The sequence below is a fragment of the Triplophysa dalaica genome, chromosome 1 (genome assembly GCF_015846415.1).
Source record: "Triplophysa dalaica isolate WHDGS20190420 chromosome 1, ASM1584641v1, whole genome shotgun sequence".
NCBI classification, from domain to species: domain Eukaryota; kingdom Metazoa; phylum Chordata; class Actinopteri; order Cypriniformes; family Nemacheilidae; genus Triplophysa; species Triplophysa dalaica.
Window position 1 is genome coordinate 30,628,090 of NC_079542.1, and position 423,584 is coordinate 31,051,673.

Below are 423,584 nucleotides of genomic sequence, written 5' to 3' on the forward strand. Positions count from 1 at the left end.
TTTATAAGCATCTCTGCCCTACATTACAGGAATAATACTTCCAGTTATGAACTCATAATGTGTCACAATGGTTACTGAACACGCAGGTGATAGCATTTATAGGAGGTAAAGGTGAGGGGAGGGATGTGTATTGTGCACTGTATACAGTAAAAGAGTGTTTCAGGGACAAAGGTCAAAGCCAAGGGGAGGGGCCTAAACCTGCTTCTATAATGTTGAAAAAAGCTGCTATGTCAAATATGTTTGTGGATTAAGTTTACGAGAAAGTTTATAAAATAAAGTTACATGTACACGTCTAACAAATGTGAAATAACTTTGTTTTCGTATCTCAACTACAGTATATAATTATAATGATTTCAATATGAACTAAAAACATTCTCATGAATTTGGAACCTCTGAGCATAAAATAGTCTTCTGGGTACTGTAGTGGAAGCTCAATCCTCAGGCTCAGAGATTGTCCATGTCTCTATCAAACAAAGAAGAACAAGTTAAACAACAAACTTTAACATGTACATCAGGGATTGCATAAAATCTGCAATCCTAAATATGAGGAATAATATAAACTGCAAGAGCAAGTGATACTTCACAAAAATGCCAGCTTGGTGTTTGAATAGAGGTAAAACAGAATTAGAGGTCATCATGGGTAGAAAATATTATGTTACGTAATGGTAATGCAGTTTATTCTCTCAATACACAATTTGCTGAGTCATGACGGCGATAATGCAAACACACACACATTTCCATGTTATTTCTAGACATAATGATTTATATGCTGTACAAACTGTATATTACACTCTTCAAAATAAAGGTGCTCCACAATACCATAGATGGAAGAACCTTTTTTGTCAAAATGGTTCCATAAAGAACCTTTAACATTCAAATTATTTGTAAAAAAAGATTCTTTGTGGTGAAAAAAGGTTCTTCAGATTATTAAAAGTAAGAAAGAGATTTATTAACTCATTCGCCGCTAGCTACGCCAGCGTTTTTTAACATTTTCACCCAACTTTAATGGCTCACAGGAAATTTTTATATAGGAATATATGCATAAACAATATGACAAATGAAAGAACAGAGTCTCAGCTTTCAAACAAAAGAAACCGTATTCTTCTATCTTCATGTGTTCGTTTATATCACTCCGTAGATGTGGGTAGGTTTCTTCAAAAATACATCATTTTGATTAAACAGCTGAGATAATTAACGTTTCTTGTCAAAGATTCCGCCAAGATTACACTCAGAACAATCATTGAAAACTGCTAAAACACATGCGTTCTAGGTTCTGGGATTCTGTACTTTTCCCCAAAGGTGTGTAATAGCGCCACCTGCTGTAAAACAGTACTAACACTGATTGCCGTGATAACTCGTCTTTGGCGTGGAAGCGTTTTTGTTTAATTGACGAGATAACTCGTCAAAGGCGGTGAAAGAGTTTAAGAACCTTCGTCTGAATGGTTCTTTGTGAACCAAAATGGCTCTTCTAATGCATCGCTGTGAAAAACCGTGAAATCACCTTAATTTAAGAGCGTATTCCCCCACCCACCCTAATTCATCAGAGAAAACTTTCTGCATTTTCACATTTTTAAATAAACATAATCCGTTTAGTTAGATTAAGGTGTTTTCCTATCACCACAAGGTCAACATTTACCAATATTACAGTCTTTGTGTGAACATATGGTAAAATAGAAACCCACAACAAATTATCCATTTCCTTTATTGCTAAGTTGAGACCACACACTTTTCTGTTTAACAAAGCACAATTTCTCCAATATCGTAAATTATACTGCATGATCTGCTTGATTCAATAACACTTCTGAAAAAAATTACTGTAAAAATGAACTGCATTGACTTGATAATTTATCTCAGAACTTAAAATATATAAAAAGATGTGAAATCGTGTACTGAAACCTCCCAAAAACACCTCGTACGCGCCCGATATAGACCACTTCAAAAGAGGTAAACCATGATCTAGCGGCACTTAAGGGTTCATATTTTTTATTTTATTGTAAATCTTACAGTACATATTTAAATTTTGAAGTTATTTGTTTAACATTTTGATTTGGTTATATTTTGTTTAGGAAATTCTTCTGCAGCAGTGCTGTTAACATCTTCCAAAGTGTTCTATAAGTATACCAACATATGTCCCAATGATTTTTGGAATGACATTTATTTGTTGGAGTTTTGTGCAAATATGTCATGGAAACCAAGATATTGTATATAATCTACTCCATTTGCTATATTAGTACATGGTTTTTTGCTAAGTAATATTGACACAACTTTCATTCTGTATTTTCACACTGTTGTATAGAGTTTTTTGCTGTTGTTTATTACTATCGTCTCTGTGGTCTCAGTATCTTGCGTCCTAGAGACGAAAATCATTAAAACATTAATTAAGTTTTACAAATCTACTCAACAGAGAGTCGAAGACAATTAAGACCCTACAATATGCGCTTTATTGTGTAGAACTACACTGAAACATTTTAAAGTAAAATACATTTAAACAACAAACAACAAACTCTCACCCCTTTTCCCCCTTTAAGTGTTTTACCCTTTTTATAAAACCTAAACCATAATTGGTAGACACGCACTCATTATTTTCTAAACAAGTGATGCATGTCTAACTTGTCTGAAACGCTGTTCCTGGAACAGCTGGGTTTGAAGGACTGGAAATCATATAATTGCTTCTCATTCACTAACTGAAATCAGACACTCTCTCTCTCTTTTTAATTGGTGTGCAGAGACATTTTCTCCGTAAAAATGGAAAATGAGGAAAATGAGAAATATTAATTTTCTGTAAATGAAACTTTATACTGAGATTATTCCTTTCATCATATCTAGTATCTCTTCTCATTTAAAACACAAACACAGCTCTAAACTGAGACATACATTAAGTGACTCTTACATTACATTAATTGTGGTGTGTGTGTGTAATACAGTTTGACTGTAATTTCTCTCACATGGCAGGAATACGCATCACCCGAGAATAATATTCTGCCCTAACAAGATTCAGTTTTTACTCTTAAAACATCCAATTAACTTGGACACACTTTCTAGCTTTACTGATCATGTTTCATTATATGATGTAATTTAATGCACAGAATTTTGCTCCCTTCACTTTCTATTCATAGGCCACATTAATTTGCTGTTATGATGTTTAACTAGGAACTGGTGTATATCCTGTGAAAATAAGAGCCACATTCTATTCTTGACATTTAGTAGTTATAATTTAAACAAAGCACTCACCCTAGTCAAAATCACAGACCTGGAGGTGGGTTTATTTTACTTGGGACTACCTACTGTAGCAACCGCATAGAATACTCCAGCAACGCCCTAGCATCCAGCCGGAACACTCTAGCATTGTCACAGCAACTCCCCAGAACACTTTAATAATGCCTTAGCAAGCGACCCACAATTCCCTAACAATTCCTTAACAGCCATCTAGATTTGTCACAAACGAGACCGGAATGACAAGAAGGGCACAACAAGACTTGATTAAATGACACAGAGAGAACAGTCACAATAAGAGGCCATACAGGGCTAGAGTAAGGGGAAACAGGCTCGAGTGCTCAGCCAGGTGGAAGGGGGTGGCCAGTGATGGGACAAGGCTGCAGGGCAGGGCTGGGAAGGGCCAGTGGAGCTCAGAGGTGACCGTGGTGGGAGCCTCCTGGCTAACTTGACCCACTGGGGGAGACATGAAGACCGCAAGCGGAGATAGAAACCCCGAAGGGAGAGATGACTTCTGCGCGGGAGATTGAGCCAGGTGGTGAGACAGAGTCTGCACTGTCAGCATGGGAAAGCCAGCCCCAGTTGCCGGGGCACAGATCTGTGACACAGCAGAGGCAGAAAGAGCGTGCAGGCGACTAAAAGACACTGGAGCCTAGAATAAACAGGATAACATCGGTAAGTGCAACAACTGGATAAACTGGTATAATAGACTAAATTAGACAGGTGGTAACTGAATACAATGGTCTGTGACAGGACAGAGAAACACAGGGATTAAAATAGAGAAGCTTATGATAGGGAGAGTGAAAACCGGTGCGCGGTGAAAATGGAATAATAAGCACATTGCAAGCTCTCAAAACAAAGCCATGTGCTCGACGGAAACACAAACACAGAGACGAAACAGACAAGATGAACAGGGGATCAAACCAAAAACAGGACAAGAATAACTTGGCAATGGCTTAGCAACGACCCAGAATACACTAGCAATTACCCAGAACACTCTTGAAATGCCCTAGCATCCACATTGAGCACCCTAGCATGACATAGATACAACCTGTAACACCCTAACGATACCCTAGCAAAGAAACAGACACTTAACCAATACCCTAGCAACCATAGAAATGCCTTATCAACCACGAAAACTCACTCAGAGGCCCTAGCAACACTAGTGATGCCCTAGCAAGCAAGGCAATGCCAAACACCTATCGACAAAGTACAACAAACCACCACAACAAACTACAGTGATTTAGCTAGGATTTTGTGAAAATGTGGCACTGGAAGACTTCATGGCTAATTAACATATCCATAATGTCATCTTGTCTGAATGCTGAACTTGTGAAAGAGTTGCTAACTTGGAAAAACCGGTGAGACAGCCAAGGTGGGGAGAATTTTTGGTGTGGCGGCATCCCACGGCAAAATTAATATAGTGTAAACACTGAACTTTTTATTATTTAATCAATGATTATTAATGTGTTTTGATACACCCCCTCTAGACAATTTTAACATTTCTCTAGCAAGCACCCCAATTCACTAGTACTTCCTTGGCACCTACCCAGAAGACCCTAGCAATGCCTAAAACATGTGGTATTACCATGGTACTTTGGGTAATTGATCTAAAATACAACAGGAAGATGTTCCATCGCTGAATCCAACAGCACCAACCAGAAGCCTTGACCAGCAGTTATTCTAGATTCCAGTGAAGTTCAGCACTCCTGTGGTGCGAGCCGTTCTAAATGGGTCCATGGCAGGTCAGAGCAGCACAGAGCTCATCCGATCCGCCCCGGCTCACACGGATCCACACCTCAGATGGTACACAGGTGTGCAGCAGCACAATTACAGCAGGACTGACACAGAGCGAGAAGGTCAGACCAGCACTCCTCTGCTCAGACTGAAAGCCAGAATTCCGCTCTTCTGTGCTGCTTGTTACCGGCCTCATCCGAGCAGATTTGGACTGTAGACAGACACTCCGCTGGGCTTAAATTAGGCCGCTGCGGTCCAAATCAAGGCTCCTCTGCAGTGTGCCAGTGTGTAATGGAGTTTTCTTAGACAGATAATAAGAATTTGTGTGTACCTGTGTTTAGTGTGTGTGTGAAGAATGCATGTTACAAAACAGTTGAGCATGTGATATTTGTATGTTAAGTATAACATTTGTGAAGAAGTGAAGAAGCACCACCGAATCAGCTTGTCAGTCTTGTCAGTCAAGGATAATATCACGAGCGATATCTAGTGCTGTTAACTGTCAAATTGGCAGAAACTTTAAAAAGTCACATGAATATAAAAATGATAATTCTATTTGTTTAACACAGTGGTAGAGTATTTATTATAAATTATTCATCCGTGCACATCATTATTTTTTCAAATTATCATCATTATCTTTAATCTTTAATCAAAAACCTTAACCTCCTTCCCCTCTCGAAACAACCTCTTTTGACTTCTGGTCATGAGGAATGGCGCGTGGCTGCAATGACTGACAGATTACAAACTGCTGTTAAAATCACCTGGTGCATAACCAGATGAGCTCATTTACTGCACGTTGTGCAGCTGTTCGGAAATTAAATGTATATTTAAATGCAGCTACAGCATCCAGTAATTTGTGGATGATAGCAACTTCTGTGTCCACCAAACTCCCTAAAACACTGGAGCACAAGTTTGTCTTTGTCTCACTTTGCTACGATACACAAATAAAGAGATGTGGAATTCATTTACTTTCGTCATTTATTATTATATTGTTGCATACATGCATAATGAACAAAAATAATGCAGAATTCAGTTTATTCATACAGAGTGAACGTTTTCTTATGGTTTACAACACACACAGTGTTGTCAGTAAATGTCATGTCCTCGCCTTCACTTGGGAGTACTGTGAAACTTCGGCAGGAATTGACCACAGCCCTCTACTTCCCGGGTACATGATGTCACTATTCCGAGTGCTTTTAATAACCCCGCCCAGAATGTGCCAGAATATGCCAAAAATGGGGCGAGACCTTCCTCAATGAAGATGTAGAGCCGCTTGAGTAGTGTTTGGTTATCAGAGATTGTAAACATTTGACTGAGCTACATATGATATTTGTATGTTAAGTATACAATTTGTAAGTAAAAAAGTACAAGTGAAGAAGCAGCCCCGAATCAGCAGTCTTGTCAGTCAAGGATAATATCACGAGCGATATCTAGTTGCTGTTAACTGTCAAATTGGCAGTAACTTTAAAGTCGCCATGAATTTAAAAATGATAATTCTATTTGTTTTACACAGTGGTAAAGTATTTATTATAAATTACTTATTCATGCACATCATTATTTAAAAAACATTAATTTGTACTTGTAATCTTTAATCAAAAACCTAAACCTCCTTCCCCTCTCGAAACAACCTCTTTTCACTTCTGGTCAAGAGGAATGGCGCGAGGCTGCAATGACTGACAAACTGAAACTAAAATCTTTCACCTTTTAACGATCCAATCAGTTGTCACTGGATGAAATTAAGTCCCCCCTATATATTTTTTCTCATTTCAGAAGTCGTTTCACTCGGTCACGAAACAGAAAAAAAGACAATTGCTACTTCTGTTTATTGCCGACTGTAAAAACAAAAAAGCAGAGGGTGCTTGCTCTGACCTTGCCCATTTAACCTGTGGCAAGAAAAATTAGTTTCTCCATCTTTGCAGTCTCCGGATGAATTTTTTTTTGGGATGTTTCAAGCAACTGTAAGGTTCCGTCACCACAACTGAAGGCTGCTTCTCCATTCATGCGATTGGACAATGGAAAAAATGCGCATGAAGTCAAGCGTTTATTTTTGCTCAGAGTTGAATTTTTTTAACCTTAGGCCCTCAGAGCGCTCTGGCAAAACCGCAAGGTGCAGCAGAATTGAAACGCAGAATTGCTGGGCGCTGCAGACAGAACTCAATCACAATAAAATAATGCTTTTGACAAATCAGAATAATGTAATGATTTTGCTGACAATTTTAAAAAAGAATTGCAAATGGCGTATGCAATCGCATTTTCAAATCGATTGTGTAAAAATTGTGACATAATTTTTAAAGCAAATGCAAATCGTTTGTATTTCTGTTTACACGGACGTACAATGTCAGCCAAATTTCAAAGGGAAAAGCTAAATCTACTTGCAATTGAAATACCTCTGACTTGCAAGGTACGACCCTTCCATATTTCAATGGGAATAGCAATTCCATATGCTATTTCACTTATTCTGGCATTGCGTAGTATGCCTGACAAAACTAAAATGAAACCGCAAATCCTTTTGAATCTGCTTCTGCATCTGCTTTTCCCCTGACTTCTACATAAAACTGTCAACAATGGCGAGGGTGGGATTAAGAAATGGGAGTGTTTGTATGGGGAAGTGACGTCATTCACAGTCGCAGTGGTCACCGTGTGTCAAGGACACCGGTTATGGCTAAAAGGGATACAGCTAAAAGCCAGAAAAATAGTACTTGAACGAACAAGGGTCAGATGTAAAGTTTCATATAGAGAAACTATCAACAATAAACAACAATTGCGGTACTCAACACGTATCTCAGTGAGCCACCAATAAAAGTCATATTGATGCAATGTGGATTCATAATAATTACTTAGGTTGGTGCATTTCCTGATGAGCTCCTTTACTGCAAGTTGTGGGAAAAGCTGTTCGAAAATTAAATGTGTATTTAAATGCAGCTACAGAATCCAGTAATTTGTGGATGATAGCAACTTCTGTGTCCACCAAACTCCCTAAAACACTGGAGCACAAGTTTGTCTTTGTCTCACTTTGCTACGATACACAAATAAAGAGATGTGGAATTCATTTACTTTCGTCATTTAGTATTATATTGTTGAATACATGCATAATGAACAAAAATGATAATGCAGAATGCCGTTTATTCATACAGAGTGAACATGTTTTGGTATGGTTTACAACACACATTAATCATGATGAAGCATACTGTCACAGTGTTGTCAGTAAATGTCATGTCCTCGCCTTATACTGTGAAACTTCGGCAGGAATTGACCACAGCCCTCTGCTTCCCGGGTACATGATGTCACTATTAAATTGTGTGTACACATTGCATTACATCTAAAACAAACCACCCACCCCCACCATTGAGTGACATGTTTCTGTAGAAGTCAGAGGAAAAGCAAATGCAAAAGGATTTGCTATTTTATTGGAGTTTGGTCAGGCTTGTGGGAGGAAGTGAAATAGCATATGGGGAATTGCTGTTGCGATTTAAATATGGCAGGGTCTTAACTCGAAAGACAGAGGTAATTCAACTGCAAATAGACTTTGCTTTTTTATTTGAAATTTGTTAGTACTTTGGCATAAATGGAAACACAAACTGTTTGCATTTGCGTTTGAATTATGTCACAATTTTTACATGAAAATTGCAAATGCCGTTTGCAATTCCTTTTGAATTTTGTCCTCAAAAATCCCCCCATACAGATTTAAGGACTAAAACAAAGATTTTAAAATTATATTTAGTCCGATAACCGGGTGCCGATAGCCCCATGGTTAGTGCATCAACAAATAACGCAGGTGCTTTCAACACAAGTTTGTTTCCCATCTCAACTATCCTACTTATCTGCTCCTCTCTCTCCACCCAGCGCTTTCCTGACAGCTATCTACTGTCCTTTACCAATTAAGGAATAAAACCCCCCTAAAATAAAACCTACAAATATTGCTAAAATATTGCTAACTTCAAAAAAAGGCTCCCGATACTCTCGTTTTCCCAGCCCGGTTTCTCTCTCCCCTTCCGCTTCCTCCGTCAAGCCTTAAATGTGTCTCCTCGCCAATTACTAGAACGAGAAGCAGGTGTTTTCACTAAACCGTTGATCTGCTTACTCACCGTCTTTCTCCCGACACTCCCTCTCCGCACAGACTGCGCTGAACCACGCCCCCCTTTCCACGGTCCCATTTAGGTTCTTGTTAATGTTTACAACGTATCTTGCCTTGCCGTGTATCTAGACTTGAGCCGGCGATCCAGTCTGTGTTCCAGCCTGCGATCCAGTCTGTGTTCCAGCATGCGATCTAGTCCGTGTTCCACCCGGCGGTCCAGTCCGTGTTCCACCCGGCGATCCAGTCCGTGTTCCACCCGGCGATCCAGTCCGTGTTCCAGCCGGCGATCCAGTCCGTGTTTCAGCCAGCGTCAAGCCCTGTCCTGCGGCCTTCCAGCCCTGCCCTTGTTCCCCCTGGACTCCCCCGTCAATCCCCCCGGGGCTTTGCTCTCCCAAGCGCCACCCCAGACAAGGACTGTCCCACCCCATGGGACACCCCCCCATGAACTTTGTTGTTCCCATGTTTGTTATTTTTACTATCTCACTCCAACCCTGTCATTATTATGTCTTGTCTGCCCCTAATTCTGTTTTCCATGTTTTGCGTTGTCTTGTCGTTGTCCCAGGCTGTCTTGTTAGTCTTCCCCTTGATGAAAACCTGGAGGTGTTTATTTATGGGGGGGGGGCTTCTATGATTCTGTGATTCTATGATTGTTGGTATCGTACTGTTTCGTGTCTTACCTTACCCGTGCATACCTTGTCTGTGGATACTTTACCTTGCCTGTTGTTTTGTGACATTGTGTCGGTTTGTTTTGATTTAGTTTTTGCCCCCTCGTTGGAAGTCTTTGTTAGATATATTATTGAGTCTTGTTTTTGTCACCCCTCATCCTGGGCTTTATTTTGATCCTGTTTTGTTTAAATAAACCTTCGTTAAAACCGCTTCATCAACACCTGCGTGCAATTGGGTTCTTCCTTAACAATGGTTCATTACAGTGAACTGTAAAAAAACATTTTTTTTGACAAAGAATTGTTGACAACATCAAAACATACTATATATATTTTATGCAAATATTTAATTTACATAAATTCCAGTGAAATACAATATGAATCATTGGCACTAAGGCAAAATATTTTGCATGCATGTCAACAACACCTAAGTAAATTATTTATGTAGCGGTTGTTGCTACACTGTTTAATAAAAGAAAAAAACTAAAAATGTACTGGTAAATTTCTGCCAGAAGTCAATACGTTATTCATTATTTTACAGACACAATGCAATGAAGTGCAGAATTCAAAATACAGCCGAAACATATTTATACTTTAAATGATGCACTTTTTTACGTACGGGTCACATGAAAATATAAATATTGAATTTGGTACATCTGAAACTGTCAGAAGACTTAATTTATCAGGTTGACAGACAGGTGCTCTTTGAGATCTTGATGTTTTGTGCTAGCATGAACAAAAAACACTATAATTCTTTTTTGTAATAAAATTTAAGGCAAGACTACAACAAGCCAACTCTGTTGTGAGAATCTTCCCCTCAGCTGAATGTGGGACAGCAGATTAATTGTTTCATAGGGCTGGTTAAGATTGTCCTTGGCTGGTCATGTGCTGCTTGGCTGGTCCAAAGCTGGTTTAAATTGGTCAAACCAGCATAAAAACATACCTAACCCAGAATATGCAAGTTTTTTTCAGCAGTGCTGGACTAAGAGCTCAAGCTCTAGAAAGAGCTAGTCAAAAACGGTTATCTGATATAGAACGTTTTAGTTCCTACTACCCAGACTTACTGTCAGAGAGACATCTTGTGAAAGGCTTCTTTCCTCCTCTACACTTTGACAGGTTGCCGGTCACTATATCATTCAGACGTTTCACAGTGCATTCGAAAGCTCCACGGGCGCTACTCTTTGAATGCTTGCCTCCACTAAAAAGAAAATTAACGCAAACAGAACGATGGGGATGCAGCCGGTGGCTTCAGCCTCCGACTCTCCACAAACTTTTAAGCCCAAATCGTTTCCCCAAGTGCAACCTCATGCTGGCTCGCAATCTTCGGTTTTCAAAGCGTCAAACTCTTCCGCCATCTGCTCCTCAGATGAAAGAGAAAAGATGAAATGGTGGAGTGGCACTCTGCTGCTTTTCGCAAACATCTAACCAATTACAGGCCGTTTGGAGCTCTTACGGCGGGTGAACTGGCAACTCTCTCACCCTCTCTTGTGCGGGAAGCCTCGGTCTTTGATGTGTTGTGCCACTATAATTTCTTCTCACTCAAAACGGAGTTACTTTAATCTTTGTTGTTAGATTGCATCAGTCATTAGCGTTGTAAATCACGAGTCCTGAGGTTTAAGCTTCAGATAAATTCCTCTTTCGCAAGGGATTCGTCTAAAACCATGCTGGGAGACTGTTTTTAGTTTAAAAAGTGATGGTTTCAATTTAGTAACCAGGGCTTAGGCCTTCGGGCAGGATGCTGTGTTCCTAAGTATAACAAAATGTTGTTTTAGTGACAAAAAAACAGAACATATCTTGAGATGGAAAAAGGACTTTGACACAGAATACATTTATGATTCTGTTGATCTCTGTCAGATGATTAGAGCTCAGACACTCATCAGGGATCGTAAGGTGTTCAAACGGTTGAGAGAGATTTGATCACATAGACAGACAGGCCTGATGTGTGTCTTAATTGTTTAAACAGAAGGATGGATTTCCGTTCTAACTTTCATTTTGCACCTGTCAGTCTAAGCCCTGCTCGTGGTGTTTCATGCATACTGATGTTGCTCTGAACAAGAGTTATTATCATTCTCTTCCTGTCACCACACTTAAGACAAGAGTTCACACAAACATTAACATATTAAACAATATTTACTCACCCTCTTGTTGTAACAAATCTATTCCTCTTCCAAGTTAATGGAGAAACTGTTTTTCCTTGAATAAAAAGCTACATTTCTTTCTGATTCAAATGGTTTTTAATGTCATTGAATGGCAGTTGTTCACTCTAAACCCGCATAAATTGAGGTAATCAGTTACATCAAATCTTTTGAGATTTGATGTTCCCAATTTTAAGTAAGAACTATCAAGTATTGAGTGTTTTGTACTCATGTATGTTAATTCCTTTTACTTTTGTACATTTAGTAAGGTAATTCCTTTTTATTTACGGTTAAATAAAAGAAAGGTCTTATTGCGACTTATTATCTAATTCTAAACATTTCAGCTACATCAACAATTATCAAACGGCCTTCACAGAGTGTGTTGAAATGGTGACCCAAAACAACAAATTCCTCTAAATATGCAAAATAAATGAACACTCATCATGAACAAGACTTTATCCTTTCTGAAAACAAATAAAATAAAAATTAGTTAAATTGTTCCCTCCTAACGCAATCTCGTGCAAAGCATGCTGGGAACTGAAAACCTTTTTATGAAATTGTGTTGAATTGTGTTAAATAAAAGAAAGGTCTTATTGCGACTTATTATCTAATTCTAAACATTTCAGCTACATCAACAATTATCGAACGGCCTTCACAGAGTGTGTTGAAATGGTGACCCAAAACAACAAATTCCTCTAAATATGCAAAATAAATGAACACTCATCATGAACAAGACTTTATCCTTTCTGAAAACACATAAAATAAAAATTAGTTAAATTGTTCCCTCCTAACGCAATCTCGTGCAAAGCATGCTGGGAACTGAAAACCTTTTTATGAAATTGTGTTGAATTAGCTTGTTTTAATTAAGTTAAACTTACTAAATTGGATGATACGGATTGACCAATCATAGGTTTGCGTTAACACAGTGTGTACCTACTAAAGGAACAGGTGTACCTAATAAAGTGGTCGGTGAGATCATAATTTGATATCTCAAGGCATTTTGACATTGGTTTGATACTATGAGAGATGAAATGAGATGGTTGACTCATTCAGGCAAATGATGAAAGCCAAACGTGACCTGATTTTGTATCTTCTTAGGAGAGCAGCCAAAAATTTCAAATGAAATAAAACTGTTATAAACAACTCGTATCTACTGCCAAGCACACTCGCGTGAACAATCCCAGCCTTGGCTACTCGCATCTGGTGCCGGGAAGAGCAAATAACACATTAGTTTCATTAAAGATCAGCCCACATGCATCGGTGTCTGTGTGTCAGATGAATTCTTGATGACAAGTCTACAGAATTGACTGGAAACTCATTATTAGACAGTGTCCGTCTCCTCCTACGCCCGGCACTCTTCACCCTGCAGGGTAACAATCTCTTGCTGTGTCTCACCTGCGTCTCTGCCTGCTTCAGCACTGTTGCCTCGCATTTTCGTTCTTGCTGAGAAAACCTATCGCTCTCGGCAGAGCCTTCAGCTAGCCGAGCAGAAATGGTCCGTGTACCAGACAGAATATTCACTAAACATCTGCTCCAGCTTTGCACGCTGTAAATCAGTATTGCAGTCTTGTTTACAAACCCCCTGCAATCCAGTTCATCCAGAGGGCACAGTGTTCCGGGGATGAGAGAATGATTCAAGTGCTTGGACTCAGAGATGGAGTGATGCGGTCCAGCCCCGACAAAGCATGATAGATCACATTCTTTCTACATCCTCCAAAACCTGCCACAGATCACACTTCTCCTTCACAATACCAAAGTCAAAAATCTGAACACATCAAACACATGCATTTCGACTATGTTATATGTATACTTTCAAAAAGGATGTTCGACACAGGATCTGTCATATTGTGTTAAACAAACAAAAGGGACAACACAATTCGAGTTGGAAAAACAAACTATTCACTAATGAATAATGACTAATGGAGCCCTTATGGTAAAGACCATGACTTAAAACACAATATTGAATTTGGATTGGTCACGTCCGACAGATTCCCGACTCATTTAAAAAGGTCAGTCGGGGTGCCAATAAAATCCAGGTAATCGAATCAGTGAATTAGTAAGACTAAGAGTGGGCAAAATTCATTCTTTCTCAATTTTCCCACCAGCATTCGATGTAGAACAGCATATCCTGTAGAACAGCTTTACTTTTTCTAGTGAGATCAGTTTTGAACCTGTAAAAAATGTTTTTACTGTAAACATTTAAGAATGTTTAAATTAAAAGGGAAAAATTACGTAGTTTCTTGAAGAATTTAAAATTATTGAAAGACCCAAAGTGTGTTTATTTTATTTATTAGTGTTATTTTTATTTTTATAACTGTCTCTTTTTCTATTTTCTCTCTGTATAGTTGTGCCCTGTTCTGTTTGAATGTCAAATGGTTATTACAATGGCTTATTTATCTTTTTGTTGTTGATCTTACAAATATGGCTTACCAAATTCCAAATCTTTATAGAGAAAATCTTATCTTATCTCTTGAAGGCTGCACTTTTACTCCAACAAATACAGTTTAAGACCCAGGCGTTATATTAGACGGAAACCTGTCATTTAAAAATAACATCTCAAATATCTCAAAAACAGCCTTCTTCAACCTTAGAAATGTTTCCAAATTACGAAATATTTTATGTGTTGCTGATGCAGAAAAGCTTATTCATGCATTTGTGACCTCAAGACTTGACTATTGTAATGCTCTACTTAGTGGTTGTCCTGTTTCATCAATAAACAAACAACAGTTAGTTCAGAATACAGCTGCTAGAGTTCTTACCAGGTCAAGAAAATACGATCACATAACCCCAGTTTTATCATCGCTTCACTGGCTACCCATTAAGTATCGCATTGATTTTAAAATTATTTGAATTACTTACAAAGCCCTGAACGGTTTAGCACCTACTTACTTAACCAAGCTTCTATCACATTACAACCCATCACGCTCTCTACGATCTCAAAACTTGATAACACCTAGAATAACTAAATCCACCAAAGGGGGTCGAGCTTTCTCATACGTAGCACCTAAACTCTGGAATAGCCTTCCTGATACTATCGAGGGTCAGACACACTCTCCCAATTTAAATCTAGATTAAAGACACATCTTTTCAGCCAAGCCTTCACTTAATGCATAGTTAATGAACAGCAGCTACGCTAATTATTCTCTTTCTGCCTCTGCCTCAGGATGCCCATGCCGAGGTAGGGAGAAATTCCGCCAGGTCCAGATTATCGACATATGCCCATCCCCAACTAGAGATTACACCAGCTACAGCTACAGACTGACTGACCATCCCAGCTCCATCTAAGGAAATTCCACCTCCACACAAGAGAAAGTTTTCAACCATTAGTTAGAGTGAAATGTTGCTGTTAGAGCATAAATAATACCTGAAAAATAATAAAGCTCAAAGTTCAGTGCGAAGCGAGATATACTCTTTAACAGAATTCGCTTTTCAAGGACTACAGAGAACGGCTGGACTTGACTTTAGCCCTCTACTTCCTGGGTACATGATGTCACCATTACGAGTGCTTTTAATAACCCTGCCAAAAAGGGACAAGACATTCCTTAGAGAAGAGGAAGAGCCGCTTGAGTAGTGTTTGGTTATCAGAGATCATAAACATTTGACTGAGCTAAGCGCTTTACTACTTTCACTTTCATCACAGTCCTACAGCTGGTGATAAAATTTCAGCTGCACACATTCTAAGATAACCAACAGTCAAATAACAACTTCTATGACATTTACATCGCCTGTAAAAGCTGTTCTGTGTAATACACTGATATTGTGTGCGTGTGCGCATACCTCTAAAACACTTCTATGAAATGTCGTATGAAGTCCTGCTTGCAGTCTACTAGTCAATCTGCTTGTTTTATTATCCAACTCCGGTCCAATTTAAAAAGTAAAATTAACGCTTCTGTTATTATTGCTAATTAATATAACCTGTCTGACGCCATTCGGTTCGGTGTGATTCCCCTCGCCATAGTAGGGAAAACAATAATTTCTAACAAAGATTGACGTTTCGGTATGCACTAGCAGACCTCCGTTACACTTCGATTGATCCGCATGTTTTTAACTGATAAAGTGCAGTTGACGCCATTGTTACTGTTTATTGCTAAAAGCCAAAGCTTATGAATTCACGTGCACTGAGAGGGGACCGACCAATCACAACAGCCTGAGAAGCTGAAGACAGTCACGAAAGACCTGGTCAGCTTTACCAATCAGAGTGTGTCGGAAGGAGGGACTTTATATATATATTGGAAGATATCCAGTCATTTTGGTAGAATGGGGACAGCGATGAACAAAAGATTTGAAATATGTGAAATATAAAGCGTTTTTTTTTTATTAGAAACATGAAAATCCCAAAAACATAAAGAAAGCCTCTAAAACAGCCAAAGATCGAAAAAATCGCATGCTTTTGGCAAGACCACTGCACAAATTCAATGAAATCAGGTTTGAAGGACAAGTCTTTACTCTCTATCATCCAGTGAAAGCCTTTGTTTGGAGATGGAATGTCCTTTACAGCAGATGGTTCAAAAACATTCACTCTTATGATCCAGTTCTTTCAGTGGATCGATCATATATGTATGAAAACTTAAATCTTTGTCGGAAGAGCAAATTTTCATATTTTTTCCTGCCTAATATTTATTTAGAAACAACAAACACCATTGAAAGTAACGTTAACATTCGGTTTGTAAATCAGTATAGTTTACTGGAACAGTGTGTGAAAAAGATTGCTCAGCTCTGGTGCACTTGAACTGTCTTTCCCAAACATGTGGCAAGAATAAGAGACAATCCATCCATCCATTCTCTAAAACTGCTTGTCCTCTGGAGGGCCGGAGCCTGTCCCAGGATCTTGGGCCGCAGGCAAAGACAGACTAATATTTGGATTAACCATGTGTTGATGCAGTTACTGTCACATTAGGTTACTGGATGCCATAAGTCTCGCTAAAAATGTCAAACTGGGCAAACTGTGTGACGGAGAGGGAAACAAAACGTTCTTCCACATTAAAAAGAGAAATCACAGATGAGATCATTTTAACATCCCAATCATTTCCCTGTCAATCAAGAGAACCAAATTCAGCGGCACCCATTCATTCACGACCTTGAGCAGATCCATGTGTCATTATTTTTTTGTTTTCTCAGCATCAGCTCCTGACGCAGCGTCGTAACGCAGACTTGCAAGGAAATATCTGAATGCATCTCCTCTCTGTCTTTCTCTCTCTTGTGAGGTTAATGGATGACACGGAAAGCACTTCATTCACAGCTTCTGTCCTTTGAGAGTCAAATCAGATAATAGAATCTTTGTGTGAGGGTCCAGGGGGAGATAGGGAGCCGCTCGGGCAGTTTTCTCTTTAAATGCAACTTCTCTCTCGCCCTGTCCGAGGGTGTGTGTGCGTGCGTGGGTCAATATCTAATTAGGGCTTTAGTGCCGTGAGTAATACATCAGAAACAAACGAATCATAAACAGCCATCTCTGCATGCAACGGCAAAGACAGACTCAAAAAAGGCAAAGACAAACAAAAAAAGCGGATGATGTGATGGTAATGATCAGGGTTAAGGTGGCTGGACAGTAACATTGGACAGCACCGATAATTCTGTACTTAACAGGATTGTTCACCCAAAATGAAAATTCGGTCATCATTTACTCACCTTCGAGTTGTTCCAAATCAGAATAAACTTCTTTGTTCTAATGAACACAGAGAAAGATATTTAGAATGCTTATAACCAGACATATGTTGCCCCCCATAGACTAACATAATAGGAAAAAATACAATGGTATTCAAAAGTGCCCCAGAACTGTTTGCTGTCCTACATTCTTCAGTATATCTTATTTTGTGCTCAACAGAACAAAAAAAAGATATAGAACTTCTCTCCTACTATGGGAGTCAATGTGGGGCAAATCTGACTGGTTATAAGCATTCTTCCAAATATATTTCTCTGTGTTCATCAGAACAAAGACAAAGACAACCTGAACACATTTGTACTGTTGATCACAAGCATTGTGATTTAACATTCCCTGATCTCATAAAGTCTCATTTTAGTTACTAATCTTAAGCCCTGTCCAGTTCACCACGGAAAAATGCAACCGTATTTTATTTTTATCACTCAACATTTCACTTGTTTAAAGTGTGTATAGACTCTCACGCAGCATAACAGCTGTTTCATATTCTAATAAAGCTTTCAGCCTGAGTTAGCGCTCTAATTTGGTAAGTACACACTCATAACACGTTTAAAGGCTTCGGCCGCTGCAGCGAGCGCGTGTTAAGTGCGTGTCTGGTTGCTGCGCTGCTGTTTTTATTCACTGAGCACACACACACATTAAAGTCAATTACAATAATTGCTTAATCAATTGTTTGAGGCGACGCCAGAGTGTGTGCGTTTGTGAGGTGAAGGATGGGGCAGATGATTGTAGTGGTAATTGGTCAGATGAGTGTGACCTCAGAGCTCATTTGTGCTGATGGAGCAGAAATAATACAGTAAGGCTTCGTCGCACTGACAGTGAAAAAGAAAAGATGTGCTCATATCAGGTGTGCGTGTGGACACAGACTGCTAGGCATAGATAGTGAAACGGCAGGGCAACAATGGGGCGTTGCTAACCACACGCAGCACAAACTGTCTGTTAGCATCTAGCAACTATCCATGTACTAGAGACCAATACATCAGGGAGGACGTTTACTGCCATCTGGGGCAGCAAAGGGGACTTTGAACTTCCATTGTTTTTGAATGATCATGCATGAATTAAACAGAGCCCCCCTCACAATGGAGGACCCCCTCATTCCGGCACTTAGCATTCACTGTTCCTTTAAGTTCTAAATCTAATGAAGAAGTTACCTATTGCACAAGGCTAATATGAAAAGTGTTTAAAATAAAAAAGAAAAGTGCTCTGTCATTTCTTGTTAATCCAAACGTTGTGCCATCCATCCATCCATTTTCTACCGCTTATCCGAACTACCTCGGGTCACGGGGAGCCTGCGCCTATCTCAGGAGTCATCGGGCATCAAGGCAGGATACACCCTGGATGGAGTGCCAACCCATCGCAGAAACGTTGTGCCTTTGAATGTTATATACTGTATATGGGTAGTTGACAAATAAACCATACTCTATATGTGTTCTTTGTTGTGACAGCAGAAATTTAGAAAAAAATAACAACGAAGATAAATCCCTCTTATGCGATTTTGTATTATAAATATTAATAATATAAAATAGTATTTTAGTAACAGTTTGTTTTCTAACATTTTGCTGCTAACACTTTTGTTGGACGTATGTATGTTTCATTGTCAACTACCCATACATATAATTATATAAGATGATAAAATAGACAAAATAATGTATAATATCTTAATAGATGGTCCTTATAATGATATAGTTTTATGAATTCTTTAAATAATAGTATATCTATTACACTGTGTCGGACCCGACATGACACACAGCTGGTTCTAATGGGATTGTCTCACAGCATCCAGTGTGGACAAAATGTTAAATTATAATGGGTTCTGAAGCTACGTTCATCCTGCCAGCGACTGTGTCTCTTGCTATGAGGTCGTAAATAGGCTTTCCTTGTTTTGTTTGTCCTTGAAACATTTATAAACGAGCCCTGCAGTAACAGATGGGAGATGGATGACGTGAGCTCCGCTGCTGTACTCCTATTGGTAGTCGCTTCCGAAAGTCACTTATCTTTTGAATAAATTTGAGCAAATCTCAACTTTGTCGAGTTGCTAGACACGCCCACTTCCTGTCGCCATCAGTCACTGTCACTCATGTCACTAGATGTCACTAGGCTAACATTGAAATGAATGACATTGCTGGGTGTCGCTGGTGGTCTGAACGGGACGGGGCGTAATGCGTTCTAATGTTGTTTGTCGTGTAGCACCGCGTCTGGTGTAGACACGACTTAAATTTAAGATTAATAGTTGGTTACTTTTTATTAGCTTTTATTTTTATATTTTTACTTTTCGGTATACGTTAGTTTAATTTAGAGCAATATAATATGTGCTTTTCTCATTTTATTATTTATTTGTTTCTTTCTTTTATATTGCTATGAAATTATTTATTATTATTTCAGGTTTAGTTAAGTTTTGATTCATTTTCAGTTAATAATTTTAGTGCCTCAACTTATTGAACTAACTCAATTTATTTCAGTTTATTGCTGATGCAACATTTCTCATTTTCGTTTAGTTTTTCAAATAATATTTAGACCTACGCATTCATTTATAAAATACTGTATATAAATCCCAGATATGGTAATGAAATACCCCATGTGGCTTATGATTATATTGCGTGTTTATTGTTATTGCTTTGATGACGGAAATAAGACAAATAAGTCAAGCATCGTGTACATGTTCTTCTAGTAGACATATAACCCCCATTAGAACTATAGTCATATGAGGGATTAAAAGTTCAACTGTCTCAACAATCAACTGTGAGGAGAGAAGTGACTCAGAAAGTCTGAAAGAGACAATAGGAGTGTCCCAAATCACACGCTTAAGCACTATTCTACACAATTTTGTATCGTGTGAGTTGCGTTCACATTGAAGATTTTTCTTTTTGAAACAAAACATTGTGAACTTGGTTCAAACAATTGATCTCCGACAGAGTTACTACGGTTTCGGGAAACAGTCGAACTTCATCGTTAATTTCCCCAACCATGCATCTTACAATGGTGGTTAACCAGTGAGTTATGTTGTTGTTCTGGAAACGCACCCCTGGTTTGGAATGACATGGGAGAGTGTAAATAATTGCAGGATAGTCATTCTGGATGAACTCTGTAATTTAATCGACCTGTATGTGACTTAAGTATCTGTTTATACATTTTGACGAAAAGCCTGAAGCAAATTTACACAGTGGCACTCCATGAGGTATTAGCCGATTTTATCAAATCATATCTATCCCACACAATCATGATGTCATGATGGATGTAAGAAAAGCCAGCGAAAATCAGGACCATCCAACCACTGCTGATGTCTCCCAGTATGCTGATTAAATATTAATGTCAGAACACTCCAAGGAGAATCATCCGCTTATAATTTGCTCTAGATTGCAACTTAAGAGGAGCGCCACACTGTCAGACTGCTTTACAAGGACTTCATCATCTGCTTTAAAAAACAGACTGCCCGTTTCTGAATGGCACCAGAATTCTCAATTTTGTCCTTGAAAATTACATCTTCAATAAGAAAAAAGCGTCAATCGTCGTCTTATGATGTCTTCATCGATTCATGATAATATGCTCAGTTCGTCTCATTTGAAATAGCGGGGGTCACGTTTCAAAAGAAAACTGCATTGTACTGTAACCCACAATGGCAGCAGAAGAAAAATAACATGCATAGGAAGTCCACTATGTATGTTAATTCTGTTTATCCCACTGGGAATGAAATGCAAAAATGTGAATGTTTCGATTCATTTCAATCTTCCATTAGTGCAAGAAAAAGGCAACCAAACCTTTCGATTGTCATTAAGATTTCACAGATAGAAAGGCATTTTAAATGACAATAGACATAGAAGTAATGCAAGACTTTAGAACTTTGTTCAGAATTAGACTCACAGGTAATGAAATGCAGGTTTGTGATTGGTTATCCAGAGACGGGAGAAGAATGTTTTCTTGTCAGTGGGGAACAGCATGTTCGCGCGACTCACCTTTCTGCATGACTGACGTGTACATTTCCAGCTGACAGGTTGTGTGTTCCCGGATCGAATATGTAATCTGTACAGCAATCTGGCCTTTAGCTGAAGAACCAAAAGCCCAGGGCAACAACCAGGGGCGTTTCCAGCATTGAAGGACATCCGGGGCTTAGCCCAGAACATTTAATGCAAATACAGGGATCACTCGAAGAGGTTTTTTTTTTTTATTACAGTCAGTAACACTTTACTTTCAGTCAAAATACATCTTTAACATTATCTTCAAGGCAGGCTAACATCCTCTCAGTGCTCAACTGAGCACAACCTTTTTTTTGGATATGAAGAGCATAACCATTGCTCAACTGAGCATGATAACATTATACATCTTTAACATTATGCTCAATACATATACACAGAGTCAACATACAACATACACTATTCACCTCTTGCTGTCTATCTGGTATGTCCTTCTATATTAGTTATATTTCTCTCTCATCACCTGCTGTAGTCTTTCTCATACAGCGCGTTCTCTTGTGTCTTGTCACGCTTGGAAGTATTTACATGAATAAGCGTGATGATCATGTAACGCTAAGCAAAATGGATATAAAAACGGACGCTGCGTCTTTGCGTTAAATATTTTTAATGCGTTAAGCTGAAAAAATGAATCGCCCGCGTTAACGCGTTAATTTGCCCAGCCCTAATTAATTTATTAAATCGATTATTGGACATTTCAGATCGATTCTGAATCGTTGCAAATGAGAATCTAGATTCTTCTGTGAATCGATTTTTTGGCACACACCCCTACTAGCTTCTATCAGATGCTAGTAACATACAAGTGATGCTAGTACCCTAATAGCTAGTTAAACAAATAGACATACAGTGAAAGAAGACATCCAGATGATGATCTTTAGATTTAAAGGATTAAAAAAAATGAATTCTTACCCACTGACTTCTTTCCAAAAAATCCCCAAAGTCTCGTTTGCTTCATTTTTCCTGCCCGCTGTCTGTCGTTATTAACAACACTCTCTCAGACACTTGACTTTGCTGCTAGCTCCTCCCCTACCTGCTGCATATTCAACAGGAAGAAACGACAGCAAAGAAATGTAGCCTATACTCTAGGCTAGATTATTTTTAAGGTCTATTTTTACAGGCTGTATGCACTATGCAGTACGTGCAAAGCCAAAGCGCAAATAGGACAACTTATGATTTCGCGGGTTTACATAGGCTCAAAAAAAAAAAAAAAAAAGGTTTTTTTTTTTTTTTTTTTCTCGTTCGGGAATCGGGGCTACACTCAAAACATCGCAAAATCGGCTGGCTCCGCCCCTGGCAACAACTTAATACTGCAACTGAAAAAGAGTGCCGGCGACCATTCCTGCTAACATTATTAATTGAGAATTATAAAAGAGGTTCCCTTTCTGTCGGACTCTCGACATTGTGTCGAGAACGACAGATGGGGTTCGCCGTTGAGAACCAATCAACTCTGACTACTATAGAAAAGGCCAATGAAATTTGGCGAATGAAATTCCCCAGATCCTCGGATACTACTCGGAAACGATGTGTGATGTAGATGAGATGTCGCTCGCAGCATCGGAGGGAGACTGGCATCCGACTCTGACGAATCCGAGTTCCACCCCCAGCGGTTGAGCTCAGGAGGATGCAGAAGTGATGTCAGCCATGCTAACCCGGGAATACGTGGTTCCTGAGGTCGGAGTGCGCTACAAACCGCACCCACCCCGGGTGCCATTTTTTCCCGGAGGTGCATGACGAGCTGTGTAAAACTTGGAGCGCTCCACTCACGGCCCGCTCCAGTCAAACCAGCTCCGGCTCCCTCACTTCCCTCGATGGTGGGGCAGCCAAAGGCTACGTCGAGATCCCCCAGGTGCAACGTGCGGCTGCGGTGCACCTGTGCCGCAGACGGCTGCCACCTGGGGGGAATCGGCTGCGCCTACCATCCAAAGCGTGTAGGACTTCGGCGTGTAAGACTTCGACTTCGGTGACGAAGGCTTGCGCTGCCGCTGGCCAGGCTGCCTCCTCTCTCTACACCATGGCCATCCTGCAGGTTCGCATCCTGGATCCGACAGGCCGAGGCGTTGAGAGAGCTCCACGAGGGTAAGGCCAACCTGCGTATAATGCAGGATCTCCGTGCCGCCACTGACAGCGCTCTACGGGCGACCAAGGTGGCGGCACGGGCCCTGGGTCGGGCAATGTCCACGGTAGTGATCCAGGAGAGACACCCCCGGCTGTACCTTACGCAGAAGAGTGACACCGACAAAGTCCGCTTTCTTGATGCACCCGTCTCGCAGGGTGGGTTGTTGGCAACACCGTCGAGGACTGCGCTCAGTAGTTTTTGACGGTGAAGAAGCAGACAGTGGCAATTAGCCACATTTTACCGCGCCGCGACTCGGCCGCCTAGAGGCCTCCAAGATCCCGCGTGACATCTGCTTCCCGGCAGCCCAGGACCCCTTCGACATCGGTTTGTTCCACCGGCAGCAGTTACTGTGTCTCACCAAATAAGATCAAACATCCTAGAAGGTAAGAACATTAACCTAGCTTCCCTACTGATCCCTTCACCAGCATCCCATTGGCAAATGGTCGACTGCGGTGACGTGGCAGTTTTTCTTAGAACTTCCCATTTGAGGCTGCAACCCAATCTTTCCTTCCTGAATTCGTGTGCAGTGTTGCAAACTATTTTCTATGGAAAGTAGCTTAATGTCGCAGATGACATCACAGACTAATTTGCATATGGGCAATTCCAGCGTTATGGACGTGACAGTCTATAAAAAAATATATATTTTAAAAAAGAGAAATAAACATGCGTTATGGATGTGACAAAAAAAGGACGCGGTTTTTAGGAGACTATAAACTAAAAATGAAAAGCAAAATCCTGAAGCAATAATACCCAATGAATGGAGAAGGGATGCCTCTTTATAGAGAATAAAATAGTTACTTTATATTTATATTCACGTGTCCCTTTATGAGGAAGATGTAGCGTCATGGATGTGACAATCCTGGAAATGGCTCTTACCTGACTATGAAAAATCATGCACTAAAAATAAAACAATGCTTTACAGATTTGAAGAGAGATCTCACCTGTTACCATAGTAAAATCCAATGGTCTCACCAGTTGCACCGGTCTCGAATCACGTAGGAGATAGGGAGCATATAAGAGAACGAGCGACCGGACCGTCGAAGAGAGAGGACCGGGCCCAAACATGTTTATGTTTTTATTTATGTTTTATTCGCCGGCCGTCGACCGTGAGGGGCGGCCGGCTGTCTTTTTACTTTTGATTATGTTTGATTAAATGTTTAAATGTTTGCCGGTTCCCGTCTCCTTCCTTCCTTTTATTGAACCTCTCTACATTGACATTTTCACGGAATTGCCCATATCAGTGACGTCATCACGTCCTATCTGACAAGCTAAGCGCTTCAGGTCTGCTTTATATCTCTAATATTATATTTAACAATACACCCAAATGCACAATAAGTAAGTTCTTAATTAATTATTTTTCTGTTTCTGTTGGCAGACAACAAAAACCATGTTATAATGAGTGAACTCGACCACCTAAATCTACACACCAGCAGTCACTTTCACGAGTTTGCCTATGCAGTTAATGGTGTAGGTTTGAGTTTTAGCGTATTGGGCCAGCTGTCAGGGAGAGGGCTCCAAACTCGTTCATTCTTCCGAGCTCAGAGCGTCATCCCCCCCCCCCGTACGGGGTGAGGGCTCCGAATCCGGCATTAGCCTAAACCCGGAATATTTACTTTACATCACTATGGTTATATGGTTTGAAGACCATATTTCCTTTTTCCTTTCTGGTATTAGGTCTACATAAATGTAAGTACTATTTTCTAAGCAATCTATAAAGCTTACAATAGCTATAGAAGTAATTTAATCATTGTCTCCATAGATATAAATGATGATAATATGGCACAACAAACGGTGAAATGGGAATTCACAAATAGAGCCATCAGAAGGTTCTGAAAAAACAAGAGTACAAAAATTAAGTTTTATCAGAAGCATTACATACAAATAGCCAATAATATGCCATTTAGATTCTGAAAATAGTTAAGAATCAGTGGTAATAACATGTAAAATCATTTTCTAGCGTTTGTAAGATAAAACAATAAATTCATTATTACTATTACTAGAAATCCAAAATATATATTACCAAAATGTATCTGATATGAGTAATTTTATGTCATGACAACAACATTTTTCATGCTTGAAGCACAATTGGAGCGATGTGAAACAAAGTTGTTTTGGCACTAAATAAGAAAATTAGAGGATGGGTGGGTGTGATGCTAACAGCTCCGTTGTCTAGACACGCTGCTCATTTTAAACTGCTATTTTCGCTGGAAATTATATAGAAGCTGAACATAATGATCCTAACACACAATGCTATGTGTTTGCTCTGTCGTACTCTCGTAAAATCATGTTTGTACTGGTGAATAACTGCAGTGAACATCCATCAATTTTCTTCCGCTTATCCTGGGCCGGGTCGCGGGGCAGCAGTCTAAGCAGGGCTGCCCAGACTTCCCTCTCCCTAGACACTTCCTCCAGGGTCTCCTCCCGGTGGGACATGCCCGAAATACCTTCCCGGGAAGACTTCCAGGGGGCATCCGGAAAAGATGCCCGAGCCACCTCAGCTGGCCCCTCTCGATGTGGAGGAGCAGCGTCTCTACTCTGAGCTCCTTTTGAGTGACCGAGCTTCTCACCCTAACTCTAAGGGATCGCCCAGCCACCCTGCGGAGAAAGCTCATTTCGGCCGTCTGTATCCGGGATCTTGTCCTTTCGGTCATGACCCACAGCTCATGACCATAGGTGAGAGTAGGAACGTAGATTGACCGGTAAATCGAGAGCTTCGCCTTGCGGCTCAGCTCCTTCTTCACCACGATTGACCGGTACACCGACCGCATTACTGCAGAAGCTGCACCGATCCGTCTGTCAATCTCCTGTTCCATCCTTCCCTCACTCGTGAACAAGACAACCAGATACTTGAACTCCTCCTCTTGAGGCAGGGACTCTCCACCCACCTGAAGTGGGCAAGCCACCCTTTTCCGACTGAGAAACATGGCCTCAGATTTGGAGGTGCTGAATCTCATCCCAGCCGCTTCACACTCGGCTGCAAACCGTCCCAGTGCATGCTGAAGGTCCTGGTCTGATGGGGCCAGCACGACGACATATTCCGCAAAGAGCAGAGAAGAACTCGTGTGGTCCCCAAATCCGATGGCCTCCGGCCCCTGGCTGCGCCTAGAAATTCTGTCCATAAAAATTATGAACAGAACCGGCGACAAAGGGCAGAGATATAGAGAATAGAGCTGGTCCAGTGTTCCACGACCGGGACGAAAACCACACTGTTCCTCCTGAATCCGAGGTTCTACCATCGGCCGGATTCTCCTCTCCAGTACCCTGGCATAGACTTTCCCGGGGAGGCTGAGAAGTGTGATCCCCGATAGTTTGAGCACACCTTTCGGTCCCCCTTCTTAAAAAGAGGGACCACCACCCCAGTGGTGCAGTGAACACTGATATATTATTTAGAATTTTCTTACCTCAAGTGATGCTGTATTCTGTGTATTGGCGATCTCTCTCAAATCCTGGCCAGTTTGCGCGTCTTTGTTTCAACCATGAAAGCTGAAGCGCGTGCGGGCATGCGTTCTAGTACGTGTTTGTGTGCTGAGACAACATAGAGTGCAACGTGGCATATCAAATGTGCAGAATTTAACATTCCTGTAGTTAATTGAGTACCTACTCATAGAGTATGCGATTTCGGACTAGCCATAGACAGCTAACGTATCTCATGCACTTTACCCACTAATATGACGGATTAAGATAGTCTTTACATGTGTTTTTTACATTTGGAATACTTTTTTGCATCATCTTATGTATGTTTCCCAAAAGCATCGTCACTTCAGTAGAACTTGAAAATCGTCGTAGATCTGAGTGCTCTGGAGGAATCGTAAATCCTAAAGTACTTGAGTCGTTGAAACTTGACTCGTTTCAAGACTGTGGCGGAACAAAATAGAATAGGGCCGCCCACCATGGTCTCATTAATGAATGGGAAACACTGTACTCTGTGGCCGAATTATTAAAAACAATGTTATAACTTGTTCTCAAATAAAGGACTTTATTTTGACGGGTTTCCGCAAAGGGGTGTTTGACGGAAGCTTCCTAGTTGTGAAACGCGGAAAACTCCACAAGCGAACTGGAAATGAAAATGACAGGCAGCAGCAGCTTCTAATTCGCCATTTAACACCCGAATACACAGAGATAAAACAACGCAAGTATCGATAACAGTATCGTTGGTCATGAAGCTTATCGATACTCTGGTATCGACCCAATTATGTACCGTTCCAAAAATCCAGTAAACCCAGACTCTGATGTTAGATGCCGTCTCATTATTAATTTTAACTATACTTGTCTACGTAACAAATTTAATTAGTCTGTATGTTCGTATTCTTAATGTATATTTCCACTTGTTTGTAGTTTCTGCAAAGAACCTCACCCGGAATTTGTCTGCCCACGAAGATTCAAATCTGCAACCCGAACCCTGCAAGAATACTTATAGATTACATTCTTACCCTAAACCGCTAATTCAGACAGTTATTATACATCTACTGGCATTACGTTTTACACCCTTAAGCTTATAATTACACGTGGTCTCTGTTCACGGTGTTCTGCTTATCTTATCAAATCACTCTTTTTCTAATCTTAGTACCAATGTCCGCGCTTCCTAGTTCATAATTACGTATCCCGCAGATGACTTTGAGGAATCCAATTCCAATTACTTCTGGAAGGTATTTGGAAAGTATTAATCATCGACAAACGCCTTAGTTCAACATTCCCGTTTAAAGAATCATAATTGCGCAATGGTTTATTTTCTGATTATACTAATATACTGCTCGAAGCTGTGTTCTTAACTGCTTTCTATGGTTTTGCGGCAGGTGAAATTTCCACCATATCCCAAGTTCGACCCCTCTAGAGACTTAACCCTTCTTATGTCAACTTCTCACCGCATCTTTTCACTGTCTTCTTAAAAACATTCAAGACCGATTTGTTAGGTTACATTACCCTTTCAAGATCTAACAGCAATTATCGCCCCTTTCTTCCATGGTTCCATATCTTCGAGCATATCCCCATTAACATACACTATCCCCCCCTATATACAGTATGTTACCTAACAGGTTGCCAATGACAAAAGAGTGGTTCAGTATTTATCTTGCTACAGTCTTTGAAAGATGTGGTCTTTCTTCCCAACTACACGGCAGTTTTCACTAAGGATTAGTGAATATCTCCAGCGGGAGGCGGGTTTCTGACCTCGTCGCTCAAATTTACGGGCAGATGAATCCTACATAAGCCTGATTGTAAAACCACATTGGATGCTCAGCAGGCGTCTTCTACAATTAAGGTACATCTTTCGCACATACTGGTGGTGGTGCCATAATATACCGGCGGTTTACCACACAAAATATTTTGGGGGCACGGCGTATCACGACCATTAACGTTTTGGCTTATGCAGCTAGGTCACTCTATGACCCTACTATGGCTATGCAGCCCATCTATAGCACCGATATCACAGCCTCCTTAGCCTTTGCAGGCTTCTGCATCTATTTTTACACTACTTGGCTAGCAGTCTTTTTACTAACCGTTTACTAACTGACCTAACATGTTTAATCAGATGTTTAGCAGCTATCGACCTCACAACTATTGCAGCCTCCCTTCAGCCGGTGCAGGCTTTTTTATCTCAGTGGTCTATGCTATATCACGGCTGTGCAGCCTGCTTTCAGCCCATGCAGGCTCTGTATCTCAATGGGTTTGCAGTCCATCCATATCACGGCTTTGCAGCCTCCTCTCAGCCTATGCAGGCTCTGTATCTCAATGGTTTTGCAGTCCACCCATATCACGGCTTTGCAGCCTCCTTTCAGCCTATGCAGGCTCTGTATCTCTAGGGCTATGCAGTCCATCTATATCACGGCTGTTGCAGCCTCCTTCATCCTATGCGGGCTCTGTATCTCAATGGGTTATGCAGGGCATCTATCATGGCTTTTCCGCCTCCTTCAGCCTATGTAGGCTCTATATCTCAAGGGCTGTGCAGGCCATCTATATCACGGCTTTTGCAGCCTCCTTCAGCCTATGCGGGCTCTGTATCTCAATGGGTTATGCAGGACCCCGATATCATGGCTTTCAGTCTCCTTTCAACCTAAGCAGGCTCTGTATCTCGAAGGGTTACGCAGGCCATCTATCATGGCTGTTGCAGCCTCCTTCAGCCTATGCAGGCTTCTGTATCTCATGGCTTATGCAGGCCCTCTTTATCACGGCTTTGCAGCCTCCTTCAGCCTATGCAACTGCTCTGTATCTCAATGGCTTTGCAGGACCCCTATATCACGGCTTTGCAGCCTCCTTCAGCCTATGCAGCTCTGTATCTCAAGGGCTATGCAGTCCATCTAAATTACAGCTGTTGCAGCCTCTTTTTTAGCCTATGCAGGTTTCTGTATTCTGAATTACACCGTTTAGCTCATATGCAGGCCATTTATGATTTAACACGTTAATCATTGACTATACAGCATATCTAATCACAGCTATTAAAGCCTTCACAGCCTCTATGGCTCTGGTATCACGACTTCTCACTGGTTTAGGCTTACGCTGGCCCTCTGGTTAAGTGGCTAACGCAGCCTCTTAATTCAAGTCACTATCCCTTTTATAGCCATTCACTCACTAGTTCCGTAATTAAGAAGCCACCTTACAGCTTGTGGTTTTACAATCCTCACACTCATGCTTCTAACCACAAATTCACATCATTAGTTATCCGACTAAATATCCATTTTCTCAGCTCTTTACTCTAGGAACCTCAGTGAGATTCTTCATCCGGTAGGTACATTTCCCTTCACATTCTCTTTAGGGGTAGGCTCTGCCCCTGCCTTTATCTCTAGGCAGGAAGCTAGGAATCCTTATCCCTCAGGATTCTTACCTTGGATGGGGCCTACGCCAAAGATCTTTAAATAACATGTTATCATTCAATGACCTTTTGTTCAATTAATATAATCCATCGTTCTCCTGCCTTCGGAATCTTTCTGGTAGAACTTCACTTCCACGACGCTGTCCGTGCTCCTTTAGTATGTATGCATTAGGTTTCATTTGCATGCTTCCAGTAACGCTTATAATAATACATTTCTCATGGCTGCTTGTCTCCAATTTGATTGAATTTGGAGAGCACTTTAATTTATTAATATATTATAATATATCCCCAGCAGACAAAAACTAACATTCTCTGCACGTAAATCTGAAGTGATAAATAATTCTAGTACACAAAATTTTAATTCAATGTAACTCAAGAATTCATTTGAACTTTTGGTTTTACATTATACACATTTGAACAATAGGTTGTGGGCAATTTAGCACAAAGCATTTCAACATAGATGTATATTCTGAAGGGGATGCTGGTTGCCTCACTTTGCGAATCTTCAAGATTTCAAAGATATGAAATCTGCAATTTGTAACTTGTCTCTCTGTCGCCATCTCTGTTCAAAACGTAATATTGCAGGTTAACTTAACAGCTCATTTTATTATATTTATTAAAATATCATTATTATAAACTTACTGTTGTTAATCAGGGTAAGGGAATGAGATAAGTGATGTTTAATGTTCTTCACTTTAAAAAGTTACTGATTGGAGCTTTAATAAAACAGGAGGAAGTTATATAACCTTTACAAATGCAAATGTTTGGACCCAACAAGAGGTGGGTGGAATCAAAGTCTGTTATTGGCCAAGCAATTGAATGTGTGAAAAGAGCCTCAATCTCGTAGAGGTCAATGACCCAATCAGATGCTCTAGAATGGAAGGCTCATGTTATCAAGCGTTTTCTAATTTGACTCTCCAGCCAAGGTCACCTCAATCAAGATTCTGTTTTCCGCCCTGATTTCAGCTCCAAACATATCAGCTTTGAAACATTTAGAGCACACTGACGATCTACAATTACACTAAGTGGCTGTGGACAATTTCATATTTCGAAAACAACCACAAAGAGACACTGTGAGATTAACTTGCTATTAAAGAAATCTGTGTGTTTCAGAGAAAACCGGTCAGGATAATCTATGTAAACAAAGTTGTGATGTTGACATCCACATAACAATTCATTGGAGATAAATAAGTTGCAGCTGAAGAGTTTAGAGCTTAGCCTCTATTAAAGGGACTGTTCCCCAAAAATAAAAAAATCTTTTTTTTCATTTACACTCCAATCTAAACTCAAAATTTGTTTAAATTTGGACGAATGCTTGTACCCAATCTGTTCTTGGATACCACTGACTTTCGTTATATAAATTACGTTATATATTGTTTTGTTCTTGTTCTGAAGAATGTAGTACAGCTAACAGTTCTGGGGATCTTTTGACTACCATTGTAATTTTTCCAATGGGGTCCAAAAACGGTTGGTTACAAGCACTACTTTACGTCGGTTACTCTAACATTTTAACATTATGGTGCAAAGAAGAAATTGTAAAAACATTCTATTCAAATGACAACCAGGATTGCCAGATCTGTGTAACAAAACCAGCCCAATGGACAACAGGGGCCAACTAGCCCAACATTGCATCCAAAATATCAAAACCCACAATATGCCACACCTCTACATAAAATATATATTTTTTGTCACTTTTTAATATTTCACATAATTTCGTCTTGAAAATCACTGCATGGTATGAATCATAAAATAAAAATTAACACAGATAAATAAAATCGCTCCATTTTTTACTGGCGGAATGGAAAACAACCCCGGCAACAGATTAAAAGTAGCCAAAATCGATGGAAAATCATAGACTTGGCAACCCTGTTGTCAAACCCACTAAAATCAAGGCAGTTAATACAACATTCAGTGAAGGGAATAAAATGTTAAAGTTTTGATATTTTATTTAAAGGAATCAAACATTTTCTCATCCACACAATTTGACCTTAAAAACCACATATGCTGGAGTGCACCTAACTCAACTATCTTCGTCTTGAGGGGGAAAGAGGGGTATATGAAGGTTGTGGTGGGGCAATCTCTACTCCTAAATGAACCCTTCATCCCCATCAGTGAGTGCAGAGCCACAGGCCTGACAAAACATTTAGTTCCCCCCACACACATTTACTCAGCTGGTATTGGATCTGTCATCCTCCATTGGTTGAGCGCTGGGCCAATGTCAAACTCATTTCAGCGATGCTGTTGTTCTCTAGCCTGTCCTCTTCCATTCAGAGCAGATACCACACACGTGCACCCAAACACATGTTGGGTTTCCATGCGCGCACACACACACATTCACATATTCATAAGCACTTGAAGTCATGCTTAAACATGCAGAGGATCTCTTTACTGAAAATGAGAGTCAAATCACAGTATTACCATATATGTATACACAATTTGTGATAATACCATGGTTATCTTTAAAATAAATTCCAGTGCCATCTGACTAGGTCAGTTACAGGCACACTGACAAGAACTTACAACAAAAATGTTCTAAGGTTCTAAAAATAAAGATTTACCTTATTTAATTTTGAGGATTTTTCTGACCTAGTCTGTAACTAGCTAACTATTCGATCCTCATGACCCAGAGAAATATAAAGCCGGACGTTTCCTTGTCAGATTCAACACACGGAAGCTTTTTCTATGAGCTGACTTATGCATCAATAAACATTGATTTTACATTTTTATTGCATCATATTAGCATGTTAAGTTTATGGAGCTGCATGCTTACATTTCTTTCTGAAGGTCAAACCCTGACTGAGTCTGTTGACAGTGACAGTGAAACAAACATCTCGCATACAGATGATCATTAAATTCCAGTCGCTCGTGTTCATCATGACGCCGCTCGTTCCTTAAATACCGAATTTCTTCTCACTGACAGCAGGTGTGACGGGTGTCATTCAGGTGCGAGGAGATGCTAAAACACACACGCTGAGTAATGACACATTCAGAGGGTTCACACTGCGATTTACCTGCAGGGATGTGAATCTGAAGCACAGTGCATCCGACACAAGCAGAGAGAGAAAGAAAGGTGGCTAATTAGTGTAAAAGTAATACATAGCCATACTGAAATATTTAAACAGTTCATGTGTTTGTGAGGCACTGACAGAACTGTAACCACTGCAATCCATTTCTGAACAAGATAACTTGGTATTGTTCTGAATAGGTCTCACGGTGTGTGTGTGTGTGTGTGTGGACTTGGTTTTTAGTGGGGACCTAAACCTGAATGCACACCAACTCATTGGGACTCGTGTCCGAAAGGTCCCACGGATACATAAGCTTATAAAGTGTACAGATCTACAAAATCTAAAAGTGCAAAAAGTTGTGTAAAATCTTTAGATTTAGGGGTTGGGTTAGGGGTAGTGGATCAAATATACAGTTAGAACATTATACAACTCATTACACCTACGGACTGTCTCCACGGAGATAATAAAACACACATGTGTGTGCGTTTGTGTGTGTGTGTCCGAGAGGACATGCCACATTGATAAGATTTGATTAATAGAATCAGAAGCGCTACCATAGACAACTACACACTACTCCAATAACACACACACAGTACTCCAGACTAGTTATTTTATATTCTATATGTGCACAATAACCATATTAATATTAAACATATTCCATATTAAAGTCATTTTCGCAGGCCCCTGTGTTTGTGTAAAAGACACGTATCTTCAGATTGTAAAATTGCAATACTGGTGAATGAAAAGATAAATGTATTAAACATACACTGTAAAACTTTGCTGTAGTTTTGCAGCTGGTTTGCCAGTAACTTACTGTAGATTTAATGACTGCTTTATACTTCTTTTCTAAAACTGTTTTCAATTTGAGTCAAACTTTACCTAAATCCGAATCCTAAATTACCTAAAGACTCATTTCTGGCATTAGCACTGCAAACCTAAGCATTTTTGTCTTGTTTCTAGTAAAACTATTGAAAATGTATTAAACTGCAATACATTTCATCACAGGATAAGTGACCTAAGATATTAGGTCTTGTTTTATGAAAGAAAATATATTGGCTAGATAAGATCATCTTTAAAACAAAATTAAAGTAAATTAAATAGTTACTGGCACAGATGAAAAGTTTTACAGTGTATGCTTAGTTGTTTCAGTCCACGGTTGGGTCAATAACTATATGGACATCTTAAGAGTGTAGTAAATATTTCAAAAAGTAGCATGCTAAATGTATTTTCACAAGAATGTCAGAACTCTTGGCAGTCTGATTAAAAAAAATCTCTATAATATCATGCACTAGTAAACATCTATCTTTACACATAAAACATATAGTTTGCTTTATATTTTGTATCACTAACAATACGTTAATTATTTTTATGATACCAAGGATCCCAAATATTATTAACTCAGGTACTTTCATCTAAATTTATAAAAACTACAGTACAAGGTATATATTTATTCAGTATATGTGTGTTCAGTGGGGGGTCAAACTCACAACCTTTGCGCTGCTAAAGCAATGCCCTATGAATTGAGCTATAGGAAGATAAACAAACCTAAAGAACTTGATTATACATGATAATTCTCAATTTAAAATCCAATTCAGTTTTAGAATGAGTTTAATCTTTGTTGCTGAATCATGTCTGAGACTAAGTATTTGATTAAAATGACTCATGTCCAACAAATCTTCATTAAGACTGAGACGTAAGCAGGATTTTTATTCTGAACACCCCGAGTCTTATCTTTTCTTAAATGTTTAATTGTATTTCCAGCTAGCACACATACGTCTATAAGACCTCTGCTAAATATCTGGAAAACCTCTGCTGTGTAAATAGTAAATACATCCGCTAAACATCTTAGAAAGAGCAGTTTTACACCCATTCTAAATCATCAACATCTTGCAGATGAGACGTATTGCAGATAAGCAAACTGTGTATTGCAGATGTCTTCCAGATGTCACATAGACGTCTGCCAGTTGTAGTGTGCTATCTGGGTTAGCATAAAGTCGCACTGCAGTATACAGTACATCTCCCTGTAGTAAATGATACATTGGTTTTACCATTATTACCATTCTAACATCAAGACAACATGTGAGTCATATATATATATATATATATATATTGATTATAATTAATCAAAATGCATTTTATAGTAGTAGCCTATATATACACAAGCATTTAGTATGACGATAATGAAGATATGTGTGAGTTTTTAACATTCTTTCATCAAAGTGATCAAAAGTGCACAGCTGAAAGTGTTGTAAAGAGTCTGTGACAATTCTGTTCAAAATGTGTTTTTTGCCCAATGCAAACTGTCATCGACTTCCAAATTCAAGAGAATCCTGCATGCTGACAGGTATTCATTTGCACAAACAAACAGAACATGATTCAATTCCTAGCTGTTGTCACCTGGAATTTAACTTGTATTCAAATGTTTCCAATGCTTTCATTCATTGTATTCGTTTTTTCAAAACTGTACTGTTAACTAAAAGCTCTGGCTGTAAATAATCGAAAACATTATTTTTTACTGTATATCATTCTAAAAACGATAATTCTGAAGCGCATCTAAAAAAGACACAAGACTTGTGGTAAAAAGAAATCATTTTAGAATATCTAATGTGTTTCCAGGTTCACAGTAACGCAGCAGTCCATCAAAAGTATATTCTCTGATCTTTCAATGACAGAACGGTTTGTTTACGACACATACTCTGATATAGTCCAGACTACACCACTGCTGTTTGATACATTCACACAAATCCTCTGCGTGTCATTCCTCAGGGAAAAATGTATCTGAAATATAAATGTGGAATATAGCTTCAGTTGTAGAAAGGACAAAGCAGGAGACGGGAACGATTTTCAGCTCGCAGTGGCCAGTTCATTACCCTCCAGTCCTGCGGTGATATCACTACAGCCCCAAAGACACCATTCGTTTATACTATAAAATACCCACAATGCCCCAGAGAGATTCCACCAACCCCAGCCATAAATCCAGTCACACAGGGCTATAGTGATTTTACACCCAGAGATTAATCATATGAGACAAATATTACAGCTATCAGGCAACACACACGTATGGGACATTTCCCTGTGTTGTAGCCTTGACGAGATGAGCTCTCGCTATACACGCAATACAGTCCTGCTGAAAACTGTATCACTTCACCGGCGTTTGCTTTTCATGCTGGGACCAGAATGGGAAGCAGAATTACCAATTTTTCAATTGCTTTAAAATATGTCTTTAATAAAAACTGCTGGCTTATAAAATGCCAAGAGACGAATTTTGACAATTCTAGTTAAAGGGTGACTACTTTGAAGGTGCAATAACACAGAACATTTAGTTCATTTATTTTGAATGGGTTTAGTCACAACCTAATTCCCACATGTATTATTCTATGATTTTGATGAGTTTACTGTCATTCCTAAAATGTGGAAAAAATATAAATAAAGAATGAGTGAGTGATCCCAAACCATTTTTTGCTTTAGCTTCCACTCTCTCCTTCAAGAAAAGTTCGAAGCTGGCATTGACAACAGCTACCTCGAATGGTTTGCTCTTAGACATTTCTATAAGATCTTGTCTTATGTCTTTTGTTTCTTTGTTATTTTTCAGAGAAAACATAAGTATATTGCTGTCATTTACTTATTTATATGATGCAGTCAATAACGTCTTGGTTACGTATGTAACCTCAGTTCCCTGATGGAGGGAACGAGACGTTGTGTCGAGAACGACAGATGGGGTTCGCCCTTGAGAACTAATCAACTCTGACTACTATAGAAAGGCCAATGAAATTTGGCGATTTAAATTTGCAAGCTGGTCTCCTTCCCTGGATGTTCGGTATAAAAGGAAGCCGGCGTGCAGCATTCATTTACCTCTTGTTCTGAAGAGCCTCTCACGACTGCAGCAGAATACGATACGTGTTTGTGGCATAAGGGACACAACGTCAGGCTCGGGTTTACACCAGGTAAGCGCAACTTCCTTAATTAGGGATGCGCTGCAGAGGCCACTTCCTACCCGTGGGGAGGAATATGGTGGATATAGGTATGGGCTCGACATATGTCTGCTAGAGAGGCGCTTCTGGCTAGTGCCCCGGAGGTTATTATACCCTATGTGGAGTAAGCCTTCACTGCCAGTGGGCATGGGAGAATCTGAGATCGGAATGCCATCGTAATGGCATCCACGACCCAGTACGGCAGCCTCTGCTTGGAGACAGCCTTCCCCTTCTGCTGTCCTCCAGCACAGACAAGGAGCTGGTCATAGCTACTGAGGCTCTGTGCGTGGTCCAGGACACAACATGGATGGGGTTGGGTCTTCCTGCAAGTCCACCACTTGGTCCCGGAAGGGAGAAGTTGGAACTTTGGGCACGTTTCCGGGCCTGGGTCTCAAGATAACGTAAGAGTTTGCCAGGGCCGAATTTAAGGCAATCCGGAGACACAGAGAATGCTTGGAGGTCCCCTACCCTCTTGAAGGAAGCGAGAGCCCACAGGAGGGCCGTCTTACTCGTCAGGTGAGGAAGATCGGAACCTCTGAGGGGCTCTTGGACCCACGTTAGGGTCCCAAGAGGGTATGGAGCGGAGATGAGGCGGATTCCGCCCTCTCGCGCCCTTTTGGAACCTGGTGACCAGGTCTTGTTGCCCTAGAAAATTTCCATCCACTGAGGGACTACATACACATTCAGTGTGGAGGGGAGATGTTAGTCTCCAGTCTCATAAGAAGGACAACACAATCCAACACATCAATCCAACACATTAATGTCCTGTTGATTCTTTCTTAGGGATAACGTCAGTTTCTGTATGGTTCCCTACGTCTTGCAGAGGTCGGCTAGTATGGTGGAGATAAATTGTGAGCCTCGATCGGAAATTAGGTATTTGGGAACACCCCAACGCATGAATATTTCCTCCCTGAGGATTTTCACTATCCTCTGAGTTTTACTATCTCTGAGCGGAAACTCTTCCACCCATATATAAATAAAGTGGAGTTGAGAAGACCACTAGGTTTGGTGTTTTGCTGGTAAATATTTTTGAGAGACATCACATTCCTTTTCATACTGCCATAGATCTTTTCGCACAGTTGGCAACTATGCCACACTCCAGTCTCGGCAGTGTTTTTAATCTTCCGAGATGGCTTCACAAAGGGTTGTCATGGTAATAATAAAGGAAACCCGAAACGAGAGATTCTGGCACCACCAACTGAAATTTATCTACTTGATCCTTCAGTGGGACCCTGCGCTATATAACCGCCTGGTGGCTCTCTAAACAGATCTGTTGGTCTTGGAATTTTCTATTCTTTTTATTGCCATATAGGTGAGTGATGGTGTGGTCTAGGTTTTGGGCTTGAGATATTTCATCCAGTGTATTTGGGATATCCCAAGGACAGTTGGGAGTCGATAGGATACAACAAGATGCTTCAATTTTTTCAATCTGGTGTACTCGAGATAAGGCATCCGGCCTAATATTGAGACAACCTTTCCTGTGGTGTACAAGAAATCAAACTGCTGGAGCCGAAGGGTCCACTGGGTCAGTCGTGAGGAGATTTGGGGCAATTAAATGGCCAGGTCAGTGCTGCGTGGTCAGTATAGACGTCAAAGAGCCTCCCTTCAAGGTAATGCCTCCATTTATCCACTGCCCAAACCACAGCCAAAAATTCCTTCTCAGATGTGTATTAATTTAATTCTGCTCCTCTTAAGGTTAGAGAGTCTTAAGCCACCACTCTTTCTCCCTCAGATGACTGCTGACTCAAGATAGCTACCACACCTACATCACTGGCATCTGTATGTGGTAACCAGTCTCTGAAGGCCTTTCCCGTGAGTGAACTCTGCTGAAAGAAAGGGATAGTATGTGTAACCCTTCTCTGTTTTCAGACCGTACGGATTGTTCCCTACCGCCAAGATGGCTCCCTTGGCATTAAGGAAGTCTAAGCCAACAATGAGAGCGAAGGCCAGGTGAGATTCTATCATGAAGTAGATGTCCACCTTATAATCTATTCCGTGCCATCGATAATTGACCTCTTTCTTCTGCATCGCCTGGTGCATCTTGCCATCTGCCCTGATAATTTGTTGGGCAGAACAAGAGGTACCATTGAGAATCCCTGCACTTAGATATTTCCACAGGTTTTCCTGCATCAGTGTGAACGTACTCCCTGTATCGAATACAGCCTTGACCTCTTTTCCATTGACTCTCACAAGAATCAGGAGGAGCGATGTTATAGCGTGGGGTTAAGGGATGGATGCACCTGCTAGGTTCTTGGGATGTTCAACGGGTCTCTTATTGCTCTTCTCCTTGCCACCTTGGTCACTAATCTTTGACTCCTAAGCAGTCCTTCGCCACCATCGTGACGCCTTTCACCAGCTGCTCCACCATATTAACGGTGCCTCTCAGACAACCCTCTCAGCTACCCTAGGATTGATATTGTTGAGTATTCGGCTCCCCAACTCTTCCTCTGCAATGTGCGGCAGAGAGCTCGGTAGTCATAGGAAAAATCTCTCAGGCGTTGTCTTGGCTGTTGCACCAGTGACCTCAACTCAGCGTCCCGATGCTGCAGCTGGAGGGGAAATCACAGTAGTGGTTTCCCACCTTAACCTGTGATATGTCTGTTTATAGAGTTTGCACCATTTCAACATTAAACATACCCTTTTCCTCCTCATTATCAGTCTTGTCATTATCATCATCATCAAAAATATACAATGAACTGATCGAAGATGTTATTTCTGCCATGGGATGACGTCTAGTAACAAAAAGCCCATCAGAAAAATCCACATCTGGTATATCTACATTTTCAGCATGCTCATTTTCAGCACAATTATTGTCAACATCATTTACAATATTTACATTCTGCACTTCAATATGTACTAGTTCTGATAGTAATCACTATCTATTAACATCATCTTGGTTTTCCATGTTGTTTGAACATAAATATACAAAACACTTAACAGAACGTTCCCTGTACGGGCCACTATTACGTACCAGTCCACGTAATATAAACCCACAGAAAATATAAACAGAAAGATGGGGACACAGTTCCGCTAAAAAATATTATGCAGTTGAAAGAAAAAGTATGTGAACCCTTTGGGCTTACTTGGATTTCTTCATAAATTGGTCATAAAATGTGTTCTGATCTTCATCTAAGTCACAACAATAGAGAAACACAGTCTGCTTAAACTAATACTGCACAAACATTATACGTTTTCATGTTTTTATTGAACACAACATGTAAACATTCATAGTGCAGGTTGGAAAAAGTATGTGAAACCCTAGGCTAATGACATCTCCAAGAGCTAATTGGAGCCAGGAGTCAGCCAACCTGGGATCCAATCAATGTGATGAGATTGGATGTGTTGATTAAAGCTGGCCTGTCAAATAAAAAACACACACCAGTTTTGAGTTTGCTGTTGTGAAGAAGCGTTGTCTGATGTGAACCATGCCTCGCACGAAAGAGCTCTCAGAAGACCTACGATCAAGAATTGTTGACTGACATAAAGCTGGAAAGGGCTACAAAAGTATATCTAAAAGCCTTGATGTCCACGGTAAGACAGATTGTCTACAAATGGAGAAAGTTCAGCACTGTTGCTACACTCCCTAGGCGTGGTCGTCCTATAAAGATGACTGTAAGAGCACAGCGCAGAATGCTCAATGAGGTGAAGAAGAATCCTAGAGTGTCAGCTAAACACTTACAGAAATCTCTGGCACATGCTAACATTTTTGTTGACAAATCTACAATACGGAAAACATTAAACAAGAATGGACTTCATGGGAGGACACCACGGAGGAAGCCACTGCTGTCCAAATAAAACATTGCAGCACGTTTGAAGTTTGCAAAAGAGCACCTGGATGTTCCACAGCACTACTGGCAAAACATTCTGTGGATAGATGAAACCAAAATTGAGTTGTTTGGAAAGAACACACAACGCTATGTGTGGAGAACAAAAGGCACAGCACACCAACATCAAAACCTCATCCCAACTGTGAAATATGGTGGAGGGGGCATCATGGTTTTTGGCTGCTCTGTTGGCTCAGGCCCTGGACGGATTACTGTCATCGATGGAAAAATGAATTCCAAAGTTTATCAAGACATTTTGCAGGAAAACTTAAGACCATCTGTCCACCAACTGAAGCTTAACAGAGGATGGACGATGCAACAGGACAACGACCCAAAGCATAGAAGTAAATCAACAACAGAATGGCTTCAACAGAAGAAAATACGCCTTCTGGAGTGGCCCAGTCAGAGTCCTGACCTCAACCCGATTGAGATGCTGTGGCATGACCTCAAGAGAGCGATTCACACCAGACATCCCAAGAATATTGCTGAACTGAAACACTTTTGTAAAGAGGAATGGTCTAAAATTTCTCCTGACCGTTGTGCAGGTCTGATCTGCAACTATAGGAAAGGTTTGGTTGAGGTTATTGCTGCCAAAGGAGGGTCAACCAGTTATTAAACCCAAAGGTTCACATACTTTTTCCACCCTGCTCTATGAATGTTTACATGTTGTGTTCAATAAAAACATGAAAACGTATAATGTTTGTGCGGTATTAGTTTAAGCAGACTGTGTTTCTCTATTGTTGTGACTTAGATGAAGATCAGAACACATTTTATGACCAATTTATGAAGAAATCCAAGTAAGCCCAAAGGGTTCACATACTTTTTCTTTCAACTGTATGTTTTATGCCTCAACCAATCAAATCAAGATTAATCTCCAACGCATAAGCCAGTTCCTTTTTTAATGCAGACAAACAAACGATAAACCTGTTATAGTTCAGATAAGTCTCACTGGTATGTGTAAGAAATAGTCGCCTGTAGCAGAGATCCGTGACATCAATTGTAAATCCTCCTGTGAAAGTAATCCATAAATCTACACAAACGATAATACTCCTCCAGGAGATGGCATACAAAATAGAAACTGTTGCGCTACGATCGCGTAGCGCAATATATATCCTTCTCCTTAGCGATCGCTAAGACCAGTAACAAAACATCTCTCCTCTCTGTCCGTCTTTTTTCGCCCTTTATAGTTCACAAACATATGTAACTTCCGCTATCACCTCCGGGGTCTCGTGAGAGCGAAAAATAGGTCAAACACTTCATGAAAAGGCATGAAAACACAGACAAAACAACTAATCACAATCAAATTAGTGCTTACAAACATATAAAAACATGCACATGTCTTATTAGTGGCTACGCCACAATCTTAAGAGTAGTGTTACACACCGGAGAACCTACCCTGCTTAAGCATTCGCGAAACACAATACCCTCAGTCATAACCTCCACATAGGTTACCGGACATGCTAGGCTAAACCGTCAACACTCAAAAATACATTATCTAGGTGTTACAGTTTAGAACCTTATCAGATATTCCCTGAGTGCAACTTTCCCTGCGGTGTGTGTTTAGAACTTGTGACTATATCAGTTATGTGTTTTATGATGTATGGATTGTAAGGGAGACCAACCAGAGAAGCTTGCTTACCTGGTGCAGGCTATCTTTCTCAGCCTTCTGTGCGAGCCCAATTCTTCCTATTATGGAGCTGCTAGTGTAACCGGTTATACCTGCACCACTCCAAGCAGGCCTCGAGTCAGGTCGGTCCAGCATGGGAGTCGGGCGTTCTAACAAGGATGCTAAAGACCGCAGCCTCTAACGTCTGTCACTAAACATCTGTGAGGTCGGGAGTGAGGTTTACACACTGCAGAGCACTTTACTAGCTGGCCTCTGTTACACTCACCCCCCTAATCCTCACTCCCATATCTGGGTCATGGCATCAATGTAACTGGTTCTACCTGCACCACTCCAAGCAGGCCTCGAACCGGGACGGTCCGGCATGGGAGTTGGGCGCTCTAACGAGGAGGCTTTAGATCGCAGTCGCTAGCGTCTGTCGCTAGAGTGTCCGTTGAGGTTGGGAAGTGAGGTTTACACACTTCACTAGCTGGCCATCGTTACACTAGCCCTCCTGTCTTCCTCAAGAATCCACGTTACATTTAGAGGATAACTCGACGCGACGATCCCGGCACAATTTTAAGTCCAAGTGTAAACTAAAACATAACAAAACGAACAAACCAAATAAACTCTCTTCATTGGGGAATGTAACTCCAGGGAAAGTCAATAGGGTTGTACATCCAACATCCGTAGACTCGACAGTCTCAAGCCAAGCACCATGTCAGGCTGCACCCTGCCATTGTACTGCTGTCTCATTCTTTGCACGCCCCGGTGGTATTTCACCTTTGACTCATTAAATCATGTCTGGCCTCACCTACCAGTCAGCGGCTCTCTTACGGATCCCATATCAATATATACTTTCCCTAACTTCCACTAATCTCATAACAGTAGTCTGTTTATAGCATTGTCTTAGCCTTTTACTTCTGCCGAATGTATTACGGCTTCAAAAGTAACAAATGTTGTCCCATCACTGCTCCAGACAAAGTTATCTGTTCCTGGCTCTATCTGTCAGTGGATCACCAGCTTTCTGACAGACAGGCAACAGTTAGTGAGAATGGGGAAACTCACATCCAGCACTCGCACAATCAGCACTTGCGCCCCCCAGGGATGCGTTCTCTCCCCACTGCTCTTCTCCCTGGACACAAATGACTGCACTGCCCAGTATCCTTCTGTCAGACTTCTGAAATTCGCAGACGACACCACACTTATTGGCATCATCCAAGATGGTGATGAGTCTGGTGCAGTCATAACAACTTGGAGCTGAACACACTTAAAACAGTGGAGACAATTGTGGACTTCAGGAGAAACCCCCCTGCACTACCCCCTCTCACCATCATGAACAGCACTGTGGCAGCAGTGGAGTCATTGAGATTCCTGGGCACCACCATCTCTCAGGACTTGAAGTGGGACAATCACATTGGCTCTATTGCTAAAAAAGCCCAACAGAGGTTGTACTTCTTACATCAGCTGAAGATGATCAACCTACCACAAACTCTATTAAAACAGTTTTACTCAGCAGTCATAGAGTCTGTCCTCTGCACATCCATCACTGTCTGGTTTGGCTCAGCCACAAAGTCAGGCATCAGAAGACTACAGGGGACGGTTCGGACTGCTGAGAAGATCATTGGTGCTCCCCTGCCCATCCTCCAAGAACTGTATCCATCCAGAGTGAGGAAAAGGGCTCAGAAAATCACCCTGGACCTCTCACATCCAAGCCATCACCTCTTCACAATAATAGCTTCTTCCCTCAGGCCATCTACCTCTTGAACAGTTAAATGTTTTTTACATGCAATTAACTATAATTAATTATAATAAATAGCAAATTTAAATATATCCTGCAGATAATACACTATCTATTTTTATACAACTTTTTCTGTAAATTATATTTCATTCTGCTGTTTATAACACAAACCTTTTACTACAATAGTCTATTCTTATTTTTTACTTGTACATATTTACATACATACATAGCTTTACTCTCTATAGCTTTACTCTTATGTTTATTGTATTGTATTTCTTAATTGTTTATCCCCATAGGCCCTTATTTAAATCATCTGTGTGACTGTATTCTATTGTTTGATGGTCTCTGTGTGCTGTTGCTGATTCTGTGTACTGGACACTCCTGTCACCAAAACAAATTCCTTGTATGGAAACATACTTGGCAATAAAGCTCTTTCTGATTCTGATTAATTTGTAAAGATCATCTTGATAAACAAACCTTGTAAACATCATAAACCTTTGCTAAGTGTATGGAAAAAATGAATACGCTTTCGGTTAAGGAAACCATCACAGTGCTTTCCGGTTAGCCAACAAAAACACGTCGTCTCTGAGCCACTCCATTGACCCCTTTTGCGCCGAGGTCATATACCTTACAGCATTAGCATTGTGCTACATAAGGAGTTTACAATATCATCTTGTTGTGTTGTTGAGTGCCACAATCTACAGAATATAGTCTCCAATTTGATATTTTAACACATAGCCTACCTGCTGCCATTGCCAGACAAAAAAAACTAATGACAGCTGTAATTAAACACAGTAAAACAAGCGGACTGAACACTTCATAACACTTAAGATTAAAAAACTACTGTCTTTTGTTGCTGTGGATTATGATATGGTATGTGTCTAAAAATGTCTCACGTAAGCCCTACTCATCCGAAACTGAGTGAGTAACACTATTTTTCACGTAGCATTAACTTTTGCACCTATGCTAGCTAACTTTGTTAGTTATACGACTTGCAGTTAACTATCGGCCAGAAAGTTTGTCATCTCTTTTTCTTTAGTAGTCATAAGGAAATAATTTGGAAATAATCGTACTGCTGTATGTTATAAATGAGATCAAACTAAAGACTCTTAGAAGAAACAAAGTATGCATTTACTAGTCTATAGGTACTCAAGATTAATATACGATTGTGAGAAACTGCTGGTGTTACGTCCGCTTTAAAAGAAGAGGCCTTGTCTTTCCAGATACAGATCCTCTGCATAAAACTGGTTCACTTTGATCACTTCCAACCAAGATCAACAGGTGCCTCAACAAACTGCATCAGGACACTTTCTTTCTTTTGATGGGCAACAAATGCGAGTATCATACTTAGTCTTATTAGTGGATGCATAGAGCACCTAAACATGGAGATTCTTGCTACCTCCTCATAATGCTAAGTTATTTATCCAAATCATGAACTGTGATCCAGATAAGTATAATTCATCATAATCAATTAAATTCATACCATTTTGGGCTGATATTTGTCTCCCATACAAAGGGTGGTGGAGAATATATTGCTTATAACTGTAATCAAAGCTCATGATAATTCTTACAAATTTGGTGAAGAATAATGTTTAAATAATACTGTTTCTCATCGAATCCTGTACAAATTTTTAAATAAATAAATACAAAATATAAGTTAAATATAGATTTTACACTATTTTTTATATTTAAAAATCTATTTCTGTATTTATTTATTGATTATTGCTTTTTTACATTTCTTCATGGATTTATTTTTATATTTATTTATTTTTAATTTTGGCAGGATCGTTACTTCATTCACCTTTTGTTTTCACCCCAAGCACAATCATCATTATAGGACGGATGAAACAAGACGATATTGAAAGCATGCACCAATTACGAATTTGAATATATTCAAATATACGAATACTGTATATCTTGTATGTATGTGCTATGTCTCCCATCAGATACACTGGTGTTTATTTCATGAACAATCGTGTGCGCGCATGCATAGGAACTTAAATTTATTGAATTAGCAGTCACTTATCCAAAGCAACTTACAAATGAGATAGCATTAAACATTTTGTAAAGGAGCTAGACAGTAATATGGAAGCATATTGGTAGCTATAATATTTGAAATGCAATATGCAAAATGGCAATGCAGTATGTAAAATGACAATGCAATTGTGTAGTTAAATATACATTTTAAATAACATATGTGCAACATTATATTAATTTAATTAGTCCGTTCCTACACTAGTTTTAATATATTATTTAAATTGCTATTTTTAACGCTCTTTAAGTTGCAAAATTAAAATTAAAATGCATTCCCCGGATTGATTATATATGTTTAAGATGCAAAACTTTAGCAAATAAAATAAATTCTAAAGTCCTTTTCCCTAAATGCATTAACATTAACAGGTTGAACATTTGGGATTGCATTTTCATTTACACACAGCGCGCTGAGTGTTGCAAAATTCAATGTGGACTTGACAATGCATTTCGAGCTGACCACGCCCCCTCCACGGTACAGCGTCATTGCTTGAAGGCGGAGTCACCATCGCTAATTATGAGCATGGATGTGCTGCTGCAAAGCTTATAAAAACACTAAATCGCATGCACACGAATTGGAGCACAAAGAAAAAATTACTTACGTGTTTTTTTTAAGATTACGTCTCTGTAGACGATAGAACTAGTAGCTACATTGCTAGAATTTTCAGCCTTATCAAGCGGTGAGCTCGCCTGTTGAATATCTCATAATCACTTGACTTTCCCATATCCGTTTCATCATGAACACATTCAGTATTTTGATTATTGTCTTTTTGTCACAATATCTTCACACAATCGTTCAGAAATGGTCGTTTTGTGAGACCACTGTTCAGTGATGTACAGTAGAATCACAAACGCAAATATACATAAACATTGCCAAAGTGGAGATCTGCCATTACGAAAATGAGCATTGGTTTCTAATTCATCCGGATGCTGCAGTTTGGGCTGTGACAGATCCAATGTAACTCGTTTCCTGAAGTTAAGAAAACGTTGCGCAACAAAAACAGTTTTAAATACACAATTGCATTGTCATTTTACACACCGCATTGCCATTTTGCATATTGCATCATACAGTAATTGTAGATTACCAAGCTATGTCATCTGCAAGTAGAGACAGGGGAAAATTGAACAACATAAAATAAACAAACACAGGGGTTTATTAAATACAACTGGTAAGTAGACACTTAGAGGTTGCTCAGGTATATTCAAAACAGTTATGTTAAAGTTGTTGTTGTTTTTTGCAGCTCATTCCACCAGAATGGAACAGCTCATGTCTCTATGTTGTGCTGTGAACATTGTCACAACATTACAACACTGTTTTCTATAAATTAATACTAAATAAACCTAATGCCCGTACGTACAGATAGAAGCATGTCTACATTGCAATAGGCAGCCTAGAATGAAATTAGGGGGGCGAAATGCTCACCCAACACACTAACCAACCCCCTACACTCACAACACAACCTGAACATTACAACACAATATTAATAATAACTCTATATTCTATGTTCAGTCATCTATGAGAAGATTCATGTCCACACTCATCATAAAATCACTCAAACAGCATTTTTTCCTGAATCAGCACTACTTTAACACTGAATGATTTCAGAGCCATGAAGACCGAATTACTGAGCTGTGAAAGAGAGACAGAGCGATGCCTTAATTCAACCATTATTAATATAAAAGACACCAGGTTGATTGAAAACTCTCTCAGATGTGCCACTAATAGGGTATAGTTCAGCACAGCACCTGAACTGTCACCATGACAACAGGCCTAATGAAGACTGATGGGAAGGTATTGTTTGATGTCACATTCTCCGTGTCATCGCATCAGTGCGTCTTTATGAATGCTTATACACGGACAAGGTCTACACATATTATATTACAATAACAGGCGCGAGAGTTCAGAAGGGACAGGAATCTGTCTGTCCTTTGATTTATGGCTTTCCAAATATAATCCCAGGTCTGATTCACAGTGTTTGTGATGGATCTGTCAAGCTGGTCAGTGAGCTGTGCCTTCGGATTCTGGCGCCATTCATTTTTTAATGCTCTCACAGACACACAAACACAAACCTCAGCATTCAGTCATCACCGCAGAACACACGTCGCTTTCTTTTTGTACTTCTTGTGTCAATATCTGTCAGCCATTCCTGCATCACACTGTCTTGTACACGGCGGGCCCGACTGTGTGTTGAGGCTTGAACACACACTCTTTGGGTTAAATAATGATAAAGTAAAGTAAAGTTAAGTAAAGTAATAGTAAATTCCCAAAGATCTTTTTAATTTTAATAAAGAAATGCAACAATATACATAAGACACATTTATTGACAGTCTGTCGCTCATTGATGCAAAAATCAATACAAACCATATACTAAAACCCCAAACTGGCATATTTTAGATTATGCTGTTATGGGCGACACATTCAGGTTTTGGCTCTAACCTTAAAATAACATGTATGTTAATGATTTTTTTCACAAGTAACATCTGTGTTATGAAAAAAAAATTAAAGTTTGTTTCTAGAACCTTAATTTAGCATACAACAACACTAAATTGGACAGAGGGTTTGTATTAACAGTTTCTAGAATTTTTTATTTATTTATTAATTGGTGAATGTTTACGTTGTGTGATTTTGAGGGGGATGTAACATACATAACTATGTCTTCATACGTATATAAAGACCTTACATAATGAAGCATTATGATTTTATTACCTTAGAATGAGCTATTTCTACATAAACAGCGGATCCCCTTGCATGGAATTTGTTGTTTCTATAGTAGCCTTAAATGGACAAACATTAAGGTTTGTAAATACTTTATCTCCTTCGGCAAAGAAGCGATAGTGTGATGACATATCACAACCTCACCACTAGATATCGCTAATTATAACTGGACCTTTAACACATGGGCAGGTGCCTTTTGTTTACAGCCTTCTGCAAAGCTCATAATGCCTTAATTTATTACCCATAAGCTTACATAAATATAGTTTGCACACCCATGTTCAACACAGTATCACATCAAAGCGTGTAAAGCTGGATTTTTACATTCGCCTAGCTCTGCACTGCGGGCCTCCGCTGACTGTACGCGGAACTCTGCAAACGGACGAGGCATTTTATGGTTGCTATTTATAGGTGACGTACATGCCTATGTGCTATTCTTTAAAATGTCATATTTGCCATGCACACCCAAGCGAACTTGCGGATGCGTTGAGTATAAAGCAGCCTTAACAGACACGCCGAACCAATCGAATATGCTTGTCACTGTCACGCTTTGACTTCTCTAGGCGTGAACATGACGCGCATTTACGAAGATGCTGTAACGTTACAGAACAGGGGCGATTTTCTAATGTTTTTATAATTTGTGACGTGCAGCTACTGGGTGTAGATGGAATTTTGTGTACTTTTTATACTTTTGTTCGCATACTTTAGATGCATTTTAGCACGTAAACCGACCCCACCCCTACACCTATACATAACAGTTTGTATGTTATAATATAAAACTAGTGGTGGGCATAGATAATTTTTTTTAATCTAGATTAATCTAGATTAATTCCAAGATTAATCTAGATTAATCTAGATTAAAATGGCTCATTTGAATTCTGCCGAAGGCATTCAGAATGTGTGCTACCCAAATAATGACTAAAAGTAAGTCTTTGAGAACGGGTGTCTAAAGCCAGGTGGCGCATTAGACCAGGGGCTCATCTCCTGTTTCCAAAATGCATCACAAACTGCTTGAGAAAGCTGTTCTACTATGATAATTGGTGATGAAAATTAAATTATGTTCAATAAAATGAACTTGTGACTCCTGAGATAGGCGCAGGCTCCCCGTGACCCGAGGTAGTTCGGATAAGCTGTAGAAAATGGATGGATGGAAAATGAACTTGTGTTTACTTCCGCATTAGCTAAGGGATTCTTTGCGTTTAGGTGGTACTTGAGACTGGAAGTGCTCCTACAGTACATTTACATTTAGTCATTTAGCAGACGCTTTTATCCAAAGCGACTTACAAAGAGTGAGGGAGCAACAAGCGATATGTCATACAGGAGCCATAATACATTAGATCTCAATACAAAGTTATTGGTTTCAACTAAAGCTAGACCACTACCTGTTGAGAGAAAGTGTTTTTTTTAAACCAATTCCGCATTGCACAAGGTGCAAACAACCTTAGTCTTGTCGATGTTTCCATTGGGAAGCTTTTTTAAAATTAATATTCCCTGAAGCAAACCCGGCGGCTTCATAGCTGCATCCATGTTAGCACGTCACGTTTGATGCGGTAATTTCACAGTAACGTTATGTTGTGTTCAGACCAAACGCGAATGGCGTGTCAAGCGCGAGTGATTTATGTGTTAATGCAAAGAGCCAATAGACCTACTTGCTGCGCGAATCGCGCGAATGAAGCCCTGATTATGAGATGATGAGGCGGCTTCTGCTTCCGCGAATGACGCGAATCACGCGAGTTGAAAAATCTCGTTCTCTCCCCGTACAGTGCAGTTAAGGTCATGGGCGTAAATCTCATTTATCAGTAGGGGGGGACGATACATATAAAATTTCTCAAGAGCAATTTTTGAAGGGGACACAAATATTACAGTTAAAATTGTACATGCTACGACACTAAGCGACAACAAGCATTGCGTTTATAGGTTTATCATGCAGACTTGCAGTCATATTATTACTGAACTGAAAACAATAAAGCTTTTTTCCCATTTATATATGGGTCAATGACAAATAAAAATTTTTTTAAGCAAAACAGTTTGAAAATGTATTTTTATGTCCAAAAAAATGTATTGTGTTGATTTATATTGGTTTTACAGCATTTTAGGGAGCATTAATTCATTATTAAACAAGATTTCTGATTTTACCACCCAGAAAATGTCAGGTGGTGCGACCATATATTAATTTAAAATAATATACATTTAATGTATTTAGCACTGAGTATTTTTCCCCTCATATATAAGAAATTTAACATAAAATCATGCCAAAATATTTTTATAAGAATTTTATTGAGAAAATTAACATTTATTTCTCAGTTTTGTTCTCTGTTTGTATGTTGGGACGGTCGCACCACCTGACATTTTTGGTCTTTCAAACACCAAAACTCAAAAAATCTATTGAATTTCAATAAAATGAAAAGGGTTTCTTATAAAGGACATATTGTAGATCCATTTGATATATGACTGTAACAAATCTCAATAAAAGGGAAGGAAGGAGTCGGGAACCGGAAGACATTTAAACAAACATTTAATAAAGTAATAATAGCCGGCGGCCCCTCACGGACGACCGCCGGCGCAATAACATTAACATAAACATAAATACAAATACAAACACAAGTTCGGGCCCGGTCCTCTCTCTTCGACGGTCCGGTCGCTCGTTCCTTTTATGCTCCCATCTCCTACGTGATTCGAGCCCGGTGTGCGCACAGCTGGCGCCAATTCACAATTACTCACCGGACTCGAACCACGGTCTCGCCCCGCCTACTCTACTACAATGACATGTATTTATTCAAAATTCTTTTTAGGAAAATAATGAATTTGGACACAAAAAATACATGTCACGTCATTGACCCATATATGTTTTGTCTTTGTTGTGAAGACAGGAACTACCCATGATACTACATGTTGACATCGAGTCACTTTTTAAACACTTTTAAAATGTTATCCTGATTTATACTGCAACATTGTTTGACAAAGTCACCGTACATCGACATTATTGAGTGGTTGTTATTTTCCCCTGTAGTGCCCAATCTCTGCCAACAAACTTTGTTCATGTTCGTGTACCCAAACAAACTTACATTCTGTGTTTTACTCGTTGATGAATCGCCCGAGATTCAGTAAACTGAATGTTTAGTTTATCCGCCGCGTACATTCTGCACACAATAGATGCTGAGAAAACGATCCTCTCCAACTGAATGAAAGCTGAGCACCTTTTGTGGACGCTAGATATAGTGCCAACATCACAAAACTGTAACCGGTATGTTTGCGGCTGTGTGTGACACGGGACCTGAATGGCGGGATCGGTGGCTAATTGTGGCGGTGAATGTTCACATCATGTCAGGTCGCTTAAAATGTAACAATGAATGCGAAACGGCTTCGGCGTGTTAGCTGCAGTGTGTGAAGTCCTATGTAACAAGCTAATGTTAACTAGCTAAGTAACGTATTAATCGCTAACATAGCAGATTCATGAAAAAGTACATCGGTAATCAGCATTTTTTTAAACAACTAATTTATTAATCAATCAGCATCAACTACATTATAGAGAATCACTTAATTTAAAGTGAATAAAATATCCTTCTTACTGGAGTTCAACAACCACTGATGAACTGAGCCGCATACCTGACTGAATGTGTTGCGCGCAATGCGCAGGTGAGATGAACGTGGAGAGCAGGCATTGGGCCAAACCATTTTGAGAGGCAGGGGATGGGGAACTCAAGCGTTTCTCAATTTAAAACGCATTTTTGCTTTTGTATTTTCTACTAATTACACAATTAGATTAGATTAAAATAAATATATTTATGACAATAGCGAATTTAATTGATCGAGGGGGGGACAACCCTCGGATAGAGGGGGACATGTCCCCTCCGTCCCCCCCGGGATTTACGCCCATTTTTAAGCTGGTATACATCCGCGCTAAAATATCAAGGTGAAAGTCATCATAGCTTGCGTAGTATAGACCCAGCTCCCAACCCAACTTTGAGAATAGATTAACGGCGACAATTTTTTTAACGCGCGATAATAGTCTCACTGCGTTAACGCCGTTAACGGCCCACCACTATATAAAACACAACACATAACAGGCAGATACTGCCACAGATGCTATTTACTAAAAAAAATCAATTATTCCAAGCGTTCCAAGTCCAAAGATCCCCTTCTTTAGCCCCCGTAAAACTTGTTCCGATTGCGTTCAATTTCAAACATTTCTGCCGGTGTCATGAGGTTTAGAGTCCCCTCTCGAATTCGGTCCACTTTTTGGGCCCAAAGTGTTTCTATTTGCTGAAAGATCTTTCATTTGGGTACTCTTTTAGCACCTGATTGCAATTAAAATTGCAGTTAAAATTACCATTTACGTCTCGCTATGCTAGTATGTAAATGACGGTATAGGTAGTGAAATCAAACAAATCTCGTTATCACTGTTTTAGTTAGCTTACGTATCCACTAGCATCGAATAGAACTACGTGATTAGCTAGCACTTAAGAAAAAATGCCTGCCATAGCACTTACCGAACATTCACAAAAATGTGAATTATTACACCAGTCAGGGTCCTAAAGGCGCCGAATTCGAAGAGGGACTCGATACCTCATGACACCGGAATGTTAGCTTCGATTGTGAAATTGCATTGGCTCTAGTGTTTCTCGTGACTGGTTGCGTCCTTACGTTCGCTATGAAACGTTATGAAACAAATGTACTGTTCTGATTGCGTCATACACAGGAGTGTTTACGCTACTTGTGTCCTTCCCTGCAGCGCAGTTATCGGTGATTAAAACGTACACTGCGTTCCAATTCACCTACTTATACTAGCCCTAATAGTAGCTTTTGTTTTTGTGTTCGAATAGTAGGTACTTTTGAGTACACGCTGCGGCGTCCTTGTGTCCTCAATAGGTATCATCCTCTAAAGGATGTGGTATACGGAGGATTCTCACAAGAGACATCCTTCGTAGGACATACTGGCAGAAAAGGAAACACGAAGCACTACATTCCAATGACAACACGTTGCACTCACACACCTGTCAAATTAGAAATAAAATGATTTCTACATGATTGAAGTTGGTTACTTTCTACCCTAAACATGCTAAACGAGTTAAACAAATATACACCTTTTGCCTTGCTGTTTTAAAACATTTAAAAATCACTAAACACTTGTAAACCTATTTACTACATATGCCTGCTAAGATTAAAAAAACTTGACACAAATTGTAAACTATTAACATTTTGTCATGATACTCAAGGTGAGACATGGCGTGGGAACCCAAGTGCAGGCAGACACAGACGGTATAGATGGAACAGATATTTATTAAACAAACAACAAGACTATAAAATGACAAAACAAAACCCACGAGGGGGAAAACAATACTGGGAAATATATAAACTTAAAACAACAAACAATGACACTGACTGACTTGACTATAACTAACAAAACAAACACTGGAATAAACACTAAACTGACACTTACTATACAACAGGGAACAGGAACAGGACGAAGCAAAACAGCAATGGACAAGAGAGCACAGGTACAAGGACAAGAACAGCAAACAGCATACAATGCACGAGCACAGGACAATGAAACATGAGGACTCTTTATAGGAGACAAACACAGGGTCATAACGAGCAACAGGTGCTGGGGATTAGCACTCAGGGAAAGGCTGACGAGGGACGAGATGTAGGGAACAATGACGAGACACGAGAAAGAACTATGTCTTTCTCACATAAAACCATCAGGCAATGCCATGGCTCCACTAGAGACAGGAATAAAACTTGACATGGTAGTGGAACCATGACATAAGCCCCCCCTTAAAAGAACGCCTCCAGGCGTTCACCAAGGGGTAACTAACAAGACAAGACCGACTGGGAAACAGACAAAAACCAGACAGACAAGGTGAACATGACAAGGGGCATACAAGATATAATAACAAATGGGTTGGGGTGAGACAACAAAAACAACAAACAAGGGAGGGGGGGCGGGGGCAAACGAGGAAACATGGGAAGTCCAGAAGGAGCAGGGTTGGGTGGGGAAGTTCCAGCCCTTGGGGCCGTGCCAGGGCGCGGAGCCCCAGGGGGCTGGACAGGGCTTGGCGCCGGTCGGAAGGCCGGCTGGACAGGGCTTGGCGCCGGTCGGAAGGCCGGCTGGACAGGGCTTGGCGCCGGTCGGAAGGCCGGCTGGACAGGGCTTGGCGCCGGTCGGAAGGCCGGCTGGACAGGGCTTGGCGCCGGTCGGAAGGCCGGCTGGACAGGGCTTGGCGCCGGTCGGAAGGCCGGCTGGACAGGGCTTGCCTCTGGCGGCTGGACAGCGACCTCTGGCGGCTGGGCAGCGACCTCTGGCGGCTGCTGGGCCGGGCTCGGTGCCGGACGGACCGTCACCTCCCCACAGCGCCCCCCCCCAAAAAATATTTGGGGTTAGACACCACAGGAATCGGGAACTCCGGACTCGGGAACACCGGACTCGGGGAACCCGGAACTGTTGCCGGTTGCTGCACTGCTCTGCAGGACAGCAACTTAGGCCTGGGACGACCTCCACCTGGCCTTCTCCTCCCTCTACAGTCGGTCTGGCCCACGGCTGACTCAGCCGGGCCAGTGGGGGACCGAGGGAGTACAGGGTAGGAGGTCTCCCGCGACGTCGCCCCCGAGTCTCTAGCCACCCACTCATCTCGGACTCCACCAGAAGAACCGGCGGCCGTGGAGCTCGAGCCAGAGGGTACTGACTCCCCCAGGGCAGCGGCGGCCAGGACGAGACCCTCCGCAGCGCTCGACCGTGAGGTGAAAGTCCCATGTGGAACCCCACCCCCGGGATCGCCGCGGTTGGCCACGTACCTGACCATGTCCGCAAACCCTAAGGGAACCAGCAGCCTCTTCTCCGACGGTGTGAGGCGGCGTGTGAGGCAGCAGCTGAAGATCGTCTTCAGCTCCGCCTCACAAAAATCGGTCACCTCCGCCACCGCCGAGAATGCCCTGGCGAACTCCTGGTCACCATAATTCCCCTGGCGGAATCCAAGCATCAAGTGGGCCTGGCGAGACCGCAAGGACGACGTCGTACCGTCCATAGTGCCTACTGGGTTCGTTTGTGGCTCGTGCATTCTGTCATGATACTCAAGGTGAGACATGGCGTGGGAACCCAAGTGCAGGCAGACACAGACGGTATAGATGGAACAGATATTTATTAAACAAACAACAAGACTATAAAATGACAAAACAAAACCCACGAGGGGGAAAACAATACTGGGAAATATATAAACTTAAAACAACAAACAATGAAACTGACTGACTAGACTATAACTAACAAAACAAACACTGGAATAAACACTAAACTGACACTTACTATACAACAGGGAACAGGAACAGGACGAAGCAAAACAGCAATGGACAAGAGAGCACAGGTACAAGGACAAGAACAGCAAACAGCAAACAGCAAACAGCATACAATGCACGAGCACAGGACAATGAAACATGAGGACTCTTTATAGGAGACAAACACAGGGTCATAACGAGCAGCAGGTGCTGGGGATTAGCACTCAGGGAAAGGCTGACGAGGGACGAGATGTAGGGAACAATGAGGAGACACGAGAAAGAACTATGTCTTTCCCACATAAAACCATCAGGCAATGCCATGGCTCCACTAGAGACAGGAATAAAACATGACATGGTAGTGGAACCATGACACATTTAAACACCACATTTTTGATTGAATGTGCAGCTGTTGCCGTTTATTCAAATAACAGACTTGTAAGAGAATAAGAGAATTGTGGGTTATCTTTAGCAACAAGGGATACAGTTCATGTATCCTCCAAATTCCTGTCACAGAAGGTCGCATTTGAAGGGTGCCTCCGGAGAGTGCTGCCTTATTTTATGAAATGAGACGTAGCCGAAACAATTATGAAACGATGACGTTGAAATGAGACCTCTGGAGGATGCAGCCTTAGGAAATGAGACACAGCCACTGGGACATACTATTAGGAAGCGTTTTTGCCTAGACAAACATTGTGGCCAATAACTGTCACACACATCAAAATACACCTCTTCTTTCCATTAAGGTATTTATTTATTCATTATGTCGTATGTTATGTTTACTGTATACTTACATTTGTTAATTTTGAGATGCATCAGCTATATAATTTAATAATGCAGGGGAGCGTCACTAAACTCTCCCTACTCGCGGTGAGTTGTGGGTTATATCAGATGTACAGTGTGCATCATTCTGCACTTCGAATTCCTACCGGAAGTAGTAGAGCATCCGGGAACATTTAGAATGCTATTTTCAACATACTACGATTTAGGACATAATACTTCTACTTTCGAATACTATTACGACAAATAGTATGCTGATTGGAACGCAGGGTTACTGTGTATGATATACCAGAAAACAGAAGATACAGAATGCCACTGTCTGTATCTATAACATAGACTGCATATTTACACGTCAGGTGTAAAATAACATAAAAAATGTACATTTTATTCACTGTAAAACTTCTGTAATTTCGCATCAGATTTGACAGTAACTTACTGTAGATTTAATTCACAATTTTGTTTTAAACATAAACTTCTCTAGTTCTTATATTTTCAATTATTTTTATAAAACTAAGACTAAATATCTTAGGTCACTTTTCTTGTTATGTAAATGTATAGTAATTTGAGAAGTTTTCAACCGTTTTACTGACAAAGACAAAAATGACTAGGAAGAATGTCATTTTTTGCGGTGTTGCTGTGTTAATGCCAGTAAGGAGACCAGTCTCGTTTTTAAGTGTTTTAATATTGATTAAAGTAAAGTTGAACGCAAATTGAAAGCAGTACTAATAGGAAAGTATTGTTACGTAGTTATTAATTATACTGTAAGTCACTGGCAAACATGCTGCAAAACTACAGCAATGTTTTACAATGTACATTACATTATCTTACTTTTTTGAAATGCTTTAATAAAAGTAAAATAGCAGACATAAACTGCAAATTTACATGTCGGGTGTAAAATAACATACAAAACATGGTTACTTTTATCATACATAAATATAAATGCTATTTTACGTTTTTTATATATATGTTGAAATGCAGTAATAAAAGTCAAATTACAGACACACTGTAGACTGCAAATTTACATGTCGGGTGTAAAATAACATAAAACATGTATATTACATTCATGTTATTTTACTTTTTTTAAATGCAGTAAAAAAGTCAAATTACAGGGAAAAGACTGCAAATTTACAAGTCTGGTGTAACATAACATGACAAACATGTACATTTATACATAAATGGTAATTTACGGTGTTGTAAAAAAATGTAAATGTTGTAATAATGTGTAGAATAACATTATACATAAAATCTATTTACGTTTTTTTTTTAATGCACTAATAATAGTCAAATTACAGACATACAGTAGACTGCAAATGTACATGTCTTTTGTAAAATAACATAAAACCTTTTTTTATATTCATTAATATTATAAACCTTTTTGTGGTGACCCATCTGCCAGAATACTACAAGTTTTATGTATATTAAAGGTCAATGTTCCATTTAACCCCTGTGTAAGATTGCTCCCTTCTCACCCCTAAATAAAACAATGACCCAACCTGACAAGCAAATATTATGATTAAAAAATGTAAATGGTTATGTGGACATGTATACTAATGAACAAGCGTGTCTGTGTGTGGGGGGAGCATGTCTGAAAGATTATCTGTTAATAGTGAGACAGAGAGACTTAAATATGAGAGAAGAAAATCAAGATGGACTGCAGACAGATGAGAAAAGACACAAGCACATAACAGCACATTAGTGTGATATTAGATGGACAGGTCTGATTAAACGGCATCATCTCTAGAGACTCCAGCGATATGAAGTGAATTAATATCTTCATCAACATCTGCACACCAAACACAACACATATATTAAACATATCCAAACTTGATTGTGTTATGGTTTATGTAAATATTCATTAGGGATGCAAAATGTCCTTTTGCGCCACAATTTGTTTTTCCATTGTAATCTTTTCACATTGTTTCCATCTATCATTGCAGTATAATCTACTTCATGTAAACCACACAACGGTGTGTAAAAACTAAATGCACTGCAGTTTATCTATTTCTGAGAGAAGTTCTTGGCCAGAGTTCAATGCAAAGTTAACCAGACTTTTTTTCTAAAAAACTAAATTATACACAGAAGGTACAACCATGCAGGGACCACCATGTGTCTATAAAAAGGTTGCATGTTTGAAGATCGAGAAGAGGATCTCTAAAGACCAAAAGCAATACCCACTGGGAACGGAAAGAGAGGGAGTTCTGAAAAAGAAAGTGGTTCGGTTTCTCCTACAGCTGAAGCGAAAAGCAACAGGTGGCCATAAATCGATGACAAATGAGTTGTGCACAAACACAGCGCACACACAGATGTTTGTTCAGGTTATAGCGAGGTCAGGTATTGTTTCAAAGAACCCAGTGGAGTTGAAAGGCAGTGGGCCTCTGAGTCTCTTATGATTACACTTACACTCTTATTTACTTTACTAACGGTAGAGCAAACTACTTTTTAATAACTCTGAGTCAAGAGTCAAGTATTACACGATAGACATCTTGAAAGCTATACTGAAAGCAAGGTCACAGGCAGAACATACAAGTTGAGTATCCAACATCCTTTCATTAGCTTTTTGGACATGGGGACTTCATGTGTTGGTACTTTGGAAGGTGGTGGTCTTTTGTGCATGTTGTCCAAAACCATGTTAAAAAATAAGATATCACATCACATCCATGATCCTGGAACAGTCATTGAAGGTCCCTTCAGGATGCTAGTGATTGCAAAAGCTAAAATCCTTGTCCTGTAACAAACCCCAAAGCAAAGTTTGGTATACTGGTATATCTCTTTCTATTTTCGATTTTTGTATGAGTCAGTGACTGTCAGATGTTTGTGATCTCCCGAGGAGGAAAATCTCTTTCCGAATGGTTTCAAAAGACGTGGAGATGTTGAACTAGTGGGAGTTTAAATGGGATGGAAACTGACTCGGGGATAATAGTCAGCCATACGTTGTTCTTGGCTTATCAAAGTTGTGAAGTCTACACTTGAAGACAATCTTATCATCAGAGGACTTCATGAGAGTGATTGTCTCTATTCATTGTGTGCTGCACTGGGCTCCTTTTAAGCGTTCTAGACTTCTTGAATATTTCTCCGGCAGGCACTTGGGTTCCCGTGCGCTCTTGTAGGCCTCCAGCGTTTCATTGCATAGCTGTGGGTTGGCTACATGAAAGTGTCAGAGGATAATAATTTGGATTTTTTTCTCTAGATACCTCCTTTGGGCAACAAGGTCCCATATGGCGTCTAAATGGTGTAATGTGGCTAAATAAAGTAGGCTTAAGGCAATTGTAAGAAGTGTGACAGATAAAATGTGTTTAAGCATATTCAAGGTGAAGACAGTTTGCACATGCTCAGAACAATTTAGCATCTAAGGGAAAATAAGAACATTCTAAAAAAAAGTTCCTGACATCAACTGAACATGACTCTCTCTTGTGTTTGACTTTTTGTCTCTTCCTCAGATCTGTGTTTTCATCCTCAGGACACACATTTTTTAAATGGCATACTGACATGACCCTGGAGCGGTGAATTGTGGGTAGCGAGTGACTCAAGGGGCCGCTAAATGATGCATGATTTTTTAAACGGCAGTTGTCACAGACAGTATCATCTAAACACAGAACAAATACAAGGGATAAGGGTTGCAAAACAAAACTAGCGAATGAGAGGTAATAAAGAAGCAAGCATGTTGTTACGCTGTAACATCCTGTTATAGCCTTACATCAGCCATTGGTGAAAATTACCCTTCGGCTTTGTTTTTCACGCCTACAAATCCACACACACACATATCCAGACCGTGTTTATTAAAGAAACTATGAACTAAAAAGGTCTTGTGCACACTGCACTGTTCCGAATGTTTTTTCCAAAACCAATCCAGACTGTCCGCAGACATTTTGCTGCTGTAGAAATCAAACCTGTTTGTTCAGACAGTCAAGAACTGTTGCATTACATGGTTAAAATACTTACAGAAATCTACAAAACATAGTGAAGTGTATCAGTGATAGCAAAATTTGAAGTTGATGTATAACATAAAATTGATTTCTTGTTTCAAATTTTTTTTTATTTAATGATATGTTCTTTTGTATTTTACATCTCAAGCTCCAACAAAAGTGATCTTGCTTCTAAAACGAGCTGCTTCTTCTTTGGCTGTTGTCTTGGTTAAACAAGCAACATGTGCGTGGACACTGGCGCCTAGTGGTCATTGCCTGTTGACGCGGACAACGACGCACTACTATAAGGGAAAACCGCCGCGTTGCCTACGGCGTAGGTCCTATGGACGACCATAACTTGCCCTTAAGTATTTAACGCAGCACAAACAAGGACGCCATTGTTGTTTTGGGAAACTCACGCATGCCTTCAGACTGAACGCGTAATACACATGATGTCATAGTTTTTTTAACGCTGCCTTCAGAGTTTACACAGAGACAATAACGGCAGGAACGTTTTTTTCAGAAACTTGCACTTAGAGACCAGCTTTCAAAAGTGTGCACTTGTAGTCCCTCAAAACGCATTGTCGTGTAAATTAACAGTCAAAATGCATAAGAAGTTTTCAGAATTTAGTTGAAAACGGTCTCGTGTAAACGGCCTCTTAGTGTAGCCATGGTGTTACTTTACTTGGTTCTAGCTGAACATCTATGTTTGCGGATTACTGGGTATATTTATGAAGCGATCTAGATTCTGGTTCCTCTTGGCACACTGAATTCTCTGCACAGCCCTAATGAGTATCTTTAACTTGCTCTCACGCTCATGACTGCTGTTCATTATGAGTCCGTCATTAGTTCTCCAATGATGGGGAACTGGGAGGAGGTTTCACCTGTGACACCTGCGGGGGAAATTCATGAATAATAAAGTGAGGTGATCTCACCCTCTATTTAGAGCAATTCGGCCATTCACCCGCCGCGAAAACGTCGACTCTAATTTAACATGCGACAAACAAGGTCGGTTAAGTTCCTCTCCATTGGTATTATACAAACACCATCAGAGTAAACTTTCGACTGCCGTCTCAACTGACTCTCATCACTGAAATATTTTCCATTTATTTGTCTTGGGCGACCTACGTGGAGTTATAAAAAGTCGACAGCATATGCTAAATACAGACAGTTAAAGGCTGGTCTCTGGAAATCCGCTGCATGCTGGAGATGTTTGAAAGATCATCAAATGAAGTTAAATTCAGAACTCAGGCAAACGGCTCATATTGATTGCAAACACCCACAGACCAACAGAGATGATCAGTCCAGAGGTTTACTGCATTTAGAGTCGATCTGGTGAAACATATCCAATAGGCTGTTAGCATGATTGATTGAGTGCTAAAAATGAAGACAAACATGAAAACACACACTGTTTTCACTGTAATGCACACAATTGTTTTATATTAGGTCAGGGAATATATGGAAATGTAATTTCAGAAATGCAAAAAAAGAATTTGAAAAAAAAATAGAAAAATAGAAAACCTTGTTAATGTAGCTTAACTGGAAGAACAGTGCAGAAGGTTGAAAAGCTTCATGGGTTCAGTTCATAAGAATTCGGTGTTGGCAAAATGCATGAATGTAAATGATGTGCAAGTTATAAAAATAATAACCTATCACCTTAAAGGAGTGTAAATAAATAGTAATTGTAAAAATTGAATTAAATAATTGAAAGTGAGTTCACAGTTTGGCTTAAAGGGGTAGTACAGCCAAAAACTACAATTTGCCGTTTATTTACTCACCCTCAGGCAATCCGAGATGTAGGTGACATTTTTTCTGGAGTAGAACCATAAAGAAGATTGTTTGGTAAATCCGCAGCACGCTGCTTTGTATAAAGGGAGTATATGGGGTCCGCCGCTCTAAAAGTTCATAAAGCACATAATTCCAAAAAGCTGCTCCTGGCGACATGTTGACGTTTTTCTGAAGTGAATCGTTTGATATTTTCATAAAACTGACATCATTTTTAATAATATTATCCATAATGTGCAGCCTCTGCACACAATCGCAATCTTCTTCTTGAAGTATTTGGTGGCGGATGGCATACCAGCGTCTGGTACGTTTAGCGTCACCTGCAGAAAGGGAGTGCTGAGGCTGTACAGTATTAAAAATAAGAGTTTTAAAAAGTTTTTGGCTTTACTATTCCTTTAAGTGATCATATGTGTTTAGCGTAAAATAATCATAATCCTTTTTTATTTAAAAAGGATTTTTTAGGGTCCACCATTTTAAAAAACTAACCTTCCCATTTAATGAAAAAGTGAAATTGTAAGATTACGTGACCTTACATGGGGTTTTTCTGTAAAATAATATCATGTTTTATTGTCATATGAAATGGTTTCTCACAATCCGGTTAACAAGAGCATTCAGATGCCTGAAATCACTTATGACAGTATATACAAATGGAATAAAAAAGTATATTGTACATAGTACAGTATGTGCGGGTGCAGGACAAGTTACTTCATTTGCTTTGTGTTTATTGTCATGTCATGTGACACATATATTCATTCACCTATGACCTACTAACAACAACCACAAAATATTTTACCCAGAAGTAGGATACAATTAAACCATGAGGAATACTTTTCTTGGTACCTGTATAATTTACTTTTGAAAATAATTTTCCTGGTAATTTTCCAGACATTGCCTGGTAATTTTTATTTATTAACTTCAGTTCCCGGGGCCTCATGAGATAGGGAGTGTCCATATGACACATTGAGAAAATTTGGTGTAAGCAGGTTGATGTTTCGGACATCCCATATATTTCTCATACTGATTTCCACATATTATATAATATAAAAGTAGATTATTTTCAATGTAGTGGTCAAAAATAAATCAATAAAAATGCAGCTGTACAATATATTAGTATTCATTGACTGATGCTTGACTGGGACAGCACTTACTGAAAGTCATTGGTGAAACATTTACTATAATACTGTATAATGAAATATTTACACAAAATACACAGCATCTACCAGCAGGGGTTCTAGCTGGATGGTAAATATCTGGCTGTTTAGCATTGACAGTTAGACCTGCTGGGACTGTAGATGCTGGGGATTTCATGATAATAGAGCCAAGATTATTCAGCGGTGACAGGAATTTCGGAGAGATCATAATAGGCGCCCCCGGAGGAAAAATCTATCGCTCAGTGATTGCTCTTTCATAGCCCAGAAGATTTGATTTCTCTGTAGTTTCTCTGTATTTTCAAGACCCTGTATTTCAAATAAGTATCTAATTTGTCTCAGATGCTGAAATAAATGAGAGTATGGAGTTATAAAGATAATGTGGATGGTACAGCTAATGGAATATAGGCTTGAATATTTCTTACTTTATGTTTTGTTTGTTTGTTTAGCAGGCAATATTTTTCCCATAAAACATTTTCATAGCAGAATTTGGGGTTGAATAAGTGACTGGTGACATAATTTTAAAGTCAGAGTAAGTTATTACTGTCAGCTAAAATAATAAGACCAACAACTGAATTTCTTTAAAAGCACGTTTGGTCAGGTTCAGGGAAGGTTAGCTTTAAAAGCAGCAATGTATATTGCAAAGGTAAAAAGAGCTCAGTTTTTTCACTCAGAATAATGGATGTTGTGTGTACTGTGTGTTGACTGGAAGGTTGATCTTGTCCATTGCAGTACAGCAGATATTTGGATGCAGCTCAACATCACCAAACACAAATCATTCTCATCATGAGCATATCCTCTGCACACTCTTATGGATGATTTTATTTGTGTGTGTTTGGCACTTTAGGTATCTCAGTATTGACTGTGTGTGTTGATTTAAAGGTGGTTTGTACAATTAAAATGTTGTCATATTTATCAGTCTGGTTGTGTTGGCGGTTCTGACCACATGTCAATATTATTGTCCAGCTTTAACGGCTGCCTGGGTCATTCTGAGGGGAGAATAAATCGAACTCAGAGTCCAATACAAGCAATGAGGTGAATCTCAAAACATGGTCAAAAGCATGGGCTTCCTCATATTTCATTATTATTACTTTTGAGAATTAACGGAAAAATCTGAACGGTAGAAGACTTAGACTTTTACAGTATTGAGAACTATTAGGGTAAATATACTTTGTACGTTTTAGTATGCAAATGTACTTAAGAGTATACAATTTAAATACATTATTGACCCTAAAATAAATAATTCTGAAATAAAATGTGACAGTAATGTAGTTTTACTAATATTTTATTTATACTTATATTTTTAGTTTTCATGCCAACTTTTGTTAAACATTTAGCAATTTTGTTATGGAATATTGTTATTTTATTTTTATTTTATACTGGTTTATTTTATTACATTATATATATATTTTTTTAGTAAATAACAACTTATTTCAATTTGCTGCAGATATGTTTTGTTCTGTTGAACACAAAAGAAGACATTTTGAAGAATGTAGGAACAGTTCTGGGGCACTTTTGACTACCATTCTCATTTTTCATACTCAATGGGGTCCAAGGACTGTTTGGTTGCTAGCATTCGTCCAAATATCTTTCTCTGTGTTTATATACTTTAAGTTTGGAACAACTACAAAGTAATCAATGACAGAATTTTCATTTTTGGATGAACTATACCTTTAAATACATTATAAGGACCATTTTATCGTAACATTTGTATTTTAATGCCATTTAGGAACTGCTACCAAGCTAAAGGCATTTTCAGACCTACAGAATAGCATTTCGCAGGTGCGAAGAAAATAAGACATAAACGAAAACTTTGAGAAAGTAGTTTTGCAACTAGGTCTCTTGGGAACTTTAAAAGAAGATTTAAATCCTGTGGAGGTCTTTCAGCGTGACAGAGAGACGTCTGAGTGGTGCGACGTTTCACCACAGAGAAACTTTCTCTGCTTCATTACAAATCAGATCTGAAGCACATGAGCAGCTGATATAACAAACATGTCTAGCACAATATGACACGGAGATTCTGAAGATTGTTTGATATCAGATAAACTGTTTATGTGTGAAAATGAAATTTCCCAGAAGCAATTTCAAGTAAAAATGTTCAATTTAAGAAGGTGATGATTAGAAGAAAGTTCAATTTGTGCTTGGGTGCTTTTATCATTTAGGTGATGTGTGTCATTTCTGGGACAAACTCAGAACTGCAGAAATAATGTTTTCAAACCATCTTAAAACGGAATCTGCGCAAGATTAAAAATGTAACTATATTCTTACCAGATCAACTCAGTTAACAAAGATAACAACATCATTTTTGGAAGAAGTAAAACATTTTATTTATGATTTTATAAGTGTGCACCATTTTCAGTCAACATTTTTTTAATTTACCAGTATGGCACCATTTTCGTTTATTTTATTTTATTCTTTGTATTCTTTGTCATCCTCATTAGACAATAATTTAACCTTATGTTAGTTGATCAATACAGTACATATGGTAGAAAAATAATGTTCCTTTTTGTTTAATAACAATATAAATTGTAGTTCTTATTCTTATTAATCTTATTAATATTTTCATTATTATGAGATCTTTCTGTTTTGCAATATCTTTTTTTTCATATGAATTATTGCAAATGTATGCCACACAATTTGCAATTTTCTTTCAAATGAAATATTTTTTTCGAATTAAATGTCATAAATACCTTTCTCATTTTAAATGAGTGTTCTTGTTTCGCAAGATTACATCACTTTTACAAGAGATTGTACAGTAATGACCCAAACCATTTTTCGCACTTTAAAATCACTTTAAGGCGGTGATTTTGTCATTTGTGATCATTTACCAGAATACTGGATTGGAGATTTTTGCAATTTACTTTGAAGAAAAATGCTTGGGGTTTGAATTTATGTAACTGATAAAAATCGTAAATAGAAATCGGTTGTTTAAATGATGTCTTACTTGTGCGAAATGGGTTTAATAGCTCTGCTGACCTGAAGCATCCAGCATAAAGACATTTGTGCTGCGAGAATAATCTGCCTCATATTATTTCAATAATTAGTGTTCTCTCTCAGAGTTAACCAGTTCAGTCATGGATAAAAATGAGGTACATACATTCTAAGGGGTAACACTGAATAGCCATTATATCCAGAAAACCCAGAAACTGTGCACTGTGGTCACAAATGGTGTGTGAAATGATGTATTTGTCATAGCACGGACCTATAAGCCCTGAAGCTCTAATTCGTATATGGAATCCATTAATAGCCCTTGCTGCTTCCATAAAGACAGAATGTTCACCCAAGCTCTCAAATTTCTTTCCAATTCCCTTCTGTTGGCCTTTCTGTGATGACTGGAACATGTTTGATCAGGTCATTCCAGACACTTACATTCCCTTAACACTGAGAGCACAGAAATCTCTGTAGGACATTTCTCAGATGATACTAAATGACAACACTAAACAGTGTCTAGTTTTAAGACATATACAAACACATTCTCAATTAGAAGGGGATCTCATTTTTTCTAGAATTGCAATACTTGCAGTGTTTACAGATCGAGGCAATATTGTAGCATCTTGGCAAATTGTGTGTGATATCAGTAACTGTTCCAAAATCTGCAGACACTTTCATATTTATTGAGCAGTCAAATGTGCCATTTGTTATGCCAGACTGTTTACATACAGTATCTGGTAGGGGCTCTTAAACATAAAAGGAACACCGTTAACCCTTCTCAAGAGCTAATCCTACCATTGACTTTAACATCACTTTACACTTAATATCAAAACATCTTTAAATAATAATTACCATTAAAAATGTATTTAAACAACGTAAACATAGTATACAGGGACACTTCCTGTGTTTACGGGTAGTGTTAGAGAATAGAATATATAGTCATTTCAAACCTATATTACTTTATACATTATGCAGAATGTTGGAAACAAAACAGCGACGCTACCCAAGTATTTTGTCTTTCCATTACAAATGTCGATACAAGTCAAGAATTCAGTCAGTTTGCTTTAACAAACAAAAAATATCTGTAAGCGTGGTAAGCAAAACAAACTTCTTCAAAATTACCAACTTATGCCTAATTCAGTAAACAAAATTCAAGTTTATTTTGCTTTCACAACTGGCAGATATTTTTGCTTGTTTTGAGTATGAACTAAAAACATGAACAAGATTTTTATGACTTGATCTCTTAAAGTCCCCGTGAAACGGAAGTTGCGATCGTTTTAACTTCCGTATTTTGACACATTTCCGGTTAAATTTTCTTTCAAATGAAGAAAAATGAGAAAAATGAGAAAAATAGTCTTTCATCTTTCTCTGCGATTTGATTGTATGTGTAAAAACAGCTGTTGCATATTGAAATGAAACTGGCAGCAGACTGACAGTTGAAGGGGAGGAGTTTAACATTAGTCTAACTAACGTCATTTAAAATGGATAGTCATTGACGGACGGAAGTGCGTTTTCAAAATTTGAATAAAGTAATGAGGCCACACGAATTTGAAAAAAGAGAATAAACCATATTGATAAAGTATTTACAATAAACGCTGCAATATTTTATGAAAAGATTAAAGATCGTTGTACATTTTTATTTCACTGGGACTTTAATCTTCAAGTAGCCTAAATGCATCAATGTATCTACACTTTAAAACAAGACAGTAGTACAGAGTAAGATTTTTTTCTGTTTTTGCAGTGTAAAAACATAATTTTTGTCTGGTTGAAAGAAAAGTCAATAGCCTGGGTTAAACAAAATGCTTCTCTATTTGAATTTCTATGCTACTTATTTTGAATCTTATTCAATATTTCCTCATTATGTTTTAGCCTTAGTTTAGTTAGTTAAGCAGCTGTATAAGACTACATTTTGAATCAGTTGTAATGTTAGACAGTGGTAATAAACAACATTTATTTGCTAGTAACAAAAAAAAAATAATTACATATTTGAGATACTGTATACGGTGTGGTCTAGACATTGAAACAGCGTGTGTGCGTTTATTCTTAAAGTCAGTTAAAGTGATAGTTGGAGACTTCTGTTTTATGAACACAAAACCAATGCAAGTGAATGGCTGCCATTGCTGTTCGTTCAACTACGTTTTTCAAATATGACACAAAATAATGCACAAACAATATATTCAGCCATGAAACTACACACAAACACACGCACTGTTATTGAGTCAGATTTTGTGACGGTAAAAGAAATGCAGAGTAATTCGAGGTATTCACAAAAGTAAAGACATTTTGAAGCTCAAATTAAGTCTGTTCAGTGTATCAGACAATTGGAAACAAAACACTCTCTGTATCATATCAATGCCATGAGCTCTTCCTAGCGTTGTTATGGCATGATAGTGCCCAATTTCTTATGTGTATTAAGGCACATCCATCCATCATAAAAAGCAATTCACACGATTCCTGGTGGTTGATACTTGTCACATATCAGCAAATAGTCAGTATTGGCCGATAAAATACATTTTATAGACTATCGACCGCTGATGATCAGGGCCTGAATATCCTATGAATCAAAAGAGGACAGGAAAATACTATTCGTCTGTGCCCTTCATAGCCAAAAAGAGAAAGTAGAAATCTGCACACGATTATATGCAGGGCTTACATCTTCTCAAAAAATCTTTGATTCGATGTTTCATCAGAGTCCAAAAAAATGGTATCTCTAGTAAAAACAATTAATATTTTTTATCATATTTCGGCCCGTTTGATATAAACAATGCATTACTTTACATATAAAATGGCCACAGGTAAGCTCCAAATATGTCACCTTTTAAATCTCATTGGTTATCACGTGTCTCGAGACAAGGGTGCTTTGTCAGATTTCCATTTGGTGACCACACAGGAACCATTTTTATTACATGCCATCCCGTAACTGAAACTTAAAATAACAAATTTGACGTTAATACGTGTGTAAAAACAGAAAGTGGTTGAAAATGATGGCTCCCTCTGGTGGTAGGAGGTAGGTATGTCACTGTCATACGCCACACCTGATACTAAAGATTTCAATTACTTTATATTAAATTTGCATGTAAATGTTCCTGCTGAAATTCAACGTCAAAATCTCCACTTTAATGTACAATACGTGTTAAACTTAACCGACATCTTTCACTTAGGACACACCGGCGAGACCGGGTGTGTGTGTTTGCACGTGTGTGAGGAGAGCGCTGTCCTTCAGGAGCTTCTCTGATGATTAGATGATGGTATCTATGTTTGGTCTTCAGCTGGAGTTCAGGGCATGTTCATATATTTAATTAAAATGCCATCGCCCAGCAGACAAAGGCCAGTTATCTAACACAGCCGCCTCTCTGCCCTCTAATTTAAAGATTATCTGCTGTGATTGGCATCTGAATGTAGAGATGGAGTGAGCGGAGAAGTGGAACATGTGGTGAAGTGACCCGTCAGCCCTCAGAGCATCTCGCTGTCACCAGACCACTCCATTTCCATGGCAACTATCGTACGTACAGCATCGCCGATGTGCTAGCTAACAGCTGCAGGCTTCTACGTGACCGCTGGAATGTCGACGAAAACAGAGCCAACAAACATTTTGTGCATACAGAAGTAACATGTATTTTTATGCATTTGGCAGACGCTTTTATCCAAAGCGACTTACATTCTTTATGCTATACATTTATACAAAGGTATGTGCAATCCCCTGGGATCAAACCCACAATCTTGTGTTGTTAACGCAATGCTCTTACCACTGAGCTACAGAAAAGTTGTGAAGATCTTAAAGCATTTAACCGTTTATTTCCAGTGCAGGGATATTAGTTACAGTAACAAAAAATAGTCAAAATTCCAGGTAGAGTCATTGATATCAAATAAAATATAATTTGAAAACCTAAATGCAAATTATAATTTTTCCCTAAAATAAAGTGAAATAAATGTAAAAAATTAAAAAAAATACTAATAAGGACTCTTTAGCCCTTAATTTTACATGAAACATGTTTTTTCAAAAGCAAAATAGGGTTACAGGGGTCCAGTTTTTTCAGCCGTGAATTAGATTGATGTCACTCACAGAGGCTGTGTGATTTATCGATTACTTCTAAACTGCTTTTATAGTTCCTGCAGAGGTCCATGTGTGATTCGGAGCTCATTTGGCTCTGGACTCCAGAGCAGATCTCGGGTCTGTCATAGCTCAGCTTTCATTACCAGAACACAGAACTGCACCTGCAGCGGGCCGGTCGCTGATGACCATTACTGTGATTCTGCAATTCAGCCAACAAGCCTGGCTTTGTGTTTGTCCTACATTATTAGAACCTCACATTTAGTAGTGTGATGACATAAAAAACTGTCAGTGTAATTCCTTTCATTTATTTGAATTTATTTGAACTGTATTGAAAATGTAATCATGCAAAAGGTTTCTGAGAGGGTATGCGTCTAGGAAGTGAAAATATCATTAGTGCAATATAAAAACCATTAAGTCAACGTTAACATGTGCGGAGTTGCTATGTTGGCATTTAACTGGCACCTGTTATGAGCCGCAGTAATGACTCATTGATAATCTGTGTGTGTGTGTGTGCATGTGTGTGTGTGTGTAGGAAGATAAATTGACCGAGAGGCGGTGTGTGATCAATGAAATTGAAGAGTTTGTGAGTTACTATGCAGCACATTTCATTAACTGAAACATTTCACCGGCACCATACACACTTCACCCTAGATCAACACAAACACAGACGTTTGAAGATTTTTAAATGCAAACCTCTTATGAATGCAGTGGTTTTCATATTGAAGATATTTATTTGACCTTTCCCTGAACTCTGAACTGAACATCACAAGTATAGGCGATCCTGTAAACACAAATAAATGCAAAAAAGTACACAGAATCTTCTCAACGATCACTTTAAGTTTTTTTGCATGCGTTATAAGTTATTTTAAAGGTTTGAGGAAGCAATACATTTAAAAAAAGAATAGTTTCAAATTGTGATTTCAAAAGATTTTAACATTTTAATTTCAAATTATGTAACAAAGGGGGATTTAAAAACATCATTGACCCCGCTGAAAATCATGAATGCAAAATGTAATTTAAGACCGGAAATAACATTTAAACGGGAGGTCTAAGGGAATTTCACTTTTTATATTTAGTGAGGTGTTGAGCTGTTTGAGCATGAACAAAATCTGCCAAGTCACAACGCTCAAAAAAGAAAAGTTCACATAAAAGAAAGTTTTTTTTCCCTTTTTGAAAACTACAACAAACTACTCCTGGGTTAGTGACCCTAAAATTTACATTGCCCCTTGTCCATCTCTGTTTAAAATTGCAGGATACTTACACACTTAATATTTGTGCTGAAATGAAACAACATCAAATCGACATTTACTGTGAAATCATACCCAAGAGCTCAAATTCTAAATCATCCTTGTTGTGATTTGGTGAGGCAAGTAGACAGTTTCAGATGATATGCTCTCACAATACCTGATTTTTTAACCCTACAAAATTACAGACAGCAGCTTTTAAGATCTTGATAAATGAAAGAAACACTTTGATGTAAAAAATGTGTTTAAAAGTGCACTATTTAGGTCACAGATCAAACAAGTACAGTTGTTTGATACGCTGGCGATGGGAACTCCTGTGTTGAAAAGATCAGAAGATTCTAGATCTCAATCTCTAGTGCTCAAATCAAATGAGTTTCTAGCTCAAGTTCGACTGTCATTAATGAGAAAACCCTTATACAAAGAAATACATTTCAACATTTTCAGCTTAAAACATTCAGTGACTTCAGTCTATTCATCGCGCAAAGCTTTATATGGCCTTAGAAAATGCAGAGAATGAGTCATGTGGAATGCTGCTTAATGTTTTGTTTAGTATTTTATACATTTATTGTGTGGATGACAACTTGCGCCCACATTGCAACGCACAATAGAAATATATTCATTAGACTTTTGTACCCCAATATAACACAACATATTCATTTTTGTATTAAATGTTGATATTTTAAGATGGAGGTTAGGTATAGAAGTTTATATTTAAAGCATCTGAACTCTCTACTAGACACCAGTTGAATTATTTTCATTACTTGCATTGGATGTTCTAACCCAACGGCCAACAGATGAAATCATGTATCAAACGTTCCTGAAAGCTGTTTAATTTTCCCAGAAGTAGTTATTGTACCTCACGTATTTCAAGGCTCCTTCATTTATTTCTAAACCTTCAGACAATTTTTTCCCACCTCAGAGTCAGACAAAATTAGGCAGAATAACTCAATAAAAGTAATTTCAGAAGATGCTCTGCATTGTTCCACAGAGCTGAGGAGGAATTCTGTATCCATGGCAACTTCTCAGCCTGGTCTCCAGCATCGCTTAATTTCCTTGAAGAGCAATCAATTTCAAAACATGTTTTCATCCAACAGTAGCGATTTAAATTTAAATACTGTGGTCTCGACGAAGAATGAATCTTATTTAGAGCAGCGAGGGAGATTGACGTCCATTAAAAGTTTACAAGCACACAGACTGGCCGTTTATGGACTCGACACAAACATACAAACTTTAACGGCGGATGTTTGCCTTTCATGGTGACATTATTAAATTAGCTCATCTTCGCCTTTGTCTTGCAGGGTTGGCAAAATCTGCAAGTTAAGCAATGGCTCGTTTTCAGATCATAAAATGGAAGTGGAGTTGGCCACACTTCACAGGATGTTGAGCTGCAATTTATATTAAAATGAGAGAAACAAAAGTACTGCTAAAACATTTATCAAAACTTTCATAATTTTCACTGATATAATGCATTAATTTATAATAAAATATCACTTTAAAAAATATCTCCAGCTGGGGCACCAGAAAAAAACGTAAAATATAAATAGTTTTTGTAACTTTGCACATATTTTGAACCATGTTAAAATTAGTCAAGTGTATAATTTTGAATTTTATTTTAAATATCTAGAAATATTCTTCAAAATATATATATATATATATATATATATATATAATATTATCAAATATTGCAACGTTTTCAATAAGATATTCATTGATTAAAGTGTTTGTAGGTTTGCATAATATTATTAATTCATCAAAACAATAACAAAATTCAAATGCAAAAAAAATATAAAAATATATTCCATCCATCCATCCATTTTCTACCGCTTATCCGAACTACCTCGGGTCACGGGGAGCCTGCGCCTATCTCAGGAGTCTTTGGGCATCAAGGCAGGATACACCCTGGATGGAGTGCCAACCCATCGCAGGGCACACACACTCACACACTCACACCCTACGGACAATTTTTCCAGAGATGCCAATCAACCTACCATGCATGTCTTTGGACCAGGGGAGGAAACCGGAGTACCCGGAGGAAACCCCTGAGGCACGGGGAGAACATGCAAACTCCACACACACAAGTCGGAAGCGGGAATCGAACCTCCAACCCTGGAGGTGTGAGGCGAACGTGCTAACCACTAAGCCACCGTGCCCCCTCTAAAAATATATTATAAAATTTAATTTAAATATAATTTGAAAACTTATACAGAATAAAAAATTAATTATGAAAAATGTATAGAATACATGGAATTATTGCAAATTCTTTGATAGGATGTACAATGTTTAAAGTAACTAATAATAATCGTATGTAGTTTTACCGGGTAATACACATGTATGTAGTATTTTAAATTTGTTATTACATTATCTACAAGTTCACAGAATTTTTTACATGTACTGTTAATTCAGACACGATTTCTACATTCTAGATTTTGCTTTAGATCACGTTAATTAATTGAATTGAAATCTAAAGAAAATTTTCAAAATAATTCTTATATTCATCCTGTCCTGAATAGTTTTTTTAATTTTGAGTCACACGAGAGAAAGGGACAAGCCCACATCCTTTTTCTTTGTCAGTCATTTATTTGTTGGCAAACAAGTTTCACTGTTACAACAAATATTAGTGAGAGGTAATTTAACCACATAAAATAAAAAATAAATAAAATCCATAATCAGATTTGTAATGATAAAAACTAGGATATCTGCAGCATAAATTTCACCTCCAGACATTTTGCTAAATAGATTGTACTTTTTTGTCATCATTGAAATAAATAATCATTCATTCATTCTCCTCCAGAAAAGAAGTAAAACACAAGGTCTTCTGCTGAAATGCTGAAATGTTGAGCATCAGTAAGAAGAACATTGCAGTCGAATTATACAAATGGTTTTATACCCCTGTCAAATTCTTTATCTCTACTAATATTAAAGATCTCTGTTGTGTTTCTCAAACCTCTATCTCTACGTACAGTATATGTTGAACTGTCGACACATTTAAAATATTGGGCTTCCTTTCTTCATTTATCTACAAACTTGAGTCGATGGAGCAATAATTCAAATGGACCAAGAAAACTGTTCACCAACAACTGATCACCAGCAAAGTATTTATTATGCTCTTTGTGTGGCTAGCCAGTGTTTCTATCGAAACGAAGACATGAACACAGGAGATAACAAAACAAAGAAAGAAAAAACCTGTCGTGGACGACGAAAGCGGCAAGAGGAAACATCTGAAATCACCATGGTTACAGAAGCAGAGGGTGTGGAAACTGAGTGAGCACAGTTCTTTGTACCGTCTGTACATTTACATAGAAATATTGTAGAATTCTCTGGTATTAGTTTGTCCCCTCTTTTAACATTTGTTATTAACACAGCAAAACCAAAGAGAGAGAGAGAAAGTCTGCTCTAGAGCACATGAGGTGAAGTTGTCTATTTTGAAAGTCAGTTTTGCTTCACTTGCGAGACTATGTGCCAACTTTCACCACACCAGAAGACAAAATATTTAAAAAGCAAACATGGATACAGAAGGTATTAAAATAGTTTTTGAGTCACGTAGTTTTGATCGGTGATGATTGGACAATGTTTCTGGCAGTTATTTGTGTTCCTTCTGGGTTTCTGCAAGTACTGGATTATCGTAATGAGTTCATTCTCTTGAATCCATTTTAACGTCAGTTTTCCCTTTAAGTAGAAGTGCACCACCAATGAGACCGAAAACATCTCAGTTCTCCTTTCTCGACAAACAAAAGTAACCATGATCCTCTGCCGAACAACAGAATACAAAATCCCCTCCCAAGGTTTTTCATGGCAGTTCATTTATCTGCAGACACGTAAAAACAAAAGCCGAACAACCGCGGGCGACGGAAAAGTACGGAAACACAGGAGAGGTTGTGATGGGGTCGTGGGCGTGGCCGTGAATAGATCAGGATGATGCATGAGGGCTGGTGTGTGTGTTTTGCGGTGTGACCGCCCCTCTATAGGCTAGTGACCAGATGTGCAGGCTCCTGTGGCGTCTCTTCAGGTGAAAGCTCGTCTTTGGGCGGGACGATGAAGCCGTCGCTGCTGCCTCGGCCCAGCTGGTAGTAGGAGTGGAGCTGATGCAGGTGGTTGCGCGAGCCCAGGTTGGGCATGCTCTTATAGTACACGTCGTCCGGCTCCCCGCTCCTTGGAAGGGTGTGCACGTCTCCGCCGCGGAGCAGCGACTGCACCTCATTGCGGTCAGGCTCGGGCAGCGCGGGCATGCTTGTGTAAAGCGAGTCTCTCTGGGGTGAAGGAGTCTCTTCCGTTTGCTCCTCCGTAAGCAGAGGGAAGAAACTCTCGCTGTTGTCTTGAGGAAGGTGGCGTCTGGATGTGGAGCCGAAGGAAGTGGGAAGGGGCTGAGGAGGGTGACTTGCGGGACGCGGCGGCGGAAGCAGAGGCACGCTGGACTCTTCCCTGATCAGCTCGAGTCCCAGAGCATCCTCTGACGGAAACGAGGCGGAGTCGGTCAGGCCCAGTGCCAGATTGACGGGCAGCATGGGCGAGTCTTTCACCCCACCCCCGTTGCTGACTTCATTAACCAATTTGTTCATGAGGTTGCGTCCGTGCTCGGCCGCGCGGTCGTGATTGTTCAGGTAGGTGGGCAGGTAGTTGGAGGTGAGCTCTTTGAGGATCTGTTTCTCCAGCGTGATCTCTTTGTGGACGTTGTACGTGCGGTCAATGATTTGCACGCAGTCGCTTAAGTAATCGGCGCTGGCCAGGCTGTAGCTGTTACCGTGGCTACCATTCAGTGGTAGAGTATCCATGGCACTTGTATCCCGGGCATTGTTCAGCAGTCCCTCTGTAAGACGAGAGTCAGAGAGAAGTAATTAAAAAAGCCACATGCCGCATCTACAACCACATGCATTCGCGCGCTATCTGAAACGTCCCCGAGGCGGATATTAATTGGCCTTCCAAATTAACGTTATCGTGGGCATTGATTGGATTTGTCAGTGGTTCGGGGTTGATAAGAGCTCATTCACAACTCACTGATATGTGCAAGCCGAAACCGTTATGATGGACTTACCTGCCAACAGCATTTCTGGTCATACATCAGTATTTATCGACCTCTCACGACACATAACATACATCAAAGACTTACTACGCACAAACACACGACAATACACAACAGCCATGCAGAAGCATTCACCAAAACCATAGTCATGCTGGCCTTTATATAACACGGATATTCGGTACAGAGAGAGCATCTTCTCCGTCTATAGATTTGAATGTTGCAGAAATATTACTGCAGATGACACATCATTATATAAATGAATACTTGATTTCTAGGTTAATATACTGTATAAATTTCACTTTACACTCCTTCCCACAGTTTATACGTACAGTAGGAGTGCGTTTTTATTACTCATTGTTAACATTCCAGTTTTGACAAATGAATTATGTTTGTTTCACTTTTAAGTCAAATATGCAAATTCAGAATAAGGCCTTTGGTTGCAAAACAGCAAATTGTCCTCTCAGCATCCGTTTCAAGCAGAAGTGCCACTTCGCATTGATGAAGAGAAAATCAGCTTTGTATTTCAATGTTGCTTTAAAGAGTGCTCTCCGATTTCAACAGCTTTAAAAACAGAGGAATAACTTCATGAGAAATTACATTTGGTAAGCAATGTTTAGTTTGACTCCCATACTTGTCTCTCTGTAGGGCTCTTAAAGGACAGCATGGAGAAAGAAAAAAGAGAGAGAGAGTACATGTAAGCATTCACATTGACCACTCCAACATGCACCAGGTTTAATGAAGCGCAGGTAAGCAGTTTTACACTCGACTCCGCCGTTCACCTCTCAAATCCAGACACACATCCCCGAATTCCCTCGCCATCCCGGGACGCACATGAAATTCTCCTTTTAATGTTTGAAAACAGGCTTCAGTCTCCATTAGCGTCGCGCTTCGCTCCAAACGAGTCGGAATCCTACGCTCGGTAAGCCAGTTATATTGATCGAGCTAAAGAGGAACATTAAAAGTGGCTTGGGATCTATTTGTAATTTCGGGCCTTTTATTGATATTAGATTTCAAGGTCGCCACAATGTTGGCAACGCAGATGAAGAGGTTGTTATCCCTTGCCGCCCCCTCCCCGCCAAATTACAGAAACGTCTCCGCGGAGTATTCTGAATTCGATGTAGCACATCTGTAGGCTTTAGTGAAGGTGGCGGGAACTAAAGTAGATGCCAGATAGACCGGAGGAGACAGCTGCATGCCGAGACGTGTTATAGCTAACAGGAGAACCCAGCCACCCGTGGACATCTCAGCGTGAGCGGTTGCTCGATTCATGCTCTGCGTTTATTGTTTAACGTCTCAACATTTATTCACCCTCACTTGGTCTAAAAACGTTCTTTCTGCCGTGCAACACAAAAGAAAACATTATGAGAAATGTCTCAACGGTTGTGCGTCCACACAATGGAAGTCAATGGAGTCCAATGTTCTTCAGTGACCAACCTTCTCAAAAAATGTGTTCTGCGGAAGAAAGAAAGTCATACAGTTTTGTCTAAAATAGTTTGTCTTTAAATGACCGTGACAAAGATGACAGTAGACACATTCAGCGGGAAGCCACACAACTGAAGCCCTCCCCCAAACACAAACACAGTTAGTGCACAGTAGGTTACAGCAACAGAAGAATGCGGCACACCTTGAGCGTTGTACATGCTGAGAGTGGGGTTGTTATAGATGGCTGAGTCGCCCAGTAGGGTGTTATAGGGGTTGTTAGAGGTGTGCGCGCGCAGCAGCGAGTTTGGGATGATGTGATTGGCCATGGCACCTGATGTAGCCCCACAGATGGAGAGAAAAACACACAGAGAAGATCAAATGGATGCGGGTTAGCATTGTTATCATACACATGTGTCAGCCGCAGCCAAGGCCAGAACATTCGAGCGACGGCAGAACCGTTATCACAGCCGTCACGCATGTCTTCAATGAAGGTTTATTACATATCAGTGAAATTGTTTATTTTGCAACTATACAGAGAGAGAGAGAGAGAGAGAGAGAGAGAGACAGAGAGAAAGAGAGAGAGACAGAGAGAAAGAGAGAGAGACAGAGAGAGAGAGAGAGAGAGAGAGAGAGAGACAGAGAGAGAGAGAGAGAGAGAAAGAGAGAGAGAGAGAGTCGCTGTGACCTGTGAAAGGCGAAAGGTTCACTGAGGTAAAGGTCCATTTTAATCTCTGCTGAGGAAGTTGTTACAAAAATTGAACTCTGACCTGTGCAAACAGTGTAGTGACCTCCGACCTTTACAAGTATCACCTTTGTGTGTGTTGGCAGTAAAATATGTTGAAGAGTATTATGATTTTCCTGTAATGTTTTCACACACTCCTTCAGTCTCAAATTGGCTCTGTGTCTCTGTTTAATACATCTGTCCACTTGGAACAGAAGTGATGGAGCGTCTCACTCTCACACGCGCACGCACACACACACAACGGACGTCTGGGTTAAGTGCTGTGTGTGTGGATGGCTATGCTGAGTCTAATTATTGCCAACGTGACACTTCCTCTATCTGAAGAGGGTCAATTCATCATCATAACAGAACATTACAGTCTCACTCATCAGAACAGAGAGAGAGAGAGAGGAAGCAAAGAAACACCAAGAGACAGAGAAAATAGGAGAGATTCTTATAAATGGGGACATCAGCATGTTCCTGTTAAATCTGTTTTGTGCTGATGTTAACATGGCCTGATTCTGTACCCACACTGCGTCGTTTATGGTGTGAAGAAAGATTCTCAAAGCATCTGTTATTCCTTCCTGACCAATCACAGCTCTGGGACTGAAGGACTGCGTAGATGCTAAACTGACTGCACTCGCCGGTGAGGCTGCATTACTGTCGCCTGCAGCTTAAGGCTGTCGTTTCTTCCATTGATATTCTTAAACTCATTAGATTATCAGACACCTGTTCATCCCACAGAGTCTCAGCAAAGTTAATTCAATTTGGAACAAGTTACTTTCACTTCCTGCTGTCGAACCTGATTTAATTGGACACATAACTTTTTTAAGAGGTGGTGATTTTGTATGAATTTGTACAATGCGTCACCCTATCTCAGGGTACATTTTGTTCAAATTGCAAGATTTCGTTACAATAACAAAAAAAAGAAGAAAAAAAAGAGTCTGAATCTGTTTTTGAAAATGAACTCTTCCTTTTTACCATCTCTAATTATTGCTACTATACTCATTCTATAGTTTTTAAGATTCAATTATAATATACAATTATTCGAATATAAAATTATAATTTCTCATTTACATTGAACACTGCACTATCAATTATAACACAAATATTAATAAATAATCAAAATAAACAGTACACAAGTCAGGGACCACGAGTCCAAAGCGGAAATTTCCATGAAGCTGGTTAAGATGACTAAAACAATCTGCAGATTTTCTTTGAGCTTTTCTGTAAATTCTGTATAGATTCTTTTAAAACTAATTAAAATAACTGCTGTCTTTCTGAAACCTCATATCTCCATATTTTGTATATATTTGTCACTGGGTTTTGCAAATATCTTACCAATAAAAAATATTAAAAGGTGACGACACATTGAAAAACGCTGTAAAACAGCGAATTAAATGTAAAACTAAGAGCACTACATAACTAAATAAGCATAAACTAAAAGGATTATGGGTAGCATGTTACATTAGCAGTGCAAATGTCATGGGTTCGAAAAAGGAACTCACATTTCTGATAAAATGTGTACCTTGCAATGCACGGTGTGTGAGTTTGGAAGAAAGCGTCTGCCAAATGCATACATCTAATGATTTGCGAATGAACAAAAACAAACATGCAAGAGATTGTGGAGAATTTTGCGAATGCCATTCCACAAGTGTAAATTCCCCACGTAGACTATGATTTTCAGTAATATCCATCTGCTTAATGATGTCACATCTACTGTGTGTGTGTATGTACCTCTGTTCAGTGTAGCTGAGCTGTTGATGTCTCCCGTCATAAATGAGGATTCTGTCTGTTTCCTCACCGTGTCGTTCCACATCCGACGGATTCGGCTCTGTGAAGAACATCAGACACAGAATATTACAGAAGAACATTCTGCGCACGCATGAGGAGAACCAATGCAGTGTTACGTCACGACTTAAGCTTTAAGGAATAGTTCACCCAAAACTTACACTTTTGCCTTCACTCATTAAATTGTTTTCAAACTCAACAGCTGCAGTCCCCATTCACTACATTTTTCAAAACATCTCCTCCAATGTTTCACGGAGGAAGAAATTCATAGGGGTTTGAAATTTCGTGAGGTTGATCAAATGAAGACAACATTTTATTTGCGGCTATTATTAATGATGACCACTTTAAACTGCTGGTCACCACCCAATGCATCTTAAAAATATAGCATTAAAAATCAAACGAGAATCTTCAGTGAGTTAAAGAGTGAGGGTGTTCAAAGCATATTACTCATCCCGCTGACATTTACACGCACACACAAGGCGGTCACAGGTCATCCCAGCGCGTTTCTGAGTCCTGTTACGTGTTTGCAGACATCTCAGCACGTTACCCAAAAAAGGCTAAAGGTCAAATTGGAAACCTTGTCTCCATGGAGATAATGTATCCAGTCATACTGTTACCATGGAAATGAGATATTAAAGCGCAGATATGCAAAGGCACAGATTTGTGAGACAAGGACGACGCACAATAAACGTCTCAAGTCCTTTGAAGGAGTCAATGGAAATAACACTGAATATTTTAGCACTAAAATTGAATAAATGTTAAAAAATGAAAACATTCTTGAGCAGGGTTTAAATGAACTAAAAAGTAAATGCTGACTTTGGGTCTCTTTATGTGCCAAAAAAAAACAATTCAAAACTTTCAATAAAATTGTATTGAATTCCTTCATAATTATTAAACTATTTTACACACTTACTGATGTGCTGTATTTAATATAGAATAAAGGTGTATTACAAAAGATCTAGAGACGAATCGCAAAAATGAAACTTTAGTTCAAGTAAAAAATAAAACCTTATATCTCTGTGATGACTTCGTTTCATCCGACATGAAAAACATTCACTTAAATAGAATGAGAGTGGATGGGGACTTTGGCTATTAAGCTTCAAAGAGGACCAAAAATCTGCTACGTTATATAAATTGTCATCAAATAAAACCTACATTTCAATCTGTTTCTTAAACAAACATATTGCACAATTTGATAATAGCAAAAATTCGAATTACAATTCACTTTTGTTATCTAGACAGGTTGCATTTCTCCTTTTGTGTTTCACAGAAGAAACTTGTTTAAGAAAGAGTTACATGTTTAAATTTTTGGGCAAACTACGCCTTTAATTGATAAAACAAGGATTAACAGACAAAGTAGAGAAGATCAAGGTGATCAAGGTAAAATCACAGGACTGATAGTTACTTGTTCATACTGTAACTGTGAGGAGTTTGTCATACAAGGCGGGTGGTGAACCTTGTGATGAAAGAAAGAGAGAGAGAGAAAACACACACAAGGACAATGAAACCATATTTACTACGACACAGCTGTTTGACACAAAACTCTCACCACAATGGATTAAGGATGTGTATGTGTACACTATATTCTTCTAAGGTGCATGTATGTGGTTAGTAACGTAACTACCTGTGAAGCAGATGAATACCGTCCAGGCCCACGGGATGCTGAACTTTTTCCTGAACCCATGGATGAATCCAAACTCTTCCCGCTGTAGCAATGAGTCCGCAGGCACTTTCCGTATTCTTTGCGTACCTAAACACGCACACACTTGCCAGCTATCAAACCTTGGCGTAATGTATTCATTATTGGTTTGTATCATGTGCTTATACGTTTCTCAAACCTTCTTCTGCAGCACGCAGTGAAATATGAAGATGAACATGCCCTGCAGAGAGTTGAAGATGGTGAAGAGATACGCCATTATGACTGTGCTCTCGTTGACATACATCAGGCCGAACGCCCAAGTCAGACCCAGTAAACACAGCAGCGCTATGGCACCGATTACCCATGACCTGAAACACACAAACATCATCCTGTTTTATTAAATGGACACACCCATCCTGCATTCTGATTGGTTGATAGCCTCGATTCATTCTTAATGCCGCACAGTTGACCTATTTCTCACTGCACATCAACCTTAATACACTGTTTACACGTCCTTGGCTTCATTTTAAATGTGCCATTTAAAACAGCACATCTTCTCTTAACTCACTGCTTAACTGATGACACACAATATGAGACATTAAATCAGTCGCTAAACTGGTAAATTTGTGCTTCCGGGAAAGCTTTCCATTAAATGAAATATGACTCCAGTTGAATGAGCAGTTGAATGGTTGCTATCCAGTGTTATAAAGAGATAATTCACCTCAAAATAAAGAATCTGTCATCATTTACTCATCCGAATATCATTTTAAACCCAAATGACTTTCCTCTGTAAAAGCAAAACGCAGTTCTCTGTACAATTAATGTGAATGGGGACTGGTGCTGAGGAACGATACTTTATAAAACATTAGGGTACGTTCATGGTGTTTTCTTTGAGTGTTTGCCAAAAATTGTGTATCATAGAAGAATAATGATGACAGCATTTTTGTTTTAGGGTGTGCTGTCTCCCACAAGTTAGCACACGTCCCCTCCGTTCAAAGCTGAACCAATTGTGCACGTCTGTAATGAGAAAAGTGTGTTGTTTGTGTACGTGTGTCCGCCCTTGGGGCTACAGATGCACCCCACTGATCACAAACAGCTCAATTTAAACGTCTGTAATTACTGTTCTTATGGATTAGATCCAATACAGCACTAACATGACTATACTTAACACACAATATGTAATAATTGATAAAGCACCCAAAGTATTAAAACAAATATAAGAGGCAATTCAAATCATCTTTCACGTTTTTATGAAGAAATCCCTTAAGCTCAACACGTTGTTATGGCATAATGCGTTGTTGCTAGGGCATTGCTATGTGGTTGCTATGGTGTTTAAAGTGATTTGTAGAACAATGCTTCACCGTTTTTAAGGTCTTCGGAGTGTTGTTAATATGCTGCTACAAGAGCTGCCAATTTGTATTCTATTTAATTACATGAAAATGCTATTTACAGCGTTGATAAAAATGCTTTGCTCCCAGAAACAGTCAAAACACTAAGGTGGTAATAATGTCTTCAAATATTTTTGAACAAAATAATGACAAAAAATGTTGCACTGCGATTGACACAAGGGTTCAAAAACAACCTCAGGACAAAGACAGACACGTTTAGGGTGCTAAGAGGTGATAAGGAGAACAAACAGAAAGACACATAAATATGAAAAACACATACAGTGTGGTTTTGAAAAGTGTGGAAAGTGATGATGGAGATGCTGGATCTTCTTACTTAATCTTTGGATCATATTCCTCATAACTGAACGATCCAACCAATAAAAGGAAAAGCAAAAGAAAGAAAATTAGAAGAAATAAATAGACAGTTCAAAATGAAAACGACAAGGCGGAGTATACAGAGGTAATTTACTGGAGGCCTTAAGTATTTTGACTCTGAAAGGAATCTGAATCAGTGGATTATGAAATTACTTTTGAGTCAGGATGGATTCTGTATAGCACAAACTCCTGCCCTGTGAAAAATAACCGTCGTGAACTTAGTTAGCATGTTTTTGGAAGATTCATTTGCATTTTTATTACCAGAGTACACACAAAAAATTTTTTTGGGTGTTGTTCACTTTACTTGAACAAATCACTTTCATTTAACAAGATTGTATCAAAATGATTGATGTTAATGGCATTGAATCAAAATAAATTTTGCAACCGCAATGTTAACCAGCATGCATTCCAGCATGAAGCTTTCTTTTGTTGAGTTTCATACACTGATTCTTCATGTCCAATTGATTCAGCTCTATAATTCTCCTCTATAACATCACATAATGTTAACAATAACACAACAATCTTATGAAAAACATATCAACCCCAAAACCTTCACAACGACTGCAATGGATCCTGCTGAACCTTGTTTTCATTGCCGCAACAAATATATAACAAGACAATTTCACTAGGCAAAGAAAATCGAACTGAAGTGAGAAAATGGGACGTCCGTCAATGCTGTGTCATTACATTTATGAAGTGACTTTATAGGTACATACAAAATATCAAAATTTCCAAAAATATGTCATTTATGCAATTCCTCCAGAATGATTATTTAAAAACCAAATCAAAGTGACCGTCATTCTGATTGAGCTGTTTTTTAAACCATTTAATGCAAAAAAAAATTGAAATACATTGTGAATCGGGTAAGGCAAGGAGACAGATCTTTATATTCATAATGCCGGAACTGTGTTTATGTTTCACCAAAATAAGTCATTGTGTCTTTACGTAGGCTAATGATAATAATGTTTATATAAATACCCACACATGCACGTATCATTTTAACAAGATATATATATATTTTTACATAAAATGTATATACACAAGTTCATATTTCTTAAATATATACATACATGTGTGTGTATTTCTATAAACATAATTATTACACAGTACACCAGACGCGATTTCTTTAAGACTGCAAGGGAAGCTCAGCTTCCCCTATAATTGTGAAAAAAATGAATGGTCAAATATATGTACTATTATGTTAACATTTTATTGACTAAAAATGCGTTAAACACGTTCATCTCGAACGAAAACAATTTCGTTCAGAATCAGCTACTTAGGTCGGCTGATTCGATTTCCTTCTCATTCATTCTCGTAGCGTACAGTACATTACTCTGTTGAAGCCCAGCGTCCATTGACTTCAATGGGGCTGCTTTAAACAGTTTTTTTCAGTGCTTAGAAACAAGACGGTCATTGGATAATGCTGCGATTATGTCCCGCCCACGGACGCTCAGCGTCTCTGGGATGAATGGAGGAGTGGGCTGGCCCGGACTCCGAGCGTCTGCGTGATGATTGGAGGGTCTGTCATCTCTTTTTAATCCACTTTTATGTCCTAAAATCTCGTTTTTTGGGGTTGAAAGCTTATAAAAACGTATTTCTTGTTTTTTTTTTAGCTTATTTGCTATACACATTGTCACATATCAGCTTTTAGACATTTTTTTTTTTTTTATAAATCATAAATGACAATGAGGCGGCAGCTTCTCGCAATGCAAAGAGATGATTGGTGTGGGCGTGGTCTTCAGATTATGACGCGTATCACTCAGTGTCTCCATTTCCAACTCAGTCCCATCGCGGATTTTGCATGTGTAGTCGAAAGACAAAACCTCAGCTTTACAAACTGTTCTCATTAGTGGCAACAATTGGAGCTACATCTGCAGGTGTAGAAAGGAGCTTCTCCTGTTTAAAGCGGCTCAAGTCCTACACCCGTAACACAATGGGCCAAGGCCGTTTAAGCAGCCTAGCTCTGCTGGCCATTGAGAGGACACTGGTCAAGTCACTGGAAAAGACGCCTAGTTAGTACGACAGGGTTACAGAGCATTTTCTTGAAAAGGAACGTAGGGCAGAATTTACATATAAATAAATGGACAATTTTTATGATTTAGGCCGAAAATAAGCTTCCCATCTTTAAAAGATCAGCAGCCGCCACTGCAATACACACATATATATTATGTCAAAAAAGTTAGTTGCCACTAATCATCGGCAAGATAAAACCGCTTACAAAAACGACACATTTGACACACACACTCATAGGCAGACAGAGCGACACTGGGGCTATTACAGAGATGCACAGGTGTCAGGTGTAATTATCACACACACATTGCACTGAAGTCTAATAACCGCACCAGGTGTACAGCAAAATAAATGATTGATGGAATTCAAGTGGAGACTATTAAACATCATTTTCATGTGTCAATCTTAATGACGGGGCATTTAATGGAGTTGATTGACCCGTGAACACTCAGTGTTTGTGTTACCTTAATAGCTAAAGGAAGCGTATTAAAAATATCTTCTTTCGCTCATCCTCTCTCTCTCACTTGGGTGCATTTGAAGCGTAATTAAATGGGATAGGGGCGATTCGTTGCGTTAAGGACGTCCTGCAGGGAGTTTCCGCGACCGAAACGCGGTTCCTCCCTCAGGACCGTCTCTGCTCATCAGCAGGGTTAAACATGAAAAAGGAAAGTGAATTATGATAAAAAGACGCCTGGAACTGCTTTTAAACCATTTAAGTGAATTAGTAGCAATTTGTCATATCGTCTCATTTCGTCTCCACCAGCGAATTTGCATCCCGATGGCAGGCGTAATTGAGTTAAGATGGAGGCAGAAAGTCTTGACAGAACGTGAGTAATGTCCTCCAAGTGCCGATTTATCTTCCGATGAGTTTCGTCTTTTCAGAATGTGTTAAATGAACGCTCTTCATTTGAAAATGCTTAATATATAGACGGATCTGTGACATTCTGCACATCACCATAGTCTGGAGTGCGTCCCTAGATTGATAAAAGCAGAAATTGTGCTTTCACTGCAGGGCAATACGTTCAGGGGAGTTTTAAGCTGATGTAAAGCTTGTGGTTTTGAAGAGCTTTTCTTTAAAAAAAATCAGATTTTTCTTATGCATCAAACTTAAAGCTACAAGAGATAAATTATGATGAAAGCACACAGATGAGGAAGAGGAAAGGATGAAAAAAAGGCCAGAAAGAGACTGATCTTACCAGCACCACTCCACAATGACACAGGCGTCATATAACTGATAGCTGGAAAAACGCAACGACAGAACAAATAGAATGACACAGAGAAACAGAAAATGCTTTAAATAATGACAGCTACAATTAAACACATAACATAACTAAACATAACTCAAAAAACCCCAGCTGTTACACAACACTACATTCTTTTAGACTTTAATCCTTGGACAAAATGACTGAAGACACTTTATATTCAATTGTAAAACATTTGACAACATTTATGATTTCATTCGATCTCCAAGCTTACTGTCTGCCTGCACAGCGTTAGATCTGTGGCAGGTGGTAAAGATTTCTTTAATAGATTTTCTCCAGGACAGACAGTCTGTAGATTTTAAAATGCATAAACTGCTTGTCATGTTTTTGAAGTGGAAAAGAGGACAACTGCACCCAAAACATTTCTCCAAAAATCTAAAGCAAACAAACAAATAATATAAATCTGTATACAGAACCATGTCTATGCATTATTTGTATGACAATCAAGCATTTCTCCCTTAAAATCTCAGTACTGAATTTTTATTGTTAATTTAAGTATTTTTCTTTAAACAAATATATTCTATAAATAATAGTAAATAAAATTATATTTTTTAAATGATAATAAATAAAATAACATTCAATAAAAAGTTTAATCTATAAATAATAATGCATGAATTAATATTCTATAAAGAATTATATTCTATTTATAATATAGAATATATTAAATGTTTAACATTGCATTGCTTTAATATATTATTTTATTTATTACTTATTTATTGTTTTTCACGAGAAGGTATACTTTATTGAATATTATCTTATTTATTATTGTTATTATTAGTATAATTCTCATTACTATAAATGCAATTGCATTTTATAAATAATTGTATTCTATAAATAATAATAAACAAAATAATATTCTATCAATTATAGATTGTTTTTCATGAAAAAATCTTTATTGAATATTACTGTATTCATTATTTATGTATTATTATTATTATTATCAATAGTATAATTATATATTTTCCCTGTATTGAAAACAATACGAATGGGGTGTGAATGTTTCGCATTAATACTGTCCAACAACAGAAATCAATTTACTCTCTTATTTTTAAAAAGTATTTTTAACCAAGATCTGATGAAACACAACTACACAACTGACTACAGCTAGACTTTATCTGTGCATGGTAGTGGTGATCTCACACAAATAAAGGCACATGGTAGATCTGGAGGCGATGAGGTTGTGACCTCTGGGAGCGCAGCGGGTCAGCTGTAGGTTGGTTTGCGGTTAATAAAGGTCCATTCCAAATAGCCATATAAATCACATCAAACACACAAGAGTACGTTTAAATCTTTTAGAGAGCAGTTATAAATCATATCATGGACAACGGCTGAGAAGTCGATGCACACTACAAACCTAAACTCGAGTATATAAAAACACAATCAACTTTAAAAAAACACAGAAATATACACAATTCTGATGATACACACTGTGTGACTGAAACAATATGTCAGTCGCTGGAGACTATACTGTGTTATATATAATTGCGTAGTTGTTAGTGGGCGGTAAGTGGGAAGGAATGCTTTTAAGGACTGCTTTTTTTATATAAACCGATGTTAATATACGAGGCCTTTTTGCAAACGGCAGACAGAATGTTTATTTACATGTCTTGTATGCGGTGGCCGGCGCTAGTGCCAACACTTTTAGTTGGTATAAATCTGTAAATGATAGTCTATTAAATTCCAAATAAAAAACGAAAATTAATCAAATGACATAAAAGTATTTCCCTTTGTGTCAGTGTGAATCAAATCTCTTACTTTGTGATCGCCAGACATTGTTCATTGTGCTCTTTGAGTAATCAAACTCAAACAGATCAAACAAATACAGCCGAATATGAACTAGGAACAACTGAAGATAATCATCTGATTATTAGCATGAATAGAACGTCTGATTATAAGAATGATCTCATCTAATCCGAGAGCTCATGGAGGAGGTCTGGCTGTAATAAGACCCTCATTCTTGAATTAATCAAACTCATCCCCACTGCTGTTCTTATGATCACAGAGCTTTGTGTTTTAAAGAGACAATTCACCTACAAATGAAAATTCTCTCATAATTTACCCTCACACGTGTCTGTACCGGACGTGGTGCGACACGAGGCTTGTTCTAATGGCACTGTCGTGCCGCATCCAATGTGGACAAAATGTTTAATTAAGATGGGTTCTATCGCACTTTAATATCTTTTGTCATCAGAGCCGATCCTTCCTACACACAAACTACGCAATATTTCGTAGGGCCCCTGCACCACCCGGTGCACCCTCGAGTACCGAATCAAAAACACTATAATGTAAACAAGACGCAATTTTTTGTACTTGCTGATTCAATTTAACAGTAATCAAATGGAAAACAGCAGACGATGCCATGGGCGTGATGTTTTGATGCATCTATAAAAGGGCTATCAAATCATTAATCGCATGCAGAATAAAAGTTTGTGTTTACATAATATGTGTCCGTGTATTGGGTCCATAAAGTGTACAAACTTTTATTTTGGATGTTATTTTCGTTCGACAGCCCTAATCTTTACAAATGGCCATGGCTTCAAAATGGAGCAATCTGTCTGTAGCGAGGAAAAACGCCAACAACTCGAAGCGTATATGTCATTATTTAAAGCTTTACAGAGAATGACTTTCAGTCACAAAATCAACTGTACATTGTTCATGTTCATGTTCATGCTATAATGCTAACCGATGCAATACACTGCATGTATTATTTATGTATTTAATTATGTATTTATTAGAATGATCTTGCTTGTTCTATAAACACCATGCACTGTGCTGTGTTTTACCTTCTGTGATTTGCTCCTGTAAAGCTGCTTTGGAACAATGCACATTGTCAAAAGCGCTTAATAAATAAACTTGAATTGAATTATTTCGTTTCCACGTGGTAATTTGTACTATTTGTGTCATCACAGTATAATTTATGACACTTGCTATTCTTTTACCAGAACAGATCATTTTGTTTCTCATTGTCTGAGAGTCCTTCAGGTGCCTTTTGGCAAACTCCAGGCGTGCTGTCATGTGCCTTTTACTGAGGAGTGGCTTCCGTCTGGCCACTCTGCCATACAGGACTGATTGCTGGAGTGCTGCAGAGATGGTTGTTCTTCTGGAAGGTTCTCCTCTCTCCACATAGACATGATGGAGCTCTGTCAGTGTGACCATCCGGTTCTTGGTCACCTCCCTGACTAAGGCCCTTCTCTCCCGATCGCGCAGTCTGGCCGGGCGGCCAGCTCTAGGAAGAGTCCTAGAGGTTCCAAACTTCTTTCATTTAAGGATGATGGGGGCCACTGTGCTCATTGGGACCTTTAATCCTCCAGAAAGATTTCTGTACCCTTCCACAGATCTGTGCCTCGATACAATCCTGTCTCGGAGGTCTATAGACAATTCCTTGGACTTCATGGCTTGGTTTATGCTCTGACATGCACTTAACTGTGGGACATTATATAGACAGGTGTGTACCTTTCCAAGTCATGACCAAATCAAGTGAATTTACCACAGGTGGACTCCAATCAAATTGTAGAAACATCTCAAGGAAGATCAGTGGAAACAGGAGGCACCTGAGCTCAATTTTGAGGGTCATGACAAAGGCTGTGAATACTTATGTACATGTGCTTTTTTCGTATTTTTTTTATTACAATTGCAAAGATTTCAAACAAACTTCTTTCACGTTGTCATTATGGGGTATTGTTTGTAAAATTTTGAGGAAAATAATGAATTTAATCAATTTTGGAATAAGGCTATAACGTTAAAAAATATGGAAATAGTGAAGCGCTGTGAATACTTTCCGGATGCACTATACATCGGGTAGGGCATTAGGGTGAGTAAATTATAAGAGAATTTTCATTGGAAAAATAACAGTATTTGCCAACTACTGAGCAAAATTATCAAACAGCAGGACGCGTTACATTTAAAGACCTGTAAGCAAAGTATAAAGAATAGTTTTCTTATTATTTCAATTTTGCATAGAATTTTCTACTTCAAAGTGAACCGACATGGGCGCATAATTTGCGGGGGTGTCAGGGATGTGACCTCCAAACAATATTGGTCAAGCTCGTTCTCTTGACATTTCTGTCCCCTTCACTTCTGAAATGATGGCTACGCTCCTGGCTAAGGAGGAACATCTCAAACTGCTAGACAGCCCTTGAATTCCATAAGAAAGAAAAATGAGACATCATGTGATTCAATAGAGAGCAAATGGAAATCTTCGCTTAAGAACTCTCTCGTATTTCTCCCGAGGTAGAAGACTACGTCTAGCTGAGCTACAATGGCCTTCGATACGTATTTTATTCACTTACACAAGAAATCAAATACACAGTTTTGTTCCTCTTGATGGTTTTAAATTACCTTTTGGTTCAAATCAAAGTTGATGTAGTGATTCATCTTCAGATGAATTGGGTGGTTGGGTTCGTGGCTTGAACTCTATTAAAGAATGTAAAGAAGTATCTATGCAGGATGACGATGTTTATGAATGTTTTTGTCTGAATCAGTTTTTCATCAGCATCTTAATGCTCCAATAGACAGAGGGACATAAGAGGATAGCTCGTTGTATCACAGATGCACAAAGAGAGCGGTCCACTGTAAAATATGGCTGTATTCAGGGCATAGATTCTACAAGATCATGATTCAGTTTGATTCAGCTCACACACACACACACGCACAAACACACACACACAGTATCTTGAGCACTAAGTTGGATCTAAAGGGACAGCCATACATTTGCATATTTATAGCCCTTTTAAAGCTCTGTTCCCCCTGAGTGGCTGCTGTGTGGCTGCGATGATGAATATTCATGTGCATGCGGAGGTTAATTTGTGCAGAATGTCTGCTGCTCTTTTCTGTGAAACAACACAGATCTTCACGTAACAACATCTTCCCCACAGAATACACACACACTGTTCCACTTCTACTCTTACCTCAACGCGCTACAGTAAAATGATAAATGAACAATATCCGCTCTTGAGATAATGTTCAATAGGGCCACATGTGTGTCATTCCTGTACAATTACAGGCACCAAAGAGAATTGGAGAGGAATGACTGATACTAAACACTTTTCCCAAACACATCCCTCATGTCTCACTGTCTTACCATCCACAGACAAATTCCATCCGTTATTCTTCCCCTCATAGACAGAAGTTCCCACTGACTCCACCCTTTCCAGACTCCACCCATTATTCTCCACCTCATCGACTCCACCCATTTATGTTCTTCTCTTTCTCGTCAGACTCCAGCAATATAAGGCTTGTTCGACTTCATGCACAACCTCTGGAACTAACAGGAGGGAGTTTGGTTTTGAATTTCTCTTGGTCTGCTTTGATATCATCCGCCTGCTTTTTCTTCCATTTTCATCCCGATTTCATCCGTTATCCTCCCCTTCTCCAACTCCACCCTTTTTTCCTTTACTGCGCAGACTTCACTCAAACAGATTCCACCCATTATTCATTCCCTCATAGATTTAACCCTTTTCCCTTTTCATTCCAGATTCCACCGAATATTCCCCTACACAAAACTCTACTCCCACAGACCCCTCCTATTAGTCACCACCATTCACAAGACCCCACCCATCAGACTGCATCTCTCTTAGGCTCCAGCCCTCAATGAGTCCAGTCCTGTGTCAAGCTTACTTGATGTTGTCAAGGCAACCAGAGTCAGGCTTCAGGATGGTGGTGTGGTGGAACATCTTGTAGAGTGCGATTCCGAGAAAGATCACGTTTAGCTGAGAGAAAGAGAGTCATAGGAGTCGTTAGTTAGTTTAAAGAGACCTTGCAGAATCAACATCTTTCAAGAGTATTCATGAATGTAGGGTATATGAAGTTTTGAAGGGTTGAGTTCTAGAATGAATCTGGAAAATACTCAGATCTGCTTACCATGATGATGAGTGTGGCAGGACCTATAAAACTCCAGATGAAATAAGTGTCCAAACGTAACCAACACCTAAGTACAAAAAGAGAGATGTGTTACTCATGAATCACACACAAACACACACACTGTGGAAATAACACTACAGGTCTTCTCTGAGCATGACACATGAAAGTTTCTTTAATTATTCAAGCTTTAATTTCCGCAGCATTAGACCAAAATTCACCCTTGCTTTGACAAACAAGCAGTGTTGTGTACCGCTGTGACTATGTGTGACTCACACTCTGTCAGTCCCGTAACTGCGGTAATCCACGGCGGCAGACACGGCCACGATGACGGCAGGAACACCGTATCCCACCATGTAGAAATAGCGCTTGCGCGAGTGCTCGCTTTCAAACACCTCTACCAACATGATGTAGAGCTGAACGCCTTCCAGAAACATCCACGTGAACGCAGACAGGAAGAAGAAGTGCAGAAGAGCAGCGAAGACAGCGCAGGCGATCTGAAACATAAATGCAGAACATCACTTACACAATTAAGTATTTTTGCGTTTTTCACAATGGGGAAAAAACTATAAACCTGTGACACGAACAAAAAGAAAAGTCTTCTTATCATAGACTTCTATCGTTAAAGGTCCCTTGTGAAATTTTTCGGAGGATCTATTGACAGAAATGCAATATAATATACATAACTATGTGTTCAGAGGTGTATAAAGACCTTACATAAAGAATCTTTATGTTTTTACTATCTTAGAATGAGTTATTTCTATCTACATTAACCGCAGTTCCCCTTACATTTGTCACCATGTTGTTTCTACGGTAGCCCTAAACGGACAAGTTGCTCAACAGAGGACGTTTCATAAATATGTTATCTCCATCTGCAAAAAATGGAAAACGTGACGACATTTTTGTCCCGTCGCAATGCTTCGAAAGTGAGAGGTGGAGTGAGCTGTTGGTTGCAATTCACAACCTCACCACTAGATGCCTCTAAAATCTCCACATAGCTCCTTTAAAGCAAAAGCTCTTTGATGACTGAACCCTAAATCTACTAATCTAATTTTACAGTTTAACAATAAAAAAAAACATTCATTTAATGCTTTGTTTCCATCTGGAGAAACATTTGTCTTGACAGTACAACTGACTTTAGCACACACACACTCTCTCTTGAGGTGCTGTGTGACATGAACATTGATGGATGCTGCTCAGTGACCTCAAGCACCTGCTCAGATAATTGAAAAATATTAAATAATAGAGTTTAAAGATTATGAATCATGTATGATGTTCCTCCACTAGTCTCACACGCACACACTGACTACCATCCATTAAACTTGCATGAAACACAAAGACTCCCTCTATTTAACCCTCTCTTGAAGTGACAAAAATGGCAGTCAGCCGTTTAAAACATCATCTCTCTTCCTGTCCATTTCAACCTCAATTCTTGTCTTGAAAAGGTGCTAAACTCACGTATGAGCGAACGAATACGTCAATTTATCTTGGTCTGTTGAATTTTTGAGCAATGAAAGGTGTAAAGCAAAAATGTAAGTGTAAGCGGGAGAATGTAAGGTGTAAAGGCGTACAGGCTGGTCTACACGGTTGATCCCTGTGAGGAAGAGCGTTTCGGCGATGAAGAGTGAGATGCACAGGTTCTTGTGGATGGTGTTGCGATCGCTCTGCAGGCCGCGGAAGAAGCAGAAGGTGAAGATGCACACGAGCAGACACACCAGAGACAGCAGGATGCCCACCCACGTGATGACGTCCAACAACAAATCGTGCACGGGGTCTGCCGTCTACAAAGAGAAAGAAAGAGAAATTACAGTGGTGATGAACTTTGTAGTGTACACTGTGACGCAACCTAAAGTATCAGGGGACGTCAGAAGACAACAGAGTAATTGTATTAAAACATTAATCTGTTTGAAGTCAATAGGGCTGACTTTGCAAAGACAGGTATCAATGTGCCCCCTGTGACCCAAATAAAGAAAGCAGAGTCATGAATTTTAACAAAGTTCTCAAACTGCTCATGTACCCTGAGGGAGGGTGGCAACAGCTATTATCACATATGCTTCCTTGTGTTGCATCTGCATCCTCTCCTTACGTTCTAGCTCCTGTCTTCAGACACGAGAAATAAGGACATCTGATTGAACAGCGTTGCTTAGCTTAAAGCAACACTTTGGGTCATTTGCTCACAGATTTCCCGCTTTGTGTGCTCTGCTGAAAAAATCTATAGAAACCAAGCTAGAAGTTATAATGGTTTTAAGGTGATTTGTATTGGTTGTAATGGAAACTGTAATGGGTCTACTGGTATGTGATGGATTCTATTGGTGGGATGTTAAATCCTACTGGAATAATGCCCATAACACACTACAGAAATACATTTTGTGATTGTTTTAATGGAAAAAAGCTAATACGTTATAGTGGTATTTGAATGGAAACCTTTAGAATTTCTGTAATGGTTTATGTAGGGTTTCTATAGTTTTTTTCAGCAGGGGTTGTTGTTGTAGGGTGTAAGCTAACCACCCTGCTAAAAGAAAACAATATGGACAAAACACAACAGTAAATGTAATAGATTTAATGATTATATGTGAATTGTATAGGTTTTAATAGAAAATATAATGGTCTCTCTGGTGTATGATGGATTATTTTGGTGTTGTGGCAAATAGAAACTGATAGAACACCATTGAATTCTAATATAATTATGGCCAGAATGCACTACAAAAAGGAATCTTGTAAAGGTTTTATAATGGTATTTTAATGGAAACCAATATCATTTCTATCATGGCTTCAATTGTGCCAACTAGCTTTGCAAGTCGTCTGCTAAATTCGCATAAACCCCACACCAGTTACTCTTGGAAAGCAAATGACTTTATGCATTTCTGTTTGGTGACAGTAATGGCGCAAAAAAGATAGAATTCACTTTCAAATGCCTTTAGCATTACTAGCTGGTTTAAATAAGCATTGCTTGAGTTACGTGTACCTTGCAGCTTTGGAGGTTCCAATTTCAAAGTAGGTTCCCCAACACCAATCATATTTCACCTCACCTCACTGGTAAAGAAAAATACATTCCTTGCTGTTTTTCACACATTTTTGCGTGACAGTGAGTATGATTTATTAACGGTGTGCGCTTTAAACTCTCAGATCTCGTGGGCAACTGTCACTGATATCCCGCTGGATTCCCTTTGTAGGGTCCCTACAGAGAGCACACAGCCAAGGGAAAAGAGAACAGCTGATATAGGACACATCCCAGAAGACTTTGAGTCTGGAAGACCGGATCTCAGCACTTCTAAAAAACACACCTCATGAATATTTAAGAGAACCGCATAGGTAACAGTACACAGCTTGTGTGTGTGTGTGTGCTTGTGTGTCCCAGAGGGCTGTGGTGCACATAACACATAAGTCTTACTGAGGCTCACTCACCCTTGAGCGCTATATCTCCCCACATTATACGCATAGTGAGTATATGTGTGTGTGTGTTGTATATAGTGCTGTAAGTAAATCAAGTCTTAAAGCCCTGCTCAGCAGAATTCACAGTTAGACCTCAGACTTTATAGAGTCAACGCTGAGCTAAAGTAAATCTATGTGTCTATAAACACACACATACACACACACAGAGTAATAAATATATTTAAAAAATAAGCTTTATTGCTGCATTTTTTTTACCTTTGAAACTTTTTAATGAGCAACTGTTGTCAAGCTCAAGTACTAAAATAAAGTTATCAAACATCTAAACAATTATAATTAATATTATGTAATGTACAGTAGACAAAAACAATGCCTTACTTTGGAAAATTGATGTCTTCTGCCTTTAATTAAATTGAATGCATCTTGAGTTCAGTAGTGGCCAAAGGGGATGTCTGGGGGGTATATTTGTACAATATTTGTTTTTAACGCCCCCTCAGGTTAGATCGCAAATTGATTTAGCTTGTAACATTTTTGTTCACAGAAAATATGATGAACAGGACTGTGGGCAGAGAAAGCTATACATTCAAATATGGTTATTAAAATATTAATGTATACATATACTCAACTCAACTTTATTTATATCTGACTTTTCATTGTTACAAAGCAGCTTTACATGAGTTATTCACTATAAGCAAATCAACAAAGTCAAATACCTGTAAAAACAAGAAAAAAGCGAAAACACAGAAGACAGACACACCCACATACAGAATACTCCACACACACAATACGCACACGTACTAACACACATAGACATAGACACACACATGGACGCGCAGACAAACGGACGCACACACACACACACAGACACACACACAGACACGCACAGTGAAAGCACACATTTAAGATAAAGGAGAGAGAAACATAGGTCAAATATTAAACAGACTATAAAATCCTAATTGCAATAATTATTTATGTAAAACTTTTAAATTCGTATTCATTACATTATTGTTGCATCATTGTTGACATAACAAAAAGTCTTTACGTCTTACAAAAAATCGTTGCAAGTATATATAAAACTAAAAGGTTTTTTTTGGTCAAGAAAAATGCAACAATAATGTAATGTCTTCAATATATTTATACTGTTTTCATCATTGTAGCATATTAAATAAGTTTTCTATTTTGAGTTGGGAACATTTGATTCCATTGCTGATTCAGTAATTATTTTTAAGATTTCAAACAGTTTTGCTTCACCTGTTTTTAAGGATTACATATATCAGATAACAGGAAGATATACAAGTGCAGGTATTAGTGGTAATTGTAACTGTGGCATTACAAAAGAACCTCCTTTGGTCTATTGTCTTTGCTTTTAGAGGAACACATGAGTGGAACAGACTGGAGCTAAAACATTTAACAGGACACTATGGTTTCAGGATAAAGCAGGAAATATTGTTATTGACATGTGAAAATTGTGATAATTTATAGTGATTTATGGATATGGTATGGTAGTCTGTAATTTTGTTTTAACATTCTTGGTTTATTTTCTCTTCTGTTCTCAAATTTCTTCTTGTTCATAATTTGGTGTATTAATATTTTGTTAATATTTTCTTCCTTTCCTTAACATCGACCTGCCAAAAGGAACTATGGATGAAAGTTTGCTATATCTGGTGCATTTTACATATTGTATTTTTTATTAATGTGCATTGTCCCCGATTAAATAAAATGAAATATCTTTTGAGATATTTTGGATCTTTATTAGCAAATATTGACATTTGTGACTATTGAGCTTGAACTGAAGGCTAAAAACGAAAAATAAGGAAATGCTATAAGATAAATAATTATTACAAATAATAAATTACTGCTTCATTCTACGTACAAATAATGCAATCAGAAAAAGCCAGTTAATACACTCGGTGGAGTTTTAAAACAAGTTTTTGGGAAATAGCAGAAATAGTTTACCTTTGTCAAAAATTGCCTACGCTAAGCTTAAACACTTTCAGAGCTTGTCGCTGGATTTGCTAAAATGTGTGAAGTTCATGACACAGAAGCATATGCATTAAATGCATAACCCGAGACACCAGAACCATTATTTACTGTAATTACTTTGTCAGGATTTTGTTTCTTGAAGTCAGGCTTGGAAGATAAATTAAATAATTTTGTTCATATATTGGAACAAATCCCATTCTCTCTGATACACTGTAGTTATTTAGTAAATAAATACCCAAACCAAATTTAGAGTTCCATTTTACCATGCACCTCACAATCTAGGGGCATTACAAACAAACAATACACAAATATTCCCTTCAGACATCATATTAACTGCAAGTTATGCAGTAGTCAGTTGTCCTTCCACCCTGCGTTATCTGAACGCATCACCTGATGATTTCTGTATGATTTCTCACCCCTGTTACCATGTGGTAACCATGGTGACCAGCTTCCTCTCTCTCTCACTCTCTACCTCCTGTAGGATTGATGGATGACAAATGCGTAACATTGTCCCCAGACTCACTATCTTTCTCTCGCTACCACACGTCAGTCTGTACATTAATACAGCTTTCACTTACACGCATCTCTCTCTCTCTCTCTCTCTCTCGCAAAAAGCTGTCTGTGAGGTCTCACTCAAATGCTCTCACTGGTTCAGAAAAGCTTCTTCATCCTTCCTGTTCTTAAATAAATCTGACGGCGAAAATGATCAGACGGAATTATACATAAAGGATGGATGTGTTGAAAGATATGACCGAATTAAACCCATCTACACGGTTATTAAATCCTGAACCTGCCAGCAATTTGAAAAAATAAAGTGTGGGTGTGGATACGGCTAATGTGGGTGTGCCTATGTTACATGTTGTAGAGTTGTTTTTATCCATGGAGTGGGTGAGGCTAAGGATAAAAGGGTGTTCCCATACCAAACATGGCTATGGCTAAGCCTGATGGGTGTTTCCATGCCTGGTGTGGGTGTGTCTTCATCTCTTGGTACTCAATGGGACTCACTCAGTGTGCACGAAATCTAAAAGTGTGACTTTTTACTTCTCCCACAGCCAGACCTGAAAGAGACCTGCTGTTCTCTTTCGCACTTACTAATCAAAAGGCCCTTCGCCGGTCTACTCTCTGTCCTTCTCTTGAGAATCATGGCTGTGTTGACGCCGCTCCGCAGGGTCGCACAACACACAGTGAGTCCCTTCTTTCATCTGTAAAAATTTACATTCTACCCTCTTTATTCCATTCTTTCCTGTCGCCTGTCAATCATTCATCTGTTCTGTTTCATTTCTTTTTGTTTCTCTCTAGGTACAACTGAACTTCGCTTCTGAATGGAAAATGTAAATGAGGCTTTTAGACTAAATGCACCTGGCTGCGGCCCTGTTTGTGGTCCCCCGCCGCCCAGACACAAAAAATCAACCCCGTCGCCAATTGTGTAGCTGAATACACCGGCCGTTGCACAAAAAACAGTAGACCTTTAATAGAACAGCGACAAAACAAAAACAATCCGCACTTAAAGGTGATCGGTTAAAAAAATGCATCAATACAATTAAGAGGAGTGCAAGAGCCACCATGCTGTCATGAATACAATTAAGAGGAGTGCAAGAGCCACCATGCTGTCAGATGGATCATGTTGGCCTTTCCACCGAAACACAACATGCGCACAAAGAGTAGAAAGAGTAATACAACCAATCCCATCTGATAAACATGTGTCTTCATTCGGTAAATTAAGTCGATTTGAGGGGAACCAGCGTTCATATGGCGAGATAAAGACCGTCCACCTTCTGATCTTCCACAATCCAACCCACAGACTAGAGTCATCGACAAACAATGAGCTATCTCCATAGATTTCTGCTCCAACAACACACCTCACCTCAGTCCATAATACTGACACTTCTTCTGGAGAAAAATATCCTCAGAGCTAGAAAACTACCCAGGATTGCTGGGTATATAAACCAGCGATTCCCAAACTTTCTCATTCCAGGACCCACCTAGACAGGTATAATCTATCTTGAGACCCACCAAAATATTTTAAAATGTAAATATGGGGAGAAAATACACATTCATTCGTAGGAGAGTTTTTATTTTCCCTAAATAGAATAAATGAATTTAAGCAGCAATACCAAACTATCTAAAATATCAAAGCTATTGTTATTGCCAGTCATTAACTTGACTAAACTGTATTTTTGTGTGTCATTTAAAAGCCAAGTGACTTTCCACGACCCACCTCATGCCACTGTGAGACCCCACAAGAAGGTCCCGACACACAGTTTGAAACCCCCTGCTATAGATTACATAGACATGCGCTGATTTACCTGCTGCTGATATTTATCTGCTGATCTGATATTTAAAATCACTGACGTTTCAGATTTAGCATAAAAATACATTGTAAATAACATGATTGCTCAAAACTCATGTGAGCCATAAAGCTGTAAAATTTCCTTGATGATCTGGGACAAATATCGGTATCAAAATTGGCCAAAAATGGTTTGTCAAAACCAGTATCAGTCAAAACAAATAGTTTTTGTGAATCGATATGATTAGATATTACAACATGTGTAACTTAATTGCTAAAAATGTACACATATAATTTATAACCTTAAGTAAACACACATATGACCCTTTCCACATTTTACTTGTTGACATTTTGGTTAAAGAAATGATTGATTAATACTGTTGATTCCAACAAATTGTTTACTACTGATTCGACTGTGTGTGTGTGTGTGTGTAGGGTGCACATTCGATTATAACATTTTATAACTTTACCTTCACATCCACATGAGCCATAAGCATGGCAAAGTTTGTCAGGTGTGTGCACGAACAGGTGGTGTGTGTCCGGTTAGTTCCGAGCAGTCGGCAGTCTTGCGTTGACCAGAACCCTGTCATGTTTCGCTTCGAGTAGCTCCAGAATGAACAGTTGGGGTTGAAATTCTCTTCTGACTGCTGATGGGGAAGAAAAACATGATAAAAGAAGTCAGAAATGATCAAAACCAGATAAGCTCTGATACACCTGCTAATGCCGGCAGAAATGAACATATTTGTGGAAATACATAAGCGGTGTCCAAAACTGCATTCAAGCTTTTTTATATATGATAAAAGCATAGGTTATAAATGCTTTTGAGTTAAAGGGTGACATTGTGGTATCTTCTGAAGAACATTTTGGACTTTCGTTTGTCTTTTGATAAGACACAGTTGTGGAAGCCAAAGAATAGTGAAACTAGAATGCACCTTTTTTCCTTATCACAAATAATAAATCATAGAAATGTCCTGAACAGTGCCAAACATTTAACAATAAGGTTTCAAATTTGAAAATAATTTCACAAAAATGCACAGAATGGTCACTTGAAGAGTCCAAATGCCCATAACCAAATGATCTTTAACAAGAACAACTTACCCATTTTTGTGCTGCTTTTTTATATATATTCACAGTGGGGTTACAAAAAAGATTTACAACATAGCAATACTTAAAACAAATAATAAAAAACATCTCAAAGTACTTTTTTCTGGTGCCAGGCATTGTTGCAGGAACATGTGTGCTTAAAACACAATGCCACACCACACGTCTCGCACATGGCTGCCTTTTGTACTTGAGGAGTACTTCAAAAAGTGTATAACACAAACCAAGTCAGCTCTATGACCGGGGACGTCCACAAAGTGATACAAAAACGTCAGGTACCAATATATGGTCTTGTGCAACCCCAAGTCATATTAGATTGAACCGTCCCACATTCTATTGGTTTACAAAAAAATATGCACTAATACCGTTATTGTACTGTGAAACTCGCGTTACCTCTTCTTCATCCATAGACAAGGATCCAAGTCAACGATCGTATAGATCCCCAAACACGAATTAACTGTTTTCCTGTATTCCCCCGGATTGACAGTTCACTTTATCCCAGATTGCACAAAATTCCGAAAAAATTGAACAAATATCCTGTACTTTCGGTCCAATCAGTGACAGTTTTACACATAATTACAAACCGATTGTTTGATTTTATCATAAAGAAAATGAACCATGCTTTTACAACTGCAGCCATAGCTTAACTATGTTTTTTGTAGTAAAACCACAGTACCCCAAATAAAGTTAACAAATAATAATCCGTCAGGGCTGGACTGGCCATCTGGCGTATAAAGACATTCCCGGTGGGCTGGGCTTTAACGTGGGCAAGAAAGAGAAAGAACGGAAGGAGACCCACTGGAACACAAAACACAAGTGCGATCGTGCTGGAACGCAGTTTCGGATAGATGAAACAGACAGAGGGCCGGACTTGGCCGTTTTTTCTCCAAGTCCAGCCCTGTTATTTATGGTATTTACAATAAAAGTATGGTTATACAAATGGTTTCAATCCACCAAAAACAAGGTAACTCCAATTTTTCCTATTCAAAGCAACTACGTTACATAAGGTAAGAAAAGCGTTTTTTGTTATTTGTTTGTATGTACTGTCTTTCAGTAATTTGTTAGAATTGGGACAAAGTGAGTCCGCTATCTAATCTCTGTTTTTAGGTTTTAAGATATACAAAGGAATCAAAGCTGATTGAATAAAGTACTCGAAATACAAACCTACTGAGCAAGAATAAAAAGAGACACATTTTTTCTAAATCTGTGCAGATTCCGTCATTTGTTGTTCTGTGAAACATCACATGAAACAGCTTGTCATCTTTTGGTAGAGCCCAAAAAGAACAATAACAATAAACACATCCATGTTGGCCTGCGATTACCTTCACTTTCTTTCATTGTGTGAGGTTGCTCACATCCTCCCACATATAGAAAATCAGGTTCCCAAGGTCTTTTAATCAGTCTAATCACTGCTGGAGACAGCCTTTCCTGTGTATGTTGTGTGTATTTGTGTGTTTTGATTAAGTCAGAGAGGTGGGAGAGAAATCATTCTGTATAAATGCTGGAGGTGTGACCGAGGAACCTGTGGCAGCCTGTTATTCATCTCCACATCACCACGGTTACCAAACCACTTACACATACACACCTTACCGGTGTATCTAATTGAAGACATACTTCCATTGTTTCTTTTATACAAACTTAAGTACAGTGAGTATAGCCACGGTTGTACAAAATAATTTGAAAGGCCTTCTGCATAACATATTACTAATCTGACTCACCCCGGTGGGTTTGGAGAGATACGTATCTCCAAAAAATAGCCAACCAAGGACAAACATACGGTCCAACTCAATAAAAAGAACATCTGGAAAGAACTATTCATCTTTGAAGCAAATAAGGTGTAAACCAGAACACAAAAAACTCTTGACTCTTACCTGAACGTGTCGGACGGTGAAGATGACGGGGTCAGACAGGTAAACTTTGTTACTGTCTTTGTTAATGGCGGCTGTTATGATTGGAGAGTTGACGATGACAGAGTAATTTGTGTTTAACGTCTCACTGCTGAACTTCATGCTGGCATTTTCAGTGGACAGGTATGAACCCAGATTCTTGTACAATACAAACGCCATTCGGATCTCACCTGAGAGAGACAGAAAGTAGCTGTTAGATGTACCAAGATTATGCACAGCCATGGTCAAGCTCATAATTTCAGCAAGGCCTTTATATAGCCTAAGTCTTTAAATGTCTTTACAGGTCTTAACAGAGTCTTTATGTACACTTTTTGGATGTAGATATTTAAATTTTAGTCAATTAAAAAAGTAAATTAAAACCTATTTGATTTGAGCACACTTTATAAAGGTATAGGTACACAGCTACATGCATGAGCACGCACTTAACATTAATGAAGATGTGATGGATTCATAGTGTTCTATTATGATAATTGCTGAGCATATGATATATATAAATCTTTATTGCTGTAATGATGTTTTGGTTTCTTTTTTTAACACCAATTTACATTTTAAAATAATGAAAAAAGAAGTATCTTAGGGCGATATCAGATTTCTACAGTACAATAATTGCTAAAACTTTTGTTTCAGTATATGATATTATTGTGTGTTTCTATAATGATGTTTCACTTACTTTTAAAATATCAACTGATATTTAAAAGTAATCAAAAATGAAATAAAGAAGAAAAGTATCAAAGTATAACATTTTCACAGTATGAAAATTGATGAGCCTTTTGCTCCGGTAAACAATATTATACTGTATTATATTACATAGGTATTGTTGTTCTTAGTCCCTGTGAAACGGAAGTTGCGATCGTTTTTTCTTCTGTATTCTGACGCATTTCGAGTGCAATGAAACATCAACTGAGAAAAAAGTTGCGTTTTTCGTTGCAATCTAATTGGATGTATAAAAGCTGGCGTTGCATTTTGAAATGAGGAATTGGATTCGTTATTTTTAATTTTACCAGGACTTTAATATTGTTTTGTTACTTTTTAAACAGTCTTTTATTTCAGTTTATATTATTGCGGTATGATGATGTTTTGGTTTCAAATAATGAAAAAAATGTAAGTACCTTACGACAATATAAAATTTTCATGTTACGATAATTGCAGAGACTCTTATATGATATTATTTCTGTATTATATTACATCTGTATTGTTGTTCTAAATAAGGTTCTAATTACTTTTCAACACCAAATTTTCATATTACGATAAATGCTTGGTCTTTTGTATCTGTATAGTATATTGGTGCGGTATTACATTACCTCTTTATTGTTATTTCTAATCATATTTTAGTAACCTTTTAACTAAATTAACATTTTAATGATTTACCACATAAATTCTGATTAATATGTAATTAAATAATTATTTATAGACTGCCACATTCGTAATAAAGTATTCTGCTTCCTACTGTGTAAGCTACATGCTTTCCAAAAAATGTAAACTAAATATAAATGTGGTAATATTTGAAAAGGCCTACGGTAACTATAGTATGATTTCATTATCACAGTAAACTATATTATTGAATACCAGCACAAGTCTATACCACTGTGACAGAAAGATCGTGTTCCAGTCTTGTATAGGACCGTTTGGCTGAGGCTATAAATTGCTGGTAGTATTGTTGTAAATAATGTTTTGTTTCTTGCATAAAGTGATCGGTTGGCTTCATAAGATCTCAATATAGGGAATACTTTTGTGTTTCCTGTTTCTGCCTCAAACAGATGGAAGATCTGAGGAATTGCACTTTATGAACCGCCAATGACCACAATTTCAACGATAAGGTCACCCTTTCCGTGAATGGCTTGTGTCCATATTAATCTTCCAGCACATTTTCATTTTGGGGTGAACTATCCCTTTTTAACCTGGCCCTTGTTTAAGGGACGATGACGTTACTAAACCCTTTAAAAAAAGTGGCTGTTCAACAAAGCAAAACTTGTTGGATTTGTTGTTGAACAATGCCCTGATAGGATATACCGGGGTGCTGTCATATGAGTTCATTAAAAAGGCTTTTTCATTACCGTGCGCTCATTGCATCTATTACAGCGCTGGAAGACACTGTCACAACGCCATCAAAATGCTGTTTCAGTGGTTATATGAGAGGAAAGGAGCAATGAAGTGAAATAATTTCAGCTTTGATTAGATGGGACTCAGTAGATCATGTAATGAATACCTAACACCCATAATGCTTTGTTCTTCTCGGCAGCACTCACCCATAATGCATTGTTCCCTTAGCAGCATTTACTGAAAGCCACAAAGGTTTCAAGTGGTGAAGAAAAAAAAGAAGAAAAAAGACTAACAACCAAGTCGATTTGATTCGGCTTCATTGAAATGTCATTAGCGCTTTACTGGCTCCGTTGACAAAAGCAACAGTTCTGCTCTTTATTTTCGCTTCTCTCACTCACTTTTTGGTGAAACGAAAGAACGCCCCCCTCGCCGGCTCCCCCGCAGTCTGGGATCACTGACTCACAAGAAATTAAAACTAGTTTTTACATTTCCTCTAGACAGGCCAGTTGGTAACAGGCTTTTTTGGAGGGAAGGAGGCCTTTGATGAAGAAAGGAAGCTGAATGTCTTTCGCTTCATAAAACTGAAATATCTCTGGTCTGTTTTGAACTGATAATAAAGTCTGAATAAAAAGTGATTGACGTCACATGTAATTTAGATTCAAGGCTGTACAGAACAACCCGGAACAAACCGAATCCATTTAGTTAAGCTGGAGGAAATTTATGAGTCATATTGTAGTTGTAGATGTTTCCACACCCTTTAAAAAGTTAATCATTATGAAATGACTGGCAATTTGTGGAATTTTAAGGACTGAAAAAACATTCAACGTTAAATCAATTATAAAAGAATGCTAACTCAACAATAACTCAATGGTAACGCTGCAATATTTCACTGAGAACTCAACAAAACCTTAATAAAAGTTGAACGATAACTCAATACCTCAACAAGAATTCCATGTACACTTGCATGAAAACAAATTGTTTGTCGTCAAAGATAATTAAAATGTCACTGTTTTCCAAACCATAAAATGACCTTTCACGCGTTTCCAAACCTACAAGGAAATAGCTAGGCCTGTCAACAGTTGATGGTGGTTCTCAGTGTTTCATGAGAAATCAACATCACATTAAACATCAGATGTGGGATTTTACTATTCGTATTTTATCTCTGACTTCCAGTCATTTAGCATTCTGTTAACAAAAAGAAACAAAATGGTGCAGCTACCATCTCCTCGCAGGTGTTCAATAATCAACATTGACCATTTACTCTTTGTAAACATTTGATGAACAGGTTTTATCATCATGTAACGTTAATGTAGAAATGTTGATGCATCAAATTTGCTTAAAAGTGAATTTTTATCATTTATCGGTATACCGTGCGTGGTACACCATGTTTGTATCATGTCATGCAGCGTTGGGTTCTATCCCTTATGAAAAAATTATATGGGAATACACTGAAAAATAAATTGCTATATATTTGCATATACTGGAACCAAGTGCTTACATTTTTAAATATGTAAATATGTCTTAAGTAGCACGGGAATATCTCCGGCAAAATGTAACAAAACATTGTATGGGTCAAAATTATTGATTTTTCTTTTATGCCAATAATCATTAGGATAAGGGATGCACCGATGAATCGGCCACCGATATAGGATTAATTTAACACCATTGGCACATCGGCAATATCGTGAAAAAGGCAGATATCGAAGGTTTATTAGGGCCCTTTGATTTCCGTGAAGCGGAAAACACAGATGGAAAGTACCGCTGAACAGCTTATGAAATCCAAATTGTGAATCAAATTACTAATAATTATTCAGCTGCTGTTTAAATATACAATCTGCTTGTTCTACGTGTGAATGAGTGGTACTGGTTCATATTAACATAGTTGTACACCACAAAAAAAGAAGACAAAGAATCCAGAAATATAAAACCAGAAAAAACAAACAGAATTTAGGTATTTTAAAGAAATTATCCATTTTAAGTCGAATTTGAGTTCATTTTTTTAAATTAAAGAAATATTGGATAGCAAAAATAACCTTTGAAGATTGTCATGTTGACTTATTGTATTTTTAAATTATCTTACATTTACATGTAGGTACATTTTCAATTGTAAATGTCTTAAAATGTTAAATGGATCAAGTTCATGTTCAGTAAAATAAATTGAATGCAGAAAAACTAGCTTGTACTGTATGCAATTGACTCATATCGGAATCGGCCAATAGTGGTTTGTTAAAATCGGTATCAGCCCAAAAAAATCAAATTGGTGCATCCCTAATTAGGATATTAAAGGGATACTCCACCCAAAAACGAAAATTCTGTCATCGTTTACTCATCCTCCGAGTTGTTCCAATTCTGTATAAGTGTCTTTGTTCTGATGAACACAGAGAAAGATATTTGGGAGAAGGCTTATAAACAAAAAGATTTGCCCCCCATTGACTACCATAGTACTCCGGTTCCTCGCCTGGTCCAAAGACATGCATGGTAGGTTGATTGGCATCTCTGGAAAAATTGTCTGTAGGGTGTGAGTGCACGAGTGAATGAGTGAGTGTGTGTGCCCTGCGATGGGTTGGCACTCCATCCAGGGTGTATCCTGCCTTGATGCCCGATGACTCCTGAGATAGGCACAGGCTCCCCGTGACCCGAGGTAGTTCGGAGAAGCGGTAGAAAATGGATGGATGGATGACTACCATAGTAGGAAAAATGACAATGGTGGTCAAAAGTGCCACAGAACGTTTAACTGTCCTATATTCTTCAAAACGTCTTCTTTGGTGTTCAACAGAACAAAAAATGAATTTTTCCTACTATGGGAGTTTTCATTTTTAGGTGAAGTATCCCTTTAAGTAAAGATCACGTACCATTACAATATTCCCTGTGTTCCCCTCATATCTGCTCAATATAAAAATATAATATGGTGTATTTTTAGTTGGCACTGTTTTTCTATATATGATGAGAAATAAGGGTCAGTAAGGAGGATTGACAGCGTGATGCGATCGCTTTCCTCTCACATATCTACTTTAACATATTTACTTTGTTGTATATTTGTTTTCAGGATATCATGAATCCATTGTGACTTTGTAAAACACAACAGACATCATATGCATGTTTTAATGGTACAATTGTTTCTATGTTGTCTTAAACTATTCATTTCTGGGTGAGTGCTACTAACTTCTAAGGAAAAAAGTAAATTTCGAGTTATTTCTTATAAGTTACCTTTGCCTGCTATTCACTTGTTAAAGAAGTCTTAACTTTATAAAAGGGCAGTATAAAGGGGCATTTTAAGTCAATCAACAGCAATATTTCCTCTCTCAATCAGTAGAATATGTTACACTAATACAGTTATATACATTTTTGGTCATACCGCCCAACCCTACCAAGGACTTCATTTGGTCATCTTTAATGGCGATTTGACCATGCTGTTACCATGTGTCTCATACCGTTTCTTCCATGTTGTTTAAGGGTGTTTGCTGACAGGTGGATGCCGTTGCCCTGGCCTCCAGTCTGTGGAAATTTCAGATCGGGAAGATTTCCGTCTGTACTCATCCTGGCCACCTCCAGCTCTGAAAACACACGCATACACACAAAAGTTATGAAACAAACTTCACAAATGCGAGCAAAAGGAAATGTGAAAACTGCACAATGTGTTGTTCAACAAAATCTGGTGAGGGGTACTTAAATGTAACAAATTATGCAAAAATGTCTAATCTATTATCTTAATCGTTTAACCAACCGAGAAGATAGTGATCAAGATCAATTCGCAGACATTAATACAATTAATACACAAGTGTATGAGAGATGTGCAATCTACTTTTCCCGATGCAGTTTGAGACATTTCTAAAGCTTCTCCCACAGGACTTCAAAAGAAGCTGGCTGAACATCACAACAAAATTAACATTAAACCCACATGGATTTCTTTTCAGCGCCGAATCTCTGGCGAGGTGGAAACCAATGGCTTTCCGCTCTATCGCATTCACATGTTGCCACCGACAGGACAAAAGAGAAAGATTCTCACTCCCAGGAAATACTTTCCAATTTCTCCAGCATTACAGTGAATGGCTTAAACCAGCAAACAGCACTGAGATGCTGTTGTGCCTCCGGAGAAATCAAAGTGGGTTTAAATAGCTCATTAATCGCCCCAAAATCTGCTCACCAGATTATGAGTGTGAGGACAAACAATCACACAAACACACTCCATCTGAAAGAGAAATCTAAATAGAATGCTGCACCTTTTTTGAGACGTATTATATTAAACCAGGGGTGGGAGGATAACGACGGCTTCAGGGTTATTTGGCATACGCTGAACATCCCACACAAACATACACGCTGGCTTTTATTTCCCCAAACAACTGTCTCCTCAGCATCATCTCTGTCATCATGCGGTAATGCCGCTTATCTTCTCTTGTGTTTCCAAATGCCATTGCATTGATGTTCTGTGTCGTTTAATCAAAATTGCCATTGTTCACCTGCCCTTATGTCATTCAAAACACATATGACCTTCTTTCTTCCGTACAACACGAATAAAGTTCAATACACTTTTATTTACAACAAAACCATACTGTGAAATGGGGGATGTAAAACTCAAGGTGGTCCATATGATCCATGACGTCTTTCACTTGATAGCTTTGTGTGAGGATCAAATTAAACGTTACTTTTCACTGAAATACCCTGAATTCGCTTCAATCGTACCGTCTTAAGACGTGACAGAAAACAGTAGCAGTCCCGAGTGATGAGCGAACACGTTTGAGATTTAAAGGCACAATATGTTATTTTCGCCCTGAAGGCCATAAAACAGAGCCTTGCTTTATGATGCTGTTTAGGAGTGTGGAATGATGGGAGATGTTGTCATGACCTCCAATGCTGATGGAAATCACTCCGACGGGACTCAAATCATGTTCAAGGATGACGTAATAAAATATAGTTTTATAATCACTACATTATAAACCAAGCCATCAGAGGGCTTGATAGAAACACGCCTGATGGAATGAAAAGGAATTTCCGTAGATTCAGAAATTGTTGGATGTGGATACCTAGCAAAATGTACAATATATATTGCTTGTGGTTTTGGGATAATTTAATACAAAAAGTGTACATATTATGCCTTTAAGAGAAACTTAACCGCCATTGGCTTTAAAAGACAATCCAACACAATCTCATGGGATTTTGAAACTATTCATTTTATATTCCATTTAATAAATTGTATAATCTCATTCAAACTTTTTTTTACAATTCACGACAAACAAATCCATACAAAATAGGAACCTCATAAAATACTTCTCTTAAGATTATTACTGACATATCACACGACTCGCAGACTAATAATTCGCCTCCTTGTGTCCAGAAGAACGACATGAAGGTGAATAAATAATACCCGAATTTTCATTTCGAGGCGGACTGTTCCTTTAACCAAAGGCTGCATCAACGGGCAAATCAACGGGCCCAGGGGCCAAACAAACCTTATAATGCTGCAAACTAGCACCATCAAACAGGGCCTGAAGGTCTGCTAAAGGTGTCAAATCCCGCAGATTAATCGCCGCACGGTGTGAAGGATATAAAATAACCTCGTAAAAAGTTCTTTGGAGGGACTGCCTCCCTCTGAAAACCAAACTCTGGATCCCTTAATATCGGGTTAAATCTGATGCCAGACACGATAAATTCTGCTTTATTAATTCCCAAAATGCGAGCCATCTCCATGGAGAGATGGCAGACCTACATTCTGGAGTTTCCATGGCAGCCATACCCCCTTAAATCCCTGTGTTTAGGGAAAGAAGATATACTGCCTTGATCCTCACGCACTAACCCCCCCAGAGGAACACGTGGGGAACGATATTTTCACGCTATGCATACGCGAGCTGTTCGAAAAATGTGGCCTTCCGTAAAACGTCTTGTCCGTTCCTCACTGAGTGAGAAATGCTATGACGTTAAATTAAACTGCTAGCTGCAAGATAACTCAGCCGTCCATTAAAATCTGCTTCATTATCATCCAGTCCTGCAATGTCCAAAGTGAACATTACAGTTAAAACCTGTATGACTTTCTTTCTTCTGTTGAACACAAAAGAAGATTTTTTGAAAAATGTCTTAGTGGTCTTGTGTTCATACAATGGAAGTCAATGGGTTTAATGTTGTTTGGTTACCAATGTTCCTAAAAATATCATACAGGTATTGAATGACATGAGGATGAGTAAATGATGAAGTGCACACGCCAAAATCCATTTCTCAAATTTGTGCATCTAATGCTTGAAATACAAATAAAAATGTGCATTTTAAAGGAAACGCAACTCAATGTAAATGCTACTAAACTAGTAAATAGCCACATGAAGACAAACACACAGACGGACATTTTAAAATCATATTATGTTTGATTGACATCATCCAGAGTTATGATCCGTTGGATTTGTGACTTACGAATGTTTTCTGTGTTTTCTTGCACGACGTCAGTTTTCAGCAGATTGTCGGCGAGCACGAACGCGCCCTGCTCTACGGTATCCAACAGCATGGTTGCGGCACGCAGCTGCTCTCCTGTCGAGAGACCCATCCATGCCGCCCGTGCCTGCGGCTGCAGTAGGTTGTTCACCGTTTCCACCATGGCCTGCAGGACAAATCAACGTTAGTGTTCAGAAACGGCAGCAAAGTTACTTCAGTACAACTCCTGTATTTACTCAGAACAGTTTGCAAAATTACACAGACGTTCATGCGCTTGTCACTTTTATCCAAAGTATCATACAGTGCATTGAAGGTATACATTTTAACAAAATGTGTGATCCCTGGGCCACTATACGTAGGTGGTCCGTCATATTGGAACGGTGAAAGCTGGTCCTTTAACACTCAAAATCAACCTGACTGTGTATGATTGTGAAAACATATGTATTGTTGTGTAAACTCAAACATATCTGCCACACTAACACATGACAACAACGAATGGTTATCCCATGTTTCTGGAATTTTAATCCCTGTTGTTTTCACAGCCATGGGTGCGCACTGTAGGACCGTTCAAAAATGTCGGCCACGTCCATGTGCTTGGAGCATTTGAATGCAGCATCTAGTTATATTTATGTCTATGGTCACAATACTACAGAAGATTATTTAAATTTGCATTAATATCGCTAATGTACATCTTATTTCGTTGCAATAAAACCATTAATTCTTTAATGCCACATACATTTTGTATTTCATATTTTTTCTATGACTTCTATACTTCTGTATTTTCCCCCTTGTTTAAAAAAACTGACGTACAGACACAAATACTACCACAAAAAAACTCAGAAATGATTACAGATTTTCTGCCTGTGTTTTCTTGGTCATAGTAGTTTAGGTGCCATCTTAAATATAAACTGACTATTAACTATGAGTTTCACCCAAATAAACTTTTTAAGTACTAAAAACAGCCAATATCCTAGTAATGCTAAAGAGCAGTTCGCACATGCTATTAAGCAATTAGCTAATAAGCAACTTGTAAATAACCAATTAGCATGCTAATAAACAACAAGCGTGAGAATCCAACCCCAAACTAAAGTGCTCGCTTTTTTACACCCTTCCAACACTTCACAACTTATACCTGTAATTTTTCCTCGAAGTGTCTTTTCGCAGGGCTCTGCTCTTAAAGCTTCTCATTCAGGCGAGATCGAAGCGGGCGGTACAGCTGCAGCGGATCAATCAACCTTTTAATAATGTTTAACCTCCGTCATCAAAAGCTCATCATTCTGCCCAATAGCACTACCACCAATTAAACATTTAAAATGCTATGGGCGAAAAATGTGCCCGGAATGCTAATAAGAAGAAATGTGTGCAGCGAAGCGGCTATTAAACGCTGGGAAATTTCAGTTGGCTGGATGGCCATTTAGACAGATATCTGTCTCCGTTGAAGGCAGGAGAAGATGAAACAAGCCGAAGAGGTTTAGGGACCCGACGGCACTCACTCACGTTTAAACTGAAAACTTTCAAGAGCTCTTCCAATTTGAGCACGCTTTGCGGACAAGGCTTAAAATTTACGAAGGGGGAAGACCAAAAAGATCTGTTTTCAATACAAGGCGGCGAGCATTTGAGAAGACAAAAAACCTAAAGCTCTTTGTGGTAAGAGATGTCCAGTATAGTGTGGGATACCTCACAAGGACGACCTCATCCTCGCTGCTGGGGCCTTGATCAATGAACTATGAAAGAGAATATTCTAAGAAAGATAAACGCTGACGAAACAAAAAAGATAAGCCTCTCGCAGGAAAGCTGACTCATTTGTATGGGAATTGAGTGTGTTTATATGAACCCATGCCATTGTGGAGAAAAAAATCATCACACTTCAAATGCTAACTTAAAAGGAGTAGTTTACATACATATTAATTCCCTCCACATGTTCAATTCAATTTCAATTCAAGTTTATTTATATAGCGCTTTTCACAATGTGTATTGTTTCAAAGCAGCTTTACAGGGGCAAACAGGAAAAACAGATAAGTTAGAACACAGCACAGTGCATGGTGTTTATACAACGAGTAAGATCATTCTAATAAATAATATCTAATTTCTAATTAAATAAATAAATGAATGAATGCAGTCTCCCGCTGGAACAGCTGGAACACCTTGAATCCACAGCATTACAGACGCCAAACTTGAAACATTTTACACAAATGTTCAAACTCGCCTCGCCTTTTCGAGACACTAAAAGTAAGAACAGGTTTCAATATCTGAAAGTGCTATTTGAAAGCTGTTGAATGTGCTGAATGAAGACTGATTGTCCAGTAAATAAAAACATTAGAACTATATCTTGTATCAGTTCTGCAAAACATTATTATTTTTTGCTTAATTCTGAGGTAATATGATTTAAAATAACTGTTCATTTCATTCAAGCTCTCCGGTAGCTCAGTGGTTAGAGCATGGCACTAGCAATCCCAAGGTCATGGGTTCGATCCAAAAATCGTCAGAAACAAATGCATAATACAAAAGCGTGTGCAAAAAGCAATAAATGTAAATGTAAGCAGTTTTGTAAATCTTTATTGCTTTCACTACTGTCTTACATATGAAAAGATTTTGGTGACACTATACTTTTCAGTCCATTGACTTCCCTTCAAAAGAATGCAAATGTTTTGACTTGAAACGTGAGCTTCTGCAAAAAAAAAAACGTATTTTGCAACGTTTGTGTAACGTACAGATGTTTGAAATAATATTAACGCATAAAACAAATTTAGCAAAATACAGGTTTAAAACAACAAATACAACTGGAAAAGAGTCTTTACATTGCCTCCAAATATTCGTTGCGAATGCTCGTCGCGCAAACACGCTTTTTTACGCTTCGGCGAGGATGAGCATCTTTTGAAAACTCTAGTGTGGATGGTCAAATTTCTGAAGCAAATCAAATAAATATAACGTAAAATATTAAAGGGGGTCCATTTTTAATGTAAATGCCAATAAATTAATTTATCGTAAATCGTTTTTATAAATACTCACGTATAGGTTCTTGTTAATACGACATATGGGTCACATGACCATAAAACATGGCGGACGCAGTATTTTTCGAGATGTAGTCATACTACTCCCACTCTTACTATATAGAACGTACTATTTTAATAAGTAGGCCTAGGTACTTATTCCAATTCAGTCACAGTATGCGATTTCGGACGCGGCAACTGTTTCTAGACATCGCGAGAGATTTCAGTGGGAGAGACTAAACAGATCCATATAACAAACGCATTAATCTACTCTTGCTTCAGGTAGAAACTTTGAAATGTTCTGTCCGTGGACCATCGCTGAGCTGTGTAATCCGCCACAGTGCTAAACCTGATCAGACAGGAAGTTCAGACTGAGCTGAACTGGTCCACTCTGGTCTGTTTCACGGCTTACACGGGTCTGATCCTCCCAAATCCCGGGCCAACTCGAGCAGCTTACGGCCTGACCCCAGATCAAACCCCCGCGGAGAACAAAAGAAGATTACAGACTGATCTCAGGTCAGGTTCTCTGAGCTCAGGGGAAACCTAATAGTGCCAAAATACGCCAAATGCTCTTTAATTCACTTCAGTACATAAATCATAATGAATGGTGTGATGCGCAACCCGACAAATATTCATCTATAAAACATTCGGTGCTGATAGCGGCTTCACAAATGATTTAAACGTCTCAATTATAGGTGGTGCATGCAAATGAGAAGAACACATACGTAATGAGAGAAAGAGAGACAGCATCATGTGTGCAGCGGATTTAAAGCATTATGGGAGATGAATGATTAAGCTCGATGTTCTACACAAACTTATAGCAGAAGAACATGACTTAACATGCCAAACAAACGAAAGCAGGAAGATTATTTCAGTTAATACAAATGATAGAACGTTGTATTTATCTGAAAAGAAGTTACATTATTAGTATGAAAATTAAGTAAAAATCCCCCTCCCCATCTCATAGTAGCACAATTCAAACAATCCTCATTACATTAAAAAACAAAATCACCGCAAAACATCAGAAGTATTTTTTTATTCATGTATAATCACTGAAAGTGCTTAAAATTGTACTTCACAAACGCACATTGCAACTCGTGTTTTATTTCTTTCGCAAATTAAATTCAGTTTTTTTGTCTAGGGGGGCTCTTCTCATACATACTGATGGCATCCACATTATAACTGTGCGTGTGGAGCCGATCGCTCTGATAGTTCAGCTAGGAAGAAAAATTCTGATTCCTTTTTAATACACACTGCAATTATAATACAAAATGTTTCATACTGGTGGTGCGCATACAGATAGCCACAGAGCCCACCTTTCACGTTTTTAAAGACATGCTGAGAGAAAAAGAGGAAAATAAACCCCTTTGAGAAATCCGGTGTTTGTAATTGATTCTGTCACACAGACGGCACTAGCAATCTCTCTCTCTCTCTCTCTCTCTCTCTCTTGTACAGTGTCAGATTGGGTCTTTACGTGTTCACATAAACGGTCACTTTCATTTTTAAAGCATCACTAATCTCTGAATTTCTGTTGGAGTCTCACTGGGGTCACGTCAGTCACCGCTGATGATCTGACACAAAACCATCCTGTGATGTCCCAAAATGCCCTGCAGAAACAAGACGCATGTTATCAATCCTTGTTGAGCTGTGACACACACGATCACCAAACGCTCCTGCGATTCTCGGGATGTTAGAGACATTCTGTTCAGAGTGTTCAAGTGTGATCATGTTTTCCTGTGTAGTTCGTGTTGGATATCACGTTTGTTTGACGTATATTTCTGAACTTATACTAAACCGTATACTTCTGCAGTTACACCTGCTATGCTTTCTTTATTTTTCTATTATTATCTATTTGTGGTCTATCGTCCTTTTAATAAAGCTATTAATTTAAAGAAATGTGAACTAAATAGTTTTTTTCATGTAGAGAAAACTTTCATGTTTACATATTTTTTATCATTGCACAATTGAATTCATTAACATAGAAGTTTAATTTGTTTCATAAACTTTTATAATGCCTACATTATTTGCATTTTGTGTTTTTAAGGTGAATAAAAGAAAAAAAAATCCTATGTATTTCATCATTGAGGGTTTCTTTAAAAAAAGTCTAAAATCTTGCCTCGTCTTGTTCTCGTCTCATGGGATAAGTATCTCGTCACACCCCTAGTGTTTAAGTTTGATGACCGCATTTACCAACAGGTCTAAGTCTTAAAACGTTTGTTCACACAAGCATTTACAGTTTCTGCAGTAGCTAAAGCCCTCTGAAGCTTTGGCTGATTGTTTTACACAACAACAGTATTTGGGGGGCAAAAAAAACAATCTATTAAATTTCCAAGTGCACATTTTTAAACAATACTAATAAACAGCAAAATGTAAATCTGTGTAAACACCTTTACTCTTTCCAACATTGCTTTTACACTTTTCAGCTTGTCAAATGTCTCATTAAATGTCTCATCAGTAAAATCGAAAAAACTTTATCTAGTCCGACCACAGCATTATATAGATTCCTCCAAACCACTAAAACCTTGTTCCTTTAAAACAACAACTGATGCGCTTCAGTTTGTTTTGGGTCATTTATTGACTGTGAAAAGGCATCAATAGTTTAACTTTAAACATCCAACCACTTTCTACTTCACAAACACGTCTCTACCCATAATGCACTAGAAGATTTTCTCTTCTGTAGAAACTGCAAAATAAAATCTATTCCCAACTTGGGATCAGGTCAGATATTGATCCATCCCTGTTATTAATAAGTCAAACGCAGCGCCGGTGCACAAAACAAAAACGTCTAAAAATCTCACAAAGTTCAGCTCTCAGTGGCAATACGCAGGTCCTCGTATTGAACATGACTGTCTTCTCCAAAGTAGACCACTGATCATGAAAGCAAATCCATCGATTTATACTCCCAGAGTTACAAAGCAGATTCTTTTCTTTTCATTCTTTTTCATGGAATAATGAAGACAAGATTCTTGTTGAAGAACGTAACATATTAAGAGTTTCAATCATGAAAACTTTCAAATCATGAAAACACATGCAAACATGTGTTCCCGCACATGTCTCATGACATCACATCATTTGGTCACATCTGTATCATTAACTTCAGTACGACTGTGAGTACATGTGACAGATTTTTACCACCGTAGCTAAGAAACCACAGAGGAGAAAGTGCCAGCTTCAATGTTGTACTTAGTCTGATTAATTATAAAAGAAAATTGCAAGGACAACACTTAAAAAATTAGCACAGTCAGAGCGATTCAAGCGTGAAATGCCTCTTGTCTTTCAAGTGCTTTAACAAGTACTGAGTCAGTGGACTTACGTGGCAACTCACGTCACCTAACCTCGCTCACACCGATAACACAGCGTGAATGAGGAAAGGAGCAGGTTGCGTTCTTGGATTTAAAAGCAGCTGGATGCTGAACAACCTGACTAGCGGAACAAGTTGAACTTATTTTTACCTCACTGTGTTACAGAAGGTTGAAGACCTCCAACATTGTCTGAACAAACTGAACTGATTCATTTAGGTCAAAATAAAGAAAAGATAAATTGTTATTTAATTGATGTCAGAAACATCAGATTTTCATAAAGACATAACCGTTAAGCATAACCGATCGGTTAAGATAGTCATGGTTCAACAATTAAGTGCATGCTAGGAAGGGTGAGAATCACATTACCCAACTGGGATTGGGATAAAGCTAAAGCCCAAAGCTGCAGGCAATTGATGATCTGTGACCAGCTGTGCTTTTCCTTAAACCTCTCAAAAAATTCTGAAACAAAGGTACGGCATAACTGTTATTTGAAAAACTTACACTAAACAAAAACAATAAATATTGCCTTTGCCTTAAATTAAGATTAAGTTAAAGCACTATAATCCTAACTAAATTAAATAGTAATTAATAGTAATAAAAAATAGACCAAAAATTAAAATGAAAACTGACCTAGAGCTACAACTAAACAACTAAACATCAAAAGATAAGCAAAGCTGGTCTCATGTGAGCTGCTAATGCGAAATGATGGGTAATAAACTGAGGCCATGAACAAATATAATTCTCCCACTTTAGTAGAAATGTTCAGGGCTCTGTCTTGTAAAGACCCCAATGTAGAAACGTTCTGCTTTAATTTATATTATTACTCGACCCACAAATTTCCAAAGGTTAATTTTCAAAAGATGACATGCTGAGTATGTGGCTTCAACACTGTATTCTTAGAAATTATTTCTAGAAATGTCCATTTATTTCATTTAGGCAAAAAAAAACGTCTGAGAGGGTCTGGAGTATAGTGGCCCATTTGCAAAGATTCAGTTTGGTCAAGGCCTCAGATGAAAACAGCACGACCTTACACCAACATGAGAAACATGAACCGCGTACAAATGAGGAGAAATGCACAATCTTATGGGCTTGCAAAATGAGGATGACAGCGACTTAATAAGAAGAAAGAAATACCTGAACAAAATATCGACACGATCGCTCCCTTTTCTGCAGCTGAAAACCCGAATAAAATGACACGTCAATTTAAAATCTAACATACAATATGACAATATAAAAAGCACATCAGAAAGCTTATAGGATTGCAAAATACATCCTTCTTAAACTCTGAGAACAAGCCAAATTCACTTAATGCATATATGCAAAACTTAGAACCTATTACGGCGACCTATGACAATATTTAAAGCTGACTTTGAGATGTATTCAAACTGGAACCTATGACCAGTCATGCTGGTATATTCAGAACAACTATTCCATTCCACACACACACACACACACACGTACACACACAGACAGCCTCGCAGTCTTTCATATTTCAACAGAGAGGCAGAGTCTTTTTAATCTGGTCCAAGTCGCCGGAATGGGGCTTCGGTTTGACGGGTTGTGATTGTGGTCATGATTGCGTGCTTGTGCATTAACGTGCAAACTCTTCTCGGTCACCGCAGGAGCAGAGAGCAGCAGGAGGCACGCTGACAAACGCCTGCGTGTGTGTGTACTCCATGAATTATTGAATCTGGGAGAGGAAGAGCGAGGGATAGGAACAGATAAAAATAAATAGCGGGTTGGTCCTTTGTCCTTTCGCTGGTGCTGATGGAATGCTAATGCGGGGTGACGGCGGCCATCTTTAGAAGCACCTGTCCCAGTTTGCACCACACCTGCAGCTCAAGCGCATTACGCTCGCTCTTTAGCGCCTCCTGTTAGCGCCTCTTCAGGATTCCTGATCTTTAAAATGTCTTGATCTTGTAGTTTCTGGTCTCAATCCTCTCCGTCTGTTGCCTGAGCCTGCTTTCGCACTATCAAAGGAATCCATCACTCGTTTCGGTTGGCTGGCAGAGAGTGTCCTGAGCTAACCGTGATGGTGTCATTTGCAAGATGCCTGGGATTTCTTCGCTTGAAATCCGCTTTGATCGCCATTGATCAAGCTGGACCGGCTAATGCGCACTTGCGTTCCCGGAGATGCCTCATTAAAAAGACGTGATTGGCCCTTTTAATTCAAAGGCAGGGTTCATACAGTCATCATGTTTTGGGTTCCCATCTCCCTTATGAGAGACATGTCTTCTCCTTACACCATTTCTGGCGTCAGCCGAGTCCCTCGTGTGCTATTTCTGTGCCATTAAAAAAACTCCTGCCATAATGGAGCTTTTAAGTCAGTCCCTTATGAGAGTCTGTGATGGTTAGAAGGCAGTTGTGAAAAGAAGCTCATGAAGTTTTAACAGAGCATATATGTTGCACGTATTGAAGATGATGCCGTCTGTCTAAAGCTACTCTACTCTATACTTAATGCATATTATAATATTTTAATTGTGACAAAATCTGTCAAACTGCTCATTGAATAACAAAAATATTTAAGCTTTAATATTATTTACCAAAAACATTTTTAATTAGGGATCTAAAGATTCTCTTAGCTTTTGAAGCGATGCGATTCATAATACTGATCTCACGATACGATTCATTCAAAAAAAAATGTTGAAATTAGACTTGAATCATCAGATATTATAAAACATTTTCCACCGGCTTAAAGGGAATCGTTACATCCCCGTTTCTAATAAAAATATAATTGATCACAATATTATTTTCCGCATACTAAACATTTAGCTGTGTCCAAAGTTTAAGCGCATCTCCGTAATTGTATATATTTTTTTAACCTACAATACCTTCCTTGTCAACAGGAAGTAAATTATTTCTGAAGCAAACAATAGGGCAAATTTTTTTGCCATTCAATTGCTAATGTGTACAAGTGATGAGCACTAGAACCTGACAGCCGAAATCACTTCATCTCGCCCCCACTCCAGCTCTCCGAGAACTTCAAGTAGTCAAAATAATCACAGTGCACATTTCTCACGTAGACGGTTATTTTAGAGACAGCAGGAGAGCACATGTGTGTAGACTGACATCTGCTGCCAACCGTCTGATTCGGGCCTTTGTTCTGTAGGGCGTCTGATCTGAACGTCCACGTACGATAGAAAAGACAAACGATACACGGGTCTGGAGGAAACAGCGTCAAACAGACCTCTTTAACTCCACACAAACTTTAATATCCGCTGTGATTATTCATCCTTTATAATGTACTCCGAGCGAGTTATAAAATCCTCGGCACGGCGAGAGAGTTTTGCTCTGCGAGTATTTTTAAACAGACGTCTGACTGTGAGGAGGCACACGGGGATCATTCATTCCGACGAAGCGGACATCATTAAAAAAACACCCACTGCTCACCTACACCATGTTCTTCATATGGAGGAACTTTCTCATTTATTCTTTATGCCAATTTTGTTATTTTCTGAGAACAGTGTAGGGTTTTAATCTCAAGACAGCATGACCGCAGAGCATTCGGACTGTCTAAAAAAAACTGCAAAGAAAATAGAAAAGCTTTTATAAATCAGCAGACTCCAATGGCTGGGTTTTAGTTGTTATCAGTCAGTCAGAAACAATGTCATGTTTGCAAGGTACTTGGTTAATACAATGAAAGATGATCATTGTATCAGAAGATCATTGTGTAAGATCATTAAGAAGTGCCTCCGTGGTTTTGATGCAAGTCAATTTGGGTCCATTGTTGTTTGGTTACCAACGTTCTTCAAAATATCTTCTATCGTGCTCTGGAGAAGAAAGAAAGTCATACAGGGTTTGGGAATGTGAGGTAAGCAGTACCTTATTGAGGCTCCGGGCGGCGCTGTCCTTTCCACCAGGCGTTAGATTCCTAAGTTGGATGTCGAGCAGGTCGATGAGATGACCCATGGCCCTCACTGTGTAGGTGATGTCACCCGCGTGCATGTGGCCCTTAGTCTGTTCAGACAGCTCTCGAGAAATTATGGCAGCAGGCTCACCCGCTCGAATCTGAAAACACACACACGCACACTTAGATGACCACATCTATCCCGTAAGCCTATACATTAAAACAGTGCAGTGAATCCAACCCATGACAATGCACAAACTCTATATGCTTAAACAACTGCTATTGGAATATTCCTCTTTACAAATCTGGACTGGTGCCTTGACGTTATCCAGTAAATTGTTCTGATAAGACTTTAAACAACTTTACCAAACGCTCTTTCCATGCACCTTTCGTTGGGCTGAGCTGAAATTCCTGAACCACATTCACTATGTTTAAATGACACATCACATTTACCTAAAGCCATAAAATGTTACGCAGAGACTCAAAAGTGTTTTACATTCAGTTTATTTACCCAAATCTGTCTAAAAGAATAGATTCATTTAAAGGAGTTCTGACTTTAGAAGAAAAGTCAAAGAAAACGTTTGCATTTTGTTTTTGATTACTTGCGACAGAGTTATAGTATTTCTTTTCTCAGTTTTATTAATATTTGGAATAAGTGATTCTGTTTACAGTATATTACTTATGTTTTAAATAGTGGTGGGCCGTTAACGCAGTGAGACTCTTATCGCGCGATAAAAAAAATGTCGCCGTTAATCTATTCTCAAAGTTGGGTTGGGAGCTGGGTCTATACTACGCAAGCTATGATGACTTTCACCTAGATATTTTAGCGCGGATGTATACCAGATTAACTGCACTGTACGGGGCGAGAACAAGATTTTTCAACTCGCGTGATTCGCGTCATTCGCGGAAGCAGAAGCCGCCTCATCATCTCATAACCAGGGCTTCATTCGCGTCCTTAGCGCCGCCTCATCATCTCATAACCAGGGCTTCATTCGCGTCCTTAGCGCCGCCTCATCATCTCATAACCAGGGCTTCATTCGCGTCCTTAGCGCCGCCTCATCATCTCATAACCAGGGCTTCATTCGCGCGATTCGCGCAGCAAGTAGGTCTATTGGCTCTTTGCATTAACATATAAATCACTCGCGCTTGACACGCCATTCGCGTTTGGTCTGAACACAACATAACGTTACTGTGAAATTACCACATCAAACGTGACGTGCTAACATGGATGCAGCTATGAAGCCGCCGGGTTTGCTTCAGGGAATATTAATTTTTAAGAAGCTTCCCAATAGAAACATCGACAAGACTAAGGTTGTTTGCACCTTGTGCAATGCGGAATTGGTTTAAAAAAAAACACTTTCTCTCAACAGGTAGTGGTCTAGCTTTAGTTGAAGCCAGTAACTTTGTATTGAGATCTAATGTATTATGGCTCCTGTATGACATATCGCTTGTTGCTCCCTCACTCTTTGTAAGTCGCTTTGGATAAAAGCGTCTGCTAAATGACTAAATGTAAATGTACTGTAGGAGCTCTTCCAGTCTCAAGTACCACCTAAACGGAAATCATCCCTTAGCTAATGCGGAAGTAAACACAAATTCATCTTATTGAACATAATTTAATTTTCATCACCAATTATCATAGTAGAACAGCTTTCTCAAGCAGTTTGTGATGCATTTTGGAAACAGGAGATGAGCCCCTGGTCTAATGCGCCACCTGGCTTGAGAAACCCGTTCTCAAAGACTTACTTTTAGTCATTATTTGGGTAGCACACATATTCTGAATGCCTTCGGCAGAATTCAAATGAGCCATTTTAATCTAGATTAATCTAGATTAATCTTGGAATTAATCTAGATTAATCTAGATTAAAAAAAATAATCTATGCCCACCACTAGTTTTAAAATATACAAAAAACATGATTATATTCAGTTAAAAGTAATGTTGTGTTGCAGTTCCCAAACGTTGGAGACTGTGTGTACTCTGGAAGCCAATCATTGGCATAGATTCTGGGAGTGCCCAGTGATAAAACCCTTTTGGTTAGAGATTCATAAAGCTGTGGAAAACATATTTAATATTTAAGATTCTTAGGAAAGGTTGATATTCAGGCAGGATGACCGGATGAATATTTATTTGGTATCCTCTGGTAAAAAAGCGCTCAGAAGGGATATGTTGCTTCCTGAACCCCCCACAATACAAGAGTGGATGGATATTGTAAATTACATTTATGTTATGGAAAGAATTACCTTCAGAAAAAAATGTATTCCTTCAATTCTGCTCCAAGTGGGTAGGATATCTAAGGCATATATGGTTATCGTCCCAATCAACTGGTTGCTACTGGAAAAGCTACACTATTTTTGAGAAGTCATGTCAAAAACAGCACGTTGGTTTCTCAGTGAAGAATTTAATGAAACACTCCTCCGGCGAGAGAATGAAGTGTTTATTTGCTAATGCAAGGTGAGAAATGCACGACAACTGAAGATGTTGTTGACACTCCTGCTGCCTGCTGCCTTTTTCACTCCCTTTACATTCTGAAGGAAAAGTTCAGCAGAGAATGAAATTCTGTCACTGTTTACTCGCCCTCGTGTCAAAGCCGTATGTTGTTATTCGGTGTAACACAGACAGAGACATTCTGAAAAGCATTTCTGCAGCTCTTACCTACGATGACCATGTCAGTCAAGCTCAGAAAAACCTATTTATAGGAAACAATGTCCGAATTGTAATTTTATTGTAGAAAACATGATGAAAAAATTTCATTTGGGGTGAACAAATCCCTTTTACTGCCATAGTAGGGAAAATAAATACTATGGGGATGAGATCTGTTTGGTAACTGACATTCTTCCAAATATCTTCTTTTGTGTTTAGCAGAACAATCTGAGGGTGAGTAATTGATGACAGATTATATTTTTTGAGTGAACTTGATATCTCAACATATTTTATATTCCAGAGCGGATTAGAACAGGAAGGATGTTAATCTACATCTTCCTCAGACATCCACAAGCCTCTGAGAGGCCTCCAGTCAAGCCTTTGGTCAGGAGTCCAGATAAAATCCTATTCTTTAGCAATATTTTTGCTTTCTGCTTGTTAGGTTTATAATTCCCTGTAAAATTAAAATATTTCTTTAAATATCAAACCATCAAACCTAGCATTAAATCACGCCTCATAGAGATTTACTGTAAAATCTTTTCATTTTTTAAATGTTTTCAATTTGGATTATCACGTCCAAAGTAATTGTACTGACAGGCACACCCACCTTACTTGCGTATACATTTGGGCGGTCTTATAGACTGTTCCCACCAAACATGACTTGTGCGAATATATTGCGCTTTTAGTGCCTGCTTGGACGCTTGAACATTTTGTGTTTACTCGCTTCATTCACGCTTGAAATTCACTTCACAACAGACGCAAATTTGTGTCTGGGAGGGGCTTCTGCCAGGCGGCTCCAGTCTGTATATATATATCGCTCAAATTGAGAAAAGAGCGTTTTTTACAATTTACCAGATTGTCTGACCTCTTCACTCACTTTCTTCCAAGCAAGATCCTTTTCGATATCTGTTTCGATATCTTGAAATCGCTTGTGCTTAACGCTTGATTCTAGTTTAGGTGGGAACACACGGTAAGTCAAATCATACTGGGGTGTTTCAGGCAGGTCTTGGTTAGCGTTTGCTTTTAGATCGAATGCATCTTTTGTTCCTACACTTTAATTTTTGCAATTTTAAGTGTGTAATACATGCATTGGCAACTTATAACACACCAAATACACAGAAAAACACATATTCGCGCCATATGACCCCTTTAAGATCTATGTTCCTAAACATAGGAACTGAATAGCCTATATAATCACCAAATAATTTAAGTGGAGAGAGTGATTTTAAGACCTTGTCTATTGGAAAATCTGTTTTCATAATAAACTGCGTGGTGAGTTATTTATTTTGTGACTTAAGTGCAACTCGAATCAAGTTCCTATATCTGATCTCATCTCTCAGAATGAATTGTGTGTGTTTTTTCTGTTGATCATGATAAACTTTATTTCTTTTCGGTGAATGAATAACATATCTAAACTCTCCCTCGTCTCCCTCTCTGCTCCTCCGGATCCATTGTCTCTCTGTTCTTGTCGAGTTTGATGTCTGAAATGAAAGCGTAGCTACAGAGAAACTGAGATCAGAGATGTTACCCTCTCATAAATTTGACTGATAATGATCACCAGATTTAAGCCAGAACTGGAAGCGCTTCACTGTGCCGAGATGCAGAGCACACTGTTAAACACAGCAGGTTAACAAGCGTAAAAAAACTCCATTGGTGGTGCGTTGCTAAAAACTGTTGAGCTATAATTTGTCACACACTTTTGTTTTTCTATTACGATGGGGAATTTCAATTGACTACTATTGTTGTTGCACTGAGCTAATGTTATTTTATAATGCTTGTAACTAGACTTTTAGAGATTATTTAGGGTTTAATAAGTCTCACTTGGTGTGCGTTTGAGGCTCCATCTAGCACAGTCCATTAACAAAGTAATGATTACCACGGCAACACACTGATTTGCACATGTTTGAATTAGGGTCTGGTTGTGTGTGTTGTTCTTTAACCTTCTGGTTGATGATGTTGATCCACGTGGAGGTGCAGTTGCTCAGATCGGGTCCCTTCAGGTCCCACAGTCCCTCGGGCCCCTGACAGGCGAACACAGCTGTTCCTGCACAGAGAAATGAGCCGTTACCACTTATCGCCGCGTGTGTGGTGCAATAATACCGCATCATGTTGTTTTAGAGGCATGTAAACACGCACACTCCTTCAGGTTACGTCCATATGACACAGAAGACATTTAAACCTCTGAGATCATAAAGGAGGGTGTAATTATACAGCTGGATGACCGTAGTGGAGATAAAACCAACGCAGTTTGTATGTGGGAGAGCTCTAACTACAGACACGTGTGGATATGTGTGTGTAAAGGTTAAATAAAGCTCAGGGAGGAAGATATCTTATCATCCGCTCTAATTAGAAGGACTGAAAATGTCATATTCTTACACTCTGGCTCAGGTGAGGTCCTGCACAAGCTCAAAAATACATGGAATATACTCAAATACAAAGCGGGTGTGAATAAATGAAAGGTGCATACTTAATGAGTGTAGCGATTTTAACAGTAGCTGAGGGCATCTGTCATTTAACAAAAAACGAGAAATTAACCTATAAAGAATAATACTATTTGATACTGTATATGATTGAATACATTACATATGTAATTTACTAATACTACAAAATATTGATCAGTTGATTTATCAGACGCTTTAAATAAATGCTTTAACACAATTTTATCACATTTTAATTATTTACACAGAATAAAGTCAAACATAAAATCCCATAGGCGTAATTTGCTGGTGGGACAGATGGGACATGTCGGCACCACTTTTTGGAAGGAATTAAGCTTGTGGAAGAAGTGGATTGTTTAGGGGCCATTAACATCGAAAACTCAAGGAAAACGCAGGATGCTCCGTTCTCTCACCATCTCCAGTTGCTCGCACTCGAAAGTTATATTTGCGGAAGACAAAAAGTAACGACTTAAGGAACAAAGCCAGTATAAAAATGTGCATACTATCCGCGCTCGCAGCACTTGCTTGTGCATCATATCACAAAAAACGTGTAAAGCAATGCACAAGTGACATTGGAATAAACTGCTTTTAAGTGACCTTCCCCAAATGACAGTTTGGGAACCGAATGCTTTGAGAGCTGGAGTTGAAAAGTGGACTAGCCAATGTACGAATGCCCACTATGTATGATAAATATTCCCAAAGAGTTCTCAAAGAAACAATTTATTAAGCATTTTCCTTGTCATCTCTGTCCCCACCACTTTTCAAAACAAAGTTATGCAACTGTAGAAAACACAAACATTTAATACCACATGGTATAATTGCATTTTTTTAATCAATGCGACGTATACTGCGGAAGTCTAATGCTATTTAGTTTTTTTTATCCGAAATGGTTTTAAGCCACTTATTTTTATCTTTTGCTGTTGTGTGTCAGTAGCACTAGTTGTGTAATTGTGTAAAAGACTGTTCTATTGTATTCATAGCGCTATGCGTGTTACGTTATTCATGGAATGTATATTAGCAATCCAAACTGTAAAAAATATCTGTAAGATTAGATTCAGTTTCTATCCAGAAAGATGTCAGAATTGATGACACACACATGAAACTGAATACTTTTCAGGAAATGGATGGGCATCAGAATATATGTCATTTAATCTGAAGGTTCGTGTTTACATCACTAATTTGAGACAATGAGAGTTTAGCATGAAAGAGTTAATGATTGGTCAAATTAAATCATGTTTTTTTTACACCTACAGGGTCTCGCTACTATAAAAATACCAATTTAAAGAAATCTTTCCTTTCTCTTATTTAAGATCACTGTTTGAGTGGTGAACTGTCTCCGAGTGAGAAATAGAACTGTTACATAACAGTGACAGTATAAGAAGAAATCAATGAAGACCACATGAAGTACTTCTACCAGTTTAGGAAATATTTTTATAGTAAGTCTGGACTTTAAAAATGAGGCTGAAATAGGCCATCTGGGCTCCCTGACACAGCATACCTATGTCTGATTTTATAGTCAGTACAACAGTGCTCTTACAACATAACACTTTATTTTACAATGACTTCATCCAATCAGAATAAAAAGCAGAACTATCTATTTTATAAGTGTTAATAAACTACTTTTCCCTTGTTCAAATGCTCTTGTTCCCAACTTCACAAAGATTGTGACTAAGATCGACAGCCAGAAAACTAATCCACCAACTGCAGCTCCAGTCTGGAGCTCCGAAAACTTCAAGAGCAAACAACTCATCAGGAACAACTGCCAATCACCCCGAAAGCATGGAAACGGAAGAAACCAGAACGAACGAGGTGAAAAGAGCAAAGACGAGTCAAAGAGAAAACACAGAGAGAGAGAGAGACTGAAATAGAGACAGGGTAAGAGAGTGAGAGCGGTCCACACTTGTTATTTTTTTTTACTCTGAGCATCTCTCTTCTGCTATAAAAATAGCAGCCTGAAATGAAACAAACTAACTAAAAATAATAAAAACAAAACAACGTTTGTTGAGAAAAATGTGAGTGATGCTATTCTGTTTAAAGCCTCCAGCCCAATTCTAAAGAGATATAAAAGCACTCCCTCACAGTGTACATGGGGTGTTAAACACCCAAGGATGTCTTACCGATAGTTCCAGGTGGGCACGGTTGCTTAGCGACAGCCCCCTGACGTGTTTTTGGCCACGTGAGGCCGGAGTCACTGACAGGGCTGCAGTACTCCACAGCAATATTGGGCAAGACGGACGAGGGGTCCGAGCGAGAGGTGACCTCAGAAAGGGCATCCACTACGGACGGCTGCTCTGTCGTAGAACTGTGCGTGATCGCTGCCGTTGTGGCGGGTGATTTGGTGGTTGCTGTAGTGGTGGAGGTGGTGGGGGTCGTCATGGTAACGGTGACAGGGCGAGTGGTGGTCCGCATTGTTGTCGTGTCCATTAAGACATTCCCAGAAGAAGATGATTCTGAAATCAAGAACAAATGACAGTGAAACACACATCAACAGGTATGAATTGACATCTACAGCAACCTCCAAGAGTACACCAACACACAGGTGTCAGGAGGAGAGGATTCTGGGATCAATTGGGCCAACCATCAGGACAGAGAGAGCTGTCCCTCATCATCCAAAAATCGCTTATAGCAGCTACACCTCTGTGTTTGGACCTTGCTTAATACTTAATTTAAGTACACCTGTATTTCTATCTTGACTAATGTAAAGTACATCACAGAATGTATTACACCGATGTAAAGCTGCAATGCAAAGTAATAATGACTTTTGCATCAGATGTTCAGGAAGAACAAAAACACACACACATACACAGATTACAGATATATTGCTCAGCCGTCATCAATATGCTGTCAAATATCCTCAATTTCTTTCAGTAATATCTGCCTACCAGTTGTATATATAATATAATACAATATATAAAGTACTTTATATTATATTAATTTCCTCTAATGCTGACAAAAAAGCAGGGATTGTAAACAAAATACATCCATACCATACACATACACTATTTTACGTATCTACACATAACTTTTTACACAGTATTAAGTACTTAAAAGGTGCTTTACACTCACAAGGCCTCAATGAGGTGTCATGCAACACAACTTAATAGTACCGGTTTCAATAAGCCAGCTTTCACGGAAACAACAAGTAAAACAAGCAACATAACTACACCATTTACTTAACACTTGTAAATATGCAACAAACAACTGGTCAATGTAATTAATACAATTATCAAAATGATAAATGTTTGCTTTATAAAGAACCGAGTTCAGCACTTAGGAACTATATAAACATAAATGGTTAAATGAATCTGTACTGTAACATCAATCCTGACCAGCCATTATTTTCATTCCATTTTGAATTCATGCCAAAGATGGTTTCAGTACACAAGTTAGTTGTTATAATCCTGATGTATGTTCAAGTGGTCGTTTTAGTTTGAACTAGTGAGATGATGCTATAAAATGGGGTCATGGAAAAACTATTTGGTTGTCACTGCCGCAACTTCGCCTAGAACATGAATGTACATGTTTGCATGTGGAAATCTATTTATTTGCCATTCGGATTTCTTAATCTGATATTTTACAGATTTGATAAATGACTCTATAGAATAATAAAATAAAAATATCTTGCATGTACGAAAATGTTAACTTTAAGACAACAGAACTTACGTTTTGTGACTCAAACGCAATAGATAATAAACCAAACTTGCATAGAATGGAGGTTTGCAAAATAATGAACGGAACATAATCTACATAGTGCCTGTGTAAAAACTATTTCCTCACATTTAGTGTCTGGTAAAGCTGGACTGTGGTAGTGAATCAGAAACAGGTGCCCTCTGTTGAGAGAGGTGAATATATGGGCTGGTTTGCATGTGCAGTCCTCCTGACCCAATCAGTGGGTCATTATTTTAGTTCATTATTACAACCCACCGCCAGCCAACCACATGCCAACAAACACGCATATAAAAACGCTCATCTCGTGCCTCCATAATAAGCAGCTGGACCATTTGAATCGATGTTACCCACAAGCCCACAGGTCTGAGCTTCCCTGCATCATTAAACCCAAATGCACAGAGATCGTCAGCATCGTCAAGCACTGTGGGCTAAAACGCTTACTCGCACATCTCGCAACACACACATACACAGCTGTTCTCTCTTTCCAGAAGGGAGACACACACTATCTGTTTCCTCTGGGTTATGGAGTGAAAGAGAACAGCAGTGGGAAGTTTAGAGAGAAGCTGGAAAACATGTTTACTGGCACAAGCATGCACATAGACAAGTGTAGACTGAGAGACACAACGTGTAGACAGACAGACTGCATACATACAGACAGACAGACAGAATGTGTGCATAGACATACAGCAGACAGACTGTGTACAGAAAGGATAGATAGACAGTGTAAACAGAGAGACAGACAGTGTGGAGACACAGACAGACAGATTGTGTACTTTGACAGACAGACAGACTGTAAATACAGACAGATAATGTAGATGGAAAGATAGATAATGAGGAAAGACAGCCAGTGTAGAGAGACAGACAGACTGTGTACATAGACAGACAGGCAGACGGACAGACTGTGTACATAGACAGACAGGCAGACGGACAGACTGTGTACATAGACAGACAGGCAGACGGACAGACTGTGTACATAGACAGACAGGCAGACGGACAGACTGTGTACATAGACAGACAGGCAGACGGACAGACTGTGTACATAGACAGACAGGCAGACGTCAGACTTTGTACATAGACAGACAGGTAGACAGACTGTGTACAGACAGGATAGATAGACAGTGTAGACAGAGAGACAGACAGTGTGGAGACACAGACAGACAGATTGTGTACTTTGACAGACAGACTGTAAATACAGACATTTAATGTAGATGGAAAGATAGATAATGAGGAAAGACAGCCAGTGTAGAGAGACAGACAGACTGTGTACATAGACAGACAGGCAGACGGACAGACTGTGTACATAGAAAGACAGGCAGACGGACAGACTGTGTACATAGACAGACAGGCAGACGGACAGACAGACTGTGTACATAGAAAGACAGGCAGACGGACAGACTGTGTACATAGAAAGACAGGCAGACGGACAGACTGTGTACATAGACAGACAGGCAGACGGACAGACTGTGTACATAGACAGACAGGCAGACGGACAGACTGTGTACGGACAGGATAGATAGACAGTGTAAACACACAGACAGACAGATTGTGTACTTTGACAGACAGACAGACAGGCAGACAGACTGTAAATACAGACAGATAATGTAGATGGAAAGATAGATGAGGAAAGACAGCCAGTGTAGAGAGACAGACAGACTGTGTACATAGACAGACAGGCAGACGGACAGACTGTGTACGGACAGGATAGATAGACAGTGTGAACACACAGACAGACAGATTGTGAACATGGACAGACAGACAATGTAGACAGACAGATAGGTAGTGAAGAAAGACAGACGGACTGTGTAGACAGACAATCAGTGTGACAATGTAGACTGATGGACAGACAGACAGTAAAGACTGAGAGATATAGATAGTGTATAAACACAGACAGACAGTGTAAAGAGAACAATAAATAGTGATAGAAAGAAAGACTGACAGACATTGTAGACAATGCTTACACACAGACAGTGTGGAAAGACATGCAGATCATGTAGACAGGCAGAGTGGAAATACAGACAAACAGTGTAAACAGAAAGACAGTTTAAACAGATATGCAGACAGAGATAGTGCAGACAAACTAACAGTATAGACCAGCCCATAACACAAATAAGACTAGATTACGGCATAAATATGATGATTAGTACTCTACTCTACACTATACCAACAGCATCATATCATAAATTTGACAGAACTAGAAACAAACACATTTTGATATTTCTCTCAAACTTTAGTTATTAAGGGGATTTAAAATGTTAAATGTCCATATCTGAGATTGAGCAATACATATGTGACTATATAGTAGCACATTGTGCATATCAAGCAAGTTATTTTGCTGGAGTGCCATGTGACTGCACAATTGAGAATGTTCCCAAGTCATATAACACCAGTGAGGATCCTTTACAGAAAATGTGGCAACCTGACTGAACTCAAGCCCCTGGTCGATCTATCTTCCTCCCGGTCATTTTCAAACCATGCTAATATCTTAAACGCTGTCCATTATAAAGACGGACGACAGTTACCACAATATGACTCCGTTCCAGAGCAACAGTTCCCGTTTCAGACGACGTGCTATTACATTCATTCTAAAGTGCCGGTACTGTCATAATTATCCCTCATCCCTCTCCTCAGCACCAAAGAAAATGAAGAGAAGTTTCTCTGCCTGTCAGATGCAGCTCATTACTCTGAATTGTCTCTGTTCGCGAGTCTTATCAGCTCGAGTGAGAACTGGCTTGGCTCGTTCGCGTCTGGCAAGGAGATTAAGCATCCCCATCATTGCTCAGTCGCATGCCATTTTTTTAATTAACGTTTGGACAGTTTTCACAGTCCCCATCATGGCTGGTTAATCTGTTACAGAGAGGGGTTATTAACATATAAGCAAAGTAAAAGATAAAACAAAACGATCGATTGGTATGTTCAAGAACTGTAATAAAATTTCTAAAGCAACTTTTTTATATCAGTTGCACCTCAGACCATGACCAAACACACCAGTCCGTTTGACTGCTTTCCAACAGTGCAAAATTGCAAAAAAATACTGAATTTGAAAACACAAATTTAAAGAATCTTAATCTTTAAAGAATAAAGTTGATCAAAAAAATAGAGGTACCATTTCCCCAAATAAAAATGGTCTCAAAGATCAGATACTTGAAAAATGTACTTTAGTAGGCTCGAAGTAAAACTATATTACTATCCATCTCAGTTTAGTGCACAAAACTATAACTTAGTGATACGCTTTGTGCGGAAGATGGGAGAAACTTGCGGTTAAATATAAACAAACGCATTTTTGCTGTATTTCAAGTCATTCTGTTAATCGTAGAATGTGAACTTACACACTGACAGCACTTATAAACTACATCAGCATACTGTCCACTGCTTCATAGAGGAATGGGATGATGATTTTAATACTCGACGTTGGATATTTAGCAACTTTATTGATTCAGTTGTTGTGACAGTCTCTTTACATGATGTCGATTCTGTGCTATTTAAAGATGTGTATTGTCATTATGTATTGCATTTTAAAGCTAACTGCAAAGCGTTACATGGACCACATGCAGATATCATAAAGCTGCTGTATCGTCAGCTGGCCATTTATCTAATGAACATTATACTAAAGATCATGTGCAAAAATTGCCTTTTTACATTTTTAAACATTCTCTCTACGTTTTGTTTATAAGACGATAAGTGGAAGAAATACCTACTTTACATCAAGCATATCAGATGAGAATTCGTTCACATGATGTGATATTTTCTAACAGATTTTTGACAACATGTAGGTAAAATAAATGAAAGAATCCTTGTAAATCCAGTTTATTGTCTCAAGTTTTTATTGAAGACCATAGACCAGTTTTATCTTTTCGAACTCCCTTTTAAAACTGCAGACTCTTTTTAAACTATGAGCACATTAAGTCTAAGAAGACTCTATTTAATTGGGAATTTTGAAGTTCGCCTTTTAAAACTGTGCAGCCCTCACTGAAGCTGTCCATCTTAACTTTAGATCTGTGTGTGGAGCACTTCTTCTTACGACGTGAAATAACCTTCGCCTGGTTATAAGTGCAGCAGCGAACAGCAGGTGTTGCTCATCGGTTCCAAAATTATTTTTAAAAGATTTCCACATGAAACCAACAATATTACAAATTCAAAATATGAAACACAGTCAAATTTTCTGTCATCAGAATAAGTTTTTCAAAGTGCAATACACTAATTCCGCCGCTTCACTGGAAGTTGTACCCACGTTCGTTTTCACAGAAGCGCCCTCCGGAAACTTGCGGATAAAGGCCAATAAATATATGTTTGAGTTTGATATAACTCCGTTTTTTTAATATTTTCAAAAATCATGTTTTTTATTATGTTCTCATGCTTTTATTGTGTTTAATAGCTGTTTTTGGTTATAATAGCTTAAATCAAAACAAACCAACAGCAGTTTGATTGATATTAATTGAAATGCACAATGAAAAAAAACTCATTTTAGAATCAAAATTGTATATATATATTTTATACTTATATTATTTTATACTTTATTCCTTCATTCCTCACAATATGTACACTACTGAACAATGTAATAATCTATATCAAGCCTGTCCTCCTCCAAAAATGTGTTTACTCTTACACAAAATGTGTGAACTTTTTAGATGGTCCCTTACGTCCATCAGCGGTAGAACATTTTACACGACACGTAAGACTGAATGTAAAAACTGTGTTGAAAACAAATAAGAAAATCCAAACTATGCAATCACACTGGTTTTGTTACACGCAGTCTGCTCAGGCCGAGTTAATGAACCTGTCGGGACTCTGCGAGTTGGATCAAACAGTGAGTTATACTACACAGAATGACAGAGCGATTCAAAGAGCCTCAAGTAGTCATGGCACAAAGCAGCACTCCTCTGAGGTCACAGCTAAACATATTCCACTCTGCATGTGGGTCAAATTAGGTCCATTACCGTCTGCCTAAAGGGGCCCTGCATAGCGGAGACGTTCCGACAGCCTGGCCTACACTTTTGCTCTCGTAACCGCAACCCAACTGCGCTCCAAACATCACCGCGTTTGACATTACCTTGCATGGTCCAAATACCAGCGGACAGCAATGCAATGCGCGATGGAGAGAGGCCTGTTTTTAATCACGGCAGGTCAAAACACAAGATCAGTATCTCAAATGGCTCTTGACATGTTGGGGCTCCAATGACCCTCAAGAAAAAACAAGGTCATCCAATAACGTTCCTTTGACTGCCAGACCTCATATCAAACATATGAAGAGTGTGCCAAAAAAATTAATATATATGGAGATGTTATTCTAGGTCACGCTTCGTTTTACGGGTTCATACGCTGTGTGTATACGCTGCATAATGCGGAAAAGAATAAGTTTGGGCATGCTGCCATGGCCTCAGGTACGAAACACGGTTAATAAAGAAAATATTCAGATTCACGTACTATCTCTTCCTATCTTTGTGCAATCAATGTGTAATGCAGACTATATTGTACTCTGATGCTAATTTGAAGAAGCCAAAAGGATCCTGCAATGTGATGCATGAAATCAAAATGTACATTTTTGTTTTGTTTTAGTATATACGAAATCAATGCAATATATTAAATAATAAAATTCCATAAATTGAAACCAACTGCTTATGCTTATGCTCGACCAGACCTGCCTGAAACACCTTGTGTAACCACACCCCCACAAATCTACATCAGTTCCTGATTTGACTAGACAAAAGACCGCCCAAATGTATACGCATTTAAGATGGGTGTACATGTCAGTACAATTGCTTTGAAACCTGATGTTCCAAACATCTCTTTTTTAAGAGTGATGAGTTTTGTTAAAAATCCACATGCTTCCAAGGGGCGGGGCAAAGAGGAGATACAAACATGAACAGAATGTGGAAAATACAGTTTTTTAACCTTAAATCTTGTTTAAACATTGCATTACATCTACAACAAAATAAAATATTTGTTTTAGCAGTGTCATAGGACCCCTTTAATGCTATGATGGAGAGTTTTACTAAATCACATTCTACGCATTTATTGCACGGATTCAGTAATAAAACATATAGAAGAAACCTAGAAGCGCTTTGATGTGACGCGCATCTACCTCTAGCTGTGGGAGACGCGTGAGGAGTCATCAGAGACTCGCAGTGCAAAAACAAGCCAAAGACAGAGAGTCCTAAAACAATTAAATTGCTCATCTAATAGAGAGTGAAGAGCGATAAAGTCCTACAGTACAGACCCCATGAATACCAGTTTATAACAATAGTCATACACTGCACTCTTATTGTTTGAGCATATGCATAATTCATTGTTATACATGTTGTCTATCTTCCTACTGTATAGATATGATATAGCCAGAAGATAAATATAAATAAATATTACATCTTTTTATATCTTTAGTACATTTTCATAAATTGCCTACATTTTAACTGTGGTGAGCATTTAAATGAACTGTAAAAGATAAATTATCTACACAAATCTAAGAAAAATTAGGTATAAGATATAGATTTACAATGGGAGATATATCGTTACCGTGAAATAAAATTACTCATTCCGTGAAATAGTTTTTGGGCCATTTCGCCGACCTCTATGTTTCACATAAGGTAGCTCCACATGAATGTCACTGGAAGCATCTTATATGCATTTTCAAATGACATGTCTTCCTGAGCTCGGGGTTGATCGATCTGCCCCGAGTTTCAAGGTCGGATGTCTGACAGTTCCAGAGCATCGTTCCAGATGTTATTTCCAAGTCTAAGGTGCGAAAATGTCGAAATCCAAGTCCTGGTTTTCACAGACAAGGCTTAAAACTAGTCCGAGACTAAAATCAATAACTTGCCCGGACATATCTTAAAATATTTCAGAGACATTGTTTTGCGTCAAGATGCACATCAGTAATGGTTTCTTATAAGGCATTTTAATAAAAGCGACTCAAATAGCCTAAATTAAGGCATAGTCGTGGCTTAGGCTAAGCCTTGTCTATGAAACCGGGCCCAAAGAACGCGACGCGCACGTCTCTCGGAAACCCTGTGAAATTCAACCAATCAGATGACGACTTCAAACGTGCTGAATAGTTTCTAGAAAAGTGTGCCTTATGCATGAGGCTGAAACTAGTCCCGTCCTAACCCCTGTTCCAATTACATCAATGCATCAAACAAAGCAACGCATTTCCATCCACTTCAGTGAGTCTCTAAAGGTCGCTTGTTCCGATGTCGAATTTTAAATCAGGAAATTCATGGTTATCTGACTTGGATTCTTTTATCTGGTGATTTCATCATGAGTTCATTGTCTTGTGATATTCATGATCTCATCTAAAGCAACGTGATTCTGACTGCAGGACTGTGACTGAACAGACACGCGTGATGCTGAGGCAAGAGTAAAGCTCATACGCATGCACTGGAGCAGGACCTGGAGACTGGTGTTGTAAGCACAGTGTTCATCTCTCTCTTGACTGCCTCTGAAGCTGAACGGGTGGGGGGGGCTTGATAAAGTACAACACACTTCTGCCCCTGAGCTCAGGGATTTTCAGTAGTGAGTAATGGAGCTGCATACAGCCATAAAACCAGCCGGCAGCCAGACTCTCCTTACAATACACCGTACACACAAACACACATACAAGACTTCCTTCCTTCAACTGAACGCAAATAAATCATCTTCTTTCTGTCAGACTTAAACCTCGTTACTCTTTTTTCATAATTTTTTATTCTTTTCATAAACCGTTATCTTCATGTTTGTCCGTGGGTTTTATCAAATATTTAACCAATAAAAAGAACTTGTTAACTTTGACATAACCACTTTAAATTACTGTTAAATTTAAGTGCTTTATTATTTTCTGTAAAGTGGCAGATTTGGAGATATGAGGTCTCAAGAATCCCGCCATATTTGTTTATATTTAGAACGACTAAATTTACATGGACATCAGTAATCAAATCATTTGCCTTATTCTGAGAAAGACAATATTCTGATTAAGGTGTTTACATTGCATTAACTCTTTCACCGCCATTGACGAGTTATCTTGTCATTTAAAAAAAAAACGCTTCCCCGCCAAAGACGAGTTTTTACGGCAATCAGTTTTACAGCAGGTGGCGCTATTACACACCACTGAGAAAATTACAGAATCCCAGAACCTAGAACGTATGTTTCTTTGTGGTTTTTAATGATTGTTCTGAGTGTAATCTGGGCGAAATCTTTGACAAAAAACTTTAATTATGTCAGCTGTTTAATCAAAATGATGCATTTTTGAAGAAAACTACCCACATCTACGGAGTGATAAAAAATGAAGATAGAAGAATACGGTTTCTTTTGTTCGACATATTGTTTATCCATATATCCTTTACAGAAAATTTACTGTGAGCCATTAAAGTTGGGTGAAAATGTTAAAAAACGCTGGCGTAGGCTGACTACTTTTTTTAAAGAGGCTGGCGGCGAATGAGTTAAGAATATACCTCTCATACGCTAAATAAGCTCAAAATATGAATCGCATTCTCTTAAAAACGTATCGTTAAACATGAAAAGAAATGAGTTTTTTTATTTTAATGCCGTTTGGAGCTTCAACATTCTGAGCACTGAACAGAAAGAAACATCAGAGCATTTTTAAATAAAATGATTTGTGTCTATACAACTGAAGAATCATCATTTCAGGAAAGTATGAGGGTGATTAAACTGAGAGAAGTTTCACTTTTGTCTGAACTATTACAAAAAATATAACATCCAGTACCGCATGAGGTAAACATATCCACAAATGTTTACTCCATACGTCCAAAAGGCCCAACCAGATAAAGACATTCAGTTTTATTTTTGCCCTCTGTGGAGATTACAACAGATCCAAGCCGAACCATACTGCATTCCAATCAATATATATTTACATTTCAAAACTGTATAAATCTACGAGTTTGTAGGTCGCGTCCCCTGACGTAATGGATAAAATTTATTTTCTGAGCGCTGCTGGTTTCAGTGTCCTTCACACACAAACACACACACAGAGCTGGCAGCATGTGCTTTTGGTACAGGGAAGTCTGACAGCGCGCGTGTGTGTGTGTTTCGTTCATCACAGATGGCACGGGACAGCATGGGGTGGGTCGAAGATTAAGAGGTCTCAAGCCCACATGATGTGCAGGAAGACAGTGAAGTGATAAAGACAGAATGCACAGCACTGTCCACAAACAGAGCGTGACACTAGAAACAGTTATTATTTCAGTTATTTTTACAAAAATGCTCAGCAATCGGAGGTCCTTCATCTTTCGAAAACATTGATCCTCGTTCTCATGAGATCAAACAGAACCCTGATTCTCTGAAATAGGGAAACGAGATACAGAAGCGCTAGCTGATGAAACAGAAGCTCTGCCCTGAACATCTTTGAAGTCGAGTGCACATCAGGACCTGTATTTCAGCTTCATAAAGGGAAGCAAAGGAGGGAAGGATCTGATCGGCTATACCCGGCGCTCGCTGTCTGACGTCTCCAATGACAGCTGGACTAATCCTGTCTAGCAGAAGTGACAACCTAGTGAGCCCGGATCTAGTGTCCTGAACATGTTACGCTGCTTCAGAGGAGGACCACAGATGCGAGGCCTATCCAGGCCATTTTAGCTATTATTTCATTTTTACTTCTGCCAATTGCTAAGTATTTTATCACTAAAGTAACCATACCATGATATTTTTAGAAAACTATGGTAATATAAACATGATCGTTCTGTCAAAAAACACAGTTTCTACACCTTTACTATAATAAAGTTGAGGGTGAGTAAAAGAAGACAGAATTTCCTTTTGCCTACAGGATATCACTGAACGTACCAAATGAACATACGCCCATGTGTGCATGTTTGTCGACCCATGACGCGGTAACAGCCACAGATTGTTGAAATGATTTATGAATTTCTTGGAAGATGTATCACTTACACTTGAACAAACAGAACATTGCCAAAAGAGTCACCTTCAGATGAAGGTCAATTTCAGGAGAAACATGCCATTAGTGTCTGTGTTTACAACAGACCACACACACAAACGCATGCACATGGGCACACGTTTGAAGCTGTTTTCGTTTTGAGCATTAAAAATGGCCCTATGAGGTCAAAAATGACTGGTATTAATATTTTTGTGGGGAAATTTAGTCCCCATAGTGTAGGGTTTACCAGGACCACACATACATGAAATCATACACTATTTGGTGTGTGGTGCAATACAGAACAGAACAGCACACACACTCAAACAGCTTCAAATGCTCTTTTGTATACTGTGCAAATATACTGTATAATTTCATCTCTTATTTAAATAGTATGTAAAACAGTGTGCAGTCTGCAATGAAAATGTCCAAATTAGCATTCTACACTGTCATGTGACCCCAATGTGTCGCATGTTGAAATAAGTGGAAACTTTATATCATTAAAAAAAAGAAAGAGAAAGAAAGTATGGGAGAGAGAGAAAGAGAAAAAGAGAGCAGTGTTGTCATCGGTCAGTAATGGTCTGAGTGATAAATCACTTATGATGGGTTGAGAGAGTGAGGCTGATGTGATCGCAGCCACAGTTATTCAATGTGTCAAAAATCCTTTCATTCAGCTGAACTGAAAACAGACAAACTGCAAACAAAACTCAGGCCACTGTAAGGGAAATAAGAATAAAACTATACATTTAAATTGAAGGTTTTTATTCGCACCGTGTTAGTTTTCTATTAGAAAATAAATCACTTTTTTGACTGAAAACATAATTTTTACTTGGTGGACAATAAACAGGTGAAAATATCAGACAGCCAGGGCTGAACAGCTGCACGTGCTAAAATCGGTCTATGCTGGGAATAGATTAAATAGTGTAGCAAATAGTGTAGCACGCTTGCCATCCAGTTTTCAACATGCAGTAGAAAGAGCCGCTTGTTTGTGTGAAGTACACTGTCGTTGTGTGTGTTTGTGTGTGAGATTAAATTATGGCGCACCACTATTTATTTTTATTTCGTTTTTTAAATTAAAACTTGTTTGCCGGTGTCGTATCAAAACCTGACTCCCCGTGAGATTATGACTCCCCTGTTTTCCCCTACGAAGGTTAGGATTAGATGTGGGGGCATACTTTAGAGATAGGGACCAATAACAAAGCAGCACCTGAATGAATGAACCAATCAGAAGTAGGGGAGTCAAAATTTCAAGGGGAGCCATTTATATTGGGCCTTGATCTGCGCAATGTGGGAAATCGTGGAAGGAATAGCGTAAGCAGGATTCTATTATTTCAATATGTAATCTGTTTCTTCTGCACACCAATAAGAAAGGATGCACAAGAAATCTAAAGACCAGAACATCATGGAGATTTTAAGTGACGTTTTTGCACTTAGTCCAAAAAGCAAAGACCTAAAACACCCTAGTAACCACCTGACAATGCATTAGAAATGTACTCAATACACTCAAAACACACTAGCAAACGCTTGAGAACCCCCGAGCAATGCACCCAATACACTCAGAGCACCCTGGCAATGTTTTTTAAAATGCATTAAATACACCCAGAACACCCCTAGCAACCACCTGGCAATTCCTTAGCAAAATATTCACTACACTCAACACCTTAGCAGCCACTATGGAGTAGGTTTGAACGATGTACCGGTGCTATGGTAGCAACGCGATGCTAAACCTTTAAATAACCCGCGATGCCACTATATTTTTTAAACGGTAGTATTGTAGTACCGTAGTGTAATACGATTCAAGATATGGAAGGAAGGAGGCAGGAACCGGCAAACATTTAAACATTTAATAACAGAAATAATAAAAGCCGGCGGCCCCTCACGGCCGACCGCCGGCAAACAAAACATAAATACAAAACACAAGAACATAAATATAAACTTAACATAAGTTCGGGCCCGGTCCTCTCTCGTTGACGGTCCGGTCGCTCATTCCTTTTATATGCTCCCTATCTCCTACGTGATTCGAGCCCGGGGTGCGCACAGCTGGCGCTAATTCACAATTACTCACCGGAATCGAACCACGGTCTCGCCCCACCTACTCCACTACACATAGTTAATGTTGCATATGCGCATTAAATTTCATTTTACACTTACATCTGCCTTTTTGCGGTGTTTATCTCCTAAATTAATGTGTGTTTTGAATGTCTCTGACGAGTTAATGATTCAAATTGGCGATTTGAACGAGTTGATAAAATGATTTACTACAACCTACTGGCGGTTTTAGTTCAGCACTTAAACTAAGTCTAATATTTCCCTTTATAAAGACTGCTGTATCAATGAAATTTGTCCAACATTTGAATTAGTTCCTACCTGAAAAACGATCTACTGTACTTAAGTATTTACTACAGTAAACTACTAAAACTCAAAGACACTAGTGTTTTTGAGTCTTATCATAGTAAATATAGAAATATACTACAGTATTTGCTTCAATTTATCCAATTACTACAGTTAATACATCAACATATTCTTGTGCAAAGTATAAAACAGTTAACTATAGTCAATGAAAATCATCTAAATCTGTGATTTTTGTATAGATTTGAATTATATGGCAGAGCATCGTGATACTACTTGGTATCGAAATACTTCAGCCGGTATAGTGTCGTAAGACATATTTATGGTACCGTGACAACCCTAATTTGGAGTGCACTCAATACACTCAGAACACCTTAGCAACAAGCAGGCAACCCCTTAGCAACGTACTCAATATACAACGCTAGCAACTAGCAACGCTTTCAAATGCACTCAATATACCTAGAACAACGCAGAAACCACAAAGGAATACAACCAATACACCCAGCCTTGGCAGCACACTATATATTCTTAGTGCACCTTAGCAACCTTCAATAGTCTTGAGATCATAATGGTGAGTTTTTCTTGAGTCGAAAATTACAAATATGTCTATGTAAAAAAATAATTTGGCATGAAACTAAGTAAAAAGCAGGGAAGCAATTAGAATAGTTTTTAATCGTTTTCTCTCTTAGTCTCTTTCCCTCTATAATTACTCTGAGTCTGCAACAGTAAAACTGTTATCCCACAGTGTTAGTGGAGATGTTTATGCAAGTTTTCTTTTCTAGAAAACCTTTTAATTAAACGGCAAAAGGAATGTCACACTTTGAGAAACATTGGCTCTCTAATTACCAGCGGGCCCACGGGTCCACAATCTGATTTACTAAAAGTAGCCATGAACTTCCCCTCCGCTAACTTTGCTCAGTGCTTTCCAATTAAAGAGTCCGTTCCAAATGTTCTCGACTGACATTAGCCCGACACTAACTTAAGTAAACACTGTCGATACTCATTCTGTCTGTGTGCCACCCGCTGACGATCCACACAGACCTCATTTCACAAAAACACCCTTTCACAGTTACAGCATTGCCAACAGGGTGCCCAGTGTGGTTCAAGGCTTTTACGAGTGTTCATGAAATGTGTTGTGTGCCCCTAAAATTAAAATAATTTGAAGCATATTTCTATACCAATTTTTGCATTTTTACCACTAAATTATAATGTATAAGATTTTTACTTTTATTTTACCTCACCCAGACATTTTGTTGACAGAACTTTGGAAACAAAGGTACAGCTCTTACCTTGCCTAGTGTCCAGCATTCCAAAATCGAGAGAATATTTGACAACATGGTAGTTATTCCAGACATAAAGCAGATTATCTCTGGGATTATAATCCACGGCTGCAATATACTGATAGGAATTTGGGAAAGAGATGTCCAGGTAGCCGTCTTTGCTCAGCTCCGTGTTGTATATGTAGTCGATTTTATTCCCAGTGGCTTCGCTGTCATCATCTTCGTAGACACTTTTCACCACGTACAAAATTCCACAAATCATAAAGGAGTTGGAGGCGGAGCGCTTGTCGTAGGCCGTATCCCACGTTCCTTCCACGCGCAGCGTGTATGGATTCAACTGGCTGATGACGATCCGTCCGTTATTTTGTTCTGTGGCGTAAATCACCCAAAGACCGTTTTCATCCACAGCCAAATCAATATCCGATTTCCCACCCCAGCGGTAGGGAGAAGTATCGTGGTAGTTTGCGCTGGCGATGATGGCCTCCCCGCTCTTGATACGGGTACGCAGGTCGAACTTCACAATGTTACGTGTCCGTTCTTTGTTGAAGAAAAGAGCCCCGTCGTACACGACAAAACCCGTGCCGTCAACCCGATGGGGGAGTTTGTAAGTAGTCGTAGGACGCCCGGCGATGAAGTCCTCTTTGCTGGAGTATTCGGTGAGGGTGTCCGTACGATATGGTGTCCAGGGCATGTAATAGATCTTATCGGAGGCCTGTAAGGGGTCTTTACACCAAGCGCCAGACTGGTGGTCGGATTCGAACAGATGCTCGCTCTGATAAACGCCCCGCAAGAGCCCCGGGCACAAGAAAACTATGAAAAAACAGAAAATGAGTAGTGAGGGCGAGAACAAAAGTACAAAAGAAGGATCATATAACCTCAACTAAAAGGTCTCTTCATGACACTGTGTTTCGTTACATTTGTCTGATTTGATATCCTCTTACTGCAATTACATAACAAATCCAACATGTTCTCTAAAAATATACACAAGGAAGGGACCCGTTTCCTCTTCAATGCATAAAATATTGAAGAATATATTTACATAGTGAACCATTTGAAATGACTGAAAACCGGATTTAGTGGAAATCCATGTTTTACTCAAGGAATCAAACAGAATTGTAAGATTAACCAAAGTTAGATGAACGAACGAGTCAACATCAAACCACACATTTGATTTTCATAATGTGACATGTTTTTGAGTAAACTAGGACATTCATCATGAAAACAACAGGGCGAGATTCTATTCCATATATACGTTTTTTGATTGGCTGAAGAATGTGTCTCAGATAAAGTTAATGTGTCTCAGATAAAGATAAAAGGCAGATAGAGTTGTTCTAGGCAGAACAAACTTTTAAACCGACACATAATCTCAGTTTAATAATTATTAAACATTTTTTGAATTAATATCCTTGATTGTTAGGTGCATTTTCAAATAACTATATTTGACCAAAATGTTTTCTGTCCAGCCACCTTTAAACAATGTAAGCAAAATTTAACTCTAGAGACACCACATACAGAACATTTAAGGCTTGTTTGAATTGATGCGGCACCGCAGGATCCGACAGGCAGATGACGATTCAAAAGCAAACTTTTTTCGTTTTTTCGAATCGCTCTTACTGTACTTTGATCTCAACCGCCTTTCAGATCTTGCGCGCCGCATCAAGTCGGACAAACCTTTAGATTTCATGTTGAGTTTGAAATTCCCATCAAATGATCAGATCACATGAGTGACGCTTATTTTAGAAGATGAAGCTGGTGATGATAAAACTAAAGGTGAAATGTAAGACCTGCAAAAAATGACTTTCAAATTTAGTATGTTTGTCTTGTATTTTAGTACAAATGTCAAAAAATTCTTGAATCATGAGGCATTTTCTTGATGAGCAAAACGACCCAAGAAAATAAGTTTTGTTTTTTAGAACAAAAATATGAAATTTCTGTGATTTTGTACTTATAACAAGCAAAAATAATAGGCCAATGGGGTAAAAAAAATCTTGAATTTAGTGACAAAAAAGGTAAACCTTGATTTAAGATTATTTTTCTTACACTATTGCCGGATTATCTTGCTTGTTCTATTATATTCACTGGAATTCCATGTTTTTTTACTTAAATCAAGACTTATTTTCTTGGGTAGTTTTGCTTCTCAAGAAAATGCATCTTGATCGACGAATTTTTCGACATTTGTACTAGAAACAAGAGAAAAATACTTGTTTAGTTAATGTCTAGATATTAGACCTTTCCCTTTAAAAACCACAAGATTTCTATTTGCTACTGTGACGGGAATGGGTGTTGGCGTAGGGGCGTTGCGAGCGTGTGGTTGTTTTATTTTCTAAACATAATATCAATTGATAGCTACACAGCAAAACAGAAATTAGCACTGATGGACAGCTTGCACAACAGGGCACTAAAATTGCGCACAAAATGTAATTCTGACATTTCAATTTTTGATAAAAAGAGCATGCTCAATAATGACAGCTGGTCAAACGGCCCAGAGGCCTCGGAGACATAATAATGAGCGTATATTTATTACAATCCGAACCGGTTCCCTCCAAACGCCAAATTTAACCGGATATTGTCAATTTGTGTCACCTTGATTTATGGTGTCTGCGCACACAAAACTAATAATAACAGAATTTCCCTTCATTTCGGTTCCCCCTAACCAGCAATGCAGCATTGAAACAGAATGACACGCTTTCCTTTGAGGAACTGTTGCTCCGCAGAAATGAATTTAAAGCGATCCATACACTTAAACGGATTAGTTTAGAAATATAATCTCATTCCAATTAATATCCTGCGAGAGGTCAAATCTGTTGATATGGAAGAGATTTTGATCTACAGAGCGGGAGGTTTGGCTTCAATATTTTCGTACAATATTTATAAAACCCGTTCACACCAAGCCCGATTAAAGGGATAGTTCCCACAAAAAAGGAAATTCTTTCATCATGGGTGAATAAATCATAACTAAACTGCGCTCTACATTCAGCGAATTAAAATTCAGTTTAGCGTGGTGTTCTTTTAACTCTAGACACATTTACGTCACCAGAGTAGATATGTATTGAAACTAACTGATTTTAGCCTTGTTCTTTTTTATATGAAGGTCAAACTAATCTAAATCTTTTCATTTTTTCGAATGTTTTCACTGTATTGATTAGTATGTTTTATGCAGTGTGTTGATCTATAAAATTCCATCATAAAAATATTAATGTTCATATTAAAACTATCGATATTTATTTCTATACAAAATTACAACTGTCCTTCAGTTGTGATGTCATTTCCACCTTGAACAATAACTCTTGCTTAATCAAAAGCGTCAGTAAGTAGTTGAAATATAGATTAAAAAAGACATATCTTGCTTATGTGGTCTTTAGGACCACAGAGAGTCAGAGCATCTTTCACAGGTATTATAAAGGTTACTGAAGCGAGCCCCATTATAATGTAGTGCTGTTAAAACCTGTATCAGTATCTAGAAGCAAACATGAACACAAAAGATAGACACAGAAAGCCTCGAAAACATACACATTTCCCAAGAGAAGAAACCTTACAAAACAAACAGATACGATTGGCTTTGGACACCCACTGCCGTCAACCTCACAGCAAATTTACATCTATAGAAAACACAGAAATGCAAAACACCTAATGGATGACATGAGAAATACTTTAACTTAAAGGGATGGTTCATCCAAAATTACAAATTTGTAATTCATATTGTTAACAGTCTGTATATCACTGTGAAAAACAAACAAAGATAATTTGAGAAATGTCCCAGTGGGTTCTATGGGGGCCAATGTTGTTTGGTTCCCAACATTCTTCAAGTTTATGTTTAACTTCAAGTTTATAAAAAATATCTTCTTTTGTGTTCTGCAGAAGTAAGAAACTCACAAAGGTTTGGAATTACATGAGGGTAAATAAATGTTGAAAGGACTTTCATTTTTGGGTGAACTATCCCTTTCAGAAAGACGAAGGCAGGGTTGCCCCCCAAAATTAGCATTTATCAGTTTCTTCATTTTTTCATTCTCATGTTGTTCCATGAAATCTTTGGTCTGAAATTCTGGATGGAAGGATTCGTATTTTTAGGTGAACTATTTTTTTAACTTGAACCATTACAAAAAGCGGGATTGGTGAAGAGAAAGTTGCATTTACTCTATATGAGTCTATGTAAATCACTCGGTCAATGGTTGTGTTTTAATGCTCATCTTTGATGCCGTGAATTACACGGTATAAACAAATACCTCTTTTTTTTAATTGTGGGCCGAGACACAAAAATAGATCTATTCGAATAGGCTTATGGGAAGCAAGGAAATCATTACTAAAGCAGCAAATAATCCAGTGTAACTGCTTCCCATATATTTATAGTCCACTGGCCCAAATTTTGTCGCAAATTAAAATTCCATTTTGTAGATCCTTGCTAGCCATATTAGAATAATAGCTATTGTGAATCCTCAAGAACCACAAGAACACTCAATATGGAAATATGGATACGGGTTAAGTACATTAAATATGGATTCACTTGCGGCAAAGATCAACTCGGCGTGTGCCTACCACAATTTGTTTTGTGCTGTGAGTTATTTGCTCCCTGGGGCATGAAGCCATTCAAATTCAAGAGACATTTACAAATCAAAATAGTGTATTCTTATTCTGTCCCTGTCATGTTAATATTTTACGGAATCTATTGCTGTCTATAAGGAGTTCATGGCTGTGTTAAAATAAAATATATTGTTCGACTTTAAGGACATTTATGATTGTACAATAAACAGTAATTGGAGCGCTGCATTGCTCTTTGATTTGCAATGTTATAATAGGTTCCTGAAGCAAGAACTACATGAGCTCAACTGACCAATCTCAAAATGGTCAGGAAATCGAACATTTGGAAATCTCAAATAACACTAAACCGGAAACTACGTAATAGGAGCAGAGACGCGTTGCTGTAAAATTCAGCCTTGAGCAGCACGTGTGTGTTTTATAGATGTTCTTACGTTCAGTTTCTCATCTGACAGTGTCACCCTGAAGGTCAGCAGCACTATCATCGTAATGATGTCATTTGAAATGCCGACACCTCATTGGCCAGACTATTGATTGGGTGTTTTAAATGGGAATTAGATGATGAATATCATTACTGTAAAAGTGCTAAAGGGGGTTTGCGAGCACTTATCCGATACAATGATGCTATAAGATCCAATTACCAGGCAGATGAAAAAGGATACAAGCTATTTATAGGTCTAAAAAGTTGGAGGGGCAGAGCATTGTCAGCGTGCTCGTTCAATTTTAACTACAAACTCGGGAGAATTTTGACCTGATATATCCGGGATGCTAATTAAAAACAATAAATGTATTTACGTGAAGCTTTCTTGTCTTTCTCATAATATAATTAACACTTCTTAGAAACACGTTCTTGTTTGCATCCACAATAAAAGGCATACTATATGTGATTTGATAGTATTTTTTGTCAGCGCCAGATGGTATTTACAATTTAGGGGTTGACAAAATCCTTTGAAAAAGATTTGACAGAAGGAGTCTTTCCAAAGATCTTAAGAACATCATTAAATGTTATTTAAGGGTGTATGCAATGTATTTCCAAAATTAGATTTTAGTTGAATTATTATTCATTTAGATAATCTTTTTTTAATTTTTAGCAATTTAGTTATGCTTTTGTAATTGTATTATTATAAAAATTTTATGTTGCTTTTCAAATCATTTTTAGGTCAATATTATATTTGATTTCAGTAAAAATTAACTTTTTATTTTAGTAAACTATAAGTAAGTTTTAATTTTAGTAAATTATAATAACCTTGCTGAAATAGGAAACCCCTTTGCAATGTATCGACAATTAAACTGAGGACAAAACCAGACGAAAAGCTTCTCTACAGCGCCAGAAGAGCATTAAAACCACATGGATGCAGAACGAGGGGGACGAGAGGACATGAGCCCACCAAAGCAAATGATCAGCCCCACACACGGCTCCGCTCGCACACTTTACACATTCAGACACGTGTGGAACATCTCCTTCAGTTGTACATAGAGCACATAAACATACAGTGTGCTTTGGTTTTACATATCACCGGAACATTCTCTTGACCTGAAGGAGTGTCACACGTGTTGTGAAGGCAAAGAATAAAGTGGTGCGAAGGAACTCTTACAAAAAGACTTCACACAGGGTTATAGAAAAGAGTCTTTACCTTTCTGTTCCACCTCTATTTTAGGCATGGAGGAAAGAAACACAGAGAGAAAACAAAAGCAATGGATTAATGACACAACACATGACACATTTTCTCAGTTTTACAGTCAGTGAAAACAGCGTCGGCTCTCACTGTATAATACAACAGCAGAAGATATAATGAGTGTCAGCAAACTTCTAGCAGAAGCCTTTGGAGAAAGAGCAAATCTTGAATTATATGCATGCAGATCCCTGTGAAAAAAAGTATGTTAAAGGACACTTGAGAGCGAGACAGCTGTGAGAATTAAAAGAGAAATCCGCTGTGACAGATATTAAATCAGTCAACAAGAAAAACACACGTCACACTGTTTAGAAGAAAATATTCATAAATCATGTGTGCGTGCATGTGTGTGTTTAAAAGACGGCAGTAAGTCTAAATCAGCCTATCCCTAATTATAAAATGAGTATTAAATATTATTATAACGTTTAGAAAAATTAACGTTTGCATGTTGGTAATATTTTCATGACATTTAAGCATAGCACCAATTGCCAAAATAATTGTCACTGTCATGTGATTAAATGTAAATTACTTAAGAATTAATTGTATCTTCTGTCATTTTGATGGTTACGGTAAAAAAACGTTTTTTATAAAACAAAAACCTGTATCCATCGTTGCAGGTAATCATTTTTGAAAGCATCACAAATAAATAACAAAATAAAAAATTACATACTACTAAGTCATGCAAATATATATTTGAATATCCTGTGTAAATTTATCCTACTGACATTAATTAGTTAATTTCAATATATTATTAAAATATTGATTTAAAAAAATCATTTAATTAATCTAATATTGTTTCGGGAACCACCAATGCAAATTGGGTGAATATAAAACATAATTTTTTTAAGGATTATGTCTTTTTTTCCAGTGATGTAATTCACTAATATTCTATTGAGGTGTGAACAATTAAGACGTTTTCTCTAAAAACAAGTCTCATTATATTTCACAATAAAAAAATGCATCTCGTACAAGAAAAATCTTAATATATAATAAATAGTAAATAAACAGAACGAGGGGATGATGTGAAGGCTTTGTTTGTGGTTAATTGCTATAGTGTTGCAGAAGGGTTTGTGCGCGTGTCTGTGTGCACATGTGTGTAAATGAAGTGCTCTGGGACTGTGATATCCACAGAACTGCAGGACCAACAATTACCGTTTGACACGAGACCTTTACAGAGTCAAACATAAACAAACGCACAACAGACTGCAGAGAATGACTGCAGCACTCCAGTGTGTACAAACACGCTTGCACATTCTACATGCATGAACATCCTGATGGGCCTGTTTCACAGCTCACCTGAATCTTTAGACCACTTTAGGTCACCTGGAGACATGGCTGCATTGAAAATATCTTTTAAAATAATCTTCTAAAAGACTGTACAATACATGAGTTCATGTGTCACATATGTTACACATTATGTTGATTTACATTTAAACTGTGAGAAAATAACAAAATAACACACAAACCAACACAGTTAAAAAAAATCACAAACCCTGTATACGTAAAAGAAATGGGCTTTTAAATGGTGCATTCAATATTGATATCACACAATGTTTGCATGGCAAATGCAGCCCACGGTTGATGCTCTGTTTACTCTTCATAGAAAATATCAGAGGCCAGTTAATCTCACTTCTCACGCTTTATCGAAAACACACAGGAGGACCAGTCAGGTGTATGAAATCTCCTCACATGCACCGAGTTGCTGGCAGAACATACTGCAGGTGTGAGGCAGAGCCATTGAGGGAGAGTTGCGTCAACTCTGTTGACTCCAATGGAACAGTTTTTTCACAGCAATGGTGGTTCATGGAGGCTTTCAATAGTTCCCGGCAGGGCCGGATTATCCAATGGGCATTATGGCCCAGGGGCCATGAGCGCTTCGGGCCCAAGAAAGGGGGAGAAAAATTCACATAACAATGTTTACGTATATTCTTCCTACCGTGTGACTCTCTGGTACGCACACAAAACAGTGTTTCTAACGCAAGTCTGCCTCTTGATTTAGCATCTTTTGTTCAAGAGAACAAAATCAGTCCTTTTATTCTTAGAAAAAATAATATTTAAGAATATTTGGTCATACTTTATTTTAAGGTCCAATTCTGGGTATTATTAAACCATTAACTATGCCTTTTGCCTCAGTAAACTACAAATTTGTTGCTTATTAATAGTTAGTATGGTAGTTGGTAGGTTTAGGTATAACATAGGATTAGGGAAGTAGTATATGGTCATGTTGAATATGTGCTTTATATATACTAAGAAACAGCCAATATGCTAAAAATAGGCATCTAATGAGCAACTAGTTAATAGAGAATTGTCCCTAGAATAGTCCCTATACTAAAGTGTTACCGAACATTCTTAAGAACTAGTGAGTTACAGTATGCAGGGAAATGTCTTGATATTGTTGTTGCTGGTCCAGAAAAGCATTGCTGTAGTGTAAATCCTGAATTTTGGAGAATGTGTACAGGTGTTAATATTATCCTTCAGGTGGTGATCATAGTTTGGCAATGTAATCCTGTATAAGAATAGAGGTGTTTCCTACACGTATACCCTGTAGGCTATTTAAAAACTTTATTGTGCGCCTGTGCGTATAGGGGGGGTCTACAAGACACCTGTGCCCAGGGGCCCCTGAATTCTTAATCCAGGCCTGGTTCCCAGAAGTTACTAGTTATGCATGGAGCTGCGATTTAACAGACCTACTGAGGTAAATGTTTAACCCATTTAAAGACGAAAGCCATTTAATAAATATCAAAAATAATAGAAATAAAGCATTTAAAGAGAAAACATAACTTCCAGGAACTATCTGAAGGCTCCATGAATCACTTGACGCTCCAGCGCTTTGGACTTCCGTTGGCAGAACTCTCTCTCAATGGCTCCGTGTGAGGTAGAGCTGCATATCGTCCCTGTCGGACGGAAACCCCCATATTTCCATTGTTATGTTTTTCTAATTTATTTTTTAAATCATTAATATTGGTAACCTTCATGCTTGACGACAAGGTATTTAATTGTTGAAAAATACAACACCTGAAACTGACATTTGCTGTAAAGTGACAGTTTGGACATAAACGGTTTCAATACGATAGCAACAATATATAATCTCTCTTGAAATGAAAACAGGATCAATTGACTGTTAATAATTACAGCAAACTAAACAAACAACGTTGAAACTACTTACAACATACAACAGAGAGAACTGAAGTTAATTCAGTCACCCCTGTGACTTTCATTTGAGTGTTATGTAAAATGCTGACTTGACTTTAAATTTCATTCTCAAAATCAGATGAAATATGGGACTTACATTGATTCAATTACTGACCTAAAAACTGTCCGAATAAATTCAAGGGCTATCATTTTTTCCTTTGTATATCCATAATCTTTTCCGCGTCCTTTGTGGACGACGAATCAAAAGCTTCTAGAGGAGCCAAGCTGTTCAGAATGGAGGTTTAGATTATTTCCATAATCTGCTTTGGGGGCGCAATCTGTTTTCCACAGCAGAGATGGTCTTCAGCGCTGTCCAGATTGATTATACTCTGTGATTCTGGGGGAAAGGCCCAGTGGACTTTTACTTGGAAGCCCTGATCTCTCCGTATCTACACCGAACCTCCGGGCACAGCTCGCCAGGTCACAGGGGGCAGGATAACGCGTCCAGAAACACGCTGATGGCTTGGCTCCGACTCCAAATGGATCCATGAAATCACCTGTTTATAACAAACACCTGATGGTATCCAGATACTGCCAAGACCAATTTGCTGGCCGAGTGGCATCAGGGTAATTAACAATCTCTAATTGGCTGCGGCCCACGCAGCTGCATGCGAGCAGAGGGTCGTGGGACACTGATGTCTATGACCAACCCATTCGTTCCCGTACTTGGGTGTGCGTTCCGATTGGATGTAAATGACGATCCCATGACAACAAGACGGTGTTGTGAAAACATCAGATCGTCCTGGTAACACTGCGACAGGAAAATGAGCGCTCCCAGATTGAACACAGGTGTTGTTTGTTAAAGAATCTAGGACGATGAATTAGCTGGCGGGACATACAAACAGCACAGAGACATATCAGTCTAAGATCGAATACACCAGGAGAAAGACCCAGGTGCTACAAAACCTGCCAAAACAATCGGCTCTCTTTCTATTGCCCTCATAAACCTCAGAAATCCATAAAGCAATTCTCTCATTGCACATGGACGCCGGACAAAAGGCTACATATGAACCCGTGCGAGCACAAAGCATGCTGGGACAGCCATTCTCCTCTTGCTGAAACGGCATTATTGGAAAGTGGATTTAAGGCAAATGTAATTAAAGAGTAATTAAATGTCCGTGGTACATCTGGTGAGGTAACTAAGCGAACATGTGGCTCGATATCTGGAGTCAGTCACACCGTGCAAGCAATATCTCCCTCTGTCTGTGGAACAGCTTTGAATTGACAAATGAGACGTAAGAAACTCAAACGGATGCATTTCTGAATTTATTAAAGGATATTGAGTTTCTTGGATGTTAGATGGTTCACGACATGAAGATTACAAATTATGCTTTGCTTTAAATATGAAAAATAAATATTGTCACTTTCGAGTTGAAACCTCTGTATTTCGTTATAGGGATGCTTTTATCTGACGCATGCGCCTGGCCGGTAGCCAACTTCCGATCCGTGTTTGTTAATCGGTCTCGGGTGCTTTTCCCAAAAGCATTGTAAGGCAACTATGGTCCAAAGTTCCGTCGCTCAACGATTTAAGAGTTTCCGTAAACATTGGCAAAACGACCAATCGCAAGCAGCATCGTAAAGTTACGTGGTTGGAACTACAGGTCTAGAGCTGTGATAAAGCATAATTCCTTTTTATGTAGAATTACATGCCTTTGAGCAAACTAAGTCTATACGAATCTATACGAATTTAATTTGACATCCTTAAATTTGTTATGAAAATACAAGTGCTGTTTTTGTTTTAAAGTTCGCATGACCCTACGTGCTCTAGGACCCTGGGGAATCATCAACTAGATTGCTGAACCAACTTGGTTCAAACGATTGATCTCGGACAGAGTTACCACGGCTTTGGGAACACATTAGTAACTACATCTTTAATTTGCCTAATGATGCATCTTACTACGATGGTTAACCAGTGATTTATATCGTTGTTCAGGAAATGCACCCCTGGCTAGTTGATAATAATATATTTATTTTCATTTATATTTATATTTTATCGTATAACAATTGTATTAAATCAACAATTTGATGAATTTTATTGAATATTCATTTAGTTAAATAAACAATTTGTTGAATAGTTTTTTGTAACTTTGTTGCATTTAAGTTTACAGTAAGTAGCAAATTAACGGTTCTTCTAGTGGTAACTCAAAATAATACTGGCTAGATGTATTTTTAACTTGCGAGCTGATGTAAATTACTTGATATTTCTTTAGCTTGTTATCATAAATAATTTGCGGATGTGTAACTGAAGTTACGTTTCGGCCAAAAAAAAAACGCCTGCGCTGAAATGTTTGTTTATGTTGTTGCTTTGAAAACGTCTCCATACGTTATCTTTTATAACATGAGATTTTGGGCAAATAGCATTATTGATTACCTGGACAGATGTACAAACACATAAAAAACTGAAGTGTCTTCTGATAATATTTCATTTCGAATAGATTTTTTCAGTTTTAGGTTAAGTCTGATGTAATAAACTATAGTAAAAAATCTATAATAGTTTTGAACCTTTAAACTGATAAAAAAAATAAAGAGATTAGATTGTGGTCGTTCAGATGACAAACGTCCGACATTCAATGTCAAAAACCTCCATTTGAGCTGAATTTTGGTTAAATGTTTAGAAAATGAAAAGCAAGTGTCTGACCATACATCCACACAATATCAGCTGTTACAACACAGTGTTTACTCCATTTCCTAAACTGTAATGGTTTTAGACATACAAGGTATCCTCCCGACAGCAGCAATGCAGTGTGACATTATCAGGTTTGTTTGTATATTAGATTGAGAGGCAGGGTCATAGGAAACGTCCATTCTAATATAGTGAAAGCATCATGATTGTGTGCTTCAAAAATACAGCTGAGGGACTCAAGGTCAAAAATGAAATCCATGATAACCTCACTACAGAGCTGCTATAAACAACAGAAGTCATCACTCAGAGTCGACACACACAATCTCCTTCACTGTCCCTGTGTGTTTGTTACTTCATGTGCAAGGTAGAAAAGTCAGCCAGGCCGTCTCACCTGAAATGAAGATGCTTTGAAGGACACGATCACGAGCGGTCAGGTAAGATAAAGTGTGATAACACAGCCACGCCGTACTTTTCAAATCAAACTTTATTTATATCCCATCACAAGTTGCTTCAAGCAGAATTATCAGATTTTTTTCACATCAGTCCAGATACACAAAATGTATGTTTTTTCTGTTTGTTTGTTTTTTGAAATGATGAATGTGAGGTCATCTTCCCCCAAACTCTTGGAGCTTGTGCGCTTCATTTCTTCTTTAAGACTGAAGATCAGAAGCTCTGCACTCTTCACGTCTCATATTTAGAACAGGAAACTTCCATACTGCTCTGCATTATACAGTATCTAATGCGTGCACAGAATACACATATACTAAATGCACTGGATACCTGACTTCCTTCCACTCGTCCTCTGTTTATCAAGAGAGTTCCTCAAACGTTCGCTCTTTCGACTATTCTGTTCTTTCCACATGACCACAATCTAACAGATCTAATGTGCGCTGCGGTGCGTTCGTCACTCATAACTTTATTATACACGGGAGATGCGTCTCTCACAAACACACCTGTACTGTATACGCTGTGACAGTGACAAATAAGCGCTAACTCAAATGTCCTCTGGATAATTTCCAGTAAATTACGCACGTGAGACTGTGGGAGTTCAATCCATCTCATTATTCTGTTTGTGTTGTTTTAATTTACACTTTATTATTGGTAAAAATAACTGGGGGATTTAGTTTCACGCCGTAATCAGAGAATAAACAAATGAACATAAGAAAACCAGTCAAAATGTGCAAAAAAAAACTTCAATCCTGATAAAGAAGCCACTATAACCTGGCATCAGTCGTCTGCGCAACAACACGACGGTTCATATCACATCAACATTTAAAGCAATTTAACATGAGATCTGAGATCTCTCAGAACTGTTCCGTATTTACACTTTAGCCTAACATTTTTCATAAAATCATCTGTACTTTTTGTAACAAGAACAGCTCTGTATTGTCAGTCTGTGTAGACACATCGAGCAATAGATACAGCAGCAGCTAAAAATATTGTTGAAATATTTGCTCCTTATTCAAAAATACTATTCAAGATTTATTTTAAGTGTGCTACACAGTTATGTTTTGGAGTGTTAACTATTAAGCTGTCTGATTTTGTAAAGTTGCTCATTCTACTCTGTATGAATGCATGAAAAAACCTCACCTAATAAATTAATTTTATAGTTTTGCCTTCAGCTAGATTAAATAATTAAGAAACTTGAGCGGGATCTTCAAAAAAGAGGTTATTGTGATGTACCTTATTTTATGTGTCTAAAAAACAATGCAAAAAAATTATTTCTAACCAGGCATTTGGCATTCGAACTGTTGTTAGTGTCTAGTAAAAATATCTACAAATTCTCAAGATGCATTTCCTTGACAAGGAAAGTGACCGTAAAATGTAGTTTTGATTTATGAAAGAAAACATAGGAATGTTTAGTTTCACATTTTACTTACGTAACTAATTCAAGAATATTTTGCTTGTTTTAAAAATAAACAGAATTCTTTTTTACAACTAAGTTACTCAATACAATGATCTCAAAAAAAATGGTTTGTTCATATCTCATGTAATTTGCATAGTAGGGTGTCATTTCCTCTAGTAGCAATCTGATAAATAACTGGAAGGTATGTACTCTCTCTTTTCCGAAATATTAATTAAAATAGCAAACCTGTGTCAACAGTAGTTTTTTTAAATGAATTGCAAGTTTTACAAAGACAATCTGAATCAAACTTATGTACATGTATGAAAATGCATTTCGAGACATAAGTCTCGTATAAGCCCAAGATGTTGTATTTACTTAATTGTGAACTGTGTAACCCAAACATTTCACATCTTCACATTTCTTTAATAACAGAATGACTAAAAAGCTACTATATCACAAACTCCCGGACATCACCTTTGGACACTACTGTATGTGAAACAGGCCTTTATTTTAGTTTTAACCTCTTAGATCGCCTCTTGTCTGTAAGCGAGTGTTACCAGCTAGTGTAACAAAGCTAACACACAGAATACTGTGCAGGTATTTCTACAGGCAGATGAATGCAGCGCTGCAGTCGTGCAACTGATACAGAAGAGCAAATCTATCACGGCCAACCGCTATCATTAGCTATCTGGCGATTTACTCATTTTGACAAAGTGCAGCGCTTAGATAGTTTATCACCGAGCCATCCACAGAGAAACCAAAGTCATCACACAAACTTTCCCTCCTACACACAAACACACGTACAGTAGATAGGAACGGATGCTGTAGTTTCAGATGAAGGAGAGAGTTTTAACTGTGAAGAAAAGAGTTGTGAAATAAATCACATGTTAGACAGGCATTTCCACAAAGCTGCAAAAGCAACATTTCATTGTGTTTCAATGATGACAGCCTACGAAAAAAAAAACATTAGTTGTGACAGAAGTGTCTACACAGCATACACGCATCATCTGAGTTAATAGAGGGACACTTACTGTATGGGACACACTCGTACTGAACTTCAAGATATTTGTAGGTTCCAGGACAGGGATCAGGAAAAGCATCTGGCCCGGCCACTACAGCACATTGTGTTCGGTTATTACACCTGAAAATGCAGAAAAAAATCATTAGTGCTGTCTGCTGGGACATTATTATAATTCTAAGGATCAGACATCGGAATACCAGACCAATAGAGTAACAATACAATGAGGAACCTGAGCCGTTTATACAGGTGAAGTATATTCTGCACACTTTAAACTCCTTTACATGGGAACTCAAGTTTATTTCATTAAATATATAGTTTAGGAAAATTGATGTAGTATGTATACTAATATCAATGTACAAGTAGTGGACTTGTATAGTATACTCGGGGCTGGAAATGGGGGAACGTGAGGGGATGGAATCCAGGGAGAAAATTTCCAGGTGGTGGGGGTCGGCAGAGATTCACATCTACTTGGAGAGGATTTCAATCTTTTATCCATAAAATGACCTTCAAACACCTAAATGCATATAGTGAGAATACCTGCATCTATTGTTTAAAAATATAAAAATATAAAATATGTCCCCTAATAGAGTTCCCCTGTACATTTTACCCAAACACTTAGCATTTACGTGCTTATTTCAATACTACCTGTACTCGGGATTAAATCGGTCAACTTTTTATCTTCATAAAAGCCAACTTTTAAGTACTTTTGGTTTTTCTTCAAGTGAACATAACGCTTATAGTTTACTACCTATTATCATCCTTATAGTTAACTATTAAGTATATCAAATATAAATATTATATTAAATAATATTATATTGTCTGTGTATAAATGTTTATTGTTAAGACTTAAACTTAAAACAATGTGAAAAACAGTCTTACAGTATACTTTGTATACTTTATTCTATTTTTAAGTATATCGCAGTCAAAAAATTGAGTACAAGTATAGCTAAATATTATTTTATTAAGTCAAGTATATTCAAGTTTAATTTAAAATATATATTTCTGTTGTTTGCACGGTAGAGTTACTGACATAACACTCTATCAAACATATTCAAATATCCTTTAAAGGAAATAAAAAACTCTTCATCCTACATAAACCTGAATATTCATAGAATGATATTATAATATTCATGAATATTCAAGAATGATGTCATTTATGAATGAAGCCTTCCATGAGGTTCAATGTCAGGATAAAGTCAGTGGATCAGAATGATGAAGGTCGACCAATTGAGACGCTCACGCTGATTGAACAGTTAGTGTGTGTTTAATGAGGGGGAACAAATGTGTGTGTGTGGGTTGACAGGACCTTGAATTTGTTTCTGGGCAAATGTGTGTGTGTGTTTAAGTCACAATGTGAAATCTGTGTCTAATGTTCAAAATCAAACTACTGCTATTTAATTTATCACACAAAGACACAGAAGTTTGTTCCACCTACAGTCATCTTAACTTATAATCATCCATTGTTTGCATGCCAGTTTAAAAAATGTTTTCAGTATCCTAACTAACCTTCACAAAACAAAATAAAAGTCAAATATAATTTGCTAAAAAAAACCTCATAGCTTTCTACTGGAGAGAAGTACACCCACACACACTCTGAAATCCCTCAAATGGATATGACCAAAAGATTTATTCATCGCTCCTGGTCTGTCCATCACAGAGTCGCCTATCGATCGAGCACTAAACAGACGCTGACAGGACTCTAAAGTTTCTCATAAAAACTTTCCTACACATCATGATCGTCTGTTGCAGGGCCTGTTTGCCTGCCTCACAGGTCAGGGGTCACACTGTGATTTATACCGCATAATTAAAAGGTTTTCAAAGAACCTTCATTAAGATCGATCGGAGCGCTGTTACACCACAGCAGTGTGTGTGTGTGTGTGGTCTCATTGGACGTTACACACTTTGATGAGATATGAGACAGGTGTTCTTGCCCGTCTCTCTATTATGAGGTCATGACCCGTCTGTCAATCACAGGTAATTAGGAAATGACTGTCAAACACACAAGAGACGCTGTACGAATATAGCATCACAGCGTTCCCAATGACATGACATAATAACGCTTCCAAAATATATTTAAAAATTCTGAAGGATATTTACAATGTTTACAAAATTTCTAATTCTATCATTATTTATTCAATGTCATGTGATTCAAAACCTGCCTCTGACTCTTTTTTTGTAAACCATTAAAGAAGATATTTTGAGAAATGTCTCTGTGTGTCTATACAATGGAAGTCAATGGGAACCAATGTTGTTTGGGAACCAACGTTCTTCAAAATATCATGAGAATAAATATATAATGATAGAACTTTCATTGTTGGGTGAATTTACCCCTTTAAGTCTGGCTGACCTTCTATAATGTTGCTTCAAGAAATGCATAGTGTGATGCAAGAGCAATAACTTGCCTCTAGTGTCAAAGGCCTGGGGATGATGATAAGAATGTTTTAGATAAGAGCAGGCTCAAAAGCATTTATTAAAAAGCTTTAATCTCCTTCACCGAGCTTTTGACGATGTCATGGGAAATACACACGAATGTACATGATGAAATAGAGAAGATGCTGCTGTAAATAATTTCAGACCATTTTTGAAATCTTTCTTTTAATCCGCCAAGGAGTGAAAAAGATCGTATCTCATGATGTTATGCTTTATCTTTAAATAAGGATGCTCGCACTTTGAAAAATGATGGTAGCTAATCTATGCTGAGATTGTGTTTAACCCAAGTGATTACATTTTACACAGAATTTTCCTGAAGTTTCACAAATGCTTCCTATTGTTTGTGATATTTATGTTTTTATGTAAAGAACAAAATGATGAAAATAACGCAAAAAGATATTTGATTGAAAGTTGACAAACTTAAAAAAATCGTGTTTAACCAACTATTACTTCACTTTAGTAAGAAATCTCCATTATATTGAAGTCAGTTTAATAAACTTTTAATTTAAGTGACTAGTAAATCTAATTTGATTTAACTTAAAAATGTACGCCATATTTTTAAGTATTTCTTACAGTGTAGCACCAGGCCACACCCACCTATGATGTCATTATCTTGGACCAATGGTTTGACAGCCAGTCATTTTTGTAAGTTTGCCATAGTGGGCTGTTTTGAAACACAACTCAAATACGCCTTTAGTTTTGGACATATTAGTTTCTTAATGTTGTTGGTTTTTCAATTACACAACTGGGGCCTAAAAGGGACAGTTCACCCAAAAATGAAAACCTGTATGACATTCTTTCTTAAGCAGAACACAAACTATGATGTTTAGAAGAACGTAGAAAACCAAACAACAGCCGTACCCATTCACTTCTATTGTATGGACACAAAATAAATGCAAGTGAATGGGTACCGTCGCTATCCAGTTAACAACATTCTTCAAAATATCTTATTTTGTGCTCTTAAGAAAGGTTTGAAATGAAAAGAGGTTTAGGAATTTTAGTTTTTTGGGGGTTGAACTATCGCTTAAAATACAGAAGAAAAAATCAACAACTCAAGATAAGCACAAAATTGTTACAATGAGCTCAAAAACCTAAGTGCTTTTAAAAACACTGGGACACAACAGACACCTCGTATCCCCAATTTCTCATGCCCCATCTCGGACCAGAGCCTCCCACTTCATCCCATAATAAAAACCCTGGCCCAAAGGTCGAGATAAAGTGAGTTATGAATCTCTGCCTGCCGAGAGAACTTTTATGGAGCCAGCTGGGGTTCAATAACATCAAGTAACAAGAAAGGATCTTCCGATAAGATACTACATAAAGTCGCTGGTTAATCTCATCAGCCAGACAGTCATTTTGAAGTTGAACATTATTCCTCAGTTTAAGAGGATTGGAGAAATCTGTTGCGCATGGCCAGACCGGCTCGGAATTCATCCAAGTTGGGAGAATTTGCGCATCTGGTTGCGTGACACGAACAAACAATACCTGTTTACATGCTTGGGCCGGGTCAAGTGAGGAGGAGAACTGAATCCGGTTTCAGCACGGCACTGAGAGGATTTGTGTTCGATTACAGTAAATTACGCAACACAATGAGGATTAGACTTTAAATCCGAGACCAGGGATTTTAACATTTCTCTGCTCTTTACAGGAGATTTTCCTCGGAAGAACGTACAGTCAACGTAATCCCGTCAGGACAAAAGACGTGTACGGTGAGGCCCCGGTGGTCAAATGAGAATGACATAAATCAATGCCACGGCAGCTCGGTATCGATTCAAGCCCCAAACGTTCTTACATTTAGTCTCGTGTCGGCAAGCATCCTAATGATTAAACCAGCATCTTCATTTACCTCAAAGAAATCGCTTTTGTACTCCTAAGCACACAGTCCACTTATCATTTCTTATTGGAAATCAATCAATTATTTTGTTGAACCGTACTTTTCAGCTTATTTTGTTGACTGGATCATTTAGACAAACTACGATGAAATAAATATAGTCCATGTTTAACTTTGAAGAACAGCTGGACAAAGCTCCCTTTGCTGAGGTAAATTGTTTGGTATTAGTTTACCCTTATTTAATTGTAAAGAAATCTGTCACAACCCTTCTTTTCATGACATTTACCTCAGTGGCAAATTTGCCATTAAAAGACTTCTAGAACACTCAATGTGGTGCATGTAAAACACCCTTCAGCCTCATGTGGTCATTGCGTTTGGCAGTAGGTAGCATTTGCATTGTTCTTCTCCATACACAAACGCACAAACAAACCAGCTCAGATATCAACCTACAAACAGTCAACAGTCAAGTCAACTAGCTGGTAAAATATCATCGCTTTGGGCCTTAATAATTTCCTCCCGTGTTGTCTGTCAGCAGGCTGACATTTAAATAAAGGCTAGTTAGCATTTCCATCTGTCCCTCCACGCCGGCACTCGCTAAGCGTTTGGCTGTAACTCGATGCTTGATAATGTTAATAGAAAATATGATGTTGATATAAAAACGTCTGCCTCTGTCAAATGTCAGCAGCCTGGATTGTTGATGTCACCAGTGTTTTATTCCGGTCTGAGAGGAAATCCATTGCTTTTTTAATTTGAGACAATGGGCTGACACAGGAATAGGATAAATACAGAAATGTGTCTATTTGTGGGGTCCTGAAGATGTATTGCATAAAATGACTATCATTTTAGATGTCAGTATCTCCACTTTTTCCTTCAGCGTTCTGTCCGGAGATAACTGAAGTGTGTTAGGAAGGGCTCTGAACACATTTTTCACAAAGAAGAGACCCACCTGTGCAAAAAAATCCCCCTTATCCCCTAAATCTAAAAAACAGAATGATCACAGTTGCTCTTATAGTCAAGCTATGGCTTGAATACCAGACCACAAAACCAGTCATAGGTAGCACGCAAACATTTGTAGCAATAGCCCGGTGGTAGCCCTTTTTATGATTTTTTCAAGCCAAGGACCCCTTGACCAGACAACAACATTTTACTTTAAAATACATAGAAATGAGACTCAAACCTTTATTAAATCTAAATGTATTGATTTATTATGCATTTTTGTGTAGTCCTAATTTCATGTAAAAATACTATTATCATAATTTATTGATTTTCATTATTTATTCCTAAATGTCGGTTTCTCTAACGTACCCCCTGCAGTACCCCTGCAGCACCCCTGAGGGTACACGTACCCCCATTTGAGAACCACTGCAATAGCCAATACATTGTATGGGTCAAAATTTTTGATTTTTCTTTTTATGCCAAAAATCATTGGGATATTAAGTAAAGATCATGTTCCATGAAGATATTTAAAAAATATCCTACCATTAATATATCAAGACTTTATTTTTCCTAGTGGATGCAGCAAAATCTCCGACAAAAATGGCCGTAAACATGCCTACAAACTGCACTCGCTGCTGCCCGCTCTTCAGGAATTACCAGCACAAGTAATCGGTATCAATACATAATTATAAATTTCAACTTTCGGGTTTATCTACTCTCCACAACGTCATTACAGTGGAAGCCAAAAGAGAGCATTAAAACTAACCAGTTTATTTTCAGCAATGGCCTTCTACAGCGCCTCTGACGGACAACTTTAAAGTCAATTTTCTCAAAATTTAGATTTTTTGCACCCTCAGATTACAGATTTTCAATTAGTATCTCGGCCAAATATTGTCCGATCCAAACAAAACATACACCAGTGGAAAGGATATTTATTCACCTTTTAGACGATGTATTAATCTCAATTTCAGATAATTGACCCTTGTGGCAGGTTTTGTGGTCCGGGGTCACATATATGAAACTTTTACAGACTCACATTCCTACAATTTTAATTAAATTTATAATAATAATATTCCTACTTAATATTAGCCCAATAAAATCACAAAAAAGTCTTTATCGCACCCCCTAAGCCGACACAATTGAACAATTCAACATAAAAGTGTGTGCCTTGCCTTTCTCTGCCTTCATTCATTAAATTTCCCTGTTGAGTGATTGATTGTCTTTGGCCATCCAACCGTCTGCCTGGCAAACATCTCCATACCTCAGCCAAAGATGTGCACACATTCTTTCTCACACACACACTAGTTAAGTCCTGGGTGAATATGAGCGTCGGCAGTGTCTGCATATGCATGTGTGTGTTAGCGTGAAATAGATCTTTGTACCGTGAGACCAGACTCCTGCTGTGCTCCAAAATGATAAAGCAAACATACACAAACCCACCGGCCCACAAACAGACTGACAAAGAGTGTTACATAAATGAAAACAAATTAAGAGACCATTTCCCATCAAATGACAGTAATTCTCACAAGCACCACACCAACAATCTGAGAAACAATACAATGTCTTGTGTCATATATTAGTTTTAAAACCAGATATCGTTTCAATAAATCCAAATATTGGAGCTTATTTGTTGCACTCCATTTATTTTGAGTTGAAATTATGCAGTATCACGGGGTAGCGGGTGTGCTTGAAAAATGAACCTGATGGCTTTCAGGGGATCTTTCATTAACTTTAGATGTGGTGCTGATCCAGAATCTGAGACCCTGAATGATCAATACTTGCATTTATTGGTTTTGTATGTGTCGCAGAAAGACAGATGGACACAAAGCAAGCTAAACCATCACCAGTAAAATTAAAGGCATGTTTTTGTGCAGACGATAATTTATTGTTTGTAAAGAATTGGTGAATCTCATAAAAACGTCTCTTCATAACATTTCCATTTTTCCATAAAAAAGGAAACTTTTTTAAGATTACAGTTTTGTCCTTTTAGCGTAATTTAATTGACAATTAATCACCCATTTCCATTTTCATACAGTAACGGGTCTAAATATTTCACTTTTCGCTGTCTTAATGTGTACATATTGTACAGCTCACACTGTAATAATGTGTACATACTTTAAAATATATATTAATGCTTGATTCTGATTGGCCAGTCGCGACATTTGCAGGTTTGTTATTTCCAGATAACAACCACACAACTCAGATGCAGCAAATCATTTTGAAAATAAATATAAATATGTCTTTTAATAACATATATGGCATTATATTTACAAATGATTAAACCAAATTGCCTGTTCGTGACCTCTGAACATTGTTTCTTACCTTAAAATTGAAAGTAAACAGCTTTTCCTCACGGAAGAAAATTCGGAAAAAATTAGCCAATAAAATATTTCAAAAGCACATTTCATGTTCAGTTTTCTCATGTTGCAAGTAGCTGTTTATTATGTGGGATAATATACAAGCAGCTGGCTGTTATCTCAAAATAAGCCCATTCAGTGTGATGCAACTGTCGGCACTTATTTCTGCGATAACAACCAGCTGCCTGTAGATTATCGCTTACATAAAGAACCTGCAGATGTTGCCACAGACCAATCAGAATCAACCAAGCTTCGCGTTTTGTCCTGATCATACTGTGATAAGGCTATAACAACCAGCTGCCTGTACATTATCCCTTACTTACGATAATGACAAAAACCTTGATGCTATAAAACTGTATAATTAGTTATTGACAGCTTTCATCTTTGTACTGCTCCAAGTGTCTACAAATATACACTCCTCTTTAAATATTTATTATTACAAAACTCAATTAAATGTTAGTGCTCTGCTGTATTTGCAACAGCAAAGAGAGAGTTTGCAATTCACCGGCACATTCTCATTAAACAAACATTGTGCAGCAAGCAGGAGGAGGAATTTGATTTGATAACAAAAAGACTTTTCTCTTTGTTTAGAAGCTGAGAGATTGAATAGAATAGTAATGCTGGAGAAAGTGTTTTACATTTAAATAAGACTCTCTATCAAACGCAGGTGTACCATCTTTGATCTCATCAAGTCGCCCGGCGTCTTCACATTTAGAGGATCACACGCTTAAAGACAAAAACAAAGCTTTTGTTCACATTGTACATAGGTGCTTCTGAATTGTTTTTTATATCCAATTTATACTTACTGTCCACATGGTCATTTTGCAAGTGATGATGTAATCCTTTCGTTTAGTAAAGTTAATATGTGAAGTATCTACATTAGTTGCTTCAGTCTTTAGTCACTTTTTCTTCAACTGAGAACATTTACATTTACATTATTAGGCATTTTATCCAAAGCGACTTACATTGCTTTTATCCTATACATTTTACATAGGTATTTGCAATCCCCTGGGATCAAACCCACAACCTTGCATTGTTAACGCAATGCTCTTACCACTGAGCTACAGGAAAGCTGTTAAGCCTGCTTTGACATTTGCGCCGGACCTACGTCGTAGCCTCTACGCTGTGGGCAATGCACAGGTTTCCGTTTATACTTGTGCGTCATTGTCCATGCCCTGAATTACTGAAAAATACTATTGAAATCCAATGCAAAATATTTTCACTTAAAATCAAATCTGACTTTTATTATCAACTTTCCACCCACACATGATTCATTATATTTCTTTTCTTAAAAAGGAAGGTTCTAAAACGGTTCTTCACAGCAATGCCATAGAAAACCCATGTCTGATAGCTTAAAATCATTCTTCTATGGTTCGTTGGTTCAGCAGTTTTCAGACTGTTGCTGTCTGTTGCCAACATATGTAAGCCAATAAAACTCACACCAATATTGGTGAAACACATATCCACAAACGCATGTTACAAAACGCACAAAATGAAGGCTTATTAAAGGACCTGAATCACAAAGTCACAGCGGCATAAATTACCATATGCGCTTGTCAAACCAAGACCAATTAAAGACGAGACAGCGGCAGACTTGGAGGATGACAATTCCCAATAGCAATGGCGAAAATTTCCAAAAATATCTTCACACAAGCACTCATTCGCATACCACCCTGTACCCGGTCATGACTGGTCACTCAACATTTGACTTGTTACTCAGCCTACCACACCTTGAACCACATACCGTGCACAGTATGCAAATCCTCCGTATGAACGGAATACCCAAATGACCGAACACGTGTGCTGGAGGTCACGGTTCACTCCAGTCCGACTCCTGATCAAACCTCATGACGAGACACGGCAAATCTCAGCAGGCTTCACTGAGCGTGACAGTAGTAGAATTGACTGTACGTGTTTGCCAGACAACTGCAATGAATTAAACTCAGGCCGGCAAACCACTGGGGAGCCATTTAGCAGACATGCAGTACCTGACAGCACGGCTTTAAATGTGAAGTGAGAGCGAGAGGAATAAAGCATTCTCATAAACCCCATCTAATTCAATTATGCTCAAGCAATTTTCTCAGTGCCACTAACAGTGATATTTTGAAGTGGAATGCAACGAATCTAAACATGAAGGTTTACTTCAATGGCAACACTGCTTACGATCACAGTGTCATCATCTCAAATACAAGGGCAAGGCCATGGCAGACAGCTTGCTTATGTTAGGGTTGCAGCAACAAAGATGCAAGATTAAAATGGAAATTTGAATTAAAAATTATACAGGTTCCCCGTTCAAATCCTGGTTGAGTCAGGAGGCCTTTGTGGAATATATATATTACAACCATCTCTGCCCGTGTCTCTGCCTGCCTTCTGGACATCTCTTCTTGGATGAAAGAGCTTTGCACCACATTCAGCTTGGATCCTCAACTATAACACCCACCAAGTCTGCGAAGAACCTGGGGGTGATGTTCGTACTCTTAGCTTCTAGTCCAGGCTCAGGTCATATAAAGACTGGACTTTTGCAATTCTCTACTGTCCGGCCTTCCAACCAATGCAGTCAAGCCCTTGCAAATGCTCCAGAATGCAGCTGCACGTCTAGTTTACAGTCAGTCTAAAAGAACCCATGTAACACCCCTCTTGATTTCACCTCACTGGCTGCCAGTTGCCGCCCGCATCAAGTTTAAATCTCTGACCCTTGCCTTTAGAATGATGATGGCGAATTTGCCCCTTTACCTTGACTCACTCCTCCAGTTCTACATACACTCCTGTCATCTTCGGTCTGAAAATGAGTGACGCCTGGTTGTTCCATCACAGCGAGGCACTAAATCGCTTGAAAAACCTTCACTCGTTCGTTCCCTGTGGTGGAATGAACTGCCAGCCTCCATCCGAACTGCAGCATCCTTCACAACCCTCAGAAAACAGCTCAAAATATACTAAAACATGGTCTTGTAAACTAACCGTACTGTTTAGCATGTTGACAAAATGTTTATATGCTCTCCTACTTGTACGTTGCTTTGGATAAAAGCGTCTGCTAAATGAATAAATGAATATAAATAATGCTTGATGAATCTAGAATCATAGTTTTTGATTTTTGTTCAATTTTTAACAACAAACATAAAAAAATGTACTGCCGCTTTACTAAATAGTTCAAGATGAACATATTCAAAAGTTAAAGTAGGACATAAAGCCTGAAACAAACAAAACTGAAAAACAAACAAGTGAACAAAATGAAGAAATTAAAACGAAATATTTATAAATCTGATGCAAAACAGGCACAATATTTTATAACCTGTATAGAATAAAAAAAACAGGATTATGAACACAGAAATATTAAATATTTAATGAACAAGTTACTCTACGAGTTGCTCTATTATATTTTGTTTAAAACATAATATTATAAAATATAATAAAAATCTAAGGGATGGCTTAATATACAGTATGATAAACAGCTTGAAATTTTGAAGACAGGCCCGTATGGATTTTCTCTGCTAGCCCACTTCGATCAATAGTTCAGATTTTGACTTGCCCTGGCTTCATTTCCTCTGGTCCTGAGGTGAAACACAAAGATTTTGTTATATATATATAGCCTAGAGGAAGTAAGTGTGCAAACAAAATAAGCAAATCAATAACCTATTTAAATTAAAAATGTGTTTGATGAAAAATATCTTTTCCCATATTTACACGTATATAATGTCAATTTATCATGAAGCAATATATCAAGGCCTTGAATGTTACGTTTTGATTAATGTTGCTCTCTGTGGGAAGAGGTGGAATGGTTGCCATGACAACGGCAACATTTTAAGGGATATGCACATAGGACACGCTTCTGGCTTAGCTGCTCGTGTCAGCCAATTATAACACAATACATCAATACAGATGAGTCTGTTACATCTTCATGTCACTTCATTCATTCTTGTAGACTGAAGGCTTGGCTGGTGGCAGGATGCACATCAAGTGTTTTTTAACACGGGCTTACATTCTGGACAACATCAATTTCCAGCCCAGTTTGAATATAAAATGTAATATTGAAATTGACGGAAGGGGGGGGTTACCAGTCTTTGAAAAAACATTATTTTTCTTGAAAAAATAATGATATAATGACATTGTTTTGTCATCAACTTGTCAACACGATTTCTGTGTTACTCAACCTGTCATTCAAATTCAAATTTGAATATCATCTTGTAAAGCGCACCGAATTCAATCCCAATGTCATTTCATGAATGGCAAAGCAGACATTTCGAAACTTAAAATTTTTGCCAAGAAACAAGTTTCAAAAATTGAATGACAATAATCAGCAACACGTGGTTAGTTTTCCTCCTGCGACCCTAGTTTAATGGTCCTCTGATCTTTCACGGGTTTTACGGCTGCGCAGCCGAGAGCGGCTGTTTTCTTTAACTGATATTTACAATTTCATAACACAAAATAAATGTTTCACATCTATATGTGAAGGTAAATTGATATTTGTGGTCTCAGTTTATGGTGAGACTTAAAGCCCACCTGTGCATTATGTCACAGTCTCATTGGACTGCAAGTGCCATGGAAAGCCATTATAATATAATCATTCATTTATAACCCAGTGAGAGAAATCAGACAGAGCCTGGCAACAGCTGGGATGATGTCACAGCTGAACGACTGGGTGCCAAAACACTTGATCCAACCTTCCAACCTTTGTGTGTAAATGTTTTCTCCTACAGTCAGACCCTCAGATGTACAGAGGAAAGGCTGTCTTAAAATACAAACATATCGCTTAAATCGATTCAGATACAGTAGACACGTCAGGTCAGAGGGGCCTACTTAAGAAATGATTTATAGAGATCAGCAGGAATTTACCAGTTCTTGCCAATAAACAATGTCTAGAGAGATTGGACAAATGATTCTAGCTAGCAGGGTTATGAAAGTCTACGGAACTACCAAACACAATTCAGCAGAAATGCACAACCGAGGGCCAGAATGAAGAGTAATGTTAAGATGATCACACATATATACATCCAGAGAGAATGTGTGTGTGTATACATTTTATAGCTGAATGTTCTTAATGGGTTATAAAAAGTTTGCTGAAATAAACGTCTCTGGGTCTTGTGCTTGTCATTTATGTTTTTAAGATACACTTGTACCTGTTGAGTTGACCACACGCACACACACTAACAGGGACCTTACGGCTTTTTTACATTTTCAAATAAACATTAATAAGTTTAATAATCTGGCCGGTCCCCCTTCCCGATGTGGGTGGTTACGACTTTTTATGTCAGTCTGGGGACATTTGTATTGAACATTTTCACACATTCTTTCATAATGCCAAATGAATCCAGATGGATAAGCCAGATGGTTTATGATGTAAATGTGTGTATACTGGACATTTTACATTCGTTTTATATGTGTACACATCTCAACAGAAGAACTCCTGTTTTATTTATTTTTTTACAAAGAAACATAAATCTCTGTTTTAAATGGATTGGAATAATGGCAGCCATTTAATTGTTTAATATCAATCTTATCTTTTGCTTTGCATTCTGCAAAAAAAAAGAGTCAAAGAGTGAAGTATATCAATACTATTTTGATAATAATGTTTCAATTGACTGAACTTTCAGGAAAAAATTAAAAACCATGGTTTTAGGAATAAAAAACCTTTTTTATAATTACAAAAAATATATAAAAAAGATTAACAGCAGAAATAAATAAAAAATGTATATACAAACATAAACAAATATTATTGTTCATTTTAATAAAGCGTATCATGACTTTGGTCGTATCAGACACCTGTCTCACACATTTGATAAATTAAAGGGATTGTTCACCCAAAAATGAAAATTCTGTAAAAATGAAACCCTCAGATTGTTCCATATCTGGAAACATTTCTTCGTTCTCCTGAGCAAAGAGGAAGATGTCTGGAAGATTGTCAAATCCCCCCCCCCCCCCCCCCCATTGACACCAATAGTATTTATTTTCCCTAAAATAGCAGTAAATGGTGGATGAGATCTGACATTATTCCCTAATTTCTTCCTGTGTGTTCAGCAAAACACAGAAATGTATACAGGCTTGTAACAATCTAAGGGGCAGTAAATGATGACAGAATTTAAATTTTTGGGTGAAGTATTCCTTTAAAGTGAAAGTCCACTCAAAAATTCAGTTCATTTGCTCTCTCCTCATTTCAAACCTTCATGACTTTCTTTCTTACGCAGAACACAAAAGAAGATGTTTTGAAGAAGTTGGTAAGCAAACAGCCCTGGCTCCCATTCACTTCTATTGTAAGAACACAAACCAATGCAAGAGAATGGGGGCCAGTTAACAACATTCTTCAAAATATCTTCTTCTGTGTTCTGTGGAAATTAGAAGTAAACATTTCATACAGAAATGACAAGACAGAATATTTATTTTTGGGTGAACTGTCACTATAATAACTCTTGCAAACACAGATTCATGTTCGTTTAAGTACCTTCATGGAGACTTGCCTTTGACGTCTTTTGTTTTTATAATAACCTAATGGAATTTCCCATCCCCTAACCACACCCCTAAACCATACCCTCACAGAAACCTTTCTGCATTTTTACATGTTCAAAATGCTGTAGGTGATTTTAGACTCATTGTGAAAACATTTAGCTCCCACAATAGAGGCTACACCTGTACTCACATACGCACACACCGGCTCAGGTGACCACATTTACTCACATGCTCATACAATTAAAAAACAATGTGCTGAGACATTTCTGAAAAAAAGTCTCTTCATGTATGTGTGCGTTCGGATACTGAAGGCCCTGTTTCGACTCAGAGCTGAGCTTTTGAGGAGGTCCTGTGTCGCTATGCCAAGCATAGCAACCACAAAGAGAGCTTAATCCCCTTCATACAAAGCCTCTCTCTTAGCACAGCAGCCCTCATCATTCCAAACACACACACACACCATCCATGCGGAGACGCACAGACACACACCGGTCTTAAAGCATTACATTTCCATTTCAATTCGGAGTAACCATGGCAACCTTAATGTCCAACTCCAAAGACTGCTTTTTCTCTCTCTCTCCAACCACAACACTTCATTCCTGAGCAGCAGCGAGCAGCTTTGAGACTCAACTATGCCGCTTTAAAGCCATTTTCTCATTCTAAATCGCTCTCTGCACCCTAGAGCAACACCCAGTTCTACGGCCGTAACGCTGCCTCAACCCTTAAGGAAGAAGAAAGAGAGAATCAAAGAGTCTTGTGACACAAAAAACGGTTCTGACTTCCATAGTTCAGCAAAACAGATAAACCCACTCCAATTCTTAAGCTAATGTTTCTTTATCAGGTTGTTCACATTTTGAATGCAACATATGACTAATATTACATTAGTTTATTCACATGGCATGTACCCTTTATGTCCAAAAAATGGTGCGTACTAAACTTCGTGTATTTCGAGTGTGTCCTGTGCTAGCCCTTATAAGTGTATACTTCTTGTATGCTAAATAATTAAGAATACGTTCAGTATCTTTTTATGCTCATTTAAGTATACTGTACTTATGTATACATATAGCAAAAGTATTCAAAATGTCCTTGGTTTGCAGTTGTATGTGCTCTTTTGATCCAGTAAGCCATTAAATACTTTTTTCACAGAAGTTTACATACTGTCCTTTAAACATACACGTTCAAGTTTATTACGTAACAAGTCAGCTTTAAAATGGAAAAGTTCAACTTGACGTGAAGATGATTTCTAATCTACTTAAAGGTTCACTTAAGGTATATTTCAAGGGTACCTAAAATGTAACATAGTAGTAAAACATCAAATATAAAGTGTTGTAGTTATTGAGAGTATACTTTAAAGTGTACTAAGAAATGTACTACAACTATTGAAGTATTAGTAAACAGTATCAGTATCATCTGAGTAGTCGTGTAGTAAAGTTCAAAACATAGAAGTATACTACTTGTGTCCTCAAGGAACTGTTATACTTAAAGTATACTTAAGGGTATACTTACACTTACAAAAAAGCAGTGTGCTATTATTATATTAGTATACTACTAGTACACTGAAAGTATATCCTTAACATACACTTGAACATGTATACTTCGAAAAATGAACTTGAATGTATATCTATTTTTTTCAGTGAGCCGAGCTAACTGCTTTCCTCAGGTATGACAGACCCGTTCACACCTGGTTAGTGAAGAGCTCACAGCTTCGCGGTATAAAGTGAGAGATAAACCAAAACAACCCCTGTACTACGCTGCTGTATACCACATACAACGGTTAGCAATTCCAGAGCCCCCCTGAGGCAAACAGCGATTTAGTGCTCCAATACGCGACAACAGAAAGTCAAGCCTACTGACATGATCAACAGGACAAGCTCTTGAAACCTGCTCAGTGTTCCCCTGGGGAAAACATTAGTTGTAAACCTGGTTACAATACCGGCACAGCAGAGAAAAGCAGGCCAGATCTCAATGCCGGAGACGGTCCTGAGACTGACAGAACCTGGCTGAGTCTGACCGCCACATACACACACACATCTTAAACTCAATGCATGCTTTCTCTTGTGAAGGTGACAGAGTTCTCCACGGAGCTCCCGTTGAGCTGCCGTCCAGCCCTGTTTGTGAATGTGTCAGAGACGCTGGCTGGCCCTTAACTTCCACATTTCAAAGATGGTCCCATAAGACAAGCCCATGTGTTTGACTGCACGCATGCACACACTCACACACACTCTGTTTGAGTTATGTATAGTGTTTCAAAGTCCCTTGCAAGGTGGGAACTGACTATGCAGGAAGTTGACAGCAAGACAGCTCAATAGGTTTCCAACCGAGCTTGAATTTCACACTTAAAGATGCAATCTGTTACTTTTTGAAGATAAATACTGTAAATACTGTAAATAAAAAGTAACTTACCACGATACAGTAAACTTTTAATAATGATTTATACTTTGAGTATTCAGGATAAAAAAAAATAGAAACCATCAAAGAAATTTGAATTAATTTAAAGGAGCAATGTGAAGATCAAAGCAGCATCTATCGGCGAGGTTGTAAATTGCAACCAATGGCTCACTCCACCCCTCCTCTTTCGAAACACGACGGAGGCAGACACAGAGCTTAAATGTCTTCCCATTTTCGCTTATTTGCCAATGGAGACGACATATTTATGAAACTCGTTCTGTTGAGTAGTTTGTCTATTAAGGGCAACTGTAAAAACATGGTGAATCCCATCCTAGGGGACCCCCTGTGTATGTAGATAGAAAAAGCTCATTCTATGCTAGTAAAAAGAACATATGGCTTCATTATGTAAGGTTTTTATACACCACTGAAGACATACTTATGTTTATTAAATTGGATTTATGTCAATAGATCATCCTTAATATTACACACAGCACCTTTAATACAAATTCTAATGCAATACCATAATGACTCATTAGCTGTTGGCCATTTAAACTATAAAAAGATTTGAGCAATTCCACACACAAGTATAAGAATGTCAAGTACCCTGCAATTTTATCTTTCAAACCGAGATGGCGACACAGAGCCAAACGTTACGGGTTGCAGTTTTAAAGACAGACAGACATTAGTCAATGGTTAGCGAAGACATATTGCGCTTCTATTTCTTTGTAGGCAGCTCAATGCACGCTCGCTCTAATCTTACATTGGTTGAAAGCACGGCACTCAGGCCACCTCTTGTATTTGATGACTTTCTCAAAAAGTTGGTTACGGGGCTTCTGAAGCCTTTTACTCAGAGGCCTCTTTGATTGAATTAGACTCATGAATACAAATCGCACCCGTCAAAGCTTCCAGCGGCGAACCATTGACAGGCACAGAGTATGAGGGACTCGATCAAAGAGAGCAGCGCGTCCACGCTTTTCCTGAAAGAGCTCGTGTCACAACCTCACAGACGACGAGCGTTGGCATCACAACGACTCACAGCTTGACAAAGAGCAGAGAATTAAATTAATAACAGCCTGAGGAAGAGAGATTTTCAATTAGATATCTGGACTGTGAAAAATGTTTTAGGTTGGCGTTCAATTGAAGCATGATGGCTGCGCTACACTAGAGAGATTCCTGTTGCTTAGTTGGGATTCCATTAGCAGAGCAAAGGTTATGGGTTTGTTGTGCAGACCCCTGACTGTTTAAAGGATGCTGATGTCATCGTCCATCACAATGTTTTACTGTAGACATCATCTGATGCCAATTTGGTTGACATCCCCCCATTCCCAATGGAAACGAACAAGCAATCAAGCAGAAAAAGAAATGAAAAATATGAAAATTCATCTTGACCGAAACATATAAATCCTCATAAAGCAATGAAATTGTTTCCTTCCTGCTGGCCTGTGCGAGGTTCAGTGTACAACAAGCTGCATTCTATCCACAATCATCTGGATGCAGTTTTAATACATCAACTTAATAAAAGTGAAATTCCTCCTGTGCCTTCCTGACCCATGGCAGAGTCTTCAGAGGGCATTGCTGTGATCTAATCACAGTTAGAGGGAGAGAGAGAGAGAGAGAGAGAGAGATGAAGAAAGGATGGCACAGAGAGGTCGGGGAGGAAGCAGCAGCCCACTCAATTGTACTGATGGGAGACAGAAGCCGACGACAGAGGAATCTAGAGGAGAACATCAAACACATTCTTCATTTCAACTCCCACCGATTAGGAGGTTGGATAAAAGACAAAAGAGGGAAGAGACCGAGATTCACAGGGAGAGAGAGAGCTGCTTATAACACATCGAAAATAATATTATTATAATCTCAAAAAATGTCGGTAACCAAAACAGTCGGTCCCCATTGACTTCTATTGTATGGACACAAAACCAATGGCACTCAAAAGGGACCATGGTTTTTCTGTTACCGACATTTTTTCAGTTTTGTGTTCTTCGGAAGTAAGTAAGTCATACAGGTTTGAAACGACAAGAGGATAAATAAGGACAGAATTTTCATTTTAAACGTAAACTATTACTTTGATGTATATCAGCTAATAGTTTATCAAACAAAGTACAGGTCTCACAATAAATAAACTGGTGGCTCGTGGGACGCTGCGTGTTCTACGGTACATGCTAAAAACTTACATTTCTTACTGCTGTAAAGACTGAGATTTGTAGATCCTATTTGTTTGCTTCGGTGTTACATTTAATTCAGAACATGATAGGAACCCTATCACATCAAAGAATGCAGTGATGGACCTCAGTCCTCTACGCTCACAGAAAGTCGTAACAATCTTCAAGACCCAAAAACAAGAAGCACAGAAGCTGAACTTCTAATATGAAGCCAGAACAGCATTTCAGCAGAGCAGTTCTGAAGCTGAAGTTTGCACAGAAGAATTCTTTGTGTTCTGAGTGTGCTTGTGTGTGTGTGTGTGTGTGTGTATGTGTACGTGTGTGTGTGCGTGTGTGGAAGCGCTCCAGGCTTAAACTCCAGACATAATCAGGAAACTGTGAGCTGTTTTACTGCTGTAGTAATTTGTTTATTCCGTGTAGAGATAAAACTCCCCTCGACCTGTATGTCGTGTGTGTGTTGCTCGGTGATCTCGACTCTATTCTCTTCCTCTTGCAGGATAATGAACCCAACAGCGATACAGCGAGTCTAAAACTCCACTATAAAACACATTATACTGCAGGTATTACCACAGTCGTGCTTTTTTTGTCTGTGTGACACACAGGCTGCTACTAGTTTGTAGTCATACCGTTGTAGTGCCCGGAATAACTTCAAAGACCCCATAAAAGTGTCAGAGAAGATGAGTAACTCTGTTTTCTGTCCTTGACATTCTTCTTATTGAAACAGTTTGGGAGAAACATATTGAGATAATGTTTAATTTGGCCTTTTTTTAATAATCCTTAGTTGCATCTGTAACAATGTTCAATAAAAGGAAGGAAAGAGACAGGAACCGGCAAACATTTAATAAAGTAATAACAAAGTAAAAAGACAGCCGGCAGCCCCTCACAGACCACTGCCGGCGAACAACACAAACCACAACTAAAATCCAGGACTGGTCCTCTCTCATTGACGGTCCGGTCGCTCATCCTCTTCTGCTCCCAATCTCCTCTGTGATACGAGACCGGTGCGTACCGGTGCGTCGACTCACGGTCTTATCCCGCCTGCTCCACTACAGCATCACAGCAATTATTATAGGTTTTTCTAACTAAGACTTTATGTGCTTAATATAACTCAATGTAAAAAAAGAGATTGGCTCTGTTACTGACATTCTCCCAAATATCTTCCTTTATGTTCAGCAGAGCAAAGAAATGTATACAGGTTTGGATCAATTTGAGGGTGAGAAAATTATGACATAATTTTCATTTTTGGGTGAACTGTTCCCTTAAGACAAATAATTATTGATCCGGACAAATAGAAGATGGGTAGATATTAATATTTAAAAGTAAGACACAAGAATAATTTAAAGTTATCAGATTTCTGTTGATTTAGTTCGCAAGCATACTCTGAATTATACATATATATTATTAATACTTCATGCATTACGAGCAAACAGAAGGTTTGTATGACTGGTTGTAAAGGGACTGAATGTGACTTTTGATATTGCGTGTGTGTGGTCATTCAATAAATCGGTTATTCACGGTTCACAAATTTTGAGTTTGTTTGGATTCAATCTCATGGTTTCCCCTTAGAGATGTGGGGTGTGTCTGGCATTATAGATGAGGAAATAAAAGCCATGTGGCGAAGAGACATGAGTGTGTGAATGTTTATAAAGATCGCATCCGTGTCGCCACAGCCGAATAGAATGAGAGATTTTGGGGATGGAGGAAAATGTATCTGTCAGCTAAATCTCTCACAGTCACTGTCCTCGCAAACATGAATGCGGTTTAAAACGAAAAGAGCACAGAGAAAAACAAAATCATTTTCATTCTCATTGTCTGTCCCACTTTCTCTCTTTCTCTTTTCTTTATGTGTGCTGTCTTTCTTTTTAAAGACCCGATAAAATCAAAATGAGAGTTGAAGTGTAGGGTTGTGTCCGGAATCATTTCCTATTATCTTTCAAGTGCATTATTTTCTATGTCAGCCATTCTGTGCTATTACTCTGAGTGCTGAGTGAACAACTTCTGTATCTATAAAGTTTATGTCAAACTATAAAAAACAACTTCGAAAACTGACAACAAAAAAATATATACTATATAAGAAAATTATAATTATGCAGGAGAAGATATTAGCCGCATGAATTGTTGGCTGTGCATGTGTGTTTGTGTAAGACAACTGAAGCAGGGCTAGCGTGTAGACAGGTGGCTTGCGGCCCAATCCATTCCCACGGGGACAGAATTCCATTCTAAGACAAGTAGCACTTCCGAATTAAGCTATCAGATAACACAAGCATGAACTGCGTCTGCTCCGAATCCGAGAACCTCTGCACACCTACAGTGACGGCAGAGAGAAAATTAAACTCATAAACCGATAATAATGACTCAGACGTAAGCAGAAAGGAATCTCCTCCTTCAGAATCTGTTTGTAATAAGAATCTAAGACATCTGATTAACATTCATCAGTTAAATAGAAGACAAGCAGGACTCTGGAGAGAGTGTTTCTCTGCCAGGGCTGCTGTAGTATTTCCATACTTGTGTAAATTTCTTTCTGTACTCTCTATCTCTCTGTTTGAACTTTTCTCTTGTCGTTTCTCTAATAGACTTTTAAAGAGTATAAGTGGGATGTTTTGAGTAGATTTTCTCTCCGTGTTAGTTTTACTTCCTCTCATCTTTGCACATGCCAATGAGATGCTGAGAGATGCAGGAGAGGAGCCAGAAACACCAGCAACAGCTTCTGACTCTATTAACAGTTTGCATTCTAAAACTCAATGAGACACTGTACACTACTGAACTGTACACTACTACATTCTTCTACTATGCTGTGCCCTACAAAACTGTATGCTGCTACTATACACTTTAAGACCACTTCCCAAGATACTGTATAAACACTGATCCAGAAGCACTGAAAACACAGTTTTCTAGTTGTTTATTTTAAAATTTGATTTGGTTATAAATGTTATGTTGGTTGTATTTTGTTCAAACGTTTGTATAGTGTAAAAACACAGAAATAGAAGGTTCTTCTGGACCTTCTGGACCGGCGAAATGTACATGTTCCGAAGTGGTCTATACTGTATACTGTATATACACTACTATACTATACCCTACTAAACTTCTACACAGTACACTACTATATGGTGTAACATTGCAATAGGGTAAAATATGTATTTTAAATATACTTGAATTCAATAGAATATACCCCACTACACTAAAAGCTGTGGATGTTTGGCATGGAGAAGGAAGCCGTTGTTCTGTGGTGGACGGCCTCTGTTGTTTGTAATCGTGCCTCGCTGCCGAGCAGCTGGTTTGATTTATTTCAGCAGCAGAAGAGAGAATACACGCAGGATCAATTACAGACACCCAGCCTGTATGACTCTTTCAACCTCTGCCGAGAGGTGATGAGCATCAGACCGCATGGAACAAAACAATGAGGATACGGTGAAAAAGACAGTGCAGCACCACAGGCAATAAAACACTGAATCTGCATCGGCGTATTAACAGACAGCTGTCGGTTCCAAGCCCTGAAGGGCAGATTTATAGACCGGAGGCTTTCTGAGACCCTATCATCCGCGTGTCCTTGAGCGGAGCGCTTAACCCTAGATTGCTCCAGGGGGACGTTCCCTGTCGTAATTGTACTTTGAGAAGTGCTGCTAAATGACTAACACAGAAACAAAACGCCTTCAATCAAACACACACACAATGTAAGAGCCTCAGGCTTGAAACACACTCCAATACAGTTTACTGTGAGAAGAAACCAAACTAACAGGTCCAAAATAAAATATAACATTCTTAGAACACATCTCATAAATGCAAAATACAAATAACAAACAAAAGTCTGGACTATTAGTCCTTTTGGTTGATCTGCCAACACATTATCTGCGACAACATGTATAACTTATTACGTTTTTTTTAATCAAAGCAACTGTTTATTTCCTCATGTCATTTCAAACCTGACTTTCTTTGTTCTGCAGAACACAAAGAAGATATCTTGAAGAACGTTTGTAACCAAAAAACATTGATCCCGATTGACTCCCATTATATAGTACATTTACGGACACAAAAGCACATAAATATTTTTGTTTGTGTTCTACAGAAGATAGAGTCATATACAGGTTTTGAAAGCCTTGAGGGTGATTAAATGATGCCAGAATTGGGTAAAACATATACATCCATCCATGTTTCATTATTTTACATACACAAGATTCAATTTAACCCTTAATCTTGTTAATTCTATAATAGGTTCTATAAAAACTGTTCTTTAACATTTTTTGTATTTTTAGTACATTTATATTGATCAAATATTTTGGAAAAAATAATCGTTATATTAATATATCGTTAACCCAGTATCGTATTTTATCAAATCGTGAGCTGTGTATATCCTTACACCTTTAGTTTGCATTATGTACAGCATATTTTGTGAATCTCTTAAAGTGCAAGTTCACCCTAAAATATAAATTCCATCATCATTTACTCTTGTCATTTCAAACCTGTATGACTTTCCGTCTTCCGCAGAACACAAAAGAAGATATTTGGAAGAATGTTTTAACTGGTCCCCATTCACTTACATTGGTTTTGTGTACACACAACATAAGTGAATGGGGTCCATGCTGTTCGGTTACAAACTTTCTTCAAAATATCTTCTCATACAGGTTTGAAACATTAATTCTTGACCGAATTTTCATTTCGGGTGAACTATCACGTTACCTTTGGCATTTATCTGCATAATCTTGTTTATCCTAAAACAAGTTTCTGTCTGTGTTGTGTCTGCACGTCTCACCTCTGGCTCATGATCTTGTAGGCATCGGGTAAATAACAGCGCGTGTTCTCCATCTGGGCAGGGTCGGCGTCGCAAATCTTGTCATCTGTTCGGCCGTAGTTGGCGCTTTCGATCATAATGACGTCCGTACCTGGACAACGCAGCTCAATGGGGTAACTTTCACAGGACAACTCCCGCCGAACAACTGCCATGGGCACGGGGGCTCGACTGAATGCTGCAGAAAGACAAAGACAGCGATCAAGATTTTGCATAAAATGCTTTTAATGCTTGGATGAAAACATCCTAAAATTTTTTTTGTCGTGGATGAGTTTTGAGAACCAAAGTATGAGTAAAAATACAATCAGTTTGGGATTTTTTTACAGCACTACTTTTATTTTATAATTGAACTCCTCAAGTACAGAGTACAAAAAGTTATTTTGTCGCAAAACATCAAAGAATAAATAGAACATTTATGTATTGTGTTTATAAGAGGCACCACATAATAATAGTGGATGTGGGTAAACAAGGAACATTGATTGATTTCTTTATTCTATGATCAATCCTAAGGGTCATAATTCTCTCATACACAAAAGTTGTTTAAATGTTTTCATTGCATTTCCAACTCAGGAAAATCTATACTGAAAATCTGCAAATGAGACAATAAAATGTGAAAATTTTGCAAAAAGCTAGGTTACAGTAAATACATGTAACTTATTTTGGCGACAACCAATTTCTCAACTGGAAAATTTAATTACACAAATAACACACACTTTTCAATTACACAGTCCAAACAAGCACACCGTAAAAATAATGAACTCAAATGTCATCTCTCTTTCTGAAACAAATCAGCGTTTGTGACTTACGCACGCACATTATTTCCAGTAAAGACATTCCAGCAGCCTTCAAGAGCTTCCCATCACTTTAACATTCGGCGCCATTAATTATGAAGAGTCATAATCATATGAGCACAGAGTAAACTGATGCCAAACTACAGCTGAAAATCAATATCTTTATTCACATTCAAAATATACTGGAAATAAATCAGACATTTCCACGGTGGGAATCTGAGCCGCCGTCCTCTGACTTATTTATGGCAGATGATGATGTATGCCGCCGGGATGATTTACACTTCATGCGTTCAGAAAATGCGTTTATGCAACGCGACTTGTGGATTCAGTGTGTATGTGTGTTCTTAGGGGACTGAACCCAAATGACTCTAACGCAATAATCTACAGTACCATATACTGTACCATCACTCATCTAAATAATAATGGATTACAAATCATACATGATCAAAAGAACCGACAGCTTCAAATAAATTTCAGAAAAGAATCAACTTAAAATTAATATCAAATGAATTCTTAGAGGATTCCTGTTGAGTTATCACTGTCAGATGGGATTATTGTTCCCTATGACTTTGTTTTTACATCAAACACTAAACCAGATTAAACATGTCGATACCATCAAACTTCATTGGTCCAGCTGGGCTCAAGACTGAATGTCAGAAGTTCAAAAAGCTAAAATTGACGTACAGTTATATTAAATTTAGGCTGTGTGTTCATAATTCAATTTTAGCTGATCTCAAAATGTTTTAACTAAATAACTGTAAATTATTCATCTTTTTCTTGCATGCATTGTTTCGCTTCAAAAGACACTGATTAAACTAAGAAATAGAATGAAATGAATATAGGGACATTTATTATTTATGAATCGACAGGGACAGTTTATTTGAATAAAACAATAAAAAAGAAAGGAAGTTATACATTAGGGATGAGATGAGTACATAATGAGAACATTTGAATTTTGGGGTGAATTGTTCCTTTAAAGCTTTTACCTCTTTGTCGCCATCTCTGTTTGAAACATATAATAGCAGATTTGTTATTCACATACATACTCAAAGTCAAACAAAAGCTTATATTAAAAATCAGTATTATAAACTGATAGTTTAGGGTAAGGTTTATACAGATATACATTTTTCTGAATTTACTACTCATATTTCTTACAAATCGGCTCCACAGATACCGATTATTCAGAGTGATATCTGGTGATGCCAATACGGATAGTTTGGTTGTTATATTATCTCGCATTACCTTATTTCTTTAAAAAAGTTTTACATTTCTATATAATATAATATAACAATATTTATGTTTATTTTTACTTGCTGAATGTTATTCATTGATTTAATGACTGATACCGATAATTGGCGCTATATTTAGGCATCTCTGGTTTTTACAAAGTAGTTTTAAGTGATTTTTTCAAAACTGATTTCTATATACTTGCTCAATAATTAATTTTTGTTTTTTTTTACCTAAAATTGCAGCATTAAAGGTCCAGTAATGACAGAGAATAGAGAGTGACACCTGGCACATGTGTCTGCTATGTTTTAATTGGCTCTCAGTCCTTTGAGTGAATCTATGCGTTTCGAGAAATTCCAGCTGGAGGTGAGACGGTTGTAAAACTCATGTAAACAAATACTCACCCGCTGAGAAGAGATCATTAACCACTCGACACGACGCTGAGAAGTTCTCGCACACACTTCACTTATCATGTCCTGTTTACTCACACCCTACACCACGCATCATTGCTAACAACACCATATGAGAGAGAGAGAGTCAGACAGACAGACAGAGAAATGTGTGTGATCTCTCTTGTGCTTATAATAGTATCATCACTATTATTGTTCATGCTGAAGATGAGCAATTTTCAACTCCAGCATGTAGACATGTGTCGGCGAGGTCAAAATAAATCCAAAGCTTTCTCCTCTCCACCCTGACATTTAAAAATCACCTTTAAAAGCAAAACACACACACACACTCAACGGTCAGTGTAATCTCACAAAAGATAGAAAATCATAAACATCAGGCTGACGGATTAGCCCTGCTGTGTTTGCGTGTGTGTGTGTCGGCAGATGGTCTCCGGTGGGTCTGTCGACACTATTTGAAAAGTCTTTCTGTATCATCTCACATGAGTGACAGCAGGAGAAAAGAAAAGCTCTTTAATTTTTACCTTTAGTTCCTTTAGAAGAGAACGGTTCTTACAGCATTTGTGCATGTGCTTTGGTACAGTTTGGCTCTAAAACTGAGGCAAACTAAATCTGTCAAAATCTCCCTGCAGGGATTTTCAAGAATGTCCTCAATTGGGAAAATGATTCACATGTAAAATGCAATTTATATGCTCTACATATAAATAATAATACACACTGTATCATTGTGTTCCGCATAACAAGACTATAAAACATTTCAGTACCTTGATGTATTAAAGCACCATGGTATTACCAATTGATATCATAAATATTCTTTGATAGTGCAATTTGTTATGTAAGGTTTAATAAAACAATCCAACAAACCTCTCTATCTCTCTCGCTATCTTTCTATAGAAATACATCTCAGTCTTCTGGATTTTCAGCTTGCATTCAACACTTAATTAAATATCCTCTAATCTCTGATGTGTCTGCTTCTCCTTCTAGTCCCAATTGATTATTTTACTGGAGCACTAAATGAGCAGTGAAAGAGCGGAAACAAATGCCATAACTTGGATGCAAAGAATGTGTGTGTGTGTGTGCGTGCGTGTGTACATGTTTGTGTTAACTTGATTACGTGTGAAAAATAAACAGTCCTGAACGACGGTTCGAGTGCTCCAGCACTTTTATCAGTTTGTTGCTTCCGTGTGTGTCGAGTTTGAAAAACTCTTGAATAACTTTTAAAGGTCGAGTGTATTAAATATAGCGGCATCTAGTGGTGAGGTTGCGAACTGCAACCAACGGCTCATTCCACCCGGAATCATTTCGGTGGCTGATACAGGACTAAGCTGTTGTCACGTTTTCACTTCTTTGAGGTTACATGCGGTGTAGTATTAACTATTTAAAACGTTTCTTAAGCATCCTGCAGTCTAAATTAATCTCATATAAACATGCAATATGTCTTTTTATCATTTCATTTCATTTTATCATCATCCCTTTAAGTCCTAAGAATACTTTCATTTTTACACATTCACTAGGGTGAGTATATAGTGCGCAGCGTAAATTATATCATCAGAATAATATGCGTGTATACCGCCAGATTTTTTAAACCGGACGTATCCGGCCATTTTTTTTGTAGTGATTACTTTATCCACAACGTGGAAACTGTGTCATTCGCAATACCAACCAGTTTGACAGGTGCTTTGCCGACCCATGTAGGCCAGGAGAGATTTGGCAATGCGAATGCACTTAACACCTGTGTAGGTGTGAAATGAAGTGTACTTTTTAAAGGCTGTACGTACTATTGAAAAACAAAACACACTTATAAATTGGGCCTTCGTTCAACTCATAGGAAGAACATGCAGTTCTATTTTTCATACAGAGAGGGCGATAGAGAAGCAAAAGTTATGCATAAAGTTTAGTGGACTCTAATAATTGAGAGATTAAATGAATTGATTTGACAACCAAAACACAACTTTTGAAGTATCTTTAAGGGTGCCCAACTTCTAGTGAGCACCTGTCTGAACATGGAGACCAAAGACTGCAAAATATGAAAAACAACTGGATTTCATTAACCCTCACTTCATTTAGAAATGTATTTATTATTATATTAGCACATGCTCAAAGTAAAGCAAAGTTGAAAATATGTGTTCACGTCGCGCTCATATTGCCAGGAGAGACAGCTGTGAGATTAAAACGAAGAAACACTAAAGCCATGAACTTGGTAAAGAAGAGATTTTGGCATGATGAAACGATAAGTAACCTGCTGAAGTGATGCTTTTGCAGATCACACACTATTGAAAAACAGTTATTTTACAGAATATTATTTTTTAAATACAATCAATAACAGTAAAAATACATAAAAACACCGCAAATTTAAAAGAAAAATAGGGCGGAAATGCAATTTTACGAGGACATTTTTTTATCTTTGTTTATTTGTTGTATGTTGCAGTTCTTTTCTTTTAAAAGCGACCAACATCCAGCGTTATGCATTACCTATGTTGTAGTATGTATGCCCATGTTCATTGATCCACTCAATTGTTGTCATAGTTACCAATTACATTCACCCTTATTTAGTTATCATTATCCCCCATCTATACATAGCTGTCTCTGCATTTGTGTTAAGATATTGCGATTCATTCATCATCTTGAAGTTGCTTTATAATTATGTCATTTTTGTTTAATTAAAGAAGATAGCTGTATTAAGACGCATTTCTCCGCATCCTTCATCTTCTGAGACCGTGACAAGCAGAAGAACAATTGAGACATCATTTATATACTTGGGACAATCTATGCAAGACGAATTTCTAATCATAAGCGATGTTAATAGTGTTTGTTGACATAGTGAACTCAGCCAAAAATCTTAAAATATAAAGTGAACGGCAACAACTGTTGTCTTTGTGGGTTTAAACATATGTTTTTGGTTTGAGGCTCATTTATAGATGGGTAGGAAATGGGGAATCCTGTGTCCTCATAACCCAAATGGCCCAAAATTGTATTCCAAAGGTTTTAAGGAACATTTTTTTTTTTAATAATCTAAACTTTTGCCATTTTGTACATTTCACAAAGTGTAAGTGAGAAAGAGGTCTGGAAACGCTCACGGCTGATATCTGCTTAACACTCTTTAAGTATTTCTCCTCCTTTCTTCCTGTGCGGTTGGCCTTAACTCCTCTCTCTCTCTCTCTCTCTCGATGCCCTTTGAAAACCTCTTTTGCCACCACGTTACTTCAGGAATGTTGTCAACTAAACACACACAAGCACAGTCACGTAATGCTTTGAAGGTATTGTGATTTTAACAGCTCTTGATAAAAGAGAGGGTTTAACTGAGGTCAAACAAACAACAGGAACTTTTCCACAAGCTGACAGACAAAAAGACTCATTCTATACTAGAGAATAAGTAAGTTCATTTTGAAATGATTGATATTACAGCAACAACTACAAAACTATTGCAATGAACAGACTAGTTGAAGTTCTTATATGAAGTATTTAATGAGTACACCGCTTCAAGTATTATTCGAGTATAAAATCTGTACTCAAGAAAAATGAACTGAAAAACTGCTTTGCTTTACTGTTCACTGTTGTTTATTTGGGGTATGTTTAGTCGAAAAATGAAAATCAACTAATATTTACATTAAGTCATTTAGTAAATGTTTTTATCCAAAGTGACTAACAAATGAGGTAAACAGATAAAAGTTATTGATGCATCGCAATGTTTTGGATTCCATCTAAGCTCAAAATACTTATTGTTTTCTCACAAACTCATTTTGATTCAGAAGACTTGTATTAACTCTCTGGGTTCAGTTTGGAAAGGTTTCGGATCTATTACATAAAAAAGTGACATATATGTTTTAGATACTTTATATAAAGTGACATATTTAAAAATATAAAGTCATACACACATCCGCGATGGAATGAGGGAGAATAAACTAAGAATAATTTGAATCATGTTTTGGGTAATGAATAATAATAAATGAATCCACCACACAGAAACTTGTTGTGTGAATTTGATATAAATTGATTAAAAGGCATAATAAAAAAGAAAACGTGTCTTTCTGTTGAGCCGTTTTCACTAGGTGCACACACAAACATATGCCATAACCCTGTACTTGTTTTTTAAAGTCTTGCCCAACGATTACATCATATTTAATCAAAGAATGAAGAATAAATGTGCCACAAATAATTTTCCATTAAATCTAATGTATCACTTTTGGACACTTAATTGCATATCAGAGTGGCATTTAAAAAACAAATGATGTTGTAAAACATTTGTGAAAACATTATGGTCACTTTATTAATGTCACTTTGTTGAAATGAATAAATAAACTCTTTGGAAAGACTTCAATGTATAAAGTTAGAATATATTGGGTTTTTTTATGAATTAATTCAATAAAACTAAAAACTCCTTATCATGTATTTCAATAACACCTGTTTTCAGTGTGTGAGTGCTTTATAATGTTTTTAGACACAACAAAAGCACAGAGATAGGTTTGAGTGAATAACTCATCGGAGTCTCATATTATCACCGATGCAAAGATCCGGTTGGTGGGCAGTAGACAAAATTGAAGATTTAAGCTCCAGTGGTAACGTGAGATTTTTATTATGAGGAACATCTTTGGCCCCTTTGTTCCAACCGCTTTCCATTCCTCGCATCCCTGCTTCTACAAAAACGCGAATTAATAGCAATTAAAACTCAAAGCCCCCTATTTACTTACATAATGAGGAACAGAAATGATCCCGACATGTAAATTAAAAATGATTTCTTGCGTATGTGCATGTCTTTTGTCTCAGTGAGCCGCTAACAGGCCGATTTAACGGCTGCTGTGTAAACTCATTTCTCCGCAACATCACACGAGCCAATCTGACCCATTTAGGAAACAAAGACAGATAAATATAAACCGCTCTGTGTGTATCCTGTGGAGATGAGAGAGAGAAAAAGACAGAGAGACTCTCTGGAGAGATAAAGATGAAAGGATGAAGAGAGAAACAGGGCCGGAGTTCGGTGGGGGTCGACTGGTTCCAGCTATATATCTCAATAGATTTAAATATATTACAAAATACATATTGTGTACTTTTTATAGCAAGTTCCCTGTTGATTTAAAAAAATGCTTGAATTAAATTGAAATGTGTCTGGCTAATGTGTGAATGTATGAGAATGAGTGACAGTCGCCCGGTCTCCATCACTCAGTATCACACTTCATCTTCCCTAAAGGGGGTCACACACTGAATGAGAAATACGGCGGCACGCTGCATGGCATCTAGGATAACCCACATTCTGTATGAGCGAGTTCAAGTTCAAAGTCCACTCTTGATGCAAGGTGAGACACTTTTAAGTTACATGTTCTGTGTATATTTAACAATATCTGTGTTATCAACCTGATCTCACAGGAATTTGTAACTATTTTCAAAGAAGTCACATTTTTTTAATGTAAACCGTATAAAAATGTACGATTATAAGAAAAAAGCAACACTGCAGCTCCTTCCCTAAACCTTTCGTCACTGGCGCAGAAGCAAATCACACTAAAACATACAAATACGTTTGTACAAATTCAAATAAATTAGCCACCTCATAAAATAGTTACAAAAGGTCACCCAGTTTTTTTCCCTGAATTTAATCTTTTAAAATGTGTACGGCCAACCTGATCTCACCGGAATTCGTAACTTATTTTACGAGGTGGCTAATTCGTATAAATATGTTTGACTTGAGTCGTAATGAGAAAAAAGCAATACTGAAGCGCCCTTCACTAACCCCATCCCTAGACCTTACTTCACTGGCTCAAAAGTAAATTGTTCTAAAATGTACGAATAAGATTGTATGAATTCATGACAATTATGCATAAAATAATAACTCATAAAATAGTAACAAAGGTGAGGCAATTTTATTTAAAATGTTCCTTGATTTTTTTTAACAGTATGTGTGGAAAATGACACACTTTCAACCTGACATCTGATCTCATGGTAAGTATTAACTTTACAAGTTGGCTAATTCTTTTTGTATGAATTCACACTATGTAAATTGTACAAAACTGTATGTTAATTAGAAAAAAGCAATACTGAACCCCCTTCCCTAACCACACTCCTTAACCTTACACATTAAACATGTTTGCTTCTTTTTCAATTTACTTAACTTGCTTAAGTTAAAGCAACAAAACTTTAGGAAATTTGGTCACAACATAATTCTTTTGATTTTAGTCATTTAACTGAATCCATTCATGTTGGGAAAACATAAAGGAGTTGTGTTGTGTTGACATAAAATAGTTATAATTGGCCAGAGGACTTCTATTTCCCAGCATGCTTTGCGTATAACTGCATTTTGAGAGTAATTTTCTTAAATAAGTGTTATTTTATGCATTATTCCATAAAAAGAAACACTTGTTAGTGTTTAATTTTCATTTTTCTTTATGGTTTTGAAGAGTTTGTTATATTTTTGAGTTTTGTGGTTACCATTGTTCAGAAAAGCATGAGGTTTCACTATGCTTAGGTCGTGGGTGGTAACAATCCTTTTTAGCATTTCTGTTGAGTTCTATTGACTCAATATCTTCTTATTGAAGTTAAATGAAATAATGTTTGATTAATGTAAAAAATGTATAATATAATTTTTTTTTAACATATAATTTTATTTTAGTGTAGGTAAGACACAAATTAATTCAATCAATACTACTAAAAAATGTTAATATAACAAGATTATAATGAATCGTTTCAAACAAACTATAATTTTTCGGAGAAATGTAATTACATTTCGTGGAAAAGTTTTCCTTAATTGAATTAAGTTCGTTCAACAACTTTTCTTTTGTGCATCACTAAGCGCTAAGAAAATCTTACGGATTCAAACAGATTAGCCGCCGCTTAAAATAGTTATGAATATTTAGTGTTGATTGTGTTGGTGTGGCTTTTGAACATTAATCACTTGCTAACATTTGGATACGAGAATTGAATGACGGACACCTGTCTGTTGAACCCTGGGACAGAGAAGACTGCCTCACGCAGAACTTTCTTTTGGATGCTATCTCCAGTCTGTTCCTCCCAAAGTTGCATAGAGGGCTTGTTAAAACAAGCGGCAACCTTCCGATCTCTCTCGTGAAGCCAACAAAGAAGTGACTTAAACTACAATTCATTGACTGGCCACTAGAGTGGCTCCAAAGTTGAGAAGAATATCTTGAACCCAATGTTAAAATGGGCAACTTAACAGCCAAAAAAACATGTTTAAAAATGATTTTGGTCTATATAGCTAATTTTACCCTTCATGACAAATGTGATCCCGTTTAACTTATATTAAGCCTAAAAACTCTGCAAATTAGTCTAGTGGCCAGATGTGTGACAAGTGGTTTCAGCAAACAGGTGCCTCAGCTCTAACCACGTCCCGCCTCTTTTTCCTTTTTCGATTATCAGGAAGTGACGCTCTGCTAAGACGGCGAAGGCCAGCTCCGCCCACGTTAAGCTTCAAAACAGATTCACAGAAACCTAGGACTGACGTCACGGACATTTCGTCCATAATTTATACTGTCTATAGTTTAAAAAAATGATTCAGTATGGAAAATTCTTTACTGAGCCGGACGGTCCTTAAGACAGACGGTATCTGGGGATTCTCTCGGTTGAAGAAGCTGTTGTGTCTCTACTCTCCGTCTATTTTACAACAGGACCAGTCTTATCGTACGACCCGTGTAGGCTAAACTACACCAGCATACAGGACAACAGTGTTCTTTTAACCTCATTGAAGTCAATTCATGAGGTGTCCATCTCGCTTACTGTAAAAGTGAGGGAAGTGCCAGGTTTGGTGCAGGCAGTTCAGTCTCTTCTCGAAGGAGCTGTCTGGACGATTGCCTGATGTCGGCCCACTCTGAGGATCTGGCTACAGTCCAGAGAAATTTCCTGCTCATGCATCAGGGAGTTTTGGAGTTTTGAAGTTCTCTTCTGCCCAGATTGAAGTTCTCAGTGAAGGATGTATGTTTTCAGGCCGTACAGCAGTGACAAACTGGCACCAAATATACCATTGACCCCAACGTTTCAACTAAAAATACTAAACAATCGACTATAGGTTTTAATAATATTTAAATATTGAGTGTCTCCATAATACAGTAGGAAGTCAATCTATTATCGCCATGTTTCGTTACTAAGTGTGTTGCATGTGAAACTCGCTTGCCGCCAGGTGACGCAAAGGGAGAATTTGCAACTTTACGTCAGCTGCTGTTACATTAACATTTTGATTCGTTCGTTAAGATTTAAGTCATTTGATATTTAGTTATATTTATTTTACAAATATTATAACTATTATATTACTAGAAATGAACAGATACTTTTCAACACCATTATTCAGAGTGATATCTGTCGATATTGTTAGTAATAATTATTACTAGTATTAAATAATAATAACATTGTCATTATTTATGTATATTATAATTATATATAATTAAACATATATTCATTTTTTTATTAAATCAAGCTTGTGTGTAGGATTACAGCTTCAATATTTAACCACATGTGTGTCTTTTCTTATTGTGTGACAGAAGGAAACAAAAATGAAAGTTATTGACGTTTATAATGTAAGACAAAAGCAGGTACACGCAAAGAATGTGCCAACTGCAAACATGAGTATGCACATTTTTGATTTTTTTGCGCAGTTTTAGCACAATAGTTTCTCATACCTGTATCCTTATGTAGAAAAAAGCTTTTATTTTTATTTTGTAATGACTAAATCAACCTGGCTACTATGGCTAATAACCGTAATATTACAAGTCAGACAGAGATAGTTCCTCAAGTCAAAAAGCACATGTTTTAAGTGTAGATTACTTTTCATCTCCAACAGATCGAATACCATTATTCTGACACATACAATGAGGTTCTGTGTATCTCCACCTCCATATAAAGGAATAGTGGTTTTCTTCACCACCCTGAGACTGGCAATGAAACAAAATAAACATCTTGCAATGGGAAATAATGTGTCATCTACAAAAAAAAACATACAGCTAATCTCAACTTGCTCTGGCTTTGTAAGGACCGATTTGCAGAAGTAAACAAACTGCTGCTGAGTGACAGGAAATCTGGGCGGGAACATTAGGGCAGGTGCACACCTGCGGTTTCTCCACACAGGAAAGCGTTTGTAGTTGATATCTCAGAATAGATCTGAATCTTCTTCAAACACACGGCCCACAGCGGTGGAGGTCCATTCTCCACATTTCGGCACATTATTAAAAACGTTGGTGAACTACAGTTAATTAAACCACAATATACAGAGAAACACAAGATAAATGAACCGTGTCCCGCTACACAGTTACCTGTGTGAAATCTGTCATAAAATAGCAAATGTGAGTGATGGAGTCTGTTTCTGGCTGAGACATCCGAATGCTTTTTTCTAAGCCGTCATTGAGAATGCAGTAAGTGATGTTCCCTTTGGTCTGGTATGTAAAAACGTTTTGGGGCTTTGTGTGTGTGTGTGTGTGTTTGTTTAGCACTGATGGCTCCTAATGGCTATTTGCTTTTCCTGCGGCTCCAATGCAACACTTCAGAGCTTCATCCATCAACAGGTCAACTGACAAGCCCCTTCCTGTGCTCGACGGCTCCCCCGAACAAAGAGAAGAGGCACAGCAATACTTAATAAGGGGATTGTGTGATGGGAGACCAACAGTGAGAGTGGAGTATGTCTGGAGAAACTCCCAATATATACAGTAGAATATGCAAAAACGAACCACCATTTTGGTCATTTTAATATCATTTTTGATCCCATTTCCTCAACAACGGATTCAATAGACTTTGAGTAGTTTAAGAATTAAACTTCAATAAACACTTTATAAATAGATAGGATCATTAGCTAACAGTAAGCAAAATGGTATATATTAAAGCTGCAATATGTAACATTTTTGTAAAAAATAATCAGTCACTGAGTGACACAATAAACATAAAAATTCTGTGTCTCCTACCATAACTGTGATTCCCACACAACAGTAAGTTTATGATGTAAGTTGACTTTAAAGATAAGTATGGAAAGTAAACTGCAATTTTATATTTCAAACAGATGGGGACATAAAGGCAAAAATTAGGGATTGTAGTTTTTTATATTCATTCATGGTAATTTATTGCACATAAACCAAGCACATGATAAAAGAACTATAAGGTCACAATAAAGGGTCTTTGGTGTCCTCATAAGAATCACTGAGCCATCATGAACATAATACAGAAAAATTACATTTTGAGGTTTGTGACGAGCAGGCTAAGGGCCAATCAGCGTCGTCATGGAAACCAAGCAATTACGCCATACCTGTTGCACGTCGTCAGCAGCTGAGGTGCATCAAGGGCACGCTTTATAAGCAGCAGAGGAACAGGAAGAAAGAGGGACTTGTTATCCTGAGAACCTCTTGATGACTAACCGTGTGCATGTTTCTTTGCTACAGAATCCAGCGGCTGAAGACGAGCAGACTCTCTTGCACGATTGCCCACTCACGGATCACTCTGCACGCACGGGACTTCCACGGACCACACCACGGACGGAGATAGGAGCTAATTCCCTTTTGTTCACCTGCTTCACCAAATTCACGTTTGTCACTTTCAATAAATCTCCCTCCGGGACGTGTAAAATTACAGTACTGTGTCTGTTGTGCTTTCTGCCCGTCACAGTTGGTGGAGAATGCGGGCATAGCACAGCACAGCTGTTAATTTCATCTGATATTTTTCCTCAGGAAAATCTCTCTCTCTCTCTCCATTTTGTCTACGGGAGACAGCAACCAGTGAGATGGAAGAGCTTATCCGGCGCCTCACGGAAATATCTGCCCGACAGATGCAGGTATCGGAGCAGATGAGTCACCGACAGGAGAGAGTGGAACAAATTCTCGAAGCCATGACTAGCGCCTCGTCCCAAATTCCGCTCCCGGAAGCCAGAGGTACCGCCCACCGCCATTTGACCAAGCTGACGGAGCTGGACAGCGTGGACGCTTTCCTACATACCTTTGAAGTGATAGCAACGCGGGAAGCCTGGGATAAGCGTGAGTGGGCACGGATCCTGGCACCCTTCCTGACGGGAGAAGCCCAGCAGGCCTACTATGCTCTCCAGCCGCCACAGAATGACGACTACGAAAGTCTGAAGGCTGAAATCCTTGCCCGGGTGGGTTTATCACCAATAGCAGCCGCTCAACAATTTCATCAATGGGCGTATGATGAGCGCCGTCCAGTCCGGATCCAAGCAGCGCAGTTAGCACGATTGGCGAACCTCTGGCTGATGGCGGAGGAACCTACGGCAGCACAGGTGGCTGAAAAAATCATCATAGACCGGCTGCTGCGAGCCCTGCCACGCCGTTTCAGGCGATCCGTAGGCATGCGGAATCCCAGTTCCCTCAGAGACCTGGTCGAGGCCGTGGAATTGGCGGATGCAACGCTTGCCCGGGATGGAGGAGAGAGAGCGGTAGGCACACCCCGGAGGGGGGTTCAGGAATGGCGACTGCAGGAGGGTACCTCACGGCCCGGCAACAGACCCCCAGCCCCTACTCCACAGGATGAGCCCATGCCCACCGAGGCGCCGTCTCCAGCACCAAGGGCCTGGTTAGCAGGGTTTAGTGCACACCAAAAGTTTCCTTCCGGGGCTCCGGAACGGATGGTGCGGGTCGATGGGAAATCGATGAAAGCCGTCCTCGATTCTGGCAGCTCGGTGACTCTACTCCGCGCCGACGTCCTACCCCCAGAGAAAGAGAAGACCTCTTGGCTACCCATAACCTGTGTCCACGGGGAGACCCGAGACGTCTGGAGTTGCCTAGTCGAGATCGCCGCCAAACCTGGATCATGGCCGATAGAGGTGGGAGTCATCAAGGACTTACCGGTCCAGGTGTTGCTAGGCAGAGATTGGCCAGGATTCGACCAGCTCCTCGCTATGGCGGTGCAACCCGGCCCCAGGAAACCTAGTTATCCCCAACGTCGACGTGCACCGAGACCGAGACCGAAACCCGCACTGTTGGCATCCGGAAGTAACCCAGGAGGTGAGTCGGGACCTCCGCCCTCTAACCCATTTGTTGATCTGTTTAAAGGTATAATGGAAGGAGGATCATTTGGGAAAGAACAAAGAGAAGATGACCGACTCCGACACTGCTGGAACCAGGTACGAGTGGTAGATGAGGAAATACGGATCCCGGCTCCTCATCCGACCCCATATTTCAGAATTGACAAGGGTCTGTTGTACTGTGTCGCCCAGAGACGGGGGGAGGAGAAAACCTTACTGGTGGAACCAAAGAGCAAGACTGGCATCATCATGGAGTTAGCACATGTGCATCCGATGGCAGGACACTTAGGCGCCACCAACACTGCCCAGCGCATACGCGACCGTTTCCATTGGCCTGGACTGGAAACAGAAGTGAAGAGGTTTTGCCAAAGTTGTCCGACATGCCAAAAGACGTCCCCACACCGACCCCCCCCCAGCCCTCTCATCCCATTACCCATCATAGAGGTACCCTTCTCACGGATTGGTCTGGATTTGGTGGGGCCACTGCCGAGGTCTGCCCGTGGCCATGAACATATCCTGGTGATAGTAGATTATGCCACCCGGTATCCAGAAGCTGTACCCCTCCGGAAAGCTACAACTAAGGCCATCGCGAAGGAAATGTTCATGCTGTTTAGCCGAGTGGGAATCCCGTCTGAAATTTTGACGGACCAGGGGACACCGTTCATGTCTCGGCTGATGGCTGACCTCTGTCACCTCTTGAAGGTAAAACATCTCCGCACGTCAGTGTACCACCCCCAGACGGATGGCCTGGTGGAAAGGTTTAACCAAACATTGAAGAGGATGCTGCGGCGAGTGGTGGCAGAGGATGGGCGCGACTGGGACCTAATGCTCCCGTATGTCCTGTTTGGGGTCAGAGAGGTACCCCAGGCATCAACAGGTTTCACCCCGTTTGAACTGTTGTTCGGTCGGCAGCCACGAGGGTTGTTAGACGTAGCTAGAGATGCTTGGGAACAACAGCCAGCCCCACACAGAAGCGTGATCGAGCACGTCCAACACATGAGGGATCGAATCGACCGGGTGATGCCCCTCGTAAGGGAGCACCTCGTAGAGGCCCAGCGCGCCCAGAAAAGGTTATATGACCGGCCCGCCCAACCCAGAGAATTCCAACCCGGAGATCGAGTGCTTATTCTGACCCCTACATCAACTTCCAAGTTCCTAGCATCCTGGAGAGGACCATGCACCATCCTGGAGAAGGTGGGGCCGGTCACATACCGGGTCCGTCAGCCGGGACGAAGAAAAGAAGAACAGCTGTACCACATAAACCTCCTTAAAAGATGGATTGCTCCGCCCCCCCAGATGGCCGCCTTCGCAGCGACAGAGGCCCCGGTGGTACACATGGGAGAACAGCTGTCTCCCACACAAAAGACCGAGCTGAATACCCTGGTCCGTCAGTTCTCAGATGTGTTTCAGGAACGGCCCGGGCAGACCCATGTCATTCAACACGAGGTACGAACACCTCCAGGAGTACTCGTCCGGCAGCGGCCCTATCGAATCCCGGAAGCTCGTCGGCTGGCTATTGAGGAGGAAGTGACCAGGATGAAAGAACTGAAGGTGATTGAACCGTCGTGTAGCCCGTGGTCTAGCCCCATTGTCATGGTCCCAAAGCCCGACGGGTCACTCCGGTTCTGCAATGACTTCCGGCGCCTCAATGAGGTTTCCAGTTTTGATAGCTATCCTATGCCCCGGGTGGATGAACTGCTGGACCGTTTGGGTAAAGCGCGCTTTATATCCACATTAGATCTTACCAAGGGCTATTGGCAGGTGCCCTTGTCACCAGAGTCAAGGGAAAAGACGGCCTTTAGCACTCCGTCAGGTCACTGGCAGTACACAGTGCTGCCGTTTGGGCTACACGGGGCACCTGCCACGTTCCAAAGAATGATGGATATTTTGCTGCGGCCCCATCAAGAATACGCTGCTGCGTACATTGATGACCTGGTCATCCATTCGGGGTGTTGGGAGGAACACTTATTGAGGCTCCGGAAGGTCTTGCTGGAGCTTAGACGAGCGGGGCTGACCGCAAACCCAAGGAAGTGTCACCTGGGTCTAGCCGAGGCACAGTATCTTGGATTTCGAGTTGGACGCGGAATGATCCAACCTCAACCCAAAAAGTAGAGGCCGTCCAGAAGGCACCCAGGCCCACGACGAAGACCCAGGTACGTGCCTTCCTTGGGTTGGCGGGCTACTATCGATGCTTCATCCCTGCTTTCTCTACTATAGCCAGTTCCCTGACCGACCTTACCAAAAAGGGGCAGCCGGAGAAAGTACAATGGACCAAAGAGGCGGAAAGTTCATTCCAGACCCTGAAGCAAGCGCTATCGTCCTCACCAGTTCTGCATGCACCGGACTTCGGCTCCCCCTTCACCTTGCAGACGGATGCCTCTGATACTGGAATAGGAGCCGTCCTCTCACAGACCAAGGATGGTGAGGAGCATCCAGTAGTGTATATAAGCAGGAAGCTTACTCCCGCAGAGACTCGGTATGCTACCGTTGAAAAGGAGGCCCTCGCTATTAAGTGGGCAGTCCTGGAGCTGAGGTACCACCTGCTAGGCCGAAAGTTTACGCTTGTCACTGATCATGCACCGTTGGTGTGGATGTCCAAGGCCAAGGATACGAATGCTCGAGTGACCAGATGGTTCCTTGCGCTCCAGGACTTCCATTTTGAAATCCAACACCGGGCGGGGGCCTCACACGGAAATGCAGATGGATTGTCTAGGATGTGGTCAGGTTTGGTGGTAAGGTCAGGGACATTCTCCCCCCAAAACCCTTGGGACCCTCATAGGAGGAGAAGGGGTACCAGGTCGACGCTTAGGGGGGGGGGAGTGTGACGAGCAGGCTAAGGGCCAATCAGCGTCGTCATGGAAACCAAGCAATTACGCCATACCTGTTGCACGTCGTCAGCAGCTGAGGTGCATCAAGGGCACGCTTTATAAGCAGCAGAGGAACAGGAAGAAAGGGGGACTTGTTATCCTGAGAACCTCTTGATGACTAACCGTGTGCATGTTTCTTTGCTACAGAATCCAGCGGCTGAAGACGAGCAGACTCTCTTGCACGATTGCCCACTCACGGATCACTCTGCACGCACGGGACTTCCACGGACCACACCACGGACGGAGATAGGAGCTAATTCCCTTTTGTTCACCTGCTTCACCAAATTCACGTTTGTCACTTTCAATAAATCTCCCTCCGGGACGTGTAAAATTACAGTACTGTGTCTGTTGTGCTTTCTGCCCGTCACAGGTTTTATAATAAATTACCAAATATTTACACAAATATAAGTACAATGAGAAGAATCTAGAAATGTTTTTTTCTCGTTTTATACCATTTTCTTTGATTTGAATGTATGCGACTACGCAGCTACAGTAACTTCATTGAGTGTAATAAGTGAATAAATTACATAAAATGTATTTTTTTATATTTTTACTGTCCTCGGTAAGTCATTTTAAAAAAAAGTTTATTTTTATTATTAACATTCTGTTTTTTATGATAATTTTACCCATAATGCACATGTTCAGTAAATTGCTGTCCACCCTTGTATTATGTGGGGAATGCACTTTTAAGAAATCAAATGATGTACTCAGTGACATCCCTTCCCCGAATTTAGATTTTGCTCTGCTGCACACACAGTAAGTATCTACACTTACATTTCTCAATTTTCATCATATTGTGTTTGTAGTAGGATGTTGTCAAGCTTAACATGTCCACCCTGTCATAGTGAAATATATATCAATAAAAACTTTTCAGAAATTAAAAATATATATTTTAAACAGTGCACAGTTAGCTTCAGCAGTGAATCCTTTTGCATTTACATTTAGGCATTTGGCAGACGCTTTTATCCAAAGAAACTTACATTGCTTTATCCTATACATAGGTATTTGCAATCCCCTGGGATCAAACCCACAACCTTGCTTTGTTAACACAATGCTCTTACCACTGAGCTACAGGAAAGCTACACAAATTTTGCTAACTGCAGGTATACCATGTGTTCATTAAATGCTTACTTTAGCCAAAAATGTCCACCCTGTCATCGTCCACCCTGTCACCAACAAATATCATATAATATTATGGTTATAACACATGAAGTAATGGGCAATCGTGGCCTAATGGTTAGAGAGTCGGACTTGTGACTAGAAGGTTGCTGTTTCGATCCTCAGGGCCGGCAGGTAATGACCGAGGTTCCCTTGAGCAAGGCACCTCTCCCCTATTTGCTTCCCGGGCGCTGCAGTGATAGCTGCCCACTGCTCCGGGTGTATGTGTGTTCACCACTTGCTGTGCTTGTGTTCACTACTCTCTGGATGGGTTAAAAGCAGAGGTCACATTTCGGGTATGGGTCACCATACCTGACAAATAGGTCACTTAAAAACTTAACTTAAATAACTGTACATGCTATACATGGATGATATAAACACTTTGGCAATATTGGAATCAGCAAGTGTTTTGATGATGGTATGTTTATTCTACTTTTTGTACATGACAGAATGGACATCTTTAGTGGTTTGCGTGTACAGTGTCTGCTTGCAGTTAAATAATAAGAAAATGTGGGAGCTTGACCAACATGTACTCAATGTCTAACAGCCCACGGTCTTCTTAATACAACAAATATGAAGTTAAATGGAAAATCTCAAGTGCACCTTGTAGTGATACTGACCCATCCACAACTTTATTTTGTAATTTAATTATTTATGTGGACTGGTTGAATTTACATACAAATGGTTAATTTACTTATGGTTAATGGTTTAGTTACATTAGACACCACGATTAGCAAAATGTTGTGTTAATTCTACCAATGTAATACTGTTAATAATTCCGCACACGTGTTAAGTTTATGTAGGAATCACAATGGTTACAAACTATAAGTGGAGAATTTTGAGTGTGACCAAAAAAAAGAGAAAATGCAAAATATACAAAATTAAAGATGAATAGCACTTATAGCGTAATTTATTTCTTTAAAAATAACTTCACAATAGACATTGTGATATTATTGTTATCGGGAAATCTTGGCCACGAAAATCCTGTAGGGGAAATCTGATATTGTTAAAACCCTACTTGTCCTCATTTTTCAAATATACATTCACATATTTAATACAAACTGAATATCATCACAAGGACGAAAAATCTCGAACTCTTATCACGGAGACCTAAAAGTAAAAACAATGTGACATCATTACTATTCCTAGGGCATTCAAATGTAAAGCTCAATGATTCCTACAGTAGGTTCATTTTATTATACTCTAGATGTATACACTCTACATATGAATAACTGAATTTCAAATGAGGTTCCCCTGAGAGCAACAGAGAGCATGAATGAAAAGGAGAAGCTGTGGTTTCATTAACAGAAATATTAAAGCACTCCACACCTGCAGACTGCCTGGTAACACAGGTCACATCTGTTAGATGTCATATTAAATTCCCAGTAAAGGTGACGAGGCCTGACTGTGGGCCGGATCGGGTGTCCGAATGCCACTCCTTCTGGATAATGTCGGAAAGCCTATAAATACTTAATCCTCTCTACACTATACGCGCCTATTGTTCATTCTCATAAAGGGTTTCTGTTCACATATGCGCATGCAACCTCTTTCTGCATTGTTCTGAGAAGCGTCAGAGGCTTTACTCACTCCTGTATGTGTGTGTGGACACAATGAGCTTAGGAAATACAGTGATTATCAGAAGGTCACATGTTTGGGTCGTATGTTTCAAGACAAAATGCTAATTTTCAAAGTGTAACTGAGATGTGTATGTGTTAAGCTGTGAGTTGTAAATGTGTGTTGTGTAAATGATCTGCCTTACACCTGGGCCGTCAATTAAATGCTTTTTTAAAACTGAACAAAATATGTGTGGGGGGCTTACAATGGGATACATGCTACACTCTTAAAAATAAAGGTGCTTGAACGGTTCTTCACAGCGGTGCCATAGAAGAACCATTTTTGGTTCCACAAAGAACCATTCAGTCAAAAGTTCTATAAAGAACCATTTCTTTCTTACTTTTTTTATAATCTAAAGACCTTTTTGTAAAACTGAAAGGCTTTTCAGATATTAAAAGTTCTTTATGGAACCAAAAGGTAATTTCTCCAAATATCTTCTATTGTGTTTCACAGTAAAATGAGTAACATTGTTGCTCTCCTTCTGAAACCTTGTGTGTCAACAATTGCTGTTTTTCAGAAGGAGACGGAAAAAGGACTTTTTAATACTTTCTATTGGTTTTATATTTGCAAAACCCAGTGACAAACATGAAGGGTGACTAATAATAATGATGTATAGCAAGGATCCAAACAAGGATCTACAGGTTTTGCACAACATGAGGGTGAAAAAAAATGACAGAACTGAACTACCCCTTTAAGACCAGCACAACACCTCAGACTGGTTTAAACACTTTGTTCTTTTCAAGTTACCTTAGAGCCATTCTGCTTCACTGCTCTTAAAACAAACCAAAAAAGCAACGCTCGGCCAGGCGGAGAGATCTAAACACAAAGTCTGCTCGCCCTCTGAGCATCCTCGCAATCTCTTCATCTGCACGAACCCTACACACAAATCAAAAGCAGCTTTCAGTCTACTGGGCCACGGGCATTTGCGTGTTGTTTGCGTAGAATGCGGCTGCATGATTGATGTTCTATGTAAATCTCGCAGGTATTGCGCTAGCACCCTATTAGCATGAAAAGAGGGAGCGCGCAGACGTAGATGTAATCCTTGTGATTATGGAAAGCCAATGGTTCCAGTGTGTGCATGTGTGTGTAGTTAAACCGCTGAGCCTTTCAGTATATATTCTCACAGAATGCCTTCAAGACAATGACTCCGCACAAAGAAAATGTAAACAAGAGCTCCACAAGGACAACGCTTAGGTGCAGCTCACGCCACTGTTGACAATGTGTATGACAGGAGCTTTACGTGCCTGGGCGTTCTGTTATCCGCAGCGCGTCTTTGTGTCGTTAGAATGCAACGCGGGTGCGTATCATCAGCTCAGCTCTTGAATTGGGTCAGACTCTCTTACACATGCTGTTATTTCTTTTTATACCACATAAAATAACCACTAAGGTGCTTTAAGTGTACGTCTGTAGGTCCTTTAAACTGTCAATTTATTGCTTAGTTATTTTTATCTCAACAAAGTAGCAGTACCACACCAGTATAGAATTCAACCAATCACATGATGATATCAAAACTCTACATACAAAAAGTTAAAATCCCACTAGTTATGAAGGCAGCACCACCATATTGGACCAACAAACAACTAGTTTGCACCAGCTCAAAAGCAGTTATCCCTTTACACACACCACCTGTCTCCCCTCTCCGCATCAGGCTACCGAGCAGATGTGACAAATTCGACGATGGCGCCGTTCTGCGAGACCCCAGTATAAAACGCAATGAAATCGTTTCAGATCTCTGTGTCATTTATTAAAGGCAGTTACGACTCACAGATTGAGGGTGAGCCATAATCGCAGAAAAAGATCCTCTGAGTAAGAGACAGAAGGACGAGCATGGCTTTAAGAATGAGAGGATGGATTGGATATGAATGCATAAAGAGGAGAAGAGGCTGAAGACGGATGAGAGAATTACACAAGAAGCAGAAAACCGTGTTGGAATACAAATAATGCAGAGTAACGTCTGTTTGCTCTTTAGATTGGGGTGACTCATTAAATCCAGAAACGTGTGTAGGGGGGTGATAATGTTGAAAGAAAAAATCTGGAAGAAAAAATAGGTACGTGTGTGACAGCGTAAAAAAACCGACAGCTGTGTACAACACCTGAATTCGAAAAGAACCTACGAAATATACACACGTAGACAAAGAACACACACACTATCCAATCCACACGAAAAGCCTGAAATATGTGTTAACGCATACATAATAAACACATTCAACAACTTAATTTACGAATAGTATGAATCTTTATGAATTTATACGGTTTCTATGATCTGCTTTTATCCCGCTGACAGTTACATTTGGGGTGGACCTCTTTTTTTCTTTTTTAATTACACTTTTTATTCTATTCACACCGTACAAATTGTTACGAATTTCCAGTCTTTAAAAAACCTACATTTTGGATTGGTCCCTTAACAATTCTAAAAATGATAATTATTTTCGCACACTGTAAACAAATACACATAAAAACATATTACTATGTGGAGCATTAAAGGGAAAGTTCGCCCCAAAATTAAAACTCGAATCATTTATTTATTCTAGTGTTATTTAAACCTATCTGGGTTTCTTGCTTCTGCAGAACACAAAAGAAGATATTTTGAAGAACGCCGGTGACCAAACAAGTTGGCCCCTATTGACGTCTATTGTATGGACACAACAAATATTTTCTTTTGTGCTTCACAGAAGAAAGAGTCATGAATAGGTTTTTATAGCATAAGGGTGAATAAATGATGACGGATTTGTATTTTTGTGTGAACTTTTTCTTTAGAGGGATACTTGAAAATGAAAATTCTGTTATCATTTACGCACCTCAGAGTTGTACCAAATCTCTATACACTTCTTTGTTCTTATTAATACAGAGAAAGATATTTGGAAGAATGCTTATAACCAGACAGATTTAGCCCCCCATTATCTACCATGGTAGAAAAAATACAATGGTAGTCAAAAGTGGCCCAGAACTGCTTGCTTTCCTATATTGTTTTCAACAGAACAAACAAAAAAATGTAAGTAATATTTCCTACTATGGGAGTTAATGGGGGTCAACATCTGTTTGGTTATAAGCATTCTTCCAAATATATTTCAGTGTTCATCAGAACAAAGACACTTATAATGATTTGGAACAACTGGAAGGTGAGTAAATGATAACAGAATTTACATTTTTGGGTGAAGTGTCCCTTTTAGATTGGCTGCAGATCTGTTTCATGTGAGGTTTTAGCAGCAGAACTGCACTCCATTATCCCCGTGGCACATTCAGATTATTGCACTCAAACGGTTATAACCGCCGGTCTCAATGCACCACACTTGAGTGCAAATTACAGGCGAACACAATGCACAGAGGACATAATTCACAGACACACTCAAAACACATGTCTGTTTTTTTCCAGAGTCCCTGACATCGGATATGTGCCTATTATTGAGAAGCTGAATGACAGAATCAAACACGACGGCATGTTCGTAACCCATTCCGCATCTCCAGCAATGATAAAGTCGTTGAAAAACGCAAACATCTCTGCTAACCACTGCTACCGGAGCGATTTCCCAGAAAAATAACATCTCATTTTGAGTCAGAAAATGAAACACATATATAAAAACAGAGGAGAGTGTACGATTTACTAAAATGTGTGTGTGTGCCTGCTGATTCTTTGCATAGGGAAAAACATTCCGGCAATCAGTTTCCTGGAATGAAAACCCTTTTGTCTGTGTATGTGTCTATGAGGAAGACGCTGAAGTGATGTCACACGAACGAGACGCTGTTTCCTACATCTCAAGAAGATTTTAAGGGTTGAAATTTTTTTTTGAAATGCAAAGAAAGTTACAAGTTGTAATTCAACACACTTCTCGGCTCAAAATGTGTCGGATATTCACCCTGGAAACATGAGAAACGACCTGCTTTCACACTGTTTGTTCAGGCAGATTGTAACTGGAGTTACTTTGAATTCATAGAGCCATCGAGCAGGATGCAAAACAAACAAAACACTCGTATCCAAATAAATTTAAATGTTTTACAAGAGTGGAAACTTCAGCGTGCACCAACCCGACACATTTCAGGTATCTGCTCAATAAGCACTTCTGGACACTGTGTGTGTGTGTGTGTTAATGTTAAAAACAAGGCAGAAGTGTTTTAATTCAAAAGAGCCGTGTCAAAATCCACTGGCACAAGAAATGGGCAACATTACCAATTGGTGGTATATAACTGGTTTTGGATCACTTACTGGATTTTACACTGGACTTCAATTAACAACCCAAACCGTAAACCGTTTTTAACTGTTTCTTATCTTTAAATATAATGTAAGTAAGTAATGTAATATCATTAAAATGTAAATAAAATAAAATATTAATAATTAATATTTAATCATAAGTCAGTTTTTATATCAAAATTATAGATAAAATTGTTTTAATGTTATAGCTTGTTCAAAGTGAGTCTGCTTTATTGTGAATTCTGCCATATGTACAGTACATACATATGGAGGATTGAAATTGCTTTACTCTCAGACCCATGGTGCATACAAATAGTACTACACAGAATAAAAATGGTTACACTTTATATTAAGGTACACAATATCATCATTAACTACTTGTTTATTAACATGCATTTTGGTTGTATATTAGCATGTATAAAGCACATACGAATGCCTTATTCTACATCCCTCAATCCTACCCAACACCTTAACCTAAAAACTACCTTTCAAGCAGTAATTATGAGCTTATTTTGGCAAAAGTCGTAGTTAATAGTTAGTAAATATTGAGAATTTGTCCCTATTCTAAAGTGTGACCAAATATTTATATAAAAAAACAGATAAATACAGATTATTATATATATTTAACTATATATTTAATATATTACAACTTTTACAAGCAGGGATATTTAAAAAAGAAAAAGAATATAGGTCTTGAAAGATACAGTGCAAAACATACAGTGAAATATACAACAGTGCAGATGTTAGGTAGTGCAAAGAGTGTATTAGTCTGTTTGAAGTGAGAAAGAGAGCAGGCTTTGTATAACCTGTCAGAAGAGGTAGTTGAAGAGGGGCAGACTGATGCTGAATGAGGTAGTGGTCAGTGTATGTTGTGGTGAAGGGGTTCGGAGTGGAAGGACCTGCGGATGAGGTCAGAGTTGGGTGGTGCATGGGGCAAGAGAGGGGAGGGAGTATAGCTTCTTGACTGCCTGGTGGATGAAGCTCTCTTTTAGTCTGATAGTTCTGGCCTAAAATCTCTGCAGTCTCCTCCCTGATGGCAGCAGCCTAAAGAAGCTGTGTGTCGGGTGGGTGGGATCACCTGCAATGCAGAGGGCTTTTTGGGTGAGATGGGTGCAATAAAAATATCCTGGAGGGAGGGGAGAGAGACCCCAATGATCTTCTCAGCTGCTCTCACTATGCGTTGGAGGGTCTTGCGGCAGGATGCATGGCAGGCGCCATACCACACAGTGATGCAGCTAGTCAGAATGCCAGAAGGTGCACATGATGGGGGCAGACGTTCTTCTTATCAGTTTCCGGAAGTAGAGACGCTGCTTTGCTTTCTTGGCCAGTGCTGTGGTGTAGTTAGTCCTGGAGAGATCCTCAGTGATGTGCACCCCCAGGACATTGCTGTTTCTCACTCTCTCCACAGTCGAACCATTGACCGTCAGAGGAGCATGATGAGTGTCTCCTCTCCGGAAGTCAACAACAATCTCCTTCGTCTTTTCCACATTCAGAGAGATATTATTGTCACTGCACCACCTGGCCAGGTGGCTCAACTCGCTCCTGTAGTTTGTCTCATTTCTGTTGCTAATGAGACCCACCACAGTCGTGTCGTCCAAAAAACTTGATGAAGAGGTTGGAGTCGTGTGATGGTGTGCAGTCGTGAGTGTAGAGGAGGGGGCGAAGCACACATCCTTGGGGGGCCCCCGTGTTCAGTGTGATGGTACTGGATGTGTTACTGCCGACCCGTACCAACTGAGGTCTCCTCGTCAGGAAATCCAACAGCCAGTTGCACAGGAAAGTGTTTAATCCCAGCTGGACCAATTTGTGAGTGAGCTGTTGAGGGATGATTGTGTTAAATGCTGAACTGAAGTCTATGAACAGCATTCTGACGTACAAGTCTTTTTTGTCCAGATGAGTGAGAGCAGCATGGAGGGCAGTGGCGATGACATCATCGGTCGAGCGCTTGGACGATATGCAAATTTGAAGGGGTCTAGGGAGGAGGGAGGACAAACTTGATGTTGTGCATGACTAGCCGTTCAAAACACTCATTCTCATTTCATGAGAATAGGAGTTAGTGCAACTGGACGGTAGTCATTGGAGCAGGTTGGAAATTACTTCTTTGGAACTGGAATGACATTGGACAACAGCCTGACTCAGTGAGATGTTGAAAATATCTATGAAGACATCAGTGAGTTCCACAGCACAGTCTTGCAGCAAGCTCCCCGGAATGTTGTCAGGACCTGGAGCTTTCCGCTCATTGATCCTTCTGAGGGATCTCCTCACACTATCTGGGGACAGCATCATCACCTGGTCGCCAGGAGGAGGTGAGGTCTTCTGTGCAGCGGTGCCATTTTGTGCCTCAAATGGAGCGAAAAATGTGTTCAGCTCATTTAACAGGGAGATGGTGTTGTCACAGGTCTGCGGCGGGGGTTTGTAGTCCGTGATGGTCTGAATACCCTGACACAGCCTAAAAGTGTCTCTGCTGTCGCTGAAGGCTCTCCTCATCTCCAGCTCTGAAGACAGCGTTTCGACTCTTGAGGAGACTATAGACCTCCCCACCATGGCTTCTGGTTGGTCCACCCTGTGATGGTTTTTGTTACCGTTACATCATCAATGCACTTGTTGATGTAGGCAGTGACAGTCTCTGGGTCCTCTTCGAGGTATGTGGTGTTATTGTTTGTGGCAGCCTGCTTAAACATATTCCAGTCAGTGGTGTTAAAACAGTCTTGAAGTACCTCTGACGACCCTTCTGGCTACAATTGTACCTGTTTGCGAACTGGTTTGGTGACTTTAATGAGCGGTCTGTATGCAGACATTACCATGACAGTGATGTGGTCTGAGGTGCCAAGATGGGGAGATCATTTCCGGGTGGTCAGTCCGCGCTTACACATTCTGCTTTCTCTCACCATTTGTGGTGTCTCAACAGTGGGCGAGATGCAGTAGCCAGGGTCAGTGATGGTGTAGTCCTCATGCGCGAAGTTTAGCTCTAAAAATTTTGTTTTTCCAACATCAAAAAGAAACTCACGACTATATGTATTTGCGCTTAAAGACAGATAAACGCGACAAATACATTACAGACAAACACTGCGACTTTCAAGACAGAAAACATGAAAACACTGTTCTGTCAGTAGAGAGAGAAGCCGCAGCGTGTGCATCCACCGCCATCTTGGTTTCGAATGTCACAGGGATAATACAATGCAAAATTAAAACTATGCCGCTATGGCAACACAATATAATAATTAGGTTTCATTCAAAATAAATGTGCTAAGCTGTCTCGCATCCTACATTTGTTTTCAGCGCACAAACCAGTTTCAGAAGTGCCGTTATTAAATCGCTTTGTGTGAACGTTAGCATCTGAAAATGAAACAACCTATTATATGTTGTAATTACATTGTGTGTAAGCATTAAAAAATACTCTCTAATCTGCTTGCTTGTCACGGTTTGTGTCAAAAGAGATATGACCGTACGTGGTGCCATTAGAGCAAAAGTGTGTTTACTGCACTTTCCAAAAAGCTCCCATATTTTACCACATTATATAAATTATGCATACGTTAAATGATTTTGTTTGTGACAAATAAAAATAATACTAATTTGCTGAAACCAGAAATCACAATGGTTGTGTTTTCATTTTAGAGTTAACTATTAAAATATTATTGTGATTTTAACTTTGATAAAACATTTTAAGGATAAAGCACGTCTAGTATGTAAAAAAACTACAATATTTTCCTTCTGCATTCACTAATATTTTCCCATGCTTCACAACTAACAGGTCATTTTTAAGACCTCTTCAGAATAGATAAACTCTACAATAATTAAATGAATGAAAAATACAGTTAATTCAAAAAACATTTTTACATTTTTAACCTAATATTTTTATTTTTTCAAATTATTTTTATTAGTATTATTATTGTTTTGTTGTTGATGTTAAGAAAAGTAAAAATATTGGCTTAAAAATGTTGAAATGTCTTTCATTAAATCTATTTTTATAGCATACATTTATTTACAAGTAAATAAAGTGTTTACCTACCTTAATAAGGTAAATAATATTGTTAGCATTATTATTATGCCTTATTAAAGTTTCTGGGGTAAACTTGAACTCAACTGCCATTCTAAAAAATAAAAGAAGCTTCCCCCTCTGTCTCTCTGTGTCTTTTTCCCCCTGGGGCTTTACTAAAACTAGAACTGCTGTTTGTGCAGATTACAAGAAGATACAGCTAAATGAGCACTTGAGTTTAATATCCTCGATATCCCCACATGCGTGCACAATCTGGCAACGGTGTCTCAAGGTTACGATCTGAACGAGTCTCCTGCGAGCTATAGATGCTCGCAATAAGTACCTGGCCGGTTAGACCCATGGAGAAGAAATGTGTTTTTTTTAATAGTTCATCTTTTTGAGTGAACACTATTATAGCAACAAATCCCCGCAGTCAAAATAACTTGAAAATGCGCTAATTAAAAAAGACGTGGGAATGCACGAGTAAAATTAATTAGACTCTTTTTGCAAACACGCTTATGTCCGAGCGCTATTATCAACTGTCCCTGAACCAAAAAAATTAATTAAAAATGTCAAAAATATCCTGACTGACACAAAACTATTTTTTACCCTTTCTCATGGCATAGTCTTAAGAGATGCAGATATTTATTCTAACCACTAGTACTGATATACACTATATACTGTTACATGCATTTAACACCCGTCATGTGTTTGCATGGTTATCAGTTAAAACAACATTATGAATGTAAATGAGATATACATTGACTGTTAAGCTTGTGATATAGTATATTTTAATGTAGCTGTCTAAATACATTTAAAGAAACATGTCTTAGACTACTGCGACACTTTATAATAACTAAATAATATATTATGATCGTTGAATGTATATGATTTTTGGAGTGTTGCCATTTTGAGTACCTTGTATGTAGGTAACATGACAGCATTTTTATAGAAAATAATTTGTTTAAGTTCATCTAAAGAAATGAAGTCATGTACATCTGGGATGGCAGGAGCGCATGAGGGGGAGTACATTATGAGATAGTTTTCATGTTCGAGTGAACTAATCCTTTAATAATTCAATACTTACCATTATATCATTCTTATAGATGAAAAAAGCAGAACTGAACGGAATTTCATTAGATAGAAATGTTACGCCATGATAAAATTGATGAATATTTTTACCACATCCATGTGGCTTTGGTTACATCAACAGGAAAGTCATTACAGAGGAGGAAAGTTATTACATTCTGATAAAAGATTATGAACAATACTTTTTTCGTGATAATAACATTCATCGCTAATAATGTTTCCGTGACGACCAGATGACTGTTCATGATATCCCGGATACTGCAAAGCAATTTTACCAAAAAAATATTATAAACATGAAATATTGACTAGATTTAAAAGAAAGAATCGAAAGTGCTGTATAACAGCTATGGCTGAAACCTGTTGTCTGGAACAAAGATGAACTACATTTACATTTGGCAGAAACTTTTACTCAAAACGACTTACATTGCATTATACTATACATTTGTTTCTGAGTATGTGCGATCCCTGGGATCAAACCTATGACTTTGGCATTGATAGCACCTTGCTCTTACCACTGAGCCATTTGAACGCTTAACTAAAAAAGTAGGGCTTTCAACATTGACACATGTGATTTTTACAGAATAACGCGCTAAAATATTTAACACAATTAACACAGCATCCTTTGTCTTGCATTACATTATATAAACACGCTCTTATTTATGTAAAGGCCTTTAAAACATTTAAGCGTGATTTGAAAGTATTGCTTTGAGTTATTTGAAAATAATCACGTTAATGGAGACATCAGTTTAAGTACTCATATCCGAATGTTGGCTTTCATTCATAAAATGTTGTTGCTAATGAAATCTGTTGTTTCTACATTTATTTGAAGGTTAAACATGAACTTATTAGAATGTAAAAGTTAATTGAAAACGATTAATGTGCGATTAATCTTGATTAATCACAGACAAAAATCAGATTTTTTTTATCGATTGACAGCACTGCTAAAAAGTTAATACAAAAAATATGACCACAAAATACACATTTTTAATAAAATTCTAGCAATACAATAGTGTGTATTAATCCTCTTAATTAAAGAAAGAATTACCCAACATGTAAACTGTAGATTTTTATTTATATGATGCATTTTGAAAACTTGTTGGCTCCAGGAGTTTGAAGATATCAGACATTCTGGCCTTGAGTCGGGAGACTCACAAACACACATTGCTTCAGACAGAGATGTTTCCACACGGTTGCATCATGGCACAGATGAAGAGAAGAATTCAGGTTATTTTTTCAATGTGTGTTAGAGTGCAAAGGTGGGTGTGAAATACACACAGGTACTAGGTACAAACCCTTTGATATATTTGTCTACCCAAGACCTGACTGCCCTATTTTTTTAATCGCTGGTCTATATGCATATACATCATTTAGTCTTGCACGTTCTCCTTTATAATGCATATGTTTTTTCACACCCTGATCATCTCTTTGTTTGTTCATTTACATTTAAATTTAAGCATTTGGCAAACGCTTTTATCCAAAGCAACTTACATTGCTTTATCGTATACATTTATACATAGGTATTTGCAATCCCCTGGGATCGAACCCACAACCTTGCGTTGTTAACGCAATGCAACACATTCACCTCCAGAGATGGATAGTAGATTACTTACTAAGTATTTTTTCTCTCAAGTACATGTTGATGTATCTGAAGTATCTGCACTTTATCAAAAAAATGCACTTCACTACATTATAAAACATATATATTTACTCCACTACATTTCATAGATACATTTTTTCTAAATGGTTTTTTACCTTTAATACTTAAGTACATAAAAAATCTTCTTTCCTACTATAACTCAAGTATTTCTGCCAAGTAAAAATGTACTTAAGTGTCAAGTGTAAGAAAAGGATAGAAAAGTAGTGGAGTATTCTATGAAAAAGGAAAATAACTATTTTTACAGTAATCCAAGTGTATCCTCAAAGGTGCTTCATTTATGTCTCTAATCGGAAAATTCTCCATCCCAGTGAAATCACAGTAAAATTGTAGTGAAATGACAAATCTATGACTGTTTTTTTTTTGTGGTTGGGGCTTTCATTACGCCTTAAATGAGTACAGTGAAGAGCTGACAGGAAAGCATGGGCTGAAGATAGGGAAGAGGGACCGGTAAAGGACTGTTGAGACGGGAATCAAAGTCAGGGCCCCCGCCAGCGTGCTTGTGCTCATTCTGGGCACACTTCCCACACGGCTATAGGCGGCGCCAACTAACCTGTCACTTTTACTCGTTTTTTTTTACTACAACTGACAAACAAATGCAATTTTAAGTTCAGAAAGATGCCACCTACAGCAAAACAACATCAACCCATCACGTCCCATCTGCGAATGTCCCACAATGAGAATATCAAAATACCAAATACCAAAATAATACAATTTACAGTAGTTACTCTTATGTATTCATTTATTATATGAGGTATTGCTATTGAGTAGGAACGCTACATTGTTGAGGAACAATTGTGAAATGTTGGCGGAGACACTTAAGATTTAACAAGGTCATGTCGCACACACATACACATATTTACAATGTAAAAGACGTTTAAAAACTTTTATACTACTGCAGTTGAGGGGCACATTTTTTTATCTTTGCTCATGTTATTTCACACCTGACATTTGCAGTCTATTTCTGCAGTTTGCCATTTTGTACTGCATTTCAAAAGTACGTGCTTATTCTTTAAAATGATTATTTTTTTAAAGTGTTAAATTGTAAATTTGTTAGACGTTCCCAGGTAGATGCTTTCAATCAATTTGCCTGAGAATCAACCCAATGATCTTTCCGTTGCTTGCAAGTTGATCTAAAACAAGTCTGCTCTACGTCACAGTGACACAGATCTGTCAAGATCCAAAACAAACACACGTCATGCTGTTTGCATGTCTGACAAAACGTCATGACGCCCCACAGACGCCATATTTGATGTGTGTGCCATTCTGTGAAAGCTTTTCATGATTACACTCCTACAGAAGTTCATGCAAAAAAAACAAATGTGATTCTCTGCTGTGTTTGTGTGTGTTGTGGGATTAATTGCGAGCTCTATTAAACACGGGAGTGGAATTAAATGAAACAGGAAATATCTGGTTCTTTTAAAGTAGGTTAGTAGGTAAGAGAGAATGAAGAGAAAGAGATGGCGGGTTGTTAAGAGCAGTGGTTCTCAGACTGGGGGCCGTGGCCCCCTGGGGAACCCCAAGATGGATCCAGGGGATCACAGATTTTGATGCATTTTATTAAATATAGATATCTATTATTAATTTTATGTAATAAAAAATCTGAAAATATTGATGTTCCAGCATTGTATAACTGAATATGTTTTTTAATTTCTATATTTAATTAAGTATGTTTTCACACTAAAGGGGGCCTTACAACAAAAACGTTTGAGAAACACTGGTTTCATCCTTCGATATGAACCAATGTGTGTTTATATTTTACTATGGCTTAAAACCCAAACATGACATTAAATGTTTTATACTCACAGACATCATCTTCGTCATTCAAATCACAGCGTATTACAATAAGAGACTGTTCTTCCAGACTCATTTTGTATATCGTGGTGTGATTTGTGGGAAAGATGACACAAATCACAGCACCAGTCAGTCTACTCCACTAGTGCTTTGCAATGTCAACTCTAAATGTAATAATACACCGGCTGTAGATATTGACTGAGTCCCAATTTGCATACTGTCAATCCTATATTCTGGAACAGGGCTATTCAACTCAACGTCACTATGCACTACTTATTTTTGAGTGAGGAGGAAGGGAGCAGGGCATTACATTCTCAAAAGTGCTCAGGTGTATATTATACACTTCACTATTGGCTCTTCCTGAATGGTTTATGTCAGTTGTCTGAAATGATCCTAATTTATTATTCCTGTAGTACACTACATGGGTGCAACTACAACATTCATAATTCACAAACAAGTTTTTGAAGCGTAGGTTGCGAGTAAAGACTCACCTAGAGTTACAGGGCCCAGCAGACCGGCCAATAACAGCACTCGTACAATCCCCATGGCCCCGCCCCTCGTCCTGGATTATTTAATATGAGTGTGGCTCCTCCTCTTCCTATGGATTGGCGGGATGCGTGAGAAGTGAGGACACTCGAGAATTGAGGCTCAGCGGTTTTTGCAGCTACAGTCACCTAAAAACACAAAGAAAATGGTTTGTTAGCACACTAGCCCAGTGGAAATAAAACACAGTTCACTGTAAGCAAAGCTAGCATTTTTTGCTCTGCAATTTTTGACTCTCTGTCGCCATCTCGGTTTGTTTCATGAAACCACAGGTTCCTTTACACGCTTCCCTTTAAAGTCAAATGTTGTCAAACTATAATTTTTTGCAAAACCATCATTAAAAATCATTATTATAATAATTTTTACTTGCTCAAAAAACGCATTATGTCTGTCTATTTTAACTAACATATTGTACAGCTCTTTCAAACACCAAAAATAGGTTAAAGACAAACTCTAAAACACAGTTTTACTTTGTTTCCTCAAAGGCTAAGAAGCACTGCTTTGGCCAGTTCATGACAGCATTGGAATGTCCAAGGTCAAAGGTCAACATGACGAGGACATTGTGACTCATCGTATGTGGACTGTAAAGTAAACAGCTTTTCATGACTTGCTTCGGCTTATAGAATACTAAATACATAAATAGCTGCACATTTCTGTGTGGGAAGCGAGGTGAGGACTCCCATGATCCATTGCACCTTAGCGATGCTGTTAATTAGGTCTCAAATGTCTAAAAACACCAAATTATGATGCTAAACAGACATAAGGCACTTCATTCACAACTGACAGAACGCACATACACATATCTGCCCTCACACACGTTGCCGTGTGGGGATGTTTTCAGGCCACATAATGATGGCTGGATGCAGATACCGGCAAGGTTTTCAACACCTCTCTCTCGCTCGCTCTTTTCCTTCTGTTGTTTTGTGGGCTTCCTGATAAAGGCTCCTGTGGTATTCGGGAGTGCTCGGCTCGCTGCGGTGGATATGAATAGGTGCTGATGTTTACGGATTCTTCCGGCTTGAAATGTCGAGAGGGATTTGAATGAGTAAAGAAAGGGGGGATGGGAAGATTGTAGAGTTTCTACTGGAAACAGACTCCGGGAGACGTGACCACCAGAGAGACTTCTATTGTTATCCCATAATAGCATCTGAAGATTTGATTTAGCTTACTCAATAAAAAAATCCTCTTTTGTGTGATGGGTGAACCAAAATATTTACTTTATGGTATAGTTCACCCAAAATAAAACTTTGGTCAGCATTTATTCAGCCTCATGTCGATTAAAACCTGTGCATGACTCTCTCTTCTGTAAAACAAGAAAGAAGATATTTTGACAAATGTCCCAGTGTCCATACAGTGGAAGTCAGTGGAGTCCCAAAGCTGGTTGGATACCAAGGTTCCTCACCATACAAAGGAAGTCATACAGGTTTGAAACTACATGATTGTGAATAAACTAATAAATAAATATTTTTTAGTGAACTATCCCTTTAAAAAAACAAATTTGGCCGATTCGAAATAGTAAGGATTACAAAAATCAGATTTAGTTTCACTCTATTCGTGAGGAAATCATAAGTATAATAATATACATACAACCACAGAATAAGATTTTGTCAGCAATATGCAAAAAATCTTCTGCAGGCTGTGATAGATGGATCGGCCAATCAGAGATTTGTGGGGCATGCTGGGAATTGCAGAAGAGGCTAGCAGACGATGCTTGAATCCCCAGTGTCAGCGCAATCGCTGGCCTTTTTGTGCGCAGATTCCCTGTCGTCATCGGGTGCATTGGGCCTTTTTTGCTCACGAACAAACTGTCACATACTTTTAGTAAGATTCGGGTTCTTCTGAATAAAGATGCACAGACACCACATGGGAGTGAGAAAGAGGGGAGCTGTGAATCAACACATGTGAAAAATGACACTTGCACACATACACACAGACCCAAAAGTGGCAGCACATGGTTAGCTGTGGTTTAGGACTTCTCAGTGCTATCTATAAATGAGGGTGAGATTTTTTAGAAATTATCACATCCAGTTACACCTCTTGTGTGATTTTCCCCGACTATTTCATTGCCTCTCTCCCTCTAGCTCGCTCGTTCTTCAAAACATAATACTTTCCTCCACGTTAAACAAAATGAAATTTCCTTCCGTTGTGGACCGATGCCAGAATGCGGATGCGGCCGCATGCAAACACGTTCATAAGCTCGGAAGCTAGTTTTGGATCTTCTTCAATTTAAAATTACCACAGAAAAACATTTAAGGTCACATGCTCACCTGTGACATCATATGCTCAACACACACACATCACATAAACGTTCAGTGGGGAATTAAGATTGATCTTAAAAGCGCACTCTGGGCACATGCATTTTCATAAGTATATAAACACATTAATAAAGAGGTTAATTAATGAGTGTTGCTTTCCTGACTTTTCTCAGATATTTAACCACAGCCTAAGTGAGACAAAATAATGAGAGGTGCCCAAAAAGACACAGAAAAAGGCCTGCAGGCATCTGATTGGCTGACACAACTTTAATTTTTTCTATGGTAGATAATGGTGCCCCTGATTTGTTGGATTACAAACATTCTGCAGAAAACCTTCTTTCTTTGTGTTCAGAAAAACAAGAAATTAACGGAAGTTTGGAACCACTTGAGATTGGAAAAGTTGAATTTTCATTTTGGGTGAACTATCCTTTTAAAAATAAGAGTTGTTGAAACTGTTATTGATAGCGATCCCATAAAATATGTGAAGAATCATTTCTCAAACTTTTTTAATAGTATGTTGAATCTTTTTTTCTGTTACGCAAGAACGATACAGAATGACATTTTTAGGCACCAGCTTAAGGAGTGTATCCTCTACAGATATCACAAAACAAACCGTAGTAGTCAATCTACTTGTTATCAGATGTTCCTGTAAGCAGTTCCTGGTCAGAATTGAAAAGTAGACCAGCCTCATTCTCAAAGCGATTGTGGTGTAGTTGGGATAAATACAAAACTTTTTTAAGAGCCGTTTGAAAACTGACATTAAAGTAGGGAGATGCACATCACACAAGACAGCTGGAAACACAAAAGTCACCAGATCGGATGTTCAAGAAGTGACACAGAAGGAGGACAAGCATTGAGAAGAACTCCTGCTGCTGGCACACATTCTTATCTGGACATCATTAAATGTGTGTTATCTCCACATCCCTCTTTGTGTGTGTCTGTGTGTGTGTAGGACAGAGTACATATCATGATAACCATCAGGGTGTGTCGGTTTGAACGGTGCGCTCTGTGGGGCGACAAAAGCTTTCATTAGGATGAGCTCCGTTCACATACACACATGCAGTAACACAATCCTGTAACACAAATGCTATCAGATGAGAGGATGAACACAATGGTTCAACTGTACTGACTAACCTGCATCTCTAAGATACAGAGGGATATAGAGAGGGAGAAGGAGAGAGATATGTGCTATTACTGCTAACTGCTGTTTGGTATTTGTCTGCTGGTCAGACTGGGAGTCCAGTCAGCCAAAACAAGTGAGGACCTGCTAACCATCTTAGGCTTGATATTTTTTCCCACACTGAATTGTCTTTTTGGGCATATATTTAACAATATTATATTTGGCTGTTATCATCAATGCACATTCACTGTCTTGTACTGGAATGTCTTTCAGAAAATGCAAATGTAGTTTTTGAGAAAATATTATAATGAACAATTGCCAGTGCTCAAGATATCAAAATAAATAGACACATACCTCACACACACACTCATTTACACTTATATATGATTTGTTTTTACAAATGGGTGGAACAAGCATTTTATAGCAGGACTTTTTAAAAACAATGTATTATACCATGTATGTAGATGTGTATATGGAACCATGTGACTCACTTTACAAAAAAATGAAATGTTTGAGTGACAAAAGCATATACCTTCAGCGACAAATACAACTCAACCATTCAACCTTCAGTTAGTAAACATGAATGTTTAGCAGAACAATGAGACACACACACACAAAGAAAAAAAAATAACTCAGTCACTGTTTGTCTAGTTTGAAGTTGACGCATGTTACGACCATTAAAGAGTAAAAGTCCCACACACCCCGTCTGTTTGCAAATATACCAGACTTGTGTTTTGATTTCCACGCTGGAGATATTTGCCTGTTCTGCCTCACTTGCTTTTGTATATTCTAGATTCTACCGCATACTGAAGCGCACTGCCCCAACAGACAAGTGAACAAACAAACAAACGAACAAATGAACAAAAGAAGGGACATATTAACAAACAAAAGAAAAACAAACAAACAAAAGCACGAATGAATGAACAAGTTAATAAATATACAAGTGAAAAAATTAACAAACAAAACTGAACAAATCCGCAAACAAAAAACATTCTCTTCCTTATGTTTCTTCATAGGGATTCATAACTATTACAATTACTCTTAAGTAGTTTGAAGCATTCAACCTGTCCTCATGGGAATTCGTAACTATTTTACTAGGTGGTTTATTCGTATAAATTAGTACATTCTGAAACGCACAAAATCGTACGATTACTAGAAAAAAAGCAAAACTAAAGCCCCATTCCTTAAACCTGACGTGACTGGAGCGAATACAAATCATACCAAAATGTACACATGAGATCGTACGAATTAGCCACCTCGTAAAATTGTTGTGCTTTTGCAGTGAGATTGTGTTGCATCAGAAGCTTCAGTGTCAAATCCTGTCCGGCACAGTTTGTGCTATGGATATCAATAATACTTCAAATTATGTCGTTTGTTGTACATTTTGAGTGATCGCACACAATTTTCACCCCAGTTCAAGACTTGGTTTTAATAAAATGGGTTCAACATCTTATAGTACAGACATGAATGAGGGACCTGAGGCATTCGAGGATCTTGAGACCAGAACATCACAGAGAATTGAAGTTGGGCTCTTTTGACTTTTTTTGGTAAGTAACTACCAAGAACCAAAAGCTTGCACCCAGAGACATTACAACAATCTAGAACTGCCCAAGTAACCATCAAAACACCTTAGCAACCACAACCCCATAGTGTCTTTTCTCACCTTTAGTTCAGTTCATTTGGTCCAAACCAATGGCAAATGATACCTTGTAGGCGTTGGTTCCTTTTCACACCACACTGATTGCTTTGGTCCGAACCCATGGAAACAAGCCAAAATGAAGTCATGTGACAACATTCACATCACTCGTTCGCAAGAGAACGTATAATAAACTAAATGAACTCACTGTTAACATCGTGTGTCAGATGTGGTAACGCTTGCCCGATCAACTGTGCTAGCATCAGTCGCATCATTGTTATCTCAACAACATGAACCGGGTCAACATCCGGTTTTGTCCCAAGTATATTATCAAGGTCATCGTACCAGGGGAATTTGTACATCCTGCACTTGGATGTACTGCTGGTGGAGTTTCTTTACCTTAACCCGCCTTTGTTCCTTTCGCAGATTTGTTTGCTAAACAATGAAACTCGCTGTTCTTTTGAGTTTTCGAAAGTTGGGATGTAATATGGTCATCGGACCAAATTTATACAAGGCTCCACACCTACTCAAAACTTCAAGTTTGTCCGCTAGCTTCCATGTTAGTGCAAACTGTCAACACTTGTCATCATTCTATAATGCACAGCGCAGCTGAATGCGGAAGCTGGTTTAGTCCAAAAAAGTGCAGTACTTTTTGCATTTGGGTCTGTTCGAGGTCGGATCACGTTCTCACCACAAACAAACCGCTCCAGGTTTGTTTGAAAGTGTACGGAGACCAACCCTTCAAGGAGGTCTCGGTACGCTTATTTGGTCCACTTTTGGTGAGCATTCGAGTGCGACTGCACAATTCATATTGCCCATAAGAAACGGCACCGAGAAGAAAAACGAACTCTAGTGCGATTCACCCGTACTAAGTGAGTCAGGTGTGAAACCACTCTCAGTCCTTCTTATTTTTTTAGATAGATTGTGTTGTTTCATCTCTGTGCACTTCATCAGACAAAAGCCACCTGCTAAGCGACTGAAAGAGTTTCACAGTTCTACACAATCACAGAGAAACAGCTGTTGATCGGGACACACCTGATACATGCTCTTCACTCGTTTGTCTTACTGAATTACTTCCCGCTGATACAATATGTTCCTCCGCGCGTGGCGTCCGATAAGCCGCTGAGTCCTTCAATCACTGCCAGCATCCAATCGTTCGCCCTCTGATCGTGTGACGCAGACCGCAGCGACCCATGCAGGATGTCAGCTGTCGCTCATTCACGGCAGACAGACACGTCTCTGCCTCCATCTGTTCACCCTCTGTGTGTCTATAATCTCATTCGACACTGCTGCACGCCACCTTAGAGGCTGACGGTGAAGCTCGCTGTTTAGAGTGTGTGTGTGTTTTCAGGTGTGTGAGTTTATTGCTCAGTATGTCCGTCAGGAGAAGGTGTTATTGCTTTTGCCCCAGAGGACCATAAGAGAGAAAGAGCGAGAGCCAAAAAGAGTGCAAAATCGAGAGAGAGAGACAGAGATGAAGACGACTTTTCACAGTCCTTGCCTGGTTCACCTTTATTATGTATATGTTTATTTTTGTCAACTCTCTGGATAAAAATTGGTATTAATTTAAGTACTGCTACCATATGATTGAACGGATAAAAAAACACCAACATTATTAGTCCAATCCTAGACCGTAGTAGCAGAATCAGGCATTCATTAATTCTCTGTCTTATTTACATAAATATGTGATTATATATGATGAATCAATATGACAAGGAAGATGCATTAAGTAAACAGTGCTTATTTGCTTTTCTAGTAAGACTGGATGAGCAGATGAAATATAGTTGAAACGAAAGTTGTGATTGTCTTTTTTCCCCTAACACTACATATATAAAAGTGAAAGCTTCTGAAATGAGAAATATATGTAGGGCGGGACTTAAATTTGTCTGTCGGGAACAGATTGGATCATTGGAAGTTGGGCGTTGGGCGTTATTTAAGCAAAATTTTGCTGGAGGGGAGGGGCAGAACCTCACGTCATAACTTGTGACAGGAAGAAAGTTGATTTGTGGGGTGGCGCCTGATGTTTTTGATCAAATATAATGAAAGCATGAATATAAAAAAGTAATAAAGTATACCGATAAATGATTTAATAAAACAATTAAAATGTTCCATAAAAAAATAAAAATTGTCCATTTTAATTTCATTCTGACTTTAAAGCGGCAATGAAACAGTGTTTCATGCATTCTGACTTCTTTACAATGTTAAACATGCTGTCGTCCCATGCTTAACATAGTCATCTTGTCAAAAAATTAGTTCTCAGTCGGAAAGTTTTTTTCCAACATATAAAACTCTTTTGTAACAACTTTTCTTAGTCCCTTATTGGACAATTCTCCCCGAAAAGCACGAGCACGGCCACACGGCAGCAATGAGAGCAGGAGAAGGAGCATGCGCAGACGTCGTTTTCACTAGTAAGCAGGAAAGAGAGAGAGAATACGTTCGCAAAGTTCAGGTGTTTGTTTGTTCACTGCATTTGGGTGATGAATGTTATATGAACTGTGGATACAACGCTGGATTTGGAGACTGATGTCTGTGTTTTGTTGACAATGGGTGCGCACATGCTTTGGTTCAGCCTACCCCTCCCCCCCGGACGCACCGTACGTTTTCGGAAAACAATCCTAAAGCTGTATCTACCTTTTATAAATGTGATCAAACTACATACACTTCAAAGATAAGAAGTATGCAATATTACTCTATAGGTACTCAAGATTAATATGAGATTGGCAGAAACCCTGTGTGTTATGCGCGCTTTAAGTATGTCCTCAGCTCTGATAAATATTTTACCCTCGTAAAAACTTGAAAATAAATAAAACATTTGATAAATGTGTGCTATAAATATGAAACTGAATGCCACTGCCATTAAAATGAATGGGGATTGGGGAGGAATGCAGCTGGTATAGCGAAGAAAGTCCAACCTTCAAGTAAAAGGATCCAATCGTCAATTAATAAAGATGCGGATTCTCTGCCAGCAAAGAAGCTAAACCGACCTCAGAAAAGGTGATTTTTAGCACAATTTAAGCTTAGCAAAGCAAAGTTATGGTACAGTCCATATAATATTTAATTACTGAATGCAAATGCTATTTAATTGCGATTTTAGAAATATCAGATTTACACCATTTAAAGAAATAGGACATAGACTTGCTATGACGTAAATAACTGCCAAGAGGCGTTGCAAACATGGCCGCCGATTACCACAACGTCCATAAACAGACTTTAATATTATTCATATAGTTTAAGAGATTAAATCATTTGAAAGGGTCAGGGGTCCTTGAGTAAACGTCAAGTTTTGGCAGAAGGACACATTCACAGCCAACTCTCAGCATAAGAAAGTGAGATGTCTGTATAAAACAGTTTTAACCACAGTGATTCTATCTCATTGAGATAAAATTATGTTTTGGAGACAACGGCTCCCGGTTGAAAAGTACAGCCATTAATCACAGCAACGTTAAGCGAGAAAAAGAGGAGAAGAGAGAGAGAGGCAGAAAATGAATTGTATAATGAAGGAAAACACAGTCTATTGTTACAAATTCAAGAGCCAATGAGACATTTCCTCATTATACAGTAAATGTATCAGATAAAAATGGAAAAATGAACATCAAGCATCCGAATGGTGCTGTGTGGCGTTTTTTCAGATGTGGCAGGAAATTATTTTGGCACCACTAGAGTTTTGCTGTGTTGCGAGATATATTGTGTATTAGCTAAAACTCAGCACAATGTATTAATATCACAAGTGTCGAGTACGTTGTGAGACGTAAAAGTGGCACTTCTGGCAATGGATGAAAATGGGAGTCATGGTAACCGGAAGCTGGTTATCTCCAAGGCAGCATAAGGTGCGATAAGTTTGGCTCAGAAAGGTCAGTAAATAATTGTAGAGGAGAAGACAGGCACACTTCAAAGGAAGTTCTTTTACCTGTATATTCACCAACACGCACACAAAAGCACTATATCTCTTATTCTCTTTTTGCGTTTTATCCTTTCTCTTTTCACTTTATAAGTCTGTCCTTTGATGGTCTATAGGGAACTCAAGCCTCTATCTGAATAACATCATCTGCATTCAAATTCAAAGCAATCCACGGCCGAATGCGGCTCGCTCCTCTCGCGGGCCTTTATTGAGTAATATTTTCATCTTTTCATCTTTGGCGAGATTGTAAATCGCACAGTGCGTAAAGCCTCCGTTCCGGCGTCCGCGCTCAGCTGGTGCATAATAACGCATGCAGATATGATCGTAAACTTCTAAACAACTCTTCTCTTTCAGACGGATCTCTGGAGGGGCTTCGGTGTGTGCGATGCAAAAACCAGAACCGTTTTTCAAAAACCGACAACAGCCATGCATAAATTATGCTACATTTTGTTCTTGTGCCAAGCAACTCGCCAACAGAATAATTATGTAGGATGAGAAGAGATCAGTATCCCAGGATTCTCTGCCTTTTTTTAGGTTTGGCGACCGACTAGAACCAGCAAAAGCTAACTGAAGCCGGTTTAACCTTAGCTGTTTTTCACCAGAAGTTAGCATGTCTCCACCTCATAGAAGTGCGGCGAGAGTGGGTTTCTGAACTTTTTTGAAATGCTTGAAAAAAATCAACCCAATTAAAATATACGCAGTCATTCTCAAGCGCCGTTTCGCTGGAACGTCGACATCCAGACTGTTTCAGCCCTGTTGACAGCTCATTAAACCCTCGGTCTCAGTCTGCCTGTCTAACCCGTCGCTACAGAGGGGGTTGGGGGTTACAATAGTAATAATATTACTTTACAAGATGTGTTAACAACCAGACGCTTTCATGTTTCAGGATCACCGCATGTTAAGCAGTGAATTTTAAAAGAGTTTATTACAGTGGAATAAAAACATCCATGGGGATATTGCAGTAAAACGAGAGGAACCATATTTTTGGTTCCCTTAAAAAACCCTTAAAAAAATGAACCGTGGTTTTACAATGGTAACAATAGTTTATATATTTGCAGTAAACCTGTTGATACACAAATTGTAAGCACTTAGCAGTTTATCCAAAAATTATTACAACACTTTAAATATTTAACTTAATATAATATTGATATATTCATGCATATCCTTACAATGCTCTCATCCTAAACCTCCCGCCCAACGTGTGCTATGGAGAGTAGTGCTATTACATTTCAAAATGCACTCCTGAAAAAAGTTGCTTCAAAATGTTCTTCGATGCCAAGAACCTTTTGGTTCCATTAAGAACCTTAAACATCTGAAAAACCTTTTGGATTCAGGGTTCTTTGCCGAAAAAGATTATAAAAAAGTAAGAAAGAGATGGTTCTTTAAAAAACCTTTGACTGAATGATTCTTCGTGGAACAAAAATAGTTATTTTAATCACCTTAATTTTTAAGAGTAGGACTGCACAATTTTTTTCTGGATGACAACGACTTACACAGAAGAAGAGAACCAAAGACATGAACAGAACATCACAGAGTCAAAACACAGACAATTAAAAAGCATTGCTCTAGAAACCAGTCCTATTACGAGTTGTACTTCTCACACTTTTCTCAGAAAATGTATATATATTTGAATTTGGTGTATATGGGCTTCAACTGACAAACTGCAACATTAGCTCTGTGGAATATTGGTTGTCTGAGACTCAAAGAACTTCAGCAGGCTCAGCAGGTTAGACGTCTACCCACTGGATGAAGAGAGAGATGATGACTTGTACAGAGTTATTTTCAGGTGATTGAGATTGTTGGTTTGGGGTTTAGCTCAGCCACATTATGTGGGCCTAATTGCCAACACACACACGTGCACACACAAACACACACACACCACCTGACAAAGACACAATGAGTCGCTTTGAGCTTGATTTGCCATGCAAATATAATCTCTTTATTAAGACGAGCGCTAGGCCACAGACCGCACAGATCATTTTGCACCTCAACATCATTCACTGCCTTTGTTCTGATGGGATACAGCAACTGTGTGTATGTGTGTTTGTGTCATAACTTGATCATACATGACTTGTGACACTTATGATGTTTCATTATGATTTTAGTAGCTTGGTCTTCCTTGTTTTGGTAAAGTAAAAGTGTAGTAACTATGACTTTTTGGCGGATTGATTACCATTAGCATCCCCTGGGATTGAACCTTGGCATTGCTAGCGCCATGCTCTAACCACTGAGCCAGAGGAAAGCTGGGCTAAAGTTTCAAAAACAAAATCAATTACAAAATTACAATCATTAATTTCACTATCGTTTTAATTTTTGACATGACACTTCTCAGTCTATATTAAAGACATCAAGGTGTTTTTTTTCACGGATTGTTCTCTACATCAGTGATTCTCAAACGGGGGCCCCAAAATGGATCCAGGGGGGGGACAGATTTTGTGGCATTTTATGAAATACAAAAATTGTGCAGAGATTTTAGGTTATAAAACATCAGAAAAATGAGACTGCCAAGTTGTATAACTGAATATGTTTTTAGTTTAATTAAAAAATCTAAGTTTAATAATAAAAGTCTTTATTTGGGGGGCCACAAAGCGATGCACTATACACAAAGGGGGCCTAAAAACGGAAATGTTTCCGAACCACTGATTTATATAATGTTTTTTTGTTTGTATAAATTGGTAAATAACATAAAGAATGACGTTAGATGGGATTTCACAGGCAGGTGAAACAACTGTGATGTTTCTTTACAGGTTTTTGTATGTGTGTGTGTGGCGCTGTTAATCTTGTTAAGTTGATCTTATCCTTGTTTAAAAGATCTAGGCTAATTGAGCTGAAACAAACCTCATCTCCATGGCAACTCCATGGAGACCAGTTTGAGCTGGTGGAAGATCTGAGCTCCACTTTCAGAGGAAGAGAGCGAGACGCAGGTCTCTGGTGTGAGCAGATGGTGCAGCTCAATTAGACTCTCTCCATCACTTCAGCACAACACATCAACAAAACAAAACACAATCAACAACATGATCCTTTACTTTCCTCTCTCTCTCTCTCTCTCTCTCTCTCTCTCTCTCACTGTTTCTCTCTCTCTTGGGCAGGTGTAAATGAGAGAGCCCTGCGAGCTCTGCAGGTGTAAACCATCAGAATCTTCCAGAAGGTTGTTGACATTAATGAACCATTAAAGAAGAATTAACATCACAGGTACAGTCTTTTACGCTGTCCGTCTAGCAGTTCCTACCCCTTCTCTCTCTCTCTCTCTCTCTCTCTCTGTCAGATCTTGAATTGAAGGATTGCTCTCAATGGAATAATCTCTCTTATGGTGTCCCGTATCAAAGCGGTGAAACTGATCCGAGTCAACACGCGGACAGGATGAAACCGATCTGGTGTGTGTTTCTCATTACAGCTCACTGTTAAATAAAGATCAGATTAAATCAACTGATGCAGGGACACAGCGAGCACCGAATGATGTTCACGCACACAAAACAAATCCTAGCGAGCCGATTACAACCAGAGTCATTGAGAGAGTCACGTCAAACCTGTTGACTACAATGGAACAGTTTTTTCACAGCAATGGGGGTTCATGGAGGCTATCAATAGTTCCCGGAAGTGACTAGTAACGCATGGAGCTGCAGGACACAAGTCATTTAATGAATACAAAAATAATAGAAATAAAGCATTTAAAGAGTAAACATAACTTCCTGGAACTATCTGAAGGCTCCATAAATCATGTGACACGCGAACATTTTGAACTTCCATTGGCGCAACTCTCTATCTCTCTCATTGGCTCTGATTAGAACATTGTGAAGCATCACAGGCGAGCAAGAAAACCTCAATCTAAAGCATCATCGCATGTACATCATCATCTGTGGCTGTAATTTCCAGAATGCATTTCTCTGAGCTCTATTAAAAAGTTAATCCGCCATAAAAATCACTCAATACTAAAAAAGTATCAATAAAAACAGTTAAATGTAATTGAATCTGCACTGTCGAACCCAATGATTGTCCCATTTTATTCTTATTAAAGTTTCACATCATTGGCTTTGCAAAATTTAAACTGTTTTAATGCATTTGACTTCAATATGATCCTGTGCCCTTGAAAAACAACATAGACTGTGCACTTGGTTAAGGTTTTGTAGGTTGCTAGCGTGTTGCTATGCAGTTGTTAAGGCGTTCTTACATGTGGGTAGCGGTATGAGCAAAAAATGTTCCACAGAATGCACAATTTTAAATATTATCATAATATTATGAGTTATTATCAGAAACCCAAGCCATGACTACTACAGAGATGATGTACAACCTCTTTTGACAATAAGCTCCGCCCACTGATTGAGATTTGGTTGTGGGTTTCCCTGATGCGTGTGTTTATATTTCTCAATCTTTCCTTGTCAAATGCAGCATGTCACTCGGTCTAAAGTGCAAAAGTGTGACAGAAGGATTAGCCACGCCCACCTATTTGCATATTGCGGACCATTTTGCAAGACGTAATTATTCAGTGGTCCTAAAGTATTTATTTTTTAATCTCACACATATTGTATTATTAGGTCCTCACTGTCGACTCAGTTTGAAGTATATATATGCTATACAGTATAATATTTTAACATTAACGCTTTCCTTGAAGCATGTATGTATAATGCATGATAATTATTCATAATGTGTGTTGTAATGCATTATACGTAGTTGTAAAGAAGTATAACCAATTTAAAATGTATAGTGTAACAATGAATTGCTAAGTGTTATAATGTATTAACTGTAATAACAATTATTTACAAGACATTGCAATGCATTAAAATGTGCATTAGAATTCTTTAAAACGACTTTTATAATGCATTATACATACATGCTTCAAGGAAAGTGTTACCGTTTTAACATTTGTGTAGAAAATAGTAAGGTTGACATTTCATTCTACGCAACTATATAAACCGCCATACCACATAGCATTGTTTCTAATGTGTCCTTTGTGTTTCTCAGTGCATAGGTATGCTGTTGCCTTATGGGTATTTGCTTACTGACCCAAGTCTGCCTATATAAACTCTTCTAATGATTCACTCATCAGGCTATGTTTCAGTTTACATATTGTCTATGTAGACAGCAGACAGTGAGGTTTTGACACACTGTTTTTCTCTCTATCCCAAGAACAGTGTTATCACACTGAGGTTAGAAAAGGTCAGACAAAAAGTCTGAAGAATGTGTGATTGTACAGGTCAGTTTCTCAAGACGTTATCCTTAACAAAACACAAAAACACACATACAGGCCTTAGGACTAATCTTATCTATTGCGTCACTCATGGATTTTACAACAAGCATGTTAAGGATTAACATACACAAGAAAAAATGGATGTCTGAGTGTGAGTGAGTGTGTGTGTGGTTAAACAGTTCCAACACTCTTCCCCCGCATGACCAAAAGCCCAGACATGAGTAATACACTGTAAAGCCTTCCTCTGATCCCAATATGCACAACACACAAACACACACACAGCCATACAGCACAAACCAGAGCAAACCCTTTGATTCATGTGCATCTGAATTTGAGAAAGGTGATTTTTAAATGACAGTGATGTACGAATGACTGATGAGAGGTGTTGTGCTGTAACCTGAGGTAAGGTGTTGTGCTCGGGTGTGATGTCATGCGTCGGGGTCACACTTCGTGGAATTGAGACTCTTCGAACCGCCTCTCATATCTTTAACAATTTAACTTCAATCAAAAACAAAAGAAAAGACAAAGAAACATTAACTAACTATTAAATACAAGGGTATTTTTATGAACAGTTTTTCCTTCTGCATTTAAAAAAACCTTGTCCACACAAAAACACGTTATAAAGCGCTGTCAAAAGCATGCCAAACCAACAGGTGGCGATATAGCCCTATCATCAAAGCCGTCTGGCTAATCAGAAGCCTGGAATCTGATGTCAAACAAAGAAGATAGCGGCACGCATTTCAACATCATACGCCAAGTCTACAGTTTCACCATCTACATGACAATACGAGTTTTTTTAAATCTTCATCCTGGCAGGAGATTTAAAATAAGTTCAGTTTCAGTGACCGAGTAGTGCAGTTGCGTGTGTACGAACGGCCAAACCACATAGAAAAACTGTGGTTTGGAAAATACCCGTGTTCGTATGGACAGGGCCTAAATGAACTGCATCCATGCAAGTTATGTAGTTATGTACAATTACCAATGGATGACCAAACTGTGAAAGTTCTGCTGTCGTTTACTAATATTTCAAAACCATTTGACTTATAAAGGAACAATGTCGAGATTTTAGCGGCATCTAGCAGTGAGGTCGTGAATTGCAACCAACTGCTCACTTTACCCCTATTATTATCATAATATATTTAATTTCATGGTTTTGTTAAACCTGTATTAACAATGTTTTTTTTTTTTTTGTGGATAAATTGCCTTTTGAATCCCCTCAGTTTGACTACACATACCATGGTTAATTTGTGGTTACCATGTTTTAAGTTAACCCTTATGTTATCTTTTGTCGTCCAACTATGGTTCATTTTCATAACGGGTTGGACGTCAACATCATTAAATGCTGTTGGTTGGATAGCCGTTGACATCAAACCTGGCACATGCAATTAACAATGACAGAATGTGTAATTTAATTTAAGAGATGAAATGACGTACTCCACTGACGCCCTGTGGGACATATCTGGCTCAATATTTTGTATCATTTTACATCGGGAGCTCTTTGCAAAACTACAGAAGCACTCAGCGGGACTCAATTAGTTAACTAGGGTTGGTTTTCATATCGAAGCACGTTCGCTTGCTCAACATAAACAAGGGCATATTTGATGTGTTTTTTACAAACGGTGTATTTATGCAAATCATTTGGATGGTAAAAAAACAGCAGCGGTTGTTATACCGATCGACAGGACAAGGGCACAAAAACACAATTGTAGCAAAAGAGTATATTATCATTTAAAACAAAACGTGATGAGAATAACATTTTTATACAATATTTTATTCAGTATTCAGTAATGTCCTTCACTGTGTGAATGTATGTGCTTTATGAAGCGTGTCATCGATTGTGTGTGAATGTGTGTTATCAGCAGGGTAAAAAAGACCCTTCAGACAGTTTTTACCCTCTAACCTTATCAGATGGACACATGCTATTAAAGTGCATCACACACACACACACGTTTTTCAAAGAAAACCACATCTCACAGTTTATCACCTGTTCTGCCTTCACCAGGTCTTTCGGTTTGCGATCAATATGACCCAAGCAAACAGAAAAAATTACATTAAATAAAATAGACAACTATCTCTTAAACCAAACAGAATGAATGTACCCCTTCTCAGAGAGGACATTTATAGCGTGGTCAGGTTTTTATGAAATAACCTCAATTCGAGATCCTAAAAGTCCTGCAGCGTCTCTCACAACAGAATATAAAAGGGGATATAATATTGAGTGAAGCATGTCAAAAATCGACTGGAAAGGTCATTTAAACTGGTTCTCTAACAGAACGGCTCAAAAATGACCAAATTATGTTTCGCCTTAAATTTAATAACACCAACAGGTTTGTTTGAAGAAATCATCGTCTCGGTATCTAAATCACTGGGTCTGTGAAAGGTCCTCATAGAGTATATGTGAGTATGTAAATGACGACGAGAGAAGTGGACATGACAGCCGTGTCTAGCTGTCAAGAATGACCTCTTTCCTCAGGCACTATAATAATGGAGTGACACACACACACACACACACACACACACACACCTGTGATGTGAGGGCAAGCTTGTCATTCACTCATATCTTTTGAAGGACACAGACAGCACACACACACAAGAGATTGTCCGCTAAGAAAATTTGGTGGCAGTCAGTCAGCGTGTCGGGAAATTATAAAGTAAACGTTCAGATATTCAAACAATTTCACAGTCTTTTACTCTTTCTCTCAACAGGTAGTGGTCTTCCTTTTGCTGAAACTACTAACTTTCTATTGACACCTATTGTATTATTGCTCCTATATGACATATCGCTTATTGCTCCCTGAACACTTCGGATAAAAGCGTCTGCTAAAAAACTAAATATAAATGTAATTTCAATTATTGGGAAATATAAAAATGTAAATATTTACTAAATGTGTATGTGTGTGCGTACGTGTTTGTGTTTATAAATACAAACATTAATACGCACAGAACAGAGACTTGTATTGTGTTAATACAAATTTTATTCTAGATGTGATTTATCGTTTGAGAGTCCTACATTTTAATAATATGCACTGTTTTATATATGATGTGGAAACACATCAGTATCTGGACTATTCAAGTGATGGACGCCTGACAGCATCCAACCTCAGCAGAGACCCCTGACACACACACACACACACAGAGAGCAGTTCTGCTCAGCTAGCAAAATCGGCCCATCAGATGGTTGTGGGGTCAAGGTTTCGGAAGGATAAACACACAGAGAGAATGACATGGACACCAGCTTTCATTTGCATTACAATCACATACACCCTTGTGCTGTGGTTATATCTATAATGTACATCTTTCCTGCAGAGGCGTCAGTACATTAAATCAATTTGGAATTGTAAATTGAACTGATACTCAATAATAAGTAAATTGATACTCAAGACACTGTAAAATGGTCTGACAAATGCATTTTTGTATTCATGGTTCGACACTGTTTCATTGAAACATTTGAACATACCGTGCAATGGCTAACCATTTAGCCACACCCTAGCAACCAGCTAGAGCCCCCTAGCAACTACAAAAATAAAAACTTGTGTTGCAAATACTTAAGTTCAAAACATCAAAGAGACATGTTGACTTGCTTTGTTGACCTGAGCTAGCACACATAAGCATCTGTCCATTAGCTTTGATTTTCATTTCAAAACTTCCAACAACTCAAAACTATCTGTCAAACTTCAAAAAAGTTTACAGTTGAGAAACTGCTAGTGGTGTTCTCGACTAAGGGTTTACATAGTCGAATCAGAATTGTCACGTCCTACCTAAAGTCGACTGATAGTCGAATCGCAGGTGTGTGCATCCGGGGAGGACACCAGGTGGTTTGCAAGGGTACAACCCCAAGTGCAGCGCAATATTGATGCACCAAAAAACCATATGTATCACCAATTACCAATGTCACTTTATTTACCACATGTAAAGAAGGAATGCAAAAAAATCTTACCATTTGAACAGTCAAAAAGACAAGTTCCGAAAGTCTGCGCCGTGCCTGCTATATGCCGTAATTTTGGTTATATCACTTTATTGTGCTACACTACTGCCCATTTCACGAGTTAAAAACTAGAAACTACCATTGAGAAAACGTTCCCTAAAGTTTGCAGCATAACAGTATTGCCTCTGTAGCAGGAATTTGATTTTTTCAATAGACAGGAATCATTTAAATACGGACCTAAAAACACATACAGCCCGTAGACACCACACAAATAGAACTTGTCATGTTTTTGAAGCACAGCGACGACGTTGCGTTAACGGAGCAAGAATTAGTTTCAGAGGGGTGGAGACTCTAATCTCGGAGGCAAATTCACTACATTTGCATACGATCATCAACACCTGTCGTTAAAAGCTTAACATAAAGGCATATAGCTGACAGGAACAAGTAAAAATCAACTCGATAACACCTTCATTTGCATAGCACGTTGAAGGTGACAGCGATACCTTAATTAAAAACGCATGCATATGCATGAGGAAGATTAAACTTTGGGTTCCTTCAATGCTTGAGCGAAACAGTTTACTTTTTTTTTTTTGAACGATGTCACAGAAGATGTCATGTTCTTGAGCTTTTTCTGCCGTCCTTTATACAGTAAGGGTGTGCATTTAATTGTAAATGGTTATTAATTTCAATTATGAAAACAAAATAATCGAGGTTAATAAACAATTACTGTGCTACGCAGTGTTGGGCAGGTTACACTGAAAAAGTAATTAATTACTAGTTACTATTTACAAATTCAATAGTGTTATTACATTACTGTACAAATGACTTTCTCCAAAAAGTATTTATTTACTTATTACCAGTGGTGCAAAGTAACGAATTACCAATACTCAAATTACTGTACTTGAGTAGTTTCTTTCAGGAATTGTACTTTTTTAAGTAGTTTAAAAACAGTGTACTTTTACTTGAGTACATTTTTAGTATTGTATCGGTACTTTTACTGTGCTGTTTTCCTCACGTTGTCGTTGGACTTTATGTGTTTAGTTTACTTGTGATTGGCTTAGGAGTAAAATCGCGCATAGATACTTGGGTCACACAGATTTCAAGACATCATGGAGGAGGACGAACGTGTGCGGCAGGCAGGGCGCGTATCAAACAGGGGTTTTGTGCACTTGAAAGTCACTGCGGAAAAAGTACACAATACGAAGGCTCGTCCGAGATATGGAGAAAAAATAAGTCTCTGTCCGCCAATATATCGTTTATCGACTTCCAATGTTCAATAATGATTAGTTATCGTTATCGGCCAAAATTTACATATCGGTGCATCCCTATTTAAAACCCTAAATCAATATCTTGGTTATTAAGGTTTAGCTGTTTGTTACAGGATTATTCCACCCAAAAATGACATTTCAGATTTTAATAAATATTTGGGGGAATTCAGTGCAATAGCAGTACATGATAACTCACTGGAAGGCTTAATAAAGCAATCAAGAGAGTCCAGAAGAATTCATACAGTGCCACGATTTCTTTCCGAGAGGACTATGTTGGAAAACATACAACCTTATATATGAGCAGAACAAATGTGGTTTGGAATGACATGAGGGTCAAAAAATGACGACAGAAGTTTCATTTTAAAGAGAACTAATCCACTCCAAATGTTCTTGATATCAGTTTACATACAGGTTCTCAGCTCGTAACACATGTAAAGAGGGTGAGACCACTTCAATATGATTCATGAACAACTCATTTAGAATCAAATCTTTGAACCGGACCAAACCATGAAAAATTTAGCAGACCCAAGAAGGATTTACAAATCTACAATATGAAATTGAAAGATCTAGTTATATTCAGAAATTTTGGTGTTTTGATTTAAACCTTGACTTGTACAATGAAGTATGTCTGCTTAGTCGAGTATACGCATCAAGTTTTTTTTCTTACTCTCTCTCCTCATTTATTTCCTCAGTTTTGTGGTCCTCGCACTGAACACATCTCTGCACATGATAAGGTTGAATTTAATTACAGTTGGATTAATGAGACCCTTAGCCTGGCTAAGTGGACCATTCCTACATAATCAATTCCTCTGAAGCTAAAGAAATTAAAAAACGTTGACTCTGGAATTTATGACAGATACTCAATCACACACAGGTAGATCTTTATCCCTGTTGCCCTGTTTGCCCTGTTTGGTCGTTTTTGTTAATCTCTGCAAAACTCCAAATGATCAAATGATTTTAGAGAGAAAACAATGACACAATATCACTACATCAGTGTACATGAGCTGCCAATTCCATGCAAATGTCAAACTTACTAAAGGTTCTACCATCCTGATATGTTGGTTTAAATACCTTTGTGAAATCCCTCTAAAAGTCTTTAAAGAACTGTTTTAGTTTTTAAGCATGATTTCCATAGTCAGAAAGGTGCTGCTTTCAAAATTGTCACATCAATAACGGTCCATATTCCCCATAAATAGGCACATGAAAAAAAATTATAATGTAATTAATATGTTCTTTGAAAAGCCGTCCCTTTTGTTGGGACTTATTGTTTTGCATTTTATTTACAGAAATCCTCTAAGTTTGTCATCTCTAATAAACAGTGTCCTTTTTGTCACATCCATAACTGTGATGTACCAATAAAGTGTTTATTTCCTGTTTTCTAAACAGAAAACTTGTGTATGGAATGATATTTTTCTGAAGTATATACTTTATCATCAGGGATTTTAGTGAAATATAAATATATATGGTTCAATAGATCTCATCCATTCAATCTCACATCCATAACGCATTGCCTATCTTTGAATTTCGTCACAATACTGATACATTTTGCATTATTTTGTAAATAAAGCTGTCGTGCATGATTTTGGGAGATTTTAGTTTGACATCATTTCACTTTAATACACATAAAGGGCCCTATCATACACTGCGCAACAGGGCGCAAGGAGCAGCACAAGTGTTTGTGCTAGTTTCAGCCAGACGCAGTTCTCATTTTCCCGTCTTTCACTGCTTTGTTTAAATAGCAAATGCGTTTGCGCTCATTTGTGCGCCATGGGTATGGTGGTCTAAAAAAGAGGTGTGTTCAGGCGCATTGTTGGCATGTTGCTATTTTGAGGAACTGAATATAGACTGCACCATAGACGCAGTATTTTCTTTTTATTTAAAAAGCGCATTTGTAGAAAATGTGCCTCTGGGAAGGTCTACAAGGCGTTTCCACTTTATTTAATACACAGAGGGAAGCGCAGCAGCACACAAACATGCCAAATATCAAAAGAAATGGAGTACAATGTAAAAGATGCTATTGTGGACATAAAGATAAAGCTTGTCCTGTAGATGCCTTTCCTCTATGGAGCAGCATCCAGTCTTGTCCGCCATGGCGCAAGCGCAACTTGCTCTTAAAGGGAATGAGAGATGAGACCCTGATTGGTTTACTGAACATTACCCCCCAAAAACACCCCTTACTCAGTAAGGGAATCAGGACAGCCCATTTAGACCATTCGCCCAGGCGCATCAACCGCTTACCCGCTGTTAAACTAGGAAAAGTGGATTCAGACAAACCCTGAGTCCACTTGTGCCCTGCGCTTTAGATCATGCGCTTAGATCGTGGAAATAGGCCCAAAGTATGTAAAGTAACCTGCAATTTTAGCTTTCAAACAGAGATGGCGATAGAGAGGCAAACCAAACATATTGCCGTTCTAAGTCATTTAAAATATTTCAACACACGCTTGAATAGTCAATAATTATAAATCAAGATTTGTTGGATTCGAAGGGAGCGATCTTGCTTTGTAGTTGTTGCCGTTTTGAAAGCTGTACATGTTAAAGCTTCTAGTCCACACCGAAAGTGAAGTGGATCGGAAATAGAATCACCTTTTCTTTGGTGGAACCGGGTGGAACAGATTTAGATCAGCGTCTCATTGTCAGCGTAAAAGGATTGAGAGAGATTGAGCTGTAGGCAGTTATCCTGCAGTAACATCTCAGCTGATGTAACACTACCGACATATTTTCTCTCTCAGTGACAGAGAGCAACACATATAAATCATTAACTGTAATTCTATCAATTTTATGACACCTTCTCATAAAACCCAATGATTTTAAACAAATATTTTTTGTTTTTAAACTGCCTTTATGCATTATAACATAACTGATCATTTTTACATTCTAAAAGTGTTTAGGGTTTACCTACAGTAAAGCAATTATCTTCATATTAAAACAATAGGAGACCATACTCCATCAAGCACCCATCGATTTTTTGTTTTTATAGAAATGACCAATCGAGCTGCCATTGAACTGGTCAATAAAATAAAATGCTTCTTCATTACCCAGCATGCACAGAGAACGCATCATTTATAAAATAAATCCCCAAACACACATACATCACACATACATGCACACACTCCCCACTCAGCATTCTCCACAGCAGTCAATTAGACTAATGTAGTGTTCAGATTTTGTGTGTGTGCGCTCAAGCCTTCACCCGTTGTTTACTCATTGAGAGCCAATGGCTGTGTTCAGTCAACACAACGGCACCCTGGGGTCAAAACGCATTTTGTCTACTGGTGGGTGGGACATCCGGAGATGGGTGTGGTACCTCCCCCTGCACCAGCTTGCCAGTCCAAAGGACATGACCTCGATTCCACCAGACGCACAACTGAGACCGGCACAAGCTCAGTGCGGCAGGTGCGAGTCCATTTCCTCAATCATTACCGCACAACCAAGCCAAAAATGGTCCGCCCAGTGTAGCATTACAAAAGTCCAGCCAAGATGGCCAAAGATCATTATCGTGCCGAGAGGGATGACAAGCTCCTAACTTTTGACTTCTACAGTAATAAATTCTTATTAGCTGAATGGACGGTGCGTTTTGTGGTTCTCGTTTTTCTTTAACTCAATCAGTTTCACCCAATAAGAGGGCAGCACGGCTGACTGAAAGAAATTGAGAGAAACTGTAGAATTGAGCCAAAGTCCAAAAGTTGCCAAGCAGCGCAGATATAATCGACAAACAAGGTTGCAGTCGGTTGGAGTCTCACAATACAGCCAAGATGGCTGATCAAGGAGAGGTTCATTATTATCTAGATCCAGTGATACAAGAAACCCGTGTGGCAGAAGACTAGCTCACATAGTCCCATTAGCAGAATTAAACTGTAGAAGCAGTGGAGAGAGTCAAACTCACTCATATGTCGAGGCCCACGACACCGTCTCACAACACTGCGGAGCAGAAATGGCTCTGTCAATGATGTCTTATACTTATTTACTAAAACATCTAAACGGCTAATGAATAACAGATTCTCTATGATCATTTTAATGTGTTTCTGGGTTATTATTCACCAAAACGTATAATATTAAAATGTTGTCTTAATTGAAAGCAAGTCGAATTGGAGGACCAAGTAAAAAAATTTAAAAGTTAAAATACTGCTTTAGCAATAAACAAAAATAAGTTTAGTAAGGCACTAGAATTGTTAACAGGAAATAAATAAAGACTAAAATAAACTTAACCTAAGTAGCACTATTGATAAATCAATAAATGATAAAATGACATATAATATTATTGTTTTTTTTCCTGTAATATTGTAGTTTCATTAACTTATTAAAATAACTTACATTTTTAAATGTTTAGTTTTATGTTAATTTGGTTAAATATTTTCCTATTTTGTAAAGTGCTTTTGTAATTGTATAAGTTATTTATTTGTCTGTTCATTCATTTATTTAAGTCGTAGTTTGTTTTTATTATTAGTTGATTTAATTTTATGTTAGTGCCTCAATTTAAATATTAAAATTTCTATTTATTGCGGAGTGATTTTTTTGTTCTATTTTTGTTTATTTTAAAAAAAATATATAAAGACTGATATTATACAATTTTAGTTAGCAGATGCGTTTTATCACTTTTGGTTTAAGTAAACTGAAATAATGAAAATGACAATAGCACATAATAAAACTGCAAACAAATTATACTAAATGAAAATATAAAATAAAAATTAATGTGACAATTAAAGGGAATAGATTTTTTTTTGTTTGTTTATTTATTTATTTATTTATTTATGTAGCACATTTAAAAGCAACTCATGTTGCACCAAAGTGCTTTCCAAAAAAAGACATTCAGACAAGAAAAGGTCAAAGAAGTTACAACATAAACACCACAAGACATACAACCATCATATAGACTATGTCACACCAAATCCCCGGGCAAGTAAATGTCCTTTTAAAAGGAACAGTTCACCAAATTGTTCCAAATCTCTAACAATTTCGTTGTTCTGATGAACACAGAGAAATATATTTGGAAGAATGCTTTTAACACAACCGTTCTACCAGAACTGGTAGTATATCATGACAGAATTTTCACTTTCGGGTGAACTGTCTCGTTTTATACTGTATCATAGTGCATCATAAAAACCCAATACTGGCCAAAAACAAACATTTGTCTGTTGTTCATTAATAAAAGTAAAATAGATTTTCCCAATAAAATTAGAAAAAGGAACTTTTGGAATGGTGACATATCTGATCAAAATATGAACCTCCAAAAATATTTCCAATAAAGCAAACAGGAAATCTGAATTACTGTGTCTAATGTTGACATATTACAGATTAAAGTGCACGCTTTCACCACACAGCAAGCGCTCATGGGCCATCTCTCTATCTGACACTCACACACATTACTGCACGTCTAATGTATGGAGATTGGCGTCTGGGTGACTCGAGGGGTGATGTATGAGCGACGTCTCTGCCGTATTCGTGGCTAAGAGCTCCAAATCGATGCTTTAGCGCCCATGTCGCACATACGTAGCATTTAACACCAACTTTAACAATCTTTAGCAGCTGCCAAGCATTCAATAGCCACTGACCTCGACCCACCACAGGCGATGAATTACCTACCAGCAGTCAGTCACGTCTGAGATTCACAGACACACAACTTCTATCTGATGCGCTCAATAAACAGCTGAAGCGGGAAGAATTTGTTTGTATGAAAGGAAAAAGGTACTTTGTGATATTTTGTGAAACAACAGCGGTTCTCCTTCACTTCTATTGTATGGACACAAAACCAATGCAAGTCAATTGGTAGTGCCGTTGTTTGGTTACCAAAACATTTCAAAACCACGTCCTTTGTGTTCTGCAGAAGAAAGTCACACAGGTATAAGATGAAAAGAGGGTGAGCAAATCATGACAGATGTTTCATCAACTGTCCTTCTAACCCTGTAGCATTTCATTGTTCCGCCCGTGGTACATAAACCATTCAAAATGAACCAAGTTGGTTATTCAAAATAAAGGAGATATACTTGAGTACAAAAAAATCGATTGATTCAGGAAGTTTTAACATTTCAAAATTATGAATTTACATTTTCATAGAATATATCAGAACATATTGAACTGAAGGAGCCACAAAACACAAGCTTTATTTAAGCAAAACTGTGGGTTCATTGGAAATGTATGATATGAAAGATGCTGGTGAATGAAAATATTTGATATCAGGTTACGTGGAAACTTTCTAACACAAACTGTTTCATTCGATTAAAGTTGCTAATACAGCCATGAATCTGATCTGAGAGGCGAATCTACTGAGAACAAATTTATGAGAACAAAAGGAAAGAGTTCTCACAGACCAGAGCGAACCAAACATCAGCTTTAAATTAAAAAAATATTTAAACATTAATCTTAAATTAAATTTAAGAATAGAATCTTTCAATGTCTGAATAACTTGCAATTCATCTCAATTTTGTTATTATAACCACAGATTTTTTTTTTCAATGTTTTCTAAAAAGTACAAGGACAACATGTTTTATACTTTACATGGAGAATTACACATGAGACGAGCAGTGGTGATGGTACGTCAGGGAAAAAGTTAAACAACTGAAAAGCTACTGTAAAGTAGGATGAGAAGATAAATTGAAACGTCTTACAGCAGAAGTGTCACTAACTGCAGAACTGTGGACTATTGATGAGAAATCGACCAAACAAAACAACAATAATACGGTTCCAAAAAAAAACCATCTTCTCTTTCTTCGTATTGTATTTCTTTCTCACCCCACTTTCCTCTCGCATTTGTTTAGACAACACCAGCATCAAAGCCCTAACTATTTGCATTACCTAAGGGAAAAAATAACACTTACAAAGCAGCAAATGAAAAGTGCAAACGTACATTGAGTTCAGGTTTTAGAGTCTATGTAAATTCAATCTTGGATCAGAGAATAGGAACACACACATGAATATCTCTTATCGCAACATTAAAAAAAAAAACGTATATGACTGATTCTTGTATGGAACACAAAAGAAGACGTTTTGAGATGTCTCTGTGATTTCGAATCAACACAGTGGAAGTCAATGGGGTCCGATGTTGTTTGGTTACCAACGTTCTTCGAAATATTATCTTTTGTGTTCTGCATAAGAAAGAAAGTCATGTATGTTTGGAATGATGTGATGGCGAGCAAAATATGACAGAATTTTCATTTTTGCCTGAACCGTTCCCTTAAAGGTCCAGTGTGTTTTTGGGATGACCTACAGTATTGGTAGAAATGCAATATAATATAGATAGCTATGCCTTCAGAGGTGTATAAAGAGCTTACAAAATGAAGCGTTATTGTAGAAAGATTCAAGATATGGAAGGAAGGAGGCGGGAACCGGCAGACATTTAAATAAAGTTTTAATATAAATAATAACAGCCGGCGGCCCCTCACGGAAGACCGCCGGCGAAATAACATAAATACAAATATAAATACAAACGTAAAACATGTTCGGGCCGTGTCCTCTCTCTTCGATCGGTCCGGTCGCTAGTTCCTTTTATATGCTCCCAATCTCCTACGTGATTCGAGCCCGGTGTGCGCACAGCTGGCGCTCATTCACAATTACTCACCGGACTCGAACCACGGTCTCGCCCCGCCTACTCTACTACAGTTATGTTTTTATTACCTTAGAATGATCTATTTCTATCTACATACACCGCAGGTCGCCTTGCATGAAATTTGCCATGTTCTGTCAGCTATCGTAGTGTTCCGAAGGGGAGGGGTGGAGTGAGCAGTTGGTTGCAACTCGCAACCTTGCCGCTAGATTTTACTGACTGGACCTATAGAGGTATACTTCATCATTTACTCACCTTCCAGTTGTTCAAAATCTGTATAAATGTATTTGTTCTGATAAACATGGAGAAAAATATTTGGAAGAATGCTTATATCCCTTTAACAACACTATATTGACCTCATACTCTAGTAAAGCATCTCATTCATTATTGCTTAGGCACGAATGCTTATAAAGTCAGTGGGAGAAGAACGAGGAGGATATAGACATTAATTCATGCATGAATACACTAATTTAGATAAGGCACAATGTAGAATCTGTAGGGATAAAAGCAAACCTACACACACGCACAAATGCAGACACACACCAGTGAGCTGTGAAGTTCCCTTTGCACGACTGCTCAATCGATTCACTGGACCGTTTGGTACTCCACGGTGCAAATTCTGCATCATCTGAGTGTGCACGCGTGTGTGCATGCAAACAAACCACATTCAATTAGCTAGGTTAAACTATTTTTCTAGAAAATGACCAGATCCTTCAGTGTGTCAAAACGGCCTTGTAACGCACTAATCATTCCCTCAGCAGAGAGCCACAGAATGAAGTGTGCGTGTGTGTTGTTGAAATATGATTATGGTAATGACACTCTTCCCTGTTCAGCATTTAGTGATCACACACACTGTCGTTCCATATAAAATCCAGCAGAGGGGAAAATTGTATGGGCGATGTCGACGGACGTAACACCGCGACTCAATTGAGGATAAAACACCATCAGCATTAACAATCAGATTCCTCTTCTCAATTACATCTGTACCCGAAATGCTCCGAAGGCAGACGGATCCACAAAGATGCACACATCTGAAGTCAAGGATTCTTTTAACAAACCAGATCGGAATCAAAACAAGAGCTTTTCATCTCCTTGGTGAGTGTTGTGGTGAAGGACTCAGACTCTGTGAAATCCTTGAACCCGAACAGAGTACCTGCAGTCATTTTTTCCCTGTTCTCCAGCCCTTAACCTCTTGCTCAATGCTTAAAAACCGTCATCATACAAACCTTTGTTTGTCAGGAGAGGTGGGATAACACAAATGTGGAGAGAAGAATCAGTCCATTTAAAAAAGTGAACTGATGCTGTTTCTAGTGACCTCGGCTTCCTTCACAATCTTCTCCTCATGTGAAAGTTGACCCCCGGTGGGGTGTGTTTTCAATAAACTCCAAAGGGCTTCTGCTGTATGTATGAGCAGGAAGAGTTGCGTGGACGTCTCAGAACAGTTGAAGGGGTCAAAGGTGTGGTGGGGAATTTAACAAAGACCGTATTCAGCGCTGCAGGGGAAAAAGACTCGCTCATAGTTACCAAGCTCCAGAACACTAAACGAATTAAGAGTTTGATATCTGTGTGTACAATCTGAAGTTTATGCTTGTTCCTAATGTTTACATTCATTTATGTTCTCTTCACGGCTATTATTGGTTGCATTTTTCACATATTTTGTTTTTGTTTTGTAATTAAATGAATGTATCGAGTCATTTTTTAAGCACCGTTTGCACACACACAGATCTTTACATTATGATTTTGTTTGAAGTAAGACATGACTACCAGTTTAACAATTTTCGAGTAACGGAGTACACAACTGTTTTGATTGTCCTTACAGATACATAGTTTTACACATGTAAAAACATTAAACATCTATAATTGACTATAAAAATGTACTTAATTGATATGGTATTGACATTTTGTGACTCTTACGGTGAGGACATATTATGGTCTTGTTTTAAAAACAAACAAAAAAGTTATAGCTATTAAATGAATGTTTTAAAACATGTCATGTTTTAATGCATGAAGAGGAAATTTGACAATGCAGGAATAAAAAAAATCATGTTTGGTATTTTAGAAACCAAGATGTTGTGAGAATAACCCCACAAAAAATATATTTACATATTTCGGTTTCTATGTATATGCTTGCAAGACATTTTTGGTAAAACATAAAAATATTGAGAAAATCTATATTCGTTAGGACACAAAAAACTCGTTCTTGACAAACGTCAATGTTTTATAATGTGTAAAAATAAATATAAATATAAAAACAAAAACTATAATGTATCTGTTATGTGTACAATATATGTGTCATAATATTATTTTATATATTTTATCTATAAATATATATGGAGTATTTTTTCCGTCTGAATGTACATTTAATTTTTTATTGTAAAACCTTTAATCAACAAAAAAACAAGCGAAGCTAGCCATCCTAATGTATTTGCACTAATGACACTAAAAGGGAATTAAAATCACCCACAACATCGCTTACTATACATCCAGCATGCCTTTATATGTATTATATCAGTCAGCCCTAAACTCAAACATGCAAATGAGTCTAATCAAGAACTGTGCAATTTAGAGAAACAGGCGTTAAAACAAAGACGGCAGAAAACATCTTGCATTCTCATCTCTCATTTTCACTCAGGCGCCAAAAGCCCATCTGAAGGAGCGTTTAGAAAGCCACGGACGCACCGTGCAAACGAGAAAAGAGTAGCCAGCCGTAAAATTGGACAGCCATCCCTCCATCCAAGCGAGAGGATCAAAACGACGAAGAGAAGAAAACGCGAACAGAATGGATGAAACAACCTGAGAGTATGAAGAAGATGCAGATGAGACAAGCCGCCGATCTAACAGATGCCGAAGCTGCAAGCAAACGTTCTGCTGGAATCCGTCAGCCAGAGACAAAAGCATTCAATTATCAGCCTAAAAAAATGAGTAGTTCATAAAAAAATCAACAACGCTCAACTGTACTACACATAAAAAAATACTTTCTGAAGAACTGGGAAAAGAGCTTTGGGAAAAATATGGAGTCAATCATTTGTGACTGCAACTCGCTCTATGAGATCTGAGAGAAAACAAACAGAGAAAAGATTGAGAAAAGCAATAGTGTCATTGATTTCTGGCTGAACTTCTCCGTACGCTTTGGCTTTAATGGAAGGCGCCTCTGAGTGGACCTGACGGGCCCTTTCAACTGAGATTTGGGTCAAACTGGGTTTTATCAACACTTCATCTCCGGTCAGAGACAGCACGGAGTATCAGGAAATGAGATCTGGATGTGGTGTTGAGGAATTCTGGATGGATGAAGCGTATGAATGACAGCGGTGGGCCGTCGGGTTAAAACGGCTAGTCCTGCTTCTCTCCCCGCGGGGGTCCGATCGAGGTGCTGCTGACAACAGGGCAGCTGTGAGATTGATGGATCTCCTCTGTATTGATACATTGCGAGAGACAGGAATCAACAAACCCACAACACCACATATTTTCTGTTCCTAAACCGAGAGCGGCCTTGCACTCTGGAACCGTCTTCATCCAAACTGAACCCATAGATGACTAATTTGTTTTAAAACCTGCCAAATTTCTGTGAAAAGCATTTGACTCAAAATTGATTCTAATAGAGACTAATGTTAACAGATACTACAATACTCTAAAATATATAAAAAAATTATACGCAGGTGAAACAGATTGTTTTTCCAGCACATTGTTTAGTATTGAATAAAATACATTTATTCAAAAATAATACATTTCTTTGTACTGCATTTTTTTCCCAGTGCATTCTGCGATTGCCTTCTCCATTTTGCATACACCACAGAATCTCTCTTCCAATCCTTTGAAGGGAAGTATCCTGAACGTCAGTATAATGAAGTGGCTTATCTTTCAGAAGCAGATTTGTGTCAGTAGCAAGCCCATAATGGTAGACAGCTCACTAGGTTTTGCAACACAGCTTATGTATCTTAATATACTGTAATGGACTTTTTCCAGACGTAAGATTACGAATGTAGATCTCCTCTTAAGCGAGAACATTTACTGGAAACTTAACTAAAAAATTCTATTCAAAATGCAATAAGCAATATTTGTTTATTTACTACAGTTTAAAAAGTGTAGGGTCAGTTATTTAATATGATATTTTTTCACAATTAATAAAAATTGTGAATAAAATAATAAATAAGCTAAAAAAGACGTATGATAAAAACTATAGAATAACACAAATGTGAAAAACCATTTGGGAATCAAGCAGCTTCTTGATGTCTGTCCAACAGAATTGAAGACGTTACCATTTATTCTGGTCTTCGTTTATTTATTAGTTTACTTTCCCAATTAAAGAAATACATTTTTGGCAGCATTTAACTTTTGTTATTTTAGTCCAAGAGCTGTAAACTTTTGATTGAAGTAGAATATATTAGAGATGCACTGATAAATGTCTCCACCGATGCCGATAGCTGATTGCTCAGAGTGACATCTACTGATATTGATTCTTAAAGTCCCCGTGAACTAGAAGTAGCGATCATTTTTACTTCCGTATGTTGACACATTTCTGAGTGAAATGGAATTTTGAATGAGAAGAATAGTGGGTGTGGCTTTAGTCTTTCTCTGCGATTTGATTAGATGTATAAAAGTTGAATTTTGAAATGGAACTGGCAGCAGACTTTCAGTTGAATGGGAGGAGATGGCGGATGCTCCGTCCAAGCCTTCTAACATGTGTAATTTAAGATTTAAGATCTTCCAAGAGTACATCTAAAAAGTGCATAGGCTTTCTGTCAAGGGAACCAATGCAGCACTTACTTACGGGTTAGCCAACAAAAATCATCTCTGAGCCTCTCCGTTAAGTAAAACTGCTGATCAATGTCATTGGAAACTGACATTTAACAAAATAAAAAGAGAAAGAATATCCAAAATTCAAAGTGACCTGAAAGCAATGAAGGATAAATGAAACTCGATTTACTTACTACCAAACCACAATTTCTTGAATAAGCATGGCTCTCTTTTTGCTCCGAGTGCTGTGTGTTTCTCTGTTTGTGCTCTGAATAACAATCGCCTTCTGCTTTCTGAGGCCGAATCCGTCTGCAGCATCCAGGCTGTGAAATTCAGACCAAACACAGACACGGCCCTGATTCTTCGTCCGCCCATCACTCTAACCCGCTCTCGGCCGGCTGCTATCATTTGGCCGTCCCCACTTTTGCAAAGAAGGCTAAGAGCACTTTAGCTGTCACATTTAAACGTAAGAGGGAAGAATGCCGCAGAATGTTTTCCGCTGTGCTGGTGCACTGGACTTAAAGAGAAATACTGAGCAAATGATAGGTTACTCATACCAGACCCTCTTATAGATGAGTACGAGCGGACATTCTGTGGGACATTCTGCTTTCAAAGACTCTGATTCGTATGAATATTTCAAGTGCTGGCCGTGAGTGTATTTGTGATGGAGACAGATGGTTGTCAGGAAACTGCACCAGGAACTGACTCTTGTGCCAGAAGGAGCGATGGGCCCAGGCAGGACGCTCCTCGACGAACTGACGGGTGGTCTTCATCCTCCTCCTCATCGCAGTCGTGGGGGACAGCGCTAGGGCGGACATGTTTTCCTGACATCCCTCGTCGCTATGGAAACAGTTACGTGTCTGCCTCAGGACTTGGCAACATCCGTCAATCACAAAGCTGTAACAACGGAACAACCAGGTGCACAGACAGATCACCTGGAGGATGTGGTCTGAAAGTCACAGATATTCACAACAGAGAATGTTCAGACATCTGCAGCACAATATGGCCTTTAAAAGCATTTCCAAGTTTATCTTTTTTTATCAAATCTTCAATTTGTCAATTTTCTGGTAAAAAATAAACAAAAAACTTCTTTCCTAAACCTGATTCACATGCCAAATTTTTAAACATACATAAGTTCTAAGTATTAGGGTAACCAGATTTTCGTAAAAATAAAACATCTCCAAAAAGACATTCAAAACAAGCCCAAAACTAGCCAAACTACCCCAGACCACATTCCAAAACTCAAAATATGCTTTCCTATACCTTTCATAGTCACTTTATTGTATTTTGCACATTTTATTCTTGAACAATTACTGTAGAGTAAAAATCATAATGACAGTCTATTTATTTCATAAATAGCTTATTCCTTAAAAATAACTAACGGTGAAAAAAAACTTTTACCCGCAGAATAAAAAACAACCCGTTGCAACAGTATAAAAGTAGCCAAATTTTGCAGGGACTTGGCAACCCTGATTGCAGGTAGCCTGACATTTTACCTTTCGAACAGAGATGGCGATAGAAAGCTAGTAAACATTACAGATTCTACGAGGTGGGGTCGGGAATATCAAAATCACGAGTTGAATTAAAAAATAATAAAAGTGGCACTTTATAGTTGTATTATTATCAAAGTTGGGAATCAATAAATAGTTCTATTATATACAACTTTTGCTGTTCTACATTTTTCTGTCTTTTTTTTATTTATTTTTTTACAGTCCTTCCGTGTGAATTTCTGACTTGAAAAGACTATATATAACTAATGTTCAACGCAGAGGTAGGAGTTTCCAGATGCATTTGAATGCAGAAACAGTTTGCCTAACAATTTAAAAACTCTAGCAGCACATCTTCTCAAACGGCAAAATCTGAAGTGCAATTTACAGCCCAAACGCTGCAGAAAAAGTTCCACAAAAACAGTATATTCAGGGTTAAGAGTTTGTTCCAAAAGTTAAAGTGATGCTTCCCCTTGCCAGCAGCACTAACAAACAGAGATCACACAAAATGAACTGGACATTTATTCATTATTACAGCCTTCCTTCCTTACATAAGAGTCTGTTAAAAGCAGCGCTTCTTCCTTTCAAGACAGGCTACTTGTCTAATAAAGGAATACAGATTTCCAACATTTATGTTCTGGACATTTTGTTTCTTTTTGTATAAGCACGCCGCCCTAAAAGCATATTCTGTCATTACAGCTCCCTAATAGGGTTACAGAAGTGGCCGCTCGCTTCCATTCCGATTCCATTTGGCTTTTCAGAGGAAAAGACTTTTTTAGCGTGATGCTTCACGGAGAGATGCCACACACGCAGGACCAGAGATCGATGTTTTGAAAGCTTTCCATTCCTGCTCAATTTCTCCTATTAGTGAAGCCGCAATTAAAAGTCCCTGCAAGCGGCTTTTTTAATCCAAGCTTCAGTCACTGTGACAGGAGGCTTGAATCTGCTGATCGGCCCCTCCCCGGTCCCTCTCTCTCTGATTATTTGGATGGATGAGTTATTGACCACCGCCGCCCATGGAGGCTATGAAGAACGTGCATCACGCTGTGTGTCCATGGCAGGTCTGTAGCAACGCTGCGTGGTGGGTGGGTCTGCAAGCAGAGGAGCACTTACCGAGATTTCATATTGGACAAATCGACCTGTAAACATGACACTGATGCTAAGCGCAGCATGTTCGAAGGATTTTCTCTTTTGTTTTGAATTGTATTTAAAAGGGAGTAGTTGAAGAGGTCAAAGGTCAACTCTTAATCTCATTATCCCTTAAATCAAATAACGTATTTACTGAACACATCAAATATGGCAGCAGGTCGATAACATCATTTCATTGGGTCTTGCATTGGTTTGTGCCGTTTTTAAAATACTTTTTTTTAACTTTTATTTTGTAATGTTTTCATACACAGACCAGTCATTTCACTATTTCACAAATATAAGATATATATCAATTCACTGGAGTGTAAAATTCAGTGAATTCTAATGTCAGTGTGTAGTTTTTTGAGCATCAACACTTTGGGGCTTTTTCATTTAAAGACACTTTTAGTGGCAACAACATAAACAAACATTATGTGGCCCAAACGTTACTTATGGTACTCCTCCACAAAGAATAAATAACTGTTGAGTAGTTTTAATACAAATAATATACAATAAAAATGTATCATAAATTGATATGAATTAGGGATGTACCGAAACAAAAATTCTTGGCCGAAGCCAAACATGTGATGAAACACTTGGCCGAAGTCCGATTAATACCGAACACCGAACATGGTTTTGCATTTCTTCTATTTATTAAGCCATTTTTTTCACTACTGTACAAACTGAATAGCTTTTTATAATCTGTCTTGCTTTTCAATAATATACAAAATAACTTAATATAAAATTGTGAATAAGTAAATTTAAACAAAAACATGAAGCCCTCTTCTTTCATGAATAGCCTATATAAATTATGTCTATAACTGACTGCTTAAAGAATGAAATGTGAGTTATTCTGTACCCCTACAACAAAACAGTTCATTAAAAAGTTTCATTCCACATTAGGCCTAAACTTAAAATACGAATAAACAAAACTGTTGTAATTTTTATAGGCTACATTGCAAAATGATTTTAAGAAAAAAAAATCTAATCCAAGCAATTCTGACCGATACTGATTGACAACCGTATCAGTTTAGTCTCTCCTCCAAACCCCGCCCACAAAAGCTGACTGTTCTCTCAGAAGGTGCACACTTGGCTGGGATGCACAGAACATACTTTGACAAGTTGTTTAGTAGGAACTGTGTGCACGTGACCACTGTATGATGTCAAAGTATGTCGCGATCGGCGGGGCTACTGTCAGACAGCCCGCTTCTGTCTGAAGTAAAGTTACCGACCGGTAAAGACGCTTTTATTTGGAAATTTCCTTTCGTGCGGAAAGTCCAGTGCTGTGTCTTTCTGACACTTTAAAATGCTCCACACACACTGCCAAAATGTTGGCTGCAGTAATAAAGGGCACGCGTCTTCCTCTCTCCGCTGGTTGCTGCTTGATCGTATCACGAGTCATGTTCGGTAAAATGTGTTCGGCCGTTTCACATTTTCGAACATTTCCAGAGGCCGAACATTCAGTGCCTTAATTTATACAAAATAAATGTTTATATTATAACCAAACAAAGACCAGAAGTTAACTTCAGGTCATGCGTGTGCGTAAACTGTCTATATTCTACAGACAATTTTGAATTTGGACGATATGATAACACAAAAATGTCCAATTATTAGATAAAAACAGAATAATGGGCTTCACCCATAACCCAACCCCAGATTGTACAGACACAAACAAATTAACAGCCTCATAAAAAAACTCAACTCCATCCAGGGTGTATCCTGCCTTGATGCCCAATGACTCCTGAGATAGGCGCAGGCTCCCCGTGACCCGAGGTAGTTCGGATAAGCGGTAGAAAATGGAATGGAATGGAATAAAAAAACTCACAAGTTCTCATGATATTGTGTTTGAAACGCAATATGATTTTTAGTTTTCAGTTGTGATTGGTTAAAGAAAAATGTCCTATAAATCTGGAATGGCATGAATTTATATTCGTTCTACATTCGTTTAAACTATGTCTGTCATGATATCCGTTTTTTCACCTTACTGTTATCTTGACCGAATGAATTTGCGACATCGATAGTATCCCAATATCTATGTGAATGTTTTTATGAACAAATAACGATATCAGTCAAATTTTGTGTTTTCTCAATTTCTATCCAACAAATCATACTTAAAATTCAAGTGCAGGGATAAGAGAAAGAGTTTATAACAATTATGGCTCTTAAATAAAAAGAAAATGATGTCATCATTTACACACCCTTAAGTTGTTCCAAACCTGTAAATTACTTTGTTCTGCTGAACACAAAGAAAGATATTTGGGCATAACTGTTAGCTACTGACATTTCTTGGACATCAGTGACAACCATAGTAGGAAAAACGAAAAGGTTAGTCTAAGGTGCCCCAGAACTGTTTGCTTTCTTAAATTCTTCAAAGTTTTGTGTTCAACACAATTTTTCAATTATGGCAGGGGATGATGAACGTAATATTGCCAACCTTCTCCCAAATATCTTTCTTTGTCTACAACAGAACAAATACATTTGTATAGGTTTGGAACAACAAGAGGGTGAGTAATGTCATTTTTAGGTGAACTGTCCCTTTAAGACAACATTTTGAACAGGTCCTGAATTATTTGCAATTTCAAATAAATGGTATATTGTTACACGCCTACTTTAAATATGCAAATTAACCGTTTTTTTGAGAGATTCATTTAATGTCAGCTCAAAGCCGTTAATTATTTAACTATGTGCTGGCATGTGTGTAAATTGTTTAACCTGTCCACCCATGGCACTGCCACCAATTTTGTTTTCGTGTGTGTGATGTTCTAGCACCATGACAAAGGTAAGCAAAGCAGGTTATAATCATGCTAACCGTTGTACTGTTGGCTGCACAAACCAACACAGATCAGTCTTCCCAGCCTCAAAGGAGACAAGATGGATTTATTTAGTTTTCAATGGAAATAATCCACACTGAACAAGGCAAAGCTGTAAATAAAGACATTGTAGGTACCGGTATTTTTTAATTAAGACCTCAGGGACCTGAGGCAGGTTAAAGTAGATAAAATGTCACTGTGACACGTTTGTCCGTTCACTCATAGAAAGCAATGTGTGTGGCTTGTAAACACGTGAAGGGATTGTCCTGTGTAACATTACTTTCACTTAGAGAAAACGCAATGCGTTTGTCTTGAGTACCTTCACTTATAGAAAACTGTGTATGGTTTGTAAACACGCGACGGGTTTGTCACGGTTACATGGGTTCCCGCCACCCTCCCGTTTTGAAACTTCACACGTGAAACCCTGTGATCACGGGTCTCCCAAAAGTGGTCGTGACTGGACCCAACAGGGACCGGAGCGCCTTCGCAAATGAATGGAAACAGGTGTGCTTATAGAAAACAATGTGTTTGGTGTTCAAAGACGAGACACAGTAGTTTCTCATTCGATTAGTGACCCTTCTTTTTAGGGTAGGCTACTTCCACTTGTAGAAAGCAGTGTGTATGTTTGGTAAATACGCAATCAGTTTGTCATGTGTGTTTTCACATATAGAAAACGTAACACCTTTGTTAGGAGTCTGTTCGCTTATAGAAAACAATGTGTTTTGTATTTAAAGACGAGACCTTGTTTCTCATTCACTTCTTGTGAACCTTCTTTCTTGTCTTGTCATTGGAAGCACAGGCTCACAGCCCTGGCTGCTTTTTCTGCTGAAAAGGAGGCGGAGACTAGCAGCTCATTTAAACTTGGAGAAAGACACACACACCAAAACAGCGCATTTCTCCTCGCATGCAAAACTGGGCAATTAAAGCGTGGTGTATAAAAGATCTATGGTGTATTTTGAGCTGAAACTTCACAGACACATTCTGTGGACCCCTATGATTTATAAAACATTCGTTTAAAAGTAGAAAAACTTTCCATTAAGGGGAATACAAAAGGAAAATTCCTAATTGCTGAATGAAATCTTGTTTTTGAATCAGGATGCATGTAAGCCATTAGTAGACTTTCTGAAAACTTTATTCTGTGTACAAATGAAATATATGTTCCCGAAGAGACGGCAGAGACCACGCACGATGGGAAGGTGAGAACGGTTTTGAAATTGGTGGAGGAGTGTGTGACATTAAGTGGAGAGGAGGTGACGATGTGACTGCGTCTCCAACTGCGATGCATCTGTCTGGTGCCACAGAGAGAGAGACGCTAACACAGATCAACCTGTGACATTCCTCAACTGTCTCTTGACTGCTCTTATACTTTTCACTTTCATTTACACATGCTGCTCATTACATGTCACATATGCACACCATTTACACTCTCCATTCAGACTGTGAACACACGACCGTCTGTCTCACAAACGCTCAGACCTTAAAGAGACAACGCAAGATGACTAACGCCTGCATCTGTCTGCGAGGTTGGTTTTGTAATTATCACAAGTCCTTTCGACGTAATAATGTAATATCGTTGCAGTGGTGCAGAAACCTTATATGTGCAAAGTAGCTTCTTTCCAGGAAATGGAGAAAAACACATTTTTATTTCATCAATTATTTAATCATTAATATAAATCCATTGTAATATTTTATATATCTGTTTTATAATAATAATTAAAAACACTTTTAAAAAGTTTATGTATTATGTAGACTGTTTATATATAAGGTAGCTACTTTGATTCTATTTATTATATTATTATATTAACACTTTTGTGTTATTTCACAGTTTTGATGAGTTTCCTATTAATATAAAAAGTTGAAAAAGAAATAAAACATGAGTAATCTTGACTCTCAATAGTGTAACAGCTCCTGTACGTGGGTAGTTGACGAATAAATCGTATGTGTGTCCTATGATGTGACATTTTGTTATAATTACATTGTTCCATATAACTATTATATACATATATCATATAAAGAGATTTACAGTATCTTTATTGTCTGTCTTTTTTCAAAACATTTAGCATCACACCATAGGACAAATTTGCATGTTAGCCTTTCAACTACCCAAATATAGTAGCCAAGAAATGAAAACAAAAATCATATGAATTAATCGTAAAAACTGCGATCTCATTTCATCCTCAAATGTTTTCCACATGTGTACATGTTTGGTTGCAGAGCTGGACTTTGTCGGTTTTAAATTCCTTGTCAGAAATTCCTTGCCGTCGTGCTCGACAGAGCCGCTCAGTTTTCCTTTATTCAGCCGAGTTGTTTACAAATCCACCGGCTGGTTACTAGCTTGACTAAGGTGGAGTCATGGGCTCTGGGGGCGCGGCTCTGACATGCTGACTGATTACTTTCTGTTACCGCATAAACCCTGCGAGGTCAGCAGCTCGCCCGAGAATGCGGAGACTACAGCACTCTGACCCAATCACCTCGGTACCCCAACACATGCACAGCCAATATCGTCCAGTAGCCTGACAGCTGAGGTGATGTTTGGGGCGACAGAGCGCCTGGGCGAGCTATGACAGCTTCTCTGAGTGATGGGTTTATTTCTCTCTCTCATCAAACACATTCAGCTCACTGGGAATTTATGACTATTACGGTTCTGACAACTAAACTCCTGAAGACAGATGAAGCTTTGGATGCCGGGTACCTATTCCAGGAGTACGAGAGCACTTGTGTTTTAACCGCGAACACCCAAACCGGCTCAACAATCCTAGTCTTTCACGTCAATGACCTCTGCTAGAAAAACAACAGTGAAGTTCATCCGCCGAGCGTTACAGGAAGCTCCGCATCGCTAACAACGTCCAACCCTTTGCTCTCTGACAGCCGCAATCCTCCCCGTCAGCGATTCCAAACTCCGGCTTTGAGACAGTCAATTAGGTTCAAGGTGAGAGAGACGCGTGTCATCGTTTAAAGCGCTCTGCTCCGCTGGGCCGCGCATCCATCTCTGCCTTATTGGATGGCTGACGGCTGAGGGATCAAGCCAAGAACGTTATTGGCTGGAGGGTGATAGGAGGGATGTCGTGAGGGAGATTTTTGGCTGCAGGGCCATCGTCCCAGAGATTATTGGCCATATTGACGCAGTGATGGATTGTATTGAGATGCACCTCTGTCTCGGCTGGAGGATTCTTTTTCTGATACCTCGGCCCCCCTCGGGGACAGCGGCAGGATCGGGAAAGACACTTCCTGCCTTAATTCCGGCTTGGCGCTATCGATTGGATGGAAATCAATGGAGCCCAAAGCCACAAACCCATAGGGGGACGAAAGCGGGGAGAATGCGGCTGGTGAAGTGATGCGAACGGCTCAAAATAAATCCCCTGACAAAAGAGCTGGAGAGCAATAAAACTCTTACTGCTGCATGAGTAGAGAACGTTCTCCCAATTAAAAACAGAGAAGGATGAAGGATAAATCCAAACTCGTCTTCATTAAGAGATCAGTCTGGAAAAGAGGCGCCCGGAAGACAAGAGAGCAAGGTGACACTTTAGGAAACTGCATGTTGTTAAAGTAAGTAAATGTTAACAAGATCTTAAAATGACTGAATGGCTCTGAATGATAAAAAGAAATGATGCTGTTTCTCTGCTCTTCTCCAGAGGAGACTCTAACCGAGCCGACATGCCACAGTGCATCACTGACTTTACATCCACGCGGAAGCTGAGAGAACTTCTACAGTCTGTGTGCTGTTTAAAGACTCCGACTCACACATACATTATTATCCCGTCATTAAGTACACGGCTATTGTAAATGGGGTGGCAAATTAACTGTTTTGTGAATGTCCAATTATACCAGGCACATTTTCAGCCAGCTATTTTGATCACTTCAATTTAAATTGATAAAATAACTTCATGTAAAAATTAACAAACGTGCAATGCCGTATAATAAAGTGAAAGTAAAGTGAGGCACAAATCAAGCAGAATAGACAAAACTGTTGTACTTAAAGGGATAGTTCATAATTCTGTCATAATTTACTCACCCTCAGGTTGTTCTAAACCTGTATAATTTGTTTGTTCTGCTGAACACAAAGGAAAATATTAGGAAGAATGTCAGTGAGCAAACAGATCTCATCCCCTATTTACTGCCATAACAGAATAAAGACTCAGGCTATTTCTTAATTTACTAATCGTTGATTCCAACCCCTACTGAACCTATACAATATAAAAATGGTTTACCATTTTTACACATTACACATTTTACACATTTTTACACATACACATTACCCAATTAATTTGTAACAACAACATAAACATTTCATACATTAAAACTATCTTAGTATTACATCCACAAAATTTTATCTATATAGCCATTTACAGTCCTATTTAAAAAAATGAACAACTTCAGCTACAAATGTTGTATTCTGTTTTGCATCTGTTCCACAAACGTACCCCCTTGACAATAATTATATATTTGATATTCCAGATATCAAAACAACCTTTCAGACAGCCTCTGAATACATTCAGGAGGGTAATTATTGAATGCTTTACACATGTCCGAGCGGTTATCTAATGTTCGCAACCTTCGCAACAAGCTCATAACAATGGTAAAAATGATTTGCAACAGTAATTTTATATTGAAGATTATAATTCGAGATGTCAGTTCCGATTTAGCAGGAAATGTAAGAATGACGTAATTTAGATACGTAAGATATGTAAAGTAACCTGCAATTTTGTGTTTCAAATAGAGATGCCGACGGAGCGGCACATGTTTCAACCATCAATAACATCCAATAAAATTTCCATAAAATAAACTGTATTAATTGGTAACACATTCAAATAAAAACATTTGTTAACATTAGTTAAATGAATTAGCTAACATGAATTAACTAATACATACATTTATTAGAATATATTAATACAATTATATTTATACATAGAAGAAAGCAGGTTTGTTCAATTTAGTTAAATGTGTAGCCTTTTAAATACAACCACATGTAAACAGCTACTTTACTTGATTTTTATTAGTAAACACTGAAATAACGTAATCTAGGATATGAATGCGTATAGAGATATTGTTGGATAATGTTATAGCCACAGAATTAACTGATGTTAACAAATACATCCTTATTATAAACTGCCCGATTATTCAAAGAAAGAATCATGGAGGATAAGCTTTACAAGACTTTGTACTTTTTATACTTCACCTGACTAAATACAAGCCACATTAATGACACATGCGCTTATGATAAACTACCTGGCATTAATCTTACATGTGTTCATGATACTCCGAGACCAGAGTCGCATATGTGTGTTTGGCATCTCTAAAACAAAGCCAAACTTCCATCTTTAAATTGTTTCTAACCGCAGGGGTCTGACCACCAATTAGCGTCGTGAAGACTCTGAGGTCTGCGCCTGAGGAAGTGTGTGTGTGCGGCATCAGTATTCCACTGAGGCCGTGCTCTTGTATTAGGTATTCAGGGCCAAACAGCCATTCCGAATGCACCATAAATTATGTTCTCAGAGGCCTGCAACCTACGTGTGCTGCCTTGTTACCACGGACAACAACTTCTCCTGACTCAGGAAAAATAATGCAGAAAAACTGCTCAGGAAGCCGGATTACGACAGCCGTGGTTTGCACTCAAAAACAAATAAGAACAAGCTCATCGAGACAGGTGTGTATGATTCAGGCAGGAACTAAACTTTGTTGGACCGGACCGGAATTAAGCGGACACTTCACGATAAATGACAGCGTCTGCTACCACTTCTGTTTCGCTCTCTCGTTTCATGTGTTTTACAGAAAATCTCATACAGAGAGAGAACAAACACACTGGCTTTCAGACTTCCAGAATTCCACACAGTGAGATCTCATGGGGTGCTAACAGTATAACAACAGCCTATTGTACGGTGAAGAAAATCATTCATACGCACACACCACACACTCACATTCTCTCGGTCGTAACAGCCATTAGATGTGTCTGCTCAATTATATTTATATAAGGCTTTCCCAATGCACGCTGTACAGTACAATGACTTCCATAGGTCCTCACTGAGCAGTGCCATTTCAAGCTACAAGAAAATGACGCCTATATATTTTGTCCGTCACCTTCGATCTGTAACCCTCAAGCCAAAGCCCAATGGGGAATAAGACGAAAAAAGAATCTTGTAAAAGATATTGTCAATAAGCGTGTATTCATGAGCTGAAACTGGCCCACACACTCTTGCACAATCTTTCAATGACATCAGCCCTTTTGCTTCATCTCTTTCTGAAGTCTCTTAACACCAAGGATTATGGGTAAATCCCCCAAACAGCAACCCGATTGACTGCTCCTGGAGGGCGGCGTCCATGAGCGGGGTGTGTATGTGAAATTGATTGGATAATCTCCTTCGTTTTAGAAAGAAAAGATGTGCATAATGATAAGAATGCATTTTATTTACACTGTACTTTATTGTTTAATTCATTAACCAAATTCTATCATCTAGCTTTTTTTATAATTCAAATAACCCTTGTGTATGTTGCAAAAAATATCTTATGAACTTCTACACACAGGTGTCTTGGATGTTGCAACACTTCCAATGTTTTATTTTTCTTTCGTTTTTTGTTTATCTGTTTTGTCTCATACTCTGAGTGTTGTATTTCCATTGTGTCATGTCAACCCTGAGGAAAATCTTATGGCTTCAACAGATTTAAGTCTTCAGTTAAATCAACTTAGTTGCAGATGTATCTCCTAAAAGGAGAAACAGAAATAGTATGGAGGTGAAAAATAAAATGTAGATTGTCGAGATCAAATGATCTGGATTTAGTTCAATTTCATGAGAAACGTTCGACTTTGACATCTTTTTGACATTTTGACATTAAGTCTATGACATAACATGACTTTAAAAGGCAACTTTAGGAGAAACATCTGAGATGCGGGAGTCTTTCCATTTGCTCACCTTTTAATCTCATTGATGTCTATGAGAAATATTTGAGATGATAAAAAAGTCTTGGCTGTCATTTTTCTTTTCTTACCTCCAACTCCCTGCATTATGTTCTCTTACAGCATCTCCCTTAAAATCACAAACTACAGACTTTGACCCAAATTGCAGCCTGACCAATCAAACTGAACCTTCAACACGATGTGACGCATTCATTCTCCGCCCACTGAAAGGCTACGGTTAAAGCTCCACTAAGCCGTTAAAAACAACAAACTTAGAATTACCTCATGGGTTAAAGGGCGTCTTCATAAAGTCTGTAAACCAAAGACGTTGTATCTTTGTTTTGCCGTAGGTTCCGCCTCCGACCTCGGATACGGCCAATCACAGTGGAGACTTTTCCAGGTGGCCAATAAAAGGTTAATATGGACAAACTCTGATAAGTCAACCTCATTTAAACAAAAAAGCGGAAAGAAATGACAAGATTGAGACTCATCAACAAGTTTCAAAATCGTTTGTGTTTTCCTCCTTCGAGCCATCTTGTTGTTTTTTTCCCTGAAGCTCTTAAAGGCTCAAACTGTCACACTTTCCGTCTCCGGCTTCTTTCAGCGTTCAGCGTAGCGTGCAGGGAGGATTTGTTGATGTCTCGGGTGCTCCACTTAAGCCCAAATAAAAGGCCTTTGAAATCTCCTCCCTGATCTCCTGTGACAGGGTGATTGTGGAATAATGTATCGCCGGCTGCGCTCTGACTTACGGCCGCCCGAGAAACGCTCACCCTTGACTCTATGACGATATGAAGCCTTAGCTTGGCCTAATTAACATGGGAGACCGAGTCACGGCTGCTTAGATCAATATCGGCCTGGATAGAAGCCACTTTATATCTTTGTGTGATCCGATGCTTATTAAAAAGTAATCATATACACAAGAAGCTCAAATGTATTGGAAGGTTGTGGGATTGAATCCCAGGTAACACATGCTGACAACTACGATATCTTGAATGCACTGAAATCATACGGCAAATGCATAAATATATATATAAATAAATAAAAATAAATAAATAAATAAAGCTTTCTGTACTCTACTGTATCTTACAGTAAGGTAATGTAAGATCAAGCTTCAGCAAAACACATCTCTAAAATCATGCCTATATATATATATATATATATTAGTGGTGGGCATAGATTAATTTTTTTAATCTAGATTAATCTAGATTAATTCCAAGATTAATCTAGATTAAAATGACTCATTTGAATTCTGCCGAAGGCATTCAGAATATGTGTGCTACCCAAATAATGACTAAAAGTAAGTCTTTGAGAACGGGTTTCTCAAGCCAGGTGGCGCATTAGACCAGGGGCTCATCTCCTGTTTCCAAAATGCATCACAAACTGCTTGAGAAAGCTGTTCTACTATGATAATTGGTGATGAAAATTAAATTATGTTCAAAAAGATGAACTTGTGTTTACTTTCGCATTAGCTAAGGGATGCTTTGCGTTTAGGTGGTACTTCAGACTGGAAGAGCTCCTACAGTACATTTACATTTAGTCATTTAGCAGACGCTTTTATCCAAAGCGACTTACAAAGAGTGAGGGAGCAACAAGCGATATGTCATACAGGAGCCATAATACATTAGATCTCAATACAAAGTTACTGGTTTCAACTAAAGCTAGACCACTACCTGTTGAGAGAAAGTGTTTTTTTAAACCAAATCCGCATTGCACAAGGTGCAAACAACCTTAGTCTTGTCGATGTTTCAATTGGGAAGCTTCTTAAAAATTAATATTCCCTGAAGCAAACCCGGCGACTTCATAGCTGCATCCATGTTAGCACGTCACGTTTGATGCGGTAATTTCACAGTAACGTGTTGTTGTGTTCAGACCAAACGCGAATGGCGTGTCAAGCGCGAGTGATTTATATGTTAATGCAAAGAGCCAATAGACCTACTTGCTGTGCGAATCATGCGAATGAAGCCCTGGTTATGAGATGATGAGGCGGCTTCTGCTTCCGCGAATGACGCGAATCACGCGAGTTGAAAAATCTTGTTCTCGCTCCGTACAGTGCAGTTAAGCTGGTATACATCCGCGCTAAAATATCAAGGTGAAAGTCATCATAGCTTGCGTAGTATAGACCCAGCTCCCAACCCAACTTTGAGAATAGATTAACGGCGACATTTTTTTTATCGCGCGATAAGAGTCTCACTGCGTTAACGCCGTTAACGGCCCACCACTAATATATGTCCGTTCTGCAACATATTGACTAAAATAATAATTGAATCCCTGTGAGTTATGTTTTTGTTACTCAGCCAATGCATTTATTCAGAGTTTTGTGTTTGCGTTCTTTCTCCAGGATCTTTGTCTAGCACGATGATACCATAACCTGCAAATTGCCCTTTCACGTGTACATATCACCCATTACGCACTTCTGCCCGATGTGACCGATATGTAAGATGTGTCCTGACACGCATTAAGAAATTACAGCCACTTTAATACTTCACTGCTATCGAAGGTGAAGTCAGGTCAATTAGAACACTTTTTGATATTGAGTTGACTCAGAAAGTCCCAGTTTACTTGAATTCACCATACATATTCCAATTGTAAGTAGACACATCTCTCTGTCTCAATATCTCTCTCCTCCCTTCACCGCTTTGACTATAGACTAGTCACAACAACTTATCAACTGGAAAAGTATACACAACGCACCACTCTTTCACACAAAGTCACGCAAAACAAGCAGAAAACATATTTAAACAGTATCTGAATATTTCGTTAGCTGTTACATTAGCTGTTAGCGGTTCAGCGCTAATTTCTTGTTAGGAAATAATACATTTGCCAGATTCTGTGCCATTTAGTGCTGTACTGCAAATTCTGTTTTTATGCCTGGATTCCTCGATTCCGTTCGCTTTGTTCCGCATTACATGAGCTTGGTATCGGGCCAATACCCGATACTGGTATCGGTGCATCCCTACTATTATAAACAATAAACTTTTTTCATTCAAACCGTTACAAACTCATTTTTATAGTGTGTTTTGGGCATTATTCCCACCAATAGAATTCATCAAGTACCAATAAACATTAGACCATTGTAGTTTCCTTTAAAACCAATTCAATTACCATAATCCATGACATTTTCTATGGTATTGTGGGCAGGGTTCTTTGTTTATTCAGCCGGGATGTTTAATCCTTTTATGCAGGTACAGATGGAGAATTTTAAATTATACACTAGGGCTGGGGGATGTGTTAAAAAAAAATGATTGATAATTTACTTTAAAATCATTGCGATACCCAATCATATCGGGGGTTTTTGACTTCATGCAACGTTGCACAGACGATCAATCTGCGGAAACAGACTGGGAGGGAATTCATTTTGGACCGGCCAAGTGCCAAACAAACACGTTCAGATTTAGTACCACATTTGCTGTCAAATTTAAGTAAATGTACAGAGAAAAACGTTTTTGTGCTGAAGCATTCATACTCGTGATCCTCTTGCAAACAATAGAGAAAGAGATCAACCAAACGCACTATTGTTTAGTTTGAAATAGCACACTATTGTAGCACACTATTGTTTAGTATATATCTTTTGATAAGTGAGGTGTTTACATTGTTTTACACATCAAATACTTAATGTTTCTTTTTCTTTTCTTTTAGGAGGAACAGAATGTGTCCCCCAATCATAGGCTGAAAAGCATTTTGAAAGTGCTGGAAACCAGCACTTCTGAAAATTGCTCATCATCATCATCCTCCTCCTGAACAGTGTCTTCACCAGTTCCTACCTTACCGGTTCCCATGACCTGTCTCCTGCCCAGACAGCTGCACCTAGACGTACAACCTCTCCCTGCACAGATACATCTTCACCTCACTTCACCTCAGATTTGTCACGTAAGAGAAAACGGCACACTGAGGATGTTCTTTTAGATGATTAGATTTTTAGATTCAACTTTATTGTCATTACACATATACAAGTACAGTGTAACGAAATGTAGTTTAGGTCTAACCAGAAGTGCAATTAGCAAGTGCAGATATACAGTGTGAATAAATACAGAATACGATATTAGGAAAATAATTTACGATGGGCATGTACTATAAAAATATGACAATCGGTATGTTCTATGAACAATATATACAGAAGGCTATATACTGTGAACATTAATGTACAGTACTTTTGAAGAGATTAGAGAGGTTGGAGCAGGAAAGAGAAATGGCCAGGCAACAGGACAATGACGACCACAGATTTGTATGTAGAAAGTATATAGAAATGTGTCTGCATGATGCACAGAAATGAAAGAGTGAACACAAAGTTTGATGTAAAATTGTATTAAATCAACAAACAATAGTCCAGCATCTATCAAAGCTGCAACATATAAAAATACACATTTAAAGGACAATAAACAAGTGTGTAGTCTCTATAAAATTAGAATCCTACATGTTTCTTTTTTCCTGATAGGATAATCTGATAAATGTATTTTATGTGTTTAAAATGGTAGGACTGAAATCATCCTACCTATTTATTTTGTTGATGTGGTTTAGATTATATAAAATTTTGCCCTGCGGTCGGGAAAATCTGACAGGAGAGGACAATTCGAACACCGGTACAGCAACGCGAGGTTTTGCTTTGCCAACGCAGCTCATCTTCTCTTGGTCTATCTGTGCAGCGACCGGCAGAAAACAGCAGCTCATTCAACTGACCAAACAAAACAGTGTTTCCAAAATTCTGTCACTGCTAGTGACTTCCTGGGCATATGAACATTAAGGTTTGAGCTAAAACGTACATCGCATGATAATGTTATAACGCATATTTTCCATTTTTATAAATTATCGCCTGGTATTTGTCTGTTGTTATCGACATCGGGATATTTGCGAGACATCAGCGATATATGATAACATTGTAACATCGCCCAGCCCTATTATACACTTCAGCTTCTAAGAGAACATGTTTTAGTATGGGGCCAGAAATATGACAAAACAATCATTTTACAAAAGTATAATTGTACAAAGTTGAATATTTCCTTACATTCAATATAGTTATGGATTTGATTTTTAATAAGAATATTTAACATTGAAATTCAAATTCAGAAATGGTTCAGTTGGTAAGGTTAGCTTCCGGGTTCGAAGGGGAAAAGTAGAAGATCTCGGAAAAAATACAATCTTACATAGTGTGTTATAGTACTCTTGTCTATTATTTTGTGTATTCTTTGGCTAAAGGAAATGTTTTTGCCAGTGCAGCCAGCATGGCAGTCGTAAATATTAATCATGTTTAATGAATTCTTATTTTCACTCATTATGAATGGAATTTGATCATAACGGCTGACAATGCTCCAATTGTGTCCCAGTTGTTCATATTGGGCAGATATGTGTTCCCAGCTAAAGACTGAAAACAGCAAACAATGAGAGAAATGAGGAGAAAAAATAAAGCTATTATTGGTTTATTTCTATGTAGATTTTTAAATGAAAGACTGCTGTTTTACAGTACTTTTATTCATTTATTTATTGGTAAATAAAGTACAAATAGCAATGAGGTACAATTGAAACAAAAAGATTTGCCTCTAACAAACAAACACACCTCCATCTTAAGCTAAATAAAGCCTACTTTGCCGAACGCAAAATTAAAAACCTATCCGTTTATGTGTTTTAGAGAACACAGCGGAGTCTAAATGAAATAAAAATAAACCGATTTTCTATCTACTATACAGAAGCCTGCAAAACGTATGCAGCAAAATGCAACTGAATATTAAGGTATGGCGTTTCCAGATATATATTACCCAGCATATTATCAAACTTACATTATAGTTCCTTTAACCAAAATATGCAGCTAAGTATTTTTTTACGTGTCATAAAATTGAGGAATAAATTCAACTTGGTTGTTATCATTATCAAAATTTTTATCTGCATGAAACAAAGTGCATAAATTTGATTTGGCGTAGGATGGCGGCGCGTGAACATCGCGAGGCTTAGCGTCTCTCCAGTTTTAGCAATTATATAGTGTTTTTCTTGCTCATCTCGGGCCTGTTCGTTCAGAACAGTTGTGCATTCACATCGTTCACCCGGCATGAGCTTTTGGATATCGGTTTGCGCATTCCCGGAAGTTATATCAGCAACATTCTTTCCTAATATTGTATTCTGTATTTATTCACACTGTATATCTGAACTTGCTAATTGCACTTCTGGTTAGACCTAAACTACATTTCGTTACACTGTACTTGAATATGTGTAATGACAATAAAGTTGAATCTAATCATCTAATCTAATCTAATAACACAAACATCTTTGTTGGTTTACTGACAAAATGGGAATATGACATAGATCGATGGGTTTGTTGGTTCAGCAGAATGTCCAGTCGTTGAATGTGTGGTGTATTTCTGACTGCCAAAGACTGGAATCAGTTCTAGTCATAAGAAAAAATCTTTACGCGTGTTGTGTCCAGATTGTTTCAGTTGGTCATTTAATGTGTCCTGGATCAAAGTAAAAGCATTTTAAAACTCACTATTTTTATTACAAAAGTTTTTTTCAGTCTGTAGCTTACATAGTTAACAAACTTTTTCTTAATTGTAGTATTAAATGTTATACATAACTTTTATTGCAGCGTGCCACATGTGCAGAACCAACAAACGTTCTTTATAAAAATGTATACATGTCTCAAATGTATATGCATCCACAAACGCTAGAAGCCATCGCGCACAGTGGGGCAGCTGACTGTGAGCGTGAACTAAGCACACAGTCAGCAAAAGCATCAACAATAAAGGCTGGGAGTGAAGCAATATAAGCTTAGCTATGCTGCAGCAACAAGCGATCAACCCGTGTCCTCCTGTGGGCGTGGTCTCAACTAAGACTCGTTGTGTGAAAATTAAACCATTTTTATTGACAATTTAAAACATTACACTTTAAAAAGCAGCATGTTTGGAGTTTTTATTGGATAGTAATAACAAATAACTGGCCATTGTGGCCAAAGCGCTCCATTTTACTTTTCCGAGATCTTTTTCACTGTCGAACCTGGAAGCTAACCTTATCAGCTGAGCCATTTCTGAATTTGTATTTGAATCTGAATTTAAATCTGAATTGCCGCGTTTAGAATTTTTCAATATTAAATTTGAGAATTTAAATATTAAATATTCATATTAAAAATAATATCTAGAACTATATCGAATGTCAGGAAATATTCAATTTTGTACAATTACACTTATTTAAATTCAGATTTATAAAATTCAAATTCTAAATGTTTTGTCAGATTTCTGGCTCCATACCTGTCACTACATTAAATACATGCCTCTCAATAAACCGACTGAAGGTGGGTTAATATGTTCATATTTTAGGCGAAATAGGTGTAAGATGCAAAAATCTCTCTGTGGCAATCGTTACAGATCGCTCTGCTAGTTCAGTCTGCATTGGCAAGCAGCATGTTCTTCAACTGCATTGCCTCTTGAAGGGTAGTCGAGCTAAAGTGTGCCACAGGTCAAACCACGTTATTGCGGGCCCTTAAAATACATCATGTGAAATCAAACGACTACTCGACAACAAAATTATTCTAATTGTTTCAGCCCTAGTATTCATTATCTACTAAATGTTTTGCTTTTGTTAAAGAATGAAAATACACAGGCTGTGCTTTCAGCCGTTTCTCTCCGCGTGCATCTTTCTGAAACGCGTCTTCAAAACAGACTAAAACTCTGTGAATACTCATCATAGAAACGTAAAGAAAAGAAAGCTTCTGCTTTAAAATCTACTTTTAAATTATCCAATGTTAATATTAATATTCTTTTATTATGTACTATGTATGAAAGTAAAGACAGGTAGAGTTTTCCCGCATCAGCTTCATGTGATCACATCCTTGCTCAGATCGTTCTATTTCACGTGATCTGTGCAAGCCCCAAACAATGGCACAACAAAACAGCAAGATTCTTTGTAAAATATGTTGGTTTTACTGCACGTTTGTCTGATGTCACGCTGCACATATGCGGAGGCTCTTTAGACAGTCCTAAACAAAGAGGAAAGATTTGATTCAGTTTAAAAAAAATCACCAATCCGAGGATAAACGGTTTCATTTTAAAGAGCGATTGTATCAAGTGGAGCGCATTCTTTCTGTCGTGTATTGTTTCTTTCTGTCCTTACTTTTTACCATGGTGTTACTATAGTAAACATCTAGTAACCATGGTTTTCTTAATTTTAAAGAGACATGTATATCGGTTCAAAATATCAGTTATACTATATCTTTAATAATATTGACATCGGCCCTGAAAAACACATATCGTTCGACCCCTAATGGGAACCCACCCATGAGTCCTTCACATCCTTCACTGCTATACAGACAAACCTTAAAATTTACTTTCTAGATTGGGACACATCATAGTCACTCATGTTTATTACTCTACTCAGAGTTTCTAAAGCCGAACTCAAATCTGTAAAATGACAATAACAATTTAGATTGCAAGAGTTTGGGTTCAAACTGAGAAAAGGAGATTAACACTGAAAGAATGATCAGTTTAAATAAAATGATTTAGATTTACATGCAGTCCATTTCTGCAACCTGTGCTTTACATGGACATGTCACTCTTAAAGACAAAAACTCAGCTGTGAAGCTAAATGTCTGTATTCACGTCACAAATGACCTACACCAGCTCAACTACAACAAGCTGTTTTACTTCCGGACACATCGCCAACAACAGGATAACAAACACAAATAAGATGTAATGACCTGATCTGAGCGATCTCATTCCTTTCACGCAAATTTGGAGACAAGTGCAGTTTTAGTGGCCAACACAGGAAAACCAGAGGCTAGGAAACAAGGATGACAACACAAACACACATACACGTAGATACACACACACACACACACGACAGGTGCTCTGGCACCGCCCACAGCAATAAATGTTCTGGCTTGGGTGAGAGATTGGATTTATTTAATTAAAGAGATTTAGCTGCTGTCCCAGCTAACAAATGGCTATGCTAAACACGGAGCAGCTGATGATGTCCAAATCACCCACACCAAACACGCACAAACAAAAGTACACAAAAAACGAGCACACACAGGACTGCACAATATACTGCATCAACATTCCAATGACATACCGAATGATATTAATATAAACATAAAAATGAATCATGTAAAATACAAAATATTTAAAATGTTATATATAGTCAAAGGTTTAACATAGACATTGGCATAGATACATGTGTACATAGACGGTTTCAAAGCAACTACATAAACAAGCGTTACTGCGCATGCGCGCGTTTGTGGACTGCCCTTAACGTCCGGTACACATACGTGGATTATTTCTGATAACAATCAAACGAAACAGAGAAGAATAGATACCTGGCTAAACTTGCCTTTCCATTATTTTGAATTTAGACTGCGATACCTAGCACGACCGCTAAATGTCAATGTCCCATATGGTTTTTTTACATGTGACAAAACTACAGGACCCATTCAACAAATAGTTTATTTAATCAAATTACAATACATCCCAATTGAACAAATCCTTTATTTAATATAGAATTATTATACAGTAAAATAATAATATAAATGAATGTGAAAACAAATGAAATATCAATATTTTATATAAATATTTTATATTAGTTTTTTATATTTTAAGATAGATAGTTATTTTAATAGCCAGACCGATATACAAACACAGAAGTTAACTGCAGTCCAGGCACACGCACAAAGCGGTCTATTTATCTTACATTTTGCGTATCAGATTTCTCTTCAGCATCACGCAGCCCTAAAACACACTTTTACATGGTTTCTGTAATGGGCCTATGAGCACCTGCAGTTATTAGCTATAATTTTCCAGCCCTTGCCAGACTCAATAGCTTCAGGCGTTAGATGGCCACTTAAGACAGTCATTTGACCTAAAGAGTGATTCTCGCTCTCATTCTCTCAGTGTTAGGTTTTAAGTTGATTTATTGGCATGACAAATATTTGTACTGGTCAAATATACAGCCTATAATGAACATCTCTCTAGTGCGGGACATACTGCACTGCTCTCACACTTAAGAGGGCAATATTTTATGTATTACTTTTCAATGTGGGGTGTACAGTAGTGGCCAATAGCATAACATAGGACAATTAACATATTTGCCTTTTATTCAATTATTATTAAATATGTATGGAATATTAAAGTTAAATATTACATTTTCAGTTAACTCCAGTAATGGAGGATTAACATATTAATATTAATAACTGATAAAATCGTAGTCAATGTTTGATTGTTTTTGCTGTAAAAGTTTTGTTTTCTATCCTTTTCTGTATAGTAGAATAAAACCCACATTCTTTGATATTCTGCCTGTTTTGCCAAATAATTTTGTCAAATCAATACCTTCATCATGTTTATTTCTCCATTTTGTACCTTACGCCTCATATTTGAATCTAACCTGATGGGGCATTAAAAGCAAGTATTGCAAAAATGTCCTTAACACATCACTTTTGGCCACTGTAAGTTTTTATGCATTTTGTGAATTCGCTCCTCTGTGTTTGTCTGCCCTTTGGTGTCCACAGAGTCTGTATCTTATAGATCACTCTGCATCGTGGTATTTTCTGCAACGTGGTATTTTTGTGAGGGCCTAAAGAGTATTTAACTCTACTGTTATTTTTGATTTTCTCATTTGTGCTTTCATTTCCTCTCACACACACAATGCGTTTTCACAATGTGCTTAACCCCGGGTTAGAGGAAGAGAAACTTTATAACAATAGAAACATTTACTCAGTGCCTTGCATGTCATTCCAACAGAATGAAATTGTTACAGCTTATCAAACAATGATTGAAAATGTCAAGCAATGATAAAAAGACAAAACATCTAAAAGTTTTTAATATGACTGCTGTACTATATTTCAATTCTTTCAGTTTTTCAGTCATACGATTTGTGTGATGACTAGAGTGCATTCAATTTTTAACTTATGAGTTGACCATTTGTCTTGCAAAGAATAGAGAAACTTAGATGGGTTTGATTTTGAAATTTGGTCCCAAACTTACCCTAAATTTAAGAATTTTGGTATTTATTCTTTTATAGAGGTACTTCTCTTCTCTAAGTTAGCCTTGTCCACTACAAAAACACCACAACAACGCAGCCAAAACTTTCCACCAATCGCAGACACACAGAGTTTCTTCTACAGCCCGCAGAAACAAAGGCCATCCGTGTTTATAAATCTCAGAGATATGTTGCTTTATCAGTCTGTGAAGCAGGAGTCTCGGCTTGCGCAGTGGCCTTGAGCTGAATGCAAAGTACGTCTTATCGCACTGCTCCTCAAACCGCCCAAACGCCCTCATAACTGATTCCAGGCCTGTGAAAGGCACACAAAAGTGGCCCTGTGAAACGAGCCGTTTCCTAGTTCACATCGCCGCATTGCAGAGCCATTATTTAAAACAGATAAAGACTTCTCGTTCAATTGTGTCTGTCAGGAGGACGGACGAGTGGGATTTCCAGCCACCGTTGGATCGGCATGTCAAGAACACAGTCTTCCTACAGAGCAAACGATATTTATTCATTAGCCGTGAAGTCGGGAGTATTTACACTGATGCCAGGATGCAAACTGAAGTGATGACGTCTTATCCCATAATACAATAGCGAAACCCATTGAGAAACAATACTGGAAAGGCAAAACAAAACAAATCAGAAAATAGTCCAAAATCTAAAATAGTCTCATTACCAAATCATTCTTGACATATATTTAATCAACAGATTTCATTTTTAATAGTAACTTGACTATGACTGAAAATATATTATGAGAGTGAAATTTGTTACAGGTTTAAGATTTGTTGTAAAACTGTAAGATTTGCAATAAATTTTTAAGATTTGCAGTAAATAAAATAAAACATTTTGTATTTACTTTTCTAAAAACATTTCAAAAGAGATATTGTGATAACATTGTTATCATGAATTATTTTTGCCCTGATAATCGCGAAGTGAAAATCTGATCCTGCGACATCCTTAATGTATAATAGCAGAAAAAAAATCTGTATGCTGTACAAAATCCGACATAAAGAATGTAAAAAAACCTGCAGGCTGAAAATGAAGCTCCAGAGAGCTGCAGCGAATTAGTGGCCAATGAGATTGGACCATATGGAAACAGTCGACAAGCTTTTAACGAATCACAGGGCTCTGTGTCACCTGGGCCATGAATTAAAACGCCCTGTTATAAATCGCTCTCATTAGGCCGTGAAACACATGGTGGCCACGGCAAGCCTCAGCCCCCAGGGACGGGCAGAGATGCACAAATTCATTTCAGCTGTTTGGAGACATACTTATAGAGAGAGAAAAAACATCATGCGATCAGAAAAGCGATTTCTCGCCTCCTTTTCTGGGGAGTAAATAGCCGATAACAAAGGAAATGTGAACAGACCAAGTTATTGGATCACTGTAATAAATTGCTTTCAATAATTCACACTCACGCGTAAACGAATGTTCCATTTCATCTGGAAAATATTCGGTGCTGAACTCGGCAGCGAGGTACTTCTCAATCATACACGCGCACTCATAAATGACGCACACCGCAGGTCAACCCCCCTGACCCAACACTTATTGATTAATCTGTTGCGATGATTTCATTTGAGACCCGTCCGGGTCAAAGGATTCATGGGTAATCAATCAAGTATCCGAGGAACTGCAGGGAAAAATGAAGTACAAGCGGGGGTTCATCAGCGGGCTGAGGTGGACACCAACAGGGTGACTGAACAAATCCTATTTAGACCGAATGAACGAGCACGCACACAGGAAGCCACTCGACGGCACATTTCTCAAAGCTCTCGGCCCGGATCAGGTGACTCCAGCCAACTGCCCGTACTGTGTCGAGGAGTTAATGAGAAACTGTGCTTTCAGTACTGCAGGGTTACACTAACGTTATTAACACGCATTCAGACCATCTCGGACAATGGTGCAGTTGTATACACCGTGCTGGTTCGCATTAGGTTGAATAATGCGTTTTTGCGGTCATTGTGAAGGCTGGTAACTGCAATATTCAACCAGACGTCTACTCAGCACAGAGATGAGGTCAACGGTATAGGAACACCAACAAAGGCTTTCCTAGATGTCGAAATAATGCAACCCTACAAAGGCAATTTAAGAGCAGCAACGAATGAAAATATTGACATATATTTTTCATTATGAGCATAGTTGAGCCAAAGGCAAAGACGTTTTGTAAGCAAAGCACAAGTGGGCAGGCAGCGAGGCAGAAGGCATTAAACATCTCGCTCTATTCAGGCATGACATCAGCGTTCCGGATGTCAGACGGAGAGATGACTCTGTTAGTGCAAGTGGACACACACAACCATGTACAACAAACAGCAGATGACAGATCAGGGTCGATACTGGCATGGTTCAATTCTGTAACTTTGAAATTCCAAAATTCTAGTACAAACCAAAACTGTGCCAAACTGGCCGCTCCAAAGTAATGAGCATATATACCTCAATAAGCGTTTTCCAGTTGTAAAAGGCGACACAGTTTAAAGGTTTGTTCACTCTAGTTCTCTGAACAACAGGAATGTTTACGTGAACGCAGGTGAATCTCCCTTCTTTAGATTTTCAAGTAGCTTTGGAAGGAAATCAAGCATTCAGGTGAGACTAACACATGGCCCCTAATGTCCCCTCAAAGGCTCCTGATAAAGGCCAGCCTCGATTCCTTACAACAACAAAGACTAATACGCTGAAGCAATGTGCAATAAACCCACCGACCATAAAAACATGCGGTCTCGTGCATGTGAGGGATCAGTTTCTCCGCAGACTGCGTCAATTTCACCCGTTTCTCCTTTGCGCAGCTGCGCTCGCCAGACGTTCACAGTAAAACAAGTTCAAAAGGATGTGAATTCATTTATTTTGCACTAAACGCACGTGAAAACAGTTATTCAGAAACATTACCTTGAGCACAGGAGTGTTGTGAACGCAATGGATACATATAATCTAATGGAGCATTGCGGTGAAGGAACTTACAAAACCAAAACATCTCCACCATCGTTTCAATGAACGCCAAAACATACAAATAAAATGATATTATTGGCACAAGCCCTTTGACAAGCGAGTCACTCAAGGCTGGTGATCACCTTTGTCATAATGTGAAGGAATGGAAAACGACAAGTAACCAAAACACTCCCAAAGGTCATTTATCTCCAATTATACATGTTTAAAACCTACTGGCTTACAGATAGCAATGCACCTATTCAAGATAAACAATAGACACTGCTGATATGTTTCTGTGCGCAAAAATATCAGGTTGAACTTACCCGCGCCTTCGCTCAGCTCTTGTTGATTAATGGTTTTCGGAGCGCCGGTGCGCGCAACCTGCACACGAGTCTCCGGTCACAATCAGTCTTTTACGCAATAAAATCGTCCTTGCGCGCAAGTATAAACAGAGATACACTTTCTCTCCAACGCAAAAGGCTTAAATCTCGCGTGCTCTTTAAAGTTAAGTCCAAACTGACACTCTCAGGGTCATCAATGTCCGATTCTTTTACAGCAGCTACTGAGCAAGAATAAAAAGGCTCCTTGTTTGGATCCCCATCATGTGTCTGAGTGCCACCTCGGCACGCCGTGTCCCCATCTCGTCAGTCTTCCAAAGAAAGCGAATGTCAGCGAGCAACAAATATAGGCTCGTACATCCAGAGTTCTCCAGCAGTATTTGCTGAAAACAACGTGCTGGCGAAATCCAGGTGCAGCTCCGGTAAATGCGCCGATGTGCGCACGGTGACAGTCCGATCTCAGTGCATACACAGACTGAAATGCGGGCTACAGGGGGTTGCCAGATACTCATGTGGATGCGAGAAGTGCGTTAGAAAGCGATTACAATCGTGAATGCAAATTACTAATATTATTTAAAATACTCTTAAAAATAATAAAAAAAATATTTTATTTATAAAGAAAAATAACCAGTATTTCATAATTTTGAAGCAAGTAGACAAACCATCACATATTCTACAAATCCCACAAGAATCAAATATGATCAAACAGGGTAATGCGCTCTTTAAAATCTACTAGAAGCCGTTTGCTTTTTATGTTAATATCAGTCTTATCAGCTCACTTTAGGCTAGAGGAATACAAACCAATAATACGTATAAATGCCCATTGACTAAAACTCCTTACCACCTTCATAGCGCATTCACAATGAGACACATTTACTCAAGACAGAAGAGACCAAAAATCAACATACAAAATTATATATAATTAATGTAGAATCACACCACTATTATAATGCCAAAGTCATTTGAAAAATTAGAATTCCCTAATGACAGTTTATCTATTTTGAAACACATTCACAAACATCTCGTTTATCCCTCATGAAAAGGTCCTCGGGAGAAGAGATTGTGAAAATGTATTGGCCACAGTTAGTGGATAATTCCTAAGAAACTCTGGCAACCCTGTGCTGAGGCAAGATGTAGCTCGAGCACAATAAAAGGTCTAGAGCTCCCCCTAGCAGTGAGAATGAAATTCTCTCTCTCCCACTGTTAGTCTATTATGAGCAATAGTTCGTTGAACTCACCAGCTGACTCTGAAACGAGTTTTTCCAAACGGAAAACAATCCTCAATCCTTAATCCTCATAATAACAGCTCTTAGCCCTGTGGGTACCTGTAGCTCAATTGAAATAGCATTGCATTAGCAGCTTGAAGGTCATAAGTTCAGTTCTATTGAACGCATATAGGCCTACTGCTTGAAAACCATGTGGGCTATACCTTAAAAATGCACTTCAGGCTCCTTTGGAGGAAAGTGTATGGCACATTTAACTTAACAACCTATATGGAAGCCTACTTTGCAAAATTTGTGCTGGTTAACTCCGGTATTGAGTGTGAATGTCATTGCCATATTTCACAATGCCACTTGTAAACAGATGTAACTTGTTAGCCCTCATTTCATTTATGTTAGCTAGTATATTATCGGTGGTTAGATGAAAGCAAAACATAGACATATTCAAGCATTTGTCCTTTCTGACAGTTTGCAAAGCTGGGAAAGTCAAGTGATGTTGAGTTATAACAACCGTTACCACATCACACATTAAATTTGTCTGTGCAGGCAAGAAAACATGTGAAATCATCATATAAAATGCCTTATATGAACTTCGACGAGGGATATTTAATGTAAGTTGAATTTGCCTCCTCTGTGTCTGACGTGCTGCATACTGTGCCTCTCCATTCAAAAAAATCAGGCAGTCCAGACACCTGACGACGCACTTGCAGCCTAGCGCGCATGCGCAGAATACCAAAAGGCCTTACCAGAAGATCAAAATCGACTCAAATTGCTAGTTTCCATTTCATTTTTATGTGATTTTTCTTTTTAAACTTCTTAAATGTGTTTCGATTGGCCGAGAACTGATGACAAATAGAGGGGTTCTCTTAATTTAAGTGTATAGAATTGCCCAATGTGTGAGATCAGGTTTTCTATTATCCATCCATCCATTTTCTACCGCTTATCCGAACTACCTCGGGTCACGGGGAGCCTGCGCCTATCTCAGGAGTCTTTGGGCATCAAGGCAGGATACACCCTGGATGGAGTGCCAACCCATCGCAGGGCACACACACTCACTCATTCACTCACGCACTCACAGTTTTCTATTATAACATATTTAATTATATATTTTATCTTTAATTTTTTAATTATTAGTAACCATCCGTATTTTGCTAATATTTAGCCTAGGGTTAGCTTCCTGTGTGCCCTAGGCTGACTACGTAAACACTTTTAGCAACCATATAGCAATCATATTACGTTGAGGCTTTTTAAAGAAGCTAAAAATACTGTTTTAGTAATAAGGCTGAATGTTCTACATTGCATCATGACAGAAAATCTCTTTCTTTCTTATGCATACTGGAAGTGCACTTGCTAGTGTTGTGTTCATGTCCTGGACGGCCTCTTATACCGTACGCTTATGCCAATAAATGTTGAAGTTTTATTGTTGTATCTATGATTTCTGACTCCATTGGGAAGGAGTTAAATGTATGTGGCTTATGTGGTGAGATCAACCAGATATACACAGGCAGAATCTCAAATGAGTCTTGGAAGGATTTTACGGTACTCTTGATCTTTTCATGATGGGATATGGGATATCCAATTAGTAAAAACATATAAAATAACCAATTGTGAATATCCCCTAAGGTCCTGTTTTTGGTTAATTCGATTACAGTTAGTCGGTTGAAAAAAAATCGATTGCCATTTACTGTCTGTAAAGTGGGTTTCCTGATGAGTCTCACTTGAATTTTGAGAAGAGCTAAACGAAAGAAAAACAAATTGCTATTGATCAACAGTAAAGGTTTGCTAACAGTTTGCTATGTCTGAGCAGCACACATTAAAATGGATTCCCACGATAGTCCACTGTGTCCCATTAGTCTTTATTTGTATATGTATATAGAAATCATGATTATTAATATGTGTAATGTATTGATTAGATTTCTTGATTTATTTGCTTGAAAGATCTAAAGTGTTCCAAAAGTGTCTCTCATTTGGATATTTTGAAACCCTTTCAATTGGTGAATGTTCAGCACCTGGGTTGGGAATGAATTCAACATGGCAGTCTTGCCATGAAGTGCCCTTCAGAGCCTGATTTAGGCTGTTTGGAACAGACTTTATAGAAGTACAATGAGTTTTAGTTTAAGAGTCATAACAGAGTCTCATCAATAAAACTGACCCTGAATCAGTCCCTGATGTTAAAGGAGTTCATCCAAAAATAAAAAATCTGTCATCGATTACTAACCATCAGGTTGTTCCAAACCTATATACATTTCTTTTGAGTTCCAATGAACACAGAGAAAGATATTTGGAAGAATGTTAGCAATTTTCAGTTCTGGTACACCATCCACTACCATAGTGGTAAAAAAAATGCTTTTTTGTTCTTCGAACACGTATATTTTGAAGAATTTAGGAAAACAAAGAGTTCTCGGGCACCTTTGACTACCATTTAATTCTTCGTACTATGGCAGTCAATGATGTCCCGGAACTGAAAATAACTAACATTCTTCCAAATATCTTTCTTGTTTCTAATTTATACAGGTATGAAATTACGTGAGCGTGAATAAAAGATGACAGAATTTTCATTTTTGGATGTACAATTCTTTTAAAGGACCGGTCAGCAAAATCTAGCGGTATCTACGCTAATGTTGTGAATTTCAAACAACGCCTCACTCCACTCCACCCCTCCACCTTCCCTTTCAAAGCATTAAAGAGGCTGACAAAACATGCCAAGTTACATACCAGGGACCTGTGGTGTGTCTAGAGAGATGGCTCGTTCTAAGGTATGAAAAAAATGCATCATTACGTAAGGTCTTTATAAACCTCTGAACACATTATGTTCATTATATTGCATTGTTAGATCCTCCAAAAAGGACACAATTGTCCTTTAAAAAAAGATCAGAACTTAAATTACCTGTATGCAAACATCTGTACTATTATGGTACAAAATGGACAGGTGCAGTTGCCAAATGTTTGTAATCATGTCAACAACTTTAGTTCTAAATAAGTGGTCATATATATATTTTACTACTTTTAACTGTATTTTTAGTCAACGGATATTCCTACATAACTCTTTAAATATTTATACTGTTTTTAATGCGTTATAATTTACACTGAACCATCATACAGACCTACTCTAAAAAACGAACTTCACAAACTTCTGAATGAATCCAAAAAGAACATCTAACATCTAAAGAACCATGTGTAGTTTTTTTTTTTTTTTTGTTAAAAAGCAGCTTTTTTACATTTATAGTTTTTTATTGTCATTTATCAAACACGAGGTATAAATCCAAAAATACGAGTTACAAAAACTTCCACGGAATACTAAATACGATAAATACTATAGGAATTGCGGGTTCGACTAGGAGACGTGCACAACACACAACTAGACCTGACATCGAATACAGGGAACAAGGGAACAGATATAGTGTCCTACTAATGAGGTGCAGGTGAATGTCATTAATAATCAGATGAGCGGGAACGTGTGTAGCGTGATGATGGTGCTGATGCAGGGGATGTGATTGACAGCGGAGCCGTGACGGTCACAAATGTAAGTATGTAAAGAGAGACAAGTATTTCTATTAAAATATTATTAATTTAAAAAATATTAATAATATGTTATACAAATGACCACCAACTATGAGGTAATAAGTTATATTAAAACATAACATGTTTTTTAGTAAATGTCAAGGATAAAATAAAAAATTTTACGGCTCTTAACGACATAATACTAAAATCAAATGAAATAACTTTTCTAGACTCGTGATTTCTTGACCGCTGATTTTGTTCTGGTACATTTTTATTAATTTTGTGCATAACATTGTAATTTCCTTTCTTCGGTATACTTAAACATTTCAATTCCACTACTTCAACAACAAAAACACAATGTTCTGGAACGTCATTTCATGATAAAAAATCTAAATAGAAGGTTCCTTTTTATCCAAAAAAACGGGAACCAAACACTAACGTTAGGGGAACGTTCTAAGTTTGTATAGACGTTCGGCGTGTTCTGTGGGTCAGTTGTCATGGCAGCCACAGAGCGGCGCGCGCGTTCGAGAGTGCGCGTGTGCGTTTGTGTGATGGGGCGGCTCCGATTTCAAACACAGCGCCCATCTTTAACCCAACAGCACCGGACAGTCCCGCAGCGAGATCCGCAACTCGTGTAAGTTATTCTCCGTCAAACTCTTTCATTCGGTGAGATTCCGTCGACTTTCTTTGATGCTCTTACCATCTGATACATTGTAACGAGCGCCTTCTTGATGGATTCAGACATTATTAGATCGACGCGAGCGGTGGCGCGCATCACAGGCGCTTTGTGTGTCGTTGTTTAGATACACTTTCTGCCTCTGATCCGCGTTTTAAACTCTTCCCGTCGGTCCTATGGCTGCAGCCTGTTGATCATCAGTGCTGGACGGGAAAAACGGATTGTATTCCCGACGGCGGCAGCAGCAGAAGGTCTGTGAATAATACAGCCAATAAAAAGATCGAGTAACGGGACACGAGTTAAGTCATGTATCTGATCATGTGAGTCAAGAGTAATATTATACACATAAGATGAAAGTGGTGTCTAAAACATTACTCTTTAAAGTGAACTGACAGGAACATTTAAACATAAGAGTGTTTATTAAACTTCACGACACATTAGCTTATCCCTGTGGTTTATTTGATTAAAACCAAGAGACTTAAAACAAAGCTGCTTTACGTAAGCCTACTAAAAACTTTATATGGTGTCATCGTAATTATTTTGAATTTTGTATAGATATGTAGCTTTACTCTTATTCTAGACTATCTCAGTTGTGGTGTCATTACATTAAATGAAGGGTTCTCAGAGCTAGTGTACTTTGTTACCAGGGAGACAGCAGTGTCACTGTAGAGCATGCTGGAAGTGAAATATGAGCCAGGAAACAGGCCCCATCACAAATAGTTTTATTGTAAATTTCCAATCAACGAGTAATGAAAGTTTAGCAAAAAGTGTGCACAGATGATTTTAAATTTAGGGATACCCAACAAGTGCTAACTGTAAATATTCAATGTTATTTCCACAACATATAACATGAATGTTATAAAAACAACATGTTTATTTGACAGAAGTTGTGTTCCTTTTTTATAACACTCAGAAAATGTTTTTTGTTAAACTAGCTTGATATACTTGTGAGTCGAAAGTGCTTTTTAAAGAAGAATATTTCCTAGGTTTAGAGAGGAAAAACTTCCTATAAGAAAGTCATTCCCAGGCGGTTGGGGAACAGTTCAGAGACATGTTATGCCTCAGTCTTTATCAGTCACAGTATCAGTCCTGAGTTATTTCAGTCTCAGTGAGTTTATCAGCTGAAAGTGACTAGCTGGGAGTTGTGCTTGTCAGATCCACGTCTCCAGCAGCTGCTTTGGGAGAACGATTCATTTATTAGGCCGATAACACGGCAGCGACATCCGTGTAACGTTACCCTCACGTTTTTTATTACTTCATTCCATTGTAATTACACAGAGAAAAATACTGTAACAGTCTAATAATGTGATGTTTTGCTAGAAATAAGTCAATCTTAAAGTCGCAGTGAACGTAAAAATTATAACGGGTATTTTTTCATGAAATATTGGAGCGTTTATTGTAAACAGTTGATCAATGTGGTTCATTCTCTTATTAAAATTTGTGTGCCCTCAAAATCTTTAGTTCATATCTTAAACGCACTTCCTTCCAGTAATGACTATCCATCTTAGATGACTTACTGTGCGTAAACAGTCCAGTCCAGTCCTTTAAATATGTTACGGAGGATGAGAGCATCAGTCTTGGACACTTTGATTCATTATTTCTTCATTTCATTCCCATGTTAAAATTATTCTATGTACAAAGTAAACAACACAGTTATCATTATTATGATGATTTTTTGTGTAACTCAGTTGTGTTTGATACCTATTTGAATTTGAAATAATTACTGCCAAGATGTTTTAATGGTTTCCTGAGAAAATATGTCAATTTTTTTTATTTTAAATGACCCGAATGAAACTCTTTCTAAGACAACTGCCGTTCTTGCTAAATAAAAAAAGTACACAATGCACAAGATGCACAAAGAACCAACACAAAGTAACAAAGCGAAGTGTATTTGTATTAACTAACAATGTCGCTCATGGTTAGTTCATGTTAACTCTAATGTTAATGAATGAGACGAGAGCTGTATCACGGGATGTAGTATTTGTCTATCTCTTAAAGAGATGTTTTGCTGTCTGTTGTATTTATTAAAACAGTGTGGTGGGGCGCTCACAGGACGATGTTAATCCTGACGTAAGAGCATTACAAAGCCAACAGCAGGTCTAATGTATAGAGGCCATTACGTCCAGTTCACTGATATGATTTCATATGCTAAAGCCTCTCAACTGTAAAAAGTTCCAAAAGTAAAACTATCATGATGATAAAATTAAGCTTTCAGAAGCAATACTTTTTCTTTACAGTATATATTGAAATTACCAGAGCTTGGCTTTGACCGCTGTGTGTCCACAAACAATGTTTTATTATTCATGCATAGACTGTATTTTTACAATGCAATGAATCTGTTTCTGAATCATGCTGTTGATTGGCTCTTTTTTGTTATATTATACTGAAAGTATAGTATTAAGATTATATTATTGTGTGTAGGTGATATTATTGTGTACATGCGATTAACATATTGATGAATATTGTTAGGCTTATGATGTTAAGGTTCCTGAGAACTGACTATAAATGGCATATAAAGAATAATTGTTACTTTTTTAGTAGCTTAGATATGCTTTTATCCAATTCCATATACAGTACATTACAAGCGTTACATTTTATCAGTATGTGTTCTCTGGGAATTGTGTGTTCTGCTTCCATCGAAGCAAACAGTCGTGTCATCTATTCAGTTCTATTTAAAGTATTTAAATACTGACATGACATCACAACTTCATATAATTTACCAGTCACGGACAATATAATAAATTTGTTTGGCTAATCTATTGGCCACACCAGCTTCGGCAACGTGTCCTATTGTATAAAACATGGCCAAGCCTTTGGTATTTATTGACATCAGGCTTACAAGTGTATCTAAAAAGCAGACCTTTGCTGTGCCCCATCGTCATAGCAACCACTGGGATGGTCAGACAATGTGTCTGCCTTCATCCGATCCTGCCATCACCTCATCTGAGTCTGATGTCTTTAAGATTTGACACTCTGCCGCTAAACTGAATGTTTTTACCAATTTGCACTGATCAGCACTGTATGAAGAAGACACATCTTTTCTTTTGATTGGTCTATCGACTATTTTTGATAAACCTTCACACAATAAAGAGTGTTCACAGTTATGTGTAAAAGGAAACTCTTCATACTTCTCCATAAAAAGTTTGTAGTGACGAGATGTACCAATCATCTACTGTAAAAACTCAAAATAATCCGTAAAGTAAATTGGTCCATTTGTGGATTTCAGGGACAGTGCGAGGCCCAGGTTATGAAGGGGACACAAATACAGAGGACAGAAAATATGATTGAAACAATGGGTGAGTTTATATCATGTTTTTCTTCTGTAATTGGACTGTACAGGGATGTAGGATATTGTTTCAGAACAAAAGAGTGTTCGTCTTTTTTAATAAACCAGGATGACGCCTGTGAAGGCAGTGATGGTCTTTCTGCATGTGTCATTGAAAGTAGAAAGTAAAGATAGTCCTGTAATAGTAAAAAAGTAAAGCATTTGTATTTGGATGCTGTTTAGTATGATATGTCGTTCTTTATTGCAGTGACATTCAGTAACATTTGTAATTGCAGCCAAAAATCTTTTTGGACAACCAAATAACAAACAGCACAAGACAATCTATAGAAAGTAAGATGTTAATGAAAATTGTTGCTTGTGAGACAGTTTACAGTCAGTGGTTTTGTGAAGTGGTACAAGGTTGTAATACTCTGACACACATTGGTTTAGTCACACTCCGTGTGTATGGAAATGACCAACACTGAGTCAGACAATCCTGGAGGGTAATAAAAGCTCCTGAGCAGGAATGCAACGACCGAGTCCCGCTCACCGGATTCTGGAGCTCAGCCAGGTGTTAGCCAGGCATGGCTAGACAAACCAGAGCTGAAAACACTCAATTTCACCTTATAACACACACACTCTGCTGGCTTCTACAATGTTTCATGAGAAAGGTTGATATGTCAAAAAAATAAGTTTATAAAAATGTATTTGATTAAAAGGATACTTCACCCAAAAATTAAAACTCTGTCATCATTTACTCACCTTTGAGTTGTTCCAAATCTGTATAAATGTCTTTGTTCTGATGAACTCAGAGAAATATATTTGGAAGAATGCTTATAAACAAACACATCTTGCCTCCCTTTGACCCCTATAGTAGGAAAAAAATATTTTTTATATATATTTTTTTGTTCTGTTGAACACAAAAGAAGATATTTTGAAGAATGTAGCAAACGGTTATGAGGCACCTTTGACTACCATCGTCATTTTCCCTACTATTGCAGTCAATGGGGGGAAAAATCTGTCTGGCTTTAAGCATTCGTCCAAATATCTTTCTCTTTGTTCATTGGAACAACTCGAATGTGAGAAATTGATGACAGAATTTTCATTTTTGGGTGAAGTATCCCTTTAAAGTGTGAAACTGACCAGAGTATGTGAGCGGTGTAAAATGCTGGCAGATAATCTATCGTGATTCCTGAGGTGAACCAACAATGAAAAGCATGTGTTTGGAAGCATTGCAGTGATTTTAGTTGTGTTTGCGTGTGGCAGACACCCAGCATTGTCTTCAGGCGTTGGAGAGGTTACAGGCTCGCCTGAAGGAAAAGGGACCAGATGTTCCTGCTGAGGAGAAACTGAATCTCCTGAAGACGGTCCTGCAGAGTCCTTTGTTCCACCGAATCCTCGCCCTGCAGAAATCAGTACAGCATTTGAAAGAGAATGTAAGAAACAACACACTACCGCTCAAACTACACTTCCCATGATGCAGTGAAATGCACAAGAACACTGACATTACATTTTTCTGCATTATCCGTAGTTCAAATGGAAAACTGTTTTTTTCTGATTGATTGACTATGTTTTGGAGTAGCGTACTACCATTTGCTCATACCAATTCTGCTGTGTAGTATTTATATTGTGAACAGGATTTACATTATCAGAATGCTCACTTGTCAAAAAATTGAATCCTACTCTTTAAAATCTGGCATTTTTGTTCTGCAATTTGCTAAAAATGTACAAAGTATGGAGTGCAACCTGTATGTCTAACCAGTTAACTTGTTTTGACCGAGGTAAACTTCATTAGTCGGGCAGACTTAGAGTTTTTTTAGCTACATTTTTGTGTGACTTGGAGAGTTTTACGTTGGCAGCAGGTCAGTCTAAAGTATGCGAGCTATGCAGAGGAGTCAGGAGTAAACGAATGGAGCTTATCAACTCCCTTCTAGTGTTCTCTCTCTCTTTTTGTCTCCCTCCTTACTTACATACTTTTGAACCACAGAGCATAACATTGTTAATAGTTAATGTCTGTTTCAAAGCAAAAAATGACCCACACTACTTTTGGAACTCATTTTGTGGATTGTTAAATAGGCATTATGCAGTTGCATTTACATGTTAAGTCCCCCTGTAGTGGGTCATTTTATGACTTAAAACTCATCTTTGAACATCAAAAGAGTATATGGTTTTAGGGGGGTAATCATTTCTTAGTGCCTTCAAAATAACTTGAATTTAACTCTACACTCTTGCTTTATTTCGGTACATGTGGTACAATAAATATGCAAATAGTCCCGCTTCACTCAATCACAGCACGGATCGTCAATAATAGATGAGAGATTGACGATAAAGTAAGTTTAGCTTAAAAGAGTATTGCTAACAGAATCAATATTTGCCGAATGATTGATGCTAAGTGATAAGTTGACTAGAAATTTAAATTGAAACAATACTGAGCTTTTCATGTTAGATGTTATAATTCATCTGCCACAATGTTCAATGCTCTCTCTTATTAGAAAAAAGCGTTTGCCAAATGAATACATTTAAATGTAAACAAAAGTTTTTTTGGGGGGGTTACGCAGAATTGTTTAGATCACTGCTTTTTTTTACTTTTTGATTTTATAGTCTTAAGACAATAGCCGGGTTTCCATCTCCCTGGTTTTATGTGCATTTTAATGTTTCGCAGCAGAATGTTTTCGCTTGAGGTGGTTTTTCATTTTTTCAGGGGTTAATGCGAATAATAGGAGATGGAAACACATTTGCTGCATAATTCCTCCAAAAAGTAATGTAACAGCACTATGAGACAGTGTAACCAGACTAACCAGAGTACTGATGTTGTTACACAGCTTCTGAAGTTTCGTTATGGTCACTCTTAAATGTTTGAGCAAAGTCGTCAAAGTATTTCTGTAATTGCCTCTTAGAACTGTCACGACTGTTTCCCAAACAGCAAGCATCCATAAAAGCACCGCATTTATTGTGTTTCTTCTGCTTGCGCAAGTAATTATTATACATAAAAATTAAAATATTCAGAGGCTTTTCTTACTGATATTTAGTGACCGTTTATTATGAAGTGACCGTTTTGACGCTTTGGATGGAAACAGTGCTTATTCACAAATGTTTTATGCCATATTCCAATTTTGCGAATTAGATAAATTTGCAACTTTGGATGGAAACCTGGCTAATGACTGAAGCAAGGATAACAACACTTCTCTCCACGACTTTATTAAACTGTTCTGCTACACATAACCTAATGCAAAATTTTTAGTAATAGTTAAAAATAGTTAAACTTTGAAAACTACAGTCAATATTGTAAAAAGAAAACTCACACTTGATCGTAAGTTATTGAATTCTGTTTAAATTTGCACATGTTATTGTGCCTATTGAAAAAAACAAGTCCCGCATTATGAACTATTGAGGTATCATGAAAGTGAAATATGAAAATTTTGCTATCATTTACTTACCCTCATGTCATTTCATACCTGTATAAATCACTACCTTCTGATGAACACAGAGAAGGATATTTGGAAGAATGTTAGCAATTTTCAGTTATGGGACATCACTGACTACCATAATAGGAAATATTAAATGGTTTGTTTTCCTAAATTCTTCAAATTCTCAAATTTTGTGGTCAACAGAACAAAAAATATATACAGTACTGGTTTGAAACAACCTAAGGGTTGAGTAAATGAAGACAGCATTTTCATTTTTGGGTGAACTGTCCCTTAAATGCACGCCAAAACACGTTAAATTGTATACTTAAAATTGCACTTCAAAAGTGTAATACATTGATTACATGCCAGAAATGTAACACTCACGGTAAAATGGCGGTAACTCATAAACTCTTTGGAATACAAACTTACGGTCGCCGAACGATATTCACCGTCGGTCGGTCTCGTTTGAAAAAAGAAAATATGGCTAAAAAAAATCACACACACACAATTTTTTTTTCAAAGGTATGTTGTTAGGTTTATTGTAAAAAATAAATCCAAAAAGTTAATGTTTTACTTTGATTAAAAAATACATTAAAAAAATACGGGTCGCAGAAGGATAACAAAAATCTAAGCACACTCTTTATAGAAAAGAATCAATTACTCAATCTACATAAACTATTTTAAAAAACACCAAAGAAATCTGTATTCTAGAGTCTTAGAACTTTCCAATGATATATAGTTTGTCATGATTCTATTAGAAATTACATGCACAATATTGACGAAAACTTAGGTGTCCCGTATACGGAACGGGAGACAGTTAATAGGCTACACCTCCAATGTTATATACACATATATAACTATAATACTGCAACAGTGACTGTATTTACATAGGCACTCAAGTGCCACTTGTCTGAGTTTACGTTTATTCTCAAACCATTTATGTGCTGCTTTTCTTGCACACGCATACTCTCTTAAATCCTAAAGGAACTCCCGGACAAGACCTGCATATGTTGAATCTCTTTTTCTAAATCCCATAAACCGCATAGGTAAGCAGCATTTACACTAACATGATGTTTCAGAGAAGATGTTACTTATGAGTTTAATGAGTTGTTTAATGGAAATGTGAGTAATAGTATAAATGAAAGGAATCAGAGTGTTGCCAAACAAATAAATAAATAAAAAGAAAACTATTATTAACGGAACCCCATCCCTCTAAACTCAGTGTCTACGACGCCAAACTCAACTACACTACATAAGAAATAAACATACAAGGGAGGCAGGTGACTCAAAAGACTATACTAACAAAATAAAATCTGTCTTAAATAAAGTCTACAAAGACTTACAAAACTTAAAACAACAACCTCTAATAGCAAACTCACAGCCCCCATGATATGCATCCATGGCGTTGAACTTGACTTTGTCAAACCTGGAGCTAGCACACCTATTACACAGGCTTTTTATACAGCATAACACAGGTTCAGCAATCAGCAAGCAAGTCGACATATTCTCGAGGCATCACGACTCAAAGATCAATGAGACCATTACAAAGGAAACACCTTACAGGCCTCATTAATCATAAACGGCAAACACACGAATGAAGACTCGCTCAGGATGCAGCACGCTGGCTTGACGCCCCAATGCATAGAACTTGTGGCCTTTAAATCCCTCAAGCGCAGCAGCGGATTGCCAAACGTCATGCCGTCTGAACACTCAGTGGCAGTAGAGCCAGCCAATGAGCATGAACCTAGACACAGCGTAAAGAACACACACACACACACAAAAGACACGAGAGATAAAAGGGAGAGAAAAAAAGAACATACAAGCACACACCCTTAAGATAAAACTATATGAATTAAACCTCAAGCATACACTTTTTAACTATCCTCACACCAAATCTTCAATTCCCTAGGCTCTTGACAAAGCATCAGCAATTATGTTCACAGAACCTTTCTTGTGTTTAATCACTAAGTTATTACCCTGAACGATCAAAGCCCACCGCATCAAACGCTGATTCTGGTTAGAAACACTTAAGGGTTATGATCTGTAAACACAAAAATAGGTAAATTACTTGAACTCAGAAAGACATGGAAATAGTGAAAATGCCATCAGTAACGCCAAAGTTTCCTTCTCTATAGTAGAGTAATTCAACTGGTGCCTGATGAACCCCTTCTTCCTGATCTTATTAACCCTTTCTAAAGTATGTGCTGTATATATAAAGATGGTCAGTTATGATTGTCCTACAAGACCCCACTAAGTTTTCTCTCCCGACAAAAACCACAGAGCTTGTTTATGCCACTAAATGGGTCTGGCTTTGTCTGTGTTACTATGGTAACCAGAATGACGAAAGAGACTGTGGAGGGGGAAAGAGAGAGAGAGGTAAGTACATGTGTGAAGTGGAGCGGAAGTAATTTCTGAAATGTGGTACTCCACCGAACTGAAGGCCTAATCCTCTTAGACAGGCAGACTAACACAGTAACACATACAGGCTCTCTCAGAGTTTATGGCTTAGTGCAGCCGAGAGCACGGCTACTAATCTCAAGGGCCTCTGGGAGACGTTTATGAACATTAATGTTTACAACAGTAAATTGAAACAGGGTCTTTTAACCACAGGACGCCTGTATGCAACCTGTGTCGTTTGACTCGACAATAACAGCAGATGACTTTTTAATAAATTAGTACCATGTGATAAATAAGCTTATTATGCTAGTTTGTATTATCATTCTTATTTGAGTACCCTGCATAACCGGAGGTTTAGAAAACACAGAGGCCAAACTTTAGTGACAGTACGGATCTTTTTAAGCTGGACCAAAAACAAGCTAAACCATGTAATAAAAGCAAGGAAAAGCAATAACATTTTTGTTATGTAAAGTGTTCATTCACTAAATCAATATGTGAACCAAACAAAAAACATTTAGTTAAAGAGAAAAGTTTTGCTTAAGAATTACCTCAATGTCTTATTTAAAACTGCAGTCAGTTTTTGTTAATTTTGAGTATGACCTTAACCCACGTTAATAAAAAGCACCCACAGAAACCTGCAATTTCATTGTGCAAACAGAGATGACCATATAGGGAAGAAAGATATGGACGACGATGTTTTGAACTAAAACTGAACACTTTTTTTAGCATTTTAGTTGTTCAATTAAAATAACAATTGTGTTTTGGAGGCCTGAAAGTGCTAACTTTTGAAAACGATACTTTTATCATCTCTGTGTAAACTACAAAAATATTAAAGTCACCATGAAATAAAAAATGACCATTCCTATTTTTTTCGCTGTTTCACTCAGAAATACGAAAAAATACTGAAGTTCACAAGACTTTAATTTTGAAAACTGTGATGTCATGCGCGTTCATATTTCATCACAAAGAAACATGGCAGAATAAAGCGTTTTCAAATTTTCATAAAACCGTGTGGATATGGAATGTTTTAACATAACATTGTAATCACATTTACATTTATTTATTTGGCAGACAGTTCTATCCAAAGCCACTAACTACTAGGAGAGCATATAAACATTTTGTCAGCACACCAAACAGTACAGTTAGTTTACAAGGCCACACTACTATGCTACATGCTACTAATCGTAGATACTTGTCATGTAAATCTACGCAATTTTTGGCATGCAAAAATTACTCGACTTTTAAACAATAGCCATTCATTTTCAAGTGAAACTCACTGTACATGACACCTTTTCTGTTATTTTCTCTATGTTCCACACACTCATTGACTAACCGTGTCAGCTTTTCCACAATCTAACTCTGTTTATACAAATGAATAAAGTCATACTAGTGACCTCATGCTTATTGTCAGCTTATTGACCGAATGTTTAACTAATTTTGGATAAATAGCTGTGGATAAAATATGAATGGATGGAAAATGTGTATTATTATTGTAAAGATATTTGAAATCTCGGACTAACAATAAAAAACAAGAGCAAACATTCTGGAAAAATATTTGGAGAGGTGAGTTTTTTAAGATGTGTTTAGGGCTGGCATTACTGAGATGGTTTATGTGAGATGATTTGTAGCTCAGAGACGTACGGTTGATCCAGAAATGAGAAATCAAAAGTGAATTAAGCGGCTTGTAAATTTAATGAAAAACATGTGTGCACGGATGGGTGGGAGGACAAATTATTACCTGAAATTATCATAACAAGTCCCAGAGAGTCCCACACATTGTCAGAACAATACTTGGAAAATGAGGCATGTACACACTTTATCTCTTTGTCTCTCTCAGGCTCCTTGTATTAAGTCCGATCTGAAAGGCAGCCATGAGGATTGTTCTGCTCAGCTCAACGGGGAGCCTTCACCTGAAGAATTCGAACACATCATTCGTTCAATGGCTCAGGTAACACACAGATCACTCACTCGCTTGTTTATGCAGTCGAATCCAGTCGGATGGATTTTTTTGAAACGAAATCATTCGGGTCCCCAAGTTTTCCTTCGGAGGTTAAAGTCTTTTAAAGAGTACATAACATGAGATCAAGCTGTAAATCAGAAAGTGAATGAAAAACAAAGTTACTGGCTTGGAAAAAAGGGAGTCGACTCTGAATCATTCAAAGATTCGTCCCTAGACCGAGTCGCGAACCGCCATGGATTTACGTTACATATCGTCCCTGCCTACGTCTTGCTAGGACTGCCTGCTAAAACTTCACTCTTCTCCCCCAAACACTGTAGCTCGTGAGCCTCATTCGCGGTAGACCAATCACAGCAGACTAGAACAACTGACCAATCACATCAGACTAGGCTAGCGGAAAGGAGGGGATTAGATGGATGAAAAGAAGTAATAGTAGTAAAGAAGCATTTGAGAGTAAGTCAAGAATAACTGCCTATTATAACAAAATATAGTGTTTTTACACCTTTGTACATAACCTTGTTGTTGAACACTCCATAAACCAAAGAACGATCCTAAAAATTCTTAGTTATGTACCCTTTAAAGTAATAGGTCATAGTTGAAAACTCATAAGTGACTCAACCTTGTGTCATCACAGATGTGCTATACAAATGTATTAGGTCTGTGCCCTAAAATAACAGTTTTGCTTATTTTCTATGTCTCTTGAATGGTTAATCGACCAGTATGTGTAAGCTCTTTAGTCACAGTTGTATTTTTAATGTTTAAATACAATAATTGTATTTACAATAATAAATAAAATTCCATTTTACAGGAAAAATATTCAGATGGCAATTACAGTTGTTTACTTGCAGTCGTTTACAGAAAAATACGTTTTAAAGGAGCAATGTGGCGATTTTAGTGGCATCTAGCGGTGATGTCGCAGAAATGCAACCAACTGCTCATTTATATGACAGATTATTTATTATCTGAGTGTGTGTGTTTGTAGGGTCGGTACGTGACTCACGTTGACCTGCTGAAGCCGGCATCAGGCGGTTTGGGTTTCAGCGTTGTCGGGTTGTGCAGTGAGAACCGTGGAGAACTCGGCATCTTTATTCAGGAGATTCAAGCTGGGAGTGTAGCGTACAGGTTAGGACTCAAATGCATACAATATTTTTCGTTTTTTTATCGATAAATATACATTCAGTGGTCTGAAAATGATGATGATGATCTCAGACATCATGTTCTCTGTATATTAGCGGGAAACTAAAAGAAGGAGATCAGATCCTGGCCATTAACGGTCAGCCGTTAGATCAGAGCGTCAGTCACCAGCAGGCCATCGCCATCCTGCAGAGAGCGTCGGACCACGTGAGGATCACGGTCGCCCGTGGGCCTGTACCGCAGCTCTCTAGCCCAGTGGTGTCCAGAACTCCCAGTGCCGCTAGCACGCTTTCAGCACACTCCAGTGCGGTGAGACAACACACAAACACATGCTGTAAAAAAGACACTGAGAAAAACAATAGAGCTTCAACACTGATATGTGTGTATTTATCTCTTCATGTTTTCAGATCCACTGGACTCACGTGGAGACGATCGAGCTGGTGAATGATGGAACTGGTTTGGGTTTCGGGATCGTAGGTGGCAAAACCACTGGAGTCATTGTCAAAACCATCGTACCTGGAGGCATTGCAGACCAGGTGAGCTCTCCCAAACTCGGTAGAAAGGTCATTTATCCATTAAAACTAACAGGACTGTCGCTGCAAACGAAATCGCATGCTATGCATACGATTTAAATTAAGTACCTACCCATCCCCTGTTAAAACAGTATGGCATCTGCCATGTTTGATTGTGACCCGTATTAACATCATCCTGTACCTAGGCGTCGATACAAACATAATTTATTCACGAGAAATTCATTACTCTGTCCCTACGCTTAAAAACGGACAGCCACTTTGAAGTTTTCCGCCATTTTAATTTGATTACATTTAGAAATTTCATCGTTGCTCATGTCCCGTGGCATCTTGGGATAGAGAAGTGTCCATCGGCAGAAGCAGTAGACCATCCGGGTATTTCTCGCTTACTGTTTAGTGCATACTGAGGCTTCGGAAGTAAAAATGAGGACTCATACTCATTTTCGCCTACAATATAGTATGGACGCATGGCATTCTTCTGGATGGCTTTGAGAGGATTAGCAGCCAAAGCTCTTCTTTCTAGTCCTCTTGAGGATCTAGATCTTTTTGGGGTCTTTGTAGTCCAAATGTCATAATTCCACCAGCCCGACCTGCCTACTTGTTATCTGTTTTTTGTGTGTATTCTGAAATTGAAATATTTGTTATCTCTGCTGTATGGTGATGGGAAGTGTTTGTGCATAGAGGATGAGCCAATGGCATGCAAGCTGGTGCTGGTCCCAGTCAGATGGCTAGTACACATAATTAGTTGTATTGAATCCGAAATCCAATAATACTATAAAACAATCTGAAAATGTTTTGATGTTATCTATCAACCTGTAGTAGAGTCCCCAATTACAAATCTCCAATTAGCCCTGTTTAATGTTTGCATTCAATACTTTGGGGAATATATCTTTTTCTTTTAAAGAATTCTCTTAAATATGTTCTCTCACTTCAAAGTTCAAATCTTCTACAGTCCTTTGCCAAATCTTATTTTCTGCTGGCAGTGCATTGCAAGAAAATCATCAGTCAACCTTTGAGCATGTGATACACAGTTTCTATGTTAGTCATTCTACTGCAACTGTACTGTTGATTAGATGGTGCAATGATAAGAGGACAGTAAATTGGCCGAGATATCGACGCGCAGGCCATTTGTAGGCCGCCGACCATGTTCTTATATTTGATATTTATGTAGGCCTAGTTTGATGTTAGGATCTTACAAATATACATCCACATTTTTGGGGAAATTATATGTATATTGTATTATTTATGAGAATTTAGTGTGTGATGGTGTTTATTTAATGTCCGCAACAATATCTGTAGTTACTTTTAAAAGGGGACCGTGTGGGCACATGCTGAAGCGGACTTTGCAATTCGGAGGCCGGTTTTCAAAGAAACGGTTGAAGTTCCCACCAACAGTCACTCATAATTCATGTAAATGAACTGAATATATTGAATGAATATATTTAATTATATTTCATGTCATATTTAACTCTTTACTTCTATTAATAAGTCTATCCACCATGCATTAAGTTTTCACAGTATTTTTGAATAACACTTCATACACTTTTAATACATCAATAATAAAAACATGTTTTTATTAAATATTGATAAATATAGATTTTTTATGTATTAGAATGAAACTAAATCGGCAGTAGGTTTCGCCATGTCTTTTTACATTAATGAGTCGATTTGTTCAAACGAATTCAAAACTGCATCTGAATCATTGACTCACTTGTTCAATGAAGAAAAAACAAGACTCTGAGAGACGTGCAACCATTGAGCTGCTGGCTTTGTGTGGAGATTTTCAGTGGGAAAAACTGACTTGACTACTTGTTGTATAAAATAAACATGACTTTAAGGGTCTTTTTTTTAATAATTTTGATGAAACTTTTGCCTCAAGCCCAGGTGTGTGTGCAACGTGATGGGAGGGGTGGGACTCAAATGGAGGCCCCTCCTGTTCTGAGGCCCGTTTCAAGTGAAACATAGCAAAGGCTGCTACTGCCCACGTGTTGGTATTACTTGTGTGTTTTATATTGTAGAACAAAACGTGGAAATATCTTGAGCTTGCGTTAACCACAGACCTTATTTTGAAACATTTAAACCAAATACACATCGACTTCGAACAAAGTTCTAAATGAAGTGCTTAATGCTAACTTGTTTTCGTTTTGCGGCACATTTAGCACAGGAATGTCTGTAAGATGTCTGCTAAAGATCTGGAAATGTGGAAAACATCGGCTGTGAAAAAACATCTAATAAAGTCTTAGAAAGGCAGTTTCACATACATTCAAAATTATAAACATTGTAAAGCAACTTATAGTTAACATCTCTTAGACATATTTCAGATGAGAAAACAATTAAAAAAACTGCAGATGTAAATTTAGACATCAAATAGACGTCTCCCAGATGTATGTGCGGTATCAGGGATATGACCTCCTCGCACCCTTCACACTCAGTATATATAAAATATATATCTGCCCTCAAAAGATGCTTCATTCTGTTGCTGTTTATATACATCTTATAACCAATTCTATACATAAATTGTAGTCATTTATGTCAAGGTCTATGAACATTTATGTAAATGTATGTTGTTTGAAATGAGGGAACTTTTTTATTTTGCCGTCAGTTAACCCTTTCTCTCGCTGCTATTTTCAGGATGGTCGCTTACGCAGCGGGGATCACATCCTTCGGATCGGTGATACAGATCTGTACGGTCTGAGCAGCGAGCAGGTCGCGCAGGTCCTGAAACAGTGCGGTAACAGAGTCCGACTGATCATAAGCCGTGCGACTGTGGACGACGCTCAGCCTGTTCCTGTCACCTTGCCAACGGTCACTGAGCAACAGGTACAGCCACACGTGTAGACTTCATATACACACCAAAGTGAAAAATGAGTGAAATATGAATTTTTTAAGGGAATGTGAAATGAAGAAAGTGTCCAAATATTATATTTATTTGGTATTACAATTTTTAAGGGGGTGGGGGTAAAGTTGTCATAATAAAGGGTGTTAAATGTATTGCTAAGTAAATCAATTCATATTTAAAATACTGTGTTAGATTTTACCACAATAATTGAAAATCATTTCAATAGATTATCAAAATGCTATTTCGCGTATTAGCTACTTCTCACACTTAGGTTTTATTTTTGCTGTTTCCTAATTCTGTTCGCTTTGCTGTGTCATCTGCGATCAGGGGCCGGAGGAGGAGCCGGAAGCTGCTTTTGAAGTGAGTCTGACGAAAAATGCTCAGGGACTGGGTATCACCATCGCTGGCTATGTGGGGGACAAAACCTCGGGTGAGCTTTATACATTTTCCAACATCTACTTCATTTACACAATGAGTTTAATTTGTTTGCTAAACTCATCTCTTCTTCAGGTGAAATATATTTCTGAAAATATATAATGTTATTAATACAATAATAGTCACGTATTACAACACTAGGATTAGTTTGTGAGTTAGTAACTCATGGTTCAGGTTGTACATAACGTTGCATTTGGTTTAATGTTTGAGAAACTAAACCTATAAACAGAAAAAACAATCTTTGCTCTGATACCTTATTTCACATTTTCCACCTGTTTGCTGTCCATGGAAGTCATGAGTTTGATATTATGGTACTCTGTCTACTTCTCAGCAAAATTTTGTTTGATTCTCATTCTGTCCTTCTTCATCTGAACGTGCTGTCTTTCTCCTCTCCCACAGAGCCCTCTGGAATATTTGTGAAAAGCATTTCGAGGGACAGCACCGTTGATCAAGATGGGAGGATTCATGTCGGAGATCAAATCATAGCTGTGAGTTTTTTCTCAAAGAAACATCTGATAAAATCTTGCATGCGTGTTTATGCGTCTGAATTTTTTAGTTTTTCGTATTTTTAACATAATGAGAACCACATATTTCTGTTCAGGTGAGAAATGGGGATGAATATGTCAATGTTTACATGTGTTTGGCACTACAGGTCATTTTAAAGGTATAAAACTCTGTGACAATTTACTCACCCTCAAGCTGTTTCAAACCTGTATAAATTTCTGTGTTCGATTGCAAACAAATGAAGATATTTGGAAGAATGTTAGCAATTTTCCGTTCTTAAACATAATTGACTTCTATAGCTGAATAATAAATATTAGTCAAAGGTGTCCCCAAAACCGTTTGCTTTCCTAAATTCCATAAAATCTCTTATTTTGTGATCAAAACATAAAATTTTTTTCTACCATGTTAGTCAATGATTTCCCAGAATTGTCAGTTGCTAACATTCTTCCTAAAATCTTATCTTGTGTTCTTACGAACAAAGAAATGTATGCAGGTTTAGAACTACTAGAGAGTGGCTATTTAATAGCAATTTTTTTATTTTGGGGTTAAGTATCCCTTTAAATAATACATTATGATATTGTATGTCTTTGCAATTCTCACCGTTGCAATGCTAAAGTTGAGGAATTCTGTCAGAGAATTTCTCAATTCAATTTTTTCCCTACTATGGTGAGGGAAATGCTGTAAGACTGTGATGTAAGTGAAAGTAATTAAGCGCGCAGATCAGGGAAATGTTTCCGATCTCTGATAACCAAACACTACTCGAGCGGCTCTTCCTCTTCTCTAAGGAAGGTCTCGTCCCGTTTTTGGCATATTCCTTTAGGTGTACGTTTTTCAAAAACTCTGAATAGTGACATCATTTACTTTACTGTGCATGTATGTGTTTGAATTTAAATATTAACACTATTTATATATTGGCACTATTTGACATTAAAATGATGCCAACAAAGTTTCTTTCAGAAGCCATCAAAGATTATCAAGCCTACAGTAGGAAACTCAAACTCGCAATGACTTCTGGGAGCTCTCTGCGGCTAATGTCTCCCAAAACAATTATTCAGTGATGGTGAGATGTCGTGTTGTGCACATAAGTGTTCAGGGATAAACCTGGCAGCGTGTTTCTGTGTGCAGGTGGATGGTGTGAATATCCAGGGCTACAGCAACCAGCAGGCTGTTGAAGTTCTGAGACACACAGGTCAGACCGTCCACCTGAAACTGGTCCGACGTGGTTTTGATCCGGAGAATGCGTGCCTGCCAATACTGCCTGCCGTCATGGAGAGCAAACCAGCCTCTGGCGCAACCGAAATTTCACCGATGGAACACACAAAAATGACGACACAAGGTATACAGTATATAGTTATTTAGATATTGATGGGCTGGCAGGTTTAATAAATAAACACTTATTTGCTGGAATAACTTCTGTCTTTCATTATATTTTAAAGAAGCCTGTTATAATATAAAGATAAAGTGATGGAAAGAGTCGTATAGTGTTGACACTGAGTGTTTTTTTCTGCTGTGTTTTTGTGTGTGTAGAAAATGACAGATCTTGTCTAACTCCAGCTGAGAACTCAAAACAAACGTCTGTCAAAACCTTGCCAGTCAGAACTCCAGAAAGACAAGATGGTAAGACAGAATTCATCATTTACAGCTGGTATGAGTGACTCGACGAGCAAACCATGTCTTCCTTTTTCACTAAGGTCCTGTAGGAATGAAGCTGAGCACTGAGGAGGAACACAAACTCATTGTGAATTGGCAGGAGCGGGGTATCTGCGGTGATGTCATTGTAAGTAGCCAGTTTATTCTCGAGTGTACGTAAAAACACAACAGCAAAACATTCTAACAAATTCATATCATATCAGGCAAACAAGACAAATCAAGACAACATTATCACGTTTAATGGTCATTTGGTAAAGTTTTATTTTCGGATGGCCTCGCCCCTCAAGACTTCCCCGCGAGAATAGTGTAAACCAAATTCCAGCAAGTTTTGAAGATATTTGTGAAGACTTTGTGAAGATGATGTCTGTGTATTCATCTGTGCAGGTGGCTCAGGTGCAGAAGTTCACTGAAAACAGTGGGTTGGGCATCAGTCTGGATGCGTGCGCTGGAAGTCACTTCGTGTGCTCGGTGCTTCCAGAGGGACCTATTGGTCGATCCGGAAAGATCTGCAGTGGAGACGAACTTCTGGAGGTAAAACACACACATACACCCTTGAAAACTGAAAATAAATATATATGCAATATTCTTTGTGTATTTATTTACGAATGTGTGTGTAAGGTGAATGGCATTCCCCTCAGAGGAGAGACTCATAAGGAGGTTGTCGAAATTCTGAAGGAACTCCCAATTTGCGTGACCGTGGTCTGCTGTAGACCCACCCCTCCGATGACTGACACCCAGAACGACCAACCCCAAGCAGAGGATGAGACAACAAAACCCACACTTCAGGTAAATTAAAGCAATAAACTGTGATAGGTAGCGATAAAAAAAAATGATAATGCTTTTTGGCCTTTGGAAGACATAAAGTGATAATTAAATATGTTCAACAAATGATTAATGTTAAAATGAAATATTATTTTTTTCTTCGGCTAGATACATATACAGCTATTGAATGTGCTTTCACAGCTCAAAAATAATGTTCATATTACAACAGGTTCTAACACTGCTTGCAATAGCGTCTGATTATCCATTTTAATCCATTTATTAAACCTCAAATCACATTTATTATATCAGGATTGTGTAGCAATTTTAGCTGCATGTTAAAATAAGGATGAGTTTAACTCACCAAACATGATTCTTCACCAGATCTAGAAAGCGCAGAGAGATTCGTGAGAGTGAGAGAGATGGCATGGCCGCGAGGCAGGTAAACATGTTTGAAAACCAATAAAATCATCTTTAACAAAGAGGCATGCTCTTAACGGAACTATTCTATATATAGAATCGGATACTTGTTATCTCGGTGTTGGCGGTGTCGGATACTTGTTATCTCGTTGTTGTCCCCAAGCCGGGCTGTCCCTTGGATTGTCCTCCGCGTTCTCTTTCTTTTCCCTTCCAATTCCAAATTCAGGTGATGGTGTTTTTAAATGCATACCTGCCCTGCCCCCAGATGGTCTGTGAGCCAATGCCATGAAAGTGATAAGTGGGCCAGAGAAAGTTCCTTTGTTTCTCATGGCGCCTGATTTGCATAGCTCTGACAGGATGGTCAGTTTGCATTTAATACCTAAACTTAGTTATGGACATAGTATGATGCATCCTATGTTTTTATAACATAGCTCATCATATAGGGAATTCAAAGCGGAATAGTAAAATATGAAACATGCAAGGCATTGAACTGTGAATCATCCCAACGTATGAATACATCAAATGAACCCTAAATCAAAACTTGTATATCTAACAGTTACAGAGTATCTAAAATGGCACGAGCGGCAACACACAACCTAGACATTTAGATACATTTACAGGAAAGGATAGATTAAATCACATAAGTTCCTATGTGTTAGAGAAGTTTATCTGGTTAGCCTCAGATGTTAATTTCTCACCAATGCTTTGAGGCTTAGGAGTCGTAAATATCCTACAGAAAAAAACAAAGGTTTATCACACTCTCGTTGAGAGTTCAAAACCTAAAACCAGAACTCTGGAGCAAGGTTTGCTATGTTCTTTTCATGATTGTATCTAGAAACCAGGACAATTGGTTTTGAGCAACGTTTTAGCTTTAATGAAAGTTGGTTTGGTTTGTGAAGATGCAAGATGATATTGAAGACTTCCTGATATCTGGGAAATGTGAGGAGAGCATGAGAGAACATGTGACCGAAGAACCAACAGGAACACCACTGGCCATGTGGGAAACAGAGATTCAGGACATCCAGCTGGAGAAAGGAGAGAGTGGGCTGGGCTTTAGCATCCTCGACTACCAGGTGAGAAAGTGGGTGATTTATTCAAGACATGTACTAATTATATATTGTGTTGTATTTTGTTTTGTATTATATTCACTTTCTCAATAAGTTTATTTTTAACCAAATGTTGGTCTAGTTTATTCACTATGTTAAAGTAACACCAGCTAAAAATGAAATAACATCAGTTTAGCTTGCATTATGAGCATGTGTGTGTTTCAATTCTTCTGTGTACAGGACCCAATGGACCCGGCTAAGACAGTCATTGTGATTCGCTCGTTAGTTCCTGATGGTGTTGCAGAACAAGATGGACGCCTGTTGCCAGGTGACCGCCTCATGTATGTCAACAACATCCACCTGGAGAACGCCAGTCTGGAGGAAGCTGTGCAGGCACTGAAGGGAGCAAACATGGGTGCTGTTCACATCGGGGTGGCCAAACCGCTGCCTGTAAGAAAATACTCTATTCAGCTCTATTACCATCACTGTGTTTTATAGAAAGTCGAAACTTTGGTAACTGGATTTCTCTTGCCACAGATCAGTCTCGGTTCAGCTATTCCGGTATTTTGTGCACATTTTGGTATCTTTCAACCATTTGCTTGTAAAGCTTTTATATTTAGAACGTGTATTGTGAGCGATGTATTGTGGCTCATCTGATCAGGCCGATTTAATCCTGTGGGCGGCTACACAAGCATATTGAAGGTTTTGTTCTTCTGTCACGCATGTGATAGGGTGACATCACTTTATATTATTGTTCAGGCGACAAGCTTTCAGAAAACTGAACATTTTTTCCGTTAAAAGCATGAATTGAGGTCTTTCTTGATCACCATCCAGAAGAACAGAATTTTTTCCCCTAAAGATTGCTCTTTTATAGCTAAGAAGAAGAGTTGTCAGTTGTGTTTTATTTAAAGTCTCAGATGGTTGTCCTAAAATTACATAAGAGAAATAAAAAATGAAACAAATGAAACAATTGTTAAAATGCATGAGGGTTATGGAAGTGTAGAGTAAAATGAATGTAGAGTGCATACGTAGGTAAAATGATGTGGATTTGTTTAAATTTGATGAGAAATAGTTCAAGTTCATATTGGGATCTTCAATAATATTGACTTTTAATAGCAGAATTAACAAATACGAGTACAGTTTGTGACAATTGTGAGATTACCGGGCCTTAACTCAGAAGAACTATCTGTGACACAGATACAGGCTTAAGCAAAAAGTTTCCATTTAATGTCTAAGAGAAATAAATGAGATATTAAAGAGATCTCATCTGTGATTTTTCTGCTTTCTATTCTTATAAATAATAATGCATATCAAATATTAGAATGTGTAAACAAAGATTTTCACTTTTTTACGTAATGTATATCAATACTTATTACTGTTAAACCCAAACAAAAGGATGGTATGATTGGTATATCAGATTATTCAGCAGTTGTTACGAATTCATGTTGTGTCTATAAAGTTATTGTCATTCTCATGTACACATTAATCCATCTGCAGATGGACTCTATTGAACTGTCTGATGATAAAGCATTCGAGCATAATTTTGTGGAGGATGAGGATGACACGCTGCTGGCGTCAATGATCACACAACATGGCAGTATCTGCAGCGCTGATGTGAGCTATCAGATGAGCCGACAAGCCTCCACTCCTAAGGTACAGTAGTACATAGACACTGACTAGTCATACATGTCTGCATGCATACTCAGAATAAAACCGGCATAGGCATAAAATATTCCTCAATGTGAAGTAAGCTGTATCCCAATTCAGGGCTGCAACCTTTAAGGTATCAGATTTAAAAACGAGGACTTGGTTTTCAAAGCATGCAGCCTTAAAAGTCCAAGAAGCGAACTAAAATGAGACGGTCTAGCCTCGCGGAGGATTTCCTTATTATGTTATTTGCGTCACCTGCTCATGTTGCGTGGTGACAACAGGACACAGTAGAGAAACTTAAAAAGTTCACGCTGTTACAGGCGCGCATTGATCTCGGAATAGCCAAAGCTGTGAAGGATACATTCGTTCAATCCTCAAAAACCTGCGGCAATAAGGTCGCATTTTTGGGGCTGCTTTTGAAGCAACTTTTGAATCGGGACAGCCTTATCAACCTCCAGTCGCGCTGCTGTGACACAATCGGCCTTAAAATGCAATTGAGAGAATTGAGACACAGCCATGTTGTCCACAGACATTGCAATCCCAGAGTGCCCTGCAACAAAGCTCAATGAAAAAAGTATTTCACAATGTTGAACATAATATAATATAATATAATAGTGTATGTTCTGCAATACTGGAAACATAAAGGCAATTAGTAAAAAGGTTAAAAATGGGTTTCGATTAATCGCATCCAGAGTAACACTTTTCCGTAAACATAATATAACAAATATGCATGTATGTGAATTAAAATACTAAATCAGTTTGTACACAGACAAATATAATGTAAACAAAAACTTTTAATCTGGACATGATTAATTGTGATTAATCATGATTAGATTTACGTTTTTATGCATTTGGCAGACGCTGTAATACAAAGATCCATGATACTATACATTTGTATTAAAGTATGTGCAATTCCTGGGTTCGAACCCATGACCTTGGCATTGCTAGTGCCATGCTCTAACCACTGAGCTACAGGAAAGCTTTAATTAATTGCGATTAATCGTGATTAATCGTTTGACAGCCCCAAAAAGAGTAATGGTTAGTATTGTTTTCCACAAATAAAGCCAAAAAACTATATATTTATTTTAGTTTAACCCTATATATATATGTATTTAAGGAAATTAAGCCTGTTCAGCTGGTTTTGGAACAGAGGCTTTATTTAAGAATTTATTTCTTATAGGATTGTATGTAGTACTTTATCCATGGCAATATAAACAATATACAAATAGTTGCTTGTTTTCACTGAAAGCTTTTATTATAAGAATATTTATTGTAATGAGCTGCATCAATGTGTTTCATATCACGTTGTGATTTTTACCAGCTAGTCTGAAATATTAAATACAAACATGCCTTAAAATTGTCAATTGTACATCCATTTCCCACACATTCTATGATCACAACCAGCTTCAGTGCACCCCGTAGAGGCGTAATGCTCCCGTAGCGTATCCCACTGCTGCAGCCCTTCTCAAAAATTACACCATTCACTTCTATTGCTCCGAGAAACAAAAGCTTTCCACATCAGCTGTCCGCTGGCCCAACGGCTCTCGGCTGCCTTAATTTGTGACCGTATTGTTATTTGTCCCATCGGTTGTGGTTTTATATGCGTTTTTATGGCTCCTACCAGGGGAGATCTCAGATTCATAGCTGAGAGATGCTGCCCCTCGTGAATCTGCGATTAGAGTTGCTCTGCTCTCATTGCTTTGAGATGCACTTCAGCGGGTGATTACCACCACATCTTGGTTGTCTGATTTGACCATTATGGTGAATATAAATGGGCTGATAAATTTGGATGTTTTTCTCACCCAGAGGAGCCTTCATCAGGATTCGTACATGGATTATCCCTTCAGATCCGGAACGATGGACAACACAGACCCTTTCACCCCCGAGAGGAGTGCTGTGGCCTGGATATCTGAAGGAGGAGCTTTTAGGCTTGTTCCCACCCATTCTGATTTGTTATTTGAACGTGGCCTAGAAGGGGTGGAGCCCTTGACATCAGAGGCAGAGTTATGCAAAGATAGCTCCACCCCTGCTGACAAAGATGCAGACGAGCAGTTATTTTACACCGGAGTGGACCATATTATGGGTGTGGTTAAGAGCCGTATCCATGGAGACCAAGACATACAGAAGGTAAAGGGTGTTAACGGTTAAAATATTATTAAAATATACAAGAATACAGTTGTTACATTATAGTTCGTTTTACGCCAACACTTGGTCGGAAAAATAAAAAAAGCTAAGTTTGTAAAACCACTCAGACTATCATCATGGCGTTATTTTGCACAATGCAATGTAAAAAAATAACACAACAAATAATATATAATAAATCAAATGAAAATATTAATAATAATGGTAAGTAGAAAATTGTATACATTTCATAGTATAGTATTGTTGCCAGGCTTTTGCTTGCCTTCCCTGTTTAAAAAAAAACAGCATATGCTGGTTTCTTATGTTTTTTAATGCTGGTTTGTGCTGGTTAAAGCTGGTCATGTGCTGGTTTAAACTGGTCAACCCAGCATCAAAACATACCTAACCCAGCATATGCTGATTTTTTCAACAGGGTTTCCATCCATCTCGACCCTATGCTACAATAGATTACAATCCTACAGGATGCTGCCAACATGTTCAATTTTTTCTCAGGAGGAAGATTTCCTCTCATCAGAGCCCATTGACGAGGCCCAGCAACTGAACATCACCGCTGGGAGCAGTTACGAGAGGACCATCACAGTCATCAAGGGAACTTCAAGTCTAGGTAAGATAATGAGATTGTCTGCGGTTACGTTGAAATTAGGTGTAATTTACTGTCAAAGGTGTTAAAAGGATAGTTCGCCTGAAAATGAGGATTCGCTTAATACAACCATATGACATTACATATTTTTTCGGTCAAATACATGCAGAGTTTTTAATGAAAATATCACCTAATTTTTCTATTTAGGTCCCAACTTGTTGAAGCATCAAAAACGACACTTTTGTAGGAATATACTTGCAGCTAAAATGCAATTTATTAAAGGTGCTGTGTGTAATTTTTTGGAGGATCTGTTGACAGAATTGCAATATTATATCAGAGGTGTATGAAGCCCTTACATAATGAAATGTTTTTATTACCTTTGAATGAGCTTTTTTATCTACATACACAGGTAGCCAGCAAAGCTATATCACTGATCTTGTAGGTTAAACATTCCCAAAAATATTATCCCAGATATTTTTATTAATTTATTCATTTATTTTGTATAGTGGGCACAATCTAAAACAGAGTGATTGACAGCATGACGCAATAGTTTGTTTTCCCTTAAAAAAACATAAGCATAAGCCTATAACAATGCTGTGAAAATGCACCTCTGACGTGTGTGGTCATCTTTTCTCCTAATCCCAGTAGAGACTCTTTTCTTATCGCCGGTGCTTGTGTTTCTACCTTTTTCTTTATGTATTCATTGATGTAGGTAGAAAGTCATCTGTGTCAGAATGTTGGTTTTTAAAAGCTTTCTCACAGTATCTGGCAGGAAAAATAAGGCATTACAAGCGTGACTCATGTCATCTTTAGTGCATGCAACCAGGGTTTTCATGGGGCGAGAAACTGAGCCTTTGTGTCCTTCTCATTTAAAATAACTTTGTGAATGTGATTCATATGCTGAGCAGATGCAGACTGAGGATTGAACCTGTTGGCATTTAGTGAAGGGAAGACTTTGTGATGTGATGAGGCATTAAAGAACACTGTCATTTTCATTGTTACCTTGTCTTCTCTGGGCACAGCATGGTGAGGCGTTTGGTTGAAAATTGTAGTCTTATTGCTGAACAGAATAATATCAATGGCAAATGAAACTACATTTCTGTTATTAGTATTCAGCGCTATTCAGCCGTCACATTTATTATTCTGATTACCACCATAGTAAGAAAAATGACCGTCTAGATTTCAAAACAAAGATATTTGGAAGAATGTTGGACAGCAAACAGTACTCAACTCAACTTTATGTATATAGTGAGTTTTGCAATTTTTTTTGTTACAAAGCAGCTGTAAATGTGACATACTGACTATAAGCAAAACAATTAAAGTTATACCTGTAAAATAAAAAAAAAAGGTGAAAACACAGAAGGCAGACATACCCACATACAAACGCTCCACACACACAATATGCAGCGTACTAACACCCATACACACTGACACACACACGGATGGACACACAGACAAGCATGCACACAGACATGCACACACACGCACAGTGCAAGCACACATTCAAGATAAAGAAAAGAGAACCACAGGTCAAATATTAAACAGACTATAAATTCCTATATGCAATATTGATTATGTAAAACTTAAAAATTTGAATTCTAAAGTGGTCCCCCGGGAGGCGAATAGTGCGAAACAGTGTGCAACGGTGGCGAGGAACCAAAAACTACAATCGAGAAAACAAAACAGGAGAACCCAGGCCCAACCAATCCCTCTGGCAAAAGCTGCTGCCTTTGAACAAGCTTGACAGTGCTTGCACAACAAGGCTAAATAAAAATAAATAAACTTACTACTAAGGTCAATTATAGATTTAAGATTATCATTAATAATCTAATAGCATTTGAAATTTTGTAGTAAAGTAGATAAAGCATCCTTCTTTATCCAGCTCTAACAACTCAGGTAAATTGTGCCCCAGATCTGTTTGGTTACAAGCATTCTTCCAAATATCTTCCCTTGTGTTTATCAGAACAAAGACGTTTAAACAGATTTGTAACAACTCAAGGGTGAGTAAATGAACACAGATTTTTGTTTTGGATGAACCTTCCCTATAATCGTAATTACTTATATCACAATTCTGAATGCGGATGTTTGCAATCTGTGACACTTGACTGGCGGTCATTTGTGTGTATGTTACAGGTATGACTGTGTGCGCATTGAAGGATGGAGCGGGCATGCTGATTCGCAGCATAATTCACGGCGGGTCCATCAGTCGAGACGGACGGCTCGGGGTTGGTGACCTCATCCTGGCCATTAATGGAGAACCGACCGGACATCTGACCAATGCCCAAGCTCGAGCCATGCTCCGCAAACATTCTCTGATTGCACCAGACATGGGGTGAGTAGTTCACGCACACACACACGATTGCACAAACACAAGTTATTTGACAGAATCCTGCTTCATTTGAAATACTGTTGTAATAAGCCAATAAATGAGCTTCTAACACCATCAGATATTGATTTTACATCTCCAATAAAGCATGCAAAGACTAAAACAATGATTACATTTTACAACATCAAGAATGAAACAAACTAATCTCATACAGTAAGTGCCCAGTGGTGACCCAGAACCCAAAGCAGAACTCATCCTGCTGCAGAAAACACGAGATTCTCAAGTCGAGAGAAATATAGCTGACGTGTGTTGCTTTGTGTTGCATCCCGCTGGCTGCTTCAGCTGTCGATCGTAAACATGTTGATATCTCTAGCTCTACAGGTGCGTCGAGTGAAGAGAACAGCCATGTCTCTGTGTGAGTACTGCCGCCCTCCGGGCGTGATTTATGCTGTCTGTCCTCACTCTCTGCCTGCATCTGCTCTCACCTGCTTGTCAGACCGTCGCTGCACGGGTTTATCCAAATAATCCAATAATTTGGGTCATTCACAACCCTCCTGTAATTCTGGTGTAAGGACAGCGTGCACACCAGCAGTCTTAGGACCGAAACAAAGAGGCTCACAGCACAAAAAGAAGTTAACGATATTTTCTGAGCATCCCAAAGCTTGTAAATCCTCAGCTTTCGCATGTTGTTTTTTATTTAATGGATGGTATTTGGACAAGTGTCACCATTTGAATGCCAGAGTCGTGCGGCAACACTAACAGATCTGACTCACATTACTGGGTCATTCCTATTATGTAGTACCTAACTCCATATATTCTATATTTACTTATTTCTATCTGTATAACTTTTATGTATGGCCTGGAAAAAAAATTCATTGATTTTCAGGCAATTGATAAGTATGATGAAACAAGCATGCCATGGCATCACTTTCCTGTTGGACGTCCAGTTTGCTCAAAATTTGACATCAATAATAAAAAATATATACATAAAATTTTATTTGACAGGCAAAACTGTTTTCATCTAAGCCATAATAACTCAAGAAATACAGCTAACTAATACAATAAAACACAATCAAAATATGATAACATTTAAAAAAATATGTTTTCATTTTTCATTTGCGAACCAAACTCTTCATATACAGATCCATCCGTTCCCTATATTTCTTATCTCTATTGGGGTCACAGGTAGTGCTGGAGCCCAACTACCTCAAGTAAAGACAGGGAAACATACTTATAAAAAATATTAATTTAAATGAATAAATCATAATGTTTAAAATCAATTATTCTAGTTGTATTTATAATGATACATTTAAATATAAAAAAATTAATAATATATATATCAGTATATAAAGTAGAAGAAATTCTCTAGCAAAGTTGTTTCTGCTGGAGTGTTTATATAAAATATACATTTAAATATATAAACAAATAATAATTTAGAATATAATATTAATAATAGTTATTATTATTATTGTTTGATTTATAATAAAAAAGATTTCTGAAAAAATATCAAGTCATTTAAAGGAAAAACATGTGGCTATAGTTGATGCCAATATTTAAAAAAAGTTATTTCCATGCTATTTAAATACTATATAATAGTTATAAAGCTTAACACCCTTACTAAATTACTATATGCAATCCGTAAATAAGCAAATCCAGTTTGGCCCACCTTGATCCACTCGGTTGTTTTAGCCATAGATGACTTGGTACTGCATTGAAGGAATGATCCTACTAACAACACACACTAACTCACCGCTGCAGTTTCCTCAGCAACCAGCATCCTTCTCTCCAGTATGTGTGGAGTCTCTCGTTTCCATGGTAACGCTCATTCTTATTCTTAGGTGTGCTGTTCTAACATCATTAAGAATTTTAAGAGGCCATTTTCCCCCACAAACGTTTTGTGTGTTGTGTCTTTCATCGTGTTTCACTAATGCCCCTTTGTCAATGATTTGATTTCCTGCCATTGATTTTCATTGAAGCGGTAATTAATGAAGCGTTTTCAGCGAGTGGAGGAACGATGAATATTTCATTTACTTAGACGTGCCACGAGTCCTAATGTCTTCATCTTTCTGCTCACGAACTGAACTGTGAAACAAGGTTTGATGTTCATCCATTAGATCTGTCATCTTCACTTATGATAAACTGATGAAGCAAAAAATACATTTGTGTTTTGTCTCCTGAACCAGGACCGGACAAACAACTGTTTGTTTTGTTTGAGTCACAGTTTGGGTTTGGGTTAGAATTCAAAAGAGAAGTGTATTTGTTTGGCAGAGTGGCACATTTATCCACTAACAAAATAAAGCAGTCGATGTGGACAATCACGTGACAAAGGACCGATTACAAACTGCAGATATGCTCTCATAGGAGCACAGAAAACCTGATGTAATTCCAGGTTATCACATACAACAAACAGTTTTTTTTTTACTTTTCCTTATTTCACAAATACACACAGTCAGGTTTTTGCGTGCCACAATATTAGAACAAATAGCGTGTGATGTTGTTGTCTGAACGTGCTTCATGTTCTGTGTAGATGACAGATCTAATGAGCAAATAGAGCGCAAAATGAGCAAATATTGTAAGTCATGTGATTTCACGTGTGTGCAGAATCATGTATGTCCCTGCTGAGTACATTGAGGAATACAGGACATACCAGCAGGTCAAGAATGACATTCTGTCTGAAGACACAAGCAACACTCGACAGTATGTACACACACACTTTCATGTCAGATCACATGGATTCATTCATTAAGTGGACAAAGCCAGAACTATGTGTGTGTGTGTGTTTAGTCAGACAGTCTCAGAGCTTCCAGAGAGAGAAGATGGAGAGGGAGAAGAAAGTGAACTACAGATGGCAGCTCCCAACAGCTGGAACATGCCGCGAAGGTGAGTTAGAAATATTCCATTGCTTTTATAAGCGCATAAAAAATTATCCAAATGTGTAGAAATATGTAAAAAATCTTAATTGTACAACAGAGTGGAGTTGTATAGGGAGGCGGGGAAATCTCTGGGTATCAGCATCGTTGGTGGAAGAGGCATGGGCAGTCGCCTTAGCAACGGCGAAGTGATGCGGGGCATTTTTTTTAAACACATCCTGGAGGACAGTCCTGCAGGACACAGCGGCACGCTGAAGACTGGAGACAGGATTCTTGAGGTACACACAAAGTCATTTAGACTTTTATTTTGATAAACAACATTTTGCAAACGACACAAACCCTTTAAAAGGGAAAGTTCACCCAAAAATTTAAATTTACTCTTGTCATTTCAAACCTGTATGACTTTCTTTCTTCCACAGAACACTAAAGAAGATATTTTGATAAATGTTGTTGACCAAACAGCGATGGCAGCCATTCACTTGCATTGGTTGAGTCAACGGGTGCCACCGCTGTTTGGTTATTTCATTCCATAAAATATCTTCTTTTGTGTTCCGGGGAAGAATGAAAGTCATACAGAGGGTGAGTAAATGGTGACAGAATTTTCATTTTTGGGTGAACTATCACTTTAACAATCCCCCTGTGCAGTCACACTGTAGTTAAACTTAGATTGCTATATCAAAAATGACATGGGGATCATTTGTTGAGAAGGCTATCCCAGAATGCCTTGTGATTAAGTCAGTAAAATAGTGTTATAGGATTGGGTATTTTCATTTTTTGTTATCAATTTATTTGAAAAAAGTTGCGTGTGGGTGTGACAGGTGGGTGGAGTGGATCTGCGTGATGCTAGTCATGAGCAGGCGGTGGAAGCCATCCGTAATGCTGGAAATCCTGTAGTGTTCCTGGTCCAGAGCATCATTCACAAACCCAAAGTCAGTATCAAACACACGACACAACCAGCTACGGTTAATGAGATATTGTGATATACAGTACCTAAAATTTTGGACAGAGCATTCCAAATGTTTAGTGTAATAACATGGTGAAACGGCTCTCCAGAATCCTCTGTTAAGATCCTGTGCCGTTTGCTTCACAGAGCACAGAGATTTCCGCACAAGTCGATCACACCACATTCATCCGATTATTGATGAATATTTTGAAATATGGATTTTGTTTACGACAGCTCTGAAGGTGTATCTCAGGATCAAATGTGTTTATGCAGATATACTGCCAAACAAACAAAGTATCTTGGTAACTTCATATGTTTTGCTTTGAAAACTGATAAAATGTAGGAAATGATTTACAGTCAAGTCTCATTCTCTCCCAGCAGTTCTGTTTTTTGTTTCAAACATTTATTTGAAAACGCCACAAAGTTTCACAAAGATTTTATCTGACACATGTCCTCACAAATCTTTGTAAAGGTGCATTCACAACAATGACAATATCTTTACTTATAAAGTTAAAAAATAATTCGAAATTTATGAAAATAGCATTCCACAACTAAAACGATAGAGATAAAGAGGTGTTGAGATCACTATCAGAGCGATGTTTTTTCAGCAACCGAATGATGGATAGTCGAAATTCAAATTTAAAGGGCTCATGCATTTAAAGCATTAGAGTTTGAATAAACATTAAGTTATGATCCGATGGTGTAGACGCTAATAAAATGTCTTTACAGTTTAAGTTTTTAGTGTGAACTGGCCTTGAAGGGACAGTTCACCCAAAACATTTAAATTCTGTCATCATTTACTCACCCTCACATTGTTGCAAACCTGTGTAAAAAAAATGTTCTGTTGAAAACAAAGAAAGATATTTGTGAGAATGTTCGTATGCAAACAGTTCCCGGGCACTATTGATTCCCATAGTAGTGAAGAAAACTACTATGGTAGTCAATGGTGCCCCAGAACTGTTTAGTTTCCCACATTCTTCTTTTGTGTTGAACAGAACCAATCGTTTTAAAGTGTTGGAACAACTTGAGGGCGAGTAAATGATGACAGAGTTTTCATTTTTGGGGGAACTGTCCCTTTAAGGCTCACCTCTGTTCTTTGTGAAGAGGCTGTGGAAACATCTGTGTTGTAAAACGCATCTAAAGCCAACTTCTTTGACTTGGATTTATTTGTTTGGAAAGGCCTTTATGACTTTACACATTTGTAATTGAACTCGTTAAATGTCAAATGTTGTACACTGGCAGAGATTTAATGACAGGTTTAAATCTATATAAATCACAATCTCAGTATCGATCTGCTGTTGCACACAATTGCACACGTGTTTGTTATTGACGGTAAATGTATTTTATGTTTTATTGGTAGGCATGTGTGATGGATACAGTGGAGGATGCTTCAGAGTCCAGCGGTGAAAAGGTGAGAAGACAGAATCATCTGCTATTCTTCTGTAGTGTACACTTATAACAGATCTACATTTAAGGGATTTTTTTCAGGCTTAGAATTTTTTATTTTTTTATTATTGATAATTAACATATTTTCTAGTCAATTGCATCTTTCTAGATTTGCTTTGCTTTTGCAAGATCATCAGATACATTTTTTTGTCTGTAGTAGGAATCAGATGGCTGTGTTTAGAATAGCATACATCCATATTTTACTGTCTCTTCCGTTTATGGTTTTTCTGAAATATGCTGCACAATATCTGTATAAAACCATGAAGACATACTACATACACTACTGGTCAAAGGTTTTACAAAGCTGGAGTGACATGTTTCTCATTATCTTAAAAATGTTTGGTCTGAAGATGTATTTTAAATACCTGAATCGAGTTTCATAGAAACAAATATAATTGTGTAAATACAAACCTTTTCCATTTTTAATTACTAACAAAAATGTCTTTGAAATGGATGTCTTTGACTGAAAAATGAATAAAGAGCAGTCAACAAGAGCTCAGAATAGATGGAAACTACTTCAGAATTGTTTAAAAGTCATCTCAGGGTGAAACATCAAGAACCTGCTTGATAAAATGACAAAAATACAAATTCAATGCAAGAGGCGACTACACTAAAGATGATAAAATAACTAGGATAATTATCATACTTATCTTTGGCTGCATCCAAAATCGCATACTGTGACAGTATGTACTGAATTTGAATAAGTACTTAACTATCGGCTGTTAAAACAGTATGTTCTATAAAGTATGAGTGACATGCGGCGTCCACCATGTTTTGAGGTCATGTGAACAATAGTTTTCCGCTATATTTATTTGGTTTACTTATTTGCTTAGCTCCTGTGGCATCATGGGATAGAGAAGTGTCCATCCGATCCACACTCACGAATCTCGGGGGAAGTAGTAGAACATCCGGGGATTTCTCGCCTACTGTTTTTGCATACTGAGGTTTAGGGAATAATTCATCACTCATACTCCTTTGTGCCTACTATATACTATGGAAGTAGGCGATTTCGGATGCAGCCATTGTGGTACTCCATAGGTTTGATAAACTTACTGTTCTTCAAACATGAACACATGTTACAACAATTTGATGAAGTCTACAGTATTAAAATATGAAACATGCCTAGTGGACATCACTCTCATGCAACATGATGAGGTCATGTGACAATAATGTATAATACAATTGGTTAAAAGAGTTTGCATGTTTAAACTTCCTGTACTGTGTCCTTAAGTAAACATACTGCAGAGCATTCGGTCAGGTGTATGCCATTCTAAACATAACCCAAGCTGACAGTAGAATGTGTCGTGTGTTCTCAGCTGACCTTAGATCAGATGTGTATAATGTAGATGAGGATCTACTGTAGTCTAAAGAACTGCACTCTCTCTCTCTCTCTCTCCCTCTCTCACTGGTGCTGGTTCTCTGTTTTCTGTAGGAAGTTGATACTCACAGTAGACTTTTCCTCCGTTTGTGTCCGACTAATCCCTTTACCCCTACACCGTTTAAGGTTTGTGTCTTGTGTGTGTGTTTCCTTGCACATATACGCAGTTTTGATTTTAGTTCATAATATTTGCACAGACAGCCACGGAAAATAATTAAGAGACAATTGCAAATGTTCATTTCAAATCAGCATTTCTAGATGTTTTGGGCCATTCCAGTCCAGCGTCTGCTAAATTTCAACAAAATCAAATCTCAGAAGTGACAAAGTCATCCAACAGCAATGTGAAAAACTAACAGAATTACAATACACATGAAATATAACTGATCAAACTCAAGGTTATCACATCATTTTTTTTTACTTTTCCGTTGTACATCATCTAACATCAAAACTTGTTTCTTTGCAGTATTTGATCTTTTTACTTTATTTTGACCTGTTTCATCATTTACTGTAAATAAATGCAAAATTGAACAATATTTTTGTTTGAAATTTGGTAGAAACAGTTCACAGAATGAAAACTTTTTTACCTAAACAAATAACTTAAATGGTATATTCAGAAAAACTGAAAATTATTTTACATTTACATTTAGGAATAGGGCAGATGCTTTTATCCAAAGCGGCTTACATTGCTTTACCCTATACATTTTACATAGGTATTTGCAATCCCCTGGGATTGAACCCACAACCTTGAGCTGTTAACACAATGCTCTTACCACTGAGCTACAGGAAGGCCTTTGAAGTAGTCTTTTCATTTTTTCCACGGCAGTATGTGTGGCCCTGACATCTTTAACTTATTATTTGTGACCGAAACAATAATGAATTACTTTTTACTTAATTTCAGTATTTCTTTATATTTCTTTAAATATTTGCCGTTTCTAGTTTTCTAGGTTTTTCATTTTAGGTCAAACAGTAGCTTTGTGTGAGGAAAAGACCAAAATAAAAAAGATTTTTTTGGACCCATGGAGGAAAAACGTCACCTGAAATTTTAAAGCTGAAGTTCAACAGAGTATTATCATTTTCTCAGTTTTATTCATATTTTGAATAAGCTTTTATTTCCATCTTTTTAGAGTTCATGTTCAATTCGTAGCCATTTTGTTATGAGCTTTTCTCATTTAATTATTTATTAATTTATAACTTATGTTACTATATAAGATACATTTATTTTTATTTCAGTCAGTTTCCACAGTGCCTTAACCCAAATTTATTTCAGTTTATTGCTAAAGCTTTCTATTTTTTTCCATTATATTTAGGCCAGTATTTTATTAATTTCAATGAACAGAAATGTTTTCATACTTTAAGTTTAAATAAACTGTAATAAGTTTGGAGAACTGTTATTTAAACGACAGCATGGTTTGACACTTGATGCTGAACTGCAGACAGATGGAGTGCTGATAAGACATCATCAATCGTCAAGATATTAATATTGAACATGTTTTATATTCAAGAGCAGTATTAATGTATATTATGATAACAGTTGAATCGTGAGGCTGGAAAAACATCACCTGTCCTCTCGTTGCCCGTTGTTCCACACGTCGGGGAGACAGACACAGATGCTCTGCCTGAGATTCTTGACCGGACCACTCTTCATCCTGATGCTTCTGATGAGGAGGATGAGTACGGTTACAGCTGGAGTGAGTCTTGCATGTATGCTATAACACACAGTAGCCATCAGAGGGAGCGAGAATAACACTTACATTGATTCAGGAATACATGTAAAGCGATAGTGCAAATTTGTCATCATTTAGTCACCACAGTGTCAATCTGAATGTGATTGTCTTATTTTTTATTTTCGGGCTTTTTCACTTTTACTAGTGATCGGATTAAGAGAAATAAAAAGGAAGTGGTATTATTTACTAGTGTAATCTATAATCTCAACCTGCAGGTGGCAGTAAACACCCACAAATGTCACAGGTTGAGTTAAAGTTTCTCTAATGTGTGTGTGTGTCTGTGTGTGAGAAGAGATGATAATAGAGCGGTATGGTAGTTTGCCGGGTCAACTACACATGAAGGAGCTGGAAAAGGGCAGAGCGGGTCTGGGTTTGAGTTTGGCGGGGAACCGGGACCGCTCACGCATGAGTGTGTTTGTGGTGGGCATCGATCCCAGCGGCGCTGCTGGTCGAGACCAATGCATTGTGGTGGGAGACGAACTGCTGGAGGTGAGCATGTAAAAAAATGCAATCGTTTAGTTGCAATTTTTCCAATGAACTTTCTCAGCACTGATATTATATCAGGGAATTTATTTAAACTATTTAAATGTATAAAACTACTTTAACTATGTATGTTGTGTTTCAAACACGCCCTTCATTTTTTGACATATCAAACCATTCTGTCTCATCATCACAGATAAACGGTCAGGTGCTATACGGCCGCAGTCATCAAAACGCCTCTGACATCATCAAAAGAACCCCCTCAAAGGTCAAGATCATCTTCATCCGGTATGTCATAAGAGGCACAGTTTCAGAATGAAGGGATCGATATGAAGGCATGTTATTAAAGCCGGAGTGTGTTTGTGCTTCAGGAACAGAGATGCTTTGAGTCAGATGGCTGTGGGGCCCATGAAGGAGTTTGGAGACTCACTGGATATAAACACAGAGGTAAACACACACGTGTGAGATGAAACCACACATTTAAGATTGGCTAATTTCAAATATTATGTTTTAAAAACTATTTTTTCCCCCACATCCTTGCAAAATTGTCTTATAAATCCTGCTTCCTCTCATTTATGGATGACAGGAGGATGGAGAGGTGGGTGTTGTCCTGAAGGAGAACGACAGCAAAACTGCATGGATCATTGAGAATGAAGAAGATAATGGACCACCAGCAAGGGTACGAATGACACCCAACATTTACACTCACATTTATTTAGAAAATGACGAATAATTGACACACAGGCTTTACAATTTGCAGTATGTGCAAATATGTGGATATCCCTATTCCTGACAAATCTCTTCTAACAATATTTGTTAACTATGGTGAAATTTTAAATAATACAAATAAGTGAAGGGTTGGGCAGCTATATGAAAAGCTTTTTCACTTTTATTATAAGTCCTAAAACTGTATAAAACTGACCTGAATCTGCATTTGGCTTCACTTCCTAGGCCTCATCATCCAATCAGATGTCCACAGGACCAAGTCCAAGAATCACCCCCAGCCCGACTCTTGCATCTTTATCATCTGAGACAGAGCCAATCAGCAGTAAGTAAAGGTGGGGTCTGGGAGTTACTGTCAGAAACTCAATATGAGTTTTGTTTATGAAGAATTGAATCCTTGTTGTCATGGTGATCATGGTCACAGGTTCCAGCAGATGTTCCACACCGGCAACCTTGGCTTCTGATCCGGTGACGTGTCCCATAATCCCCGGCTGTGAGACCACCATAGAGATCTGTAAGGGCACGGCAGGACTGGGGCTCAGCATTGTGGGCGGCTGTGACACTTTACTGGTAAATAAATTAGACACTTTGTAGACTGTTTACCTCTGGCTATACAGAATAGTCGTATTGATGAGAGTAAAGCAAATTATTGTTATATATTTATGTATTTATAGTTGTTTTATTATTATTTTGAAATTTCTTTTATTTTTGATTTCCTTTATTCATTTATTAATTTCAATTTACTTAGTATTCATTATTAATTATTAATTGCTCAGGAAGTTTATTTTAATTCCATTTTAGTTTATTTTAAGTTTTTATTTGTTTGTAACCTATTGCAACATTTGCTTATTTCTTTTTCTTTTTACATTTCTTTTTTTCTTTTTAATTTTTAGGTAGTGTTCTTTTTTTAGCAATAGTGTTATGTGCTTTTGTCATTTTGTGAATAATATTTATTTTTTTAATTGCTATATGTATAATTTTCATTTCCTAATTACCTTATTTTTAGTCTATTCATTTGTAGTTAATCATTTTATTGCCTCAACTAAAACTTATTTCAAAAGCAAAATTTCTGATTTTCGTTTCAAAGTTTATCATTATACAGTATTTAGTCCTATTTATTATAAGATTTTTAAAGAGAAATGTTTTATTAGTTTTAGATAACAATAACAACACATTGAATCTGTGCGTTGCTCTTTGTGTTCAGGGGGTGATAATAATACACGAGGTGTATGAGGAGGGCGCTGCATCTAAAGACGGTCGACTTTGGGCAGGAGATCAGATCCTGGAGGTGAATTTAATTTTACCCCAAAAAACTTTCTTTTAGTTTTGCACTTTTATCTTCACCATCTCTATCATGCCTGGCAGGTTAACGGTATAGACTTGCGCGTGGCGACCCACGATGAGGCTATCAACGTTCTGCGACAGACCCCACAGTATGTTCAGCTGACCATCTTCAGAGATGAAGGCCAGTATAAAGAGGAGGAACTGTGGGACACGCTGACTGTTGAGTTTCAGAAGAAACCTGGTCACAGTCTCGGCCTCAGCATCGTTGGCAGACGGTACACATCCTACAGTTCATCATTTACTATGTGAGATTATTGCAACATTAATCATGATGAACTGACAGTTGTTTTGCTCTCAGGAATGACACAGGAGTCTTTGTATCAGACATTGTGAAGGGCGGAGTCGTGGAGAGTGATGGACATCTGATGCAGGGAGATCAGATCCTGACTGTTAACAGAGAAGATGTCCGCTGTGCCACGCAGGAGTATGTAGCTGCGCTCCTCAAGGTGAATGTTACAAACATTTCATACAAATGTATATTATCTTTTACAATTAAAAACGTATTTCATATAGATGTTGTTTTGTGTTATCAGAGTTGTTCTGGACCAATAAGAATGGAGGTGGGTCGTTTTAAGTCGGGACCGATCCACTCCCAGCGGCGTCTCTCTCACAGCAGTCAGGTCAGAGCGTGTTCTGATTATTTCGCCTGTGTTTCTGATCACATGTGTGTAAAGTCTCTGTGTTTATGAGTGCAGGTCAGTGAGACGGTCAACTGTAAAGTTACTTCATATTCCAGCTGTGCAGCTTTACAGGGAGACTCACAGGAAACTCATGAACGTAAGAACACAATGATGTGTAGTATGATAGTTTCACAAACGCTTTAAAATTTCATCCTGATGTTCATTTTTATTTTATTTTTTCACCTTCTTTCCTGGCAGCAGTGGACCAAGAAGTCAGGACAGTTGAATTTACAAAGGTGACTCAAATTTTAGTATGTTATTAAATTTAAAAACATTTATTGATACAATAATTTGTTTTGCTTTCGGGGAAATCTAAGAAATAATTTTCTTTCTACGTAAAACAAGAATAATAAACGAGCAATGAAGTGATTTTTTGCTGGCAAACAGCTTTCTTTTTCAAGGAGAACATCATAAAATTTTTTTCATATCTGTGAAATCCAGACATAAATGCTTGTTATTTCTGGTATCTCGTAAATATATCTTGTTTTGAGGATGTTTACATAATTACATTTGAATCAAAAAAAAATTATTTCTTTAAACTACAGCTGTCAAACAATCAATTGTGATTATCGCATCCATAATAAAAGTCTCTTTTTACATAATATATCTCTTTGTACTTTGCATATTCATTTTGAATATATAAAAACATACACAAACATGTATTTATTTAAGAAACATATTATTTAAATTACATATAAATGTTATGTTTTTATAAGTAAATATAAACAAAGACATATTAAAAATTTCACAAATATGTATACATGTATGTGTTTATATGAACAGAACACAGACGTCTATTATGTAAAACTTTAATTCTGGATGCGATAATCACGATTAAACGTTTGACAGCCCTAGTTTAAACACTATTTAAAACAGTTTTTTTTCTAGAATGTTTTTGCAATGTGCATTGTTGCAAAGCACCATTACAGAAAATTTGAACATAAAAGCAGGTTAGAAAATGAACCGAGACAGTAAAAAGACGAAAATACGAAATATCTGAAAAAATGATCTAAAAATGTGTAGTAATAGATCACTTCAGATATCACATGTCCTGTTGCTTAAATAAAGAAATATTGTTTTATATGCTGTATATATATTTGCAAATAAATTGCTATCACTATGTAAAACATAACTAGTTTCCTTTAGACAACAAACATAAATTTGTGATGTTTGTAGTATTATTCCTCATTGTAAACAGGTCTGTTGTGTGATGTTTGTTTGTGTGTTTGTATCAGGGTCCGTCTGATTCTCTGGGCATCAGTATAGCTGGAGGTGTGGGCAGTCCTCTAGGGAACGTGCCCATTTTCCTCGCCCTGATGAATCCCAGCGGCCTGGCAGCACAGACACAGAAACTTCAGGTACTTTGGTAACATTAATGCTATAATTAAATATGTCTGGACCCAGCAGTAGGTCTGAATCTGTTGTGTGTGTTAGGTTGGAGACAGAATGGTGGGTATCTGTGGAAACAGTACAGAGGGAATGACTCACAATCAGGCCGTTTCACTCCTGAAGAACACAACAGGCCTCATACAGCTACAGGTACACACACACGCTACACACGTGTTAATGTTCTCTGCTCACTCATGAAAAAGGTTTTGTGTCTGTAGGTTGTTTCTGGTGATACGACAGTGACGGGTCCTTCACCGGAGCAGACGGCAGGACTTACAGCCAGCAGCATTTTCCATGATGACCTCGGGTCCGTGCACACAAAATTACATTAGTACCATTTAAAGGTATCATGAATCGCTGTTTAATGTCTGGTTGTGTGTTTCTTTCAGCCCGCCGCAGTGTAAGAACATCAGTTTGGAGAGAGGACCCGATGGCTTGGGCTTCAGTATTGTCGGGGGTTTCGGCAGCCCACACGGTGACTTGCCGATCTACGTGAAAACGGTTTTCAGCAAGGTAACATCAGTTTAAATTCTCAGATATTCGCATCTGTATGCTTCTATATAAACTCATATGTGTGTGTGTAGGGGGCAGCGTCAGAGGACGGGCGGCTCAAGCGTGGAGATCAGATCGTCGCAGTTAACGGTCAGAGTTTAGAGGGCGTCACGCACGAGGAGGCTGTCGGCATTCTGAAGAAAACCAAAGGAACCGTCACGCTCACCGTGCTGTCATAAACACACATTGTAATGCTTCTGATAGATGATTTTAACACTGGATTACATGTCAATGTTTCTCACATGTTATGAAGACTTGCAGTATGTGTACAAACTGCACCAAACAGTCATGAAATCTCATCTCTTCATAGAGATCTGTTAGCAGTAACTATAGGACATGTAAAAAAAAACAATACGTCAATAATAGCAAACCTTTATCTCGTTTTCAAAACACACAAATGAGATTTTCGAGGTTGATGGACTTTGTACAAGTCAAACTAGTGTTGCTTCATTCTTGTGCTTTTTTCATTATTTTGGGGGGGGGGCTTAACTTCTTTGTGTTTGATGGAAGACAGTCATACGGGTTTAGAAGGACATGGACTGAATTTTATTTTTAGGGGTGAATTATTCAATTTACCAATTCTTATTATGAAGACTGGATCTGATTTAAATGAAAATATTTTAGTATGTTTCTTAAAATGGACATTTAATGAGGAACAACTGATTGAAGTGGAAATGAAGGTTACAATTGTAAGATTTATAATGTGCTGATATATATGAAAATAATGTTGAAGAATATGATCCTTAAACACTTTAGTGCTTATATATAGTGTTTATATATTCCACTGTTTTGTCAAACATGTTACTGCACATTTCTGATATAGTATTCACTACAAATAAAAGACTGAAAGTGACCTTAAGAATGTTCTCTAATGTCTTTATTGACTCAAATGTTTTACTGTACAGGCCCACTTACACAAACAGACGATAACATTACATATCTTAAGCTTGCGCCATGCAGCATTTTAATGCATTTATTCAAATGCATTCATTGGTTTACTGTTCAGCGGCTGAAAAAAATGAAACCTCAATAACATTGTTTTTCTGCATCATTGCAACTATGGTGTGTACTTTGCTAAGGTCTTTAATCTTTAACAAATGCAGTACTACAGTTATTATTATTTTGAATGTGCCGAAACTCACAATAAACACAGAAATGATCAAAATATATTATTTTATTAAAAAAGCAATAATTGCACATGGTTTTAAAATAGTAAAGTTGTACCAAATCATAAAGTACCAGTCAAAACTATGCTGGGATGTTCCCTATTTGTCTCCACTCTGCAATCATTCATAAAGATCTCTTCCCTTTTAAAGATTTGTACCATCAAATACAAACAAACTTGAATCTAAACAACCTGAATAGCTGTGTAACTATAACTATAAATTAAACAACTACATTTAAAAACACTTAAGCTTCTATTGTCTTAGTACTGTAACTTTATAAACATATGTCGTGTCTGAAATTGTTTATCATTTCTTATGTTTATCCACTAATAAAGTCCACTTGAAAGAGGGAGTGGAAACAAAGTGAATTAAAGCCCTGAATTGTCACTGTTTGTAGCTGCCAATATCTACCAAGATGCATGAATTCATTTGGTTTAACCTCGTTTTGAATTGGTTTTCACGGTTGTTCATTTATTGAGATTGATTATGGGATTGAATGATTGCACACAGCATACTGTATGCAGGAATGTAATTTCATGTTTGCATAACATGAGTATTCATAAACGAATGAAAATATGCAGTGAGTCGCACATTACGCACGTCTATGTTCACGTATTTGCGTAAGATGTATGTTCTTGGCCATTAAAAGCCTTTCTGATGTGATTTATAACGCTATTGAAAGTTCAAACATTTACAACGTGGAATACTGTAGACCTGATTTTCCCCAAAGCCAACTGATCTCTTATGCCCAAGTCACACCAGACTTTCAATAAGCAACATTTCTAGAGCCCTACATATACTGGCAATAACACAATAAAAACCGAAAGGTTGATCAAGTTTTTTAACACATCATGGATACTTTTATATTTGCACTGTTGTGATATTTTGTGATATTATTATTATTATTATGAGAATTTGATCCAACTGAAAAGGTCACGCTGTGCTGTATCGATCTCCTACTGGTCAATCCACAATCCACGTGACACAAATTCACCAAACATGACCGTCGGAAGACAATGAAATGCCAAATTTTTTGTATGCCCATGCATTTCCAGTCTACTGCATTTGTATGTGTATTAATGGAAGTCAATGGAATGAAAAAGTCTAGTGTGACTGCGGCATTCCATCAACCATTATTAACACCTGGCCATAGATGCTTATGGAAATCCCTTTTTCTGCTTTTCTGCACCTGTACATATTTGGAAAAGTGCCAAGTATAAAATAAATATTATAAATGCTATGCTACTAACGTTCAAATCTAAGGCACTAAATTCCATTACGCTAAAAACATTCCCTCATATTATAAAACCCAAGTAAAGTTATAATAATACACCAGTTCTTTCTACTGGCTTAATGACCCTTGCAATCCCTCCATTGTCCTGAATACAAGCAGAACTTCAGACCTACAGCTGCGCTTCTACATTCAAATCATGTAATTATAATGTCTAATACATAATATAATATTCAAAATATAGTTCATTGTTAGATTTATGATTTGTGAGCGGTCCCTTTCATTATAATGCCTTTGAAATGTCTGCAGTTTTTGTGTTGATATTTTTAAGGTCCCTTCAACCAAACACAATGATGTTGTGCTGATTGTTTTAAGCTGCCAAATAAACATGATGAATGACACAAGAACAGATTTCCCCGGCATTACTACAGACATTGCCAAGAATGGCTTGAATATTTAGTATCAAATATGATTGTGTGTTTTCCGTCACACCAGGAAGCGCAGAAGAAATGAGAACGCCGCTCCTAGGGACAAACCCAATGCGAGAAAGAACGTCATTAAGGCGCCGGCCGTCTCGCCGTCTTTAGGATCCACCAGTCTTAAAGAGAAAATTCATCAGTATTTAAATGTCAGTGTGTATGGTTCAGTGTGTCTTTGTGATTAAGTCATGAAAGAAAGTACAAGACATCTCAAGTAGGGTTGTTATAGTTCACCAAAACATTTGTGTACTCACTGTGGTGCGTAGGTCATGGACAGACACACAAAGTATCCGCTGGACACAGAGAACAGCAGCATTAAAGCAGCAAACACCAGATCGTTTGAGAAGAGCACAGGCAGAAAGCTTCTCTCCTGAACGTTACACATCATCAGCAGAGGAACGAAGATTAACCGAGAAACAACAAGAGCCGGGAACCACCGGCTGTCTTTACCAGGCTGTAGAAAACATCAGACATGAGAGAAGCGTCAGACACATCTGCTTTGAAATCATCACATATGAAGAGCAGGAGTTACTTGTAAAATAAGCCACGATAACATTCAAAGCCAGTGCAAACAATTGCATCAAGATCTGTAATTAAATCTCTGATCAATTTCACAAATTTACAACAAATGCAATAAATATGACCACATAAAAAAGTCATCAAAGTTTTTGAAGCAAGATCGCCATCAACAATCAAGGATGACAGATCGAAAGCAACAACAATCTTTTTCTTATAAACATTTACTGTTCATTTTGGATTAGAGTGGAAATCAAACCGAAAATAAAACACTCACCCACTGAAGCCATGTTGTGACCGTTCTGCCAAACCAATCCATCGTGTTAAAGAGGAGAAAACAACAAACAGGAATAAAGTATTTTTCTGAAAGAGAGCAAAGAGCAGAAATTACATTTGTATCCTCTCTTTCGCATAAAAACGGTGCAAGTATTCAGAACTGGTGTCCAGCATTTTAGCGACCAAAATGCAAGTTGTCAAAATAATTTTATAACGATACTGAGGAACAAGTCTCATTTAATAAAGTTTAAAAACAACATTCAACTCTAATGTCATCAGGTTTGTATTTACCAATCAAGTGCAGAACATGTTAGAGTAGCTGTGTGCATGTGCCTCATACCCCATTTTCCTCCATAAACGGTCTTTACGTCCACCGTGACCGCCGGGAAAACTGAAAGTGTTACTGTGAATACAAATGTCACACAGAATGCCATAACCCAGATCTGCAAAGAAAGAAAACAGTTAGTCACAGTCATTCACTGTAAACACTTTATGGTACTGTTATTGACATGTAAAATACCTTTTTAAAGACTTTAAGGATGGAGCTCTTCTGTGAGGATGTGTTCTCCATCTGCAGGTCGAGGAAAGCCTGTTTGCCGCTCTCCTCCTCAATCGCACCGCTAACGTCTCCGTTAGAAGGACTGTCCGCCTTCCCAGAACCCTCCACCACCTCTGGAGGAACAGAATGATCCTCGCGTGAAATCCTGAATTATTGTTCAGCTACAGAAACAAGGTTGCAGGGCCTTCCCTGAGCCGACAGATTGTATATAACGTTTTTGCTACATTCATTGTGTTTTTAAACCAATCAAATTTAAACTACCACTTTTTATTACATCATCATATTCATATTAATACTTTTTATAACAATTCTAAAACAAATGTATATCAATAAAATCCTACGCAGGGCTTAGTTGCGACATTAAGAAACAATTTGATTATTCTAACTATGACGTGTCTTATTGAGCACCTGAATACACTTGTGCTATATGAAAATACATTTCAAAGCAATGTACACTTGTGAGCACAACTTTATATTGGTATAAATATACATACAGTCACATGACAAAGTTAGGACACCCTGTTGAAGTTTCATCATCAGGACATAACAAAAAATCTGGTCCATAGGAGGCCTTAAAATGATGAACAACCTCAAAGGAACAACACATGACATATTACACATTGTAATTATTATTTACTTTAGAACTCTTGACCCCATGGACCCCTATTACATCCATTATAAGAAGCACAGAGGGCTGCGGATTGACCTTAAAATCTTGTTCTATTCAAGAAAAAAATGTCACCTACATCTGCGATGGCCTGAGGGCGAGGAAATAATCCACACATTTCATTTTAGGGTGAACTATCACTTTAAGGCCTACCAGGGACCAGAGGATGTTTTGTTATGTCCTGTTACTGAAAACCATGTCCTAACCTTTCACATGACTGATGTAGAAATGAAGGGACAAGTGAAATGTGAAAGAGTAATAAAGTGTTACCTGTAGACAGGAACTGTCTGGTCGTCGCAGGCTGATAACTTTTGTGTTTACACCTGTCCAAGTAAAACTGAGCAAACTCCTGCACACAAACAAATGTCAAAGATTCATCTTAGTTTCAGCTGACTAAAGGAACGATGCAGATCACGATCACATATTACTGCTATACACGCTTAACTGCTCAATTGCAATATACAATTAAGTTATAACCAACTTATATTTCATGAGTAAAGCTCTTAACGCTATACACATAAATCATACTGTAGTGTTTGTTCTTTAATCTGTCTTCACATATTTGTTGGGTTCAGTTAAACTTCATTCAAGTTGTCATGGTTTTGCATCAGGCTCTGTGAGATGTTAGTGGTGGATGAAATCACCGGACTCAGAAGGAATGTAAGGTCAATATTGTTAAGCTACAGTTAGTTTAAAACATTTATTGATGAAATGTCCTGGAAGTTCTTAGGTCAATCGTTTCATTATACAAATACGCATTTACACCGACGTTGGTTCTGCTTGTGTTTCATGAAAGAGCTCCAGTGTTGTCTGCCCTAAGCACAGACTGCTGTAATAAACAGCTGAAGCGGGGCTGACACAGAGAAACACATTGTTCTTCTTTAATGGGTTAAGCTGACATTCATCATTTCCGAGATAACACAAATTACAAAAAGCAAACCAACACCCCCCTCCAGGATGTCCTGAAAGAAAAGCTCTGTCAAATTTCTGACCTCAGTTAGTTAATTGGACAAATATACACTTGCCAGTTTGGGTAACAGCATGTAACTGATGAGGGTGATGAGAGTCCCAACACACGGAGTGATGAAATACCCAAGAGCTGCAGATTCACTATCAGCTTCACCTGTTCACAACAATAGATTCATATATTAATACGGATTCATATAGAATGCTAAATTATACAGTAATGCCATTATGCTAATTTATGGAATTATGAATTTATTAAATTGCACGGATTTATATTGAGCGCAAATTCAAGTAATTACCCATTCACACTACGAAGCTTATTCATATTTAACTCATTCAGTAATGCTGATTCATGCAATTATTCATTCAGGCAATAACGCAGATTCATTCAGAAAAAAAGATTCAAGAAATATGTTGGATCCATTTATACAACAGCACAGACGCATGTGTTAAAAACACAGATTCGTTCGTACAACAACAGATTCATTCACACAGTAATGTAAATTCATACAGAAACACAGTTTCATTCATTCAGCAGCACAGATTCATTCATGTAACAATGCAGTAGGGGTGTAACGATACACTCGGCTCACGATTCGGAACATATCTCCATGTTGGGTTTACGATAACATACACATCTCGATATTTTGAAGAAAATAAATTAATGGAACTGAAATTCAACATTTATTTTCAAAATATAACCAATTTCAGTAACTTTTTTTGTTGCATATAAAACTTAATTCTAATTTCAGTTAAGCCTGTTCAAATTCTTTAAGTTCATTGTCAAGTTTGACAACAAATTTTCATTTAGTTTTAGTCATGGTCTTTGGAGTAAAATATAATTTAGTTTAGTCATAGTTTAGTCATCCCCATCATTTCAGTTTTAGTCTAGTATTACTGGACAAAATCTACATTTTATTAAGTCTACTAAAATCTATCTGGTTTAACAAATTTGTCCATTCAAAAATGTAACTGTTTTGACGTAATTTACTTGACCTTAGAATTAAATAAAACCAGGTCAATACTTTTCTTTTTCTGAAAAGTTCAGTAACTCCTGGATATGCATTGTTGAAACACAGAGAATATTAGACCATGAACGATATATACCTATTCATTCAGTTACGTTTTGACACAATTTACTCTTTCGTTCAGTGAAGGGGCGTGTTCAGTCATCCAATGAAACGCTCCAACAGAGCTCCCATTCAAAGGCTATTGGCTCGTGTCTCTTTGAAGCTGAACTCTCTTTGCTTGAGATGGTAATGGATGAGAAATATCTTTCAAAAATACATATTACATAAACTGTATTACATTTCTTCAATCATGCAAATCACAAACTTGGTTAGATTTTTTAGACTCACTTCATCACAAACAGCGCTGGAATCTTATCCCTAACGTTATTTTGTATATCACGTAAAGCAGCAGCGCATGTTAGCAGATAAATTAACATTGGCATATAAAAACGTTAGTGCTTGCCTTTGGAATGAGTTTCGGGGTATAGCAGTCACGCATTAAGTTTGCCGCGTTACCGGCAATTGTGAAGGAAAATAATACGCTTTATTGCATATGTGATATAAGCAAATGTGACGCGCTGGCGTAGAGTAGGGGTCGAACGAGTCTGGAACTGGCCGATTATCGACGTCGATATGAAGCATTTTGTAGATTATCGACATTGATCATTTTGAAAGCCAAATTGCTGATAAGGTAATTTAATTTTGAAATGCCCTATTTAGCTCTGATGTAGAGAGTGAGTGCCGTGGGAAAACATAACTCTACTCTGCTGCTAGTTATGGTTACAATTTATTTTTCAATTGACACCAAAGGAGTATAACCCCAGGGTTTTTCTGTGCGCTTCATCCACGTCGATAATCTGTCTTCCGTCAGTCCGCTCTCATGCACACAGCCTCGGTCTCTCAAGCTGCCTCGCAACACGTGTCAGATTTAGTTATTTTTATAATTTATTTATTACACGTAAATGTTCAGATACACACACGGGTATACTTAAAATGCCTGTCTTGGCGACTATGTTATAATTAATATTTCTCAGAGTCAGGATTCAAAATGTTTAAAATGTTACAGAGCCTGTATTGTTATTAATTTTGATAATAATTTAAAAAAAATTACACCAGACATATATATCTGTTCAAAAAATTGATTATCGGTCTACTTGACTTGTAATAATTGATATCGCCCTGAAAAATGCATATTGGTCGACCTCTAGCAACGCAGCAGATTCAGTCGTACAACACCGCAGCAGTTTCATTCGTAAAGCAACGCAGCAGATTCAGTCGTACAACACCGCAGCAGTTTCATTTGTAATGCAACGCAGCAGATTCAGTCGTACAACACCGCAGCAGTTTCATTCGTAAAGCAACCCAACAGATTCAGTCGTACAACACCGCAGCAGTTTCATTCGTAAAGCAACGCAGCAGATTCAGTCGTACAACACCGCAGCAGTTTCATTCGTAAAGCAACGCAGCAGATTCAGTCGTACAACACCGCAGCAGTTTCATTCGTAAAGCAACGCAGCAGATTCAGTCGTACAACACCGCAGCAGTTTCATTCGTAAAGCAACGCAGCAGATTCAGTCGTACAACACCGCAGCAGTTTCATTCGTAAAGCAACGCAACAGATTCAGTCGTACAACACCGCAGCAGTTTCATTCGTAAAGCAACGCAGCAGATTCAGTCGTACAACACCGCAGCAGTTTCATTCGTAAAGCAACGCAGCAGATTCAGTCGTACAACACCGCAGCAGTTTCTATCGTAAAGCAACGCAACAGATTCAGTCGTACAACACCGCAGCAGTTTCATTCGTAAAGCAACGCAGCAGATTCAGTCGTACAACACCGCAGCAGTTTCATTCGTAAAGCAACGCAGCAGATTAATTTGTCCAATACCAAAGCAAATTCATTTGTACAAAAGTACAAATTAATTGGTAAAGCATTGCAGCATATTCATTTTTACAACAATGCAGCAGATTCATCCGTACAGCAACGCAGCAGATTCATTCGTACAACACCCCAGAAGATTCATTCGTATAACAGCACAGATTATTTTGTACAAAACACAGAATAGGTCACAGATTCATAAAACACTGCATCAGATTCATTCGTAAAGCAACACAGCAGATTAATTTGTACAGCAACGGAGCAGTTTCATTCGTACAAAACACAGATTAAATCACACATTAATGCAGATTAATAAAACAACTCAGCAGCTTCATTCATTCAAAACGTAGCAGATTCATTCATTCAACAATGCCAATTCATGAAATTATTCATGTAAACAGCAGCTTAGATTCATAGAGTGAAGCAGATTCATACAGAACAACAAACATGTTTAACTGTTCTGTTGGCAGATCAATAATCAGTCGCACATGTGTGTTTTTCTTACTTGCTATGGCGAAAATCATTGCGAGAGCAGCGAATGTGCCTGCGAGCCCCTGTCCGCTCATAAACACAGCGCTGTACTTCCGTGGCAACAAACCCACCAGACCAAATGAACTTCCCTGCAGCATTGCCCCAAACGCTACAAGAGGAAGATAAAAAGATCCTGATGACTACAACATCAACGGAGGACACACACAGTACAAATTCAGTCAGTTCAGGTCCTCTTTTGCTCCAAATGACATCACTTCGCCTCCTGGTTCACTTTCATTTCAGGTTTTGTAAAGTTGAAATCTTTTAATCCAGACAGTCTGTTGGTAAAGCGAGTTAAGCAGGATAAACAATACCAGACCATTCTCAGTGCTCTTGAAGCTTGCACGCTACAAAAGAAGCAGATGTCTTTAGATAACTTTTGTCAGAAAATAAATGATGAAAAACAATTCAGGCCACTCACAGTTGATGAACCATATGGTTGCCATTGTGATGGAGAAGAACCTATCCTCTTCCATAGGAACCTTCACCAGGGCAGCAGTGAAAATGAAGAAGATGAGGATGAAGATTAAACTCCCTGCAATCCTTATCTTCTCTGAGATTCTAGAAAGACAAAACTACTGGTTTCAGTAAATGTTTGAATTTGTAAAATTCATGATGCAATCCACAATAGACTAAGCTATGACACAAAAAAATGACTAACAAAATGAACCAAATATGAGCGGCTGTATTCTCTTAAAATAACAATTTATGGTTTTACTTTAAACAACAATTTATTACATCGTTGCGGTTTTATAAAAGCAACAAAGGACTTGCTAAAACTAACACAATGTTGATAAATTCTGTGTTTTTTGTCTTTATTTGTAAATGTGCAGGAAAAACAAGGAACACAGCTAAAATAATAAAAGGTCCTTTAGTTGCCCCTTCGACAATTTACTCTAATAAATTTATAAACAAAAGAAACGAGTTATAAAAAATGTTCCACTATTTGTATTCTTTGTTAAACAACAGAACAGGGCAAAATAAATGTAAAGGCTGTGTAGGCAATCCTTACCTACTCCTTAAACTAACCTTTTTATTTTGGTAGTCTGTTGTGAGACCTTTGAGTTTTATTTTATTATGTGTAATTTTGTAAGATTTACAAATGCCTTCGGGTCATAATAAAATAGGGTCGTGCATTGTTGTCACTTCCTGGTTTTGGTTCGGTGCGATGCCTTTAGTCTGCATTGCATTCATATTTCAAAAGAACCGCACTAGAGTTTGTTTTAAAGTGGACCAAGACCCACTTTCAACGGTTCGACGGTCTTGGTCCACTTGTTCAGTGCACAAAGGAATGGATGGCAGCGTTCACACTTGCACAAATAAACTGCACTAACAGAGCAATCGCACCAGAGTTTGTTTTAATTGGACCAAACATGACATATATGAAAACACCCTAAGTACACTCCTGTGACTTCATAAATCAAAAACTAGACAAGTTGTCATTACAAAAACGACCTCACCGCTGGTAGAGGAAAGAGTTCAGGAAAGTGAACAGAAGCAAAGGCAGCTGGGAAAGCAGAGTCATCCAGTTGTTAAAATAATACTCCTTCCTGTCTGTTACCGTCCCGTTCTTCCATTCAGTGGTGTTCAATCTGTTATTGAAATACTGTGGAAAAGCAAATTCAGGACTTTATAATCCAACAATCCACTATAACATTAAAATAATGTATTCCATTAACCGATCATTTTATCGACTGAAATAAGACAATAAAAATTGTGTGGACAAATCTGAGACAAAAATTCGCCACACACAGGTCATGCCTATTCAATCCTGTTTGTAAGGCAGTAAAAATAAAGGCCTGAATTCAGATCAATAAAGATCAATGCACCGGAGGCTACAGATGCCAGAATTTCTCTCTGACTAATTAAATGTCCTTTAAACCTGAAATACTCTTATTTCTAACTCTAATAAGTAATGCTGTGCTCCTGCCCACAGCCAAAAAGATTTTCAGAGAAGCTTTCATGCAAATACTGTTTGACTCATGCTGTAAACTTTCCACATTTCATATTCCATTACCACAGAGGCGGTCATGAAGAAGTTCCATGGCAACAGTGTTCCTAGCCCCAGGATGAAGAATATAACCCCGACCAGGGAGCCACTAGATGGAAGAGAGAAGATAAACAGTAAACAGGAAGTGTCGATGCCGGCCTATAAAAACACAAACATTCCTAACAAAGTACATCTCAATGGAAAATCTAATCGAATCGCTCGTATGCAATACTTATATGTGTCTTTTTAAAGTATTTTAAGGTACACTTCTAACAATAATGAAAATTCTGTCATAATTTACTCACCTTCAGATTGTTCAAAACCTGTATAAATGTCTTCATTTTGCTAAACACAAAGGAAGATATTTGAAAGAATGTCAGTACCAAACAGATTTCATCCCCATTGACTCTCAAAGCATTTATTTTCTCTACTATGGCAGTAAATGGGGGATGATATCTGTTTAGTTCATTACATTCTTCCAAACATCTTCCTTTGTGTTCAGCAGAACAAAGTAATTTTTAAAGGTTTAGAACAACCTGAGAGTGAGTAAATGATGACAGAATTTTTATTTTTAGGTGAACTATGTCTTTAATGCTAAATATACAATTCTGTGTTTTACAATAACGACAATGAAATCCAGTGTCATACCGGTCTTTAGGGGCGTCATCTTTTGTGGTCATCTTATCCACAGTGTGAATGCTGTTCAAAAGATATACAAATTTAGAAAACACAAGCAAACTTTACATTATATCAATCACAAAATGCCCAGTTTGGAGTGTTTTCTGCAGTGAACTAACAACTGGTTTGCTAAAATATCTGGGCCGGGTTCTTTAAATAGGCACAATGCCCGAAAACACCACAACAAATCAATGACAGTCCTCATGAAGAGTGCACACACAAAAGCACATGTGCGAGGGATAGACCGCAAGCATTTTTTATGTTTTCTGTCCACACTGTATCGGGTTTTGTCAAAAAAGTCAACACTTTAATTATAGTAATGCAACATGGGTTTTTCTAGCATAGAGTAATTGGAGGTGGTTGTCTCCGTCAAATGTCGTGCCGCCTCCGGCTCTACCCCAAATAATGTCTTCCCAAGAAATGCTGCTTGCATTTAACAGACTGTCATTTGTAACTATAGTTGCGAAATTACACCACAGTGGAGGCGCAATTTCGTTATCAGCACATTAAGGCGCTAAGAAGAGTTGCAGAACACGAGACAGCCTGTGTTTCACGGCTGTTTGTTTTACGTTTAAATGAACACAACATACATCACTATAATGTCTTCAGCTGTGCAGTTGGATCGTTGAATCAGCGTATACTGTACACAGCGAGTTCACCAGTATGAACGCACATTGTGTTCAGAATGACTCGCACACGAATGGCTCATTTGAACAGATTCATTTAAACTATTGAACTTTTCTGTCACTAGCGAATATAATAATAATAAGAGATCATTGAATCTTTCAAAGTGAACCACAGAGAATGCAAGATTGGTTGATTCAGTTGGCTATTGTGGGGTGAAAAGTTAGTTTAATGGTTAGTTAGTAAAAATGGTTTGGTTGAATAAAATTAATGTTTTATATAACTTAATAATTGTCATTTTTATCTAATTTTATTAGAACTTTTAATATGTCAAACTCAGTCACTTTGGTTAAGCCACTTAAAGGTACCGTAGGCCTATGTGTATGTGTACAAGACCAACCCCGCCTAATTTTGAGCCAGGAAAAACCCTGGCTACATGTAAAGCTCCATAGATAAGATAACTATTCAAAACACACGCCAAATAGTCTATTAAAGCTATATACTGCATATTTCACATCAGGGGAGCATGCTCCAAGTAGACTCTGTACGTGGCCGGCCTGTAGACTGCACCTGTTTTAACTACAATGACCTAATTGTGGTATGTATTAAAATCATAGATTTACCATTCGCATGACAGGAAACATTATTTAACCATTAAATCTAAAACTATGGTAATTTGGATGGTAATCAATCAACCAAGAAACTGAGGTTACTACAATTTTACTATGAGAAAAGGATGGTCAAATTCCATTAGAGTGCAGGCAAACACATGTGAAGATATCCAGCCCACAGCTTGACAAATATCCTCCAAGGACACTCCCGAAAGCCTGTTCCCACAGTCAAATGACACCGCAAATAGCCGTTAAATTCACAGGCAAACACAATGGTATCTGCCAGCCACTAAGAAGCCTGCAGGGTACCAATCTGAAAAACGTTCATATATTTATGTGGATATCTGCACAAAGTCAAATAAGCGAAGTTGGAAAAGCTTTGGAAATAAGCTGTTCAGCAGCACACATGCTGGTTGTCACTGTTATCATGATTTGGACTTTGGTTCTATACTGAATGTTAAGGAACACTACAATATGTCCAATACTTCATAGAGTTATCTCAACAGAATATTATAGTATGGTACAGTCTGTAACAACTACCCTAGTTTGCACAGTATAGTAAACTATACAACAACGTATTCTTTACTACAGTATAAAATAGATGAGACAGTATACTACAATTTAGTTATATGCTAAATTGACACTCCTGTAATAGCATTCTTTTGATTTTGAATGTGTGCGTTTTATTCTTAAAGGGATAATTCACCCAAAAATGAAAATTCTGTCATCCTTTACTCACCCTCGAGTTGTTCCAAATCTGTATAAATATCTTTCTTTCTCTGTGTTCATCAGAAGAACATATTTGGAAGAATGATTATCCAAGATCTTAGACGAAAAATCTATGTCTTATGCTGCTATGGCGCACTCCGTGCCAATAGCAACCGGATGAATGCGAAAGGCAGTCTGAGCGAGTGGTGTTTCTCCTGGAATGTTTAGACTTTGGTTTCCCAGTCAAAGTGAATCCCAGGACCTTCTTACTGACACCAACCTCGATAAACTAAAGCAAACGCACTCACAACACATACTCGGACCAAAGATTCGTCACTATTTCACAGAATCGTGGGAAAGACAGTCGTGTGATTTTTTGACAGAACGTGTTGGTGTGGAGATGATGCCCATGATGAGTACAGCATAAGAGAATGTTATCCAATGATAAACGCTCACACAGTAGGGATGCACCAATACCAGTATCGGTTTTGGCCCTATACCAAGCTCATGTACTCATTATGACATACCGATACCAATGACCGATCCCTCACATGACATACATAAAGCCCTATGATTTCCGAAACTGAATTTGCTGTCCAACACGGAGTGGAACAGAATCTGGCAAATGTAATAATTCCTAACAAAAAATTAGCGCTGAACCGCTAATATGTAATGAAATATTCAGATACTGTTTAAATATATATTCTGCTTGTTTTGTGTGACTGTGTGTGAAAGAGTGGTGCGTTGCGTGTACTCAACCTGAATGCATTGTGCTTATGAACCTTTCAGAGTTTTGATTTCATTAACAAATACCATTTGCGGCGATCCGTCAAAATACAAGTCTGGTTGACTTGAACAAGTTGTATACACTCACATTTTACCACAACACCCCCTTTAATTTTTATAATTCGACCACAAAGTATATCATTTACTTAAGCAAACAGAAGTAAATATGCTAGTAAAATTTTACTACTCATCATGAAAAAATGTGGCTAAATTAAGAAATAGTACTTACATCTAAGTAGACCTAAAAACAGAAGAAAAAAAAATTACCGGTAAGATACTGGTTTCTTAATATAATTGTTCATTATACAGGCATTGGTTATAGGTATCGGTGAGTACCCGAAATAATATGTCGGTACTCGTACTCAGTCTTTTAAAAATGGTATCGGTGCATCTATCACATAGTATGAAAAAATACTTAATAATTTATAAGAAGACATTTTGGAGAATGTAGGAGAGAAAAAAGTTCTGGGGCACTTTTGACTACCATTGTAAATTTGCCTACTAATGGTAGTCAATAGGGCTGGGTAAAAAAGATTGATTCTTCAATCTTAATCGATTTTCAATTTAACAAAACAATATCGATTCGGGAAATCCCAAATTCTTAATGCGTGTGCTTTAGTTCAAGGATCTATCTGTATTTTGCATATCTTCCTGAAGATGTCGCATTCACTCGTGCTGATACAAATAAAACAAAATAAATTCAAATTAAAAGTGGGAGAGGGAGAAAGGATCATGGCGGAAGCTCACGGTAGCCAATGGACCCCAGAGCCGGCTAAATTAAAGTCTGATGTGTGGAAGCACTTTATGTTTAAAGGCAATGACGACAAAGGTGAGGTCGACAAAACAACTGTTGTTTGCAAGTTGTGCCCGCAAGAGCTACGATTTTGCAACAAAACAACAAACCTACGAAACCACCTGTCGAGACGTCACCCTGACGCGATATCTGGTTCATGCGATTCTGGACAGCAACAGCTAGACGTTGCTTTTGCCAGCAAATTACAGTCAGATTCACCTAGCACTAAGAAAATTACTGATGCTATAGTAATGATGATTTGCAAGGATTTACACCCATACACGATAGTTGAGAACGAGGGATTTCACAATCTAATCAATGTTTTGGAGCCGAGATACGCAATGGTAACACGCAAGTACCTCAGTGAAAAGGCAATACCGAAAAAGTATGCCGAGGTTAAGATCAATGTAGCAGCATCTCTCCAGTCAGCAGAAATAGTTGCCCTTACCTGTGACGGCTGGACCTCCAGGGCGACTGACTCGTATGTCACCATAACATGTCACTATATCGGAAGCGACTGGACACTCGCGTTGCATGTTTTACAAACCCAGGCTGTCCACACCAGCCACACAGCAAGTAACATCGCAGCATTGTTGAACGAGGCCTTAATTGAATGGAACATTGGGGATAAAGAACTGGCTCTCGTAACCGACAATGCAGCAAACATGGTCCGTGCGGCGGCGCTAATGAATGTGCTTCACTTTGGTTGCTACGCACATACGCTGAATTTAGCGTCGCAAGCGGGACTCAAACTCCCTAAAATGGCCCAGTTGCTTGGCAAAATCAGACGAATAAGTGGCTTCTTTCATCGAAGCAGCATTGCCAGCCATACTCTGAAAGTCAAACAAAAGCTACTAGATCTACCCTCACATAAGCTGAAGACTGACGTTGTAACTCGATGGAACAGCGCATTGGAGATGCTTGAGTGGTTCCTGGAGCAACACCCAGCCATATCTGCAGCGCTGCTCTCACCTGAAGGTCGTAGAAGTGAGAAAGATATCTTCACTTTGTCGGAGGCTGCCATAACTACTGCAGAAGATATAGTGAAAGCTCTGAATCCCATGAAAGTTGCCACACTAGCCATGTCTGAAGAGTGCACACCAACTTTATCAGTTATTGGTCCTCTGCATGCACAGCTGTTACAGGAGATGAATATTGGACCCGGCGACTCCAAAATCATCAAGGACTTAAAATCCACTATACATGACAACCTAATGTCACACATTTTCAAGACTGATGAGAGAGATTGTCAGTCTGGACCAAAGGAAAATACAGAACGCAAGCATAGAATGAAAACTGTGCTTTTGGTATCTTTTGATCAGAACATCCAAATAGAATTTTCTTTTTGATCCTTTATTCTTAATATATTTTAAATGTAATTTGTATTTGTTTCATCTTTAAGCAGCAAGAAAGTGACAGTACTTGTGTGGAAGACACTGTGCCTGTTCACCAGAACGCCACCTCCCTGGACCCTCATGATGAGGTGGGAGATGCAGAAGACCCCACAGCAGCCAAGAAGACAAAGATGTCTGCACTGATGGGTCTCCTTGGAGCAGCCTACAAAACAGCAGCTCCAGCATCAAAGAAAACTGTGACTGAAATGGCAGAAGAGGAAGTGGCAAGACACAGGGAAGCCAAGCCTATCATACTCTCTGAAAACCCACTAATCTGGTGGAAGACGCATGCAGAAGAGTATCCTCTTTTAGCAAAACAAGGAAATAGGTATCTCTGTGTGACGGGAACAATTTTTCCTGCGGAGCGAGTTTTTCAACTGCTGCTGATATTATCACAGCACAAACAAGCTGCCTTAGGTCAGACCATGTTGATCAGCTACTTTTTTGGCAGAAAAATCTGGCAATCAAAAAATGAGATGCTAGTAAGGAACTGTTTGTTTTTGGACAGTTACTATGTTTAATATGCACTATGACCAGAAAAAAGGTTTTATGGGCCTGTTTTGAATGTTACAATGAATCGGTTATATTTTGTTATGAATTTAACTTTTAAAATAAAAAGTTAAAATCTGAATGTTGGTTACTTGTTTGGTTACCCAAAGTAAAAATAAAAAGTAATTCCAAACATAATTGTATGGGCTTCACTGTCAATGTGTAATGTAACAAAGTAAGAGTTTCAGTTACCAGCATACATACTTAAATCTGGATTCCATGCCTGCAAAACTAGCATTTTCATCTACGTACTGATTACTAATCGATATTGAATCGAATCAAAACCATAAAAATAAGAATCGAATCGCCAATTTGGTCGCAAAACCCAGCCCTAGTAGTCAATGGGGGGCAAAATCTGTCTGGTTCTAAGCATTCTTCCAAATATCTTTCTCTGTGTTCATCAAAACGAAGCCATTTATTCAGATTTGGAACAACTCAAAGGTGAGTAAATGCTGACAGAATTTTCATTTTTGGGTGAAGTAGCCCTTACAGCAGGCGTTTCCAAAGTGGGGGTCGCAATGCCTCGAGGGCGGGGTCGCAAGATGATTTCCAGAAATCTTTTTTTTTTTTAAATAGAGCACGCAACAAGATATAAAAATATTAGTTAAGTTAAAAATAAAACCAGGCAAATAAAAATCCATCAGCCTTTGGAAATCCCTCCCCTTCGATCATGATTATGTCACATTAATGATATAGCAACAGCATTAGGGTAGGCGCAGCGAGACCATTTACAGCACCACGTTAAACAGTCTCGTGTGCACACAGATTATTTATTTGGCATGTAACTGATGTTATAGTTTGTATATTTGTTAATCAATTATTTAAATGCACAGGCAGTCTCCTTGCTGTTTTTCCAACACATGATAATCATAACTTTTTCCGGTGTTGCTGCGGTTCAGTTATGTGTCCATTTGAGCTTGTGATACTCAGCTGTAATGAACGTCAAAATAACAAGATAAACAAAACAAACAGGACAAAACACAGGCAAAAGCTGGTTCTAGATAAATCTCGCAAGCTAAGTTCACGAAGCTGGTTTCCCAGTTTACGCTGGTTTAGCTGGGTCCAGTAACTTCCCATCTAACAAATGTTTGTTACAAGAACGTTCCTTACAAGTTTTTCATATTTTTGAAAACACAGTTCCCAGGTTTAAATAAGTGGCTGTTAAATTTAGAAATTTGCCAGTATTTTAATGTTTTAAGTGTAACAGTTTACAAAGATAGGCTTTTCATTTAAGCAAAAAAAATGTTTTACTTGAAATGAAACTCATGTTGGTAATACATTACTTGACCTACCGAAAAAAATTTGTGGACTTGAATAGAGACAAATATTGGCCCGATATCGTGATGCATCGTCAGAGACCAGACAAACAATATATCGATCACAGTGGTATTGTCACGCCGTGATACTATCGGTATCGTGAGCCATATATTGTGATCCGTATCGTGAGGTGCCCTGTGATTCCTACCCCTACTATCATCAGATTCTTAGACGTGTTGTAAATCTGTGCATGTGATGTACTGTTATTATGGCAATGCAATGAGAATCTAATCCTAAATTTGTTGATGTGCATTAAAAACAACATCATGTTGAAGTTTGATTCAATGAACACATATCGTATGTTAATTGTGTTCCTGATCTTCAAGGAACATTGTAATATCAGGGCGTGTAAATGTTTTTCAATGGCTAGAAAATGTGTAAAAACAGAATGTATTGTTGAGTCATTCCCTGATTCTTGATGTCTGTGTATGTCATATTTTTGCTGTAAATCATTTTTTTTTACATCCAAATTTCACAAATCCTTTAAGACATAAAAATGCATTTAAAACTTCTGGATCTTTCAATTGCATTAATAAAAACAACAGCACAGCACTGAAACCAAACGAGATCAATGATTCGAATCACAAGATGTTAATATATTAATGACTATCAACATCTCCATAAGAGTAGATTCTTATTGTCATTACATTACACCACAAGCGAACACTTATAACACACCAACAAATCTAAACCGTATGGTCAAGGTAGAAGAGACCAACACACCATGATCTGAACACTGATCACCATGGTGACATTTTTTATGTTTTTAAAACGTTTTCTAAAACAAGAAAAACCTCTAAGGAACGTTCTTAAAACAAACCTTTGTTAGCTGGGTTAGAGCTATTTAACCTTGTAACGTTAAACGTCACAGACAAACCAGCTTGGTAGAAATAAAATAAACCAATAAACAAACATTTCAATAACGACCAGAGAGAGAAATCATTTGTGTATGTTTTTTTAACATCGCAGCATTGTAGATTTATTTATCATGATGTGTGAATCAGCTCAAGCACGTGCTTCGTTCATTTCCTTACCCGTTCTCCCGTTGTCTGCGCTTACTTCCTCATTTTAACCTCATCCTCATGTGAACACGTGTAGTCCAAGCCTTTCAAAATGCGAGCTATTTCATTCAAATAATCTAAGCATGAATGGATTTGTTTTAGATGGCCAAATTCTGCGCAGTATCAATCACCGGTATGCCGGTGTCGACCTTGAATTCGGTCCCCTTCAGGACCCTGAAGAGCGCAAAACTTCTGTTGAATTTTCTGTGAATGTTCGGTAATGCTTGGGCTCGCTTTTGTCGCCCGCTAACCACATAGTTCATTACTTTGCTAGTGGATGCGTAAGGTAACTAAAAACGAGATTTGTTTGATTTCACCACATACAGCTCTATATATATATATATATATATATATATATATATATATATATTAGCATAGCAAGCGCATAATGTAAAAGACGTCATTTTAGCAAAGTTCTAGGGACATGTATAGTAATGAAATTTCGTAAGAATTGCAATCAGGCGCTAAAAGAGTAGCCAAATATACGTTCTTTCAGCCAATAGAATTACTTGGGGTCCTAAAGGGGACCGAATTGGAGGGGGGACTCGATACCTCATGGCCCTGTCTCAAATGGCGCACTCCGGTCTTGTGGACCTCCACTGAGTCCACACTTGGTGCCGTCAGGAAGTGCATACCTATAGGGCACTAGGCAAGAGTCCACAAGGGTACATGGGTGCATTTTGGGACAGACTTGAGGTCCTCACACCGGAAAAAACAAGCGGTACTTTGTTGTCATTCGCTGATCAGTCTGCGCAGCGCCGCGTGAAGTCGATCACACTTGCTGTCCCGTTGTAGTTATTTGGGACTGGAGATGCCGGTTTAATTGTTCTGTATTTCTTATGTTTACATGCCACCCGAGCATTACGCAATAGATACTTATGTTTGTAATGCATTCATTTGTCATGACGTAAATGTAACTGCTTATGTTAATTTATTTATTTTAAACACTATTCTTCTGTATACACTTCTTAATATGCATATATGGGGTTATTTAATATTTATCTATAATACAGAGCTTTACAGAGCCCAGAGACAAATACTAATCTATAATAAAACATGCCTTATTACCTTAAGTAAGAAAATGCAATGCATTAAAAGTTTTAATTCTTGAATAGCTGGCTTAATAGCAAATAAATAAGCAATAATGTGAATAAACAAATAATTAGTAAATTAATTTTGAATTTTTACGTTAATGTCTGACATCCACGACACTCCACCAATCGGATCTCACTAAATTCTTGGTGTTTCGAGTATAACGTCATCATGCAATCGTGTTTTTTGGAAGTTTAACAATCATAGGTAGTTAATATGGTTAAAGTAAGGTTAGGGTGTGGGATATCCACGCCCATGGATCTGACTCGAAACACCAAGGATTTAGTGAGAGCCACCTCGATGACACCTTTCAGAAATGTTACGTCCGCCTTGCTCTGATGTCATTCTGACGTGTGCAAAACAAACTCTCGCGACGGAGAAATATGGAAGGCTGTTTTGGCAAATATTTATTTAGACGGAACGTGCACAGACGATATCTGTATCCCAAATAACATACTATACACTATGCATACAACGATCTAGTATATGAATTTCAGAAGAATAGTACAGGGCTCTCAAATCTCACGCATTGGGCGTGAGACACACGCATTTCAACCCGTCCACACGCTCACACGCCACACCTTGTATTTCTAACGCAGAGAAATTTCCAGGATAACGCCCATCACGTTGCGCCGAGGAATCAAGTGAGTTCTCCAAAGAGTTCAGTAGGACCTGCCACGCACCAGCTAACCAAATAAAAAATAAAGCTACCAAGCAGCCAATCAGAAATATTATGAAATATACAGAAATAGCATTGCTGTATCTGGGTAAGATTAAGATATTCCTGCATCAACAATGTTTACCAGGGCCGGCGCCAAGAGGGGTTGTTATGCGAGGGGATCACATGAGACAGTTTAATTAAATTCATGTAATACATAAACAAAATAATTAATAAAAAGTTTTTAGTTTAAAAATTTTAGATTAAGTAGCTACAGAAGAGGACAGCTGTCGCATTGATTCACATGTCGTCAAAGTCGCTACAGACTGATTCAGAAAGAAAAAAAATCCAAATTATTATGTAGCAATAATTAGAAGAAATAATTAATACTATGCATTGTCTGGATAAAATATAAAGAAATAGCCTAGGCCAGTGGTTCCCAAACTGGGACACGTGTACCCCTGGGGGTACGCCAGGTGATGGAGGAGGAACGTAAACAAAATGCTGAAATCTACTGTTAACTTAATTATACGCACCGGACATTCATCCAGGCATGTTTTTCTCATAACCTAAATATAAAGACGTGCTCCCTCTAGTGTACACACAGCAAAAAAGTAGTCAGGTAGTGCCATAAAAGGTCAAATTCATGACATCCAATCAAAAAATATGCGTCCACTCAAGTGTGATGCTTAAGCGCACGTCTTTACGTACCCTATGAAATTCGACTGCACTTGGCTTGGAACGAAGCAACAACGACAGCTTGTTGAATTAAAATGGATAAGTGGTTGCAAAGATTAAGGCCTGCTGCCACAGAAAGAAAATCAACTCCCCGCAGCTCGGATGATCCACAGTCCTCTGACTTCACCCCGGGTCCCTCCAACAGCACTTCGGCTGAAGGTGTAAATCCACCACCCGCTCCTGTTGACACCGATACAGATAGCGGTGCATCGGAGACTACAGCGCAATTCAGGTTCAGCAGTTCACAGAAAAACGATCAAAAAGGCGTAAGTATGATGAGAAATACATTTTATATGGATTTACTTTCATTGGCAGCTGCTGGCATACGTCTGGTATATTTATGATGAGTTATGGAAGATATACTTTTTTTGCAAACCGTTGGAAGGCATAGCAACTGGAAAGGAGATTTTTATCTCAGTGGACCGTGAGGTGGCTGACGGGATTTTACTTCAGTGGTTTTGTCTTCAGCTGTCTTTTTACTTTTGATTTCATTTGATTAAAACTTGATTTAAATGTCTGCCAGTTCCCGCCTCCTTCCTGTGGTGCCGAAAGCCGGGAAGAAAGAGAGACATGCTGTCGGAGAGTCCTCGCTGCCGAGTGGCCACGCGGTGCCGGAGAGTTCGAGGCGCGGGTGAAGGGCGTCTGCCAGTGGCTGCCCGAAGTGGTGGTTCTGGAGAAGAGGAGGAGCCATTGTGGGCCGCCAAAGCTTCGGTGGGACGGCGATATTTGTTGCCATGCCCCTGGGTGGAGGTGGGGTGGCTATCGTCCAAGCGGGAGCGGGGGAGTTGCCACCGTCCGCCAGAGGCCTGTGTCCGTCTGCCCAAGTGGGAGGAGCAGGGGGCGGAAGAGCCGAGGACGGCCACCAGAGGCCGGAGCCCGTCTCTGTCAGCTCAATCATCACTATAATAATAATGAAACTCAATACAAATTCTGTCAAACAGGAGCACAGAAAGGTGTTGGTTTTGGGATAAATCAGGGCCAGAATTGAAATTAACTTTTGTTTATATTTGGTTCAGCTCTGATTTATTTGCCTGTGGCCCAAATCTGGCAAACAGGAGCGGACCACACAAGTGCCATCATTCCACGCGGTATGTGGGCCAGATGAGTAAAGTATGGGGAGTAGGGTGTGGCAAAAATTGGCTATCTGGGTTTGGTGTTTCATTTATTTATGTGATTATTCACGTTTACACAGGACATCAAATCATTTTTTATGATTAAATATAGAAAAAGATATGGGGCAAAAAATCCCTTCCACGCATTAAAAATACCAGACTTCCACTTCATTTTCTATTTATTTTTATGTTATTTTATTGAGAATCCAGATTGTAATTCTCTACTAGTGAACACTATTACTACTATAACTATTTCTGCCAGCAACAGATTTTAACATGATATCAAGGTAGGAAGAAGTTCCACCATGTCCAGACGACCGACAGATGCCCCTCCCCATGCCCATCCCAAGGTAGGAAGAAGTTCCACCATGTCCAGACGACCGACAGATGCCCATCCCCATGCCCATCCCGAGGTAGGAAGAAGTTCCACCATGTCCAGACGACCGACAGATGCCCATCCCCAATTTGAGATTACACCAGATACAGCTGCAGACTGACTGACCATCCCAGCTCCATCTAAGGCAATTCCACCAGCTGCCAAGAGAAATATGACCATCGGACCATCCCAGCTCAGACCACTACATCCCCAACCAAGAGCAAAGACGGACTATTTGTCTTAATAATGCTGAAGTTACAATATTTGGTATTAAATGCTAAACTAAAATCACATGTCACCAGTCTGAGTGCAGCTATGACACGTCAGAGGGGATCTGGTCCTCCCGGTTGAGCCTGGTTTCTCCCGAGGTTTTTTTCTCCATTAATCAATCATTGGAGTTTGGGTTCCTCGCCACAGCAGGGCAGTGTTGGCCTGCTCACCGGGAGACTGCATTCATTCATTTATTTATTTATTTATTTATTTAGAAATTAGATGTTATTTATTAGAATGAACTTACTCGTTGTATAAATACCATGCACTGTGCTGTGTTTTAACTTTTCTGTTTTTCCTGTTTGCCCCTGTAAAGCTGGTTTGAAACAATACACATTGTGAAAAGCGCTATATAAATAAACTTGAATTGAATTGAATTGAATCAAGTGCGCATTCTGTGCCATCCATCTTTAATTCAGGATATATTGGATTTCCTGCTTTAAACTGGAAGATTCACATTTGATATATAATCTTAATTTTTAATGTAGAGTTTTAATCACATTTTATACTGATCAGTATTTAAAACAGGTCCCTGGAGACAGAACGCATTTAGGTCACGAACACACCTGCGGTAAAAAATCTAACATTGACTTTCTATTGCGGGAAACTGCCTCATTGTCTTTTATTACTTAAAAAAATTGAACAAAGCTTAAAGCAGCTGTGTGACAGACTGTACAGCAAACGAGCCAAAACCACAGAACTAAGTTTTATACCGAACATGAAAAGCCAGCTGTAAGGAGACAAAAGCACGACAATTAACACGTGAAGCAACAGAAGAACGGGTAAATTGTGGGATTCTTATATTCACTATTCCTACTACGTGTACAGTAAACATTTTTTCAGTGGTAAGTCAAATGTGATAACTAAACGTCAGTTTTATATTTGTGTAAAAATAATGAACGAATCCAGTCGCAGATTACGTTTCCCTCCAGTGGGCGCCCGTTTATGTACCTACTATGTTTAATTTGTATTCGTCTTGATTTTTATAAAATAAAATAACCCGGATGATTTATGTAGCTTGTTTACTATGCACCTTGTCACACATCAGGTTTTAGACATTGTTCTTTTTTTTTTGTTAAAAGTCAGAAAATGACAAGGAGGCAGCGTCCCCCAATAGAAAGTCAATGGAGAGGGTTGGTTTGTTTCCCCCGGTGTGGGCGTGGTGTAAATGCGCTGTCGATCTGCAAAAGGAAAAGCGGGAGGGGCTATGACGTCACAAAAGGTGACCGCACGTTCTCAATTTCCGTAAAAATGAAACTAAACTGAACTGGAAGCGTTTTAATTATCTCTTCAAAACAATATATTTCAGACTTGTAAACAAACACCTGATTACAGCTGGTACCCATTAACAGGTAACGTGACTTAAATTCTGCCTTTTTTAAATCTTACTGGAAGACCTTCTTATTTTCTTAACCTTTCGATGCCCCTTGACAACCTGTGTTTGTTTTTTTATTTTTCTGAGCACATATTACAGCTTGTGTATATCTATACTATTTTTATGTCTTATGTTTAATGTTTTATCGTGCCTATGTATAACGTCTTTCTATTGTCTTCCCAGCAAAAAAACGTTGTTATAAGAAGTTTCTTAAGGGTTTTTATTTTGAAAACGTTTTAAAAACATAAAATTTCCCAGCTAACAAAAGTCAGCATCAGGGTGATCAATATTTCGTTGAGTTGGGCTCTTATACCTTGACAAGAAGTGTTCGAACCTTTGACACGTTGTAACTGTGTACTTGTCATGTATTTCATTATGATCATTATAATTACCATAATCTTGTTAAAATCATGGATCTCATTTCATTCAAATACTATGTTAGATTTAATGAATAAATTAAACTATTGTGATATTTCAAAAAAATAAATGAAAACTGGCAAGGTAAATTTTATAACATTATTTATGACAAACTCAGACATCAAGAATCAGGGTATGAACCTCAACAATTTTGACAATCAACAAAATAAACCTTTGTGCCGGTATGCAAGCTGGGTAATATCTTAGTGCAGAACTCCTTCATGGTTCCACTTCCTAGCATGCATTGCAGTTGATTTGTTAATCTCAATAAGTTTGTTGATTGTCACCATTTTTGAGATTCATACCCTTGCGTATTTGCTCTATGTGACGTTTTTATAAATCCCAGATATTGTTACGGGGTCAAGATTAATACATGTAATATGTTTTGATAGAAGTCAAATCCTACATGATATAATTGCAACCTGATTAATTGTTCATTGCATAGGCATAACTAGTAAATATTATAATTTCTACCAGATATATACCGTGCCAAGCATTTGAATGAGTAAGAATTAAGGGACAAGACACAATCTCTAGGAAACACTGATCACCATGATGGTGACTTTTTGTTAGCTGAGAACATTTTTAAAACATTAAAAAGCTGACAAATTGTATTTTTTTAAACCTTTTTCGAAAAAAAGAAATTCCTCTAAGGAAAGTTCTTACAACAAACTTCTTTTAGCTGGGTCATAGCATGTTGTAAAGCACTTTGGTCAACTTCTGTTGTTTTTATACCGTGCTACATAAAGGTGTATTGTTTTGTAAATTAAATTAATCTTTAATCTACTGTAAATTACCAGATTCTTTTTCTGTAAAACTTTCACTGTAACTTTAAGTGTTTTTTGGAATTGTTTCATAACTATGACACTGTTTACACAGTGGAGATCAGACGTGAAAGCTAATAATGCAATATGTTTTGTAACCAAACATTTTAAAGACGTGCAATGGCAGAATCTTCACCAACATCGCCAAAACCAAAACGGGCCAAGAGAGAGTGTAAGGGTGAACCTTCAGGTAAATTTGAAATGCCCCATGAGTAAATACCAATATCACACTACTTAATGTTTGACAGTAATGTGTTCAATAACTTTTATTGTATTTTACCCAGCTACCAAAAGTTTGCTATTAGAACGTTTCTTTGAGGGTTTTTCGTGTTTTTGAAGATGTTTTATAAACATTCAAAATGTGTTTTTAGAACATTACCGGCTAACAAAAGTCATCCTTATGGTGATCAGTGTTTTATTTTTTTATATATATTTTTTATTCTCATCATACAAGTAAAACTTAACTTACATGTACAGTGCCTTTTGCTGGTACAAACATAAATAATATTACACTTTAACGCCTGTTCCAGATTAACAAACAATGATATTAACATTTCACCGTATTACATTACATTCCCACCCCCCACCCACATTCCTACAATTTTGGTAAATGGTCTATTCAGCTCACGTAACCGAGTACATTAACAAGCAATAAGGTAAGAATACAGAATAATCACCTTTCCTGGTGAGCGGCCGCAGATTTTAATTGAAATGAAGAAATAAGGAAAAAACAAACATCAGACAAACTATGCGCATCATTTCAGTCATCTTGTAAGTGAACTTTAAATTGTTCCCATATCTTATTGTAGGTTGATATTTTATGTCTTAAAGTAAATCGCAGCTCTTCTAAATGCAACATATTTCCCAAATCTCTGATCCACATCTCAAAAGCGGGAACAGAATCTAATTTCCACATCTGTAGTAGAAGTCTTTTTGCAAGCAACATACAAAACGATATGGCCTGAAATTGGTGACATTCACTACAGCCGTTCTCTGCTCCTAATATACCAATGTAAGGATCAGGTTTCATGTTAGTGGAATATACCTTTGAGAGAAATTTTGAAATTTGAAAATACGATCCCAGAATGGCTGTATTCTACTGCAAGCCCACAGAGAATGAAACAATGTGCCGTCCGTCATTTTACATTTGTTACATACAGGAAAAATTGTCGGATAAATTCTGTCAAGTTTTGTCTTGGAGTAGTGAAGCCTGTGTATTATCTTATATCGGATGAAATGATGTCTTGCAATGCATTTACAGAACAAGTATGAACGCTCTGCAAGCAACTGAAAAAAATGATTCTTGAGTGTTAGTAAATATTACCCATGCAAATCGGTTAAATTTTACTTACATATATTAGGTAGCAAAGTAAACTACATGTAAACTTACTGAATCTACTCAATAAAATTGAGGCAAGGATTTCCACTCAATTAGATTTAGTAGATTTTATTCTATGTTTTTAAGTAAAGAGTACCTACATTTATCAGATATGAGTCATGACACACTAAAAGAAATTAGATAAAGTCTACCTAATATTTCTCAATATTAATTACTTATAAAAATTGAGTAATATTAGTTTATATAACCGACAACAGTTCATCTACTTACACTGTAAAAACGATTCTGGAGGGTGTTAAATACAACCCATTAAAATTAGTTTAAATTTAGCTTAAAATATTGGTTGGAAAATAAAATATATAATAATGGGTACATTCTACCTACACTACCTGCTTTTTATGAGTAATAATGGCAACTTAAAAAAACAAGGTCAAATTTACCCGAAAATATTAGCTATGACACTGTGCATGCGCCGTCAACGCCCCGGCGGGAAATCAGGAATCACGAGACGCATCCTCTTCAGATTCGCTGACAGGATTTGTGGAGTAGCCGGTAAGTTTTTGTTCAACTTCTTTATATCATCATTTAGGCAAATGTGTACTTACTTAAATGTTAGCTCTACCATTATTTTCTTCTTTGGGTTTAAAAAAAGTTACGATACGAAATGCCCCTATTTTCTCGGCGCCACAGGCTGACAGGGCATAATTTAAGTAATATAACGTTATATGTGGTGCTTAGAGAGTGGCAATATATATACTGTATGTATCCTCATTGGAGGCTGAGCCCCCCTAATATTGAAAACCTAGAATCGCCTCTGCCTGTAACGTTAAGCGATTGGTACAGCGAAAAAAATTCATGCAGCCTCTTTTGTTAAAGCTCAGTGAATTACAAGAGAACGCAGGATTTGAATGATATTTTCTCATTTAGTTAAACTGTTTAATTCCATTGGTTGAAAAGTTAGTTTTTAATTTGAAGGAAATTCTAAGCCTATAACATTTGCATTCATGTAAATTCACCATGTAGACAGTTTCATTAGACACACATGCAAAGTTAACTTACATTTTGTGTTTATCGGTCTGGTTAGATGTTAAGGCAGTAGTTCACCCCAAAAAGAAAATGGTGTCATCATTTAAGGTACTCACCCTTTTGACATTTCAAACCTGTATGACTTTCTTTGTTGGGCAGAACACAAAAAAATATGTTTTGAAGATTGTTGTTAGCCGAACATCAACGGCACCCATTCACTTGCATTGTTTTTGTCTCCATACAATAGAAGTGAATGGGTGCAGCTTCTATTTGGGTAACAACATTCTACAAAATATATTATTTTGTGGTTTGCACAGCGAAGAAAGTCATACAGGTTTAAATTGACACGGTGGCAAGTACGTGATGACAGAATTTTCATTTTTTTGGGTGAACTCCTTTAATAATATATCAATTTATATTATATTTAATTCATATTTGTTAGTTTTTTATTCATTGTAATAAAATAATCTACTCTACAGAGACTCTGTTGTTGTCAATTATTTGTATAAGTCTATGGTAGTTAAGTTAAACCCACAGAGGGTTTGTCTACTGCCACTGTAATTAATTTTACTGGGGCACTACATCAATTTGTCAAATTGTCTATTTTAAATCTAAATACGTATATGTATTTAAACCTAAATATGTATTTTATTAAACTGCAAAAGTATATTGTTTTATTGGAGTGCATTATTGAACAATGTTTCTAGTATTCTTCCCTCATGTATGTTCAGTATATGAAGCAGTCAAGATATTAGAAGAAATGCAATTATATTATGTGCTGTTTGTAGCTCTCTTGAATTGTAATTTTAAAATCTGACTTTCTTTTCTTCCCCAGGAAGCTCTTTATGAGAAATTTAAAGGATACTCAAGAAGCATTGGCCAAAGGAATTACCTTCAGGTACCTTATTCTAAATGAACTGGCAGTGCAAAACATGCAGATTTGCTTCAACAAAACGATTGAACCTCCTAAAACATTACAGATTGCAACATGGGCATTTTAGTCGAAACCAGTCCATACCCTGACTCCATACCCATTGTCCTTGTTCCTTTAAGACCTGGGGTGCATTAAGGACACATTTGTCCAGGTTTCATCCTCACACCAGTGAAACTGTCCAGCTCCTTGAATTTACATGCATAATATTTAATTCATATTTAAAGTGGTTTGATTCGTGCTTCAAATTCTCCTAGTTTTGTTCATGTTGACCCTGTCAAACCACACCTGCAAGTCACCAGTCAAAACCAATGGGCTCTTTTGTACTTGCATTAGTCAGTGTTTAATATTTAAAAAAATGAAATGCATGTTTGTGTCCTTATAGCATGTCAATCCACAGATGTAATCCACAGAAATGTAAGATTTTCAAGGAGTAATTTGTAAAACTGAAGTGATATGTTATTAGAAATTGAATGTAAAAGGATTTTGGTATTTAAAAAATAAAGTGTTCATTGAATTTTTTTATTGCAATCACCTTTCACCGTGTTTATGCAAATTCAACCTTCTCTTAATGTGTAACATTTAATTATTTATATTGGCTATATATTACTAATAATAATTAGGTAGATGAGCCATACCTGCTGTCAAAGGGTAAACATTACCCCATTTTATTAAGTAATAACTTGTAATATATATATATAAGGTAAAATTTATCCAATTTAATTTAGTTTGTTATGACCAATAAATTTAGGTGCTCTATACTCAAAAATATGGGGTAGAATTTTCTCTCTTAAAGTGAGTGCAAATTGTTACCTAAATTTTTTTGAGTAGATTTTATAGGTTGTTTTGACCGACTTGAATTGACCGACAAATGGTCAGAATCAGGAGATCACATCAATTGCTTTTATTGACCAAATAACAAACGTCTACAAAACCCTTTGTGACAATGAACACAAGATTCATTTGATGTCACCTTAGTTGATGTCTTGACTCTCACATTGCATAGTTGTCAGAAGCTTTTACCCAGAGTGATTAACATTGCATTATATTATGTATTATATATGAGTGTGTACTGTCTACTGGATTAGAACCCATGACTTGGTGTTTCCAGTGCAATTCTCTAAGCACTGAGCCGCAGGACATTACAATCTTTCACATTGAGTATCATAAATCTGATGAGTCATTCAGATGCACAGACACATGAAGAATCAGTGAATGAATCTCAACAGTGGTGACAATCATCAAAATAAAGCTCCATATTGCAATGCAGTTTACCTGAATTAATTTGATGATTTCCATCCTTGTTGAGGTGTGTATGATGACTGTTGATATCTAAATTTAACCTCAACACAAAAATTTCTGCATGGGAAGTGTCATGATAAATTTCTTTTTACACTTCATTGTAGAATCTTTCTCATATCCATAAACACTCTTAAAATAAATGTTGCTTTAAATACTAAAAACGCATTTTGTTTTATATAATACTTTTGCAGTAAGGTTTTTTGTATTCAACACAGAAAATTGACGCATGACACACAGCTGTGAATAACAAAAGAGAAGCATTAATGTGAAGTGAAAGAGTCAAGAGATCAAATAAAGTGAACAATGATCATAATTATGGTGACATCAAATGAATCTTGTGTTCATTGTCACAAAGGGGTTTGTTATTTGATCAATAAAAGCAATTGATGTGATCTCCTGTTTCTGACAATTTTTAGGTCAATTCAAGCATCTCTGAATAAGTCATATTTAGTGTTTAATTTAGTAATTATTCAATATTTATTATTCATAATAAGCAGATGAACTGTTGTATCTTATATAAACTAATATTACTCAATTTTTATAAGTAATATATATTGAGAAATATTAGGTAGACTTTATCAAATCTCTTTTAGTGTGTCATGACCCATATCTGATAAATTTAGGTACTCTTTACTTAAAAACATAGAAAAAAATCTACTCAATCTAATTGAGTGGAAATCCTTGCCTCGATTTTATTGAGTAGATTCAGGAAGTTTACATTTAGTTTACTTTGCTACCTATTATATGTGAGTAAAATTTAACTGATTTGCATGAGTAATATTTACTAACACTCAAGAATATTTTTTTTCAATGCATCGTCAGGAATTTTGCTACCAAATTCTTTTTCCCATTCACCCTTTATTGCATCCGTATTACTATCTATTTTCCCCAATAATAAATTATAAAACAGAGACACATTTCCCTTCTCCCCTGGTGTAGCATTAACAATTGCCTCCAAAATGGGATTTGCACTAATCATTTCAAAGTTAGCAATGTTTTTCCTGACATAATCTCTGACCTGTAAGTAACGAAAGAAACTTGTAGGAGTGAGAGAGAACTGTTGTTCAAGCTGTTCGAAGGAGCAGAAGGTACCTTCTTTATAAAGATCTCTAATCGTTGCTAACCCCTTATGCTTCCAATGATCAAAAAGCATGTCAGATAATCCAGGGGGGAAAGTATGATTGTTACATATTGGGGAATCTAGATATATATCTGGATTTTCAAATGTGTCTTAATCTGTTTCCATACTTTAATTGAATTAGAAATTATTATATTTCCATTAAGATTAGTGCTGTTTATTTTGTCTTTACTATTGAGCATGGCTCGGAGGGAAGTCTTATTACAAAAAGCTTCTTTGATTTTCAGCCATTCTGGCTTGTTCTCTGGGTCAATAGACCCAACTTTACTCCACCACATCAGAACATTTAAATTAGCTGCCCAATAATAAAATTTAAAATTAGATGGACTAAATCCTCCTTCACCTTTTGTTTTACTTAAATGTTTCCTGCCAATCCTAGCAGTTTTGTTGGCCCAAATAAAACTAGATATGATAGATTCAAGTTGCTTAAAAAAGAGAATGGGAATAAAGGAAGGAAAAAGACCAAGATGGCGGCGCGTGAACATCGCGAGGCTCAGCGTCTCTCCATTGCATTTATATAGTGTTTTTCCTGCTCATCTCGGGCCTGTTCGTTCAGAACAGTTGTGCATTCACATCGTACACCCGGGATGAGCTTTTGGATATCGGTTTGCACATTCCCGGAAGTTATATCAGCAACATTCAACTCGTCCCTGAGATCGTCAAAACACCCGATGCTACGCACCCCACACGGCCGGACGGAAGTGCTCGGCGGAGTCGAGATCGTTAACAAAGGCAGGGGAAGCACGGAGGGCTAAGAGCTAAGCTAAAGCTAACACCACACCCAGCTTTTTACTTGCTAATGTACGATCATTAGTAAACAAAATGGATGAGATTCGACTCCACATCATCAACAATAAAAGACTTTTGAACTGCAATGTCATAATCTTCACGGAAACATGGCTACACAGCGGCATACTGGACAACGCTATTGAGTTAGCGGGCTACAAAACACACCGGGCGGATAGAACGGCAGAGGAATCCGGTAAGACAAGAGGAGGTGGACTGTATATTTATGTCAATAAAGCTTGGTGCACGAACTCTGTTATTGTCGGGAGACACTGCTCGGCTAACCTTGAGTTTCTCATGGTTAAATGTAGACCGTTTTATCTGCCACGGGAATTCACTTCCACCATTATAACGGCAGCTTATATTCCACCGGATGCTGATGCCAAGCTTGCTATGAAAGAACTTCATGCAGCCATCAGTAAACAACAAACTGCTCAACCGGAGGCTGCATTTATTGTTGCGGGAGATTTTAATCACCCTAACTTAAAGACAGTGCTCCCTAAATTTCACCAGCATGTTTCCTGCCACACAAGAGGAAACAAAAATTTGGATCATGTCTATACAAACATGGCTGAAGCTTACGCCGCGACCCTCCTCCCCACCTGGGTCAATCTGATAACCTTTCTTTGTTCCTCACCCCCAAGTACTCACCTCTCATTAAACGTGTGAAGCGATTAAGGAAAGGTTTCTACACACAGACTGGAGTATGTTTGCTTCTCAGGCAACCAGTGGCTCTCACATGGACATAGATAGCTACACCTCCTCTGTATTGGACTACATCAATACCACCATTGATAGAAGCAGATCACCATATACCCCAATCAGAAACCATGGATGAACAAGGAAGTACGCCTCCTGTTGAAAGCAAGCAACACTGCCTTCAGATCAGGTGATGAACATGCCTACAGTACTTCCAGGGCAAATCTGAAGAGGGGCATCAGAAAGGCCAACACTGCTAGAAGTTGAAGCTAGAGGAGCATTTTTCCAATTTTGACCCTCGACGCATGTGGCAGGGCATCCAGGCCATAAGTGACTACAAACCCAACCAATCCATCCCCATAACCACAGATGCCGCTTTCCTTAATGAGCTTAATGACTTCTATGTACGCTTTGAGAGAGACAATAAGGAACCCGCCACCAGGCTCACAACTTCTACTGACCACCCAATCATCACACTAAATTGCAAAGATGTTTTCCCTGCACTAAGCCAGATAAACGCGCGCAGAGCTGCTGGCCCAGATGGCATCCCTTGTCGCGTACTCAGGGCACGTGCGGAGCAGCTCGCTGGGGTCTTCACGGGCAACTTCAACCTATCCCTCGCCCAAGCAGTGGTTCCAGGATGTTTCAAATCCACCTCCATTGTGCCCATTCCAAAAAATTCCAGCCCGAAATGCCTGAATGACTACCGCCCTATAGCACTCACACCCATTATTATGAAGTGCTTCGAGCAGCTGGTCCTGTCACACCTAAAAGACTCTCTACCATCCACACTGGACCCATACCAATTTGCCTACCGTAGCAATAGGAGCACAGATGATGCGGTGTCTATGGCGCTGCACTCCGTGCTCACACATCTGGACAATAAGGACACTTATGCACGCATGCTGTTTGTAGACTTCAGCTCTGCATTCAATACCGTCATCCCTTCCAAGCTAATCATCAAACTTGGAAACCTAGGCATTAACAACCTGCAACTGGATTATGGATTTCTTGACGAACAGGCGTCAGCTTGTTAGGTTAGGCAACATCTGCTCCACCACAATCACCCTCAACACTGGTGTACCACAGGGCTGCGTACTGAGCCACATTCTCGACTCCCTTTTCACACTCGACTGCAGACCTGTGAATGGACCTAACTCCTTCATCAAGCTCGCAGACGATACAACACTTCATGCCTGTTCAAGAAGGCTCACCAGCGTCTCTTCTTTCTGAGGACACTATCCTGGTGAACTTTTATCGCTGCACGATAGAGAGCATCCTATCCAACTGTGTCACAGTCTGGTACGGGAACTGTTCTGTTGCTGAGCGCAAGGCACTGCAGCGGGTGGTGAAAACAGCCCAGCGCATCACAGGGACTACACTCCCTTCCATTGAGGACATCCAGAAGAAATGCTGTCTGCGTCGAGCTTGCAGCATTCTCAAGGACTCCTCTCACCCCGCTCATAGACTGTTTACTCTCCTGCCTTCCGGTAGGCGCTACAGGTGCCTCCGGACAAGAACCAGCAGACTAGGAAACAGCTTTTTTCCCAGAACTTTAATGCTGCTATTACGTTGTTTACATTGCACTACAGGGCTGCCATGCATGACTGAACTGTACACACCAGTACTTCATGTATCTGCTCTATCGGACTGTTTACACACACACACAGCATCATTTGCACTCTATACCGCTGACTTGCACACAAGGAATATTATACTGAATGCTAATTTGCACTAATGGACAACTCTCACTAATGGTTCCTCCTCCGCTGGTGGAATGGGAGAGGATGATCTGGGGACTTGGTAAAGAATTTCTCGAGCAGTGGCCCCCAGGACTCCACCCATTTCCACCTGGGTTCTATCCCGGAGGACCGGGTTCTGACCACTGGGAGGGTGAGGTTCGCCAGCCTATCCCACTCAATTCCCGTCTGCGTCCAGGGGAGACGCCCACGGTCACAGTCGCGGGACTCCCCATCCGACTCCGCCAGCACAGAGCTAACCATGCTTTCCACCGCTTCTCTGCCGCCGACCGCACGTCCCATTAGCCGATCTAGGAGGAGGGGAATGCAGTGGAGTCCGGAGGTCCCGAGTCCCAAATATTTTTTGGGGGGGCGCCGTGGGGAGGTGTCCAGTCCGGTGCAGCCGGCGTCCAGTCCGGTGCATCCGGCGCCCAGTCCGGTGCAGCCGGCATCCAGTCCGGTGCACCCGGCGTCCAGTCTGGTGCAGCCGGCGACCAGTCCAATGTCCAGTCCAGTGACTCAGCCGGCATCATACCCGGGTCCTAGCCGTGTCCAGCCGGCAGCCAAAACTCTTCCTACAGAGTCCTCAGGGACTAAGACTGTGCCTCCCAGGACTTCTCCTGTTAAGCCCCCCGGGGCTTCGCGCTCTCGAGCGTCACACAGGTCTAAGTTTGTTCCCCCCATCCCAACCCTACTGGACATTCTCCCATGAACTTTGTTGTTCCCCCTCCCCCCTCCCATGTTTGTTAGTTTTATTGAGTATCCCCAATCCCCTGTTTGTTCTTGCCTGCCTGCCCCTGATTTGTTGACCATGTCTCTTTGGTTCCTGTCTTTGTCTCAGTCTGTCTTGTCTTGTTTGTGCCTTTGAGGAGCATCAGGTTGCTGCTCCTTAAGGCGGGGGTCCTGTCATGATTCATACAGGATCCTTTGTTTTATGTGGGGAGAGACGTTTTTGTTCTTTTGACTTTCCATACTCTCTCCCCGAGTCTCGTCTGTTCCCGCCCTTTCTGTTTCTTTAGCTCTCCCTTCGTGTTTGATCTGTATCACCTGGTCCCTACCAATTATCCTGTGTTTGTTCCCCTTGAAATAGTCCTCATGTTTCATTGTCCTGTGCTGGTTCATTGTACGTCTTACCTTGCCTGTTTGATGTCCCTCGTGCCTGTTCTTGAATGTCCTTGTCCTGCCTTTTTCCAGTTACCCCTGTGTCTTAGTAAGTGTAGTCTATTGTTGTTCAAGTGTTTGTTTCTTAGTTTAGTTAGTCCTTGTTCTTGTATTGTTTAAATATATTATTCTGTCTTGTTTTCCCCCCTCGTGGGTTTTGTTTTGCCCTTTTTGTTCCTGTTTGTTATATATAATAAATACCCCTGTTTACCCCTACGTCTGTGCATGCCCGCATTTGGGTTCTCCCGCACTGTCTTTCGTGCCTCTACTGTGGCTCAGTGGTGGAGTGGGGAACTTGTCACGCCGGAGACCAGAGTTCGATTCTCGCTCTTGACACTACTGCACTGTAACTTCAATAACTGCACTAACTCATCAACTGTATTAACTGCATATACTCATCTATTGCACCATAACTTCAATACTCTATTAGTAACTGAGTAACTCTATTAACTGCATCTACTCATCTATGGCACCATAACTTCAATTACTATATTAGTAACTCAGTAACTCTATTAACTGCATCTACTCATCCATTGCACCATAACTTCAATAACTGTATTAGTAACTCAGTAACTCTTTTAACTGCATCTACTCATCTACTGTACTGTAACTTCAATAACTGCACTAACTAATCTACTGTACTTTAACTCTATTAACGGCATCTACTCATCTATTACACCCTAACTTCAATAACTGCATTAACTCATCTACTGCACTGTCACCTTAATAACTGCATTAACTCATCTACTGCACTGTAACTTTAATAGCTATTGTCTGTAATTAATGCACACTTAAGCCACTTGCACTATTGTATAGTCTAAATTGTTATCTGTTCATAACCACCTGTACATTAACGTTCACAGTATATATCCTTCTGTATATATTGTCCATAGTACATACCGACTGTCATATTGTCATAGAACATTTGTATAGTATTTCCCTAATATTGTATTCTTTATTTATTCACACTGTATATCCTGCACTTGCTAATTGCACTTCTGGTTAGACCTAAACTACATTTCGTTACACTGTATTCGAATATGTGTAATGACAATAAAGTTGAATCTTATCTAATCTAATCTAATCGCCTGGAAGACATATAAAAATCTTGGAAGTGCTACCATTTTAATGGCATTAATTCTGCCAACCATAGACATAGGGAGAGTTTTCCAATAAATAATGTTGTCTTTAAGTTGTTTAATTTTCTTTTTCGAATTTAATTTTAATAGCATGTCAGGGTTCTTAGTTATAATTTTACCTAAGTATTTAAAAGAGTGATTTGCAACTTTAAATTTGACATTTTCTAGGAACTTTTTATCTATATCATCAGAAACAGGCATTAATTCACTTTTTCCCAATTTATTGTAAATCCAGAAAGCCTTCCAAATTGGTTGAGAACCTTAAGTAATGGAGGGATAGATAGTTCAGGATTCTTAATGTATAAAAGAACATCATCCGCATAAAGCGAAATATGTTGAGGTCTGCCTTGCACTATGATTGGAGTAATACTAGGATGTTGCCTGATAATAGTGGCTAATGGTTCCATAGAAATTGCAAATAAAAAGGGGGATAAGGGGCATCCCTGTCATGTACCGCGGAAAAGTTTAAATGAGTTTGAGACATCCTGGTTGGTGATTATGGAGGCTGTTGGATATGCATAAATTATTTCAATCCACTTAATAAATCCTGCACCGAATCCAAATTTACTTAATGTAGCCATCATATATTTCCATTCTATTCGGTCAAAAGCTCTCAGAGCAGGTTTTGGACTTTATTACACAGGTTTTGGAGTTTTTCTTGTTATACAAGATATTAAAAAGCCTTCTTAGATTGAAATATATATGTCTGTTGGGCATGAAACCTGTCTGATCTTGGAGAATAATGGAGCAAATGTGTTTTTTTAATCTATTAGCAAGAATTTTGTTTATAATCTTGGATTCTAACGCAATGAGCGATATTGGATGATAAAATGACATCTTTAATTTGTCTCTACCCGGTTTTGGGATTAATACTATATTAGCTTTATACATTGTTGGTGGGAATTTGCCTTCCATTTTAGCATTTTTAATCAAACGGTGAATCATCGGTATCAACAGATTTTTTAATTTCTTGTAGAACTCAGCGCTATAACCATCAGGATCAGCGGCTTTGTTGTTAGGTAACTGTGATATTACTTCATGTAATTCTTCGAGTGTAACCTCTTTATCCAGAACTTGCTTCGCTTCAGTGCTAATGCTAGGAAGGTTCAACTGCACTGTAAACCCTAATAAATTCACAGAACTCAATAATTATTTTGTAACAGATTACACAAAAATATTTTAGTGATGTTTTTAAATGTTTTAAGTTTAGATAAAACAAAAACTACATTTTCAGTTGCCTTAAATTATTCCAATGTTATCATATAAATATTGATATTCCTCAACTTATAATTAGGGAGTAATTCACTCAAAATTTTAAATATTCTTCAACTCATATTATGGGGAAAATACACTCAAAATTTTTAATATTTCTCAACTTATATAATGTGGGAAATACACGATTTTTTTTAATATTCCTTAACTCATATAATGTGGGACATGCACTCAAAATTAATTCTAAACTGAAATACTGATGTCGGCCACACAATTATAATCAGCTAGCAATGTTAGAAAACACAAAAGTGACACCACAGTGACAATTTAACAACTTTTTTTATTAAACACAATGTGCTTTTTAAAAAGGCACGAATCAAAACGGATCATTCAAAACAAAGTGCTTGTGATAAATTAAAACAAAACGACTCTATAAAAACAAAATGTGTTTTAAAGTACATTAAGTGCTATTATTTCCATATTCTGATAGTGGTCATTGCTACAGAGGGTGGATTCAGTATTTTGGGTAAAAATAGGATTAAAACTGACCAAAGATTCGTGATAAAATTCAATAAGATTCTAAGTATAATCTATCCTCAACAACAATGACAACTATTAGAATGTGGAGCCATTTAACACAGTTTAAAAACATTTGATACTACTGTATCTTGAAGGCTGCAACTCACTTTTTAAAATACAACATTCAAATAAAGTGCTAGTTTTTACTGTGCCGTAATTTAACTGACAACATCAAGGTAGTGCATCAAGGCATTAGGCAGCAGAACATTAAACATGTATAGTGCATGAATCGAACATATTTAGTACAAAAACTTTGGCTGGGCAATACATCAATGTTTTTAAAATTTAACAATCAATGCATTAAATCTGAGGTAGAACAGGCAAACAGTGTCAACCCTTAAATCTGAGGTTGAAGAGGCAAACAGTGTCACACTTTAAATCTGAGGTAGAAGTGGCAAAAAATTACATTTGTAAAGATGGAAAAAAATACTTCCTCAATACCCATGTCAACAAATAATCCTTTCTGAGTAATTCACGCATTGAACAAATCATTCTTCAGCGTCAGTAGAAGCCCTTTCAGTGGTTTGTTGTCCTCAAGACACATGACAACCTTTTGGACAAATGTGACAACCTTTTGCACAACTCTAAGCTCGAGATTCTTGGGGTACTGTAGGTCTAGTGCATAGATGTACCCAAAGAGCAGGAGAAATGAGTCAGCCAGATTTGTGGGACCACTCACAAGTATTTCATCCTCCATGACAATACTGATGTTCTCAGGGCTGAAGAGGGCCGCATCAGTAGGGTCATCCGTGACGACTTTTAGGAGACTCCCCGGAGTGTCAGTGAGGTCTGGACCATCTGCTGACTATAAAACACAATTAAGACAAGAATGAGTTCAGCCCCTTAAGGACACAAATCATGCTGATGATGTCTAGACATTACTGTCACTAAGCACTTAGACTGCAACTAACCTACATGTTTAACCTATTTTCTTTTCATATGCTTATATCTTATGTTAGTTTCACAACTATATGTTGGCATACTCTTGTTTAGTTGAATGCTTTATACTTACCATTTCATTTATGTAATTTCTACATGCCAGTTTGCAGAATAACAACTCAAATGAACTTCAAAAACAGGTTCTGGAGGGTATTCCAGAAAGGAGGTTCAACAAACTCTCAGCCTAACCCTGAACTCTGAGTTGACTTAACCTGTGAAGTGAAACTGAGTTTTCAGTTCCAGAACAGCTGATCTGAGTTAGGTAAGTCAACTCTGAGTTGAGCTCCTGCCTGACGACTAGTAAAAAGCCATCATCAATGGAGCACACTATGGCTTCGTTCAGTTCTCTACAAACAATCTGTTAATAATCTGTTTCTGAATCATGCAAAGTTAAAAATTCACCTGAAGGTCATAAATCCTCATGAGCTTGGCTATCTCCTCCGCTATCTTGCCAGTCTTGATGGCCTTGTCTCTGAACAAGGTGATGAGTTTAGGCGTGTGTCTGTCCAGGTCCTTGTAGAATTGATTGCGCAGGTTAACATTGTTAATTCGCTGGAACTCTGCAAACACCTGTAACATGGACAGAATAACACAGAAATGTACAAAGATGAATTAGGAACGGAATTGTGAATGTATTTTAAGAAGTTTTCAGTTGGCAGGTGGCAAAACCAAGGGCAATTCTATTAGGGATAAGTCAGAACCAAGGTCAAAATAGAAAGTCAATTGTCATTCTTTAATTTAAAACATGATGTATGATGTTATCTCAAGGAAATTGCTCTCAACAGGGAGAACAATAAAATAATGAAAAAGATTTTTTACTTATTTATTTTTACCTGTGATTCCATAAGTAGGGCTGGCCATGTGTCCACGATGTCTCCCACCGATGGAGCTACAAGAGATCCAACAATTTCTTGGCGACGAAGGGCATAGGTTGCGTTCATGAGCTTGGCTATGACTAATTGGTTTCTCTCAGTTTCACAATAGCACACACATACAGACAGCTCAACAACGTAAAATATTGACGGTGTAACGCGGACACTTATTGAAATAAGTATACACAAAGTAAGTATTAACGGCGAACAGCGAAAACAACAACCGGGAAGATGGTATAACGTTTTGCTTTCGTTATTTCTCTGCCTCTACCAGAAAGTTCAAACTAACCTCAACCGTCAATGTCCCGGGCAAACATGCATTATGGGAAATGTAGTTCAAAACTTCTAACGTTGCGATTACTTGGATTTTTAAACTATTTACAACAAATATTCATTGTGCACATTGAACAAATGTATTCCTAGTTTAAAAATATAAGACTATTTATCGAAATTCAATAAATAAAAAACATTAAGCGTAGCTTACCAAATCAGGGCTGACGATAAGAGGGCGCTTAAGAATACGAGGGCAATAAGACAAATGAAAATAACTGAGATAGTGATGGCTTGAAGCGGGGGGGTAAACTTGCACATACCAAACAAATTATAACAAATTAAACTGTGTTCCACATCCACACGTGCTGGCAAAAACTTTCCCGCATCAGGGCATATTCAAGATGGCTGACTCCACTTTCCTGAGGGAGAGATAAGACCCACCCACCAGAACGTCATGACGTCAATAACGTCATGGCACTACTGTATGGTTCATAAACTTTTTGAGCGTTCCACAAAAAATTAGCTATAAAAATATTGAGCCCTATTCAATTAAAGGGGCATAAATCTTAACAGAGCTCAACACTTTAAAGTTTGGTCAACTGCATAACGACATTTGACTGTTATGACCTTATTAGTTATGAGCTAGTACAACTGTTTGGGATTACAGTGTGGGAAAAGAACTCGTCTATCGCTTGTTGGTCTGCTTCACACCTTGATTTATAGACATCCCAGATAGCAATTTTTTGCGGCCCAAATCTGGCCCACACCTTACTCCCCATACTTTACTCATCTGGCCCACATATGGCGTGGAATGATGGCACTTGTGCGGTCCGCTCCTGTTTGCCAGATTTGGGCCACAGGCATGCCAAAGCTATGCCACATGTCAAACATCAAAACAAATAAAGAAGAACTGAACCAAATATAAACAACAGTTCATTTCAATTCTGGTCCAGATTTATCCAAATACCATCACCTTTCTGTGCTCCTGTTTGACGGAATTTGTATTGAGTTTCAATATTATTATAGGGATGATTGAGTTATTAGTGATGAACATCTGCTTTTTAAAATAAAAAAATATTTGCTCAGAGGAATACAACAACTACAACCTGAAATACAACCCAGCTAACAAAAGTTTGTTATAAGAACGTTCCTTTTAAAATATTCAAAATGTCAGTTTTTAATGCTTTAAGATCATTTCCAGCTGATAAAAGTCACCATCATGGTGATCAGTGTTTCCTTGAGCTGGGCTCGTGACCCTTGACATTTTCTCTTGAAAATGTATAAAGTACATTTGTCAAAGAAATTGAAATGATGCTCTGATCAATGGTGTTGGTTGGTGGTCAGTGAGATATCTACCATGTTGACATTTGATTAAATTACTGTCCTGATGATCTTGAAATTACATTAAAACATCTGGGAGTTTTATTACATTTTTCAGTCTCCAAAGCTTTTTTGAAGAAAAAAATTACTCAGAATTTAGACACACAGACATGAAGAATCAGTTTATGAATCTCAACAATGGTGAGAATAAACAAAAGAAAACTTCAGGCTGTGATGCATGCTGGGTAACATCGTAGCACAAAACGAATTAATAATTTCCAGCATGCATTGCGGTTGATCCGCTTATCTGAGTTAGGTGGTTGTTTCTCACCATTGCTGAGATTCATACATTGATTCTTGATATCTGTGTGATCCTAAAATGTTGTTTGATAAAAATACATCAATTGTCAAATTTCCTGATTTTACAATGTCCTATCAGGATCTTTAGCATTGCACTCAACCTAAATGAGTACTGAATCAAGCTAAAACATCACAGAGGTTTCACCAATACCATTTAGTAATGTTCATATTTGCTCTGCCATGACAAGTGAACTTTATAAGGACGCAGTTCAAACATACCTTTGCTCAGGGGTCAAGATCCCAACCCAAGGAAACACTGATCACCATGATGGTAACATTCTTAAAACACTTGAATTTTTTTTTACGTATTCAAACATGTGAAAAACCTCTAAGGAACGTTCTTATAACAAATTTTTGTTAGCTGGGTTGTATTTCAGGTTGTATTTTAGGTTGTAGTTGTTGTGTTTCTCTGGGTAAATACTTTTTTTGTAGTTATTGTTGAACTTTTCTGCAGTGATGCTGTTTGTTAACAGCAGATGTTCATCACTAATAACTCAATCATCACTATAATAATATTGAAACTCATTACAAATTCTGTCAAACAGGAGCACAGAAAGGTGTTGGTTTTGGGATAAATCTTGGCCAGAATTGAAATAAACTGTTGTTTATATTTGGTTCAGTTCTGCTTTATTTGTTTTGATGTTTGACATGTGGCATAGCTTTGGCATGCCTGTGGCCCAAATCTGGCAAACAGGAGCGGACCGCACAAGTGCCATCATTCCACGTCATATGTGGGCCAGATGAGTAAAGTATGGGGAGTAAGGTGTGGGCCAGATTTGGGCCGCAAAAATTTGCTATCTGGGTATCTTTGTAATATCCTGCAAAGCAATGGTTGATCTTCTTGGGATCAACAACGCTGTTTCCGTTAGTTGCTCAAATTTTATTTATTGCTCGTGTTGCCTGATCCTGTTTCAGCTGGTGGGCAAGCAGTTTTTGGTTTTTTTTTTTTTGAAAGTATTGAGTTATACTCGCTTCGTAGGACTATTATTATTTTGAGAGTGGCTTTGCTACTTGTTGATCTATAGTCCCTTTCCAATTCGTCTATTCGCTCGTCGATTTCAGGTTCAAAGACTCTCGTTTACTTGCCACTTACAGTCACCATAAACTTTGATTGAAAACGAAAGCCACATCTCACTTCGTGCTCCCTGCATTTCTTCCGTATGTTGTCAAACTTTTGTCTCTGTTTTAAGACATCCACTGCTAGGTCCGGGAACACGTGAATTTTACGATCGTCATATTCCAAGGGTTTCGACCTCGCCAGGCGCAAGATGCGTTCGATGGAGTCTGACAATGAACGCCTGTGAACGGCCTTCTCTTGGAGGCTTTGGTGATCTGTGCACCCCGTCAATTTTGACTGGATTATTCGTGTTCTCCTCGCCCAGTACCTGTGTCAGCTGCTTCCATTTTCCACACCTTCTTTAATGCCGACAATCCGAATAATTTGCCGTCGAGATCTTGATTCTAAATCGCTGGTCTTTTCCCTGAGCCGTTTTACAGTCATTCTTCAGTCGTGCGCACAGCCTCTCCAGCAACTCGATGCGAATTTCATGTGCCTTTGTTGCCTTTTCAATCTGGGCCACCCTGTTTGATATGCTGGCAAGAGACACGTTTACCTCTAACAAAGTTGTAGAAATAGCCTCGAGTTTCTTATCAAAAGAGCCACTCAAGTTCATGATAGCATCCATGATGTCCAGGTTTGTCGGCGCAACTGCCTTCACGCTAATTAGGTCAGCATTAGCTGAGTTCTTCATTACACTTTCATCTTCCATATCCGCCTTTTCTGCCTTCTTGTGTCTTGTCAGCATTACGAAAAGAGGTTAACCAAAACAAATGTTCAATTTCAAGCAACTCCAAGGTTTTTAACTGTATATATTTTTTGATCAGTGAAGAGCTGTTAAAAACGCGTCTCCTCCATTCAACACCGCAACAGCTCCCTGATCAGTGTTTTCTTGAGTTGTTCTCCTGCCCCTTAATTTGAACAGTACAAGGTGGTAATAAAATTGAGAATTTAATTTAATGACATTTAAGTACTGCAAGAGCGATTCTAGTACAGATTGCACGGTTACGGATTTGAATCGCTCTCGCTGTAATTTAATGCGATATGCCAAACAATCTGTGCAGCCCAACATTAAGTTGAACTCGTCTGTTCCTGAAATCACTGATCAGCCTCATCAGATGTTTTATCAGAGTTGGGGCTAAACTCTGCAGGAAAATGGATCTCGCGGTCCAGAGTTGAGAACCACAGTTGTAGACTTTTCTCAACATACATTTTTCTCACCCTCGAACACTCCGCATGAACTACTATGAATCTCATTATTGCGGTTAGATAACCCTTCAAACTTCTTTAGTAAGTTTTGTCTGTGTATGAAGACACTGCAAATTCTTGTTCTGAAGTTAACTTCAGGAGCAAACTTCAGCCAATTTCCTGTGTGCAGGGAGTAGAGAGCAGTGAACACTGTGTAGGGATCATGTCAATCGGAACACAGTTCATTCATGGAGCGCTGGTGATTTAAATCAGGTTTGTTAAACGAGAGAAAAGCTAAATATGGGGGGACGTGAGGACCAGGGGCCCGTTCTTCGTACGTCGCTAACTCGGTTAGCTGGATTTGATTGTTGACGATTTGGCATGATCTTGGATTGTTTGGTTCTTGGACGCTCATCCTGGACTTGCTGTCATAGCAACAGGTCCGTAAGCTTGAACCTGCTCGGGAGCAGGCTTACTTCATGTAAACAGGATTAGATCCCGGCTTTATAAGCGGAGGTGATATGGGAAGTCTTCCGCAGCCATGTCTTGTCCGCTTTTACGTCAGGAATCCGTTGCTGAAGGTATCAGAATAATTTGAAGAGCTTTTCGAATTAATCGCGTTTTGCAATATCGACAGAATCCTTTAGCGCTGCGCGATAATCTACTGATTGAGAGATATCGTTTATCTCGGGAGGGTGTAATCTACATTATCAACTTGTTGGAGCCACACGTTAAATGTTCGACTCGTCGCAGTCGGGCTTTAACAACTGCACAGTTTGTATAGCTCTGCGATTCTTTGCGAGTGGCACTTTCTTTTACACTATTGGAGATGCAGAAAACTTGTGTAAAAGTGCTGTATGTCATGCCATTCGCAAAGTTTAGCTGTCACTCAAACAGTTTTTAGGGGGCTTTGTGGTATTTCCAAGACACTTAAGACCACAGGCTGTGAAGCAGATTTATTTTCCCATTGCAGGTATATTTTAATTGTTAATGATGATCAATCAATCATGATCATGCCAAAAAGTAGCCTAGGACTTACATTATTTGTTCCTCAGGCTTCCCACACGTTATTGGTGCCATAGACTGCACCAAGACATGTCCCCATCAAGGCCCCACCTGGCCCCAATGAAGGGGATTTTGTGAACCGAAAGGGATTTTACAGTGTAAATGTGCAAGTAAATTACTATTTCGATTATTAATATTCCAGATTAGCAATAAATAAAAAATAAAAAAGTAATGTAATCAAAAAGTATGCAGTTGACTGATTTCAAATATTTTAGATGGTGTGTGACTCCATGTTCCACATCACAAATGTGGAAGCCACATGGCCTGTTCTGTGCATGACTCCATGATTTTCAGAGAGTCACATTCATGAACATTATTTGAACGTGGTTAAAATTATTTAAAACTCACTGTATTACATAACTTTATTCTGAGCCTAACAAAACTGCATTTTTCCGGTGCTTACGATGGGGTCCTGCTTGGTGACAGGGGCTATGCCTGCAGGCAGTACTTCATGACACCATTCCCTGGACCACAAACCCGTTACAATGCAGCTCTAGCCAGGACAAGGGCACGCATTGAAATGACCTTTGGCCAACTAAAGGGAAGATTTCAGTGTCTTAAGGGTCTGAGGGACACTTGGACCAACCTAGTGGCAGAGCTGCACAGGACAGAATTGTGGAACACCATTTTTGAATTCTTTTTTACACATAAACCTTCATTAAATTAATAATAGAAGACAAGACAACATGCTTAGTTCATGGAGTTTTATTTCAATTATTGTTTCTCAAGAAAAGCCAGTGATGGTCATCTTTTGCCTGCAATAAGATATATTGTTATCCAAGGGCAGCAATAGCGCTCTTTGTGAAAAATAGGGTTTTAGCACTTACTCTGAAGTTCCTTTTGAAGCAACTCAATCTCTAGTGTCAGTTTTTTTCTTCTTTGAGGTGCCAAGTTCAATTTCTCCCCTTAATTTTTGCTTTTTAAGAGCAAAATACTAAATTTTCTGTTGAAGATTCCGTTTATAGTACGGATATCCCCCTGTGCCATTAAAAAAATAAACTCAACACAAGCCTCATGTTAGAGAAAAAGGAAAAGTAGACTGCCCACCTCTGTATCAATTTGTTCTGTAGGCGTTTCCTCCTGCAACTCATATAACCAGTCAGAAATAATATGTACACATCTATAAATTAAATAAAGTTATTTGTGCACTTACAAGTACTTCCTCCAAAGGACAGTCATCTGAGAGGGTTTCTTCACTGTCCTGTGCAAAAGAAAAATGGGTATTACAAAGTGTTGCACTTTCTTTCCTTTTGTTGTAAAGTTATAAATGTCCACTTACTGCACATATTTCAGCCACCACTTTCTTGGGAACAGGTAAAAGTGTAAGTATTATGCAAAACTACACAAAAGAGGAGAACTCAATGGCATTACAATACACTAGGAAAAAATATGATCAATAACATATTGCAAAATATTTTTACATTTGTTATGCAATTTTCACCATCACAATTCAAACCAATTGACTAAATATTTATTTGTTGAAATGACTGTACCAGCCATTTGGATTATAGAAATAATTTAACGCAGCAATAAATTATTTACAGTGTAGCAAGATGATTTAAAACTCATTTAGCTGTAATTAAGGTGTTGCTATTACTGGTCCCTGGCTTTAGGTCTAAGGAAGAGCTGCCCCCAGGGATGCCCTTTACAATGGGTCGGTTGTCATTTAGCCCAAGGGCCAGCTCTTCTGCAGGGTGTCACGGGGAGAACAACGACACGGACACAACAGGTACAATAAACGGCCCCGGAGGGTACTTTTATTGAAGGTTCCAAACGAGACAGGGGAATGCACCAAGATGGTGCCGGTCAAAGGTGCTGGTGATCTCCGGGTAGGGGAAAAGTGGTAGTCGTTCTAGGAGCCTCGTACACATGTACGCCCAAGGGAATATCCGGGACCGCACTATAGCCGGCAATATGAATCTGGTCATCCAGTCCGTCCTTCAGCCTTCGGAGTCTAGGAGGAAGACAATACGTGACGTGAGTAAGTTGCTCAGTAAGGTTTGTGGAGATCAAGCTCACCTTCCCTCAGAATACCAACAGCTTTTATAGCTGTTGGGATTGTGTTTTGAACGACCTGCAGGTGAGTCTCGTTGATTTCCCCTGTCTCCATGGCGATGCTGATTGCGCAACGGGTGACTCGTCACACTCCCCCCCCCCTAAGCGTTGCCTTGTTCGCCTGGGCCGTCCTGTAAGGAGATGGAAATATGTGTGGGGGGGTTTGAGTGTCACCTGACCTAGTGGTCCACCCTGACCAGATCCTCGGCAGACCGTCTGCATTCCCGTGGGAGGTCCCGGCTCGATGTACCACAGTAAAGTGGAAGTCCTGGAGCGCTAAAAACCATCTTGTTACTCGTGTGTTATTGTTCTTAGCTTTGGCCATCCACTGGAGTGGTGCGTGGTCCGTTACTAACGTGAACTTCCGTCCCAGGAGGTAATAGCGTAGCTCCAGGACTGCCCACTTTATGGCCAGGGCCTCCCTCTCGACTGTGGCATACCGACTTTCCGCCGGGGTGAGTTTGCGGCTGATGTATACCACCGGGTGCTCAGCCCCATCCCGGGTCTGTGACAGGACCGCTCCTATTCCGGTATTGGAAGCATCGGTCTGGAGTATGAAGGGGCAGCCAAAATCCGGTGCATGTAGTACTGGAGATGACGAAAGGGCCTTCTTCAGTACCTGGAATGCCTGTTCCGCCTCCGGTGTCCACTTCACGTTCTCTGGCTGCCCCTTCCTGGTCAGGTTGGTCAGGGGGCTGGCTATGGACGAAAAGTTGGGGATAAAGCACCTATAGTACCCCGCTAGCCCCAGGAAGGCACGTACCTGAGATTTGTTACGGGGTCGAGGGGCATCCCGGACGGCTTCCACCTTCTTCATCTGTGGTTGGATAAGACCTCCCCCGACCCTGTATCCCAGGTACTGGGCTTCGGCGAGTCCGAGGTGGCACTTCTTGGGATTCGCCGTCAAGCCTGCCTTCCGTAGGTCCATCAGCACTCTCCGCAATCGGTCCAGGTGCTCATCCCAGGTCCCCGAGTGGATGACTACATCATCAATGTAGGCTGCAGCATATGGTTGATGTGGACGAAGCAAAATATCCATCATCCTCTGGAAGGTGGCCGGTGCCCCATGCAGTCCAAAAGGTAGGACTCTATATTGCCAATGTCCCCCTGGGGTGCTGAATGCGGTTTTTTCCTTGGAGGCTGGGGACAGGGGCACCTGCCAATACCCTTTTGTTAAGTCAAGTGTTGTAATGTACCGGGCCTTACCTAGCCGGTCCAGGAGTTCATCCACCCGGGGCATTGGGTACCCGTCGAAGCTGGATACCTCGTTGAGCTTCCGAAAATCGTTGCAAAAGCGGAGAGTGCCGTCTGGTTTTGGGACCATCACGATGGGACTGGACCAAGGGCTGCGGGAGGGCTCTATCACTCCAAGCATTTTCATCCTGTTGATTTCCTCCTCTATAGCCAACCGACGATTCTCTGGTACCCGGTAGGGCCGCTGTCTGACGATGACTCCGGGTGGTGTTCGTACTTCGTGCTGGGTTATTCGAGTCTGCCCGGGCTTTTCTGAGAATACATCTCGGAACTGACTGACCAGGGTCTGTAGATCTTTCTTTTGGAGAGGAGACAGCTGTTCTCCCATTGGGATGACTGGTGGTTCTTCTGGAACGGAAATCGCCAACAGGGCTGGGGTGGGGATCCACTTCTTCAGTAAATTAATGTGGTACAGCTGCTCCTCTCGTCTTCTTCCCGGCTGACGGACACGGTAGTTGACCGGCCCGACCTTCTCCACTATAACGTAGGGTCCCTTCCAGGAGGCCAAGAACTTGGATGTGGCTGTAGGGATCAGCACCAACACTCGGTCTCCTGGTTGGAACTCCCGTGGCTGGGCAGGCCGATCATACCACCGTTTCTGGGCGCGCTGGGACTCGACGAGGTGTTCCCGAACAATAGGCATCACTCTGTCTATGCGGGATCTCATCTGCTGTACGTGCTCGATCAGAGACCGGTGGGGGGCAGGTTGCTGTTCCCAGGCATCACGGGCGATGTCCAAAAGGCCGCAGGGTTGTCGACCGAACAGAAGCTCGAATGGCGTAAACCCAGTGGACGCCTGGGGCACTTCTCGTACGCCAAAAAGCACGTAGGGCAGTAACAAGTCCCAGTCGCGCCCATCCTCTGCCACCACTCGGCGGAGCATCCTCTTCAACGTCTGGTTAAATCCCTCAACCAGACCGTCAGTTTGGGGATGATACACAGAGGTCCGGAGTTGTTTCACTTTGAGAAGGCGGCAGAGGTCCGCCATCAGCCGGGACATGAACGGGGTCCCCTGGTCAGTCAGGACTTCAGTGGGGATGCCTACCCGGCTGTAGAGTAGAAACAGCTCCTTGTCTATCGCTTTCGACGTTGCTTTTCTTAATGGAATAGCCTCCGGATACCGGGTAGCGTAGTCCACCACTACGAGGATATACTCGTGCCCCCGGGCAGACTTCGGCAGCGGTCCTACCAGGTCCATCCCGATGCGTTCGAAGGGCACCTCGATTACTGGTAGGGGTATGAGAGGACTGGGGGGGGTCATTGGGGTGAAGTCTGCTGGCATGTGGGGCAGCTTTGACAAAACCTTTTCACTTCGCCTTCTAAACCTGGCCAGTGGAAACGATCTCGGATACGCTGTATGGTGTTCGCTGCAGCCATATGTCCGGCCATGGGGTGTGTGTGAGCTAGCTCCATCACCGTTGCTGTTTTGGTTGCAGGTACCACCAACAAGAGTTTCTCCTCCCCCCGCCTCATAGCAGCGCAGTACAACAACCCCTGTTTAATAACAAAATGGGGAACCGGGTGTGGACCGGGCTGACGGTCTTCTCCGTCCACTACTCTCACCTGGCCCCAACAATTTTGTAGCCTGGGGTCCTCCCGTTGTTCCCGTCCAAACGATCCCCTTATGGTCACTTGTTGGTATAGGTCAGTGAATAGATTATGGTCAGGACCCTCACCCTCCTTTTCGCTTTCGGTGGCCATCAGAACGGGTCGGGGCTTCCTCTCCTTTTTGGCTCGGGCTCTCTGTAGTCGCCCCTTGCGGCCCACCGGCCACACTATGCCGGGCTGTACCAGGGTGACCGAGCTACCGGAGTCCAGCGTAGCGGTGATGGGTCGCCCATCTCCCCGGACCATCCGCCGAGAAGCTCCCGACGGCACGGTCTGGTGTACCGCACAGCCAGCGAGCCACATAGGGGGGGTTCCTGCGGAAGTCTGTTCTGTAGGCTTCGGCTCATCCCGTGGCGTAGCTGCTTGGGGTTGATGTACTGGCCTCGAGGTGCCCTCCAGCGATCGCCAATTAGGGTTTCCCCTCCGGGGCCATGCCAGCTCTCTCTCTCCGGCCTCTCTGGCTACTGATGCCTCTGCCAACTCTACCGCTTCCACGACCTCGCGTAGGGTGGATGGTCCTCCCATGCTGACAGCCATTCGGAAACGTCGGGGTAGAGCTCTTAACAGCCTGTCCACCATTACGCGCTCCGCCACTTGGAGGGCTGAGGGTTCTCCGGTCATTAGCCAAAGATGTGCCAGCCGGGACAATTGGGCCGCCTGGGCTCTCACTGGGATGCGTTCCTGGTACGTCCATTGCTGGAACTTCTGGGCGGCACTGATAGGGGAGAGACCCACCCTGGCGAGGATCTCCCGTTTAAGAGCTTCGTAGTCCTCGCTGGTGGGTGGTCGCAAGGCATGGTAGGCCCGCTGAGCTTCGCCGGACAGAAGTGGTGCTAGAATCCTCGCCCACTCGGCCTTGTTCCAGGCTTCCCTCGTTGCTACTACCTCGAAAATATGTAAATAGGCCTCTATATCGTCATGGTCCGTCAGTTTCGTCAAAAGCTGATGGGCCGCAGTTCTCGTTTCTGGCAAAGATGTTCGGGCAGCCATACCCTCTCGGATCATACCCAGGGTCTGGTCTGTCTGTTCCTGCCGGCTGGCCAGTTGCTCTGTAAACTGTTGCTGGCGTACCACAACTTCAGCCAGGCGTCGGATAACGTCCTCCATCTTGAAAGAGAGAGGGCTGCACGTGTCCTGCAGGATGCACAGAGAGAGAGAGAGAGAGAGAGGAAAAAAAAAAAAAAATTGTAAGTATCCGGGGTGAGGTAATCTTAGCCTACGTGTCGTTGCTATGCCCGCATTCTCCACCAAATGTCACGGGGAGAACAACGACACGGACACAACAGGTACAATAAACGGCCCCGGAGGGTACTTTTATTGAAGGTTCCAAACGAGACAGGGGAATGCACCAAGATGGTGCCGGTCAAAGGTGCTGGTGATTTCCGGGTAGGGGAAAAGTGGTAGTCGTTCTAGGAGCCTCGTACACATGTACGCCCAAGGGAATATCCGGGACCGCACTATAGCCGGCAATATGAATCTGGTCATCCAGTCCGTCCTTCAGCCTTCGGAGTCTAGGAGGAAGACAATACGTGACGTGAGTAAGTTGCTCAGTAAGGTTTGTGGAGATCAAGCTCACCTTCCCTCAGAATACCAACAGCTTTTATAGCTGTTGGGATTGTGTTTTGAACGACCTGCAGGTGCGTCTCGTTGATTTCCCCTGTCTCCATGGCGACGCTGATTGCGCAACGGGTGACTCGTCACAAGGGGTATAATGTGGGGGTGCAGGACCACTACCTGTTTTTCTGCTCCGCCTTTTTTTTTTGCTGATTATAAACAGACAAACACATCATTTAAAATGTTTTTGGTAACAGATACTTAACAGTAGAAGTAGAAAGGATTACCAGTTTGAAGAATATTGTTGTTCTTCACTTTGAAGTGTTCCCTGGCGTTTTAATTATTTTTTTCAAACTCAGCAAACCCTTCCAGTAGTAATTCTTGCTCTGTTGTGTTGAAAAACTGAGCGCTCTCTTTTGCCATGGTGAGCAGCCAATAGCAGCGTTGCTGATCATTGTTTCTACTATCGATACATATCCCCTTTTAAACAAGCGCATGAACGCGCAATAATCTCAGATAACTCAATCCAGCGATACTAATCATATCCGGCAGGTGTGTTCGAAGAACCCAATTTGCCAGATCATGATTAGCACGATGATATCATCTCGGATGTGTCATTTGATCTCGGATGTAATAAGCGACGTACGAAGAACGGGCCCCAGATTTAGAGCCGCTAGGCTATGTTTGTGTTTTCTAAAATGGTGAAATAAACTGTATAATACAGGTGTATCATTTAAGTACCTATAAATATCTACATGTATAGAAACCTATACGTATGCAAAATCCCCCCCTCAAAAATAAAATTCTGGCTATGCCACTGTCTTGCAGTTTGACTCACCGATGTGTGCTGTGCTGTTGATCCTAAAATAACATTTCAAGATGAGAGTTTTGTTGCATTTTATGTCCAGATAAATTTGTGAAAATAGGGTGCAAATAAAAGCTTATAGTACGTTTAGACGATATAACACTGAAAAGTTGTTCAGTTGCGTTTTTCAAAAGTTCCACGTACACACAACAGCGTTATTGATATAATCTGCATTTACATAGATTCGGGAAAAGAAATAAAACTATGTATTATGTATACCAGGCCAGTGGATAGCAATGTTGTGCTGCAAAGAAACACTACATGCGTGCGCACATATACATACTCTGTTTTAATCTAATAGTGCTATTAACACACTTTTTGGCATGTACGTGTGTTCATATAAATACTATGTCTCTGCTGATTCTAGTGGTGCAGTAAATCTAACATTCTGCATCGTGGAATACTTGTGCAGGCTTAAGGAGTAAATGCCGACACGCCCTTAGAGTTTTCGTGCGACATTGATGCTTTAACATACTAAATGCATAAAAAATTCCTGACACCTAGAATCCGTTTTTGAATCTCAACAATGCTCACGATCAACAAATGAAAACGTCATGCTGCAATGCATGGGGGTTGATCTGATTATCACCATTGTTGAGATTCATACACTGATTCTTCATCTCTGTGTTTGTCTAAATAAATTTGTAGTTGTAATTGTCAACTAACTCCTGTCTTAACTATATCTGGACATCAAAACCTGTCAAACTCCCTCATCTCATACTAAGTTTTTATTCATGATCAGCAACATAGTATTTCAAACCAGGCAAGATAAGTGACAACTACAACATGATCGTGGTTTCAACAAACACAAATCAATACCATTGGATTGTTTTTTCATGTACATTAACATGATAACTGTACTTTAAAAGTACACTAGTAGAGTATGTGGATAGAATAAGAAAGACAAGGGTCAAGAACAACTTAAGAAAACACTAATGTTCACGATGGTGTCTGTTGTTAGCTGGAAGAAATTTAAACAAACCGGAACATGGACCTTTTGAATGTTTTTAAAACGGTTTCAAGAACATGAAAAATCTCTAAACTCAAACTTTTGTATACAAACATACAAAATCTAAGTAATCAACATTCATGATTTCTGTCTGTTTCTCAGTTCCGTTATCATCCAGTGTTTTTCTGACTGAGGAGCTTCAGTGTTCTGTGTGTCTGGATCTGTTCATTGATCCAGTCAGCACTCCATGTGGACACAACTTCTGCAAGAGCTGTCTGAAACAGTACTGGGAAGACAGTCACATCTACTCGTGTCCAATGTGTAAAGAAACATTCAGTAAAAGACCAGACCTCAAGATTAACACAACACTTAGACAGTCGCACTGCATTTTAAGAAAAAGATCAGTCTGAGAAGATCTGAAGTTCTCTGTGACATCTGTGATAAAAGAAAGCTGAAAGCCCTGAAGTCGTGTCTGATGTGTCAGACCTCATACTGTGAAAGGCACCTGGAGCTTCATCAAAAAATTAGTTTAAAGAAACACAAACTGATTGATCCTGTGGAGAATATAAAGGACTATATATGTCAGAAACATAAGAGACCTCTGGAGCTCTTCTGTAGAGATGATCAGACATGTGTGTGTGTGTTTTGTACTGAAGGAGACCACAAGACTCACAACACTGTTCCTCTAGAGGAGATGAGTAAAGAGAAGAAGGTTTGAGTCAATAACAACATGAAAACATGATTTAATAACCTGTTTACCTGTGATACAATGTATCTGTGTGTTGCTGTCCGTCTATAGACTCAACTGAAGAAGACACAGACAAACGTTCAGCAGATGATCCTGGAGAGAATCAAGAAGATTCAAGACATCAAACACTCAGCAGAACTCAGAAAAGTGAGCTGAAGATGTTAAATATGTTTTAATTTCTCTTATAATAAAGATGATGAATGAGAATGTAACCGTATTGTTTCAGAGGAACACAGATGAGCAGAAAGCAGCGAGTGTTGAGGTCTTCAGCGCTCTGATCAGATCCATTGAGAGATGTCAGACTGAGCTGCTGGAGATGATGGACGAGCAGCAGAAAGCAGCAGAGAAACAGGATGAAGATCTCATGAAAGATCTGGAGCAGGAGATCACTCAGCTGAAGTGGAGAGACAGTGAGCTGGAGCAGCTCTCACACACTGACCATCATCTCCACCTCATACAGGTCAGTCAATCCCTCTCTACTTTTGTTTATAGGTAATTTCAGTTTTAACCCTTTAAAACCGACTGCAGTTCCCACGCTCCTGTAATTGTGTCTCAATTCATGTTTATTTATATAGTGTTTTTCACAATGTGCATTGTTCCAAAGCAGCTTTACATGGGCAAACAGGAAAAACAGAAAAGGTAAAACACAGCACAGTGCATGGTATTTATAGAACGAGCAAGATCATTCTAATAAATAATATCTAATTAATAAATAAATAAATAAATGCAGTCTCCCGGTGAGCAAGCCAACACTGCCCTGCTGTGGTGAGGAACCCAGACTCCAATGATTGATTGTGTCTCTGTTCAAGAGCCAATAAAAACTGAATCCAAATGGGTAGAGGAATTATTATTTTGAAAAATCATAAAAGTTTGCTTTCGAATCATTCTCACGGTACTTTGATGTCATCCGCATGTCGGATCTTGCAGTGCAAGATCATTTAAGTCGAACAAGCCTATTGGATCTCCATTTGCTGCACATTCTACTCGTCGTTGTGTCTCTTTACAATGTTTTATTAACAAAGTTCGGGACGAACCTAAGCATATAATCAGCCCGCTGTTCCATCATCAGCAAATACCTATCAGCCCGAGCACTCAATCTCAGCACAACCATCTCGGCTGGTACATCATCAGCAACCACCGCATCTACCCTCAAGCATGCTCTATCATAAATAGACAAACAATCTTACCTGATGCATCTCACCAGATAAACATCGATATGCTTCGTTCCATGTTGTGTCCGAACATTTTTTTTTTTTCATGTCTGAGGATTCTCTACAAGTTTTAATCATGCCTCGGACGTTTTGCAACAAGTGCTGCTAATAGACGCACAAGCAAAACATCAGCTTGTTTATATTGCATGTTTCTTTTGGCTTTTCATAAAGCTAATTACATATGGAATCCAAACTCTAAAGGATTTCATCAACACAGGCAGGACATTATGTATTCGATGGATCTTACGGATCTCTAAATCGTTGCAGCCCTGCGACAGGCCGATCCGTGAAGCATACTACATATATCTTCCCCCGCAGCTGCGAGATGTGATTCCGTATTTCCACTGGTTTACATAGCGCTCGGCACTCCTTTGTTCCCAAATACAAGAGCCTCCAGCACGTTACCTCGCTGCTCAAGGCCTGCGCGTTTGATACGTCAGCGCTGCTAGCGACAGCTGACTACTATCGGGACAGGAGTATTCACAAGATCGACGCATTTAAATTTAATCATACGACACGCCAAGCCAATGTGATTATGTTTCAACGGCAGGCAAATTTTCTTCCAAGAGAAACAATCATCTTAGTGGAATTACTTAATTCTGTTGTTCCATGCAGTCACTCGATCTATTCAACCCCAAATTCAGTGTTTTATTTCAGATAAATCGCATTATATGATGCATTGTTTATACTGTGTTTGCTTGTGTTTGAAACGCAGAACTCGCCGTTGCGCAAGAGGCTGGGTGATTACACTCTTTTTACTCAATATACAGTTTCATCCGCGGTCATGCCGTCGCCACGGCTGCCTTCGAGAATGGGATGTCGCTGGGCAGCCCGAGCGCACTTTTACGGCGCCCCTGCCGTGCAGCGAACCAGTGTTGCCAACTCTTTATTTAATTGGAAATAGCAACAGCCTGCAAAAAAGTAGTTTAATGTCGCCTAATGACGTCGAGTGCTTACTTGCTAATCGGTGGCATCATCCTTTTGGTATCTGGCGAGTTAAGCACTTTAGTTCTGATTCATATTTATACTCTCTCAGCATTCATATAGAGCGTTTATTTTAAAACAATACTCCCAAATGCGCAATGTTCTTAATGTCTTATTATCCCGTATATGTTGGGCTGAAAACAAGACTATGTAATAATGAGTGAACCACACCTTGTAAACCACACACCAGAAGTCACTTTTGTTGAGCAGATTAAATGCTTCTGTGTTCATGTGTGTGCGTCCATAATGGTCATCACGTTTAAATCGTGCATGCTCAAACATGGTTGGCGCCTGCCGCTGTTACCTTAAATTAGACAAACAGTGGCACGCATCAGCTTATTCACCGGTTGGTTATTCTCACAATCTCCATAGTCTCTCAAAATTAACACAACCGCATCTTGGAATTTAAACCTAGAAGCTGCGTTAACTCCGAATTATTTGATCATGTACTACCCATGCAGTGTGCACAGCATTTTGAACATAAAACAGAAAATGTTATTGAGAACATGTGGGTGACTCTAACATGCTCTCCCACCACATCTCGCTGCTCGCGCATAAAGCTAAGCATCATGCACACTCTGGTTTACTTCCATCTGCAAGCAGATATATCATAACCATGACTGTATCACTTTTGATACCTACTCGATACGGTAGGTTTAACCTTCGCTAACAGACCCGTGCGTTCATTATGGTTGCAGAAACAACGTACGTTCACTAACCTTGCTATGCGACACTAATCATAATCGCATAACTGCCAGACATATGGGTCCCAGGTAGTCCTGGGCCAGAAGCGAGCAGGTTCACAGACTTTTCTGTATCAGATTTCGACTACACAAGCAGCCGACACTGTTAGCCACCCAGGCCAGGCTGGCCGGCAACCGTCAGGAGCCCCAGCGCACCAATTTGTCTCTAGCGTGAAGCTGCCTCAGCTAGGAACACAAGCACTGGTCTCCGGACCACATTTCTTCAGCGCCGCTGCCGGCGCTAGCGCAGGACTGTCTCCGTAAAACACACAAGTGGCCTCCATTAGATTGCTTGTCCCGCAACGGGCTCGGAATCAATCAATCTCTAGCTTGATGCAGCCTCCGCTAGAGTCACAAGCTTTGGTCCCAGGTCCCCATTTCTTTGGTGCCTCTGCCAACGCTAGCGTGAGCCTGTCTCCGCACGACACGCAAGCGGCCGCCATTTCCTTCATTCTCTCTTTCCAACAGGCACGCCCTGCATTTTCATTGGCTACGGCGATCGCGATGCCCGCGCCTCCACATGCGTGTCCGATGGAACCTCCACAAGTCTTCAGCAGAGTCAGAGCACAGATTTTGGCAGATGTTCAAGCTGTTAGTGCCTTAAGCGGACCCCATGCCTACTCCTGTACCACTTTATTCGGAGTTGATCTTCCAGTGAATCACCCACTGCAAAACCTTCTCGATGCCTCTCTCCAATTTCCCCCAGGACCCTGCAATCATACCTGAGAAGCTTCAAATCATTTCCCAAGGCTATCAGCATTCCCTTCCCAGATTTTTCTCTCCTCACCATCACCTCCTACATCTCATTTCTCAACACTGCAAAAAGGCCAGCTCCATCAGAGGTTACCTAAGTGGACTCCAGTTCTTCCACAAATTGATTTACAACTCTCCGTCGCCGGCCATAGCAAGCTCTCCAACATCAATGGTTATCCAGGGCATTCGAAGATCCCAACCCGCCCATCAGGACGCTAGGAGGCCCATCACCCTGGAGATGCTCACGAAATGCATCTCCACCCTCCGAACGGGATATCACTCCACGCATGTTGCCCGCACACTCTACACCATGTTCACATTGGCGTTCTTTGGTTTTCTACGATGCTCGGAGTTCTCCACCACATCCAAATTTGACCCTTCGGTTCACCCCACAGTGTATGACCTTCAAGTGCTGTAATCAGAGGCGATTTCTTACTCGATTAAGTAAAGTAAGACTGACCAGACCAGGAGAGGCCATTTCATCTACGTCTTCAACCTCCAGTCACCTGTTCAGCCTCCTAGCCTATCTTCGCTACAGACAACCCCTGATAGCGGCTTTATCGGATCCCCTCTTCGTTGATGAATCTAATCGCCCGGCCTCACGCTTCTGGTTTCAGAAGCACCTCAAAGCCGTCCTGCTCCAATCTGGAATCCCCGCAGAAAATTTTTCCGGACACTCCTTTTCGTATAGGCGCAGTCACCACAGCCGCCCAAAAGGTCCTATCTCAGCCAAAGATCCAACCCCTAGGCCGATTGTCATCGGAGGCTTTTTGAAGCTACATTCGGAGGGACCTGTTGCTCATCAGCGAATCCCATCAAAGCCTCCTTTCCCGAATGGTCTGATAGTCTCCGCTATCAGTTCAAACCTCAGCCACTTTGACACATGACTCCCCGAAGGACGTATCACCTCAGCACCTACTGACTCGGCATCTACAGTTACTGTTTGTCCAGCCTCGTCACTTGGGACCACCTTCGCAGGGGGTGGCTCTCACATCGGCCACTCGGCTGAGCCGGTATTCATTGCTAACGTCAGGACCGCCACATGAATCATTCACGATGCAGCCAGCGCCTCCATATCACAACGTTGGTCTCAACATCTTGAAGACACCCTCACAGAAGCGCCCGCCCCCGCATGTTTTATGTTTTTACAATACCATGGATGATCTTTTTACCTTTGAATTTATATGATGCTGTTATGGTGCTTTGTGTGCAGTATATAAAGGCAAATTGTCTATTTCTTTATGTCATTATTGATTCTTAATATTGTTTCTTGTTGTCAGTATTATTTTGGATGAGTAATTTCGGATAATTGTGGAAGTGTATTAATTAATTGTTAATAAAGTTTTTTTTTCAGAATGCAGTTAAATCTCACTCTCTCTCTCTCTCCCCTCATGCTGAGGGATTTCTTCTCTCTCCTTTTGTAGATTGACCCATCCCTGTACAGACCTCCACACACCAAGAACTGGTCTGAGATCAGTATGAAGACTGATGTGAGTGTGGAGACTCTGATTAGAGCTCTGACTCAACTGCAGGAGACTCTAGACGACAAACTCACTCAAACTGGTTGGTGAAACTTACTATCATACTATATCATAATACAAACATTGCAAAACAAGGAAAAACTGTTGCAGTTTTTAAAATTCTTATATAAAGTCTTGATGAAATTTATTGTAATTTGTGTTGACAGTGTTGAGGAGGATGCAGCAGTATGCAGGTACAATGTGTGATCTTCAATGTTCTCTCACATTCACATATTTAGATTGATTCATATTCTCTGATCTCTCTCTCAGTGGATGTGACTCTGGATCCTGTTACAGCTCATCCATATCTCATCCTGTCTGAAGATAGAAAACAAGTGAAAACTGGAGACATTGAGCAAAAACTCCCAGATAATCCAGAGAGATTTGATAAATGTGTCTGTGTTCTGGGAAAAGAGGGATTCTCTTCAGGGAGATTTTATTTTGAGGTGCAGGTGAAGGGAAAAACTGAATGGGATTTAGGAGTGGTGAGAGAGTCTATTATCAGGAAGGGATATATTAAAATGGGTCCTGAGGATGGACAGTGGACTGTAGTTCTGAGGGATGAGAATGATTATAGAGCTCGTGCTGGTCTCCGTGTCTCTCTGTGTCTGAGAGTGAGTCCACAGAAGGTGGGGGTGTTTGTGGATTATGAAGAGGGTCTGGTCTGTTTTTATGATGTGGAGAACAGATCTCATATCTATTCTTTCACTGCTCAAACTTTCACTGAGAAACTCTTTCCTCTCTTCAGTCCATGTCTTAATGATGGAGGTAAAAATTTAGCCCCACTGATCATCTCACCTGTTCATTACAACAAATAAATTAACGCCCAGAATATACTGTAAAATGCTACAAGATATCAAAGTTAATTACAGATTAATTACAGATTGAAAATTCTACTGTTACAGCTGTGGGAGTGTGCCTGTGCTTTTTTCACTTTCTCTCTATCTCTCTCTGTTGTCTCGTCCCAGATAGCAAATTTTTGCGGCCCAAATCTGGCCCACACCTTACTCCCCATACTTTACTCATCTTGCCCACATACCGAGTGGAACGAAGGCACTTGTGCGGTCCGCTCCTGTTTGCCAGATTTGGGCCACAGGCATGCCAAAGCTATGCCACATGTCAAACATCAAAACAAATAAAGCAGCGCTGAACTGAATTCTGGCCCAAATTTATCCCATAACCAACACCTTTCTGTGCTCCTATTATTATAGTTATGATTGAGTTATTAGTGATGAACATCTGCTTTTTAAAATAAAAAAAATATTTACACGGAGAAATAAACCAACTACAACCTGAAATACAACCCAACTAACAAAAGTTTGTTAGAAGAACGTTCCTTAGAGTTGTTTCACATTTTTTATGTTTTAAGATTGTTCCCAGCTAACAAAAGTCATCATCATGGTGATCAGTGTTTACTTGAGTTGGGATTGTGACCCTTGACATTTACTCTTGTACATATATCTACTTTTAAATTACATTTGTAATAGATGAAATGATGCTCTAATCAGTAGTGTTTGTTGATCGTCAGTGAGGTATCTACCATGTTTACATTTCAATAAGTAGCTGTGCTGCTGATCCTGAAAGTACATTAAAACATCTGGGAATTTGATTACATTAAGTCTACAAAGATTTGTTAGAAAAAAAATTACTCAGAATTTAGACACACAGACATGAAGAATCAGTTTTTGAATCTCAACAATGGTAAAAATAAACAAAAGAAAACTTCATGCTGTGATGCATGCTGGGTAACATCATAGCACAAAACTAATTTATAATTCCCAGCATGCATTGCAGTTGATCCGTTTATCTGAGTTAATTGGTTGTTTCTCTCCATTTCTGAGATAAATACATTGATTTTTTGATTTCTGTGTGATTCTAAAATGTTGTTTGATAAAAATACTTCCGTTATTCACAAATCATTCTAGATATCTAAATTCAATCAAATTTACAGATTTGACAATGTTCTTTCGGGATCTACAGCATAGCACTCAATGTAAATGAGAGTACTGAATTATTTTGTGACATCACAGTGGTTTCACCAATACCCTTTGGTTAGGTTCACATTTGCTCTGCCATGACAAGTGCTTTTTATAAGCACCCACCGACAGCAGATTTATCAAATTTTGCTCAGGGGTCAAGAGCACAATCCAAGGAAACACTGATCACAATGATGGTAACATTCTTAAAACACTAAAATGTTTTTTTATGTATTCAAACATGTGAAAAACCTCTAAGGAACATTCTTATAACACATTTTTGTTTGCTGGGTTGTATTTCAGGTTGTAGTTGTTATGTTTCTCTGGTTAAGGAAATTTTTTGTAGTTTTTGTAGAACTTTTCTGCATTGATGCTGTTTGTTAACAGCAGATGTTCATCACTAATAACTCAATCATCACTATAATAATAATGAAACTCAATACAAATTCTGTCAAACAGGAGCACAGAAAGGAGTTGGTTTTGGGATAAATCTGTGCCAGAATTGAAATGAACTGTTGTTTATATTTGGTTCAGCTCTGCTTTATTTGTTTTGATGTTTGACATGTGGCATAGCTTTGGCATGCCTGTGGCCAAAATCTGGCGAACAGGACCGGATTGCACAAGTGCCATCATTCCACGCGGTATGTAGGCCAGATGAGTAAAGTATGGGGAGTAAGTCTGGGCCAGATTTGGGCTGCATTAATTTGCTATCTGGGCGTTGGCCTGTTGAGGTGGCCCTGTCTCGAAATATTCGACTTGGCACATAATCTTCTTCAACGAGTTCCATAAAGTCAGCCATTTTTGTCCGTCAAACACTTTAAGTTGCGTTTTTCAGCCCTTAAGTAATACTTAGGAAATTAACGTTAAGGGCTTTATACAACACTTAACGGGTTTTAAAGGATTACTTAAGTAACACTTAAGTATATAATTTTCATTTAAGGAAAATTCTAAGGAGTTTTTACCTTTCACTTAAAAATAACCTTAAGGATGATTTTTTGCAACACCTTTAAATTTCCCTTGATAGAACTTGAGGGACAATTTCACTTACGGTGCTTTATGCAACCGGGCAAAGGTCCCTAGAGACAGACCGCATTAAGGTCACGCCCACACTCGCTGTAAACAATCTAACCCTCTATTTCTATTGCGGGTAGCTGCCTCATTGTCAGTTAAGACTAAAATACTGTGTGGCAGAATGTGCAGCAAACAAGCCAAAACCCCAGAACTAAGTTTTATAAGCTACCGAATAGTAAAAGCCAACTGTAAGGAGACACAAGTGGATACAGGCAATTAAACCGTGAGCATCAGTAGGAACAGATCGGTACATTTTGGGATCCTGACTTTCATTATGCATGTACGTGTACAGTAAAAATTATATCACTGGTAAGTCAAATGTTATGTTTTATATTTGTTTAAAAACAATGAATGTATACAGTCGCAGATTACGTTTCCCTCCAGCCGGCGTTACGTCAGTTCTCAGAGTAATGTGACGCCGCTCTACTTTTGTGTACTGTAGGCCTATGTTTAATTTGTATTTGTCTCGTTTTATTTGTGAAAGAAAATAAAATAAAAACGGGGGCTTATTTATTGTACACCAGCTTTTTTGTTGTTGTTAGAAGTCAGAAATGACAAGGAGGCAGCGTCCCGCAATAGAAAGTCAATGGAGAGGGTTGGATTTTTCACCGGTGTGGGCGTGGTTTACATGTGATATATCCCTCTGCAAAAGGAGAAGTGGGAGGGACTATGACGTCACAAAAAGTCGGCGCACATTTTTGGTGAAAATGAAACTAAACTGAACTGGAAGCGTTTGAATGATCTCTTCAAAACAATATATTTCAGACCTATAAACAAACACCTGATTACAGCTGGTACCCATTAACAGGTAACGTGATTTAAAATATGATCATTTATATTCTGCCTTTTTTAAATCTTAATTGAAGACCTTCTTATTTTCTTTGGCGTTAGATGTCCCTGACAACCTGTCTTTGTTTTCGCACTATATTAAAGTTTGTTTATATCTATGCTATGTTTATGTCTTGTGTTTAATGTTTTATTGTCCCTATTTATTACATGTCTTTTATTGTTATGCACTTTGGTCAATTTTAGTTGTTTTTAAACCATGCTCTATAAATTAAGATGTATTGTATTATTGTGAATAAAATTAACTTTAATCTACTGTAAATTACCAGTTTCATTTTCAGTAAAACGTTCACTGTAACTTAAAGTGTTTGTTGGAACTGTGTCATAGCTACACTGTTGAGATCAGACCTGTATGCTAGTAATGCGATTTGTGATGTAGCCAAACATTTTAAAGAAGTGCAATGGCAGAATCTTCACCAACATCGCCACAACCAAAACGGGCCAAGAGAGAGTGTAGAGATGAACCTTCAGGTAAATTTGAAATGCCCCATGACTAAATACCAATATAACACTATTTAATGTTTGACATTACTGTGTACTATAACTATCATTGTATTTGTACCAGCTAACAAAAGTTTGTAATTAGAACGTTTCTTGTAGGTTTTCGTGTTTTTGAAAATGTTTTATAAACATTCAAAATGTCCAGTTTGGAAATGTTTTAGAACGTTCCCGGCTAACAAAAGTCACAATCAAGGTGATCCGTGTTTTCTTGAGTTGTGCTTGTGACCCTTCACTTGTACAATATATTGTGGATATTTACATACCCTTAAACTGTGTGTTTATAAAGTACACTTGCTATGGTGCTGTTATAGATAGTCTAATGAAATGGTGTTGGTTGGCATTGTTATTTTCTTGCAGTTTTACTCAATGATCTCTTTTTGGTTGAGTTCTGTGTTTTTGATCCTGAAAGAACATTTAAAGATGAGAGATTTGTTGCATTCATATGTCCAGGCAGATGTGTGAAAATAGGGTGTACAAGGATTTGGGAAAACAAAAGACAACTATGTATTATGTCTGCCAGAGCATTTTCATGTAAAAGAACAGCATTAATACAATAAAATAAATTTGTCTTTAAACTTAGACACACAGACGTAAAAAAATATGAAACTCATCAATGGTAAAAGTCAACAAATGAAAACATCAGAGTACATAACTCATTCATGATTCCCAGCATGCATTGCGGTTGATCTGTTTATCTTAATTTGTCAGTTGATTATCACCATTGTTGAAACTCATAAACAGATTCTTGGTGACTGTGTATGTCCAAATTCAGTCGTTGTTCAATTTGTTATTGGATTCCTTTTTTCACAATTCTTTCTGGATATCAAAAGCTATCAAACTCCATCATCTTACACTGTGATTTTCAAGATCATTAGCGGATCAATGATTCTGATTTGCATAAACTGTAACAAACACAACTTTTTTCAGAAGGGTTTAATTACTATCACAATTACTATCACGGGAAACGTTTGACCAAATTGTTGCCTTTTACTTGTTGGTCTTACAATAATATCAAACATCAACAAGGTTACTGACATTTAAATACCCAAACAAACATAGTCCCATGCATGACAGTTCTTCAATTGAAACGTTGGATGTAGCTTCCAGTAAATTAATCCACAGGCAAGTAAAAGGAAAGGAAAAAATAATCAAAGTACTCATCAGTAGGTCGTCTCAGTCCTTTTCTGATGAGATATGGAAAGCAGGTAACAAAAATCCAAATGAAGACAAAAATAGTTCCAATGTCCCCAAAGGTGAAAATGTAGAATCCACTGGGTTACGGCCATTCAAAACCAAGTTATTCCCCAGCTCATGATCCTCAGAAGTGCGCCAATTGATCCAGAGCTGATGCTCCCCAAAACATGCCACCTCACCAAACAAGAAGACCCTCCTCCCCAAAATGGCCGCCTTACCCCTCTTATGGGCAGGCCCGATATAATAAAAGTCCTTGGCAGCCCACAAAAGTCTTCATATTTTATCTTGCCCACAATGCCAAAAAGAATGTTTAACAGCCAACATATCTTGTTAATGAAAATAATTAACAAACATTTTAGCTTGTGAGACAATCATATATAATTAATCTTTCACAACTTTACCCATATTAATTACTCTCCTGGAGGCTTTGCTGGGACAGTGTCACAAAACATAAAAACTGTACTTTATAAGCACACTATTGGAGCATGTTGTTATAACAACATATAGACCTAAGACAAGGGTCAAAAGCCCAATTCTAGGAAACACCCAAAACCATGATGTTGACTTTTGTTAGCTGGAAACATTAAAACAAACAAGAACCTGTACATTTAGAAAGTTTTAAACGTTTCTGAAACATAAGGAACCTATAAGGAACATTCTTGCAACAAACTTTTGTTTACAAACTTACAAAATCAGTAATCAACATTCATGATTTCTGTCTGTTTCTCAGCTCTGTCATCTTCCAATGTTTGTCTGACTGAGGAGCTTCAGTGTTCTGTGTGTCTGGATGTGTTCAATGATCCAGTCAGCACTCCATGTGGACACAACTTCTGCAAGAGCTGTCTGAAACCGTACTGGGACAACAGTCACATCTACTCGTGTCCAATGTGTAAAGAAACATTCAGTAAAAGACCAGACCTCAAGATTAACACAACACTCAGACAGGTTGCACTGCTTTTCATAGAAACATTTAATCAGAGAAGATCTGAAGTTCTCTGTGACATCTGTGATGAAAGAAAGCTGAAAGCCCTGAAGTCCTGTCTGGTGTGTCAGGCATCTTACTGTGAAACTCACCTGGAGCTTCATCAGAAACTTCATTCAAAGAAACACAAACTGATGGATCCTGTGGAGAACATAAAGGACTATATATGTCAGAAACACGAGAGACCTCTGGAGCTCTTCTGTAGAGATGATCAGACATGTGTGTGTGTGTTTTGTACTGAAGGAGACCACAAGACTCACAACACTGTTCCTCTAGAGGAGGAGAGTAAAGACAAGAAGGTTTGAGTCAATAACAACATTAAAACATGATTTAATAACCTGTTTACCTGTGATACAATGTATCTGTGTGTTGCTTTCCGTCTATAGACTCAACTGAAGAAGACACAGACAAACGTTCAGCAGATGATCCTGGAGAGAATCAAGAAGATTCAAGACATCAGACACTCAGCAGAACTCAGAAAAGTGAGTTGAAGATGTTAAATATTTCATAGATCATTAAGATGATGAATGAGAATGTAAACCGTATTGTTTCAGAGGAACACAGATGAGGAGAAAGCAGCGAGTGTTGAGGTCTTCAGCGCTCTGATCAGATCCATTGAGAGATGTCAGACTGAGCTGCTGGAGATGATGGACGAGCAGCAGAAAGCAGCAGAGAAACAGGATGAAGATCTCATGAAAGATCTGGAGCAGGAGATCACTGAGCTGAAGTGTAGAGACAGTGAGCTGGAGCAGCTCTCACACACTGAAAATCATCTCCACCTCATACAGGTCAGTAAGTCTCTCTCTCCATTAGTTTTTAGGAGTTTTTAGTGTTTAGGACCCTCTTTATTTTAATACTTTTACTAACTTATGTTATTTTTGTCTTTCTTCCTGTAAAGCTGCTTTGAAACAATGAAACATTGTGAAATGCTCTATATAGCAAATTAAACTGAATTGAAATGTTTTGCTTGTTTTTGGTCGCATGCTTTCCCCTCCCTCGATGAAGCAGGTCTTTGAATTACTATTTAGTGTGCTAAGTTGTTTATATATGAAGGTTGAGTTTTGACACAGTTTAACGTGATTAAAGCATAAAGCACAGAGATTCGGTCTATGAATCTCAACAATGGTGACAATCATCAAAAGAAAGCTTCATGCTGCAATGCAAGCTGGGCAGATCATAGTACAAAACTCATTCATGACCCCCAGCATGAATTGCAGTTGATCTGTTTATTACAATTTGTTTGAAGATTTTCACCATTGTTGCAGTTTGTATGAGGAGTGTTGATTCCTAAGTCTGTCAAACAGAGTTTTCTGTTAAATTTGACGCAGTGATTTTACAAACCTCAAAATTTTCAACAATGGCTAAAAGCTCAACCTCCATTTTATTTGATCACAGCCAATATTTTAGAAAGCAAACAGGCAAAAATTTACAATAGTCAAACATATTTTTTGATAGACTTCATCGATGGGTAAGTGTTTTTATCAAACACCATTACAAGCACTGGAAGGAAATTACTTTAAATAAAATTCAAGAGCTCAGAAAAAGCAAACAATGTTCACAGTAATGGTAGATTGTTGAAATGTCACAAAAAATTCTACAATAATACCAAGTGCAAAAGTGGCCAACATTTCAACAAATCAACTCGGGGGATGAGGTGAGGGCTGCCCATGTAGGGCCAGCGTTAAGGGGCCAGCGTTTTGCTTGTGAGCAAATTCTCGGGGCCCTGCTCTGAGAGCCTGCCGGGGTGCCGTAAAGTGCTGATGTAAGCTAGGTTGATGGGTTAAGATGAGATGTTTCTTTTCTATCCTGTTGTAGATTGACCCATCCCTATACAGTCCTCCACACACCAAGAACTGGTCTGAGATCAGTATGAAGACTGATGTGAGTGTGGAGACTCTGAGGAGAGCTCTGACTCAACTGCAGGAGACTCTAGACGACAAACTCACTCAAACTGGTAAAACATCTGCTATGGAGACATAGTTACAACTTCTTATCATCTGTCTTTGGTTATAGGTTTCATAGTTAATCTATTTATGATGTTATGTTGTGATTTGTGTTGATAGTGTTGAGGAGGATGCAGCAGTATGCAGGTACAATGTGTGATCTTCACTGTTCTCTTAAATTCACTAACATTAATAACTTTACACACACATACTCACTTCTACAATTATAAACCTGCAACATCTTTAGATTGATTCATATTCTCTGATCTCTCTCAGTGGATGTGACTTTGGATCCTGTTACAGCTCATCCGAAACTCATCCTGTCTGAAGATGGAAAACAATTGAAACTTGGAGCCAGAAAACTTAAACTCCCAGATAATCCAGAGAGATTTAATAGGTCTGTCAATGTTCTAGGAAAAGAGGGATTCTCTTCAGGGAGATTTTATTTTGAGGTACAGGTGAAGGGAAAAACTTACTGGACTTTAGGAGTGGCCAGAGAATCTATTAACAGGAAGGGAAAGATCACATTCAGTCCTCAGAATGGATTCTGGACTGTGGCTCTGAAGGATGAGCATAATTATTTGGCCTGTGTTAATGCAGATATCCCTCTGTCTCTGAGAGTGAGTCCACAGATGGTGGGGGTGTTTGTTGATCATGAGGAGGGTCTGGTCTGTTTTTATGATGTGGAGAACAGATCTCATATCTACTCTTTCACTGGTCAAACTTTTGCTGAGAAACTCTTTCCATACTTTAGTCCATGTCGTAATCATGAGGGCAAAAATTCAGCCCCACTGATCATCTCACCTGTCCATTACAACAAATGAATTTACACACAGGATATACAGTAAAATACTACATAAAATCGAAGTTATGATAATGAAAACATTCATTAGCAGTCCAAATCTGAGTTTTTACACGATCCCTCGTCCACCCCATCACCTCACTCTTGGCTGTTTTCTAACCCAGTTAAAGAAACGGGGGAATACTCTGGGTACGGGCAAAGCAGATTCGAGATCAGAGCACTCCCCTTAGACAGCAAGCCAAATACATCAGGGGTGTCCAAAGTCAGTCCTGGAGGGCCTGTGTCCTGCAAAGTTTAGCTTCAACCCTAACCAAACACATCTGAACACCTAATCAAGGTCTCACAAAGCAGACTTGAAACTTCCAAACAGGTGTGTTAAGCCAATTGGAGCTAAACCCTGCAGGACTGTAGCCCTCCAGGACCGACATTGGACACCCCTGAAATACGCAGTATCATCATACATGTAACATATTTGATGACATTTTCATACGATCTCATGAATGTTTGGTAAGCATTGTAAACAGCAACACCATTATTATTAGTATTTTTATTTTGTTCTTTTTATTATCACTTTTGTAACAATATTCTTTTCTCCTACACCTTGTCACTTCTATTTCTGTATTTAATAAATTCTCTTTATTATGATTTGAGTTTAATGAGTGAGTGTGTGTGCCCTGCGATGGGTTGGCACTCCATCCAGGGTGTATCCTGCCTTGATGCCCGATGACTCCTGAGATAGGCACAGGCTCCCCGTGACCCGAGGATAAGCGGTAGAAAATGGAATGGAATGATTTGAGTTTGTCATTGCCACAACACGAACAGAAATGTATTCTTTGATATCCGTTAATTTTCACAAATCAAATTAAGATTTTTGATGAGATTCAGGAGCTTTCTGACTCCAGCCCATAGACAGCAATGTAACTGACATTCTGCGCTCTGAAAATCGGTTGGGTGGCGGCCTGTTGGCGGGAGTCAGACATTTTAATTACACTGTTAAAAAATCCTGTGAAAAGCAGGGGTGTCAAAGTTTTTTTCCACAATTCTTAGCTGTGTGTGAAATCGTTCATTCATTCCACTAATACACATTTTTCTGAATAAAAATGTAAAATATGAGAACTTACATGAGTTAAAAGGCAAAAAGTACTTGCAGTTTGCAACTTATAATTATACTTATACTGTATAACAAATTATACCCCTGGAGTCTTCGAGAGCGGGGGTGCAAGATGACTCATTGGTGGATCACATGGCAACAGACCTCGGAATGGAAATGACAAAGAACCAAGAGATCACGGACACTTTAAAGTTAACAGAACTTCAGTATTTCTGTTTTGACTAATTTCAGTTAGTCACTAATTTAACTATATCAGTTAACAAATTTTTATTGAGTAGATTGTACTATTCGGGTACAGTGTGCTCAAAAGAACGTCTTTAACATTTAGAGTAATTTAACTTAATTTCGTTAGTTATATGAACTAAACATTTTCACATTTTAACAACAATTAACAATGTCTAGTAAAATCAACATTTTGGCGTTATATATGTAAACATACTAGCACTTTTCAAGTAAGGTATACTATTTGATTTTACAGTGTAACATCATAGAAAGGTCTTAAAATCCATCAGGGGAGGAAGAAGTGCTTGAAAGAGCTTGGTGAGGGGACTCGCATTAACCAATCCTTCACAAGAGGTAGGGCAAATCAGTTGGGTGAAGCCCAGTGGCGGGACAAGCACCACAGCCCACGGGGTATCAGAACCTCAGATGTTGGCAACCTGGAGACTACCCAGCCGCAGAAAGCAGTAGAAAGGAAAATGGATGGAAGAAGACCTCTGATACTTTGGCTTCAATTCTGCAACAAAGAACATTGACTTAGATCTCGTCCACCTTTTGTCAGGCCAAAAAGGAGGTGACGAAAGAAAATTGGAGAAGATGGGGTGGATCATCTACACCTATAGGGTGGAGAGGTTTGGAGTGAAAATCAAGAACCCAAGGTCACAGAAGGAGATGACGGCCCAACCTAAATCCAGGAGACAAAAAGAAATCAAGTGACTTGTCAGAGAAAGGAGGAGCCTGAGGAAACAGTGGAAGAATTCCACAGAAGAGGAAAGGAAGGTATATTATAATATACTGTACAAATTTGAATTTAGGTATTACTTAAGTAAAAAAAATGTCATTTTGTCTTGAATAGCATATTCGAGGTTTCCAGTATGAATGCTCTTTTTTTATCACAAACAATACAATTTTCATTAAATAATACATTGGATAAATTAAATTATTTATTGTTAGAACTTTCCAGTAAAATTTATGTATACAACATAAATCAAAATGTTATTGAACAACATGAAGGTGAATAAATCATTTCAGGATTTTTATTTTGGGATAAACTCTCATGTTAAATAATGCATTCATTGACTATTTTTGAACATATTTGAACATCATTTTTGTAAGACTATATAAAATAAGATTTTTTTTCAGTATCACCTACCTTTCTCTAACTCTGTGTCCTTCAGTCTTAACAGACTTGTTCTCCCTGCCCCCCAAAAATAAAAACATGTAATTTTAGTTTATAGTTTATCTATAAAAATGTAATACAAACATGTATTTAAGTATCGTTTGGGCACCCCCTAATCAATGTATGTTGTATAACGTTACACAAGTTTAAAATTGAAACACTAACGCTATATTCTATAGTCATACTCTGTTAGCTGGTTCAGAACGCAGCAGCACGCCTCGTCTTCAAACAGCCCAAAAGGGCTCATGTGACACCCCTTTTCATCTCTCTCCACTGGCTACCTGTCGAAGCCCGTATCAGATTCAAGTCACTAACGCTTGCCTACAGGACCATCACTGGATTGGCATGGAATGCATTTAGCCAGGCTAGCAAACAAATTTATATCTGACAAAAATACCTTCTATGAGCTTCTAAACGACATGTTTCATAAAACAGATTTTGAGTCTGCTGCCTCCCGCTCCCTCTGACGATCTTCCATTCATGAAACAACTGACCACCTCATGCTTACGAAGGACTACCATGCATGCTCAGAAATGTGGATTTCTGATATTATCTTTAAACATGTGTACACATATTTTGCGTTTTAAGGTAGACCATCATTTGATGCCAGGTTATTTGAGATATGCGCAGCATGCAGTTCAAGTGTGGCGGATTAAAATTTAACCTCACCCATTTCTCCCAACAGGTGTGTGAGGGAGACCAAGGATAATAGCAAGCTTTATTATTTCCTACACAATTGGATGTGTTTGAGATTAATAAAACGTCTTTAATTTAAGGTTGAAATGTTAATAATTGCAGCCTTAAATGAAGTTAAAGTATTTTAAATACATTATTAACAGTATACTAGCACTTGTGTCTAATTTATGGACTACTTGGACGAAATATGAAATAAACATTATCTGGTTTAAACACTTAACAGTTTTGATAAAAGACAAGCGTCACAATGTGCGAGGCTTTCTCTGACACAGAGCCAAACACAGCGCCCAGCTCTTACCTGATTCGCTCCAGAGAACAGCCGACCATGATCTCAACTTCGATGTTTGAGTTTAAAATATATTGTGGGGTACAAGACACAAGACTGGCACGGTTGCTGGTGAAAACAATCCCCGGAGGGTGATTTATTACAAAAGCACACGAGCAAGTGACAGTGAATACTTGGTGCAGTGGTTCTCCTCAAAATGTCCCGTGAAAAGTGTCCGTTCCCGCGCAGGCAATCCAAATATGCAGGTGCTTGTGCGTGTAAGGGAATGGTCCATCAGGGTGAGGATCCCGCCAATCTTCAGGGGCTTGAATCTTTAAATAAAAGAGAGAGAGACAGAGCATCAATGTCTTGCGAGTTATGGAGTGGTAGCTCACCCTTCCTCCTGGCTCTCTCCTTTTTGTCTCCCCTGAAGATTGGCCGCAGGTGTTGGATATCCGTTAATTTCCTCCGTGACCATGGCGACGCTGATTGGGTGCTGCCTGACTCGCCACACTCCCCCCCCCTAAGTGTCGACCTGGTGAGTAAAATATTTTGCCTTGGTACCTTAGTTGGCCGTGGAGGGGGGGGTAGTGACCAATGACCCCCCTGTGATAACCTGTTGATAGAGGTCGGAGAATAGGTCCCTCCGGGGTGGGTCCGTCACTCTCTCTCCCGCATCCCGAGCTGCCGCCGCCTCTGCCAGCTCCACCGCTTCCACCACCTCCCGGTACGTTCCGGGGTTCCGCATGCTCCGGTCGATTACCAACTTCTCGGCGACCTGTGAGGCAGACGGATTCCCTTGTAGGAGCCAAAGGTGTGCCAAACGCGTGAGTTGGGCTGTTTGGGCGCGAATGGGTACCGTCTCCTGGAACTTCCATTCCCAGAACTGTTGGGCCGCCGAGGTCGGGGAAATGCCAACACGGGCGAGGATTTCTTCCTTCAGGGCATCATGATCTTCATTCAAGGGAACCGGTGAGGAAAACAGGCCCGCTGAGCTTCCCCGGTCAAAAATGGCGTCAGAATTTTAACCCACTCGCTTCAATCCCAGGCTTCCCGTACTGCCGTTACCTCAAACGTGTGGATAAAAGCTTCAATGTCATTTGCTTCTCCCAATTTGGTAAGGCAGTGGTGGGCGGTGGCGCGAGAATCCACGGGAGGTGATCTGCCGGCGGCGGTTTCCGCCATGTGAGTGAAGGCTTGCTGTAGTCTCTCCTGTCGAACAGCAATTTGTTTGTTAAAGGTCTGTTGGCGGATGTTCCAATCCATCAGGCATCGCATGATCTCTTCCATCTCCCGCGAACCCGGAAGTCAGCTAAACGGCTGGGAGAGAGAGCGAACGGGACCCTACGAAACAAAGGAAAACACAAACAAAAGAAAGAAAAAATTACTACCAGTTTCCGGGATGGTTGTCTCGTGTCAATACGCCCACATTTTCCACCAGTTTGTGGGGTACAAGACACAAGACTGGCACGGTTGCTGGTGAAAACAATCCCCGGAGGGTGATTTATTACAAAAGCACACGTGCAAGGTGCAAGTGACAGTGAATTCTTGGTGCATTGGTTCTCCTCGAAATATCCCGTGAAAAGTGACCGTTCCCGCACAGGCAATCCAAATATGCAGGTGCTCGTGCGTGTAAGGGAATGGTCCGTCGGGGTGAGGATCCTGCCAATTTTCAGGGGCTTGAATCTTTAAATAAAAGAGAGGGAGACAGAGCATCAATGTCTTGCGAGTTATGGAGTGGGAGCTCACCCTTCCTCCTGGCTCTCTCCTTTTTATCTCCCCTGAAGATTGGCCGCAGTTGTTGGTGATCCGCTGATTTCCTCCGTAACCATGGCGACGCTGATTGGGTGCTGCCTGACTCGCCACAATATTCATTCACATTTGACTTGCCGAAACATGGTGTTCAAGTCTAAGTCAAGTCCCGAGTCATTGGTTTTACAAGTCTAAGTCAAATCAAAGTCTTCACTGATTTTGTCAAGTCGAGTTGAGTCGAGTCCAAGTCATGAGACTCGAGTTCACAACTCTGCCATACAGGCTCTACAAGAAAGCCCCTAGGGTGTTGAGGTACCTTTGGAGATTAATGGCTGTGGCATGGAAAAAGCAGGTGACACTGAATGGCAGGAGGCATACTGATCCCCAAGGAGAAAAATTATCAATTTTTGACCAGTTTCGCCAAATTAACCTATTAAATGTGGAAGGTAAGATTTTCTTCAGCGTTGTGGCCAATAGACTCTCAGGATTTCTGAAGAGAAGAAAATGTATTGAAACTTCAGTGCAAAAGGCAGGCATAGGGGGGTTTCTCTGGATGTTTGGAGAATGCTAACATCATCTGGCACCAGTTGCAAATGGGTAAAAAAGGAGAAGAAAGGCTTGCATGTGTTTTTTCTAGATTTTGCCAATGCCTTTGGTTCAGTGCCACATGAGCTGCTGTGGACAGCCTTTGACTTCTTTCACGTTCCAGATCAGGTAACAAAACTGATTAAGGCATATTTTCAGGATCTCCAATTTTGTTTTACCACACAGGACAGTACCACCACGTGGCAACAGCTGGAGGTTGGCAAAATGGCTGGTTGCACAATTTCACCACTGGCTTTCACAATGGCAATGGAAAAAATTATCCGCGTATCGTGTTGGGTGGTTGGAGGAGAGCGTTTGAAAAATGTGTTGCGCCTACCTCCAATCAGGGCATACCGGGATGACATGACAACCATCACAACAACCAAAGGATGTACAAAGCGGCTGGTGGATAAGCTCCAGGAGAACATCAGTTGGGCACAAATGGAGGTCAAACCATCAAATCAAAAAAAAAAAAAATCTATTTTCAAGGGCAGGCTTACCAATGGCAGTTTCTGTATAGAGGATGAAGCCATACCAACGGTCACAGAAAAGTCTATCAAAAGCCTTGGACAGTGGTACACCACAGAGCTTAAAGACACTGAAGAGGTGGAACAACTCAGGCAAGAAACAGTCAGTGGACTGAAGAAAATCAATAACATAGCTCTTCCTGGGAAGCTGAAACTCTAGTGCTTCCAATTGAGCTTGTTGCCACTTGCCACGCCTTATGTGGCCAATTTCAATGTATGACATCACCATGTCTCACGCCAATAACCTGGAGAGATTTGTGACGTTGAGTACACAAGTGGGCTGTACAGGAATGGAGCTCTCTCTCTCTTTCCATTTCAAGTCTTGTGTAGGAATATAAATGCATCAAAACAAGATTAGAGATGACACTCAAAGAATCCAAGTAGATGCGCCAGAGAGGTCTTTCAAGCCCAGCAAGGCTGTTGGAAGAGATGGGAAGGCATTTAATGGCGCACAATCACTTGGAGTGAGCTGCAGAGTATGGAAACAAACAAGCTAAGATTTATCATAAGAGCCATATATGATGTGCTGCCCTCACCAACAAATCTGCATGTTTGAAATGGACAGGATTCCGCCTGACACCTATGTGCAACTCCTACAAACCTCAAATGTATTTTTGTGGGTTGTAAGAAGGGTTTGACACAAGGAAGATAAAAATGGCGCCAAAATCAAGTATTTAAGTGCTTGGTTGCAGTAGTAGAGACCAAGATTGTGCCAGCAAATGCCATCATCCAAAACGTCAAGGCTAACTCGCTTGAAAGCTAAACCTTTATTCGGGAGGGGCAGAAACAGCGGGCAAAGTCCTTAACCCCAGATTCAGATCTGCTGAGGATAGCCAGGGGGAAATGCACGTTGATTTAAACCAGAGACTTACTTTCCCCTTGGAAATCACAGCAACCAACCAGCAGCCGGACATGGTTCTGTGGTCCAGCTCCAGTAGGACAGTCCTCATAGTTGAGTTGACTGTACATTTGGAATAGGCCATTAACGAAGCATTTGAAAGAGAGGATCTCCGGTATGCCAATTTGGCAGCAGAGGCTGGTGATCGGTAATGGACAGCGATTAACGGTTTGGGTAGTCGTAGCCTAAGGGTAAGAGTCGAACTCGTGACCAGAAGTTTGCCCGTTAGATTCTCATGGCCGACAGGTAATGACTGTGGTGCCTTTGAGCTGCAGTGATAACTGCCCACTGCTTCTGCCAGGTGACCTTGTAAAATGTGACACACACCCAGGTCTAATCAACCTGTGGTGGGCCTCCCTTGGCTGAGGGTATGTTGTGATAAAGGGCCGAAACACCCAATGACGCTTAGGTAAACAACTGACGATGTGTTGCATTGATGATGAAACATACAAATGGCATTATCAGCAGCACCTCACCAAAAGGCATCTTTCACTCAGGATACTGTGATGAAATTGGGACACACAACTCATGAGATGTCTCTCTGATAATGGCAAGGAAAGGTGAGTATGCTATGTATTTCTATAATCATTTAAACAAACCAGAGCATGCCTACCCGGCGAACCAGTGGAACCTAAGAACTCATTTCCTATATTCATATTATTGATATGAATAAGGCACTGGAAATGGCTCAACCTGATTTTGCCAAGTGGTTGATGTCCTCATGACAACATATGTTTCTGACCTAAGGACAACATTTTTCTAAATAAAACCTAAACCCACATCAAAACCCCAACCATAACCATAACCATAACCCTAACCCCAACCCCCAAAATTAGAGGGAAATGATAAATTAAAGACAATGGTCTTGAAGCACCTAATCCTGGTTGGAAGATTAGATTTAAAATAAACTGTACACTTATTTCTGAAATCTGATTGGTTGATTTAAATATTGTCCCAGGGTCAACATGATGTTGTCCTACGGATATCAACCACTTGGCAGAAAAAGGAGAGCGGAGTCGCTACCAAAACTGGACTCCAATGAAGAGTCCAGATCTCATATCTGTCACGATTGAGAGACCAAAGAATCCAGTTGCAAGTGTAAACAGATTTAATATAATAAGGAGAGCGGAAACAGGAATAGTGGGAGGAAGACAAAGTGAGTAGGTTCTAGAAGCTGATCTTCGATCGTTATAGATTGAGTCCAACCATCCCGAAGATCCAAACACTACTGGTAGTCCTCAGCAATATGATTATCCCCGCTACTCCTGGACAGACCTGACAAGAGACTAGGTGAACAATGAGCAAGAGTCACAACGATCTGACAAGGAGCTTAGGGATAGCAGGGCAGATATAGGCAGCCGGCAATGCACTACAGGTTTCGCCAAGCTGATTGCTAATCAACGCCCTGGTTGCTAAGGGAACGGTAATCAGCAAACAGACATGAGACAAACAAGCAGGAATGAACACACGGATCCATGAACCGTGACAGTACCCCTTCCCCTAGGAGCGCCGCTTGGCGCTTCCCGGGGAACTTACCTGTTGATTGTAATCATCAATAAGTGAATGATCCAATATGTCTCTGGCAGGGACCCAACTCCTCTCCTCAGGACCGTAACCCTCCCAGTCCACCAAGTATTGAAATCCGCGTCCCCTCCGCCTAGAGTCAAGAATACGTTTCACCGAATATACCAGTTCCCCATCTACGAGTCGCGGCGGTGGGGGAACTGGGGTAGGCGGCTTAATGGTAGCAAAAAAAACTGGTTTTATTTTGGAAACATGGAACACGGGATGAATTCTCCTGTACGCTGGAGGAAGTTTGAGGCAGACTCCCACCGGACTAATCTTTTTGGTGACAGTAAACGGGCCAATGAATTTGGGAGCAAGTTTATTAGAAACGGTACGGAGGGGAATGTTCTTGGATGAAAGCCACACTCTTTGACCAACGACGTAGACGGGAGGCTTAGACCGGTGGCGATCGGCTTGGGCCTTGGTGCGTGACCTTACCTGGAGGATAGCCTTTCTAGCCTTGCTCCAGGTGCGGACGCACCTCTGGACAAAGGCGTGGGCAGAAGGGACCGCGACTTCGGATTCCAAACTCTGAAAAACAGGTGGCTGGTAACCTAAACTAGCCTCAAATGGGGATAGGCCCGTAGACGACACTGGTAACGAATTGTGCGCGTACTCCACAACCGACAGTTGCTGACTCCATGAGGATGGGTTCTGGGATACCAAACCCCGCAACATGCGCTCAAGATATTGGTTAGCCCTCTCCGTCTGACCGTTACTCTGGGGGTGGTACCCGGAAGAAAGACTAACCGTAGCCCCCAACAAGCGACAAAATTCTTTCCAAAATTTGGAGATAAACTGAGGCCCCCTGTCAGAGACCACGTCCACCGGGAGGCCATGAATACGGAAAACGTGGTCGATGACAGCAACCGCTGTCTCTCTGGCAGAAGGCAATTTGGGCAGAGGAACAAAATGAGTTGCCTTCGAGAACCGGTCCACAACGGTCAAAACCACCGTGTTGCCCTTGGAGGGTGGGGGTCCCGAAACGAAATCTAGCGAAATATGGGACCAGGGGTCTCGAAGGAACAGACAGCGGTTGAAGGAGTCCAGCAGGAGGTCTATTGGAAGTCTTAGAAACGGCACAAACTGAGCAGGCCAAAACAAAACTTCGTATGTCACGGGCCATAGAGTGCCACCAGAACCGTTGTTTAATGAGAAAAATGGTTCGACTAATCCCTGGATGACAAGCTATCTTTGAAGAATGACCCCAACGAATGACGTCGGACCTTAAATCCTCTGGCACAAACAACCGACCCGGTGGGCAGCCAGGCGGGGGCATTAACCCTTTTAAGGCTGCTAAAACCTTCGATTCGATCTCCCAAGTCATCTTAGAGAGCACGATCTTCTTAGACACGATAGGTTCGGGAGACAACGGACGCTCAGATTGGTCAAAAATACGGGACAAAGAGTCAGGTTTAACGTTCTTGGACCCTGGACGGTAGGAAATAGAAAACGGAAACGACCGAAAAATAATGCCCACCGAGCCTGCCTAGAGTTTAACCTTTTGGCAGAACTGATGTATTCAAGATTCTTATGGTCGGTCCAGACGATAAAAGGTTTCCCCGCACCCTCCAACCAATGACGCCATTCTTCCAAGGCAAGCTTGACTGCCAGCAACTCTCTATTACCAATGTCATAATTACTCTCGGCAGGGGATAAACGATGAGAAAAATACGCGCAAGGGTGAACCTTGCCGTCCGTGGAAGAGCGCTGTGACAGAACCGCACCAACCCCCACCTCTGACGCGTCAACCTCAACCACAAACTGACGAGAGGAATCAGGGGCCACGAGAATAGGAGCTGAAACGAAGCAACTCTTGAGTTTGGAAAACGCAGTCTCAGCCGCGCTACACCACCTGAACGTCGTCTTCGTTGAGGTTAAAGCAGTCAGAGGGGCAGCTAGCTTGCTGTAATTGCGAATAAAACGCCGGTAGAAATTGGCAAACCCAAGAAACCTCTGCAGGGCCTTGCGGGAATCAGGAGTTTGCCAATTTACCACAGCCTTAACCTTGTCGGGATCCATGCGTACTCCCTCGGACGACACTATGTACCCCAAGAAAGGAATAGACTGTGCATGAAAAACGCATTTCTCCGCCTTGACAAAAAGCCCATTCTCTAACAGCCTCTGAAGCACTAGTCTGACGTGCTGAATGTGTTCCTGGAACGACTGAGAAAAAAATCAAAATGTCGTCCAGGTAGACATAAATGAAACGATCCACCATGTCTCTCAGCACATCATTAACCATAGCCTGGAAACTCGCGGGGGCATTGCACAACCCAAACGGCATGACCAAATATTCAAAATGCCCAATAGGGGTATTAAATGCAGTTTTCCATTCATCCCCCTCCCTCATGCGGACCAAATGATAAGCAGTGCGAAGGTCCAACTTTGTAAAAATAGAAGAACCCTGCAAATTCTCGAAGGCCGACGACATCAACGGCAAAGGATAAGAATTCTTTATCGTTATGCTGTTCAGCCCCCGATAATCGATACAGGGACGCAAAGAACCATCCTTCTTTTCCACAAAGAAAAACCCTGCACCTGCCGGAGACGAGGAAGGGCGAATGATCTTGGCTGCCAGAGAATCAGAAATGTATTTCTCCATGGCCTCCCTTTCTGAAGTAGAAAGCGAGTATAACCTGCCCTTAGGCGGAGACGTACCTGACACACTAAATCTATAGCACAGTCATAGGGACGATGAGGAGGAAGAGAAGCTGCCCGAGACCTACTGAACACTCCCTTCAGGTCAAGATACATAACGGGCACGTTTAACAGATCCGCATGCTCATCCTGCAACATAGAATGAGAAACAGGATAACGGGCAGACGATAAACAAGAAACATGACAATAATCGCTCCAGGAGGAGACAGTGTTCTGGCACCAGTTAATGCTAGGGTTGTGGCATGAAAGCCAGGGGTGACCCAAAACCACCGGGGACAAAGGAGAGTCAGTCAAATAAAAAGAGATGTTCTCAGAGTGATTCCCTGATGTAATGAGACTCACCGGTTCAGTGGCATGGGTGACGGGTGGGAGGGGTTGACCGCAGAGGGCACTGACTGAAATGGAAGGTTTGAGAGGAACCAACAGAACCCCTAGCTTCAACGCAATCTTGCGGTCCAAAAAGTTACCCTCTGCTCCTGAGTCAACCAGAGCCTTGCATGAAAAAGTGGTGCGACCGGCCTGTAACTGCACTGGGAGATGAGTAGTGGTAGAGGTGGATTTATCAAAAGCGACTCCGCCCGTCAGTAACCTCCTTCCTACCGACGGGCTTCGGATTTTACTGGGCACGCTGCCGCGATGTGCCCCGCAGTGCCACAATACAGGCAAAGTCCCTGAGCTCTGCGCCTCTCCTTCTCCTCCCTTGATAGACGAGCTCTGCCCACCTGCATAGGCTCCGGATCAAAACCCTGTTCGGTGGTATTAAACGCTCCAATGAACGGTAGATTCTCAGCATCGACCCCAGTCCTCAGAAAAGGTTGTTGATCGCGACGTCGTAACCTAGCGTCCACTTTGATAGCCAGGTCAATCAATCCATCGAGGGAGGTGGGCAGCTCAAGAGTGTAAATCTCATCGAGGATGCGATCGGCCAGTCCATGTCTGAACATATCCCATTGTGCCTCCACATTCCATTTACATTCGGCTGCCAGCGTTCGGAATTCAATAGAGTAGTCAGTCACAGATCTCTTGCCCTGGCGGAGCTCAGCCAATTCCTGTGCCGCCTCCCTACCTGATGCAGCCCGGTCAAACACCTTCTTGATCTCGTCCGAAAAGGACTGAAATGAGGAACAGCATTGGTGTCTCTGTTCCCAAACGGTAGTTCCCCACTGAGCTGCTCGTCCTGATAGCAGCGATATCACGAAAGCCACCTTGGCTGCTTCAGTAGGAAACGATGATGGCTGGAGAGTAATGTGAAGAGAACAGGTAGTTAAAAATGAGCGACATAATCGGGGCTCACCAGAGTAACAGGTTGGAGGCGGTAGACGGGGCTCGACGTGCCGGCTGGAGATTTCAGGGTATGAAGTCGCAAGAGGGTGGGGCGCCACAGGCTGTTGAGCAGACTCCGTCCTAACCTGTTGAAGCTGAGCGGTCAACTCTGACACCTGTGACACTAAGGCCTGAACAGCATGTCCCGTGGCCAAGATTTGTTCATCCTGTTGTGCCATGCGAGCGTTGCTGTTGGTAAGAATGTCTCTGATCTCTGCCATACTTGCTGGATCCATCATGGTCAGATCGTTCTGTCACGATTGAGAGACCAAAGAATCCAGTTGCAAGTGTAAACAGATTTAATATAATAAGGAGAGCGGAAACAGGAATAGTGGGAGGAAGACAAAGTGAGTAGGTTCTAGAAGCTGATCTTCGATCGTTATAGATTGAGTCCAACCATCCCGAAGATCCAAACACTACTGGTAGTCCTCAGCAATATGATTATCCCCGCTACTCCTGGACAGACCTGACAAGAGACTAGGTGAACAATGAGCAAGAGCCACAACGATCTGACAAGGAGCTTAGGGATAGCAGGGCAGATATAGGCAGCCGGCAATGCACTACAGGTGCCGCCAAGCTGATTGCTAATCAACGCCCTGGTTGCTAAGGGAACGGTAATCAGCAAACAGACATGAGACAAACAAGCAGGAATGAACACACGGATCCATGAACCGTGACAATATCTAGTTAGTTAGTTAGTTAGATAGTTTATTCATCCCAATGCGTAATTCACATTTTTCAGTAATGTACACAACAAAACAATAAGACCAACCATACAATTACAAAAGTTGAAAAATATAATTCATTTACAAGTCCTTATAAAGTATTCTCAATTTTAAGAGGGCATAGCAAACAATATGTAGACACAGTGTTAGACTTGAATAGAGTTTCTACTTGAATATAGTTTCTACTCTTTCACTGGTCAGACTAATACTGAGAAAAACTATCCATGCTTTTGCCCAGGTCTTAAAGTTAAAGATAAAAATTCAGTGATTAAATGATCATCTCACCTGCTCACTTCTAAGAATAACATAAACAACGTCACATCAGGATCTCTGTGCCAAAGTTTAAGCTGACTGTACAATGTCCCTTTCTTATTTGGAGCCAGTATAGTATGATTTGTTTGAGAGTTGTTTTAGGTTGAATAGTATTCCGATATAATCAATAATTTAAACTTTGAAATCACAAAGCCCTCTCATTTAATCTCCTCCGACCTTTTCTCACTGTGACTTAATATAAATTCAAGTCTGACACTGTGTCTACACCGGACGCGAGAGACGTACAGGTAAATCCACAGGTAGGTCCACAGAGAAAGTTAATCACAGGTAACATCCACAGGTAAGTAAAATACAGGTAACAACCATAAGTAAGTGAAATACAGGTAACACCCACAGGTAAGAAAAATACAGGTAACATCAACAGGTCAAAATCGGCATAAGATCTGAACAAGCGAACATGCAGAAACAACTAGACCTTACAAAGAACACGACAAAGCACAGGGTATAAAAAGTGTCCAGGGGAATGTGAATCAAGTGCGGCTGTAATCATGGCGTGAACGGGTGCAAAGAACTATGGGGAGTGTAGACCTAAAGTTCAAAAGTCTGGTGAAAGGGAACGTGAATGGCTTGGAGAAGGCCCTGATGGGGGGGGGATGCCTTACAGCGGTAGAGTTGTTACAGCATTTCTAATGTCTTTTGTCGCGTCTCGCCTGTCGCGTCCAGTGTAGATACGGTGGAAGTAACAGAGACATACTGAAATTTGATTTTGATTTACAGTGATTTAAATCTACTAATAAATTGTACTGTATGTGTTATCATTGTCAGATGGTGTTATCTGAAGTATCTTCCAAAAATATACCCCTACAAATGTGGAAAACCAATAAACACTGTAAAATAAATTTTATAGCCTCTGTGTGACTGCAACCGACCCTGCAGTGTGACAGCTGTTTTTTTTCTGAGCTCTATGCTGTCATCCCCTCGCTGGATAACAGGGCCATATTGTGCCGATGGGGTGCTAAGGCTTTACTAGGAGCACAGTGTGGATGGATCCAGGTTCACCAGAAACAGCTCAGCCTCACAGATCCAGACCCGGATTCTGATGGCACAATGCCTGAAACAGATGTGCTTTAGGCTGGGAGGCTTGTCACAGGCGGTTAAGGTGACGGTCACTCACACTTCATTATGTTCGTTTCACAGGTCAATGAACGACAGGCCAGGTCACTGCGCTATGCTGGGCTGAACAACCCCAGGGCACCCACCGTACAAACATATGCTTACACATACAAGTCCCCCACCTAACTGTATGACTGTCATCCTCTCCTGTTCTAAAACAACAGGTTTTGTTACTTATTCAATATGTTTTATTGATTATTTTCTCCAGTTTCTTAAAAAATGGCAGATTCGCTTAATAGAACTAGTTGTTAAAATCCCACTATTTCAGCGCAGTTGAATTGCCCAATAGGACATGTCGCCTTATGCAGGGCAGGGGAAAAGCAGTCAAGAATATGAATAGTGGATAGAAGGTCTAAGGTTCCACTGGTTCGTCGGGTACACTGAAAAAAAATTATTCTTGAGGGTTAGTAAATATTACCCATGCAAATCAGTTAAATTTGAACACTGATCACAATAATGGTGACATCAAATGAATATTGTGTTCATTTTCAAAAAGGGCTTTTGTAGACGTTTGTTATTTGATCAAAAAAAGCAATTGATGCGATCTCTTGTTTCTGACCATTTTTAAGGTCAATTCCATCTTCTCTGAATAAGTTATATTTAGTGTTTAATTATTCAATATTTATCATTCATAATAAGCAGATGAACTGTTGTTGGTTATATAAGCTAATATTACTAGATTTTTATAAGTAATGAGTATTGAGAAATATTAGGTAGACTTTATCTAATTTCGTTTAGTGTGTCATGACTCATATCTAATAAATTTAGGTACTCTTTACTTAAAAACATAGAATAAAATCTACTCAATCTAATTGAGTGGAAATCCTTGCCTCAATTTTATAGAGTAGATTCAGGAACTTTGCATGTAGTTTACTTTGCTATCTGTAAATAAAATTTAACTGATATGCATGGGTAATATTTACTAATCGTCAAGAATCATATTTTTCAGTGTAGGCATCCTTGTATATATCTATATACAAAAACTTTGTGTTCAAAAGAAGTCATATACATCTGGTATGGCATGATGGTAAATAAATGAAAACTGATGTTAATGTTATTGTTTTGCTCATTTCCATTTATTATCTTAAACTTTATGATAATTGTATTGTTTTCTCTTCTGAATCTAATTTGTTTGCTTTTCAATTTCACAAACACATTTGTGTGTACCCTTCTGTAATGTGCGTTTTCATTGACACATTGCAACAGAGCATGTAAATCAGACCAAGACTCTGGTTAAACCAATTTGATTCAGTGTGTCAGTCAAGGTCTGCATTTACACAATGCACATTGTCAAGCGATTATTTTGGCTCTTGGTGCCACATCTGGAGTAAAATGTGTGACTCTGTCACGGCGCGAGTTGCGATTTAACATGAGCTGCTAATGAATCGTAGACTGAGTGTTATTGTGAAATTGCATTAAACGGCAGGACAAGCCAAAGGATAATTGAGCAATACAGCGGCAAACAGCGGTTGCGTTCACACTTCTTTAAAAAAAAATATTGGGCCAGCTTCAAACAATAGTTTGAGGAAAAACAATGGTCAACTATGACGTTTTTACTTTAAGTGTTGACGTTTTTTAAACTAAATTAGTTAGTTCACCCATTTTTAACCGCCATTAACTCTTCTCAATAAGCCGCAGTGTATTTCATGTCGAAGCTCATTCTCCTCTCTGTTCTGTCGTATATTCTTCTTTTTGTCCTGTTTGACTCAAAGGCTCTTATAAAGCTCAGGGGCTCTGGAGGTATTTCAGAACATTCAAAGAAATCAATCCAACATGAAACTGAAAGAAAACATGGAATGTCATTGAGCAATGAGTCGCTCTTTCTCTCCTGTCAAGCGATCAGGTCAAAGCTAAAGGCCCTGGGTGTGTTCTGCTCCTCAGCCTGTGACATACACACATTCGCTCCTTTCTGCTTCATTTTCAACACAAATAGATGTGTGGGGATGTCCATTTTTGTGTGTTTTTATACTTATTTTGTGTATTTTAATATACAACTTGTGAACTAAAAGGAGAAAGACATCTTTCTAGGCTCTTACAGTCCACTCTTAAAATAGATATGTTCATTTTAACACATTGTTTTGTGTTATTTATTTAACACATAACGTGTTACTTTCAACACACATTGTGTTTATATTCAGTTGCGATGAAAGTAACACAAAACATGTTCCGAAAAAATAACACATAGATGTGCTCAGATAAGGACAACACATTCATGTAAATAACTACAGTAAAAATATAGACATTATGGGTCAACACAAACACAGAATGTTGGTTAATGCGCACGTACATTAAACTCGTACCTCCCTCAATTCTCAACTTGACAGATTTAATTGTAATAATAAGCATCTTAAGCTAAAATAAGATACACACTGTTGCTGTTACACCATAAAAGTTCCCTCTATAATTCACAACGGTAACACATTCAAAATCAGTGAGCATATCATGCCTTGTTTAGAGGAGGATCATATTATGCAAATGTTATGCTTACTGTTGCTCTAAGGGGACGCTAATACACCCAAAAAGACGGAAAATGCACGGCTAGGTTATAGTCTCCAGATTTGATTACGGGACCCTTAGGGCGTTCAATGACAAGGAAAACATGAACACACTTGAGAGAAGCTAGGGCTCATCTCGCAGCTGTTATGTGCACATGCACGTTTCTTAGGCGGAGTGTTTATGGATTTCACACTCGGCTTGTGCGAATGCTCCACAAACTGTAACAAACACAATTTGAGGATGCCCCTTCTGCGCAAGGGCTTTTGCAGCAATAAGTGCCAATTACACCTCCTGTGATTTAATTTGTGTCAGGTTAGGAAAATGACACGGCAAAGCGATTTGGTAATAACTTAACATCAACGAATGAGCCGGGGATACAACGGTGACCATAGATGCATGAACAGAAAGTCAAGTAAAGTGTGATCATACCCATGCTTTCCATATGGCAGAGTTCTATCTTTACAAGGCTGCTTCTTCCAGCCTACAGTGTTATGGGCGGTAATGAGGATGCAGTTGTTATGAGCAAATGATGATTGGACCGCTGAAATAACCTTCCATTTGGGATCTGAAGGTTCAACCATTTCACATCCATAATTGCTGCGAGGATCAAATGAGAATTTCTTTGGGACATATATAAAAGTGCATGGCTCTGTAAAATCTGTAATGCAAACCCTGTGGTTTGTGCAGTTTATCATCTCATAAATGTGATCCAACTGTACCAACCATTGTGCAGAGATGACATTAATAGACGGTTCACTGAGTAAGTTTCAGTATGGGAAAAAAGGAATAAAGGAGCTTTATTTTTCTTTTAAAGGTGTTAAAGAAAATAAATCTTAGGAATTATTAATAGAGAAGCTTTTAGTTTTCAGATTGATTTGTACAAGATAAATGTTTTGACAGTGCATTGATGTATAATAATAACTGCTGTACATATTATTCCCAAAATAATTTGCCATGTAATTCCCACCCAAGTATCAGAGACAGTTATGACCGAGCTACATTAAACAGTTGAGGTGTACGTTCATCTACATGCCACTTCAGATCTACAGTGGCTTCTCTGCCACCTTTCCAGTGTAACGATGTGTAAACATTGATAAATGATAGACACACTGCTCTACTAAGATAAACTCTGAATAGAACAAAACCCATTGCACAATTTAAGATACCAACAAAAATTGTGAACGTGATAGCAAAATGTTTACCTGTTTCACAATGTTCTTATGGGGATCATCATCTCCTTGAATCGCATCTTTCTGAAACATCAGTAAAACATCCACGACCAGCTCACAACACATTACCCGACTATGGCACACTATCCCACACACCAGGCCTAGTTATACCCCAACGGTTTGCACTACACTGATCACTGATATTAACCCCAATGAACATTCACACACATTACATTTACTGCAGGAGACATACAATATAAAATCACCATGTGGAAGCAGGTTGGAGCGTTAAACACAGGCATATGCCCCAGAAATCTTGCCCTGAACCCATAACACCGACTACACAAGAGCAGCCAATGGACTGAGAAAACCGGCTTACTAATGCTAATGACTGATCTTATAGAGGGTAATCAGTCAGATATACTAATGCTAATTGTATTTTCTATGCTAACCTGTCAGTTAGAGATGGCAGTGTTTCCCAGAGGTCCTCTGTAACAGTACAGTTTGACACTACAAACTACTTCTGTCAGCCTCAACTGTTTACCAGATAGCACAGGTGTAAAAACATCTGATAAATGTCTTAGAAAGGGACTTACATATTCTTAATGATAAACATCTTACAGACATCTTCTAGATGTTTATATGACATCTGTCAGGAGACATCTCAGAGACGTTTTGTGGATGAGCAAATAAAAAAGATGTCTACCAGATGTACAGTATGTGTGCTATCAGGGTTACCACTGTTACCAAAGATATTATAAGGAAATGTTATTTGTTTTATTGATTTAGTAATGAATAAAAACTAGAGTTGCGGTGCAAGGCCAATAATTGGTATCGTTCGATAAAATCAATTTTTCATACTATCAGCTATCTGCCGATAGTTTAAAAACATATTATACTCATAACAATTGACCATTGGTGGAGAAATTTAGTATCGGTGCATCTCTGCTACAAACCAAGATTTGGTCCAAAACTAATAGGTCTCATAATTCGGTGGAAAAAAATCACATGTAAGGAAAAAATAAAGGTAACATCATAATCTCCTATCATTAATAAACTGCATTTTCTGAAGGTCATTTGCTCATCATTTGGTGACAAAACAATTACATTTTTCAAACTTCCATGCCATGTTTTGCACCTTCTACTATGTTATCTATATTACATTTTTATGTGCTAATAAAAAGGGCAGTATGGTATATTAGGAAAAACGTATAATTATTATAATGATATTTTTGGTAAATAATTAAAGATTTGTAATATGTTCTATATAAACACCAGGACACAGAAGTCAGGCACGTGCCAAACTGAATTCAAAGTCAGCAACCCCCTGTAAGAAATGTTAGCTGTATTCGGGACACATCAGAGAGGATACTGGATCCATGTTATCACAACACATTTTCTGACTGAGCAAACATCCCCCCTTCTCCATCTCTTTTACCTTGGCATCAGAGACGCAGCAAATGTCAAAATCTGAAAACATGACGAGTGTCACAGACGGGTCACAGGGAAGCATATTTCCCTCCAAAATTAGAAAGACTGAATGTGGCATTTAGGAGAAAACAGAAACCTCTGTGATATGAATATAATTCCTATCGTGATTCTAAAAGTATAGTACAGAGTGATATATAAATTAAAAGCAGAGAATAAATCTCAATGAACAATCCTTGAACAAGGTACACCGATTTGAATTGTTGTTAATGATAATAGAAATATAGTTTTAAGAAATTAATTTAATACTTTGAATATATTAGGAGCTTAATAAAAGCTTGGGTTGATTATGACTGACCTATTATGACCATAATATACTGTGAGCATAAGCACAATGTGAAATAATAAATAGATATAAGCTATTGTATGAAGTAACAGAAGTGTTCGTATTAGTGGTGGGTCTAATAAAGATGATACTCTTTTCAATCATGCAAAGTACCATGTTTTATCAAGTAATGATATTTATGATCAAACTTACATTTCTACAAATTGGCGTTTTCTCTCTTATCTAAGATCCTTCTTTCAGCTCTTCAGGCTGCTATGTTTATTTTAGTCAATAGGGGGCGCTACAAGTCCGTTCACGGTAAATGTCTAGAACAACAGCTTGTGTAATTTATATTTAAATATATGAAACAATAAAATTGTATAGTTTTGGTCTTTAATTTTCACATTATTATATTATTCCCCAAATATAGTATGTAATGTAAGGCATCCATAATGATATGAGAGATACAGATATTAGGATGTTTAATTAATTTATTTTAATGGTCTCCTCTAGAGTCCAGACAGACTAAACTTTATTTATAATTAGAGGTAAACTAAGAACATTCTGAGTTATTGTTGCTCTCATTTCCTTTCGATAAAATAATTTAAATAGATACAGAATATTCATATGGCTTTATTTCAACCCAGATCTAGTGATGACGAACCTGCAGTCACAAACTCAGTTCAGCCCGTTAACATTGGTACCAAAGTTATTGTTAAATATCTTTTTTTAAATAGGTTTATCTATAATACAAGAATCAAAAATAAAATATCACAAAATAAACAAACAAACAAATTAATAATTAAATAATACAATTACCAAAAGGGGAAGTTAAACATGTGACATAAACCCAATAATATTTTGTTAAATGTGTACAATCATTTTATTTATAAAAATCTGAAAACCTTGAGACTAAAAGTCTCAATATGCTTCATTAAAGTTCATAAAAAGATTTACAGCTGAGATTTCAAATAGTTGTCATTTTTGTTGGGCCAATACATGATATTTTAGACTCATCAGCTATTACTGTGCATTTAGTAACAAATGACAAAAAACTATGAATTCATTATTTTTGCGTTTGAATTATTAAAATGACACACTCTATTCTGACAAACTTTTATTGTAGCCCACAGACCTCTGACACCCATCTGTCATCTTCAAAACCCATGAAATCCTTCCCTTTGCTTTTGTTTGTTGTTCCCGCTATGTTTTTCTGTCCACAGCTCCGTGAGTGAAGCCACATGAATTGCCCCTGACCGGTGGGGTCTCTGGCCCCGTGGGCGAAATGGCAGGGCCCAGCAGGGTGGACACTAAAGTTGCCCAATACTTTCACTGCCGATTCTTCTGGTCCAGCGGGTTGGCCAGTGCTCGCCGTAGTGGGTCACTTCTCTTAAAGTCAGTGTCACGATTACGACAGTGGACTCCACATGGAGAGAGGCTGGAGATCTTGAATATGAGGGGCTATTCCAACGAATGTATACTGTATTACATTTCAACTCAGACACCTGGAATAAACTAAAAGTTTATTCAAAATGATTTTGAGAAATGTCTCAGTGGTTTTGTGTCCATATAATAGAAGTCAATGGGGGTCAAGGTTGTTTAGTTTCCAACGTTCTTCAAAGTAACTTGTGTTTTGCAGAAGAAGGGAGGTCATACAGGTTTGGAATGACATGAGAGTGAGTAAATGATGACATAATTTTCAATTTTGTGTTCTTTTAAAGCTTACTGTAAAAGAAAGTCACAATCCACTTCAGTTGTAACTGTAAATACCTCCAAAACACCCAAATTCACATTTTAGTTCAAACACCTTCATTACACCAGGATTTCAAATGAATTAGAATACACTTGATTTAAGGTTTGTCTTCTTAAGGTCCCAGCAACATTCCTCCTATATTCCAGGACAGCTAACAACACCCTCTTTCTAGGTAATAAATGAAAATTAATATGATTCTGACCTCAATCGTGAGGCTCAGAGGGGAGCAAATTAATTTTAGAGGCATTCAACACCTCACAGTGTATGACAGCGAGCAGATATATTGTGACAGGAGTGGGAAATGTAGGTGTGTGTGTGCTATGTCTTAATGTAGAAATTATGTTTTTTTCTTTATATATATGTGTGTGTGTGTGTGTGTGTGTGTGTGTGTGTGTGTGCGCACGTGAATGACCCAGTTGGCTTTGCTCCAGTTCTGAAGGATCTGGAAGCCACAACTAAACCATCTGGTCCTGGTGTGTGTGTGTTCGCGTGTGTGTGTGCGTGTAAGTGAAAATATAAAAGACAGACATACAAATGCTCCACACACACAATATGCATACATACTTACACACATCGACGCGCAAACGCAAACACACTCGCACACACGCACATTGAAAGCACACATTTAGGATAAAGGAGAGAGAACCACAGGTCAAATATTAAACAGACTAAAAAATCTTATATGCAATATTAATTATGTAAAACTTCTAAATTTTGAAGCAGCCCCCCGGCCAGGCAAACAGTGCAAAACATTATGCAAACGGGGGCGAGGAACCCAAAACTCCAATAAAGAAAAAAACCCTCAGGAGAACCCAGGCCCAGCCAGGGGATTCCAGTTCCCCTCTTGCAAAAGCTGCTGCCTCTGCACAAGCTCAACAATGCTTGCACAACAAGACTTAACAAAAATTAAATAAACTTACTAATAAGGTACATTATAGATTTAAGATTATCATTAACAATCTAATAGCATTTGAAACTTTGTAGTGAGATCGTGTCAAGTTGCCACGTCCTTTATCCAGCTCCATCATCTCAGCTCTTGTCAGGTCATCGCTTCCCATTCTCAGCTCTTCCATCAGGTCTGGGCATGAACTGCATCCTGTGGTAACTTTGGAACAAAGAGACAAGACTGGCTGAGAGTAGAGTACTGTTCTGCACTCTTTGATGCAACAAGTGCATCATTTGTTGTTGGATGTGTTCCTGGTTCCGGTTGATCTAAATAATGCAGCCTAAATCCTCTGAGGATTAATATTATGGAATTGTAGTGTATGCAGATTGAAAAGATGCGTCTTTAGTCTGGATTTAAACTGACAGAGTGTGTCACACACAATACAAATCCACTCAAGCCCCGATAAAGCATTAATTATTATCTCTTACCAATGTAACCAAAATTTGAAGGACAGTATCAACTATCGCAGGTAAAAAGGTACAATAACAAAATCATTGACTTTAAGCAGCTCTGTGACTGGCAAAAAGCACAAAAATTATAAAACGCTCTTAAGTCATTTGCATCATCAGGAACCCTTTAATTGATGTGCTTGATTGGTTTCCGTCCCAGCTAACAAAAGGTTGTTATTAGAACGCTCCTTAGAAGTTTTTCCTTTTTTTGAAAACGTTTTAAAAAAAAAACAAATGTACAGTTTTATATGAAAAATTGCAAAAACAGAATGCAAAAATCCTACAATATAATTTAAACAAACACAGTAATGAAGAATCAGTGTATGAATCTCAACAATGTTAACTAATTCTGCTATACAGATCAACTGCAATGCATGCTGGGAATCCTGAATCAGTTTTGTACTGAGATGTTACCCAGCATGCATTGCAGCACGAAATTTTATTTTGTTGATTGTCAACATCTTTGAGATTCATACCCTGATTCTTGATGTCTGTGTTTGTCTAATTTCTGCTAATTTCTTTCTATTCCGATGAAGCATATCCTTTAAGACATCAAAATGCATATAAAACTTCAGGATCTAACAATTTTACTATAAGGTTCAACAGCACAGCACTCAAACCAGATTAAAAGAATGATTCTTTCCACAAGCTGATTGTGATTTTAATGACCATCAACAAACTCCATTGGAATATGCTCATTGTGTTACTAGAACAACAGCGTATCAGTGTATCTACATTTTGACTTTTAAAGTTCATATTTGTGTTGATTATATATATAATATTTGTGGTTAATTACTTGCTGGCCTTTTCTGTTCATTTCTTTCGCATTTCTGCAATTTGTTGCATTAATTGATCTGTTGTTATTGTTGCAGGGGCACCAGAACGTAGCCGAGTCAACATGGCGAGTGTTCATTATAGGTTTTTCGGTAAACTTACACACGACACTGTGATCTTTGATGGCCTTCACATCACTCTTGGAGATTTGAAACACCATATGTGACGAGAGAAAATGAAGCGCTGCGATCTGAGCATCCCAAACGTTCAAACCAATATGGGTTCTGCTATTTATATATTATTTTACATGTAAACATTGACTTATTTGCTCTCTTTAAACTGGCACATTGATTTTTGTTAAGTATTAAATGTGATTATGAAAAGAAAAACGAGCATAAGATAAGACACACATGTTCCATGAGCATCTGCAAAAATGTTTTTTTATAAATGATGTTGATGGATGATTTGTTGACAAGTCAAATGGCTTTGCCTCAGTCTGTTTACTTTTGCTTGGCTTTGGTCCTGCTCCCCTGGTGCGTTTAGGATACTCTTTAGTATGCAATGTTGCACAAACAAATGTTGTAAGTAGTGTTAACATGTTATTACTTTTAATATTATTATTATGTGTACTGTGGTTGGTTTACAATCCCCTATTATTATTCTGCTTGGTGTGGACAGACTGTTAATAAGTGTGTGTTTCCCACAGAATTTGACACAGTAGCAATCCTTGCTCTACTACACACATGTACACACTCAAGCACACACATGCACGCACAAACACGCAGATGAATCATCTGAGTCGCTCAGAGCAACATCTCTGACTTTAGATGGTGACATCTGTGTCTTGCTGAATTGTTTCCTGTGCTTCTGCATTCTTCTGATGTTGCTCAATGTAATAATGGCTTGTGAAAATGGGCAGATGGGCTCCTGTGTACATGTGGTTTTGTCTTTTATTTATTCTGTTTATGGCGGTAAGGACAACAATATGAGTCTTTGTTTATGGAATGCTTCATATTTCTAGATTTCCAAGATCAAATGCAAAGAAGCAGTTCAATGCAAAGTTTGTAAATATGCCCAAATAAGGAATAAGATCTGGAGTAGTAACCAGCATTACTTCCACCTAAACCATTACATTAATTCAGGCATCCAGTGTTTTTAAGATAATCCAATTATTCTTGACCTTCCTGTAGAGATTCTGGGAATGCCTCAAAGTTCCGTGCACCCATCGCCTGACCTTAATCCGGCTCCAGACTCTCAAGTTAAAGCAGATCCTTCCTGCCGGTATGATCTGTGATCCAGACTGGAATGGTGAGGAGCTTCTTATGAAGTCTTGTGATGGAGATATTGTCATCTCTATTTGATTTTTAAGCTTTTTAATCTTTTTTATTAGAGATAATAAAAATGATTTAACATGTCATATATACAGTATTCTACCACTAGAAGTCCTTGATGGGTTTGGGAGATGAGTGTTTGGCTCAAAGGTGTTCAGCTTGGTTCATGTCTAAGGGTAAGTGTATATAACATGAAGGCATACTGGTTGCTTTGATAAAAGCGGCAGACAATGCATAAGCGTAAATCTAATGTAAATGCTTGATATCTTAAACTTGGGATTGACTTTCTAAAAAAGCAACAGAAGTGATGCTTTTCATGCAGACACATTGTCTTCCAGTTTAGAAAACATCTTCTGCATTAAATAAAGAGTGAACGATAACATAACGACTATATTACAAAAACAACAAAGATCGAAAAGAGATTCCAATCAAAAGGATAGAAAATACGCATTGTTTATGGAATGGTTTATATTTCTAGATTTTCAATATCAAATGAAGAGAAACACATCCGGTTCAAAGTCTGTAAATATATCCAAATAAATCTAAATAAAGAATAAGATCTAGACTAAACAACATTACTTCTGGTTAACATCATATGCATACATGAACTCATTACACTTCATTGTCAAGTCACAACTTTACACATTAGTGAGAGTTCATTAAATGAAAACCAAGTGAATTATAGACTTTTTAAGTTTGCACACTACTCTACGTATATTTAATAAATACTATCATTTGTTTAAAAAAAACAATACTGTATATATGAATATACAATAATATTCAAATAATAATAATGTATTTCAATAAAATTGTCCATTTTACATATTCATGTCTGTGCTTACCTTGAACAAAGTTCATGTTTCAATCTGCTTTTAACCGGCTCTTTTTAATAAACCTGCCATGTTTCAACATCGTTAAAAAGGTTTGTCTTGTCTTTTTTGTTACACATACCAACAAGGTGCTTCTACAAGACTAATAAACTATAATATAGCTACTAATATACTATATTAAGGGAGGGTCACACAATTAATAATGAGCGCACAACACAGGACGCCATCTGAGCCTCATTTTTCAAAAATTTGTGTGCCTCATTTTTTACAACCTTATTAAAAACAGCATTATGAGCTCATTATATTCATGTTGTATTTACTTTTTAATAGTCATAATGTCATAATTAGATGAATATTATCTAAATTAATCCTGAAACAAAACTTTGACATAGAACAAAGGCTTTAGCATCTGTCATTTTGTTCCATTTATTAAAATGTCTTCCTTATCACGTTTGGTCAACCCAATAAAATCATTTTGACAGGAATGATATGCTAACTACCCAAATGAATGCATAAACATTATGAAAAATAGGACACGGTTTCTTGGCACGTGGCACGTTTCTCTCTTTCTATCAGACCATGCAGCGTTTCATGTGTAGATAGGAAATGAAAGATGCCCTCTAGCTAACATCTGCTCTCGAAGACCACACACACATGCGCTCACACTCCGCCGAAGTGTCGTGTTAATTATTAATCCCCGGAGAGTTGAATTGTATTTACAGTGTTGTCCTGCTGGCATCACCCTCAGTGCCAGCCTGCTGAGGCCAAACCTGGATTCTCATGGAGAAGCTCTGAGAAAAGAACCTCTTGTTGATTTTAACCTATACCCATCCTCAATGTCTAACCAAATGAACACGTTTGCTTAAGCCTTCTTAGATAATTCTCCTGAAAAGATCTTAACAATGTCACAAACTGAGCTCTGCAATCAAGATTCAATATTACACTGTAAAAAGTCATTTTACAGAAATCTATTTTTTTTTACATATTTTCCATGTAAACGTATAATGTATAGAAATGACCGCAATATTACAAGAAAGTCGGGAAACCATGTAATTAAACAGGTAAAAAACTTTAAAACTGTACAATTACAGAAAAGACTGCAAAGAAAAAGGGGAAACAATTCATAATATATCCTGTAATTTTACAGGAAAAATGTTTATTTTACGGTATATTTGTGTCACTCCATCTGTCCATTTCTTACAGATTTTTTTCACAGTGTACGTATTGAAGGTCTCAATATGAACTCAAACATTTCTCATCAAATTTACTCAATTACAGATTATTTTAAAACCACTTTATTGGAACATGTAATTTAGAAGAGTAAAAGATAAAGAACGCGGTCGAATAAAAAGGTATAAACAAACGAAACATGCGAATAACACAAAATAATTTCCTAAAAAGAAGGATATAGCCCTATAGAAGAAGGCCTGTGCTCTCGAGCCATCAGCCCGCGTTAAGTTGGTTGTGACGGGAGCCAGACGGACTTTGATTCCCTCAGGTGATTTTTCCGGTAAATTCTCAATAACAAGGAATGACAGGGGACAGAGGGTGCACGTCTCCTCTCGTGTCATCATCATTCTCCCGCTAGTTTCCAAATCATCGCCGTGACAGGACATTTAGTCGCAGCTGTAATGTGTAGCCGCAGAGGGCAGCCGAGCACGAAACTGCTGCTTGTTGTCATGAGTCGCGGTCACTGGATTTTGCAGCATTGGTCTGTCAGGGGGTGATAGTGCAACCTGCCTCTGTTGGTGTAAAGACCTGATATAAGTGTAACATGACAGAGTCAGTGTTTGAGTCAGGGTGATCATGAGAGAGCAGCCCGGCCTTCCAGCATGATAACACATTGTCCAGATCTTAGAGGAGATTGGTGAACACAAGTAATGGAGTTTTAAAGACAAAGCACAAATGTGACCCTGGATCACAAAGCCACCTGAACCTTTTTAATAAAAACCAAAAATACATGTTATGGGTCAAAAGTATCGATTTTTCTTTAATGCCAAAAATCACTAGAGTATTTAGTAAAGATTATTGTCCATGAAGATATTCTGTAAATCTCCTACCCTAAATATATAAAAACTTTGTTTTTGAGAGCGAATTTGATTCAGAATCAGATTCCAGAGTTTTGAGCGGCTGTATCTCCACCAGATATTGTCCTATCCTAACAAAGAAAGCTTGTTTATTCAACTTTCAGGTGATGTACAAATCTCAATTTGGGAAAATTGACCCAAAAGACTAGCTTTGTCGTCCAGGGTCACAAATGGTCTCCAACATTGTTTGTGAGGCCTAAACAAGAAAAACTGTATATAATGAAATTTTGCGGGGTAAGAACTAGGCCTATTATTTATGCTTTATAATATAGTGAGGTAAAATTTTCCAAAGTAAAAACACCTTCTGGTTCACAGTTGGGACACACAGGCACACACCGACTGCAATATTGTCAGCTCGAACCTCCGTCTTTAATCTTGTTTCTCTATGGAAGTAAATGACAAGGTGGACAGATTTGCAGAACACTATGGACAGATAAGCTTCAATCCGGATCTATTATGTTTCTGTGGGTTCATGTGCTCTTTTATCTTCACTTCCTCTTTTCTCATCCATTTTATCCCTTGAGTTTTGAATGGGTAGCATATGGAAAAGTGTCTCTGTTTTTCTTTTTTTAACAGACACCATTTGGTGACGTGACCACATGACCATAACAAACACCCCAACACCACCACTAACATTACTCTCTCATGAGTGAAATGAAATTGACCAGTGATTTATTGGAGGAAATTATTTACTTTATTGTCACAAAATTGTTTATCAGATTACACTGAATGAGATTTAAATGCTTACAGCATCCAAAAAAGGTAATTCCTTCTTTTCTTATGTCCCTTTAAGCCTGTGTGAGTTCCTTTTCTTCTGCAGGAAACAAAAGGAGATATTTTGAAGAAAGTTGCCAACCAAACAACATTGACCCTTATTGACATCCATTGTGTGGACACAAAACCACTGAAACATTTCTCAAAATATCTTCTTTTGTGTTTCACAGAAGAAAGAGTCACATACAAATACAATGGTGAATAAAATTACAGAATTTGTATGTATGGGTGAAATAACCCTTTAAACCTCAAAAAACAAAGAGAATGACTGTCTCAAATCTACACCTCAAATATTTTACACTAACGTTACAAGCATGCTTCTGGACTCTAGGTGGCAGTGTTGTCATACTGGCTGATGGTTCAGCGCTGGCTCTGTATGCAATGGAACCAGACTCTTCACCATCAGCCTAATGAAGTGAATTCTACAGTATGGCTGATATTGATGGCTCTATCTGCTCTGTCACCTGCTTCTCTGAAAGCATTAACAGTTAAATCCAGTGTAGTTTTCTTTATTATAATATAATGCATTGGCTTTGGATTGACTTATATTTGGGTGGTTGGAGCATAACGGGTCCATGAACTTTCAAGATTTAGATTAAACTAAAATAAAAAGGATGGGTGAGACCTGTAAATCAAATGCCCATAGACCCTTTGTGAACAATTTAACAAAGTTAAATAATAAATTAGTGATGTATATATGTTAAAACATTTAGTAAGAGCTTTAATCATGTTAAAGCACTTTTCATAAGGACAAACAGTACTTATTCTGTTCAGTGCAAAGAGACATATGATGAAAAACAAGACATACACTTGCATGTGAGAGATAAAGAGAGATGGTAGCAGGCTGGTTTGCAGTAATGGTTGCGTGCAAAGAGTTTCCCTAAAACAAGAGGAGGGAGGGCAAAATAAATGAGGCAAAACGCATGACAGACAAATTAAAGACAGTCTCAATTAGAATCATTATTGAGACAGCTGAGATCACAGAGGTGAATTGTGGGTAACCTGCTGAGATCAAGGTCACTGAGGTATAGATATGTTAAAGCATCAAGTCCTGGCTATTTTTTTTTAAGTTTCTTTTTGGCATCTTTGTACAGTTAAGTGAGAGAGGGGACATGAAACGAAGTGGTAGAGACTGGGTAGAGGGGTTTGGTTCAGGAAAGGACCAAGATACAGGAATCGAACCCGGGTCACCAATGCCCAACCGCGCCACGTGACGGAGCACTACCCACAAGGCTATGGGCTCTGACAACTCCTGGCTATTTCAATTCGATCGACCGTCATTATCTCTTCCCCCCCTTACGTTTTCCAAAACCTGTATGTGACTCTTTCTTCATGGAAAAAACAAAAGAAGATATTTTGAGAAATGTCTTTTGTGTTCATACATATTGGAAGTCAATGGGGGCCAATGTTGTTTGGCTACCAACATTCTTTATCTTCTTTTTGTGTTCTGCAGAAGAGTGGTCAAACAGATTTGGAACGACATGATATAAAATATCAAAACTTACCTCACAGACTTGAAAATTCTATTCAGAATTGATTTATTTGAGCTTCACTCTTAAAAATAAAGGCCAAAGTCTGCCTACACTTTAGAATTATTCTATATACATGTTTCTATTTAGATCCCAATTGGAATCCTCTTGTTATTTGTTTATTTATATCTTAATAATTAGACTATACATTTTTTATGAAATTACAGTAACTTACTGGCACCAGTTTGCCAAGCAACACTTCACATTCATTTAATTAATTTAAGCAGTTTACTGTAACAACTAACCCCATTTGAGAATGTCATGTATTTATCCATAATCCATTGCTATTTTATATAGTACAGTAATCAGTCTTTACTATAGTATACTGTACCTATTACCCATAATCCCTTGCAAGTTACAGCACTAATGCAGTAATCATGTTTCACATTATTCATGTCTATATTACCTATAACCCACAGTATTATAGTGTAATCATGTTTTACAGTTTTTCCTATCAACATGTCAGTAAAATGCTTTTTAAATGACAATAATTCTCAGTATTTTATTAGAAAGGCCAAGTTGTATCCTATCTGTGAATGTGATTAATAAGCAAATTGAATTAAATTTGAACACATCAATGCTATGCTCCCCAAATAACTTTTTTTTACCTTTCAACGATCTTAACAATCTTTTTTAACTAAGAATCTAGAAAGGTTTTGTGGATGTTCAATATTCCACGTTTCATTTACTTTTATTTTTGAGGGTCTATAATAGCCCTATCTATGTTAGTAGAATAACTGTGTGTTCTTAATTGTCTTTTTACACTATTACTCCATATGGAATTTAGAATAAAGTTCTAGATATAATAGTCCTTTGTTGATTCTGTATGTGTGCAAGCTCGATTTTGTTTGTGCTACCCTTTTCTTAAAGCTTAGACCTAATCATGAATTAACAGGAGAGAAAAAGGCCTTACACATGGCACCCAAACGGGACAAGAATATCACAGATTTGGGCAAGCTGCTATAGAGAAGGTTTTGCACAGACAAGCACAGCCAGTTTATCAATAGAATTTTACTTGCTTGAGGTGAAATCATACGGTTATATAAGTGCCTGTCTTGTGATGAATTCTTTGGTAACATTTCAGGCGATTTCTCCAATACTCTGTCTCAACAAGCACACGGTCTGCAGTCGGCCCGCATTTAGATATGCGCCGGAATCTTCTGCTCGAGCAAGTGGACTAATGCATCTCCGTGGAAACGCTCGCTCGCGGATTGATCAGGCATTACTGTATCTGCCCCTCCACCATCACGGTCTGAGAGCAAAAGATTCGACTTACCGCAACCAAGAGGGAAATCGACGGTGAAGAGCATCTTGCTCGGTAGAGAGACAGGCCTAGAATTGTCATTTCAATAGACGTACGGTCCAATTCAGCATTCAGATGAAGGTTAGATTGGGATTTTCACATTCAATAGGTTAAGAACCGCGAGTGGTGCTTAAATGTGATGTTACAAAGAAATATAAGCATGACTGTGGGATGCTGACCTACCAGACAAACAGAGAGTGAATGAACCACTGTTTCAAAATGTACATTAGGCTGTACAACATACAGGGAGATATTAAAACACGCAGG

General features: G+C 38.7%; 7 protein-coding genes across 25 annotated transcripts; 5 read left to right on the plus strand and 2 right to left on the minus strand.

Moving 5' to 3' along the window:
* Positions 1–74,943: 74,943 nt before the first annotated feature.
* On the minus strand, positions 74,944–275,322 carry LOC130417724 (adhesion G protein-coupled receptor L3-like). Of its 12 annotated transcripts, XM_056743509.1 has the most exons (25): positions 274,853–275,322; positions 216,740–216,922; positions 183,500–183,713; positions 160,224–160,333; positions 151,493–151,507; positions 145,335–146,135; positions 130,295–130,627; positions 127,680–127,783; positions 123,077–123,262; positions 120,389–120,427; positions 112,945–113,128; positions 109,980–110,102; positions 104,473–104,678; positions 101,971–102,147; positions 95,412–95,621; positions 94,117–94,337; positions 93,844–93,910; positions 93,601–93,692; positions 83,149–83,317; positions 82,935–83,060; positions 82,716–82,766; positions 81,257–81,353; positions 79,001–79,129; positions 77,974–78,025; positions 76,954–77,163 (listed from the first exon to the last, which is right to left on the minus strand). In XM_056743509.1, exons 2-25 carry the CDS (start codon positions 216,792–216,794, stop codon positions 77,103–77,105), a joined length of 3,822 nt encoding a protein of 1,273 aa, XP_056599487.1. In that variant the 5' UTR covers positions 216,795–216,922; positions 274,853–275,322; the 3' UTR covers positions 76,954–77,102. The 12 variants fall into 12 exon arrangements, with proteins under 12 accessions (XP_056599428.1, XP_056599437.1, XP_056599448.1 ...); XM_056743450.1 differs by lacking the exon at positions 77,974–78,025 and having other exon boundaries at positions 74,944–77,163; XM_056743517.1 differs by lacking the exon at positions 82,716–82,766.
* Positions 275,323–280,156: 4,834 nt separating this feature from the next.
* LOC130432297 (multiple PDZ domain protein) lies at positions 280,157–321,682 on the plus strand. 7 transcript variants are annotated; one of them, XM_056761638.1, is made up of 46 exons: positions 280,157–280,222; positions 283,491–283,560; positions 284,796–284,965; positions 291,171–291,281; positions 292,273–292,412; positions 292,523–292,733; positions 292,832–292,960; positions 295,586–295,774; positions 296,121–296,223; positions 296,628–296,716; positions 297,858–298,068; positions 298,260–298,349; positions 298,424–298,509; positions 298,767–298,913; positions 299,001–299,168; positions 300,461–300,634; positions 300,848–301,057; positions 302,105–302,260; positions 304,064–304,384; positions 304,892–305,003; positions 307,113–307,311; positions 307,679–307,720; positions 309,907–310,002; positions 310,090–310,185; positions 310,276–310,453; positions 310,994–311,104; positions 312,479–312,529; positions 313,997–314,068; positions 315,474–315,630; positions 315,959–316,155; positions 316,343–316,434; positions 316,518–316,593; positions 316,733–316,825; positions 317,098–317,194; positions 317,294–317,439; positions 318,074–318,157; positions 318,235–318,428; positions 318,512–318,659; positions 318,747–318,833; positions 318,909–318,990; positions 319,092–319,129; positions 320,129–320,251; positions 320,328–320,432; positions 320,501–320,589; positions 320,672–320,795; positions 320,867–321,682. In XM_056761638.1, the coding sequence occupies exons 2-46, from the start codon at positions 283,512–283,514 to the stop codon at positions 321,011–321,013; spliced, it is 5,790 nt and encodes a 1,929-aa protein (XP_056617616.1). In that variant the 5' UTR covers positions 280,157–280,222; positions 283,491–283,511; the 3' UTR covers positions 321,014–321,682. The 7 variants fall into 7 exon arrangements, with proteins under 7 accessions (XP_056617616.1, XP_056617838.1, XP_056617919.1 ...); XM_056761860.1 differs by having other exon boundaries at positions 319,095–319,129; XM_056761941.1 differs by having other exon boundaries at positions 298,433–298,509.
* Positions 321,683–321,993: 311 nt separating this feature from the next.
* LOC130432685 (equilibrative nucleoside transporter 2) lies at positions 321,994–334,902 on the minus strand. Its single transcript, XM_056762209.1, has 13 exons — positions 334,755–334,902; positions 332,751–332,801; positions 332,130–332,211; positions 331,573–331,718; positions 330,534–330,673; positions 330,087–330,221; positions 326,754–326,851; positions 325,999–326,077; positions 325,023–325,174; positions 324,843–324,945; positions 324,504–324,589; positions 323,965–324,164; positions 321,994–323,829 (listed from the first exon to the last, which is right to left on the minus strand). The coding sequence occupies exons 1-13, from the start codon at positions 334,802–334,804 to the stop codon at positions 323,718–323,720; spliced, it is 1,434 nt and encodes a 477-aa protein (XP_056618187.1). The 5' UTR covers positions 334,805–334,902; the 3' UTR covers positions 321,994–323,717.
* Positions 334,903–336,643: 1,741 nt separating this feature from the next.
* LOC130417504 (E3 SUMO-protein ligase ZBED1-like) lies at positions 336,644–339,160 on the plus strand. The gene is made up of 3 exons (XM_056743094.1): positions 336,644–337,609; positions 337,705–338,024; positions 339,145–339,160. Exons 1-3 carry the CDS (start codon positions 336,644–336,646, stop codon positions 339,158–339,160), a joined length of 1,302 nt encoding a protein of 433 aa, XP_056599072.1.
* A 2,617-nt stretch (positions 339,161–341,777) lies between these two features.
* On the plus strand, positions 341,778–345,174 carry LOC130427217 (uncharacterized). Its single transcript, XM_056754467.1, has 2 exons — positions 341,778–343,377; positions 343,635–345,174. The coding sequence occupies exons 1-2, from the start codon at positions 343,147–343,149 to the stop codon at positions 344,097–344,099; spliced, it is 696 nt and encodes a 231-aa protein (XP_056610445.1). The 5' UTR covers positions 341,778–343,146; the 3' UTR covers positions 344,100–345,174.
* Positions 345,175–346,087: 913 nt separating this feature from the next.
* On the plus strand, positions 346,088–382,861 carry LOC130427211 (E3 ubiquitin-protein ligase TRIM39-like). The gene is given in 9 exon segments (XM_056754452.1): positions 346,088–346,221; positions 347,599–347,675; positions 376,058–376,270; positions 376,273–376,607; positions 376,695–376,790; positions 376,870–377,103; positions 381,759–381,897; positions 382,022–382,048; positions 382,125–382,861. Coding segments are annotated over 8 exon segments (1,662 nt in total). The 5' UTR covers positions 346,088–346,221; positions 347,599–347,605; the 3' UTR covers positions 382,673–382,861.
* A 1,650-nt stretch (positions 382,862–384,511) lies between these two features.
* LOC130420101 (E3 ubiquitin-protein ligase TRIM39-like) lies at positions 384,512–391,814 on the plus strand. Of its 2 annotated transcripts, none has more exons than XM_056747202.1 (8): positions 384,512–385,709; positions 385,793–386,218; positions 388,173–388,723; positions 388,811–388,906; positions 388,979–389,212; positions 390,240–390,378; positions 390,488–390,514; positions 390,644–391,814. In XM_056747202.1, exons 2-8 carry the CDS (start codon positions 386,149–386,151, stop codon positions 391,189–391,191), a joined length of 1,665 nt encoding a protein of 554 aa, XP_056603180.1. In that variant the 5' UTR covers positions 384,512–385,709; positions 385,793–386,148; the 3' UTR covers positions 391,192–391,814. The 2 variants fall into 2 exon arrangements, with proteins under 2 accessions (XP_056603180.1, XP_056603172.1); XM_056747194.1 differs by having other exon boundaries at positions 386,127–386,218.
* Positions 391,815–423,584: the final 31,770 nt, after the last annotated feature.

What these genes read in the sequence shown, in the direction of transcription:
- LOC130417724 (XM_056743450.1), bottom strand. Translation starts at nt 216,794, where the DNA reads ATGGGGATTGTACGAGTGCTGTTATTGGCCGGTCTGCTGGGCCCTGTA. An exon ending in AATGCTGGACACTAGGCAAG is followed by an intron (nt 130,628 to 145,334) that starts GTAAGAGCTGTA and finishes TCTTGATTTCAG; the next exon opens with AATCATCTTCTTCTGGGAAT. An exon ending in AGTTACGGGACTGACAGAGT is followed by an intron (nt 93,911 to 94,116) that starts GTGAGTCACACA and finishes TTTTGTACTTAG; the next exon opens with GTGTTGGTTACGTTTGGACA.
- LOC130432297 (XM_056761638.1), top strand. Translation starts at nt 283,512, where the DNA reads ATGAAGGGGACACAAATACAGAGGACAGAAAATATGATTGAAACAATG. An exon ending in GGGTGGCCAAACCGCTGCCT is followed by an intron (nt 301,058 to 302,104) that starts GTAAGAAAATAC and finishes ATCCATCTGCAG; the next exon opens with ATGGACTCTATTGAACTGTC. An exon ending in TGGGAGACGAACTGCTGGAG is followed by an intron (nt 316,156 to 316,342) that starts GTGAGCATGTAA and finishes TCATCATCACAG; the next exon opens with ATAAACGGTCAGGTGCTATA.
- LOC130432685 (XM_056762209.1), bottom strand. Translation starts at nt 334,804, where the DNA reads ATGAACACAGAGAAAGAAAGATATTTATACAGATTTGGAACAACTCGA. An exon ending in GATGACGCCCCTAAAGACCG is followed by an intron (nt 332,212 to 332,750) that starts GTATGACACTGG and finishes TCTTCCATCTAG; the next exon opens with TGGCTCCCTGGTCGGGGTTA. An exon ending in AATGATTTTCGCCATAGCAA is followed by an intron (nt 326,852 to 330,086) that starts GTAAGAAAAACA and finishes TGTTGTGAACAG; the next exon opens with GTGAAGCTGATAGTGAATCT.
- LOC130417504 (XM_056743094.1), top strand. Translation starts at nt 336,644, where the DNA reads ATGGTAACACGCAAGTACCTCAGTGAAAAGGCAATACCGAAAAAGTAT. An exon ending in GAATGAAAACTGTGCTTTTG is followed by an intron (nt 337,610 to 337,704) that starts GTATCTTTTGAT and finishes TTCATCTTTAAG; the next exon opens with CAGCAAGAAAGTGACAGTAC.
- LOC130427217 (XM_056754467.1), top strand. Translation starts at nt 343,147, where the DNA reads ATGGATAAGTGGTTGCAAAGATTAAGGCCTGCTGCCACAGAAAGAAAA. An exon ending in AGAAAAACGATCAAAAAGGC is followed by an intron (nt 343,378 to 343,634) that starts GTAAGTATGATG and finishes AATGTCTGCCAG; the next exon opens with TTCCCGCCTCCTTCCTGTGG.
- LOC130420101 (XM_056747202.1), top strand. Translation starts at nt 386,149, where the DNA reads ATGGCAGAATCTTCACCAACATCGCCACAACCAAAACGGGCCAAGAGA. An exon ending in ATCATCTCCACCTCATACAG is followed by an intron (nt 389,213 to 390,239) that starts GTCAGTAAGTCT and finishes ATCCTGTTGTAG; the next exon opens with ATTGACCCATCCCTATACAG. An exon ending in GAGGATGCAGCAGTATGCAG is followed by an intron (nt 390,515 to 390,643) that starts GTACAATGTGTG and finishes GATCTCTCTCAG; the next exon opens with TGGATGTGACTTTGGATCCT.